Genomic DNA, 561363 nt, shown 5'->3' with positions numbered 1-561363 from the left:
CTCTTTGTCAGGGAATGTGGTGACAGGACAAGAAGTAATGGCTTTAAACTAAAAGGGAGTAGAATTAGATTAGACATAAGGAAGAAATTCTTCACTCAGAGGGTGGTGAGGCACTGGCACAGGTTGCCCAGAGAAGCTGTGGATGCCCCATCCCTGGAAGTGTTCAAGGCCAGGCTGGATGGGGCTTTGGGCAACCTGGTCTGGTGGGAGGTGTCCCTGCCCATGGCAGGGGCTTGGGACTGGGAGATCTTTAAGGTCCCTTCCAACCCAAACCATTCTGTGGTTCTATGATTCTATGAAATGCAGGATTGAAATCTTGTCAGGATTTAATTTTTGAAAGGACATCCTTTATGAACTACTACTGGCCCCACTAGAAGAGCTGTTGTTGGTAGATTATTTTTCACTACCTGCTCCTGAAGGTGATGATCTGAATTCCCTGCAATGTCTCTTGCAGAGGCAAAGCCATAATCAAACCCAAATGCAGATATCTCTTTTCAGATCTGTGCCTAATTCATTTCCATGTAGGCAGCAGCTTTGTGTGCACCCCAGGCTCCCAGCCCCAGGCTGCTGTGTCAGCCCCAGCACCACAGCACAATTAACACGTCTGAACCTGCCACCACTTGCAAGGGTACAATCTTGCCATGAACTCACTATACCAGGGGATCTCTCAGCTTTGCCAAAACAACTGCAAGGTGCAGGAGAAACCTGAGCAGATAAGATTGCTATCAATAAGATATTTCTAGTCTAGCAGCCTCACCACAGACTCACTGCTTTCTCTCTCAAGCAAGAGAATGAAACCATTTTTTTCTCATGTTCTTGCAGTTATTGATGTAGTATGTTTCTAAGAGTTTATTTTGATTTGAGCAGTGCCCTGAATCATTCTGTCTGCAACAGCAAATGCTGACAGCCTCCTTTCTGGCCTCTCTTACAGTGAATACTTTTGTTCAAGTGCATATTGCTGGAAAGTTGGATTGAATAAAGCATATTCATTGCACGCATATACTTCTCCCCAACCTGTGTGCAAGTTCAAGCACTGTATGTTTCAATTCTTATTTCCTGCAGATTCTCAGATAACCTCATTTTTCCCTTGCATATAATTTGAGGGGCCTTCTGACTCAGACTTTGTTCCCCCTGGGACCTTCCCCAGTTCTTTACAACATTCCTGCATTTCCAGGTTATTTGGACAGATTAACTCCAGCGAAGTTGTCACTACTGCCCTTTTCTCCCGGCAGCAGCTTCCAATCACAGGGCATGGCAATGCTTCCCAACTTACGGATTCAGCCCAGGGTTGCCGTCCCATTCGCTCTGAGCCCTGCCAAGTGATGTGAACACCATAGTCCCCACGTTTCTCTAGAATAACAATAAAGCTGACAGCAGGTTCAAGGTCAAGGTAATACCAGTTCAGAACTTCTCGGTTATTTTTCCATTAATGTACAAACTTTCCCAAATCCAAATCAAACTGGAAGGAAAAAGCAATGTGTGCATTAAGGCAACAAAATTTGGGATGGGATGTTCTTTTTCTAGCCTGCCTTCCATTGTGGTCTGACAAAGACATCACTTGCAAATCAACATTGCCTTCTGGAACAGCTGTTCCTCAGTGACTTAGAATAAGAGTAACTCCTAACAGTCGTCTGAAAATAGAGGAAAGCCAGTGTTGGTTAGAAAGCAGCCCCACACTACAAAGTCCATGCTGACTCGCTATCATATTTTGCCACATGGACAGTCCTCCATCCTCTTAATCTGACCATCAGCAACAAGGGGAGGAACATCCTTCTAAACCACAACCCCCAGCAGAAAAACTAGCTGGGTGTAACCTGCAAGCAGCACCTAGTGAGAAAAACTTTTCTGTGTGCTGGGACCACATTTAAGAAATAATTTTACTGCTCACTGCTGCAAAGTAGGGTTCTTAAACGTGAACCTATAGCAAAGAAGAAATACACAGCAGGCCAGGTCAAAAACTAAGTAAAACTTGTGCGGCTGATTGAAACTAAATTATTATATTTTTTTTTGTTAAAGAAAAGGCTTCAGTCTGATGTTTGGTTTACAATCAAAGACAAAGAAGATTTTGTGCCAAGGTATAAGATGGATTTCTAAGTGTCCAGTGCTTCCAGGTCAAACACTTTGGGGCTGGTGGCTCCAAGGTAAAGATGGAATGGTTCTGTCTTCCCTCCTTAGCTTCAGGGAGCCTGGATGCCCTGAAGAGCAGCAAGAGTCCTGACTCCCTGATGGAGGATCACATCCTGAAAGCACTGTGAGGCTCACAGTGCTGCCTTTGTGTGGGAGCAGACCTGCCAGCTCACTGTTGCCCTGAGATACCCCAGATTTGGTCAAAGCAGATGCACGAGGAAAGTGCCAAAACATTTTGTAATTCTAGCTGGAAAGATGTTTTATAACTTCCCTGAGTCTGTGAAAAAAAATAAAATGAAAGTGAAGTCATATGTAGAAAAACTGCAAAAGCAGGACCCAATGCTACTCAGCAGCATCTTTGTTTGCATATTCAGCATTATAGCTTGGGATGATTTCTCTGGGGAAGGAAGCAGTTTTCATTCTCTGAGCTACCAGCCTATAAAATACTCATTACCATAGTTATATGGAAGTTTGTATCCAAGGCTAAAGTTCAGCCAGTGATGTTTGGCAAAATTGCAGCATTTCGGAAGCAGCAAGGATGCCAACTCCAGCACTTTATATTTAAATGTTTTAATGTGGTATCATAGCAATCCTTGCTACCAGAGAACTCTTAGCACAGACCAATTTATATGCATGCATATGTATGTATATGTTTATTTAATTATGCATGCTCTGTTTAGACGTTTGTGCTGGGAAGGGGCCATGTAAGGGACAAGCGGGCCCTGGGAGAGCCAAGCAGATGACATGACCTGCAGCCTTCTAAGGTTTCTCCTATAATATGTATTTTACATCATCTGTTTTTTTTTTTTCCCGCAATCTCTTTCTTGTGTTTCTCTGCACTTGTAGGAGCTTTAATTAGCTGGGGAGTACTGTTGGTTGAAGCCATGCGCCAGCACCCACCTCCCCAAAGAAGACCTGTGCCTCAGACAGCAGGGTGCAAGCACTAATTCCAGCGAGGAGGTCTTGGGTCCCCAGAGGACCTGCTTTTGTAACAGGTGGATTTGGTGGTTCGTTCTTCTGTGGCTTCATCTTGCAGCAGAGAAGTGAGAAAATCAGAAGTAGCCGTAAGAAGAGAGGGCCTAACAGAGAGGCCTCATACGTCTCTTCCTGCTTTTTTCTGGATCTAGACAAATCCTGTAGCACTTTTGGTTTCATATCAAAGCCCTTTGTGGTACCCGGACTTCTGACCCTGCCATCTCCTGCTGCAGAAGTACATAAACTACCTCAAAGTCTAAATCACTAAGGGAGAGGAAAGCAATGGTCATCCTCCCTAAAACTAGGTCACACATTTCCACCCTTCCCTGAATGCCTGTGGGACATCAGATCTGAATGTATTAAGTTTTTACATGCATATGATCAAATTCAATCTTGCTAACACAATTCAGCTGAAGGCAGAGTCACCAGAACAATCACTCGGGGCTGGGCATTGGCATTTAGACCATTAGCCTGTGAAACATTTCACAGCACTAAACGACTTGTATAACCCAGTGATGCAACGAATGACATTTTGTTCTGCAGACAACCAGAGCTCCAAATGCCTCCCCATTCATGCTGTATTTATGCTGTTGTGCTACCACAGACTTCGGAAGAGCCACTCCTGAGTTAACTCCATGAAACTGAGACATGACAAAGTAGTGCTGCTGCCACGGATGGGCTTTGAGTTACACATCCTTTCTCCAGCAATGAATGCTTGTCGCCTTGTCTTGAACTGCCCCTGTGGTACAATATATAGAAAATGCCCCTTTCAGTCTGTTATCGGTTTTTCCTAAAGTAAATCCACACTACGGCCTCGAATTGGACTACAAACAGTACCAGATACCTCAGCTTACTGTGACCTGGGGAAACAGGCCCAAGGTGTTCAGTAGCTAACAGATCACCATATTCACGGGTTTGAATGTACCTTTGTTGTTTGGGATCACGTATTCCTTCAGGTCTGTGGGCAGATCTACACATTCAGTGAAGTGATAGCTTTTACAAACATGACCAGAAATTTTCAACCTCTTACCATCTGGCAATATTATTTGCCGGCGGGAGGTGGGGAGGAGTTTGGCTCAAAACGAATCCATCCGGTCTAACATAATCATTTCATTTTGGGTATATCTTAATCCCACCTTCCTTCTTTTTGCACTGCTTTGAAACACTTGTATGGTTATATAACAACGGTTTCTGCCAGCATGTTTATAATTATCTCTAGTGCTCAGATCAAAGAGCACTATCTGCCCTTGGTTCTTCTGTGATATTACAGTGTGGGGAAAATAACATCAAACCCAAACGAGAAACATCCTGTTGTCTTGTTAGCTCTCTGCCAGGAGGCAAAGCAGGAGGAGGAGGGAGCAGCCTCAGGGCTGCATCCCTCTCCCTGCTGATGACTTAGGAAATCACATTCCAGCTGGTCATCTAGGCTCCCAAGGACTATGCATGCACGTATGCACCAGAGGAGCTAGTACAGTATCATCCAAGAGTAATAAAAGAAGGAAATCAGTCAGCCATTTCATGAAGGCCCCTCCAAATGCTAGAAATGTGTATCAGCTATTTCATCTCAGAGTAAATTAAAAATATCCATCTTTCAAAACTGTGTCTGAAGGCGAAGGGGAGGTCCCCCTCTCTCAGGATCCAGTGTTAATCTGGAGGTGCCATCCCAGTAGGAGCTGAAGACACACAGATCCCTGCACATCTTGTAGGTGCTGCTGTGGCAGGGCAAAAAGATTCAGGAGTTCACCTGGTGACGTCCCTTGCTTACTCAGTCTCAAAGAGTCCAAAGTAACTGAAAAGAGACAGCAGTAAAAACATCAGAAGCAGCATAACAAGAAATAAATGAAAACCCAACCTGCTGGAAGAGAAGCTCCTGCAGGCCCCACATAGATGTCCACTGACACAGCCCTTGGTGGTTGCTCCTGCCATGCTCCACCAACAGGCCAGACTGCTCTCATATGTTCTGCCAAAGATCTGGGAAGATACACACTCACTGGAAAATGCAAGAAAAAGTGAAGGGATTTGGCAAAATTATCAGATTATAAAGACTGCTAGGATATAATACAAAAACACTGGAATAAACAGGGATGGAATTGGCATCCCTGCTTCACGAAATGTGCCAGCATTTTTAAGACTTGGCTGCCTGAACTTTAGCCCTGGTTACTAACTCCCATATAACTATGGTAATGAAATTTTTCAGGCCAATAACAATAGCTCATGGAAGAAAGAGGAGTATTTCCCCACGCAGATTATCTTGATCTCCAGTGCAGCGATGGGTATGTTTTTGTAGGAATGTAGCAATGTGCTAGCTTTCTAACCTCAAGCTCTACATACACATCACTGCACAAGGTTTGTTTGCACATGTGTTTTATAGCTTGCATGCTTAATTACTTAATGATTTATGGCTGTCATTAAACACTGCTGCTCTGCATTTGAGAGGCTCCAGGAGTGAATGGAAGTGACTTGGAATGGCTCCATCTCTTTGCCTCATGAGGAACAGAGAGGTTCAGAGGTTTAAGCACTGCTCCATGTCCTTATTGTCTGCCCATGGGCTCCTTCAGAGCCTGCACTCCATCCAAGTGGGACAGGCAAGTGAGGACACACAGGGCTGAGCTAGCTCCTCCTTCATTACATCTGACTTAAATTCATCTTTTCCCCAAGAGGCCTCCCTGTCCCTTCACAGGACTCCTGCACATTCCCATATTGTTCTTCACAGGGCTGGGAAGTTGGCAGTCTGGTGAGCTCTCACAGTGGTTGGAGAAGCATTTCAAACAGGGGCAGAGTTAAGGTAGTTGTGAAAGGGCTATTGCAGAAGGCAAGTTCCAGATTTCCCAGTACAGGGAGGTTTAAGTCAATTATACTTTAAGCCTTTAAGTGTTGACTTCGTGTTCTGGAAAGTATCAGGCACATCTAACCTCCTTACATAACTGCCATTCATTTTTGTGTTGCTTTGAGGGCATGGCAGCCGTGCCACATTCCCCATGTGGTCCCTGATGACTCCCACCAAACCAGCCATCCTATCACAGCATTGCCACATAAACTGTCACGGGGAGAGGGACAGGGAAATGTCCTTGCCTGAGATCTGGCCCCATATGCTGCAGGCATGGGAGGACCCCGTGCAAGTTCACTGCAGAGTCGGTGTCCCTCAGCGAGGGGTCTGTGAGGAAATGCTAGATGCCAAGTCTCTTCAAAAGGAGGCAGTAAAGCATCTGGACTGTGATAACATGTCATACTTAAAGCCTGGTGCAAGGTCAGAGAGCCTATTTGTGGAGAGTTTGGTGTTTTTTTGGTTTTTTGTTTTTTTTTTTTTTTTGCTTTGTTTTATTTTGTTTTGCTTTCCTGCTATGCACTGTAAAAGCTGTAAAAGTCTGGAAAATGTTGTAGACAGCTCTCTTGCTGTGGTCCCCACCTCAGATACCCTTTGAAAGAAGGACTCCCCACTTCTGCCAAACATCCTTGCTGCAGCAAATCAGTATTTGTGTTTATTGGGGGTGGGCAGGTTGGAGCTTTTAGAGCACACTGGATATGGAAGGCAGCTGCATATGTGTGTGGGGAGGCAGTATCTACAGAACATGCTGTGTCAAGTGGCCCCAGACTAAATTTATCCTTTGGCCCTGCTAAGGCACAGCAGCTTTCAGAAGAAATTGAGCATGTGTGTAGTTTCAGAGCCCTCTGAAACACTGCCTGCTAGGGTGAAAGCTCTGCTCTTGGGGCAGAAAAGTGAAGGCAAAAAAAAAAAAAAGCCCTTGCAGCTTGCAGGTGAAAAGTTAGCAATCCTGTAGTTCATATCCCCAGAGCCATCACAACTAACTGCCCATAAACCATGTCCTGCTGTGCAAGCATCCCTAATTTCCTTTACCTAATCCAGAGAGATCAGAACTGAACCCTCATTACTTTTCCTAATATTACCTCTCCAAGGGTCGTTGGGTGTCAAACACCATTCCACACCAAACGCCATACTCCAAGTACAGGACCTGATAGCCTGGGGAGGATTAGAGTCATGGTTTGATATCCAGATGTGTTAACAACCAGCAAATAAAATACTGCAAGAGCAGTAAGGCTGGGATGGCATATAATGCTTTTAAGCAGAGGTTACATCTTTGGTGTTCTTTGCTCACATGACCTCAAATTTGGCCTCTAGTCCCTACTTGGAGAGCAACATTTTAAGGGAATTCCACTGCTCGGATGAATTAATTGGATATGTCTGCATTGCACAATGCAATGTACCGCAGAGCTCCTCAGCGTGATGCTGGATGAACTGGCTCCCAAGCCAGAAACAGCACAGCTGCCCCTGGACAGAAGAGATGCTTCCAGTATCTAAACTTATCTCAGTACACACTGTGTCATTGATATGAAGGCTCGGCTGGAACTTGCTCAGGACCTGCAAGGCTCAATACTGCCCTGTACTGATATGCCTTCAGAATACAGACAGTGCTGTGAAAAAATACACTAGCCTCATTTTTAGCCCGACTTCCTAAGGAAAACAGATTTCTGCAGTGACAGTGCGTATGTACATCCCACACCCCTCTCAAACTTTTTTGAACCCGCTGCCTTCCTTTCATGATAAATTGGAGAGAGGTGGAGACATCGTGTGTAATGGCATTAAGTGGCTACACAAAAGGAGGGACACCCAAATTAATATTCCCAGCAAGGGAAGGGCTGCAGTGCAATCTCACTTGCAGTGGTCAGGGAGGGCACAAGGGAGAGTGCCCCAGAAAACCAGCCTGTCTGTGCACCAGGACAGCTTGGTACAGGCTGTGCTAACGGCAGCCTGGAGAGCAGGAGCTTGGAGCCTTGAACGAGCCCTCCTCCCACACATTATAAAATGTTTCAGCATTCAATAACACTACTTAAGATAACAAGATTAAAAAGCCGGGGCTCTTCGCTACTTATCTTAAAAGGCAGTTTAGTTATCACACTGCTGTACAGCAAAGTTGGGAGAGTCCAGTTACTCCACCGGCTGATACAAGCTGCCTGGTTTCTCCAACTCCCATGCTGCAGCAGCAGTGAGGAACTGCGCTCGTGCACAAACCTTGAACAAAACAAACAAAATTCAGGGCTAGAGGAAGAAGGAATGCCAGTTTTAAAAGATTTTAAAATGCCAGGTATAAAAGAGAGGGTTTAGTCTAGATGATTTATGAGCATCCATGCCTCTCCTGCCAGGTTGGGATATGATTTCTGCACAGGGTTATCTCTGGCAGATGCTGCAGAAAAAGTCCAAAGAAATTCCTACTGGCCCTTTCTTCCAGTCTCCTAGAGGAAAGAGACCAGAGGTATGGGGAAAGCCCAGCAGCCAAGGCCAGCCTGACACAAGAGAGCACAGGCCTGGGGAGGCTCTTTTGCTCGGCTTCAGCACCTCACTGATGGTGTGATTGTGGCTTGGTTCAGAGGCACACCTCTGCAGCTGTGAACAAGCACCCTCGGGCTCCAGAGAGATGGATGGAGAAAAACAGGAGTGTAATTTATGCCACATCTTCTTATCTCCTCTTATCACTGCCAGGATGCAAATTAGTCATAGCTTTAGTAAGTGATTACATAAGCATCATATTAATTTTGTTCATATTTCCCCAAAGAAATCAGCGAGTTGTTAGAACAACTTGGACTCACAGATTTATTTTCCAGGCATCATGGACTATTGGCAACCAGGGTGAAGTCATTTATCATTTCTAAACAAAGATAATCAGGTTAACAAACCAAATTTCTTCCACAAGAAAGCAGCAGCAATGAACGAATAGACAGAGACAATCAAGAGCCACAAGAGGGTTTGGAGGAGAAAGCAAATTTGGTTCAGTCCATTGTTTTCTGCATCATTCTCTAGAGCTGCCTGAAGATTTGTTTGTTCCCATCCAGAATATTCTGTTATGCAAAGCATTATTCAAAGACAGAGAGAGAGAGAGAGAGGTTGCATATTCACAGATGGAAAAGGTCTTGAGGGAATTAAGTACAAAAATGTCCAGACCCCATGATCCTGGAACTGCCAATTGTCCCAGAAGACTCCAGAAGACTTGTTAGGGGTGCACGCCTCCCACTGACTGCTGCCCCGTGCAGTTCTGGCTGGATGATATGCTCACCGCTGTTTTTTTTGAAAGGCAAAATAGATTCAAAGAGAAAATTCTTCAGTGTGTCCATTTTGCATGTGCAACAGTAGAAGGGAGAGAAGGAGCTCTTGGAGGGCATGTGAAATCCCTTCTGCTCAGCTTACAGAGACTTGAAGTGTGCCAGTGAAGTAGATCTGCAGGGCCACTGGCCAGCCCTGGCTCCGCTCCTCCTCGTTGCTAAGTGCCCTCCTGGGAAGAAGCAGCTCCTTGAATTCCTACTTTAGCTGATGCAGGATCTGCCTAATGCCTCTTTAGGCGCTGGGCTTCTCCCGGCTGCAGACCTGGGACCCCAAACTGGTAGAAGGCCAACACCAGTAACGCCTGCCTTAAACCTGGGAGCAGGAACAGGGCTCATTCTGTAAATAAAGTGAAATTCTTTTATCTTCCCAAGGAATATTCTTAGCCGTGAGTACTCTGGCTGGGGACAGGCTGATAAATACCAGGAATCTCAACTTGACAGTTTTATTATTTGTTTCTTGAAGCAGACAGCCTAACGCACGGAGGGAATGAAAGACGCCACTGCCTGAAAGTGGGGTTGCCGAAGGTGTCCAGCACACGGCCCCTGCCTGTAAGCACCCAGCAAATACAGACCCACACGAGCTCCTCCACCTGCCCTGAGCGTTTTGGCACCCTCCATGGAGACCACCAGCTGCAACAGGTTTGATGAGGTCCCTACAGGGGACATAGCTGAGTGCACGATGGCTGTGCTGGTGAAATACTCTTTACCATGAGGTCTGAAGAAAGGAGGGTAACACTTCAGTTCCCAGTGGCATTCACCCTATCCGCAATATCCCTGCAACCACCTCATGGCCCTCAGAGAAGGGGTCTTCAACAGGGTGCACTGAGGGAGAGCAGAATGGGACTGACTGTGCTAAAAATGTGGGGAATGTATCTTGCGCATTTTATTTATGCCTGGGGAGTATCTATTCAGGCATGTGAAAAACAGGGATAAACAACTAGCAGGAGCATGCTGTAAATCCTTCCACTCTCAGCAATCTTTTTTGATTGTTGGTCACCTTTTCCCTCCACACAGGGCTGTCCCCAGCCCTTCTCTTGAGGTAACACAATCATCACAAAGTAAATGAAAGAAAGAGGCATTGGAAAAAACAAAGAAACAAAACAAATAAACCTCAGCCTTTCAAATCAAACACTAGAGGAAAATGTGCTCCTCTGGTATTCAGTGGCAAAATGGTCATAGCACTTGACTAAACATAGAGGATCCAGAGGCAAAGTCCCTACTTGGCTTCATGGGATTCACCCCAAAAGGTCCCAGCAAAGCATCCTCCCACCTGGTGTGTTCTGGAGAGCCATGTGCATTGTAATGTCATACCCAGGGAACAGCCTGTGCTAACCAGGAGCTCCATCCTTCTTCACATGAGGTTGCCATTCAATGCGGACTTACTGGAGACTACGACAGTTCTTACAAGCTGTGTCATGGCCATTAGCTGGAGGCCACACCATCACTGCTAGCTTGTGCTGCACATGATACATGTGCAGGACTTCAGATATTAAACAGTTTCGGTTACAGAGAACAAGGAGTATTTCTATGCTGGTGAAATAATGACCATAGTGGTCCAGCTAAATCTTTTTGCCTTTAACTTTTCATTATTTTCTTACCCACAGAGTTACTTCAACAACCAAAACTGCGTTCTGTGGAGCTAAAGTCATTCCTGCATTGAATTCAGAGCCACAGCAGACCTTTTGAAGCATGCTTGGACTCTCTTTATGGTGAATGATTTTCCTCTCTCCTCTCCACTCATTTGAAGAGTTTAAATCATGAGGCATTTAAGGCTTAATCCAGAGGAATAGTTTGACATGTTTTTACCCCCAACAGCACAAAAAGTTCTGCTGGAATGGTAATGGAGAAGCCAATTTGAGTTTTGTTTTATTTATGAGATGTTTAGTTGAAGTAGTTGGAGAAAGCAGCAATAAAAAGAGCTATAAACTTTGACTCCATACATCTAGATTATATTACGGTAACATTCATATCTACGTAGCTGAGCTGCACCAGCCATTTTGCTGCACACTCCTGCTTTTCAGAGGTTAGCTGCATCTAGGATGCGGTGATGGTGGAGGGGATGTTTAAAAATGCCTGAAGCTATCTTGTTGGCATAAGATAGTCTTTTCCACTTTATCATACAAACTGTGGTTGCTGTACATTGAAGCTGCTTCAAAGCAGCTGTTTCTCATTGATAGGTCAATTGTTTTGCTTAAATTACAGAGAGAGATGAACTATAAGTACCCTTTAGATTACACTTTTAAAGATCAGAAGTACAACATATTCTAAAATAAGTATTAACCTTCAGACAAATGGATTTTTTTTTGCAATTTTGTACAAATGATTGTTTCCAAGCTGAGATTTGATATGCTGAGTTCCATCCCTGACCACTTTTCTGAAGCCAAGCTCAAGCTTCCTGAAAATGAAAATTCCCTGTGAAACATAAACTAATCTTTAACCGTGACAGGGAGAATGGGAACAGGAGGAGAAATCATTCTCCTGTGATAAGAATATTTTTTCTCTGCAGCTGAATTATTGTTCTACACTATGCATGTGAAAAGTATTAGGATAGACTTACCTTCCCTGTGTTAGACAGTTAATTAAAAGTTAAGAGAAGGTAGACTAAAATTAGCTCAAATATGCACTAGATACCTCCAGAGACAGACCCTGGCAGCAGGCTGGGACAAGCCACAAGCCTGGAGAGGAAGACCATGTGAAAGATGGGACCATGACACAGTGTGCTGGCCTTCAGGCACCAGCACAGCCCGGCATTGCCCTCTCCTCTTGGCATGGTATGTGGGCGAGGGTTAAGTGGTGGGATCACCTAATGCCTGCTCGCAGCCTGCTGCCTGGGTCAGCAGCCACGCAGCACCTTCCCACCTACCTTAACAAACTCTGGTGACAAAAAAAAAAAACAAAAAAAAAACAGGGTCCAACACAGCTTTTGCTCCTGACAGGGAAGTGAGCAGCAGTCAGGCAGGCAGGATGTCATGCAGAGCACAGCAGAGTGTGCCAATTCCCTGCGCTTGCTCGTGCCCACTCATCCTCCCACAGACAAGCAAGAATAGTACCTGATCACATTGCGCATGTAGTTTGCCTTCCCCTGAGGAAAGCACTGCAACTTTCCGCACCAATAATGCTCCAGAACTACTCTTCCAGTCCCACAAATGGTAGGCTCCTACCTCTCTGCATCCCTGTGAACAGTCAGCTCACCCTTCAGGAGCAGCCAACAGGACCAGAGGTGTGTACTTAAGTAGGGTTCATCTTCAGGGTCAGAAACACAATTTAGCTGCCTCTTCCTTAGGTAGGCTGGAATTAGGGGTGCCTGTGGGATATTAGAACAACAGACAATAGGATACCCCCCAGTTCCACATCTCTCTTCTAGCCTTAGTTCACCAGGACCAGCACAAGGTCCCCAGTCCATGCTGGCTGGGACAACCTGTGGGGTCCTTTCAAGTCAGGGTCATGACCATACTTTCACAGAATCACAGAATCACAGAATTGAAGGGGTTGGAAGGGACCTCGAAAGATCATCGGGTCCAACCCCCCTGCCAAAGCATGTTCCCTAGAGCAGGCTGCCCAGGTAGGCGTCCAGACGGGCCTTGAATATCTCCAGAGAAGGAGACTTCACAACCTCCCTGGGCAGCCTGTTCCAGTGCTCCGTCACCCTCACCGTGAAGAAGTTCTTTCATGTGTTGGTGCGGAACTTCCTGTGCTCCATTTTTTGGCCATTGCCCCTTGTCCTGTCCCCACAAACCACTGAAAAAAGGTTGGCCAAATCCCTGTCTCCCACACCTCAGGTATTTATACACATTGATGAGATCCCCCCTCAGTCTTCTTTTCTCCAGACTGAACAGACCCAGGTCTCTCGGCCTTTCTTCATAGGCAGGATGCTCCAGGCCCCGTATCATCTTTGTGGCCCTCTGCTGGACTCTTTCCAGGAGATCCCTGTCTTTTTTGTACCGGGGAGCCCAGAACTGGACACAGTACTCCAGGTGAGGCCTGCCCAGGGCAGAGTAGAGGGGGAGGATCACCTCCCTTGACTGCTGGCCACGCTCCTTTTAATGCACGCCAGGATCCCACTGGCCCTCTTGGCCACCAGGGCACACTGCTGGCTCATGGTCAACCTGTCGTCCACCAGGACCCCCAGGTCCTTCTCCTCAGAGCTCCTCTCCAGCAGGTCGCTCCCCAACCTGTACTGATACGTCCCTTTGTTCCTTCCCAGGTGCAGGACTCTACACTTGCTCTTATTAAACCTCATTTGGTTTCTTCCTGCCCATCTCTCCAGCCTGTCCAGGTCTCGCTGAATGGCAGCACAGCTTTCTGGTGTGTCAGCCACTCCTCCCAGCTTTGTGTCATCAGTGTACTTGCTGAGGGCAGGCACTATTCCCTCATCAAGGTCGTCGATGAAGATGTTGAACAAGACTGGACCCAGCACCGACCCCTGGGGAACGCCGCTCGTCACAGGTCTCCGGCCAGACTCTGTGCCGCTGATCACCACCCTCTGAGCTCGGCCAGTCAGCCAGTTCTCAACCCACCTTACTGTCCACTCCTCTATTCCACACTTTCTCAGCTTTGCTATCAGGATGTCATGGGAGACAGTATCAAAAGCCTTGCTAAAGTCAAGGTAGATGACATCCAGAAGTGATGACCCAGAAGCCCATGCCAACATTTACTTGGAGGAGAGAGGGATGGACACCTGCCTGGAAGTGCAGCAAAAATAGCCAACCTTTCTGAGGAGTCTTCATCTCATGTTCTTTTCTTATCCTCTGGCTCTTCCCTCATACTTGCTCTTCTTGCGTGTCCTTAAGAACCAATATTATCTCTGCAGTGCAGAATTGCAGTCCAAAATACCCTCCAGCCCTGTGAGAAGACTTGTCCTTGGGCATGGCAAGCAGGGTTTGGCAGGCCTCTGCAGCTGCCTGATTGTGCTCACGTCTTCCTCCTCAGCTCACCGCTCTGGAAGCCAAAACATTTCACCACCTAGGAGGCACACAGCAGCCTGAAGACACAATAATCCAGAGCTAGAACTTGTGGTTGCTTGCAGTCTGGCTGCTGGGGATTTTGTACACTGCTGCTGCAGAGGGTTTTGACCTTCACTGTGCTCCATCTTGTTTGCTTTCCTTACATTTTTGTCCCATGGATGTTTGAGTGATTTTCTTTCACAAATTGCTGCACATTTTTAGTTCAAAACATGAAAAATTACATCTTTGCCAGACAGAGGGAGGGCACAAAGCACTGGAATAATCTTGCAAGTTAATGGTCTAGTATGGGGAATGTCAGCTGCTTAAACCTATCTGCAGCCTGAGGATTTTCTGAAAACCATGCAGTTTAGCCACATAGCCATTTTACAATCATGTGTGCCTGCTGGGCAACAGCCCCTACTGTTGGTTTGCTAAGTCTGAGCTGGTTGGAGGAGGCACTGAGGAGCTGCATGTTGTAGTCCATGTCTTCTCCACGTTCAGTGTAGAAATGGGGTTAGATCAGTACATTTGCCCAAGGGTTTTCCATTCCTCCTTTGGTGCACAGTCATCTCCCGTGTCTTTCTCATGGACTCAGAGCGGTGCTGGCAGTGCAGAGGAACCAGCTGTTTCTCCAGTGTGGCATCCTTGCTTTGTGGCAGAGCTGGATCCTGACCTGCCTTGCTTCTCTGTAAGTCAGGCAAGCTAAACTGATAGGGACCATCATTGCACCTCATCTGCTGCAGTGCATGCAGCTGAGGTTCAAAATATATCCGTGACTCTCACAGCAGGAGGCATGTTCAAACCCAGTACTTTTCCTTTGCATGGTATTGGAGATCAAACGCTTGTAAATGTCTGTGCTGCTGGGCTGGTTACTTAGTGACTTCTTCGAAACCCTTTGTGGGTTAGCACTGGAAAGAGGAACCCTAGGTTTCCAACCCAGCTTTGGTTCCACAGTGTGGGCATCTTGGTGTCCCTCAGTGCACTGATGGACAGACACCTGCCATAGGTTTGGAGTTCAAGGACCACATGAATTCCTGGCATGAGTTTGCCTGCAAGAAGAAAATAATACAAATTTCCGTGTTAGCACTTGGTTCATTTCAAATTTACAACATATCTTTGTGAAGGATCATGTCTGATGATAGTCTGTTTCGTACCCTTGGAGATTTAGGGCTCTGTTTTTATTTACACAAAAGTTGCTTATGATTAACCAGGAAATACCCGTATTGTCTTGTGGGAAACAGAGTGTGTTGAAGCACATCTGATTCTGATTCATTTATGTTGTGGGTCAAAAAGTGCTGTTAACAGAACCAAACAAGAAAGGTAGTGCAATAGCCCAGATTGGGAACATATAGTAAACACCAGGAGAGGGGTCAAAGAATCACAGAATGGCTTGGGCCGGAAGGGACCTCAAAGATCACCCAGTTCCAACTCCCTGCAATGGGCAGGGACACCTCCCACCAGACCAGGTTGCCCAAAGCCCCATCCAGCCTGGCCTTGAGCACCTCCAGGGATGGGGCATCCACAGCTTCTCTGGGCAGCCTGTGCCAGGGCCTCACCACCCTTTGAGTGAAGAACTTCCTCCTAACATCTAATCTAAATCTCCCCTCTTTTAGTTTAAAACCATTCACCCTTGTCCTGTCATTATCTGATTGAGCAAAGAGTTGCTCTCCATCTTTTTCATAAGCCCCCTTTAAGTAAAAAAAGCCACAGAGAGGTCTCCCCGGAGTCTTCTCTTCTCCAGGCTGAACAGCCCCAGCTCCCTCAGCCTGTCTTTATAGGAGAGGTGCTCCAGCCCTCTGATCATCCTCATGGCCCTCCTCTGGACCCATTCTAACAGATAAACATCCTTGTGCTGGGGGCCCCTCTCTTCAACGATATAGCCTTGAAAAGTCCTCCACTCCACTCCCCCATGACATGGCTGTTTCACCAACAGTGAGGAGAAAAGGCTTAAAGAGTGAAAAATATCACAGACCTGGATGTGTGGAAAGGGAGGAGGACTGACAGCACTAGGGAGGACTGGCCAAAGCTGGCAGGTTGGTGGAGGACATGGCTCGCAGGAACATGTGCTGCAGGCTGCCCAGGCTGACTCTCCTGGACAGCGGGGTGCTGGCTGAGAGCCACAGATACATGAGGGGCTTAGCACCAGGACCAAGCTTGGGAGCAGAGCCTGCATTCAGTCCACCCACACAGGGGTCACAGGGGCAATACCTGAGCATCAACACCCAGACTTGGGAATCTCATCTGAATTCCCATCTCCCAAGCCAGATTACTTTTGTCTCTCAGCTGAGCTGTTTATAGTGGTTTCTCTGAAATTTATGAGGGTACTTCTAGCTTGCCTGGTTTGTTTTTGGAAGTCCTTTGCAGGCTGCCAGTACAAAAGGGCTCGTGTCTTCTGTGTACTGGCAGCAGATCAGAGCCACTTGGTGCCCTCTGCACTGCACTGCTTTTTGTTCCAACCAGCATGAGGGAACATCCGTCCCCAGGGCACCATCAGTGGTGTAAGCAATAGTTCAGGGTGTTTAAAAGTATCAAAGTATCATATGCCCAGTTTCTTCAGATTCCTTTATGTGACCGAGTCCCTGGATGTATAAAAGCTTGGACAGGACTGGGCAACTTTCACCACTCTCTACTATGTCCCTGCATAAATGAACACACATATGGAGAAGCCATCAGCCAGGGCATCACATCTGGAAGTGACTCAACTCCCAAAGCCTGTGCCCTAATTTTGAGTGTGTAGAAATCATGGTGCAGGTTGGGAGGGAGAGGAGAAGGAATTCTGCCTGTGATGGGATACCCAGGGCACTCAGATGCCTCCAGCAGGGTCCTGCAGCCAAAAGCTAGAGCTCAGACAGCATGCTCAGCAAGGAGGGGGCCCATCATGCACACCATCCTTGCTGTTGTCATTTGGTAGAGTGTGAAAGCTATTGCTTGCAAATGGCCCCATCCCTTCTGCTGGTTCCCACCTGGCATCAGGTCAGCACAGAGCATCAGCTCTGATGCTTTCGTAAGAACTGTGTGTGGGAAGCATGTGCTGGAAACAGCCCCCACCAAAAAGGGATGGGAGAGGGGAGAGGGCCCAGGGGATGTCTAGGAGAGGTTAGGGGAACACTAGGCAGTGCAGCTAAATGACTCCTTTCTCTCATCCTATTCCTCATCACATAGGGTTTCTCTTCAGTGTGGTTCCCCACCTTTAATGCCAGCATAGGTAACCTTCTCTGAAATGGAAATCACATGGATCTTAAATCACACTCTGATTTTTTTTAAAGCACTTTTAGGGCATGACTCTTAAATTACAGACTTCTGCATTTGCAAATAACTTTCAGCACAATTACAGGGTGCAAATGAGGATATAGTCAACAAATGATCAATTACTTGATTGCAGCAAATCAGGCTGGTAGATGTCTGTGTAGTCTCACTTGAATCCACAAGGAGTTGCAGCTACAATTATTGGACATATTAAAATTATAACATGCAAAAGAGGAAGCAAAGGGAAGGATGCTTAAAAATTGGAGACAGCATTCTGTGGGCAGTAAACCAAATCTGCTGTTCCCTTCACCCTTACATGTAAGAAAGTATTACTATAGCACATTAAGATACTGACTAATACCCAGATTTGTCTTTCTTTGCAGTTTTCCCACCCTCTAAATGTGTAACCTAAAAATGTTGTACTGTAATATAAATTTAACTGTACTGTTTTTCTGTTTTTAATGTGATTGTAGTTGTCTCTGGAGAGAGCGATATTTATTAGATTACAACTCTCCCAGCTAAAGCTCTTCCTTTGTACACGTTTCTTCAGCAAATTGTGTCCTCAAGTACTTACACAAGCCTACAAGTTAAGGATGAAGTGCTACATGTCTCAGCTTGTAGGTACATACTTATCCTATGCATGCTAGCACTGAACCAGAGTGCTTAAAAACTCTCTCTAGAAACGGTGCTTTTCATTCATTGCTAGGTCAACACAGGTCAACAATGTCTCAAGTGCAATCTTCCCCCCCCACCCCCCCTTTTTTTTTTTAATAATAAAGGTATTTTTTTGATAAATGCCCCTTGCTCAGTGGATTAACTCAGACAGTTAATCTGCAGGACACAAACTGCAATTTCTTGTGTCCCGTGCTGAAGTGCGAGTGGGACTTCACAGTTACAGAAAGAGCTTTTTTAGAAGAATTCTGTTGCCTCGGTGCCATGCCTCCTCGATTGTTTGTGCTGGAGTTTCTTGGCTGTATGAAGAGTTCTCTGTTTCTTTTAAAAACCACAGTAGCACACAGGAGAATCAGATCCTTGGATTGAGGAATGGCTTATGAAAGGATAGCAATTACTTCTTTCCAAAACATTTCTTGGGGAAAAAAAAAAAAAAAAAAAGAAAGAAAAAAAAAGCCACAAGGTCAGAAGTTTACCTCCAAGTACAGCCTTTTGGCCAAGGACGGTGCAGATTCGACCCACAGGGATTATCACATTATGCAGCATGTCCGTGCCAAGCGCAGGAACAATGCCACACCAGTCTGACTCCTACCCGTGGAGCTGCAGGCGGAGCTGAGCGTCCGCACGGAGGAAGAAACCAGCACTCAGGAACGTACTGTTCAGCATCAGCCCTGCCGCACGAGTTCACCGGGGCCACGGGGGCTCTCCGACACAGCTGTCAGGAGGTATTTGCCGAACGGAGGTGTGAGGCTCCTGTTCAGGTAGCTGCCAGGGGAGACAACATAATGCTCCAGCCATAATAATCAGCTCATGGAAAGCCCAAGGTCCAGCTACGGAAATCTTAGCTTTCCGATTGCAAAGAGCCAGGGGAACATGCAGTCCCTGTGACCATCCCTGTCCTCTCTGAGCAGCCATGCCAACCACAGTGCAAAGCAGAGGTGAGCAGCTAATGCTCTGCACATTTCTTTCCATTTATTTCCCATCTGTTTAACTGTAAGCAGTGCAGCAGTGCATGCTGCCTCTGTTCCAGCAAACAGGAAAGCAGCCTCCTGGTAGGCTTACTGCTACAGCTTCTCTAACAATGCTGCCCTCTCAAATGATTTTCTGCAAGAAATCCTTCTCCAGACAACTTACCATTAAGAGAAAAGACAGCATGTGGGTGTAACCAATCATTTGGGATATAATTTTAGCTCTCCTGCTAGAGGCCTGTGCTGTTAGACTTCAGACATTGAGCAATCCCAGTTCTACAGATAGAGCAGAGGCATGGCAATAACTCACCTCTGCCAGCGTTTAACAGTTCTGTAACTGGGGAAGATGTGAGGTGGCAAACTGGCTTTGTTTCACACTTGCCTGGTACTTCCATCTGCATCTAGGGTTTTTTTTGTGTTTTTCTGGACAGTGCAGCCATTCACGAATGAACAGAGCTCCTATTCTGCACAGAGGTGTTCACTGTTTCTCCCTCTCCTTCTGTCTACATGTATCTGCTGGATGTGCAGCCACATCATCCTCTGTGTGGACACTCCGGCTGATACTCTGACCTCAGAAGACAGGATCAGCTTCCTGGGATGGCCTCGTCTGTGCTGAGCACTTTACGCCAAGCTCTTGCACTTTATCTAAACAGGCAAATGACCAACATCTCAGAGGGTTAGTATTTTGATGAAATTAACTTCAGACCTCTGAATCCTTTTGCTCAATGCACCATCCTCTGGCAGCCTCTCTCTTCAGTGCAAAAGAGAGTGCATTTTTATGTCAGGATGTCTAGCTTGTAGTAGAACATAATCCATTGGCCATTTTTCTATTACAGCTAGTATGACAAAAATTAAGAGCATACATAAATTTGTCATTAACTCTTACAGTAGGAACATGCTATAATGCTGGAAATGACTGTCCAGAAACACTGTGAACCTCTATCCTCAGAGGTTTTTCAAGGCTTGGCTGGACAAAGCCACTGATGACCTTGTCTTGTGTTGGCAATGCTCCCATTCTGAGCAGCAGTTTGAACTGGATCATTTCCAGAGATCTCTTGCAAGCAGGATTTGTAGGATCCTATGGATTTATGTGTATAGATAAGTAAGAACTACATGCACATTGTCTCTAGCAGGCTCTGTTAGTCATCTTGACATAAAAACCAAAATATTTATTTTCAGTGGAGATAAGCTTGGCCAAGAATGATCAGCAGTGTTAAAAGAGTGGTGGCAGCAGCTGTTCTATTAACATAGCAAGATGGCGAGTGAGTAATTGCTCCATCTTTGTAATCCTGTTCTAGCTATGAAGATATTTGATTGTTTTTTAATGACTTTTTAATCAGCTTATGTGAAATAAATTATAAGCAGGAAACCTCAATAGGAACCTCACCAATAAAGCAGGAAGAGATGCATGTCTGCATGTTGATTTTGCAAAGGAATTTAGCTTGATTTATTGGATGGGATTTCCACTACATCATGCCCTGCACAAACATGTACAAAATGGGGGTAAGGGAGATGTGAAATCTGGCCATTCACATTCAGAGCTACCTGGGGCTGAACACTGCACCCATTTCGGCCATGGGAAGGTGCAGACTTCCACAGAGCATCACATCTTCCCCTGCCTGCCCGGTGCCAGGCTAACATACAGAGATGCTCAGTCTGGAGAGAAGGGCTGCCATACACAGATAGTAGGCAAGGACACTTCTGATTTCTCAAAACAAGGACAGATAAACCATCTCAGACAGCCCTGGTGTGAAGTTACCCTGGTCTCCAGATGAAACCACTACTGGAGATTAGATGCTGAGAAAACTCCCAGATTGAGAAGGCTTGTAAATTGCAGGGGTTTGGAAACAAATACAAATTCTTTCAGGTAGGCTCTGTAAACCTCAGAACAGCCAAAATACTTCTTTTTATCCCATTCACATGTGACATTAAAGGTCAATCTTACTTTCTGTCTGCTTGAAGGATGAAACATAATTGTATAAAGCTCTTTGCCACTCAAAAAAAGATTCATATTGAATTGCTGTTTTTCTTAACTCCACCTCTAAGAATAACATTTACAGTAAAACACACACAATGTAACTTCCTATAAATATAATGCTAAAGGCAGTATTTAGTCAGTCACTGAGAAATGAAGAAAGAATATTCCACTCATGTTATTGTAGCTGGTAAAGGTTTACATTCTGATTCCTATAAAAGATTTATATACTGCTGTAAATTTATAAAGGACTTTCCAAACATAGATAAGATGTATTCCCTGTCAAAAATGCCACAGAAGACAAATGTAAGATGAGATACTGGAAGAATCTTTAGGAAGAGTTAGGGACTACAGAGGCCTGAAAGTGTGTGTTAAGTAGATGTCAGTGCTCTGGAAAACATACAGCCTGATTCTTCAGTTTCTTGCATCAGTTCTTACAGGTACAAATGAGTACAAATCAGGGTCTGATCTCTCTTCTGTATTTCTAACAGCAAAAAGGCCCTGCTGCTTTCATTCCGACATCCAAAAAATCAATCAAAATTTGCAGCAGGTAGAAATCTGACCTCTAGATTTGAAGCAAAGATTTAAAACGGGGTATTTTCAAAACCAAATCAAAATCTTATGTATGTCAAACTGAAAACCAAAACCCAGTTTTCTGACAATGACCATTTCCACAATGGGCTTTTCAAGAATTCAAAGTCATAATGTCATGAATAGATTCAAGCTTGAGTCCAGTTTTGGATCCAGAGTTCTGAATGAGGCCAAACATACTCGAAATTTAAGGATTCCCTCCATGCTGTCCCATAGCTGATGAGACGTGGGAGCTCAGGTCTACTCTAAGTCACTGAGTTAGCCCAAAATAGCTGCCTCATTCTGGAGAATTAACGCTAGAAATATTTGCTAGAGTAATTCTGTTCAAGCTGTGTATTTTCTCAGTTCTCACTGGATTTTGCTACCACAGCAGTTTTTCTTTGAAATGTTCTGTTTAATTTTAGATGAGTCAATGAACCAGTAAAACTCCATTCCACAAAAGCTTGTTTAAAAGTCTCAGGTCTCAAATCCCTAAAATACTACTGTAAAGCTTTACAATTTATTCCCAGGGCCCAGGCTTAGGCCTTTGATGGGGAAAACTTTTGTCCAACTCTGTCACCTTAAATATGAAATTCTGCTTGTGCAATCACAGCATCCTCCGTAACAACAGGGAAGGAAGTGAAAGTGCTTCAAACAAACAAGCAAACAAATGAAGAGTAAGAGAGATTATGAGGAAAGAAGAGCTCTGAATGTGTCATTTCTGCATCCAAATCACAGTCTGAAAAACACGCTTAAGTTAAAAGCAACTTCTGCATAATTCTCACTTACATCCAAATTGGCACCCGCAATTTATGATGAGGGTTACATCCATTTTCTGTTGCATCAATATTTCCTGAGACCCTGAAAGTCAGAATACAAGTCTGCATGTTACACTTACACGCACACACACACACTCACAAACTGTAATAAACATTGTCAGAGCTCTTTGGATTGCTCACTTCCTTTATTAACCTTTCCGTCAGCAGGAGCCCTGGCCAGATCTCAGTGAAGGAAAAGATTCAGAATTTCTCATGGGAAGAATGTTGGCTTCTCTGACAATATTAAGAAAGAATATTAATATAATAATAATTCAAATGTGCAGATGAGGGCCAAGATCTTTTGTAGCTCTGCAGTAATCTCTGAACAACTCAGCCCCCTCGTTGTCAGTTGCACGAAGCAAACACCTGTGGGGTTCTGGCACTCTGCCCTGCTGAAGTGTGGAAAGTTGGAAGACTTCCAGCATGTGAAGCCATGGCCTCATCCTTTCCTTATCACATGCCTCCTTCACCCACAATGCTGTTCCAGTCCTCCTAATGTCACTGCTACTTGCTTGGTCATCTACGACCTTTTGAGTCTCCTGGCCAAGGGTGAGTGACAGCAGTGTCAGTCTTCAAGTGTCTATCAGGCTGTAAAAGCGAAGTATCTGGAGCAACTAGTGCATGGATTTGTTCTAAATAACATTGTCAACACTTCTAGGATTCCCTACCCCTGGAATCCTTCTGTACTACGGTGATTTACCTGAAAGTAGTCTCCTGTCTAATAGTATTAAAGAACAAGTATAACTATTACATGTTCATTAGAACTGATGTGCCTGTAGCTGTGATATATGCTTATGTTAAAGGTAATACTGGAGAAGAATTCAGAGACCAAGCTTAGGCTGCATGGTTGACTAATGGTTTATACGAGTAAGGCCACTGATTAGCCAAAGTTCAGTTCCTATTGTTAAAACTTATGGACCTGCAAATGACTCTCTGTGTAGTACTCCATAGAAAAACAGGAGCAACAGGATTAGTGTCAAAACTAAGACTTCCCAGATTTTTGACAAAATTCAAACAACATTCAAAACGCCCACAGTGTTCCTAAGTAAACTGCCAGCCTTCACAATCAGGAGCCACTGGGAAGAATCAAAGCCAGCCTTTCAAATCCATTTTGGTATCTGGAGATGCCGGAGTATCTAGCAGGATTTACCAATGTGTCAATCACTAATTCTGAGAGCAATTTAGGATTAACGGCACCCATCTGCTAGGGTGCTTTTAAAATTCAGTGAAGGTGCTTTCTGCATTTTAAAACAAGGCTAATATGGAAACCTGGACCTTTCACTCTGGTGAGATGCTCAGTGCATAGCCCGTGGCTAACACCTACGTATTTCTAGAGATCTGAGGTTGCAGACCCAGGCTCTGACTGCATAAAATACTGAGGAAGCCTCCAAGATCACCTAAAATTACCTTTGTTACTGGTTCCAGCCAGTATTCTTTTCTTCTTGTTAATGAGTCTTATCAATGAGTGCTGACTCTGTGCATGTAAAACAAATGAGCATCCTATTTGTTCTGCTCTATCTACAGCTAGAGCCTGATTTGATAATTACATCTTTACTGCACTGGGAAACCACGTCGTTGTTTTCACATAAATCCAGCAGTATAAAACAAAAAAATATATTTCTATGACAAGTCATTTTAGAAATACTGAAAACCAAAAAACCTGTGGAAAATCTGTCTAAATGAATTGGCCTGTGCTTTTTCTATGAATTCTCTCTCACTGGATTTTCCGAAGGTCTCTGTAAAGAAACCAACTGTCCAAAAAAACTGTCCAAAAATTTTGATATTGCCATCAAGCTGGTTCTGCTTTGGGATAGCTGAGAAGGCTTCTGAACATCACTTAGTGATCATCAGAGAGACCTGGGTTACTCTACAGTGCTGTTGAAGTTGAGTGTGTTCCTTTATGTTGATATTGACCCTAGGCCAATTTTGAGAACCCTTCAAGTCCTTCAAGACACTCATGCCTCTCTGGAAAACTTTTTGCAAAGCCCAAAGGAGTCTCCAAAGTGTAGTCAGTTGGTGTTATTTATCCAGAACACTGTATGCAACCACACTGTTCATTCATCCCTTAAGCCACAAAACCTTGTTTTCTGCATGGTGCTAAAGGAGAAGGATGTTTCTTACTCATTTGCTACAGCTTAGATTGCAGAAGCACCTTGCAGCAACGCCATTACATACATATCACTATTGAAGATACATGCCAAAAGTGATAACCACTTAATCAATGTTAAAAAAAGAAAAATGAAAAAAAAGAAAAATGAAAAAAAAAGAAAAATGAAAAAAAAAGAAAAAAAAAAAAAGAAGCCTTCCATATTTATCTTTTCACAAATTGACCCATTTATAGTCATTCTAACAACACTTTTAAAATTATCTTCAGTGGTGGGGGAGTTATCACATTAGAAGCTGTAAATTAGCAACCATCCTCTTTGCAAATTTTTGTATCTCTAGTACCTCTACCCACCATTGTTTCATTAATCAGTTAGGGCAAGTTACACACGTATCTTATCCTTCCCTTTGCATCCACCCCTTTGGAGAGGAACAACCATCTAGAAGAGAAAGTCTTCTAGGCAGTAAAGTGTCAACAGCTCTGAGGACCACTGGCTGATCACAACAGCCTGGTTTCTATCCCATCCCCAGCAGATAAAATCACACTACAGAATAGCTACAGTGAAAAAGTTTTTATTTTTTTTTCTCAATCTTATTTTGTTATTTAAACCACCAACAGCAGAAGAATATAGCTGAGAATGGAAGAATATAAAACAGTTTTTCAAAGCTAAGCAGAAAGCTGTCTTGACCCTCTGTGGAGCCCTGGTTCTAATGAAGACAGTTTGAGGATTTCAGTTTAGGAGATCACCGGTTTCTTTTCTCAGCTTTTTTTTTGATTTCAAGATACTTAGCATTGGTCTAGTACATGTTAACCACTGTACAGTCATGCTTATTATACTTTCATGTTGATCAACCCGCCTCCAGCGTTGAACTGTCTCTGTACCCCTTTGGGATGGAGGCACCTCAGAAGGGAGCCCAAAATACCTGCCCCTGCTAAACAGACAAATGCCTTATTCCTTACAGCTGCCCAAAGCTGACCAACAGGCCTAATCTCACCGTGCACTGCTGTCTCATGTCTAGAAGCAAGGTACCTACACCTGTTGTTCAGGAGCATTTTTCTTTCAAAATGGTGGTGGCCTCAGGTTAGACAACATAAAATGGAAGACACAGCACCAGTTCCTACCTTTGCCTGAGGAGTAATAATGCAGACCTTCCACCTACTTCAGTCAGCAAGTCACAGGCCTTTCATCTCTTCATACTGAAACTGTCACACCATCTGTAGTATGGCGCAATACTGTCAGCCCAGAAAGAAACCAGGCTAGGCAACTCTACTCTGTGACCATGTAGTCAGAGTAGCTCACCTGTGAGGCTGATGACCTATCACTGATCACTACTTCATCCAGTAATTCAATGTGAAATGTATAAACAGTTCTATGAGCAGAGACAAGAGCCCCATTGTCTTTCCTCCTCCCCTTGCACACCTCCTTCCATCACTCTCCTATTGTTTCCTTGAATGAACTAGTTGCTGTAACTCTTTTTTCTTATGAGAACGTTAATCCTTTTGATGCAAGTTAGGTGTGCCCTATGAACACCTTCTGCACTGAGCTCTCCTGTTTGCAAAGACACCTAGCTCCTTGTTCCAGTAGGCCTGGATATCAGTCAGTTTTAAATTTCTCTGCTCTGCCAGTGTTGGGGCACATTGGGAATGAAAAGAAGTGAAACATGAGGCATCTAGGAAACCCTCTATTATAAAATGATATGGCAAGGGAGTTTAGATGAGCGGAGCATTTCAAAATGTTTTGGGATTATGTATTTAATGTAATTAAAGTACCTAAGTCTGTATGTGGATGTACTTGTTAGGACCTTGGGAAAATTTATGGGTGTCAGCTTTGATGCATATGGATACTGGGAACCTCTGGGATTAGACAGCAACCTGACAGGCTTAGAGAATACTTTAAGAAGACATTTCAGTGCCCACTGTGACATGAGTCACAGATAGGAGCTGACAACTGAGGCTTTTTGTAGATCTAAACATTTCCTTGTCTGCAGTTCAAAAGTCTTACTGTTTATCTGTTACAACCCAGATTAAAAAAATCCCACAGCGACCATTCAGCATGCTTCATTTTACAAGACAGTTACTGCTATCACAATTGAAGCTGGTTGATTGCTTCAAAGTAATAGTAGTATACATTTGCTTACACAGAAAAATATATAAATATATACAGAAACATACATACATACAAACACATATACATGAGCAGTGCAGTGTCAGATTAAAAGAGTTAAAAACAAGATCAGGTAATATTTTTTCAGCCTGCCTCTCACTAATAACTTGGAGGGGGGGAGGGGGGAGGGGGGCTGGATTAAAAGACCATAAGCAGTACCTCATTTCCTTCCTGGAGTACCGTGTCCAGTTCTGGGCTCCCCAGTACAAAAAAGACAGGGATCTCCTGGAAAGAGTCCAGTGGAGGGCCACAAAGATGATACAGGGCCTGAAGCATCTTGCCTATGAAGAAAGGCCAAGAGACCCGGGCCTGTTCAGCCTGGAGAAAAGAAGACTGGGGGGGGATCTCATCAATGTGTATAAATACCTGAGGTGTGGGAGACAGAGGGATTTGGCCAACCTTTTTCCAGTGGTTTGTGGGGACAGGACAAGGGGCAATGGCCACAAGATAGAGCACAAGAAGTTCCGCACCAACATGCAAAAGAACTTCTTCACGGTGAGGGTGACGGAGCACTGGAACAGGCTGCCCAGGGAGGTTGTGGGGTCTCCTTCTCTGGAGATATTCAAGGCCCATCTGGATGCCTACCTGGGCAGCCTGCTCTAAGGAATCTGCTTTGACAGGGGGGTTGGACCCGATGATCTTTCGAGGTCCCTTCCAACCCCTTCAATTCTGTGATTCTGTGATTTTACTCTTCTGATCTTGCATTAACTATTAATTATGATGTATTTGTATTATCTCTGCTCCTCCACCACTCCACCTGGCAGTCTTGATCTACTGATAATTCCTGTATTGGCTATCTGTATTTACAATTGGATAGGAGTTAACATTTCAAAGGTAATCTCTACCTGCTTCAGAATTCTCTTCATCATGTTAGTATGTACTTTGGCTATGGCTACACCAGCAACACAGCCTGCCCTCAGATTCCCAAAAGCGTGTCAAATTGCCTTGTGTCCTCACACAAAACTTGCCAGTTCCCTGAAACCTTGAGTCAAACTCTCCTGCTCTCTGCAGATAAAATGCTCAAGACCAGTGTCCTGGTGTTCATATACTAGTCCTTTCCTGTCTTTCCATGCTACAGTGAGAAAAGGGCACAGCTATCTTCCTGCTCTGTTGTGCTGCCAGAGATCTGACTGTTGCCCCTGTCCACCTATAATGTTGTGTTGCAAGCTCAAAAGCAGTTCAGAAAGCACCTGCATCCACTTCACTATTTATCAAATTGTGTACCTGTACTGTTGAAATGTTTGAGATGTTATGGACCTCCATGTGCACTGCTATGAGTAACATTGCTGCAATGTAATGATTACATCATCAAAGACTAAAAGTATTTTGCATGACCCCTATTTTACTTGGGCCATGAATAAAGTCTTACACAAGTTATTATCACTGTAAAATAGAAAAAAACTAAACATTAGAACAAGTCACAAAGCACACTGTGTTCCAAAGAAGAAGCCAAAGTCCCAATTACAACCTGAAAGGAACAGATAATTTGCACATACAGAAAGGAACCCTTGTCTTCCAAGTTTGTGTTGCACCATAAATACATGAAGCATCATATGAACTAGGTATAAAGTACGTACTTCAGGCAACCAGAGAAAAACCAAGATGAGAAAAAATCAAGTACAGTTGATGGCCACAGGAATTGTAGATTTTTGTAACTCCTTCTTTTACCTTTTCAGAAAAGTCCTGGTTCCACATACAGGTTATATTGACCTTTCTCTCTGGATTTTACACCAGCTACACTGCCATGAGATCTACTGCAAAGCAACTACAAATAGCTTCTTTGATGCTAGATTATTCTAAAGACTTTATTGGATCAGAGAGTTTAGAAAAGGAGAAGTATTGTTTCATCCTTGGCCAGTCAGGTATTATAGTCTCTGTTCAAAGTGACATTTCTGAACTAGGACATTTTAATTATGAGATCACACAAAAAATAAAAGTAGTTGTGATAGTAGTAGAAGAAGAGAAAAAACTACTTGTTGTTGAAAGAGCTGTCTGATGAATTACTAAAGAGCCTTTTCAGCCTGGGCTTTAATTGTAATGGGTGTAAATTTTATTTTCAGCCTGTACGGATTAACTTGAAGTTCAGAATCGTTTGTGACTTTATGATATGAGAGAACTGGGGTTGTTTAGTCTGGAGAAGAGGAGGCTCAGGGGAGACCTTATTGCTCTCTACAGCTACCTGAAAGGAAGGCGTGGGGAGCTGGGGGTCGGCCTCTTCTCGCAGATAACTAGTGATAGGACTAGAGGGAATGGCCTCAAGTTGTGCCAGGGGATGTTCAGGTTGGGAATTAGGAGACATTTCTTCTCAGAAAGTGAAGTCAGACATTGGAAAGGGATGCCCAGGGAGGTGGTGCAGTCACCGTCCCTGGGGGTGTTCAAGGAAAGGTTGGAGGTAGTGCTTAGGGACATGGTTTAGTGGGTGACAGTGGTGGTAGGGTGATGGTTGGACCAGATGATCTTGGAGGTCTTTTCCAACCTTAACGATTCTGTGATTCTACAGTTCTTTACAACTGAGAGCAGGAATAATTTGCAAGGCCATACAGCTGGTATGGGATGAATCCCACTAAAAAAAAAACTGATGAGAATAAACTTTATAAATCAGTACAAAAACTGTTCCAGGTAAACATATAATAATCATATCTCAAGTTTCTTTTTACTCTAATTCAGAAAGAAATTCCTTAGTGTGCAACTGTCCTGGTTTATCGACATCTGAAAAATAGGTTATCAGAGATCCACCCCCTGCTTTGAGAAACAGAATATAGACATCTCCATAGGCACTTGAGAAAAAGGCACTTGAAAGAAAGTGTGAACAACAGTGAGAGAAGTCACAGCTGTAATAAGAATTCTTCCTTTTTAGTGTTGTGATACATGATAGCCTGGTCAGATAAGAGCCTTGACCTTTCTTTCTCCCCCTCTTTGTCTTTCCAGCCATTCAGCCTCCACTACCCATTCTCCATTTCGGCTATGTATTGTCAGGAGGATTTCCTGTTTACTTAAGATACAGTGGAAATAACAAAGAACAGCACATGTGCTTTGGCCTGCCAACAGACCCAGTTGGGAGACTGCCTTTCAGCACCTCATTCCTCATGTCCAGTGGGGTCTGATTTTCCCCTGCAGACATCAGAGCATATCAGAGCATCATCTGATTGAATGTCTTCCCATGATACTGTCCCAAAGCTCTGTTGTCCCCCCTTCTCTGCACACATCTTTTTTTTTCCTTTTTTTTTCTTTTTTTTTCTTTTTTTTTGTTCATAATAATGCCCAGTTTGCTGATCCTGCTCTTCTCTCCCTGCTTCTTCCCCCATACAGTCTTGCTCCTTTGTCTCCTTTTTCCTTAGGCATTTGCTCTGACATTACCAGGCAGATAGGGAGAGCTGAAGACTAAAACTTGCAGTCATAACTGATCTAGCTGATCTTCTTCTTGTGTAGCGGCAGATTGTAATGAATGTATAAAGAAAATTTCCAGATGCTCTCCCCAGACAAGAAATAGCATGGAAAAAAAGGAGCCAGAGACATGTCCTGCCAGCTCACTGCAGACCACAAGTAAATGCTTTAGGAACCTGAGTGGAACCAGGAGCCACAGCCCAAGCCTGAGCAGGACTGCATAACTTCTAATTACATACTGTTTTTTCTCCATGGATGCTTCACTTTCCTTCGGAGGGGAGAGGATGCCTAGAAGATAATCCTCATCACACCTCTTCAATCACACCTAGCCAAATACATTCCTGGAAAATTTCCCCATAAGCCCGTTCCTCCTGCGCTCAAGTATTTTTGTGGTACTTTCAATAGTACAACAGGAAGAACAACAAAAGTAGATGGAGTAAAGTTGATCTGACTTCAAGAAATCCAGATGTTTGGGAGGTATCCAAATGTCTAGATCAAAATCACTTTTTGGTCTAGAAGTTCATCTGGAATATCATGGCAAGAATATTAATCAAGCTAATTTTGGTAGTTTTTCTGATTTTATCTCTCTTGGAAACACTAGAAAACCAGCATTTGACATTTCCATGTGGAGTTTCACATAAATCAAGGAAGTGGAAAGGCAGAGGAAACAATAAAAGTCAGCGGTTGGTTTGTTTGAGGCTTGGGAAGAGACTAATGGCAGTTTATATCTCCATCCACTTGCTCATCCCTGATTTAGGACTCCTGTCAAGCTGAAGTCTCTGTTCAAGCACAACTCTTAGTCGGCCCCTCTAATTCCTCCCACGATAAGCAGTGGTCAGCTGAGGCTTTATTTGTCACTGGAGCTCTCATTTACCCCCTCAAGCCCTTTTTCTCCCAGGTGTATCTGCGGTCACCATGAAGGCTACACGCCCGACACTTCACACAGCCAGGGGCTCCACCTTCAACCCAGAGGCTTCGTTCAGCCCACAGCCCCACATAATACCTCAACATCTTCCAGCTGGCTGCACCCCACCTAAGACACTGCCCATGTCATCCAGGCACCTGTGAGATGACAGGTATCCCATCTGCCAGCTCAACAGCAATAGCTTTTCCTCCAGCACTGCCAAATGAAGCCACATCCCACTTTCAGCATTCAAAGCAATGCTGCAAAGACTGTTCCCCAGCTGCTTATCTATTTTATGCCAGCTCCATGGACTAGTCCATGCCTATCAAATCCAGGGTAAGTGCCTCAGCTTTAGAGTCACTTGTGCCCTACTCCAAGTCTCACTCACCTTTTGCTTGCTGACTCCTACCTTCAGAAGGATATGTTCAAACCAAAACCCTTGCTCTTTCTTCCATATTCTCCTTTCTTCCAGACAAATTCTGTAAGTAAATAACCATGGCATTAATTCTTTGAATCCTTCCTTAATGCTTGACTTTGCACTGACACCCACAAAAACCTTTGCACTGGCCAGACTGCCAGTTTTGCAGCCTCCCAGAGCACAGCAGAGGGTGGAAGGAAACAAACCCTGCTTCTGCGGGAGGCAGGGCTGGAGGGTGAGGTCTTGTCACTGGCAAAATTCAGGTTCCCTCTCTCCCCTTTCTGTCTTTTGCAGAGCCTGCAGGGCACAGGGAAGGAGAAGGTGGGAACAGGGCAGCCTCCAAAGCCAGGACATGCCTTGCAGCACAGAACTGCAGCTTAGGGCTTCACACTGCAGTCAGAGCTCAGTGGTCACCCCAATCCCTTTAACAAAAACATTTTCCACAGTCTCCTTCTTTGTCCTCATCTGATTTTTCTACCCAGCTCTTCCTTCAGCACAGAGGGAGGTCAAAAATACATTTCGGGGAGGATGTTTATAACCTGATTTGAAGGCCACTGAAATTTTTCTACTGAGTCAGGTAGGATTTTTGCTGGGGACCACGAATAGTGTGTTACCTCTTGAGACCTCATAAGAAGTTTTGCTCAGAGACTGAACATAAATCAGCCATGAGTATGGCTTCCACTGAGCTAGGCCACATCTCATTTCTAGTGAGCACTGCCTGTGTCATCTGTCCGTTAAAAACTCTGTAGCCTAATCAAACGTATATGCCAGGTGCAAAGCAGTAACATTTAGTATAAATGTAGAGTATGGACTTGGTTTTTATATAGTTACAGTCATGTAAAAAGCAATGTAAATATATATGTAAGTATAAATTCAGAAAATAAACATTTAAAAGTTTACTTATTCTGAGCATGTACACACAAAACCAAGTTCATAGTCTTTTAGGCAATTCTGGCCACAAGATGTATGCCTTTTTTTTTTTTTTTAATGAATGCTCTGTGTTTAAAAGACATGCAATTTCTTTAACCTGACTTGGTGACTCTGCGTTAGCAGACGTGGGGCAACTCAAGCAAGATCTGTAGGCTTTTTGGTAATACTTTATGAGCTGCTGGTGACAGGACAGTTTGGTGGCAGTTTGCGATGCTGTTTGCACTCCTTAGAATCACATTTCTGGTATGAACACGCATAACTGTGCAGTAAGAATATCTTGTTTCTCTTCCATCATAGCCTGTGCTTCACAGATGCCAGGATTTCACCCTCATCTCCCTTTCCATGGATCTATTTTCTTTAGTCTGGAGGCATGTGTTTGCTCTTAGACCCCTGCTGCCCTTATGCAAGAACCCTGCTGATTTCCACAGGGGGGCTGCCCAGGAAGAGCACATGGGCTTAGGTCTGATGTGAGCAGTGGGAAAGGTCAGAGTCAATTACAGCTTGTTCCCCTCTGCTTTACTAACCTCTAAACCATAGGGTTGGATGTGAGTGGGCCAGGAGACCCTCAGCCATCTGCAGCAGCTAACATTGTTCTCTCTGAAGCAAGGCAGCTAGGCAGGGTGCCCCTGTCCTGGATGGCTACTTTGCAACAGTGGTGTTGGTGGTGCTGGGCATGTCCCAGCCATGCAGGGCACCCTGTCACCTGTACAAACTGCACCCTGAAAGTTTCACAAAAGTCAGAACTACAGCTACAAACCAGGTGAAGAACCAGCATGAATACAGAAGAAGGAGAGAAGAAAGGACTTGGGACTACTCCCCTATCCACCTTGCTTTTTCATCTGTAAAATGAGGACCATAACATTTCCATTTTCTTCACATTAAGCCAAAGAAGAGAAGGAGGGACTTCTGATAGGAGGGTATAAATATGTATTCATATTCTGCAAAATGTTCAGAAACATATAGATTGAATTCATTTAATTGTTTTGGCTCAGATAATTAATTCTTGAATGGTGAATGTTTAATTTCAACATCTTCCAAATGAGCTTGTTTGGTTTCACAGAAGTGCTTTGTTTAGGGGTTTATCAAAGCTTTATGCTCTTAAATGGATAAAGGAAAATAAATATTTCCTGCTGAGGCAAAGGAAAATGTTTGTTTCACCTGACATGAATTTACTGTCAGCTTTTGATTTATATTCATAGGCAACAAACATCTGCAGACCAGCTCCAAGTGAATTTTCCCCCTTCCCTCTCCCCTCATTTTGCAGCTAGACCAACAAGAAGCAGCAGCAGCCCGGCACTTCAGGAGCCCTCTCCTCAGCTAGGTGTGCACAGTCCATGCACAGCAGGACCATGATCAAAGCACAGCTCTCTCCAGGCCAGTCTGGAAAACTTCAAAAAATACAAATAAAATCCATAACAGCAGAAACGTGTGCTTCACAGGAGCAGTGTGAATGTGAGGGGCACAGAAAGGGCTTTGCAAGTGACAGCACCATAAGGGAATGGGTCTTTCAGATTAATATTTGACACTGGGGACTAAGAGAGATTCACAGTTTTATCAAGCTAGCAATAAATGGAGTAAACTTCAAAACAAGATCATACAATAGCTGTCCCTAGGTCAGGTATACAAAGTAAAGTCATAAGATAAGGTATAGACAGACGATGTTTCTCATTTCTGCATTTTTTCCTCTAAATTTAAAGTGCCAGATGTTTATACAAATGATCTTTTACCTGATTATTTATTTGTTTATTTTCTTTCTTATTTCTTACTCAGCCCTGGGCTGACCCAGCTTAGCTGCAAGAAAAGGGACGGAGAATCAGAGTTTGAGAGCTGAGGAGGGCACAAAACAAGAGGAAGGGGGAGGGCACCAGAGGATAAAGGGAAACACATGAGTTATCTCCATACTGCTTTTCCCACCTGTGTTTTAAACAGCTTAAAAACTTTTCCACAGATATTAAGGAAATTATAGTCTCTAACCATTTATCTAGAAATTTTAAATAATGTGGTAACATTTTAAGGTGAAATACATTTGATAATTTTACATTTGTAACAGACATGTTTAATTCTAAACTCTACTTTTAAAAGAAAGGGAAAGATATGAAAACTAATAAACACAGATATTGGAATTTGCAGTGTTCTACGCTCCTGGGATTTTTCTCTTTTTTTTTTATTTTGTTGCAGGGCTATGCCTCTTCTTTGAAACCTCCAGGCTGTTCCTACCTGTCTATAAGGATAGAAGGTATGTGTGTGTGTGTGTTTATTTTGGCCTGTAGGTATGTAGAAAGGAAATTAAAAGTTTTAGTGAAAAATTTCTTTCATAATGAAGCCACTTAGGGGGATCTATGTTCCCCTTTCAGAGAATAACCAGATCTATTTGATGGCAAAGACCCTCTGCTGGAAATGCCTGAAAAAGTGCATGTGGCGGCAGCAGTATTGATTACCTAAAGGTAATGAAAAACACCAAATTTCCCTGAAAGCATTTAGGTACCCAAGCTATGAAGAGGGCACCTGTTGCAAGAACACCTGCACAGAAATGTGATGAACCAGGCTGCCCGGGGCATTTCAGGGTTAGTTTCACATTTTTTTAAATGAGAAGCATTATCTGAAAGGGTTTAAGTAGCATTGCGGCTGTGAAATCAGTATGTTCCCAGAAGTTTAAGTAATGTAAACCTGTGACATTACCTTCAGAGTGACACTAAATAAATTTCAGTCCATAGCAATTAATTCACAGGTGTCGGGTATTTCCCAATGTAGATGGTTTTCGGTTTTTGGGTATTTAAAGACCACAGTTCAGTACTTCAGCTCAGTAGAGCAATTACAGTCACAGTTGCACGTGCAAAACCCTGACTGATGAGGAAAAGTTTTTTCATTGCCTTATCCCACTTAAGGCAAACCCAGACCTGCAGCATGCACTGGCCAAAGATTAGCAGAGAAAACTCAGGAGATACTATGACCTGCCAGCCAGTAGACCTCAGTTCTGCGCAGCTGCAAGCTTCCCAACACAGATCAATGCTTGGTAGGGACCAAGTGGTCTGTCACATCAACCAGCTGTACATGCCAGCCACCTCCTGTGCACATGTTTGTGGTACAAACACAGTGCAAAGAAAAGAGACAATGATAACTAGGGTAAGAAAGGACCATCTCTTGAAACAGCAGCACCATAACGTCACCATAAGGTGAATTAATGCAAATAAATGCCCCACTCTGCAATCTACAGATGGGACATGTACTGCCAAGAAAGAGGCTTTTCCAACCAGCCATGGTTTGTGTTAGCCAGCAGCAGCAGGGGAGACTTGGAGCTCCCTCTCTGACTAAGCTGACACCAGGCTCACGCCAAAGGGATACCTCCTCACCCAGCAAGGAAAGCCACAGGGTCTGCCTTTCTTTTTTAAGGAAGTTTATCCAAGTCAAAGGTTCATTTAGAGTGCGTTTCAAAATGGACACCAAGCTGCTGGGCTGGTCATGGTCGTGATTGAAGGAGAAGTTGGAAAAGATCTCAGAAAACACATAGAAAGGAATTGAGAATTAAGAAACCAGAGTAAATACCAATGTGTGCAGGCTTGTTTCCATCTAAATCAACAGGGACTCTGCCATTAGCTTCAGTGAAACCAGACTTTCACCCAAACACTGGTGGTGCCAGGGGAAGGGATAGCAGAAAGATTTCATTATCCAAATAAACAGGGTGACCCAGTTCCTTCAACTGACTTCAAACTGCAGGCTAATGTTCAAATAATTACAAGTCTGTTCTGCATTGGTCATCATGATCTGTGACTCATTATTTTCACAGTTCAATCAAGTGATTTTAAATCTGTCAACATACTTCTCCCTGATTACTGAAGCGTGTCAGGGCTTTCTACCTGCTTCAGGAGGACATTATACAAGAATGCCCTGATCTTCTCCTCAAGGTCTCTTAATAATAGCTTTCTCTGCAAACTTAGCCCAACTGTGCTGGGCTCGTAAGTCTTCAGAAAAGAAATCAACACTTACGGTAACAATGAGATATTAAAAGAGGAATCGACAACAACGAAATCACTGCCTATGTAATTCCTGACGTCCTTTGGTTGCAGTGGCGGGCAGTGGCCATGCTTAGTCTTCTGAAGGGTCCCTTTCAAACTGAGCAATAGCTGTCTTTGAGAGGCTGCACACAGCAACTGAAAGGAAAACAGTTTTCCTTTTGTTAACAGAAGAGATTTCGTAACCATTGTTTCTGCATGTAACAGTCCTCTGACCTTCAAAAAAAGTTCACCTAAAATTGCCACAGATCCTTTTCTCAGGTACACAGCTCTTCGGGCAGATTTACAGGGCAGGAAGTGCTGGTGTTGACTTTTACAGAGTGCAATGAGAACTGCTGCACATTTTCAACCATGATGCATTTAGCACCATACATACACAACTGGATTCTGAGAAAAATGTTTGCTGTTAAATGTAATTAATATCTACCCAATCATTAATACATAATGACTCTCATTATATGCCAGAAATCTTAGATTTCCCAGCATTAATTAACCTACACAAGGCATGAGCAGAAGATATCACTGGTGTCAACAATTTAATATGATTCAAATATACATGAATAAGGGGAATGTTGTATAATAAGCTATTTCATATAAATTAGGGAAAATAAAAAAAAGACTTTTCTTGTAACATCAGCCATGTGTTTGGTAACAGGGGTTAATCAGAATCTTCCCAGGTGGCTGGCTGTTTCCTAACTGCCCTTTATGGATTTATTTCTCTCTCTTCCTTCCAAGGGTGAAGTGCTGGCCTCTCTGCTCCGGACTGCTGTGCTGGACAGACCAGTTAAGTTATTTGGCAATTTCCAAGTGCATATTGAGTTACCCATGCATATTTTTGACCTAGTTATAAAATACAACCACTGTGCAATATCCAAGAAAATGCAGAAGACTGATAATAAATTGCAGATCCTGTGTCACTAGTTCAAAAATCCCACCCCGGCAGTGAACAAGGCTGACTGACAGTTGTTTTCACAGCCTTCCTAAACTAAAGGAGAAGGGAGTGGCTGAGCACTGGAGCTGGGCAAGCAGGTTGCCCCATCGACACAGAGACTGCCTGCTTGGCAGCACTGTTGAGAGAAATGGAAAATTCTTCTTTGAAGAAAAACTCGTGAAGAAATGTGATAATTCAGCATCATCTGGGAGTTCAGGTTAAAAAGAAAAAAAAAAAAAAAAAGATTGCCTTTTTTCACTGTTACTTTAGCAAACTTTATTACTGTATTTGGCATTGCCCAAATCCTGACAGTTTTCCACAAGATTTGGCTTTTTTTTTTTTTTTTTCATACTTCTTACAACCATTGGATTACCCATGAAGAAGAAAACAAGAATTTATTGCTGTACCAGAAACAGTAGGGAGCTGCAAAGTCTCCCAACAAATTAACTGCACTGCCCTCTGATGAGACTTCATCAGATGTTAAAAGAACTAAAATTCTCAGTGCACATAGATTCCTCTGAATTTTTAGACCCCAATCACTTTAATTCTGCTACAGTCTTGGGACAGCAGAAAGGAGACAGACACAGGAGCAGGGATAGGTTCAGTAAAAAGGAGAAGGGGTGGTGAAGGTGAACACCAATGAAGATTTCTACACACAGAAATTGCACCCTTTCTGGCTAATTTATGTGATACTGTGTATGAACACTCTCACTCCAGTTTAAGGGTTGCTTTGTCCACTTGAACTTAAACCTGTTCCCAATCAGCTAATGCAAAACTGAGATAAACCTGGATTAAATCAAGATTGGAATGTACAGAGAAGGATTACTTGGAAATCACATCCCAAGGCACAAGCTTAGTTCAGCTGGCTGACGCACTGATTTATATGATGGTGTTTCAGGATGGAAAGTACATATTAATAGAAAAAGCATATCGACATTTAATTGAATGTAATGGTTATTTTGGAAGACCATTCTTCACTTTTTTTAATACAACATTTCACAAGACTGGAATCCTTGAGAACTACTAGAACCAAGAAAAACAGTGAATTGTAATGAAATGACGGCAATAGTTATTGTAATAGTAATAGATGAGAACAAAAAGCTGCACGCAATGTGAGTGGCAGAGGATCAGAAAAGGATCTCAGTTTTTATTTTCACTCACATGCACACGCACATAAAGAAAACACCTATTTTTCCCCATAAAAACAAACAACAACAACAACAACAAACCACAGCATTTCTAATACAACAGAACACACCAGGGAAAGTGCACAGCCTGGAGTGCTATGGGTGCTGTGAATTTACAAGTCCCAAATGCTCAGATCAGTAACTTACCCACAAAGCCCAGTGGCTGGGGAAATGAGGCAGACTCTCTGGACCCCATCACAGACCCCTGACCACCCACGCCAATGCCCAGAGGGACAAGGTCACTCTGGACCCCGGGTGTGCAGTACCAAGCTCTCCACCTGAGGTGGGCGACTTGCACTCAGCTCTGACTGGCAGTGGTCATGTGCTACATCCGATGACTTTAATGGCCTGACCTCACTTGTGAATGGAGTTGTGCTGTCTGAGTGGCAAAACATGCTTCCATTTTTGTTGGAAGGTATACCAGAGAGATTAGCTGAATCGTTGAAGATTGGCTTATCATCATTTTCACAAAGAGTACCCTTCCCTGCTGGGATCACAGTGACAAGAAAACAGAAGGAAGTTTGCACTTTTTCTTCTAATATTGTCAAAGTACCTCCAGGGGAAGAACAGAAGCAACAAATCCTCCTTGGTCTGCTTCAGATGAGGAGACAGAAAGGTCAATTGAGATTATATTGAGCTCCGTTTCAGGGCTGCAACACACACTGTTCTTATCATTAATCCTGCATCGTTGTTCCTGTGCCCCAGACCTGCTTGGTATGCATTCCACTTGCAAAGAATAACAATAATTTTAGTTATCTTAAGTCCAAGACAGATACATATTGTAACTATTAGGTATTTCATGTCAAGTTAACATTGTCCCAGAGTTAATACCAAAACTAATCTTTTGTACAAATATTTATAAAATTGCTCATAACACTCTAGCAATAGATTTCAACTTCTTTACTTCCAGGGCTCATAGTAGCACTAAGAGATTTTCATGTGAGAAAATAACCCAAAATTAGGTTATTCTCTCAAACAAACAAACAAACAAACAAAAAATGTGCAGAAATCCATAAAACATAAAAGCCTTATAGAGTTTGTGTTCAGAACCTCATGCCACCATGCTAGGGCTGTAGTGAGAAGATCTGAAGAATTTAGTCTGTTCCCGTCTTGAAAAATGTTCTCCTCTATCTATACAACAAACTGCCAGCCGCTGAGTCCACTTAAATGATTTTACAATGAACAAATATATGTGAGAGCAAAATTTGGCTGGGTAAATGTTCACAGAAAGCAATTATAAGGGACTTGCTGGCAAGTTTCCTTCCAACTCCCTATACGTACTTCTAGGAGAGGGTATGTAGTCATTCCTATTTCCAGCTCCTGCAGCTGTGTCACAATTTGTGGTTTGCAAAATTAGAAATTAATGAAGTATGTTGGCACAGAAAGAGTCCTCGAGAGAAAAATCCAGCAATAAAATGCTGGTAATTGCTGCAGAACAAGGAACTGATGGAGAGCACACCACACTGGTTGCAGGTAGGTAGGCAAAGTGACTCATGAGGTAGGCTGTATAAAGGGATGAGTAATCAATGAAAACACAGTGAAAGAACAAATTGTCTCATGTGGAAAAGGCAGCTGCAGCTGGAGATCACCCCTCTACGACCAAAAAGAAAAGAAAAACTCGCTGGAGTAGAGTAAAGAAGGTTAATGGAAGAAAGCAGTAGGGCAGCGGATCCCAAAAGGCAACATTTCTCACAGCAGCAGCAGCAGTTCTGGGCCATGGGCAGAGAAGGAGGCATTCAGCTCCTCAGATGACATACTTCGATGAATCTTGCACATCCACAGAAGTGTGCAAGCAGAGGGGACAGAGGCAGACAGCCTACTGCAGATGGTAGCTGGAGGTGCATCTCTTGCAGGCCCAAGGATAATACCAATCAGACAGTGCAGATTTGGAAGTGAAAGGGAGGAGGCAGTATTTTAGGGCAGAATATTGTCATGGAGTTTGGGCTTTACATCACTCACACACATGTAGTTAGTTACCTGTTGCTGCAAAGGGCAGCAGAGCTCAGAGTCAGGAATGGGGCTTGTTCCCCGTCCCTGGTGAAGCAGGCATGTGCTGACCCCGTGGCGGGCTAGCACGTGCACGTGGATCCAGGAGTGCAGCACCGCTGTGCTCAGGTGTGAGATGAGATGTGCTGAGACTTCTCCCTTCTTTGGACGGGTACGGTCTATTAACACATTTAATGAAAGCCTCTCTGACTGTGAGAGCATTAAATGAATGCTCTCTCTGACTGTGGTTATCAAATCACAGTCGATAATGGAGACAGGGAATACCTGACACTCTTCAGCTCTCTGATAATGTTTACCTAAGTCTCTCAGGCTCTGCTGAAACTGAAGTTATTCCTCAGCAATTCTGTACAAGGTGTTGGAGTTAATCACCATGATAGTCACTGGGACTGAACAGAAATAGCATGGATTTGTCTTTGTTCTTGGGCAGGACAAGCCTCATCATTAGGAGAAAATTTCCCGGTTCATGCTCTTGCATTTGTAAAATTAAACTCCATAGCTGCACTATCCTTGCTTAGACTCGCTTCTTATAAACACTCTCACTAAACATTTGCAAAGAAGAGGAAACACAGCCAAATCCTAACAATCCTATTGCAGGACATTTATGTTTTCTGCATGCTCCTCTGGGAAAGATGTCCCTTTAAAGCTTTCAATATGATTTAAGCACAAATGCTTTTTATATAGGTCAGGAAAGAGAAATGTAATTTCCCCTAGTTTTGTTTGGTCGAAGTTCTCTGTTCTCGCACTTAATTAATGACTCTGGTGAAATGTTTTGAAAGCAACAATGTTTCTAACCCCAAATGCATTGCCAAATTGAGTACTTCCTGCTTATTGTCTATTTTGGAGAGGAGGCTGAACTCATATCCATGCACTGCTAATAAAACCAAGGAAACTATTTTTATGGCTCTGGAAAAAAAAAAAAGGTATTTCTTCCTCAGTACCCATCTCTGTCATTTATAGCTGCAGGAAGGAAAAAGGTGATATAAGAAATGTCAAAAGCAAGGGAGAGGAGGGGAGAGAAGTCACACAGGACAGTGCAATGCTACCCAGCTGGAAAAGTCAGCTTCACTGGTTGTCTTTGACACATAATTTCCTTTTTTATATAGTCACCCCAGAAATGTAAGCACACAGAGGAAAGTCCACATAAGGACCTAAGTACCCAGAGTGGAAATTAGGCAGAACTGAGTTCAGAACACAATTCTCAAATCTTTACCTAACTCAACGATTGCATTTTTTTTTTTTTTTTACCTGTAATGTTCCCCTGGGTTTTAAGTTTTCACATGTCTTACAACTCCATCATGTCCAGCAAAGGCAACCCAGCATCCGCCTCAGGTCTGAGACACTGATGCCCAGAGGCACCCACTCTGGTACCCATGCTCAGAGCCCCCCTAAGGTATGTCCCCTGGTGCCACAGCATTGCCAGCAAAACACCTGCCCAGAAGAGGAGGGACGCAATATCACTTCATCCCATCTGATGTCCACTTCTCCAGTGGTCTGAAGGGTTTGAGCTCACTGCTCTAGTAGCCGAAGTTCATTTCACTCATTGTTTGTTCCCTGCCCTGACCTCTACCCTTGACCCCCACCACCAAAATGAGATAGAAACAGAGATAAATAGGAACTTGCAGTAGTTACTGCAGCCCAGCTGAGCTGACCCCTTGTTCAGTTCAAGGAGGAGCCTGGGAAAACACCTCCATCCGCTGCACAGACAAAGATGTAGAAGGCTTCTGTTTGGCAATTGTATTTGCTTGTCATTTTAAATGGGGGAGAAGCTTTTGCAGAGGGAATGGCAGATGGTCAGACCCATCACATGAGCCTTATTCCCTCAGACAGAACCCTGAAGCATCTGCAGAGCCAAAGACAGTGATTTCCCTGTGGTAAGCTGTAAGCAGGGACATCCTCTCAGATGGCTGCCCTGCTTCTCCCAGGCTGCCTCCTGCTCAGGGAGAACTGTTGCACCAAGATGTTAAGGGGATTGGGCTCAAGAACAGACACGACTGTTTTGAGAGATTCAAGAAGAGGCAAAGTAAATGAATACAAATTGCAGTCCTCAGACAAAACCTCCCAATCTTGGAGACCTCTAATCCTTCCAGGCAAACTCATATCACTAGGTACCTATCAATAAGTCAAAACTGAATATCAGCTGTCATAAAACACTCTAAGTCTGCAACTTCTTGGAGACAGCTTAAAGAAGAATGCATGAAAATTTGAAGTGCCAAAAGCATCGTTCTTTCAGCAAGACTGCATCAGACATTTTCCACTTGCCTTAGCTCCTGATAGCTACGACCCCAAGTCTTTGTGTTGCTGGACAGACTGATGGGACTGCCCAGTGCCTAAGCAAGGCCAGACTTCACATCCATACTCTTCAGCTCTTCTGTTCCTAGAGCTACAGCTCATTGGCAGACAAAAGTTCACTGATAATATCCCTTCATTTTCTGGAGGATGCTCCTTGTAAGCCCATGATATCACCCAAATGAACATGTACATTTCTGGAGGACACCCTGGTGGAAAGCACTGCTCAGCTGCCATCAAGGTCAGATGACCCTAAGGAACACACAGTGTTGTTAAAACATCTCCAGAACTACAGGCACATCTTCAGTAGGAAAAGAAACATAAAATCTTGTCAGCCTGCAACCACGAAAGACTGAATCTGCATGGCAGGGAAAATATGGAGTAACGTCTACCCTGAATATCTCTGTGTGACTGGAATAAGTCCCCATCCCAACACCTATCCTGATATAAGGAATGCTGATAAGGAGTGGGGACAACAATCTGGTGAAGCCATGGCAAGCGGAGCTGACATTTCACTGCTAAGTAACGATCGTAATGGTTATGGTATTGATGCAACAAGGCTGCTCTCCATGAAGTAATAGATGGTGAAATAGTTGACCTGAGCACACAAGATAACTGTGTGGATATTGAAATCTCAGGCAAAAATAACAATATCACTTTAGCTAACAAGTAATGCATAAAGCTGCTATTGCAGTATCTGATGGGTGCATTGCCTGTCTTTAATGGCAGCCCAGTACAAACACTGTTCACTTAATGTTGTTCCACAAACACACAGCAACTGACAAAATAAATAACCATCCAGGACTTCTCATTTGGCATTTCTTTTTTCTTCTGGAAAACAATGATATTGGCTAAACATGTGTCTTGTAAGCATTTGCCTGCAGTGTTCTTGCTTTGTATATTTACACAGTCCATGTAAATTTTGTAGTTTATTTTTTGACACAGAAAACCTGTAGTGACTTTTTATGTTTCATGCATTCATTCTGAAGTTATTGCTTTACCTCCTGCCAACATGATTTTTTTATTGCTATTTGCTAAAGAATATTAGAACATGTTAAGAAACCATAATTGTGCATGTAACCCTCACACTGCCATTACATGATCTACAAATTCAGTAGTGATACATTCCCAGGTTTTGGATCAATTAAGTTCCTCTGCATCATGACAGTGACCTGACATATCCAATACTTAGAACCCAAAAGGCAGGAGAGACAGCCATGTACGAGCCTGCCACCCTCAGAGCGAAGAAATCCAGGCAATGCAAAGTCACAGATGTCGAATTTGCAAAGCTGGGAGGTGCTAGCAGGAGGTGCAAAACATGGATGAAGAGGAGAACAGCCTCTCCTAAGGCTTTCTCTTAAGAGCAACATGCAACAGCCCAGAACAAAAGTGACTGAACACTCTTCCAGGTAATATCCTCATTTTAACAGGACTGATGGCATTATTGGAGAAAAAAGCAAGCGACAGAAGATAATAGAGAAACTGATGTAGCCTATTTTTCAGGGAATCACTGGGGAAGTAGAGCCACTACTAAGGTGGTTAAAACAGAGAAAAAGGCTTTAGTATGCAATCACTTATGCCTTTTTCAGGGAAAGTCTTTAGTAACTGAAACTGACCTTAAACCACTGGTTGCATTTTCCAAAAGGGACCTAACAAATACCTTCCTGCCCCACAGAACACCACAGGTCCTATCTGCAACTTCAAACAACCAATCTGCAAAGCAGATAGAATTTAAGGGAAGTTTAATTGCTTTGCTGGTCAGAACAGGCAGAGGAGCAATGTCCAGGAGTAGCATTTTGATTGGATTTAAAAAAGAAACCTGCATCATCCCAGGCAGACATAGACCAGGATTGCCAGAGCTCATGGAGGCCTCCCGCTAAAGAGAGCACAGAACTGCAGTTCTAGCAGCTTGTACTGGGAAGCTAAAAGGAGAGACAGGACTCTCAGTATTAGCTAGTAATTTTTTTCTAGGATAGTGATTTTTGAAGATATATGAGTCTGAACCTCTCCTCTACTCCCCAGTAGCTTTACCACTACTTAACTTTCTATCTGTAAGGCAGAGCTACATTTTGTTTCTTTCTTCAGTGTTCTGCAGAATAAATGAGGTCTTTTAAGGACTGGCAAATCTAAAAGCTGCAGCAACAAAACAGCAATCTAAAAAAAAGACCAAAAATACTTTAAGCTGCCTGCAAAGGAAAAGGAGTGTGTGGAAGCTGTTAAAAATTCTGTCAAACAGAGGTAAAGTCAAAGAGTCCCATCGGCAACACAGGGAGAAGCCAACCTTGCAGTGCAGCAGGTGCGTAAGTCCATGTCCCAGACCAGCCTTCTTTCCTCTTGGAGATGGCCTCAGCAGGACTAGGTGGGCAATAAAAAGCTCACACCATCCATTTGCACTGGCCATAGGAACACAGGCACAGGAACACGACATCACTGAGCTACCCACCCAGTTTGCAGGCAGGAACTGGAGCAGTTAGCTGCAATAGTTAAATGTAGATACCTCGTTAACAGCCATAATCCTCAGCCAGAGGGAGCGTGGAAAACAGAGTCAAGGCAGCAAAGCCTGCACATAGTGCCTGGGTTCAGGCACATCTGCTGGCTGTTGTAGAGAACAAAGATGAAAACCTTCGCTAACACAAAACCTCATGAGAACAAAGGAAGAGTGTGAAAAGGGAATATATAAAACATTTTCACAAGAAGTGACTAGTGCCAAATACTTTTTTTGTGCTTGAAGTGTCAGCTGGGTCTGACAGGTACCTGTGGAGAAACAGCAAGTCTGAACAATAACTAATGTCTCCCTAAATCCCTGCTGTCAGGCACTGGCAGGTTAGTCATTTCCACACTTCTCCTTTCTGACGGCTGAAGGAGAACCATGTCTTCCCAAGGCACCTAGCCTTGCTCATCTCCTAATAAACATTAGACTCCCCTGCTCTCAAGGGCTGACATTCTTGGATGAGGACAAGAGCACACAATAGCCCATCGGACACCCTGCTCCTCCTGCCTCCCACCATTACCTCGGGCCCTTCATCAACAAAACCATTTGGTTAAATGACACTTCTGCCTGCTCTTGCACTCCCTGCTGGGTGCAGAGAAGTCAGCCTGTCCCATAGCTCAACTGGGTTTTCAAAGACTTAATTTCCTGGCCTGCCACATTCCCCAGATCCCCCACACATCACTTGCTCTCCACCCTCGGATTCTGGGACGGAGCAATGGCGCAGTTTTGGAGATGAGTGGCTGGGGGTGTGCCCTGGCTGCCAAAAGGGCAAACCGCATTTTGGGGTGCATTGAGCACAGCACAGCCAGCTGGTCAGACGTGGTGATTCTCCTGCTATGTTGTTGCAGCCTCACCTTGGGCACTGTGTGCAGTTCTGGGCTCCACAAAATAAAAAAGTATGTTAAGTTACCTGAAAGTGTCCCGAGAAGGGCAACAAAGATGGTAACAGGGCAGGAAGGCCTGTCCTGTGAGGAGAGGCTGAGGACACCGGGCTTGTCCTGTCTGGAGCTGAGGAGGCCGAGAGGCGGCCTCACTGCTCTCTGTGACCTCCTGAGGAGGGGGCGTGCAGAGGGAGGTGCTGGCCTCTGCTCCTGGTCGTTGATGACAGGACACAAGGGAAGAGCACAAAGCTGTGCTGGGGAGGTTCAGACTGGACATGAGGAAAAATTCCGTTACCGTGAGGGTGGTCAAACACTGGGAGAGACTTCACAGAGAGGTGGCTGATGCCCCGCGCCTGTCAGTGCTCAGAGGCATGTGGATAACGCCCTCAGTAACGTGCTGTAACTTGTGGTTAGCCCCGAAGGGGTCAGGCAGTTGGACTTGGTTATCTCTGAAGGTCCCCTCCGACTGAACCATTTCGTTCTGTTCTGTTCTGGCCTGTTCTGTTCCATTCCATCTCCTGAAAGGATACAAACAATAAAGCCTGTGAGCTGCTTTTTAGAGAGAAAAGGGGACATAGGGAGATATTTTCTAAATGTAATGTAGATTTCTGTCTGCCACTTTGGTTTCCCAGTGTAATTGATTTCAAGCACTTCTGCCTGTCTCAGAATACCACAATAAAGTTAACATATGTGCACCAGGAGGATGGACTAAATGTTCCCCAAAATAATACTGCTACCATCAAACAGCAACTGAAATAACCAATTCGCCATTGATAGAAAAGGAATTCCAACTGGTGGCTTCAAAGGCCTGTAAAGGATTCATCAATCTTTGGTCAGCAGCTGGACTGTAGAAGATAAGACGGAGCTTTTATTTTGATGCAATTGTTTGCTTGAATCATGCTGATATAGTCTCCACAGAAATACAAATCAGAGGAAGTTGGTCTTACTGTGCAGAAAGCAATTTTTCAAAACAAAAGTATGAAGTAAGGAACTCATTGGGGTCAGGAGAGGGAGGAAAGCAATGGAATAAATGACTGATGAATGAAAAAATTCTTACAAGCACCTTAGCTACACTTCTGGAACACCAACTGGGGAAGAAAAGATGGCAAGAGAACAAAACTGGTGCATACTGAGCCAGGGATAAAAAACAAACAAACAAAAAATGCATTTTTGTAAATTATGCTGATTTCTTGCAGATAATTCTGGCAAAATTAGGAGTTGATTATAGTGAGAAAAGATGCATAGGCATTTCAACACAGAACAGTATCTGGCCCATTGGTAATATAAGAAAACAGAACCAAGTCAGAGATTATTTTCTTTCCATTGGATTAGATTTTAAAAGGGAACTAAAGATTTAGTGTGTTCACCACAACACAAAACACTTATGAAATCTCTGTTTTTTAGGAGGCAGTTGTCCAACAGCACCTAAAACATCAAGATTTCTTTAAAAATATTTCAAGTTACTAATGAAGAATGTTTGAAACTCAAAATCACCAGCCATTTCTGGAATTTTCATAGAAATAAAAGCTATATAGAAGTAAACCTAGAGGTTTCCCTTTACATAGTAGCAATATTTTACTAAAACCTGTACTTCTTACTTGCTTCTTCAGTGGTTGGCCTAAAATGTAATTTTATGACCAATCTGATACTTTGATCCTATGAATATAAAGATGAAGATTAAAATTTTGTGGCTTTCGCTTTATTCCTCTAAAGGCCAGAACCACAAGCACACATCTAACAACTTCAGACTGTGGTAAAGTTCAGTCCTTACACCTGCATGGACCCCAAATGCCTTAAAAAAAGAAAAAAAAAAGAAAAAAAAAGAAAAAAAAGAAAAAAAAGAAAAAAAAAGAAAAAAAAAAGAAAAAAAAATCTTAGAGTCCTTTATAACAAAATAACTATTTTCAAACCAGAATAAATATATGAAGAGAACACATAAAGGAAAGACAACATGGCATTTAAATAAAAGATACATGAAAACATAAAATGCCTGTTACCCATAATGCCTGCCTCGAGAGCTGCTAAATTTATGGTAGTGCTTTACTATTTCATCAACACTAAGAAATTCTCTTCCTGTACATTTGACTTGTACCCTACCACCTATAAAGTAGAATGTTTGGTTTTCCTTGTTATCTCTTTTTAGTAGACTGTGTAAGAGGAAGGGCCTGGTATTCCCAAAACCTCTGTTGCTTTTGAGGGATTTTCTTATTTACTGAGTGTTTATCACCAGCTTTAAGTAGACCTGTGGATGGCATGAAACATGGTAGCACAGCTCCACTGCCAGCTCAGCCAAGTGTCGTTTTCAAGTAGAATGGGTCTCAGGACTTGATGTTAAAACACCCGGCTGGCTTCCCATCCTCTCTAATGCTTTCCCATTGCGGCCAGCTCAGATGATGCCAACAGCAGGACCCTGCCGTGAGCCCTTTGCAAGGTGTTGTATTCTGTGACGGGGCAGCAGTAGGGTGCCATAGGCTGGGCTGTGCCATGATAGTCCTCCACAAGGTGAGGGAGCAGCCTGCAGCAGAGCAGCCCCACACCGCAGGAAATGTCAAAGCAGATTCAGGGCCAGCCTGCTGCTGCACAGCACAATAGGCCAGGCCTGAGTAGAGTTGTGAGTGTCTTTTCTTTTTCCTCTTTCAATAAACTAAACAGCTTTGTTTTACATGCAAACCGTACCATATTAAGTGTGAGATTTCACGATAGATAGCATCAAGCATCTCAAGCATCTTACTCACAGGGCTTGGCATTGGAGATCTCCCTGACCATGGAGCACCCCTGGCCGTATCCTGGGAACAGCCTCTGACTGAGGTGCCAAATACTTAATTTAAGTGCAGAAAACCACCACAAGAAATCCACACTGAAATGGCAGTGTGTAAACAACACACATTCACGTACTAGCTGAAATCAGGAAACCTCTAAAACAGACCGGAAATATTCTCTGCTTCACAGTGGTATGGAAAGAGGTTGCAGGGGAGAGGAAATAGAGACCTATGCTATCAAGAAAGTGAAGAAAATGCTTAATAGATGTGCAATCTATTTACTATGAAAACTCTCTTCATACAGTGCATGAATGATACCCAGATATTAAAAGACAGTTTTCCCCTCCTCGTTGAACTGCAGAGCCCAGGATTCTGCTGGGTTAGTAGGCAGAGGAGCATCTCGAAGCCCAAAGGTCCTCAGTTCTGCAGGGGACCAGAGTTCCCCTCCACAGCACACCCAGGTTCAGTAATGTGTGGAGCCAGTTTTGTTTCTGGAGACTTCAGCCTTCTCACTACAAATGTAATCACAAATAATTGTCCTTTCTGAGCAGCAGGAAACTTGGCTGCTAGTGAAGCAGCGCTACTCTGCCAAGCCCTGCCTGTCCAGCAAGAGCCGTGGTCCTGCTGCGTGGATCCAGCTCACGGCCCCCCAGGCAGCCCCCTCCTGCTGGGGGCATGCCACTCAGCATCCCCACAGCCTCTTTGGGACATGAGGGGATAGCACTGCCCACGGCATCTGCATGTAATTGGAAAAAAAAAAAAAAAAGGTAACACACAACAGGAGGATGTTAAACTCATGTTGCATCAACTCCGCAAGGGAGATCTCCAGACTGTGAAGTGCAGGGGACCAAAGAGTGATCCAGGCAGATCCTCAGGCTCTGACACACTTGTGCCCTGACTCCAATAACTGCTTTGAAGCAATGAACCCTGAACTCTGTGAAAGTACGCCAGTCGACAAAGCTGGCTGTAGAAAAGTTTCAGTGGTGCTGTTAAGCACACCTGCAAAGAGAGCAGGTGTGTGTGCACTCGGCAGAGCCGTGGACAAAGGGCCACAGACTGATGTCAGCCTGATGCCCCGGCACCAGCCCTGCAGGAGGTTGTATGGCTTCCAGGAAAAATGCCAGGAGCCTTTCCCAAAGATGAGAGAACAAGTAGGAGATGACAAGGAATGCCTTTCAAAATGATGCATGGCGCTTTTGTACCAGAAATGGTCTTGTGCAAGAGATCTCACAATGTTGCAGAAATCACAGATAATGGGAAAGAGGATGAAAGGGAACTTGTGCAAACATTGTCTCAAGCAGAGGAATGACAAATGCCCTGGGGAGGGATCCTTTAAACACTCCAGTGAACTCCATTATAATCAAGGTGTAGGCAAATAAAAGACCATTGTATTCGCTAGTAAATCAAAAGAACTTTTGAAATGCTAAGAAGATTAAAAAAAAAAAAAAAAGGAAAAGAAAAGAAAAAAAAACACAATAAGAACTTCTAAGGGCAGGCAAGACTTTCATTGCATGTGGTTAACAACTGACTCTTGCACTGGGAACAGGGAAAGAAACTCATTCATTTCTTAATGTAGCACATCCAGGCAGATATAACTGTCAAAACCAGGATGCTTTGCTAGTACTGCCATACTAACATGGTAACTGCCCTGCCCCACACTGCCCTAATAACATGGAGGTTGAGAGACATTTCTTGATGCCAGAGGAACAGAAAATGTATCTGCCAGAGACAAAGGAAAGTCTTCAACAGCCTGGGAAGAAGACAGCCTGAGAGAAAGGTATAAGTATCAGATTTCTCTTCAGTTTTCCCAGGACTTGACTAGGGAATCTCACTCTTGTGTGTGGTTGAGTTAGTTTGGCCCCAAAACCTGGATGAAAATAAAATATATTCGTCAAAGGAATAAAGGCAAAAGACTTTCTCATCCCAGAAACTGGTCTTAATGCACAGTTGAAGCTGTTTGAAATGAGGTGGATGAGGGACCTAGGTAGGTTACAACTTGCAGCAGACTAGCCACAAATGAACAATAGGATGAAGATTAAAGCTATGTTAAAAATTGCTTTTTGTTCCATTCCTCAGAGCGTGCTTCTTTCGACTTGTCTTGTGAACTCTATTTCCATTTCTTGGCTAGCATGACAAACTGTATAAACTGACAAAAACCTTATGACTAAAGCAGCAGCTAAAATTTTATGCTGTATAATTTTAACTTTGCATTGTTCACTCTGTCCTCATTGTGTTGTACCTTATCTGATATACATTGCAATTGCCTCTTGGCAGGGGCAATAATAAGCAATACACATGTTCTGCAAATGCATAGAACTTCAAAGGAACTGGTTACATTAGCAGTAAAAATACAGCAAGCAGAGTGGTCATTAATCCAAAGAAAAAGTACTAGTTGCTGTTCTCACAAAAAGTTCAAATCGTCACAAAACGTTTGCAAAATATTCCACTCCAGACTGCTTTGGCAGTCACAGTGGAAAATCAACGGGGTCAGAGGTCTCTGCTAAACTGGGCAGAGACGCTGAGCCAAGGCAGCAGCGTGCTTGAGGTTGGGATACAATCTTCTGACAATTCCTGTATGGAACTAGGCTGCTTCTTTGCACAAGGGAACCTCCTGCAGAAGGGTTTTGCAATAGCCAGCTTTCTTTAGACATGGATACTAGAAGTCAAGCATATGCTGGAGTGACTCTGCCACTGCAGCCTGAGACTAAACAACAGGTAAATTTTCCCAATTAGACATGCTAATCCTCCTTACAAAAGCCAGACAAGTATGCTGTGCATTCATAGATTTAGCCAAAGGGCTTGCTATGGCAACCTTCTTATGGCGCATAGCTGAGACAACCCAGCTGTGTCCTGGCCTAAAGGGATCCTAGGTAATAAATGACAAGTAATCCCTTGATATTCATACAGTGAGACTCTAGGTATGTGACCCCTGCAGGCCACTCTGTTTCCACTGGAAGTGGTGGTAGCCCAGCCACAGGACTGGTTAGCATGTAAGGCAAGAACAAAATGGAGAGGTTTTGCTTTCACCAAGAGAAAGGAAGGCTGACAGGCAGGAAAGCCTGCTCTTAGGCAGGAATTAATGACTCCTCTTGGGTCTTTAGCGGTGCTTCCCCATGCAACTCTCCTCCATTTAATACACCAAGAATCACATTTGCACACTGTGCAAGCCCACAGATATGGTGTGACAGCACAGAAATGGAGCCAAGATGTGGCACTACTGGGAAGAGAGGTCAGAGGGAGAGAGCTGACCACCCCCCCCCCCCCCCCCCCTCGAATTTGGCTATCAAAGAGAGAAGTGAACCACCTCGATGTGGTTCTCTCTGCGGCATCCCTCATCCCTGCATCTTCCCAGCTTGCTTCAGGCACCTCGTCTTCAAATGGGTCTGCACGGACATCCTGCTGACATCAGATCTGCCGCACAGCATCTGGAGAGCCTGGAAGGACAGCCTGCAGATTTTATGCAGACTAATTGCACCATTTTGTACTCGCTTTCATTTGAAGCTTTATAGCAAGCTAATAGGTCATCAAAATAAAATTATTCTCATAATTCTTCCTTTACCTGCCTGAGATTCGTGGAAATAGCAATCAGCATTAAAACGCAGTTTCTGTCTCAGAAGCAAATTGCAGGAAAAGATGTGAGTTAAGAGGTACATTTGAAAAAAAAAAAAAAAAGCCAGCTGCTTTTCACTGAACAATGCTAATAACAGGAGGCCTTTAAACACCATTGAAATATAATTAAATACATGTTCACCTCAAAAATGATTTTAAAGAATTAAGCTTTCCTAAAGCCATTCAATAAAACCCCTTGGAGCCCATTATGAATCCTTTCAATAACATTTTACAGCCATTCAGTTTGGGGCCACTTTTATTTTTTTTTTCCTGTTGGCTTGGTACATTTTCTTGAGAGCAAAATGTCCCAGTGCCATTGTGTTAGCTTTGGGGAAAAAATCCAGTGCTACAAGCAAATGCGAACGCTCTTTTGTTTTCCCCTCATTGCCCACTAAGTGCTTCACGAATGTGGGTAACTGAACAAGTGACCTCACATTTGGACACACATAGGAAAGAATGAAACGTATGTTATTGTAAATTCTCCAGAGTCCACATGAGCAAGCTTCTCCAGATATTGCATTAAATGTCAGATCTTCTGACATTCTTATGAAGCCAGCGGGAGGTTTGCCATTGTCTTCTGTGTCAGCAGGATGGAGCCTCTAGTGTTTGTCTTCAGACGTGGTGGCTTCTCCATCTCTGCCAATGTCAGTAGAGCTCTGGCTACTTAGATTAGTTGAAGACCTGCCAAGACATGTTTATGCTCTATTGCTATTGAAGTCACAGCATACAAGAATTAAAAGAAAAGAAAAAAAAAAAAAAAAAAAGCTGTTTTTAAAGGAAGTCCCGAAGGAATGTCCTGCACTTCTGGGTGCAGAGCTGAAGAGCATGGAAAATGAGTGCAGCAGTGCTGGAGCAGGAGCTGCTGTGAGGAGCATGCGCTTGCATTGCTGGGTCCCAGCCCTACGTTAGCTGCACAAGTAGGGATGGGAGAACCAGGAGGGAGTGACCCCACAGGGCAGAGGCTGGAGAGTGAAGGTGTGAGGGCACACAAGGGATGAGGAATGCCACCAGGCCTCTGGGGCAGAGGGACTGCCAGGATACTGTAGGGACTGAGCCAAATTTCATGCTGCTGTCAAAGCCACTGAGACAGCTGGCAGCAAGCATGACCCTGCAGGACCAGTGTGGGCAGGGAAGGGAAGTGCACACAAACCCTTCCATTTTGTCTTTTTTTCCCCCCCTCCTCTTCTGCTTCCCTTGGTCACTTTTGATTTTCCCTTTTTCATTTAAAGGCCTAAATACTTTCAAATCGAATTTTGAGTTTAAAAGCCTTCCAGGCTTCCTGGAAAAACTCATTTTAAGGAAAGTTTTGGCAGGTCCGCTCCAAACCTCTGGTCACTGGGATCTTGTCAGAAGTACCAAGAGATATCATCTACAATGGCTCATGGGCTTTAAGGTATTTTTGAGTCTTAGTTTTGTCTAAGCAAAGCCATTCCCCCTGCCATCACCTAAGCTGGAGTACAAACAAACTCTTCTTAAAATTTCAGTGCATCATTGTTTGCTTTGAATGTGGCTCTCTGGAAAAAAAAAAAAAATCCTGCTGCTGTTTACATCTTGCTAAGCCTTTTTATTCAGTGCCAGACAAAAAGCACTTAGGGTGCAATGCTTAATAAGGGCAATAACTACACTTTATTTTGGAGTCAGCCCACCACAGAGAAGAGATGAAGTTCAAACAGCTGCGATGAGATTCGTATTCATAAGGATCCTTCAACAATATTTGCATTGCAATAATGCCATCTGCTTAAAGAATATGCACAGCATACCCCAGCGAGGTAAATAAAATAAAAATAATGCTCACAGTGGGAAAATTGAGACAGAGATTTTAAAAGGCTTTCCTGAGGTCACAGGACCTGCATGTGGTGCAGACACCAACTTGACCCTCCAGTCTAGGGCTTAACCACAAGACAAAGCCTCCCTGCCAGCTGTTTAATCACCGTATACATAATCACAGTACCGCTGACACGGAAATGCAGGACTGCCATACAACGGGACGTGGAGCCCTAGCAGTGGGCACATCGGCACAGGCGCTTTATGGGCAGATGACCTACTTTTGATGAATTTTCCTGAAAAAGATGCACAGTGCCATGGCAGCACCCATGTCTGCTCACTGGTTAGGAAGGGATCTTTGGGCGAGTTGGAGGATGAGCCATCCACAGACAGACAGATGGACCCTGCCCAGGATGAAAACCTGCTCTTGGTTTCCTGAGCCATCATGGAAAAAAATGACATTTTTTCCACCTGGGGTAGGGAAGAGAAGAAAAACAGAGTCTGTCCTTTCAAGCTTTTAGTTAGCGACATTATTTTAAAAGCCACATTATTTTAAAAGCAACACCTGCTATGCATAAGTCTTTTACTTCAACCAAGTTCACAGATATTCCTGGAAAGGGAAATGACTCGCTATTGCTCAGTGTAATCACCAGGAAAAGCAGAGATTCCTTTCCAGTGCAGCCCTCTAATTAATACCACGTTAAAGGAAATTTAAAGCAGGGATTAGACAGGGTTTCAACCCCTCTGAAATCATTCAAAATATCCCTACATCTTCAGTGGCTTTGCATGCTGATGTATAAGGGGTTAATCCAAAAATGGTGCAGTTTACTGCAGTGTCACCACAGCAATAATTTATAAATAACTGCTTCAGCTTTGCAGTAAAAAATGGTTGTGGTGCTATGAAACCTCTGCAAACAGAGAGTACACCGTGCTTGATTTGGATAGTTTATGGTGGGTGGGCTGTTGCCTTCGCTGCTGCAGTCCATCTTGTGCTTGTTGTTAGCCCAAACTGTTATGGATTTTCTTAAATCCTCTAAGAATAAAAGCAGTGTTTTCCATCTGTTTCCAGGAGTCAATAGCTCTTGAACACCTTAACTGCTTGGATCTAGAAGCTGCAAAATTTGCATATGAATACCTCCAACGGTCAATTAATTCAGGACAGGTTTTAGTTGGCTCAAACTGCCATCCTTTAAATGAAATTGCCCTGTATAAATCAGTTTGATCATTTCATGCGTGCACCGTTAAATGTGCACTGTTTCATAAGGAGCTATCTTACCCACAGTCATCGAGGTGAATTAGATTTTTAAAACCCTGCAAATAGGACATGTTCTTTCTACCAAAATAAGTGCCTTTGCAATGGCCTGGCCTCCTCTTCTGCTGGAGGAGCTGGTATTTACAAATATCATCCTTGTGTCGTTTTGCTGTGCTTTGAAGAAGTTACGTCTGCAAAGCAAAGGCACTCACTCACATTAGAAACATAAACAGTCACCAAAAATATGCTTGTAATTAACGGCCAGAGTCAGGAAAACATCCCTGTGCAGAAAGGTCAGTGAAGCATGTGTTTAAATTTAAGCACATGTCTAAGTTGCATGAAGGGAAACGATGCTCCAGCATCCCTCCTCGCACTGACTGCCATGCCCACTCTCTACTGGAGAAATCGATGGTTCAGCTACTGAGCTGAGCACGCTGCCTGTATATCCTGGGAAAAGATGTCATATGCATTAAAATGTCTTCCTAGTTAGGAGTAGGATTTCAGTATGCACTCCAGTCTGTTCCTAGATCAAGGACTAAACCCAGAAAAGTTTAAGAAATACAAATGAATGAGCCATCATTCCCAAAGAAAGACCCTTCTTTTGAACAAGACCCACTTTTTATTTTTTTTTTTTTTTCAGGGAATTGCTCTTCTCCGTAGTTCTGGAACAGCTGGGGTCCAGCTGGCAAGATTTAGTTAGAGTAAAGTCAATGGCTGCCACCTGATAAAATACACTCACTTCCCAGCATGAAAAATTAGCAGCCTGCACAATGTTGGGTTTCATGTAAGTAAAAGAGTATGAAATTTCAAAAACCACCTTCTAATTTGTTTTAAATTGGTATAATAATAATTATGACAGTAAAAAGGAGCTTTTTTTCTTTTTTTTTAAATTTCAGGCTCTGGTTATACCAGTACATAGTTGTTGTTTTTTTTTTTGTTGTTTGTTTGTTTGTTTTTTCCACATAAGAACATCCCCATTTAATTAGGGGTAGTAATTGCATTTCTTTGCAAAATAATAGTCTTGTGATCAAATTTGGATTGATTAGAATAATAAGCATCATGCTGTTTTATCCAGGATTTTCGACAATTCCATTTTACAATCTACTTAATGGTATTCGCTTAGCTCATAATCAACCCATAAAAGTTGTCTGCCCCAAACATTTTATTATTATTATTATTATCCTTATTTACCATAAATCACAGAGCTGTATGAATTCCAAAGATATAGGGACTGATTCTGTTCTCTCACAAATTTTATGTAATTGTCATACCTTTAACTTGAGCCATATAATTCAGTTCACTACTGTACACAGATCTGATCTATCCAAGTGATTGTCCCAATTTTACAAATGTTTGAGAATTCCTTTTTTTTTTTTAGATTCAACCAAAATACCAGTAATTTTGAGAACTAAGTAAAACCTTTCATGCAGTTTTTCTTTTCAAAATTTTCTCATTCTCTTGACACATAAAAGGTAAAAAAGACCTGTCTTATACAAATATGTCCCTTAGGTATGAAAATTAGCTAATTATCTAGCCAATTAGTTAATTTCATAGCTTTAATATTTGAAGAAAAACCACTTTTAAGAAGTCATTTCTGTATTCAGATCAGTATCATACTGTTACTTTATTCGTCCCAAGACTCAGAAAGCGAAACAGAAAGCATGGACATGAGGTTTGCTCAGTGCTGTAGAATATCAATATCTGGTCTGGAAAAAAAAAAACCAAACATGTGATTTGTATATGCAGATGAAATAGTCTAAAGATGTCCCTGACACTTGACCAAAGTATCGGGACTAAGAGAATACAGTCACGGACACACTAGCTCAAAAATAACCCTGCATCTGCACATTCTATCAACACCTTCTTCCGCAGTAAGGCTCTGACACCTCACCAAACAGTGCATAAGGAGGTGCGGAGACCTTCCCTCATGCCTCTGAGGACTGGGCTTGTTCCTTTTCCCTGCTGGTCTTCTGTGCATAGCACACAACTGATGTGGAGTTCCCACAGTTTCTTGCAGCACTCTCTGCAGCCCACCAATGTCCCAAAGGTGTTTTGACACCACAGGACTGAAAGCCAAGAAGACACATACACTGGCAGGAGGAAAAGATGTAATGCACCAGAAGCAGGCAGCAGATATTGCTCGTGAAGTGCCAGAAACAGAAAGCTGAAAATTTGAAAGGACATATTATTTCCCAAAGCATGATCTGACCAGTTGTTTCAATTGCTTGTGGTGTGGTGCTTTACTGGTGATGAATGTGGCCTAACAATTGCTACTGGGGGAAGAAGTCTCTGCAGGAAACTCCCTACAGACATCTGGGTCTGACTATTGCAATCCCATCCTCTGACTTACAACCAAGGTGCTAAATGATTTCTCCGGAGGATGAGTAATTTGGTTGTAAAGTTTTGCTTCACTTCAAGACAGTAATTCAGCCTGCACTTCTCTCCTCTGATGATAATCAGAATAATGTTAAAAAAAAATAAAACAAATAAATAAAAACAAAAACAAAAAACGGAAAAAAGTCTGAGCCAAACTTAATCCCAAAGACCACTGCAATTTCATCTGCTGTGACCGGTGGTCAGATGAGCACTACTCAGAGAAAGACACACAAGGTTGAGTTTATGCCTGAGCCAGCTTCTCCTGGATGGAGCATCCAGTTTTCAGCTTGCAAACGAACTCGCAGTTTGGTTTGCTAGAGCACAGGGAGGTCAAGGGGCCTGACACAGGTCTCCAAGTGAGTGGTGCATAGCACTGGTTTGAACTCAGGTTCCACCTGGATTCCTAACTTCTGCTCTCATGTTCTAAAGAACACTTTCCATCCATCAGCCTTGCTCTACTCTGCCCACTCCACAACAAACAAAATGACCAAACCTTCTTTTAGGCCAGGTTTGCAGTGTTTGTTTGCTTGTTTGCTTGTTTTAACATTCAGACATTCAGCTAGCACGTACTGAACCTGTTGGATTCAGTAAAAACTGTATCTACGCTTACACTGCATTTTGAGCATGTTGTAATGGGGGAACAGTACCAAAGCTACTCTTGTGTTCCCACTTGGCAGTCTTACAGACATTCCTGGATGGGAAAACTTCTGTAGTGCATTGCCAAGGTAAGCCCAGAGCTGGTAACAAGGGGGGTTTCTGCTCCCCAAACATGCCAAGCCTGGGGCGAGCCAAAACCCCAGTGGGTGCAGGAGAAATATGGTTTTGCTGTTTGCCCTGGGCAACCTACTTCCCCTGTTGCACCTGGAAACATTCATTAGCTGATTAGTTTTTGGGAAGGAGCACATCTCTGAGCACCTCTCCTCATCACCGCTCAGCTCCAACCTGTGTCCCAGGGGTTCCCCACTTCCCAGGCCCATGGCTGCAGGAACAGACTGAATTGCTCTGGAACTCAGTAAGAACTTCCAAAACACTAAATTTAAGAGGAGTAGAATAAGGAACAAAGCACTCCATCAAAATTGAGATTACGTACTTTTTCTTTTTTTGGGGGGGGGGCGGGCGTGGAGTGGAGTGGAAGTTGGTCATCTAATTGGTGCTGTAATTGTGTAGGTGTCCTAGCAAGAAAAGCAAACACAAATGTTAATAAATGAGCCTGGGCACAGACACAAGGGGCGATACTGTCCTTTGCACAGTGCAATGAATTGTGAGGCCATGCACAGTCCTGCCTGGCCTCTACCTCTACCACCGCAGCTGCATGTGGGGCTGGGCTGTGAGGTCTTCTGGGACCTGAGCCAGCTGGAAAAAAAAAAAAAAAAAAAAAAAAAAAAAAACCATATCTAGTTCTTCATTGAGCCAGAAAACTTCAGTTAAGAGTTTACGGTAACAATGAAAGACTGACATTTGCTAAATAAATGCACTGTGCAGTGCTTAACCTGAATCTTGCAAGGAGCAGGCTCTGGAGATGGTGTCCTGGGTGGGAACAAATGGTTACAATGGAAACGCCAGTGCTGGCTGCTTCATAAAATTCTGCCTGGGACCACCTTCATGATCACCAGTTGACCTGGAGTCTACTGAGAAATGTAATCTGGCTTTGGAGATTCCTCCTGGAAAGCCAGCACAGCTGTTTGTAAGGATCCCTTCCTATTATTCATGGGTGCGTTCATGTTTTTGTCTAAAGCACCTTCTAACAGCTGCTATTTTACAAATGCTGCTCTGCAAATGCAATAAAGAAGACCTTAGGTCTTTTCCACATCCTTGTATGACACTAGAACTCAATAAAACCTTTGCCTCTACGTGCACCTAAGACACAGACTCTTTGTGACTCCAGTGCCAAACAACTTACTCCAATAAAAGCTCTTTCTGACGGTGGCCTGTGGAATTGCATTGGAGTGCTCTTCCCTTGACAATCCTGATTCTGAAGTGATCTTCAAGTGACAAGTTACTCAGGCAGGCAAACAATCCAATTCAGTCTATCCTTACTGAGCAGAATTATTCCATTCAATAATAATAATAATAATAATAATAATAATAATGATGTTAATTATTTGGCTGAAGTTTGGTTGGTTGGTCACACATTCACACCCAAGTATAAGTTCTCGATCTACTTTATCAAGAAGGATGTTCCTGTCCATCAAGTTCACATAGCAGTGATCATTTTTCTTAATCCACTACAATGTGAGGTGTAGCTTCCAGTGGAGCTCAGCTGGGCCATGCCTCCTCCCAACCAATCTCTTCTCAGTCCAGTTCCTGCAGCCAGCAGCACGCCACATTCTCCATATTAAAAAACACCTACATCAGATTATTCAGGACAAAAGAACTGATTTCATGGCAGCTTTCAAAGTGGCATATGCTGAGGCCCTAATGGAGGAGCAGGGAGCAGGGATGCTGCGTTGACCCATGTCAGCAAGGCAGTTGGCTGTGGCAGGTGGGTCTTGTTAGCAGCAGTGCACTGCATAAAAAGGGGGTTGTGTCCTGCCTTTGAATTCCACAAATTTAAATTGTAAAACATCTTGCTAGCAAAGTCTCAGAAACAGAAAGTGCATAAAAAGGCTCAGGCTAGTGTCTGACTTTGCTTAGTTTTTTTATCATTTAAAAAAAAAAAGAAGAAGAAGAAGAAGAGAGAGAAAGAGAGAAAGAGAGAGAGAGAAAGAGAGAAAGAGAGAGAGAAAGGAAGAGAGGAAGAGAGGAAGGCAGGAAGGAAGGGAGGGAGGGAGGGAGGAAGGAAGGAAGGAAGGAAGGAACGAACGAACGAACGAAGGAAGGAAGGAAGGAAGGAAGATAAAGAAATCCAAATCTCCCTCCCACCCAGAAAGCAGAAGTTTTGCACATGCTTCTGCCTGTACCTCCGTGCTTGCCTCATTAGGGTTGGGGGGCAGGGGAGGGTTATGTGACACACAGCCTCAGATCTCCTGTAGCAATCCTCTACTTCACTTTTCAGGACAAAGCAAATAGCTACATTTCTCCTGAGTTAAGTTCTGGAATTTGAAATACAGGTTTTGAGATGAGAAAGAGATACATACTTTCCCTAACTACACCATATTTTTTTTTCTGTGGAGGAAGTGAACATTAGCCAAAAAGCAAAAATATAATCCACGAGTTCCTGTATTTTAACTGTCTCTCATCTTGAAGCAATAAACAAAGGTTAATCAAATACTTACTAGCTGAGTAAATATTTTTGCTCATATGTATAAACCAACCTAGGTCAGATTCTCGTGTTTTGGCTCTGCATTAAGAAATATGTCTTTGAAAGGCTTTTCAAGGTTGGTAGATTCAAAATTAGCTTTTTCCATCTTAACTCCATATGCTAAATTGAGGAACTATGCATATATACATACATATGTATATACAGACACTCTATATACGTTGCTTCTTACAGACCCTCCAAGAACTGTTTCTTTTTCCTCTAAACAAAGACCATCATTCTGCTCATGAAAGTTTCCCTAAGGAATGCTGCAGCAGAAAAAAAAAAAAAAAAAAAAAGTATTTGACAGGGGTCAGCATGTTCCAGTAAGGTAAAATGCTCCAGCTGCCTACAGACTAGGTGGAAGGATCTTTCCAACACACTTTGCAGATTGTTTCCAACCTAAATGATTCTACGATTCCACACCAAAAGCTCCATTTAGGTAACACTCTCCCCTACAGCCCCCCATTTTGTGCATGATCTCTTCTATGTGGGTCACAGCTAGCCCAGGACATATATCTGTCATACCACACACCAGCACAAAGAGAGCCCCATGCTGTGGACACAGAATTGATAATTTGCTCCAGTTCTGCAGAGGTTGTGGAATAAACTCTCAATTTCTTTTTAATCAATCTTCCAAATTTTTCCATTGGGCCATTGGTCTAATGCTACTTTGAAGACCATAAAGGGCATGACCCAACATTTTCCCAATGAACTAGGGAAGAGGGAACAGAAAAGTAACCCCCTGGTCTGTGAGGACCTCCCAGAGGAAACCAGGCATGGGAGGAAGCAGACAGCCTGCCACTGCCCCACCTGGAGACATCACCAGACAATGATAATGTCAAGTGTCTTCTGCCAGTACAATTATCTATGCCTTCCAAAATTGTGCTGCTCAGGCCCACAATATCTTTGGCCACATTTTGAAAGCTTTCCTTCCTGAGGATGACAGTCTCAGGTTTATTCCAAGCTCTTCCCACACTTTGGCAGGGTCACGTGTTGTGGTTGGGCTGAGCTGCTTTAAGCTAACAGTTCTGCTGTAACCTTTGCTTCTGACAAGTGATTGCTTTACGTCCTAAAAGAGATAGAGCAGGCCAGACTTCTGGGAATGGTTATCTGCCTACTGATTCTCCAAGACTTACTTTTCCTGTGGGTGAGGAAAAAGAAAAGGGGGTGACCATTCATACCCTGAAAAGAAAATGATACCTTTTGCCCTTCCCTACAGACACTGCTAAGAGGTACAACAGTGTTCCAGTTAGTGAGAGCCTTCAGCTTCCCTAGGAAGTAACCAAGCATACAGCTGTGTTCTAACTATTTTGTAGGGGAGGTATTATAACCCATCTTCACTGGATACGGTACAGGTTGTGGAGACTACCACCATTTTCCCCAGTTAGCTTACCTTGTCAAGGAAAGCAGTCTTCCAAGCCAGAGGATGGTCCTGGGCCATACCTGAGCCAGAGGTTTTGTATCCTGATAGCCATGCACTGTGGTTGTCATCAGATCAGGCATCCATTTCCCAGGCTATAGAACAAATCTCTTGGGAAGCCATTTCAGGTGTGGGATCTCCTTGCCATCTGCCTTTTTGGGGGTACTATGCCAAATCCACAGATGCCAGATGGATCTGACACATGGATCTGGGAGGTGATGCTACAGGTCAAGGCTCAACCAGAGGGACAGGGGAGGGACCTCTCCTCTCCAGGATCTAGCTATGCTCTTTTTGTTTGGTGATCAGGGGTGTGCATGCTTCACCTTACAAACTATTAAAACGTTTTAAAAATGGAAGGCAAGACACCAGATTGTATTCTGTTGTTTATAAAATATAATATGAAACACATCAAACAAAACAGATTGAAGAGAGTCTCATTTTTTTTCTGATAATCACCAATAACTTGGAGCTGAGGTGAAGAGTTTGCACAGTCACCCCATTCCTTCTTCATCCATTAGGCTCTGCTCCTCCTCCATGGGCCTCAGTGAATTCATTTCCCCCAAGGGACTTAGAAGCCAACTTTCCCTGCAGCTGTTTTTACTAAACTAACCTTTCATGGATCCAGGCCAAACCACAAGGAAGCAAGCCACGGCCATCTGCCCATTTTATGCCTTATCCTGGAGAGATACAACATTGCAGGTCTTTGTGTGCAGTGGTCTAACTTGGCTCTATCCCCAGCCTGGGATTTACCCAAAACCCACTCCTGGGAAATCCTCACGTGACTTCTCCTTACAGGATCTCATGTTAAGCCAGCTCTTTTTCTCCTGTATTTGTCCATCTATTGTTATTTTTTTAAAAACTTTTTACTATTTCGTACCTGCTGGCCATATTTTTGGGAAGGCGTGACTGCACCTCCTCAGTTGTGAAAAGTGACTGAACTGACTTCTGATTGCTGTCTCTTCAGAGGGTCTACCCCACCACAGGACTAAATCCCTTCTCTCCCACTATTCTTTTTGCATTTCCCAACCCTAGATCAATCTGAAAACCAAAAGGCTGTTTAAACAATCTATATGTAAATCGATGGCATTCTAACTGTTTCTGTGGGCATCAGTAAGACAATCAGCAGTGAAGCCTACATGTAGAGCAGCATACCACAAGCTTGGTGGCCAAGATGCCTACAATAGTTAAATGGAAGGCAGGTGACCAAATGGGTGAGCAGGCCATCCAGCCACCCTCACCCTCTCTGCTCGAAACACAGGGTACCTTCTTACCGCCCAGCCAGCTCATGCACCCAACGTCAAACTCCCAGTCTTGGAAGTCGTCCAGGTGTTTTAACTTGACTCAAATACAGTGCTCCCTCCTCCTTTCCTGCCTGTGTATTCTCTTTCTTCCAAACTTCAGTTTCAGCTTCTCTCCTTCCACCTGAAGCCTCATGGTTCTCAGCTACAATTTCTGCTGCTACAGCTCCTAAGCTGGGGAGCAGGGTTAGGAAAATATCAGCTCTGCCTGCCCTGGGTGACACCTTGAGGTATGAACAAGGGGTGACCCAGGGTCCCTTTGCCAGGCTGCTCTCAGGGTGTGGGTCACAGTTCTTTGCCCATGTGAGGCAGGGAAGTGTTTCTGCTGGCATTGCCTTGGGCAAATGTGGTCCCCAACTCTCATAACACCATTACCCACCTCTTAGGAAGCCAGTCAACCACAGTTTTTTTCCAACTTTCTTACCCTCCTTGAAACTTGCAAAAAATGCAAACCGTTTTTTTCCCCCGTTGCTGTATCCTTTGACTGATCTCACTTTTTTTTTTTTTTCCCTGCTGTGGTCACTTTATGGGAAAAGTGTGGTTGTAGAAAGAGTCGGTCCCAGTGACTAAACCAGCTGCCACGGCTCAGTGGGAAAGCTCTCTTCCAGCCTTTACACAGTCCCTCTGGGAGCACATCCCCTCAACACTTAAGATTATAGGCAACTACTTTTCCTGTAAAAGTGAGCTGCAGTTTCTCCAGTGACTCTTCCAGCACTTTCTAAAGAAGCTGAGCTGCTATTAGAGACAGAGCCCTTCAGGGAGATATGCAACCAAGCAGATGTTTGCAGTGGGACAGTGTAACATTTCCAAAACAAGCCTCTATTAGCCAATCTTGCTATATTTCTAGCAAGTCCATACCAGCTATGTTATTTCTCACTCTTCACCAATGGCAAAATTTTAATAAGCAGGCAGTTTTCATTCTCCAGTCCTGACACTTATGCCTGATTTCATGCCCCATTGGCATTATTTTAACCGCTTCTGAATCCCATGGCTGGTAAACATGATGTGTGGTGGTAGGTTTACCACTGTAAATATGTCAGGGGCCTGTGGTCATTAGAGGCTTGACTCAGGGCTGGGATCTGTACCAGATCTACTTGGCCAGCAGCTCTGGTGGATCCGTTCAGGCCCACATGGTGGAGCTGGTGCAGTGTCATCGCAGGGCACACAAGGCAGCAATGTGGGTGCAGACAGGGGCAGTGCACCATCAGCCAGCTTGTGTACCCAGGCCCTGCATCCCCTGCCCCTCCAGCTGCTCCTCCAGGGAGTTGTCGCAGCTCCACCACCCCACTGCTCATTCAGAAAGAAAACTGCTGACCAGTTCTGTCATTTCTAACAGGGCGTGAACAACACCACCAGGGACATGCTTTTCCACCAGCCCAGGCACCTAAACAAAAATACATTCGCATACAGGTGACCGTCGGCAGCACGTGTTTGCTGGCCTACACCAAGGACAGGGAAGCTTCTTTCTGTCCAGCTGCTTGCTACATTTGTAAAAGTTTGAAGAACCATCTTTTTGGAAAAAGCACAAAAAAGACTTGTATTCTGTCCTTCCTGGATACATTGTCCTCTCCATGCCCATGAAAAGCCATAATTCAGGAGAAGAAGTTGAATTCAGGAGCCTCTGGTAACAGGAAGGCCACAGCTCTAGGTGTAAACCTGAGTGCACTCCCCCAGCTGAGCTCAGCACTAGAGGCCAAAGGTGGATCCTCCCTCGTGTTCGGTCACTCATGAAGATGGATCCGTCTCAAACAGAGTCAAGGATGCCTCTGAACAATGTGTTCAAGCCTAGTTCAGAAGCTCCGTTTCCCTAGGAGGCAAGAGAATTTCCATGAATTCCCAAATTTTTTTCCATGGTTATTCAAATGATAGTCACAACCACTGGCCCTGAACCAGAGGTCTCTGAGTATATGCTTATATGTTTAGTATTGTTTCACATCCATCCTGTGTCTGTAGGCCCTCTCTGGTTTCAGACCTCCTTTCTCCTTTCATAGGCTGGAAGACAGAATCCCTCCTCTGAGGGAGGCCATGGAAACTGCCATTGCTTTTCCTACCGTGTCCTCAAATACCTGGACATAGGCTTTAGCCTCAAAGAAAACCCAGTGTATTTCCTGAGTGTCATTTTTTTGTTGTTGTTGCTGATCTTTTGTTTGTTTGGTGGAGTTAACAGCAGGGTGGAGACCCAGAGAGCCACTGTCTGCCTTGATACTGGAAGACATGTCTTGTTTTCTGGTTTTAAAACCAATGCTTCCACTTTCCCTTGTTATCCCATAGGGAAATGGAATGTCCCCAGCTGGCTCTGGGTGCCACCCATTCAGTGCCATGCAGACCAGAGCTTGCCAAGAAGGTACGTTCATAATATAGTTTTGGAAGTAAGGGGAGAAGTAGTCAGAGGAGCAGTCAGAAACTAAATATAGATGTGCAAGAAAAGACTTAGATCCAAGGCACCTACAGTAGCTAATCTTAAAATATTTTCTGTTATATGTTCAAAGCTATCTCCACAGGATCTCCTCTGAATTTTATGGTATGACTGAGAAGATTTTCTTCTGTCATTGCTAATTAAAATGATAATCAACAGAAACTTGTGTACAGTCCTGCAATTAAGCAGTTTACATCTGTTTCATCAAGAGATTTCCTGGGGCATGTTTTAGCTTAGATAACTCTCTAGTAGTGGGATGACACTTCCCACACAATTCCTTCACATGTATTTTCTTTAATAGACTTCTTAGATCCCTTTCACCTTTCTGTTGCTTGTCTTCATCCCTTGAAATTCCCTTTATATGCCCTCATTAAGGAGGAATGTTTCCTGAAGCCACTAGAAAGTTTTTCTCCCCAGATACTGTCTTATAAAAGAGCAGTATGCCTCTCCCCACCAGGGTTAGCACAGCCCTGCTTGCATTTCACCTCCAGCTGTGCTGAGCACTGAGGCCCCAGTGTTTTGAGCCAGGTTGTAAGTGGGATATGTGGCCTGCTGAATCAGCACATTGCCTTTTTTCCCCAGCTTTGGCTCGCTCCCTCTTCCTTTCCCCCACCTTCAGCCAGCGCAGCTCTGGGTTATGCCTACACAGGCTTGCTCTAGACCCTAGACCTAGAGGGAGAGCTTCCAAACTGCAGTGCTGACAAAACCGGTCTGTGCTCGGAACAGATGCCTGCACATCCACTCGACCGAGATGCCTTAGCACCGGCATCTTTCACTTACTGTCAAAAAGTGAGGCGTTCTGTGAGATTTGCAGTGGTTAGTATGAAGCAGTATCAGCTTGTGATGGAATGTCCAATCAATCTTTATATAGTGTTGAAAGTGAATGGAAATAATAGATCCAAGTTGTATCCAGCAGATGCAAACAGCAGAATTCAGCTTCGCTCTGCCTGATACTCAAACTGCCTTTCCTTGAAAATTTAGTCTACAGATTCATCACTGTCATTTGGCACATTCAGTGATCTTTCATCCCTGCTTCCCCCCACCCAAAAAAAAAAAAAAAAAAGAGCAGCATGGACTGCTGTGAGGGCATGTGACACAAACGGAGAAAGCAATACAAATGTAAAGCAATACAAATGTTATATTCCTCCTTGGCCAGCTGTATCTCTGACTCCTTAACAGCCAGCCAAAGACGATGTGATTTGTCCTCTGAAAACATAAGAATTATAAAGTTCCGTAAGCACCAAGTGTGCAATTACAGCTGGATTTTGCATACAGAGTGCAGGGGAGAGTGATGTGGTTTCCTCTGGCTTCCCTTGTGCATTTCTCCTGGAATCAAGCCCTTCCAATCAGGACAGTACTGAGAGCAGTGGGAAGACACTTTGGCTTTATTTTGGACTTAAGGTCAAGCAGAAGGCTTTGCCACCATTTCATATAAGGGACAGGGGGCTGTGGCTGAGCAGCTCAGCTAGAAGCAGTGTCCCATGTGGAAGGCAAAACCCACATGGGATGCTGCGACAGTGCCCACATGAGTTTCTCCCTGAAGGAAAGAGGCAGCCACAATGGCTCCTCAGCAGCTGGTGTGTGTCACTTTCAATGCATGTACTGAAAAGTATTCATCCTGCCCCAAAACACATTGTCTTTTCAAACAAGGCAACAATTAAGTAATGAAGCTGATATAAAAACGGTCAAAATGATCTTATGATCCTGATCACTTGGATGTAGCTGTTCAGGATGTAAATCCAAATATAGCCATAGTCCACAGCTATAGGGCTGGGTCAAAGACCTACAGAATTTATGCATCCTGACTGAGTCTCAAAAAGCCATGCTTTGTAACTGCGTACACACACCCACTGGACAAGGGGCAAAGACGGTGAAGGTGATGGCTAAGAGTCAGGAAAGGTCTACAGAAATTAAGTCTAGAATGAAAATGCCTGGTGGCATAAAGAGTTATAACTCATAACTTAAGAGTTATGCCCACCAGCAGCAAAGACAAGAGTTAATGTACAGCAAATAATAAGGAAACAGAAAATTAAGGCAGTTAGGAAAGGGGGAGAACTCAGAAAACATTGTAGGCATTGAAGCAAAGTGCCCTACTAAAAGCTGTTACAGAAAGTACACAATGCACATATTTAGATACTGCATTGAAACATTTGAGTCATCTGCAAAATTATAATAAAAAAAAAAATCAAGTGTTTGAATTCGTTGGCTTGGTTCTAAAAAATGTGTTTCATTGAAAACCACAATGAAAGAAGAGCTATAAAAATAAGCTCCTCAGAGGGTCCTGCCCTAATAAAATAAATATGAAAAGATGAGCAAAATTTTATGACCATTTTGGAATCTGACTGTGATGTTCCAGGCTCACAGAGACTATAAAGAAATTGCATGTTAGATTTGCCTGAAGGATTATTCCTTATAATGATAGCTGTAAATAGTATGCCTACTTGAAACCCTGAATGAGAAAGAGCAAAGCGTACTGTGTGACTCAAACACATTCTGCTCTTTACAAAAACACATCAGCATTATTATATCTAAAACAAGCCCAGGCAGCTTGTGAAAAATGTGGCAGAGCACAAGAACATGTCCACCAGTATGTCGTTAATGTCGGGGTGCCCTGCCCCAGAAAGCCTGAGGAAATGCCCATTAAGGTTCAAACAGGTCAAATGCCTTCTACCTCTACGTGGCTGAGTCAAAGCCTGGAACCAAGTTTCACCAAGCCCTGCAAAACAGGAGAGATGGGGTATTGCAGTTTGGGCCCAGGGTTTAGAGTTGCTGGTGGTCCGTGAAACTGCAGGGAAGTTCAGATTAAAAAGGCAGGCCAAATCCATCACAAGGTGAGAGGACATGGGAGCACCAACAATTGTGTCTGACAGCAGAAAAACAGCACTGGCAGCTGCTGTGTACAGCATTTGTGTACACAGGAGCATGGGGCCAATGGCCTCATGATGTGCAGGTCCCCAGGCACTGAGAGTCATGCTGCAACCCAGCACCATCACCACCACCACCACCACCATCACGACCACCACCTCATGCACTACTACCACTACCACCATTACCACCACCACTGCAACCACCTCTAACCAGTACCACCATCTCCACAGATGCACACTCTTTTCTGAGGACATTGATGACAAAAGCACCACCATGGTCACAGCCAGGCCCCAGCGCTGTTCCTGCTAAGCAGAGGAAAACCAATCCTGCAGTTGAACCAGATGCACAAGGCAGACAGAGGCATCCTCTGACTAAGTTTTGAGGGCTGTTGGGAGTTGTTAAAGAGGCTCAGCTTTTCCCTTTTCCCTTTTCCCTTTTCCCTTTTCCCTTTTCCCTTTTCCCTTTTCCCTTTTCCCTTTTCCCTTTTCCCCCTTTTCCCTTTTCCCTTTTCCCTTTTCCCTTTTCCCTTTTCCCTTTTCCCTTTTCCCTTTTCCCTTTTCCCTTTTCCCTTTTCCCTTTTCCCTTCCCTTCCCTTCCCTTCCCTTCCCTTCCCTTCCCTTCCCTTCCCTTCCCTTCCCTTCCCTTCCCTTCCCTTCCCTTCCCTTCCCTTCCCTTCCCTTCCCTTCCCTTCCCTTCCCTTCCCTTCCCTTCCCTTCCCTTCCCTTCCCTTCCCTTCCCTTCCCTTCCCTTCCCTTCCTTTCCTTTCCTTTCCTTTCCTTTCCTTTCCTTTCCTTTCCTTTCCTTTCCTTTCCTTTCCTTTCCTTTCCTTTCCTTTCCTTTCCTTTCCTTTCCTTTCCTTTCCTTTCCTTTCCTTTCCTTTCCTTTCCTTTCCTTTCCTTTCCTTTCCTTTCCTTTCCTTTCCTTTCCTTTCCTTTCCTTTCCTTTCCTTTCCTTTCCTTTCCTTTCCTTTCCTTTCCTTTCCTTTTTCTTTTTTTCTCCCCATGTCTCTTTTTTCCCCCTTCATTCAGCCACCAAGACCCTTCTTTGTGACTCCTGAGCTTTCCCATGGTCACCTGTGGGGTCAGCCCCTTGCCCTCTCACCTGTGAGTGCATGCTTGTCTCTGCTGCTGTGGGGGCCCAGTGTGCAAATACTGTATGAAGAGACAGCCTTTTAATGCCTCAACTTGCCTAAATTTTGTGACACCTTTAAAACATTTGCTTGTTTTATCACTGAGATGTCTGGCTAGTGATTTTTTTTTAGCAGCCAGTACTACTGTTCTTTGATGTACACTTTTCAGCTAAAATATTACCTGTTGTTTTTTATCAGCCTTTCCTTCTGCATGGCTACCCTGTGGATGCAGATTACTCAAACACAACTTCGCACCACTGTGCTGTCAGGTTGACCTGGGTTATGTTGGTAAATTCTCATTGCCTACCACCCTGCCCTAACCCAGCACACCTCCTGCATTTACCTGGAGAAAGACTAAACATATATACATTTTTTTCAACCTTTCTGTTTCATTTCTGTAAACCCACAGAAAATGCAGAAGTTACATGAAGGAGACGAGTGGAGTCTCAACATTTAGGTGCAGGGCTGCAGCACTGAGCACAGTTAGAACATCTTTTTCATCAGCTGCTTTAATGGGGAGTTGTTTATTTTTACAAGCACAGAATTATATCTCAATGTTATTATTGAACACACCACAACTGAAACATCCCCTTCACACCTTCAGAGGGGATCTGCCTGTCTACTTTTGACAATGGAGAGTAGCCAAGCAGATATATAAGCAGGTCTCTCACTTGTGCACTGTGGATCAGCAGGAGGACTCTCACAGGGCTTCCTGCCAACTGGCAGTACTTCAATTTAATAATTCCATATAGCACTTCCCTACCGTGCACTGCAGGCTGTTGTACGGCTTCATTAGCTAAGGCCTGTAAAACATTGTGAGTCCTTAAATAAAAGTGGCTGTTTTAATGTCAGATATTAGGGGGATGTTTTCTCTCAAGGCAAAACTTACAGTTCCAGCCTGGAGAAGCCAGCTCCCACCCATCCCTCGGTGCAGCCAGCTCTGGTAAGGACAGGCATCAGCTACCAGTGACAGTGCTACCAGCACCGTCTACGAATGGGATTGCCTGAAGTGGCCTGAAGGGAACAGTGGTACACTGGTTTCTTTCATGGCTAAAGGAACATTTCATTGATTTCTTAACAGAACTCTTAATTTTCTCCATTGGCAACACTACAACAGCTAAACCTATTTGCAGGCCAGTCATGTCTTTAACAGAACATTTTATTCAATTACATTTAAAACCATTATAAAGAGTCATAAGAAAAAAAGTAACAAAAAAGAGGTAAGAAGGCTATATTTTACTGTAAGTGGAAACTATTGCCATTACTATTAACAGAACAATTCACTCTGAACAGTGGTAAGCTTTTAGTGGTGCATTAAATAAATAAATGACAGTTTAAATTAAAACATTTAATCAACTGCTAGCCTTTGCAAACCTTTCTGCACTTTGTCATCAAGGCTATGTATCCATTGACAACAAGGACCTTTTTGTCCAGTTTTGATGAGCAGAGAAAACAGCCCTCTAACTGTGACACAACAAACTACCATTCTGCATTGTTCCCTCCAAAAAAATAAAAAAACAAAATAAAGAAGCCAGATTCTTTAGAGGAGGGAGATCTTGAAAATTAAGGGAATCATTCTGGCACAAAAGAAGAATATATTTTATATTCATTGGAGATCACTACTGTAAATAACAGGGGACAGTTTTCTACTTTATCTTGTCAGCTTGTGTCTATCCATTTACTAATGGCCACTGAAGTGCAATACCTTTTGCTCTCCCTAAAATAAAAAGTAAGCTTTGAAAACCAGACTTGTTACAGTGGTGGAGACAAGGTCATTCTGAGGAAGGAGAGATGGCATGAGCATCGCTGGACGCCCACTCCAGACCAGGTGTCTGGCCTGCACCAGGGGGGACAAGCAAGGCCCAGCACCGTGTGCCAAGCACCATTTTGGTGAGTGGCGATGTGGCCGACTTCCTCTTCCTTTGGTCCTCTCTCCTTCTTTACCATTCCTCACTCCTCCCAAGAAGGCCTAATGGACTGCATTTCAGCTACGTTCCTTCATCAGACAGAGAAGAAACACCAGCTTGTACGTATTTCTGACACAGGCCTTGCAACATCTTGGCAAATGAGGCCATGTGGCTCAAGCAGTATGGTGTACCCGTGCTTCCCCTCTCTCTGCTTGGCTGCCCCTGGGGCAGTTGGGCCCCTTCACATCCATCCATTCTTCAGCAGCCAGGGTGACTTCCCAGAAACACAGTCTGAGAGGGATTAAATGCAGAGAAACTGTAAGGTCAGACTCATAGCCCAGGTTTTGGGAATGCTCATGCAGCTGCTGAAAGCACTGCCCACAACATCCTCCTCTGTCTGTCAGGCTGTCTCCATCTTCTTTACAGACACTCAGCCTTTATACTTTATTTCACCCCAAACACTTTCATCATGTTTTTATGCAGCAGAAGCATGTCAAACAGAGTAGTCATTACTTAATTACTTGATATCTAAATCAGAGAGTTTAGTCGAACATCTCAAGTTTGCTTAATTATAGCCAACTTTATATAAACATATGCTAGCAAACATCAGGCTTGCAGGCAGTACACCACAAATGACAGGAATGCTCAGGAGAATAATCTAGGGTAACAAAATAAACACAGTGGTTCATCTCAACTTGCTAATCTTCTGAATACTTCCATTTTAGAGTGATTTTGACAAGCATCTTTGAATTTCAACCAGAACTTGACGTATCATTGGAGTGTTTTATTTTGCTACTACAGTAGACCAAAAACTTAGGTAGCATTTCTATCTTATACCTGGTTCCTCAAGGAATTGTGTAATTAACCGTGTAACATTTCCTTCCTCCATAGAGTACAGTTAGGAAGACCTGAGCCTGGCATAAAAACATATGTAGTTAACTTTAGATCCGTAAATTGAAGTACACTCAGAAGTGAGCGTACAGGCAGGGACAATTTTGTGGTAATCGCCCTATCAGATTTTTTCCCATTACACTATGCTGTGACCATGTGTATCAACCTTTAGGCACTTTACTCCAGACAAAATCAGGGGCTTTCAGATGGAAGTGGAATCTTGCCCTCCACACTCTCACAGTTAGGTGCTGAAGAAGATCTCTACCAAGACTTGATCCAGTGCTTCTTCACAGATTTTTCCTTCCAAGAAAAGAACCTAGATCTCTCTAGGTGGTAAAACTGTTTCCAACATATCCAAAGATCTAAAAATTGGTCCCTCTGGCTTATAGGCTGGCTGGTGGAAGCCAGCAATTCTGAGACCCCAGCAATAGTCAGGAATGTCCTTGTCAGGGTGGCATGGGAGTCTGTCACAAAGTGGAAAATACTTGATCAGCAGCACAAGACATCTGGTGACTGTTCTGCAGAGGCTTTAGAGGCAGCAACGAATGGCCCTCACCTACAGCATGAGCATCTTTTTTGATTTATTGAATATTTACGACAGTAACTAAACATCCTAAGCAACTATAAAATAACAATTAAACAAATATCAGCCACTCAAGTCCAAATTACTACCTTCACCACCATCTCATATGCTTTGGTTGCCACAGGCTACCTACAAGTGAAGGGACCTGCATGGCTGAAGTCCCCGTGCAGGGGGACCTGGGCACCAGCATGCTGGCAAGGGACTGTGGTCAGAGCAGTCACAGGACTCAACTAATCTTCATTACATGAGGCCTTCACAAAAGTAGACTTTAATCTATCTTGCGATTTATGTGTTTTCCCTTCATAGCCCTGGATGGCAGGGCCGTTACTCTGAGGGGTGCAGCTAGGACATGAAGCCTCTTACTGACCTTTTATATTTTGTGGTGCTTTTTAGCAGCACCAGTAAAAATTGATTTTATTAATCCTTTTCATCAACCTAATGTCTTTCTCAGGGCATCCACAACCTTTTAAAATTATTTTATTTATTTGTTTTTAAAGTAAGAGCGTGCTGTAGAACCCTAATCCATGTTTTATTTTGAAACCATGAAGGTTAGTGTCATCTCAGCTCCCAGTAGCTGAGCTCCTTTCAGTAGCCATGCAGCTCTGCTGTTCCTGAATACACTGGCTGACACCTTTGCCCTGTTACAGCATGCGAATCCTGTGGAAACTCCTCATTCCCCATCTGTGGTTCAATCCTGCCTGTCCTTGGGGAAACCCTTTCCTGTCTTTCCAGTGGGAGTAGAAAGTGGATATGGGAATTTAACATCAACTAGTCCTCTTTTTTTCCTCTAGCAAAGATGTCTGTGGATATGTAGCACAGTGCTTCTGGCTGGTGGAGATGTCCAGACTCCTCAGAGCAGGACAGATGCAGTATGTTACACCCAGACATTCTTCAGGTCTCATTCACTCAGACAGGCCTCAACACATTCACAAGAGTCTTTGCACCTTGCTCAACAGAAAAAAACAGAGTATCTCCAGGCCCTTTTCACTGGAGGTCATTTCCTCCAGGCCAGTGCCTCCACGCACCTGTACAGGCCTATAGATTTACACGGGGGTTGGTGTTGAACCAGCCACAGTGCCCATACAGGAGCAAAGGATATGAGATGCCTCACTGCTCCATGTCCTGACCTAGCCCTATCCCATTTTATAAATCCACATGAAATTAATTAACTTTCTGCTACCTAGATCATTGCTTACTGTTGATAGAAAACATCAGTTAAAGTGACCGAAAAATATATGTGGTCAGCCTTACTAAGTGCATTAATGGCAATACACTGCAATACACAGTACCTAATTGTGACATATCCACCTGTTTCTAACAGTATTACATAATGTCCCAAGGCAGACTTACAGGCACGCACGCATTTTCACTCCAGTATAACCTGGTTCTGGTCACCATGGCAGGCAACCTCTCTTAGTATTTTGCCCAATGGGATTACCGTATTAACAGTCTAAAAATTATTGAAAACAAAAATAACAAGAACATGGTTTTGACATAGTAAAGCTTATGCCATTTCCCAGTGCTGTTGGAGTGTCTTAAATCACCCACAGGAGAGGAACTTTTCTTGTTTGGCATGGCTTAATGATTGCTCCAGAAAAGAACTAATTAACCTAATGTCAGGAAACCTAGTGAGCAATATTGAGCATGACATTAATAACTGTGCAAGTGCCAAGTCTTTTTTTTTTCTTCTTCAAATTATTATGCAATTTTTGTTCTTGTTAATCAAATTATGCCAGAACACTTTTGACCTATCAACATGATCTTATAAAATTTACATTTACATAGATTCTTCCATGCTTATCATCATCAAATATCTTCACAAAATAGGGTTTGTTTGTTTGTTTGTTTGTTTTTTACAGAGGAGGACAGAAGCAATCAATCTGTAGAATCAAACAGGGAAAAATCAAGACAAATCATAAATTCACTAAATCTGTTATGTCCATAGTGATTCAAGGCAGAAAAGAAAATATTTTTGTCTCCTAAACCTGTGTCGATTGCATCTGCTGTGGGTAGAAAGAGAAATTTTAGCAAGGAAATTAAGGAAGCATATAAGAAGAGCTGACTATCTTAGCCAAGACACAAGTTTGCTTCTGAATTCTCCTTTAATTGACTGAAGATGCTTTGCTGTATGGCTCCCTGCTATTACTTGTCAGTAAACTTAAATTGCATCTTAGAACAACATCCTGAATAAATGAACCTCTAGATTAAATCATTGTGATGGACGCATAAGCACACACGAGGAGGGAAAGGAAGAATTACAAATACCCTCATAAAATTTTTTGTCTTCCATCTTGGGAATTCCTGAATGTTTCAATGTTTTATCCCATTAGCACTGCATCAGAAATATGATCTTAAGTGGCTTTCCCTCCTCCTCAATGACAAAGTGATGAGTTGATACCAAATCAGGTATCCAATTATTTTTTTCTGTGAAACTTGCAAAACATTACTGCCAACTTGAGTTACACTCATGTAGGTAATGGTGGTAATCTTCTTTAAAACATTTACCAGCTTACTGTAAACAAGGTAACCTCCATCCATGGAAAGTGCCAAATTCAAGAGTGAATATATATGATACTTACAGAAATGTGTAAGGTAGATAAAGGCATGAGTCCAAAATGTGTTCAAGGAATTAACAATTGCAAAACACATAAAATCCTTAAAGAATTTGTCTGACCTTTGGGCCATAGCTTTCTATCTTGTGGAGGACAGAAAGGCTAAATAGCCCTAAGCACTCTCTCTGCTGGCAAAGGAAGACCTTTTCAGCCTACAAATATTTTTTTTAATACTTCAGTGTATTGATCAAGTGTTAAACTATCAACCGCTGTTCAATAATTCATTACACTTTCTAATGCACTTAACTGCTAAACTAGCTGTCGTGTTAAAGCTTTGGAATTAAAATGGACTGGTGCTGCTGAATTGTGGTTAAGTCAGAAAGCCAGAAGACTCTAACTTTCTTCCTGATGAGAAGTGTATAAAGCTGTTAAAGTCTAATCTAATTATTTTATATTTAATATAAAAAGTCTTGCAAGTGAGGTGTCCACCTAATTGCCAAAACTCAGAGGCTCACCCTACTTGTTGAGAAAATATTCTTTCAACAAAGCAGAAAAAAGGGGTGAAAGGAAAAAAAAAAAAAAAGAGAGAGAGAGAATAAGTCTCCCTGCTCCCCAGAGCTATCTTCAGGCACAAACACGTTGAGCTTTGCCCAACCTATGAGCGGACGTAATCAAAGCCACCACCAATGTTGGTGCTTGGGTGGGGTGAGCACCTGCACTGTGAGGATCTTGGGACATTGGCTGCCACAGAGGGAGCACGACACACGGCTGTTGGAAGCCAAAGTGCTCTCCATCACAGTCATGTTACAACCTGGCATGAAATAAAAAGACTCTAATTTTCATGTGACTGACTTTAGGAGAAGAAAATATGGCATGGTTCTGAAATGCAAAAACAAGCTGACTAGATTTTTTTTTCTTTACATTTTAAGCACTGAGCCTCCATGACCTTCTTCTTCCCCCAGATCAGTTGTTCACACAGACCCACTCTTCAAGTGAAATGAATTTGGGATCCCGAAAAGAGAGCAGACTGCCAGGACTTTGGGTTAAAAACCTCTCAATATGTCACAGACATTAAAACAAGCTGTTAGTGACCTTTGCAGACTTATACTGTATAACACATTTTAATGTGCTTATTTAACAAACCTGTAGAGAAGAGCGCACTGGATGTGGCCGGAGAATCCCTTCACCAACCTCCTCCAGAGCTGTGTCTCCCTGGGACGCCTTGTTAGTGTAAGGGTGTGCTTGGATGACTTCAGCTTTGATGAAAAGACTGTTTTCAGTAATAGCTTTTCTCATTAATTTTCTCGAGCTCTTTGTTGCCACTGACAAAGTTACCTCCTGGTTTCTGATGCTCTTGAAGGCATAGAGATGAGCCAGACGTGTGCCTCTGAAAAATGAGGCAACAAAGAGAGCAAACGCTAGTGCTGAAGAAGTCTTAACCCACCCCTCTTTTAATGATGGCCCACCATCTCTGATAATAGCTGAAAACACTTAAACTAAGTGTTTTAAAATCAACTGGACCAAGTTCCTCGGCCAGAGTGGAAGGTGTCATTGTACCAGTAAGGCTAACTATTAGAGAGATACTAAAAAAACTTCAACTTATAAGTGGAAAATATTTAAGTGTAATTCCAATACTTAATAATAAAGACAACAATTTTCCAATCTGACACTAACTTATGAGAAAATTTTCAGGATTTTATCAACAAAGAGTTAGAGGCTAAAAGTATGATTAATACCATTCAGCTTTGTTTCTTGTAATGAAGGTTCTGTCAATCATTCATTCTTTATTTAAATATATAGATATAGATACAGATATAAACTAGTCTGTGTGGATGCAAACCATTCCTTTTACTGTTATACAATATCTTGACTAAAGAGCTTGCATTATCTGGAATTAGTGAGTACTTTCTAACTCACTAAAAAGTGATTCACTGATAACTTTCCAAACTGTGATGACAATGAAAAGGTATCAGGAGGCAGGGCCATGAGAAAAGGGATATTCCCAAGAAAATGTCTTTGGTCCAATGTTAGTTGTCATTATCAATGATCCAGGTGACGAGAAGGGTAGGGTAAAATTCTTACCCAGTAAATATGCAGGCAATGCAAAGGCTGATGGAGTAGCAGATAACAAAAAAGGGCAGATCTTCTGGGCTGACGTGAATCACCTCATTAAATGGTCTCTGTACCTTGTAGGGATGACATTGTACTGTGTTGCATCGAGGAAACTGATGAGAGAGATGGTCTGATCCTTACATGTCCAATCAAGTACCTCCGGGAAGAACAGGGATAAGACAAAGGAGAAGGGTTTACCTAGGCTTAAATTTAGGGATGGGAGCTGAAAATAGCTAAATGTGTCCTTGCAATGAGATATTGCTTCACAGTAGAAAGGTAATTAAAAGGTAGAGAGGATTACTGGAAGAATGGGTAGACTTCTAATCACTTAGTCTTTAAAATGAGATTCCCTGCTTTTCTAGTGGTCTTGCATGCTTTAATCTTCTTCTGGAGAAATTAAATGCCCTCTATGCAGAGCAGGTCAGAGTAGATGGCTGCAGTTGTTCAGTGCGGCCTCACAGTCTGTGAATAATTCATTGATAAGTCTGATGTTAAGTTTACAGTATGGCAGAGAGGAAAAAAGACAGCCTGGCTTTGGGCAGCATCTATGAAAGGAGCAGGCTGTCCTTAAACATCCTGGGACACCAACTCAGGCCACTGCCCCTCCATAATGAGTCATGCTCAAAGGGAACCTAGAGAGGAGCAACAAAAACTGCTCTGACAAAGGGTGATTTCTGAGCAAAAATTGTGGTGCATAACCGGATAAGACACCGTGCTACCACAATGTCTTAGAGAAGTCAGTATTAAGAGGGCACAGAAGTGTTTCCAGCACTTTTCCTACAAGAAATAAACTGTTATTGAGAACATCAAAATGCGAAGGACTTGTAGGTATTGCTGTGGACTTGTAAAACTGCATTAGAAAACACGACAGGAATAGAAATCCTGCGTTTCAAGGAGATGAATGCAGTGGTTTAAAAGTATTTCAACTGTGACTTGCTTAATGATTGCACCATTTACAGTGTTTCTGAATCACCTTGGTGGTAGCTGAGCATACTGCTCCCCACACCATGCTGACAAGGGATCTGAGCAGCCAGAAAATGTCTTACCTTCCTGTGACATGCAGTGCACTTTGCACCAGGTGGTACTAATGAGTATGGCTGCAGCCTCCAAATCCTCCTGCTCACTCATATTGGAAATGCAAAGTGAGCTCGTTGCCTCCACGCAGCCCCTGGCAAACCAAATCTGCAAAGATAGGTGGCAGCTAAGGCAGAGCAGGGCCCTTTGAATGAGAGATGCTGTTCAAATCCAAGGAAGTGTAAAAAGAGAAAAATAGAGGATGATGTGCCACTGAAGGAGAGGCAGAGGAACACAATACTTAAGCCTTGAATAAAAATGAAAAACTAATCACACTGCATTCAGGCTGTGGATAGAACATTTCATCCCCTTTTTTGTATTCTGATCAGTCAGGCAGGCATGAAAATGACCTTTCTTGCATGCATGTTGTCAGAAACCTGCTTCAAGCAAATGTTTATTTTATCTGACTGGATCTCAGCCGACCCATAGCACAGCTGATACCAGATGTTTTCTATTTAAGGACCATTCTCTGGGAAGTTAAGCTCAGGCAGTACAGCAGGTGTCTGTGTGCAATCACTTCATCTTCTGCATCCCCAGGACCATTCGGTGCTCTGTGACTGCAGCTGACGGTGAGCAGAGCACTGCTTGCTCCTGGCTGCTCTTTCGCATGTATTGCCCCAAAGCTCTGGGTAGGATTTGAAGGATCCTGTGCTGGTCCCAGGCCCATGACAAGCAGTATTGTAGATGCCCTGTGAGGGCTTACTGGTGTGCTCTTACTGTGGTGTCACCACACAAGCCTTCAAGACATCCCTTTCTCCTACTGGAGGGAATTATTCTCAACACAAATGGGGATTAAAAACAAAAAAGGATTAAATTCTTTCAGACTTACTGCATCGGTGTCTAGATACCTTTCCCTTCATGTTTATATTTGGAGTTTGGAGTATAAACCCAGAGAAAGCTACCTGTTGAAAGCAAAAAGTTTACCTACTGCTGTCTAGCTTGCCCAGTGCAATGTATGAAACCACCTGAAATGGGCCATACCAAAAGGTCTGCCTGGATCACGGCAGCTAACGCCCCAACATCTGGCAACGTATGGCTGGGGGACACAGTGAGCCAGGGACAGCTCTGTTATGTTGGGTAATGCCTGATGCATTTCTCTGTCATTGACATACTCCACCTCACCACACGAATCTGTGCACCTACACCATTCTGTGTCAGAGTTCACAGACAAGCCGTACATCACTGGAACAGACTGACAGCGCAGCAGGCGGAGGCTCACATGCTGGGAATCACCCGTCTGATCTGCACCCATCACCTGTTAACAGGGGCAGCATAACGGAAAGGTTTTGAAAAAGAGATGAATGTGGACCAAAAGGTTGAATGTCATGAAGGGAAAAGGAGAAAATGAAGTATTGGTAATGTTTGCATTATTTGTTTTGCTTTTTTTTTTTTTTAATTATATTATTACAAATAACTGGTTTTCAAAACCTCAGCACATAATCATACTAGGCATTCTGGGCACTATCATTTTATTTATTTAGCTGACATTCTCCGTGTTTTCTTGAAGAAAAGCTATTCATTTTGTTCAGAAATTTCAAGATTATGGTTAGGCTTACAGCATTCAAACAGAAAATAGAGACATCTAAGGGAAGCAAAGTATTTGAAAAAAAATGACAATTACAGGAGAAACAAACAGAATAAAGTCCTAGGCTTTTAAGGATGTTGGTGATATCTGAAATGGGTAAGAGCTTTCATGGTGGAGCTGTTACTTGTTTTGTACATGCAAAGACCATGACTGCGTCTTAGTGTACAACCTGCCTACTGACCTACAGCAGTCCTACAAACTGCCAGAAAGCAGAAAGGTGGAATGAAAGAGGGGCTTTGCTGATTTCTGTGAGTAAAAGATGAGTGGTGGACAGACATCTGCCGGTTGTGATCCAGTTATCAGCCAGGATTTCAACATAGTGGAGATTTCTTAGTCTGGGCAGACAGAGGAGAGGGAAGTGAAGAAGACTTAAAAGATGTTTGTTTCCTCAATTGCTTTGTTATGAATCTAGAGGATTTGACTGGAGAAACTCAATTATACTTAGATTTTCAAATATAACTGTCTCAATTTTTTTTTGTGGAAAATGATGGAGCACAGCTCACAGAGCAATCAAATTCTCTTGCACTTGTCATTCAGGATGGTGAGGTTGTGTTCAATCCCTTCGTAGCCCTTCAGAGCTTTCCAAGCATGACCCACATCTGCTTGTAATGGGTCATTGTCACTGCTGTATCTGAGAGCCCACAGGCAAAACTGAGCATGGAGCAATGTGTTCAGAGCCTATTTGCATGCTTGCAACGAAGGGGAGCATATATGTACAGACAGATGCATAATCAAGGGGACAAAGCCAGCTCCGAGAAGACATCACTAATGTCCCAGAAAGGCAGTTGGCCCTTAAACAAGATCTTGTCACCAGTGTATTCCAGGATTTAATTACATTACTATCGATGGCAGCAATTCATCCTCCTGCAGCTATGTGGGGGTATAGAAATTACTGAAGGGTAGGTAAAGAGCTGAGCATATTATAGCATTAGAACTGATTTATGCCCCATTACTGAACTTAGCTTTAAGATAAGAAAAAGAAACTCCTTTTTGCTTATAAAGGAAAAGAAAATACATCAGTGCTGAAAGATACTCGGCACTAAGGGGAACTCATAATTCAATGAAAAAAAAAAAGGAAAACAGGAAAACTGTGATACAATCTCAATAAATATTGTGAAAATAGTCCAGATGCTTCTTCACATGATTTCTGTAAAACTCCTTTGGCTTGTAATATGCCACTGCATTTACCACTTCTAGAAAGGAGCCATATACTTTCACATCAACTACTAGATGTCAAAATAACTGGGGCAGTTGCACAACAGTTGCTGTAGCACAGAGGAAATAAAAGTATATACATATATTTATATTTTTGGTACACACAATATGGAGCAGAAGGGCTATTTTGTGTTTAACTTTTATAGTATTGTGAAAGGGTTTTAGTGTTTCAGGATAATTTTTCACAGTTTGTTAAGGATGTTTTTCTTTTTCCTATGTTCTTCCCTGTATTGTGCTGACAGCTTAATTCTAAGGCTGATGGACTTTAATACAAGACCAGGGGCAAATTTGTTCTGTCCAGCTCCAAGTAGTGAGCCAGATGCAACAACCACTTGTTTAGGGGCCATGTCCCACGTTCAGCAGTCCAGACTATGAGCTCGATGGTCCCTTTTGGCCTGAGGACATGATCATTGCAGCCCTTGTGGCACACCAGCTCGGGTCAGCCTCCACTACAGCTGAAAATACTTTTTACTGGTAGCTTGCAAAGCATACCTCTAGCCCACAAAACACTCATAAAAACAAGGCTAATGCTACAGGCTTGCTTCACAAAGAGCTATCACGTTATTAATTTTATCCACCAACATTGCTATCCAGTGCTCAACTGCTTATAACCCATAGGCAGGCAGCAGCTTATTTCAGGCTCCTGGAGTAACATCCCCTTCCCTACAAATGTTACCTGGAATACAGATTATTTGCTGAATGAAGCCATTGTGCTGACCTGAGGCATGTACGTGACTTCTTCCACTCACTCTCTTCCGAACATAACATAGCACACAGCAAAAGTCCAGGGTTTAAATTCCATTAAGAAGTTTACTACAGAAGTGTGATCATTTAATAGGATCATGAAATTGCTTGTAATACAATGTGAACTTTAGCACAAGACAGCACAGATATTTTAAATAAAGACATGTTAGCCTTGTGTTTGTTAATTTATTCAAAGTTTCAAAGATTAATTATAAATTTATCTTTATACTATGCAATACAGCAATTTCAGTCTTCGTTTAAAAAGTCGGATTTATCAGACATACCAGTGCCTGCTAGAAGTATCAGAGCACAGCATTACTTAGCAATCTAGCTGCTGTGCCCTGAAAATAGGGCAGTAATCTCTGGTAATCCCTAGGTATTTAAGATTACCATGGAATAACACTAGAAATAGCTTAGCAAATGATTTAAGAATGCCTCAGACTGTAATTATGTGCAGATAAAGGTCACCGGGTAGAATATTTCTGGTGTGGTTTGGAGTTCATAAGAACAGTAAGGGTCTTATACTAAGGCACTTTAATTCCATCTTGCATAATTGAGGTGGAAAAGTAACAGCATGACGGTATCTGAGTTAATTTCTTGGTAACTGGTATGCTTCTAATAGGATTTTTGCACTGAACAAGAGGGTAGTCAGGCAGTATGTGAAGCAAGGGTCAAGGAAAGCAAAAAAAAGAAAGTGAGAGTTTGGAAAGCTCCCAGGGAGAAGCATGTCCTGAACTGTTTGCTCCTCTTCCACAAATGAAAGAAGCAGAAACCTTCACAAAACTGTGAGGAAAATTCTTTGTGTTCATCACAAACCTATTATTGCTGGGTTGTGTTCCTACTCTCAGTCTATGTTCCTACTTTTACCTTGAGCCCTTTTATCCTGAGGCACTTGGCCTCCGAAGGAGCACCCTCCAGACAACAAGTTTGGAACAGCTGCTTTGCAAAAACAAGCCTTGTCTCATTATTAGGACATTAGTACCTTTGTTACTCTTCACTTATGAGTATGCCCCAGGCAGGGCCTGACAAGGAAGGGCCACGGACCCTCGCCCCCAGGGGATGGAGCCTACTATGGGTGCACGGCATCTCCCGAGCTTCAGCTGCTGCCCTGGAACCAGTGCGTGGAAACCTGAAGGGTATGAAAGGGTATGAGCATGCTCACAGGCAATCTGTGAATGTTAACAACAAACGACAGAAAAAAAAAAAAAAGCGAAAATATCAATGAACATGGTGTTCACAAATCAGCTAGAACAAGTGTTAATTATTAGAAAATACCCACTGTCACTGTGATCAAGATTTGGAACGAAGCTATAATTACAGCATTAGCTTTCATCCCCAAACGACTAATGAATCAGCGAACTGACATTTACAGCGATACTTAATTAAAAAAAAAAGAAAAGAAAAGAAAAAAAAAAGAAAACATAACACAGAAACAATGGCATACCAAATTTGCCTTCTTTCAAGTCACAGGAACTTCACTAATACCCAGGGTTCCTCTGAAAAAGAAACAGAGTAATCGAGATTTATAATAAAGAAAAGAATTCATTACAATAAAAATAATGTTTGGAGAAATTACATGTAAATTATATTTTGCCAGGAAGCCAAAACTGACAATCAAATAAAAATGCCCTGAATAGTCATTATGGTGGCACAGATGTTCTCCTGCCACATTTCACATTGACTCTTTCTATTCGAGTTGCTCTAAAATAGATAATTGAATAAGAGTCTGTAACAGCAGGCTACAGAGCTTTCTGTCCAGCTTGGCTTCACAGACCTATTCTTTCCAATTTTATTCACAAACCTATTATTGCTGGGCTGTATTTCCTGGATATTGAATGTAGTGAACACTATTTTAAAGATATATGTTTTGCAGAAATCTGAGCTCCACAGCTGTTGCAGAGCCATTTTAAGCCCTCTGCACTGCATGCCATTAGCGTTTCATACAATTTAACTGAGAAGTTCAAAACGAGGGCAAGTGGGCAGTTCTCAGAAGATCAGCTAGTTCAGTGGGTAGGAGAGAGTAAGTGCTCTAAGAAATCATATTGAAATCTGCTGAAAGTGCTGAGTCAACAGCAAACTTTGCATATAGAGTCTGTTAACTGGTTTCAGGGACAAATTATGCCTGTGCCTATGAAACTTTGCTTTTTATTCATGAGAGCTATTAAGGACTTTCATTTCAAAGGGGTCTTGGAGATCAGACATCCACAGCCTGTCTGAAAGTCCTTGCGACTCTGATGTCATTGTTTGCTTAGGACCAGGGGCATATGATTAATTGATTTTGTCAGTTTGCTGTAACTCAAAATAAAATAAAATAAAATAAAATAAAATAAAATAAAATAAAATAAAATAAAATAAAATAAAATCAGCTCCCTTCAGCAAAGCAAGAACCAGGAAAATATCATGTGCAATTGGCAGAAGTGTTTCAAATGGTTCAAGTGGGAAGCTGTATTTTTAAAATTAAACACAGCCAAATTTCACAACCAAGCACTGCTTGCACCACTGCAATGAAGAGTTCAGCCTTTTTCACATAAACTCTATCAGTAATTTTAACAACTCTGCAATTGCTTTTAATTTGCACAGATTTAACCATTGTAACTATTTTGCCAGCAAACTACTCACCTGGCAAATCTCAGCTATATTTCTCGTGCCCTTTGAGAATGACCACACAAAGTTCTGTCTCCTCTGTAGATATTGCCCTCATTTTGCTTCAGGATGAGACCCAAACTAAAGCACGTTTATTTTATTTTGGCTTTTGTGAGTGTCAGAGCAGAGCTTTGCCCTGCTCCATGCTGGCAGGGATTCCAGCATGTGCCAGGGAGCTGGTGTCCCTCGGCACTTTGCACCCCAACACCAGCCCCATCCTGGTTTGGCAGCTTGAAGGTAGAGCTGAGTCCCACCTGAATGAATTTCTCCTTTTGTCCACCATATGCTTGTGCTCACACTGCCACCCTGTACAGTCTGCCAAACACATCACTCCAGACAGAAATAGCCAGTTGTCTCTGCCCCAGCACCTAGCATAACATAAAAAAGATGCTGAGAGTAACCAAGCGGTGGCCCTGCCACATGCCAAGGGAGCAGAGCAGCCCCTGGCCGTGGGAGAAGCTCCTCATCTCTGTGTGAGGTGACACTGCTTGCCCTGAGCTTGATCAATGCCAAATAAAAGGGGGGAGGAGGAGGGGAGAGGAGGGGGTGGAGGCTGAATTTTGCACATACTGAAGCAACATCTGATGAGCCAGATTTTGCATCAGAGTTAATACATTTGTGAGCAAACCACCTTCAGAATCTAGTCACAGTCCACAGAAATTGCCTCCATAGCCCCCAGATATGCCAGACCAATGCACGGTCCTGCAGGAAGACTTGGACTGACACCCATATGTGATTTCTGAGGGCTACGTATGGTGCATCTGCTGCAATTTGTTCCCTACCAGACAGGCCTTTAAACGAGAACAAGCTCCCCACCTCGCCACAGTCACTTGGTGTTTAGATGCAGTCCCTTACCATGTGCTCTCAAATTCATTATTTCCTCTCTTGCTTCTTTTAATTAGAGCAGCTCCTTGTGGCTGAAAGGAAGCATGTGAGCTCAGCTGATTAAGTGGGGTAGCATTTTACTTGCCAGCATTTCAGTTTGGAAAAAAAGAAACTGCTGCCAATAGAAGTTCAAAAGGCTCAGCTATGCCATGGGTTGTCTTTAGGACAGAGGTCTACTTCCGAGCAGTTCCTGGTATTGTAAATTTCAGAATTTCACTCACCGCTGTTTAGTTAAATTTTTTAGTTATTTTTTTTCTCTCTCTCCTGACCCCCTGAGACATCCAAATCCCAACATTGCCCTTTGTACTCAAGTGAGAAGCCCTGAGATACCATCAGGCATTTCATCCAAACAAAACTCAGGCTCAGTCCTAAAATCCTCCTCCTTGGCTGGAAAAGACAGGAGCTGAGGAGCTTTCATCAGGAAAAAAAAAATAATTTGGGCCCTAAGACACAATCATCTTGGAAACAGGGTTCACCCTCTAGAACAGGTCAGTGATATGTTATGGTACAGACCCAGCATGTTTATCCTGCATGTCAAAACCGTAACTTTATGCAAAATCAGTAAAGTTTTCTGTCGCAGTTTGGCTTTGTTTGTTTTGTTTTGTAGTTTTGCTTTGCTTTTAAATAAGAAGATTCAGTAAGAGCATCCCAAGCTGTGAGGCTGTACTAGACTTCTACTCTGAAGTACTTCCAGGGGTAACTGCCAGTCTCTCCCTGACATACCTGAGAAAAGCATGTGCCACAAAGATGGCTGATGTAAGGAAAGCAGCTCAGCTCTGTATGCTTCCTCTGGAGGTTCTTGCTCTCCGTGGCACAGCTGTGGTCACCGCTAGCAGCTCTGTGTCAGTGCTGAGGGCTCTGTGAACAGCACTGCTCACAGTTTTTACCTGCAAGCTGCTGTGCCTCTGTGGCAGGGGCTCCCCGTAGCCATGAGGCTGCTGCACGCTGGCCCTGAGGTCTCTGATCAGTGAGGCAGATAAGTGACAACCAGCCTGTTTTTGCTCTCACATTTCATGACCAAACTACCTCCGGATACCACTGATCGCAGCGTGTTTCCTGCCAGAAATAACTGCAGCCCAGGCTTTCTTGGGTACACATATTTGTGCTTTTCTGCCACCCGTTTCATCCTATGCACCACCCAGGAGAGCTACCAGGGAAGGACATGTCTGAAAGGCTGTTTGCTACCTCCATTCCTCTTCTATAGCCCTCAGCCTTCGTCACCAACTTGCAAATCTGCATCCTCACTGTGAGGGTGAACATGGTTTCACATCTCGAAGCATAACCACTACAAAAAACCTAGAGTTTGGCTATTTTTGCATTCATTGCTCTCCTGCAAGAGCACTGAAAGCCCTGCCATGGGTCTGGCTATTCCTTTCCTTGAGCCCATTTGCAGCCTTGGCCTCCAAAACATCCTGTGACAACGAGTCCGCCCATTAAAGCATGCAGGGTGCAGGGAAGGACTTCCTCCTCTTTGTTTTAAACCCGCTGCCTGCTATTTTCATTGGGTGTCTGTGACTGTGGGAGCTCTCAGTGAATAACCATTCCCTCATTACCTTCTCCATACCATTCATATTTTTTTATAAACTTTGGTCTCCTGAGGCCAGACAAAGACTGACAAAGCCTCCTAGGGTCAGACAGCAGAAACCAGCAGCCGCATCCCCTCACACCACGGCGGGGAAAAGACCTGGAAACTCCAGCTCAGAGTATCACCATCTACATCCATGCAGAACGGCTTCGGTATCACCATGGACTAAGCAGCAGCAGAGGGGTGATACCAAAAACACCTCACTGCAACCAGAGGGCAGACAGAAAGGAGCACTCCACCAAGGAGGAGCAGCAGGGAGTTCGCGCAGATGTAGCGCTGTTAGGAGGCATGCCTCTTTTTATGAAAACTATCGTAGGATTTGTATTGCTAGACTTGTATTTGAAACTGAGCTTTGCACCTAGTTTCTCAGTTTCCTTTCTTCTGCTTAAACCTGTTATGAAGTCATAAATATTATGACCCTCAATCTCTTTTTGTGGAAATAAGTTACACCAGAAATCCAGCACAGCTTTAGTGCAAGAGCAAGACTGGGTGTGCATTGTGTCTGTCTGTGTATTAAGGTTACAGGAGAAAATCCATTTAAAATAATGTATGTTACAACAATAAAATATCATTATTTCTCAGTAAAAAGCAGCAGCTTATTTCCAACCTGTGAGAACCCTTCTGAACCCAAGAAGCTGAGGTGATGCCTCTCGTGCAGTTACACTACGCTGAGTGTTCAACACAGGCGGGCAGTACATCTTGTGTTAATTGTTAAATTGCAGCTCATTCAGCCACCAGAAGACTTCCAGCTAGGAATACCCATCTGGTTTATTTCCTCTTTCCTGTGTATTTGCCAGATCATTGCTGTACCCAGCACCTCACTTCCTCCTTTCAAGGGCAAATCCTCCCAGAAAATAAGCAGCAGCAACCCCTCAACTGCAGCTGCTGGAGTAGTTAATTAGACGTAGGGTGCTGGTGGCAATGCCGTAGGGACAAGCAGCTTGTGCCCATGGCACTGGCAGGGCTGCGGGGGTGTTGCTGCAGGGCAGGGCTGGAGGTGACCATGCTCTGGTAGGGGCATCTCCAGGGCACGTGTGTTTCTCCCCTTGCTCCCAGCTCTCACGTCACAGGTTTGCAGAGCAGCCCCAGTGGCACTCTGTCGCCTGTCACAGCAAGGTGCCACGCAGGGGAAGGACAGAGAATGGTGTTAAACCGGCTTCCTGTGAGAAGGAAACATCATCCTCTGTTCCAGCAGGTTATATCAAAATAGCATTTTGGTATCGGGACTGGCAGAAAAGGGGAAGGATGCCTTCAGCTGACCAGGCTGCCCTTGCCAGCACATCTCCTGGATCAGGGTTTCACCACAGAGCCATTCCTGTGGTCCCCTCCTCTTGGCCGAGCCGGGTCCACCTTGGGCAGGTCACAGATGGATGGATGAAACACCAACGGCAGCAGCAGGCTCTCAAGTGCCAGATTCATTGCAACAACCTTAAGGTCATATTTTGGCACTGGCACAGGCATTTATTTTGAAAGGGATTATCCTATGTCTCACCTCTGTTACTTAATAACAACCTAGCTAAAGCTGTATTGCTATGAATATGGCAAAGGAGAGAAGATCGCTATGCAGATCAGATACCCATCATTAACTTGGAGAGTGATAATGAGTAAGGTTAATAGCGCTGCTGAGTAGAGAGAGTTTATCGTGCTGAATTTAGATGAGATCTGCAGCCAAACTTCCTGAAGATTTCACTTGGGGATGTGCCTTTCATTCCTATGTGGGGGGCAGAAACCTGTACCACAGTTCCAGGCTGGATCCATATTTCTGATGTCAGCCCATAACCGGGACTCGCATTTTTCATTTTGGACCCTCCTCCTCCTCTCCCCATAAAGACTTCCACTCCATAGTCTCCAAGCTCTCTGCTCTCCCCAACAGCTTTGTAACACACATGTAAGAGAAGCTCTTTCTTCAAACATTTCCAATCGCAACAGCACATAATCTAATAATAATCTATAATCTAATAATAATATTAATAATCTCCCAGAGACATGGCCTGTAATGAAGCCAGCACACCATGGCAATGTAAATGCCAGAGCGATCAGGGGTAGAAGAAGGTGAATATCACAGACTACTGATCTATCATTACACTGGTGTGACCTTGTTAAAACTATCTAGAAATACATTTTACTTTAGGCAAATCTCAACCCGTCCTTTGGCCAAAATGTTCCTCACAGGACAGCAGGTTTAAACAGGCATTATTCGGTACTGTTTGGTTCTCAGTGAATCACTCCACATAATTTCCAAAAGCTCACTAATAATGTGTTGGACCGAAGTAATAACTCCCTGTGGATACCAAGGAAATAAAGTGCTTTATAGCCCTATCCCACCTACCACCCAGGGAGCACCCAGTCCTTTATGAACTCGTGCATTTACCTTCACTGCCTGGGGGGCCTGGGGAGAGAAAATGTTGGAGACAATCACCTCTAACACAGAACTGTAACTTCCTTATAAAAATATAACATTGACTTTTTTTTTTCCACAGGGTTTTTCTATTACCATTTCTCTCTTCTCTAATTTTAATTGCAAAATATATTCCAGGTTGACAAGATAACTTTTAGAAGTGAAGAGGCTGAATAAAACTTATCCTAAAAGAGCCCTGAGTCACCTTGATCCTTCTCCAAAGATAGGGCATACAAGTACTGGAGTAATATTCCTCGTTCTACAATGTGTTTCTAGTTACTCACTGCAAAGCCATTAAAACAGCTGTATATGGCATAACGTGACATGAAACAGCAATTCTCCAGCAGCTCAAATGTAAGCAGCCTCTCTTTCCAAGGAGAAACTGTAGTTCAGCCACCTTCGTGTCAGTGAATGTCCCAAACTTCTTAGTATCCAACTGATAAGCACTGGTATGGTTCAACAACTGAAAAACATCTCAGATAAAAACCCATTTGCCTTCCAGTAGATGCCTGGGGGAGACTTAAATTATTTCTAGCAAAGTGATCAGTATTCCACATGACGCTTTGCAAAGGAATTAAAGAAAATCAATTTCCTTCAGACCTTCCCATTTCTGAGCTTTTTTATGAGTCAATGACAGCTGAAGTGTTTGCATCATTAATGAGGTCTTTCAGCACATAATACCTCAAACGCTGTGCAAGGGCTCTCTCGGGATGGATAAAGCGAACTCGCTAGTTCTGATCTCCGGACTTCAGAGCCGGCACCAGGAAGCACGGCTGCGTTACACCTCCCGTAAGTGCATACACGTATATCCTTTTTAAACTAGCTTGTATTATGCAGGCTAGCTTTTCCTTTTTCCTTTTCTTTCCTTTCCTTTCCTTTCCATTTTTTTTTTTTTTTTTTTGCTAGCTCTTTGAGCCCAGCTGCATTCATATGAAACACCCCAGACTCCATAGGAATCCAGAAAAGCAAAGGCACCAATACGTGCTAGACATTTCAAATCTTGGAGGCAGTGCCTGAAGGAAAAAAAGGTAGTTTTTCAATGTTTTCCTGAAACATGGTGTGAATTGCAAGGCATAGTATGGCTGTTCATTTTCTCTCATTTATCCCAAAATTGGAAGGTTTGGCCTGAGAGGTTTCCAGCCTAAAACTGTAATTTTAGCACAGCAATTGTTAGCAAATTATTTCATGGCAGAGATGTGCAAAAAAGAAAATAATAATAATATGGAGAGACGGTTACTCAGGCTCACTGCCTCTTAGAATAACTGAAAAATAACCTCTCTAAGCGTTTGCCCTTGCTGTTGAACACTGCCTCTCAGGAAACGTGTTTGGTGGGACCAATGCCAGCCCTGCCAGCCCAGAAGAACCTTGAGCTGGAGGAGCCTCCTGCTGACTGATGGGCAGGAGGGACCCAGCGCGTCCCCAAAATCCCTTTTTCTTACTGAGAGAAAGCTGCAAGTTGTACTCACACCCTGCCATCGCATTCAGATTGGTTTGCCAGTTGAAAGTTCACTGTCACATTCAGGGGAAATTTACTCTCTGAGCAGTGAGGGTCCCGTGGACCGTGGAGCAGCGAGGGCCCTGTCTCTGCACCACAGCCACCCATGGCTCTGCAGCGCCCACCTGGCTTGGTCTGTTGACAATTTTTCCTCTCACTTGATGGCGGACTCTTTGATGACATATCTGCCCTTCTCCCTCCACTCTCTTAGCACAGGGGGTGCACAGCTGGAGCAGAGTAAACAGGGCAGTAAGCAACATGTACCAAGTTCAAACACATTGATGTGCAAAACTGGTGGAAACAAAAGGCCTTCCAGACCCAACAGCAATCAGATCAAGGCATGAGGTTGTCACCTCTACCTTAATATTTGGTGTTTGCATGGCTGTTTATGTAAACCACATTTTTTTTCAGGCACTTTCAATGAAAGAATTTTTGTGGAAATCCCATCTTACTGGAGAAAAGGCTGTCTTCAATGACCACAGCAACAACTAGTAACTAACCATACAACCTGAACTTTACAGTACAAATAGTTTTTAGATAACAACTCAAGTTTAGGGAAAAGCCCCTGCTTGCTGATGCTTGAGCTAATGCACTTCATTACAAGAGTCTGACCATCCTGTTAATTGGCTAGGTGATGCAGTCATTAAGATAAATGAGCTACACTTTTGCAGGACTAGCAATTCAGGAATCCATGCTGCCCTATTATCTTACAGAGAATAACAGACTGTAAATAATGCAGACATGTAATTAAGCCAACTAAACATTAAACAACAACAAAAAAAAGCAAATTCTAAGGGTTCTCTTGTTTTTCCCCTTCTGTCAAAAGACATTAGCTACCAGATATCCCACAGGTTTCCCCAACCAGCCCTCCAGAATTGTTTGCATGTCTCAAACATCATAATTAGCTAGATTAAAGGGTTTAATGCCTTTTCTTCATGAAGTGACTAAATTAAAGGCACATCTAAGGGAAGACAGATATTCATGCACAAGAAACTCCTACCATCTTTACGGTTTGATTATCATTTGGCTGCTGTAAGGAGATGAGGCAGTCTGGATGCTTATGAGGTAATCTATGCAATTTGAGCAATGCCAGACACTTACAACATGTATTGGAAGATGCAAACCCAACATAGATCTGTAATAAATTCAAAATGCAGAAATTAAGCTAGAACCATATCTCAGCCTTGTATGGGGAATTAACTAGGACATGTACTGCAATTTAGCATAACTCACACTCTGTGCAGGGAGCCCACAGGTCTCTCAGACTGGCCCAGCTGCAGGCACACAGCTTCCCTGATTCTCTGCCATGAAAAAGAAGGCATTTGGCTCTTTTCTGCAGGTCAAATACCAGCACTGAGGTGGAGCAAAGGACAAGGGTGAGAAATTACTCTCTTCTTCCAGAGGAAGTATTTGCCTAGCATTTACGCATCTGCTGATATCAGATCAGACCAACATGGTCTCACATCACCAATTCCAGCCCAAAAGCACCTATTAACCCAGCCCAAGGACCAACGTGACAATTACTATTTAGGACTCTTCACCAAAGAAGTCACTATTTGAACTAGAGCTGGTTTTGAAACATTTCATCATGAAACTTTCACATGGGGAAGGAAACCTGACTGTCACCTAGTATAAAAAACTGTTCAGGGACTACAGCTCCAAGGAAAACCTTGTCCACATCCAGGATTACCAAATACTCTGGTAAAGGTAAGAACCATCCTACGCAGCCACTGCCTGTGACTTCAAAACATCCTTCCATTGCAGTTTGCTCTTTGCATCTAATTCTAGTGCTTCTATTTTTTTTATCTTTTCTCCTTTGCCTATCAGGCTCATTACCTAACTTCCGCAGTGATTTATGGGAATGAGAAGGGAGTTAAGGCCCCCTGTACTGAATAGGACTTAAGAATTTCTTTTGCACCACCTCTTCTGAAACTGGCTCTGACCTCCTGACCTTGAGTGAGCCTTTTCTGTCTTTTTAACCACACAAAGCATAGATCCAAGAGATGTATGCTGTTTGAGCACATCCAAGATAAGTGTGTTCTTTGGCTAATAAAGATTCTCCAGATGAAGTACTTGAGGCAACATGTGCATGACTGGGAAACGATGGGCATGCACATAAATATTCATGAGTATGTATTCAGACTTCCTTTCTCATATCCTGTGCATGAGCATTACCAGCCTTGGGGCAGGAGGGGGAGGTGGAAAGGAGGGAATAAAGACAAAGAATACCATGGGTCTGAGGACCCTTCTGATTCCCTGCTCTTCAGTATCTTTTGTCATGAAGATGAGACATCCAATCTGTTTTTAGAAAACATATGATCTAAAGCCAGGACTAATGTATAAATTTGAGAGCAACATCCCACCCTGAAATGTTCTTGCATTGCTTAATAAATGGTGATTATCCAATTATCCATACACTATCCATTGCAAATGAAAAAGGCCTACATAATGAGGCATGTAGTGCTCTCGATGGTTTGTTAAAAAAAAAAAAAAATTATTCTGGGAAGTATCAGAAATACACATCATATCTCTGAATTCTGCGAAGAAAAGCACGGCTGACTCAGATGAAATTTGTCTAACAATACACAGAGGTAAGTACCTTACAATTGAAAGCACATTGGAAAGATCACAGGGACTTATTTATTCCAGCAGAGGTCAGGAACAAATCGTATTCCAAAACATGTGTTCCCTACCTGTTTGTTTCATAGCTCATGGATAGATGACATGCAGGGCAAAAAACCTCTCACTTTCAGTCAAAAGGAGCCTCGTTTACAGAGCAAACCTCATTTGTAGGTCTTTAAGCACAAGCAAGTTGGACAAGCACGTCTCTGCCAATTTACTTTCTGGAAAGGCAATGATGTCCTGGAGGCTGTACAAGATTTTATGCGGCAACTGCTGATCAAGCCCTCAGACACAAAGATAATACCATTTTGATAGTGTTTGCTGAAAGATCCTAACGGCTGCCAGGAGGGGAATTTCAGAACCAAAGACAATAACAGCCCTCATTAAAAACTAGATTTGCCTTGCTCATTTTAGGTTCAGTTGAAGGAGCAATGAAACCACTTTCTATATAATACAAAACATCTTTAGAGCTGCCTCACAAGGCATTAAATTGCAAAAGAGGTCAGCGCTAAGCCATTTCGCCTGAGAGTTTCCACTCATTGTGAAAGAAGAGGCTGAAATATTAGTTCTGCAGGATTTGGACTTTGGATACTCAAAGTCAGGTGAAGGAGTTTTGAGAGGAAATTGGAGAGAGATGGGGCTTTCTAGACACATCACTCTTTGGAGATACAGACTTTAGGTATACTAAGAACTCTACTTGTTATGTATTTGTTTCTATTTTGTTCAAGGAACAAGCACACTTTTCATTCACTAAGAAGATAATACCAAGAACAAGCTCAATTCGTTATCTCAGACTCCATATGCCTGATTTCCATTATTTCCAAAATTTCTGAAGAAGTTGACTGAAGTTCCCAGCTCTGCATTAAAAAAAAAGCCCAGCGCTTCTAGGAGTTTACAGGAAAACATGACAGTATTACACTACAAAGATACCTCAGCAATGGGCCTGCAGGACTCCTGAGACTCTGTTGTTTCAGTCTTGGTCCAAGTTCTAAGGATGGGCACTTGTCAGTAACTGCTGGAAAGAAAACAAAAGAGAGTCTATAAGGTTAGAAACCATGAGGACAAGAAGGCATGGAAAAGCTTCAGTAAGACAGAGGAAAAGACTATATACACATAAAAACATACACAATTACATATATTGCTGGTTTGTACGGCATGTAAGCAATATAAAGGAGAGGTAAATCCCTCTTTTAAATCAAACCTCTGCTAATTTAACAAAGGAACACACTTCTCCTGTGTGATATTTGAGAACTGAGAAAAAGGATGGGAACAGATGAATCAACATCACCTTTTGATTGGCTTTCACAGGAGCAGTGCAGAGCCATTGCTGCAATATGTAATTTTTAAATGAGAGAGAGAAATAAAGAAATCATGTGTATATTTAAATAATAGCAAGATATAAAAAGATTCATCCTTCATCCTAAGAAACAGTTCATCTTCCCTATTTCTCTGTCCACTTATTCCCTGCTCCTCAAGCCTCAGAAGAAGCAATGTCATGGCCCATGCTTTCTCATCTCTCTCTGAATTGATTTTTTTTTCCAAGAATTTACGTAGATTATGTATGAAGTGAGGTCTCCTTGGTTATTTACATTTCCACTAAATCCTTCATGTGTCCCTCTGAAATCCCAGGAAAATCATTTGGTCTCTGCTTTTCTATTTATAAATTATTTTGCAGATATTCTTGAAGTTTCATTTGCATTTTGCTTTTCAAGGTTTAGAGGTTGAAGTGGGACTATTTTACTGTGGCTGCCCATTTGTTTGCAAGCCCACATAACAACTTACAGGTAGGTAATTTGTTGTTTTTCCATTAAACCCTTCCATTCTTTTTAGCTGAGTGTTATGTTACCTGCTTGAGGGGCTGTACTGCTCTGCTGCTGGACTGGAACATGCTATCATATTCCCTTCAAGAGCTTTTAAGGACTTCTCAGGTAAGTTAGATGCTAGTCCAGATCATTTGTTTGCTGCGGTTACAGCTGCTAAGTAGTTATCAAGCATTCTTCCTACCTTCTGTGTCAGGGTATATGTGGTCCTGTTTTCAACATATCCTAATCATATAAAGGTGTAACTAGCCTGGGCATATGCCCATTGCAATTTTGAATATCCACAAATATCAGTCTGTGCATTTACTTCTAAAAACTTGAGTTCTAAATAATTTCTATGTGTGCAATAATAATAGACAATATTTTATATCAGAGTGAATACATTTATGGTGTTATTGACAGATCATCTCTTTCAATAATGCGAATAATGTGTGTTCCCCCAGAGAGCATACACTACCAACTGCTGGAGGTGTAAGTGTCCATAAGCCTCAGGAGCCTTCAGTTAACAGGTCTTTTCCACAGAAGTTTCAGTCCTTGAGCACTTTGTATATGCTAGTTACCCAGTTGCCCAAAACTTAAAAATGGGAACATCTTTAAGACACGATGTAAAAATACAGTAAGATTCAGGCCTATATAGCGTCAGTAATCCATTTGTCATAAATTCCACCTGCTGTGCCAGAACATTATCGTTTCAAGGGGAATCACCTACTAGCTCAGGACAAATGTAACACCAACTCCATCCAAAATTGTTTTGAGTCATCTCACTGATGCAGGTGGTGGCTGTGATTTGTTCTGATTCTAAAACTCTTCCTTAGCCATTAACAGCCAAATTAAAATGAAGAGCCTTTGTGTGGTCAACATAGAGGTCAGTGATCATTCATGATATTTGGCCATGTCCCCATGGCTAGACCAATCCAGGGACCCCACACAGCTGTGTGTAAAAAGCAGGAGAGAAAGCACGTGGTCCAAGATAACCATGTTCAGTCTGATTTGTAAGGACTGAAGAAATTATATTGCTACTCATGATACACAGCCAAACCAGAAATGCCTGCACTGATCATGAAAATACCATAGATTATGTAATTTTTTATTCATAATACATAACAGTATAATAAAAATAATGAAGAATATAGAGTCATTAAAGATTCACAGAATCTTAGATCTGCGCTGAAACCTTTCAGTCAGCAATACTGATTCCACCTGAAGTGGTCCCAGCTATGCATGAAGGAAAAGGACATTATACCACAGACCCTATATGACCATGATGCAAAACGACTAAGATGATCAGTGCCCAGGAAGTCCACACCCTAAAGAAGTACTTACCCACGCTACTCACCAAGTCTCATCAGATGAGATCTGGTGAGTCCCTCCATGAAACAGTCAGTGACTGGTAAGGGCAGGAAGCACAGAGTAAGTTTCCGTAGGCTTTGCTTTGCCCTAATGTTAATGTCTTCTCACCTTCTGCCCATCTGAGAAGCTTCTTATAGCTGTTAGTTGCCAAAAAGTCAAGGGTCCCAGACCCTCTGTCCTGTCTCCTTACCTGGGAAATCAGGTTGTCTGGGAAGTAGCATGTGGCCTGGGAAACAGCCTGAAGTCTTCTGTAGTGTGTATTCACCCTATGCAACGCTTAGCTCCATGTTTGAAAGCAAGCTTCCCTTTAGTCACAAGTGCCTTGTGTTCTCCCATTTTTATACTGTCTCCATGTTCAGTCTGAGCATACACAACAAGCTGTGGGGTATTGAAGCCTCCAGAAAAGTTAGCTGGCAGATTAATGTAGTGATCAAATTTACACCCAAGAATGATTGAAGAGAGAGGATTGTTGTAATTTCATTGGGAGTATCAGAAAGGACTGGGGCAGCTCAAAATGTGAGATCAGAGCCATCAGGGAGCAGTAATACAAGCCTAAGAAACTGGAGAAGGAAGACAGAAGTGGCTTAGGGTGTACTTGAGGCAGCAGATCAAAGAGATCACTTGTGAATGAAAAAAGTCAGATCCAAAAGTAATTGAGTAAAGGGAAGAGCTGACAGACAAACAATGAAGCAAGTCTGTTTTTCTTTACCATCAGCTGTTCAATCTGTACTGTGCCTACAGAAGTCACCATGATTATCTCAGGGACGTTACAAGTCAGGTACTGGAAGGGATGGTGGCATTAATACACAATTATAACAGAGGTACTGTTTATTAGACTAAGCTGTCTCCTCTGCAATTGAAACGACACTGCTGTTATTCATCTATCCTCTTCCCCTGTCCAAATAACACTTAGGCAGGGATTACAGGAGCAGGAGCCCTGGACATTTGAACCTGAGATTTTTTTTTTTTTTTTTTTTGTCCTATAGGCATGAAGTCAGAGGGCAAGCATGGGGTGCCTTCGAAGGAAGATGTTCCACGGGACACTGCACTGGAAAGGGTCCAAGGAGACTTCTAGACGCTTCACAACATAAAATTGTCTCTAAGATTTAAACCTCAGAGGAGTGGGTCTCTGTAAAAGCAGAGCTCTTTCATCCAGATCTTTTCAGTTTCGACATACAGTTACATAAATCATGTCAAGAAACGAAGCAGCAGCCAGTATCAGTGCCTCTTTTTAACTCTATCCTTTACATCCCAGGAAGAAGAAGGGAGGGAGGAAATTAAGACATTTATTTTAGCTCCTAAAACATTTTTTCTTCAATATCCTGTTCAGGGCACATGCCTTTTCCCCATCGTCTTTAATTGTGGTATAGAAATATTTTTTCTTAACTGCCAGAAAAAAAAAAAAAAAAAAAAAAGCCATCTTGAGAAGTAAGCCGTTTAGAAACCGTAGCAATAAAATAGTGATAATAATAGGAATAAAATCTCAGCAGCTGTTGATTTAGCCTGAAATATGTGCAGTTTATAACAAGATCCAGCCCGTCCATTCTCAGCAACAGGAGGTGAAGCTCCCACTACAGCAAATGCTTTCAGGCAGAAAGGACCCCCACAGGAATCCCAAGCCTGCAAGAGAGAGACCACCCCTACAAGGCAGGCTGCCAGACCAGGACAGCTGGATTTTGCAGGTCTCTCCACGCATGCTTAGTGCACAGCAAGTTGGCTAGACCCCTTATACATCAGGAATCAGGCACACGCTTTCATACCTGGATAAGCGGGGCTGCTGGTGAGAACAACAGCTCTCAGGGCTGCTGTCCTGACAAAATTGTGATTCACTCCAGGGCCAGGTGTCAACCAGCCAGATTCATTGCAGACGCTGTAGCAACTGGTAAAGATTACTGCTTTGCCTGCTCCAAACTGAGAAAGACAAAAGCAGGCATTCTACTTTATAGGCAGATTAGATCAGGAGATGATATCTTTTCTTTCATCTGACCATGTCTTCCCATCGCCCTCCCCCAGCTATGCCACATGCGCTGCCCTGCAGACATCCCCCATTTTACATTTTCATCCACAAAATGCCCACAAATTCACTGATAGGCTCTTTGTATACCACATGCCCTGTCCCAGCTCATCACAAAGGGAAGACAGAAATAGGTACGTAAGTAGGGCTGCATCTCTGCCTCATCAATCAACTCAGCAGTGATGATGGGGCCAAATGAAGTCTTTCCACTCATTAGATTCCTGCGGTTGATGGTTTGCCAAGAGTTTGACCACAACTCCCTGGCGTATGTAGATAGCTTCTGTGATTCCCAGGTGGTCTCTCATCAAAATACGTCCCAGGCCTGGGTCTGGTTAACTTCCCAGAACAGACAAGACTGACACAGCCATGGGCTCCAAAGATAAGTATTTCTTGAAGAATACGCTGGGTTTGGTGTAGGAACAAAGGTCGACAAACAACCACCACTTGTGGAGTCAGAGATAAGATTGTCATATTGAACGTAAAGAGATGCGACTAACCACCTCATTTTGTTTGGGGACAGCAGGCCTCTATTGTCTTTTTCCTTAGCCAAAGCATTACTATAAATGTAAGACCTTAAAAAGCATTATTTTAAATTTTTATTTTGCAAATAAGAGCTGCTACCACATTCTCTCAGAATCTAATCTCCAACACTTCTGCTCTCTTCCTCCCCTCTTCCAACCAGCTCTGCTCTGGTACCCCACAAGCCCTGGTGTCTAGAGAATTAAGACAATAATTCATACTTCAACACTAAGATAAATACCTGGTTTTTGTTTTGTTTTGCTTTGCTATGTTTTATTTTGTTTTGTTTTATAAAAGCCCCTTTTCCATGGAATCGATATCATTTTATGATTTGTTGGTCTTCAAGAAGACCACCTAGATGAATCCTGAATCAATACAGAATTAGTTAAAGCTCCTGGGCACTGCCTTGCTGCCTGGCAGAAGAAGGTCTCTCTGTCTTTCCCTCTCTTTCGACCACACTGTCAGCGAGAAAAGGTATGAAACATGCAGGGAAGATTTAATAAATCAGTGGAAGGACTTGTAGCTTTTCCTAATATATATATGTGTGTATTATAGGAGGATGAAATATAGGAAGAGGACCACAAGAAGCAGGGAGGAATAACTGGGGAAAGGCAGCAGATGTTGTAAAAGATCTACTTTCATGTTCCCTGTGCACCAGAAATGTGCAGACGTATGTTGGCAGAGCTACAGTCAAAGTCCACTGTGAGGCTATATCTTACACATCTGGAAGCTATTTGGCAGGGTGTAGAGTTCAAATGTTTTCTGCTTCAGCTGGTCTCAGACATACCTTTCAGTGCCGGGCCAGGCTTGGGACAGCTCAATGTGCAGGCAATGTACGTTAAAGAAGGCGTTTGTTGTTGCTTCAGCGCGCTCCCTTCAGCTGTTGTCAGAGGCAGGCGTAGATCTGGGGCCTGCTCTCCCCGCCTTGGCTGCACGGTGCCAGTAACACTCGGTAATGAGGATGATAATAAAGAAGCAGGGAGGAGAGCAGGGAGAAGAAAACGGCACCACAAGTCAGCGAAGTCTGGCCTCGTATCAAGAAACAAAATGTACTTGGACAAAATCCAGGGTGTGAGTTAACTCAAGTGCAGAGCAAGCCATTCAGGAAATAAGAAGGTCCGCGCTGCACGGGAACATGCAAGGGTCACATCAGAGCTGGTGTGCTTTTTGAAGAAAATCCCCTCATTTTAAAAACACGGATAAATACACAGAGAAAGGACCCCCTGCCCCAGAAGGGTGGCCACCCGAGGCCAGCAGGAAAGCTGGCACAGCACTGACCCAGCCTGGGAGCTCCCCGCAGCTACCAGATGCTAACTCTGCCGTGGAGAGAAATATTTCCTAGCAGAGATGCACTCCTGAAAGCACCCCAAGGTCCAGCTACCTGCCATGCCAGTGAGGAGCAGGCAGGCCAGCAGTGTGGTGCATGGTTTACCCCATCAGGATGAGACCCCCTGGTGCAGCACAGCTCACAGTGACCTGGGCGCAGCAGCGGGTGGCCATGAGCAGCTATCTGCCCCACGGCCATCGCCTGCAGATGGTGTACACCAGCCGGGTGGGTAAGGAGCTGCAGCACACCAAGGCTTTCCCCATCTCACAGCACATTCCCGGCTGTGCAGCTGGGGGGAGCCAGCCAGGGACTTTGGCTGGTGAAGAAAGGTGCCTCCTATGAAACAAGGTGTTTGTGGAGAGCTGGAGAACAAGCTCCACCTCATGATCAGACCTTGGACTGTCCCACCAGTGTCTCCACTCTCTCCCCTGTAAGTCTCAACTAGTGCTCAGGAGCTTAGAGCAATGCATCGATCATTTCAACGCTTAGCATGCTTCAAGTTCCCATATCTGCTTCATTTAGATAAAGAGTATCTTACACACCTCCAACTCTGTCTTCATCCTCTCTGTCCAGAGCCATCCTGGAATTAAAACAGGGAAGCATAAGAGGAACTGGATGAAACTACATCTAAAAGTAGCCTGCCAAGATGTTATCACTCTATAATGCTGTCAGTGGTGGGAACATTTTGCAGCACAGCACAGATCTTGTAACACCTCCACCTCCAGCTCCCCACGCCTGCACCTCACTATTTTTACTTGCACCCTGTGCTCTCTGATAGGGTGCGTGCCTGCATGCATGCAATGTGGTGCTTTTCTTTTTTTTTCTCTCTCCTTTAAAACTTGGAGAGCAGCAAATTTCTTTGTTCATTTTGTGGCTAAGGGCACTACTGGTGGTGATCCAGGGTTCAGGGTAGAGGGAAGAGGGGGAAGCCTCTGTGCTGCTGCATCTGTGGGCAACCACTGCACTCACCGATCTCTCCCCAGTTTGAGGTGCCTAGGCATGTAGCCTGGTAAGGAAGCATTGGGTGGTGGGGTCAGTCTTGCTGGGCTTGTGCTCTGAAATGCAGAAGGTAGTGGGAGCCCAGCCGTCAAGCCCTGAGCTGATGTTTTCCCTGGATCAGCTTTTCTAAATGTTTTCTCAGCCTGGCCCTTTCACCTCTCTCCCCCAGCCTCCTCGTTCCCTGGTGTCCCCCATGCCATCCCCCCCACACTATGACAGCTTCTCCAAAACAAGCACCCACCCCTCAGTTACCCAAGCTGTGGCCCTGCTCACTTGCAGCCCTCCTGCCCCGGTGCTGACATGGAGGAACTGTGCTGTTTCTTCAGCTGGCACAACGAGAAGGTTGGTCAGGAACGAAAAAAGCCCAGGAGAAACAACAAGATGTTTTATATCAACCTCAATTGAGCAGAGAGACAGGACTCTCATACTGCTGATCAAAAATGCAAGTCCTCTTCAAGTCAGAGGAAGAGCCTGTGCTTGTGGCATAACAAAAATTGAACCCTGGAGCAAAGCTAAAATATATCTGATTGGGATGGCTGCAAAATCCCAGCAGACTGTGACCTAGGTAATCAATCTTGGTCTTACAAATAGCTTCACTACAAAATACACATGACCATAAATATTGAATTCTCTTTTGATCAGCCTGGTGTGCTTGGCTTAGCAATACCTGACATGACATGGTTTCATGGAGCTGGATGGTCCACAGTGGAAAAAAGGCTTAGCCATGACATCCAAACCCTCTGCCTCAACACGGTGGCTCACCTGCACTTTCCCCAGCATGATGGAATAAAGGAAAATGGTTTTGAAATGGAAATGTATCCACTGGAAGCACCTGCAGATGTGCCAGGCTTCATCTAAGTGTTCTGAATTACAGAGCAATGTGCAAGCTGTCACTTACTGATTTCCATCCAAGAGAAGCGGGAGTGCCTGCAGACCAAGGCCCAAGAACTGGTCCTCCAGCCACGAGGGTGTGGAGAGACAGGTAGTAGAAACAAACGTCTCAGTCCAAGCTGGGAGCCAGGAGCCCTGAGAAAATGACACAGTACGGCCTCAGGAACTAGCCACCTTTTGCCAAAGCCCAGAAAGGGGAAAGGGGAAAGGCACCCTGGACCTCTACATCAGCCGTTTGCCTCCAGAGAACTTCAGAAAGACCCCAACTGCAGCAGGCTGATGTGCCCGAGCTCTCAGTAGCAGTACAGAGAGCAGAGCCACTTGCTGCAGCTTGGCAGTGGTATTGCTGGGGTGCGATAGTCCAAGAATATGAAACAACAAGGCCTGCAGACAGAGGGCAACATCTTTTATTAAACCTACTAAAACAGCTGGAGAAACACATCAGCTTTCACCATGCAAGCCTTTTGTCAGGTCTGAAATGAAAGTGTGATATCCCAGGAGAGAGCCATGATCCATGGCAAGAAGGGAGCATCTGAGAAAATACCTAGACATGGAGAGTTGGTGGATTATTCATGTACATTTGAAATATTAATTAGTAGGGTCACTGATTACTGCTGCAGCACTTGGCCAGGGGAAGCAGGCACACAGCTGATCTCTCAAAGCCAGTTGGAAGCCACCACAATGTGTTGGGCAAGGCTGGGTCTGGAAATGCGCACATGCTGGAGACGCCAACCAAGATCTGGCACCGGAGACAGGGTACAAACCCTAGGGCAGGAGGGGTGGTCTGGGACACCACTGAAGCCTTCAGGGATTGACCATTCAAGGAGAGCTCACAGAGGCAGCTGCTCTGCTCATCACCCCAGTGAACAGCCATGTGCGTCCACCAGGCACCAACAGCATTGGAAGGAAACCCAAGACCCTTGAGAGCCATTTTGAGTTCAGGCATAGGCAAGCAGGTCTCTTTTGGGTTCCCAGGCTCTGAGGGACTTTCAGTTTCCAAAGAGGGTGGCTATGGCAGCACCTAGTTTTGCTCATGGCCCTACTGCAAGTTGTGTTTGTTAGAAAAGCTTGCCAACCTGGTGAGGCCCCAGTGCTCCAGGCAGCAGTGTCTGGGAGCCTGTGGGGTGTCCCTGCTGCAAAGCGCACAGTGATGGGGCCTTCTGTGGGCTTTAGGATTCTGAAAAAAAAAAAAATAATAAAAAAAGAGAGAGTTTTAGAATTCTGAAAAGAAAAAAATAAATAAAATAAAAAAGAGAAAGAGATAGAGATTTACAAGAGATAGTGTCATTTCTTCCAGCCCTATAGCCAGCCTTAAGTGCACTGGGAGAAATATAGGTTTTGTACCTGCTGAGATAAAGATCCAGTGGCACATGAAGAAAGCCATATGGTCCCTTGGAGAGATGACAAAACTGACCGCATTAGTATTGCTCTGGCTGTGTGAAGGCCACTGCAGCTGCCCTGCCATCATTCTGCATTCTACCATCTCCTTCTTGCAGCCTATACAAAGGGAAAAATGATCAAAGCATAGCCCAGCCCTGCTTCCCCCATCAGGAGGTAAACAAGAGTACAGAGGCAGAGGTCATGCTTGATTTTGAACCCCTGCCTGCTGAGAAAGTGATCTGTATGTGACAATATATGAAAGTGCTTGCTCTGGTAAAAATGTACAGGTATGTATCCTCCAGATCAAGGGATGAACCTCATTAGAGAGGGGAGAGAGAAATCATTGAGTAGTAGGATTGAACATATGGAACTAAAATTTTTGCTGTCGGCATTAAGCATCTCCAAATCCAGTAATGAATCATGCTTTCTACCCCTTTTCAGCAGCAAGAAACATCTTAAAATTAGGCAATCATGATGCAGTCAGAAGCGATACCCGAAGTTCCACGGAAATGCAATACAGATTTTTGCTTAGCAGGCATCTCCAGAAGAGGATGGAAAACCTGTTCTGAGTGAAAAATGGACCTTCAAGTTGTATGGCATAATCTTTACACATCCCCTCTCCACAATATGTTTTCTGTTGTAATGAAGTTCCAGGCACTGATGAAAAGGGAAGGCTGCTTGCCAAGATGAGTGAGGTAACGTCACTGCAGAGCCTGAAGCTCCCAGTCACACTTGTGATGCTGGATATCTCAAGTAGGAGCTAAAGCTGATGGCTGTATTTCTTTCATATATGTACCTTGAAAATCCTATTTCTCTGTTCAGATCATGAGAAGCAGGTTTGCCATTTTTAAAAATGACATATATCTGACTAAAACAAAATTGAAAATAAAACCACCAACTGCTTTTAAAGTGAGTCACAGGGCTTCCCTGGAAGAATGGAAGACACCAAATGATCTCACAATGTATCTTTCATCTTTCGTGTTTCCTAGGATGTCATTAGACACAATGTTCGGAGGCATATCCTCCTTCAGAGGGAAAAAATCCTGCTTCAGATTCAGCTCCAGAGGAAATGTCCGAAGTGCTACTGCAGACATGATCACAGTCCTGCTTCATGGAAAATCAAGGGGAGATTGGAGTGCAGGCTTTGATACCCTCCAACTCTGTTTCTAGCTGTTCTGCCCTCCTCAGCCTGCTGGAGCAGGAGCACTTCATCAGGGAGCGTCCCCTGAAGGCCATGCTCCCCTTAAACGCTCACTGCATTTAAGAGGTGGGGACAGTCCTGGATCTGCAGATGTGTATTAGTGGTTTTGCTGCCATCAGAGTCTAAGAGATACCTGTAATTTTGCCTCTCTTCTCCCCAATTTATGGCAAGTTCCTCACAGACTCAACCCATGGTTTGCAAAAGCTGCTTGTGCAGCCAGGGAGTTTGCTGTAGCAGTACCTCAGGCATTGCCAGGGAGCCAGGACCACAGACCTTCCCTGGTACAGCAAAGCAGGACAGCAATATCAAGACCTCATCTGGCTCAGAGATAAATCTGTCTCTCTTCATATTATTTCTACAGTGGAACCTCAACAGCACTATAAATAATTGCAACCACCCTTGCTGTTGGCAATCCCGCTGTTTTACTTTTTGTTTGGATTTTTTTGTTTGTTTGCTTCAGAGGCCACAGAAACATTGTTGAGGGTGGCTAGGGGTAGTCACAAATAAAACTTCAACAAAATATCCAGTTTCATAGATAACCAAAAATCAACTGTTTACAATTCTGGTCAAATAGTGCTAACCAAACAAAGGTGAGAATGAAGCTTTAAACTGAACTGCTACAATGTTTTCAAAGTGTAAAAAACAGAATATTTAATTTGGGAAGAAACTAACACACTCAGTAGCTCCAAGGTAAAATTTTCCTTCCTATTACATATCACTGAGAAAAAAAAAAAAAAAAGGCATTCAAACCTGCTGTTTTGTTTTGTTGTTTTGTTTTGTTTTGAATTGGCAATTGAAACAAAGTTCAGTTCAAGCTTTCATTACTCAGGCCTCAATATTCTCCTGCCATGATTCCTAATAACCACATCAGTGTTTTTCCAGCAGCAAAAATCAGTTCTGCCCAAGACATAGGTTCCTCATCATCTGAGCTTCAACAAATAAATAAGAAGACAAAAGATAGCAACATTGTTCTACTAATCAGCTTTATCAAACAGTGGGAAGAAGTGAAGAGAAATCAAGTGAGGAAGCATTGGCAAAGTCTTATATTTATATTATGACTTGATTACTTAATGTTCTCTGTTGTAAGCAAATACCATGAATGACCACATTTGTCTTCATCATTATCCAACAACTGCATCTTCAATGGTGTCTCAGAAAAGTTTCAAAGGGAACTGGAAGCCACATGGATCCATTCCAAAAGGACACTGCATGCTTTTATCTCCTCTATCTTCTGGGTTTGCCCAACAGGCTCAGCTCTTTAGGATATACAGAGAAGAGTGAATATGAAACCAAGTGTAAAGAAAAAATAAATGTATTTTAGGAAGCTGAAGTTACTGAGAAATATCCTGCTTATCATTAGCCATTGACCCCTTTCTCTGACCACATCATCTCTACTTGTAAAGGAGAGACAACAGGATAGTAACAAACATAAAGGAGTTTTTCTCTTTATCTACAATGTTAATTAGTGATATGGAGCTCCATGGGGCCCTGGCAGCTCACCATCACCACACAGCTGATCCACAAAACAATGCAATGGACCCTTTCCATTGGGCAGCCACGAAGAAGTCCTACTCTGCTAAAACATCAAATATTTTCATCCTATATTGGAATGGAAACTAATCCTACAACATTTCTGACAGAAAACATTAGAATACTGCAGGCTGTTCCCTTGATTAAAATAATAGCCAGAAAGGCAACAGATGTGGGTTTAAGTCATATTTCTGCCTCATTCAGAAAAGGGTCTGAAATTCATAACTCCCTCTTCTCAAATCATTTCGTTTGCTAATGCTGAGCCAGGTCCAGCCATGTGCCTGGTGAGGCACAAGTATATCAAGCACTGGGCTTTGCAAGGAAATCCTGATGTGCAAACAAGTACCTCTGGTACCATTGTTACCATTGAGGGATCTGAATCTGGGTTTCAGGGCACCTTGCAGCAAGCATGGTGCTGAGATTATATTGCATGCTTCTGAACAGATACAACTATCATCCTGCATAGCTTCTATGAAGCTAAAGAGCTTCAAACATGTGTCCTTTGGGCAAAAGAGAAAGATTTCCCTGCTAATTGTTAAACTTTTTTTTTTTTAAGGAAAAAAAATCACTAAAACAAACAATAAAATTTTAATGTGTTCTAGCACTTACAGAAAGCAACCCTGCCTCTTGCCTGCAGTGGTAAATCAGCCAGAGGGTTTTCATCCACACTGCAGGGAATGCCATGGTCCCGTGGCTGAACACCCAGGGGACACCAGGCTGCAACGAGAACCGTCAGCTCCAGCTTGCAGACAGTTCTCTCTTCCTCTTACATTCTTACCTATGAAGCCTGCAGTCTTCAGCCCTATTCTACAGCCTCCTTTTCCTTTCCCTGGGGAAGAACCTGACCTTGCAGTGCACAGCCCCACTCAGGGAGTCTGGAGACACCTCAGAAGCTACACATCGGCTTCCAAAGCTGCCAGCCTTCCCAGAAACAAGTTAACCTGAGAGACCACAGACATCCGGAGACCTCTGGAGAAGTCTGAATTACCTGGAGTGGAGAAAAATCTAAGATATTTACAGCATCAAACTTTCAGGCAGTAACAGCAATATGGACAACCGGCAGCACAGGCCTATAAAGAAATAATTGATTAGACAGCAGCTATTCCTTCATCAGTAGGATCACAATCTTAATTGAACATAGCAGACATAGAATCATAGAACCATAGAATATCCCAGGTTGGAAGAGACCCACAAGGATCATCAAGTCCAACTCCTGGGTCCCCAAAGGACACACCAAAATCAAGTGACATGTCTGAGAGCATTGTCCAAATGCTTCTTGAACTCCATCAGGCTCGGTGCCGTGACCACTGCCCTGGGGAGCCTGTCCCAGTGCCCGACCACCCTCCGGGTGCAGAACCTTTCCCTAACGCCCAGCCTGACCCTCCCCTGTCCCAGCTCCATGCCGTTCCCTCGGGTCCTGTCGCTGTCCCCAGAGAGCAGAGCTCAGCGCCTGCCCCTCCGCTCCCCTCGTGAGGGAGCTGCAGGCCGCCATGAGGCCTCCCCTCAGCCTGCTCTGCTCTGGGCTGAGCAAACCAAGGGACCCTAGCTGCAATGTACCGTGAAGGTACATCCTGAATGTAGCCTCAGTGCTTGGAGGCAAATAAGACGCCTGCTTTGTTTTTTTAATGTTTCTGTAATCATTTGCCAGGAAACAGAAGCTGCAATCCCCATTAAAGAAGGAAAGTGGTAAAGGAGGTTAGATGATTGTCTTCTAGAATTCAAGTGCACTCACTTCAGATGGCTGAAATGATGAAATGGTGAAAGCATCAGCTACATACAATCTTCAATAGTAATCTATGGGCTGGAGCCAATTCTGTGTAACCCGTTAATCAACTGAACAGTGTTTTCTTTTGACATCCTTGCAGTAAATTTGTCTTAGGGAGGAGCTTGTGGTTGCAAATGAACAGTTCAGTTAGTAAAGATGAGGAAGAAGTGGAAAAGACATGATACAACCATCAACTAATCCTATACAATTATGTGACTGTTTTTTTCAGGTTTGGCAGCCTGCACTAATCCTATCACTTCTGTGGAGAAGTGCTCTTTGAGCAAAGCAATATCCACAGCAAAGACTGCATGGACCTTCTGCGTTAAGTCTGCACACAGCAGAGAAAAGTCACTGTGCAGACTCTACTACTTTGGAGACAGACGTGAGAGTGGAGGTTCATGCAGTGCCCAGTGCAACATTTTGGAGAGCTGTGTGACAGTGCTCTGCTGACCCCTCTGGATGAGCAATTGCAGGCAGTGGGGATGTCCCAGGGCAGTGCTAGAGGAAAAGGAAGGAGAGAGAGCAGCCAGAGGCGAAACCTATTCCTTTGGATGGAGTTAGTAGGTGGTTTTTAGCATCAAGTTCCATTCCCTAAATATGTGGTACAAAACCTGGCTTGCTAGGACAACTTCAGTTCTTTTCTTGATCTTCAATATGGGGAACTAACATGAAATGAGGAAGCTTCCGAGCAGAGCTGTGTAATACCTGTCTGTCCCCCAGCAGGATGGAGCACACTCCTCAAGTTACCACTTCTTGAAAAAGGCAGTTTCTGCAACAACATTTGGTTTCCAGTCATCCAAACATTTTGGAATCAACAAAAATCAAAACGTTCCACTAATATTCTGACATGTTTATTTTACTGCAATATTCAGTTTTCGGTTTGGGGGGTGAAGGGGAACCTTCTTGGAATGTTTTAAAATAATTAAAGCATCTCACTACTCCTCTACCATTCTTCTTTCTTTGTGAAACTGAAATTCCAGGAAAACCTACATGATTTTCATGGAACTCTTCAATTTTAAGGGAAATGGTTGAAATTTATCCCTCCATTCTGTGTCTCTCCAAAAAACGTCTTTGAAACTCTGCTGCATGAAACTCCAGAGGAATTGCATTAAGGATGAAAGTGTCAGATTTCAGATCAGCATGTTTATTTAATACACTTAGCTTAGCTCCAGATAACTGTTTAGAATTTCATTCTAGTGCATATATAAGAGAAGCAGCTTAAAAAAAATACTATCTGAGAAAGTAATTTCTCTTTCAGCTACAGTATGAAGTTATCTTTGGTGGTTAAGAGCTAGCAAATCCAGTCTACCTTTCAACATGCCTAAACCACTAGATCCCACCTGGAATTTTCAGAACTCATTATCTCTCCCTTTCTCCTCCATACCCACCCCCCTTCTCTTTCCTCTTACAGGCTATGTCTTGCTCATCTGTCTCTTTACTAAGAAAAACCACCAAAGCCACATTCCTATTAATACTATTCTTAGCTTTTTGTTTCCCCTCTAGGAGCACAGTTCATGTTACCACAAAACAGACTTACAGAAATTTAATTGCCAAACCAAGCCATAGCTTGAATCAAGTTCCCAACAAGTTGCATTTGACAGTTACCTTCATTTAGCCAAGCTATGAAGCCTGATACCATGTAGGCCAACAGACACACAAAACAGGAGCTGACAGGGAGCGATGATGTTCAGAGCTCATGATAAAGCCATGTTAGAAGTAGTGTGATCCAAACATTCAGCCTAGATCAGACTTATATCATACTTTACTGCAGAAGAAACTTCATATATTTTTCTTTCACTTCATTCAATCATTTATGAGAACGAAGTGAAAGGCATTGTGCTGTGAAAAGCAAATATATGCTACCTGACACTAAGCATACCAACCAAGATAAATTTGAAGCCAGGTTATCTCCTCTTTCATTTTACTCAGTGCCAAAGTACTTTAAAATATTTGTGTTGTAGAATCATAGAGTGTACAGGTCAAAGGGATTTGAAATGTGTTCCTCTTTGCACTGTCCCAGAGCAGAATCAGCTGCTGCAGTGTGATTACTGAGACATGTTTCTCCCAATTGTTCTTGAGGACTGGCATCCAATTCCTGTGCTTCACCATCATTACTTTTAGAAAGTGCTTCCCAGTTTCAAACCAGACTTCTTCACTCCCATTTGTAAACAGCCTTTTACCTTACTCTGCAGCAGTGCTGCTCTACCACAACATTTGTCTCTTCCCTCCTCACTGCCCCACTCTTTGGGCTGAATGGTTCTCAGTGTCTTTCACTCTCAGAGGTTATTTGCTGCGTCCTTGAGGACTCTTATTGCTCTTCTGTGGCTTTTATCTAGTTAATGCCTAGCTTTCCTGCCATGGACGTAACTCTTGAGCTGGCCTGTCCAGTCACAGGCTCAGCACACCTTGTACTGCTGAAACTAACGGCACACAGTTTCAGCTTATGCATTGTACAAGGTGTTTAAGGCCTAGCTCTCCTGCAACTGTTTTTTCCTAATTTAGCATTATGACTGCTTCTTTGTGCAGTTTATTCCCTCAAGCATTAAACACAATTAAAAGCATTAAAAAGATCGATGTACATTTCTAGGGTAATCTTCTGATATTTCCCCATGGGCTGTCTTATCTCTGGCTTTTCCTCATCCTATTCTTTTTTTTCTGTGTAGAATCTGACAATAACTACGTATTCAAGAGTGTCTTGAAGATCAATGTCTCCACAGAGAATAATGGAAATATTTGCAAACTTCCTGTTGGAGTGAAAACAATACAAAAGCTGAAGCTAAGAATATCCAACATTTCTATGTTTTTATTTATTTATTTATTTATATTTTTTGTTATAATAGCAGATTCTTTCATGTCCCCTAGTCAGTAACTCATCAGAGTGAAGGCCAAGCTTGCTCCTGGGCACTGCACTGGCCATCAAGAGGTCCAGATAAGATGCTTGGTGTCTGCCCACGCTGTGGCCATGGGTTAACTTCCCCACTCCAAGAGTGAATTAACCCATTCTTACTGTTGGCAGTTCAGCATTTACTCATTTCCCACAGTCAAGACTGGGCCAGCAGATGAGGGAGTCTGTCTGTCCTTCCCATTTACCACCGCACCACTGGTCTTTGCCCCAAAGGCTTTACAGTCTACTTTGAAGCAAGGCATGAAAGAGCATAAACAAATGGGAAAGGACAAATGGAGATCAAAGGCAACCAGGGCAATGAAGATAAGATCAAGTAATGATGCATGTCTGCCCTTGCCCAATTTAATGGTTACAAATCATCTCAAGAATCAGCTGACCTTCCATCAAGCTCAGGGTTAATTATGTTGTGTGTGGTGTAGTTTGGTTTTCCGATATTTAATCAGATTTTTCCCTTTTTGTCCCAGCACAAGTAATTTTGAGTGAAAGCTGCCTGTAAAAGGACAAATCTTTTGACCTAATTCAGAACAGAAAGCCTGAAAATAGCACAGGCCAACTCAAGAGAAGAGGGGAGAAATGGGTCATCTGTGGTGCCCCCACTGCCAGCCCAAGGAAAGAGGGGAGCAAAGTCACAGAGCAGAGCAGATTAGAAGCTGCTTGTCTAAGATGTTTGGAGAACCGGTGATATGAATCCAAACCCATTTTGCTGGGCAAGCAACACAATCTTCTGCCAGGGTTTCGCAGTTGCAAAAGGGGGGCAGAACATTTTTTTTTTTTTTTCTTTTATCCAGAGGTGTATACCAATTAGCTGGACAGAATAGAGTCTTTGGATACAGCGGTTGACAACACAGCACAAGAGCGAGGGCAGGAGCCTGAGGATGAGGGCTAGCACCATGAGTCTGTGAACCCATTACTGCAGGGAGTCCATAGAGCTGCAAGAAACAGCTTCTGATAAATAACAAGCTGGAGACAAAAAATCTAAGAATTTAGAAAAGCCATAAGGTGAGCCTGTTCGCTCTGACTCTCCATTTAATAAAATTAAGATTTAACCTTTTCTGTAGTTTCATGTGGATAAGTCACAGCCATCTAATACAGAGATTCAGCTCAGCAGACCCCCGCTATCATTTCTTGCTGTGAAATCATATTATTCCAAGCACTTGACTTCATTACTATGGCAGACAGATCGCTGCTGTTACAGTACCTTTTTATGTATGATGTGCACACCATTGCTTGTCTGCTCTGTTTACTATTCTTCTTCATTGTCTCCATCAGGCACAAAGTAACAAAAAACCCTACCGGTGTAATTTACTCTGCTCAGTATGCTGTTTTGCTAAAATATTTTTCTTTCATATGGCATCCCAAAAATAAATAAATACAAGAATATTACTACAGTTGAAAATCAAGCTAGTTAGGTAATGTCAAATTGGCAGACATTCAGCATCCTTCAATTACCCCCCTTGTACATATGCATTCTGGCATGGCCTTTAATTAACACCATCATACCACTTTTTTTCCAGTGAAAACATGTCATTAAGTACCCAGGGTGAGTGAGGGCCCAGTACAGAGCATTCTGTTTTCTCCTTAATGTTTAACAGGCTTATTTTCTATAATCCTCAGAACCCTGCTCTGAAGACAGATTAATTAATTTCTGCCTGTTTTTCTCCCATGCCACCACAGTACGCAAGTGCCTCAGAAACAGCATGTTAATTTTCACAGCCACCCGGGAAGACAGGCAAGGGGCAAGGAGCTGTGGGAGGTGATAGGCTCCATCTTACAAAGAGTGAGCCAAAATTGTGAGCCTCAGTAGGGACCGGACTCAAAGACCACCGTTCCCATCCCACCCCAGATTGGAGGAGCTGTTTCTGGGAAAATCCAGCATAAATTGCCTGTTTCCAAGTGGGAGCATGTCGTGAGGCACAGACTTTGGTCAGTGGTAGGTACCCTGGGCTGGGCTGGTGCAAGCCCCAGGGTACGTGGCTCTGGTGGGCAACCCCAAGGGATGCAATGATCTTGGGCAGCCCCAGGGGATGGTGTGAACCCACAGGCTGTGCTACGGGGTACTCAGGAGGATGCGAGGCTTTAGCTACTGAGCTCTCATGAGCTCCTACTCACCACGAGTAGACCACATTTCAAAAAGTACATAGTCTGGCAAAACTTGGAGAAACATCCTCAAAGCAAAATAAGGCACATCCCAACAAAAAGGCTCAGCTGAGATGACTTTCTCATGGCTAGCTTTTACCAGGGTAAGCCATCCTCTGTGCTGTACAGGGGTTATACTCAAAAGCGGGCAAGCCATTTTGGCTGGAGTTTTCCAGTAGAATCAGCTTGACCTAGAGATCTAGTGGGGAAATGCTGAGCTCAAAAGCTGATGATTTATCAAAAAGCTACAAAGTGACTGGAAAAGGAGTTTCTCAACCAGGAGTACCAAACAAACATAATAATAAGCTCTAATCCTCATAATGAGAAAAAAAAAAAGTATTGTGTCTGGCCATATCCGAAAGTGAGATTAATTTTGACTGTCTGACAGCATAGTTTTAATTGCTGTATATAGCACATCACTTTTGTGTAGCTACATAATCAATTAGCAGCGCTGCCAACAGCTAAAAACAAGCGCACAGCTCAAGGCCACATCCAGCACTGGGGCTCTCCGATGATGAAATCAGTCCATACGAATTTGAAGATCTCCATTTTCATCCTGACAGGTGAGTGGAGCAATACGAATCCACCTTGTCCAGCTAGTGGTGATGTAAATCCATGAGGATGACGGGTCCAGGTGGGATGCTCTTCCAGCTATTGTGCTTTGAAGCATCACAGTCTGCTGCAAGCAGACCCTCTTGGCACAGTAGGATCATTAAACAGCAGTAGCAGTCAGAGACCTCAGCGCACGTAGCATTTTCTGAAGCACTGATATGAGTTTTTTACCCAGCTACTGCACACCACTACACCTGAACACAACATGACCAAACATAACTTCTTCCAACAGAACTTACAAAAAAAAAAAAAAAAAAACACGTATCTGAGAAGCTGGCAGGTCAGGCACACAGTTAAGTGAGCACCTGAGGTAGCAATATTTGTCAGAGCCATGCTGTAGGCCATGCACTCTCTGTGTGTGAAGCTCTTGCTGCTCAACCTGAGAGGTCTTACATTGAACCACATTAGAAATCTTGCACTGAATTCACTTCTAGGACAGTCAAAGGCATCATAGTGTTGACCACCATGGACACTTTTTACTCCGAGAGCCAAAGATTGACGAGCCTCTGCAGCAAACCTTCATATGCCTGCCCCTCCGAAACATTATAATCACCTTCATTTATGCTGGTGGTAAAATCACCCCTATTGAGGCCCTTCAGCAGGCAGAGGAGAGTGCCTTGAGGACACGCTATACTTCCTTACTCTCCAGGAGAGATGGGTCAGGGTAGGCTTCAAGTGGCATCTCCTTTCTCCTTGCAGCACTTGTGGACACATCTTTCTCAAAGTTGGACAATCCCCAAAGTTAGGAATACGCTTGTATGATTTCCCAGTTAGAGCTGGGCTAAAAAATATACCTAGATGTTTTTCTGAATCAGAGCCCAACCCACTCCCAATCTACCCTTTCAGTTTGAGACTCTTTGCAGCAACATCTAGACAACAGTCTACATTACCCTTTGGTATCAATATGATATTCAACACGCCCTTCATTACAATACCCTGCCTGGCATCTCCACAATAGTCTCAAGGAGAATGAAAGATTTTAAGCTCTGCAGGAGCAAACCAGCCTGCAGCAAACAGCCCTGGGAGTAGAGAAGGCACTCACACAGTGCAGTGTGGAGCACGGGCAAGAAACTGTTCCACATCACAGCAAACACCAGCACATTTTAATCTTGCTTTAAAACTGGCCAAATGAGAGACATTCATCTGAAGGAATTAATGTAATTAATTACATTGAAACACCAGAGCAATCTGTCTGCAATTCTTACCCCAGTTTACCAGCTAACAGGTGACTGCTTGCACTCTGAGCAAGCACAGACTCTTACTGAGTGAAAATATGCAATTTTCCTGAATATTCTCATGGTAAGAAATCACTTTAAATCCAAAGCAGAGCCTATGTTTAGAAAGATGTGTTTGCCAAGCCCTCTGAACACATGTTTAAGCTGGTTTGGACAAAACATGTTATCTACATTGATCAAGCAACGCCAATAGGCCCAGTAAAGCCTTTTACCTCTGTTTCCTGAGGTGTGGATAGAGAAAGCATGGCTACATCTTGGAGGGAAGGGGAGTAGCAAGCCATGGCTACCAGTATTTGAATGACAAAAGCTTGCAAGTGAGTTCCAGATGTCAGCCATGTGTTATGGCTTAATAGCTCAGCTCTGAGTCACAGGCACAGAAACCTGTTACGAAACACACATCCCTGCCCGAGTGTGCACACACACTCACTCGTGTGAACTATTTGAAAAGGAAAAGTCAGATTTTTTTGTAGCATGAGTATTACTTGAGGAAAGTGGTTAATCTGAGCCAAGGCGGGAGAAAACAAGCACAGATTGTCCTACGCCGCAGACCAAAGGCATGATAATTTGTAATTTTAGCATTTACAAAGAATGGGTTAAAAATGAAGAGAAATTAAACACCCACTTCATAAGAAAGTATAATCCTTCCAAATCATAAAGTCCAATCACACCCTGTGTCTTGAATAATCACTAGCCTAAATCACCCACACCCCTGCCATGTGAAACTCATGGAAACCCAATTCCTATTTCAGGTCTTTCAAACAGCAATATTTATGTTGTGGTTTATTAGCTCCTCTTCATGCTCCTTTCTTCTCACAGAGAAGAAACAAATATCCATGGCACCAACGTTTAGCAACAGCTGCCACATGCCTCACCACGGCTCTGGCGAACAGAGGATTTTCTGGGGCGATTGCAAGGCACATTGGCATTGGGGCAGGCATGGGGCATGCCGGTGCACCTGCACAGCCTGCCATCCACACAAGCCTGACCCCAATGGGCACGTGTGCCAGTTGCACACGCAGGCAGTGTGCAGCGGCTACGTGCCAGGCCTGCGGAGGTAGGCCCGCATTTGTATGGATATTGGGCCTCTAAAACTGTGTTCAAAGCAACTGGCTTAGAGGTTTTTGAGGGCTCCATGAAACAACAAGTGGGATGGGGCAATGAACCAGCCCAAGGAGAATTAATTCAAAGAAGGTCACTGCGGTAGGCTCCACAGAGGAGGAGGGACAAGCCAATTTGAGCCCAGTGCTCCCCAGCTGCAGAGCTCGCCGATTCCCACCTGTGCCTCCATGTGTTCCTCAGCCGATGGAGGATGGCCTTTGGGCCAAAGAAACTGAAGACACATGGATGGTGCCCCTGTCCTGGACTTAAAAAGCAAAAGCCCATCAGTGCTTGCTAAGTAGCTGTGTGCCCACAACACACAGAGCTTACACCCTGCCCCAGAGGCACCTGGAAAAGGGGGTGCCCCTTGACTGGGAGCTCTTTGGAGGTTTTTTTATATTTCATCCAAAGTTCTCTCCCATGGAAAGCACAGGCTTAGGGACGAGGGATGTTAATGCGCACTGGGGAAAAAAAAAAAAAAAAAAAGTTTATGCTCCAGCCTTTGCAAATTACAATTTCACACGGGAATTTGGACAGGTGCAGCGTTACCAGACCCGGCAGCACCAGCCCCCTGCCCGACCTAGCTGGCCCTTATTTATCCGGCTGGTGTTGCAGCACTGCACCGTGTGCATCCCTGCCTCTGTGCCACTGAGCAGCCGGCTGTGCCCCGGCCCCGGGGCAGCAGGGAAACCTCCACCACCGCTCTGAGCATCGGCCGCGGCCGCAGCCACGCGCTCGGAGCAGGCAGGCATTGCCAGCGACACCTTGTCACAAAGATACGGCTTATCTGCTCCGTGCAAAGGGACGTGCAGCCTGTGGACAAGTGTCAACCTCTCGTCACGATGCCAGCACAGCTTGCAATGCAAAGGGCAAGCAGAATGTCTTCAGGATATCCTCTCTGAAAGCACTGTAAATATTGTGTATAAACCGGGCCCTAATCTTCACAGTTCCTGTAGAGACTCCCGAGACGAAGGCCTCTGCCTGAGCCGCTGCTGTCAGACTTCACGAGGGCCGCAGTGGGGAAGCATGACTGCAGGGCAGGGCACGGGGAGCTTGGCTCTGCCGGCATGGCCCACGAGGTGGGCAGATGTACTTCACAGGACAACAGGGCCGAAATTCTTGCAGATTAAGGAGGGTGGAAGCGCCACGCAAGAGAGTCACCATAGCATGGCAAAGGCAGGCTTCTGTGACCCACTGGCTGTCCCTCTGTGGGGTGAAGATGTCCTGCACCCACCTGCACCCACTGGGAACAGTTTTGGTGGGGGCCCATTTCCAAGGAGCTTATAGGTGATGCAGCCTGGCAAAATGCACATCGAGCTCTGGTGTTTTTGTTGTTGTTGTTGTTGCTGTTGTTGTTGTTTTTGGCGATGATCATTTTTTATAAAAGCCTACCTAGTTCAGAAACATTGTCATGGAAATGAAACACGGTACCGTGCAGTTCTCCCCCGCCATCAGCTCCCCTCAGGGGCTGCCGCCACAGCCTTCACCCACCCATGTTAGAACAGCTCCATCTCGTGGAAATCAGCAGCAGAAGTGGGAGCAAGCAGCCGCCGGCCAGGAGAAAAGCTGTAAAAAATGTTGGCAACGCACTTCTTGGATGCGTGTGCCAGTTGTGGATTTGGTTCCCATCCGCAGGAGGTTTCATTAGTCCCTTCTCTCCCAGAGTTTCACTCCAAGATGCACGTTTGAATAAAATGAGAAAATCTCCTCGCAAAGCCAACAGAAAGAGCATATTTTATCTGATTTTTGACATGGAACTATGATATTTATGCAGTTACTGTATGAAGCTGCTCAGAGCTCACAGACAGGTTTGGGGCTGGGTGGTGGCTCCAAGCTTTGCCCCACAGAGGTCCACTTCAGACCATCTCTGAAGGGGACTCTTCCCCTCTGAAAGCCCCTGCCTTTTCCAGTTAATTTACAGCTGCACTCTGTACCTGACTCAGCCCATTTTTTACCTCATCTCCATCCTCTAGTTCCCCCTTCTAGTTTTTCAGGAAGGTCTGCACCCCTTTGTGAGTGCTTATAAGCCAGGGAGAATAAATGTCTTGCAGAGCTCAAACACATTCCTGTCTTCCAAAGTTTCCAGTTCAGATAAGCAACGTTCTCAATCATGAATATGAAGCAAGCACACAGCATTAAGTCTGTGGGTTATATTTTAAAGTAATAATTACTCCCTCTTTCCTACTGTACAGTTGGATTTATTCTCCTGTCTATCCAGACTCCAGTTTTCACCCTTTGCCTTTGATAAGAGAGTTTATCTTGCAAGTCTATTTAATCCATGTCCTGGGGGAGAGGGGAGATAAGCGGATTTCAGCATCAAGGACATGTCCTTTTGGCTTTGTGCTGTTGCCACCACTTACACCACCTAGGAAAATATGAAGTCTTTCAGGATGAAGAGGCCTGAAAAAAATCCCAGGGACGGCATAAGCAAGCCACCAGCGCGAACCCCTGACCACCGGTGCCAGAATATCCTTGGGTGAAGCTGCGCTGAGCAGCAAGGCGGTGGAAGGGTGGCTTCCCGAGGCAGTCAGCTGGGTGGTCCTTGGGCAGCAGGAGACCCTCTGGGTCTGTTACAAACCCCAGCTCCTTCTCCTGCTGTCTGTGCAGCTCCGTGCTGCTGGGCATTGTGGCTTGGTCTTGCAGGGCCTGGTCCTGCAGCAAGCAACATGCTGCTGCATGCGCTGCTTAGGTGCTGAACACCTGGAGAGACAAGTGGCAAAGACAAACAAAAGGACACCTTGGGAGCTGAATTTCAGGAATCTCACCTGACGCACTGGCATTTCCCTTCCTGAGGTTGTTCACCCCACCTTCCTCCTCCAGAGTTACTCCCTCTTGTGTACAGAAGACCGTCTGTGCAGTGCCATCGCCCCCCAGCCTGTGCCATGTACTCCAACTGGGCAAACCCAGGCAGGGCAGGCTTACTGCTCACAAACCACAGCACACTACAGGATGCTTCCCTCTCACATCCGCACAACACCAGCACGTAGAAACTTCAGGAGCTGCCTCATGGTTTAACTAAGTGTAGGGTCAGTCCCTAGCCCCGCTGTTTCACTAAAATGCACACTCCTCCAATGGAGGGACAAAACCTAATCCCGTGGTGTGCTGCAGATTGACAGAGACACGTGTCTGAGCCCAGGCTTCACAGCCCTGGCCCACCTCCAGGCACACAGAGCAGAGCAGAGCAGCCCACCAGCGTGGGAAGTCAGCCCGGGGGTGCGTGCCCCACGAATTGGCACGGCACCGCGACTCCCCGCCACGCCGGCACCCGTGGGGAACGCTTCTTCAGGCAGAGCTGCTCCTGCCAGCTGGAGACCACGGCCCCAACCGGCAGCTCGCACACAGCCGGCCGAGGTGCCACTGGCAGGGCAGGGCTGCAGCGTGAGCACCTCACCAATGCTGCAAAGGGTGTCAGAAGGGCCAAAAAGAAGAAAATGTTATTGCTTGTTCATGGCTTTAGTAGGAAAGCAGGTAATATTTTGAAGTGATAGCAGTACGATATGCAAAGAATTAATGTAAGGCCAGGCTGTAGCACAAAGCTCTGGCTTGCTTTTGCTACCATGTGCTGATGGCAATGAAACCTCGCTGAAGACTACTCCTGAGCGAAAAGCTCTCACGCACCTAATCACAGCCTGCAGACAGTTACCCCTGACAGTGCTGTAGGACGTCTGAACAGAGAGCTTTCTGGAGCTGACCTGGGCCAACCAGGTTGTTCCTGGAGTTTGTCAGCTCCAGAACTAAGCATTTGGCAAGCTGTTCTCCTTGCACCTACCTCTGCAAGCGGGGACTGGGTAGCCAGTGTACAAAGCAGACTTGAAGCAGTTTTTAGGATGGGCAGTGTACATCTCCTTGTGACTGCAGGTGTGTTTGTCACTGATACCTGCCGAGGGCAGCAGGCAGAGGGGGCACAGGCAGGACCACTCACCCCATTCCAGTTGTCGCCCTGCCTGGGTGGTAAGAACTTCCCCTTCCAAACCCATGAGATAAAAACAGCTCACGGGCATCATCCAGCCACAGTCACACCGTGAAAAAACCCCTGAATTTCAGCAGCTGGCCTGCTCATCCATCAGCAAACCAGACTTGAAAGGACCATGTCTGGCAATAGAGGCGAGATTGCTGTGCGGATGGGGACTAAGGATGGGGACTACAGAAAATCCAAGACATGTCTCCGATTTATGATGAGGACAAAGGAACGTGTCAAACCAGCATTATGGTATAGAACATATTCCCAGCTGGAGCAGAATGTTTCAGCTCACTCCTTTCACATGCAGTCCTTCCCACAGCAGTATATTACTCAACATGGGCACGGATATTAATCAAAACTATCAGTGCAAAGTGTGTAGATATGAAAGGGGCAGAAAAAGAAAGAAGCTCGAGACATGAACTGGGGTAGTCAAAAGCACCTGGAGATACGATTTCAGGTCCCCAGGCCACCCGGCTGAGCACAGCCAAAGTACTGGCACAACCCTGAAGGTTTTTCTCCTTGTTGTGGCAGTTTTGGGTTTCTCCCACCATGGTGAGAGCCACAGCCGGCTGTGTTTCACCTGCAGGAGGAGGTGAGGCTGCTCTCACCTGTCCACACGGCCGTGCCAAAGCCCCCCTTGTCCCAGCAAGACACGGCAGCCCTTCGGCTGGGACACAGCGTGGGACCCCTCCACCCACGCCAAGCATTTCTGTCTTGCGAGCAGGGGAGAGGTTCCTTTCCTCTCTGACCTGGAGCTCTATTTATGGCGATTAGCAACAGGACTTCCTTTTACGATCCCCTTTTGTCGTTTGAAGGAGACCGTGCCAGAAGCTCTTTAAATAGCCCCGGCACGCCAGCTCCCTTCGCTGGCCCTTCTCTCGCCGTGGCCCGGCTTCCTTCTCCAGCCCGGCAGCATCCGCATCCAGCTGCGGCACGCCGGACACCGGGAAGCACACGGCAGGGCTTGGTGAAGGCTCCTCAGCTTCACAGGGAGCGGGGACACTCGGGAGGTTTGGGAGGTTTTAGTGCTGGACTTTTGGCTCGCTGCTCGGGTTGGACCTACAGATGCAGCCCCATTTCCCACGTGTCAGTCTGAAATTTGGCACGCAAGCCTTGTGCATCCCAGTTTGGCAGAGCCTGTCTGTATTGTTCGGAGGGGGGAGGGATGGCTTGTTACTAATCATGGAAATCTGCATTTTATGTTGGCTTCATATGAGCAATACAACACACAGGGAATGAGTATTTTGCCTGCTTAGCAAGGAACAGAAACCCTATTTCTGGGGCAGAGAGAAAGCTTAGAGCTCTTTCACAGAGTAACAGAGGCTCCAGAGGATCTCAGATCCTCAAAGCACCTTCCCAGTGAGATTTTTTGAAAAGTCACAAGATGCTCAAGGAGGGTGACACAGCAACAGGCCTTATACAGGAACAGTATCTGCAGGGAAAGTCTAGCAGGCATCCCCTTTGCAGATGAAACATGGACACACACAGCATCCGTAATTCATGAGCCTGTAATTCCCATCATCAGCTTCCTAGCATTTTGTCCTGACCGTTTCCAGTTGTGTTTGCTCACAGAACTTCACGTGGTGTCGCATGTCCCGGCCACAGCCAGCGCCAGTTTCCTGGCTGATACGGAGAGAGCACAGGATGCAGGCGCGGGGCCAGGAAGCCCGGTGTCCGCGCTGTCTCTAGCAAGCAGAAAACATGAGCTGAATTTTGTTCACTCTGCATAATAAAATGGCACCGATTCCCTCCCCCAAAAGCACACCAGCCCCAGTGCCGCTCCCCCAGAAATCCTTTTGGAAGCTGCCTCAGGTAAAACACACTTGAGAACAAAGTGTCTGTGGAGACGGCAGGCAAGGGAGTTCTCACGTTATTCATTTGGGATATTTCTATACCAAGTGCTGAAGTCACAGCCCTGGCCAGGTTCTCTCTCTTTTTGAAGTAGCACCTGGGTGTCTATCCATGCGGATGGTTAGCTCAGGCCACGGAAACTGCAGAGTGAAGTTGCGGTGTTCTTTCATCATTAACCTTAACACCAGTGCCAGGGGAAAGAAACTGGCACTTTGGCCCTCCACCAAGGAGCCGTGGCAGAGCAAAGCAAAGCAGAGGAATTCCTGGGGTGGGGGAGATGCTGTGGACCCAGAAACATGCACCAGATGGGCTGGTGCTGAGCCAGGAAGCAGCCCTGACGCCCCTGTCCCCTTCGTGTCCCCTCCACTCTGGGGACATTTTGTCAGATGTCGGTCATGTAGCTCGCACCAGCGTGTGTACAAGCAAAGGCACAGAAGCCCATGGGGGAAGAGCCCATGCAGATTTTCCTGCTAAAAAAAACACCAGCCTGGGGCAGATGCTCTCCTGCTGAAATGTGCAAGCTCGTGGCACAGCAGGACGGGGTGCTTTTGGGGCGGCACACAGCAGGAGAACAGGCACAGCCCAAATCCCACTGCCTCAGGGAAACACGGCTCCAGGTTTTTAACACGAAGAATTCAAATAAATCATTCAGGCGTGTATCTCTTTGAAAAACTACAAAAAAAAGGAAATCTTGAAATCCATCCTTGAAGGAAATGACTAAAAATTGTTTTAACCCTTTGATCCTGCATAGACAGGTTTTGGAAGCCCCGCTGTGCTGGGTGGTAAATGCCTTCTTGTTCAGAGCTGAGACTGACACAATTCACCTCTTGTTTAACAACTAGTTAACATCCTATAGGCCTGCTGAATGGATTTAATGCCATACAGGGTTTCCCCTAGAGCTGACCATCCATCCTCTTGCCCCAGCACTAAGTCCCAGAGAGGCTCCTGACAGATTCAGGACAGCAAGAAAAAACGGGACCCACCACTGTGGGGCCAGGAACTGGCATCCTGATAACTCCAGCATCCTGATAACAGCCCGTGCTGACGCAAAACCCGCGTCCGTGCCATGCTGGCCAGGCCGACGAGATGGCCAGGACCCACACTGCCTCGGTGGTGGCTTTGAAGCAGGGGACAGGCCATGGGGGATGTGGGCACAGGCTGCGGGTGACTCACGCCTTTTGGTAAGCCTTGTGAGCTGTTTCTCCTGTCTAGCTCAAAATCAGTTTAAAATAGAGAACTCCAGGAGGATGGTGGTGAGGTGTGCGTGTCCCTCTAAGGGAGTTTTTTTTTTTTTTATTTTTTTACCACAGGGGGACTGCAACAGGTTTGTGGGGTTGTTGGCTGCAGGAGGGGTGCTGCAGAGGGGCGTCTTGCTCAGACCCTGGCAGAGCTCACCGTCAAGGAGGAATCATCAGTGCTGGTGGTTTGCATGCTCTCGAATCCCCCACTGTCAGAGGGGGGATAACAAAAAAAAAAAAAAAAAACCAAAATTATTAACTGGAAAATGCTGGTGAGGGGACTCACCTAGCAGGCTTACAGCCCTCCTGAGCAGGCATGCGGTGACAGATGAAGGGTGCACCCAGCACCTTGGGACAGCAAACACCGCCACCATGAGCAGAAACCATGCAAGAAGGGCAGTGCTCCCTGCTCAAGGTGGGACCTGAGCCCAGGACAGGACCCGACCCGTGGTTTGCTCCCTTATGAGCACAAAGAGCTAAATTAATCAGGTGGGCACGTGGGGGAAACAGTTCACACACCTCTCATCACTAGGCTGTTACTGGGACCGCTTGTGCACCTCAACACACAGTGGAACGTCGGTCACCCGGTATCAATTTTACAATGAAACCTTCATTACCCCAAACTGAAGCAGACCCTGGGATTATTTGCATCATAAACCCTCCCATTTCTCCACAAATAAATAATTAAATCTCTGGAGTCATTTCTATCCTGTTGTGTCATATGTGAATTCCACGACACATAAGGACGTTATTTGCACAACAGTAAAACGCAGGATTAGCTTCAGCTGCTTTCCCCTCCTGATTTAAAGGACTTTTCTTCCAAAACAACTGATTCACTTTAAAACTGAGGTTTCTGGTGTGGGTGGTTTGAGGTAGCATTCATGCCACCAGGGCTGACAGCCTCCCAGTAGCAAGAGGAAGGGTGCAAGTCAAAGCTGCTGCCAACCAGGAAAAATCCTTAGCCTTGGAGTATTAGCATGGAAAACTGCAAATAAACAAGCAGCAAACACCCCAAACAACAAATTCCCTGAGCTTTTTGCTACCAGCTGCAGGGGGAGCAGGATTTCCAGCAAACATGGAGCTGGCTGGGAAAAATGCAGAGAGCATTCGCATACCGGTGCAAAATGGAGTGAGCTTTTCAGCTCATCGTGCAGGGCTGAGCAAGGTGCATTTGTGCTTGAACAGTGGGTACACCAACAGCACACAAGTGGTTTAAGCAAGGATGCAATATGGGTCTGTACTTTTTAAGCACTTTAAGCACTGCTCCTGTATGGTGATGGCCCCTCTCTCCCTAGTTAGTTACAGGGATGAGCACAGCAGCAGCTCAGGCAAAATGCAATGCACATATCAGCTCCTGCTACTGGTTCTGCCCAGGGTTGCTTTGCCATCGCTTGTGTTCACTCTCCTCTTGTGCCAATGCAGCTCTGAAGCCACTGGTTGCAGCAGCCCTGCTGGGAGGTGCTGCTCAGCATGTGGATGCTCCCCATGCCAGTCCAGTGCTGCATCTCACTTATTTGAAAAGACACTTGTCACCCCGCAGGCTGCCTTTTTTCTTGTAAATAAATAAATAGTAAAATAATAATTTAAAAGAAAAAAAAAAAAATCTATCTGCCAGGGTGAGCACACTACCCTGTTGGGGTGGTAAGGACTGGATGCTCCTGGGACTCCGGATCCCCTCACTTGCAGGAGCTATGCACATGCCCATCCTGGGGTGGTGAGAAATATTGACCCCCCCTCCAGAAAACTGATCATTACTCATAATCCAAACACGAACAGAAGGTGTCTACTTCCAGACTCAGCTTTTGATTTTCAGCTTTGTTTCTAATGAGTGAAGCTGTTTTCAGCAGTGACCCTTTTTGTAACAACATAGGCATAAGGCTTTTGCCTGTATCTTAATTGCTTTACAAGTTCTCATGAATTTCACAAGCAATACACCAATTTTTGTGTGGCTCAGACTTCCTTTTATAATTATATTCCCCACAGGTGAATACTGCATTCTTATCTCCTCTTTCTTTGCTCCACCTGTTTCACATACAGCTAACAGCTCCACCACACTTAATGGGGATGTTTTGTTCTACACAAGCATAAGCAATACCCATTTCCTTCACCTTCCATTTTCAAAATCTGTTCTGCCCCAGAAGAGCATCCGTGCACAGTCATTTGACTATATTTAAAGTGTGGAAGTTCCTCTTTCAGTCTGAAACTACCGCTGTGCTCATGCTGAGGAGGAGATTTAGCAAGCGTAACATTTTTCTTTGTACAACCTGCTCTCAGCAAGCTCACCCAGTTCATTTGACCCTTGCTGCTCTGTCTCACTTTCTTCAAGGGAAGATACCAGGCAGCCTGCCTTGCTCTGCCATGGCATGCGGCTCATGCCTCCTCATCGCCACCGTGCTCGCCTGTGCCAGCTACGGAGCCACCAGCGCGGCAGACACAATGTGCACCGAGGTGAGTGGTGGCCGCTGGTCTCTCTGCAGGTCAAGCACAGAGGTTGGATCTGGCTGGCACTTCCCAGCTGGCATCCAACTATTTGAATCGAAGAGAGGTTTCTCTGGGGGCTGGACACCTTTGTCAGGGCTGTAAGCAGGTGTCGTGACACGTGCTCGGTGACACGCGCTGCTTTCCCACCTCTTGGCACACACACACTCCCTCCTGCCGCTGCCCCTTCATAGAAACCAGGCTGGGGCTCCAGGGAAGTGAAAAGGAAGGCAAAAAGCTCAAGGGGATCTCTCAGCAGAGCCAGAAAGGGGGCAGGGGCAAGGATTTTTTCTCCTATGCTACGTTCTCCGTCCAGCATCTTGTGTGCATGGTAAGATGATGGTGGCTCTGTGTGCCATTTGACAGGCACGCTGTACCCAATGAGCAAAGTGAGATAGCACCAGGGTTTTTCAAGGAACAAAGTCTGACCCATGAGGTTTTTGTTTTTCATTTTAAAAAGTGGGAGACAGAGTGGGGCAGAAGGCAAGGATTTGGGTTCAGGGAAGGAGCACTGTGGAAACCAGCCCTTCTCCTTGCACAGCTGGAGCCTGCAGCAAATTCTTTATCAAATTAAATGTACAAACACCAGAGCATCCAGAGCTGTACAGCAGGATGCCCCAGGGGATGGCTCCTCCCCAGCTCCCTCAAAGCCCTGCTCTGTGCCCTGCAGCATTGCTAGAGAGTGAGCTCAGCACTTTGTTTTGGTGCTAAAACACAGGCACCGCTCTCCTTTGCAGTGACAGCTAGGTGGCTGTCATCTGTCTAAACCACACATTGCAGGGGGCAGCCCCAGGGCTTCTTACTTGCATGTTGATATAGAAGGCATCATCTTTTCTGAGTCTATATTTTGCTATTTCCATAGTTACCAGCACCAGTTGGGTGCTCAGCACGGCAGGCTTGGGGCCACCTTGTCTGTCACCTCCCTCCCCACGAGACACACACTGGGCCCCAGGCAGGGTGAGAGGCAGTGAGGCGGCAGAGGAGCCATGTCCCAGCAGTGTGTTGGCGAAAACCCCCGCCCACTTCCTCCCACCAGCTTCCCCTGTGCTCCCCAGCTCCCCTCAGGGACAGGCATTGCACCCAAATGAGAGGACGAACGCGTTCTCCCTCTCTGTCCCTTGACAGACACTGCTCTCCCTGCTCCAGCCTTTGCCACCTGCCTGCGCATCCCAGACCACTTTGACTGCAGCACGCACCACACTGCTGCTGCCTCCTCCCTCTCCTCCTCCTTCTCTTCCCTGAGGACTTGCAGACCCCTCACATTGCATTGCACAAGGCCTCCCCGCATGCTGCTGGGCGTACATGGCAATGGGAGCACTCCCCTGCACTGGGAAGTGATGTCCCAGAGGATGTCAGGACACCCCAGTCGACCTCCTCACAAGCAGAGCGTCTCAGGGCACCCCCCCTGCCAGAGCTGCAGCCCCTGAGCGGCCCAGGGGACACGTCCCCAGTGGGTGTCCTGTGGCCTGACAGCCCGAGGTCTGGTCCAGCAGTGTAGGGAGGCCACCTCCCAAGGAAGGCACTGAGGGCTGTGGGACGAGGCCATGGTCCCACAAACAGGCCCAGGCTCTGCAACAGGCCCAGGCTCCGGCTGGCTGCTGGGCCGTCAGCAGGCAAAGGCACGTCAGGCATGTTTAATGAGTCTTCTCTGGTATTTACAGGGCAGACTGCATACAGACCAATTCGTTTTTACTTAAACTGAAAAGCCCTGATATAAATTTTAAAGGCCCGGCATATCAGATAAGATCTCGGTCTATCACCAGCTACACATTCCTGCCATTCCCTCACCGCAGAGCGTAACTGCAGTTGGTATCCAATTAATTTGGATGTGTTCCTCCTAGAAACATTCCCAGGCCTGCTCTTTTTTTACCTCCTCACTGCAAGATTTTTGCTTAGACTTCTCCAAGAGTAATCTTTGTTACAAGACTCATGAAATTCAGAATTCAAAACTACTTTGTGGGGATTTCATCTAAGGGATTAATAATTCATCCAGAATGGTAAACAATCCTCAAATGTGCTAACTTGGATAAGAAAGTACTCCAGATGAGACACACTTCAAATTAGCACAAGATTCAAGGTGTGTGTTTTAAAAACAGACTTCACAAAACCCGAGAGGCAGTGCGTTTCAAGCCTGAGATGGTGTTTCATAGGGTTCTGGCTGCTACATTTTTAAATAATTCAAAATTCTGTTTGTTTTTTAAAGTGTGGTAGTTTCCTATCTATATTCACAGTACATACCCCTTTGAGTTTCACTGTATGTTTTCCACAGATTACAGTGAATAAAAGCTACAGCTGTGAAGGTTTAGGACTGAGGGAGATTCCTGGAAGACTACCTGTCACAACAGAAATCCTTGACTTCAGCTTCAACATGCTCCCTTCCCTCCAGAGCTCAACCTTCTCTGGGCTGAAGTCTCTTCTCTACTTGGACTTGACAAGGTAGGGGAGATCATCCTTACTTCTGCACATCACCTTGGTCACCACCACCCCCTGCCCTTGTCCAGAGCTGGAGACTTCTGATGCGCACCAGAGCAGCATCTTGCTGCCTTCACAGAGAAGCCACCAGCAGCACTGCTGAGGTATTTTACTAAGCAAAGACTGATTTGCTTGAGCAATGTCTAGGCTTCTCCTCCAGAGGCAGTCATTTGCAGGGCGATGGATGAAATGTATATTTTCTGCGTACTACTATTGCTAAGACCAACAAAGTCACTAGAGCAATTTTTTATGCACTTTTCGATATTGTTCACTAAAACCTATGGAAAGATATGTTTGGGCCTTGTAAATGCTTGATTTTTTTTACAGGAAAATTCATTTTATTAAGTTAACGACACTAAAAAGCTCATGTCTCCCTGATATCCACAAAAGCTTTCCCACACCCATCATTTCAGGGAAGGATTTTCTGCTATTGTACAGCTTCCTCCCTAGAATTCTGTATTTAAACATGAGCTTACAAATACTGGGCAAGCATCATTGGAAAAGATAGACACTTTTATCCCATTGAAGGCAACTGATCATGAGTTTTTACATACTTGATGTGCAGTTTGGGGTATCGGGTATTTAGCGAGAGTTTTGCAGGACAGGCCACTAATGCTGGTTTCTATTGCTCCCTCAAGATGTCAGATCAACTGGGTGTACGAAGGTGCCTTTCACAACAACAAGCATCTGCAGACCATTGTGCTGACCGGAAACCTGCTCATGTTCTTATCTGACACAGCATTTGCTGGCCCTCAGTCCCTGAAGCAGCTTGTCTTAACAGAGACGGGAATAACCACAATATCCTTTATCCCAATGACAAATCTGGACAGCTTGGATACCCTCATCTTGGGCAGCAACCACATCTCTTCATTGCAGCTCCCTCTCAACTTTCCAACTCAAAACCTCAAATACCTTGACTTTCAAATGAACCACATAAGAGTTATTACAGCAGAAGATGTCAGCATTCTTCAGAAGACCAGTAACATAACTCTCATCTTTAAAGGCAATGATATTTTACGTGTTGAACCTGGAGCTTTCCAGTCCCACTTCTACACCTTGGACTTCGGGGGCTGCACTGACATCCCTGGGGTCCTTGCAGGGATACAGAACTCTGTTGTCCAGACCCTTTGGTTGGGAACATTTCAAGATGTGGAGAAGGAACCTGACATAACCCCAGACGTTTTGCAAGGCCTCTGTAACATGTCTGTCAAGGATCTCTATTTGCAACTACGGCACTTCAGAAACCTAAACGCTGACACATTTCGCTGCTTGACCAAGCTCCGAAAGCTGGACCTAACTCACACCCACATCAGCTCCTTGCCCCCTGGCATCAGTGGTATGAGCTCGCTAAGGGAGTTAGTTCTCAACGTCAACTCCTTCGAGCACCTCTGCAACATCAGCTCTGCCGCCTTCCCCTCTCTCACCCACCTCCATGTCAAGGGAAACTTGGAGACACTGCATCTGGGCTCTGGCTGCTTGGAGAAACTGGCAGAGCTTCAGCACCTCGATTTAAGTCACAGTCACATTGAAAGCCCTGACTGCTGTAGCAAAGCGCTAAGTGGCTTGAAAAGTCTTCGGCACCTGAATCTGAGCCACAACACAAAGCTCCACCTCCGAGATGTGCTCTTAGAGGAAGGCAGTAGCCTGGAGCTGCTGGACATAGCTTTCACTCATCTTCACGTTGACACTTCACAGGGTCCCTTCCAAAATTTGCATCTCTTGACGGTCCTGAATCTTTCCTCATCCTCCATTAATACCAGCATTCAATATCTCTTTCAAGGCCTGGAAAACCTCGTGCTCTTGGACCTTAGTCAAAATACCTTTGAGTCAGGAATTGTGCCAAAGAACAAACTGTTTCAACAGTTATCCAAATTAGAGGTGCTAATTTTGTCATCCTGTGAACTGATTGCAGTGGACAACCAAGCATTTCACAGCCTCAGGAAGCTACAGCATGTTGATCTGAGCCACAACAAACTTACTGCATTCAGCACAGATGTATTTTCAAAACTCAAGAGCATCTACCTCAATTTTGCCTACAATAGGATCCGTACTGTACCCCGTGACCAGCTAGAGTCCCTACCTGCCCACAGCGTAATCAATTTAAGTTACAACCCCCTGGAATGCACCTGCTCCAACATTGGTTTAATCACCTGGTGCAAGCAGAACCCAGATAAAATCAAAGACCCTGAAGGAACAACGTGCTCTGAACCCAAATCGCTGGCCGGGGTTCTGCTGGTCACTGTCTCACTCTCCTGTGGGATCAACACTGCAGGAATTGTTGCAGTTGTCCTGGCAGTTTTATCCTGTGGTGCCATCGCCATTTGGGGCGCTCACTATTTCAAGCGAAATTATCAGCAAATCTAAGTGTATGATGGGCGCTTAGTGTAAAGAGATGTACAGTAACTGGATTAGGATGAAAGGCAACTTACCTTTTTTTCACGTGGCCCTGTATTTCATTTAACTTTTGTAATGTCTTTCCATTTTTATTATCATTTTAAGAAAAATAATAAAATCTTTTATATGATCTTGGAAAATAAACTGTGACCTGGGTTTTGGAAACGAATAACTTCTCTTAAGGAGATGCCCAGTTCATCTCTATGCTAGCATTGCTGTCACAGCCACTGGGGCTAAGGCACCTATAGAAGGAAGATCCAAGAGATGAAATGCAAGATTTGTTCCTTAAAAAAGAACATAACAATAAACTCTCACCCTCTCACTCTCAATCAATTGCCCTTGGGAAACAGCTTTGTTTGAGAGCTGGCACTAATGTATGCTGCTCAGTTAACAAGGAAAAGGGGGGGAAAAAAACCAAAACTTCCTGTGAAGGACTGGAGCAATGCTCATATAGTCACATAAGACCAACTCCTGCAGGGCAGACCACAATAGCCTCTATCACATTTCTGATTAAATTCTGATTAAAAGAGTATGTGTATTTGGGCAAGCGATGGGAGCTTGCTGCGTGCCCCTTTCCCATAACATGACTTTTGGCACTAGGGCTTTGCCAGCAGGCTGACCCCGCTGCACAGGCACAACCTGGCAGGGCATGGCCCGACATGGCCCCTCTGCCTCCACAGAAGACCCGGCAGCACGCGGAGTCTCAGTCTGTCCACAGCAAGGCTCCTGGCTGCATGCAACCAGAAGTCGTGGTCACTCCTTGAACATTTTCCAAGCTCTCGTTGAGCAATTTCCACCTGGGAATACAAAAACTCAGCTTCAGCTCCTGGCCCAAAAAAATTTCCCTGAAATCTTCTTGTATTTATCTGCCCATAGAAAATTTCAGATTCTGGGCACCAGGGTGCCTCTCCTTGCAGCTCTCCATGCTGCTTATAGACACTCCCCGTTCCTGCTGCTGCTGAGAGGCTCTCAGAGACCTGCTCCTGACCCTGCAGGCAGGCGCTGTGTTTGAACCCACAAGCTGTGCAGCATCAAAGCTGCCCTCGGTGCCCGCATCAGTGAGCAGTTCCTTAATGACGGATCTGAGATGTCACCAAGCCAGCCAGGCAGCCAGAGGACAACCCGACCTGTCCTCAACAGCCAGGCAGTTCAGGATACAAGGCTCCCTCCCTCTGCAAACACAACTGGTTAAACAAGTCAATGCCAATAATTGCACTGCCTGATGAACGTCAGTGTGGGTACCCCTCAAGAGCGACCTGACCTACAGCTTCAGTTATTTCCCTCACCAACTTGTGGGTTCAGGAAAGCAATAGATAAGTGGCTAAGCAAAAAGAGCATGGCATAGTTCATAGCGTGGGTTAAGCACTAAAAATTGCTGCAAAGATCAGGAGATTTGCAAATATCTGTGACTTGAAGGGAATGCAGCGTGTTGTGCTGGTACTCACTTCCTAATACACTGCTTCGTTTGGATTTTGGCATTTCATTTGGATTTAAGCATTAACAGTTTCTGAAATGCTCCCCAGCATCACAGGGTAGATTTGCACATGGACTTCAGTCAGTTAAAACTTGAAGCTGTCTGAAAAGGCAAAATAGTGAGTGTGTTCATGTGCAAGATACATTTGAGCGTGGCATGTTAAGTACAGACCTTTCTGCAACTCTCTCCCTTCCACACAACTTGTGTTATCTTCATCTGATGCCATTTTTGTTTCCTCTGTGGTTTACATTAGTGTCACCTATGCAGAGCAGGCTCTCTGCTTTTATTATCCTGTAAAACACCATTCATTAGGACACTGTAAACAACAGTGCTGAGCCACGTATATAGTATATAGAGTATACACAAAAATCCTGAATACAGGGAGTGATTATTCTGAAGGAACATTTTTACATAATACACCAAAATGTCCAGATTATATATTATTTTTTTGAAGTCCAAAGATTTAGTCTTGTATTACTTAGCACAGATGTATATGGAACGTGACAGTAGATTTATTTTCCCTTGTAGAATTTGTTTACCCAATCAAGCTCTGATCTAATGCGCTCCTTGGTGTCCTGTCAGGACTTTTATTTTTCAAGTGCAGCCAAGGAGTCAGCGTGCAGGGACAAGGGAATTGCCTGAGGTGAATGGTGCTCAACAGAACCCAACTCACTCCTGGGATACAGGTGTCACTGAAACCATGGTATAACACAAAGCTTACATATACTAAAGATATAGTCACTGAAAGGAAAAACTGATGCCACCCAAGCCATGAACTGGGACATCTGTACACCCTTTCGTATCTTCCAGTCCTGCAATTTATTCTTTGAGCTGCTAAGTACTTTCTGAATACAATCATGACATCCCTGCTAATTCTTGCCAATCTCAGGAGAAAATACAGAGCCCAAAGGAACCTTGCAAGCTGGAAGTTCAGTTCTTGAAGAGGGAAGCCCACATTTCTCTTTCAAACTGTGAAAAGGACTCCCAACCCAGGTGAGACGCAGGCTCTTCTTACAATGGCAGAAGTGAGGATGACAGGCCAAATGTGATGGTCAGCATTTCTCTCCTGACTTCTCCTTCCTCAACACAAACCCCCTTACACCACCCCTTTCTGCTGGCCCCGAGTGCTGCGGGGATTTGTGGATGTGCAGCTTTCTACAGTTGCCCACCGAGGGATGGCTACTGCTGTCCAGTCAGAGACAGCACAGCAGGCAAGGCAGTCACATACAGTCAATTCTCAACTCTGGTCATTTCCTTTCCCCAAGCTGCTGGATCCCCCTCTCCGCTCCCATATTCATGCACATCCCCTGCCACTGTACCAATTTTGCAGAGCATCTGTCTTCTGCTGGGTTTCGGCAAGTTAGAAAGGCTGGGGGTAACTTATTGGTTTCATTCAGAGAACACAACAGAAGTGATTCTGTAATGCAGATGCACTTGGTTTTGTAGAGGTGAAAAGCACAGAGAAAAACACACCAGTAAAACATGAACAAAAATAACCTGGCACATGCCAAACAGGTGTGCAAAGCTCCTTTATCAGCCATTGGCAGTAGAACAGTAAGGACGTGTGGATGTGCTCCTCTACAAGAGACAGAAAGATGGAAATTAGGGGAGCAATAGTCCTGCCCATTGCTTCTCCTGACAGAAGGATTTGTCTCCATCAAACTGGCCACTGGGCACTAAGGGGCTCTGCTCCACCTCCTCCGCCTGGCTCTCTGCATCTTTTGTATTACGTGAAACAAAATAGTAAAGGGAGATTTGAATACATTCAAGGGTAGAGATTTCAAAACTGAAGAAATGTTGCACTTAACACTCATGCTTCATGAATTTTTTAAGGCGGAGAATTTAGCATGAATTAAAAAAAGATAAAGATTTGGTGTTTTGAGAAGGTACTGAAAAACACCCTAACTTATTGTAGTGAATGATTATATAAGCCTTGGAGGAGGGATCGAAGTCTCACATTTCAGGTTGCTGCAGCTGTTACTGGCAGTCAGGGTACGCTGTCCATCCATGCGCCTACCTACTGAGCAGCAGTGCAGTGGTGCTAGCCATTGCCTGACATGAGATACTCAGCTCTCCAAACCTCCTCCTCCTCTAGACCAGACAACGATTCTCATGCAAAATCCTTGGCCAGCACATGCCTGAAGGGGTGCACTGGGTTGGTCTGAGGGAAGAAAACTGCCCACCTCTGAGTACAGCAGGGATGTGCCTGAAGTTACGTGAGTGAAAGCAATTCAATGGAAAATACTAACACAACAGTGTTTCATGCTGAATTTTTATTTCAATGTTATGCAACTGCATAAGTATAAATAATTGTGTTCAATATGCAACAATTATGACATCCATAAGGAGTTTCTTAGAGAAAATAAGACTGCAAACACTTTATTGCACAGACCCTAACTTTTTTTTTCTTTTTCTTTTTTTTCTTTTTTTTTTGTCTCTTTTTTTTTTTTTTTTACTTTTTTTTTTTTTTCTGGTAAGCTGAGCAATCTACAGCAGTAAGCTACAAAGGAACACATCAAATCTACAATCACAGAAAGACTGACCAAGTAGCACACAGGTAGGAGGATCTCTAACAGCTCACTGATAAGGTAAGCACCAACAAACGAACAGGTACTACATAAACACAAGCGTACGCACTGTTACACTTCCAAAATGCAAAAAACTTATTTGTCAGAAGTGATAATGAACTATACAAAATATACATAAAGGTATACTGTAAACAAATAGCTAGATGTGCTTTAAAGGAAACAAGAGGAGAGTTAAAAAAATGCAGAAGACTGTAAACTAGGAAATACCTCCCAGACAGAAATGTTATATTGAAGTGCATTAGCGTTCATTTGTAGTAACTGCCAAAGCACAGATAAACTGTAAATGTTGAGACCATTTTCTCTTCAAAACTGATCAAAAATATTACCCATCACTCACTAGCTCCTCTGTGAATGCACCAAAGGCAGTGCATATGTTCTAGTGTCACATAAAAAATCAGAAGTTGTTGTTTGTGATTTTCTTTCCATAGCAGGTTTGTTGTAATCCAACTCAACTAATTAGTGTAATAAAGCATTTCCCAGAGGGAAATTAATTCTGCATACTATCAGTTGTCAATCAAACCTCCGAATCAAGATTATACTGTGCTTTTAAGAACAAATTTCTAGCTTTTGAGACAGAAAAGACAATCCGTAACCCCAATGAAACAGGTATGGGCCTAGGTCTAGTTTAGCTACATAAAACAGAAATAAGCAAAACCACCATTCTGTTGATCCCAATCATTTAAAAACACATATCTGCAAGGATATTGTGTAGTGCTCCTGTACATGTTTCATGTTTTACCTTTCATCCTTCAAAACAAACTAATAATCCCCACACTAAAATGATCCAAGTCTACATGTTCCACAGTATACAAAATTTAAATAAGGCTTAGCAAAAGTAAAAACACAGTCACATTCTAGCACCAAATAGCTCCAACAGGTTCCTTTGTTACAAAATGCTTCTTTTATAATTACAGTATTACTCTTTTTTTTTTGCATACAAATAAAAAGATTATGTTATGAAATGTATGGAGCTACTCAATGCATTTAGAAATTAATGTGAAACCCAGAATTTCTTGCTAAAAAACAGCAAGTTAAAAGTCTACAACATAAGGCCCCAGCTACATATTAAAATGTATCGGATGTCCTGAACTTTTTTTTTTGAAGATATGATACTGGAACTGCTTTTTTTCCTTTTTACCCTAATTGCCATAAAATAGAAAAAAAAAAAAGCTACAGCTGTATGAAGCTAATTATGCAGGCCTAGATGCCATAACACACATCCTCTAAATTCGTCAAAACCCATGATGAACATAATAGTACTGCAAGTCATGTGCTTATATTTGTGCCTCACACTGTAAGGGCCTGAATTTAAAAAAGCTGAAGGAAACCAAGAGAGGGTTGCAGCAGAAACCAAAGACACGGCGTGTGCTTCAGAGTCTCGGCCTTGTCTGAGGGGAAGGTGACAGAATACACTCCCAGCAGACAGGACCAGCACAACCATTCCACCAGAGAACACAACTCTTCCTGGGATGCCGTGATAGCCAAGCGCTCTTCCCTTATCTTTAATCACACCCACTCTACCAGGCAGGCTTTGTGCAGCAGGGAGATGCAGTTAGATCTTGTGTTAGATCTGGTGAAGCAGTTAGCCAGATATACTACTATCAAAATCTGATTACTAACAATACATGTAAAAACTCACAATAACTCACCATGTTTATTCTTTTCTTCTATTTTTACCTCTAGCTAGGATTTTTAGTAAGTAAAAATGTGGCATGTTTTTATCCTCCAGGTTAGACCAATACTTGTGCATGTCCACGCCACTTGTGAGTTTTAGTAATTCAGTTTCATATTTGAGTATGGCAAATAAGTAGCAAAGCAACTATCTTTAAAAAAGGGAAGAGTAAACAATGCAATCAGCAGCAAAGTATATATGCTACATTCAAACCCCAAACACATCACCAGGTATTTACAGAGGAAATCATTTCTTCAACAGCTTTCAGCTGTTTATCTATTTTTGTACAAATACTATATGGTAACAGTTTTACCGGTTAACATTGGGAAGGCATTTTGAAAAAAAAGTCCTTTCTATATATCCCCATTCTTTTTTGTCAGTGACATGAAAGCTTTGCCACACAAAGACACTACACAGTGCTGGTTTAAAGATGGTCAAAATATATTGTCTTTGTTTCAGCTAGTTTTGAAGTTATATCTGCAGGTAGTACAGTCAACAGTTTTTTTTGTGAGGACTGCTCCGCAAAGCTTCCTTTCCTCGCCGCTGCCGAGCTGAGTCTTTGTCATTAGAAAGTGCATTTTGGCGGTCAGGTGTGGTTGCTGACCTAGATAAATCTTTACCTACATTCTGTTTTCTTGAAGCAGACTGCTGAGCCTGAACAGCATCTTTTCCCTTTACATCCACAGTGTTAACAAAAGACTTTTCTTGATTTCCAGGTTTCCCCCCAGTGTTTGAAGTAGAGTGGTGGGCTTCTACTACAACAGCAGCACTGTGCAAGGTCACCAGTGACACACTTTTAGTCATTTCTGCCTTACCATACCCTGTGGAAGAGGTGCTTTTCTTACTTAGTTCCTTGCAGCTGGCCGCAGGAAGCTCAGGTGAAGCTGCTTTAACCTTTGCTGAAGATGCATCACTCTTCTCTGAAGACAAAACAAATGCTTCTTGCCTACATTCAGAGAAATTGGCTGAACTAGTCATTGGTTTTCCTGGCATTGCAGCCACATGACAAGAACTTTGCCCACTGGCACCTGACAAATGTTTCATTGCAGCCTGTTTGTTTGCATCCTCTGGCTGTTTTTGATTAACTTGTCCTTTCCCTTTTGAATCTTGAGAGCATTTGCTACTTGTGGTTGATTTTTCTGCTCCTTTTGCTCTGGCATCACTGTTTGTGAGGCAAAGGGTAGGCTCTACTTTCCCACTGTCGTGTTGAACATAAAGTGCATCAGTGCATGTTTTTCCTTCGGGTCTTTTATCCGGAGACGTCTGATTACTAGGGCTTCTGTCTGCCTGTTTGCTCAGCATGAGACAGTCTTTCACAGTGGAAAACTTTGGAGACACGGTTTGTTTCTCAGTGAGGTGAAGCAGCTTTTGATCAGCAGATTCCCCAAAGCCTGCTGGTTCTTGCCTTTGCATTTGCTTAGAAATCTCTGGGCCTGTTGGTCCTGGCCCAAGAGCAAAGGATTTGGGTTTGGTGTCAGCAGTGATGGTGCTCACTTGAAGGGTGGATACCAACCCATCCTCAATAGTCACAGGCTTTTCGACCTGAACATGTTCATTGTTCATTTTTCTCAAAGAACCTGAAACAAAAGAAGAGGGATCTGGCACATTTTTACTGGCATGTTTGCCATCTTTCCGTGAGCTGACAGACACCTGAATAATTGTTTCTTTTTCTTTTGTTTCTGGAGTGCATGGTTTTTGTGAAAAGGTCTGTTTATCCAAGTGCTTAGACTTAGAGGGAGTCACATCAGAAGCAGGCCTGAGCTTATTACTGCTGCTTTCCACACAGGTGGCAGCAGGCTTCACATGTTCTTGAATACCTACATGAACATCTACAGCACAGTTTCTGCTTACAGCATCTCTCGCAGCAGGGGAGACCAGAGTAGTAAGTTGTTGCTGAGGAACTTGGCTGGACTGCATTCTCTCAGTGGTCTGTAGCCTTATGTCAGGGACCTGTTTCTGATCTTTCTTTCCCAAATCTTTGGTGTTGTCCTTCTGCACAGAGGACAGCAGTACAGACTTCTCATTTTTAGGATCACAATCCATTGAGGGTCGTTTGGATGTAAGAGTTTCACTCTTTAACTCTATAGTAACTTTCTTAGACTCACTGAGAACTTTCTGCTTGGTTATATCCCTTTCTACAAAACTAACGACAACAGTGTCTTCTTTGTTTAACTGTTTTAGAGCATCTTTGCTATCCTTAGGTTGTGCCTTGGGACCAGCTGCTTGCATTTTTCCTTGTATCTGAGATGGAATGGCAAAATCAGCAGATTTTTTTTCATTGCTTTTGGAGTAGCTTGTTGTCAGAACATCTGAGACAGATACCTTCAGAGACGACTCCCTGATCACCTCCACCTTTGCAGGGGTAGGTTCACAATTTCTTTGGGTTATTGGCTGTCTGGCAGGCAGCTCCTTTTGTCCTTGCTTCTCTTTGCCTAGAGCTTTTTCAGGAGTGTTCTGAACAGTAGAAAGTTTGCAGCATGTTTGGGTAGTTTTAACACTCTGACTCTGAACAGTGCTGGACTTTGCCTCCACTGAACTGTCCTTCTGTTTTGAAGGGGAGGTGTCTTTCTTTTGAACAGCTTCAACAGAAACACTGATTTTAGCAGCTGGACTAGGAGCCTTTTTCTCTGTCACTATTTCTGCAGCCACAGGCATGACCGGTGGATTTGGAGAACTCTTGCTTATTTGCAGAACCTGAGGTTCTGATATGTTAATTTTGCTAGATTTTGAATAGCTTAACAACTGCTCTTTCTGACAGGCCAGTTCTGCCTTTCCACCACCCTCTTGTGGTGCTGCAGGTTTAGAAGATCCCACATCACTGCTGGCACTCTGTCCTTCTGGCAGCACACACACAGGCAACTCGGTCTTCGAAGCCTGTGGTCCAGAAAGTAAGGCAATGTCTAGTGTGCCTTCTATTGGTTTCAGGCAGGAAACAGACCTCCCATCAAGTTTATATTCTGATGGACTTTTTCTGACAGGTGACTCAGTGGAAATCACGGCTGATTTTTCCACACCCGTTTCTGCTCGGCCATTCAAGGTTTTGAGGGGAACAAAAGAAACGGAATTAATCTGAGCAGCATGTGCACTGTTGATGAATGCTCTACCCTCAGCAACTGTAGTGGAATCCTGCTGTATGCTTATGGGTCTGACTGTGTTAAGTTGAAGGCATTCATGAACATTTGTTGTCAGCTTGGGTTTTAGCACTGGACAGACACTCTCATCTTTTTCTTCAAAGGACAGTTTCTTTCTAAGATAATCAATATTTGCAAGTTTGCCATCTAATCTTTCATATTTGACAAATTCTTTTGTTGGTACATTTTTATCCGTGTTTTCTCCCTTTCCATTAAACATCCTGTCAGAGGACTGCGACGGTACATCCTGCAGTGTACATGGAGGGGAAGTTCTTTTGAAGTCACAGGAAAGGTGACTGAATTCACTAAGCGGAGGCCCATGACACAACGTCTGTGCTTCTAAAGCAATGCACTCATTTGATCTCAAGTTTGCATTCTTTTGAAGGGTGTCTTTGAGTATGCCACCAGCTGACTGGGTCTCCAAAGCAACGATTTTTGTTTCAAACTGATTTGATCTTTCTAATACCTTCTGGAATGCTTTTTTGTCTCTTTCTTCCAATCTTAAGGTATTGGGATTTTCTGGTTCGCTGCTATGTTCATGTAGAGCAGCATTTGCTTTTTCAGCAAAATCTTGCTTTTTCATAACTATCTTGACCTTCAGCTTCTCTCTGTCTAGCTCATCGATGGATTCTTGCCTACCTAATTTACGAGAAATGGGACGTTTCAAGCAGCCCTGTTCTGCAGGCCTGACTCGTGTGAGTGATGGCACATCTGATACATTCTCCTCCAAACTCTGAAGAGTTACTTCCCTCTGGGACAATTCTCTATTCACTTCTTCCTGGGTCACCTCCAGACTGTGTTTTCGTGAACATAAGTGTTTCTTATCACTGGCATAAGAGGGTGCAAGTTTCTCTTCAGATTGGACTCTCTTTAAGAGTGGAGATCGTGGTGGCTCTGCACTCTTTGGCCTAACAATATGCCTTACAATAGTTGGAGGGGAGTGCATTTTGCTAGGAAAAGACTGAGCTATTTTCGTATTTCCAAGTGAATGTCCTAGCAATGGTGATGGAGATCGCTGAGGGGATGTGGGCTGGGGTGTTGGAGAAGGTGTCCGTGCCAGAGGAGAGAGAGGGATGCTGCCAGCTGATTTGCGTCTTCCAGATCTGTATCTTTGCCCACCAAGCTTTGGACCCAAGCCATGAAGAGTGCTGGGTCTTATGTGTCCTGAGCCAGCTGGAGAATTGGGCGCACTTGAACTAGGGGAACTACTCTGGGAAGAATTAGTACCTACAAAAAGAAGAAACAAACCAAGCATGAGATTAGAAGGAATAACTGAATCTTGCCTAGGAGAAGAGTGAGAGGCAGTGCTTGCACTTATCCAAAAAGGATGTGCGCTGTCTGTTCCTATAGTGTTCCAAGATTTGGAAGGTTTTGAGTGACTGGGCTTTAAAACCCTCATCATTCCAGAATGTTGCTATTTCTCTCTTCCACCCTCTGTTCCTTCATCCTGCTTGAGTTCTTGCCTCTTTCTATTTAAAACGAATACCTAATGTTTTCTGGCACTTCAAAGCAATGATTAAGATTTCCAAATAATTTACCTTCAGCATGGGATTGTAGAACAGCATTCACTTTATTAGAAGACACTAAAATCACAACAAAAGTGTGATAGGAAAATGCAGCAGATGAGGCCCATTTAAAAGTCAGAAACATCTCTATTTCAGCAGCTGTTTCATCTTTTCAATAATAAATTCACATTTGTGAGAGCCCATGCTAGTTATATCATGTAGCAACTTTTTCCTCGGTTTCATTCTTGTATCAGCCTCTCCTAGGCAAGATTCTACTTTGTACTCTAAAACTGGATTGTTTATTACTCAACTTGTTGCTTTGTAGACTTTAGATTTTCTATCAAAAACTACAAAACTACAAACCTAGCAGACGATTCCATTTTTGTATCATGAGAACCCCTTTGGATTTTGCATCAAGAATCTTTTTTTCCCTTTCCAGACAGAAACCAGCTGCTGTTCAATAACTCCGTCTGTCTGAGCTGACTGCTCTCAGCAGAGCATGATAGCATTGGGGGGCTCACAAGAAGCAGAACATACTTCAATTTCAAGTAATTTTCCTCTGCCCTCCATTCTTTTACACTCACCAGACGGAAAATCAGGAGTGGAGCGGTAACTTGGGGTAGGTGACCTCGGAGACAAGCTGTGGGTTGGAGACCCAGGCAAGCTCTCCCCTGATGAAAGTGATCGGTTCAGGCAGGAGAAACTTCTGCTGGTGTGAAGAAGAGGTGAGGGTTGCTTGGCCAACTTTTTAAATAGAGATCTTCTCCTAGTGTGAGAAGAGCACAACATTAATCAAAACGTTATAAGCAGAAAAGATACCATTACCACAGGCAAAGCTCTTGCGGCTGACATTGCTTCAATCTCCTAGTACTCCACATGAAAGGAAGTATAAAACCTATGTTTGCATGAAACCAAACCTGTCTGCAGAGTATGAAGTTCAGAAAATATCCTGATTTCTAGTAAGTGGGACAGATATTTTAACTAAATCTATTTGTACTAAAATGCATTCACTGAATTTCAGAGGAACAATTAACTTCTTATGAGTATAAATCTTAATTTTCTTTATTTAAGAGCCCACCAAAACTCAGTATCTATACAGTACAAGCAATGTATTTGCGGAATATGTGTAAACATTAGCATCAAGCAAAAAATACACATAAACTTAGTACTAGAAAGTTTAATGAAGTAGAAAAAGCTATACTGAATCCAAATGAAGACACAACCTCAGTTACTCATTTTCCTCCCTGTAACGGTTTGTAAACCCTGGAAAATTTTTAAGTGGCATTTTAATGGATATACTATAGGCAAAATGGGAATGAAAGAATGTGTTACACCCACAGGATCTCACAGTAGAAGGTAAAAAAGAGGGGCAGAAGGTATGAGAGGGAATTGGATTAACTTCATTTTAAAATTAATTGTTATGTCCACACACACACAAGAACACACATTCATCATGAACCACAAAGCTTACTCACCTCTCTAAACTCTCTTTTTTCTTGGTTTTCTTACTGCGCCTAACCATTCTGCTTCTGTAGCTGTTTCTCCTGGCAGGTCCTGTCTTGATGGAAGTGTTTTCAAATGGGGTTGTCATAATTGACACTTTGTTGCCACTCTGCCAAAATACAGACAATCTTTAGGCAGAGTAATAGAAGACCTCTTGGCTTTAAATTGAAGTTACACGACAAACACAAATGCAATAGAACAGCAACAGACTAAGCGCTGGCAGTATAGGGAACTTCATGCAGAAGTCGCCAGGCTAATTTATGCCAGATAAACGATGACTGGAAAATTCTCAAATTGCTGTCAAAATTTCTAAACTACTTCATACCAAGAACCAGCTTTAGGACAATAATAAATTCTAATAATTGTAGCTAGATAAAAGGGAGCATGGACTGACCAAGGCTGCTGTTTTCAAGAAATAAGTTTCTATAGAAACATCTTATTTAAAGATTATGAAAGGCAAGTTCCTGTACAGCAGGAAAGAAAACATTTCATATTCTGTTTCCACTTTTCCTCATTGATTTCACTTTGATAAGGAGAAAATGACAAGTAGCCTTATCATCAATAGCTTGAGTTACCTGATGAAGATGGTTGGATTCACAGAAGTGCTTTCCTGCACATGTCAAGTTTTTCAAGAGAGATGCACCTTTGTGTCAGTACCCAAATAGACTTTATACCAGTAGTAGTGTCAGTTCCTTGCAGTGAAACTAAAGTCATACTAGGATATATAGAGTCACTGACTTTTCTCCAGATCACTGCAATAACAACTTAGAGTTTGTACTTGAACAATCATAAAACCTGATAGCTAATCTCTGAAAGAAGCGAACGTAACCCCACAATTCTTGGTGAGGAACTGCAAAGTAGTTTTGTGTCCCAGTTAACCAAGAGTTACCTTTAATAACAACTCAATGACTTCTGTATGAACAAGACCATGCACTGGTTCTCCATTGATATGGGTAATCAGGTCCCCAGCTTTTAAACCAGCCTGGTGTGCTGCACCTCCTTCTTCCACATTCTAGAAATCACAGATGGAGAAAATGGATGCTTGTTAAAACTATTCTCCATGCTTTCAAGAGTAGCTTTATTTAGTCAATTCCTTCTATAAAAGTGGTTGTCTTTTAAACACAACAAAGAAATACAGGTATTACAGATATTAAATCCTATGAATGAAGAAAAAAGAAAATCTGACAAGTCATCATTTCATCATCAACTGCTTGCTTGATTTTTGTACTTATATGGGATGTAGAATTGTTTCAAAGCTCACTGAAACACCGCATCACTGCTGATAGTTAAGTAAAATCTGCTTAGCAGGGCATGATATAAAGAAGGGGTGATTCAGTTCCCATGCCAGAATTTTAAATTTGAATTGAAGAGTTAATATCCGACACTGAGAAGTACTTATGTAATTAAGGCAGTGATCACATACAGGACCCTAATCATAATGCACATTTTTAACGCCACCACACAGCTGAGGACTGTTTGTATTTGGACCAAATTCACCAGGCTGCCCATTGGAGGGAACAATGAGGCACAAAGGTGATGAAGGACCAAAACAAACAGAATTGCAAATGATGTTGAAAGTGGCTTGAATAAGTTATTATATTTTTAAATGAGCTCTTCAAGAATTTTAAGTCATGTAGCCACTACTGAGGCCTACAGAGCTAAAAATATATAAATATTAAAAATTTGATAGTGTTTTGAAAAATGTCAAGGTTTCACTTCTAATGCAACAGCGTTGTTTTTCTTTCCTTCCTTTCACTGATATGACACTATACCAGTGACGAGAATTTCAGTTTTTGTGTTTATTATCAGTCACATGTAGCCACTCTCAACATTCAATGTTCTTGATGAATTAGTATGTCTGAGAGGTAAACAACATGATTGAAACATGAATAAACATGAACGATACACTATTTCATCAGTTGCATGGCTATTTCAAAACCTACAGTGGATATTTGAAACAAAACATCATCCAAAACTTCAAAGCTTATAATATATTTGTAATGAGTTTTTCAAAATTATTTTAAGGTAGTTGGAATATGTTTAACATTTATACACACACATAGACATATATACCTATGTATAATATATACAATATATAAAATACATGATTGGTTATCAACCTCAAGTGTAAAATAAATATATATACGTATATAATTGCAGAAATATATAGATTTAGTTTACAATTGAGGAAGTTGATAACCAGTGCAAATGCAAGAACTTCTGTCTTATTCTTTAGCCTGTCTCTCTCTCTTTATTCAAATGAGTAGCAAGCAGAGGATGAAAGATACATTATTTATTCCCAAGTCAGTCTTTTTCCTGAATGACAGATCCTCAAAGCTTTTCATATTTCAAATTGATTTGCAAATTTCTACACAAAATCAGTACTTTAAATTATCCTAATGACCAGTCAAATGTGGAAGTAACCCGACTTTAGCGAATCCCTTAATTGAAGCAGTTTAACAAACTTGATGTATATTTCAAAATTTTCTGTTTACAGTTTCTTAGTTTTGCAGACTCTGCCCCCAGTCAAAAAGGGGCTGCACCAACCCTTTCATTTTCTAAGCCACAGTACCCTTTTTACAAGTGCCAAATTTGCTAAAAATGAAATTGACCCATGTTGTTAATCAGCATCAGGCTTGGGCCCCAGGTCCAGGACATGGACCTGTTGTAGCAGGTCTAGAGAGGGGCCACAAAGATGATCAGAGGGCTGGAGCACCTCTCCTATGAGGACAGGCTGAGGGAGTTGGGGTTGCTCAGCCTGGGGAAGAGAAGGCTCTGGGGAGACCTTACAGCAGCCTTCCAGTATCTAAAGGGGGCCTAGAGAAATGCAGGGGAGGGACTCTTTGTCAGGGAGTGTAGAGATAGGACAAGGGGAAATGGTTTTAAACTAAAAGAGGGAAGATTAGATTAGATGTTCGGGGAAATTCTTTATTCAGAGGCTGGTGAGGCATTGGAACACGCTGCCCAGAGAAGCTGTGGACGCCCCGTTCCTGGAGGTGGTGTGCAAGGCCAGGCTGGTGGGAGGTGTCCCTGCCCACGGCAGGGTGTTGGAATGGGGTGATCTTTAAGGTCCCTTCCAATCCAAACCATTCTATGGTTCTGTGGTCATACGCAGGTACTACTCCTGTCAAAGATGTGTATTACATGGGTTTAATCGTCCCTGCTGCCAGCACTGGCCTTGTGCACAGGCACAAATTTCATTCCAAGATAACTATTCAGCACAAGATTACATTTTACACAGTAGCTGTCAAAAAGCAAATACAATGTACACAAAAGATCAAAAGGAAATATATCACTAGTTTTCTCTGGCTATATGTAAGAAAAAGATTTAGCTTACCCAAACAATATGGTGCACAGTGTAGATATCACTGTCACCCACGTAAACCCTGATCGCTCGGATGGTGAAGCCATACTTTTTTCCTGAACTGTGAATTACTATTGGCTGATGAGGACTTGAAGCAGCAATTGAAGAATCACGACTGGGAGAGGAGTCACGGGAGGACGAAGGATCAGATGATAGTGAATGAGGTGACATAGGACTTCCCAGAGGAGAAACACCAAACACATCTGGAAGAAAAAGTGCCTATAAGAATACATTCTGAGCACACACAAACACACACACAAAACTGGGCGTGTGTTTAATGACACCTTTGTGACAAATTATTTCATTGTGTTTGCATAAAGATTCTCCTCACTGCGCATGAAGCTTAGTGAATTTGAAGCTTGACCAACAAACCCAATTTGAGAAATAAATTGAATTCCCCCATAGCATAACCCTGATTTCTTAATGCTAACATTAACTTGCTAGATGTAGGCTGTTTTTTTCCTTTTAGATATGAAACACTCATTGCTAACTCTGAAAGAACAGTCCTCATTCCTCTTCCTTATAAATACATGTGAAAAGAACATCACTTTGGGAGCAGATGCTATCATGAGTACACCCAAAACCGCCTGTCAGATCAACCAGCAGTTTTAAAGAAAGTGTTTGTATTCTGGTTTCAGTCACATATCTAAAAACACTACTATAATTAAACCACAGTATCTAGTTGGAACATGGACAGTAACTCACAATGCTTGTACCAAATCTCCATTCCTACATTCTGATAGTTAAGACCGCAAGACCTTCTTACAACAATATCAATTATGGCTTCATTTTATTTTATTGTTTTGAAAGCACACTGTGCTCACACTTGCGCAAATGTAAACACAATTGCTGCAGCATTAAAAAAAATACTCTGGTGACTATAACAAGATGACAGCTCTTGAAAGGAATGCAGCCCAGAAACATTCCAGGTTTGGCTGCTGTGCCAAGCAATGTCATGTGAGGGCAGATAGGCTTTGTCAACAAAGGCACTACTGAGTATACTGACTCCCTGAATCTGAGTCACCAAAGGCTCCAACAGATAGCTATCACTGGGTTAACGCTGAATTCCCACTACCAGCCAAACCCAGAGTGGGCTGTAACTGTCACCACCTCTGGTTCCGAAACATTCCCAGATCCCCTCATCTATTTCTCTCTATAGTGTGGGACACATCCTGTGACTCTCAGCCACATGATCAGTGACACTGGCCATCTGTTGTTGTAGTTTATTTTATTGATGAATGTGAATAAGGTGGGTTTTTTGGGAGGTATTAAGTAATATATGAGATTTTGCTTGATATGAACGTGACAAGAACATTCCTACGTGTAGCCAAAGCTAAGTTCAGATTTCATAGAATGCTGAGATCAAACTGAAAGAAACCTTCAGTTAATAAACACAGTAATTCAGACTATACTATCTCTGAACACAGCAATTTTTGACAGCTGTGAAAAGAATCAATAGAACACAAACTGATAAATGACTGAGTGTTGCTTGTCTGTGTAGATTGCCTGCATGTGTACCATGCTCTTGTGATAGCTAACCTGAATAATTAGCATGCCCTATAGACCTTCTGCAAGCAGAAAAAAACAAAAATGGTACTAAGTGCTATAGGGACATACCAGAAAAACACCTGTGACTTATGGGACAGAGAGATTATTTGAAAGAAACAGTCTATACAAAGAACAAGCCCAGACTGCTTCTTGGCCACAATGCTTTCAGAATTGAAAATATCCTACATAGGCTAAACACACAGTCACTATCTTTCCCATTGTAAAAATAAAGACATCTTCATCTCTCACATGCATTCTGTGAGAATGATCATTCACATTCAGACAGCATCACAGAAATGCTAATCATTCTTTTCATGGGCAATGGGTTGTACGCACTGAAGCAGAGGCAAAATATTCCTCTATAATTGTGACTTTAAAACTTCCTCTTGACTTATCTCATTAAAAATTCTCATGGTTAGTTGGTGCTTATCACAGATATTACACAGGAAGCCTATGCTGTTTTTTAAATTGTATGGTGAAGAAGGGTAGAAAACATCATGAGGTGAATCAGAAATTCTTGCACTAATAGTGCTCAGACAGTCCTTTCACCTCTTAAAATTCTCTGAGATTCATGGACAATAGCACTGCATCTGCTCACCAAGGTATTACAGACAGCATAAGGCACATGTGCTTTACAACTTAGAGGTACAATATCAGCTCTCTCCACCTCTGCCGGTCAGAACCAAAGCCTACAGCCCTGCATAAAATTCTCCGCCAGGCTGTGGACTCAACGCATGAAGCACGAACACATGAAGCAGAGTGGGGCTGCATTATCACACCAGCAGATACTAAAATATTACACCTAAGGTCTAAAGGCAGCATATGGCCAGTGTATGAAGTTAATGCGTAATCCCACTTTTGAAAAAAATCACTTAGTTTGGGAAATTTGGACTTTGATTCTGAACCACTACAATATGAAGTCTCAGTGCTTCATCTGGAAACACTTAATACTACTGCTACTACACTTCCACTTATGTATAGCAGTATTTCTGGCTTCACACGTTGATCACTCCATGCAAGCCAATGTAATAGAAAAAGGAGCTTATTGGCTATTTCCACTTCGGGGACACTTTGTTCTGTTTTATCACTTTTCCTTACAGGAGATGGGAGAAAACTAGCCACGCCAAACATGCTGCTGTAACCGAAAAGCAGTTATTAATGGAGCTGTACATAGCAAGCTGCTCAGAATTTAAGCTACAACCATACTGCAGGATGGACCAGGACTGAAGTCTGCATCCTGCTGCACACACATGTGGTCAAAACCAAAGTAGCTACCACTAAGCTACAGTCTGCTTGTCAGAGGTGGTCTCTCGGGTGTGGTCTGACCACTGTAACTGTCTGACTAGATTAGACCATTATTATAATGAGAAAAGGAAAAACAAAACTTGACATGGAATTCATTCTGGATTCTCCAAAATCTTACATTTACATTATAAACCATGCAGTATGAACAAATCACAACATTTCAAATCAACAGATTTATCTCTACCTCCTGGAATCATGAGGGACAAAGCACTTGCAGAAAGGGACTTCGTGACTTTTCCAGAGATCTTCTTTTTCTCTGTGCTTTCTAATCGCTGACGAGCCACATGAGATGCAACTTCACTGGGTTGTTTTGAGGAGTTATCTGTGCTGTCCACACTCTCACTTCTTCCATTTATCTGATCTAAGTGTTCTGAAAAACTACCAACTGTACAAAGAAGGAATAAACATATTGAGGAAAAAATGGGGGTCAAGGAGGAAAAACTGTACTGTTGTGAGGTGGTAATTTTTCCTTCTGTCTATATGTCCATAGAACAATGCTTCAGAAATCTGAGTAATTCTTTCAGATACGCATAGAGGTTAACTGAATGAACTGATGCAACAGTGACTACAACGTTGTGTAGTCACTGACTAAAGCAAAATGTAGACAAAAGCAGAAGCAAGTTTGGTAGCTCATTATGCAATGCTCACCTTGAAGAACTTAATGATTAAGTTTATGATTAATACAATTATTTTTCATGTGAACTTCACCTAAAGTAAATGAGAGCTTCCAATCCTACATAAGTTGCCAGCTTAACAACTTCAAAATCATTAAAAACACTAATTATAGTGAAATTTTTAATTACTATCTCCGGCTTTTATTCTTTGAGTGTTCTTCTATCACTTCCACAAGGAGGAAGATAACTAGCACCACAAATCTCAATATACAACCACAACGGTGTTAGTCTATCATAGGTAATGATTTTCCACAATGCTCAGTTAAGGACAACAGAATTTCAAGCAATTAAAAACAAACAAACAAAAAAAACAGGAAGACCCTACACCAAGTGAATAACCTGTGAAAGATTTCTTCAAAGATGCCATAGTAAAGTTGTGTGACCTTATGAAACAAGCAAGAAGAGTTAAGTCTCTGACCTGTGAACAAAACTAATACTTAGTTTTTCTTCAAGATCACAGAATATCCTGTTACTAATGCACCACCACAGAAAAAAAAATGAAATTATTCTTAAGTGTGATCAATAAGTTATGAAAGAGCAAGAAGCAATTTGAGTTAACATCTGTGACTGCTGTGCTTAACTCCATCAACGTAACATTGAGGAGGGGAGTGAGCCCAGCTTAGAAAGCACACTCAAGATTTTGGACAAGAGAAGAAGATGGAAATGGCTATACAGCTGGATGGGCTTGAGGATGTTTTCCCAGAAATGGGGGGTGGAAGGGAAGAAAATACAGACAACACAGGAAATCATGGGTATAGGAATAGAAAGGATACGTAATACAAGGGTTATCTTGAGATAACTTATTGAGGTACAAAACTGTAGATGTGGAGAGGAGGTAACTGGAAACTACATAGGGTCAAATGTGAGACTGATACAAGCCTAGATCTGTGTTAAGTATCAGTTTTTCCCACAGATACATGGAACTCTCCTCTGAAAGTACAAAACAAGCAAGATAGTAGGGCCCTGGATCTTTCTGCAACCCATTCAAATGTTTGTGTTGGGAAAGGGATGCATAAAGGAGATATATTAATTAAGGGTTTATTACGCTTCTTCCTAGATTTCAAATGAGACAACTACAAACCGAGGGCAACCCTACAAACCAATTTCTACAAACCAAAGGCAACCCTGCCAATTCTGAAACAAATATACATCACTGAAAAGTTTTAATTAAAAACATGTAACAGTGCAGCACAGAGTGTTAGAAAATAGCTATACAGATCAGCTGGAAAGACTCCAGGATGATCAATCAAAAAATCACCAACCTATGCATGGGAAGGTATAAAAATAGTGCTTTATGTGCTTAAGGGACCTATGACTCATTCTCTCCAAACCAGAGCCCTCTTGAGATACTTTCGTTTAAGCAGTACTGAAATGCAGGATTTCTAAATCCATGAATATAAGTGCAAAACAAAGACGACTCTCAACCGTTTCTAATGTCATCAGTGAAGAGACCCACCCTGAATTACCTGATAGTGTGGAGCTGCTAATGGTACTTGCTGGAGTGGTTACTTCAGGTTCATCTTGCACTGTTTCCTCGCTCACTAACGGAGGCTTTTCCTGTTCTTCCCGGGGCCCCACTAAGCAGTTAGAATCATCCTGTTCTCCTTCAGCTGATATGGCCAGCTTTGGCAGCAAACCAGAACTATGTCGCTGCCTGCTACTCTCAGTGTCCGAGGAGGTGGATGTAGATATTTGTTGTCTGCAATAAAAATAAGCAAACTCTCATGCAGTTAACTGAGATGAGGTGGCTTGCTAGCCGACTAGCAGGAGGCGGACCACTTCCTTCTACTTACATTTCAGAATATTCTGAACTCCAGCTTAAAGATTCCACTGAAGGCAATGTTACACTCTTTGTTTTGTCTCCTGCATCTTCCTTTTCTTCACCTTGTGTTTGAGTGACTCGGTCTATGCTACTAAAAACCTGTTACAGAAGAAATAAACAAATAAACAAACCACACACAAACATATAGAAAAGTCCTCATCACTGACATTTGATGTAAAAAGATATTCAGGAAAGCAAGTTTATTTCAAGTGGTACTCTGCATGTTCTAAATGCTTATACAGTATTTCACAGTGTAAACTTCAAAATTCTTGAGCCTTCTTATATTTCTATACTTTCTGTTCTTAAAATGTTTTGCTTTCTTGGCTCCATATACAGGGTCACGAATAGTATCTCTTCTCATTACAAATTCATCAGCTTTCTCTGCATTTCACTGTGTGAACCACAAGACTACAAACAAAACCCATTGCCTTGGGGTCTCCAGGTCACAGGATCAATGCAAATGCTGAATTTACTCATAACCATAAAATCACAAAAGAAAAAAAACCCTACCCCTAGGAAACTACGTATCTACCAGTCAGATGTGGAAAGCAGACAAATGCATCTCAGAATTAAAGAATAAATTCTTAAGAATTTAAGACTCAGAAGTAAAGAATAAATTACTTGGCTAAAGGATTTAGAAAAAGTAAATTCTTAACATTTCAGAAGTCTGTTTGCTTAGCTGACAAACAGCATATAGAAATTGTTAGCTGTATATTCTACAGCTTGGCAGTTGCAGCTAGGGACACAGTGACATAATGACATTAACTTACTAAATCATTATTGTGGAACAGAGCTTTCAAGAGGGTAGAAGCTCACAAAATCCCAGAATCAAATAATGGTTGGAACGGATTTCTGGAGGCCACCTGGTCCAACACCCCTGCTCAAGCTAGGACACCTAGAGCAGGTTACCCAGGACCATGTCCAGGCAGCTTTTGAAAATCTCCAAGGAGAGAGACTCCACAACCTCTCTGGGCAACCTATGCCAGTGCTCTGTCACACTCACAGTAAAAAAAATGCTTCCTTAGGTTCGGACTGAACTTCTTGTGTTTCAGTTGGCTCCCACTGCCTCTTGTTGAAGTTATCTCCAAAGAGCCAAGTTATCTTGTCCAAGGTATCTTCAAAAAGACTGAATCATTTACTAATATCTGAATTTGAAACATGCCACCAAGTGAAAATAGTTTACATAGAAAATAACTGTATCTACAACTCCCGCCTCTGCTCCTCCATGCTATCACAGATACAATACATAAGTGGTACTGCAGAGCCACTACAAAATATACCAGTTAATTAAAGCATAAGCCATAACAAACAAGATACAAACAAACGCACATTTTCAAAATACCTTTAAATAGTTCCTAAAACATGTTAAACAAACTGCTCATTAATAGAAAGCTTTTGAAAGTCACTGCTGCCTACTATTAAAAGCATGCTCATTAGGCATTCTGCTTCTTAATCCATTATCTCCTGCCTATTTTTCATCTACGCTATTACCTAAGTATGTTCACTCTGCATTCCTTGCCCAGCAATAATTAGCTCTCATCTCTTCCCCTCCAGACACTCAGCTTTGTCTTCAATTCACAGCATTCAAATCACTCACTCAAATCCACTTTTTTTTTTTTTTGACCAAATCACATGCTGACCACTATTTTGCTTCTTCTTTACAGTTTATTGTCACTTAAGCTCACCACTACTATAGGCTAGTACTGTAATCTTTGTTATGCCATCATCTGCAAGATACAACTGGAGCAACATTCAAACTATGCATAAAGAAAACCCACATGCATTTTCTACAGAAAATATCAAACTATTTATTTCATTTTCTACTACTTAAGGATTCAAGAAATAATTTTCTTGTACAATATTTTCATGTTTTTGGTACTCATGGTACTTGTTTCATTCTCACTCAAATTTCAGTTAATGTTTCAAGAAACATTGTACACGAACACCCTGTACACCTCTTTCATATCTAACATTTCTAAACTTTAGAAAAGCAGCAAAACATTTATGCATATAATACGTATTAACATTATAGCAATTTTTACTTACTTTAGAAAATCTGTGTGAACATGAAGAAAACTGTCTTATCTCCAAATTAAAATCTTCATCATTTGTATCATCTTCTTCCTCAGTTTCCATATGGTGGTATTTTTCAGAACGAGCTACAGACAAGTATAATAAATTATTTGAATTGGCAAGTAGAAAAGGGTAATAAGCTTTATTATTAACTGAAAGCACAATTACACTATTAGTTCTCCTGAAATGTCATACCACCACCTAAATTGCACAGCTGCCAGAGTTCTGGCAAAGGAAATTTTCAAAACATTAAGCAAATACACAATCAAAGACAGTGATTATTTCAACAAGGTGTTAATTGATTTTTTTAATGCAATATAATACCTACTATCAAAATAACTTGTGTCATCTTCAGACTCCAACTGTGGAATAAATTCTGCTTTCTGCCTCAGCAGACTATTCCAGTCAAGGCTCCTGAAGAACTGATGCTGCTTTACTTCATATGCACCACCTGGGGGAGCCAGAGAAAAACACTGAGCAAATGACAACAAATCCACTGACATTAACTCAACTAAATCCCTGGTCAAAAAAATCCAAGTTAGCATGGAAAGGCACAGTCATCACTGGAGGTATGAACTTCTACTACCCTTTCTCACTAGTATCACCTAAACCTGTCAGAGCACCTCCTTGTTGCCATTTTTCATCAGGGTTGGCATTGCTTTTTCTTATTCTTCCCCCTTTTAACATCTTTATTTTTCTGGCCAGACTAATTATGCATTGGCCACACATTAGTCTGAAATAAAAATGTAAACATGTGCATTACATGAGTTATGAAGTAATTACAAGTTATAAAGTAATAAAGAATGATTCTTAATTGTTGCTCAGTGTAAACATCATTGCTGATTAGGAACTCCTTTTCTTTTAGGACAGTAATAAGCAATTCTATAGGAAATAATGTATAATTTACCTCATTATAGATTACTGCCTACTTTTTATAATGTGTTAAACAACTACATTAGTTTCAAATTAACAGACAACAGCTGTAAAAATGCAAAATACTGAAATAACAATAAACAATAACACATTAACACACTGAAAATACCTGGGGAAATGGGGGGAGATGTTTTAATAAACATAGATTTAATTCTGAAAACTGAACGTATTTGCTACGGCACAAGAGCTACTCCAACTTGATATGCAGCATAAACGTCGGTAGGTGAATGTTAAGTCAGAACAGAGCCATGGAAAAAGCATGAATTCTCCAGCACTGACCTCTAAGTCAGTGCTAAGATTTCTAGGTTGGGTTTTGATTTTCTGACTGCAGCAGGGAAAAAAAATCATGAAAGCCAAATCTTCCCAAAGGAAACCAAAATCATATCTAATCATAAGTAACTAGTCAAGGAGCGATAATTTTTCTGAACACAGTAATGGGATGTTAAAGCAAATGGTGTAATTCTTGACTAGATATCAGACACTTAAGACCCGAAGAGATTTTTTTTTTGTCATTTTCCTTCTTCAGAAGAGTACAGTATCTGTCTCTCTTCTTTCAACTTGACTCTGCCACTCAGGTCTCCTGAGCAAATACACAATTACCGTTTTCATGGAGTATTATGCAGCTAGCTAATACTTATTAAACAGATAGGGCTGTCATTTGAAATGCATGGTGGAGCCTGGGATAAACCATGTTATTTTCCAGTGCCCCCATGGGACCAGCCATGTTGCAGCCTCCATTTCTGTGAGTTGCTACTGACACTTAAAAAAACTTTGTTGTGGTTTCTAAACACTCCTTTGTGCTTCAAAGAATGACTGCAGAACTCTCTTCTTTAGACTGCCAGCTCTTGAGAGACTACAAACTGTCAGAAGAAATCAGCCCCTAAACAAACTAAACAGATGCTCCATGTAACTGCACTGACCATTACGGTACTTAAGCCAGCCTCATTCTAGCCAATTCACTTTCTCATCCAGCTGCAGCAAAACAGAGGCAGAATTTCCAATTTACTTGTGATCCAGCCTCTCACAGGTTGACAGTCCTGCTTTAATGCTAAATGGACCAGATAAGAGCATCCTGGCAATGAAACAATGAAAATGCCAGAAAGGTATTTTGTGTTATATGTTTAAATATATATATGTATGTAAAATATATATAAATACATATATATAAAATACATATTTAAATATAATATATATATATAAAATTAAAAAAAAATATATAAAAATATATATAAATAAAAAAATATATAAAACATATATATTTAAAACAAGGGAACAGAACTAGCCCTGGCTTTTCATTTTGCCTTCGATAGCGGTGCCTTCTGCAGTAGATGAAGCAAGTGGAGAAACCATCTTGGACATCATACCTCCCCTCATTCTTACTTTGTTCAACACTGGGGCAAGAGAGAAGAACAAGCTTTACAGCATGCCACTTACTCCAGACCATCAGCTACCGGGAAGGCTAAGGGCTGTTCATACAGATGCCATGTACTCAGGGAGCAAGAGACATGTAGTTCAGTCATTTCTGTCACTACACCACTTCCAAAAAGAAGACCTGTAGTTTGAGACCATGTCAACAGTACTTGGGGTCTAGGCTATACTCATGTTCCCCCTGAATGGCTGTGGTAAGGACAGTTATAAACTGATTCCCTAAGCTCTCCTTTTTTTTGTTGTTGTTGTTTAGCTTTAAAAATATGCATCACACTCTAACTGCTGGACTCAGTTTTGCCAGGAATTTTCTAAGTAGTTATGTTGACTCAACCTTCCACTTGGTTTCCTTAGTGTCCCAGTGTATTTATATTCCTGGAGTACAATACTCACTACAAGTAAGACTATAGTTTATATTCAGTCTCTTTTGTGCAGAAGGCCTTTTTTTGCTCTGTTTACTTGCTTTGCCCAGTGGGATGGTAGTCAGTGACTAGGGGTCCCATACACTAACACTTTAAAAATAACATGTAATATTCATTACTGCATCTCACCCGAATTCCCATGTAAATCCTGCTGCATCAACAAACCTATAAACTCTCTTACATAGACACACAGTGCGTTGCTTAGCCAGTACAGGCTCTCTATGCTGGATACAACATGCAAGGTTCTTCACTTGATATGGGATGAGCGCGGCACTGAATAACCACAGCAGAGTAAGCTGGCAGTTTGTATTCTCACTAATACCCAGTTATTTCCTTAACATTCATGCTTCTGATTCCATTCTTTTTCACGCAATATAATAGTGCTGAATGAGAATGATAGGACCTTTCAGACAGTCATTTCTGATTAACGCCTGGAGGAACCAATTTGCCAGGTAAAGATACTTCTGAAACAGTGGGCATCAGTTGTATACGTCTTCCCCTTCTCTATTTTTGTGTACAGTTATTTAATACTGCATTCATGAAGTAATCCCATCCTATGCCTAACTGGATGTTTGAGAGGTTTCTGTTTTACTAATTCAAGTGAAAGAAGAATAAATGACTACATGTAAACACCACAAAAGGACAGTCATCATCTGTTTAAGGTCTTATTACTGGTTTGAATCTGTAAATTAACCCCTGCCATAACAGCTTGTCATGTTACTTGCCCCGACAAATGTTTCCCAGACCTCCCATCTCCACCCCCGCCCCCCCCAAAAAAGTGAACAAAAGCTCCAGTGGTGAATATATTTCTAGGACACTAACAAAACTTTTAGTAGTTCTCCTAACCTGTTCCCAGTCTTTCCAAAGGATTCTGCCTGAGCAACAGGGTAATGAGATCCTGAGCGTCTGGAGGTGGTGCTTCATCCTTTTCAGGCCAGTTGATTTCATCTAGCAAAAAAAGACAGTTGTTTCTTATTATTTAATTCTGATCCCAACATTCAGAAAAAGCTATCTAAAGCTAGCATTGTAATCTAACAGTAAAGTCAGAGTTAAGACTTTTCCAAATTGCTCTGTTGCATACCAATTACTTCTGATTTTAGTATTCTCTACACAGATTTAATAAACTTATTTTTATGCTCCCATTTTCGTCAGAAGTATCCTTTAACCCAAAACAGTGTTTAACAGCAAAATACAGCAATGCTTGGCTCGAGGAAAAGTATTGCAAAATTCCATCAGGCTTGTATGTTGTCCTTTTTCCCCAATGTCCCCCCATTTCCCTGCCAAATCATCATGGTTTAAATTTTAGTTCTGTTCAATGGAAATTGCTGATAAGATGGACGCAGCTGACTTGACCCAGGAGTCACTGCTTACATCTGTAGTTCTCTAACGCTAGACATTCACTAAAGTCATTACTCCCATGACTAAGGGCTGAGGTATTGGCCTCTGCTCTGGAGAGATCCATGCCAATGTAGCTTTTTTCCAAGTCTCTCATGCTTGAGAGGAAAAAACTCGCTCTTCTGATTTTCACATTATTAAGCCTTTTGTACTTCTTAGGAAGTTGCACTTAAATCCACCAGTCACAATATTAGACCGTGCAACATCTAGGTAGTGCTGAATAAAAATTCTGCCAAACCCTGATTTAAATTAAACAGTGGAAAACAGTGCCAGTTTCAAGATCAACGTGAACTTTATGACAGCTTACACAGCTATTCTCATCTGATTTTTAGCAGAAGCTGCATCTACAAGTGTAATATATTGCAGGTTTAGACAAAACCCTGCAAAAGTTTCTTGGAAGGTACAAGGATTTCAGTAACAGAGAAACAGAATACTAGGACCTCAGAAAACAGAGAAGGCTGTTAAAGATTGTGTTGTAATTATATGACCTAGATTTTTTCCTTTAAAATGGTCTCCATTGAAGACATAATGATCAGAATTTACACAGGAGTTTCACCTTTGCATTTTGGAATTTAAAGAAAGGTACTGAAATAAAAAGGCATGAAATGTAACCCATTTCTGGAGGTTTATTTTTAAACCCTACCATTTTAGATACCTAGTTTACACTGAAGCTTCCCACCACTTACTCATAAAACTTGAGGGGAGGAAAGACAAACCATAATAAAGAAGAAAGAAGCTAAGATGAGGGGGCTAAAACAAGTAGATTGTCAAGTTGAATGCAGACTTCACCAACAGAAACTGGAACAAAACTCTGTGCTATGGTTTGGGTTCTGTAACATGGCTTTTTCAGTTGAATACAACGGGACCATATATTTTAGCACAGGAAACTTATCCAAGGAAACAGTTCTCTTGCAGATGTTCACAGTAGGAATGATTTCAGGAAGACATTTAAAATCAAAAGGAAAAGCATGACAATCAAACATTAAAACAAGAAAGTAAGCTGATCAACGGTGTTGTAGAGTAAGTGGGAATGGATCAGGTTTGCAAAAATACACATCCACAGATAATTTGACATGATGCTTTATAAAGTGTAAAATTAGTGCAACATGTGAAATAAAGTCTAAAGTCAAATTTGGTCATTAATTTTAAACTATCCCCCCACATCCTCCCAGCCAGGCAGCATAAAGATAAAAACACATGTGCATGTGTCTGGAAATGCAATAAAAACATGAGTTATTTCCATGTTTGTCTGCCTACAGCTTCCATTGCAGTCTAAATCTGCTTTGGAAAATAAAGCATGAATAAAGCTGCACTGCAGCCACGAGGCATTGAGAACAAAGCCGGCGTTTGCTGCTCGCGTTAATTAAACAGTTGATTCTCCTTGCCACTCAGGCTCTGGTGTATCACATCAGAAAACTGCACAGTTATAAATCCATAAACAGCTAGGGTGTTTTATAAGGAGGCAGCTCTGCTATACTACAGACAACTCTCAAATACATTTTGTTAAAGTTTGCAAACATGTCTGGCTTTTAATGTCAGAGGCAGCGAAAAGTGAGATGATGACAGACTAATTCCTTTTGTTCAAAGGGGATTTGACGAGTTCTCAGAGAACGAGGAACTGGAGGTTCACTTAGTTTTGTCTCTGTTGGGTTTGTTTGTTTGTTTTGGTCTTAGTTAGCGGACCTTTTAGGCAGACTGTAAAACAGACTGGGAAATATTCAGTAACAGAGGTGCTATTCTGTTGAACTTTCAGCATAAATAGAGGCCTTCTACATCTATGCATCTGGGAAATTTATGGAAACAGCAGGTAGGATAGTAAATGATTCTGTTTAATTATCATTCAGTTTTGCCACAAGCCACAAAACAATACTTAGGGTCAGCTTGCAGGTTAAGATCTAAAAGGTTATTGAATTTTAAATGAAAGAAGAACAGCTGTTACAGAAATAACATTACACTAGAACAATCACGAATGAAATCATTAACAATCTGTGGATTGAATTTGTTTCCTTCTCTTTCTCATTATTTATTATTTGAGAGACACTTGTTTTAGGGTTTTATCACATCTTTGTTAATTTCTTCATTGTGTCATGAGGCATTTTCCCATTTATGCAAATTTATTTTAACCATTTCTTCTCTGGTATAATTTCTTTACTAAAGACTGTAAACACTGTGCCATGGAGGCACTACTTTTCTACTAATTCTGCTTTTGTTTTTCAAACAGCGCAGCGTAGCTTCATCATTGTACTCTATATTACTGCACTTCTGTACTCAGTAACAATATGTGGTAAATTCAGCTTTTAATATATATTTATTCTTACTGCTTTGACAGCAAATCAAATATTACAGTACTGAAATAATGGTGTCTTTTTTGAGCAAAACTAGCTTGAAACTTAGTGTATCAATAAAGCTGTAAATATCTTTACTATTAACATAAATTGAAATTTTTGACAGCAAACTAAGAAATCTGGTTCTTTGTGATGATCCTTACCACTGATTACTTGTCCAAACAGCTCTTCTGGCGTATCTCCAAAGAATGGCACACACCCAACAAGAAATTCATAAAGAATAATCCCCATAGCCCACCAGTCCACTGGTTTTCCATAACCCTGTCTCAGTATTACTTCAGGAGCTATGTATTCAGGTGTACCACAGACCTAAAACAAAAGAAAACAAGCATGATGGTAAATTCAGTCTAGTTATGTCATATCATTTGTACCTCTTGAAATGTAAAATAATGTAGAAAAATAGAAAAATGAAATTCAGTATATTTTAGGCTGTTGAGCTTGCATAATGCATTTTTAAATGACCTATCTACACATATAAGTAATCACATTTACATTTCTGTCATGCAAGGGACAGTTTGTTTTTCATACATGCGACACTGTCACAGCAAATATTTTATTTAATTTAAACATATCCTTATCTTTAAAAGAAAGTTGTGACAGTTTTATCTTAAGTAACTTTTACAGCGAACAGATTGTGAGCAATGGTAATGAGGCATGCTTAAAGGGAAATGGGCCATATCAAGGATTTTAGCACCCTTGGTTGTACAATGCATCATGAGCTCCACAAGTACTCTGCTGAGACTTCTGAATTCCTTATAAAAACAGTTTTCCATTTGTCTCTCTCACAGGCTCACTTGCACACAATTAGGTTGTTCATCTTACTAATAGACCCAAATGGAGAAAGAAAAAAGACTACCATAATCTGCAGGGCATCAGAAGAAGTAACTGACACACCACCAGAACACCAATGCAGAAATAACAACAGCTTATGTGGTATTATAGTACATTTTGGTGTCAAAACATCACTTCATTCAAACAATCAATGTAAAAGTGAAAAAGGCTGTGTCTTACTTGTTTATCAAGGAATTCTCTGGCATCCTTCTCAATGTGACCCTCATACAGATTGGTAGTCAAACTCATTAGCCCCACCTTTGACAGACCAAAGTCTGTAAGCTTTATATGGCCCATGGACGTTACCAATAAACTGAAAATTAGAATGATTTGAAGTTACTGTGATATAATGCAAAATTATATCCTTATTATTATTATTATTATTATTATTATACTCAAAATTATATCCTTATTATTATACTCAGAGGAAAATGTTTCAACAGCACTGCAAAAATATAAAGACAGATTAAAAAGAAATTTAACCAAGTACAAAACACGTTAAGAATATGACAGTCACAAACATGTCACTGTTGTTATAAGATGTAAATGAACTTTCTATATGCAATTGCACATCACCTTAGAGAATCAACTAAGTGTTAAAAGTTAATGCTAGATTATTTGAACAAAAACAAATAGTAATTCTGAAAGAACTGGAATAGAATTAATCCAGCTTTTGAAGTGAGGTGGGCATTTTCTGCTTGTAGCAAGCTGGGTCATTCATTTGAAAAGAACTCAGGTATTAAGTTAGCTGGTAACACTACACTGGCCTGAGGTGTCATGCCGTGAAGGTATTTTCAGCCAACAGATGTGACTGATTCTTTTTTTTTTTTTTTTTTTAAAGTGAAATGGGGAGAAGATTAATGGAGATACAACAGCCATATTTTTCACTACAAATACATAGTGGAAAGCCTCTGTATTTTTAAATACTGGGGGAAAAAAAAAAAAAAGCAACAGGAAAGATTTCCATAGTGGTCAGTCTTACTTTTGTAAATGCAAATAGCAAAAACCTGCATGTTGATGATACTTTGTATTAACCTGTTTTTAAGCATACTTAGATCTTTTCCTTAACATCCAATATGCCAAAAAACATTTCAGCCCTCCATTCAGCCAAAAAAACAAGAACATTTTTCTTTATCTATTCAGATAGCCTCTTCCATCTTAAAGGACATTAAAGAACACTTTTGGAAACATACATTCCCTGTAATTACAGATAATGAAAATTCACATATTGGGCAGAAATTGTAAATCCATGTAACATTTATGATATTAAAAAACAAAACATTTCTGGTACAGCAAAATTACACTTTTCTTATTTTATCTAACCATCTCAAGGTACTCTTTTGGTTATATTCTATATACATACTTGTCTGGCTTCAAATCCCTGTGTACAATTCCATAATTATGAAGGTATTCCAAAGCCAGAACAGTCTCCGCAAAGTACATCCTTGCCATGTCTACAGGTAAGGGACCCATATTCTTCATCAAAGTAGCACAGTCTCCACCTGCGGAAACAGGACAAATGTTCCAGATGCTGCCATAAATTCTGAGGTGTACAAGCATAATCCATATATGCTGCAGAAGCAGACACAAATTGCAGTCATATATGTTGATTTTCCAGTCAGATGACCCAATTTAACATGCAAGCACACTAACTACTGAACTGAAAAAACAGCATGAAGCTGGGATAGAGTGGTACAAGAGTTCAGCTGGAAACCAGTAAAACCCATGCTTCTACTTAAAAAAAACAACAACAACAAACAGTTCAGACAACCACAGCCTCAGCTGCAAGTAATTCATCTTTCACAGTCTTTGTCCACTGTCTTCCTCCAACGTCAGCACCTTTCCGAATTTCTTCCTCTTCTTTTGCAAAAAATATTGCAAATACCGCAAGACATGCTAATGAAAATCTGAACTCCAGAAAAGTTCATTTTCACATGAACTTTGAGTGGTAAGATACTTATAATTACAGTCTATGAAAAACTTTATTCAAAGATCAGTTATCCCCCATTATAGCAGGAGAAAAAGTGTTTTAAAAGACCTCACTAAGGGATAATGAATGGGAAAAAAAGCCACCTTATTCTTAAATTTAGATCCTGAATTGTAGTGCCAGCGTACAGAGGACACACAGGGTATTTCCCATGTACTTCAGGGATTACATTTCTTTTCTGGTGTGACAAAAACCTGCTCTTCCCCTGTAAACCAGAACAGACACTTTACCTTCTACATATTCCATGACCATACATAAATGACGTCTTGTTTCAAAGGAGCAATACATGCTGACAACAAAAGGATTTTCTGCAAATGTCAGGATATCGCGCTCAACAAAAGCCTGTTGGATCTGGTTTCGAAGGATGAGATTTTGTTTATTAATTTTCTTCATGGCAAATCTTTGTCTGGTTTCTTTATGTCTCACAAAATAAACCGCACTGAAGAAGTCCAAAAGGGGGAGAAAAAGAAAAAGCACTAACTGTATTAAAAATGTATTTTAAAAAAAATACATTTAACAAATAAATACATGCAATATATTACATATATCCAAAACATTGTAAAAAGACTTGGTTTTAATCTAATGGAGTTGACAAACCTTTCAACATTACAGAATAGCTGAAGACCTCATTTTGTTTCATCATGAGGATCAGTTTCAGTCAACACAAATTAGTACACAAATTGAAAACAAACAAACCAAACAGCCTACCCCAACAGAAACAAACACTCTCAGCTCAGAGTCTGGGAGTTTCCATCAGCAAAGGATTATATATGGAAATCAGCCATGGCACAGTGATAAAAATCATTCTGACAAATGCTTATTCTGTAAGTGTGCAGTCAGACAATTATGACTCAGACTCTGTCCAGGGGATTTTAAAACATGTCACAGGTTTCTCATGAAGGTTACTCAGAATTTGCTCGATGAGGTGGCTCCCTCATTGCCAGGTGCAAAATGCATCATCTTCTGTACTTGTTCAGAACCTGACATCAGCACTGATCCATATCAGGGGTAGGTCACCAGTAGGTAATCCAAAATAAAGATCACTTTAACAACATGGTAATATGGGATTAAGATGCATCTTGACCTGCAGAATTTCACTGTGGTATTGGGTATAAAGTTTGCTATAAACTTGGTTAGATAAGGTCAAGGTACTGGGGGAAGCAAAGTTAATGAAAACCTCAAATGTACAAACATTCTTGCTTTCAAGGCTCAGGAAAAAGAATCAACCTGCCATGAAACACGGACATAGGACATGACTGCTGCGTTTCTCAAAATCCCTTGAGGCAAATCCTGAAAACATATACCTTGCTTGAAATCCACTTTGCAGCATTTAATGCTTATAGCATCTCCAGTATGTAATTACCACAGTAGTGAGTGATTATGGAAAGAAAGGACAAAAAGGAGAAAATAAAGGGAAAAACAGGACTCAGTTATGTAGTTTTTAAATTCAATTTGTTGTCCCCATGAGGTCCAATTATCAGCATACAAGTATTTAAGTACAAAAAGCAATTTTTGCCTTACGATTTTTATGAAAACATCTTCACACTACTACAAAACTTACAGACACTGGAAAAATCAACACTTTCTACTTTCTTTAGTGGAATATCTTTTCTAGACAAGAAAGTTTCTCTTATTCATTCTAAAAATTTTCAATAGTCCCTTGCTGTTTGTTGTCTGAACGTAGAGTAGGTAAAAGACATTACACCATCATGAAACTAGGGGGAAAACACCTTGGGCAAAACCAAAGACAAACCCCACCCTTAATGCCTCCTACTAGGTCTTGCTCCTTGCCCCTCCCAAGCTCAAAGAAACACCAAGTTATACAACTCCAGGACTCCTCCCTGCTGGCTTCATGACTTTTGTCCTGCAGCTCTTCCTACCACTCCCATTACACTCATTTCTTTCTCCACCTCTTCTGTACAACTCGGCCTTTGCTTTTCTTTCCTTTATGTTCTGTTTTTCCTCTCTCTTTTGTTACTACCTGCTGTTCATCTGTCTTAAATTTCTTAACCTCCTGTAATTTCATCTTTTCTTTTCCCTTTTTCAGTTCCTTTGTGCATTTTTGGCTTGTAGAAAAGTGGGTCTTTCACACGCCTGAAGCCTCAACACTTTAAAAAAATGAAACACCTCTTTTCCTATGGTAGCATCTGTAGAGTTGTTGCTACTGTATTTAAAGATGAAAAACTGGTAAGTTTGAACTATTCAATCCAGTAAAATATCTGAGACATGCTGGCTACTTTTTCAGCAGTTCTCTAAATTACTTTCTCTAACCCTGTAGTTGCAGGCAGATAATTGTATAAATTTGCACTAGAATTCAGTTATCCACAACTCCTTAGAAAAAAATCAGTATACCATATTCACAAGACAAATGCAACACAGTTCTCTCTCTTGCACTTAGATACATATACTCTGTTTATATGATACAAAGTGATTTTAAAAGATCTTCAATATACAAAAATGCGTATCATTACTTACACACACCCTATGTTGTCTCTCACAGTAACCTGAGCAAGCATCATTATAAAGAAAACTATGCCCTGAGCAGAAGCAAAGTATTCCTATTGCAAACCACCTCTCTCCCTTCAGGATGCTCCCAATTCACAACAGCTATGCATTTCCCTAGCATACCAGTACTTAGCAAGGCACGGTCTTTTACAACTGCATCCTGTACACTCAGACACATGTGGTTCTCAGCTCCCATCCTTTGGAAGGCAGTATTAGAATTTGCTGAAATGTGACTAAAATGATATATAGAAAATGCAACTCTTCCCCTCCCCAACGTTAAATTAAAAAAAAAAAAAAAAAGAAAAAAAAGAAAATAAAAGGTTGTGCATTTGAAATAAACCAACACAGCAACCTTCCTGGGACCCCAACTTAATCTAAAAAATGGAAAGCTTGGAGTAAAGCACATAGATACCAAGACATCGAAGACGCTGAACTTCCAAGTACAAAGAAAAGATCAACCACAGTGAGTTCTGCTACACATTGACTGTTTTATTTTGAACCCTTACTTGCCGTCTTTGAAGTATGCTTCTGCTATTGAATAATTAGTCACGAAGAAGATTGGGATGGCCTTTCTGTTTCCCTTTCCATTCCCTGAAGCTGTTCCTTGCTACACTTTCCTAATTCCTGCACTGAACGCACTCTCTTTTCCCCACAGGCTGACTATCCTCTGTTGCTCTCTATTCTTTTCAGGATGCTATTCCCGGAGCATTAGACAGAAGTTTATCTTTGCTTTATATGTGCTTTTATGAGAACACAATACCTCACTCCCATTTTCCTGGCATTGATCACTAAATGCTCAGTTCATAATTTTTGGTATGTTATAAAGAGAACTGTAAATTTGAGGATTCCTTTAATACAAGAGAAATGTATTAGGAACACCCAGAACATTTGATTGCCCTCTCCATCCACTCAAGAAATTAATAACTTCTGGGATTGTCCAAACACTGCCTCCTTCCACTTCCAACGTAAGTCTTTCACTCAGCTTGAACAAGCATTTCTACAACACCTTTAGATAGGCACAAATATAAAACACTATGCACATGTGTTGAGATGACAAGAAAAATGAAAACAATGTTTAACTTCATTCTTGAACTGGTTCAACTTAACTAATATGCAACCTACACTTCAAATCCTACAACAAAAATTCCTGTTTTTTCCTTAAATTACTCACAGGCTTCAGGCCTACTTTACTAGGCCTAGCTCTTCCGTAACTTCAAATTTTAGATATATTTTACAATCTCATCTACATTCAGTGCCTGAGGTTAATGTTGCCGTGTGATTTGCTTTGACCTGATTCTCTTATTTGTCAAAGGACCTTGAACTCCTTGTGGAAACAAAGGTACTGTACTTTCTATATTCACTGTTCAAAAGTTACAGCTGCTAACCAAGCACTATGCTTCATTTTCACAAGCAACTTCCTGAGAAGAGACTGCTAAGTTCTGTACTACCCTGGAATTATGTCTGAATTGTCTCCAGTGCAGGGCAGCCATTTGTGAGGCCACGATTCATATCACAGCACTACAGTAAAGTTTACAGATAGTTATTTAAGACCAGGACTCACAAGCAACACTGTACCACCTCCTAGCTAGAAAATGTGCATCACCACATCAGATTTATTTGTGGGCAAGGAAGTAATGCTGCCAAAAGCACTGCAGCATTCCTAAGATAAGCATCCAGTGTGGTGTAAGTGAAGTGCACAGCTTCGTCTCAGCAACATTTTGGATATATCCTATTCTGCACAGTAGTGTACAAGATCCTAGCCATCTGAGAAAGAACAGGATAGCTGTGATTCGTGGTACTAGTCCTATTTGTATCAACATGTCACAAATTTTGGCCAGACAAACCATCTGTCCATGTGTAACTGAAACAACTTCTTCTATCTTTATGGCAGCCAGTAAACACTGATGCACAGTGATGAAACCACTGTCAGATTTTCTGTAAATAAGCTCAGTAAGAACTATTCCGTATTTGGAAAATAAAAGCTTGAGAAACTGAGTTCTTCACCAGTTTGTAGCACACTGCACATTCAGGAACTACACAATTTGAAACCCTCAGTACTGTAACAACCTTTCTCTACCATCAGAGAAGATTGTATTAGCTATCAATATTAGATCCTCACATATGTATTAGCTACAAAAGAAAGAGTACACTTGGCCTGTGCTGTACTGAGAAGGGAGGCTCACTCTAGAACAATGAAGTCCATGAGTTCAAAGTTCACTATTTTGTGTAAGCCCACAATGAATGATGAATATAAGATACCTAGCACAGAAACTGCCAGCCTTGTTTTTAAGCTGCTCTTTAAAGCTATGGGCATCTAGGAGCTAAAACCTCTTACTCTGTGTAGACCAGTCACCCACAGAGGTAAAAGGTAAGAAAAAAAAAAGGAATACAGTTTACTTGATCTGCAGTCCTCTCTGAGGTGGTGCTATTTAGTACCATTCTCAACTCAACTAAACACGAGCAAGTAGAAGAGACAATAATGAGTATTCACAGGTTAGGGGCAGCAGCTGCTCAAGCCAACATTGCTGATGAGTTGTGAAACTTATCTAGTGACACAATTAGCCAGTAGGCCATGTACTTATTCATTACACACATCTCTTTCTGTAGAAGTGAAAACACTCCTGCTAGATGCGGTATCATGTATTTGCTTTAAGGAGACACAGTCAAACATTAGTAAAGACCAACTGAACTAACATCACTCCCCTCCCTGAAATCAAACAATCTTTGTTTTGTTGAGCTAGCTCAGGAGAGCAGGCTGATGCCACCTTAAAGAGGGGGACTACTTGCGACCTCTCAGAAGCTGAAAAACGGAAAAAAAATGTTGCTTTGAGTGCAGTAAAAGTTTAATATTTGGGAAGTATGAAAAGGAAAATTTTGGCTGGCTGAAAACAAGTCAGATAGACAGCTTGTGAAACCATTAGTGACTTGGCCAGTGTCCTACATGTTTACTGATTCACAGCTTGTTTAACTTCTTGTATATTCCCAGCCTGATACACATCATCTACTATACAGTCATTTAATTGCACTACAAATGAGTTTACCCAAACAATTAAAAGCAGAGAAATCCTAAGATATTTACTCAAACCTTCACAAAAACCAATAGCTTATATTTAAACTCATCAAGTTTAACATATCTGACAAATCTCTGCTACAGCATGCCAAGACCAACAATCACCCTGTCAAGCAAAGCTTTCCATTTCACTAATGAAGGCAAAAACACCACAATAAAGTCAAAAACACCACAATGTATATATGTATTTTTTGAATTGCTTCAGAAGGAAAACCTCCCTTATATTCTCAAAATAAGTATTATAATAGCATACTAAATTTAATACGTCAGAGCACAAAATATGCCCACTGATGGAGAATAAATCAATGAAGCTCATGCAGAATTCACACATTCACGTTATTTCAAAAAGTTAATGGCCTGGAAAAGCATGGAAGTAGAAAAAAACACTTGTAGCATAGTAACAGTAACTTTTATTTCAGCTGCTTATACTTGTAATAAAGTGCAATAAACGCCTATGGGTCAGTTTATTGCATTGTATTTACAGATGAACAGATATTGTTGATTAATTACACTTCATTTTGTAGATGGCTTAAAAAATATACAGGTAACAGTGATGTGCTCCCTTCTAAACTTTGCTGTAAGTTTTGAAAAAAAACAATCACCAATTGTCAAGAAAAAGAACACGTGATACTCATCAGAAGTCTGTTAATAATACTGTCCCTTTTATCTGACTTAGCAGAGAAATTCAAGCAAACAGAAATTCTTAAAAAAGTGATAATAGAGAATTTGAGTTTAAGCCTCCAAAACTTTGCAAAACTTTGAGCAACGTTAAAGACGAGATGCTAACATCACTTTTGAAAGTGATGAGCAAATACTTTAAAAAGTCTATTTCCACACAGTTCATTGAATTTATTCCTTTTCCTCTAAATTAGTTAGTATTTGGCTGTATCTCTTTCTTTCTTGCTGATTTTTCTTGTAAGAAGTAACGATTTAAATCAAAAATCCCAACCAACAAAACGCACTTTGTTGTTGTTTGCTTAAGCATGGAAACAATAGCACTCCGCTAAAGCTGATTATTACCACCAGCATATCTCTATTTCAACAGTCAACAAAGGCTATGATGATTCATACAGAATCCAGATACACTCCATGCTGTTCAACCTCAATCAGCTCTCCCTTTCCTCACAAATTTATGGGGGTCTCAACAAATTTTTACGACATCTATGACAATTTTACCTGTTATGCGTATTAGAAAGGTGTTTCACCCAGTAAGTATTTATTTTCCCTGCCACAAGCACAAGAAAAAATATCCTACATGCCTACATCATATGTGCCATAGAAAGCCTGGGCTTTTCATCCTTACTTGTCCCTTGTTTCAAACAGATAGCTCTCTCAGTCTGTATTTCTTAATGGTTCATCAGGACATCTTCCGGCTTTAAAATGTATGAAGCAAGAGCCCCAGGACTACTGCACCTCTGACTTCTGGTGGCCAGCCTCACACTGCTGGTTGCAGCATGCCTGTCTGCCACCACTCCCTCTTTTCTCCATTGCACACCAACCTAAAACTGTAAGAAGCTGGGCAGGTCCAGTGACTCAGACGCCCTTTTCTCTGACATGGACCTACCCCACATGGTTCTTCTTCTCTTCCTCCAGTAAGACAAAGAGGAAATTGGGTAGGAGATGAAAGAGGGAGGGAGGGAGCTAAGCATCTGCCAAGGGAAGGAAGAAGGGATGCAGCCAGGGAGTGGAGCAGCAGCTACTGCTAAGTGCCAGAAGAAAGGCTTTTGAAGTCTTAGGGTAATTTGGAGAAACTAGCATACAGTAATGAGTTTGCCTAGGGAGAAATTCTGAGAAAATGAACTGTTAAGAGGTTGAACATTGAAAAGCTGTATTTGGATATTTACATAACTTTAATGCAAATTATGCTACCTCCTTCAGGCTTTTTGCCGAACTATGTAAGCAGGTCTGGACACAAGTAATACCCTCCCACATATGCGGTCATGATGAGAAGCAATAAACACCACCTGTCCCATCAGAGTTCGGGGTTGCCTTTAACTAAATATGACCAGGGAGAGGCATTACTGTACCCATAATCCTCAGACCATTAAAAAAGCATGCATAATTCCAGTGGGTATATCACGGGTGCTTTCTCTTCTATGTACAGGGTCTTTTTAAAGAGTCCTATCAGATAGCTGCTGTTTCCCACCTCAAGTACAGGCAGCACCTATCAGATAGCTGCTGTTTCCCACCTCAAGTACAGGCAGCACAGAGCAGACACAGTCTAATGTGATTTGCACTGAGAACAGCACAGCCCTTTCCCTCACTGCTGTTCCGTGACATGACCTCGTTTGGTGATGGGCTCCTGAACTCCAGACAGAAAACTCTTTATTTTGAACCAATACAGTTCTCAGGTTAAATCAACAACAGTTCCTATTCTGACACATTTTAGTGTTGAGAAGGAGCCAAAGGTCTTATAGGCAGCACTTGATCACAAATAAGACTAAAGATAGGAATTCTGTCTACTGGCAGGCATAATCCCTGCAGTGTAATTCCACAGAATAATTCATGTTCACTTAAGGCTTGTGCTAATGTAATTCTCACTTGGTCTTCCAGGATTATCTGCAAACGACTCACATACCACTGAGAAGTAAACTGTGTACTTTCCAAGTACTCAGAGAATTCAACCAAGAAAAAGTAATTCCTTGAAAGTTGTCTTGGTAAAATCTGAGGATAGGTGAGAGTCCATAAAGAAGGAATAAAGCAGTTTAGCGCTACTTAAGCAGTTTAGTGCTACTTATGGAAATTTGTTTCTACTTTACCAGTATTTTTAGGTCAAATAAGCACTTTTTAACAACCTGTCTCCCTTAAAGATGCAGTTTCATTCCGTTTCAGATATGCATAAACATCAGCTGTTTCCAGTGTTAAAAAGGTGGCTTTAAGTCTATCTTTTAACTTGTTCAGATTTAATCTTTGGCATTATATGAAACCTATTTCTGAAAAATCTTTGTGATATAATATTTAGTATATTAATGTACTACAGTATACAGCAATTCACCATTGCTTAGAAGGCTACCAAAAAGTTTTTCTTACGAACTTCAAGTATTAGCTGCTAAGGAAGAAAGCAGAATTAAGAAAACAGCAGTGCAAACAACTCCCTCCCATAACTATTCCTGCAGAAATAATGGGAAGTTAGGCAAAAACGAAATGCGAAAGGGTTGTTATACTCAAAGATTACTCACCCATAAGCTCCATTACTGATCAGTTTAATTGTTTCAAAATCACTTTCCCGAGGTTTCCTCCTGAGCTGCAGTGAGGTATTAGAGGTCTTCAAAGTAAAAGAGAATAACACAGTTAGCACAGTATTTTACTTCTCACCCCTCCCCCCCCAGAGAAAAAATAGGGAAAAATAAAAAACAAACCAAAGCATCAACTATCATGAGTCTGTCACATCCAGGTGAACTATCTCTGAAAGCTCTGGCCAGTTGACCACATAGCTGCTAAAATGAGGGACCTGAGGAGTTTTTGAGGCAAAGCTGCATTTTTACTAAAAAGGTATCTGCTATATTGGAGCTGTCTGTCCCCTCACCTACATACCAGGGTCACAGAAGACATGCATAACGACTTCTGATAAAGGAGTAATGAGCAATTCTTATCTGGAGTTACACACTTCTGTGAATCCCACCAGGCACTCTCTGGCCACTGCCCTCCCATTTGAGTAAATCTGATTCTGTACCGGTACAGCCTGGTAGTAACAGAAGTAGATGAGCTCTTGCTAATGCAAATATTTTGTACATTTCTAACTAATGTTAGGACTGTGACACAATTTAGTACAGACTGTGGAAACAGGCACAAAGAAAAATATGGAGGATAAAAATGCAATACTTCTACCATGATAGGGGTCACTTTCACCTACTTAGATGCCAGAACATTTTCAAAATGGAGTTGTCTTGAATACTGTACAACCTTCTTTCTAGCTGTAATTTTAATGAATCTTGAAGATATAAGTGTAAATTAGAAATGCAGGGTGTGAGGTGCGTGTGTATGCGCAGACTCCCTAGTTCCTTACTCCAAACCCACAAGATCCTTATCATGATGCTTCCCAAATCTCCAAAGAGTTCTGTGATCCCTATCTAGGTAGCTCAGTAACAGTTAAAGTTGAAAGTAGATCTGGTTGGAACATTTTCAATAAAATGGTTGCTAAAGAAACATTTCAGTACAAGATTAGTGAATATGTTAATAGAATGAATTACGCAAGAGCAGAAAGAATTTATATATTACATTATTTAGGCTATGTGCCTGCCAGTACAGGATTCTCCCTAATTACATATTTATGATATTGAATGATTCTGTACTTTACTTTTAAGATACGCTTCCTGACACTTTTCATGTGTCATTTTATCTTACATTTATTCCACAACCACATTTGAGAAAATGTTTCCAGATATTCACCCCACACTCTTCTTTCCTGATATCATTCCATCACACCTCCTCCCCAGTTACATACTCCTTTATTACACTGCACTATCTTTTATTTCTTCAACTTTGGAATTTGCATTTGCACAGTACAAATACTTTCAGAATTACAGTTTCAGTAGCTATTGCTAAGCCAGTCTGTATCTTTATATTCACCCTGTAATTCAGAACTTCCCTTCAGCATTTTAGTTATTCTATTTTTTTTTTTTTTATCTCCAATTTGTCAATATCCTTCCTCTAAACAGTGCTCAGGTCTAATACAGTATTTTAAATGCAGAAGAATGAAAGCAGCAGAGTGAGAAACACCATTCACATTACAACTATGGAAGCCTTTACAGATGGTATTTGGCCAGAAAATCGGAAACCTTCTCAAGATAACAGGACATTTAGGACAGGATGATGTCCTTCCCATAGCATATCAAAACTAGCTTAACAGATACCCCATGGCTCTATTTTAAACTCTACTAATACTTAAAAATGCCAGTAAAGTATTACTGAACTACCTGTGTGACCTTCCATTCTCCCTGCTACCCCCCAAATTGCATTGGCTTTTTCTATCCCTTTGCACTGCAAATCAACTGTTAATTGCAAGAACTGCATTTAGTCTGTTGGCCGACATCCAAAAAGTACAAATAACATCTTTTTAAAAGAATTTAAATTGACAGAATTTAAACCCACTGCAATAGCCAGCCCAATCACCTCTACCAACTCATTTTTTCTTTTGAACAAGCATCTGACAAAATACTACTGTAAGATATCCATTATTGTAGTGAAATATTTTCAAACACCTATTCAAAAGAATAATGCAGCATCTTCCAGACTGCAAACTAACTTTCTGAAACAGGTTATTTGCTAACATGCTCATTTCCTCCTCATGGCTTGACTGTACCTGTTCAGGCTCTTTGATCATTAGCTGCCTCTGCAAACAGACTGTCTTAAAAATGCTTTAAAACACTTTATTTCTAAGGAAAGGGTATTAAAATCCTCTTAAAAAGAAAATAATTACAATAAACAGAAATGAAAGAAGCAGTGGTGGAAACTGTAGTAAAACAGCCTTCACGCGGTGGTTACTGCAGCTTCACAGAAGCCAGATAATGCAACATCTAGGAATATAGGTAGAATGTTTTGTTCTGATATTTTTCATGATCCCTCTGTTTGCTGAGCACCATGGTGCTCACCTCTGCAACAGTCTAAGGATTAGCATCTGTTCCATTCAATCAATTTACACATACTAGGACAAAAATACAAGACAGTGAGGGGTAACAACACATTTCTTTTTCCTTGCTCCAATTCAGCAGAAGTAGCATTGTAACAGGAAAACTTACACTTATTGATTCATCCATTTCCAGAGTTTCTGCTGTCCCACTGTCACAGTTAGCTAGCTGAGCTATTTCTAGAAGCAAAGATTAGAATACAGTAAGTACAAAGGAAGTACAAGAACTAAAATCTGAGAAATTACATTTTTCTGGAATCATTAGTAAACACGCTGTCCTATCTGTAGTTCTTGCCAAATAACTCTTACGATGTCTCTAAGCATTTAGGGGATAAATACCACATGGAAAAGGAAGATTTGCTATTCAATGTCCATGTAATCTTCAAACAGCCAAGTACCAATGAAAAGCAATAGTGTTGTGACTGCTGAAATGTTGGAATTCTGTGGTCTATGTGTGATTTGAGCATTAAGGAAAAGACAGCAATAATGTGCTAAAACTCATGAGAATTGTAGCATACTAGGTAGGCGTTAATAGTGTGCCCTATCCTTAATGTGCTGCTGAAAGCTTCCCAGTTGGAGCAAAAAGCTTCTAGTTCAGACAGATACAGATTCCAAATCGTCTGCATTGTATGCACAGAAATACTGATTGATATGCCTAACAGAAACAGTTAAAAGCCTTTTTCTTCCTATAAGCTTATCATCTGTGGAGTCACTAACATAGACTAGTTCTCCGGGAAATGCTTACATTTTTCAGCTTTACCAAGTTTACCAAGTTGTTCCTGCGAGTATTAGCCTATGGTGCAGGGTTCCTAAGTCTATTCTGTACTCCAGTGGCACAAGAACTAAGAATTCCTCTGGGTAATAAAAGCTAAACAGGACAGCTGGTAGCTAAAAGACCCTGGGAAGCTTGGTATTACTTTAATCATATACACAGTTAATTATATACTCTTCAGAGCCAAAGATGCCCATTTTATCAGAGTTATATGACAGAGAAAACAACCTGAAACTTGAGAGATACAATTTTATTGTCAGTACTGTTAACTTACGCATATGAAGAATAACTGAATATTCACATAGAATATCTAAACTGGATTTTTCTACATAATAAGTGACTATTACAAGTGAAATTCTAGGTAACAATCTGAACAACACTTAGTTTAATCATTAACAGCAAATTAACCATGTAGATAATTTTCTTGTGGAACAGATTTAAGGAATAACTTTCACACATGATCACTATACAAAACACTTTTTTAAAGTGTAAGAATGAAAAGTACTTGAAATACAACTTAAAAAACAACAACAAAAAATGACACAGATCTTTAGAATCTATCAGAAGCTAGAAAGATACAAAAAAACCCCTCTAAATATGTCAATGAACAATAAAAAAATCTCCAGTGAGAATAAACATTTTAAAAATAGAGCCTAAGCTAAAACAATACAGGCCAAATTCCAAGTTAGAGAGGATTTTCCTGTCAAAACTCAGTTTCATGAACATGAGGGTTTTATAATGGAAGTGTTGATGAAACCTGTATAGTATAGGTGAGAACCAAGCATGCTAGAAAAATATACTTTGACAGCCTTCTCAACTGAAATTATTTTCAGAAATAGCAAATTAAAATGAGCCATTTTTAAACAGAACTTTTGCAAAATATCCATTATCTGAGAAATACATATTATTTGCAAACAGTAAGTAGTAATGGAATGGAACCAAGAGTCAGCTTTCAAAACACAGAGCCATGGAACCATTTTGAAATGCCTGAAGAGATTTTTAAAACTCATCTAAATACCATTAAACATCTGCTCTTTTTCTTTCATTGATTTAAACCATTTCTGAAGACTCATGATTCAAAAAGGTAAAGATGGTAATTTAAAACCAGGGGGAAAAATTTCTCCCTGGGGAACTCTTCAGAAATGCAGCCACCAGTCTCTGATAAGTGATGAATCTGTTGTGGTATTGCTTTCACTACAGTATAAATTTATCTGGCATTATCTCCAAGTAATGCATGCATCATTTCACTCAAAGAAAGGATACTACAGCAATGGCAGCAAACAAAGGAGGGAAGTAGAGAAGGGGCTGAAGCATTATACTGTTTTTCTCTGCAGAGGAGTGAAATCCCTTCCACGAACATTTACAAACACTGCAGGCATAATTGAACAGCTTATTTGGAAATACAATTCTGTGTGTCAGGATAAGCGGAGTTACTTATATATATATATATATATTTTATATATATATAAAAATATATATATGTATATATCAGTAACTCCGCTTATCACAGTCAGACATCCTTCAGGTATATATATATATATACATATATATACACACATATATATATACACTGCTATATATATATTCTGCTTTTTAAATATTTTAAAAATATTTTCCATTTTTGGATACAAGACATTTAAAAGCTCTCTCAGGCAAATGATCTTCCTGCAATATTTTTATACTATTGAATACAGTGCTTCCAAATAATTCTCTCTGTACATGATTAACTCAAGGGCATAACATTCTTTTTATTTTTGCTTATGGGATGTCCTTTTACATAGAGGTACTAATTTAAAAACAAACTCAGATCATTTAGGAAGTCAATGCACAGTGACTTATACTGCTTATAAATGTCACTTTTTGTGGGCAAACAGGAAAGCAGTAAAAGGAATCACACTGTCCGAATTATTTGATTACAGATCTACATACATATTAACATTTAAAATGATATACAAAGTAATTTAATTAGCCAAGTCTTCAATTGCATGATCAGTAACCCATACATCATATACCTCTCAGTATTTACTGACAAACCACATAGTCCATTTTTTCCCACAGGAAAAAAAAAATCAATTATCCAGGAATGTTTCAAATTTTAAGTAATATTCATCAATATTTAATTTATGAATATTCAATATTCATCAATATTCAATTTATGAAATGCAATTATGTGTTCTAGATAAAGTACACTCACATAAAATAAATACTCAGTCTGAGAAAATAGTATCCCTTACTTGTATGTAACCTTGTCTCCAGACTTCTGTCCCGAATAAGCTGTTTAAAAACGTTTGAAGACATCATAAAACTAACTTAGTGTCAGATTTCTTACTCTTGCTGAGGAACACTTCTGGCCAAGTGGACAGAAAGATTCAAAAAGCAAGCTAACGTAACAGAATCAGGGTCAATAATACTAAGCTCTCAACCCACAAAATTCTATCTGGCAGACTCCATCAGTGAAGAATTTATGATTTGTCATTTTAGACCAAACCAACATCTCACCAAATCCAGCAGACACCTATGTATCTTGCAGAGAGTTAAGCTACTTCTTTGTCTGTCCCAGTACTACATGACAGATACAAGATCACATTTCATTAAATTTGAGTTTTTTTCCTGATCTGCCCTGCAACCTTCCTGAAGTCTGAATCCCTGCAAAATGCATCGACACTGCTTTAATCTACATCTACGATTAAAAATAATATTTGGATGATTTTTTTTTTCTATGAAGATAGGAAGAAGACTAATAATAGGCTCAACTTCTTTTACATATTTCAACATAATATGAATTGAATCAGATCTAACCAAATTCCTGACAACACATGGCACTGCTGAACTTCACAAACTGCTTAAGCTGAACAAAAAATTTTCTTTTAACATGTAATATCCTACTCCTTAGATTTAATGAAATACGATCTTGCATCATAAGAATTGGTTAAAAAAAAAAAAAAGCCTGTCAAATGTTATCACTATTGTTTTGTGTTATCAAGTCCTCCCCTAGAGATCTTCCTTGTCCTGGGTCATAACACAGAAGACAGGCAAAATGGCACTAGCTAGACCAATTTTCCATGATGGCTCTTCTGCTGGACTTTCTAACTGCAAGACTAGCACAGAATGCAAAAAATCAATTTCCACTTTTCACCAGTGATCGAACTTGGTCTCAGAATGGAAGAGAGGATGGTCTGGTTAGGAGACAAGTAATTTTAGTTTACCCAACAATGTCCTTAAAACAAGAATCAAACAACAAAGAATGTTTTGCAATGACAGTACCTCCACAGGAACCCAGCTTCCCCCTAGAGAAGTCCTCATGGACAATTAAGTTAATCAGGAAAGTAAATTTTCACAGTTTTAATAGGAATGGAAGACATACTTTTCAGGCAGTGTAAGATGCGGGAAGCTGGGGATACTGAAAGGCAAGTAACAGTTTAGTCCAGTGCCAGTTATTACCTACAGCTGGATAATAGTGGCTATCAAATTATACCTGTAAATTTCAATTAGAGTTAAAATAAGGAAGTTACACTGCAAGACTGGAAGAAGATGAATATAACTGAAACAATGTATTTGCGAATGATATTCATAGCAGAAAATCTCAGGTGGCTTTTTAATGCCTTTGAGCTTGTGAGAAAACCCAATGGATTAGTGAATGCTTGTTCTGCTAACATCTTTAGTATCACAACAAATAAATACCTTGAGAAAGAAGTATCTGGGAGTCTATAGCTGGACAAAGAGGTGCACTTACCTTCCAGAGGATCTTTATTTAAGCCCAGCTGACTAATAATGTATCGAGGGATGTCTGTTTTAATGCCTTGCCCTTCTTTAGCATGGCCCTCAGCTGCTTCCAAAAGATAGTAAAACTCTTCGGGATCAAATTCCTAGAAGAAAAAAGAATCATCATCATTCTCCTTGCAGAAATTGAAGCCTTAGAACCTAATATAACAATCTCCTTTTTTGTTTCTATTGCAAATATTTGTCATTTCCCTTATTAAAAACAATACCTCATTACTCTATTAGTAACCTACTATTCTATTACAATTCCTATACAATGTAATATGCTGTAAGCCATGAAACATCATACCATTCTTTCAGAGCACTGTTTTATTAATAGGAAGTTTTTTGCCCCCAAAACTTCCCACAGTATTCAGTGAAATGACCTATAACCAACAATTCATTCAGTATTTATTCAGTGTATCATTCAGTGACAAGATCTCACTTAAGAAGACTTCATCTCCCTGCAGCTGCTTGCACACAAAAATCTACTACTGAACTATGTGTACTTTCTACATAAATGTAGTAAGTGTGTACATTGCATATTAAAAATCTACTAAAGAAACTACATAAATATATTGCTTTTTTGTTTTCACTTCTAAATGAAATTTTGAAATGTTTTAATTCAATATATATGCACTGTATTTTACGGAAAATGCAACTAAATGAATCACTGACTTTAGAATGAAGACCAAATTCTAATTTGCAGAAAACATCATTTCAGTTTCATTCATCCAACTGATCCAAAACTAGACAAGAAACATCATATTTTGTGAATCAACTACATTACTACTGTAGTTCATCCCACGTGTAACAGGCAAGCCCCCAACAGTGAGAAAAAAGTATTTACCATAATCCCTGCCTGTCCTCTAACTCGCTTGGAAATAAAATTTATTTCACTACCTTAAGAGAAGATACAAATAGGGAAGCATTGAACAGAAAAAGGATGATTAATAAAAGGGTATTTTCCTTTTTTGTTTTTAATTAAAAAAGCCTTTCACTACCTTTCTCTATGAATTCATATCAAAACTTCTTTCACACAGCCTCTGTATTCTTCAAGATGTTCTTCCCAACAATAGACCACAACAGGAGCAATACTTAATACAGTAAGAGGCACTAAGATGTTTTCCAGTCAATGTGCTGGATTAACCTTGACTAGCTGTCCGATGTCCACTGAGCCACTCTCTCACTTCTCAGCAGGATGGGGAGAAATACAATGAAAAGCACTCATGGGTTCAGGGGACAGGGAGATCACACACCAATTACCAACATGGGCAAAACACTTGGCTTGGGAAAGATTAATTTAATTTATTGCCAACTCATAACTGAGAGGGGCAGTGAGAAATAAAAGCAAACTACAAACACCTGCCCCCCTCTTTCTTCCCAGACTCAACTCAAATCTCCATTCTTCTACCTCTTACCAATTAACACAGTGCAGAGCAATAGGGAATGGGGGTCAGTCCATAACACTTCATCTCTGCTGCTCCTTTCCCATGCTGATGCCCCTGCTCCACGCGGGGTCCCTCCCACGGGATGCCGTCCTTCCCAAACTGAGCCTGCGGGGGCTGCCCACAGGCAGCAGCTCTTCAAGACCTGCTCCCACACGGCTCCGTACCACGGGGTCCATCCCCCAGGAGCAAACTGCTCCAGCACGGGTCCCCCACGGGCGGCAGCTCCCCCCAGGCCCCCTGCTCCTGCGTGGGCTCCTCTCCACGGGCTGCAGCTCCGGCCCGGGGCCTGCTCCTGCGGGGGCTCTCCATGGGCCGCAGCCTCCTCCAGGCCACATCCACCTGCTCCACCGGGGGCTCCTCCACGGGCTGCAGCGTGGAGATCTGCTCCGTGTGGGACCCGTGGGCTGCAGGGGGACAGCCTGCTCCACCAGGGGCCTCTCCACAGGCCGCAGGGGAACTGCTGCTGCCTGCCTGGAGCACCTCCTGCCCTCTCACATTTTCTGGTTCTCTCACATTTTCTCACTCCTCCCTCTCACAATTGCTGCATGGTGGTTTTTATGTTGTTGTTTGCTTTTTCACTTCCTTAAGTCTGCTTGGCTCTGACACAGGCAGCTCCTGGGCTCTGCTCACAGCAGCCACCCCTGCAGGCCCCCTGCTACCAAAGCCTTGCCACATGAACACAATACACAGTGATGAAACACTGGCACAACTAAACAGACTTTTGGTTGAGCAAGTAAGTTCTACCAAAAATTTCAGTAGAAGCCAGGGAGGCGGCTGAGCTTGTTAACTTCCTTCCTTGCTTATTTCTTGCCCTGCCATAACTTCCTGGGGCTTTTGTCTTCCTGCTAGGTCACCGGACTCCTGCCCTAGCTCCTTAGGCTACCCAGGACTTGGGAACTCAACGTCCCAATCTGGAAGAGAAATTAGCTTGAGACATCACATATCGTGCTTCATTTTGGAAACATCCAAACCACTGCAGCTACCAGGAGGACTTGCAGTGTTTCTGAAGTGAAATGTCTATGGTATTTTCAGTCTTATAAGAAACAATCTCAGTTTTTTTATTTTTCATGAAACTATTTACAACATCTGCAGCCTACTTCAGTGGATTTACCACAAAACCATTAAATACCCAAACTCTCTTATTTAGCTCAAGGTCTTTGGAGACTGCTAAACAGCCTAGAAATCTGAAATGTGTAACTAAGTATTACATGCTGTTTTAGCCTTACTCTTTTCATTTGACATGCTGAATCTCTTATGTGCTAGTCTCTGATACTGATGAACGCAACAATGTGATGATATGCATGTAGACATAAGCTATTTGCCTTCATCACGAAAACAACTTCTCCTTACCAGCAGCAGTGGTAGGTATATTTATCCAGTTTCTCCTCCACTTGTTAGTAAGTCAAGGTAATTTCAGAACAGATACCTCTAACCAGATAAATAAGTATGCGTAATGCATACACATACAAACACGTATACATCTAGATATATATGTAAATATTATAAACAAGAAATTTATTTCCTTATCTTTACTTCTACCTTTGTGTTTCATTCTTCACGTACTGAAGCCACTGAAAATGGAAAAAATCTTTCAACATTTGGCAGTAGTTCTAAGCTAAGATTGCCATAAGAAAACTGATTGCATTACGGTATAGTACATGAAACTCCTCATGATAAAAGCACTGGATTTATTTCCTGTAAAGCTATGAACTTTCTTATAGAGGCTGAAATTTTCCATACCTAGTATCTATTTCAGACAGACCTTTTGAAATATTAGCCAACATTATTCAAAATTTATTCTAGACAGAAGCTATGGAAAAATATTGTTTTTGCAAGATTAAACAATTCCAGTGACCTTTATGGTGTAAGGCTTAACATCTTGCATATGAAATGTGGATTTTGTGACTATCTGCCTACATTTGTTCAAGCTACCTGCCTCTGAAAAAACATACAGCGCAGAGTTGTCGTTCCAGCTTAAATCTCTGTCTGAAGTAAGAACACTCCAAAGAAGCTGTGCTGGCTTTCTCTGCCATTGCTGTTCTGAAAAGCTAAACAGCTGGAAGCAACTATGCACCCAAACTGAGAGAGAGAGAGAGAGAGACCTCATTTCTCGGTCTGACAACACTGTCCCTTCCACTCACATCAGTAGGGCCAGCAAAGGGACCAACAGGAGATATGGAGCAGTTCCACTTCAAGTGTAGTGTGGCAGAGGAAGTAGGCTGGGATAAAATCCCAGGGGTAGAAACTGGGGACTAAGTGAATGGAGATTTGGACAAGCTAGCTATAAAACTTAATATTTAGGGAGAATGAACTAGTGGGCAAATGGGTCACCAGGAAAGTATTTGAATTAAAAGATAAGACTGGGAACAAGACTGAGTGGGAAGGAGGAGGGGAGCATCTGAAGGGAGGACAAAGTGCCACAAAGAATGCATTTAAGGACATTTTTTGCATGTGCAACGATGAGGACATGGACCAGAGGGAAGCAAGACATCATGAGAAATTGGATAAAAGGCTGGAGAAGGATTATGTGAACCTTGAGAATGAAGCACAGAAGTTGATTCTAGATATGACTGAATAAGCATTGCAGGGGACAGGGTGAAGACATAAAGCAAGCCTGGATTCGATAGTAGAGGCAATACATGCTAAGGTGCCCTCTTCTCTAGAACCTGACATTATTTTTTACATCTTTTATGTTCTGCTCCAGAGCACATACCGTATTTCAGATTTTTTTCTGAACTGCAAGTCATGAACAAATTGCAACTGGGAACACTGAGACATGGTATTTCCAAAACAAAACAGAGCCAGCACTCAAAATGCCCATGGCTGAATGATCCAGGTTGTGGATTAACTGTGCCACAGATGAAGAAACACAGTGCAGAGCCAAGATCAGGTTGGAAAGACTGACTAGCTCAGATTCAGTGGCATGCAAATGCAGTTATGACACTTTCAGGCATAACTTGAGTCTAGCAGCAGGTTAGCAGTTCCCACATACGCAGAGTCTTGCCAGCCTCAAATAGCCATGTGCAGTGTCAACACTGTGATCCTGGTATTGGCAAGCACAGCAGCTCAACAAAGTCAGCTCAGGCTTCCTGCCAGGCCTGTTGGAGTCAGGCTGGCTCTTACATGGTATTTGGGTGTCTACACCATCCTCCTGAGTACACTGTGTTCTCTGAGCATTTATTACTTCCAGTGAACAACTGAAGCACGTTGGCTCTGTGCATAGGAGCAACTTCCCGCACCTGAGCCTCCCCAGCTCTCACATCAGGGGCAGGCAAAGCAGACACACACCCAGGTGGCCTGGCACAAGCTAGCCCAGCCTGGCAACATCCATGTTATCCTCACGCGTAAGTTAACTCTTCTGTTTCTTCTGGTCCCCAGAATAATTCAGGCTAACTGTTTGTTCAGACACCCTAACCCTTCCCCCCAGATAAGGTACTGCAGAGCTAAATACAAGCTGCTTATAGCTCTGGCAACTGTTCAGTGCAACAAAATTATGAAACTTGTAAGAACAACAACAACGGGAAAACCACGAAGTAATTATGATTCCAGAGAAGTCTTCCCAAGAGAACAGCAAAGTCTAACAAAACAACAGAAAAACCCAAGTGGTTTTAAACTGGAGCTTCCCAAATTTATGACAGGGATTTAATAACATCGTATTTGCAATAGTGGGGAGCCAAACACAACTGCAGGAATTCCCTGTCAGTCTCATGTTTCTGACTTAAAAGTAAAAAGGATCTCACCAACAATGAAGCCCTGCCCAGTTGTTTGACATTTCAGGAAATGATTGTAAATGGCCTTGAATACTAATCCAAAAAATTTCCCAGAGTAACAAGTAAGAAAACCTACTTATAGCAGCATCACCTTACCAGGCATTCCAGTAAGCGAGCAGGACGAGCAATAACTATTAGGATTTTTCGGACCAGTTGCTTAATATATGCCAGTTCTCCACTCTCCGATCGCTCCTGTGCCTAAAAATTGAACATAAAAGGAAAAATAAAACAAAACTTATTCAATGCACAACTTGTAAATATAATTGCTGGTTTTGAAGCATGTACTTTAGACAAATTGTAAATCATTATCAAGATACCAGCAGCAATGGTAATAATAGCAACACTGTAATTTCAAACTGAAGTAATACAATTTGTACAATCCTATCCCTGCAACAATGAAGTAAAAGTGCCTAAAAATGACATATCTGCATTTTTTAATTATATACTTACTGTTATCAGTTTCACAAAAGGAAATACAATTCAATACATCATCCATCTACCTATACGTACTTTTGTACAAATAGTTAAGTTTTAGTTAACAGTTTTAGGATGAGATGAAAACAAAAACAAAACAGGAGGCTACACCACTTCCTGGATAGAGAGGCCACACACAGGTACGTGCAAAAGGAAGGCAATTTAAACTCGAGTTCTGTGAAGGTGATGACAAAAAAAAGAATGCTATAGAAAAAACAGTTCTGAAAGGTTTGAAAAGATTTGCAAAATGGTTCTCTTAAACTTTTATCTCTAAGAAGAAAAGGTATAATGTGAGGATGCTAACAAATGCAAAGAAGCCATATGACTAAAACATACCAATAGCCTTTCAAACATCACCCAAGTATTTCTTTGTTCTTAACAGTATAAACTGAAGTTTTCCTCATCTCTTTCTTATTCAAAATCACAAAAGGAATTGAAAGAAAACTAAGAATCTAACATTTTGAAAATGATTAATACAGCAACTAAATACTTTTCATATAAAACATGTTGTATTTTTGTAATTAAAAATCCTACAAAAAATGAAGCCACATGCTGCTCTCAACATAAGCGCTATCATTTAAAAACATACCAAATATTTGAAAAAAGATAATCTGTAAAGCTTAAAAAAGAAAACAAGAAAAAAGGCACAAACATCATCTAGCACTCTGCAACGGATTTTAGAAGAACCTTAATTGGCACAAGCATTTGTATTCTGCACACTACCAATCAATTCCAAAGAGAACTCTTTTGTAAACAAAATGTCTGCCTGTTTTAATCACCAGAAAAAATTAAAGCAACTTTGTACAGTTTTGCGAACACTCAGGTGTGTATGTGAACAAAGACTTAATAAATATTACATTAAAGAAGGATGAAGCAGGAAAGCATTCAGATCCACTTAGCCTCTTGATCTTAGACCTATAAAAATCTCAACTGAACCAAACTGCTCAAATATCGAAGGAGCCTTCCCCAGCTTATGCAAAATAATCACAATGTGCCAACTAGCAGTAGGAAGCACAGCTTTCTCCTGAAAGTCACAGCTGGGAATTGATAACAAATACGTCGCGTGAATCCAAAGCACAACTGAGTGCCCACAGCTGAGTTAAGCAAAGCAGAAAATTTTCCTTTCATCATATTACACTATTGACAGATACCATTTGCACTTACTCAAAAGGTGAGCCTTAACATTTTAAGGCATTATATCTTTGCAAAGCAGAAAATTTTAACATAATATAGAATTTGCATGATAGTACATGACAAAATGAGTGTTTTGTTGTTGTTTTTTTTAACACCTATACACTGCTTTATATACAGCTTGGAGAATAACTGGAGGGTTTTTTGTTACTGTTTTTAAATGAATGTGCCAACTTGTACTCTAAACTTTACTTGCTGTGCAGCCATTTTAAGGGATATACTGTTTACACATACAGTTCAGTGCATCTTAGCTTTTAAGACGTGTTTCTTTGTATTTTGACATTATCACTACCATAACATAATTCCTAGTGAGATATCTCTAGCCAACTTGCCAACTCTGCCTGCACTTTGGCATCATAAAAAATTTATTTCTCAAGAAGGTCACTAGTTCAAACTCTCTTTTGACTAGTAAGCAAGCTCTTATTTCCTTGCTCAAAGAGTAGAGTTTCAATAATGCAGAAATACTTCACTGATGTCTTAAATTTTGCATTGCTTTATGGGAAGGTTCAAAATATAGTAGTTGTAGAAATCAGTAAAATACATATATTCACTGAAAAGAAGACAATAAAATACAGCACAAAAAAAAAATTAACCAAAAGCTTTAGTAACTGCTCCTGCATTTAAAAGAAAACAGAAGAAAAGACCAGGAAAAAAAATAAATTAACACAGGCATAACATCTTAATATCTCAGTGGGAAAATTTCAAGTCTATCAAATCTGCTGGTCTATCACATTAACTTTGGTTTATAATGTACTATCAAGTCCTATACAAACAACAATTACAGCACTCAGCATATTCATTTGTTCTGAAAATGATACATCTATAAAACATGCTGACATACAGCATCGCATATTTCTTTAGCAAGTTTCATGTTTTTCTTAATACATTTAGCTGACTATTCTATGGAAGTTTCAATGCTTTTAGAACTGACAATTTCTGTTAATAAACAGTTTAATTATGAAAGAAATAAATATTTAAATAATTAAATAGCCAAATAACCTCCACGTAACACAAACATAAAGGTTGCTGTCTCCTTTGTCAACACAGCAGGCAATTAGTAGGGCTGATAAAGTAGAAAGAGTACGTTTCCTCATTTATCCACAGTAAATGATACAGCAAGCCTCCTCATTTAGGGCTTATTCACACACTTCTGTAAGCAATTTATAACTTGCACTGCATCAGAAAATGTTGTTGTTTCTGAAACTTTACAACCTACTTATCCCAGACTACAGTAGGATGCCTTTTGGTCCTTGTTGTGGTCATTATGTAGACTAAAACTGCCATGAACACCGACAATTATTTGAGTGCAACAGTCAATAGTTTCAAGACAGCAACTCTTAGGCAAACATATTTAAACTACTTTTCTACCAAATATAACAGCATTCTCATGGCTCATACCTCCTGTAGCAATTTGTCTAATTTCTGCTGTAATTCAAGGAAGTATCGTGACGTGATGAGGCCCTGGTGGGATTTATCCAAACAATCTCGAGCCAGTTCTGTGATCTGATGGTGGGTAAAACTGAGCACTCCATCTGCCAGGGGAAGGACGTTTTCTGGAGAATGATTTGTTATAATGTCCTGAAGCCTTTCCTCCATCTGAGCTGTGGCCTATATACAAATACATACACGATACATTATATCAGCATTACAACCTCAAAGCTTACTTCTGGTTTTACAACGTTTCTAGAGTGCCTAAGAAATTACCTACACAAAATACGTGAAATGACTGAAGCAAAAAAAGCAAGCAAATAGACAAAATGTCAGATGACATTTCCCCAGTTATCAGTTCGGAAAAGCAATCGCCTTACGGGTCTATTATGCAAATCCTACCTTCCGTCTGCTGAAGTCATAAACACTGATCTTATATTGCTCACTAAAATAATTAGTTAACATTCATGACTGTAAAAATAAGTCCAAATCAAAATAAAAGCAATGAGAACTCATGAATGTCTTTGGCTGTTTTGTATAAACTGTAGGTGCTACAGACCAGAATATCTCCTTTCCTTTTGTACAGGTTATACCGCAAAATTGTTCAAAGTTTTGAAACTTTGAGTTCAGAGTTTGAAAGCCCATTAAATGATTACAAAATTCACAGGCTCACAGGTCCTGTTAGATGTGTCTGCAGGTTGCTAGATGTGCTTGCTTTATAGATCCAACTGACTGTTTCTCATAGTTGCATATGCTTAAAAAAAATAGATATTGCAGTATTTTTCTTTTTAAAAAGGAAACCCACACCTCTTAATTCGTACATTACCCAGTGAAATGAGCAGATCATTTCACACTACTGATTGCTGCTCAATCCCTCTACAAATATCTTCATACTTCCATAAAGAAATTTATGTGAAGAAAAATTAAGACTTTTTTTCCTACTTGTAGGCATTTTTTGAGTGATATCAGCTTAACCTTATTTTATTTGCCAAGAATCATCAAAATTCTATGAGAAACTGAGAGCACAGTGCACCTTGCAATGTGCCTGCACCAAAGAACTCATTTTTGTCTCAGATCTCTGCACAAGACAGCAACATTTCCTGATTTGGTATCTGAGTCAAACTCTCACAACTATGTACTGATCTTTACCTTTTAAGTAAGCGTATAACAAGGTTTTGCAAAAAGGGAGAAATGGCACTGAAGAAAGAAATTTGCAGGTGTACCAGCAGACTCTGTACAAGACTGAGCCGCAGAAACAGTTTCAGTTTACTTATTCAGTATACATTAACCCCAAGTACACAGCATCTATTGAAAATGAACATATTGTTTCTTTCCAACCTGCAGAATGTATTACTAGCATGATTAATTTCAAAACCAGTTCAGCAGCTTTGTCAAATGAATGTCCAGTTCTTCTCAGCAGGGATTTTCTTTATTGTGATTTTATCTTTCTAATAAGAGGTTGGTGATGCTTTATGAAAGCCATTACAGCCTTGGATCATTAGTTCCCATAACAAAAACACCATTTACTTAAAACCTATGTTGCCTATCAATTTAGATATTGCATATCTTAAATATAATTCATTACCTTTGGGAACCTTTCTTTGTAGACATGGTTCATCATAATTATTTCATTGTCACAGCAGGCAGGAGAACGTCCAGGGCTGCAAGCAAAGCAAATTATCTCTTTAAACTTGTCTCAGCATGAGCTAGAATTAGTACTTATATTTCTGCATAGCTTATTTGCACCAAAAAGTCAGCACATGCTTCACTAGACAGGTACGTCCTCTAATCAGTGGCACGCTTGGTTCCTTTCTGCTATTTGTGACCATGCCTTAAAAAATAGTTAATGTATTTGACACATAACTGTCAAGGATGTTATTTTCTTAGTTTATAACTACAGTTTGGTATACATGCAGCTTTGCAACACTCGTGACATTACTTTTTTCTTCCTCAGAAGGGCAACAGAGATATATATTTAAGAGCTTATTATATGTATGACTACACCCACCCCTTTGAAGGTTACATACAATTAAAACAGCAAGACCTGACCAAGACCTCTATTATCTGCAAGTGAAAATGTTGAGAAGTTCTTTTGTTTTTTTTTAATCTATTTTTAAATTAGAAAATAGAAGAAAAATCAAAACAATTATCTCCAATCTGACTTCCTACAAATAATGCCGCACATAGGCATAGGTTCCATCAATGCCCGAGACACTGTGCCTGGAAAAAAACAAAGCATGAGACTTGCAGTAAAACCATCCATAAAAGGTACCCACAGCCTTTGCTAACCCAGGAAACTCCTTCGTACTATCAAGAGCCTCATTCTTGGCTATCATTTCCTTTAAAAATCTCCACCTGACTTTCCTGGGCTGGGAACACCAGCCCACCCAAGTATGGTATAAAACATGTGGAATAAGACTCCACAAAAGCAATGCCCTCCTAAAGGACTGTCTTTATCGCAACGTATACGTTAGGGCTTCTTATACACATACATAAGAATTTCTTGCAAGAGCAAAACAAGTGAGTTTCAGCGATCTAAAAGGGCAAAATTGAACACACACAAAAAAAAAACAATCTTCGATGAAACACCTTATGCAAATGACCACCATAAAGGAAACTGGCCTACTCTTTGGGAAACAAGAAAACGAAGTTCATCTTGGTTAAAGAAAACAAATGAATACATTCCCCCCAACTCCCTGCCCATTTCTTCACTGCATTTCTTTCCAGACACTCCATGAATATGAATACATTTCAAATTATTTTGCAACAAAAGACTATATTCTCTAGAGTTTCAACTCTAGAATAGTAGTTAGATCAGCACGGACTAGCTCAGCAAGACATTTCATACAGGTTAGTTGCCTCCTTTAAGACCCAGATTACACTTCTAAATGCAGAATTAAGTGATGATCAAAACCAGGGGGTAACAATTAAAAAGGATTATTAATAGTTCAGGCACAGATTCTTACTTCTTGTATTATACTTAAGCAATTTTGAAAATAGTGAATGCTCCCAATGCACAAAACCATGACGTTTAGAAATTTAGATTCAGCCCCTCTTACTAGACGGAGGAACTCACCTGAGACTTCTGGAGCGCGGACGCATTGCAGTGGTCCTGCACCTGTTATCACTCGCAATGCTTTCAGTGGTACAGAAATGTTTAGATAAAAAATGTAGTTCATCAGGTGTTGGTTGGTATGGTAACTGGTGCAGCTTTTCTTGGGACGAACAGGATGACTACAAGAGCAGAACAGAACACAAGCTTCTATCAGAGTGAAAAAGCATTTTCAAGATTATGTTCACAGCTCATGAATGAAGCCATTTAATATAAAAACTAGTTACTGTTTCCAACGTTTAGCTATCAAATTAAAGAAGAAAAATAATTAGTCTCAACTTAATGAGCTAAATACAGGGTATAAAAACAACTTCAGTTTCGGAAGAAAGCTGTTGCATTTCAGAAGTTCACATTTCCTCTGTCTAAGGCAAAGAAGACATCTGGCATCAGTAATACGCACCAATATTTAAAAGAATATTTAAAACTGAGTCTGCTGAAAATTAATTATTTACATAAGACAGAATGATAGCTGCAGAGTACAACTTATTGCCACCATACATATTTCAATTCCACATACAGAAGTTATTTCATTATCCAAATTTAAGCTATTAATGAAGTTTTGAAAAAAAAAAGTTATATGTAATCTAAATTCTCGTAGAAAAAAATCATATGCTATTTTCTCCTAAAAGCTGTACATTTAAAATGACATGAAAGAACTTAATGCCTTTATCAAGATAGTTTCTATGGCTGATGGAAATGAAAAGGATTATATTTAAACCACCCATTTCATTTAAAAATGGAAGATATAGACAGTTATGAGATTGAAATTGTTACTACAATAACTAGCCTTGCAAAACTGTGTGTAAAGCCCCCCTATATAACACAGTGCTGCCTTTTATGCAGCACGGCTGGCTACTTAAGCCACATCAAATGTTTAGCAGAAGAACTTTGAAACTACTTTGCTCAGCTTGGATTTGATGTCTTTGTGAAGAATGTGTCCATGGGTCAATGCATTAACAACCAGCCTTGCTAGCCTGGACTATTACTATAGACGCTGTAGTGTTTCTGGTCCCAAAGGTGGTTTCCAAGATAGCTCAGTTTACAGGTATCGTTGTATGGCTCTACAAAGCTACTCGGTACCAGTCCCTTTATTTTATCTGTGGAGGGGAAGAAGTCCAAAAACTTTTCTTTCTTTCTGGAGCTCTTCAGTCCTCAGCTGACTTTTTCAACAAAATGAGATTCTTCTAAATAACAATCTTCATGTGCAAATTATTGTACTTATTTGTCTTGTCATATGGGACATCAAGACCCCTGCCTGGCTGCTTTTTTATCAGAGACCAGTACAGTAAAAACATCTTTGCTATGTTATCCCAAGTGAAAGAAAACAGTAAACTTTCATACTGTACAGATGTTCCCATGCACTGCTAAGGTCAGCAGGTAATATCCAAGCTGTTAAGCACAGAAATGAGTCAGTCTTCCTAATTCCCTAGCAACTTGTATAGCGAAAGCTGAATATATCCTAATTTTAGGAACTGAAGAAAACAGTTATCACACTAGATCTCATGAAATCATCCCCTGAAATAAAAAAAAAAAAAAAAAAGAAGAAGAAAAGACACTGCTCAGAGAGGTTTACTTTCACTGGACTGGTCTACACGGGAAGGTTTCATCACGTCAGAACAAGTTAAAGTTAACAAGACTGCATTACCTTGGCTTTGCTGCAGACTAGGAAGCATATACACCAAGAATGTACTGCAGTTCACTTGATGAGTAGTAACTTGCCAAGCCATAGTAACTCATTTATGCATTTCAGCTGCAGCACAACACTATGCATAATTCAGCGCATAGCACTAAATATATTCCTTCCTATCTCACACTAAGGCAACTAGTTGCAGTTAACCTCACGGTTAATCCTAGAGCCACTATCGTTAAGTTAAATAATACTCTAGTATAGTAAAATTTCCCAATAAGGACTGTCACATATACCTATTTCTATAAAATCAATCTGTATCTCTTGAACTTCAGGGGATTCTGGGAACATCAGGAAGACAATAATCTTCCTCATGTTTTCCACACTTAAAATGTCACAGAATCTACATCCAACAGGATTAAAGTGGAAAATACTTCTTTTGCTAAGGACTCTCAGTTGCATCAGGATCATCACAGGTCCAGAGCACATTTTCTTGGAGGTCTGAATTGCGACCTCTGAACAGATCCGAGCTCTCATAGCAAAACTCTTAACTCCCATCCCCCACAAAAAAAATAAAAAATATAAAAAATAGCTCTCTTGGCATTCTAGAATAGCTGCTTCAAAAGCTACATAGCATTTAACATATATACACAAGCACAGCGCACCAAGGCAAAGCAAACTGTTCTTCAGAGAAAGACAGATCTGCAGCCAATACCAGTTTATGTAACTGCAAAAATGAATTTCCAGATCTCCCTAGCCTATCTTCACATATCCAAATAATTTTCTAACAGGCTACTGGCAAAAACATGCAACCAAATTTTCTCTTGCTTTATCCTCTTTATAGTCTCTTTCTCTTAAAAGAGGCATAATCATCTTGACTGCATGTTTTAGCTGGAAAGATCTGATCCAACTTTGTTTCTTGGAGTATGACACAGCAATAGTTTATTTTCAACTGAACAATCCTCACAGGAGATATTTTCATTTACTTTCATCTTGGTTTAGAGAACTGGAATATGAAACTCATGAACTTCCATTAAATTGATAATTCCATCAATCTCTTCACTTCCACCATAAAACAAAACAAAACAACAACAAAACAGGTTAACAGGAAATGGTTTGCTGCATTCATCTGAGCGTAATCACGATATGATTACTTATACGACCCTTCTGTTCCTGCTTTGACTTTTAGTTGCTTGCAAAGATCAAAGCTGTCATCTATTGTGATGTGTAAAAAACATTTCTGGTCTCCAGTTAATAAATCTCCAGATTAATGTGAATCTTATTCATCCTGCACTGAAAATAAACTGTTTTGTATATACTCTTGAGACTACTGTTTCTGAAGTGGTCTCTCATCGTCTTTATGAATTTGTAAAAATATAGAGAATGAGGCTGCACATGGCTAGCTGTTTCAGATTCTGAAAAAGTACATGAAACCAATTAAATGGGCAGATTTCCAGTTTCATTTTCTGATTCAAATATGTCATCCAGTGGGATTTGGCCAACTTCCTTTCAGTGGTTTGTGGGGACAGGACAAGGGGTAATGGCCAAAAAATGGAGCACAGGAAGTTCCGCACCAACATGCGAAAGAACTTCTTCACGGTGAGGGTGACGGAGCACTGGGACAGGCTGCCCAGGGAGGTTGTGGAGTCTCCTTCTCCAGAGATATTCAAGGCCCGTCTGGACGACTACCTGGGCAGCCTGCTCTAAGGAACCTGCTTTAGCAGGGGGGTTGGACCCGATGATCTCTTGAGGTCCCTTCCAACTCCTTCAATTCTGTGATTCTGTGATCCAGTGGGTAAAAAATGAAAAGCAAGGAAATAATAAAATAATAAAAATAAATAAATAAATAATAATAAAAATAAATATAAATATAAATAAATAATAAATAAAATAAATAATAATAAAATAAAATAATAAATAAATAAATAAATAAAAATAATAGAAATAATAAAAAAAGGATATCAATTCTATACTGCTTCTTTCTTCAACAAAATCCAAACTTTTTAATTTGAAAATATTTACTTCCACAAATCAGAAACAGTTAAATGCTACACAAAGCATCTAGTTCAGTATTTATAAGATGTTTTCATGTCAAAGAATATAAAGACAGAACTCAAAAACAATCACAAAGGTTAAGATATTTAACTCCATAAATGAGTGATTTTTTTTCCAAAAGAAATGAGAACATGATGTAAAAGTTGTTCCATGTTCCAGCACATCCATATAGTAAACTTAATACAGAGTAATGAAAGCAGAAAAAAAATGGACCTACCATTTTAAAATTGCAGCTATCAAGGAAAAAAACTATGCCCGTCGATGGAAAATTAAAACTGTTTTTATGCGTTTCTAACACAGCTTTTCATTTCCTCTGTAGCATAAGCCTGTTACTTTTAACAATGATGGAGTTGCTATAGCAATTACTTATTATCTGACAACCCCTTTTACGTCAATATATTTTAAGTGAAGAACACAGCATATTTGTTTTAGTTCCAAGAAGAGGTGTACGAGTGAGCATTATGGGAAGTGCTTAAGGACTTAATGTGAAATAAAGCAATTTCTTTGGCAAAGCCATGATCTATACAGGTCTGAGGTCAAAAATCAGGGCTGCTGAGGAGCAGTTCATAAAATATATAAAATCCCCCAACCTGGCTTAAAGATTGTAAGAAACAGAAATGACTCAATTTTCCAGCGCTTTTGTGGACAAAAATAAAATAGAGTTGATCATAGTATAAAATGGTCAAGTTTTACCAATGTACAGGGTGTAGAATTCCACTACTTCACAAGAGAAACAGAACGTATCCAAGAGAAGAGAAGGCTTACTTAAACTCTGACAGAAACGTTTAAAAAAAAAAAAACAGGAAAAAAAAAAATCAGGTGTCCAGTAATATTTACCACCCATAAAACAGTACTTTCTGTAACAGTGCAATGCTATAGGTACAAACCAAGGCTAACGATACAAAATTACCCTTTTTCAAAGAATCATAGTTGGATCTGCAAGGACCAGGCCCTTTATTGCGGGAGACGTAACCAAACAGCCCACTATTTGCCATTTCCAAAGCAGCCTTCCTCCCCAGTCGCATCTTTCCAGTCTCAGGTGTGATTATCACTAAAGATAGCTTAGTTCCAGGTTGTAAGACGACTCAGTGCTTCCTCTGCAGTACAGACAAGTTTGTCATGTGCAGAAGTACAAATTCATACTTCTCTCACCTAACCTTATTATTGGAGCACAATTACATGCACTGCCATGGTGCACTTCAGAAGTTAGACAGTGCACACAAAATGGGGCTGGGTGTGATAGGAGATCACATCAGAAGGACTGATCTAACATGCAAAAACTAACAACATAAACTGCCGTATTTATCCTATTATGCATTCTAAGGAATTCTTCTGTTCTAATTATAGCCATCTAGAAAGCTAAATATCTCATCTAATATCATGCACTAACATCTGACTATTGCAAATGAAAAAGACAGGCAAATGTGTGATTCATCTAATTTTAAGATAGCAGTCTAGCCTAGGATAGATGAATCATGTTGTAGGGTGGTTTCTGCTAGCAAGTGAGACTCACAAACTCAATACCTAACTTCCGTATGGTTAAAATAAGGCAGTATGTCTTCCCTACTACTGCTATATAGATCAAAAGGAGGCAGTTAAATACTGCTTCCCGTACAGAGAAAGAAGATCTGTAAAAGCAAAGCACCAGTTACCTCAAGTTCTTCTTCTGTATCAGTGAAGCAGTTTTATATCCCATATTAATTCAAAGTATACAACAAGTAGACAAAGTAAACAAAGAACACAAAACCCTACATTGCCTTTTCTTTAAAAAAAAAAAAAGAAAAAGAAAAAGAAAAACAAGGAACCTTTGCTACAGTTAAGAAGATAGGGCACGTAATAGTATACTATTCTGGATACTTACAGAAACAGTTGAGCTGGGTGTGTTTGTACCATAGCCAGAAGAAGGAAGGGAGGCCAAAGACCAGCGGCGACCATCAGTCCTGTTGTGAAACTCAGTTTAGTCAAACGAACACTGCAGTACCCTAACACAGAAACATCTGCAAAAGTGTTATTGTGGAAAACTGCATTCCAAAAGCATGATATAAACAAGGTTTTTAATAGAAGTAAACTTTCACATCAGACCACAATAAACAAACATTCAACAAGGATGATTTGGGCTTACAGACTTTTTAGGGCATTTTTCTAGTCAAAATCCGTGAGATGAAATAACTAGAAAGTGAATGAACAGACTGACAGAACTGATCTCTCACTAATATGCATAAAAATTGAACACATGGAGTCTTCATGACTCTCAGGTTCATCAAACGAAAATTAATGTGAAGCAAATTAAAAACCTGTGAACAAACCAACTGTGATGCTCTGAACTATAAAATAACCGATATAGTTTGCTTGAAACATAAGGGTAACACTTCTGTAATTGACATCAGTACAGGATACCAGCAAACTAACAAGCTAATATAAAATAACTAGAAAGAATGATCAGATAAACTTTTTTTTTTCAAAATCAAATGTAGATCAGGAAAAAAAAACAGCAAAAATCACGCTTACTCAGGAAAAGAAAAAAAGAATCATAACCAAAGCCAATTTCTATTCTTCACAGCTTCAGGTGAGCTACACACAGACAACATGGAGCTTAAACATTCAAAAAGACAAGCCAAAAAGCAATGATGAGGCTGGTGTTTGAATTTCCGAGGAGGTAAAGTTTACCTGTCACTTCGATGCCCATGACTGGAGTACAATTGTATCAAATATGTTTAAAAAAAATAAAAAAATACATACATAAATAACAAAACAGGAGTAGTTTTTTATTAGCACACAATTTTATATTAGGGGAGAGTTCACAGGCGAACTGAGGCTCTGTTTTACAGCCAGTAAAAAGAACACCTTTCAAGACTGATCTGCACAAAAAAAAAAAATAAAAAATTCCCAAAGTAGAACTAAAGTCATAATGAATCAGGAACCTTCAACCTCTTGCTGCAACTTCCCTGCATGGAACTTATCCTGCATGGTAACTGTCTGAAAACACTGATCATGAACCTTGAACCTCTTGATCCAATTTCCCTACCTTTCAAGGTAACTGTCTAAAAACATCCTTCCCTCTCTCCACTCCAGCAGCTTATTTCCTACTCCCATTTATCCACAAGCTACAACCCAAATTTTGAAGAGACAGAGCATATGAAAAGAGGTAAAGTATTGTATCTAACATATTGTCAATTATAAATGACAGTATATAATTTAACTGTGCAAATTATTAGAGAACATGTGGTAGAGGGACAAGTGACTGCATCAAAGACTGAACTCTGGAAAAAACTTCCTCCTCGTCCACAATTTTGTTTTTAATTCATTAATTCTCCTCCCCTTCCCCATTACGAATGAACAACAACCAGGCTAACAAACTATTATAAAAATACTTTTCATTTTGACTCAGCTGCACAAGCAAGGTGTATTCATAGTTGAAAGACAAAGTACTTGCAATTTATTTAAAATGGCTTAGACCCACATATTCCACACCTGTGAGACAGAATATATATCCTCACTGAATGACTTCTATATAGAACAGAACTCCTGCATCATACAGCAGTTCTCACTCAGAAGGGCCACTGAAGATGGAGATGGTTATCACAGAAGGTATCCAAGAAACAAAGGAGGAAGAATAGGAGGATTTTTGAATTGGGAAGAAGCAAGAAAAGGTTAGTAAGCATCTACAGCATTTTCCCCCAGACCCTGATACACCACTTGTCCCTGGACCATACTGCAGTCCTACCCAGTTCACAGAAGCTCTAGAAAGCAGGATCCACCAGCTCACACATGCTGTACTCATGTGTATTGGCAGAAGATGCCTAAGTTGCAGATACAAGTAGTGCAAGCTACTCCCCTGCATCACCCACCAGTTCTGGGCAGAGGAAATTGACACTTCTGACTGTTGCAGAGTGGCCTGGGGAGTTCTGCCTCCATCCCCACCACACACAGGTTATATGGAAATAACCACAATACACACAGCAAACTGAAAAACTCTTATATCAGCACTGTTTCAAATTAAGTGTTATCAAGCATTTGTGCTATAAACACACAAGAAAGTGTCCACGGAACTGGTATAAATAAGTTTCTTTGAATCTCACCAAAAGGGTGAAGTATTTTGAAATCACAGAAACTTCTTGTGTTAATACTCCTTTAAATGAAAGATTTAAAACTTTTCATTTGGAAACTAGTATCTGTACAATACTCTAAAAATGGTCAAAATCAAACTGAAGCACTGATAGATGAATTCATTTTTCCTCCTGAATTTTAAGGTTCAGAGAAAGATGATTACTTGAACATTTTGTTGATTATGAGTGTGAAAGGAAAAATACATCCTGCCTGCTGTATTTCTACATAATGCTCAGTCTTTCACATCTGTTTTTTCCATTATAAGCTATTTCAGGATTTAATGAATCTTTCTAAAAATATGTTCACAAACAAATGTAATCTATGAACACACATCTTTCCTTTTTTTAAGAAAAAGATACTATCAAGAGGAAGTAGATTCAAAAGAAATACTTCAAGGATTAAAAAAGTAACATGATATCCTGTCAGAAAGATTGACATGATCTATTATTGCAGACAAGTTTGTTTCAAGTAAGAGTTAAAGGAACACTTGTGTAAAGCTTTCTCCCCTTTCCAGGTTTCAAAAAACGTTTAGCCATTTTTTCACAAGTACGTTTGAGAGCTTGTGTGTGCAGCTTTAATGAACTCCCAAAATAAAGGCAGTAAAGCTACAGCAGCAAGTGCTATCTCACTGCAAATGCAGCAGTTACATACCTGGCATTGTTTAATGACAAAAAATGCCACAGGACTCCGATTTCTTTTTTTGTGTCTATACTCTTGGGTCAAAATATAAACTCTACCTACCCTCTCAGGCTTAGAGTTAATGAACATATTATTTGAGGTAGGCTGACAAGGTGTTAAGTGATACGGAACCATAGTGGCACAAATAGGCAGTCTCCCATGACACATAATCAACTTAAGTTATGGTTCATTTAATAGTAATTTACTTCATAGATCACTTCAAATTCACTTTAGGTCTTCAAAAATTCTAACATTAATTAATCCTCACAACACTCCTATGACAGAGCTGACTGTCTCAGTTGTTCAGATAGCGAAACAGGTCAAGGTCAGATATTAAATGTACAGTGACGATGCTGCTACCAGTGAAACCCGGCCCTGAACTCATGAATTTCTATTTCATTTTCTCTAAGATACAGTTCTTGCATGCCATGCACTTCTTACACTGTTAAGAAAAAAATAAGAAAAATATGGATGTAGGTTATAATTTCTCCGAACCCAAATGGATGAGGAAATCTCTCTATTTTCACACAGTGTACATCTATTTAAAAGCCATTAATATGATGTATATATTTAAAAATGTATGATGCCACTGTATCTATCATCCAGCACAATTTTGTTGCAAATCAGGTTTAAAAGAGGTTATTTAACAGAGATAACACTTGTCATTCTGAGTGATAGACTTGACAGATACAGCTATGTATTTCCAATCATCTTTTAATATCTGGGTCCAACAACATTTCCTCTCTGCGAAATGCATGATGTGTACTAAAAACAAACTCTTACCTTCGTGCAAAAGAAAAGTGGGCTGAGGCACTGGGAGAGAAATTCCTAGGGCTATCTTGAGGACTGTTTCCTGTTGGAAGGGGGAATACACAAATAAATACATATTAGAAAAAAGAAAATACATTTCAGACATGCTAACACTAGCATTTCCAGGCAGGTTAAAAACTAATTTCTGAGTTTCTCCTCTTGAGGACACTGAAAAAAATGAAATACAATTTTATTTGACGTGAGATTTCATTTAGCATTTGACTTTTGGTTACTGAATTTTCTAACTCATAGGAAACACTCCATTCAACCTGAGAAAGTACAAAATTTTGGTTTGAAAGAAATACATTTTCAATCACGGAAACAAAGTGTTTCTTAATCACATGTATTTGAAAGATAGCAAAATCATTATTAGCATGATTAAGCCCTTACTCAAAGTCTCTACAGCATTTTCACAAGAGCTTTATTGTGAATTTTTCATTTTTCAGTTTTTTTTCCTAGCTCCTAACCCCACATAAGCAGGCAGAACACACTTAATAATTTTTTTCCCTTTACTTTTGTGAGACCATGGCACAAAATTTGACTACAAGTATGTGAGAAGAAGTGACTGTACACTGTGACCAAGCTGCAATTTTATGACGGTTACTTCTTCATATTACAGTACTCAACCTCCTTCTGACCAATGAAAGTGTGGAAAGAAGGTGAGTGGTGAGAGGTGTTCCAGTCACCTTGACTCCTCAACATATGTAACTAGAGAAAAGACAGTATATAAAAAAGAAATAAGAATGACACCCAAAAAATAAAAATCACCTCAAAAGCTAAAAAGATAAGTTTTAAAGTAGTGCCAGAATACAGCTAAATCTATCCTTCCTAAAATAAAGGACAGATTGCAACATCAACATATTAAAGCAGTGCATTTGTTGCAGTATTTTTATTTTTGACATAAATGAGACTGCAACGTTAAGAAATAGATAAAAAAGCTTCTGCACATCCAGTTAGAATCATTATTTAGTTTCTGAGAAGAAAATTACTACCTACATGTGAAAAGGCTGCTACAACAAATTGAGTACCTAAAACACTTCAAGTGGCCTTGATTTCTACTCAAATTTTTGAATGAGCTTTGAGTTTTTCACAGTTAATGTCCTTAGACACTCAATGACAGAAAGTGTAATCATGAAACCATTAGGTAGTAAACAGAGAACCCCTCCCCCGACTTTTTTTTTTTTTTTTAAATCAGGAGCAGATGCAAAATGTGTTTTTAGCTCTGCTTAGATCATGTCTTTGCATCTGTTCTTAAAGCCCCAGGAGATGAGAATCCCACTTTCACTGGCCAATACCACAGACTTTTTTGTCCGTTTATCTATCACAGAAAAATTACGTCTTTTCAACTTTACCTTCTCCCCCTCAAGACCCTAGCTTCTTCATTACTTTTCAGACACTTCTGAGGGCCTAGATAATTTCAAGGTAGCAAGGATTTTTGTTCCCTGAAGGGATGGGGGGAGACCAGAGGGAATCTAAAGCCACACATATGGCACAGATTTCAATCTTTATTTGGGGGCCAACACAATTTATTCTTGTCCTGCATGAACTGAAAACACCAAATTACTGACAGCAACAGGTCATTTCATTTAACAGCTAACTGGATTTCTTTTGCTGCTGCCAGAGCTTATTTAATAAAGATAAGATTAAAAAAAAAAAAAAGTAACAGTGTGCAGATAAAACATTGTCACAAAGTTTAGCTACTGCACTGGTAAGAATTAGCTGTAACTGGGAGTCCTTTGTGAGCTTAGACAAGAGGGAAAAAAAACAAAGAAGCTACCTTAAACTCTGTCACAGAAGCAGGGACTTAGGCTAAATGTGGTGAGACAAACAGCATTTGACAGGAAATAATCTGACAAATCAGGAGATGGGGGGGGGGGGTGCATCTTAAATTGTTTTCATCTGTTTAGAAGTTATACAGAGTTAAACTTATTTCCTACACATCAACGACATGCCTAACTGTTCACCAGTTAGTTCAGACATAAGCTTATCCTTCACACTGAAGCAAAAAACATCAAAGAATGCAGTAATGTTATAGCTACAACAGTGGGTGGTTCAAGGAGACACAGTGCTGCTACTGCCTGACTAGAGGCAAAGATCACTTCCTCTCAGACAAAATCCAAAGTCAAAGTGTTTTTCAGGAAGAATATTAGATACTGTTAGTAAGAAAATCAGTATGCAAGCAGCATTTCCAAAAGCAAACGAGCTTTTAAAACAACAAGATTGGCAAAGCCATATACATAATACCTGGATATTAAATCCTGCGGGCTTATCTAGACGTCTGAGAACCCAGACAAGACTGAAAACAGAGAATGGAAAATCCAAACCCCAAACAATGGGAGCAACAACTAGTGCTACTAAAGGTTTAAGGTGTGGTGTTCCAGAAAAACAAGAAAGGTTAGAAGCAGAGTCCTATATGTGACCTTCATCCATCATGGCATTCATCCACCCCCAAGTCCATCTGCAAGTCAATACCTGGGAGACTTTCAAATAAAAACCAGTGCCAGTTAATTCTCTGCCCATATGTGCAGTGCTTGCTTATTAGTCAAATCCCGCTGTTCTCTGGGATCTGCTTGCTGCTGTATGTTTAGGCCTAGGGTATCTCTATGCTGCTGAGATTACTGTTGATGTTCCTGACCTGATGAAGTAAACCTGACTGGTGGTCACGCATTAGGCAAGTAATTAACTCAAGTATCCTCTGGGAGAAGTAGCACAATGAATAGGCAATCAACATACCAAAACAATACTTTACCTCATGACAATACACAGGGTGTCTCATTTTGCAAGCAGCTATTGTTAAGAATACTATATCCAGATTAATTAAATTGTGTGATTGTTTTGTAATTAGCTTCAAAAAGTCCTGTGCCTTTGCCAAAGAGGGAAGATGTTTCACATCTTTTAAAAATGCATATGTTACAGGGAATGTGTATTATTAATGTATTTTTAATAGCTGTCTACTTACAAAATAAAGAACTTCTGATGCAATCACTTTCTGTTGGTACTGAGGGAATAACAGATTAATGATTGTTATCACAAATTCCCAATGGATCAGAGACAGCTCCAGTTTGAAGTCTTGGTGTCATTATTTGACAGTCATTTGAAACGAATTACAGTACATCAGCACCACAGCAATACAATGTAACAACAGGTCATATGTTCCTGGTGTCTGTTTACTTGGTGTGAACCCATGCTGTGAAGTGAACAATACACAAGAATCCATGAACAGTTACAGGTCTGAGTTTCATACCCCAGTAAACTGTGCCATTCAGCAGCAGCACGCAGCTGGGCAGCAGCAGCATTCTGAACGCTTCAGCAGGTGTTTCCGCCGAGATCTGCTCAGAGGTGAGGAGCTCAAGCTGTTTCAAAAACTGGATTAATTATGCTTCATGCCAGCAAATGGCCTTCTCCAGTTACAGCAAGGAAGGCATGCAAGCTTCTTAAATCACGCTTGCCAGGGCAAATCTTCTACACATAGACTTTTATGCTAAATAACTTGTTATGGTTAGCAGCTGGCTTGTTCCATCCTGGGTGTCACTGAAGTCTCCTGCCTTGCTTAGAATCACAGAATGGTTTGGGTTGGAAGGGACCATACAGATGAACCTGTAGCATAAAGCTGATTTCTCCTGGAAGTAAGTGAACGCTGGTACTCCATATGCCCAGAGAAGCTGTGGGTGCCCCACCCCTGGAGGTGCTCAAGGCCAGGCTGGATGGGGCTTCGGGCAACCTGGTCTGGTGGGAGTGTCCCTGCCCATGGCAGGGGGGTGGGACTGGGTGGTCTTTAAGGCCCCTTCTAACCATTCTTTGATTTTATGAAATTGACACATCAGATTAAGTTTAAATAATATTAATCTGGGTTTTAGCAAAAGTTTTTATCAATCTACATATGATGACAATTGGACTAATAAATTATGTTAGTTTCTGTTCTGTAAATGTCAATTTTCTTTCAAAAAAGAGATTCAGAACCCTGTGTTAGCTTTAGCTTTTAGTACTTTGACAGTTCACCATGAAAACACACCAAGACTTCATTTATTTTCATTCACTTACAAACCTAGTCCTACTTTCCCCAAAAGGCAGTCAACACAGACCATAACTAAAGCAGAAGAGCATAGAAGCTGTGTATGAGACATTTTTCTTTGCTTTAAATGCACGATAGTAAGCCAGTACTCGTTATCATCTACTTTGGACATTAAAGAAAAAAAAAATAACCCACAGGTTTAAAGTTAAGAAATCCAGGAAAACCAACTCTAAATTTGATGCACATGAATGTCTCCAGTGTAATTTGAACCCCGAAACAACTAAAATACTTAGTATTTTAAATGGCTTTCTTTGTTACTAAACTGCAGTGTGGCTAAACTACTTCTATCAAATGAAATTAGAATCATAGAATATCCTGAGTTGGAAGGGGACCACAAGGATCATCTAGTCCAACTCCTGGCTCCACACAGGTCTACCCAAAACATTATCTCATGGAAGCAACAGGTATTAATGTAGTGAAACCAGAAAATTAACAGTCAACATGTGAAAATGTCTGCTGACCTAGAAAATCCTACAAAAGAGATTACAAGTAGAGGCAAGACCTCTTTGGCCTTGGAATATTGCTTTAGACAATACCATCATGTAATCCCATTCATAAATACACTGAATCCCACAGGAAAGATAGAATTTGTCACTGCCATTCTTAGTGAAAAATTCTTCAGGAACCCTCATGTTCTGGTATATACGACCAACATACATCTTTCTTCCCACTCCCTCCAATACGCCTCTGACTGATTTAGATGACTTCACAGATGACAACACAGGCTTCTCAGTCTTCCTTTTCCTAAGATAAGCAAGTAATAATCTTTTAGTCTTGCATGAAAAACTCTCACATTCTATCCTACTAAGCCTTTCTCCACACAAGACCTCCAGAACATGCACAACCGTAAAAACATGCAGCACTCCAGATGAAATCTAACCAAGACATTGTACAGTGGCATGAAACCTTCCCTGATTCAGCTGCAAATTACTTATTTTGTATGAACTTCTAAGATTTGACTTTTAAAGCTACACTACTTTGGTCCTTCCAAACATCTTCTGATCCAGAAAATGCAGCCAGGTCCTTCTCTAAATTCCTTCTAACAGATGAGTCCAGGTCTTACAGTAAACATTTATGTCACTGGTCCTCCAAGCACAAAATGCTGCAAGTTGCTATGTAATTTGATACTTTTTATTGCAGTCCTCAAGATCAGTCACCTTAACACAGTTTTCCCAGTGCTGTTCCATACTGGATGTCTTCCAACTTTACATCAACTACAATCATTTTTTGCCAATGTCATTTATGAAAAGATTAAGAAGGTTTGGCCACAAAACCAAAGCCTGAGCACTCTACTGACAAACTCTGCTCCCATTTTGTAAGATTTCTCATTTTAGCACAACATTCATGCTCTCCTTTTTAAGCAATTCCCTACTTGCAGTTCTTCTCCCAGTACCGTCCTCTTAGTGGCACAAAATTAAGCATTTCATTAAGACAAAAACATGTAAGATTTATAGTATTACTCCTAACAGCTAAACCTTGTTTCTACAACAGAGAAAATTAAACAGCGTTACACTTGATTATTCATCATCAGGGGTTAGCATCACCCACAGGAACAAGCTCCTGTGACTGTTGAGGTGGGGACACCTGAATGCCCTGACTTGCTGAGATGATAATCACTCACTTGAAGGCTGGGAGGTGCAGATGATCTACCTACGCAGCAGCAGGCATTCAGCTGGAAAACCCATTAGTGTCCAGGGCACCAGATGTTGTCCAAGCTGACAGTGCAGCCCTTTGCCTCCCACAATCCTGAATGTATCCACAGTTCATGCAAAAACTAAAAGGAGCTTTCAGCAGGTTTAACTGCTTTCAGCTTACATATTAAAGGCAAAGGATATGCAGCAACTGTCTTAAGACAATTAATAATAATGACCAAGGTTTGAACACAAAGAAATGGCATTAGTGTATATTTGCTTTCTATTTTTATAAGAAAGAGAAAGACTTTACATATTGAAAGTAGCAAGTATTTTAGAAATCTCATGATCTTTGCAAGTGTCTTTGCACAAGACCTACTGCCAGATTTCAGCTGCAAATCAAAATCTGACTATCCAATAGCATGAAACATCTCTGCAGTTAGCTTCAGGCCCTATACAGAGGAAGACCGCATATAATGTACTTACTGTATTAGTAATTAACGTATATAACTGATATATAATACCTGCTGTATATATCAACATCTCCATATCCCCTTTCTAACCTCCAGTCCTAGAGCTTTTATCTTGTATGTACTCAAGCTCTGGACTACTTACTGCTTTGACACCTCTTTATTAGAGCGACAAGCCTTCACTCTCCATGTTGCTTACAAATAAACCTGTCTCTTCTTCAATTGGTGCTACTAATGCACCATTTGCACCCTGAACAATACATTTACTTCATCAGCGTGGTGCCATCCAACTTCCCCTTCCCCATCCGACCACATGAATCTGAGAATTACTGAGATGGTAAGACAAAAAATTAAAAAACTTTATGCAAGTATTCAGTGTTTGCCCAATTCAGCTTTCATCTGCTGCTTGCATGCTGATCAGTTTGAGGAGAACCACTGTATTTTCTCTAACAATGTTTCTACTAGAAAACTGCAAGTGCCGTATTAAACTCACCATTCTCTTAAAAAACACAACTTAAACTCTGTAATTGCTCTTTCGCCATCCAAGAACAATTCTATGAAGTACTCAATGTCATTGCCCATACAAGGATTGCTGTGGGGCTTTACTTTTTTTTTTTTTTTTTTTTTAACCAATGGTAGTAACCATACACCAAAACATGAGAGAGAATGAATCTTTGTACTAGTCTATTTTGGTATCCTAAAAATGTTCCTTTTCAAAATGATGACAATATCATCTCTAACTTTCACTCAATCTTAAGTGCTTCAATGCTTTAGAAGTGAAACAAAATGATCACCAATTTATTATTGTGGAAACTGAAGCACTGAAACTTCTAGTAACATGCCTAACTTCATAAATCCTAGGGAACAAAAGCACTACGAATAGAATGTAATACCCTACTCACCAATTCCACTATATTCACCATGTGTTACAAGCTGTTTAATATTCTTTTCATACAGTACTAGGCCCAGAAAAGGAATTGGGGAAAATGCATCAGAACTTGTCAGAATACATGGAAAACAAACAAAGCTACATGATCCATGTTAGATATTTCTGGACTGCTTGTCACCATAAGATTTATGGATTTAAACTTAACAGAAATTTGGATGGAATGATACGCAACTTTTCACTACTTCCAACAATAGAAAGAAACGTAGTGGGATAGAGTGTCTTTTCCTCTCCTCATACAGAATTTTGAAGAATTTAATAATACCACCAGTAAAATAGATTTAAAAATCACCTGTGTGAGCTGAGAGAGGTGAATGAGGCCGAGGCAGAGCTGGAGACTGGCCATTGCCCATCAAACTCTTCCTGTTGCTTGTTCTACAACTGTAGGCAAAAACAGAAAAAAAAAAAAAGACATCATTAGAAACACAGCATGTACCACATATGGACGTTTTGAGTTTTTGCTTCTTTGTTCCTTCACTTCCCAGTCTCTTATTAAAAATCAGAGCTATTGCTGTTTTTGTAGGAACATACTGGATAATGACAAAGACAGCAGTTTCCAAAGAAAACGCACCATGGATACATGTCAGGCTTGCACGTTTGCTGTTCAATGCAAAGAATATCATATCCCTGTGGAGTCATTAATAAAACGTTCTTCCCTGTCTGCAGCTTGCTTCTCTGCCATACATTTTTTTATAATATTTAAAAATATACACACACAATCTGAAAAATTCTCAGCTTAGAATCACCAACGATCAAACCTATTTCTATTATATGAACTGAAGCTCCAAATAGCATGCCATGAGGAGCAATTATTTATCTGACTCTGAAACAATAATTATAAATTTAATTATTGAGTTAAATTTTGCATCTGTGCCTTTTGTCAATGAAACAGATGATGCCTACAAAGATGAATGTTTTGTTTTTTACTCATACATTTTTCATTTGCAAAGCCACTGATTTCCCATATCACAAGATCATTAGGCAAGATAAATAGTAAATTAACACATCTATTAAGCTTGAGAAAGGACACATTTTTCTTAAATACAACATAACGTTTTAAAATATTTGATGGCAGAGGTGTTTTTTCCCCTTTCTACTATAACTAATATTCTCATAAATATAAATCCTCAAGACTGCAAACATTCATGCACAAGAAAATAGTATCTTGAAGTTAAAAAGACTAACTGTATATAAGCTTAAGTGCATATGCAAATGTTTACAGCACTACGATCAGATTTTTTTTCCATAAATGTTTATAGAAACTCAAAACCATTAAAAGGGGGAATATTCGTTTATAAAAAGCATTTCATTAATACAACACAGGCATACTCAGATCTTATTTGTAGATGTCTCTAAACATCTAACATGTCTAACTTTCTAATGTTATGATCTCTATATAACAGCCAGGAAGCAAAACTGATCAAATTGAATATCACAAGATGAGTAAAATGCAAAAGAAGGGATAGAGTTAAACAAGCAGGCATGAACGTGGGTAACCTGCTGGGATAGCATAAATAGAAAGTAAAAAAGATTCAAAAGTAATCCATATTATTACTAGAGGGAAAAAAAGGTCAGAGGAAATGCAGACTAATAAAGCAGTATAGAAATTATTTGCAATATGTAGAAAGTGTCAAATGAAGACCAGTCTTCCCTTGAAAAACATTTTGCTAAGCACTGAGAGTGCCATATCCAACAGTTTAACAGGTTAATGCAAAGTTTATTTCCGCAAATTACACAATGAACTACCACATCCCTTTATTATAATCAATTAAACAATGCATTAACTCATGAGTATACATTTATTATTACCACTGTAGGAAAAGAAAGCAATAAATGCTTTAAGGATTCACATTTAAAGTACAGGAAAAGTCACACAAAACTTTTTTAAGACATACACTGCAATTACTAAGCTGACCAAACAGGGAAAATTTTATAAGTATGGATTATATATATTATGTTTAAATTCAGTTGACCTTACTACAAATATTTTTAACATACTTACTATTTAACCTACTGTTTAAGTGACAAGACTTAAGCAAATATTCCATATGTTATTAGACAACAATTTCAAAGCCACATTGTTCCATCCCTTCTCTAATTTTTGTCTAGCTGAAGAGCTATATTCAACTGCTCTCTTATCAAAGAATGGTTCAAATACTTCCTTTTGGCTTTATAACATCACTGTAATTTCAGTAACTTTTCTTATATCGTACTATGACAACCCTTAGTTTACCTGCTACACTTTCAAAAGATCTTGAATAACAGTTCATTTGCAATCCTCCAAACCAAAACTAAATTCAACACAAACTTTCAGTATTCATTAGACATTTGTTAAAGGACACAAGAGATTGTATCTATCCATAACGATCTGATGACACCACGGCAGCATCTGTGGTGCAGGCTGGGGTTAAGAGACCCTACTACATGACATTAGGCAGCTTCGCATGTGCAAAATTTGGGATCGTCACATCTCCTACAAAAAAGCATAGGTTTTAATCATCTAATCCCTTGATAATGCTCCCAGCAAAAGAGATTTCAAAGGTAGTAGATGATTCTCCTTTTCTAACCAAACCAACCTTACTTTTAAGTTCCAGGCCACATGCACACTTCATTAATTTTGCTACAAAGATGATTCCATATACATGCGTACAGTATCATTTACACTTAAATGTAGAAATTAACCGTTTTATCACTTATGTCAGAATTTTTTTTTGTAAATAAAAGACTCTTTGTATTCAATTTTACATTAAAATTCAAACTTCACGTTCCACAGGTGAAATTAGTGCAATATCTTTCACACATTAATTAAGATATATAATTCTAGTTATCTAGATTTTACAGTTATTTTTAAGAATTATTTATGGGGACTAGGATGGCACTACCTCCACAGCAAGATCTTACATAATTTTAAAAATTTCCCCGAACTGCCATTACAAAAAATCTTTACTCAGATGTGGCTGCAGTTGTATGAAGAATTTCACTTATCACATTCTAGTGAAGTATTTTAGACCTGGACAGGCTGGAGAGATGGGCAGGAAGAAACCAAATGAGGTTTAATAAGAGCAAATGTAGAGTCCTGCACCTGGGAAGGAACAAAGGGACGTACCAGTACAGGCTGGGGGCTGACCTGCTGGAGAGGAGCTCTGAGGAGAAGGACCTGGGAGTCTTGGAGGACAGCAGGCTGACCACAAGCCAGCGATGTGCCCTTGTGGCCAAGAAGGCCAACGGTAACCTGGGCTGCATTTGGAAAAGCGTGGCCAGCAGGTCAAGGGAGGAGATCCTCCCCCTCTACTCTGCCCTGGGCAGGCCTCACCTGGAGTACTGTGTCCAGTTCTGGGCTCCCCGGTACAAAAAAGACAGGGATCTCCTGGAAAGAGTCCAGCGGAGGGCCACAAAGATGATACAGGGCCTGGAGCATCCTGCCTAAGAAGAAAGGCCGAGAGACCTGGGCCTGTTCAGTCTGGAGAAAGGAAGACTGAGGGGGGATCTCATCAATGTGTATAAATACCTGAGGTGTGGGAGACAGAGGGATTTGGCCAACCTTTTTCCAGTGGTTTGTGGGGACAGGACAAGGGGTAATGGCCATAAGACAGAGCACAGGAAGTTCCGCACCAACATGCGAAAGAACTTCTTCACGGTGAGGGTGACGGAGCACTGGGACAGGCTGCCCAGGGAGGCTGTGGAGTCTTCTCTGGAGATATCCAAGGCCCATCTGGACGCCTACCTGGGCAGCCTGCTCTAAGGAACCTGCTTTGGCAGGGGGGTTGGACCCGATGATCTCTTGAGGTCCCTTCCAACCCCTACAATTCTGTGATTACATCTCTTGAGAAAATCACAGAAAGTCAAAAGTGCGAATTCTCCTCTATTTGTCCTACGAGTAACGTAAAACATAAAGCACTGCATGCAAGGACAAATCCATGCTAGAGCTCATCCTGTAGCTTTGGGTTTTTTTGCTCCACAGATTCTGAAATCATGTATGTAGCCGTCTTGTATAACCCCTGAAAGAGAACTCATTCCCCAGATTAATGGTAGAATAGAAGAGACTCTGTGGGTGAAGAAAAAAACACCTCTGGGGAACTTTGAAAGATGATCTCAGCTGCTAGAGCACTGCAAACAGGAAACAGGGTGCCACTACGGAGGTAGCAAAGCATTACTAACAGAAGTATTTAGCCTTGAAACAGCAGTCCTCACGTACAAAGAAACTCCAAAGTTAGAGCAATTCTGCAGACAAAATCATTTCTTCTAGATCCCTGCGCACATCTTTCCCTTCTATTGTCTTCATAAATCTATTCTTCTCCCATTCAAACCTGACAAGATAAACCAACTGATGAAAGACAGACCTGAAAGAAAGCCTCTTTGTCTGTAGTAAAGTTATACAGTGCAGGACTGTAAATTGGGGAAACATAAACCTTGGTAAACCACAGAGAGCTACATTCTCAAAACGCTGCTCTCTAAAACTTGGATTTCACTTTGTGATCAGGTTGCATGGCACAGAGAAGAGACCTGCAAGCCAGGCAGCAGACTACACAGGGTTTAAAGTGCTGGGAAAAAAAAAAAAAAAAGGAAAATATCCTTTTCCAAGAAGAAGAGAGTACAAAAGAGAATAAGGAGAGTACAAGAGAAAGAGAGAACTTTAAAAGAAAAAAAACACCACACTTTAAACCTTAGTCAGCCATGTTCAACAATACCAATTAAAATTTGGGATATACGTAAAATTTGAAGAGAACAGAAACTTTGCACTTTTTGCCCTTTTCTCCTTCTCTTTCCCAGGAAGATCCTCACTGGTTTGGTTCTGTTGCCCACAGCGTGAGGTGGGAGTCTTGGATCACTGCATATCTGGCAGCAGCTTACATCGTGCCAGCAGTGCCCTGGATTACTGGCACTGTTCCTCATCTTGGAATCCAATCCATAATTTCCTATTTGGTTTCCAAATCCCTCTGGCCTTATCTCCCGCTCTCTGCCACCAACGCTCCTGCCCACTCGTAGCACTCCTCCTTATCGTGACTCTTCGCTGCTGGGGAATTCCTCCTTCAGCCCTGCTCTGCTATCAGGAGCACCGAGCACTCCGACCTCTGAGTCACTCCTCCAACGGCAACAGACGATCAGCACTTCCCATGAGAAGTACCGCCCGATAAAGCAAATGGAGGACACCATGTAAAAAGTGTGCTGTGCTGAACCGTGTTAATCTCATAAAACAGGGGTTAACTACAGCTGCTGAAAGATGTGATCCAGCTGCATGAAGCTTGATTACCTTGCTCCTTAAATAACCACAATCCTTCTTCTATCAGGCAAAATCCCTTTGGGCAGAAATGATGGGGACTGCTAGATTCCCACTAAGCATGCACAAGATAAAAGTACTGGTAATGGCCATTACAATACATCTACACTCTTGGAAAAACTAAATATAATACAAACTTGAAACAGAAACTCAGTTCTTTAAGTCATATACTCATGATGGGGCAGTACTTCATCCGGAGCAGAAATATTAAATGCAGATTTCCTGATAGAGTGATCAAAAAATGGCAATAACAGTGAGAGGTATGCACTAAAATGGAAGCTTATTCCTCAGAAAGAGGGCTAATATGTGAGCAAATTACTGGCAGTGAGGGTTAATTGCTTCCCTATCCCTCCCTCCTCTCCCTCCCTCCCTCCCCCCCCCCCCCAAAAAAGGTATAGAAAGAAGGATATACTGACAGAGATTATCACTTCCCATGCCTTTCATAGCTTTAATCATTTATAATGATTTTATTTCAATATCCTTAATTATTAATATTTACACTTGTAATGAAGATGAATTTGCACTGTAGAAGATGAATTTGGACTGTAAGCTATTATGACAGTTCACCGCCTTTCACGGTGTATGCCGAGCACAGCACTACCTTGCAACACAGGTTTTTAGTTTTGGTATCCATATAACACATTTGTTTAGCTGAAAGTAAAGATTAAAAGGGGACACCTACTTTAAGAAAGACTGCAAGTAAATGCTGTATTTGCTAATATAAGTGCAAACAGACTATAACAGCTATTGCTGCACCCAAACGCAAAGCCTGACCTTGCAGACACAAGACACATTAATAATGCAAGATCAGTTCTAGCATAGAGGCTGTGGGATAGGAAAGGTGATTGAAATGGTTCTGGTGTTAAAACAGCATAGCTGAAAACTACCTCAGGAGGAACATGTCCCTAGCAAGACTCGGATGTAGCCACTTTGTATTTACAGCAAAGTTTAATTTAATTTATATTTCAGTTATATTTAACCTGTTTTAAAGCTACCTAACTATGGTACCATAGTTACTTTATATCTTCATCAACAGCAACACTGAAGAGTCAACAGGGCACACTACCCTGAGTTAGAAAAAATAAAAATTAAAACATTTAAAGTGAGGAATTCACTGCCTTTGTTTTGTGTTTTGTTTTTGTAGGGGGGGGAAAAAAAAAGCCTTTGGCATTAAAGAGCACTTTGGTGAGTGCTTCCAACCTCTCCAGAATCCATGGAAGTTCTGCAGGGCACTAACTCAAAAGAACGCAGGTAACAGCTGCGAGGAAGAGATGGTGCATGCTGGTACCTCACAGTGGCTTCCCTGCCAACAGGTACCTTTATGGTCATACTTGATGAAGCATCTCCTGATCTAGAGAGTCCGAGTAGTACATGGCCCGGTAGCTTCATGCCTAGACCACTTTTTAAATGGCAGCAGATTAACCATGACTGCTCCTCTCTGAACACTGTGGAATTAGGGTTACATGAGCAAAATCCACAAACTCTACTCAGTGTGATCTGTTGTCCTGTTCTACCCCATAGCTAAGCGAGACTGTAGAGTAAGGAAGCAAAGATTTCCAATTTTGAGAGACATTTCTTAACTTAAAGACTGGAGTAGGTAAATTTTTGATGTGCTACCACTGAGAGAAATGTGCAAAACATCTGAAGGTGAGCAAAAAAACCCCAACAAAACACGAAGAGTTTACATTTCATTCTTTTAGTGGTTTACAGTGTTCCATACTCATATCCATTTAGCATCACACAGCAAAATTTTCCAGTATATTTTTACCAGACTACGTCTGCACGTTCACTTTCCCAAATCTGCTATGTGTGTATGCACGTATTCACATGTACACATACATATATTTATATACAGACATATATTAGGTTATATATTAAAATGTTCTATATGTACACACAGCCACACACAGAGAAATAATGTTTATTATATGTCCCACTCACTGCAAGGAATTATTCCATATCAATCTTTAATGATCTGGAAAAATAGTCTTGGAATTTGCTGGAAAGTTTCACTGTATAATGGATGTATTCAGGTTTTTACTCTCTTGTATTTAAGCTTTAATCAACCTGAATGAGGCCAGTTTTAGTCTGTGTGCTGAGAAGAAAAGAGTGCTGTCAAAACCTAATGAACAGGACAAAACAGTGACGCATACATCTGCTAGCAGTCCTAGTTTAGCAGAGTATGTCCTGAATTTTTTTCAACACAGCTGTGAGTGTTTTAGCTTCGGCTATTGCCTGGGTGAACTTGGACGGTGAGCTCTGGGTCCTTTCCTGGTATTTACACGTTTGTGTTCAACAGCGATTTCCGTGCCGTTACTACTGCCTACCGGTGCTCCCCTATCACCAAGACTTTGATTTTTCTTGGTCTTTTCCTCATATTTCTAAAATAAAATAAAATAAAATATCAGTGGAAATCAAACTTAAAATGCAACCAACTGGAAACATGATCATCCTCTGCACAGACTGTCTATAGAGTTCAAACGTGCATCAGTCAGCATCACTGGAAAAACATCTGCCAAGACATCACAAAATTGCAAAAACATCTGCCAACTCTCTGCAGACCTGAGGAAGATCGTCACACACTGTCACAAAGACAGGCTTCTAATGCTGCAGACGGCCTCTCAATCTCCATTCCCACAGTGCTTTACAAAACAAATAAACAGATAGTTCATTAGGTCTTTGCCTAGTGATAGTTACATCTGTGTTCAATGTATTCAGCTCCAGTGACTGCTTATTTTTACTCCTAGCAATTTTGATCCATATTTTTTCCTCTTCACAAATAAAAACCCAAAAACAATATTTAAAATCCAAATCTCTCCTAAAAACCTAAAATGGTGTATTTCTATCTGTTGTCACTTCCTAAGGACATATTCAGTTTAACTTACTACAGAGATCAATATTTAATTATGTAAAATGAAACAGAGTATTTAAACTACTTACTAACTCTATATTTGTACAATATTCATAAAATACCTGCCTATAAGATATAAAACCTGATATATGCAAAGTGGGCAGAGAGTGGGGAACGGACAAAGTTACTCAGGATCAGAAGCCAGACTGTGCAATTCTTCTTCGTTATCTTCAAAATGCAGTTTGGGCAACCTTGTATCATACAAGCTATTGAGGACACATTGATGGAATCGTTTAAAACCCATTGCTTCTAGATCTTCTTTTTTTTTTAAATCTCATCTGTGTTCTGGGAAGGGATATAAACCAAGTTAATAGCTGAAAAGTACGTTTGCCATCATACTGAGATATTCAACTAAACTCCTCATCACACAATGATTTCTCTTTTAAAACAGAAAGATAAAATTGTAAGACAGGACAGGAATCAGAGCGAAAGTAGACAGGGATGGCCTAACTCCCCACTACGACCCACTATGATCACCATTACATAATTCAGGAGATGAAAAAAGCCAGAAACATCTAACTGAAAAAAAAAAAAGGAGCTATATTGATAGGTTTATACTATTTAACTAGCAGTCCCTTAAAAAAAAAAAACACAGCATAGATCACATCACACCTGTGAAGATCAAAGCATCAATAGTTTTGAGATGTCAACCACGTGAAGCAGTGCTTTGCCCTGCCAGACATCATTTGCATCAGACAGGAAATACCCAGTTTACTGGAACGCATGTCTATCGCAGCCACAGCACAGACAGGGTTTTAAAACCCAGGCCTCACCATGCTCTTGGCCAGCCCCAGCAGGTTCACATCAATCCTAGATCTCTAGATCTAGCCGCTCTCGATTCTGGCTTTAGACTACAAGCTCTCAGTGCGTCTCTTGAGATAAGAGGATGTGGCCAGACACTTCTTACCGTGTTGTGGTGGTCACCTTAAACCTAGGCTGGGGGCAGGATGTTTCTGATTCTGCCTCCTTGCTCGTTAAAAGCATGGGAGAAATCAGGGGAGGTCAGCTGGGACTGCCATTCACTGCCACAGGCCCCTCCAGAGCATCAGACTGCAGTGCTGTCTTCTACCCTACTGCAGCCAGCCCGTGACAGATGATGCTTGCTGCTCGGTCGGTCCATCCAGAGTCTGGGAGCTGGGCTGGCGCTCCATGGCTGCTGCTCCCAACACACACAGTCCAGACTCAGAGGATGGGACAGCTGGTGGATTTCCCCTTCACAGTTCCACCCCCAGCTCAAATAAAGGTATTGGGCAAGACCTTTTCCACGATTTCATCAAATAGACTAGCATATCTACTCATAACTTTCGCCTAATTTGGCCTTTCAAAAAAAATGAAAAAGGCAAACAAACCACACCAAAGATGCAAAGATGAAGTGGGTCCTGTTCCAGACTTATTTCTTTTGAACAGCGTCCATCCAGGCTCAACCACAGCCAATTCCCCAGGCTGTTCCGGTACTGCAAGGGAGCCAAGCTCAAACCCTGAGCTTTCTGTAACTCTGGTTGAAACTGAGGCCAGCATAGCTCAGAATTAAGATAAAAAGTGGGAGTGCCTCCAAACTGCAGACAGAAGACCTGCTTATCCAGATACCTACAGCGATGAAACCTCGTCCCTGTTCTCCCCAGCTCTTTCATTCTGTTTTCCATTTAGACCCAGCACCTCTCGGCTTTCTCAGCTTCTTGCCTGCTGGTAGCTGTCCCCAGCAGCAGCCCCTATGGGCACCGCCGTTCTTAACTCACTGTATTCCGTGGGACTGGTGGGTCACGGTGATGAGAAAGACCTCCTCATAATGTTAAAAAGCATTTCCCAAATGGCACAGAGTACTCTTACAGAGTGTTTCTTGTCACTGAAAAAGCATGCATGGTAGCAATACTTAATAAAGTCTCTAAGGGTTAAAGTCTGCCACTCTGAAATTATCTCAAATTTACATGTAGAAATGGCCTAAAAACTTCGGTGCTTCAGTAGACAGCTAGAGTAGATGTCTGTATGGAAGTACCTCAGGAACAACTGATCCACTTTCATTTGGGGGTAGGAAACAGAAAGGGGAAGACATGTTTCAGTCTGTTCTGCTTCCTGCTACAGAAGTTTCTACCTGTCAAAATAATTTATGTTACTAACGCTGCTTTCACATAAAAAAGGATCAGAGGCTTATTAACTCAAAGAATACACATCATATCAAACTCAGTCTGCTCTGCACTCTACTCCAGAGACTGTCCCCAAGAGAAAAGCTCCTAGAAATATTTTGCACACATAATTTCACAATTTTCAGGACAGCTGTCTTTGAGATTTTTTTTTTAAATCATCTTATAGAAGTGCAATAAAATTAGTCAAATCTTAAAATGCGAGGGTAGGAAATTGCCAGTTGTGTGTAGTATAAAGATTTTGCTTTGTTTCACTTTCAAACCCAGTAATTCTCTTCCATTTTAATCCCTAAAATAAAATGTATTTATACCTGACTTCTTTCTCCTATAATTAAATACTAACATTTTTTACCCCAAAGAGTAATGAGTCCAGGCAGGACTGCTTTTCTCCATTTTTAAATTTGGTAGCTCTCATCCTATCAAAACTATGGAAGAGCATATGATGAATAAATGTTTTGTCTTTCAGTTTTCAGCAGATACTACCAAGCAGAAAAGATTCAACAACTGAATGGGTGAGAGAATGCCGGAGGGAAAAAAAAAAAATAAAATTTTAAAAATCCCAAATCAAAACTACTAGGAATACAAGAGCATGGAATTTTCTCACTCCTACTTGAGCAGGATACTAAAGAAGGTGGGAGACACTGTCATTGTATCACGTGCTCTATTCTCTGACTGAAAAGTGTAATATTCCTCACTAACTGCTAAACAATTGTCTTTCCCATATTAGAAAATGGAATCTAAGACATTAAAACGTCACCAAAACTTCTGCAAGCTAAGTCTTCACTTTCCTATTTTAAAATTAGAATTCTATCTTGTACTAGGATACAATACTTTGATTATCACTAGCTCATTACTTATCTTTTTATTCCTGGGAGAATTCTGCCTTTTAAGGAGTCACAGTTCTTCTGAAACCAGTAGATTTAACTTTAGCTACTCCACACCAAAAAAGGTAAAGATTATAGCTCATCTGTAAACAATCACACCCAAAAAGCAAGCCAAATATGTGTATGCATATCTGTAATTTTAACCTTCTGGCAGAAGAAGGTCCAGAAGATGAGCGTGCAAGAGCAGAAAAATGAAAAGAATGCTGAATCAATTTAAAAAAAAAAATGTTGTACTGCATGTCAGTACTTTAGTGGAACTTTTTCACAGCACAGTACAACCAGAATTAAATAGAAGTGAAGTAAAATACACTTTTATAGGAGAAAAAAATGGAAGAAATGTTATGCCATTGAAACACAACTCTGTAACAAAGTCTTAGGAAAAAAAAAAGAGAAAACCCCTTCCTTTGTGCTCTCTGACAAATATCCTGACCTCACTTTTCTTCTTGTATAAACAAGCTTACATGAATTACTTAACTATGGTTTGTTCCAAATTGTGTTACTCAGAGAAGGTTCCCTGTATTAGACCTAAGAGACGGGTATGTAATTTTCAATGCTAAATTCAGCAGCAGTTTCTGAGAGTTTGATGTGCCTGAACAATAACAAAACCAGACTTCCTTTTGTTGCAATATGGCGGGGAGTGGAAGGGGGGAAGAGATCTTTCAACAGCGTTAGTATATTAGTCTCCAGAAGACACATTCTCCCAGTAAAAAGGATAGCCCTGAGCACTCACATTAGTTAACCTCCTGAAAACCAGAGTAGAGGGCACGGACCCACAGACTCAAAAGCATTTCAACTGTGAAGTACAGTTGCCTACTGAGCATCTGCAAAAGAACGGAAATGAGCTTCAGGCTTTTTATGTCACTTCAACATTGTCTTACTCCTCTCTCTTTTTTTTCTTTTTAAGATAGATTTGCACTCTTTCTTTAAAGGAATTACTGCAAGTAACAGGAAAATAGTCTTGTTCATTTTATAACTGAACTTCCTGAAAAGATCATAGAATCATAGAATATCCCCAAGTTGGAAGGGACCTACAAGGATCACTGAGTCCAACTCCTGGGTCACCAAAGGCCCACCCAAAACTCAGACCATGTGTCTGAGAGCATTGTCCAAATGCTTCTTGAGCTCCAGCAGCTTGGTGCTGTGACCACTGCCCTGGGGAGCCTGTCCCAGTGCCCGACCACCCCCTGGGTGCAGAACCTTTCCCTAACACCCAGCCTGACCCTCCCCTGTCCCAGCTCCATGCCGTTCCCTCGGGTCCTGTCGCTGTCCCCAGAGAGCAGAGCTCAGCGCCTGCCCCTCCGCTCCCCTCGTGAGGGAGCTGCAGGCCGCCATGAGGCCTCCCCTCAGCCTGCTCTGCTCGGGGCTGAGCAAACCAAGGCACCTCAGCTGCTCCTCATACGTCTTGCCCTCTAGAACTTTCACCACCTTTGTAGCCCTCCTTTAGACACTCTCTAACAGTTTAAATCTTTCTTATACTGTGGCACCCAAAACTGCACACAGTACTTGAGGTGCGGCCACACCAGCACAGTGCAGAGCAGGACAACCACTTTCTTGGTCTGGCTAGCAATGTCGTGCTTGGTTCCACACTTTCCATAAAACAAACAACAGACATTTTGAAATTAATATTATGTACTGTCTTCTGCTTGGACACAAGTATTCAACAGCGCTTAAGCAAACTGTTAATACACCGAAATTAAGAAAACAGGCGTTTTTTAAATCACTACTTAGAACAAAATACAGCTGTTTGAAAACCATGCCCTTTACTGGTTAGGAGCCCAAATATGAACATTTATCTATGAGGCACTCAACCTGAAAACTGTGGCTGTTCCCATGAGACCTCCAGGAGCACCATCAGCGCCCCATTTGAGCGCGCGCAGACTGGCCGCAGTTCCAAAGCGCAGTCTGCAAACAAAAGGACTCCCCCCTCTCTTCACTGAGAGCAGTGTTCTCCTCTCCTTACACTATCAGCTAAGCAGAAATTTTGTAATTAAATCATAATTAAGCAACGAGAAGCATTATTTTCTCAGGAAAAAAAAAAAATCCTTTCATTGTGCCCATTCAGCTGCTGGTGTCTGTTCAGCCTGCCAAAGAGGACATCAAGTAATGCCAGCTACGGCGGCTTTCATGAAGAGGTTGTTTGTTCAGTAGGAACCGGTTGTCTGCAAACTCACGCTGAAATGTTAAGTGACCAAACAATCCGTGTTCATAACTAAGACATCACCGTCCACATACGTGCAGCCGGCAACGTGGCACTGCCCATCAGTCATGTGGAGCTATAATGAATTGGAGTCTTTTTGCTGCTGGTGTTTCCCAAACATAGTAAAATCTTTTTAATAGCAGAACAAGAAATAACTGATTTGTAGAACTGTATGTGTGGGCTTTCTTTTTTCCAGATGAAAACTGAGATTATGTAAGCAACATAACTGTCAATTATGATTTTTTGTTTAACAAAGCTCCATGAGAAACCTGACAAAAAATACTGAAATACCCTCTAGGATACTGGCAAACAGCTGACACTATTTACAAAACTACATCAATCACTTCTTTCGTCCACAATTTTCTATTAGACATGCATGCACTATCTGTACTTAAGAGTCAGGTACGTGTCTGTTCTGGTGTAGGTACATGAACTTATTCCCCATTCTACTGATGTAGTTACAGCTCTTTTACTGGTTTAAGTTTTCTCAGATGGAAACCAGAACACACCAGGAAAATGTACACTCTCTTTTTCAGCTGTAATTGTGGACCAGTGTAGCTATGTCAGCATAACTAACTGGCCAGATATAACTCAAATAATTACCCTTGTATAAAAGCCCAGTGTATATACCAGGTCTGAGAGCGACTTCAGTTCACGCAGCAGCACACCGACCTCGGGAAGGCAGTCTATTATACATGCAGATCACGGTGCTTTGCTGCAAAGTCACTGTGATGTAACCAGAAACATATGAATAATCTCCAATGAAGCAATTCAAACATCTCCAGGCATACTCATCAGCAGGGATGACAGCACTAGGCTTCTGACATACAGCCACTCTATTATTTTTTTTTTTTTGGTAACACTTAATCATCAAGCACCATACAAGCCAAGAAAGATCAGATGATTTACATTTTTACATTTGCTGCCACAGACCTGGCATTTAATATACATGCACATTTATGCTATTAAAAATAGTATAGTGCAGTATCGAAAAAAGTTTCAATGGCGTAAGTTTCAAGTGACTGCATTACTCAGTGATGTCAGAAACAAATCGTCTAGGACATCCCAAATAAGTACTGATGAAAGTGTTCATGTTATGCCACCAAATGTTCCCTTCCCCCTGATATGCTAAGTCCTTTTAATGATCCAAGTATCCAAAACTCAAATAGACATATGATAATTAATACTATTTCAGAATCTTCTAAGAATTAATAGATTTTCTGGAGATCAAAACGTAGTAGTGCTGGGTTGTAATCTCTCAGACTCTTTCTTCTTTTCTGCAGTGGTATACTTCATGCTCTTTCCCACAACTGGCGACCTGGCAAAACACAATCTGAACTTTTCTGAACAATCTGAAATTTCTCCACATGGTTATATTTGATGAAAATTTACTGAGTAAAACTAGAAAATAAGTAGCATTTTTTTTAGAAAAAAAAACGTTGCTTTTAAACAAAAGTTAGTTCAACACTACATTATCCAATCAGAGTTCTAATGAAATGAATCTCCAAGAATGAACACGGCCTAGAAAATCCATCCATATCCTGTCTTTACCAAGATTTCTTTCTGTGGGTAATGTCTTACAGAAACATGCAATTTTCAGGACCAAGTAAGTTTGGTTTCTTGTTAATATTTCTCTTGATTTCTTCAGTGGCTTGTAATGTTCTATTTTCTCATGAAAAATCAAGAACAAAGAAAAAAGGCAAAATGACAATTGAAAATTAACATTCATCCCCAGTATACTTTTTTGTACTGGACTTAAATCTATACAGTGATATAGTAAACCACAAGAATATAGAGAAAAGACTAAATCCATCTTAAACACAGAACAGAGTATACAGACAGTTTATGAGAAGGATTTTTGCATATACTTTGCCCGGTAAAAATATCCATACCAGGAAAGGTGCATTTCACTACCAAAGTAATACACTAATTGTCCACAAATAGAAGTAGGTCACAGAGGATTCATGAAAGCAAATGCCAATGACTCAACGTGTCAGAGAGAAGAAAAGGAAAAAAAGTGTGCAAGGTATGATTTATACCATGCAAATAGCTATGAGCTAATATCTGAAGAGGAACCATTTCACAATGAAGATTCATTCAGTTCATCCTGATGTGTCAGGAATGAAGTATCATGTAAGAGCTCTAGTAAAGTAACATCCAAATGCAGAGAGGAAAGAACAAGCAATGATAATTATAGTTAACATTTTAATTTTGAATACATTGGTTAACTTACCGACCACGACTCTGAAAGCCTTTCTACCTGACACAACAGCAACAATAGCTTTAGGTGTCAGATCCAGCAGCGCTGCAGGCAGCAGCAAGAATAACCTGAGGTGCTACAGGAAACACTATCTGTCACCACTACACTACATGGGATGGCATACATCTCTATTAAAACTTAACTGTTTAAATAACATCCATTCCAATACGAGCAGGACTGAAGGAAAATGAAAGAAGAAACCAAAGCAAGTGTGTTGTCAATTGTTGTAACTGTACAATGCAGTACTTATAGTTACTCCAAGACTTCTAGCTTCTGGATTCATACAATGACTTGAAAACTCCAAGTTTTTGGTGTTTCAAGGTATGGTTTGAGTTTGTTTGTTTTTGCCTTTTTTGTTGTTTGTTTTTTTCTTTTCTGGATTTTCTTGGAAATTTATGTGTCAGGCCCTATTTTGGCAACAGAAAGACTTAGTATGGACCCTACACATCTGAAAACAGTCAAAAACTAACTTCAATCCACAAAGATTTCTGCATTAGAAAACCATGTGTTAAAATCTATACAAATCCAAATAAAAGTTAATGTTGGCTTGGACATGCGAAGAAACTGAATAGTGTGGTTCAATGTGTAGTCCTTTTCCTTCACGTGCCCATCCCTACAAGAACTCTAGTATCACAAATTTTAAAAAAAAAATCTCAAAACTCTGTAATCCTGCAAGAACAGATGTGTCTGGATTTTTGATTTTTACTTCAGTTAAAGCTCTGGCTTGGAGTAATGTACTGGACAGCAGAGACATGACAGTGGAAAGAATAAAGCTGAGAAGGAATCTGTGTCAAAGATGAACAATGAGGAGAGCTGCAACTCTCTTACAAAAAGCTGTTTTACAAAGTGTCCACTGTTTATAAACTGTTAATTACATACAAATACACAAGAGCTCAACTGTTATCTCAGAATGAACAACAGAGAAACGTACTTACAAGAAAAAATAGAAAAATATCTCACATTTTTTGCTTCCATTGATCCTGTTTTGAATGAGAACTTGTGCCTATGACTAATGCTGGATTTAGAACTAAGAAACACTCAATTTGTCTTTAAAACAGTACGATGGCATCCTACAGCAAGAATGAATTTCCCCCTTTCCCTATGTCTTCACTCTATCAACCACATCACATTTTAGTCTTCAAACTCTGTTAAAACATATCACTATGTTAGCTAAAAACATGCCCATCCGCACATTTCTGTAAGCTTACTGCCATGAGGTTGCAACATCATCGTTACTATTCTGAGATTCACACCTATATTTCCATCACATAGATCTTGCAGATCAACAGCCATCTTGAGCCGTATGAATGAAGAAAACTGCAAGTTGAATGTACAACTTAAAAATAATTTAAGTAGCTTTAACACACAACTATTCTGTTCCACTGAAATTTTGATTTGGCACCATTTCTACATACTTCTTTTTGATACGATAAAGATACGTTCAAGTGGAACTACTAAATGTAGCAATCTGTGATCTTCTAACCTTTGTAACAGTAAGGAAGAACATTCTGAGAGTTTAAACAGTAATCCTTCATTTCCTGGATTTTGCAAAATAGATGCCCCAAACCTCTAATTTGGTTCAGTGATTTAATCTGTCAAACATTTAACTTTCTACTAATACAAGCTCTTGCCCAACTTTTCAAATCTTTCCAAGATTTTTTCCAAGATTTTTTCCAAGATTCTTTTTCCAAGATTTCCAGCTTTCCAAATCCAGCAGACGTTGAGCTCAAAAGCCAAACCAAGGCATGTATACGAAAGACAAGAGAATGCCAGCAAAAGTCACTTCCACAAACATATTGAATATATACCCCACCTGGAGTGTTGTGTTCAGTTATGGGGACCCAGTACAAGAAGGACATGGATGTATTAGAACAAGTCCAGAGGAAGGCCATGAGGATGATCAGAGGGTTGGAGCACCTCTCCCATGAAGACAGGCTGAGGGAGGTGGGGCTGTTTAGCCTGGAGAAGAGAAGGCTCCAAGGAGACCTTACAGGGGCCTTCCAGTACTTAAAGGGACCTACAGGAAAGCTGGGGAGGGACTCTTGTCAGGGAGTGGAGTGATAGGACAAGGGGAAATGGCTTTAAACTAAAAGAGTGGAGATTTAGATTAGATATTAGGAATAAGTTCTTTACTCAGAGGGTGGTGAGGCCCTGGCACAGGCTGCCCAGAGAAGCTGTGGGTGCCCCATCCCTGGAGGTGCTCAAGGCCAGGCTGGATGGGGCTTTGGGCAGCCTGGTCTGGTGGGAGGTGTCCCTGCCCATGGCAGGGGGCTGGAACAGGGTGATCTCAAAGGTCCCTTCCAATCCAAATCATTCTACAGTTCTGTGATTCTATAATAAAAGAGGAGAGACATTCATTGTTATTTTCCGTCTTCAAATGACAGCTATAAAAATCACCATTACTCATATAAACAGATTCTGCCTTTGAAGACATAAATTAAATGATAAAGCATTCATGTAAATCAATTTTAACACAATCACATGCTTTTTAAATCAACTCCCTTTTACAAATGCATAACTCAACATTAAACCAGAATGATTTTTCAGTCCTTCAAAATCTCAAGAAAGTTTGTGCAGATCACGGTAACACAGTTAGGAAGGGCTGGACAACTAATTTGATGTACATATGGGTGTGTGACCAATTAAAAAGTGACTGATTGTTTTCTCAACCTAGCTTGAACTGATTAAAGAAATCAGACTAGTTTTTACTAGAATGTATAATCTTTTACCGCACTGTGACTAGCACAAATTTAGCTGATACAGGAAAGTAATGACAACTAAATTTTAAAAAGTTAGCAATAAATTAAAAACAAAAACCAACATACCAAGACATTCCTTGGTAAATAGGCATTCAATAATTTGTATTTTTTTTCCTGAAACTTGGTGAAATTCAGTAATCCCTTGCTTCTAAAGCATTCAATTAGATGTCACACGATTGAGGGGACTGCTTACAAATTCATACAGATTCTTTATTTCTTAAAGTTCTTAGAGAAAAATAGCGTATTTTGTTCCCTTATTTTTCTTAATTCTTTTTTTTTTCAGTAAATAAACAAGAATAACAGCTTCACACTTACTTAACAGAGGGAATCAGAGACACAGGAGACACAGCAACATTTTGCAGATATCTGCAAGGCTCCCAAGAAATTCTGTGGGACTAAAGCTGGACTGAAAATTACATTACTGGTACTCGGAGGCTTGATATTACAGCTCAGTAGAAATCGAAAAACAAGTTAGTTTAATTGACTGTTCAATATGCTGCATTAGCTATACCTTTAAAAGTTAATTTAGTTACTCTCTCCAAAGGACAAATTCTGGTCTTCCTATTCACTAATGTCTCAAAGCATACTTTATCGCTGTAGAAAAGTAGTAACATGTCATTCATCGTTGGTAGAGATGAGAAAAATGCTGCAACATGATAGAAAACTACACGTCATATCCTTTACAAGTCTAGCTTTAATAGTCCAAATGCCTGTAGCCATATCACCTCGTGCTGTGATTTTGCCACATCTCAGGCTACGCAGCATTAGGCTAACTAGCTTGCTGCAGGAAATGATGATGATCTCTTCTGAGTCAGTGTTAAGCACACACCCCAGTATGGTGCTGCAGGGCACAGTGCTGTTTTTCAGATGAATCTGGGCTGCCAACCACGTGAGATCATTAGAGATCACTACCTTTTTTTTTTTTTTTTTTTTTAGGGTAAGGGTAGTTAAGCACGCACTTCTGAAAAAAAACATCCAACGTCCAGAAAGCCAGATCAGCTGTGTATTTTTTCAGCCTGCGGTTGCTTCTCAAGATCTCAACAAGCTAACTGAAGAGGAGGTTTAATCATTTTGACAGCAAAAATATTAATGTTAAGCAAACCCCCAGTTTTTCTCAGCCAACGCTTGATTTGAAACCAACATACCTTGTGATGGAATCAAGCCTCTGCAAACTGCCAGACTAACAAAAATGGGCCTGTAACTATTATATACATACAACACGATCATTCAAGACAACTTATCACCGATGACAATGAAGTGCAATGAGGATGTTTTAAGATTAAACTGAAAAATTACATATTGCTACACTTAACAAACCAAATTCTTATCACAGCATTAGCCAAGTATAAAAAGCAGGTAAATTGTCCTGATAGCCTCCTCAGAAGCTTATCAGTACTACGTATGTGAAGACAAGCATAGAAATTCAATGATCTTGTTGAGGCAAACTGGTGGTGTGCAACCAGAGTACAACGTGGAAGTCAAAATTTCTCATTCAAGAGAAATCATACCCTCACATACATATTTTCAATACAAGTAGTACATAGTATCATTCAATATTGTCTTTTTATAAATTCAGTGTACTGGGAGAAGGGAAGGAAAAAAATATCCAGTAAGCCTTAAGCAAAACTATTATCTTTCACTGTTAGAGGAAGGTGCTTTCCAACTTATTTCAAAGTCATCAAATCAATTAAGTATACATATACACTTACTTGAAATCTTGGTAACCACCGTACTCAACAAGTACATTCACAATATTGTGCATTTTATTTTCCAATATTAAAATACAGCAAATATGTGAAAAAGTAATCTGTGTTTGTTTTTACACATCTCTTTTCTTCCAGAAACCAGAAAGTCACATGTACACAAATGTACAGCCACATGGTATTCCTCACAATAAACATACATCTATTTTTTTTAAAAAAGACATCGGTAGATACAATGATGCTTTTGTCTGAAAAAGCATTTGGGATAAGTGATAAATGCACTGACTTCAGGTGTTTTTTCTCTAGATTTTATGTAAAACTAAATTCTGACTTGATGTTTTTTGTTGTTCAAAATTGTAAAACCATTTCAGACTGTGGCCTTCCTTCTTCAGACTGCAATGGAGTCAATTTACAGAAATGACGCAAAACTGGAGTGGTCCAGTTTTATTCCAAGATCTGTTCACAAATGAGAAGACAACACACCTCCTGCTACTCTCAAGAATAAAATCACTTGGTGCAACGTGCGAAAGAACATAATTGTGAAAAACATTACTCCTCTTCATACATGCAATACTACTCCAAGACCTCATTGTTCTAGACATCATACACGACAAATGACAGCCTCTGCTGGAAAAAGCTTACACAGTCTAAAAACTTAGGCATAACATGTAGATGAGACAAACATCTCCAACAGGTTAGAAGAGGGTGTGGATGAGGTAAGGTGACAGAAAAAGGGTGTGCTACAATTCTTGGCCATCAGGAAGAGTAATCACCTCACTACTCATCCGGCCCATTAGCCCATTACCTAATTTAAGGTTTCTATCTGCATCACAGCAGAAGTATGCCTTAAGAAGCAATGTACAGAAAGGACAAAACTGCCATTTCTCCCATCTTTGCTTTTGTTTGTAAAACGTTTTATGCTTTGTGAATACCACTATAAGAGAATCAAAGAAAGAAAGAAACAAACAAAACCTTTAGTCCCCCCACAGTCATAAAGCCAGGAGCAAATTACTTCTCGCATCAGTTTCCCTTGTTCTGCAAGATTTTTGAGGGAACAGTAGCCCTCACTTGGACATTGGACTCGTGGGAATCCACCATCTAATAAACGCCCGAGTCAGTAGATTAACTGGCATTGCTCTCATAAAAAGGTAAGTATTAAATACAAATGGTTTAAAAACAAAAAGTCTCATACCATTCACTTATCAGAAAAACAAAGCACCACATTCCTCCCAAATCATTATATGAAGAATTATATTTTAACTACTTGTACTTCTACAGTATTTGAAGTGGAAGTCCTACATTTGCCTTCATTTATCTTGAACGGTTGTGTTGATAGTACTTGCTGCCTTCAAGCACACGATGGCTATCATCTACTGATAAGCAAAGTCCCCCAGTCATGGTTTACAAGTGTTTTGTTCACACTGTTCCTTGGTATCTTTCAGAAAAGTGGTTTGGTAAACAAAGTCTCCACAGAAGAAAAATATTTTTGACCACGCAAATATTTGTAAATATTTTTTGAAATGTTTGTAAAGATGTATGAAAAACAGAATGAAAAAGGTACCTCCAACGTTCATTTTTATTGTGTGGCACTACCTGCTTCCAAAGAGGCCACTGTATAATGCAACCCACTGAGCAAGAAGCTCAAGAAATTTAATCCCTCCTCTGACACTAACAATGTCCATAACTACAAAATGTTTTTTCGTATGAGCTTTTCCATAAAATAGGGTAATTACATTGGCTATCAATATCTTGTTATATGCACCTTTAGCACGCATATGTTAGAATACTTACTTTTACAGTAACACCTTCACGTAAAAAAGAAGAATGCTTAAAATGTAATCACCTAAAACTCTGCAGATACTTTAATATTTTATATGCACGTATTACGTGTGCATTAAAACTATGTTCAGCAATATCTCATTTCATTTGCGTGCTGGACTTCTAGCATGCAATGAATATGACTACCACTTCTGAAGCTCTAGCTCCTGGATCCTGTTTTTCTGAGTGTTCATTTTCTCAAATTTGTCAATGATTAAGTAAACACATTACCTTGGCTGAGAAGACCAAATTACTAAATCTCTAGCACTATTACTCCATGTCATGTTTCCTGCAGAATGTCAGAGTAGGTGATCCTACTGGTTTCTTCTTGCCTTATAATTTATGAATCAGAAGAAGGAAACACATGATGGTTAAAAGGTATTAATTTATAGATAATGCTGAATGCTTAGGTCTGACCCACACAAACAATTTGCATATTTAATAAATTAATCTACTATATTCATACACTCTAGTATGTTTTGAATTTCCTTTAAAACATTTCCATACAGAAAAGGAAAAAAAGAAAAGGAATTTTCTGTTCTAAGCTTTGGGGAACACATGTAAGAAAAAGGGTGAAGAAACTTCACTTTTTGGTTTAGAAATTTTATTCCACCAATAGCATTCACTCTTCAAAGACTTGCAAAAGATAATATTTTGACATTTGGCAAGACAGAATAGAACATGTGAGACACTCAGGAAGGAAAAAAAATGAGATTGAAGTATATTTCCCAACAGAACTCATGTTCTCTCATTAGTCATAGGTCACAGATGGAGAGCAGATGCCTCCAAACAGAACAGTTCAATCACCAAAACATGGCAGAAGGACCAGGGGGAGAAGCCAAATCACCAAACTCCAGGTAAGGGAAAAGACAAAACAAAACAAAAAACAAACCTCGCTTACAAAGCATGTTACAAATTTTCTTTGTCCATCATGTGGGGGAAGCACAAGGAAGATGTTCTGGTAAGACTTGACTGTACAGTGCACTGACATAATCATCCTTTTGCGTGGGGTGTTTGCAGACAAGGTGAATAGAGCATATTGGACTTGTCTGACTGCCTTTGCTTCTCCTGTTACAGCACTTATGGAAATTCCCTTGACATATCCATGCATAAGAAGCAGCTAGACAAGCCTAGACTCACTGAAAAAGGAAATCTGTAAAACAAATACACACATTCTATTTTTTTTATCAGTTAACTGTGAGAGGGTTAACATTATTATCACAAAGGACATTAGCTAATTATGAATTAGCAATGAACATTGTCAGATGAATGGCTTAACATTCACACATCTTTTTTCCAGTTTCCATAGAAGGAAATAAAAAAGCTGTGTGTTGATTTGCATTATGAAAGCTGTCCTGACAACAAATTCTGGTAAACACCAAGACACTTGGTAGAAACTTAAAACTCTAAATTATTCTCATCATCACTATCCCATTTCTGATGCACCAAGAACCGATTATGCTTATGCTTGAACTATGTTAAATCTGCAAACATATTTATTTACCTACTGAAACATTCTAATAAATAATTTTGCCCTCTCTCAGTCAGCACACACTGTAACCAGCAGGAAATACCCACGTCTGAAGGGATAACTTGGCTCTAGGATTTCTAGGCTCACTGGCATTAAGCTATATATTGTTAAATTAAATGACACACATCTGTTGCAAATAATTCTGTCAACAGAAGAACTAGGGAAGCTCCACTTTCTATGGGTTTGTGTTTCATCACAGCCCTCCTGCAAAAGTTTCAGCTCTCATGTCCCATTCACTCTCTGACAAACTCCCTTTTGGGTTGCTCGCTGTTGTTTCGCTACAGAGTGCAAGAGAACTTGTTGTGGCCGCTGCAGTGCCACCTGTGGGACACTTCCCCAGACTGTCACCACCTCTTGGCTGGAGGAAGGTCCTGCCTCTTGGTCATACCCCGCCAGCAGGCACACAAACAAGTTCTCATGTTCCACTTGGGTTTAGTTCGGTTCGCAGAGCGGACGGGAGGGGTGCTGGACATTGTAATAAGTAGTTACAAAATTAGCTGTTCTTACAGCCATTTTTTTCCTCCCTACTTCTGATGTTTCCATACATTTTTGCGTAGGAATATCTTTCCAGAAAATTTCAGCAGCTCACCCAAGAAGTGATAATAGCAGTTTCCCAAAGAGAAACTTAAAAGCTTTAAGAACATAAATGTAAATTAGAAGCTGATTCATTATACTCACACTTTGATCAAAGGAAGGTCAGCTAGTTTAAAACACTGTCCCCATGTTCCCCCTAACAATTTTAGGATTTAAATCTGATGCATTAAAACATCATATTTAAATGTATTTCAGAAACAAAGTAAAGGCTTTTTGCAGGAACTCATCTCTGGCATACAGCTTTAACTTGTCAGATTTTATTATATAAACTCCTCTCTCCCAGATACGTGTAAAAAGAGCAAAGGGTCCAACACTGCATCTTGTTCCACGTGTGCAAGTCTCTTTTGAGAAGTACAATTCTGCTCGTGAGCCCATGCCAAATCCTGTACAGAATGATGGGGGGGCCCAGCAGCCAGAAAGAGAAGACTGACTACACATTGTTCCCAAATGCAGTAAAGAAAGCAGCTGGAGAAAGAGAAAAGTTCATCCTCCACTACTGTTCCAGTTATAAGCATCTTGAGTGCTACTTAAAACAATCCCAGATAACAAGTACCAGCATTCAAACAAAATGACTTTTATCAGCCCTCTCAAGTTAAACTCCAGACAAAATTCATATTAATATAATTTCCTTGGAAATTAAAGGATTTTTAAAAATGGAATTCTCTCTCCATTTCTTAAGGGAAATACAAGTAGATTTCATGATATTTCACAATGTAAATACTATGCTAGTTTCAATTAGTCATATTCAAATAAACAAATAAAAATATCAAATAAACCAACTACTTCTTCCAATGGTGGAATAGAGCCCAGAATCCTTCTTCAGTTTTAGGAGACAAGCCACATTTTCCAGAAGCAAGATCAGAAATGGCTGTACTTGGGTAATTTTCCAAAGCTATAGTACAAACGCACACTATAAACAGCATAAATCCCCTTGCAGATGAAATAGCTTCTTTCATGCCTCAATGTGTCTTTGAACAAAGCACAAGAGTAATTTTTTTCAGATTGTTGAACTGACCTTATAATGTTAATAATCAAGTTCTCAACAAGTATTATTTTAAAGCTACTGCTTGAATATTTATGTATACAAATGTCTGTGCACCCATGCGTGTGTATTTAGTCGGTCCGGATGTATACTTATATACAGATGCACATAAAAATAAACATAAGAATCCACTGATATTGCTAGCATTTCCTCTCCTATAAGTTCACAGTCATGCAAGTCCCCTGAAAAATATGAATTCTGTCAGACAAATAAGTTTTCAGCCTGATGTATTCCCTTATTGACACACACAAGAAGTCAGATTGTTTTTTATAACCACCTTACTGCCATTAAGGCATGCTTTTTAAACTCTGCATTGCAATAATATATTCAAGCACTAAGAGATCTGACGGTATAGACATTTTTAGTAAAAGTATTTCAATATGCAACTCTTGACATTAGTATTTGTTTCAGCAAATTAAGCAGCATGAGGAACAGTATTTCTTCAGTAACCAAATCAACACACTTGAATTTACATAGGACTACCTTGATCTACCTATCATTAATATAGATTTTTAAAAAAGCTTACATGCAAACACACAAACTAGAGTAAAATATTTGTAAGACAGTATATGTATCCTTGATTTACATATGATTTATTTGGATGTTCATAATTATGTGTTTTAAAACAGCCTCATCAAGACAGACACAAAGTTCATGGATAAAACAGCCATTTTCCTATCAGTAAGCAGTGCCTTGACATCATCTTCAACATTTTCATAAGATGATTAAAAAAATCAACTTGTGGGTAACCTTTTAACAATTTTTCATTAACGTATCATTTTAAACCTATATTACAGCCAAATGATAGGGATCAAAAGCAGGCTATTACATGTTAACATATCTCCATAATTACTACATATGCTGAAAAAAGAACGGGTGGGAGAAGGAAATTGCAGCAGTTTTTACTTTCTAATCACCAAACTGAACATGCCGGTATTTCATGGGAATAACAGATTCTACTTACAATAATAATTATAATCTTTCAGGAACAATAGAGCGTGACGGTTTTCCTTACTCCTAAACAATTATTTAGGGAAGACCATTAGTAACTGAAAGAAAGGGAGAAAAAGCTGATATATTTATTCTGGCATGACCCCAATATTTTTGTACTTATCTGTCAGTGGCAGGAATACTAGTAATGCACAGTTGTTAGTTCTGAGCTCTCTCTATTGGGTAGATCAATCTGGGAATTGTTCCGGTTTACAACATTTCTGTGATATGTTTATATTTACTGGGAACCATGCCAAGAAGAGTTTTCTAGTTTGCTACTATTCAATTTGGCTTGAGCATTTCAAAGAAAAGCACAGAACTGATCTACCATGAGATTTAAGGCTGTACTAGAAGTCATCTCAGTTTTAATAAGGTGCAAGATTATACTGTAGCAGATGTAACTAATACAAATACATCAATAGTATATAGAAATACAAATATCAACAGTATATAGAATATGTATTCCTATAAAGAAAGTACTGAAACATTAGTATCGAGAAGTTCTTAGAACTTTTTAGAAGTTTTAGAAACCCATAGAAAAATGCCAAGAATGTAAAGCCTGGGTGATCTCCTCCTACATCTTTACCAGAGAAAACTTAAGTCCCGTTAAAAATTAAGTAAGGTAAGGACACACAGCATTACGCCATAAACACATCAAATGAAATAAAGAGCCCAATACACAATGCTTATGTACTATGCCTAAACATAATTTTATGTATTGACACTGTATTCTCTGGAGGCTTTAAAGTTCCAGAGTTACTGCCGTCAGTGACTTCGTAAATGTAAGGTTCTCAGGAGAAAATCCGTGAGCTGTTACTGAATCTGACACACCTGTTGAACAAGGGTGAATCAAGGTTAACAAAGCTTACTGTTTTTCTCAATTTGGGAAACACAGTGAGTTACATACACATCTATCCTTGTGCAATAACAGTGTTCCTTTCAACGAATCTACCTCCTAACATTTATATATATATATATATTTAAGTGACATAACTTCCTGATCCATGTCTACAGCCTATATATGTGGCAATACACACGAAAGAACTCAATGTGATCTGTGGAACAGCTTTACACCATTATTAAGTTAGTGTGCCACTTAGTAAGCACCATTAACAGTGTTCAACATAAATCAGTTGGCAGTACCTTCATATTCTGAATATGGCAGTTCCAACTACCTAATGGTTTCATATCCAATATCTAACCATATAATTTCCACTTCTGTTTTCTACTTCCTAAGTCACACAAACTGAAACATGCACCTAGCTCATGGGGAGCCCACCCCGGGATCCTTACCTAGCCATCGCTTCCAGCTTTGACAAAGAATTACCAGACCCAAGTCCATCAATCAGTATGTGCAGCCACACAACAAGCTGTGCGAGCTTACTGCTACCAGAAGTTTGAATCTCTGACAGAAGGTGCCACAGAAGAGGCAACTATGAACAACCACATGAGTGAGCGCTTGTTAATGCTTAAAAATTACATTTGAGAAGGATCAGTCAACTTCTAATAGAGGAAGAACTTCAATGGCTCTGCAGGACATCAACAGCAGATGTAAAACAAGCTCAAACAAAGTGGGAGGACTAAATCTCTGTGTAATGTGCCCACTTTGTGTGATGTGTCCCAACAGCCACAGCTAATGAAGGGAAGTCTGGACTGCTGTCCTTTTGATTCTCTGGGTAAGGACAAAGACTGTCTCCTGCTCTGTAACAGCAGACACTAACCACAGTGGTTAATATATAAATAAGTAAAATTATGGCTTGCAGCATATTCCCGCACTTTCTAAGCTTTCTTTCTTTTTTTTTTTTTTTTTTTTTTAAATCTCAGTCTTATGGTTGCTTTCTATGGGTTTTCTACAGTCAGAGCCTTTGGTCATACCATGAGGATCTTGATTTAATTCTAAGAAAATAGTTTTTTTTCAGTGTAAAGACTAAGCAAAAAAAAAAAAAACACAGGAATGTGACCAGAAGAATCTTCATCAGTCTAGCTGAAGCTAAGAAACAATGATGGCTCACTGGAGAAAACCGATTGTTGCCAATATTCAATTGTAAGCAGAACTTGAAATTTAATTGCTTGAACAAAAAGACTGGCCAAGTAAACCAACCAGAATAAAAACAAAAGTGCATTCACTTTGACAGTGAGACTGTAAGACTATCCCCCCTAATGCACAACCCCTACTGTGAATGAAAGGAAATAAAATTACCAAGCTACATTAGCACTTCACTATCTAGCAAAGGAAGCAGAGGGATCATTAGTCCAACAGATTACCTTTTAACAACACATATTCGATGGCAATGTGTTTTAAAGCAGATAGCCTGCACGTACTTATTTCTTATTCCTCCCAAATTTAGGATAAAGATCATCTTCCTAAATATATGCAACGTCTATTAGGACAATAAACATCTGTATCTCCTTCTCCTGCAAGTAGGAGTTAAGGTAAACTCAAAGAGATGAAAGCAGGGAAGAGATAAAGCTCTTCTAATCACCACACTCCCAAGCATACACTAAAGTAACACAAATACAATTAAAAAAAAAAATCTTTTGTAAGTTGTAACCGATAGTCCTCTAATGTACCAAAAGCGAAATAACTCAAGTTGGAGCACTGACAGATTCAGCTGGCATCTACACAAGATACTTAACTCCTGTAGCTGATTTTACATTAATAAATATGCCTTTTTTTTAAATATATGTTATTTTTTATGTCACCAACAGGACCTCTTTTAACACCTCCTATTGAATAAACAATCAATTCACAGGATACTTTCACATAATATCATGTTGACAAAGAAAAAATCTATACAATAACCAATAGCAGGTGTTTACTTTGTAAATTAATCACTCTATCTACTCAAACTGCCAACCCACAAAAGCTCAAAATGCTTGCTCTCTGTCTTCCAGGAAAGACTATCCCAAAACTAGTAAAACTACAAGAAAATTAGACAACTCTGTTCTCTGAAAGAATTTTCAGTAAGAGTTTTGATTTTTTTTCACCTGTATGTTTCTGAAATGGTTACGAATTGTGAGAATGTTTGAAGGGCTACTTGATGATTGGCTAATCCCCTATCAGGAAAGCCTCTTTAATACCACTTCAGTGACCATACACAAATGACATGAAATTTCAACACAAATTATCCCAAAGTCTACTTTGGCTGAGAAACAGCTGGGCAACCATTCCTAACTCTGTGCTTTGAAAAATAACCTCTCTGACCCAAAGCAAGAACGATCCTAACAATGCTGTTTCAGTGCAATCACCACAAAGAGGTGGGAGAAAAAACACATGCAAAATAATCATTAGCTTGCTTGTTTTCTAAAAAATACAGAGGTTGTGGACACATGAGAGAAGTGATAGGAGAGCTAACTGTGCAGGGTAGTATGCAGCAGAGGAAGTTTACTTATTTTAAAATACGAAAAAGCACATGTGATGTGTACACACATCCGTATGTAGATCTACATATCTATCTCTGTAAATAGATGTGGAAACACTCTTACTCTCATGTTCCCTCTCCATTCTCTAATCCAGATTGGATGCCATTTCAGTCAGGAACCCAAAATTAGTACAATGAAGGGCTTACACCTATACCAAGAGAAAAGGAACTTAATATGGTTGTATACATGCCTCTTCTCTGTAAAAGGACATGGTGTAATCCATGTCATTTATAGGCTCAGTGATTTGAATACCAAATGCCTCCGATTTATAATTGAAGAGAATTTTTCTACCTGCCAGTCCTGAAAACCTACTCCATGACTTGAAAGTCAGGCTGGGATATTTCTTGTTCAGGTATCACTTCTAGCAAGAGCTGCTGCAACTGAATTCAGTTAGGTCTACTGCAGAAATGCAGGAATAAAAGAAAAATCTTAATGAGAGACTTTAGTGAGCAAACGACCACAAATTAAGTCTTATGTCCATGTTATAACCCTGCTGCCATGCCTAATGCAGCAACCCAAAGGAGAATGGGCGATCTTTAAGTTCTTTACTTATTAGTATCTCAGCAAAGAGAAATAAATTCCTCCATCAAAGAAATCTGCACAAAGAAACAAAATCATTAGTATTTGCAGGCAATTCTCATTGATACCAAACATAAAGAAAGGGTAGTGCACATAGAACCTATAGGGTCTACCAGGCCACAATAATCCTGGTAGTATTGGCAAAAGTAACTGAACCTGCAGGAAGGACAAAGCTGAGAGGGGAAAAAAAAAATGCCCATCCAGGACAAAATTAAAGCTCTCACACTGTCAAGGAGTTCCAAAGCCAGCTATGGATCCCACGAGAAAGGACAGTGAACATCCCTTTCCAAGTTTTCATGCAGAACCATGGTCATTTTACAGACAGTGTTACTACTAAGAAAAATAATTTTTTTAAAAAAATATTGGATCAGCGGGCCCAAAACTTTCACTTAAGCCCAGCCAGCAGATGCAGATCACAGGAACCAGACTTCCTTCAAGCCTGTTCATATTCTTTGGTCCTCTATAATGCCTGGAAAGCTATACAGAACATGAGTGGTTACCACTTCCCAGCAGTCTTCTAGGAAGAGGAAGAATCCTGTGGCATGTAACCAGCTATCCTTCCAGCCTTTTCATCTAACAGTCACAGTCCGTGACTGACTGTGAGCCTTTGAAGACAGTCCAGATGAGATGGAGCTCAGAAAACACAGATCCAGCTGGCACCTTATTTAACCAAAGCCCGTTTCTGCGGCAGAACTAGGAGAATCTGCACTGTCCGTATTATTTCCTCTGAAAGTTTTTATCACCTGGGATACGCCACTTACATCACTCGATGAGTTATGAGCGGAGGGGTGGAAGGGACACGTCCGCCTTCCAGAAGAGAACTGTAACAGCTGGGCTAGTCAGCCCTCCCTCCCCTGGGAACGGCAACAGAGGAGAGGCTGAGCTCCCCAAGGGATGAGCATGAGGGAACCAGCCTGGAATCAGTTTCTGGGCCTGTTAACAGTAAGCGACTTTGAAACAACACTATTAGCCTCTTAGTTTCACAGCGATGTCACATACTGGTATTGCTAGGAGAGGGTACAAGATACTGAACGCTGCTGTAATACATAAAATGCAACTGCATATATATCACATATATAGAATACTGAGAGAGTAGTCAGAACTACTTTAAAAAAATCTTTCAAATATTTCAAGAAATCCAAGCAATTCTATGATTCTGTTCTATGACTCCATAGTACAAAATGGGTGTGAGAAATACGAAGGCATCCAAATATTGAAATAAATGAAAATTAAGAAGCGATACACACGTATTTCATATATCTTGTGAGTTCTAACACAGTCTCTCTCCCTGACCTGCCTTGGAGCCATGTACTTTAAAAGAACTATTTTTAGGTTTTCACATATATGAAAACCTACTTAAGAAGAGTGAAAAAGATGTGAAAAAGCCCCAGCACATTCCCCTTTTTAAACACAGACATATTTGCAGCAGAAAAATGCATAAGGTATATTTGGACACTCAGTTTAGATGCTATTTAAGCATTTAAAAATAATATATATCATAATATAATTAACGATATATATATATAATGATATAATTAATAATAAGCCTTCAGTTGCAACTAGCGAGTTAGTTACATAAACGTTAGACGTACGCTGAAGGAACACCTTTGCACTGATGCGAAACGTGCCACTTAATATTTTAACTTTTATTATTTTAACCTTCTATCATTCCACAGTCATTTTTTCCTTTCGAAAAAACATCACTACGCAAATACTTAAGGCTTAGGAGCCGACAGCTCTGCTCGGCCTCTATCCTGCCTTCTTTGCGTTGACTTTTCAGCCAGAAGAGACGTTTCACACACGCTAACACGTATGGGAACACCGACGGTAGTTTCGCAGACAGGAGCATATCAGGGCTCAACAATACAAGCCGTAGGTCTCAAGACAGCAAACAGGGTGGTGACGAACAAAGTTATAAACTTCTACAAAGTTTTGTTACTTGTGGCAGAGGCACACACTTTACTGCGAGGGGATGGCGCAGCACAAAAAATGACCAAGACACCAGAGCCTGCCACTCTTCTAACCTTCAGTGGCACAACCCTACCTTGTATTTAGCGCTTGCTATTTCCAGACCTTTTTTCCCCCTTCTGTCAAGGAGGGAAATGGTACAGGGAAACAGAAAAGGCCGTTCCCGCAGTACAAAGGCCCATCGGAGGGAGACAAACCTGTCTCTTTAAGAGCACCGAACGAAGTAGGCTCCCCTGAGCTGTCCATATAAAGTACGCGCTCCGGATAAAAGGTCAAACAATTGAGAGCGAGCGGAAGGTCTGTAAAAAATAAAAAAAGGGGGGGGGGGGGGGGTGCGCGGGGAGAAGGCCCTCTTCCGAAGGGGAAAGGAGCAGGAGACCCGGCCGGGCCGCGGCAGGGCAGCCGCCCGCCCGCCTTACCTCTGCGTGCGGCGCAGGCGGGAGCCGCTCCGCAGGTGCGGCAGCGTGAAGTTGGAGAGCACCGTCCACAGGTTCGGGTCCGACATGTCCATGGCCCGGCGCTCACGGCCGCCGGCGGCCCCACGCCATACGCCGGGCGGGAGGGAGGGAGGGAAGCGGGGAGCGAGGCGACGCCGCTCGCACACACACCGAGCGCCGCGGGGCCGCCGCGACCGGGAGGCGGCAACGACCGGCACCGACGGAAACTTCCCGGCCCGCCCCCGGCACCGCCCCGCACCGCCCCCGGCTCCGCCCGTCCCGTGTGCGGCGGCGCGGCCGGGCCCCGCCGCGGCCCTGTTCGAAGCCTGGCGTGTAGGGATTTGGGTCAGCCCGGCAGCTACGGGGCGAACCCTGCCAGTGCTGCGCTGCGGCGGCTTGCTCGTTTCACTGAAGGGCTCCTGCGGAATCCTGGTGGTGTAGGAGCTGCAGCCCACGGACACACCAGCCGCCCAGCATGGCAGTGATGTAGTGCTGTAGTTAATTCACCGAGGGTTGTTTGCAATAGTGGGAGTAAACACATGGGAAACACAGAAAAAAACAGCGTAAGTACAAACTAGCTGTAGTGGGCTTACATGGCAAGGTGTGGTAGCAGGGTGCTGTGGGGTGGCCTCTGTGAGCAGAGCCCAGCAGCTGCCCCGTGTCAGGTCAGTGCCAGCTCCAGATGGCTCCAAAAGGGACAGAGCTGAGCTACGAGCAATACTGGCCAGGCCTCTGGGAGAGCAGATTTAAGAAAGGAAAATCAAAAAAAAACCTGCTGCACCACAGCAGCCAGGAGAGAGGAGTGAGAAGCAGCCCTGCAGCCCCCAGGTGAGTGCAGCAGGAGGGCAGGAGGTGCTCCAGGCAGGCAGCAGCAGTTCCCCTGCGGCCTGTGGAGAGGCCCCTGGTGGAGCAGGCTGTCCCCCTGCAGCCCACGGGTCCCACACGGAGCAGATCTCCACGCTGCAGCCCGTGGAGGAGCCCCCGGTGGAGCAGGTGGATGTGGCCTGGAGGAGGCTGCGGCCCATGGAGAGCCCCCGCAGGAGCAGGCCCCGGGCCGGAGCTGCAGCCCGTGGAGAGGAGCCCCCGCAGGAGCAGGGGCCTGGGGGGAGCTGCCGCCCGTGGGGGACCCGTGCTGGAGCAGTTTGCTCCTGGGGGACGGACCCCGTGGTACGGAGCCGTGTGGGAGCAGTTGTTGAAGAGCTGCTGCCTGTGGGCAGCCCCCGCAGGCTCAGTTCGGGAAGGACGGCATCCCGTGGGAGGGACCCCGCGTGGAGCGGGGGCAGGGAGTGACCGTGAGGGAGCAGTGGAGAGGAATCCCCACAGCCCCCATTCCCCTGCGCCACTCCGGGGGACGAGATGGAAGAGGGTGGATGGGGCAAGGAGGAGGTACCTCTAGTTTCTCACTTCTTTAGTCTGTTAGTAGTTGGCAATAAATAAAATCTCCCTATGCTGAGTCTCTTTTGCCCATGATGGCAATTGGTGAGAGATCTCCCTGTCCTTGTCTCAACCTGTGAGCCTTTTTTCATCCTATTTTCTCCCCATGCCCTTTTGCAGAGGGGGAGTGAGAGAGGGCTTGTGGTGGAGTTCAGCTGCCCATCAGCATGAAACCGCCACAGGAGTCATCACTTGGGTGAAAGACCTTGTGATGCAGACTGCTGCAGAGATGAGCTGGAAAGGCTCACATGACACAACTCTGAGGATACCAGCTTCCAGTAACAGAGCATCCAGATGTTAGCCATTGTTTTGAAAAGCACCCAGAAATATGCATTGCAAAGAAGGCACCTGTCCTCTAACTAACAGGCTAGAGGTGTTTATCTTGGGAATGCAGATGAACGTCTTATTGGGATACAGTTTTATAAGTCATCCATACAATCTTTAACCTACTCAGAGAATGCATGGTGATACAATTAAAAAAATAGTAATAAATTGGAAGATAAGCACAGGTTTAAGGTAAGAGTTAAAAAAGAACGTGGTTGAAATGGGTTTAGATAGACATCTGATAAGGTGTTCACACAGCAATTACCCCAAAAGGCCTTAGGACAAATCTCCTGCAGACGTGACTTGCTGACACACCACTGTAAACAATGTCAGTCTAGCTCTGATCAAACATAACACAAGTGTCTAAAAACTCTTCTAAAATTAAGACATTTTTAGAAAGATTAGTTACATATGAGAAGGAAAAACAGCCCCATCTCTGCATAAGCACTGAGAAACATCTCTTCTGTATACTCCACTACTTCATCCTCTCTGCTCTGTAGCCAAGCTTTTGTCTGTAACTTGCAAACTTGCATTTTGGGAGGAAAAAAAATGCATACAATCACTAAACTAGGGAATTTTACCTATTGGATGTTGTGAACAGCACTGACTAAAGAGTAATAACCAAGCCTTTCATCTGCATCCATCAAGCAGGAAAAGTTTCAGTTCCCCCATTTCCTCCAAGCTCCCTTCCCTCCTCAGCCTTCCTAAGAGGCAGCTGAAGGAAGTTAGTTCAGTTTCCTTAACTCAGTCACATTCAGCCAAGCACATCATCTGTGAGGTAATCATGGAGCTCAAAACCCATTTATTTCATCTTAGGCCAATTATTAGAAATCGTTTCCCCTGCAAGGACAGACTAATTCAACTCGTGATTTCTTTGTGAAACTCTCTACCGTATTAACAATAATGATTAGAGACATCCCATAAAAACGTGGTTTTTTGTTTTGTTTTGTTTTTTTTCCAAAAATAAAGCTGTACCAGTCTATTACAATGTGGGCAAAGACCCAACTGAATAAAAGGATGATCACTGCTTTCAAGTAGACAAATTCTGATGGCAAAATAAGCCAACTCCTGGGTATAACCAGACAGATGATTGTACCTTAAGCCGTTACATAGACCTGGCTACTGTAATGTATGTTTCATGATCTAATAAGTTGGATTTTTCCATGTGCAGAAAGGAGGGAAGTAATTCAAGGTGAACGTTTCTATCCTCTTATGGCGACAGAACACAGGTCATTTCATCTGTGGCTTCTGATGGTCAAAACCCTTACAATTCCATCTCCAGACCCTGCACATACTACTATTCAACAAGCAATAGCTCCCAGAATCACATGACTTGTGAATTCAAGCCTAATTTCATCTTAACCTTACCATGCACAGACACAAACAGTCCTGCTAACTAGTCAGGCTGTTTCAGACACCAGCTCAAAGGCAAAGACTTGAGTATTTTTTTGAAGTGCTGGGTGGACATATGTGTAAGGAGGCTGAACTGAGACTTTGCTGAAGGTGTGCAAATGAAGGGAGTAGTTGTGAAAAGTCCAGCATTGTTCCACAACAACCTTACATGAAGGAACATGCTTCATAAAGGGAAACACAGGCCTTATCCTAAAGAGCACAACACGAGGGTGAAGACTTCATAACGCCTCCAAATAAACAACGTTGCTTCCACAGTGGTGCCTGCAGTTTGACCTTCCGTGCCACAGAAATGCCAGATTTCAACGCAAACATCTCCAGGGAAAGTGAGGTTTTGCAAGCAAATCAAACTGGTACTACACAGCTGCTGTCTACAGATCCACCCTCTCCCCCCATTTAGCCAGCATTTTCAGTTCAGTGAGGCCCAGCACCAGGCTCAGAAGGGAGTTAATAGTGAGGCAGACAGGCAGGGGCAGCGGGATCACTCCTTTGGCAGCACCTATCCGTTCAACTGGAGCCTCTCTCACTCTAAATTCAGGCAGTATATTGTTTATCTCTGCAACAACTCAACAAATACAGGCTCAACAGCCAGTAAGCCAGCACAATTTAGTTACTTACCTCTGACACGTAGAACTAGACAAAGAATAAATAAATAAATTGCATAACTCTGCTCCAAAATACATAGAAGCAAAGTTGTTAGGCACAAATCCATGTCACACTTCTGAATGCGTATCTGACAGTTAAGATACGCTTCCCTGCAACAGAATGCTACTGATAATCAAATGAAATAATTTAATTCTGTGGGTGTCCCAAAACTATATAAAATACAACATGAGAACCTGCAAACACATCCTTAACACCCCTTGGTGTCACTTGGGTTTCAGCTATACAGCCACTCCCAAAACAAAAAGCAGCTCAGGCAACTTGATCACTTATGGTAGGCAACTCATAATGTATGTAACTTGGCTGAGGAGTTTTATTTATCAAAGCATTACATAAGGTATCGCATAGCAAAGCAAATGATAAGGATCATTAAGCTTTCCCTTTTATATTCACTTGAAGATAAAAACGTCACACAAGTCAGAAAAGCTGTCTAATCCACCCTCGCTTTAAGGAAAATTACATTTCCAAAAGCAAACTTACAAAAGGAATCTTTTCTGAGAAAGATTTCTATTCAATACATAAGCAAAAAGATTTCAATATGTCAACATTTACTTTCAGTGATAAATAGCAACAGAAATATTCTCCAGAAACGTTTTAATTATACAGTACTAATTACTGATTTTAAACACCACCATGAACACTTAGAAAGATAGGCAGTGTATCTTTAAAACCAAAATGCAACACCAATACTAAATTAATATTTTGCATATAATAATCCAATGCAGAAATTATCTAGCCTAGCTTCTTCACTCTGATAATTAAGTCAATACACATTGGAGTTTTTCAAAACATGAACAACGCTCTGGAATCATTGCTCAAAAGCATTCCAAACTGTTCAGATCTCAACAGCTTTATGACAAGATACACACTGAAAGAAGTTTACCAGTAACAGTACAAACAATAAAGAGTTCCTTCAATATGCTAAAACTAGCAAAATCCTAACAAATAGTACAGGCCTCACACTGGATTAGGAAGGTAAATTCATAAAAGGTTGATGAAAAAAGGTAAAAGTAATTCTTGCCTTAACACATCTTTTCTCTATTCTTCAGAATGTAGGAGTATTTAACACAGCTTAATGTAACATAAACACCTCTCCTTCTATCAATAATTTGGAAGGACATTAGATTACAGCAAAGGCTGCAGACGTGCTGGGAGGAGTTTGTTTTGTTTTAATTGTGCCTTTTTAGACAGATAACTATTATCCAACGAGTAATGAAGGAACTGGCTGAGCCACTCAGACAAAATTATTGCTGTTTTCAAAGAGTCTTGGAATATCTAGAAATTCTACAATACTGAAACTAAGCCATAATGTCATAGCACTCCTTTAAAAGAATAAACAGGATACTCGCTCCCATTAGTAATGAATTCAGGTATGGCAGCATACTTAGCATCATTTAACACAGTTTTACACATAAGCTAGTCTGCCCAAACAGATCTTTTTAAAAATGAGATTCCAAGCCTGATTAATAAACACTTGAGTTAACAATTCACTGAGACATTTGTAAAACATTCAACCTATTTCCACATAATGCTTTAATAAGTTAATTAGTAGAATGCAAAAATTTATGTAAGATACAGGAAACACCAATACAGAGATTTCAAAAAATAACTACACATTAAATGTTTCCTGTGGATCATATTGGGATATGTTCTTCATTTAATACCGTTCGATACTGCTATCAGTGATCTGGAAAAAAATGTAATACTTTTCCGAGCCAATGAGACCAAAGAGGCAAATAATAACAGGAACAAGACAGTTTATCATTGGATAAAGTGGCCTTGTTTGAACACCAGACATTCTGTTATTACTAGACTTGAAGTCACTAAAAAAAAAGGACATAATGTAAGGTAGAAATGTAGAAGGCAGGGACAACGCGAAGAATTTTAAGTGTTCCCACACGGTACACAGCTAGATAAGAGCTCCTTATGTGACAGTATAGTTAAAAGAATACACTTCCCACAGATACACAAGCAGGAAAATCCCTCACTGGAGTAAGGAGATGAGGACTGGGAGGCTAGAGTATTTCAAAAATAATACAGGAATGACGTCTGCAGAACCACAGTATGCAGCTTGAAAAGCTTGAATTATTCACTTTATCCAAGGCTATAGGAGTACCTTTGTCATCTGGTATATGTATCCACAGGATGAGGAGATTTTTGGGAATACATAGGATGTAGGCATAGCGAACTCTATCCTGTCCCTCACTCACACATATTAGAAGTAGAGGTTCAAACTGTGGGAGTCAGATGAGAAAGCACAGGTTTGCATTATTTCACCTTAGCCACCAGAACACAGTGGATTTCCCATCATTATGTGTCTTAAAGGTTAGATACTCTTCTACCTAAAAAAAAAATAATGACAATTCAAACGAGAGTAATAGGATGAACCCAAAAAATAGTAGAAAAGGTTCTACAGCTTGTTTTATATAGGAAGTTGAAGTACAAGATGTTATTGGTTTATTCATTCCTTAGACTGTACATTTGTATTAGTAGTAAATGTACTAATAATCATTTTTGTAAGTATTCTTAATTACAATATTTGAAATCTTGCTCCCTCTAGTGGATGATGATTATGATGTTTATTACCTTCCTCTGATGACTTCACGTGATTTTCACCGTGGGATGCAGAAAGTAAAAATAAGTTTAAAAAAATCATTGAAAGGAAGTGTTTTGTGGGTGTGCAGTGTGTATCTGCCAATTTCTGAGTTTACTTAGAACTGTTTATAAACACATGTAAGCATTACTGCTCTAACAAGTTGTAAAGTAACATACAAATTCAAATTAACCTCCCACTACTCTAGTGTATTATAGCTCATTTAACATAAACATGTTCAGGAAAAGCAATGGTCACAGCATCTCTTCCCATTTCAGAAAGTTTCTGAATAGATACACAATATTAACTGAAACTTAAATATATTGTTGTAGTCATTTGCATCAAACATCAGAATTTGAATCTGTCAAAATACTATTTTTAATCCAACATTTTGCTATCTGTAGTGGAGTGAGCCAGCCATACTATCAGCTAAGCTACCTATTTGCTCTTGTCCCAGAAATTAGCTTCTCCTTCCAAGCTACTTTAGCAAACAGGCAGACTAATGAGGAAGTACAAAAGAGATACTTCCAACTGTTATCACTGAATTTACATTTATCTATCTTGGCAAGTAGAAAAGCATTACTACAGTTCAGAAATGCAAGTCCAGCAGGGAAGAGAAACAAAAAATATCTGATAAAAATTTCACCTTGCTCTAGGTACTATGCTACTTGGACCCTGACTTCATGATCACAAATGCTGGAGGAAAAAATAAAAATACAGTATTGCATAGCCAGTATTAGCCCATCCTGCTTTGCCTTTTTTTCTCCAAGTGCCTTTTTTTTTTTTTTTTTTTTTCAACCAGCACTTAGCAGCATCCCTAAAAAGGTCACACCATTTCTTCAAATAAGTAGTTTTTTTTGTGGCTGCAGTACCACTAGTATAAATCTGTAGGTAAACGTGTTCTCCATATGGTACGTCAAGAGCAGTAACGAAGTTTGCCATGTTCTCAGGCCTTCACATGAAAGGATGATACATTTAAGAGGCATGATTCATTGCACTCAGACCATTATACACACATACCTTCTCCGGTCCTCACACATCTGGCCATGCATCTTTTAAAATCAACAGCAATAGACTATCTTTAAGGTGAAATTCCTAAGTAATTCCTTAAGATGGATACAATCATTCTTCTAAAACAGCATGCACTTATCTATTTCTACACATTCAACATCACAGCTACAGTCAATTAAGCCATACCTTGTGAGAAAAATTAATTTACTTGTACAAAAGCTCTTTTTTTTTTAGAATACAAGTTGGTTTTTTTAACTTTAAACTTAAAATTGTGTTATTTAAAAGTTTTTAAAGTTTAAAAATGAGTAATTCCAGTAAACTATAAATATTCTAATACAGCATACAATCTTTATGAACCTTTTTAACATGAAAATATAACAGACTTTTCTTTTTAATCAAAGAAAACAGTTTAAAAATTAAGTTTCACATACATCTATAAAAAAGTATTCAGCTTTTTTTTTTTTTTATCTGTTTTGTTTTCATAACTTGTAAACACACAAACTAAAATGCCAGGCCCACTACCTTCCAATGGAAGGACAGTGAAGTAAATGGAACATTTTGTTATGCCACCATAGCATCCTAGTTTGGAGAACCCCAGACAACATCCCCGTGCAAGAGGAATACTGCTCCTTATTCAGAGCCATTTTCATGCATTCAGCTTTGCCACCAGCCACCACCCACCTGCCCTACTCACCATCTGTAACAGCAGACTTAAGGGACTCCCTGTGCAAAAGTTAAACGAACTAGGGAAAGAAATCAAGCGCAATTCACACTGGATAGCATTTTCCTGATATGTTTGGGAAAGTTGTTGTAATGAGCTGCAACTTTTCTCATTTTTAAAACACCTGGGAGGGTGGGTTAATGGAAGTCAGCACAGCTAAGAACTCACGACTGTCAATCAAAGTCTAAATAGATTGACTCCAGTGATATTGAAATTAGAAGCAGTTAATCAGTGTAAACACTGTCCTCAGGGAGACAGAAAACTTCATCAGCTTTAATACTTACACACTGAACATCCTAAACTAATCATCCAACCAACACAGACTGATGGCAACAGATCAGTTACAGGTCTCTGTCAGAGCAAGGAAATTAAATGCTCCTCCCCAACTTTGGCAAGTACTCTGCTTATTTCAGGTATTTTAAACACACCAGTTACTTCCAAACCCTGATTTAAATCACACTGAATAAAAATAAGGTGCTAAGATTTCAGTGTTTACATACTACAAAGCTCTAAGTAGCTGCATTTCTTGAGCATTTCCGTGCAATCATCTGTTTCATGCTCCCTCCATCTGATCTGTGTGATGGATCTGCTGTCAGCAGAATGGTGTGAGGTGGAGCACCCCATACAGCGCAAGCTGGCAAATTGGAACCTGGGGACGTAGGAAGTTAAAAGGGGAAACATGTTTAAAGAATATAATTTGGACTGCTATTAACATCACCTTTGGTATTTCAAGCAGCAAGCATACAAGACTACAAGTTGATAACATCCTTAAATCTTTTTACCCACCACCCTTAATGCTCTCCCACTCAACAGGCTAAATAACAAATAGCAATTACATTCCAGCAGGCATCCCTCTATTTCAATCTGAACAGAACAGTTCAGTCAGAGGGGACCTTCAGAGATCACCACGTCCAACTGCCTGACCCCTTCGGGGCTAACCACAAGTTACAGCACGTTACTGAGGGCGTTATCCACATGCCTCTGAGCACTGACAGGCGCGGGGCATCAGCCACCTCTCTGTGAAGTCTCTCCCAGCGTTTGACCACCCTCACGGTAACGGAATTTTTCCTCATGTCCAGTCTGACCCTCCCCTGGCACAGCTTTGTGCTCTTCCCTTGTGTCCTGTCATCGGTGAGGCTGCACCAACGCTAAACAGCAGGACAATCACCACGTCTGACCGGCTGTGCTGTGCTCAGTGCGCCCCAGGATGTGGTTTGCCCTCCTGGCTGCCAGGGCACGCTGCCGGCTCACGCTGAGCCTGCCGTCAGCCAGCACCCCCCGAGCCCTTTCCACTGAGCTGCTCCCCAGCCACTCATCTCCAAAACTTGCCTGTGTCCTGCACTGCTCCGTCCCAGGTACAGAACCCAGCATTTGCCTTTGTCAAACTGCATGCTGTTGATGATCGCCCAATGCTCCAGTCCACCTCAAATTGTCTGCAAGGCCTCTTGCCCCATCAGGGAGCCAACAGCACCTCCAGTTTAGTGTCACTGGCAAACTATTGCACTAGAAGTAGTAGAATTCACTATATGTAAAGAAGGTAATTTTTCAAACAAAATGCAAACCAAGCGTCTAGAAGTACAAGAGAGGTGAACGTGATTTTAGTTATTTATGCTTGTCAAATGAGAGAAAATACTCTAGGTGAAGAACAAAATACTAAAAACAATCTCACAGCTAAGGGGCCTCAGGGTCTAAAACCCAGCATTATCTAGTCCTTTAATCTCTGTGCTTCAGTTCTCCATCTGTAAAGCACAGATAATAATGTCTTCTAACTTCTCGGTACTGCAATGAAGACATTTCCAGAAATATTTGCATGAAATGTACAGATACTAAAAAATGAGAGAAAAAATGTAGATGGTAGCAGGAAGATCTTGAGGATGACTAGCGGACAGAGGTACTGAATTATTTCTACAACACCTCCTTCCTGCAGGCATAGACTGTACAAACACAAGATGTGTGACTCCGATGAAGTAAGATAAAGTCTTAAGTATCTCTTCTCTGCGTATCAAGGAGAATGACAAGCATCAGGGAGGATGACATGACAAGTCACAGACTTCCACCCCCCTGCTCCAAAGACAGGCATACACATTTCATTTTAGCTTTGTAGAACCGAGAGCACACATCAACACTGCGTAACATGCAAGCTATAGTCAGCACCTCAATCATCACCAACACCCTGTCGAAAACATGTAAAACAAGGAGTGCAGGATCAGCACAATCTGTGCTAGCTTTTTTTTTTTTTTTTTTTTTTTTTTACCTCAGCATCCTGGAAAATCCGATCAGTCATAGTGGAAATGAAGGAATTAACTCCTCAGCATTCAAATAGCAGTTCAGACAACTAATAGCCCAGTTTTTACTAAAAGCAGACAACCTGATTATTCCAGTCATATAACTGCATAGGGTGTTTAAGGGAATATCAATATCTTGATACAAAAGGGACTTGAAACATTTATCACTACAAATACATGCTCTCCGTATGCCACCAATGAAAGAAACAAAGCCAACCTCAACCCTAACCCCTTCACCATTCAAGCAGCCTCTCCCTGACCATCTCCAGTCATGTCTGGACATGGCTTACCATGAATTTTAATGAGCCTGAATTGCTTGTGTAAAAGTATGTTTCTCTTAAATCAGCACATGCTTTCAACTCTGTACTTTGATTTATTTTTTTATTTTCTTTGTGGAGTGATCGGTTCTTTCAAAAGTTATGTAACACTTCAATTCTGCAAAATTTAAAGAAAGAAACCCCACTTAGTACAGACAAAGGGTTATCCCAACACATTCCACTCTACCTTCGTAAAGCATTGGTAGCCACATGACTAGCCCCACTCAAAAGTTCTGCCATGATGACTACAACACCTGATGCCATCTTTCTTCCCCACCAACCCAATGTATATCTTGTTCTTCATCCTACGCTTCCCGAACACCACTGCTCGTGCACTTGCACACATGCATGAGTAGAGCAGTTTCATCAGTCCAGTGGCAGTGTGTTGAGAGCCTACATGTTCACCTGGCAAAGAAGCCACAGTGTGGAGGTGAAGGAGGAACCACCTACCTAATTGCTCATAGTGGAAGCGACTGGCTTTGGTTGATGTTTATCTGTATCACCGCATGTCATGGTCCCCTCCTCTCAGGCATTACAGCTATTTTTAGAAATACTTCCAGGTTTAATCAACCTGGGAGGTCACAGAGCATTAACCATCTTCCTACACTCGACCACATGTTTTCCAGTGTACTTACCAAAAGAAATACAGCAGTCTGAGACCACAACCTCCTAAAATATGACAAGAACTACTTCCAGACTGTTGTGGTGATACTTTGGAGTCCCACAGACGTGTTTTGTATAGTCTTTTAGTTGTGCACAAGTTTTAAACACAGTTTTAGTCATTGTTCACTTTTCTATCAAATTGCAAATCCGCCTTCCTGGCCAATAAGCATCATGTTATTTCCCATCTGAGAACAGCTCCTGGAGCAATCCCTCTCACAACTCTTCGAGGTACATAATATTTTGGCTGTAAGCCACACTAACTTTTTTGCTGGGTAGCTCTGAGGCTACAACTCCTATCAGCTTTGCTCTGTTGAAGTGTCATTGTGCTAGAGCTTTTAACTGCAAACAACCTCCTCCTTTCCAGCCCAAGGAGGGCCTTGCCAAATCTCTCCTAGTAGCAAGTCCTTCTCCTAGCAGCACGTCCTAAGGAACAGAAAAAAACCAGCCTGCATCACCCCTGGTAAAACGAGAGGACAAGCCGTACTTTTGCTCTATGACAGCAGGTTTCTTACTGCCAGAAAAGCATTTTGCACACCTAGCTCATTTCTTCCTGCAGTCTCCAGAGCTAAGAGACAGTCTGCTTAAGAGTACCCTGTGGATATGAGCTCCTGACTGCTACAGCACGAGCCCAGAAAGCCATGTTGCTCGAAGCCAGACATCACGACACATACCCAATGTAACGCAGTACTAACAGACGTTAGTACTGACAGTGCTGTCACACACAGGGAATGGTTACCACACCACTGACAAACCCTCTACTGTGTGAAACCTCAGACAGATTTGAGCTGGTATCATTCCAACATCTGGCTCCTCAACACCTCCTACTTCCAACACTATGCTTGAGCCCAGAAGCAGCTCCCATGACCCTTTCAGAAAAGTGGTGTCCCAGCAGCAAGTGCAACCACATCCTCAGAGCTGCTCAGGCTCTGAAACCACACTGCACACTTAAAATAGGCCAGCTGCACTGCATCTCGTGGCAGAGAATGACAGTCCTCAGGAGGCCTGGTCAGCTTGTGTCTCAGTCACGCCACGAGCGTGCCATGTCCTTCCACTCCCAAGAGACAGAACTGATCTCCTATTTAAAGCCAGATCACTATTTTGCTGAATAGCTCTTTGGATCAGGAGCATAGTCAATCCCTGCCTCAACCACCAAACTCTCGTGGATCAAGATGAGAAACCAACCAATACTGGTAACAGGTCTGCCAAGTCCAGAATAGCCCTTTTGGAAACATTCTTCACTTTGCTATAGGTACAAGGCACTGCATCTAGGAACCCATATATTTACTTTTCTTCTGAAACAGCTAAAAGCAAGCAAAAGGAATAACAAGATATCTGAAAAACAACAGGACTAAGAGGCTTTGTACTTAATGGGGGCAGGAGGATTAGTTTTTTGTTGTTGTTTCTTGGTGTTTGTTTGTTTCAATATTATTCTGGAAATCTCTCGTGCTTCTTGCACTCCTAGTTCCATTTGTGAAGTCTGGTTACAATGCATGGCTGTAAAGTCATCACTTCAATAGTATTCAAGAATAAGCTAATACCACAGAAAGATTCTTTCCCTAAGGGACCACCAACATTTATCACAAAGTAATTCAGCCTGCACACTAGTGAAAACAAGTTGTTCTGTGTATAGCAGAAATAACAAAGTCTCTAAAATGGCCACTGCAGGGATAGCAGTGTCCTTCTGATACACACCTCACCTCCTTCTGCACTCCCCACTGAAAGCCTTGGGAGTCTCAAAGCATTTCCTAAGTTTCAAGGCACCTAAGCAACTCCTTGCAGCTTGCAGTGCTATGGTCTGCTGAAACTGTGTAATAAGCAAGGCTGATGCTTGCAGTGTTCGTTTCTGTTCTGCAACTATTTTTATCAAGGTGAGATAAAATGATGCAGATGCAACAAAATGCTGCAGTGTTGGCACAGAGCATGGATGAGAATTTCCAACTCAAGAATTTAGCTGCAGGATTGTTTCTCTGGCAACTCATCCAAGAACTAGCTGAAAATGGTCACTGTGCTGCACAGACTGCAAGACGTCTGAACGTGGGATAGCAGGAGTGGAATTTTCTAGGGAAATACCTCTCCTGGAAGAAGTGAAACGTTAACATCCCTATCAGACCAAACTTTCCTTTGAAAGTTAAGGACAACCAACAGGCTTACCTAGCATTTTTCTACGTACTTCCAAGAACTGCTTGGCAACAAGACAGACTACAGACAGTAGCCTTACTTTGGACAACAAATGGACCTTGAAGTTAGGATGTTTTAAATGCTTTCCCATTAATTCAGATAAAGCCAATTATGAAACCATACTACAGAACTCTAAGTTTTATGTGCAGTTTGAGGCAACTGAGCCTCAGGACATTTACAATCATTACTAATAGATACATCACCTTCCGACAAGCAAAGCCTCTAGGTCAACAGGTACGCTCTCCAGTGACTAATGATTGTTGTTAGCAGGTAATTTGCATGCACTTGAAACCTTGTGGTATGACAGCTAGGAAGACACATGAGGCTGTATCATATTTCCAAGTATATTTCAAGAGCTGCCAAGTTCATTTCCCATTATATAATGTGGAGCAGTTATTCAAATTTTAACCATCTCCTATAATCATCCTGGAGTGATGTCTTAACATTACAGGTTGAGTACTCAGCTAATTTTCACATGGCCCCCAGAGTTCAATTCCCTCCTTTCCTCCAATTCCTGATTTAGGTGTGGCATATTTTTGTAAGTATTACAAACTTTCTTTTTTTTTTTTAATTGAAAACCTGAGAAGTATTTTCTATAGAGCTCCCCTCTTCATACCTTGCTTTCATTTTACTCATTCAAACCAGACACATGGAACACAATTAAAACCTCAGTCAAGCCAGTTCTTTATTATGATATCACCTGTAACATATCAGAGAAAGCAGAATTTGACCCAAAGAAACAAAAATCTGCCCAAAAAGTAATGCCACAAACATTTTAGGCTTCAAAATTGTAAGTACCCTGAGAAGCACATTAAATTACAGTAAAAAATTAGAATTATGAAGGTATATATCAATGGGAAATATTTCTGAAAGACTTTCATCCTCTGCTTTAGAAAGCAATTAAGTTGCTCAAGAAGCCTTCATTCAGGTCATTCCTATGACTACGAAGCCTTAGAAAATTCTAAAAAGAATTTTTTTTCTAATAATATTTAGAATTAAAACTAAAAATCCTTTATTGTCTGCATTCCCAATATTCTGGTGTTGCAGCACTATTCCACAATAGCTGTAATTTTCAGTCTGGAATTCCTATCAGCTTTTTACTTCCTCAAAATGTTTAAGAAGACTGAACTGTTAACTTCAAAATTTAACATTCAACAGTACGTACAAAATACAACCCAAAAGGCCAGAAGATTTAATAAAAACAGCACTCAACTGCTTTGGGAGATTCTTTATGAGAGTTCAGGGAAAGAAGATCAACAAAATGGCATTTAAAATGATTCAGACCAGCTCTCTCCCACAAATGAAAAGTAGCAGCTTTCACACTACTGCAGGAAATAACTGTCACAAGAACTTCTCATCTAAGGTACAACAGACAGACAGAAAGACAGACAGACAGCAAATCAACTGTATTTCTGGTAAGTCCTGTAAATTCTGTTATCTATCCTTTCTTCTGAGATGGTTTATGCTGTAAAATTCAGGTTGGAGGGAAGGGAGAGGAAGCTACTCTTATTTGGTTACTTGAATTAGAAAAAACACTTTTCTGAACAGCATCAAGTAACACAAACCACAAATCAAGTTGCTATATTCCTAATAACTGTTTCAAATGCATAAACAAGAATGCAGATTTCTTCTAGGAGCTTTTAAAAATGTACTTCACTCCAAATCTTTATATCAACAAATTTAGTTCTGCTTTGATTTTACTCTATAAGCTCTGCTCCAAAACATCACCACAACAACTAAAGCTTCACCTCTGATTCCATATCAGTGTGCAGCAAGTAAAACTGCACTTTCTTCAGTCCCAGCCTCCCAAAATTAATGAGATCAGAAATTCTTATCACTGCATCCCTCTGGGATGGCAAACCAACAAGCAAAGATTCTCCAGAAGACCTCTGCTCACAAATGACAACTGCGCAGCACCTACAGTTTTCAAATTGCACCCTCATGTACACCAACACCACCTCATCAAGATGCTAATAGGTTTATACAAATATAACTGACTGTCACAAGCAAAAATAGAAACATAAGACCCTCTCCTCTGCTTCGTGTCTACGAGGCTCAGAGAATTTAAAAGCTTTGAAAGAATTTTAAAAGCTGATGATGGTGTATCATGTTTAAGTACACAAGTGATGAGATCTGACAAGGCTGTGTTTATTTAATCAATCACTCCCTCAAAACTTAGTTCTACATGAGAAAAAAATAATACACAGCTTTACACATGCAATGACATTGTTTCTCTTTTTCCAAAAAAACTCATAAACCTTAATTCTCAACTGAAACAGGTCTCCCTTTGAAGCTACACAAGGTTTAACATGAGAGAGCACTGGAAGTATCTGGAGTAGGTGTGTTTTGCATGGTTAAATAAATGTTCACAGAAGGAGTTAAAAGAACAGCAAGGACGTAAGAATTTTGGCAATAGAGACTCTACCTTTGGAGGTAAAAGCCAGCTATTAATTTATTTCACCTTGAGGAACTCGTGCTTTATTGTAGGTGTTCATGAATTCTAATGAGATTATTCTGAGAGATGAAACAGCAGGTTTTCCTCATTTTAAACAAAAATGAAGAACTTGGGCAAGAAATGGAGTCAAGTGATTCCTTACCTCATCTGCACCAGCCCTTCTCATGACCTTGTTTCAGAGTAATAAATCAACAACTGCATCTTTCAGCACAACCTCAAGGTCAACATACTTTGTACTGGTCTCCGGATGCAAAGGTGGAAATAAATTTTCAAGAAAAATGTTTGCTTGAGCATGCCTTGTTATGGCAGCTGTGGAGCTAGGACAGAGGGAAAATGGGCAGAAACTCTGTCTTTTGAGATTCATAAAAGAAACTACTCGAGACAAGAAAAGCCTGAATTAAATTTCTACCTCTTCTACAAAATCATGCTTTACCTTGAGAAAACCATGTCATCCCTCTTTGCACAGGTCCCCACCATCACAGAGGGAACACTCATACTTCATTTCCTACAGCGTACACTGCCTGCTCTATTTAGACTATAAGCTTACACCAGATTTAAACATTAACCAGTATGTACAACAGCTACCACCTTGGCTGTCACTCAGGTCTGAACAGGCAACTTTCAGCGCTGACGCAGTGACCATGCCAAGGCAGGAGCACTGCGCTCCTGAAGAAACTCTCAGTAGCTGTGCTGAGCATTATTTCCTCTTTCCTTCTTTCCTTGCAAATCCGCTGCTGCTGCTTGCATTAATTTGTGAGAAAACAGTAATATAGTGCTTTTCCCTCCCCGTAGAAGTTGAAAATTTTCAGAAGACACAAATAGCAGCTACAAAGAAGATGGGAAATATATGCCTCAAGTTTGTAAAACCTCTCCTGCCTTCATCCTCCTGAAGATGTACCAGCGGAATACAGGTAGTGCTACCCTCATGCTGTACCAGCAGGCTCTGCTGCCAGAAGTACTTCTATTCACAAGATGCTATTGTTTATTTTGTAAAGATGTTCATCATACTGGCAAAAGGTTCCCTTTATACTGCTACTGTATACAACCGCTATAAAGCAGAATTCCAACAAAAGCAACTGCCCAAGGAGCAGCTGTGCAAGTCAAAGGACATGAGGGAGATGAGCCAGCACGTTGCAGTGATACGATACCACAGGAAAATCTTATCTTTTCACTCTAGGAAAGCTCCCATGCTGCTAAAACTTTTGAACAGAAGTGGTCACATTAAAATAATTCTCTTCCCACCTACAGGAAAACTCTGAGCCAAAGAAACAGGAAATGGTAATTACTTACATGCCCTAAACCAACACACTTTTTTTTTTTTCTTCTGTGAGCCTAAGGTTGAACAGCCACTAATAACTAAAACATTTGCTGCTCTGAACACCTGAAGCGCTCTACAGTTATAGCTACATACAACACAAAGATTCAGAACAAATCAAACTATTTCTTTTAAAATTCAATTTCAGGGAAAATTCAAACATTCTGGCAAAGCTTTAGATGCATGGGGGGGGGGGGGGAGAATTATAAACACTAGGAATTCTGACATTTTTCAGGAAAATCTGTGGAGGAGGTATTGTACTGCACAGAATCAGTAAATTCCATTCTATTTCCTCGAAATGAATCTGAGAGGTCTACTCCCAACACCATCCATCATGGGATGGAAAGCTCAAACTCGGTATTGCCAGGAGCCTCTACCACCCAGCATGGGGAAATGAAAACCTTGAGGGTCCAGTTTTATGCTCTGATTCCAAAGACAATAAAGCTCAGGAGCGCTGTTGTCCACAGCACGGTCTGCCTGGCAGGATGTCTGCGAGGCCAGAGATGCAATTCAGCAATTTACACAAATTAAAACCTTTACACAGCTTTTTGCTTGCCATTCCGAAAAAGAACACTTCCCCCACCACCCCGCCCCAGAACTGGGCTACATAAACTAAAGACTAAAAAGTGCTACTTTTTACCAGCTTTTCCCTACCACCACGATAAGCTCCACAACACACACCGTTTTACTGATAATTCATTAAACACCACAAAGTGTTTTCACTGAGAACAAAATTTATGGACACTTAATCATATTGAAAAATGCACAAAAGAAGGATTCTCATCTCATCTCTTCCCTTACAAAACCGTATATAAAAAAAATCTTCAGAAACACATAGCAAACCACAAAATTGCTTCATTTTTCACTGTCAAATTAAGCCATGATAGATGGATTTTGAGAATCAGTTGTTTTTTAACTTTCAAGTATGCTGAAGAATAACAACACATGCAAGCAATGTCTCCTCTGCCATGCAATGTTAAAGAAGTTGTACCAAATAGACACAAATCCACTTTATTATGTAATTTAACAAGGTGGTAGTTCTTTAAGTTTCCTTCATCCTCACAGTAACAACTGAAATCTGATTATTAAAATTTGTCTTTTTTTTTTCTGTTGGTTTTCATTTTTTTTTCTTTTTCTTTTTTTTCAATCCATGAGGCATTGGAAAATCATTTTGACAACTACTCTCCCTAAAGACCAGGGTCTCACTAATTCATGCCAAGGAGAGAGCAAGCTTGCAATTTAATTTTCTGAAATAGAAATAAAGCATAACAAATTTTACTGTATCAGAAACACCCTTCAATTCTTATTTATTATGATAATTTTACCATTATAGAAAGTGTCACATAGTATTTTTTGGATCATTTCATTTTCTAATGTTGTAAAAAAAACTCCCTTCCTGACAAGTACACAAAACTGATTCTTTTGTGTGAACTGGGGAGTAGGAGAAAAGAAACGAGAATATTTCAGGTGGCTGCTTACGGCATATCTAAAACATTACTGTATTACAAATAAGGTTTAAAATTGTCCTAGTCCTTCAGAAGGAGCAGCCTTACAGATCTACCGTAAATGACTATTTTCTTCTAAATGGATATACATCTTGGATACTCAATTCTTCTGACATCTGGCATCACAGATCATGGTACTGCCTCTCAGGTATGCACAACACAACAATGTGTTTCATCGATCACCCTCACTTCTGAATTCACCTTAAACTTTTGGCATGATAGAACAGTTTGCAGTAGCATCACAGGAAGCAAACCATAAAATTTCAATAGCAGACACATTCCTAAGCAAAAGTCAGAGCAACTCAATATTATGCATTAATATCTCAAATCTCCTTACTAGGTCTCAAAATATGGATTACCTTCTATTTTTTCCATAAAAAAAAAATAGTTTCAGAAAAACAGCTGGTCAAGTAAAACATTTTTCTGATTGCACAGACATTTTATTTTCTTCATTTCTCCCCTTGAAACACATTTTGATCGTCAGGTTTTGGATGCAGAAGAAAACACCAACAACGGAAGTTTACTCGCTTACCTCCAAAAATGAAAAGCGAACAGAGGACTGCATGGGCTGCAAGGGCTTGTTGGGGTTGGGCTCAGGCTCCTTGGGGTGAGACTGAAAGTTAAAATAATGTCATCTCTAGTAAACAGAAGGTTTAGCAAGAGTTGCATGTTTCAGTGCAGGAGTTACAAAAGGAGTTTCAGTTAGAACCGAAACATTACTGTCCTCCTGAATGAAGTGACTGACAGTAGCCACACAGTTTTTGACATATGATGAAATCAATTTAAATAAAAACAAACATGAAATCTGTTGCTGGTGCTTATGCTTGACTATGTGAGACTCTCTCAAGGAACAATACTGTCCAAAGAAGGGAAAAATACGATACTTGTTTCAGACTTCTAAGTGTTCTGTATGAAACAGAATAAGTAACTGGGAGTGGTTGTGGGGTTTTTCTTTGTTTGTTTAATTTTAGGAATTTTTAAAGTTTCTTTTGATGTGCTAGTCAGAGGTGTTGGAGAACTAAAAATGATGATGAGCTTTTGTCAGCAACAGAAAACTCTGAGAAAAAAATCTCAATTTAAGAGACTAAATTTCAGGCACTTACTGAAAATCAAGTGACCTACCTGCAATTTCCATTGATTTCACTATGAAGTGTCCTATCACAAACAGCAACCCCTTTATTTACATAAAAGAATATGAATACAAGCAATTAACGTCCCAAAAACATACTTGAGCACTTGGCTTCAAAGGTGCCTTCAAGAAGTTGCCTGAAGTGCAGCTCCACTGAAAAGTTTCTCACTAAAAACAGCAGGCCACTGACAGATTTCACAGATGCACTTCTAAAACATACTCATGCAGTCACATGCACTTGTCCCTGTAACACTTGCAGACAGCTTTTTTTTTTTTAAATCTTTTAAATACATTTAATTACATGCCTCTTGTTGTGATTAGCTGAAGTCATCTGTCCAAAACTACACGTAGCTCCACCATCAGTTTAAACCAAGCAAAGGCAGAAGCCGCTGGGTAGCTTTTTCAAGATGACTTTCATAAAGATTTGTTCTATGTAACAAACCATTGCTGCCAGCCAACATTAGTGCTCCTGACCTGTCCCCAGCAGACCCACAGAAGACCAGTATGCTATAACTAGCTCCAATCCTTGTTTTGACAGTCATATTTTACAACATTCCCATCAAAACCTTTCAATGTAGATACCTGACTGACGGTTTTTTGAATTATGTTTCAGCAGAAATAGTACTCGTGCTCCTTAAACAGACTGGGAAAGAATTGACAACTACTTGCTACCTTTCTTAAGACATTCTTACATTTGCATGCTTTGTAGAGGACACAAAGCTTGGTAGGGAAAACAACAATCAAGGATGGGCCTTCTGGTACTTCTTGACAAGGCTATCTTGGGTCAAGTTTGCTAGCTGTGCCATCCCCAAACTTGGTGCGCAGAAGAGCACAACTCATCAGCTCGACAGGAGCTAGCCTGTTTTCAGCTGCAGACTATCTGTGCTAGCACAGCACTATGTCTGACCTAATAAGCTACTTTAAGAGCCAAAGGCTTGATATGTTACACTGAAAATGCCTAAACTGAACCCAGGCTCAGATCAGTCAGCCCACGTAGGCCTGTGGAGATTCAGATTTCTGCTGTTCAGCTGAGCCCCTTGCTAATGCACCACGGCCACAACCATGTGAACCAAGACCTTTCCAGTACGTACGATCAGTAAAGACTTGTAAGGCAGACGTTTGCAACAGGAAGAGAGCATGGGGACAGCTGCAGGGTAAAGATCAGGGGCAAGGAACGAACCAAAGCCAGAGCAATGGAAAGGAAAGAAAAAGACAGGTTTCTTCTTACTGAATGAGAAGGGTATGTTAACTTCAGACACCAGAATGAGATTCTAAGTCACCACCTTACTACCCTTAAAAAAAAAGAAGTCACTGAAATTCTACTACCCTTACTACAAAGAAATCCTAGGGACATGCAGTGTCAAAACATGTCTCCTCCCTCTAATGGCTAGCCTATACACAGGAGGTGTAAATCCTACACCTGCTAGTAGTTAGTCCATTATTATTCCTCATTTTCATTACTGTAACACAAGAGTCTCAGCCATGGAGCAGACACTCAGGGCATTCATTATCAGCTGTGCTTGTGCTGTGGATCTATAAATTCTCACCAAGTGATGACACAGGAGTGTCAATAGAGTTCTTCTACAGAGCTTGCATTTCAGCTTTGCTTTTTTAAGACCTAAAAATTACATGAAGAAACATGTTAAAACAAATTATCACAGTGCATATGCACAAGGCTGACAGGCAGCCTTAATTCTTACATTTACTAAATTTGGAATGTTTCAATTTGGGTCCTTAATATTCTTTGAAAGAGCTTCCTGCAAGTAATGAATATAAAGTAGACTGACTGCATAAATTTCTCAGAGATGAAACGTAATTCTAGTCCCAACATTCAAACTTTATTGAAAGAAAAATTATGAGGATCCACGTGTGAAGAATGTTTTGAGAAAATGCACCGACACACACACACCACAGGAATCTAGCAGGAGGAGCTGGAAGCCACGGTGCAGTTAGAAAACTGTGACTTGATTGCTCTCACAGAAGCATGGTGGGACAAATCACACAGCCTGAACGCGGGAATCAAGGGCTACAAGATTTTCAGAAGAGAGAGGCAGGGAAGGTGTGGGAGGGGCGTCGCCCTCTGGGTTAAGAAACAGATTGCAAAAAGCTGCCTCTGAGAAATAGCCTTGTGCAGGTTGAGAGCCTGTGAGTAAAAGTTAAGGACTGGACCAATGAAGGACGCCTTGTGGCTGGGGTCTTCTACAGGCCACCTGACCAAGGGGAGCCTGTCTGCAAGGCCTTCTGGCTTCAGCTACAAGGCACATCGCACTCGCAGGCACTCATCCTGACGGGGGACCTCACCCAGATGTCTGCTGGGGAAGCAAGCTGTGAGCAATCCAGGAGAGTCCTGGAGTGCATCAGGGATAACTTCCTGGTCCAGGTGCTAGACAGACCAACCAGAGAAGTGTTACTGGACCTGGTGCTCACCAGTGTGGATGAACTCATTAAACAGGTTCAGACTGGGGGTGGTCTGGGCTGCTGCAACCACTCCCTGGTTGAGTTTGTCATCTCAGGAATATGGGCCTGGCAGAGAGCAAAGTGAGGACCCTGAATTTCAGAAGAACAAACTTCCAGCTTGTTAACGAACTAGGGGATGAGATCCCTTGGGACGCAGTCCTGAGGGACAGAGGAGCTGATCAGAGCTGACAACTCCTTTCTTAGAACACAAGAGCTCTCCGTCTCCACGTGTAAGAAAGCAAGAAGGGATGGCAGAAAATTGGGATGGCTGAGCAAGGACCTGGTGGCCAGACCTGACATGTAAGAAGGAAGTCCCTGTTTCCAATGCCTGTGCACATGTGGCCTGGGAAGAGTGCAGGGATGCTGTCCAAATGTGATGGGATGGAATCAGGAAAGTCAATGCACAGACAGAACTGAGCTTGGCAAGGGGTGCAAAGAATAACAAGAAGGGATTCTCTTGGTACATTGCTCAGAAAAGAAAGGCCAAGGAGAGTGTGCCACCTCTGATAAATGAGAAGGGAGGACTGGTAACACCAGACATGGAGAAGGCTGAGGTACCCAGCAACTTCTTTGCCTCAGCCTTCACTGCCAGTCAGGCTTCCCACATCTCTCACGTCCCTGAACCTCTGGGCAGGGGCTGGGGGAGCAAAGTGCCTCCCGCTGTAAGCAAAGAGCAGGTTCAAGGCCACCTGATGAAACTGAACAGGTACAAGTCTACAGGCACAAGTCTATGGGGCCTGATGCCATGCATCGCAGAGTCCTGAGGGAACTGACTGATGCAGTTGGGCTGGAGCACCTCTCCTATGAAGAAAGGCTCAGAGAGCTGTTCAGCCTGGAGAACTCTCTAGGGAGACCTCATTGCAGCCTTTCAGTACTTAAACATGGCTTAAAGGGGAGATTTAGATTAGATGTTAGGAGGAAAATCTTCACTCAGAGAGCGGTGAGGCACTGGCACAGGCTGCCCAGAGAAGCTGGGGGTGCCCCATCCCTGGAGGTGCTCAAGGCCAGGCTGGATGGGGCTTTGGGCAACCTGGTCTGGTGGGAGGTGTCCCTGCCCACAATGGGGGGGGGAGGGGGGGGGGGAGGAGGGGGAACTGCATGATCTTCAAGGTCCCTTCAACCCATTCTATGAATCTATGAAAAAGCTGGATTTTTTATTTCCCCTTATGTATTTGCTTTTATAGATCAGAATAAAAATTTAGGAGACACAACTTATACCTGCACTGACTGAACTATGACAAATCAGCAAACTAAAACTCTGTTTTCTTTTCTCTAAAAGCAAATTAAGTTTGGAAAGTAGTTAAGTATGATGACAAATGAAAGTGTGATATAAAAATATGAAACAAATTAAATATATAAATGGTTTGTATCTGAACAATGTTTTAGCAAAAACAATGAGCAGTGCTGAAATTAAAGTATAATTATTTTTAGCAGTACTTAAATATTATAGAAATGCAATACAAAGCACATGTGATTTTGTCACGGTACCATGAAAAAGGAGGAAACAGTAAAAGATTACCTCATATTACAAAAACATACATGTATGTTGAAAGAACCAGTAACATGAATCATTTTTCATCCTTTGCAATTAGTGATGATATTCACATAGGATGATTACATAATTCAGTGAAGACTGATTCAAAAATATTTAAATTTCCACCTCAAAGGGAGTACAATAATCAATTATTCATGTAAATCATTTTAACGAGCTCCCTGATAAGACCCCCTGCCCTCCAAAACTCCTAAGAAATTAGCAATTATTTTTTTTTCTCCCAGAAGAATATCTAGAGCTTATTCTGCTCACAGCTAACACACGCTGCTCTAAGGAAAAGATGCCAAATTGAAATGCAGAATTTCCCTCTGACATTTCACAAGCCTAATTCTGGGGAACCCTATATAACATCCATACTTGTTCCTTGGAATAAAGTGCTCTGTCACCTTCATGTGATTATCAGAATACATTATTTGCTACACTGCACACTTACCTATAGCCCTCTTTTTAAAACATGGCAGATGTCAGAGATAATACCTTTCAGAGCTAAGTAACTTTACCGCAGGCATTTGCAGCATTCAGTTTTTGTTTTTTTTTTTCCTCCAGCAAGGAGGATGGGGAAGTCCCAGGGAACACTAAAGGATCTGACGTAACCATATCTATTTACCTAGATAAAATTAGCAAGTTCTCGAGGTGTCCACAACATGCATACATACATGCTTGACGTGTCGATGTAGAATGTAGGTATGCATGTACAGAAATAAGTATTTGGCTTTTACTAACAAATCTTGGGTAAATATATGCTGGCATTTATGAATAAAAGACTAGCTACTATCATCATACATAAAAATTACATACTTTCATGTAGCTACTTTCAAAATAGCTGAAAGCACACAAATGAGTTAATCAGTTTTAAGCAAGTATCAAGTAAACATACTGCTAAATTAGGTAAACATACTTACTGCAGAGACTATCAGGAATCCTCCAGTATGTAAATGCAGTTCATTAATGTAGTTACGTATGTAAAATACAGGCTGTTGCTGATGGATTTTCACAAATGGCATTTTTATAATGCTTTAATCTCTTGCTGTGCTCTCTATTATTCAGCAGAGATAGAGGCCTTTCTAAAAGGCAGCACCGGGATAAACAAACAGTAACAGAGAGCTGGAGAGAAAGACAGACACCATGGCCTACTGAAAGATTCTCCCTCTACAAGCTCACAGGATCAGGATGCTCCATGCACGGAGATAACTTTAAATATGCAGAAATGCTTTCTTTCCAAACATACTGCAATAGCCCAGCTCCACGCTCACACATTTGCTGAAACCAACTGCAGTGCGTTTAAAATGTGTTCCTTCAACCTAAAGCTGCAGTGCTCCGAGACTGTCGGCATAAACATATGTTAAACAGCTCCTGTTCGCACGAAAGCCAGTTATCATGCAGAAACCATTAATATATTAAAGACAGACAATACTTACTCCAAGGTCAGCCCTGGAATTTGTAGCCTTTCCCGCTGGGCTTTCATTGCTGTGGTATGTTACCAGACTCTATTGTAACCATGACATGCATTCCCTGGCAGCATTCTGGCGATGACAGAGAGCCAAAACGAACCACTATAAAGGAATGGACTAACGATCTCTTGGGGGCGGGGGGAGCACCGCAACTTTGGGTCCTTCCACCTCGAGCTGTCACGACGCGCTGTCAGCTGCCTCTTTCAGGTTAACGGCAGCACACGCTGCACTGGTTTTGTCAAGCGAAGGGAGCCGTCAGTTCTGCACGTCAAGCAATTCATTCCTGATTTCTGCAAAGGCAGCTGCCTCGCTGGCACAGGCTTTGCACCTCAGAGGAAGGAGAAGTCCCCCTCGTTGCACCAACCAACAGCGTGAAGAAGCCCTGCATGCTTAAGACAGTTTCTCTCTGCAAATCTGCAAATGTCAAACATTCACCACCCCCTCTGATCCTATCGAATAGGATTTAGCCATCTTGTTTAAGTCACATTATCCCTTTCCTCAGTAAACAGACAGGCAGTTTCTGCAGTAATAAAATAGCAAATTGCTGAATGAAAAATATGCCCTTCCACTTTAACACGGGGAATTATTACTAAGCAATTTGAGGAACAAACAAATTATTGTCATGCTGAGGCTAAGACAAAAGGAAAAGTTCAAATTCTGTTCTGTCATGATTGTACTGGGATTTTAAAGGAAAATTACCTAAAATTGTTAGTAAGGGTGAGAGCCAAACCCAGAAATTGCAGAAAAGTATATTGATTTCAGGTCTTTTTTTTTTTTTTTAAATCTCACTTAGAAGGAAATAAATATGTATGGTTATATATAAATTTATATATATATAAAAGCTCTATAAGAAAAGCAAAGGCACTGTGCAAGTACTTATTTTTAGTAATCTAAGAGCCAGTATATTTTACCTCACCCGCATAGCTTTCCTGTGCAGCTCTAATTTGTACCTCTTGCACATCACAATAACAGTAATCATATGATTTGCTTTCTTCCACCCTTTGAGAGCTCTGTCCCTGCTCTGGGCATAGAAGTACTCTGCAGATTGGCAAAATGCAGAACCAAGTAAAACTGCTGCTTTTTGGGTCCCTGGCTCTTTTTTGGAAGAAATTAGCAAGTTCACAAGAACAGAACCATGGTTTTCAGAAACTGAGGGAAATCTCCTAGCTATGGAAACTCTTTCAAGACCAGAGGAGAAAATGACCATTAAACTCTTTTTCTTTCCTCTTCATATTTCCATTAGAAAGCACTTTAAGCAATATATTACCCTGAGTCTTCATTTACAGGATATTGAAAAAAATACAGAATTACGCATTTGAATTTCTAAAACACCTGGATTCTGATATGCCAAACTCAGGCCCTAGCAAGCATCCTACAAATAATCCCAGAAAAAAAAAAAGACTGGATTTAAGGAGTTATTTCAAGACCAAAGATTGTGATGATTAAATTCACAGATTTTCAAGGGCATTTAGATCAGTTAGGCATCTACCTCTATTTGGGACTTTCAAAACATAACCTTTAAACTCTATTTAGAGCACAGCAGAGTTCCCATTTTTAAAACACATTATCAAACTTCATGCAGTACTCTGGTGGATTACTAAACAAGAATAGAAAATTTGGACTGGTAAATTGTGACTGTGCACACACACACATTTATATAAGCCTTATATAACATTCAAAGTGCTTAACTTTGTGTACACTGCCCTTTAGGCAACTTAAGCCCACATCTGTGTATGTATATATACACAACCTGTAACATGAAAGTACCTAATTTTTCTTGTATAAAACTGTTATTCTTCACTGAAAACAGGGCAGGAGACATCTTAAAACCCCTGGTAGGAGAGCCAGCTCCACTGAATCAGGACAGTACCACAATTATTTCCATATAGAAAACAACAAAAGGAACACTGAGGAGGTACAGCTTCCTTCAAAAGCAGAGTACAAATTTTTGGAAGTTACTCCCACAAGGCCAACTTTAACACTGGGGTGAACTGAAGAGGTAAGTTCAGTTTTTCAGGGAAAACAAGCAAAGGAATATCGGTCATAAAACACTGCTTTAGTGTGAAAAATCACCATTAGGCAATAGATACATTTTACTTGCGGGAGGACAATACTGCCAACAAACCAAATGACAGGAGAATGAGTTGGACCAGTAACTGAACACAGCAGCTTAAACAAAAGCAACTGCATGTAAGGGCTATTTTGAGATCACAATAAATCAAATCCATTGCTGAGTTAATTCATGCATGCACTTCACATCACATTAATGGTAAATTATTCCAAGATGAGACTGAGCTATAGCTTGACTTTGAAAACTCTTCTATGCATTTTGCCTTACTCAGACAGAAGTTTGGATAATCATAATTTACTGAAAAACAAAACAATGAATACATAAGAGATCAAATTCTGCCCACAGCTACATTCTTCCAGCTTTTGCAAGAGTAAGTGGGCACCACTTCACATATCTGTGGGCAAAAATAGCAATTTAATTAGATGGTGCCTAGCCAGTGAAAGCTGACTTCAATTTAATCAAAACAATTCTTCGCTCTTAATTTCAGACTCTTTAGATATAAGTCATTCTGACCAATACATAGTTGAGAAAGCAAGTAAAAGTTAAAAAGGAGTACCACAAAAGATAATCTCACTCATTTATTTAAAGTAATGTAGTTTATTCCTAGGATAATAATATTCATTATACTTGCAAAGGCTAGAGTAAAGTCAGTCTCAAAAGTAGTGATAAGCTTTTTCTTCATCTTTGGCATCATCCCCGAAATAGGTGTCACAATTATTATTTTACCAGTAAAACAAATTCATTTAGTTTAACATAACATTACTTACTGTGAAGATTAAATTACCTTAAATAATGCAGTACCTGTGGTAATTAAAAATAAATGGTTTAATTTCTCATTTATGAGATTTCAAGTTGAAATCTGCAGCACCCACAAGCTAAAATGCTTGGATGTTCTCTACAGGGTTCTGTTGTACTATGGCTACTGAAAAGAAATTCCACTTTTTCCTGTTAAAAAGTATCTTTGTTCCACCACAAGGACAGATCTACTGGCAACATGATGAAGATCAGAAACATTCACTCTGGATACCAGTTACAACAGAAGGTTTTGGTACATAAGGGCAAAAACAAAATAAAACTCAGCAGCTATTTCAGGTTTGTACATCACATTCTTCTAGCACTATCAGGTAGCAAGGTATGACACAAAGAAAGAATAAGTAATACTTCATGCAGCAGAAGATGGTGGCAAAATCAGGAAAATGAAAGAGAAAAATTAGTTACATCAAGCAGGACCTTAATTTCCTGAAGAACTCTCTTAAAAAGAAATTGATTACATTGATGTTATCACGCATTCTGTTTCGTTCATGTTCTTTTTAACACACACCCCTGCAATTAAAGCTGTTCTTTTTATCCAGGTTAACTTGAAAACACTGACAATTTTTACTTACATCGACACAATTTTCATAGATAAAATTTCTCATCTGGAAAGGCTAATCTCACGCATAAGGTCAAGAACAGAAGGAGTTTAAGACTTGCATTCCTTTGCAAATGTAAACCCCAGTGTCCTTTTGGATTATTCTATAGATGAAATCCAAATTTATAAAGTGAAATATAAAAAAAATACATGGCACAAGTTAGTTTGCTGAACCAGTAAGATCTGAGGAAGGACTTAGATGATTATCTCTGATATCTGGTTTTAAAAAAAAAAAAAGCAAACCTGTAAGTCTTCTCTTCCATACCACAGTTCATAGTTTAATATTCTACACTTTCAAGGCCCCCTTTGTCTCCAGCTGTTAGCTGTGCTTGCTTTTTCCCTTAAATGAAGGTAACGCACGATAATACCATTAATAGTGCAGATGCACCTGTTTTTCATTAGTTTTTAACATTTAATAGCAATTACACTGAAATAACAAGCAAGTCAGTGTTTTCTTTGATTCTGCAGGCACACTTTGCTAGTACTTTCCAAAGGTGCTCGGGAGTTAGTAATCAGGTCTCAAAGACCAACAACAATGGAAAACATCCTTCCACGACAGTTTTTAAATCAAAGATCATTTTCATCTGAACTTCTATCATCTAATAATCTGCTTAGCATGCCAGGCTCTGACATTTATGCATTTCCAGCAAATGGTCTGTTTAGCAACATTCAAGTAGAGGTACAGCTTCCATTTTTTCCCTTTAAATTGGAATTCTGTTCCAAAATTATGACAAGAACATGTGCCTTGCTTTAAAAATAGTCCTCATAATCCAGTGAATTGAGGACTAAAGAATACCAAAACTATAAAACTGGCATAAAGTGTCTTGCAATTTATCCCCATTTTTCTGTTATTCAGGTTTCTCAAACTGCAAGTTTAAGATAACGCCTACCTCTCTTATTGGGATGATATGAGATTTAGCTACAAGCCATGGTTTGGAGATATAAAGCAATGAAAATGCCCGAGTTTACTAATACTTTTTAACAGATTTCAAATTTTAACATGAAATAAACCACCTCAAAATTTCTATGTTTTTATCTTGACTATTTTTCCAATGGTTAGATTAGAAAACTCTTAAAACATGTTTTTGAAAACAAAAATCATGCTGCCCTCATTCTGGCAATCACAGTTAATGGTCTCTAGTCCTTTCTTCCTCATCAGGAGAAAAATGAGTGCAACTTAGACAGAGATGGAATTAGTTCTTTGTTTTCTGCAGCCTTCATGCTGTACAGGCTCTAGTATCCACAAGTGTTTGAGACAAGCAAACATACAACTGGTCTGACAACTGTCTCAAAAAGTCAAATTAAGTGACAAACAAATGCTTTTGACAACATTTTCTAAATCAAGTTGCTGTTTTCTTATGTTTAAAAAGAAAAGCTGAAATATATTTGCCAGTTTTTCAAGAGTTTTCAAGAGATTTTCATCCTCTTGATGATCCACCCAGGCCCCAAACAATGTCACTGTGAATCCTGAATCCTCCTGGAGGTCCTGTCAGACTAATCACTTGTGATTAATAGTTCTGAACTGCAATCACTGTCCCAATAAAGTGGTCTTTAAGTGAAATGCACCTGTTTCAAGCTGCAATTACTAGCCAGCACTGATCTATGAAAATCGGCTGCATACACTCAGTGACTGCACGACAGTTACAGATTTCTAACCAAGAACTGTTGCTCAGGAACAATTTTTCCTCAGTTTAGTTTTGTACTACACAACTTGTAAGGATGAGAAAACATCCAAGCATTAGCAATGTATGTGTATACATATATAGGTACATACAGATACACGTAGCGTGCCCATATATAGTATAGTTAACAGCACTGTCTCCAGAATGTGACACTTTGCATTCTCTCACATCAATCAAAAAATGTAAGATTTCAGGATCCACTGCTAAATAAACAGCAGGAGTCCACCATGATGCCACAGCAGCAGATTCTAGTACTTCTGCTTGTTTACATGCTCGCCTTCTTTCCCTGCTATATTCGAAACTTAGGTTTGTGAAATTCTCAGTTGAGCAGATAAGAACAAGCAATTTTAACATCAGATTCAACATTCAAATCTGGGACACTGCAAATCTCTATACCAGGTGGAAAGCAAAACTGTAACTCAAGAGGCATTCAAGATTCTAACAGCTGCTTCATTGGTAATATTGTGGTACTAAATAGGTTCTTCGAAGAAAAATGCAGAACCACTCTAGTACAATCCCGTTTCTTGGCATCAGTAAGAAGCAGAACAGCACTGAAGAAATTTTTTGCATTCTTTCCAACACAGTGTGTCTGGATGCTTTGTAAGATAGTCACAGAAGAACTCTGAAATATGAATCTACCAGTCTGTTACTTCTGCCTGAAGTCAACAGACTGATCAACACAATGCATACAAAATGAATCTCATGCTTCAGCTAGCTGCTGGAGAGGGTCAAAAAGTATTTTTCCTATCGATGCGTAATTGGTCAGTTATTCTGGGTTGTTTTATTTACCACCTATTTTATTCAGAAGTATTTGAGATACGGCATAACTAAAGAAGTAATAACAGATGGCTTAAGAAATCCTTTTTCTTAGATTCCTGTCTGGTACATCTTGTTCATATGCTCAGGCTCAAAATAATCACCCAATTTGCAATGTCAAGGAATATTTCATCTTGGCCAGACTGTATGAGGAAAAGGAGGGGGTTGTTTTATGTTTTTTTCCCTGAGGAAGGGCGAAATAAGTGGGGAGATGCTCACCATTACCTGTACTCAGGGGCTCAGTTTGCACAGCAGCTCAGCATGACATGTCCAAACAAATTGCTTGTCACTGCAGGGTGGTGTTTAGACTCTGGTAGAACCTGAAAGTTCCTTGGTTGTCTGCATGCCATACAAAACAGCTCATAGCACTGCTACATAAGTTTTCTCATGGGGTAGGGGGATGACTTTGGTAGCTCATCACAGAAAGAGACTAGGCGACCCCTTCCATCTCCAAGTTCTGTAATTCTCAAAATGATGGATATAACATCATTGACATTTACAGCCGTGTCTATAAATCTGACAATGGTAAGCACTTTACAATAATACTGTTTATTCATGTGTCACTGAAGTACCAGAAGGTAAAAGTCCAGGTAGTCTTAAAAAATATTCTGCCAGAGCCTACTTAGAGTCTGTAATTCTTACTGTTCTGAAAGGATTTGTTTTTAAATTAAAGATTTAAAGAGTCTATATGTACAGTCTATATATACAGCCAAAGTTGCCCCTTCCCAGGTGCAGAATCCAGCTCTTGGTCTTGTTAAACTTCATGAGGCTGGGGACTGTCAAGCCCTCTAATTTGTCAAGATTTCTCTGCCAGGACTCTTGACTCGAGGGAGTCAGCAGCTCCTCCTAATTCAGGATCATCTGCAAACTTACTGAGTATACATTCAAGTCATGCATCCAGATCATTTACAAAAACACTGAAGAGAACCGTCCCTAAAATGTAGCCCTGTGGAACCCCACTAGTGATGAGCTGCCAGCCTGAGATAATTTGTATTTCCTACAAACCCTCTGAGAGCCCAACATGTCAGCCAAATGTGAGCCAACTGTTCACTCATCATATTATGAATTTGTCTAGCTGTACGCTGAACATTTTGTCCAGAAGGATACTGTAAGAGACAGTATCAAAAGCTTTGCTGAAATCCAAAAAGATTACATCAATTGGCTTCCCTTCTTCAATGAGTTGGGTAACCCTGTTATAAAAGGAAATTAAGTTAGTTAAACAGGACTCTCCCCTCCTGAACACACATTGACTATGACAAATATCGACCCTAAAACATTGCAGGGTGTAAACCAAGCAGACAAGAACAATCAATAATGCTTACCAGCCAAGGTCTGGCAAAATATCTCTGCAACCTCACTCTCTTTCACTCCTCCACCCTGAGTTTCAACAGTTAGTTCTGAAATTATCCCTGCAGATGGAATAGCCTGCTCATACATAGGAGCAGACAATTACAAATTTAAGTGGGATTAATGATGGGTGGTCCTCCAACATAAAGAGCTCAGAAGACAGTTAAAGTATTGAAAGTATCTGGCTGAAAAGTGAAAGCAGCTCTCTACTCTGTCTAAATATCATTTGGATGGTTATTACAAATGACATAAAAAACCAGCATGATGTGCCATCTAATGTAATACATTTGCAGCCTTCCTCACATTCTATCGGTCTTCCCATCACCCTTTGCTAGATAGCATCATTCTGCATGGCTGTGAAAACTCTAAAATAATACTCCACATAACATCAAAAACTCAAACAATATAACAGCTCATCTTTTGCCATTTTTTTTTCTTCTGAAGAACTCCTAAAGTAGCTGTTTGAGATTTAGACAACCTCCTACCACATTTCACATGCTACAAAAATGAAAAATAAATAAGCTTAATTTAGAAAGCAATAAAAATAGCTCAGCTAATAAAGACACTATTTAACAGATACCAAGCTATTATCAAAACTGTAAAAAACCTGAGAAATCAGACTTAAATAACAATTATGGTCCTGAACTGCACTTTCAATATGAAAAAAATAAAATTAAGAAAAACTAGAGGCAAAAATAGAACTACTTCTTGAAGAGTTCTGCATTACGCAGGGTTTAAGCACTTTATTATTATTATTCTATTACCACTATTATTATTCAAGAGCCTTGTTACCCAGTGATAAGCCAGGTCCAAGCTCTTAATGGCCATTTGTTTATCTGGTCTGTATTTAAGCCATATCTCAGTACTAACTGATTCCACTTAACTTTTCTGTATTTACTCTTTCATCAACAGGAATACACTGAAAACAGAAAACATCTTTTACTGAATAGTTTTTATAAGATCATGATGTTATCTGAGTATCTTCTTAAAAAAGCTAAAGGATAAATAAGAAATTACAGAATTCTAAAATTCATCCTTCTCCCAACACTCTGCACCTATTAATCTGAAACTAATACATACTTAGAATGTTGCAAAACTCTGTTTTGGCTGATTGATTCCTTATTAAGGAATATATATACACACACAAATATATACATGGCTGTGGATGCTTATCCCCAGCAGCTTTGTAAGGCTACCACATGTATGCCTGACAACTTTAGCAGATACATCACCTGCTCCTCTCTTGATAGTCACTAGACAAACAGGTGCGGGCAAGTGCTCTGAACAAGGGAAGCAGGAGAAATGGGAGCAGTCTTTCACATGCAAAAAAAAAAAAAAGAAAACACAACCAAAAAGGCTGAAGTTTGTTGTCTTTTTTTCCCCTGACAATTACTCCCATGAAGGCAATGATATATAGTAAAGAGAGCTGGAAGTAAATCAAGAGATGACCTTGTCCTTCCCCCAGAGAGGTCCATTATACCTGTATTACCCATATCACTCCAGTGAACAGTTCGTCTCACCTGTTCTTAAAAGCTGACAGCAATTTCACAACACTCCTAGTTACTCCACTCTTCTGCTTCACCATTCAGAGGGACAGAAAATGTTTCAATGGCATCTAAACTGAATCTCCTTTGTTCCAATTTAAGCCCATTATGTCTTGTTTTACACTCTATTAACAAACAAAATACAATTTCCCACTCACAGCAAATGTTCCATATGCTTGAGTTCTTATTACCTCCCCTCAGCCTTCTCTTTTGCACAACTCTATTTTGGCAAATATTTTTCCATAGAGTATGTCAAGTTAACATACAACACTCAAACCTACACGTACTATTCAAGCATAAGGTCTTACAGGTTCTGTGTGGGGTGGAAAAATGCTGTGTGCCTTGCATCTCAAAGCATCAGCTTTCCAGTATGATGTGCTACAACATACCCTCTTCCCATGTTTCCACCCCTCCAACAGCAATGACACTGTGGAACCACTGTGCCTCTCCCACCCTCTCCTGGAAACTGCCACTTACCACCCATCTCGCATCCAAAAAGCTCTTTATTTTATTAAACTAGAACAGGCTGGAGACTTCTTATTTCACTCAGTGTATTTTCTCCAGGTTGTCAAAATGATTTTGAATTGCCATACTGTTTTTGCATACCTGCATTCTTCCCAGCTTGTCCACTGCAAACTTAATAAATACCCTCTACTCTTACCATCTACACCATTAATAAAAAATGACTAAAGCCAGTTATCCAGGTTTCCTACATCTGCAGACCACTGTAATTTTCTGCTTAGTTTTTCTGTTCTACGTGTAATGTATCAAAAGGTTCTCAGAACTGACAATATAAAAAACCTGTTGGCTTGGCTATTGGTAAAACATCTTAAAAAGCCAAGTTCAGAGTTACAAAGCAGTAATTCAAAAGCTATCTGGACTGAAATATATGTTATTTGTACTTCTGACACTCATTTCAACCAAGGAATCAGCAGTATTTTTAATTTAAGTGAAAATATTTATGGTGTCTCCTAGAATAATCTAAAAGAGAAGTGAAGCATCCAAAAAGTATGACGACAATCTATAAAAACTGATCTTCAGCAGAATCTCAATGGTATTACAGAGAACCACAGAATTGTTCATGAACCTCTGGAGATCATACAGCCCAACGCTCTGCTTCAGGGACAGTTGACTTGAGAAAGTTGCACAGGGATGCATGCAGTTGGGTTTTGAATATCTCCGATGACAAAGACTCTACAACCTATATCCAAGACCACACAGAATCTTTAACATAAAGCCAGCATAAGTGAATTATCTGTTATTACTAAAAGGATATTCATTTACTTACAGAAAAATTAATCAGTGATCTAGTGAACAAAATACTTACCTTTCAAAACCATCCTCATGTTTAGCACCTGAGATACCTACCACACTTAATCCACACAAAAATATACTTTCAAATTATATTTTGAAATAGTTGCCCGATATTCAAGTATTCTCTACCTTGTAAATATTCACTAGAAACAGATACATGAAAAGGGTTGTTTTCAAGGGGTACTTTTATACACACTTTTGTACAGCTACAAAATCCTCAGAACAGTGTCTTAAGTCTTACAAAGCCTTCTGCATTAATCAGTCACACATAATAGAAGAAGGAAAAGATTTTTGAAGTACATTTTTATGATCTCTTTTATTCACTCCAAATACACTTACAGATCTAAGTTATTAAACAGATTTCAACAGCACTAACTTCTGAATAAAATGTATAGTATTTCCTACTTTCATGTCCATCATTACAGAATTGGCTTTTTCTACATGCACTTTGTTAACCCAAGGGCTTACACATACTGTACCGAAAGCAGAGTGCCAACTGCTACCTCTTTGAAAAGGTCAACATCCCATTGCACGTTTAAGCAGCACCAGCCCATATAGACAGATTCAAAGATTTCTTTGATGCTCTTGCACACTGTTCAATAAATCTGACTGAAGGTACCACATTAAACCAAGTAAGATTAACCCTCTGCAGTTCAGCTTCAATAAGGAAATCCTGTTCTCAAGGCTGGTATTTTCTTGTAGAAAGTACTTTTACCTAATAACAGTAAGCAAGTTTAGCAATAGCTAAAAGTTATTAAGGGAAGAAGCTCAGAGAAGATCACAAGATGAGTATCATTAGTAAATTTAGTTCATTCTCATTTAGGAAGAGATGTAATCAACAAAGTCAAAAAAACCAACAAGAAGAACAACAAACTGTAACTCAAAGCACAGTGCTTCCACAGTTTATACTTTGGATACTTACCAGGATATTTACTAAAGGTAGAAAAACAGTTTCATTGCTCCACAATTTTAAAGACTTTTGCCTTTATTACTGCAAGTCACGCATTACAGCTGTGCAGGAGCCAGAACATTAGTTATTTCTGAGATAGGGAAGCCCCAAAAAGGCTCAGAATCTAAATCTGAAGATTTTGAGGCATGATAAATCAAGCAAACCGAATGCATGAGAGCCTAGAAAAGACTCTTGTTTGTTTAACTGTATCCGTTGGTCTAATAAAAGACTCTACCTCACCTTACAAACTTATACCCCTAAAGAAAAATAGGACAAACACTGAAAATTGTCATGGTTTCAACATGGAAACAACTAGAGGAGTCCCTCTGACAGAGCTGTGCGAGTACAAGTGAGCTAAGGTGCCACTTCTCTCTCTTTGGCAAAGAGATGGGTAGGCTTCACAGTGAAGAGAAACCATAAATTGTGTTCAGACACAGAGAACATGGCTTTGCCTGTCTGCCTCCAGTCATCATGAAGCAAGAGCTCAGACTGGAGAAATGCCCTGCTGGTCTAGAGGAGCATCAGTTCTGCAAGCACTGCTGTGGAGGAAAGCCCATTACCCCATCTCGTAAAACTGATGCACAGATGAGTCTCTCTGCTTCCACCGCTTTATTGCACTACTGCGGCCACATACATGTAAAGGGAGATGGCTCTGCAACAATTTCAGGTGGGAGGCAAGTACACAATAGTGCAGTAAGACTGACAGGAATGACCAAGAAAAGGTCTTGGGGCTTGTGACTATCCTCATTGCTCTGAACAGCTACCTTCTAGCAGAACATTTCCTCTGCTTTCTTACCTAGTCAGCAGCAAATGCTGGAGCTGCTCTCCGTTCTCATTCCCTCTTCATTCCTTACTAGCTAACCAGGCTCCGTGTGATGCTAACTTCCCACAGACTACTCATTTGTCCAAAAAAAGCTTCTAACTGAGGATGAGGCCTCTCTAGTACTAACACCGGCTCCTTTGATTTCTCCTTGCTGTCTCGGTACTACACGCAAGGGCTTCATACAAGAATAAGGGAGTCACAACCAGAGAATTTACTAGAGCAAATACCAGTATATCTGCTCCAGATTCTCTCAAGCACATACCTGCTGGAATTTCTTTCTTCTCACCTCTGTTTTCCTCATAGCCTTTCCTCAGCCATTTTCTTTTTTATTCTTCTCTGTAGCAACTTATTTCCCCTTCTCTCATTCTTGCACAATTCCCTAACTTCACTAATATTACATTGCTTCAGTGTTACACCATCACGAATGAGTCAGACAATACCTGGACATGATTCAAAACCAACAGCTGTGTAAAGACAGTGATTCAGTAGCTAGGCAATACTTTAGCTTAGGTTTCCCTCTTGCATCCCAGTTCTCTACTCAGACTCTCCATTTTGAGTTATTTTGTGAATCAAATCTAGATGGCAAACTCACAGTTTTTGTTGGGCGTGGATCTTTCTGATAGTTGCCTCTCTTGCCAATGAGCTTTAGGATCCCACTGATTGAATGAACCTCTTTTATCTTTGGTTTCAGACTACTGCCAACTCCCTAAAATGACATCTTATCTATATAAAATAGATAATGCACTGGTTATGACTCTACTTTGGGCTCATTCGTGAAAGTACAAGCTGTAAGAGCCAGTTTGGAAAACAAACCATTTAAAGATTTTGTTCCTATATATTATTTTAGAAGGAAATTCTTCGTTCAAAAGGTGGTGAGGCACTGGCACAGGCTGCCCAGAGAAGCTGTGGATGCCCCATCCCTGGAGGTGCTCAAGGCCAGGCTGGATAGGGCTTTGAGCAACATGGTCTGGTGGGAGGTGACCATGCCCATGGCAGGGGACTGGAATTAGATGGTCTTTGAAGTCCCTTCCAACCCAAGTCATTCTATTCTTATATCACATTATCATATTTTTTTTAAAGTAAATAAAATGCCTCCTATTCCAACTAAGGACCCCCAGAAAAAAGTTGTAAGGAAAAAGTAGTAAGATTGCATTCTCAAATTAAGCAGAAAACCAAAGCAAATCATATTCTCTCTAGATGATCTGTCACTGGTTAACCAAGCCTACTAAATTTTGCACTAGCTACATAGACACCTAAATGACAACTGCTACAGTGAGAATTATCACAGAACTCTGGCAAACCAATTGGCATCCATCTTGCTTGCATCATTTTCTGTGTAGGTTTTCAATACTCACCAGTTCCTACAAAATTTCCATCACCAGCAAGCACAAGCATGTGCTTTACTGCAGACTTTTATTACTAACATTTTTGGAGTTCTATGCCCACATTTTCAAACACCATGGTGTAGTAGGAGAGAACAAGCAGATCAAAGCAGTTGACGCTAAGAGCTCTGCATTCACACTGTATACATTTCAGAAGTTTTACTTTAGACTAGAGCCAGCCCCCTGGACCAAAAGCCCTCACAATGCACACAGTTCAAAGCTGCCCTAAGTAGATGCTATTTGACACTTTACTTTCTGGACTACAAGACTTGCAGCAGCTAAGACCTGTTGTATCAGGAAGCACTACACTCAGAACCACACAATGGCTGAGGTTAGAAGGGACCTCTTCATACTATCCACTCCAAATCCTCAGCTCAAAGAAGATTACAGGAGGGTGCCCAGGACCATGTACAGTTGGGTTCTGAGCATCTTCCAGGAGAATCCACAGCCTCTATGTGAAACTTATTCCAGTGTTTCACACACCCTCCCCAGGAAAAAAGTGTGTGTTTGTGTTCAGATGGAATTTCCCATTTTTTAATTTGTGCCCACTGCCTCTTGCCCTGGCAACTGGCACCACTGAGAAGTGTTCAGCATCCTTGTCTTCACTGCCTCCCAACCGGCATTTATACACATTTGTAAGACCATCCCTCACGAGCTTTCTCTTCTCCAGGCTGAACAGTCCCAGATCTTAGTCTATCCAGTCCCTTAATCATCTTCCTGGCCCTTGGCGGGACTCAGCCCATTAAGTCAGTATCTTTCTCATACTAGGAAACACAGGACTGGACACAGGACTCCAGATGTGGCCTCATCAGTGATGACTAGCAGGGAAGGATCATCATCTTTGACCTGCTGGCAACACTCTTCCTAACACAGCTCAGAACGCTGCCAGTCCTCTTTACTGTCTCATTGTTTGCTTGTTGCTCACCAGGACCATAAGGTAACCATAATTCCGTAACTCCTACCAGAGGCTGAACAGCATAGAACACGAGTGCCATAGACAAAACTTATGACTGAGGTCTCCAAGGCAATTATCCATGTTCTCTACCACTGGAGAACTGTTGGAGACATCAACAATATGCGCCAGGCCTCTGTTCTCGATAGGTTTGAGAACTGCGTGACATCCACTGGTGGTATGCTGTATTCCAACCCACTGCCCGTGCCCGGACAGCTATAATGCTGCACACAGCCCAGAACCAGCCGCCCTTCAGCTGACCTAAAGGCACTGCCAGGCTGGCAGAGCAGATTCAAGAGCTGCCTTGGTAGGGTTTACAAGTAGTTAATTCTGACCTCAGGTTCAAAGGCATCACTGACACCTTTCTTCCTTCAGAAACAGGATGATTTGCAGCATGTGCACTCCTCTCACTTCAGCCCCAAGACCACACCCACACATGGATGTCAAATGTGTCTGGTTTAATCATGTTTTCATCACATGCTGTGAAGTGGGATGTGTGTCTGGCAGCCTGACTGCAAAGCAGTACCACGTAACAAAGCAAAAAAAAGCATTCCCAATGCCTGTGTACCCTACACAACCTTTACAACGATAGAGGTGAGCTTTTGCGGTCAGGCCAAAACAGCAAGAACTCGTTTCTTTGGCAGCTGCATGTTTAGTCCCACATTAGGGGCACTTGGGATAGCATATTTGTCTCAACTGCTGTTTTTACCTTCACTGCCTAGGAGCATGACCACACTAAACATTCATGAGTGAACCAACTGGGACATGAAGAAATGATCATAAGCAATTACACTGTCTTGTGCACTGTATTCATTGTGTGCTGTTTGGCACAAAGTGCAAGGCTCCCAAGATCTGTGCCAGCCATTTAGACCCCCACTTGCTTCCCCCATGACACTTGATCTGCTACCCCTTTCAGGCAAGCACTGCAATGTTATGGATCTACTTATCCCCGGTACTCTTTCTGACCTTTTCACAGGCGCTGTCACAACATAACTCAGTAAAAACCTTACAGGTCTAAGCTTGGCTGGCTTGCTAAGAAAAAAAAAATAAAACGGAAAAGAAAAAGCTCTACAACATTTGGAAGAAAGGACAGGGATGATATGTTTGCTTCCTGCTTTGTTAAAGAGATGGCAGAGTAGAAAACTGCATGATGGCAGAAAAGTATGTTAATGCCAGGATAACTGCTGCCACAACACAAGGTGCCAAGGCTTGTTAAAGACTAAAGAGGCAGAGGTAGATGATTAGAACTTGCAGAACAGAAAGGTACCTTGCCAAAGAAACGTTTTCCTTCTCCAAACCTGCATGAGACAAGCTCCACCCTGCTCCTGTCCACAGAAGTCACCCACCTGCCCCCGACCAGGCGCACCCTATTCAGTTTGTGTAACCTCAAGACTCATAATGAGCCATCGACCCCTCCCAAAGTACTCCTCATGTTCCCTGCCCCTCTTCTTAGCCCCAGAAGTTACTAGTCATTCTCCCATACACAAAGCGCTCTGTAACCACGTGAAAACTACATTCACAGAGCAAGTTCTGCCAGCCTAAGCCTGGCTCGGTATCCCTGTCCCAGATCTCCATTGCCCTATCCCAGCAATGCACCTGCAATGCAGCACTCAGCTTTAGGCAAAGTTTGAAAACACAAATGGAAGGAACACCTCCAGAAAAACAGAACTGCATTCAGCCAAGAAAATTTTACTTCCCGAGAGAATAAACGTGACCTATAACCCAAATAGGGAGAGAGGGAGGCAAATGTTAGGGTGGAGAAAAATCAGCAGGATCCAGACATTTTAGGCAGAAACGGGAGGTAGCGGTAAAGGCCAAAATGGCCATGGCCACAAACGTTATGCAGTATTTCCCCAAACTACTAGCTAACAAGAAGAAACAGCCAATGTGACCTAACTACAGGGTGGGCACCACATCCAGCCACGGACAGTAGAAGCCCTGACAGTCATCACAGCGTGCCCCCTCTCCTGCTGTCACACCATACCCCAGCTGCTTTAAATCCTGGAAGTCTGTCTGTGGACCACTGACACATATCCCTCCGCAAGATCAAACCAACATTCCACCTCCTACCACTCCTCCTGCAGCTGGCTCACCTGATCCTGCCCAGGCCTATAGCGTGCAGCCTTCAGAGGAAGATGTATCGGAATTGTTAGCATCTCATGCTCTGCTCAAGATCCCTGCCAATAAGAACATGCCTGCTTTGCTGCTCCTCTGAGATCCAGTTGTTGTCCCTGGTCCGCCGTAAGGAAGCATTCATCTTCTGGAATTTTATCTGAGTGCCAGTCCTTCTCATACCCAGCAGCAGCCTCTTGATCCTGACACTGATACAGCTTTTACTCTTCTCATAGAACAGGTTAATGAGCAGAACCCAGTTGTCAGGGCCTTGGACTTGGTATTTTAGGAGAGTAAAGGATTGGTGGAAGCACAGTTGTAAAAAGAAAATTGGAAAGGGAGGAAATCATGAAGAGCCAAAAGGTTCAGCAAGGGGCCCATCATGGGGAGACTGATATAAGAGGTAAGGCAGGTGTAAATAAAACAAGAGATAAAAGTTTACTGAAAGAGGAAGGTGAGAGAAAAGGATTGTGGGCTTACAGACAACAGACATTATGAAGGCACAGATGACATCCAGCTCTTTACATACCAAAGGAAGCATTTGAGGATGTTACATAAACTCAGTGGTCCAAGAGCATTTGTGGAGTACACAAGCTCTGTACACATATCATCTGGTACCTCACTTCTCCATTAGTGGTAGAAGTACATCAGATTAACTCCTTGCCGAGAAGAAAACCTTCCCATTCAGCTCCATCCAAGAGAAATCTCATGTTAACAGAACTGTACAGTATGAGAAAATCATTGGGCTTTTGCATCAGAAGTACACTACACCAAACTAAGAGGTTAATACCCAAAAGTATCTACACAACTACTTTTTCAGGGGATCTTTCTAATATTTGATCCCAAGCTATGCAGCAAGTAGGATGAAGATCTTGACTTGAATGTCTGGGGGAATCCAACAAACGACAAGTTCCATCTGTTCCTCAGAAAATATTGAAGTATTCTGCATAAACAGGAGTTCCCCAAATGCTTTATAACAAGGTACATAGCATTGTGATAGCACAGCAGAACGACAAAGAACCAGCAGATAACAGATACGAACACACGAATATCCTTTATGATAAACAACAGTACTGGTTGAGAATGCCAGCAGTAATAAAAATGTTTAAATTCACATTCAACAGGAACAAGGAGGGAAAAAAGGCTTCCCTCCTTCTCTACAAGGAAACAGAGGTGACTTACTTGGATTTCATGATCCTGACATCTCTAGGAGGTCACCCTACACTTTACATAATGGAAGTACGATAATACTGACAATTTCAAGGGGAAAATCTATAATGCCAGAATGTCTACCAGAAGATGCTGATCCTGCTGTTCAGTAACTGCCTCTTTTACCTGAGAATGGTTATTTAGAATAAAGGTGATTTTATTGCTACCGGAAGAACAAGAATATTGTGCAGAAAGCTGAATGCTTCTTTCCTAAAAATAAAACCAATCATCTATTTGTAGGTTACACCTCACCTTCAATCTCCACACACAGACAACAAACAAACAAAACAACAACAACAAAAAAATATATATATATAGAATTAGAATTCTTTAAGCAGAGCACAGGTTCATCAAACAATCATGTAATCTTTCCAGAGCCCTCCCATGACCCCAATCCTACAGAGGTTAAATGTGTGCAAGCTAGAAATTGCATAGCCTCAGAAAGCTTTCTCTGCAGATTAAGAGATTATTCAAATGTTTCTAGCATCAGTGCCAAAAAAATCAATTCATCAATACTGCTCAAGACAGACAGGATCACGCAATTCGTAAGGACATTACAAGTCTTTTGTAACAAATAATTCTTTTGACAAACTTTGAATTTTCCTTAACTACCAAAATAATGCCACTGGGAAAAAACAAATGGTGAGCAAGATGCTTTTTCAGTATGTCTGATATTCCTGAGATTTGCCATTTGAAATTCAAGCGGCACTGACTAGCAGTGATTACTCACATGATGTTCTTCTGCCAGTTCTCACTGGGTAAATACTCTCTCAGGCATCAGAATGAAACAGGGGGTTACATGGACATTTGTTCTTTGTGTGTATGCCATAAAAATTTAAAGTTTTACTAGAACAAATACTGATGAGAAATAATTTTACTTATGATGCAACTTTTGCTCAGAGACCAAATGGGAGGACCCAATGCTAATTTTAAAATACTTGAAACAATTATTAGTCTGAAATAGTTGTTATTCATGTGCCTACCACATTTGCTGCTGAAGTCAGAATACGGTCATGTAACTATTGAGTTCACAAACTAAGCGACCCCTGAAACCCAACCTGCCCTCATAGGTTATTACTTCCTTGCCTCAGCAGCTCATATTTCTACTATAAAATTTCTAACTTCCCTAGCATTTTCTTTCTGCACTTGCTACATGCCTTGCTGCTTCTTTGTACACAGAAACACCGTGAGCGTCACAAACTGCTGGTTCAACAGATAACGCAGGGTACAAGAGCAGAACCAGCAGAAGCAGAGCAGTTCAGCGAACAAATCAGTAAACTGAAAAAGCTGCTCAGGGGAGAAGACTGTCATGTGGGAAGAAAAAGAATAGGTTAGCTAGTCTATTTTGTCAGACCTCCATCCCGTTGCTCTTTTTTGCTTCATTTTCTCAGATTCAGTATTCAGATTTCAGTAATGAACTAAGTGTGCACTTGCAGCCCAGAAAGCCAGCCATATCCTGGGCTGCACCAAAAGCAGCATGACCAGCAGGGCAAGGGAGGTGATTCTCCACCTCGGCTCTGCTCTTGGGAGACCCCACCTGGAGCCCTGCATTCAGCTCTGGGGTCTCCAGCACAAGAAGGACATGGAACTGTTGAAGCAAGCCAAGAAGAGGGCCACAAAGATGATCAGAGTGGTGGAACAGCTCTCCTGTGAGGACAGGCTGAGAGAGCTGGGGTTGTTCAGCCTGGAGAAGCAAAGGCTCTGGGGAGACCTTACAGCGGCCCTCCTGTGTCTAAACGGGGCCTGCAGGAAAGCTGGTGAGGGACTCTTGGTCAGGGAGTGGAGTGGGACAAGGAGTAATGCCTTTAAACTAAAAGAGGACATATTTAGTTACATATAAGGAGGAAATTCTTCACTCGGAGGGAGGTGAGGCACTGGCACAGGTTGCCCAGAGAAGCTGTGGGTGCCCCATCCCTGGAGGTGCTCAAAGCCAGGCTGGATGGGGCTTCGGGCAACCTGGTGTGGTGGGAGGTGTCCCTGACTATGGCAGAGGGGTGGGACTGGGTGGTCTTTAAGGCCCTTTCAACCCAAACCATTCTGTGGTTCTGTGAGTTCTTTCCTACTGCTATTTCTTTGTAGAAAATTCACTTGTTTTAGAACCTCAGTACCTATCTTCACATCACCAGCAATCCACTAGCCATGAGATCTGTCCCCCAAACATCTGGGCTGAACACCATGCACTATACCTATTTGTGTGCACAGCATTTCTTTAAAATTTCAAATAAACTATTCTAGTGCAAAAGCATTCTTGGAATTAGGTAAAGCATAGATGCAACCAGGTATTTGACCTTTGGTCCCTCCAAGATTCCGTGCAATATTCACATCCTGAAATTCTGTAACATTGTTTTTTACCCTGGAGGCTGATCTCCCCTTCCCCAACCCCCTTTTTCTCCATGGCTTAGCCCAATCACAAATTTGATGAAGAAATACTTAAGCTTATTTTTCATTCTTGACACTGTCCTGTCCTTGCCTAAGTGTCTGAAACACAATTCCAACAAGGCACAGCATACACAGAGCTCTGTGAAGAACCATGGTACATGGTGAAGAATGGGTCAGGTGGTAATTTACATGATTCAAACACAACACTTAAAGAACGGGTGGATAAATATTATGTTACACAATTAAGGTTTAAAATCTGAACGCCTCATTTTCTGGACGTCAGTCCCTCAGGTAGCTACAATTTCAACACATTTTATGAAGCTCCAAGCCTTGCAAACATTATCTATGTGGATAAAAATATAGTGGACAATGCTGTATGAACATATGGCCTACTAATGCAACAAAGAATAACTTAAAAAATACCCTTAAAACACACTTTTAAAATATCATCACTTGTTTTTTAATCTATTCACAAAGGTTGTGTGCATGCACACAGACACATGAGCACGTGTTTACCAGTAACAAGGTTTCACAAAACTTCAGAATGTTCTCGAACAGCATACAAACCTTGCATTGGAAAGAGACACAATCCCATACATCATAAAATATGAGTCAAGAGACAACATGCGAAGATTCATAGCAATATTGCTATAAATGAACTAGGAATGCAAATGTGTGCATGAAAAAGCCAAAAGAAATAGTTGAACAAGATCAAACAGAATGGCCTCTGCTGATAACCAAGGACAAAACTAATAGCAATAAAATGCCAAGGGCTGTTTTGTTTACATAAAAACCATGCCTGTGCTCTCCATAGCACAAAGGACTCGTCTGCAGAAGACCCTGCACTGACAACAGGAAAATGGCAACAAGGCTACAGCACGTTGCACATGCCATTACTCTTCCCGTGAGCCCAACACAATTATAAAATGAGGAAATGCAAACAATGGGCAGCAGACTTGCATAAAATTTATGGGGGCTGAAGCAAGCAAGATCGTGAAGGAAAAGGATCATACTACAATAACTGTTGGCTCAAAGCATACAAAAAACATGTCCAAAAACCAGTTTTTCATCCTCAATCACAAGAAACTGAAGAGATGTGGTGGAGGACTCAGCTGGTGATCCTTGTTCTCCATGTCATACCCAAGTGATCCTGGCCTGATGCAAGATTTTGTGAAGTATGTGAATTCGTTGTTCAAAATTTTAATTGAAAACTCAGCATGTTAGCAATAAGTGGATAATTATCAATACATTTTTAATTAATACATTAAGTGGATTTAGAGTTCATTAATAGACCTCAAAAAAAATATATATGCAAGTGGGGGAATTTCCTTTGTACAAATGAGATTCTTTTGCGAGTTTATAGAACTTTAGTTTGCTTGTTGCTATTCGACGTTTTCATCAGTGACTTGGAAATGACATTTAAAAAGTCACTGCTAGAAGTTTCAAAGGTTAAACATTGAAGAAATGGTAAATACTGAGGATGAAAACATCACATACAAAGTGATCTGGATCTCTTGGTAATCTGTGCTCTTTTAAAAAATGCATTTTAATTGTTAAATGAATATGAATATCTATGAAATATGAAGACTCTAGAAAGTTAAGAGTGTACACAGCACTTAGGAAGCCACCATCATGAAAAGCAACTTAGAGGCATTTAGAAGACAATATTTTCCCAGTGTGTTGCGGTGACAAAATGTGCTAATAGAAACAGCAACACGGATCTATGAGAGGGAGATAAAATTCTTTACTGTTTTGGTCACATGTGAGCAAAACATATTAGGCTTGCTGAAAAAAGATCTCTTGAATGACTACTGAGTTTGTCAGAAAGATTAAAGTGTCTTTACTGAGCACCACCCAGTATACTGTGTATAGTTTTCTACCTGGTGGCAGTATACAAGTTAACTGAGCACGAACATGTAGAAAGAGTACTAACAGCAGTTAACACTACCACATTATCTTTAAGAATCCAACATGGAATACTGAGAGTATCAACTTCTGCAAAAGATATACATATTAGAATTGAGAGATCCATTACCTGGCAACAATAAATAATGTGCTCTGATTTCCAAATTTAAGGTAATAGTAATCACCAAACTACTTTAAGAGCAAAAGTAACAAGTTCTCTTTTTATGATTAACACCGATGTTTATTACAAAGGTACAAGATGAGTAATAGCAACATAATCATTTGAAAGTCCAAAGCAGCATTTCAGTTCACTTTAAATGCAGATGATGCTGAAGAAAATGAGTAGATAAAATGGAAGTGAAGATGAAATGGGTGGGGGTGGGAAGGTTCTAATTTCAGGACTTCCAAAGTATAACAACATCTTCTCAAGTCTACTCCACAGCTTAAAATCCCTCCCAAAAAAAAGCCCTCTGCTTTTGACATTCAGCTTAATATCATTCTTATTTGCTGATATCAAACAATTATTATTGACTGTGATATCAAAAAAACAAAATCAATTTTCTTTGCTACTATGCTTGCAAAAGTCCAAACATGGATGTAACTAAAGGAATGCCAGAAAATGACTTTTTTGGATATAATTTAGATCAACAGATCTAAACTCTACAACTAACAGAGTCAAAGAGCGATAAAACCACTGGATGCATTTGCAGTAGGACTCCATGAATACATGGATTCGTGACTAAGCATAAAGTGCAACACTTGTATGAACAGTGCCATCGAAGCTATCCGGAGACAAAAAGGGCTAGCTCCTGTCAGTCCTATCTCACAAGCCCTCTTGCTTACTCTATTTGTCCCTTCCACTTCCTGCCAAAGGTCAATAAACCACTGAGACAAGCAGCTAGGACTTCCCTGGGGACAACACACTGCGTTGTTCAGACACGTTTCCTTAAGTGGCCATCAGATGGAGTCTTCTATCAGCATACAGTACTTTGCAGTAGAAACTCCTGCTTACGGAAGATACGTAAGTCACAGCTACTGAGGCAGGCACTCTAGAGAACAAATGGACCTAAATCTCTGTACCACCAGTGTAACAACACTGATTACCAAAGCACTCACCTCTGGCCAACTTGTTTACTTCATCTCAATATAAATATAAACTGTGCCAGCAAACTATCTACAGAAGAGAGCTGCAATGCAGATTTCTGGTTCTACACCATTTTGCAGCACAAAGAACTCATTACTCAGATTTAGGCACAACTGTGTTTTTCTCCTGTAATAGCATTCATGGGATATTGCAAACTGTTTTAATTTAAGACACTCAGTTTCTCCCAATAAGCACCAGATTGCAGAGGCTATGCACTTTCAGAGAAAACAAACAAACAAGAAACAAGTCCCAGAATATTCATAAACAGAGAAACAGAGCTTTTATTTTAATTAAAATACAAAATGTTAGTATCTTTTACATCTCAGGACTGCATTTGGACTAGTTTTTATAATTAACATGGAAAATACTTCATTTCTTCAAAATTTATTATTATTCTTTAATGATCTGCCTAAAATTGTCTAGATAACAATATCCAAGACTAATCATCCAAGATTTACAAATCCTTTAGTGAAGTTTTGATCCTCAGCTACAATGAATCATACCTGAATTTCTGCACTTTGTAAATGAGGTACCTTGACATGAGCACTTTCAGCACAACAGTTCCCTTCTGCAAAAACACATCTGATGAAAAAAAATGAAAAACTGCAACCATAAACAAATGCACATGTCCTGAGACATACACACACAACACAAAGGAAGAGGCAATCTCTCTTACATGTTCTGGAGTGCTTGGGTCTTTTGTTTGCTTGACAGTTTTTTGACAGTTGTGCCCTTCAAGCCACAAAGAAGCCTATGCAATTAGGGAGATAAAAACTCCAAGACAGCTATTGGTAGAGAGTTAGGATTGTACAATCAATGTATTTAACTTCTGAGCTTTCCTTTGGGTGCTTTGGCATTCAGTTCAAACATTTTTCATTATCTCAGGTCATGTATATACTTACAGATTTTATTATTTTATTTTTTATTTTTAAGTGAGGTTAGCATTATCTTTATTATTCCACTCAATCACTGATTCCCCCTTTTTCCCTGAGGTTAACTGACAGTCCATATTTGTCATTAATGAAAACTGTCTTAAGTTATTAACCTTCCTGAAACTTGTTTGATTAAGCCCTTTAGCTAGCAGTGGTTTTAACTACTGTTTTTCTTGAATTCTTGGCTAGTCACACTTTTTTTTTTTGCTGTTATCCAAGGATATCAGCTGCTTCACTGTAATGCATAAATGAGTTTCATGAACATTCTGTGACCAACTTTGACATTTTCACAGGTGCAAGTAGATTATATAATTGCTGCAACTGAATGAGACTCCACATTTTATAATTACTGAATTTATTTTCAGAAGTTTCAAGAGAAGGACATATGCAGCCAAAAAATACATTAAAATTACCTAGCTTTGAATTAAACTGAAATATCTCTGACAGATTAAACAAAAGAAAAAGAAACAAGAACCAGTTTAGTCTGGAAAAGCCATGTATTTTACTGCTATGGCAAGTGAACCACTGAAGCTCAAAAGAAACAATGAACCTCCTCTACCTACCCACTTAGTTCTATTTAAATATAACTTTTTTTGAAGCTTGTTGTTAATTCATTTTTAGGAAAAGGACATTTTAAACCAGAACACACCTACTTAAAAAGAAGGGTAACTATTGTGCCACAACCTTTGAGTTCCTGCCCTGTCCCTCTGCAGCTCTCATTTTGCTGTTCACTTTGACTCAGGAAAAGAAACAAAAGAGGTTAAGGGCATGCTGACATCTTAATTTCAGTGATTGAGCTCACCTGTTTAACAGAGGTTAAACACTAGAAATCTTCTCTGGCTCTATACTCTTGCTATCTGCTCTTTGAATGTATAAGCAATAGTGATTTATAGATGCAAAAATTCTGTGGTTCATCAGAGGACCTGCATGCTTCATACACTGATGTTAGCAACACTAAAACTTCTATTTCTGGGTCTGGCTTAACATTAAGCACAAATATTTTCCTTGATATTCAGAAATGCGTGGTGAAAACAAATTAATAAAAAATATCATAGCACCATATAAACAATCCATCCCTGCAGCGGCAGTGCGCAGAAATACATTTTACATAATTTTCTGATAAGTGAGATAGTAACAACCACACAGGTTTACTGATAGAGACAGCCTTAGAGAAAGCTCCCTGACACTCACTGTACCTCCATGCCACCATACCCTGCTGTCAGAAAGGCATTTGTGCAGCTGCACAAACACTCCAAAGGACTTCCATGAAGCTAACTGCAACCTGGATCAGTTCTGCTTGTGTAAACACAAGCACTTGTACCAGCACAGCCAGGGCGTGATCTGACAGAATATCGCTTCTTTCTGAATCAGCAACAATTAGCATAATTGGCATAAACTGAGACAAAGTGAACTTCAACCTTTTCAAGATCTTTTGTCTCCAAGTCTTTCTTTGGGAGCTGCTGTATATTTAAAATCAGGATTGGGTTTAGTTGTACAAGTCCAACGAATTTCAACTTATTTCATGACCTCCAAAATGAGGCCACACAGCTGCAGTCTATAATTGAATTACCCCACAGCAAGATAATTGAAATAGTGACAACGTGAGGGAAAAGCAGAGATGTTAAGCCCTCTCTTTCTCCGCAAGCTTTCTGCACTTTCTGTCCTCAATCCTCTCCAAGAGTTCACCTAAGACACATTGCATTCCATCTCTCCTCCTCCTCCAGCCTCTCTAGATTCTTCCCTGACTTCTGGCACCACCATGCCCTTAGACTGTAGTCTTCCATTTCAAAATCAGACAATAGAGTTTCATACTACTCTGCCCTTATATCAGCTAAATCTTGTGTATCAAGTAACAGGGTTCCCAGAGAAGTCTATATTGGGCTGCACGATGGTTACATAGATAAACAGGTCGGTGAAAACAGAGGGAATGGGTTTTTTTCGTTTGTATTTGTAAGCGAAGCCAGTTGGGTTTGTAGATCAACAACCACAGAGTTAGCTCAACGGGTCAGCTGCAAGGTGGAGTAGCTCCACACATGGCAAGAACATATGTGCCCAGAAGCACAACCAGGATACCCTAGCAGATGAACAGCAGGTGAGGTTCAATACGTGGAAAAGCACTGCCAACTGGCAGCAGGTAGCAAACACATCCTGTTGGCATGAACGCCACAGCTAACCAACCCGGAGCTAATTGCTACTGCACAAATAGTCCCCTCTGCTTACTGTTTTGCTGGCAGGGTGTTAGCATTGCCCTTTTTCACTGCATATCTGATCACCTTCATAAAGGAAACATGAGCACCACTTCTGGCATCAAGTTGCGTACATAGCTAAAGACGCCAAAGAGCTCTGGTTGGTTCAGCAGAATATGTAGGGAAAGGCTGGTGCTCTGTATCAGTCATATATTTACAACCTATGCTTCCTCACAAATACCTGCCCTTCCATATTGACACATTATACCACACTTGCTCCCTAGACCTGGGAACAGCAGTCCCCTTTATATTTGCCATAGAAAAAAACATTTTTGTCAAGGACATTGGCTCCAAAAAATTGGCTCCATTGGCTCCAAAGATCCAGCAGACAAAACGACATCTAAACAGAGCCATTCAGGACCTCTGGATGTTTATGGCAATAAAAACATAGGACCTCTCATACTGTGAAATTCAGTCTTCACGTCAATATGCACATAATATGCAAACAGAGCAAACAACATGACCCCCAAACACAACTACTGGTACTATAGCCCTTGCTAATTTAAGTACTGTGAGCCCTGTTAACGAAGAAAGCAGTAATAAAGGTATTTTAAAATACCATCTGCAGAATCCTAACCACCTTAATAGCCAGATATGATTATGCTGATAAGCAGCTATTCCTTTATGACACTTTATTAAGATCTCAGCAACATTACAGAATCTGCACCTACATCTCAATGATCTGCTATAAAAAATATGTACAAGAACGCAATTGAGGTGATTGCTTTGCAGACATTTTTCAAACCTGAAGAAAAGCATTTAACAATATTCAACGTCGAACATAGCAAGAGTAAGCAAGATCAGGGCTATAGTTTTAAAAAAAAAAGAGCCTGTAAAGCCACTTTCTGCTCTGGCTGATATCAACACGAGTTTACCCATTAACTTCTATATGGGCAGTCTTTTGCTCACACAACAGTTTTGGGTTAATTATGAAGCTTCCAAAAGGCACCAGAGATTGTTTTCTTAAACGTTTTTTTATCTGTGCCACTGCAATATCAAATACTTGACATAGAATTAATTTTCATAATTTAGCGGCATTTCTTAAATAATGGGTTTGCTTACTATTTGGTGTAAGACTTTACTTCTGTCAGAACCCAAACCAAGGAAGTCTTGTGCAAGTCAGCAGATGTCTTACAACCTGTACCTTCCCAGCAATAACAGTTTCAGTTATTCACATATGTAACTAAACCAGCAACAAAACCTACATAGCACTATCAAGTTGAAAACAAATATATAAAAATAAAAGCATAGCCAGCCTTTGTACAAGGGCTCTGGGTTTTATTTGTAACATGTTGTCACATTAATACAACCTTACTTGAGTACAGTGGTAATCCTATATTCCTAAATTATTTTTTGAAAAGAACGTAGTAACCAAACAGATTGTTTCATAAGATATTTTCGTAGATACTTATCTCAATGTTTTCTTAATGAATTACTACTACACAAGGAATAAACAAAAATGAATAAATACACAATAAATATATATATATAAACAGCTCAAAAACACCAGGGAAAGAAGCCAAGGTACAAGAGCCCATACAAAGAACGACTAAACCATGGTATCCAGTTTCATATTACTCTAATTCAGTAGCAACACATACAAGAATAAACATTTTTCACCTCTGCTAATCAAAATGCTAGCTCAACAACCCTATACATTTAATAGCACTCATCTATTCTTTTGTTCCTACCACTTTATCCACAAGTCTGATGACAGAATTTCATACAGAAATAGTTATACTTGCATGTCAAGTTTCATTTACATCATTCACAAAGAAAACAGATTTCTTCCTTGATTTTAAGTAGAGAAATCTTCAATACAAAAGGAAAGCTTCAACATAAGAACTTATAGGCAATTTAGAAATATCTCACAATAGCTCCTCTAGGAAAGGCAGATCTGCATATAAAAGGTTACTGCACAAGCATAGGTCTTCATTCACCATCTGAATTTCTCTGTACACATCTTAAGGCAAATCAACTGCCATATTTAACCTTTGCTTTAGCTCCCCTGAAAAGAAGAATAGCCTACTTGAGACCTGTCAAAACTACATACTGTACTGTGAGCACAACAGAAGAAACTTCAAGTACTTACAAACTTCCTCTTCTTGGAAGGCTCAACTCCTTCTGCAAAAGAAAAGAGTTTACATTAAGAATAAAATCTCCTTTAATTGGATGTGACCTCTTTTTAGACAAGTACTCTATTCCTCCCATCCTACCAGCAGTAGATAAACAGATGTATATTTTGACTGTAATAAAAAAATACAGATTTTACATGTGTCTTTCACTTGTAGCCTTCTATTCTTATTCGAAGTATTAACATTAGCAACAGGAAAAGTCCAGGTCTTTTTATAGCAACAGTTAGCCTATTTTGAACGGTAAGATTTTTCTGTAACAGTGCTTTATTCAGAGCATGATACATTGGTGACAGTATTAAAACTCCCAGGAATCAGTGACAAAGAAATGCTAAACTCTTTCCAGCATCCATTGTTTGCAAAAGATGTTAGCAACAGGATCAAGACCTAAATAAGTGACCACTAACACCAACGATTCTCCACTGTGTGGTTTTAGGTGTTATTTTATTTTTTTACTAAAAAAGGATTAAATCCGCAACAGTTTGATCAATTATTAATCATTAAAATTCACTGCGATCTTCTACAAAGTACTAGCATAACAACAGAACCACTGTTAGACAGATGTTTCTAAAACTTTTGCTGAGAACAGTTAAACTACTATTTATGGGACTGATGGGAGAGTCTGCTAACTAAATCAGAACTCCAGATAAGCATCTTACTAGCATTTTTTGTGGAAAAAAAAAAACAAAAAAAAACATCACAAGATCTATGAAGTTTTGCCTACCAGAAATAAGCATGATATGAGTTTACCACAGGTAGATCGTCTCGTATTGTATAAGTACAAATAAATAACAGAATAGTTGAGTCTAGAAGGGACATCTAGAGATCCTTCAGTCCAAAACCCTGCTCCAAGAAGGACCAAGTAGACCTGGTTGCTCAGGACTGTGTCCTGTTGTGTTTTGAACGTCTACAAAGACAGAGTCTCCAAACCAATCTGGGCAATCTGTTATAGTGTCTAGCCACCCTCACTTTTTCTCCCATTCCTCACCTGAACTTATATTCTAAATGCTACATGAGTGAAGTCATCTTTACAATCCTGTTCAGCAAGGAGTGCAGCCTGCCTTTAAACAAAGGTAGAACTTGTCTGACCTACAGGATGTGCACATACATTTAAAGCTGGAAACCATCTCAAAGGACAAGGTAACATACGAAGATAATTCGAGTTATGTGAATGGATGTCTTCAGTCACTCATTTCCATTATTTTATGTTTATTTTTAATATCCTAACAAAAGACTGTTTTAAAGCACATAACAGATACTCCATTTCTATTCTAAAAGTTATTAAAGGAAATGATCTCAAAATTATCTTTAAAAAGTGTGTGTATATATGTATGCATGTGCATGCTGTATATGCATACACACATATACTCATTTCACTTAGTATATAAAATGAAGTTATAGGCATTGACCAGAAAATGTACATGAAATACAATTGAAGGGATAAAAATAGTTCAGTCAGGCACCTTAGAAAAGGCCGTAAGGGAATGAATAATTACGTATTCTTTAGAGACTTAAATGGTGTGCAGTAAATAAGGCAGGGGCTGCTAACTGAATGATAAGGATTAAAATATCAAGTAGCCGCTCAATTCCTGAGCACCGCCCATCCTGTTAACTGAATGAGGCAGGAAAAAATAGTGTGAAACAATGTAATTAGAGATCATAACGCACAGGCATAAGAGAGCAGAATTAAAGGCCTTGGTAACAAATTCTGGCACTTCCTAGGAAGTTCCAGCAACTGTTCAGAATTTGCAATTTAAAACAACATCTTTTAGCATAACATGTGCTTATATACAAAAGAACAGTTACACCTGCATACAATATTGCATTATGAAGCTGTGTAATTCCCCTAAATTGAAAATGTCACATTCATCACGAACAAAATGTAACTGCACTTCAGAACCCACGTACTTCCCTTTGTATGTTTTTTTTCTTTAATATTTACAATGCCATTGTGTTCCATTTCTAACATAAAACTTTACTTGTAAATTCTCGGCTTTGTCACTCAGTAATGGCCAATGACCATGGAAAAAATGCCAAAATGTAATGAGCGAGAATTGTACTTGGGTTTGCAGCTAATTTAACAGAGTTGCAACACTTGTTGCAAATTTGTTTCTTATGATTCATGGTTTGTTTTGTTTTTGTTTTTGTTTTTTTTTTTCCTCTTTTTTTTAGGCTTTTTTTTTTTTTAAGAAAAATTATAGGGGTTTGGTTATAGTTTATCATTATAACAGCACATGACAGACAATGCCTTCTGTGGACACTTAAAGTAACATTAATCTCTCAGCCCATTCCCATGCATGCCATCCTCCAGGATTACTCTTGATCACTGAATACAGCTTCAGTAATTTACTGAAACTACCCTTAGGTAAAACTGTTAAGAAGTGCCAAGATCTCTTAGTACTAAGTAAAAAAAGTGAAACAAAATCTCGGGTGTGTAATTCATGCAGGAAGATTTACAAAACAATGCAAATAAAGATTTTGTATGCATGGATTTTAAAATACCCTGACAGTATACATATATATAAAATATATAAAATATTCCGACTGTGTGTGTGTGTATATAAATAAATATAAAAAACAACACCATCTTTCCTCGATGATATCTATAGCCTCATTTTTCCTATACATCACAGTGCTGATGTGAAAATGCCAGGTCACTTCCTCCCCCCATAAGTAACTCCAAGAAAAAAAATCACAATAGACTTAAGCCTGCTTTTCCTTCTCAGATCAGATTTAATTTTTTCAGCTCCCACATGATTGTGCATCATTTAAAACTCACCTGTCTTAACTTTTGAAGCTGTGGAAAAGCCTTTATCAGCTGTGTTTGTACAGACTTTCTTAATCCAAACCAGACTTGCCAGCATTATGCTTTCATTCTGATAGTACAGCAGAACTCCACAACAGAGTCTATTCAGAGCATGTGGAAAAAATTTAAACATGCTCTAAAAAGGGCCAGTCTATAAATTATAGATGAATTATATAGAATATATAGAATTATATAGGTAAGATAATAACAAATATAGAAGATACAGAATTATATGGGTGAGATAATAATGAATAACCACTTATTACTAGATAGATAAAAACCACCAGTATCTTTTATAAGCTAAACAGGCAATTTTTACTCAGTTTCTCCCAGCTGCTTTAGTCAACAACCACTGAAAACAAAGAAGCACCGAATGATACCAAAAATCACCCAGTTCTTCATCCTTGCAACTCTAAGGCTCATATCTCAGTTACACTAGAAATGACCTGTAGCTCCCTGAAGTTCTCTAGCATTATGCTGCTTCCTTTCTGAGGGGGCTCAGTAAGCCTTAAGCAGAAGACCAGTTGTGGTAGTCCTACTGCACAGCATCCAACACAGGCCTACGGACTGCCATAGGGAAAAACATACCGGTGTCAAGATCTTCAGGTCACATACTTATCAGAAAAGACACTGGAGTATTAAAAAAATAAAATAAAAAATCCTTCAGTACCACTCTGTATGGTTCTCAGGGACCATCTTTGTCCCAGAGGATGACACCATGCTCTTCTGCCCTTGCCCTGCATGGAATCCTCCTCAGGAAGTTCCAGTTTTGCTGTTTTTAGGGCTGTTTCATTCCACACCAGTCACACAAAGGAGACTAAATGGACCACACACTCTTGCCCTTGAGGCCCTTTATGTCAAAAAACGTGGTCTGAAAACATAATAAGCCTTGTCTCAGGTTCAAGAGATCTGTGCAAGTCTGTGCCAAATTGTTGTGATGATGCAGTAAGACTCCCATACCAAATTTAATTGCAGCTATCGTTATCAGTTCAAATTCCATACTCTGTGCATTTTACCATTAATAACATAGTTTCATAGCAACAGATGCTTTTTGATCATTTCAGTAATTATGATTCTTGCTCTGGTTCTACACATCTATTAAGACATTTCAGTCTGGTCAAGTTCAGTCAGTGTACCAGAGTGCAGATAACCAGCCTTATTAAAAGACCATAGACTGAATAAAGGACATTACACTTTTTTTCTGGGTCAAAGTCTTCAGCCCACTAACTAGAGAAATTGTTCAAATAACAGAATTAAATAAAAAGGTTTACATGACAGAGTTGTCTTAAAAAAAAAAACACCTAACTTCATCTAGTTTCTTGTAAATATTGACAGCAAATTAGAGAAAACTCTAATATTGAATATGTCCTCCCCTATATGAGAAGAAGTAAAGATGCCATTAACTTATTGCTGGGTTCATTTTTAAGAAAATCAATAAAGAGCTGACACATTCATAAGCTGCTTCATAAAGATGTAGCTAGTGTTGTCAATACAGGTACAGCTCAGTTTGCTTCATCTTCAAACAACAATTGCAAGGTTCTCAAATATTCAGAAGTCTTAGATAAGAGAGTTTTCAGCTGTCAGCGAAGTAGGCTGAAAAAGAAACTTATTTTTTCAGGAAAAATTTTAGTAGTGCATTCTTCAGAAGGAAAAATCTTAAATATGGAAAAAATCATAGAAGGTTTTTTACCCTGTTGGTCTACTCATCCATCATTGGCCATAAGCATCTGAAGGCTTCCTGGTAATGTGTATTATTTAATACACAACTAATACACTGAATTAATAACAGGTTAACACTAACATTAACACAGCATTTATAATAGTAGGAGGGAATAAAAAACAGCCATGGCACACATTTCACCTTCTTATCAAAACTACTGACAAGAGGGATGTTGTGAGGGAAGAACATGAAGACTTTTCTTAAGTAAGCAATTATTATCTTTTTGCTGAAGACATGTTGGAAGATGCCAGATCTTTCATTGGTATGTGAGAACAAGGGAAAAAAGGCAGGGCGAGAAATGTAAGTATAGGATTGTTTTGATCTGTCAGGGGAAGGGCTTGCACTGTGCCTTTTACACGCTCATCTTGGCTCATTTATAAGATTAATATATCAAGTCATCGTATTAATCCAGTCTAAGTATCTTCTAAGCAAGGCAAGGGGAGGTTATGCTTTTTAGTTGATTGCTTCCAACTTTACCAACACTCTGTTCTTCAGATTCACGTAACACATTACCAAGGGTTACTGTGTGGAAAAAGATCAATCACCTCAAATGCCCAGTGTTGGTGTCCCACATCAAATGCCTCTCTCCTGCTGTAATTTTGTTTCTCTGTCAAAGGTGCCCTTTTGCTCTTATGCTAACTTACAATGTTTCCTGGTTCCAAGCACTGTAAAGCCTCTGCCTCCAAAAGTTTTCCATTAACACTACAGTTGAATTTTAAGAGTTTCTTCTGACTTTAAATTTCCAGCTCAAGACTACTAACCAGTTCTCTGCACTTTCTCTGAACATTAAGATAACCTCACTCAGACCTGATTTCTTACATAACAGATGTAACTATAAAATTGTTCTGCCTTTGAGATAACCAAGCGAGTTCATGTTTGGGCCACCTCTTTCTTTGCAGTTCTAGTCTGACTTAACATGTCCAAGATGCAATTCAGTATTTGCTCTTCTTATGAAAAGTGATTTGTACCAATACCTTCTTCACTGGCAACATAAGTCTCAGTTACCACTTATTTCCCCTTCCTGCACTAGCTGCCAAAGATACAGGTATTACTATTGCCTTAAACTGAACTCTGATGTTCTGCCTGCCAGATGAGTTTTTCACATTTTTTCTAGTCATCCAGATGCAGCCAAATCTTTAACAGGTGTCTTTTTTTTTTTTTTTTGTATGTACCCACAGCAATTAATTCAAAAGCCATCTCTTCACAAGTATTTTCATGAACAAAAATTGCTGCTTCTGCATTTGCAAGTTCTGCAAGGCAGTTGCTACGACTCTGGAAATACTGTTCACAATTCTCCCTTGTCACCTACCAAATATTTCTTGGCCAAGAACACAAGGCTGCTATTAAATATTTCAGGTGCATTTTTAGCTTATACGTTCTGCATGTTAACTTTCTCCCCTCTCATACCAAACACTAAAAAAAAAAGTGCAAATTATGAACTTGGAGTCACAAATCAGCCAGAACTACTGTATACTTTAACAGGAGATAAACTACAAAATTAAGAAGCCCCTTAAGCTCAGATTTAACCAGAAAAGGCCACATTTTGCCTACTTCGATGTTCTGCATTCTACACAACTCATTTTTATTCCCTCAGTTAACTTCCGTGCTTTTGTTACAGGCACTGCTGACTGCCTCTTTCAAAGCAGAAACATATCTGTGCATCAGCTCCATGGGTACTTAAATGTGGTGTAAAAGGCATACCCAGACGCCTACTTAAAGCTAGGCATTGTTAATTTAAACGCAAATTAACTGGATTAAAAAGAAAGCCTAACAGGCTACATATATAAAACATAATAAAAAGAAATCAATTGCTTTATGTACAATATGGAAGCAACGTAAATAATCTATATGTATTTTCCTATAGATGAACCAGATACTATGGCAATGTTAAGGTTTATAACAGACTGAACTAAGTTAACAGCAGTTAGACATGTTTCATTTTACCTAGTATTCTTCTATGAACTGTTAACATTAGGAAACCTTGAATCCTATGAAACAAGGTGGAAAGTTTCAGAATGATTCCATGTATTAACAGTAAGCATTTTCCTAAGAAGAACACTATATATTTTCTGAAGTCCTTCCAATGATGGGATCTGCAATAGCATTTAGCAACTGAAAGAACTTAGTAAGACTTACATTGGGTAAGAGATACCATACAAATGACAGCCACTGATTTTTTTCAAAAAAATAAACATAGATCAGTGAACAGCTCCCAGACCTGAATAAAAAGGCTTTAACTGGCATTGTTTTTAAGTAGACAGTGTATTACAATGGCTTCTTCAGAGACAGTAGCAAAAATCTAAGTTGATGACTAGTAGTCAAAGATATTCTCTGAAAAGATAACATAGCAGTCAGACACTGGAAGATGTTTTTGGAAAGCAGAATAAAATAAGTTTGACCAGATGAAAGAAGAAGTGCTACAAATATTGACAGGGTAAGTGATCACAAAAAAACATCCCTTTATGGGAATAAAACTCATAAACACAGAAAATGAGGGGAAAGAAGACAAATTTTTAAAAACATGTATATTGGCATATCTAATGCCAATTTGGTTATGTCAACCGAATCCATCAATGTTCAATGCTTCAGGGACATACTGCATCACTTAAAAAAGTACAAGGACTGACTGTAGCAGTAACCTACTGGCCAAATGAGAAACAGTAATGCAGTTAAGAATTAATGCTATTAAGCATAGTCTGAGTATCTCCACTGTATTTTAAGTTTTCAGCCGAAAGCAGCAGTGGCAAAACACAGAAGTTCCACTTCTTTACAACAATAATGCAACATGGCTTATTTGCAGAGCAGATACTGTTATTAGTAACAGGCTAAAAAAAAAAAAAAAGGCATACTCAATGAGAAGCACAAATCCCCTTCAGAGAGAGCCATTTGACAGCTGCCAAAATTAATGCAGTAAAACTTTGTTTTCATTTTAAAGTCATCCAGTCTTTACTTCTTTCGAATACTTCCTAGTAAAATATAAGAGAAAAATATTGCTTTTGGTTTTATTTGTTGCCATGTTGCATTCTGAACTTTATTATCCCAATCTTTTAAAAATCAATAACCTACTATGTTTCTTTACCTAAAAAGTGTGAAATTTCTGAGAGAATTTTCCACTTCAAAGTACACAAAATCATTCCATCTAACACAGCGTCAGAAAATCCATGCTCCCTGCTGACCTGCTGTTGTAGAGCCTGTGTCACCCGTTGGCAAAGTACCATATCACCTCATGACCAGTGGAGAAAATGCACTGACTGCAAAGTGTTTGGAACACCAGTGTTAGCTAGATTCCAGCTACCAAGCTGACACAAATACTCCCATCTTTGTAACTGAAGAGTGCTATCACTGATAAAGGGGGAAAGAGAACGAATTAAAATAAATAAATAAATCACACAAGCCACCATACACCAGCTGCCTGCAGAACTGTTCAGCTGAATAAATATAAACAATGATACAGTTTACCAGAGCTGGAAAACCCTAAATCTGCACTGAGTAAAGCCATGGGTTTCTACAAGTTCTTTTAATTAAGCATGAAAAGCAGAGGCTTTTTAATGGACATACCTACACAGGATTTTACCTACCATTAAAAAGCAAAAGAATAAAGCAACAACAGCATGCAGTGGCTAGCTTCGGCACTTCTCTCCTCAGTTCGACAGTGATGTGGATCACAAACTGGCTGAACATCTGGACCTGGAGAGCAGTGCTCAGAGATGCAAAGTTTAACTGGAGGTGAGTAATGAGAGGAGTACCCCAGGGTCAATACTGGGTTCAGTCCTGTTTAACATCTTCATTAACGATCGGGATGATGAGGGTAGAGTGCACCTTCAGTAAATTTACAGACAAATTTACAGACAACAAGAATCTCATGAAAATCAACACGGAGAAGTGCAGAGTCCTGCACCTGGGGAGGAACAACCCATCACCAGGACAGGCTGGAGGCCACCCAGCTGGGAAGCAGCTCTGCAGGAAGGGACCTGGGGGTCCTGGTGGGCACCAAGCTGAACGTGAGCCAGCAAGGTGCCCTGGCAGCTAAGAAGGCTGATGGCATTCTTGGCTGCATCAGGCAAAGCATCACCAGCAGGTCAGGAGAGGTGACCCTGTCCCGCTACTCAGCGCTGGTGACACCGCAGCACCTGGAGTGCTGTGTCCGGTTCTGGGTTCCCGGTACAAGACAGACCTGGACATACTGGAAACAGTCCAGCAGAGGGCTACAAAATTGTCCAAGGGACTGGAACATCCCTCCTATGGGGAGAGGCTGAGAGCTGCGACTGTTCAGCCTGGAGCAGGCGAGGCTCAGGGGGATCTTGTCAGTGTGTATAAATACCAGAAGGGAGGGTGCAAAGAGGACTGAGCCAGGCTCTTCCCAGTGGTGGCCAGTGCCAGGACAGATGGCAACGGGCACAAAACAGAACCCAGGAGGTCCCAGCCAAACATCCGGCAGCACGTCTTCTACATCATCACAGCATCTTTGCTGTGCAGGTGACGGAGCACTGGCACTGGTTGCCCAGAGAGGCTGTGCAGCCTCCAGCTTTGGAGATCTTCGAAAGCCACCTGAACGTGGTCTTGGGCCACGTTGCTCTGGGTGTCCCTGCTGAGCAGGGGTTGGACCAAAAGGCCTCCAGAGGGCCCTTCCAGCCATTTTGGGATTCTTGACAATACAGCTGCTAAAGTCTTAAGACTTAAATACTTAAAGGAATCTAGTTCCCCTCCTCTTACCAGCATCAGATCATGATAGCTGACAATTCTGTTACAGTTCCAATTATACAGTGAGCATGTTCAGCAGCTGCTGTTAAACAGCTGTCAAAATCAATAACTAGAAGATAAACTGATTAAGCCTGTCTGCAGCATGAAAGACTCGCCTACATTTAAGCTTTGATTGCAACAGTTTGTGTTAGGCATTTCACAGAGGATGGAAGGGGCTAAAATGATTAAATAAAAAACCCAATCACGTTTATTCTTTTTTCCCAGGACTGGTCACTCCTAGCAAAACACCAGCCTTGCTCTACCTTGACACATTCACAATCATCAGCTTGAACAGACTCCATATGCTGAAAGGGGAAAGTACTTCTCTAGGAGCCTCAGAACTGAGGTCTGCAGCTGCTCTTCACACGTAAGGGTAAAGGGAAGATTCTCATCAGGCGAGGAACAAAGCTCACAAATTGCTCACTTTCCCACAAGAAATATATGAGCTACAGCAGAGGCAAAATAATTTTTTTTAAGCCTTCATCAGGCAACAAAAATACCTTACAGAAAAAAGGCAAATTTATATTTGCTCTGCTTGTCACTTCAGGTATCCCATACCTTATGCAATTAAAGGTCTCAAAATCAGAGATTTTGCTTAACACTGACATTTTAATCTGTATTTATAAATTCAAAGTTTTTCAGTTCAGCTGACCCCATGGCTTACTAGTAAGTAATACACTCCACTGATGTGGAAGATAGGCTCAAGTTCTAGGGCAAAGGTCACACTGGAAAAATTGAGACTGGCTGGAGAACAGCAAGGTAAATATTAACTCTGTTTGTGAAAACCATTTGTGTAACCATTTGTTAAAACAGCTTGGTCAAAATGAACATTTCTTTTTTTCACTTTAGTCTCATGCTCCTATCAACAAGCTGAAACTTATTTGTCTCCTACATAGCCTTAAGTGCACTGAAAGAGCCACACTAATTTCTGCCGCTCCCAAAAGAATGCACGTCCTATCTAACTTAGGGAGCAATATTCTCATGAGATTTTCTCTTTTCCTCCATTTTAAACTCAAAAACAACTCTTCATGGGCCTTCTCATTACACACCTGTGTTCTACCTCATGTTCTGCTTGTTTGCTGCACTTACTGCTTGATCGCAAAAAGCTATTGTCACTAGAACAGAACAGTTCAGTCAGAGGGGACCTTCAGAGATCACCACGTCCAACTGCCTGACCCCTTCGGGGCTAACCACAAGTTACAGCAGGTTACTGAGGGCGTTATCCACATGCCTCTGAGCACTGACAGGCGCGGGGCATCAGCCACCTCTCTGTGAAGTCTCTCCCAGCGTTTGACCACCCTCACGGTAACGGAATTTTTCCTCATGTCCAGTCTGACCCTCCCCTGGCACAGCTTTGTGCTCTTCCTTTGTGTCCTGTCATCGGTGAGGCTGCACCAACGCTAAACAGCAGGACAATCACCACGTCTGACCGGCTGTGCTGTGCTCAGTGCGCCCCAGGATGTGGTTTGCCCTCCTGGCTGCCAGGGCACGCTGCCGGCTCACGCTGAGCCTGCCGTCAGCCAGCACCCCCCGAGCCCTTTCCGCTGAGCTGCTCCCCAGCCACTCATCTCCAAAACTTGCCTGTGTCCTGCACTGCTCCGTCCCAGGTACAGAACCCAGCATTTGCCTTCACCAAACTGCACTGGCAGACATGCTGAGGGTGCATTCCACTCCTGCATCCAGATCACTGGTAAAATGGAACTGGCCCTTGAACTACTCTTCCTGTACAGTGGGCAAGAGACTACATCCTCATCACCAGCTGTTCCAGGCATCTCCAATTACCACTCAGTGCTCCAAGAAAAGAAGAATTGATTTCAACCTCTCCAAATACAATATGGGAGAAATCCCATGATCCTTATTCATACTACACTGCTCTCCCTGCTGATGTTATCCAGCTCCTTTAATTAGCGGCAATCTCAATTTTGAGTACCCACAGCAGTGAAGACAAGATGGAGAAGGTAATTTTTCTTTGGAGATCTGAATGTTTTTTTTTTTTTTTTTTAAGTATTCCCAATCAGAAAGGAATCATAACACCAACATTAGCCGTCTGCTATTTTTATCTGAAAGTCTCAAGATGTCTGCAACAACAGATATATCTTCTGCATCAATCACTGCTTGAAAAACTCTGATGCATGCAGGAAGCTCATGTCTAGGGAACACCAGCTTCCTAACACTGACAATGCAAGTTCCTAGATCGGTGTTGGAACATTGTGTGTAAGAATTTGTGAACTCTTGACATAAAGTAGATCACAGCCTAGGCAAGGTTTTCAGCTAAAAACAATGGTAGAAAGACAATCCTTCTTACATACAGAAAGCAAAAATAAAATATTGATAAATCCTCTTCCACTATTTATATCATTATTTGGTCTCTCTGTATCTGCTACCAATAAAGTCAGGTATATTTTATAAGTGTTTTTTTGGACTACTAACATTCTAGCAAAGCTGAGATTAGGATCCAGATAACCTTTTGGTTTATTGCCATTTTATAGCCAATTTCGTCCCACTCCTTGTCCAATATGGCAGATGGATTGTTCCAAGTCAAACTGCAGTAAATCACATCAGCAACTGTATTAAGTTTGTGCAAGCATTACATTTTTAAAATTCCCTTTTACCTTTGACTGATCATCCTGTTTACACCGTTAATAAGGTCTAACAGGGTAAGTGAAGGTTATTCGAATTTATATCTCTATTCAGTATGCTTGTTTGCAAGGTTCTGTTGTGAAATATCTAATAATTAATGGAAAGAACTCTCCAAAGGTACAGGGATTTCTTATGTGACTGGTAAAACTGTCCATCCCAAAGACTTCCTCGGTGCCCAAAAAGATTAAAATGGCAACTTCAATTACGCATCTCTTCGACATGAAATTAAAAATTGAAGAGTAGACAGATACAGCTTCTTCTCTACACTGTTTTTAAGCCAGCAGGAGGCAACACAATCTCAGAATCTGCAACAGGGAATGGTATAAAAAATTCTTCCTACTTCCTACATTGATTTATATGAGATATCTGACATGCTAAGTCGAGCACCTCTCACCTTTTCTGCATTCATGCTATCAAGACCAAAACATTTAAGAAAAGCACCAGTGTATTCTGGATAATAATTTTCATTATTGAATATAAGTGCATGCAGAATAAAATCATCTTTTGGGGGAGAAAAGTGGCTTTTTGATGACACAAATTTTATCTTAGTATGTTTGAAATATCTCCCAACAGTGACTTTTCTCTTTCTTTTTTCTTCAGTTCTGCAATTCTGTTCTAGCCCAACCCTTTTACTTATGTCCACACTATGCAGGCTTCCCACAAAACACTTAAATAAGGATGTATGCCCACTAATTTAACTACATCTGAAGCTTTAGAAGTTCCTCGGTTGTTTTTTTGTATACATACGGGCATTTACATAAGTCAAAGAATTTCTAATACTATTTCTACCCCAGCTATTTCTATTTTTAATCAATCAGGAGGCATGCAAGCACACGGATGGATGCCACACATTCAAAGTAACAGCTGCAAACTTCTAATTATAACTTGGTACTACCTTCTACAAAACAAGGGTTTTAGTAAGGAGAAAGGGGAGTATTGTATATTTATTTTGTTTCCATTTGGGGGAAGAAGTTTATAAAACTGATCTAATACAATGAATAATACACTAGTGACAGACTTACTTGTTCTGGAAACCAATTTTATAAGGAAGTCAACCCTAACTCGCCAAAGAGAGCACCCATGTGTGCTATCTGGCTGCAAACTATCTTCTGCTTCTATTTATATGTCTGCTAGACTCTCTATGACCTTTGGTAAATATAACCTTCTAGTAATCAATTGGCCATCAAATCAAATCAAATTACAAACTACTATCAGCTGTTGCCAGAGAGGAGTGTTAAGGAACTGTGTTTCTTTGCAGTCCCCAGCCTATAATGGATAATTTCTTTTTTAAATGAGATCATGTGATGCACAAGTTACAACAATACCTTACTCCTAAAGTAGACTCATAGGCAAGAAAACTTTTTTTTTTTAAAACCTTTATTTGTATATGCTGCAGAAATTCTTCAGTCTAAGTTCAATAAAGTTTACTGTACTCTAATTGCTAAAGTACTCACATCCGAATGACTTAAAACATAAATAAACTTAAACTCTGCTGAAGTGTCCTCTCTTTAAAATCAGCTTGGAGTTTTTCATTCAATTGATTGTTCTATCAGTGTTGTTGGTCTTTTTGCAAGCTAACAATATTCAAAGCAAACTTCATAATGGTTACAGATGTGCCCAAATTATAGTGCCAGCCTATATGGAACACAGTTTTATTCTTACCATTCTTACCAGCTTTAATCTTTTTACTGAAACACCACAAGAGTTTGGGAATAGTCTGAACGTTTTCCCTATGCCTCTTTCTCAACCTCCGTGCTCCCATATCAAATTGATTTTTGACCATTACCTTTCCCAGCTTTATAAATGAGTGCTTTCTTTTGCCTTTAATTATTTACAAAATTCCTGTAGCACTTTCTTTAACATTGTCTACCTGTGCTCAGTTTGTGATTCACAAAAAAGCTCCAAAAAACAAACTACCCTGTAACCTTTTAAGCTTCTGTTTCAAGGCACCACCAAATTATGAAATATAACCAGTAAAAGATGGGTACAGACTACACCTATGCTATCTCCTATGTACGCCAAAAACAAACTCCGCTCTGTGTGTTTAAGTGGACTAGTTAGAAACCTCTTTTTTTTTTTTTTTTTTTTTGGCATCGACACTGCCTGTCAGCTAGAAGATGCTATGACAACAAAAAGGCTACTTCAGATCGGCCAGACACCAGCGTGCAGCCAGCACCTCACCCATCCATCCGGGAGTAACTCAGGCTGGAAAGGACCCTGGGAGGTCACCCGGTCCACCTCTCCATGCAAAGCAGATGTAACTTCACAATGAGATCATGTTGCTCAGGGCCTTTTCCAGTCAAGATTTGAAGATGTCCAAGAATGAAGTTTCTGCAGCCCCTCTTGTCCAACTCCTTGCAGTGCTTAAACACCTTAACTGAGAAAAAGTTCTTCTGCCTATTCAGATTTTCCCCTTCTGGCAACCTGTGTTTCCTCTCGTCTTTTCACAATGCACCTCCACGAGTTACAAAATCTTCTCTATAACCATCTATTACACAGTGAAAGACTGCAACTAAATCCCTCTCAGCTTTCTCAATCCTAAACAAAGCCAGCTCCTCAGCCTCTTCGTGTACATCATGAACTCCAGTATCTCTCTTGTATGGGGGGCTCAAATCTGGATACAGCTTTTCAGATGCACCTGTAAAACGACAAACTGAGGGGAGTAGAGGGTTCATAGCAACTTACAGGCTAAGCACTTTGATTTTAAGTACTTTCTGCATGATTTGTGATTACAGCAACAAATATATAAGGGTCCTATTCATACCTTCAGCAGCTGTTTAGCACTAGTTAGGCAAGCATAATAGATGTTTCTGCTACTGTTTGTGGCTTCTCATTCTGCTGCCAAATGGTCACTCTTACCCCCAAAGCATAACGTGAGGTAAACCAATACTGATATTGATCGGAGCAAGTGCTGCTCCAATACCTGGGGAAAACCCAGAATAGTCTCTCTCAAGACATTTTTATGATTTCCCCTCACAGATGCAGGTATTAGCATCAGCTATTCCCAGCCTGGCAGAAAATTTCTGGCAAAGCAGACTGAAGACATGAGAAACCTATGGAGAAGCAGCTTGTTACTGTCTGAAGCCCAGCGTTCCCCAGCTTGCACCAAATCCATGAAGAACCACAATGCTAGACAAAAGCTTATGACAGACCTGTTGGTAGACAAGATCCACTGCGCAACAGTAGAGGTCACATATGCACACGATCCATGCCTGCAGCACTACCAGGGTGCTGTGAGGATCCTTGCCCAAGGCTTCCCCAGATGCAAAGTGTAGACTGAGGAATGAAGCAGAATACACCTCCCAAGGGCTTCTTCAGTTTAATTAACCAGAGGGTTATTGGCATTCTAACACTTCACAGAAAGTAGCTGGCAGACATAAACAACACATGAATACTGCAGCTGGCCATGCTAGCCAAGTTCACAGCCTTATCTTTATCTTATCTTTATTACCTTATCTTTAATTACTTATCTTTATTACTGTCTTTTATCAGGACAGGCCAAGATCCTCTCCCTTCAGGAACATTTGTCAGCAGTCACCCATCAGCAGTCAACACGTGTCCCTTGCTACTTTGGGTCTCCCCAGTCACTAACACACAAACACACCTCATACAGGTCCGGTTTATGATCTGCAGGATGCAGGCTGAGATCTATGTCAATCACCTGTAGTCAGCTGCACACAGGTGGAGGATCTTATGGTCAAGTTGTACAACAATATCCTCCAAATCGCTGAGCGACATACTACCTCTGCAATGGATTGACTAGTCACTATGCACAGAGAAGATAAGATGTGGCTGGGCTTCCCAAGTCTCCCTTTAACCAGCCTGACACCACCACCAGCAGTAAACCCAGCTCGTATGTCTTCTACGCACATACAACATGGTCTGAGCAGCACAAGCCTGAGCAGAACAGTAAGGTCTGTGCATTTGTCAAGAGCCCTCAAACATTCAAAGGCACCCTTGTCACCAATTATATACTAGCAGCTATTTTTCACCATAAAAAACACTACATATAAAACAATCTGTCCCACAAACACAAGCAGCTGCTGCTTCCATGAGCAACACTGCCTTGTTTCCAAGTCTCCCAAATACATTTCTCTTCCTATGCCCAGGAGGTTAGGAGCCAGATGCAAGAAACGCAGGGATCAGACATGCAAACCAAAACATCCTTACAAGCCCACCAGCGTATTTTCCTAGGCATAAAAACAGTATTCTTTTGCAGGTCTTTGATTGTCTTCCCCCACCCCCAGGCAGTGGCCCTGATACAGACAACAGTTTCTGCAAGCTGTGCAGCCTGGGCTTCCATAACATCCTGCCACCTGGGCAAACAGCTGCTGCACAGGAAGGCAAAAGGAATAAAAGGGATCCCACCAGTCTTTACAGAGCCAAGAGACAACATGCCATTTCAAAGTAATGAGTTTGTTTGCTTTTTTAAAAAAATATCAAGAGTCAAACCAACAAGCTTAAAGAAAGACATGTCAGCTTTGTTGATGGCAATTCACCTCCTCTCTTCAACCTAAAAGCAGCAAGCAAGGTTGCTATGGCTGTAAGAGTGCAACAAGACCAGCAGACTGCTGGCTTCTGCGCACCTTCCCCTAACTACCAGGAGCAACTGGCAGCCCTTCCTGAGGCAATAAACTGAGACTGAGTAGTGTGATTAAAAAAACAACAACAAAGAACCACTGGGAAAGTTGACAGTCTTGCTGCCTTTCTACAGCTTCTTACTTCTGGAATTACTTGCAGAGTTGACTCTCAGTCCTGTCCTCCTAGTCTTGATGGAGAAAGCTTCCCTGGACCCCACAGCCCCAAGAATCATCGATGCCTTGTGGGCCCAGGCATGAAAAGGGGCTGCCTCGAGGGCTCCGCAGCAGGTCTGCAGAGGTGTACAGAGTTAGAGAGTTAACTGTTTTGTAGGGCTTGGAGGCAATCTACGTTCCTCCAGTGTGCTAAAGCGTCTTCCAAGCAGACAGTCATTCAGAGGCTACTGACAATGTCTGTAGGTGGAGAGGTGGAGGATGACGTGCTTTGTGCTAAGAGTTCCCCCCATGGATGTTGGGCTGGAATCCAGAAGCAGTGAGCTGCCAATGGACTTGCTCCTAGTGCATCAGGATATCCTCCCAGCAGCAAAGACACAAAGCTAGCACAGCTTATGTCCGCAGGACGGCACTCTGGTATGCATTTTTCCTTTGGCTTTCCACAAAGAGGGAATTACCTGGAGTGATTCCAGAGTATATTAATGCACACAGAAAGGGTCTTGTCAAGAGACAGTAGAGTTAGTAAAAATTAATACCTGCTCTTAAGTAAACTATTTAAAGAAATAAATACTTCACTCACTTTTGCATCTGTAAGCCCAGAACTGCCTTTTCCTAGCCCTTCAAAAGGTTGTGACGATGTTGTACTTAGTAGTGACAATGTTGTTACAGTCCAAAATGAATAAATAATACTTAAAATTGCCATCAGAAGAAGTCAACACAACTAAAACTTAGTGAGTCAACACACTTAACAACAGAAAGACTCAGTCTGACAACAGTGATTTGAGTCACAATTTAGAAAGCAAGGTAAGACAACTTGTGTCCATGTATGATGCAATTCATTTTTTTTCTTAAAACCACGGCTCAATTCTTTCAAGACCAGGACTACCACCACTTATCTATTTCAATCTGTATCAAAGGTTGTACAAAAATGTTACCATTGATTTTTGCACATATCTAAATCAAAAGCAAAGTAGAGAACGGGATTTTTGGAGAATGGTACTAATGGATACACAGCTTCATTTTTGCTTGAATCTAACAAAAAGTAGCAAAAAACAGATGCAGCTGAACAGCTACAGATGTTCTGAAATATACACTATAACACAGTTTATTAGTCTAGATATTAAAAGCTCTGCAATAACATCACATTCACTGAGTATCTCAAACTTTTTTGCACACTGTTAACAAAAAACACCTCTAAAAAGGTGGACCAGTCTTATGAACCTAACCGGTACTGCTATTATATATGCTAATATCAGCTTTTGATGCCAAAGTCTTTTTTTTTTTCTCTGAAACTTCCTATCAGAGCTTGATAATAGAATACTTGATTATTTTTCATACCCTGCCAATATTTTCATCAATGTAAGCCTTTTGTTTAAGACAGAAAAAAGAACTGACAAGTTGAAGAAAACAGACGTCATGGAAAATAATAAAACCAAACCCGAACAGTTCATACAGCTTCTGTTTCAGTTTGCAGATACATCTAAAAATTTATCCCAACGTTTTAAAGTATAAGAGTTTCACACCAATAGGAATCTCATCAGTGATGAAATTCACCTTTAGAGACAGAATGATCATATCACTTGCAGACAAGTAATAATTGTATCTCCTATCAAGCACACATAAGTTCTTCTCTTTTAGTAACAAACATTCTGCTGACATAATATTCCACTTCTTAAAAATGGTCCTTCAATGAAAGCACTCACTTTTGAAGCCGCTGGTTCCACTAGTCTCTGACGGTGACGTGTTGAGCTGAAATGACTCTTCTGAGGTGCCCCTTCCTGACAGCGAATGGAGAAAGGAGAGGGAGAAGAACAGAGAAAAGGGAGGGAAATGGATCGTGGAGGGGTTGGAATGGAGGATGTCGGAGAAGGGAGAGGAAGAGTATTTAACTGAACTGCATTTTCACTAACTCTGTAAAAGCTTTATGAAACCAAATTTCAATAATTTCATCATACAAATATCAAAGAAAATGAACCTTTTGACAGAAGTAGCCTCAAGGCTTTTACGTATGTATTATTCATATGCATTTAACGATGCATATACTGTTTACTTTAAATAAGCATATACACAAGACTACTTCATTTCTAGATACGCGCATTAGGATTAAAAAAGATTCATTTTGCTCTTCTCATGTATTTACATTATCTTACATTTTCTATATCCACGTAAGAAGTAGCACACAAAAGAATCCAACCCATCAATCATCTTGCCCAGCTGGATCTACACTCTAACCCAAAGGCCAGCACCTCTTCTAGTGAAATACAACTTCTAATACTTGCATTCTCCACCCAACGCTTCAACAATCAACAACTACTTTATGTTTTAGAGATTTGTACCTAGCAGAGATTAGTACCTTTTCCTGAGAAAACTTAGTAAGAGATTCACCCATGCAAAGGATAATCATTTCCTCTTTAAAAGGAATCTAGAAGAGCATTCCACACAAAAATACAGAAGCACAACAGTCTTTGCATGTGCAAAATTATTTAGGATAATACCTTGCTGCAGCCAGGCTGAAAATTACCTGGATTTGCTGGAGTTGCAAAAGTAAGACTGCCTCTTAGACTTTAAACAGAGAACCAAATGGTGCACTGTTTGTTCTTGTTACTTCATTTGGTTTCCCCCCTTCAGTGATCAAAATTCATATCAAACAGCCTCTAGAATAGGGAACCAGTTTGTCCCTAACCTTTTCCTACATGGAGCTGCTTGCCTTTCAGAAAAATATAATATCTCATCCCAATGCATACTCAAACTGCTTAAATACACACAAAAATTGAAACTAGAAACAAATATAAAGTTTGAGCAAAAATATGCATTTTGAACAACTAAGTTGTACAAACTGAAATTTTACAAGGAAAAAGTATTTGCATCTCCTTTTCCTAAAATAAAAGGAAAAAGCACCATAGATTTTATTTATTTTGCTGGTCTTCTGGTCCCTCAAATTTTCAGTACATCAGATTATTAGAGAGGCTTTGTATCTTTTTCACATTCACGCTTTCCCCTTTACTGAAATTATCATCTTGATATTTTTCAGACATCGTGAAGCTGTATCAAAGAGGTGCTCCTCTAACACAACTAAGAAATATTCTACATTAACGTATTAGAATGAACAGCTTTTCTGGAAAATGATTATATGTATCCCTACATCTTGACAGACTAAATACTTACTGCCAGCTAAACAGTTTTGCAATGTTTTAATCATCTAAAACAACAGCACTTACTCTGTTTGCTTTCAAAGTTAAGTAAATTTCCAAGTTAATTTTCTATACAAATTCTACCGAATATGGTAACTGAATTTTCAGCAAGTAATTTGTCACAAACAGACTGAAGACTAAATATCTGTCATTTCTAGAAACTTTAAGGCAACCACAAAATTTAACTTGCTCTTGAACTTCACAAATATTACTTTTATCAAAAATAAACACACTCTACTGTGTTTCAAATTTCAGCCTAAATAAATATCATTATCTGATGTTACCAAACTTCCAGCATTATAAAATATTTATATAAAATATGAAATATTATGAAGTATCTTAATATGAAAAAAAGTATATAATGCCTAGCAACTTCAATAATCTGCTGCTTTATGATCATCACCATTGCTGAAATTGGACTGGTGGTCTCTTTTCTTTCCAACAACAGGAAAAAAGGCCCATCACCACCACTTAGAGGCTTTGCAAAAAGAAGCAGGTTCCTGGAAAAATCTATAGGATGCAATGAACTATGAATAGAACAAACTACCTCCAGAAGACACACTTTTTCACATGAATAAACAGCTATATCTAGGAGGCAAAAAGGGAGAAAGAACACTGCAAGCAACTATGCAAAGGAGCAAGAACACAGCAGTGAAACAGTCCCTTTGCCTCTGTCAGAGTGCTGGCCAAAGAGGGCTGCCAGTCAAGATATATTTTTCTTTTTCTGAGTTCAGTCTCTAGAAACTCATTCCTATCCACTCAGGAAACCATTAGCTGGAGTTCCTAATGATGTACTAATAGAAGTGCATGAGTACTACTGGTTTCGCTGAACAACAGCATGGAAATTTAAGTCAAGAAAAGAAGATAAGACAGATACTGATGGAGCAGCATCTAGATCTGACTGAATTGCATGCTTAGTGTCTGACTGGAACTATTACTGTGTCTTTGGCAATAACCATGAAGTGCTCCTTAATAATTCTTACTGTGAACAGCTTTACCCTTCTTGTACCAACAGAGCTGTGAGAATTAATCACTAATATTTCATCCTACCTGCTTACTTACACTTAAATAGCTTCCTGGAATCAACAGTACAAAATTATACTCAGTCAAATGCTCTGATACAGTCCCTCGAGGAAAGGCCAAGTCATAAAAAAAATCATTAACTTCTCTAGTGAATAAGTGCATCCAGAAGAAGTTTCATAGAGAACAACCACAGTTCTGCAAGCTAATTAAGTACATGGAAAACTAGGCACACAACTCTGTTGACTTCAACATACATAACCGAGCACTTCCCAGCTCTGGCTTTTCACTGCAATTAGACAGTGAACACTACTTCCTTGTTTCCACTTAAGAGCTCATTCTCTTTAAAGCTAAATTCGGATGCACAGATTGAACTATGGAGTCCTTAAAATTTAAAATCTTCATTAACAGCTTTTGTAGAAAGGTATTTTAAAAGTGATTACATGTATTTACATAGATGCATAGAAATTAAAGTCAGCACATGAAGTAGATTATTCTGTCACTGAGCTAATTCATCACTTCTTCCAAACTACAAACCCCATTAAATGTATCAACATGTGTTGAACAAAAATTAAATTGACTGATTATGAATGTTTATTTGTATAGAAAGTAGAATAACAGAAATCTTGAACATATTTGTTTATATTTCTGATCACAGAAGACTTTATCAAAGTACAGAACTGATCATCATTTACATGTGTTATATTTGCCAGCAACACTTTTGTACAGTAGTGCTGAAGTATGATTAAGACAAGAAACGATGGTGTAAGCAGTGTCTTTAAGTCTTGGGAGGAAGGGAGAACTCTATCACCAATATAAAAATGTCAGAACAATTAACACTGATGAAAGAACTGGAAGTGTTTTTTTCCAGTAACATAAAAATCTTAACAACAACTTATACTTTAACAACTACTTATAATTTAACAGGTGATAACAAGATAAACACTTCTACATACCACTGCTTTTGCTGGAGTTCAGTGAGAGCATTTTCTACTAACATACACATTAAAAATACAAGGTAGTGCAGGAAGAAGTCTCAATACACTAAGGTTGTCTGAGAAATTGTGCCAACTAGTCAAAAACAAATTAAATCTTGGGTTTGCCCATATTTGCCTATAAAATATTTGCCTATAGTATTTTTAAACTAGTTTTAGAATGATGTCTCTGAGCAAAGCACATGAATTAACCAGAGGAGGTGGGTTTTTTTTGGTTCTGTGCTCTCTTCACCACTTTTTAAGTACATACTGGGAAAAGTGAAGCTACAATTACTACAGAACATGAGCACTCTAATTGAAATTGGGAAAAAAAGTCAAAAGGTATTTACCCAGTGATGTCCATACCCCACAGACCACAATGGCTGATGATTTTTCCAGGATATGAGAGATACTAGCTCAAAATCCTCTACCTGCTTAATACTCAAGAGACAAAAGATTTACATTTTGTTCCTTCACCAAGGTATTTTAAATACTCTGTCTCAATCTCTCTGTAGATATTCCTATTTGTACAGCCCCTCATTGTAGTTGCGAGCACGAACACTGCAATCTGCTATTTAAAGTATGCATCTGATGGGGAAAAGATAAGGGTCAAGTGCCTGCTCCAAATCAGGATGAAAATTCATGACTGTTTCTCTTTCTTTCTCACTTTCAAAGCCAGTATACAATTCCTTCTAAGAGTCTTCTCTAAAACAACAAAAAAAAAATCAGAACATTTTTACAAATGCAAGATGGACTTGCTTGTACTTCTGAAAAGATATCCACTGGGTTAACTGAAAATACAGTTCAACTTGGCAAGTATTTCTGCTGATCTCAAGACTCTGCTTTTCCCAAAATAAATTTTGCCCCTCCTTAACAAAAAGCCTTCTACTCTCAGTAAGACACCATGCAAATCCAGCTCTAACTCAAAAAGATCTGGTGAAAACAGTCAAAGATTATACACACCACAGGAAGGTTATGTCATATTAAGCCAATAAAAGACAGCGAGCAGTGCATACTAACCCAAATTAATAGTCAGCATTACAGAAGGAGTTAAACATTTGGTTACAGTTGCAGAAGGGTTTGCCAGTGGTGAAAGACTAGAGAGGAGATGAGTCTGGAGACAAGGAACTTCTGTTCTAGAGCACTGACAGCACTATAGGTTCCAAGCACGTAAGTATTTGAGTTGCTACAATATTCACACTAGGGCTTAGTAAGAAATTCTAAAAAGGAAAAAGCCTGCAAAAAGATAAAAATCTGCTCTACCCTAGCACCTTACTAACAGTCTTCTTCTTTTGAACAGTTACAAACAAATGTAGTAGTATTTCAGAGGAAAGCAGTACCATTTTCACACATACATTTATAATGAATATTCTCTGTCCTCTGCCTCAATGTAAATAGGGTCAGCAATACAATGGGAAAGTTTTCTCACCACTTTTAAAGCATTATTTGTCCTTCCATTACACGGTATTCTAAATCCAGGGGAAAAAAAGTACTTAAAGGTAGAAACTACCATAAAAAGAAGAAAGCAACAAATAATTTTGCTCTCAACATTGTTAGTCCCATCCAGAGAAAAATTAAAACTTGAAACAGTTTTCTGATTAATGTTTTTGGAATATGAAACCATTTTATGTAAAAGAATAAGCACAAGTATAGTGTGCATGTAGTACCCAAAAAGTTGATTCACAGCAAATATAATTTGTTATGTTTTAACCTTTCCCTGACATCTGATAAGAAAGTAGGAGAAACTCCTTAGAATACAATCAATCAAAAGAGCAAAGTATTCGTGAACACAGCAGGCAAAATGACTTATGTTTTTACGTAAAATTAAAAAAAAAAAAAAAACTTATTAAAGGTTTAAAGAGCATCTCCCAAAAGGAGAAGTGATAAGGTAACCTAGCCGTGGTATTTCCTGCTAATTTTATTCAGTTGCCCAAGTAATTTAGTGGGGCATTATCACAGACAAGATCTTTGTAGTGCATCAATGCACCCTGAAGAGGGGGAAAAAAAAAAAGCACAACCGTGCCCTTCCCTTCACCATTTAATATATAAACTAATATAGTTGAAAAATGGATGCTTGAAGAGGGTCTCCTTCCTTCCTATTATGGCTTGGAATCACCATAAGGTCAACTTAATTCTTTCTTAACACTAGCTAGCAAGAGTGGTAATCTTCAGAGGCCCTACCTTCCCTCTTATTACATTATATTACATTAACCCATGTAACATGAGATCCTGTACCAAACTGGGAAGCTGGGAGTTATTCTCTATTACTGGCATTTTATTTTTCCTTCCTGCCTCTCCTTCAGAACGTACTTCAGGAACAGTCCAGAGCTTTGACAAAAGACAGTTTACACCAGGAAAAATCCCATTATAACACAGATGTCATTTCATAAGCATAAAAGTAGAACTAAATCAACGTGATTATTCCTATGACAAAGGAATGAATCTTCAGACTATTAAAATGCATATGGGGGCTGTGCCTCTAATGGTACCAGGAAAGCTAAAACCATACAAGATTCTAAATAAGAATATATTCTAACAGCTCATTTTTTTTTAGCACAAAATAATCAGATGGGTAGACTTGATGCAATAATGCCTCGTTACGACGTTAACATCAAGAGATACGTGACACACTGCTAGACTGCAGAGTAGTTTTGATACTACCAGGTAGTGAAACTCGAGACAAATACCAGATTCATTATCCCCTGTGCAAACAAACATGGGATTCCTCCTTTTCTATTTTTAAATCATAAGTACATCCCACCCGCTTTTCTGCTGCTCATTTGGTACCAGAAACTCCACTACTTGCTTGGACAAGGAATGAGTTATGGTGCAAGTCATGCCATAGGTCCCCACCAAGAAGACTTCAGCAGTAACCAGATTCAGGAGTTCCTCCCCACAGCTGTCCCGTTAGCTCATTCCTACCCTGAAGACAGAGCTCACTGCTCCCCGTACCAAATCTGTACAATTATTTGTAGTTCCATCCTGTAAAACAGGACACTGAAGCAATCCAGGTTAAACACAGCTCATACAGAGTCAGAAGGGTCATACCTGCTCCCAGGGTCAGCCAGTTTGATAAGCTGATAGAATTGGGCTATTGTGAAATTGATCACTGATGACAACAGCTGAACTGGTGAGTTCTTACGCCATACTGCTGCTAAAGCTCTTTATGACAAAATTGTCAGCAAATCCAAGTAGGGATGAATGTTTGCCACTGGGACTTAACATATGGACAGAGATAACTTGAAGGTACAACGGAGATCAGCAACTGTTAACAGAAGTTGCCAGGACAGTACATGCAAGAAACAAAACTCGAATTAAAGGTAAGAATAAAGGTGAGAGTAGCGAGCAAACAGAATGCAGTTCTTTCACTATGGAAGAATTCAGTGCATTCCTCGTTACATCGTAAGCTTACACCCCCCTGGTATTACACTCCAGCTGATAAAAAAATTCTTTATGCACACATCAGCTGTATGTACTGCTCCAGACAGGGCTGTCTAATAAGGGCAGACAAACCACAGAAAAAGAAAAAGCTAGGGTCAGTGTCTCAGAGGTAGAACTACCTTTCATTTTAAAAGGAAAAAAAAAAAAGAAAACCTACACACTGAAAATGCAATGCATTCAGAGAAACTGTACAGTTACTACCAGCAAAGCACATACTGTGGATCCACGATATCCTCACAGGGTGAATGTCCTTTCCAGAGGAACAGGTCAGCTGCAATTGATCAGTTAACATGAAGCAACCGTCAGAAAACTAGCTCTTCGCAAAGGCCGGCATGATTCATGTCACCAAGGGCAAATGGAGGAGAAATGGTAGCATCCTAAGTAATCCCTATCCAAGGGAAGGCATTTTAGGTAGATGGCATGCAGAAAACTGGTCAGGAAGCAGAAAGGGTCAGAGACTTATTTCATGTTCTAGGTTTGCAGTCCGAGAAATAACCCTGTAGAAAACAGAAGTCTCTGAGGAAAAAGCAACAGAGATAAGGGACGGCACCAGGTATTGATTACACTATATAGTTTAATTTTGAAGGCACAGAAACCAGAAAGCAATAGAAGGAGAAAATGTGATTTTGGCTGCATAGGCTGGTGAGCTAATTCAGCTACCTACAGAACTTAATGCCGCTACCAAAAGCGGTTTCCATGTGAGAGCAGTTAGCGTTGACAGCAGAGTAATCAGAGATATCAAGAGCATCTGAATTCTGTGACACAGGCACATGCTCTTACCCGAAGAGATTTCTACCTTCAGACAGAAGTGGCAACTGTCCAGATTTTCACTCCATTTTTATAAGCTGCCAGACCAAGCTCGGAAGCAACAGTGGCAGCATTCCATATCGGGAGATGAATATACCAACCAACACCACAACCGACACCTGATAGATTTGCAGGTAGCTAGCGCTGAAGACAAAATTCACAGCAACAACTCCATCCACAACAGGCTGGACAATGTTGGCAGGTCTATTTCAATGTTTTTATGTTAGTTTTATATTCAACCCCATTCTTCAAGAGCACCTCCTCTGAACCATGATCTCCAAGTGTGCTTTATCCAAGACGAACCCTGTGCTATGTCCCCAAGACACATCTGCACCCTAGAATTAAGTCTCTGACACCCCAGATTCTACACCCTTCAGTGTCCTACACTCCAGCCTGAGCACCTCTACAGTTACATCTAGCAAAATCCATAGCACAGCGAAGGCTCCCAGCCAAGGCCCACTGTCAACTGTTAAGACCATACCCTTCAATATCTTTTATGCACCACGATCTACCTCTTGCCCTGTAGCCTCTCACACTAGATGCAGTTGTTCCACTCAGCTACCTAAACATATGTGCTCAGGGTACTGAGTCAGTCAGAGGCCATAGCGCTAAGCTGCAGTCAGCATAATACACTGCTGTATGCCTGCATCTGAAGTCTTAATTTCAAAGCACAGGTCAAGTCTCAAGTTCCTTCCCTACATCACATAAACATGTTAAAGGCACTCCCCACAAGGAGATTAGGAAACGCTGGCTAAATTAGTTCACTGCAACCAGTGTTTTTCTTCCCCATATCAAAGTAGAATGGCTGACTCTGATAACTGTAAAGGTCAGATCAGTTCAAGGTGATTAAAAAATTTTATTTCTATATACGGACAAAGCAAAAATATTAAGATATGAAAAACTTTATAGTCGCACAGAACTGGGCAGTAAGGCAGAGATGTGAAACAAGCAGCTTATTCTTGCAGATTTTCACGTATGCAAGTAGCCATAGCACACCATGTCCACAGCTAGGAGATTACTCTGGAAGTTTCAGCCTCGGTCCTTTCACTGTCTGTCTCCACAATCTACACTTCTCCAAAGCAAACACCACCAACAAACCAACCAACCAACCAAAAAAAAAAACCAAACAACCCACCACACAATGGTGAAACACATAAAACACAGCTCTTGATCAGTACATTCAGCTGCTTCCTAGTAACTTCATGATACACAGAAAGCAGGATTTGCACCCTATGGCTTAATACCTTTAAGTAACAATGCAAGACAACCAAGTGAAATGTTAAGTCACCTTCTACAAGGAAACCAAGTAGAGCAGCTGCAAGATCAGATGATCAGTAATCAACTGAACTCAGAATTACACTGCTTTTACAAATGGATCTAAGGCTGTAGCTAATATCAGTGCTTAATGAGGCTTTACATAAATTTAATTAAGTACAATATATCTTTCATTTTCAGAAAAATCATGCTGAAATGTATCAGTAAGAACTACAGTGTTACAAAAATATAACAGGACAGCTTGTGTCAGATACATAGCATTTTTAATCAAATGCATAATTGTAAAATTAAAGTTTGTTTCAAGCATGTAAGAGCTTTTGCTACATAATTACCATATTAATTTCTGCTAAATTAACCAGCAATTTCATTAAATCAGCAAGACGTCTGTACTGTTAATGTGTGTTTAATTAATAATAAACATTGAAGGGAAATTCTAGCCCCTATAAAAAAAGACAGTATCTTTAAACACATTTTGATTTTTTTTCCCACAGTTTACATGACAGGAAGCTTCAAAAAGCGACACTCAGAAGGGTATTAACAAAGATGGTAAACGTAGAAAGCAGCTGAAGAACAGAATGGGATGTGTGTGTACAGCCACAAAAGCCACCAAGGGAAGGCAAACCAGCTAGGAGAGAAAGGCAAGCCCCATCTGACATTAGCGACACACCACCCAAGCACAGAGTCTACTGAGGAGCACATCCGACAAACCAACCCTTTGGCACGGCACACAGGGCTCCAGGCTTGCTGCTGACAACAGCTCCAAATACAGCACCCTAGGACTGGCATCTCCGGGTCCAGCACCAGAGATTTCACTTTCAGCTTCAAAATGATGACAACACAACTCAAGCCCACACCAGTACTGCAGGTGGCTTCAGCATTCTTTGTAAAGGAACTTTACAGAGAAATCAAAGACAGATGTAAAATCTTAACATCATTTCACAAAGAAAGTTAGGCTGCACACTCTGCAGTAACACAGAATTTTCTACTTTTCCCTTAAAAATCAAGTTTAAGAGAAATCCGTTCCTTTTGGTATAATAAGGCAATGCTGATTTTATTTTCCTAAGATGAGTGAGTACCCACCAAGACCATCCCTCCTTCTCCTTCTCTGTTTAATTAGTAATTAATGATAAAAATAACCGTCCAGAAAAGTTCTGAAATAGTTATCCTTACAGAATTTTGGTACTATCCTAACAGATAACAAAATAAAATGGGTTCTAAAGTGAGTTAATTCTAACACATTTTATCTTGAAATGGTTCCAAAAAATCATGAAACTTGCCATTCAGCATTTTGTAAGTGAAACATGGGACTGTGCTAACACACAAGACGAGTGCTAGAGCACCTCTCCCATGAAGACAGGCTGAGGGATTTGGGGCTGTTCAGCCTGGAGAAGGCTCTGGGCAGACCTTAGAGCAGCCTTCCTGTGCCTAAAGGGGGCCTACAGGAAAGCTGGGGAGGGACTCTTGGTCAGGGAGTGCAGTGACAGGGCAAGGGCAAATAACTTCAAACTAAAAGAGGGTAGGTTTAGACTAGGCATTAGGAAGAAATTCTTCAGAGGGTGGTGAGGCACTGGCACAGGATGCCCAATCCCTGGAGGTGCTGAAGACCAGGCTGGATGGGGCTTTGGGCAGCCTGGTCTGGTGGGAGGTGTCCCTGCCCATGGCAGGGGGTTGGAACGGGGTGATCTTTAAGGCCCCTTCCAACCCAAACCATTCTATGCTTCTGTGATAGTAATACTTCAAAAAACAACAGTTTTAATGACTGGATGAAAAAAAGGGAAAATATCAAGCTGCAACATTGCATATTTTGAAATGTTCCACATATACATAATTTTTTTTTTTACGGTCCAACATAATACAAACTCAAATTTTAAAAGACAAAGTCCTTCACCAAAGGAAATTTTCATTCTGCCATTATTCTACTTTTTAGTAGAGCTGCATAAACAAGGTAGTGAGTACAGAGAAAATACAGGAGCAAAGGAACACAGCAAATAGGTAATCTAAAAGCAAAAAATCTTGTTTTAGGATATGATACGTTTAGTTTGATTTTTTCCCTATTACCTCTAAGGAGCCAAGGCACCATAATCAAAAGTCAATTCAGCCTATGATGGCTTGAAAATTTTAGGATGTAGCAAAGGAAGCAGTAAATATTGCAGGATGGATACACAACACAGTCTAAACTTTTACTAACATTACTAAAAACTTAAGCATCATTGCAAGTATCATTACATTCAACCTGTAATAGTATTTAGTTCTAGTTCTAATAGTTTTATGTCAATGCAGAAAGTCAACATACTACACAAGCAGTAAAATTTCTTCATACACGGTTTTCCTTATATTGGTTACCTATTGAACAGATCTTTGAACGCTGCCAAGACTACTTCTGTCAGACATTTTTGACAAAAAAGGATTGGTAATTAGGTAGGGTCTCTCCAGGTATTACATAGCCTTTTCATGCCCTTTCATACATACCACCTTTCTTCTTGCTATTTCAAATTCTTGAACTGTATTGGAAGATACAACTTTGACACCTCTGTATTATGTGATACCCGGTATGAAACAAAATGGCCTGTTCTAAGGTCATGAGATCTTGGTATTGAGACAATCAGGAAATTCAAGGTCACCAGTAGCCTTACAGTCTTGAACAAATCACTTAATTCCCTGTGCTTCAAACTGCCAAAGAAAAGGAAATTCTATCCCTATTTCAATGATAACAAGACACCAGAAAGGAGTAAAACAAAGATCTTGGGAGATGCAGAAGGTTAACTCGTTCTGAGTTTTCAGTGTTGTGGCTGCAGATCGGTTAATCAATTTTTCACTATTACAAAAAAGGGAAAAGGAGTATTGCCTTTACAGGCATTCAGAGCGTTTTTCCCCATAGCTTCAGGCATTAAAATAATTTAGTCCTACATACGCAGAAAGAGGTAGCTAGAATATGCAAGGAAGAATGGAAACTGCATACAGTTTTAGAGCTGACTGTTTCAAAAACTTATATGAAACAAGAAGGAAGAAAACAGTATTCATTTAATTTTTAAAAAGAAAAAGGATAGCAACTAATAATTTTAAATGAAATGATGCTGATAACACACCAATACTTAAAAGATATAAAGTGTTGAAAATCAAATTACTCAAAGTGACATGCAGTAATGTGACAGACTGATGACAAAACCGAAGGGATTAATTTAGGCAGAGCCAAACTACTCTAGCAGAGGTTCAGAAGCTTTGAACTTCACATTCCGATGATACGGTGTAAAACAAGAATGTATGCAAGCCTTTCACTGTCGTGAGAGGTAACAAAAACGCAGTATCTCCCCTCATCCTAGTCTCTATGACTTCACCAAAGTAGTGTGAATTACAGAAATAAGTGATTTGAAAATAGACTGAGGTCTTCAGACAACAGGCAATACAGTGTGCCAACTGTGGAGGCAAGACCACATTACAAATTCTATCACAGTTCTTCCCTTTTAGTTTTTGATTCAGGCAAGTGTGAAATGTTTACTATATTTTTTATTTTTTATTTTTTAACTAATAAGATGTTCATTTCTTGCTGATCTCTAATGTCTTCAATTCAGATCTTCAGTGTAATACTTAGGCTCTGTGCCGAGCTCTACATGCTCATCAGGAAAACTCTTTCAAGAGAGCCATCTCACAGCACAGCAAGCACATAATAAATAAGAAAGATTCTATCAAAAGACAGAATTTAGAAAAACAGAAGTAATGTGCCATCAGTTATTTGACAAAAACCTCACACTGGTGTTCTGGGCAATCCTTACAGCCAAGACCAGAAATAAAATCAATAAAAAAAGTATTTTACAATTCTAGCTTTCATTACAAACAGTAAAAAAAACAAACAAACAAACGAACACACCACACCTTTGAAAACTATCTCCCAAGGAGAACTGAAATCAGAGGCTGTATCCTGCATTAATTAATCCATCCAGCAACAGAAACTACTGGCAAATAAAGTAACTCATCTGAGGTAACTTCTTGTACCCCAATTCTTGCAGCATGACCACAGAAGTTTAATTGTGTAACAATTAAGAAGTTAATTTGTGTAACAAACACGCAGCTAACAGTTTTGTTCAAACTGCTTGGCAGTCTAACCCATTAGTCTGCCGGATGCTCTCCCATTAGCACTGCTAGTTATGGCACTGCCCTCATCTCCTGGACTACATCCTGTTGAACACAAATAATCATTACAGTATTTCTTTGAACAAAGAACATCGGGGTATTTTGAAGGAGAAAAAGGAAAGAATGAATATCTGACAGGATTCTCATTGATTACTGCATTTCCTCAGTGACGCTAGAGAGAACACATATGAAAAAAATAGGCATTTTAAACAGTATCTTTTTTCTAGAATAGCCCTTTGGCAGAAACACATCAATGTAGAAGCACTTGAAATTTCTCCCCGCATCTTGTTAGAGCCTAAAGACAAGAGCATGCGCTTCACATACCTATAAGCCTAACCAGCTTCACTGGGTTTTGCACCAGAAGAGCTTAGTATTGATCTGTCAGATACTCTCTACATCAGAGAGAAACAATACTGAAATAATTGAGGGTGTCTTTTGGGGGAAACAGACAATCAAAAAATACACACTACCGTGGTTTGCAGTAGTGCTAAAAAATTAACTGGAATGTTCCACTCTTACTGCTGAATTAAAGCAAGGGGCATAAGGTGCTACAAAAACCATTACAACTACATCGATCCTAAACACACGAATAATAACATGGAAACAGACGGAGAGAAAATAAAATGCATGCACAATGTAGGTGGTTGTTTTGTCACAATTTTATTTAAAAATCCCAAAATACTTCATAAAAAAGAGACACCGAGATCACTTCTTCCACAATCTTGTCATAGATGCTGAAAAATACACAAGCCTTCATCTGTAGTTTCAGTAAGAACCTACAGAGAAGGTGTATAAACAAAAGCCAAAAGACAACAGAACAACGAAGCTGGCATTACTGGCAGTGCAAAAGGCAAGCAGCATAAACAAACCAAAATACGAAGACTCAAGAAAGAAACCTGTGGTGAAAGATGAAGATCTATGCAGGGTCCTAAGAGAACAGACAAGAAAGTTAAACAAGAGCTATTCGAGAAAGTAAGTTCAGAAATGCAACACATATGAGTCAACACACAATCAGCAGTTGTCACCAGCTTAGCAGGCACACTCTCTAAAGCTGAGATTACTAACTTCAGAGGAACAGCAGCAAGCACAATGAGGTTCTTGCGGCCATCCTGTAAATAACCTTGTTAGTTACATTTCTTACCATTGGTACAAAGCAAAGCATACAAAGGCAGTAACATCCCCTACCTAGTGATACAACATACAGGCTTTATTTCCAATCTCCTCTGCTGCCAACCCCACCAAAAATACAGGTTTTGACCACTTTGCCATGGGAATCCTGAATTGCACTTTACAGACAAAAAAAAAAAAAACTATTCAAGGAAAAAGTGATGAAATAAGAAAATGCTAGTCAACTTCACGCCCAAGTGTCCAAGTGTCAGAAGCTATTCATCATCTTCAACAGTCAAGACATACAGTCTAAAAACACAAGATATTTGATTACCGCTGCATCTACATTGAACTAGTATCATCTTTTTATGTTCAGACACAAACATGCACAACTGTGGCTTGAAGAAGCAAAAAAAGGAAACAGCACATGAACTAATGAAGAATCACAGTACCATAAAATATAGGTTTTACCTGGGGTCATAAGCATTTTGGTGTTCCTAATTTTTCATATATATATATATATATGAATATATATATGTATATATATACATACATACATGTATATATATTACTCCTTCCTTTCTTGCAGTTCTCTACATTTACTAAAATCTTGAGAAAAAATTGAAGTAATTTAAAACTAGGAAACTGTGATCACAAGGGGCAATGGATTCCAAAAATCAATTTTCCACTCATAACCCAAATTTTCCAGCTGTGCCTGTGAGTGTTTTATTTAGAAAACATAAGAGAATAGGGATTATTTTCAGGTTCTTCTGCACATAGGTTCTGACTGCTAGATTCCCTAATGTACCTGCAGAACTTGTGAACAACTAGCTTTTTTAGAACTCAAATGGTATCCTCCTCCTTTTGGCATAATTTAAAGCAAAAGGAGAAAACATATTAAAAAAACTACCAAATAAAAAAAATCTCAAAACAGCAGTAAATGCAAACACATATTGTACACATTTTTTTTTTTTTTTTTTTTTTACCACTTCTCCCTATTTTTCACCTCAGAAGAAAAAGTTGCACTGTGGGACAGCAGGAGAAACTTCAATAGTTGAAATGCATCTTCAGATATGTTTGTTTTTTATATACACACACACATTTCTGATATAGCATCCTTTACCTGTATATAACACCAAGCCTATTTAAATACACAAAAAATATCTACACTTAAGTTCTAGTTTTCAAGGGCTAAAAGATTATTAAAAGAATTGTAGTGTGCCGTTTAACTCAAGAACAACATATTATTAGACTGTAGTGCATTGTATAAACCAGGTATTTTGCTTATTCACTAGTTTCCACAGAAACTAGTGAAAATAAAAACCAGGAAAACATACATTGTTTGGTAACAGGAATGGTTACCCCATCTTTTAACTAAGGCCACTTACTACTTTTTGTAAGATTATGCTTTTGATTACTTTAGCATTTTACTGAGCTCGATTGTTGATATTTTTCCTTTACAGTCTATGTACAAGGATTAATTTTTGGTACACTGCTACTAAACTGGATCTCTTTCTGACAGGAATGACTAAAAATTTTTTCAGAATTTTCAACACACCTGTTCCCTTGCTTTGACAGAGTCTTGAAGTTCGGTGGGGGATGATACCCACACGCCATCTAAGCATTATTTAATATCCCTACGAAAACTAAGCCAGCTATATACACAAAACTCAGGAATTTCAAAAAGAACAACCTACTCTAATTTGCTCTGTAGACACTAGTTCTGTAGGAGCTCAGTACCTAACGCCTCTGAAGAGCACCCCTGTTCTCAAAGGAGCAGACACTGAGTGCAGTTATCCTTTCTAGCACTAATCACAGTTGCTGCATGCCACCATGGAGTGCTAAATTTGAAACCTAAAGTCAAGGGAGACTTAAATGGAGAGGTGGGGGAACAAAGGAGCAACAGGAGCACAAGAGCAGAAGCTGAGAACTAAGAATCGAACAACATTAAAAAGGTCATGAGCTGTTGATAGAAAAAGCTGTTCTGATTTACTAGTCTTATAGGAGGTAAAGATAAGGTGGTGGAAGAAGTCAACGCTATTTTAAAGCGGACAAAGTGAAGCCAAGAAAAGAAAATTAAAAGCAACTATCAAATTGCAGTTTTGAGTATTTTGCTTTGTGATCTTCACAATTGTTTCTGTGTTTTTATGCAATTTTAACATTCAGATGGGCAACTGGCACTGCTCTAAGCAAAAAGTTGCTTCAATCTATTGGGGAAAGGAATTAACAGCACGTCAAAGTCTGTGAGCAATTTTGATAAAAATCCACAACTCAAATGGAAAGTTTAAAATTTAAAGTAAACATAGTGCATCAACAGGTAGAAACAAATATGAGAAATCATTATATCAAACATGACACAAAGTGGCATCAGAAAATTTTAATGGGAAACTACACTAAAATTAAGCATCTTACAAAGAATTTCAGAAAGACAACATAGAAAATTACTGGTTTCATTAGCTGTGACAGTGAGAAAAAAAGAGTTTGTTAAAATTGTCTGTCAAACTAAGAACTAACCACAGAATTGGGAAAAAAATGTTTTAATATGAAGTTCCTATCCTTCATGCAGATACTATCCCTGTTATTACTAAAGTTGCTGGGAAAAAACAAACAAACAGAAAAAACAACACTACAGATTTTGAGGGTAAGCTAAGTGACTCAGAAGCAGGGGCTAACCAGTGCATAGAGGACTCCCAAACTGGTTTCCTTTATGACCCGTAGAACACAACCAAGCTCAGTTCAAATCATTATGGATTCCACTTCGTAGCTCACTGAAGTATTTTACATGAAGGAACATTAAGTTTATGCTTTGCATTCCAAACCTAACACAAAACAGTCAGTCAGCTTTGTGACATACTGCAGACATTATCAAGAAATGTTATTGCAATTATCAAAAGGCATTAGAGAGAAGTGTGATATGGGCTACAGACACCAAGCTGGCCCCATGCCAATTATTTTAGCTCCAAATGCAAGCAGCTTTATTTATTTTAAACCCTGAAATAAAGTGACCACAATACTAAGAGAAGGAAAGACAGTAGAAAAGGTTAACCCCTTCAGAGAAGCTTTCACAGCTCGAAGAATAGCAAAATATGTCTGACACAAGGCCTTTAGGAAGACCTGACAAATGTGTAACAATGCATGAATGCCTGGAAAATAGAGGTAAATTAACTGATCAAGAGATTGTACACTCTTTTGGACCCACAAAAGTGACAGCTAATGAAGAAAGGAAAAGCATTCTTTACACCAGAGTCCTCTCTCTCAGAAGGTTGGTCTTTGCTTTCTAACAGCAACTATCACCGCCTACCACTATTTAAGCAAATAAAACGTCTACTCCAACCTGTACACATCACCAAAATAGACCTAAGATGCCCTGCTTTCTATAAAGCTACCTGCAATAACTTAAAAATAAAGATGGCTCTATCAGGGGAAAAAAAATAATTTACCAATATACCAAAAAAATATACATTATACATCTGTGATTACAGCGATGCTCATGCAAACACCACATAAAACGAAGAAGTGTCACAATTTAAGTTGTTCTGAGCATTACTTTGCAGAGCAGCAACCCCTCAGTAAGCAGTGTTAGACAGGACTGGATAGAAACAAAAAGTGGAGGATGAATGCAGAGTGCAGTCACGAAGCTATTCCCACACAACACCAGAAGACGTCCATCCTGCCTTCCCCTCAACTAATCTGAATCTATGTGAAAATGCAAATTGAAAAGTTGTGGGGGGTCTCTTTGTTTTTGTTTTGTTGGTGGTGGTGTGGTTTTTCTTCAATCTTTCACCACTCTTGCACATGCTCACCGAGAGGCAGAGCTGGTGAATCAGATCTGATTCTCAACTACACAACTCCTCACATCTAGCAGGATGAAGAACACACACACTGCATCAAAATCAGTGAAAAATATGAAGAATCTTTCCAGAACCTCATCTATAATAATTTTCTGTTGCAGACTGAAGAGAAAGAGCAGAAAGTCTTCAGCTTTCATCACCATTTTTTCCTCAGCAGACTACCCCAAGAACACATTCCCTATCATGAACAGCATTCAAGAGGCAGTTACAGTCTAAATGATATTTCCTTCCTTCTCTTCCAGAGCACAGCTTGCCAGCTGACCCTTCTTCACGTCATCTTTCAATATTTCAGTCAGAAAGAATTATTTTCATGAAGCCTCTTAAATCCAGAAAATCACATCTGTTTAGGAGCCACAGAGGTCGTTTTTCGTAAGAAATCATTACCCTTCTGTTAGATTTCTCAGAACGTATTTTTAGAAGAGCCAATAAGCAAGAACCTGGAGAAAAACTTTAAGGTTTTACTTTTTGCAAAGGTCCAGGCACTATACACAATATTTCAAAGTGTCTATAAAAGACAACTATTTTCCTGTTTTGGAGGTGGAGGAAAGGAATAGTCAAGGCCACAGTCACTGTGCTCCTTGCCGTGTTTTCCAGAAAGAACGTGGAATTCGCATAAATTGACTCACCAGTTCCACAAAAATAGCAACTCTGCATTTATACCACGTTTTCATTTACACTGCCTGTTTCCATCTCTACCGCAACGACTCTGAATGTAAGGATGAAATTCATTTCAACTCACCCACCCAAAAAATCAATGCATGAAGTAGAGTATTAGAAGATTTACAACTGGAATTTTTCCATGTCATATACAATATTAACTATGCAAACTTTATGCAATACAACCGTCCCAAATTGAAAGAAGCCTGCAAAATTTTCCAGCATTTACAGAAAAAATATAGCTGTAGACAATAAAACAAATAAATGCAGTGTTTTCTTTGACATTTGAGCGGTTTCACATATAGCTGATATGTTTGCAGTTGGTCAATTTCTCTAAAAGTCTAATAAAAAAATCTCATGTTACTACCTCAAGATTTACAAGACACTGCTTACCAGCCACTTAGAGGCAAAACTGAAATTAGCAAAAGGAAAAGGGAAGGCCTGAAACATCCAACTCATCTGTTCAACAAAGAGAAACCTTCGTCAGCTCTAGAAATGTGATTGAAGCTGCATCTGGCAGTAAGATTTCTCCCACACTCCCACATCCCTCTCACCGAAGAAAGGAGCTGCATGTTACCTGTAGCCACCTTCACAGGGGCTTGGAGCTGTTGTTTAAGACAATCTGAAACATACTGCTTTAGATCAACGGCTACCAGACAAACTCATGGAAGAAAGCAGAAATAAGCTTTTAGCAGGACATAATCAAGATCTGTGATGCAGAATATGCAAGTATATAGCTGCCCTTTTTTTTTTTTTTTTTAAGAGATGCTTATTTCAATCCATACAAAATTATATTTAACATTGCAGAAGTTGAAGATCAATTTTCTCCTGGTTTTTCTTTCAAATAAAGGTTTTTGTTTTTCCTGTAGTTAAAGCTTAAGAAGCCATTACCTAGAATCTGCTCACTGTAAAGGAATACATACTACAGATCTCTGCATTCAGAAGATTTTGTTTTTCTATGAACATCACCAGAACAAGTAACTAGACATTAAAAGAAAGATGTTCTTGTAAAATGAAATAGGTATACGTACTCAGGATGTAACAAATGAAGGGCTCAGATTCTCTATTAGAAGCCTAAACACCACAAAAACCTTACACATATCAACACAAAACAAGATTTACCCAAGTCTACATATTTACTTACAGCTTACATTTTGAGACTCAATTCAAGCTGCTTCCTGGCTTTTTTTAAACACAGCATGATGGTACATGGCATCAAACACAACTACATCAGGTTCCCATCTAAAAGGAAATGGTTTGTGTGTCCTGTAAACCAAGCTTTGAAGCAAACTGTGCACAAACAGAAAAAATAGAAATTGAACAAATTCAGCTTTTAAGTATGTACTGTTTCTCACTATATGGCTAGATTATATTAAAAAAACACACTTTGCAGAACTCAGAATTTACACGTACCTTCAACTAAGCAAGCACACAGCTTTTAAGCAGATTTATCTGCTTTAGCAGTTCTGTTTCTAACCTTTAGAAGTGACAGAGTCATATGAAGTAAAGTTAGCTGACCACAACTACTTCTGAATAGTCTTAATCCAGAAGCCTTTTTTTTAATCCTGTTCTGAATATTCTTGACAGCTTTAAAGGAAAATATCAGCAACATATTAAAAAGAAGTGGCAAAAGACATGTGATACTTCCACAGTATATACTGCCAGAAGATTCAACTTTTTTTTTTCTTTTAAACAGTAAGAATACACGCTACTAATACTATAAAGTAACAAATCCATTACTTTGGCTTGTACTATAAAGAAGGGCAAATGTCAGTCAAGAGTCCAACTCAGGGACTTCATCTAATCAGTATTTACTAAGAAGAATTAAACTGGGACTACATTCTGTGTCGTGTCATATGATCTGCTTTCCAGCTCGGAAATTCATCATACTAGTCTCTAGGCTAACTGAACGAACAGATAAAGGTGAAAAAAAGAGGAACAGAAGAGGAGTGAGAGGACAATAGGAAAACAGATTCAGTGAAAGGACTAGTAGATGAAATTTGAGTGTAAATAGGATCTCTCCCTTGCCATCTTTTTCTAGATGGCAGCATGTCAAGTTGGTCACTTTTGACAGCTGGTTATTTTTTTCTACCGTAGAACCAGACTCAAATGACAACCATGAGGTACACATCTTTAAAAATTATTACTGCATGCAGTGCATGTGTGAATGGGGTCTTTCTCGCACTCAGATTATTCATGATATAGCTTTAAATACTGTTAAATGAAGAGCTAGCTAAGCATGTGCAGGAGTAAGCAAAGCATTCTGTTAAATATTCATGGTATTCATTCAAAATTACTCGATTAAAGTTACAGATGAGGGAAAAAAAATCAACTCAACAGCAGTGTTTGCAGAACTCAACAATAGGCTTTCACATCAAGGTTTTTATGTTACCCCTAAAGCAGTACAGACTGCTGTTCAATTCTTGTCAAAAGGCAGAAATCCGGTTTACACTACTCAATGGATTAAACAAGGTTTAGGAGAAGGAAATCCGGTATCACTGTAAGATCTGCCTCTCAAAACTTTTAAATCCTTTTAAAAGCTGTCATAGAGAGTCCCAAACTGCAGCTGAGAGTCCCCTCTGCAGCGCACCATCAACTAAGAGAAAGGATTTAGGATCTGAAGGAGTCAAGTCTCAAAAACTGGTTTTTTTTTTATGAAAAAAGTTATTCACTCTCCACAGACAAATGCTGTCACATGGGAAGTTAAAGAAAAGCTGACATTCTCGTAGCACTAAGAGGCCCCCGAGTCCCAACAGATGCGCCTAAGCTACCTAACACGGCGGTCTACGGATTTCACTTCAGCACCCCTCTGACAGATCCGACCAGCACGGAGCTGAGAGCACCGAGCGGAAAGGAGGGCGTATTTCCGAGGGGCGCGCAACTTTGCGAGCTCGGTGCGCTCCGGGCGCTCTGCGCCGCTTCACGCTGCTTGGGAGCGGCGATCCCAAACACGGGGAGGCTCCCCTTCTCCCCCTCCTCCCATTGAAACGCTGCGGATGTGAAGGAAAACAAAAGAGAGGAAGTACATTCATCGCCCGGAGTGACTCGAGCGAAGGGGCTCGCGAAACAATGGGCGAGGGCCATGTACTTTGGGGCGGCGCGGCAGGGCGGGCGGCCGGGCGGCGGCTCGGGGACGCGGGATGCCGGCACGGCACGGCACGGCCCGGCCCGACCGGACCCGGCACGGCACGGCCCGACCCGCTCGGCTCCGGGCAGACCGCCTCCTTTTCTCTTCTCCACTTTTTCGACTCGACGCCGGCGGAAAATAAATAAATAAATAAAATAAATAAATAAATAAAAAGTCACTCACGGAGGGCGACGGCGGACGGCGAACCGTTATGTGCCGGTATTTTTTTATTTTTATTTTTTTTTAACCAAGTCTGACACAGAAGGGCCGGCAATCCGAAATCAGTGAAAAATAATTAAATAAAATAAAATCTACCCCCCCCCCTTCTCCTTCTCCCCCCTGTCCTCCGTCCCGTCCCGTCACCGCCTCCCCCGCTGCCCCCGTCCCCAGCCCTCCCCTCACGCAGCCCCAACGGCCGTAACGGCTCGCAGCCCCGCTCCGCTGCGCGCCCACAGGTGTGCGCTGAGCCCCCCCCCCCATCCCCGCCCCGCCCCGCCCCGCTCCCCCGCGGCAGGTGCGGGCAAGTTGCGGCCCGGGCCGCCGCCGCCGCCCCTACCTGCAGCCCCCGCCGCCGCAGGAGGCCCGGCTCGTCCATGGCGCCGCTCCGCCGCCCGGCCGCGCCGGACTGCCCCGAGCCCCCCGCGCCGCTCCGCATCCCCGCAGCGCCCGGCCGCTGACATCACGGCGGCGCCCATTGGCCGCGCCCGGTCACGTGGGCCCGCCGAGGTGTGCAGCCCGGCAACTTCGGGCGGGCCCGGCCCCGCAACCGGCCAGCCCGAGCCGCCTAAACACAGTAAAATTAAATTAAATTAAATTAAATTACCCCCCCCCCCCGCCACCGCCCTGCGGGAGCGGCCACAGGGCTGCCCGCCCCACGGCCGGGTGCCGAGCCGGGCTAAACAAACCGTTGGATTGGGGTTTTTTCCTCACAGGATGAGCCGTGGTGTCACAGCCCGCCGGGCTATGTCGTTACAGACATCCCCCAAAATTCAAGATTTAAGAACCTGGTAACTGAGCGAGATTGCGTTTTATGTTCAAAAGTAATCAATCACTGCACACACCCGCAGATTTACAAGAGGAAGCCTTGTCCAACACAAAACATCCAGAGAAACATCCCCATAAACACACCTACATATTTTCCAGCTGGGAATCCTCACCTGGTCTCACTTAAAAAAATTAGGGAGCCTACACACCATAAGATTCAAAGGCAGAGCATGCTCCTCTCCTTACAAAACCAAAAGCACAAAAAGTTAAGTCAGACTGCCAGAAACTGTGAACAAACTAAAGCTGAACACAGAGATGACTTCAGTATCCACACCGCAAACATTCAGCAAATGGCAATGATTCCGTTCCAGCCTTTATTTGTGTAATTGAACTTAATGCTTCAAAAAACAGGGGATTACCTTACCTAAAACTAGCATCCCAATTAGATAATTTTTAAAGAATTTTTCAGTCAAAAGTCTAACTCTGTGGAAGACACTACCACGCAACAACAGAATCCATCTGTAGGAATATCCATGTTTTACTTCAAGTACACAGGTGCACCTGCAGATAACCAATTCTAACATACATGTATTCTCTTTCTGTTTCAAACCACTTTTAGAGAGCAGCAAGCAGGGACAAAGTGAAAAGTACATTTCTTACTAAAGGATATAAATAGAGATAAAAATCAAGGTTAGTATTCACCTATTAACAGTTTAAGATGAGGATTATGACAATCACAACCTTAAATCTAGTATGAAAAAAATATTGATTTCCTGTCAGATTGCATCACTTTGAGAAGCAGTCCGTGTACATTTCACAGTAGTAAAACCTGCTAGGGGCAAAAACATTTGGAACAAAAATGAAGGATTGCTGAAAGGATAACATACTAAGTATACACCTTATATGAAGAATTGAGAAAAAAAGAGGCTGCTGCATTTGCCCTTCTCAACTTGTCTTCATATGATGGAAATGCATTATTATTTTACACTTATAAGCACTGAGAAAATTTGAGTATTCTCACTAAGCTACATTTCTCTCAGATCTCCAGCTATGTTAAGAAAAAAAAAGTCATTTTTTATCAGTTGGTCACATCAACTGCAAGTGTTTCTCCTTCCCCGTCTCTCCATGTCTCCAGCTCAAAATGTAGCTGTAACATCAGGTCAATGGCTCAAACTTACCCATTACCAATTTCAGTTGCAAGATAAGAGCTGTACTTCAGGCAATGAAGAAGGGAGAAGCTCATACTGACCAAAACTCCAGTTCCACAAGAGGGAGACAAGGCAATGAAAAACCAACAATGCAAGAGACAGATTCGTAGGCCAGAAGAGAGAGTAGCATGACCATGAAGTCTGACTTTCTTTGTAACAAAGGATATTCAACTCTCCTGAATTAATTTATTTTTTGAACTATAACCTCTCTTTAAATATCATGTTGAACCTCGTGAAAAACTTTTCACTTTGGAGAATCAAACTGAAAAGTGACTAGAATCCCTCCCTCTGTGGAAGAAAAGGAAACTGGAGTTACACTAAGTAATATAGGTATCTCCTTTCAGTTCTTCCTAATGCTATTTTCTTTCCCATTTCCACTTCACAAAACACCATCTTTCTCCTCTGTTAACGCAAATTTTCTCCCAGTCATTCATATCCACGTGCCCTCACAATCCAACATTTCCTCATTTCTGTTTCCAAAGAAAGCGCAGGCAAGTGAAACACAATTTAAACACTGTTATGTTTCCAATGAGGATGGCACAAATTAATTTGAGGCAATCGCCAGATTGTCAGATTTCAAGGGTGAGAGTCAAAAACATACTGTTTGTCCCTTGTGGCACACCGCAGGTTTCAGCTGCAAGGCTGTTTGCATTTATTTACACAGTCCTAAACATGTGTTTAGACAAGTTCTATTTCAGTCACTGGAATACAGAAAAACTCTCAGCACACAGTTAATCAGTTAGTTCCCTCAGAAGCTAAGAATACCAAAGTGTGGTAGTTGTTTTTGTTTTTCCCCCAGTGATTTTAGCATATCTAACCACATAAACTGTCTAATGTAGATATATGAAATAAAAGCACTTTCCTACTTACATGAGAGGCCTGCAAGGCATGAAAAATTCTACAAATGTATTGGTTGAAGAACAACAGCACAATAAAGCCATACTAACCAAGTAACATATCAGTGACAGGCAACAAATGCAAATAGTCCTAACCTAAAAAAAAAAAAAATCACCTTACTTATCACAAAAGTATCCAGTTGTGCACACGGATAACTTACAGAAAGAATTACAAGCAGACAAAACTACAAAGTCTCCTACATGAAGAAGCTTCCTAACTACAGACAAATAGTGTACAAAAACTACTTTGTTTTGCAAGAAACTAAAGATAATTGTTGCAGCTACATAGATAACACTGAAAGGCAGGAAAATGAAACAAAGAGAAGACTGCCTTCCAGTGGAAGATGAAATTAATCCCAAGTACAAAAAATACCTTTCACTGAAAATGTATTTGCTGTCAGTTCTAAAAATAACACTTTCCTAAGCTTATGCTGCAACATATAATGCCATATTAGAAGGTACTGAAAGGCACAGTGTTGCATCTAACACAAGCTGAGTGTCCACTGAGTTTTCTCACATTTTATGAATCTTATTAGATATTACCAAAGGTGTATCTACACGTTTGAAATGGCATACAGCTTGCTATTTTTGTCAGGAAGTTTTCATTATTTTTCAGCTTGTTATTTCAGTAATAGGAACTATCAAAACCATGATAGAGAACATTGTGGTATTGAAAGTTGTGCTTTAGAATAATGAAAAAAATATGTTCTTTGGAACATGTAAACAATATTCTCTGTCCTTGCATACGTACAAAATATAGCAACCTACTTCACAGTCTCCTTCACATAATTGTTGCAGAAAGGCACACTTGTAGATGCACCACAAAATTGCACATATATACAGAATATGAAGGAAACTGCTCCCCCTTCCCCTCCCCTCCTGTCCCCCCCCTGCCAGGGAAGGTAGAATTATTTTAAGAAATATAACCACCACAAAATTTTCAGAAAGCTTTCTTCCCTATAAAAGCTGCTTTTGACCTGATTATATGTGAAGAATATTTCAGTTAGCTTAGGTACATTCCAGTAAGTACATGTTTATCTAAAGCCAAAAAGAAATACGGCAACATTTTTTTTTTTTTTTTTTTAGGAAAATTGCACAAATTTAGACAGTTTATTTCCTCATTCTACTGCTAAGGCTTTGCCTTAATTGTGTTGCTTCACTTAGTTCTGTCAGTCAATATTCTTTTCTGAGTTTAGAAATTACTACGATTACTGCAATGACTTAATTAAAAGATAAAACCTGAGCACATGAAAATATATATGAATATGTAATTCAAGTCTCACACTGGAGATTTTAGTTTTATGGATACACATATCCTATGCGTGGCTGCCACTTTCATGCTACACATGGTGGCAGCATAAGATAAATTGTGTTTATTATGCATCATGGAACAACTCACTTGTACTCTGCCCTTCAAATCTGTCTCTGCCAGGGCTGTTTCTCATACCTTAAATACTGTACAACATCAAATCACCACCACTGAATTTTTTAAATAGTTATTTTCCTCTCAAATGTGAGAAATCTGAAGCTCAGAATAGATAACAAGCAATCCAATAATTGCTGTGCACTGCGATAACTTGGAGCCCATAAGAATGGGAACTGTGTTTCCCCAACATTCGTAAAAAGTAAGCCTTGATTGTGTTATTATGCAGTGATAAGCTATTGAAGTGATTGTTAGTAGAAAAATTAAAATACTGTAAGTGCCATATTTTCAGAAGTTCAGGTAAGTGGACACACTATCACTACAGATACCTGATTTTACAAGTACAGGAATGGAAAAACATAGAAGTGTTTAACAGTAATTCCTATGCAACCTTTCTCTAAGGACATTAGAGAGGAGAGAAATAACTAAGAGTGTGTTCTATTGGATGTTGTGCCAGCCACATGAATGTGCCTGCGATGTGCGCACGCACAAAAACCCATGCAACAAATCAGACCTAACCTATGCAGCAGAGTTGAAGATCTTCATCCACATCTTTTCCATAAATAGTCTCTGTATCACTGCAAATCAATACACAATTACTATTTTATTATTCTAATCACACAAAATCAAGCTGTAAGAACCAGTTTCCCATTTATATAGTCTCCTGCCCAAGGAACTGCTTCAGGGAATGAAGCTGGATCAGGCTAATACACAACTAATACAAAAAGAAGATATAGGAGATAACTTTAAAAAAAAAAAAAGCACACAAATATTACTGATATATAGCACTGAAGAAACATGGGAGAGAAGTGTGGTTTACTTTCTATTCAGCATCCCACCCAGCTCCCCCAAACAAACTGAGTGCAATGAAAAGGAAACCAAATTAGAGGAAATATTAATACTCTTTGCAACTGGTATCCCACCAGCTTCCAGACAGCACATGAATACACCACCAAAACAGGCAAACAATTGCCAGCACATACATTTCTGTTGGTTTATTTTTGCTGAACAGCAACTATCAGCCAAGCAGCTTTACTGGGTGTTAAGAGTTACTATCCTAGAAGCCTCAACTGCCTTTTACAGTAACAACTACTGTTTCTCTCAACAACACAGCATGGTCTTGTTTCAAACTTTGAAGGTTTTCCTTTGTAATTTACCTTTTAAGAAGACTTTAGAATCTAGAATGAAAATGCTTAACTTTTTTGCAACCCAGAAATGCTTTTTAAACATTCACTTTACATAAATTTATATACCCCCCTATTTCAAGTTTTTCAGTGCCACAAGCTTAACCTAACCAGACAAAATATGAGCATGTAAAAAAAAAAAGTTTGCAAAGAAAAACTCTACAAGGCTAGCTACAGAATTTAACAAAAGGAAAAGTGAAACATCGATTAGAGTATGAACAGTACTGGCATATGGCAAAAGCCTTTTATTTTAAAACTGAAATCCCCAGGCTGCATCAAGTTCAAATCTACCTACAGCTTTCAAGTTCAATAAGCTTGTCTCTCTAGCCAAAGGCTTTTAGTCTAATCTCAAAGTGAAGCACAAACATCCCAGTTTTACAGCAGATTCTCAATATAGCTTATATTGTGCATAACAATGACAGACTATTCAAAATACTGTGTTCTTGTCTAAGCAAAAGTGAAGAAGGTTCATGTAAAAGTGTCAGATATTACTGATATCCAAGCTTCAGTAAACCAGTAAGCTCATCTTCCTCAACACACATAAAAATAACTAAAACTTTCTATTCTGGAGGGGTATCGGGTGCTGGAGTGAGCAGTCCAGGCGGCAGCTCCAAGAAACGCATTCACTACTATTCATTATACCCTGCTCACCGTCCAAGAAAATAATGTTTCCTTCTCCAAAAATGTTTCATCTCCAAAACCTTGCAGACATCAGGTGTAAACTTAAAAAGAGATTCAGATAAACAGACATATCATCTAAAAAATATGCTGTCAGTTGTCACATGCATGTTCTTGGTTACTAAGGAGTTTATTTCACCCATGCAACCACAGATACTTGAGAACCCAGGAATTCTAGGAATCTTTCAGAGCTGACTCTCTAAAGCCTTTCAGCATAGTTTCCTATCCACTACAAACGAATTGTGAATCAAATTCTGGCAACATCTTTGACCATCTCCCCGAGGCAGCTCCTACTTTGATTATTTCTTCTGAAGACACACTGTAGGTCTCAAAGTTTTCAAACACACAAAAACTGTATATTGAAGTATTTTGAAGCTACTTTTAAGGACAGATTAAAGCACATACCCTAAAAGGAAGATGACATTACAATTCCACAAAGAAGACCAAGGTTATCTTTCCGAATGGTCATAAGGAAATTGAGCAACCTTAAATCCCACACTAAAATATTTCTGCTACTCTGCATATATGTAAAACTATAACACAAAAATCACATTTTTCTGTAGCATTCTGAAAACAGCTTTCAGTTTTTTGAAGGAATTTACCCACCAAGTTTTCCATTGAATTTCAGAGCTGGAAAAGACAACCTCTTCAAAAGCACTACATTTGTCTAATCCACCTAAAACCAACCGGGGATAGGGGGGATTTTGGGGGGGGGGGGGGGGCGGGAAACACAGTAAAAACAATTTTATCACCCACTTTTTCAGCCTTTTTGTACGTATGTATCTACACCTAACCTTCAATATTGTCACTTCAAAATGTTGCAGAACAAAGCTATTTCATCAGAAATCATACTGGAAACCAGATCTTCACCAAGTGAAGTTACAGAAGCATGAAAGCTAAAGCCATGTGTGATACTGGGAGCTGGAAGACGAGCATTTATTTCTTGTATCAGGATTAAATTCGTTGTGGAAGTCAATTAAAATGAAGATAATCTTTGAAGAAATTCATACAGATCAACACCTAGCCATTTTACATAAATCAGAAACTTACAGCGTCGCTACTTACTGTTACATTTCCAAAGAGTTTTCTTGAATGCAATGCTTTGGACTTTCAGCAATGTTTTCTGAGGAAAAGAAGCCTATGACACTCTATCCATCTGCCTCTTGTTCCTCCAACTTCTGAAAGCCTCTGTTGCTCTGTAAAGCACCACTGAAATTGGCTACAGCATTGGAAGTGAGATATTTCATCAAAATTGGCTGCCAAAATTGATGGACCCACACTTAAGCTGTCACTGATATAAGGGCAGCCAGAATCCACCTTAAGAAGCACATGCCCTTCTCATCTGTAAGCACAGGCCAGCTGACCACACTGCAGCCCTACACCACGAACAGCAAGAATTTCCTCTTACACAGCTATAAGAAGGCTTGTTCGTTTTGCTGTTAACAGGAAAGCGTATTTTAACTAAAATATTTGATCAGTGAGGAAAATAGGACAGCTTTATCCCAAACGATCTCAACAAGGTAATAGAAATCCACCACTTGGTTTCCATGATTTATTTTCCAAGATCTCATTTACCACAGAACCTATGCAATGGTATCATATGAACGTACCTCTTACTTCAGGAAACAGGGAAAGTAATTCTTCCTTTTTAGAGTGTGGGGTGCTAAAGGTACCGTGTTTAAAATTATTATAATGATATTCTGATAATTCTTTAATAATTAACAAACATTGCATTCTAGAGAAACAAATTAATTTTAACCAAAACAAGTAGTATTCATAATGTCACTTACTACTAGTAAGGCATAATAATTCATACAGAATTCTAGACATCCTAACATCCTCTACTGCTCTAAATCCTTGTATATAATACCAGAACAAAGCGCAAATTCAAAAAAAAAAAGCTTCATATGTTTGTCCCATGTTGCTCTAATTCTTGTATTCTTGATGTCAGACTGTGACAATATTAGTTTCTCACTTTTTATCATAAGAAACAAAGCTAAACATCTCTTCATAAATTAACTGTACGCTACTCACATGCATTGGTATTACATATTCAATTTTAGTGCAAAGAATACATTTTACATAGTGATGCATTCAATGTATTCAAGAAGTTTTGGGTACTTAAATTAGTCCAGTTTTCTCAGGTTCATTTTGGATCACTAGATTTAATCCTTTAGAAATCATTGTATACAACGTGAACATTCACTACTAAATCACAATGCTTCACCAGCATCAAATATATCAACCAGAAAGCCCAGAAGCATTTCAATAATCTACTTTATAATTCACTAGAACACCCTTTTCAATATCAAAACTGTTAATAATATACTCAATATATTAATTAAAATCCACAAGTTCATTTTAGAACTGGATCAGCCAGAAAAAGTTTTTATTTTCCATATTAAGCTATGAAAATCCTCTGTAAGTACAGTAGCACATTAAGCAGAGGTGACTTGCCTCCAGTTCTCCTTTCCTTACAATGTCATGCCATTTGTACACCTCTATACATTTGCCTTAAATCCCTGTAAAGGGCTTATAGAAATAACACACTAAATGCTCCACATGAAACCGACAACTCCCCTTCAGGGCTTGGCATGATAACTGGTATGCCTCAGGAAAGAAAACAGATACTGCACCCATCAGATTTTTTCAAGGCACTGCTTCCTATGCATCTCCAGCTACAAAACTGCTGGCCTGACAACAAAATTGAGATCACTTATTATTTAGCTATACCTCCTTTTAGTAACATAACCCTACCCCCCACACAACATAGCACACTGCTCCTTTAACACAACTTTTGGATTTCAGAATGAGATTTTCAGCCAAGGCGTGCTGCCTGGATTGGTGGGGTCCTGTTCAGCCTGCATTCCCCTTCACCATCACAGACCATGACTGTTAAGCGGCACAGAAACTTTCAGACGAGACGGGTTGCTGTGTACCCAAGAGAGCAACCCAGCCACCCGGTCTCGCAATGCACTGATAGATGTTACTGTTCTCCTGAGCCACTATGCATTACTCAGATGACACGGGTGAACAGGGAGAAATTCAAGACTCGTTAGTTAGCAAAGCTTTGATTCCCTTCTTCTAGGGCTGGTGAATCTACTGACCTCGCAAGCGGCAGGTCAGCGTAGGGCTGTGTAAATCTGTGACGCATAAAGCGGTACAGCTGATTGTTGTGGATTTAAAAAAACATACTACTGGGTTTCCGATTGTATCTTAAGGTTCTTGGAAATCAAATGCTTCTTCATACTAAAGCATATATACCTTAACAACAGCCTCAGTTATGCGTGTTAAAGTAGCCACGAGGAACGGATGTACGGTCTGCACAGGTAGGTACACACTGGCTTTTTTATGCCACCTGCTGGAAAAGATCCTACTTGCACCAGCCCATTCCTGCTTTAGCCGTCCAGCACGTGTAGAAGGTAATAAATCAGTCGCGAAAATATCAGAAGAAAAATAATCGTTGAAGAAGCAAACACTTCTTAAAGCAATAACTGCTGTAAAGTAGTCAACCTTCCCTTCAGTGACAATATATAGAAAAACACTGGTTACAACTGACTTTTATGATTTTCCCGTTTGCATCAAATACTGCGTTCCTCATTTCAGCAAAATGCATAGATGAGTCACCAAACCAATCACTTTAACAGTTCCACGAAGACACTGAGCTCTCTGACTCTCCAAACCACAATTATACAATAGCATAAAAATTTATTTCTGAAAGCACAGCACATATAACCACAGTCTGATTTCTCTCGTGGATCTCTTTTCAACAAGAAAAGAGAAATTGCGTACATATAAAAGTGTTATTCCTTTAAAAAAGAAAAATCACTCAACTACTTGTCTCAGTATTCCCCCATGCAATGCCAAACAGCAAGCATACAGGAGTTATGTCACCTTAGATCTGAAAGTTTGCAGCTCTACATATCTATCTATATTCCAATTTTCAGGGAGCAAATAAAAAGAAGTCTGAGTTGATTTTACTATACTGGCATTTTCTAATAATCAGCTCAACAGAATATTTTACTTTACATATACTCTAAAGGAAGAACAGTCTAAAAAAATTAATGGCAAAACAATAACAACAGCAATTACATTATGAATCATCCATCCTAGATACTTGGAGGTTTTGTTCTTGTGTGAAAACAGTACAGACAGGTAACCACACAATTATTCAAACACAATTATTAGCCTTGGGAAGTATTTAAGTGTATTTTTCACTCTGAACAATGATGCATCTAGTCTTTTTTTTTTTTTTGATGCCCCATTTTGCTTTTTTAGAGGTGTTTAATCTTAACACTTCCAATAATTCAGTATTTTCTCAGAGGGATAATGGTAGTAATGTGCTTTCCCTTAAGGATGTATAACTCTTCTTAATGCATTTTGCCTTCTCCTTATGCTCTAAGATTCAACACTTCCCACCCACTGCATGGTCATTCTTCACAAAAGCAGCCTCCTTCATTAGAGAGCAGTAGTTAATGTTTTAGCATTTATATTAATTCAGAAGGTAGTTCACCGTGCTGAAAGTCTGACTCCCCATGAACCTAGGATCCAATACAAACCAGACAAACCATGGAAGCTTTTTTTTTTTAAATGAATGCTCTCCTACTGATTAATAGTTTTGATTTGTACTGTATATGATACAGAAGAGCATGTACAAATAGCATATCAAAACATGTATTCAGTTACAGGTTTCAGGGAAAGCATCATCATGATAGGGATGTTTGTTCAGTATCTGCTTTTACCGGTCACATAATCATCAAACACAACTACAGTGGAGTTAGATTTGAGCGTAAGTTAACTGTCTTGGTTAACTTCAGCTCACTCACTTTCCTTCCTTATTTACAGCAGGGAATATTATAATTCAACTTTGTTTCTTACTAACAGTGTAATTTCACCCTTTTTTGAATAGATCACCTAACATGAAGTTAAGAACCTGTGACCAACCTTTTCCTTATGCTCTAAGATGTGTGTTATTGTGAAATTTTTCTATCCATTACAAAGCCAATCATCACTTCTGAATTTAACTAATCACATACTGTCTTCTACTGCACCACGTAATTGCAGATATTCAGCAATGATCAAGAGGTTAAATGTACTCATGAGAGTAGCAGTTAACCGTTGATTATTACATTGTTTACTCAAGTGACACTAGGTCTACTTGAGCACTTAGCTAGGTTTCTTGAACTCCACAAGACAATGAAAGAAAATTCTTAATATATACTGTTATCATACTAAAAAAATACGATACATCCATAGACATATACACCACAATAGGGCATATTGTGCTAAGAGAAATAAAAGAAAGCAGAACATTTCCTAGCATTACTGAGATGAAAACAGAGTTGACCCTAAAATCTTCTGTATGCTGTCACAGCGGACGATGAGTGGGACAAACACAGTTACTGTGCCTCACCAGTGCAGCCACAGAACAATTTACATTGCATCAGACTGTGGGAGGTCTTGCAGGAACATTAAAAGGTAAAGCAGTGGAAAAAAGATCAAACTCCACATACCCACCCACTTCTACAGGACCGAAGTGCAATTTACAGTAAGATGTCTGATCCCACATGAATGTACAAGAAAGTCCAACTCAAACCAGAGGTACAAATATGCAGCAGCATGCACAAAGACCAAACCATGGCAATCAACCCATTTACAATTTTAACTAAGTGAAGCTGTATCTGCTTGCTAAGCCTGTGTTAGAAATGAGGGGTTGCAGTGCCTAATCACTCATCACCCAACCCAACAGCAGGCTCTGCAGTATGTTCTTAAATTGAAAAATGCCTGCAGAAAAATCCTAGCTGCACACCTCTGCTTGTTTGTAAGCAAAATCAGACAGGAGGAACTTCCATTCCTACCAGAGAGATCTGGATAAACTGTATTTCCCCTTCCTGCTCCAGTGCCTGTAAGTCAGATGGGTCACTCAGCCCTGCACAAGTCTTTGTTTTGAGAGTTGCCATCATCAGAATCATGGGGGTACTTCAGCTTGAGGAACGAGGCTTACTGTTCCCACAGTGACCTCTTCCACCTTCTGGTACATTACAATCACTTTCCAAGTATCATATGCATAAAAACAGTGAGAGGAAAATAAAAATGTTATTTCATCAGTTTAAAAGTCTGTTGTATCTAGTTATACCTCAATCTGAGGATACTGCTCCACGACAAGAAATTGAGCAGAACAGATTACACCTCAGCAGGTTTTAAGCAAAGTCCACCACTTCAGGTCAAACTCCAATAGCAAGTTCAGGGAGTTCCAGTATTTGCATTTCTGTTAACTGCCACAGCAGAAATCAAGTTTCTTCTTCTGTGATAACTATTCTCAAATAGCATCAAGAAAAGAAAGTTCTACAATGCTCAAGACTAAGTTTCTTAGCAATATATGCCTCACAATTAAAATTCAGATACATGGAGCAGTACCTCATCCTTTACAGAAAACTTTCAATTTTCTCACCCTAATTACAAATAGGTGCCAATTTCCTAAGACTACTAACAGTCAGGTTGTAGCCTCCCCATAAGAACTACAGATAATGCCCTTAACTGCTGCCCACGTAGGCATCACAGACAGTACTCTCATCTGAGGTTATCAACACCTTTGAGATCTTAAATGTTGATGGAAGACTTCTATCAGCTATCTAATGCACAAAGATTTTCCTAAATCTATGATAGTATTTCTCTGTGCCTACTTTATCTCATTTGTTTTAAAGTCAGAGCTGTGATTAAATGTAGCTTAAAATTTTATCAAGTGCTTGGAGAGTACAGATCAGACCATCTGAAGCAGATCTGTACATCAGCACATACTTCTGAAGCAAAGGAGAATGTATACATGAATCAGCCCTCTAACCATCGTGTTAACCTACTAAACAATCAGTCACGCTAGGCAGTTTTCTGCTGGGTGACGAGGGACCAGGAGACAGCATTAGAACTGAAAGTACCTAAATCCATACCAGTTCCATTTTTTTTCCCCAGTCCGTTCTCTTCCTGTTCCCCAGATCTTTTTTACCCCATTTACCATACCTTCTATTTCCACACCTACAAACCTTTATAGGGCTACAGAATTTTTTGATCTAAGGCCAGAAAGGGGCACCATTATATTCCTTAGTTCTTACACTCTATTAATCACAGACTGATATTTTACCCAGTTATCTGCTAAACAGAATCTAACAAAAAGCTGAGAAAGCATGTATTCCCAAAAAGGCGTCTAAATATCGAACACTATAAATATCACATATCAATCTCTTCTGGTTGTGTAGTTCATTGGCAAACCACCCTTACTCTCATTTCTCACATGGATAATTTTACACCACCATGCAGGTTCGTGACCTCGCTTTTGCAATGCTTTCCACTTTTTTTTTTTTTTAAGAGACACTGACAACACAATTCTATATGACATTTTAAGATAACCTTCACTAACGCCACACACAGAACTTAACTATCACAACAGTCATGCAGAATAAGCCCTTATTCAGAGCCATTACTCTCTAAGATACAGTGACAAGCTCCACTTCTAGCGGGTGAATTTTAGCTGAACGATCTCCACTGTGGGGGTCCTGTAGACAAAATGAAACTCCTAAAGAACTAGGCCTTCTCAGTTGACACTGTAAGCTAAGGAATAAAATTTTAACTGCCCTAGTTTTTTAATTATCTTGAAGTAAAAAGTAGTCCTGGTGAGTCTTTTCACTATTTGGGGAAAGTCTCTTATGATGGAGAAAGATCAATTATATGAAACACCTACAAAGCAGAAGCATTGTGCTCATGAACAAAACGGGAACATACTTCTAGCTCCTGTATACATAGGATCTCTACTGGTTTCGTACCATTCCAATAGGATACAGAAGAGAATTATACCTCCATTCAGCTCTAATAAACTGTGCAAATTACTTGAAGTAAACATCTCCTTTCAGTTCTAGCACATGCTCAAATACATCCTATTAACTGGAAGCTTAGAGGCTGGTGGGAGGAGACCCATTTCAACACAAAGTGGATACGTTTGGAAGTTATGTTGGATATGCCCACACGACTTTTTAAACTAAGTCAGTCTTCTACAAGAGCTTGATTACTTAATTTTTCTATTATTTTTTACTAATGATATTGTGCAGCACAAGAGGTGTTCTCAATTCCAAGAGATCTAAATCTCTCTATGGGAGGAGGTCAACCTTGGCCATCACCACTTCTGCGTTTCTGAGAACGGGCAAGAAAAGTATCAGAAAGAATAATGCCCAGATTTTTAAACAGCGAATCTTGGAAAGGAATCAAACATCTAAAACACTGTCAAGCAGTTGACTCTACAAATGTGTTTTACACTCAAGCGTGCAGTGAATATTTTAAATACTAAGCAAGATAGACAATTAGAGATATATATGTACTTGTGAAAGCACACCCAATTATCAAATTCTTACATCAGTTTGTCAGTATTACAGTTTCAAGGCTCTGGATCAGGTCTACTACAGACTCTCTCTTGTACAAATACTGAGCATACAGAAGTGCTTATGAAGATGGATGTTCATTTTCCTCTCTACCACTAAATTGCAGTTCTAATTCAGTAGTTAGTTCTAATTAAGAATTTGTTACAAGGCAAATACAGACAAAGGAATATGAATGCAAATACATATTCATGGGCAAGAAGTTGCTGAAATGAAACACACAAGGGAGAACAACACTCTAGTCTTACATGCTAGAAGCAATTGAAGTACAGAAACATGCTACTATAACTTGGTAGTTTTAGCACTTCATAGGAATAAATATTTTCCATTCTAAAAAGATTTTCAGTGATTAGACTCATATGTGTTGTTGTTTTTTAAAGACATATAAGAACACGGCATTCAGATCTTTACAACGGAGTAGCATTCAGGTAACTTCCTCAGTTCAGACTCAGTATTTCTGAAGTTCAGTTAACTACATTAGGGAAATTTCAGGTAAGATTCAGACCTAAGATTAGTTGCTTAAGAGATTTCCATCTTATCATCAACATGTTTTTTTACAAGTGCCACCCTTGTACTTACTCATTAATTTTCAGAATGTTAAATTGCAGCTTACAGAAATGACCAAGAATGTGAGGAAGAAAGAGCTAAAATTTAAAGCAAAGTTTCAAACGCAGGCTCTTGTTGCTCTTTAATAACTTAATTTTAAAAGAAAATTCAGCTACACTGTGGATATTCAATAGATAAAACTAAATACACAATTAATGATTTGAAGAATGCAATTCTAAAATGAAAGATTTTTTTTTTTTTACTTATGTGGTTTGCTCAAGCACAATTGATACTGTCATTCACTTATCTAACCAATTAGTGTTTAAAGAATGTATTTTATTTGTTTGCAATCATTTATTACCTAAGCTATAATTTTGCAGCTTCTCAGGCAACAAACGTCTGTCTTACATCTGGGGAATAACATACACAAAAGGGTGTTGGTGTGCTGTTTGAATACATGCAATTACTGGTAGTTACATTCTAATTAGCATAATTAGTTTTGAAACAGTTCTCATAATAACTGTCAACATTATGTCAATTTAGCTGAAGTTAATGGCACATTTAACAAAGACACACTTCTTCGTTTTCAGTAGTATACTATTTAATAGAAAGGAGGAGGCAAGGCCCTTTCTGAAGTAAACCTGCCTTTCATAGATACTGAACATTTATTTTGTTTCCTTTCAGCAATCCATCTTATAAAACATTGCTTTAAATAATTGCCACCCTCTAGCTTTCATATGACCTTTCTTGGAAATTAACACTAATAAAATGGCAATAAAAAGCAAACATACCAAAGTGCAGATGCTCGTAAAGTCAGTCTTATGTTATTTTGTGCAAGTTTGGTTGATTTGTTGTTGTTTAAACTAAAGAGGTAAATATTGGGCTAAAAAGCAGCAAATAATTATACTCATGCCTAGACAAAACAACTTCAGTGCTTAGTAGGAAAGATCATAAGCTATTTGTAAAGGCCCTTTTTACCATTCTTCCAGCTTTCATAAGTTACTGGATACTATTCACAAGTAGTCAAAGATGTTCTCATTACACCAAATAAAAGTTTAATCATTTCACTGACATCTTTCATGTTTCCAAGAGGATGTCACAAGATGCCTTTTAGTTTGCTTTACTTCATACTACGAATACTCATCTTCCACAACACAAGGGACAACGAGCCTCTGCCCAGCACTTGCCATAAAGCTGAAGTTATATCACCAATCTTGACTGAATTTAAAAGCTAAATGCATTGCAAAGTATACCGTTCATTTGTGGCTCCTGTCTATAGCACATTTTTATTATGTGGATATTTCAAAGAATGAGATACCATTCAGTAGTCATCAAATATGGGTCTTAAAAAAAACCCTCTGGACTGTGAGATGTCTTTGTTAATTTTTATATATAAAATGGAAATAGAATGAAAGACTTTATGCTCCTTAAAATAGAAAGGTTTTTTTTTTGTTTTAAACAGGAGTTCGATATTATCAATGGTGGAAATACAGTAAATCTACTGAAGTTTTATCCAGCTACTTTAGGAAAAATCGTCTTCCTTTTATCTACACATTTATCATCATGTATTACAGAGGCACCTTATATTCAGGCTTTTTCTGTTTTTTATGTATGCATATATCCAAAGAAAGTTAAAAAACAGTAACTTTTTTCAATACATGCCACTCAAAATCCCTTTCTGCCTATAAAAATTGTAATTGCTCACAGCTTCAGGCTCTTTATCATTGCTTAAAGCATATCAGCTTATTACAATGAAATATTAACAAACTCAGCTTTATTTCAGTTTAAAATAAACTATTTTCAAAAATTCTAAGAGTTAACACACTCAGCAGTGATGGTATTTGTAAATACTTGTGGAGTGGTGGGACATGGTGTTTCTGGGGAGAACTACTCCCAAACTTCGTACACCAAATGAGGCAACAACTCTAAGTTAACATGCAAACGACCAGTAGAAAAGAAGCACTTTCAGAGGCCAATTCATCTTGCCTTGAAATAGGTGTCTGCAATCAGGCAAAATGGCCATTAACCTATAAAGCAAAAAGAGTCATGTATGCTAACTCTATCATAGCTTCCCTAAACTCCCACAAGACCCTGTGCAAACAGAGAGAGAGATTCTGACCTGCCTTCCAGGCACATGTATTTTACTCCACTGACTATCAAGGGGAAGTAAAGAGACTGGCCAGATCAGTGCTTGGCCTGTAAGAACATCCAAAAGCAGGATTGTTCCACACCTCAGCTTCACCTTTCTATGAAGTTTAGAAACATTATGAAAGTTATACTTATCTTCACATCCATGTTAATGCTCTCTGCAGACTCTCAATGGTATGCTTGACCCACAGCAAGTTCAAAACACTGCCCCTTCACCTGAAAATATGCCTCCCCCATACACACGTTCAACCCACTTACATAGCTCTATGAGAACTGTATTTTCAACCTGTAGTCAAATTATCAACTTTGCAGAGATAAACCCTGGATACCTACTGAACTCCATGCACAGCAACATCTGCAACCCGTTTTTTTTTAATCAATATTCCATAACTCACTTAAAAACCTATAGTTTCCTACAGAAAGGATTTACATCTGTCACACAACAAGCAACCTTGGCAAGTTTTTACAAACTGACAGAAAAAGGGAACTATATTTTGTACCTCATTTGCAACCCCTCTAAGTGTTAGTACTTACATTTGAGCTGCTCACAAATTATTCTTGCCTATACTGACCCCTACCAGCCACTGCTCTCACTGATCTCCACACCAGAGCCTAATATCAATGACAGTAAGAATAATCAGTCCTAGTAAAGGAAGAAGGTAACGGCCAAACTTCTAAGGTGACATCTCGCTTATCTGGAAAAATCAACTCAGACTGAAAAGCTACAAAGAAACTCATACAAGTCTCTTCTAAACATCAGGTTAAATTCTTGTAAATACAATTAAAAGCTCCCAGCACTATAAACTAATAATAGGCCTCCCAAACTCAACTCCATCAAAGCACAAACCAAGACAAAAAAATAAAGCTGGGGGAGCAACCCTAACTTACAGACTCTTTTCAGCAAAGACCAGATTTTTTGGAAGTCTGACAGCAAAGTTTTTGTCTGAGCAGGTTTGAGAATATCGCTGCCTATTTTACACCGGCCTCGTTAGGAAGTGAGTCTGATCAGCAATTCCAGATAAGAAACAAACACTTCCCTGGAGAACCTGCATCTCCACACAGTGGACACCTGCCCGGATCTGCCACTCACACTCACTTCTGCACCAGCAGAACACATGAGAGAAGTTGCAGTCAGGCAGAGATAAAAGATGCAGAGACAGGACAGAAGTCTGTAGCAGACACACACCAAAAAAGTCAACAGGTGATGAGCAGAAGACCCCTAAGGAAGTATGGCTCACTGAATTTTTCATCAGTCTTTTTTTTTTATGACCATTTAAAATACTTCTTGTCAAAATGCTGCTGAATCTCACTCTTAATATAATTACACATAACACCAAAAAAGCACAACTAGCATGATATCTACAACTTGTGCAAGCAGAACTACAAGATCAAATACCAACACAGCACTTTCTTATTTAGTCAAGTTTTGACTAAATCAAGAATCAAGATCTTGATAAATCAACAATCAAGATTTTTTTTATTAGTAACTACAGAAAAAAAAAGAGGGAAAATGTACTGTACTGATAAAAACCTAAATTTGTTTCATCATATTGTCATTCTTTACCATTTCAACTACACATAATCTGAATACTTCCTTCACAGTGAACTATTATATTTCTCCTAATAAAATGCCAACAAAAATACATAGGTTGATGATCAGCTGTTCAGAAAATACTGGGGCTTAAAGCAGAAAACTTCAAATGGAATCAAATGTTTGTAATAAGTGTGCAGTCCAACAACAAACATCTGCCCCACAGAGCCACAAACAATTAACATCACAATGAAGCAGAAATCACAATTAAATTTGTAAGAGCAGATGTGTTGTTGTTGAAATGAAATGCTATTTCAGACATATTCATGGGGAAACCAGCCATCTATACACCACTATGATAATAAAAACTGGCATGGTGCTATCTGTTTAGCATTGTCTGATCATTAGAAACACTTTCATGCTTTTTTTATACATATATTCATTAACACAATTCTTTGAAGAGAAGTACAGATTAGTGTACGGGGTCCTGCACTGAATTTCAACAATTAAGATCTTAACATACAGAAATACAAAGCAGGATAACAGACACCTCAGAACAAAAGCTGAAAGTTTGGCTGTATGAGGCATTTCTTCCCCTTTCTCTCCCTTTACCATTTTGTCCAAAAGGCTTAATGAAGTTCATGCTTCATATACCCACATTCTCCTGAGGACAAGAGTCCAGCAGAAAGTGGAAACAAAGAAATTGATGGAAAAGAATGCCCAGGAGAATGGACAGTTACCTTCCATTGTCATCTTAAAAAGCACACCTTTTTTTCCTTCTTTTTCTTTTTTTTTTTTTTTTAAGGAAAGAAACCATTTAAATGCAAATAGCTACATTAATGCAACATTCAGCTAAGAGTTTATGCAAAACCCAGTAATGCTATTCAGAGTTACTGTTACTATAATATGTTGAGTGTGACTGAATGACATTTAAATAATATTGTATTCTGGAATGCATTAGTAACTGGAAAGATAAAGCTTAAAGAACAGGGGTTGATATGGACATAAATTCTGGATTGATTCCTATCCCTCCAAAAATTCAGAAATGATGGAGATGTAATGGATTTTTTTTTTTGTATACTCCTAGCTTTGAAAAAAATTACTCACCAAACTAGCAGTAAGTGAAGGTGCTGACTGCCCAAGTGCTTGGCAGCGCATGCGAACAAGATTAGAGGTTTCTGCAGGTTGCCACAGCTGCTGTCCATTTGCATTGGGAAGCAGATACCTGCCTGTTAAGTTAAGAAAGAGTATGTTAAAATATTAGATGTTGCAGATGAAGCAATGTAACGGACAGTTTACTACAAGACAAAGCTCTTATTTTATTTATTTATTTTTAAAGTAGGCATCTCACCATTTTAAAACATTTGATCTTTCACCATAGCCCTGACCAGAAGGGATTCCATCAAAGCGGTATTTTTAGAATTCACTTGCCACCCCTTAATGTCACCCTTCCACATGATAACCTTTTTCTCATGCAAATTCTAGCCCCCCCGCCCGCCCCCCAATAATCTCACAACTGTACCTTTACCCTACTCTGAAACATGATTAATGCAACAACAACAGACCAAACATCCACAATAGAAAGTATGAACCAAAGAAACTTTCATTCTGAAGGTTTGCCGGAAATAAAATAAGAGCAAAAAATACATTTTTAAAAAAATATTGCCCTTGATTTTATTACTCTTTGAAAGCTGGTTATTTGACACAGTTTATATTTTTGTTTTGAAGAGCTATGATAAGCCATGACCCTCTAAGGCTAACATCAAATAAAATTTCAGCTCTCCTGATCAACCCTGGTAAACAGCAAGGTTACATTAAAAATGCTACAGAGATGGCTTCCTGACTATTCTCATCCCTTAAAAAGGCTGACATTTTTACTTTTTTTTTTTTGTCCTCATTGCATATTTTCAGAAAATGGCATCATAACTAAACAGGAATGTCAAGGATACAACAATCACTGCTGCCTCTCCCAGTAAAACACAACAGAAGGAAGCTGGCAGGACTGTGTTTCAAAAAAGACAATGCTATTCCATGCAGAAATGACTGATCTGTGAAACACCTTGACGAATGCAGCCAAAACGTTTATGCCTTCAAGGAGAGACTGAGCAAGTTCACAGAAAAGAGAACTTTGGGGGTACTAACTAGGCAGAACCATCTCAGGAAGCCCCTGAGCAGCAAACCAGAAGCAAGGAGAAAATTCCGGAAAATATATTGAGTGTTTTACTCGGGTGATTGTGATAGGACAAGGGGAAATGGCTTTAAACTACAAAAGAGGAAATTTAGATTAGATATTAGGAGGAAGTTCTTCACTCAGAGGGTGGTGAGGCCCTGGCACAGGCTGCCCAGAGAAGCTGTGGGTGCCCCATCCCTGGAGGTGCTCAAGGCCAGGCTGGATGGGGCTTTGGGCAACCTGGTGTGGTGGGAGGTGTCCCTGCCCATGGCAGGGGGTTGGAACATGCTGATGATCTTTAAGGTCCCTTCCAACCCAAGCCGTTCTGTGATTCTGTGACAAGTGCGTAATGATACTGTTCCCTTTCTGCTTACTTTCAGCCACCACTATCAAACAGGGTAACAGACTATATAGAGTTGTCTTAAATCTGTAAATTCTTAGTTACATCTGAAAAATGTAAAAGTGGGGCAAGTGGGGCAATCACACCACTCAAGCAACCGACTTCTCTTAGAAAAATCAACAAGCTGATGCAGGGACAATTCAGATTTATTTTTTTTTTTAAACAAATCTGTTCAAAAACATGATGCAAGATTTTTATTGAACAGCTGAAATGAAAGTCAGCTTCAAAGCCACAGACAGTAAGCACCTGTTTCTTGAAATGCCATTGCTACATTAGCATTGGCCCCCTCAGAGAACTGTGGGGTACATGCATGACTTTTGACAGAGGATTTGTGCACTGGTGAGTGGGCACTTGTTTGCCCAGAAATCAAAGTCCTTAGCTTCACAACCTTATTTTTAAACATCAGATCCACAGGGTTGTTGAGGTCTGTGGAAACCGACTTTACTGGGATCTGTAGAGTTCCCAAGCAACAACATCAGATAGTCCTCTTAACACTTCTCAGCCAAACAAGCACATTATTGTTCATTGGTACACTGGTAAAGTTGAACCTGTAGACAGTTTTCACCCAATTTCTAACAACTTGCCCAAGACTGGAAGAAAAATGTAGGACAAAGATGCAGAGTTTTGCCAAGTCACCCAGGAAAACATTCTCCAGAATTCAGGTTTCTTTTTCATGTCCTTCCACCATCCTCAACTAAAAGGCTTTCATAAAGAAAGCTTAATCCATATCTTTGATATTCCATGGATGTTCATCCTGGAATGTGCCAGTGAGAGGTGGAAGTTATAGCTGACTGCATATGTCACCTCAAAAGGTTAATTCCTTCTCATTCGGGGGGGAAGGATGAAAAAAAGTGAGTAGATAAAAAACAGGTTATACATACTCTGCATTTAAACAGGTATCTTTAATACTTTACACAATGAAAGAGGTTTATACATTTTCCTTACTTGTTTTTTTTTGTTGTTGTTGTTGTGTTTGTTTTTGTGTGGTTTTTTTTTTTGATTCCTCTCCCAAAAGTCAATGTTAAAATGAGATTCTCAGGCTAAAACCAGATATTTTCTACTGCTGAATTCCAGACTACAAAAACCTCTCAGATAAAAACACAGGAATTAAACTCCGCAAGAATGCTCCAAAATTTTAATCTGAAGAACAAAGAAGAATGTAAAGTAAAAAGTGTTTTAATGACAAAGTTTGTTCTAAAATTGGGAAAGGGAAGCACTCTCTGGTTAACCAAGGCTCTTTATAGTACGGGTTTTAAACTTTTTGAGAAATCCATTGTTAGACACAAGACCTTTCCCAGGCTGCACTAATTTTCTTTTCAGATGAATCTCACTGAGCTTCCCAACCAAAAAAAAAAAAGGCAATTACTTGGATTTTGTTCACAAATTAACCTAGCTTTTTTTCAGTTTGGATCCTGAAGCAAAGGGGTTTAACAAATCAATGAAGTCTGAAAGCAGAAAGGCATACAAGAAATAAGTGCTACTATTAATGCTTGTACTTCTTCTTGTAAATGGGAGGCAGACCAAAAAACACAGAGAAAATATTGTGATTCCCATTCATGCTAGTCACCCAGAGTGGAGCACTCTGTACATAGCCATGCGCCGGGCTGTGCTGACATGGAACATCTTCATAGTCGCCTTTATCTTTTGTCTTTTACAAGCATCTGTATTTTATTCAGTTTTTACCTTGATCAAACACCTGAAAAAGTCTATGATATTTTAATATAGAATAGGGAGAGCAGGCAAGCCTTCTGTTCATAACAACAAAGTGTTTACTAAGCCCTTCCTTTAACTGCAAGGTTTTCCTGACTGACAAAAAAAGCAGAGCAGATTAACTCAGCATCACAGCCAGCCTCCACAAGGTAAGAATTCATTTCACCTTTATTATTTTTCTTGCCTGGTTAACCCCTAGAAAGATTTAAAATAATGTTGGGGGGCCTGCAGAACAGTTAAGCAGACACTATAAGTAGACACTGAAGATGATTAGAATCACCAGTGAACGCGTAAGCATGCGCCACGCTGGAACGATCTCTCCTCCCCTCCTTACCCCCAAACAGGACCCATGAGGGCACAGAAGATTTCACAACATACTGAAATTAAGGCAAGTGTAGCAGACTATCCAGAAATCTAGTTTGTCTTTATATAGTACATCCACAGATGCTTCTAAACACAGAAATGGCATATATTAAATGTGCCTTCTATACAAGTAAAGTATCTATGGCTTATACAAGACGACGGTAACATAGATGTCTAATAAAAGAATAGCATTAAGCTTTCTGCAGAGAAACACAACCAGGAGAACAGCAGTTACCGACAAGAAAGCCAGCTACAACAAAATACCCTGAAAATGACAACTGTACTTTAAATACTATGCCTCTTTAAATGAATGTAATGAGTTTTTTTTGTTTGTTGTTTTATTTCCAAAAACAAATAGAACACCATGATTTCTTATAGAAAAATATTTCTTCCAAACCTCAGTCCACTCTGAGGGGTTAGGGAGCCACCACATTAAGACACTACACAAAAAAAGTCTTTGCAATGAATTAGCCAGAAACTCTCCCTCAATTCCTCCCCATCAAAAAATTTCAGTCACCTCGTTTTCAGACTATCCAGTCCTGTTTCTTGTCCCCATACTACTCCTATATGTTCTGCTACAGTTCCATTAGTAATTGTATGCCTTTTTCCTTTTTACAATTCTGCTGTGTTCTTTAATAACCCCTTGAATTTACACAGTGACACCCTCTCACCAGTAAGTGATTTAAGTATCAGTATTACACACAAAACTTGAGCTGAAATGCATTATTGATTTTCACACTGCATTCATTTCTGCCTTCAAGTGCAAAGCTCCAAGCAGCTTTCCTTTCTGAGTGAATTGACTCATGGGGGACCTCAACTACATCTCATCCCTGCCATTGTAATTCAGCATTTTGGCATACATACAGCAGAGAAAGTGCCAGAGTCCAGGCTAATCTCCATCTAACAGCAGACCATTGCCACATGGGTTGTAATTTTATCATTACTTTTATTAGTTATTGATACAGATGAGTCATCTGCTAATAGAGGTTCACCTACTGCTGTCCCATTCAGTCCGAAAATGGCCTGTGACTTCCTACCATGTCCTTTAAAGTGGCTTTGCTGGCATCTCTGATATCCTTTCCGTGCCTGAAGACATTAAGATAGCCTGAAGTCACACCACTTTGTTCCAATGTTATCTCTTCCCACATCTGAATACAATCCTCATTAGTCCAGCACATTTATCAAAATGCTTTTCAATGAAAGGTGACTTAAGTTGATTACGTAATGGCAATAATTTAGCATTATTTAATGGTATTACATAATAGTTGGTGGACACAGAGAATACATCACTGCAGATCAAAGCGTCACCTTCCCCTTGAACTTGCCTATCACATGTCTTGCATCCTATATAATGGATGTTTGCAGAATGCCCAAAGGAAATCTTTATTATTTCTTGCTTCTGTTGTTTCCAGTGTGTGAATGCTTCTTCTATTTTTTACTGTTTAAGGCCAAAAGAGACTGAAAAAACACATACATTTCTGCAAAGATCTGTCACAGAAGGTGAGCTTTGCTTTATTCTAATTACAGAAATCTTTCCTACTGCTAAGGTATCATTCTCCTTCATTCGCTCCTCCTCTGAAATCCACATCCCAACAGAATGACTGAGAATGACTAAAAGATTAAAACTTGTAATTTCATTTTAATTTAATAGGATTAAACCTATAAACCTTGTATTTTCATTTTTAAGTTAGAAATTACATGTTTCAAGTCTTCAGCAGTCTGATATTTTAGCAGTTACCTATGATGGAGAAAAACCTCTGGCATCCAAGTAAGTTTTTGCTTTTACAAAAATTCTTAGCGCAGTGCAGATTGCACTGTTGAAAATCGTTAGAGAATTAATATAAGGATAAACACAGAGGAAGCATCTTGGCAGATTTTAACAGACATAATTTCAAATCAAAGTATTAAAAGCAGTCCTCCTTTACACAGTTTTAAATGAAGAACAAGTAAGCACTTTTAAACAATTCAAACATCTGGATTCGGTCTGACAGTAACTATGGACACCATTAGCCCAAAGCAGAAGAACAGAAACTGTGCACCTGATTATAAGGCATCACAGACAAATTAGGCCAGCATCAATATGTTTCTACAGACTAAGCTCTAGCCATCCTGCAATCTTCAGGGCAAAGGCCAAGAAATACGTATTTTACTTGTTTTGATAAATCAATTGCAGATATTTATGACATGCAGATTATTTAAAAACAATTCAGAAAGGTAGGTTCCTCTCACTACTTTGAGGTCAAAAACAGCTGATTCTATCTCAAGAAGTGACCTCTGTGGTACAGACAGATTCACCAAGCATGGTTTCAGGTGGTTTGCTCACTCTACACCAATCCTTGGGGAAACTCGTAAGTGCAAGCTATCTGAGAAAGAGCAAAAGAAACAAGGCACAGTGGAAGCCGAAACTGGATCCTACTGCAGACAGCTGTGGGTGATAGAAGTGCTCCGCAAGGAAACAGTTGGGTACTTCTCCCTCTTCCTACTCCTTTCCCTTTCCTCCCCACCAAAGAAGGGGAAGTTCCCGTCAGGTATCACTGCCAGGGGTTGAAAGACCAAAGCCAGCCCCCAGCCGCCTCTACGCCTGGCAGCCCACAGCACCTCGCAGAGCAGCCATGGCCACAAAGCCTGCACACGACTTCAGAAACTGCCCCGGGAGAAGGGGAAGAGCCTCCTACCTTTGCAGCTTACCATCAGCTTAGGGCACTCTGCTTTATTACTGCAAATTTAACTGTTCCAGGCTGCCCTGCTGTAGGAAATGATGCATAGGCTGTAAATTTTAGGGTCTACTCTCAACACCAGTGCATGGGGAATTAAAGCACATAATTCCCACTAGTGGTAAGTGGTAAATGGAAAGCTAAAGAACAGGGGATGGAAACAAAAGAAATGTTACTGTACAAGAACCCTTGCAAGAAATCCTATTAAAAACTAATTACAAATTTTACACTTTTTGATGCACTGCAGAATCCCCTTAAAATTCTCTATCTTGGTTTCAGTTTCTAAAATTAGCTGAAGAAGTGGTATTTGGTCATGAATGAAATAAATTTGGCCCACAAAGGCAAAACTAAGACACGTATTGTAACTTTGGAAAAGGGCACATCAAGTTTCAGATCAGAAACTAGTAGGATGCAGGTTTAGATCTGTATCCAATGTATCAAAAACAATAAAGATTGCTTATGAGTGTTACCAATAAAGAAATATACAAATCACATACAATTATCCTTCCTTTCAGAAGCACTCAATCATTTCAAGCTTGCAAGAAACTTCTCGTCCCATTTCAATAGCTGAAAAACACTTAAATGACAATACAGAAACTTGTTTAAAAGATTACTCAAAATTCTTCTGCTAACACATACTCGATGTAATTATATTTTTATTTTGACCATTTATTTACAAACCACTTTTGAAGCACTGTGACAGCAATAGAACATTTTAAAGGTTGGAGGTTTGGGGTTTGTTTTGAAGTTTTCCATGCCAAAAATATCTACCTTAAAAGCAGTGTTAGTCAGCCAGTGCCACTGATATCATACTAAGAAACTATACAGCCTGAAGTTATCATTTACAACTCTATTTTCCTTCCTCCCAAACATACAGAAATACAAATCAGCAAAACAAACAGCTGAAGATATGTAATCAGTGAGCTCAGAGACGGGCACATACTGTTGCTTCCTTTTCTTTATCTTACCAACAAATAGAACCCTTTTCCCACAGTACCAGCATACACCTTCAAAACTTACAGGTTGCTGGTCCGCTCTATAACAAAGCCCTGACACATAACTCCCTGCTTTCCCTTCACTCTTTTCTCTAATTCACTCCTATTCTAGAAAAAAAATAAGGTCCAGTTCTGAAATTCTAATAACAGGGAAAAAAAAACAGTCTTGGAAAATCACTGTTCAAAGTTCACACTGAACATGTAATGCTACTGGAAGTGCATTAAACTGGACCACATCTAAGTGACAATGAGGTATGTTTTATTGTACCTTCTGATATAAGGTCAATTTTGCAAAAACAGGAATCCTGCAAAGCAAAAGCTCAGAGATAGCTCTTATCTGCAACTCTGAACACCGGTAGGCTCACAACCAAGCTGCGTGTAGAATACATCTACGTTCACCAGTGCTCAGTTCAATGACTACATGAACAACGACTTCAGCCATCTGTCAATTTTCTTTTCTTGGCTCCCATCTCTTCTTCATCTCAGTATTTGCTTTTGCTACCTGCTTCATAGATATTATATGATCTGAACAAAATTATTCCATTATACTATGAAGAAAATGGCCAGAAACTGCAAATGATGTAAATCTACCCTCTAACAACTTAAAAACATTACCCCTTGTCCTACCACTACAAGCATAAAGTGGGATGTGGCACCCCTGTACACTATAAATAATCCCTACCATTACCCCTTGTTCTGTTTCAGGTGTACCTTGCTATGCCACAAAATTCAAGAGCCGATCTGTAACTATGTGCTTACAGTAATTTTTCTACCAGGGAAAGAAGTTTCCTAATAAAAAGCCCCTTACTGTTTTCAATAGGAAATAACAATAAACTTTCCAATTCAAACATTTGACCACCATTCCAAAGATTACACATAAAAGCTTCTTTTTGCTCTTCTCATGTGTTTCTCAGTTGTACAATCAATTCATGTTAAATCATCTGTCTTGGAGCAAGCAAGGGCAACTTCCCTTCACTAGTAGTGAGTCCATTGGCTCCACAGCATCAAGTCCTCTCTTGAGAGTGCATGGAGGTGAAATGGGAAGACTTAAGCCTCTAGGAGCATGAGTAATGCAATTTTGATGTGCAATTATAACTTATTTATAAACACTGCAGAGACAGTTTTGCTCTAACGAGCTCAGGTACCAGCAACAACAACACTGTAGCATTACAGTGCTCAGGTTTAGTTAATCAGCTGATCAAACCCAAGCATTTAACTAAGTCCAGGCAAGTTCCTTCATATGTGCTTCTATACTTACACTGCTAAGTGTACTTGAGCCAGCTAATTCAACAGCTATTGCAGTATTTCTCAGAGCTACAACTTAAACCTCAGAAATTTACTATGCATATTCTTCTTTTTCTCCATGTTTTATTTTTCTACTGTACAAGTGACTGTTTAACCGAATTTCAAGCTGCTTTCATAAAGCATCCCAAAAACGGCTAAATTCTACTTCTTCACCCTTCAAAACAAGGAACTCCCAAGTTCATCCGCTAATTAGGCACTCTACTGCTGCAGTTTGCTTTGATCTCAACAACAATCAGCTTCTGATGTTCTGATGATATAAGCCCGATTAAGCTGCAATCAAGGAGTTAAAGGCAAAATAACGAGACAGGAATGCAGTATCTCCTGCTCTCATCTCAGACTATTACATGATGCAGAATCCACATGTCAAAGAATATGGAAATTATCCCCTAGCATACAGGGAAGCAATATCAACCGAACTATACACACTGACTGAAGCCTTAAGTGACAAAAGTAACTGACAATGACAAATATAACCTAATGGCATCTCAAACACTACTGCACCAAGAATCATTTGAAAATATATATTTCATAGCAGAATATATTTGTTTCGTCAGTAGAAGACAGTCTTATACTGCCTGCTTAAAAAAGCAATTTTCTCAGGTATGTAATTATGGAATACGTTGCTTACATCTCTTCCTACTAATTCTGGAAAACATTTAACATGTGGTAACACACTTTATGGAAGCGTTAGAGGGAGGCACTGAGAAGACTCCGGGACGTGCTCTGTGCAGGCAGCGACACTGGATGAGATGGTTTGTGCCTCCCCACTCCCCACGGTGGTGTGTAGTTCACCTGGATGTGGAGCCTCCCTCCTTTTGCCCCCATCACCAGGCAGCGGCACCCTCAGCTGAGAAAACTCCCCAAACCAACCAGGTCCAGTCCCACCACGCATCATGACAACGAAAACTATTATGAAACGTACTTCTGGTCTGATGTGTGGCGGGAAGAAAGCTTAGGAAGGAAAATTTCCTGCAGAAAGGGATGCCTGACAGAGCATCGGCACAGGCCGCCATCCTTCCCCTGCATCCCGCTGCGGTGAGGTTCTGGAACTGGAGACGCATCAACAAGGTCCCTGGAGCTGTATCCCCAGAGACAGCTATGAAGTCACCGGGCTTCTCACACAGGGGCACTCGGATAATTAATTAGGCCCCTAACTGGAAGTCAGCAAACAATTCTGAGATAGTACAGAGGAAATAAGGAACACTTCCTCTTATCTACTTCTATCGACCATCAGTGATAAGAACAATCTTTTTAAAACGCTTGTCACTAAAGCAATTACATCCTAGTGACAAAAAACCATTGTAGGGAATGGGAAGGTAGCACTGCCAAAGAGGTTTCAGAGCACACTCCGGTGATTTTACACTCCACTCTCCCCAGCCACCAAGTTGTATCAAGCTTCTGACATTAAGGTTTAATGAGCTAATCTGCATATCAGCAATATTAATGAAAAATGTCACGCAATACAGGATTAGCGAGAACTCCAAATTTCTGCCACTGCCAACTGCTCTCCTACACGCAAGGGGACAGCCTACAAGTCCTGACAGCACATGCCAACCCTCAGATAACTGAACAGCTTGTTCTTCATGGCCCATAACGCTGTTGATCTTTCTGCTAATCACTCTAAGTAGAGTGATGAATCTCTAATGTGAAAACCAGACTGAGAATCTCTGAATTTACTTCAAGTCAACCACATTATTTATATGGGAATTGCAATCACTGCTGGCAATATTTAGATGACTAATGACTTAGAGGTGGGAAGCTAATCAAAGGAGGAACAACAATAAAAAACACATACATCCCAAGATTTATTTATTTATTTTTGGTTTTAGCTCTCCAGCAGGCCAGAAAGTTAACCAGAGTTAACTTTATTAAAGTGATGTAGGATCTTTGGATTAAAAACGCTGTAAAACAAAAACTGTATGCATTATCTCACTAGTGTTTGTGTAAGATCAATTTAAGGTTAGCAAGATAACGGCTCTACCACAATTAGAGACAATTAGCTCAGCAGGAAGTCTGTTTCTAGGCAGTTATCAATGAGATAACAGAAGGCAAGATAAGAAGTTCAAACTATAGGTAACAAAGTTTAGTGGGTTTTGCTTTTGTGCGTGCCTTTTTTTTTTTTTTAATACATCTAACTGTGCAGCATAGGACAACTGAACTAGCTACAGCATCCTGCAAAATGCAAATTCTCATCAGCAGTACATATTCATACAGTTCAGAAGAGAGGCAAACAGCCATCTTCAAGTGTTGTATCAGAGCAGCTGAGCAGACCGAACAGAGCACACCACACACTGTGCTGTGAGCTAAGGAGCAGCAATGGGATATGAAAGCAAAGACAATTTGATTTGCTTGTCCGAGTGGTTTCCCAGGTTAAACCCCTTCACAGTGAAAGCTCATACAATTTCTCAGCCTTTCACATCACTTTCTGCTACGAATTCTGTTTAAGCATCTCTGAACAAAGCAAAATAAATCTGCAGACGATTTCAAACAAAAACCCTCTGTCTGTAGACAGCCCTCTGAAGTTTGCAGAGATCAAGAAAACCAGCCACTGCAGAAAAGCAGCTTTTTAATTAAACATCTTTTCTCCTGATCAGAAACAAAATCCTAAAGCCCCAGCCTGCGCCTTGTTTGGAATCCATTAAGAGGCAATATAAAGGGAGAGGGGGGAGAGGCATTTACACCCGGAACACACGCAGGAGCTGACTGTCTGGAGAAGAACAGACCTGCCCTCATCTGACCAGGCTTTGGCCTCAGCCTGGCCAGTGGCAGCAGCACTGGTCAAAAGTACGGACCTCTTCCCTCTGTGTCTGAGAGACTGCCATCAGAGGAGTAGCTCCAGCTCAGCTTTGCAACAGGGCTTATCCAGCAGTTGCATGGACTGCACAAGGGTTGTGTTTGATGCCATCTGTGGTGTAAGCAGAACTTCCCAGCTCCAGTCTACCTCCAGGTAGAAGATGTAGCCAGCATGGTTACAGGAACACGGGAAGGTGGAAAGGGAACACTTCAGAGGCAGAAGCAACAGAGGGGGGAAGAAGGCAAATGTTAACTGTACAAGAAGAGCCCAGTGACTGCACTCAGGTGTCCTGCAACGGACCAGGAACCCAGAGAAACCACAGGCAGTTCTACCATCCAAACTCTTTAATGCTTTGGAAACACGACCTTCTAAGTTAGAAGAGAAACCGGTCATAAATTGCTTCCAAGTTAACCAGTACAAAATGCTTCTACCACAAAGTTGTTTTAACGCTCCTGTTCAGCAACCTAACCCAACTATGAAATATTTTTCACCTTTTCTATCTATTAAGCAATAATGCTAGCACTTCACAATAAGAGCTATTAAAGTAGATTTGCTAGACTAATATCAGGCCACATCCAGTAAAGTTTTTTCATTCAAAATTCACCTCTCCCCAAAAGTCTTCCTTCTTTCCTTCCTTGGGGATGAAGATTAAGTCAGGCAATACTGTCACAACAATTAGACTGGAGCGACTTTTCCAAAATGTAATAGCCTGGTATCTCCAGGAAGCACTATTCATTTCTTTTATTGGCCAAACTTTATTTAATGTCAGTGGTTCCCTAGCAATTTTCAACAGGAAGCAACAGTAGTTTTAGCCTCAAAAAACATGGATTTAATTTTCTTTAACTCTGAAAACATGTGGCTGCTAGATTGCTTAACACAGTGCAATTGAGCTGCACTGAATGTAAGTTCAGTCTCTATCCCCACTCTCATCCAAATTTACAACCTTTTTCTCTTGTGTTGATTTCCATTGGAAAAACCTTGTATGTCATTCTAGTTTTTCTTGTAAACCTATATAAATAGTTTTGTAATTTACTTTATCTTATTCATAGCAATAGGTTCTCAGTAACTGAAATCCTTCAGGTTTTGTAAATCCACTCAATATATTGCAACAATGCAGGCTTTTTTTTCTTCTTAGATGTCGTGCATGGTATTACTCCCTCCTGTAAAGCCTAGCAAACTCACTTAATTGGAACCTATTCCCAGAGATGAAAAAAATACTTATTTACCTCTATTAGTAGTCAGCCCTGCAGGATTTGAAATATCCTGTCTTATATAAACAAATGAAAATAAAAATTTGATTTCTTTATCATTAATACTACCTATGCTCTATGGCTCAATAATTTTGTATTTTTAACACAGAAGGGAAAGCTAAAGTAACACACTGATCAATTTACAGCTTTCATAACATTCACAGTGAGCAACAAGCACCAGTTAAGGCATATTCTGCAAACTTTTGAGCTTGTAATTTTCACTCTTGCTTTACTTACTCCCACTTAATGTATTCCTCAAAGTTCAACAAAGGTAACATTTTTGAGTGATACAGAGACTGTGCTTTAAACTATTTGAGAAATACCATTCTGAACCATTTTCCAGGGCAATAGCCTTTGTTGGACATTCTTTTTCTTTCTTTCTTTATGGACCACATGCATCTTCCTACAAATGCAAAGTCTCTAAGAAATTAAGGAGGGGATATACAGGCGCAGAAACTGACCCAAACCAAGGACAAGTCAATAAAGTTACTCGCTTTAATGCAAGGACTCTTGGATCTCTTCCAAAGCAGGCTATTCTATGATTCTGTGATATCGTGATACTTGTGGTTTCAAACCATAATAGTAACCCACTCTTAAGCATTAAGGAAGCTACAAAAAACATCCAAAAACTTAAGTATGTAGGCGAGTAAATACAAATCCAAAGTAACACTGTTACTTTTTGCTGGGCAAGTTTTGCTGGGCATTTGAAAACATTTTTGGGCATGTATCTCTGTATCTGTAGCAGTTTCTTTATTTTTTTTTTTTAAACAAAGATCATGAAAGAATACTAATGACCTTCTGTCATCAGAACGACTTTGATTAATTCAATCAGTGTTGTGAAAGCTGGTAAGATATTTTAACTACTGTATGATTCTAAGAACTTAAGGTATTCAGGTTCATTGAAAGTGCATTAGTAATAAAGCAGTTTAACACCACTGCACGCTATATTCCCAAATCCTGACATGAAACCCTGCACAACATATTGCAAGCAGACAAAAACTATATCCACTTCCTTTTATAAAGGCCTCAAGCAATAATTCAAGCACAGAAATAAAGACCAGGGACTATAGCAGCAGAGCATGTTTGCTTCATTTGTTTTCGATTACGCTGCCTTCTTCTGTTTAGCTGAAGGGTTTAACTGCAGGAAATCTCCATTTTTGAATACCACCGCTCTATTTTAAAGTCAAAAAAAACTTCTGCAGAAATAACAGTGTGATTGAAATATTTATTGTTAGTAAAAAATTAGCTTGGCACTCTGTGGTGGTTTTACCTTGCTGGGCAGCTGAGGGAAAGGGGGAGAAAATACAATGAAAGGGCTCAAGGGCTGAGATAAGGATGGGGAGATCACTCAACTGCTATCATCATAGGCAAAACAGACTCAGCATAGGGAGATTAATATCATTTATTGCCTATCACTGCCAGACTAGATCAGTGAGAAACCAACAAAAAAAAACCAACAAATTAAAGACACCTTCTGCCCATCCACCCTCTTCCACCTCCTCCCCCCGAGTCGTACAGGGAAACAAAAATGGGGGCTGCGGTCAGTCTATAGCACTTCGTCTCCGCCACTCCTTCATGGTCACTCTGTGCCCGTGCCCCTGCCCCTGCCCCTGCCCCTGCCCCTGCGTGGGCTCCTCTCCACGGGCTGCAGCTCCGGCCCGGGGCCTGCTCCTGCGGGGGCTCTCCATGGGCCGCAGCCTCCTCCAGGCCACATCCACCTGCTCCACCGGGGGCTCCTCCACGGGCTGCAGCGTGGAGATCTGCTCCGTGTGGGACCCGTGGGCTGCAGGGGGACAGCCTGCTCCACCAGGGGCCTCTCCACAGGCCGCAGGGGAACTGCTGCTGCCTGCCTGGAGCACCTCCTGCCCTCCTGCTGCACTCACCTGGGGGCTGCAGGGCTGCTTCTTACTCCTCTCTCCCAGCTGCTGTAGCACAGCAGGCTTTTCCCTTTCTTCAAAATACTGCAATAAATAGTATTATGCTAACTGTTTAGAGTGTCTTCCAGCATAAGAACAAGTAGAGGGGTAGAAAGGAAATTAGAAGAGGAAATACCTTAAATGCACTTCTCAGAAGCTCACTGAGGAAGAGTCAGCTCTATCTGCCATTTTGTAACCCCAAAAACACTTTTGATCATCATACACAATTTAGAGCCGGGACAGTCATATTGCAAGTAAATGACAATTCAGCTTTCTCTGCTTTGAATTTCACCTGATTTTGGTATCAACCAACATAACTTGGACAAAACAAGATAGATGCTGAGTCCAATATTTATCAATTCCGGGAAGCTCTTTAACTCTTTAAAATCTATTGTCCCTATCACAATGCATTTCAGGAATACATTTGAGTGGCAAATTCTAGTGAGTTTTAAAATTCTTTATCCTCAAATACACAAAGCAAGGCCCAGATAACTTGTCCCTATATTTTCACACTCATTTCTCTCATACATTCAATGACAAGCACTCTTCAGCGAATGCTGCAGCCATGCAGCTCCCAGGACCCAGTCACAGCTTTGGCATCTGAAATCTTTCACTGCAGCTTACACAGACACCAGGGCAGGGAGGGTACGAGCCTTCCTCATGAGTCCTGGCTACCTGCTACCATGGCATAGCTTCACAGAAGAGAAGACATGGTCCATAGCCAGGGCTAACTGGCAGTGCCCCTCCACCCCTGGGAGTGCTCAGCCAGATAAATGAGGCCATATTGCTTTTCCTTTAATGAAATCAAGTCTAAAAGGACCATCTGTGTACTAGAGCTCCTTGAGGAAACAAGATGTATGCGAGATCCCATGGATGAATGCATGTAAGTACATTTCAAACAACCCTTAAACTGCCAGTCTGCCAGATAAATGCCACAACCCCCCCAAAATTTCAAGAACTAGGTCATTTCCAGTATATGCTCAGCCACCTATCAGCACCCCAAAAAGAGAGCTTCCAATATGATCTCACCCCACTGGCTACTGGTTAGCACACATGGAAGAGACTTTATATATGTCCAGGTGGGACACACACCTCCCACCAGGAGTCTGGCCCCAAGGCCAACCCCAGGGTTGAGGTGCCATCAGGTCTAGAGCTGCTAAACCTCCAAGTGACTATGTCCACACCCCAAACTCACCAGTCAGAGCTCCTCCAAGGCTTCCTCTTCTGAGCTGTCTCCCATCTTCACTCAGTTGCCTCTTAAATTTAAAAGGTTTTCCAGGGCCAGAAGAGACCTCGGGATTGCTGGATTTTCGAAAAGGCATAGGTGGGGGGGATAATATGTGATCAAGCTGAAAAGAAGCACAGGAAAAAAGACACTGTTTACATGTTTATCTTACCCTACCAAAATCAACCAACAACAACAAAAAAATGAAGTTTCCTTTGCATAAAAGTTACGGTATTCAGAAAAAAAAAAAAAGTGTATAAAAAGATCTTAAAGTAATTAAAATGCAAACAAACTGAAAATTTTCCAAGTGCCCCATTTGTAGCTGGCTATACACAAAAGCCATCCTCCTCACAGGGCTTACAGCACATCCTACCACACTCCCATACAAGGAACATTTTTCTCCCGTTGTCCCATCTCGAGGTACAAAGGGATCAGGCTTAGGATGAGGCTTAAGCTTATGTGACCTTCCATAAAGCAGCCTTTTTGCAGGTGTGAACCATCTGAACTTGCAACCTCTGCTCTTGCCAGTATTATTCTTCAGCAATCTCTTCACAGCTTTACCTGAGCAGACACTAGATGGCACTGTACAATCAAAATGCAAACCACTGCCTAGTCTAAGAAAAACGCTGAAAAATAGATTTATCAATGCCAGTGGGGAAAAAAAATGTTTAAATTATTCTGTTTATAAAGCTGGCATTCATTCATACTGACTTCAACATGAGTGTAAAAACAAATCCTCATCCTTCAAATTCTGTTCCTCTCATCATTCCTACACAACATTTCAGCCTTCTAGTTTTGGCAGTACATTTGATGTCTCAATATTTTGCTAAATTTGCAAAAACAAAAAGAAGAAAACAAGTGAGCATATACCTGATGGTTTCATCCTCTCTGTCCACAGAAAAGAAGGAGTGAAGGTCAACTCCAGTCACCTATGAAGATGCACAGTGAAGGCCCTTTTTGCCTAAAGTTAATTGTATAGCAAAGTACTACGTATGCTGCAAGGCATTTTAAATTGCCTATGTTCAGAGTATATTTTGTATTTATTATTTCAGGTTATGTAGCGTTTTTTATTCTTTGTTGTTAAATCAAATCCAAAGCTCAATGGAAGTGTTTGCAGATACACTTCCAAAAAATCAAAAACAGTGTTTTCTGAATCTGCTTCCTCAGCATATTAAGATTCATTCATGTCAAGGCCAAGACACTGAAGTGACTGATTAACTCAAAGCACACTCCTAGAGCGATTTCCTAAATCAGGCGGGGCTTGGGGGTCACACAGAATATTTAATTAACCTTTGTCATTTAATTAACCATTTGTCATTCATGAATGCAAGTATTTCCAATATACCTCAATTTCCAAGTGCTAAGGTACCTCACAAGGTGAATATACAAATCGGTTATATTAAAAAGGAAATGGCTGACAACATCTGGCAGCAAGGTAAAGCATTTGCCTACCAGCTTCTAGGAAACACTGTTTTTAGACTTCTAAGGTGACTACTAAGCAAATACTCAAAGGGTCTTCAATTCCTTAAACTGCTCACCAGCAGACAGACAGCAATGACTGCTCGACACTGGACTCTGTGCATCTGAAAACAGCATGATCCCATCAGGGTTTTAGGTGTTATTGGCAAATATTCACGTACTTTAAGACAGGCTCACTCTTCAAGGAAACCAACCCTATTTTGTTTTTTTTTTCCTTGCATAAGGTTAAGACTTCACACACAGAAACAATGGCACGCAGCTCCCTGCACACTACACAGCACTTAACAGAGCTAGAGCCCTCCTCCCGCAATGAAGCCTCTACTTGTCATCAAACTGTGTTGTGGAATACACAAAGTTCTTTATATTTCCAGTTAAGCTGCGCTCCTTTTTTTTCCACAGCTTTTATTGAAGCACACATGGTTTCAGAGGAAAGTTTAGTATGAGACTACGGTACAGAGCAGTACAGTACTGTCCTGGCCTCCAGGTCATATTTAAGATGCTTTTATATTGCCCAAACTGGCAGCCTCAGAAAAGTACTATTTTTGAAGAGTAAGAGACAGTGTAAGTATCTACCAGACACTGTTTCAACAGCAGCACCCAGCTATCACTCACTCCCTTGCAAAACCACCTCTGTACTGCTAAGTGGCTTTACCAAAACTAAAACTTCTGTTTGATGCGATTTAGGAAACAACTTCAGGCACACAAACTTTTCAGCTCTTGTATGGAAAGGGAGAAGACTACACCACGCAGCTTGCACAGAAGCTACCAGCCACGAGGAAGTCATCATGACCCCACACAACGTGGCCATGCCAGAGGTCCTACAAGTGGAGGCTCTCAGGAACCAGACCAGGAACCAGGGGAGGGAAGAAAAAGAGGGGAAAGCAGGGAGACATCCTTATAACAACTTGAAAGCTCCCGTGCATTTCTCAGACATGAGAAACAGGGGAATGAAATGCAGTTTCTGAAGTTTTGCATTTCTTAAACACAACAGGATGAAACTCAGATTCTGTTGAAGGGGAACAGGATTCTATTACATGGAGATAAATAAAAATAAATATTCTTGCCAATGACAAAGTCAGGACCACAATATTACAGCAATATTAGGTTTCCCTGAAATACCTTCCTTGGGAACAGGATTTCATCTTAATATAGGAGCAGTCAAACTCACTATGGTAGGCTACACTTGCACAGATCCGTCAGCTGTGCTTCAGCTGGCTGTAGACAAACCTGAAGCAGCTACACCAAAAACATTATATGATCTAGCACTACAAAGAAAGAATACAAGATTTAACATTTTCATATTGATGGCAAACTCCAACTTTAAAAAAAGCAACTACACATAGATAAACAAGACATCTCTGGACACTATCCAAAGGCTCACTTTTTGCTTCCAAAGGAATGAAATAATATCTATAATATGTACAGTGTGTATTTGAAAGCATTCTGTACCTTGTAACTGCTGTTGTAGTGGGCTGAAGAGTAGACAGACTTTAACAGCCTTGATATAACAAGTCTGGTGCTGGGGAAGCATAAGGGAAATGGACTGCAGAGAGCATCCAGGCTTGCAAGCTCACCCTGAATAAGATCTCTCAAAGACCAAACGGGCAGCTACATGAACCAACTTGACCCAGACAGGCTTTCTGGAGTGAATTCAGACTCCACAGAAAAGCCTATGCAGCAGATGAAAAGGCTTTCTGTCCTCAATAAAACAGCCTTCCCCTCCTGCCAGGCACGGCATTCAAGTCCAAGCAAGTGAAACCAACAGAGAATGTTTCAGTAAGTTCTGCTTCCTTGAAGCACACAGCTGATTCTGATGAACTGTAACATGGCACACATACAGATCACACAAAATAGTTGATTCAGATACAATGACACTACAATTGTCCAGTGATAATATTATGGCAAGCTTAAATTATTGCAAGACCTATCCAAACTTGCTAATACTTATTTGAAAGCCCTCCTGGAAAGCTGAACACTAGAAACATTCACATTGTGCATCTTACTGGGTACAGATCCTACCCTGATGCGTAAGGACATGGTCATCACAGGAACTCTCTCAATTATTTTTCAACTGTCTTGGGAATCTGGAGAGGTCCCAGTACACTGGAAGCTGGCAAATGTTGTACCAATTTTCAAGAAGGGCAGGGAAGAAGACCCTGGCAACTACAGGCCTGTCAGTCTCACATCAGTGCCTGGTAAAATTACGGAGATTATTTCAGGTGTTACTGAAGCACACCTGGGGGACAATGCAGTCATTGGTCCCAGCCAACATGGGTTCATGAGGGGTAGGTCCTGTTTGACTAACTTGATTTCCTTTTATAAGATCACCCATCTAGTTGATCAAGGGAAACCAGCTGATGGGATCTTTTTGGATTACAGTAAAGCTGGTGACACGGTTTCCCGTAGGATCCTACTGGACAAAATGTCCAGCATACAGCTAAACAAAAACATCATGCGATGGGTGAAGAATTGGCTGACTGGCAGGGCTCAAAGGGTTGTGGTAAACGGGGCCGCATCAAGCTGGTGGACGGTCACCAGTGGGGTTCCTCAAGGCTCCATTTTAGGGCCAGTCCTCTTCAATGTTTTTATAAATGATTTGGATGTAGGACTGGAAGGTGTTTTGAGTAAATTTGCTGATGATACTAAACTGGGAGGAACTGTTGACCCTGTTGAGGGTGGAAAGGCCTTGCAGAGAGATCTGGACAGATTGGAGAGCTGGGCGATCACCAACCACATGAAGTTTAACAAAAGCAAGTGCCGGGTCCTGCACCTGGGACGGGGCAACCCCGGCTATACGTACAGACTGGGCGATGAGATGCTGGAGAGCAGCCCCGCAGAGAGGGATCTGGGGGTTGTGGTTGACAGCAAGCTGAATACGAGCCAGCAGTGTGCCCTGGCAGCCAGGAGGGCCAACTGTATCCTGGGGTGCATCAAGCACGGCATTGCTAGCCGGTCGAGGGAAGGGATTGTCCTGCTCTACTCTGCGCTGGTGCGGCCTCACCTCGAGTACTGTGTGCAGTTCTGGGCACCACAGTACAGAAAGGATGTGAAACTGTTGGAGAGTGTCCAGAGGAGGGCGACGAAGATGGTGAAGGGCCTAGAGGGGAAGACATATGAGGAGCGGCTGAGGGCACTGGGCCTGTTCAGCCTGGAGAAGAGGAGGCTGAGGGGAGGCCTCATCGCAGTCTACAACTTCCTCACATGGGGGAGTGGAAGGGCAGGCAACAATCTGTTCTCCTTAGTGACCAGTGATAGGACCCGTGGGAATGGTGTCAAGCTGCGACAGGGGAGGTTTAGGCTGGACATCAGGAAGAGGTTCTTCACCGAGAGGGTTGTCGCGCACTGGAACGGGCTCCCCCGGGATGTAGGCACTGCACAAAGCCTGTTGGAGTTTAAGAAATATTTGGACTGTGCTCTTAGTCATATGGTCTGAATTTTTGGATAGACCTGTGTGGAGCCAGGAGTTGGACTCGATGATCCTTATGGGTCCCGTCCACCTCAGGATATTCTATGATTATATGGTTTAGTGGGTGACATTGATAGTAGGGTGATGGTTGGACCAGAGGATCTTGAAGGTCTTTTCCAACTTTGTTGATTCTGTGATTATTGCTTTCAAGAAAACATTAAAGCAAGTAGCTTGGGGAAGGAGTGCTGCTGAAATTATACCAGGCATTTTAAATAATTTTACTCACACTGCCTCTGATCAACATATCAAATGCTTTTGCCTAGCCACAATCATAACTCTATTGGTACTTCACACTTTCTAGAAATTTGGACATTTTGGTATTTGGATGGCATACAAGCACAATAGGACAGCTGTGGTTTGGTTGGCTGCTTTTTTATTATTTATTGTGAAGCTTGCTTGACAGCAAGTTGCAAGAAATACAATAGCTGCTGGGCAGTTTCCAACAGACATCCTTCGAGGTTTTGGCCATCATATGCTTTGCCCACTGCCATTACCGCACACAGGTCAGAAGCATAAACTTTTGTCCACACGCTTTTAAAAATATGTTAGTGACTTAAGAAGTGATGGAAAAACAGAAGGCTTTTTTTTTTTCCACCCATCTATGGAACAGCACGGCAGGAAAAAAGGGAATAAAAGCATTTGAGTAGTTACTTCAGAAAGTTCAGAAAGTCACTAATTCAAAACTACAGTAACAGCCATTTACAGCTCTGACAAAGTATGTGAACACAAGTGCACTTGATTGCCCTGTATCTTTAGTACAAAGGGACTTAAGTTAGCCATTGAGTTTATACAGGCTGGTTAGCGATGTATTTTTAATCAGTACACATCTCACCACCAGTGTCTGCTGTTAATATTCACAAATGCATGGATAGTTAACTTCTGTAAAAACATTCCCTCTTCCAGTGTTAAACACCAAGAAATTCCCTTCTGACAAAGGCATGTTGAGAGACAGAAAACACACGGCAAACTCCAAACAAGTAGAACATTCTGTTCTACAAAGTTCGTTTCTTCAAACCCATTTTTACATATATTTCCTGAAAAAGATGCCCAATTATGCTGTACACATGACAAATTTCTTATAGAAGCACTGTAAAATTTAGCAGGTAATGGCTTTCACAAAACACTATTCCCCCCACACTATGAACCTTAAAAAATGGAAGACAGGGTATCATTAGAGGAGAACAGCTTAAGAACTGCGTAGAACAGAATCATCAAAATATTCTTATGAGAGACTTTTACATGTAGATTTAGAGATCCCATACAAACATGGATGGAATTTGAGCGACAATCTCGTCAAGTTCCACAGGAATTTCCTCCAGGAGAATCAGGACAGAATCAATTTGTCCTCAAACCATGTTTTTTTCCTCTGCATTTTGAAGCTATTCATTTTCTGTGTGAATAGCATCAGCTACATTCCTCTAAAGAAACTTATTCTCACACTATACTAGCCATGGACTATTAACAGCTCACCTATTCAGAAAGGATTATCTTTATGTTTTGAAAAATCTCAGTAGCATTAAATCCAGCTGTATACCATGGTGTATTTATTCTACAGCTAGAATGAATTCACTGCTCGATAATTATATCATTAAGTAGTCACATCAAGTACGCTAGCCCACATGTCCTCATGAAAATTAAGAACACAACAATCAGTTCAAAATAAGACGTAACATCAGAGTTTAGAAGTATAATTTGAGATGAGTGCAAAATCAGATGTGAGGCAGTCAGAAGGAAAACAATGGATTCCAGGAGAGGAAATCCATGCTACAAGAAGGTGAATAAGGCTAAGATAATGCAATCTCACTGATAACACCAGGATAAGAAAAATAAGCTGTTCGGAATTGCTGAGATTTGTTTCAATGATTTTGTTTCAATAAAAATGACACTGTAATGAGAACAGAACTCATCTGCTCAGCTCCACTTTTTCTTGAAACACCCACTATGGTGTTACTTCACCCTCAACCTCCCTTAATTGCTACATTAAGACAGTAATCTCATTTCCCACAGAAACAGGGAAATACAGGTATTCAGTTCTAAAAATAAAAACAAAATGTTCTATTGAGCATTTTAATTTCTTTCTCTTGAATACTGCAAAATTCCACTATGCCTCAGGTCATGTCTTATGTGCACATTAAATCCTAAGGTTCCATAAAAAAGAAGTGTGCCGCCACCTATGTTAAGCCTCCCCCAGTCAGGCATTAATCCGAATGAGATAATCACCTGAAATCTGTTACATACAACTCACTGAAAGTACAACATATTCAGCGTACTTTAGTTGCTTACTTTTTCTTCGTTATCAACCCAAAGTCCCAAAATAAAATGCTACTAATAAGCATTTTGTCAAACATGTCAAATTGCATCATACTGATCCAGATGTTTCAAGAAGCAAGAAAGAAAAACATTACACAAGTGCCATGCAGACAAAACATAAAGGAGTCTACCTGCTGGTGAAAAGATACTCAGAAATAATAACTTTTACTGAATAATTATCCAGCTAATTGCTTAAGATGAACCTAATTTCACAACCCTTCCATACCCCTCCCTGTCTCTTACATCTCAGACAAAAGTAGTGCCAGAAATAAGCATACTTCTGAGGCCAGTTAACACCTATCAGCAGATCAACAACAACTGACCCTATGTAGCAGAGCAGACTGCTAGGAACATAAATCAATCTGTTTCTTCACATTTACACTGTGTTCCTCATAGCACACCGTGCCTCCACCAGGCTCCTTTGTGAGCATTTTAAGCACAGATGCTGAAACATAATAGCCCCAAAGTGCATTTTTTTTTTTTTTTATTTTGAAGTAAACTGTGTCAGCTAGCTTTATGTATAGGGAGAAGCATGTGCTTATTGCTTAACTATTCACTCTCTCTAGATGTAATTTAATTTGGCACAGATGCTCAAGTTTTGATGAGCTGCATTGACATATATAGCAACAGTATTAAACCATTATTAACAGACAGAATATCTTCCAAAAACTAAGGACATCTTAGAATTTGTTATTAAAAAAGCATTCTAGCCAATTAAGAGTGTACTGCACTTTAGTTACTCTAGGTACGTGATGAGCATTCAGAAGAATCAAAGTAGATGTGAACAAGAAACACTACAACAGGGTATTTATAAGACACCCAAAGGCATCTGTCCTAGACGACCATCACAAGCAGGTGCAAACAAGTTTCCGGTAGGCAAAGTGCAGTAACTCATGTCTGTGATGAGCAGCCCTACTGCGTTTAGTCACAGTATCATCAACTTTTGAAGGACCCTGCTTGGGGATGCAATCCTAGCAGGGATCACACAGTGAAACTGGGGAGTATCCATGAACCTGCATTAAACCAAACAGCAGAACGAGATCATTAACAGTTCCCATTAAACCAGCTGACAGCTGGAATATTCTACATTCCCCTTGCCCACAAAGGATATTAATCTCAGTTTTGAGTAGGGTTTAGAGAACTGCGCAACTATTCTGAATATTCACAGCTCTCCTCTGCTTTGCAGAGCAGAGAATCACAAATAACCTAATTTGGCACAGAGGTAAAAGGAAACACTTCTCCAGAAAGTATCACCAATTCCAGAAGACAATGATAATGATGGGAAAGAGAGGATACAGAGGAAGTCTCACCAGGCCACATGGATTTCATAAGACAAGGAAAGATCCCTTTTCTTGCCCACTTTCTTACCACACTTCCTTGAAAATATACAGATTTTATTTCCAACCTTCTGTAGTCTGTAGGAAGATGGTCACTCATCCCACATTTCTCATATTTGACACTGCCTTCCCACCCCCCTTAATAGCAATGATCTGCAGACACCGTCAGAGCTTGGTCTCAGAGACCTTGCAAATTCTCCAGCTGAATGGCACCTGTCATTTCTGTTCAGGACTTCAAGCCTTGGACTATCTCACTTTACTCCCTGTGACCTCCACTTTCTTCGCTAGGACAGTGACACCAGCCTGTCAACTACTGCACAGACAGAAAATAAGTCAGGTCCTCAGCTCCCTGTTGAAAGAAAAAGGGTAAGACACAGAAAAGAACTTTTTTATAGTCAGTGTATTTGCTAATCATTCATACAGCAACTCTCAATTTACATATGAACACAACCTGCAGCTGACACTGCAAACACCCCCTTACCAAGCTAAAGAGAAGAAATGCATTGTAAAGCTGCTATTCACAAAGCATCACTTCTATAACCATTTATTGATTTTACATCCTACACACACACAAACATTGAAAACTAAGTTGCTATTCAAAATAGCTTAATTTATTATGCTGAATATATCATGATGTATAAACAAACAGAATCAGCAAACAGAACTTGTGATGCTTTTCTATAGCATAATCTTACCTATCATAATCTACGTAGTACAGAAATATTTATAAAAATCTGCTAGGAATCAATAGAGATCCATCAATATTATTTTGCTACTTCAGGTCCATTTGAGAAGTGTAGATTTGCCTTCAAAGTAGTTGCATTCTTCTTGAAAACAAATCTGACCTCTGGTCAACTAAAAAAATAAAACTCAGAGGAACATCAGCTATAGCTAAATCAGCTATAGCTATGTTTAAAGAAAAAAATCAGCTCACATTCAGCTCGCATTTTCACAAACATGTTTACACATGATTGCACTGAAAAAGAAGCACAGCCTCCACAGCACTCTTCAAGGCCAAGAAGTGGCCTATAAATATGTATCTGTGCTGCTATCTGAGCCAATTATTAGTTTACAGTGCTTAAGAGGGAACAGTTCTGTTCCAACGTGATCAAGTCCTTCAGTTCAGAAAGCCTCCTGTGTAGCAGCTCTGTATACACAGACAGACGGACACGACTCAGCCTGACCCAAGTCTCCTTGGGCCTACCCATTCAGCTTTAATAAATATTACGGAAAAAAATAAATAGCAAATTCTGAAGATCTCTTCTAAGGCCCTACACCATGAGTCAAGAAGCAAAACACAGCTCTAAATAGATATAGATAAATGTAGCTCCGCTCCTGACTAAAATGTAGCTCCGCTCCTGACTAAACAGCATCATACAGGACATTTTACAGGCTGGTCGTTTCAAGACTTTATTTTTAATCTGACTCTCCTAAAAGCATCTTCTCAGGAAGGTACAAGATATACAAAGGCCTTCATTTCCGACAAAAATCTATCATTTCCAACCTAAGGAAAACTGACTGTGCTCTTGAGGCCACAGCGTGGCCAGCACAGGGCTGCAGCAGCGCCCTGGGTGAGCCCTACCAGGCCGGGCACCAGGGACCTGACATACCAGATTCTGTGAGGAAACCGGACTGGTAGTGTTGTCCCAAGAGCACAAACACAGTGAGCAGGGTTGGAGGGGTCTGCCCAACCTGCCCACCTCTGCCATACAGGTACTGGCCAGAAGAAATCCTCCTTTCTGTCAGGGGTGCGGCTCTTCCAAGCTTGCTTTTCACCCTGGCTTCCACAGCTTCACAAGGGATCTGAAAGAGATCTGACAAGTAAAAGAACAGCAGGCCCTTCCCTGCCCAGATGTGCAGCAGCACATGCCACCACCACTCAGCAGAAGGATACTCCCTTCCCATCCCATCCCAATGGCCACCTTGGCAAGAAGCAGCATTTTGTGGTGCTAAGAAGTGCTGCCAGGTGACTACTACCACATCCCCCCCATGCAAAGGTCCAGCAAGCAGCCCAAAAACCTGCACACTTGCAGCACTGAAGAACCACCCCCTTCCCTCCCCCCCCCCAATAACATCTGAGGAGTGACAAGATGCTGCAGGTTTAAGGCTTAGGCATTGGCCCTGGTGCTTCAGCAGGTCTTCTGCTGCTTCCAGCAGGACCAGCAGCGGGTGCCCCCAGGGCATAACACCAGGCAGCACTGGCATGGAGAGCATGCTGCAGGATCACCTCTTTACCACACAAAGTACATGCCTCAGGAGGGTTGTTCTGACTTCAACAACCTATCCACTCCTAACAAAGGGAAGAGGACAGAAAGGCCATCTTGCAGCAGAAACACTGGGAACCAACTCTCAAAAAGTGATTGATACTGTGCGTCACTTGCATATGAAAATTACGTGACCAAAAGGGCTAATTTCTTGCTTTCCTTTGCATAAAACTTCGTCAATTTTTATTCTTTATTACTCTATGGCTGTATCCATTTTCTTACCTCCATATGCAGAGATAACAGCACTAACAGTGCTATGCGCTATGCTCTGCTGTAGAGAAAAACATGAAACTAGCCACGTGTGGTTTTTTGTTAATTTCCCAATGAAAGAAGATATTGCTACATAGAAAATAGAGAAGGACTGATATTTTTAGACACCACAGGCAAAATTTCCACTCTTAATTATTTTAATAATCCTTTTCACAGCACACAAAAGCCAAGAAAAATGCATGGAAATATTTATTTATACTCCACATATGCAAGCATCCACATGCACACCTTATTTCAAGCATTTTCAATGCTGCTGCTAATACACAGATATTTTAGAAAGATTTTTTCCTGGATATTTAGCTAGGAGGAAGAAAATTTAGTCAAACTAACCTTCAAAGTCACTTTCAATTGCAAAAAAAAAAAGATTGAAATACATAAGAAAAAGGTCTATTCATCTTAATCAGCTGTTGACACCACCATCAATAGTCTCATGAAAAAAATAATTCAGAGGAGAATATATATCCCTGGAAAGAGTTGTTGTTTTTTTTTTTCATACCATGAATACTAATGAAGTGAAAGCAGTTTAGTTCTTTATAAAATCTATTTCCATTCACATCCACCAATGAGCTCCTGGACTACCTATAAAGGTTTCATTTATTCTGTTGCATTGGAGGCCTCAGAAAACTAATTGTTTATTTCAGTCTGTCTGCTCCATCCATGCTCAATTAGGTCTTACTTTTCCCTCAGTTACACTGAAATTAAAAACAGAAACACAAGGTGAAACATTCCTCATTCCACTGACTAGATCAGCATGACCAGCCACTCTGAACAACTGCAGCCAAAAGTGCTGCAAGAGCTTCTTGACCATAACATAGCATTTAAGGAACCTGACTTACAGATTTCCTATTCATTAACTTAATACTCTGACTAATCACAAACACATTTGTAATGCACCTTTCTAAGAGGCACTACCAAGCACTGTAGAGTGTAACTGGTATTCTGGCTACAACAATTCAGACACACTTAAGTTTTAAAAACAGAAGCCATAATTTCATATCACATGGAAAAAAAATAGATTCTCAATTTATTATTCCTTATTTAGGCCACTGAAATATTAAATAATCCATTTGGCCACATAAAGCTTCAAATCCAAAATCACTTCCATTAGGAATAACATATCAAAAGGAACGACAACACATTTATGCAAGGCAGGTACAAAACAAAGGAGAGAAACCTATGATGAAGTGAGCTTGGAGTAAAAGGTTCTCAGCATGTAATGGAGCTGAAGTTGATCCATAAATCAATGCAAGATGAAAGCAAGATTATTTATGTGAAAGGATTGCATTGTTAATTTACAGTCTGATTTCAAAAAGAAATGCTTTACTTGATCAATGTACAAGTGATGTGTGTGTGTGTACTTGAACATAAATTAGTAATTACAAGTAGGTGCATCTCCTCATATTTTTTAATTAACCTTCAAATGTAGCATACACAGTTCCAGAAAATGCAGGCTTTTCCCTGAGTTTGCATTTAACATGCTCCTAAGTTTTTAAATAATGCAGCCTCGCCACAAGAGACCTTGCAGACAAGAGCTTTTTGATCTCTTTCTTCCTTTTCAGTGCTAAGATACCACGTGCAGTTATTGAACAATAGCTTCCACTAAAAAAGAAAAAAAAATCCGTTTCCTGAACTGTTTTTAAAGTGAACTAGAATAAGGCATCTGATAGCTTTATAGTTGTACCCAAGGCATATAACAGAATTCAGATGCAATTCAGATGCTTCTCTTTAAGCCTTACCAACACAGTTAGCAAAAACATATCAGAAAGGCTAGTGTATTGGGGGGGGGGGGGGGGGAAGAGGGGAAGAGGGGGGAGCACAACCCTATCTGCATTCATCCTCAATTACAAAAATAAAAGACAAAGTGAAAATGTAACCAGAAATGCGTTATAGGATGATCTGAAATACTCCACCCCTCTAATTAATCTTTTGCATAATTCAAGCAAGTAACTGCACATACTTCCTAAACATTCTCATTGTAAAACCTACACTTCAGTAGACTTATCTTCACTCATCCTTGTCTCTTTATCCAGGCTTTTCCAATTATATGTGTAACTATTTAATACGATGTCACTGATGTGTGGAAGAGAAAGATCCCTACTCAGATAAAAAAAATCCTATATTAGGCCCTGTTCGGTGTGAACAAGATAACAGTACATATATTGTAACTGAAAGAATACATACATCATCAGTATGTACATGCAGAACACAAACCCAAGACACAAAATGCATCCAAAATGAATGATTGCATTTGTCTTCACCAACAGCATAGTTTAGAACTACTCTGATTTCTTCATCTACATGCACAAAAGCTAAAATTAACAGAAGAAGATTACATGCATGGCTTTCAGAGTTTCATTTATAGATCATATCACCTCAGAGATTTTTACACACTTTCATAAAAAGTTCAGTATGACTTAATACTCTCTAAATTACAAAGATTAGTTGTCTAGTAAATTGTAGCAGTTCATTACTTTGGTATCACAATGGATGTCATGAATATAAGTAATTTAATGCAAGTTATATTGAAACATCTACAGCACAGAGCTTAGTACACAAGCTCTACGGTGTCTGCAACAGGACAGGAAGATCTGATTTAGAAGTTTTATCATATATTACTAAAGTAAGCCAGTATAATAAAAAACAAAGTATAATTCTATGCACGTTTCACACTGTTTGAGTCTTAATTTTATTTCATTTCTTTTCATTTTCTACTCGCGAGAAGGAAGCATGCTCAAGACCAGAACAACCACCATACACTCCCCTTGGTTTCCAGAGTCTACAGTGATTCACGCAGTCCATGCTGTCTTGCAGACATGGTATCTTTCAGTCAACTTGGAAATGAGCTTCTCAATTCAAGTGCCCTCACTTCATGGGAGCAAACTACATCCTGTATCCTCAAGGCTACATCTTACTCAAAATAACAGGACCCAGCATTGCATATTTCTTAAAACAGAGGTTGTCTCAGTTAATGCTAAATCATTAAATGACACTCAGTCCTTTAAACACTACCTGCAGTTGAGCAGAGATTATGGACTAGAGTAATTCCACACTGGTAACTTCACAATACAGAAGCATTTTTACCATTTTAAATTAAAAAAAAAAAAAAGCATAGCTTTTAGGGAGCAAAGATGCTGCCAATCCTACAGCTTACAATTTTTTATTTTAGAGACTTAAGATTTCTAAGAAAGCTAGCAGCACAAATTTGAAAATGAACATTTTATTCTGAAGTACACAAAACCAGAGTAAGGGGTGAGAAGTCTAATAACATAATGAGAGTCAGAGTCAAAGTTTTCTGGAAACCAACCGTTTTCCACTCAGGCAGTTGATACATTGGCATCAACCATACATCATACATACCAGAGAAACACAGTTTATGCATGTCAAAGCATCTTTGGGCTTGCAAAGCCCCTAAGTTTAACTGAGAGGTTATGTGCATATTTTAAGTAGGAAATCAGTTTTTTTCTGGATACTGACAAAGAGCACAAGTTTCCCTAATAAGCCAAGTGCACTTTTCAGTCCATGTCCTTTGGGACTGGCGCACTTGATCTTATTTTCCTTATATATAAGGACTGAAAAATAACAGCAAGAATAAATAATGAAGAATGAGATTAGGACATGCAGTTACAGTTACACACAAAAGAGGCCCAGGGCAACTCCTCTCAAGCCACACAATTTCATTTTTCAGGTTCTCCCAAGTATAATCAGAAATATGTTGAAGTATTTAATATTAAATAAGGGACTTTTCATTAGCTTTATCTATATATACAAATAGCATCTTGTATGAAAATACCTGTATTACCTATAGTACTATTTCACTTAATTTTAGCTGATCTTATTTGGATAGGTAGCACACTAATCCAGGAAATTGGAGCCTAAATTGCAATTAAACTAGTCTTGTCAAGTTATACTAATAAGAGTCCACAAGAAAAGATGTGCAGTGTTAAAAGCTTTGAAATTTATGACTTGTATGACTATGTACCACTGTGGGAGTTGATCCAATTATTTTTAGTAATGTTCACCTGTTCTGTTAACTGGACATTTTCATACTGAATGTAAAAGTTATTGAATAAAACTATTTCCTAAAAAATAAAACTGTTGATTTATCTTAAGGCTAGGTTCAACACCTGAGAATTCTGCAACACTGAAGCTGGTGCATCCTGCACCCAAAAAAAACCCACCCTGCGCTCTGACCATGAGAGTACCTTCAGCTCTCTTCATCTTATAACAAAGTAAAGTAAAAGCTAATACCAAAGAAATTCAAGTTCCAGTTTAATTACTTGACTATTGAAGCAATATTTTAAAATATTTTTTTTTCCCTAGCATTTCTTTTCAAGACTAATCTGTCAAATTTTCTCTATAAAGTCATTTTTTCTATTAGCCAACCCACTCCCCAAAAAAGGAAAAACTTTAGAATTGTTTCCTAAATGCTCAATGCTCAAGAACATACCTTCCCAGAAGTATGATCCTAGCAGTACGGTATGTTTTACCAGTAAACTTGTACAAGGGCAAAAACAGCCAACAGGGTCCTCTCCTCCTGCAGTATGAGTAGTTGTAATAATTCTTCAGAATTGCTTGCTTCACATGTGCTTATATGACATATGCTTACATCCTGCAGTTTAAAATGAAGATATAACAAAAAGTTGTTAAGGAAAGCCAGAGGGACAAAGATACACAACTTGGTTTCTTAGTGACCTCGTCATTATTTCCACAGCAGCTTCATAAAATGATTGGTAACAGTCAACCTGAACAAGTAACATACAGACAGGAGAGCAAACAACTTTAAATCATAAAGCTACCCAACAATTACTTGTACTTTAACAATTCACTAAGCTTCCTTTGGCTAAGACTGAAATGTTTCCTTAGTTATGCACACTAGTTAGTGGTTTCCAAGATAAGGCCCATTTGGGAAAGAAAGACTGTATTTTGTATGTTAAAAAAATAATAATGTTTGAGTACGTAATTTCAATAGAATAAAGACTGGCCAAGTTTAGCTTTAATATTTGGTTTTCCTGAAAGCTGTCAGCATCTTTAACAGATCAGCAGCATACTTTATCAAAGCTACTCAGCAGGGAACTCCATGTGGCATTTCTGCAGCATATTCTTTCCCAGGAAGGAAGTGATCCCAAACACCTGACTGCCCCCCCCTTTTTTTTTTGGGGGGGGGGGGGGGGGGGGGGGGGGGGGGGGGGGGAAGGGCTCAAAATGTCTTTGTGATCTAGTCTATATGACACCCACTTCCCACAGTGCTTAGAGCTCCTACCCATCCAGGCAATATGGGATCCAGGACTCCAGGACTCTTTCCTATAAGAAGGATGTACTATGCTGGCCAAAGACAATAAAATGAGAAGTCAACCTGGGCAAGTTTTGCCATCAAAAGAAAAGCACTTTGCACGCTTGTTCCTATTTTACAAAATTACACTAGAATTAGCACAATTAGTACATCTATTTGATCAGAAACATAACGACAATTCTCCTTTATATTTAGGCAGGCAGCCTGGATTCCCAAAGCTATCCTCTACCCAGTAATACCACTGTTGCAGCTATTTTTGCAGATGCAAAGGTGTAGAACCACATACAGGCAGCAAGATCTAGAGTGCAATGTTGCATTTGTTCATGCTTCATACAAAGGCTGTCATATTCAACAGCCACTGGTACAGCTTCATGTCTCATGTAACCTGCATGATAAGAGATCCTACAAGAACAACATGAAACAATGGGCTCTCCACAAGTGACTATTAAAGAACATGAAAGAACCTAAGTCACTTCTAGTCTACTACCATGCTGTAGTTGCAAATACACATTAACAGCATCATTAAGAAAGAGCACTGTCAGAAATTCTGACTCAAGAGCAAGGCAAAACTAACATCTTGAGTGCCATCACACAGCACGTACAGGACAACGAAGTGATCAGACCTGGTCAGTGTGGGTTTATGAAAGGTAGTCCCTGCTTGACTAACCCGATCTCCTCCTGTGGTAAGATAACACACTCAGTAGACAAGAGAAATGCTGTGGATGTTGTTTGCTTGGACTTAAAGCATTTGATAGTTTCCCACAGCATGCTCCTGCAGAAAATGGCTGCTCATGGCTTGGACAGATGTGCTGTTTGCTGGGTAAAACTGGCTGAACAGTTGGGCCCAAAGGGTTGTTGCGAACGAAGTCCATCTGGCAGACGGTCACTCACAAGTGGTGTTCCCCAGGGCTCAGTATTGGGGCTGGGTTTTGTTTAATGTTTTTATCAATGATCTTGATAAGGGGACCAAGTGCATCCTCAGTAAGTTCACAGATGACACCAAGCTGGGCAGCAGTGTTGATCTGGTCGAGGCTAGGAAGGCCCTGCAGAGGGATCTCAATAGGCTAGATTGATGGGCCGCATCCAGTTGTGTGGCATGCAACAGGGCTAACCGCGGGGTGCTGCGCTTGGGGCATAACGACCCCTTGTAGTGGTACAGGCTTGTGGAAGGTAGCTGGAAAGTTGTCTGGCAGAAAAGGACCTCGGGGTGCTGGTCAACAGCCAGCTGAACGTGAGCCAGCTGTGGTCCAGCTGGCCAAGAGGGCCAACAGCCTCCCGGCCTGCATCAGAAATGGTGTGGCCAGCAGGCCTAGGGAAGGGATTGTCACCTTGGATGCAGCACTGGTGAGACCACACCTTGAGTCTTCAGTTTTGGGACCCTCACTACAAGAAAGATATTGAGCTGCTAGTATGCATTCAGAGCAGAGCAACAAAGCTGGTGAATGGACTAGATATCAAGGTACATGACCCAGCAGCTGAGGGAAACGCACTTTTTTAGTCTGGAGAAAAGGAGGCTGAGGGAAGAAGCCCATCTCTCTCTACGATTACCTGAAAGGAGACTGTAGCAAGGTGGGTGTTGGTCTCTTATCAGGTGACAAGTGATAGAACACAAGGAAATAGCCTCAAGTTGTGCCAGGGGAGGTTTACATTGGACATTAAGAAGAATTTATTCATGGAAAGGCTGGTTAGGCATTAGAACGGCCTGCCCAGGAAAGTAGTGGGGCCCCCATCCCTGGAAGCATATCAGACATGTGGATGTGGTGCTTAGGGACATCATTTACTGGTGGACATGCTGGTGTTAAGTTGATGGTTGGACTTGATCTTAAGGTTGTTTTCCAACCAAATTTATGATACGATTCTATTATAACATGAGCATTTTCTCTGTAACAGCACTTCATCAAAATACTAATATTTAGACACTTGTAACTTACCTCAGGCTTCCAATTCAGAGTTCCTATACTCATACCTACACCAAAATTGTAGGGAAGGGAAAAACTGCACAGGTATCTTCAAGAAGCAGGGAGTAAGTAAGGAGTAGATAGAAAACGCAATTCTGTCCCTACTAGCCTGCTTGACTCTAGCCCTTGTTCATCCTTCTTTTTAGACAGGATCCTTGACTGCATCCAAGCTCTTTGGCACATCTTCAAAAGTATGTGCTGCATTCCCATGGTGGATGCTATTTTCTGTCACTACAGTAATTTCTTTACTGGAAGCAACCAAGTACAACAAAGGAATCCAGCTGAAGCCAGTGTCAGTCAAAAGAAAAGAAAAAAAACAGGACTGAAGCAATGAAAATCTTGTAACATTTTTTCTACTTTCACCTTAGAATTTGAACCTTCATTGTTGTCTAGTTTGTATTTCAAATAATCTTCCCTTTGCTGCCCTCATAAGATAGCTGCCATTGTCAAGTGTTTTATCCACTGAAAAATGACCTTGGGGCAGGCAGCTCTTGATTCACAGCCTGTAAAATACTTATTTTTATAATACAGCACAGAATAGAAAATTGTCTCAGATTTCTTTTCCATTGTGCTCGTTTAGTGAAAGTTCCAGAAATATTCAGAAGCAGATGTTCAACATGAACCACAGGACAGTGGTCCCTGTCAACCAGCAAGATAGACAAAACGTGTCTTCACACAGCATTATTGCTGTATATGTTTATGCTGTGTACTGCTAAATGAAGCTAAAATTACTGCGAGAACAGTCCCCTAGATCAGCAGGTTGTCTAGTCAGAAGAAAGATGCCTGTCAACAATCCAGATCAAGAGAGGCAGTCTCATCCTCAGGCTGTGAAATGTGTTGGAGTTGGCTCAACCAACTCTTTGTGGGACCCATCCATGTCCCTCATAGGGACAAGGTATGTAGCACAAACAGAAGGGGACAGTCTGTAAGTGTATCAGGTCCTATCTTCTCATTAGAGATCTAATCAAGAGTCTTCAGAAGACTGTCACGGAAATCTGAAGATCACAGTAGGAGAAAGATAATACAGATATCAAAAGAAGTGAGTTTTTTGTACACTTCAGAGTATGAAAAGAAAATCCGTAAAGTCTGACAAGGCTCCTTTCCATTACCTTGAAGGTATTCCTTTCTTCCTTTTGCTGTCAAAGTCCTACATCTAACTCAAAAGTGACATCAGGGAAAAGTTTGCAAGGGGCATGGAGAAAGATCTGCTTCTTAAACTTTATTCTCACTCATTTTTCTCCTGCCTCCCATCCACAATTCATTTTCACAAGGGTTCCTCTTACATTTCTCTAGGGAAGAACCACCACTGCACTCTTCACTTCCCCAGTAGCTGAAGACATCCTGTCATTCAGACAGTGCACTCTGGAGCCAGCCTCCCTCCTACGCTCACATTAGCTCTGAAACCACAACTCCCAAGACTTCATTCATTAAGAAAGGGCTCAGCTAGAAAGTTTAAATTTGCTGTTAGGCACACAAAATGCAGCTTTCTAAACAGACCTAGCTTTACTGTTAGGAACACCACTAACCAAAGAGCAGTATGGTAGAACTCGAGGAGTTTTTACGACTTCATATTATGGTCAAGGGAAAAAAACAAAAACAAAAAAAACAACCTTAGATTGATCAGGTACACTGGTCCAGTAACAAAATTGTTTCAGTTCCACTATCATACAAGCCTAAATAAAATCAATAGTTTGTACCTACACATTCAGAAATCAGAAATAAAGGTTAGTGAGCATATTAGCAGAAAATAACTTACACTTGGTGAGACAACATGGAGAACTGTATGAAGACTGGCGTGCTATTTTACATTTGTAAAGTGTAAGTAAATTTTTTTTCCCCAGATCAACTGCAAATACTAACACCCAACCAATCCTTGTAGTCATTTGGTCTCATTTACAGTCTGAAGCACTATATGCACGCATGAAAGCCAAACCTTTCTCAGGAAGGTTTCCATGGATCCCTCCTTTGCATTACCTAAAATGAATTCCATAATAGCTCCTAACCTACCTTTAATAGCAGTTTGTTTAAAAGCTAAAGCAGAGGAGCTGCGGTCCCCTTTTCACTAACAAGTCTAAGCTCTTTCATGAGTCAGGCCTAAGCTGTTTGCTTTTGCTTTTCAGGTGAATCAATGTCATTTGCTCACACCAACCCCCATTCAAAATCTTAGAGGAAAAAGCCCAAATCACTCAGACAACACAAAGCTCCTGCAATTTGTATATAAAAGCCTGTACTGCACATGAGTTAACACAATGCCCAGAGACTGGATCATATCATAGAACGGCTAGGGTTGGAAAGAACCTTACAGATCATCCAGTTCCAAACCCCCTGCCATGGCCGGGGATGCCACTCACTGCTCTCAGAACAGACTTTTAGAACTAAAGCACAAAATCTGAAGTGTCCAAGGTGGAACGGTTTTGGTACGTACCTAAGCAGTTGCAAATACATAATACAAAATTCAAAATGGAGTTGATGGTGAAGCCTCAAACAAACGAGAATGTATCACTACCAGAACTCAGGAGACACCCTTCAGCTCAAGATAATACATTCTGAGGTCTTCGAGAGACAGAAATGAGATTAGCGAGGAAATGACTACTTCAAAAAGAATCAGTACTACACCACCTTATCACCTACAGCATAAAGCAGAATTATACTAAACACAAGTTTCATAAAATGGTTTTCTTCTACCTTAATCAACATTCACTTGTTTCAGATCTAAGCCATAGAAGCCACAAAGCCCTTGGGAGCAAATAAGCTTCACACATACTAAAGAAATAAAACAACTGACATCATAAACCCCCTAAAAATGACCCAGATTTGTGCATGAGGTTCAAGCTCTTTTAGCAAATCTTCACTATTACATCAACTGCTCTGAGTTTCAATTACATGAATTGTGAAGTTATTCATTATTTGAAAACATGGCCACACTTGCAGTTTAACCCAGACGCATTTAATCACTCATTACCTACTCCTTACATATATATATTTATATATTTAAAAATCTTATATAAAAACAGACATTTGTCAAGTATGCAAAAAAAACACAAAGCTTTGGAGTTTGGAGTTCACCTCTTTGATATTTTTTCTTAAAATATATACCTTTAAATTTTTTTGTTAGCAAGGGGAGATTTTAATTATATACGTATACACCCATATATGTAGCCGCACATACTAAGCATACATGGCTGAGGGGGTAGGGGGGGAAATCACACCTTTAAAGGCAATGAATCAGAGAGAACAAGTTTCGAACAGCAGTTACTAGCACAACTGAAGCTAATGTGCATCTAGGGGATACATTTTTCCTTTGCATTTACCATTCCATAACATTATAGATTATAAAAAGCTGAGCCTCAGAAAGAAAGATCAATGTACGTCAGTTTTCTTTGATCTCTTGGTTTACTTCTGCAAGTGAAATCAGATTTAAAAAGCCACAGGAATTTACTACTTTGAAGTATTTTAACTTTTCATTAACTGGAACAGTGGCACTCGATTACAAGACAAATCCAGAAGGCAGACCTTATTTTATTTTTGCAGAATTAAGCTGCTTGTGCAACTAAAAGGAAATCCGCTGCTTAATTCAATTTTCAGGTACATGATTTGTTAGTAATACTGAAGTTGTGTGAAATCTAAAGGAAACTCCAAACCAAGAGAGATGACCTATTTTGCTTTGGAATAAGCAGTGCAGCATCCTCTCTCAAATTCTGAGAAAAGCCAGTAGGAGATTAAGTATATTTTGCTTTCCATGTTTATTCAGCTGAGAAGCATGACCCTGAGCACTGTCCAAATTAAAAAAGGCCATTTTGCCCCTTCTCAAAGGAACTGAGACTAGCTAATGAAGACAGGAAAGGAAGAGTCAATCATTTGCAACTGTTTGAATAAAATTGGTGACTCCTGATATCAGTATTCTTTAATGTGCTTAAAATGGCAACTAAGCATAAATATAGTGGAAGTGCCTAAAGCTAAAAAATGTTTAGCTTTCTTTAACAGTTAACTTGGAAGCAGATCTACTGCTTTGCTAGGAACTCTGTTTTCTGAATGGGAAATACAAATTCATATCATGTAAAAAAAAAATCAAAATATTTAGTTTGAAAGATTTAAGCTGACTCTGAGATAAATAATGGAGGAGGATCTTATGAAGTTGCCCCCCCCCCCCCCTTGGAGATTTCAAGGCAATCTATATATAATTTGTTAATTCTATATAAGACTTGATAATAGTAACTAGAGGGCAAAACTCCAGAGAAAGACAGAGAGATAAAACCAAACACTAACATTCTCTGGCTTAAAAAAAAAAAAAAAAAACAAACAAAAGCAAAAAACTCAGAGGAGAAACAAAAACTTAATTAGATAACAAAAGTCTGGAAAGGAAGCTATTTTCCATTTTCCCTTTTTTTTTTTTGGGGGGGTACGAGGAGGGTGGGGGGGGAGGGATATCTTTGAAATAAGAATAAAAAAATATTTACCATATTCTCAGATTGTAGTCTTTGGTGTCAAACTATTTCGTCATGTGTGCATAAACTGAGGGGCAATAAAAAAACCCACCAATGTAACAGATGTGCTTGTATTTATAACCACAGAAGGAAAAAAAAAACACAGACAAATACCATAGTAATGGTATTTTCAGATTTGCCTAAGAAATCAAATTGATATACTGAAAGATAAAACAGCAATAGCAACACTAGTAGGTCTGGTTACATTACAGTTAGCTAGGGGAATATGAAAACATCTAACAAGGAACAGCCTCAAAACTAGAGAATTATGAAGTTGTCTTTGCCTGTTCATAAATCTAGTTCTATTTCTGACCGTGTAATGAACCCACATACAAGTATATCAAGTATGATCTGATACTTACATTTTATTATCTAGACACCCAAACACATGCAAAGGAAAGGCACAGATTTCAGTGGCTCACTTCTTTGTCACTTAAAATAAAACCCTTTTTTTTGCGACAGGTAGAAGTTTACCATTCCTAAAATTGGTTTTCTCCACGAAGAAGGATCTGAAGTAATGGAACTTCCTAGAAGGAACTAGGAGATGAAGTACTATAACAAGTTCTTGAAGACACATTTTTGACTCTCGAGACAGCTCAAAAACCAAACCATCAGTTTATTCAAGAATGAACCTTCATCAAAAGCTGGTTCTTTTGATCAGAAACCGGGGCAAAATGCTGGGCTTAACTGTGAAGACATCACACTGCAGAGCAGCATTGATTGAACCCTCCCAAATCCTGAGATTCACAGAGAAATACTCAAAGCCAGAAGGAGCAGTAAATAACAGGAGGTACTTTATGCTACGTAAAGGAATCACATCAGAAGCCTTTTGCCGAGCACTGATTGCCGCAGCTGTTCACTGCCCAAGAAGGGCACAGCTGACCACAAGACGACTGCGAAGAGGACGTCGATGCAGCTATGGCCCCGATGCCAGCACAGGAAAGCACACTGGTCTGGGTCAGAGACGCAGTCACAGCCGCCCTCCCACTTCCCAGAGCTGCTACCAGCAAGGCACGTGACAATCCTCGGTCACAACAGGCTTTTTCCCAGCACAGGGTCACAAGTCGCAAACCACGTAATGTAACAGGAAGGGATGACAAGAAGTTTTTTTGTTTAGACAGCAGACAGTTACTTAAAAAAAAAAAAACACAGCTCCCCATTCCCTCTTGGTCCCCAGAGAATAGCTGTACAGAGCAGCAGGACAGAGCCTGTATTCTCCAGCACCTACTACTACTACTACCAAAAAAAAAAAAAAAAAGATTATATGGGCTGGTAAGGAAATAGCTTCATGAATATCTCAGGGGAGAGGAGAGCTAATCTCGAGCTACTGCTATGCATTCTACAGAGCAGGCTAAAGAGCAGAAAATGGGAAATGAATCAGACCCTGCCCTTCAGTGAAAGCTGCTGTTGATTATTGTCCCTGCTGGTGCCTCTGCAGAAGTCAGAGAGGGGCAATCCTGCGCCCACCAAGTGCCAGACAGCAGGAAGGCTGGGATGAGGGGAAGCACACAGGCACAGTCAAATACATCTCAAGAAAGAAGCCCAAGCCAGCACTTCAGCAGCACAAGTACTGACACCTGACACAGGTGGTGCCAAAGCAGATGACAACATCTTGTGTTAAGTAAGTTTATTTTAATCCTGAAAACACATCTGTGCTTCACAGACAGATCCCAGTACACAGCAAGTCTACATGCACTCACTGCAATCAAGGGGCGGCAAAGCACCCCGTATGTGCCCATCGGTACATCTAGTTTTGCCCAAAATGCACTGCTTTTGCTGTGTTTTGACCATCTATACACACTGTTGGTTGATTTTCAGATTACTATATCATTAGCTAACAAACAGGATGGCAATCATACCCAACTTTTTAAGTGAAAGCAACAAAAGAACACATTTAGGTCCCCTTTACAGACGCTTTAAAGTGTTTTTAGTTTTTATAAAATCTGTGTATACCATGGACTTACAAATACATTTTGGACAAAGTCCATTTTCTTCACACAGTTTCAAGAGAACAGCATTTACCACCAGGCTTTAAAATGAACAGCTATACTACTGCCCACTGATATTTATACTAACACACTTTGTTACATGTGACAGCTGCACTATTTAGAAATAATTGATTTCTACTTTCTGAACGGTGATCAGGTATCACAGGTCAAGTTGCACTGGGATATCAGGTGTATAGGGTTCTTGGGTATCCAAATGACTGCTCTACTTTGGTTATTAGGAAGCCCATCAAAAAAATACTGTCTTTTCCTGCCCCACCTTCAGAAGCGGAAAGGGAGGTAGGGAGGAACAACTGAAACCTTTCTGCATGGATTATTTCTTTGCCCCAGCTCTGCCCTTTTCCTATTACTCAGCCTCATGAGAAAATGTGCATTTCCTGCTCCTGTCAAGGAAACATGAAGATAGCACAGCTGATGCAGCATGAAGACAGCAGACCAGTGGGAGCAGCAGGAAAACAGAAAATGACAGAAAAATACACCAGACCACACAATACGTTCTCCAGTCACGCAACCGAGCCTCCCAGTGCCATAATCTCCATCGTCATTCAACCACAGCATAGTAAGGACAGCTCTTGAAAACTTCAATTAAGACTGACCAATAAGTAAAACAACCCATCCCATTTTCCAGCATGCAAAAGAGGCTGTTCAGATAAACAGTCCCTCAAGCACAGGGATTTTTGAAGCTGCCTTCCTGTGATCCATTTTTGCCAAGGGAAGTACCTCAGGAACTTCAGCCAAGTTCAGATAAATCCTGGAAAGCCTGCAGGTGACCGGGAAGCTGTGGCCTAACCTTTTATTCTGAAGCTTAGCTGAGAGGAGACTGGGCAGGTTCCCAGTCGAGCCCCACCACTTCTGACTGGATTGTGCTGACAGCTTTAATTTGAAGTTATTTTATTTTAATCAATACACATCTATGACAAATCCAGGCTACAGAAATAACCACTAGAAATGTCAGCATTTGCCACAGGCCAGAAACTGAGTGCATGCCTTCATCCTAGTTGCTGACTGCCAACCTCTTACCAAGTGGGCTTTTAAGATGTCTGCGGCAGTATCTTGAGTTACTTACCGCTTGGTTGATAGGAATCTGCACTGAGAGGTACCTGCAATAATCCCAGCTTTACTTCTCTTCCCCTCTGTTACCCCACCTCCCTTTCTTGTTTTCAGGGGCATATATGGGGAATAGAGAAACACAAAGCAAGGGTCAGAGTGTTGGCAGGAAAAAACACCATGGTTTGATAAAAGAAAAACACTAAAAGCTACCAGAACCTTCCAGCTAAAAGCTTTTTACACTCTTTGGTTTCATACTATTTACTCAAATATCAACTACTTCTAAACAAGCTGTTTCAAGCTAATAAGGAACATCATTTTTTTGATGTTAGCATGTTAACTGCATACTCTTGGGTAACCCATTTATTTTACAGCACTGAGATGCAGAACATAAATGACAAGAAAAAAAATGAAAAAAAAATTTCAAGTCTTAGATGAGCTCACATTCAATCATGAGGACTTGGAAGAAACTTTGAAAGACCCCTCCTACTAACACACTAAAAATTAGCCAGCTAAGCAAAGTCAGTATAAACAAGACATATGCTATGTTCAGCAGTTTCATTTTTCCTCTTTCAGGCAATATTTAAAAGATTCCGTAAAAACACCTATCAACATTTATATTTCACATTTGATGACAACTATGTGGAGTTATTTGTAGACACAACTAGTTTCTCCAGAAAACTACAGTACTCATTACTGAAGGCTTAACACATGGCAAAAAGTATGACGCGTTTGCAGCTAAGACAAAAAATACCTGTTGTGATAAAAAGAACCTGAAGCCAGATTCATTTTTATGGGGAATTTGTTCCTCAACAGACATAATACACTAGAATACACTACAAGTGTGTTATGAAAAAAACAGATTTGAAGTTTCACTAGCAACTGAAAGTTCAGCTTGTGTACACTATAAAGGATGGCATCAGCAAAAATATTAATATCCAGTTAACTTCATTAATACACCAGACAAGACAATTAGCTTATCTGTATTGCTGGGTAGCAGAATCTACGCTTTTCATTGGATTCACTATTAAAATGTCACCTACATGATGCAAGATTATTAGATGCAGCTCCCCAGGTCTCTTGAGTCCCAGTCACCACAGAGAACAGAAACTGTTCTCTAAATCGTTAACAAACACTGCCAAAAACAGAACTTCAAGTTACGCTGAGAGACCCCAAACCAATGCTACTTGATTTTACCGAAATTTGCTGTTGATCAAGCACAGAAGCTGACAGTTACTGTGGGGATACGAACATACAGCTATCGTTCTGAAGTACTGCAAAGCATGCAAGATCAAACTACTGACTTCACTCTTGATCTAGCAACACAGAGGTAATTCATTAGGAAGCTGGGTTGAAGAAACCCCTTCAGCTGAGTACCATGAGAGTCTTATGTAGAAAAGATTGCCTTTTAAAATGTGTTCTGGTAAGAATGACATTTAGCTCATTTTCAGGGAAAACAACAAGTTTTTTTTCCACATTTGGAGTTACCTTTAAAAGCTTGATGCAGGCAGTATTCCAGGGAAATTCATTCTTTCTGCAGTGTCTTGAGATACTGAAAGTCTCATTAAACTTGTTTCATTTTTTATATTTACAATTTACCACTGTATAAAACAGCTATATAGAAAACTGCATGGAAATGCAGGTATCACACTGTAGAAAACAAATTTGCCCTCAGCTTACAATTGGAAAATGAAGCTGTTTCCTAGCTCAAGTCATCTGCCAGCATCCCTTGCAAGGGGATTTTTTATTTCAAATTCTCTCCTACAACTTTCTAACCAAAAAGCCTCCTACAATTTCCATCAACCCTGTAACACAGAAAGCCAATTTCTTCAATAAAATTGTAAGCTGTGTAAGTATAAATATTACTTTAATAATTTGATATTTCTTTCCATCAATGCAGCAAAATTCAAGTATTCTAGATTATGTTACTCCATTTCCTGAAATTATATATTTTTTTTAATCTGGAGGACTATGATTAACATCTCTAAAATTTCACTAAAAAAAATCTAGCAAATTAATCAAGACAGTAATTGTTTCCCCCCCCTCCCCCCCCACCCCCCCCAAAAAAAAGCCTATTCTCCAGTCAGATTTTATGAATCTATTTTGTCCATGAACTTTGGGTACCTAAAGGCATATTGTACATGACAAAGTATTGAGACAGACGTCTCTCATCTTGCTCTATGGGACTGCTGCAGAACTATTTGCTCAAGAACACAAAGCAGTGCCCTGTCAGTCTAACACCATTCATAAACTCAGAGGAAGAGAGCAGGAGTGGAAGGCTTCTTACAGTACAGTTGAAACTTAACGGGTCCTTTAGACAGCCATACATACAGTACTGGAGTTCAAAGGGCTAAATGCAAACTAGAATAATCCAAACACAAAGGTGGGCATGCCTGACACATGGTGATTTATTCGATCCATCCAGCTACTTGCACTAACCTATGGAATCAATTAGAAAACGCTCAGCTGAACACACCAAAGACTAATTTCATACATCAGGGAAGCCATGATGAGCAAGTAGGCTTCTGCTGTTGGACAGCCATGCTCTGTGTGCCGCTGTACGACCAGCAACACACCACAGCCTCGCTCTTGCTACAAAAGGCACCCTGTGATAAAGCTGGCATCAAGCTGCACTCATGAAAGGAGAAGTCAAAGGTCCCCACTAGTAGGAAAAGACCCTTAAAAATAACAATAATGATCTCAGCTTTGCTATAGCCTGCTAAGAATCTATACGGTTTAAACTCAGATTTCTCCTGATGCTGTTTGAACACAGCCAACCTTGTGTTTTTCTTGTATTATGTTACCAGAGGTGAGAAGCTCATTTCCTTTTAACAGCAAGTACTTTTTTTAAATACCATTCACTTCCTGATTAGCATACCTTTTCTGCAAGAAGTGATTGCCTTATAAGAAGTTTATCAGGACAGCAATGCATGTTAACTAGTAGTCTCTTCTCACCAAAACAGGAAACTCTCCAAGTTTCCATTTAGAAACAAGCACCTTTTTTCCTACAGTCCATGGCAAATAGCCATAACATGACTAATGTGGTACGTTACTGAGGCCAATTAGGGAACACAAGTTGGTCAAAAAAAGTAAAGCCAAGCCAGTAACAAACATACCATGTAATGAGGGACCTTTTCGTCTTCGTGCATGGTTTTTTTTGTGCAAGTAGTAAGGAGTGCTTGCTGGGGATAAAGGGGTGTGGGAAATCAAGGCACTCTGGAAGAACAAATTCACCTTACATTCTTTGTAACTGAGCAAGAATGCCAACGCTGCCTCCATTTGCTTCTAATGAGTTCAGTTTTCAGTGCACACAATCTAACTTGTTATTCTACACTGCATATTCAAGCTAGAGTTTTGATTTCTGACAGTCCTCACAAAAAAAAAAACAGTCAAATATTGTCATGTGCTTTAAGCATGCACTCCAACTAAGTAACATTTATTTCATCTTGAATTGGCTTGCTTTTTCTGTTTTCAAGTCGCAAGTTTTAGAGCCTGAAAATGTTTAATTCCTCAGGAATGGTAATTAGCCATTGGTACTTTTTGCTCATGTAAAAGAAAAATGTACAAAGAAAAGGCTTTTTAAATAATTTAACTCCCTTCCTGAGCAATGGAAGAAATAACTGATTCCCAAATATATTTAATTGAACCTACTGCTGTTTCAAATTCAATTTTTCTTTAATTGGTAACTGCAGTACATGTGAATTATTAACTAGCAATCCCTAAGAACAGGATATAAAATAAAAAGAGAAAAGGCTTCCAATGTAGCTGGAAGATAAACTTGCATTTTTCAAGACACCATAGAATTCTCTCCCTGTGCAGTGGTGATTTTGTTTTTTTTTATTACTCTCCACCTCAAGTTCTGCTGGAAGGTTTCCTCTAAGGAGCTACGGAAATCAGCTTGAGGATGACAGTATTATGGGACTTGCCTCTTCTGAAATGTTAAAGATTTTCTGAAGGGCTACAGGCACAAGAATTTGTACTGTGACTTCCAAAGATGCCAGGCAGTAAGCAAGAACATTTTAAAGGCTCCTCTGCTCATGTGTGCAACCCTGAAGCCAAGAACTGCTTCCTTGCAAGCACACCGTACAGACAGGAACCAGAGACACTCAGCAATGAACATGAGCCACACACATTAACAGCACAGAGCACACACAGTCTGCGTGTGCATCGCAAGTGGTAACTATTTTCCTACATTTTTACCTATTACATTCTTAATATGTTCTTACAGTTGTTTCAGCTTTTCTGTGTTTAAACAAGGTATTAGTCCACCAGCACGATCCCACTAGCTGCAGTCAGTGTTACAAGCTCTCAGTTTTATTCCAAACCTTACACTACTCAGCATTTGCCTGAAAATGTTGATGAAGACATCAGACTTTGGCAGCCAGCCGGCTTCGATTCAGAACTGGAAGCACACCAGCCTTCTTTGCAGAGCTGACCTCTAAAATGCCAAGTGACCAAAATATGTCTGTGCCATTTAACTCTTTTACCTCTACTTTGTTGACCAAAGTGCCCAGAGTACACGCAGGTAGCATCCCAACTCTGCTGGGCAAGGATCACTTTAGCTGAGGTCCCACATGTCATTTAAAAAAAATAAAAAAGTTGTTAGTGGCAGAAGGACAACTCCATAGCTCTAGCAACATCCCAACACTTAATGCAGAATTTCCCCCAATGCCAGAAAGTTGTAAATTTCTCCAGCTCTTTGTAGGGAAACACTCCCCAAGGCAACGAAATACACATCCAAAACGTAAGGCAAGAAATCCCAAAACCTGGGCATATGCATCAACTTAGTGTCCACCAGCCACACGTCCTCGGAGCCTCTGTCCACCTCCCCGAGCAGCACCACTGGTACCCTGTTGCTGCTGTGGTTCCCCACCAGTTCACCTGGTTAACGCTGAGCCGCACAGCACAGAAGAAGGCTCGCCACGTGGCACTGGATCACAGCGTGCACACAAAGATGCCTTCTCCTAGCTACTCGTGAAGTACTACGGGAAAGCAGCGGTAGACGCGCTGGCAGCAGAGGCAAAGCCCGCGGGGACTGCGGTACAGAGGACGACAGAGTTATCCCTTGACACAGAGCAAAAGCCTGGTTTCCCACAGAGACTCGGGAGCAGATGCAGTGAGCTGAGGCGTGTTGAACGTGCCAATGAGAGAAGAAGCCAACAGCAGGGCCGCTCTGCCCCGGCACCACCAGGCAGCCCAAACAGCCACCACCAGTCCCAGCAAAGCAGCAGGGACAAAACCCAGGCAGGAGGAACGGCACAAAGCCAAGCTCGACCGTCCCCTACCCCAGGCGTAGACATTATCCTACACACTCAGATTTCATACGGAGACTTGCCCTGATTAGGAGGAGAAAGGGAAGCACAGCCTTCCTGCCTACTAAATGAAAACATTTTTAATTAGATAAAATGCTGAAGTGTCCTAAGTTCAAGACTTTAAATTTGCTTCCTATCTTGAGCAGCAAGTATCCTGTGAGGAGACTCCTCTTCCCCTCCTACTTCCTCTGAGAAATGTTCACCTTCTACTTAAAGCAACAGGAAATTGTTGAATACTTGGATACTACATATTCTTTTTTTTCCCCTCCCCTCATTTCAGCTCTGACAATTTTCAGGAGCACAGCAGTTGCTTTTGAGCCACCAGACAGCACAGACATAGGGGAGGCTGTGTTAGATGAACACTTCTTTAGTTCAGGAAGAACCACAGCAACTCATCTGATTAAGAACCCAAAACATGATGGGATGTTTTATCTAGGAATTGGTACCCTACATGTAGTGGTCTATGTGACTTTTTTTTTTTTAAAGAAATAAAAAAAAAAAACATTTTGAACTAAGCTAACACCAGCATTCAGGATTTTAATTCTTCATGTAAACTGAAAAAAGTTAATCCTCCTTTTCCCCAAAAGGCTCACTATTACCCAAAAGGGAAACGATTCAAGAAAGCCCTGTATTCTCTGCTACATTGTAGGTCAGATAGTATCATTTTCTTATGCTTCAATCTGCAACTATACCAAAAGAAGTTGCCAAGCCAAACTTCTTTTTAAAGATTTCATATATATTTGTCTAGTAAAACATCTGTTTCCCATTAAGGGAAATAGCAAGCTTGCTCGTGGTACTAAAATAACAATAAAATAAGCTCTGCAAAATAGTCTTGTGCACTGCTACAAAGATTATCTGAACTATTTTTACCTTGTTTGGGATACAGCAGTGACTTGTGCACTAGTGGGCTAGGAAACACTGATATAGGGTGCATGTGAAATTCTCCAGCAAAAGCACAGAGCAGCACTTACAAGTATAAGCCAAACGCAGCCCTGCAAATCAAAGCCAAGGAGGCAGCAAGGCAGGATCCTGTGCAACAAAATTCAGCAGACATCCTCATCTGTGAGGCAGGAAGAGGAAATATAAAATATGCCCTCAGGTCAGCCTCAGTGAAGATATGGTAGATATCCTGGAAGGGGACATCAGCCATGTCTTAGGGGCAGAGGAGCTGAGGGGGTGCTCCTTTTACAATTCCATTCGTCACCTAAATCAAAAGTTTTTAAATAAATAACACGCTCTAGAAAGTCATCTACTTCTCTCAATTACATGCAAAACACCTATCTGACACTTACTAGACAGAATAAAAAAACATTTTCCTTGGTAAATGTAAAAAGAGGGAAACATTTCATTTTTGTCACATACAGTTAAAAAAAAATGAACATATTCTCCACAATCACAACACCTCAAAAGGCTCACCCACTAGCCTATTCTCAGCTAATTTGCCACAAAAAAAAAAATCCTGTTATGGATCTTCTGTACAGAACACAACAGCATATTAACCCCAAAAGGGAGAGGAAGGAGCAGAACAGAGTCCATTAGTACCCTCAAAAGGAGTTCCATGCTCTAAAACCACATCTACTTCAGAACAAACCTTGGCCTTTCTGTTGGAGAAGCATCATCCTGCTCTCAGGCTAGATGCATCCTTCTACACAGAACAAAATCCTAGTTATCTCTGTATTACAATCCAAGGGAGAGAGAGGACACACTGCGTTGGGGGGAAGGGGAGAAACCAACACTGCTAGAGACTTTTGAATTTGGAAGACAAGGGAAATATAATGAAAGCATGGCCACTCTGCAGTAGACTGTATTTGCTTCTTCTTCCTTTTTGGAAATCCACTGTGATTTCGGGGCTTTAAAGAATGGGGAAAAAAAGAATGCCTTTTGAGGGTAAGTGTTTCAAACCCTTATACCTAAGCTTCTGAAATGCATCAGCTGTAATCAACACTAATATTTTACTGAGAGTGGAATTGCTGGTAGAAATTAGTCTGCATAAATCACGTCCCAGGCTTAGAAAGGATGGGAAGGGGAATTACAATTTTCACTTTTTACAATGCTCATGTAAGATAATATTTCTAAAGGGGTCTTTGCAATTTTCCCTTTAACTGCAAAGCCCCAGGAAACCTCATAACCATCTTTTAAACTATGCACATAAATATAGTTTAAAGCCAAAAATTGACGTCTACATAGATGAATCAGAGTATCATTTTCTGCCATGAATGACTGTTTTACAAAATTGCAACCAAATGTTTTCCTGGTCCCCAGTAATTTAAAACTCAGTCATCATATTTAGATTATACATTGGTCATTAAAGTATCTTTTGTCTTAATTCTATAAATCTTGAGGGATACATGAAGAAAATCCTAAAGACATGCTGCATATTTTTTCAGTTCAGTAATTTAAAAAGCATTAGGTCCTTCCAGGTAAACAGATGAATATTTTCACTGAGCACAATAATTACCCTGTGATTTCATTTTCCTACATAAGCACTCCTTTTAAGTTACTTAGTTCTGCTGAAAAATTGAAAGGTTAAATTTAACTGCTGCTCAGTATGCAATGAATAGTATTTTGGCATATGATCACCTATTGTGCCCAACTAAGCATCACAGAAATAGTCTCACTCGATTCTGTGCGATATTGTAACTTGAAATGATTTTGTGGCCAGTTATATCAAAACATTATAGTTTCAAAAATCCATTCAGCCAAGGACTGGGAGAAAAAAAAAAAAAGTATGGGCAGTGCTGGAAAGAGAGTCTATAACAACAAAAAAAAAATCACCTGTAGGAGCCCATAAAATGCAAGTTGCTAAGAGACACCTGAACACGCTGTACTGAGTTCATGTAGCAAGGGTTTCGTAGCAGGGTGCTGTGGGGTGGCCTCTGTGAGCAGAACCCAGCAGCTGCCCCATGTCAGATCAGAGCCAGCTCCAAAAGGGACCTGCCGCTGGCCAGAGCCAAGCCAGGGAGCGACTCTGGGTGGGCTGCTGGGAGAGCAGATTGAAGAAAGGGGGAAAAAAAAATGCTATTGAACAGCAGCAGGGAAAGAGGAGTGAGAAGCAGGCCTACAGACCCCCCAGGTGAGTGCAGCAGGAGGGCAGGAGGTGCTCCAGGCAGGCAGCAGCAGTTCCCCTGCGGCCTGTGCAGAGGCCCCTGGTGGAGCAGGCTGTCCCCCTGCAGCCCACGGGTCCCACACGGAGCAGATCTCCACGCTGCAGCCCGTGGAGGAGCCCCCGGTGGAGCAGGTGGATGTGGCCTGGAGGAGGCTGCGGCCCATGGAGAGCCCCCGCAGGAGCAGGCCCCGGGCCGGAGCTGCAGCCCGTGGAGAGGAGCCCCCGCAGGAGCAGGGGGCCTGGGGGGAGCTGCCGCCCGTGGGGGACCCGTGCTGGAGCAGTTTGCTCCTGGGGGATGGACCCCGTGGTAGCAGGGATGTTGGAGCAGTGAGGGGAAGGTGTTTCTAGTATGTTTTTAGCTTCTCACTGCTCTAGTCTGTTAGTAGTTGGCAGTAAATTACATTAATCTCCTTTACACTGAGTCTGTTTTGCCTGTGACAATAATTGCCGACAGATCGCCTTTTTTCACCATTTTCTTTCCCCCTGTCCTTCTGAGGAGGGAGACTTAGACAGCAGCATGGGTGGAGCTTAGCTAGCCACCAACACGATGCCACCGCACATGCTCAGGCTAAAAACAGATATTCCCAAGAAGTCTCTGCTAAACACAGCAACCTAAGATATGCTCTGGGGGGAGACAGTACTGTCAGTGGAAGAAAAAAAAATAACTTTTTTTTTTCAAAAAAAAAAAAAAACACATCCCCTCAACAGCTCTGTTAAAATACACCCATGGCACTGTCTTAATTACAGAAAACAAAGTCCTATCTTCAAGCCTTTAAAAAAAGGATTTGCAAACTTTCTGAAATTTCTGCAGTAACTAAACCAAGTCACCTGGGGAATACAGCAGGCTACTGGGTTGGTATAATCATAGTTTGAAGAAAGAAGCAACCTAGTTTACCTTTTACTCCTTCAATTAAAACAGAAGATGGAGCATGCTTTCAAAATTACTCTTCAGGTTCTTGCTTTTCTCCAGTTTATACAGAATATATAAAAGTAAACCCATTTGCATGAATCTGCTTCTCCCTCTCTAAATACACACGTTTTCATGAGCATTTAGACTTGGGGGTTGATCTCTTCTTCCTCCCCTTCTGGCCATGACTCTTCTATTAGAGCACAAGTTTGATGCCTTCACTTTTCCATTTCATCTCTTCCCTTTCCCACCTAGCACAGCTGTAAAAGCTCTCCTCTCCCTGTTCTCCACCACCTCGCTTGCTCAGCAGTCAATAGAAGTACCTCAAGAAACACCTGCAAGGTTGCTCACCTTCACTACATGAGGAGTTACACACAGGAAGGCACCTTCCTCATTCTGCTTGTGTGAAGTTTAACAACCTGTCACCACGAGCTTCATGTCCCACAAATGCAGAATTTAATCTTAAAATAAAGAAGGCAGCAGGCGACAGGTAAGACCACATTCAAAACAGAGCATGTCCATCTCATCATGGCCCTTTCTAATAAATAGGGACAAAATAGCTTTTTTTTTTTTATGATCCTGCATTATTTCCATTGGTGGCATTCAAAATAGCCTCTCCTTTCTTTGAGATTGTACACATACCAGGTTCACTGCTTGCTTTTTACATATCTACAGCGTTAAGACATTCCCTTTATTACAATGGTAACAACCATTTTATCACTACAGATGAAAGTGGCAAAATAGTTTGACCAGAATTTGTGTACTTGAGTTTCCATGAGCTAATTTGACTGACAAAAATGCAGTAAAATCTGTATTAAAAACTTAAGAATCAAAGCAGGACTTTCTCCAGTTCCAGGGAAACTCTTAAATCGTAAGTATCTCTATAAAGAATAATTAAGCAATAAACAGATTAAAAGAACTTAATACAAGCTTAATTCTTCATGCATTCTTTAACAAGTCTACCAACAAGATGGAATGATGAAAATCTTTTTCATTTCATTAACAGTCAGACAGAATTCATTTTAAAAGTTGAAAAAATAAAACATTTTGGGGGCTTATTTCCTTTTTAATGCTAGAAAATAATTTGCATTGATAATGTGAATCACTATCTCTGGTCTTAATCCACTTCATGCATGATGGGAAAGAATCACATTACAGCAAAGCATCTGTTCTTCCGTCCTCCAGCTTCCATGCACTAGGGAAACACTATCTAGCAAGAAAGTACTTAAAACATTTTTTTTTTTTTTTTTTTTTTTTTTTTGGCACACTGTGGTGAGGGGGAAGAACAACACTAAAACATAGTACTAGTGATTTAGGGTTTATTATGTCCTGGAGATTAGACATCAGAATGCCCTGAAAATGCTCAGAATACTAAAATAATGTTCACTAAGGCAGCCTTTATTACTTGCTTAAAAAAAAAATCACATACAACATCTCTACAGTTAAGATTTAGGTTTTATATAGCAGTCTACTTCACTTAAAATTTTTAAAAGTTACTTCACAAAATGTACTCAGTTCCAACCTTTACACTGGGCAAGGAAAGCTAATTTGGAGACCATTTACACAGGTTGTTTGCAGCAATGGGTAGATGACCAAATGGATGTCCAGAGAACCATTTTCTCTCAAGCTCCATCATATTTGTATTTCTACACGGATTTTCACAGAAGGAATAGACAGACAACTTAACTGAATGCTTAGTTTCCTGCCACAATTTTGTCTAAACCAAGAAGTGACAGCACCAGAAGCCCCATCATTGCAGTAATAACAACTTCCAAATACCCCCCTACGCAGCCTTACTTTATTCTTGGAATGAACTAAAACATATTTTCAAAGAGTTTTATTAAATGTACAGCTCAGTCCAGTCATGGATGCCTTCCTCTAAATTAGTAAGAGGTTAAAGCCAAGAAGTCAGGTACAGTATGAAGTGGGCCCAGAAGTTCAGTTTCATTCACAATGGACAAGGTTTATCGCTAGATTACGGTTCTGTTCTGGTACAATCCCTTGATCTCATCCCCTTAGCCTGAAAGCAGAACATTTGATTAAAAAGAAAGATAACTGAATTGAATAAGAGAGAAATAAAGTTGCCTGAAACTTAGCCAGGAAAAGATTAAAAAAAAGCAAAAGAAAGCTTAGTTTACAGCAATAAGATTCTTCACTTCATAGAAGCTTTTCAGAGAGCTGAAAAACAAAAGTTTCTTCAGCCTTTCCCAGGTTACTCACAACACTCCCAGTATTACCTTGGTACCTGCAATTTCTAGTAAGAGCTACACCGTGTGATTAAAGCATCGTCATGATAATACGTTTAGCTCTGCACTGTAATTATCATCAGAAAAAATAATTACCCCTGAGGTGAAACAATTCCGCCTGTTAATTTTATATATAAGCTTTTAAGCTGCATGCACAATTTAACTGTGCATGAGTTAGGACACATTCACAGATCAATTCAGCTTGCTAGAAGGAAAATATTTATGAATGTTCCTCAGGATTTTTTGTTATTCTTGATTTATTTTTTTTAATAAAATACTAACTACCTGCAAAACAAGGCACTTACAATTTACATAGATGCCTTTTCAGCAACCCCAATTATTTAGTACCATATTCCAATATGGAAAAACATGGTAGCAGAAGCATTCCTAAGCCTTTGTACATGGCAAAAAAACGTGGTGCCCCCCACCCAGCAAGTCCAAAATTAAAAAAATAATAATACAGACGTGCTTATTAGCATGTAAACTACAGACTTACTAGTTTATAAACATCACCTTTGAGTCACTGCAGATTTGGGGCAGAGCTTGTGAACATCAGTTACCTGACAGCACTATGAAGCCACAGAAGCAGTGTTACAAGAGCAGGATTCACAGCCCTCAGCCCTGCTGCAATGGCCACGCTGCCCTGTGCTTCAATGGGATATCACGCCCTCATAGCCAAGAATTACACTGGTTCTTCAGAAAAAAAAAAAAAGAAGAGAGATTTATTTGCCCTCTGTTTTAACAGAACATGCCCCTGTAGCATAAACTTGCAGCCTGATCAAAGACTACTCCCCTTGTAGTGACAGAAAAACTCATCTGACAGACTACAACCTAAGCCCTGCCATGCAGTTCAATCTTTTAGACCAACTTCCAGTCACTGAACAATTGAAGTTGATAGCTTTCACGTTAAAAACTAAGCTAAGACTGAATTCTGCTTTTAAAAGACTCAAAGACTTGCACAAAGTATTTCAGCATTCCAGGCTGCGTGAAGTCTGTCTAGCTTAGCGGATGCTTAATTGGATGTTGCAAGCAGCTATGACAGCACACGTACAGCTACAAACACAGGAACAGCTACAGCCCCTTCCCGCAGCAGAGGGAACTGGCCCTGCCAACCAAGCAGGAAACCTAAGACACAGGTCTCATCTGAATCAAAGCAAAGAGATGCAGAATGAGACCTGTTGTGCCCCTACCACGCACAAGCCAAGCGCGTGCCTACCACATGAACAGAGAGGTGCGCTGGCCACTTGCTTAAGAAAAGATTCATAAGAATCCGAAAAATACAGATTCTATGGAATTTAGTAAGAGATTCTCTCCTGAATCAGAAGAAATATATGTATCCATTAACAGAATTATTATGACTGCTGCTGCAAACAGTTCTGCTTCTGGTCTCAACAGAAGATCAGTTTGGGAGAAGGCTTGAGGACAGAGTACAGAGGCTTTGTCAGTACAAGAAGGCCTATTAAAAAAAATATCCAAGAGTTAGAATCGTTTCTTTTTCATATAGTCCATTGCAAACTGGTGAGCAGTTACTGCAGCATTCCTTTCATCAAGGATGTTCAGGATTCAATATCAGCATTCTTAACTGAAGCCCACAGTGTGCTCTCCTTACCGCATCTTTAAACAAAATCAGCCAACCAAAAACTTTGCGTTTCTACATTTCCAATGTTTGGTGGGCTTTTGTGTGTGTGTATATTTTTTTGTGTGTGTGTATATATTTTCTTTTCTATTCAAGGAATCTTTGAATTACATGACCACACTGTCATGTTTCAGTGGGAGGCAATGGAGAATAAAATGCCAGTTGATTATCTCCAATTATCCATACCATCAAAATGAGTCTTTGTGTGTTCATTTTCTCATGAATCCAAACGACTGTATGTTTGGATTTGTTGAAAGTGAGAGCAGGACTGTTGATCTCAGAGGTCCAAAGTTATGACAACTCGATAATTATTTTTTATTCTCTAGTTTGAGCAGGTGTGTCTTAGTAATACTAAAGATGTTTGAAGAAACAGGATTCACTTTATTTCATCTCAAAAAAAAAAAAAAACATTAGCTCAACTTCCTACTCAATAAGTGCCATACCACCTCAGAGTCAATTAGACCTCTGACCTGAGGCTCTTGCAGTTATTTTCCCCAAATTATGACAAAGTTGTCCTCAGGCACAGGAATAGGGTAGAGGTGTTTTTTTTTTTTAAAAAAAACAGAACACTGTTGTTCTGTAAGCAAGATGGAGTGATGAGGTGGACAACGGTAATATAAAGTATACTTAATGCATATAAAGTCAATTTTCAGGGTTTACCCTGAGAAACCCTCAAGGTTTACCATGACAGAAAGTGTATAAAATGCTCTTTTTTTTTTTTTATAAGAATAGCTACAATGCTTAGAAGCAAAACAAAATACACATGCCCTACCACATTTTAATTCTAGCTGACATTCATCTAGAAAGAGATACATACAGATAGGAAGACAAGATACATACAGATAGGAAGACACATTCAGAAGGTCATTTATGATTTACCATCATTACAAGAAATGACACGCAGTAATGAGCACCAGGCTTGTTTCCACGAGCAACATCATTCCATGGGAGAAGAGGGACATTCCATTCAACCAGCGTAATCCCAAGCGCAACCGAGCAGATGAAACCTGGAAACACCTACTAGAGCCACAAGTCTCGCTCACCTCTTCCCACATCCTTATTGAAAACAAAGGCGGCAGAAATGGATGAGTATGCATGATAAGTAGCTAGCACTCCCTGAAGCACTGAGAGTACAATGTTACAGCAACCTGGATCACAAAGTACCAGCCAGTCTGAAGAACAGTACAGGACAACATGAAGTTCAGAATTAAGACACGCTTTAGAGGAGCATCTTCATGTGTTAAGTAACCCTCAAGATAGTCTTCATGCAACACGCAAAGCAAAGAAAAACAGGCATAAGCAGCAGCATGAACCACAAGAGTATTGCACTAAGACATTCAGATATTCCTACTTAAACACCACCTATTCAAGCATGTCAACGGAATATTGTAAAAGTCTCTCAAAAGCTACATTGATGCACTGTTCTAAAAACAGCCTTTTAAATGAAGAATTCAATATAGCTCAGACTGCAACTCTTGTAAAAAATTATAAAGTTACATTGCAATGTTTTACAATGAGAACTCAAATTTTGAAAAAAGTGGATGTCGAACAAGCTATCTGACAAAGACTTTCATTAGCATTGTAATCAAGAGCCAATAGATTTTTACCACAATAATCACTCACAAAGCATGTGGGACAATACATCTCAATTATCAAGACCCAGGCTAAACATCTGCTGCTATAAATTCACTTGGGGGGAGGGGAAGAATCAAATCAAGTGCAACTATAAAATTTAAAGCCCAGAGATCTCCTAGTTTATTTTCCATTTACACTGTCAGATCAGCAGCAAAGACAGTGCAGGTCAAAACATCCTGCAAAAAAAAATTGCTGCCTGCTACTGTCTTTTTACAGTCAATCCATTAAAAACTTAAGAAAAAATCCAAATTCTTACATGGCCCACAAAAAGGGTTGCAAGTAAGTTATTTGACTAGCATTCATCTTTACCTTGTCACTTTTCTTCATTTATAGCACACAATTCTATAAGCAAGCAGCCATGTTATATACTACCTTGGCACATTATTCCTTGTGTAAGGTTTCTGATCCAGTCTTGCCTTGCAGCAGAATAGACAAGCAAAATAAAGTTCTCTATTTCTGTGCTGTGACCATATTTTCCCCTTATATAGGTCAGGAGGATATAACTTTAAATAAACGCTCCTAGTCTCAGCTACTGCTCAATTGGAATGAGAGAGTTTTCTACTGTATCTGGAACCATTACTTTTTGGGATTATGTTGAATGTATCCACTTAAAATAGTTCTATGCTTGTTAAGGTAGATTTGCAGCATAGTTAAAAATTAGGAGTTCAACCTTTCAGGCAAGTTTATCCACATTTATCGATTTTTTTTTTTATTTTTTTTTTTAAATCTGCATGGAGATGTCCCATTCCAGCAAAAGGCTGAAAGTGAAGCCAATAAGCATTATTCATTACCTTAAAGTCAAGCAAACAGTAAACTTAAAACAGATGTCCTCACTTTCAAGGAGGCTCAGTCCTTCAGTTTAGCAGCAGAGCACTTCCATCAAAAATAACTGGTTTACTTTCTCTTGTAGAATGAGCATAAACCACAAATGTTACTGAACTTGGAATTTTAACTATTTTTTCCTCCCCTCCTACTCTGCTATGCCAGTAGCTTCACAGGGTGGGATCTCCCTTTGTTACTGCACAAGGCGACCCAGTGATCTCTGCAGACTACAAATGCAACTGTGTCTGCAGAGAAAAGGGGAAGGACGGAAATTAGATATACATTTATGTCCTCCAAACGTGCTGAGAGACAGACTCAACTGAATTGTAACTTTAATTAAGAAAAATAGTTTAGCAACATGTAATGGAAACTGGCTTATTAAGAGGCATAAAACAAGAAAGCATAGAAATACCGCCAACATCTTTTGGAGATGACAGCAGTGTTTCCTGAACTACTGGTGTCATCAGAAACTCTTGATGAAATGAGCCTCAGTGCATTCATAAAAAAGATAGAGAAAACTGCAGGAAACATTTTACTGCTCTTGTGCAGCCATCAGACCAGTGAAGTACAGAGATACCAGTGGAAACAGTAAGGCTGAAAGAGAAAGAATTCACTAAGATGACCAAGCCACACTATTTCACAAAAATAAGTAAGTTTTTACGTTCATTCTGCTGGTTCCAGCACACTCATGATAGTGAGGTCTCAGTAAGTTTCTTTCTTAACAGTAATCCTGTTTTTCTATTTGCCTTCTGCCCCCTCTTAAGTGTCCCAACATTTGAGTGACAAACATGCATAATGATCTTTAACTACTGAACAAAGGAAAAAAATTACAATATCCATCAAGAGCATGGTACTTCAACACTAGGGAAACAACCTTCTAGTCTAACTTTGAATACATATGGTTTTCTATTTATTTGTGGATTAGGTTTTGTTCCATATTCAACAGAATGAGTTTCTTAACATCAACTACCAGGCTTCTGTGCAACACACATATTTCATCATTAATTCTAACACTATAATAGCTAACAGATCATTAAGAGTTCATATACAATGCAAAGAGAAAAAGGATAACCCATTTACCTCTTGACATTAATCAGGAAGAAAGGGAGCTCATTTATGTGGCCACACCACTAGAATTACCCCCCCCTTTTTTTTTTCTAACAGAATAAGATAAATGTGCTAACAGAGTGGTCATGACATTTCTGATGTCACGTGCTGCTGTGGAGAGACCAACAAAGCATGAACTTCAACATGTCAGATCAAGAGAAGCCAATTTTCAAGCGTTGCACATCTCTCAAAATTTGCACATCTTAAAAATATAGTTTAAATATTTGCTGTTAGCATGAGCTCCCAGGCCGCCTGCCTTTGTTCATGCAGTGTAATCCATCGTGCAGGCGATCCAGCTCACTTCCATTTGGTTACACAGCAGCAGGATTATTTTACCTACACTGCAGATTCTGGGACAAACCTTTCCTCAGTGCCCAAAGCCTGCCCAAAAATACACATCTTCTTTTCCAAGCACCTTATCTTCAGCTAAACTATCTACCAACATTTTCATCAAGTTTTAACTTTACAGCAATATAATATGCAACAGCGTGACACCGTGAGGGGAAAAAAATGCTGAGTTTCTTGCATTTGAGGAAATGCAAGGTTGGAACAGATAATTAAAGGCGTGAGACTGAAGTCTTGCTGATGCCTGCTCTTGGGGCTTTAAAAGAAGAATATTTTAATGCTGTCACTGCTATGTTTGAGAAGCCTGCCACTAGCATCATACCTAGAAACACTTCAGCTTCAGAATTACCTACTTCAAAAAAAAAGTGCACAGAGCTGTATCCTTTCCCCCCAGTGACTTAATGATCAAACAAATTCCTCGTAGGCAGATGCAATATGACAACAAGTACAATGGCTTAGAATATTTAATAGCAGTCTAATGTACTGTATCATCAAAACAGACATGGAAAACTAAGAATAGCAGATCATATAATTTTCTATGGCATTCCAATTAAGCTAGACAAATATTAAAGAAGTTATGTTGCTAACATTCATCTAGAAAAAAAATAATCCCGATTGCTGGATTCTAACCATGTTTTCTTGACCCTGCTATCCCACAATATAAAAGGAAAGTAATTATGACTTTAAAATCTTATCAGCATAAATCCCTTCATAGGGGCACACAGGGCTGAGTCTTTTCATCAACCCATGTATCTGTAGCAGGCTGTGATGAACAACATCATTAGGAGGTTACAGGTAATCTATTTTTTGCCTTCATTTGGAAAGTTATCCTGGAAGTCAGTGAAAAGAAGGCCTGGGTTCCTGCAAGTTTATCACACCACTCTCCCAATACATGCATGGAAGAAGTGGATTGTCATGTAGGGACTGTACCATCTCTAAAGCCAAAACTACTGGGCACAGCTAGGACCATCACCATTGTTACCAGGGGTTTGATTACATCTGCTAACAACACAGCTTCCAAAGTCCATCAGCCTCTGTATGGGTCAGATGTCCTGTGTACCAGGACACACACTGCAAGAATCTTCAATCAAAAGATGGGGATGCTACACAGAACTTAATGAGGCTTCCAAGCTTCAGGATTTTCACGTGCATTCACGAATCCTTCACAACCTGAACTTGAACTTCTAAGCCACATCACAACCAGTTTGTTGTAAAGACACTATAGGAGAGAAGATTAAATTCCTTTCTCATTCGTTTTTCTGAATCTAGCCACCACCTCTACTCTGGAAACATGGTGTCATCTTCAATTTTCTTGTCAATCATTATCTCACCAAGGGTAGACAATCTGAACTACAATGTCTTGGGTAAAGCGGCCTGATTATCGAGATGAATCCACAATGCTGCAACTCCTCTCTCTTAGGTAATGATAGGGTAGGAACCTCTTCCAAGATTTAACAACTTAAAATGTTCATCAGTTCTTAGAAATTCCTGTTTGTGTGACGCAAGAGACAACTTTGCATATTTCATCAGAAGTATATGGATTAGAGAGTTCTACTCCAGGTAGTTTTTGGTTGGTTGGCTTCTTTTACAGGTGGTCTCCCTGCAACAACAAAAAAAAAAATGTTCCTGGAAAAATCTTCAGTTCAGCTGTTGGGTTGAAATGCATCTCCAAAAATCCCATCCCAGTTCAGACTGCTATGCTCTGTTTTTCACAGGTGACACACAGACAGCTTTAAACAGGCTGAATGCAAAATGTCTGCCAGCTCTAGTTTTATTTCTGCTGAAAGATCTGTGTTATGGGTATGTAGGCAAGAACTTGCTACTGACGTTGCAGATAAAGTAGTAGCAGTGTTCCTGCTACTACTGAAATCATCAAATTAGGCCAACACAAATAAACCAACTATTATTTTTCCTCTCTGTGCTTGAGTAGCTAGACTGCCTCCTACTTTGCCTGTAAAACCTCTTTTTTACATTGTATCTCTTAAACAAATGAATCCAGCTTTTTTAGCATCCAACCTGAAAACATATCTCTGGAACAGAAGCATTGTTACAAGACTTTCACTGCTCAAAAAGAGATTGCATGATTTTACTAAAGCAGCACGTGCTGGTGGATGAACTGAGGCAAGAACCACCACCCACTGAAGGGAAAAGCGGTGTCAACAAGTCTGGGGAAAATAAACTGAAAACGCAGCGGAGGAAAAAAGTCATCTCCACAAAAACAATTCTGTATAGTCTCACACCCACACCAGGGCCCTTGCACAGCAGGTAAATCAGCCACTGTAGCAAATGCTGGAGGCTGAAGCCAGGCACAGGCCGAGGAACGAAGTGAAGGCAGCAAATGGCAGCTGCAGGTCCATGCCTGCGTGCATCCATCTTGCCACACGATCAGGGAACCGAGCCACCACAGCAGGCCAACACAGGCCTGTGTGCCACACGACGCTGCAGGCCCCTAGCTGAACAGCACAGCCGTCTTCCTAACTCATCACCTTCCCTCGCCCAGGAAACACCTTTTATAGTCTGCAGAACAACAGAAAAACAGCAGGTTTCTTGTGTCTTTCCTGTGATACCACCTGTTGGGGGGGTGGGGGGGAAGCCTTAATCCAATTAGACCTAGAATTTTCAGTCATTCCTACAAAACGAGCAATGCTCCAGCCCACATGCCTCCCTACAAGACAAATCCTAAATGCATGCGCAACTGTTAATTTAGCAGACTGATTGATTTAAGATTGCCAAACGCTTTTAAAATGGCAAGGCTGAGTAATTAGAGGTCTGGAAAATCAGCATCAGAACAGACAAGCCCTCAACTTCTGCCTTATTAAGGCTTTCTCCTAGGCCCTACACTCCTACTCTTAAGATACTTACAACATCCACCTTTGACAAACGCCACGTATTTTTACAATATTTGTTGAAATGTATGTCATATGTTGCACAGCATGCATGCTGATTTGATTTCTAAAGACTTCTCAACTGACTCCACTTACTAACCTAGTCAGTCCTGTAACCTCTCAGTGTAAAAAGTTCTACCGCTACCCAGACGAACATACCAGCACCACTGAGGTTACAGTAGCAACTAGGAGAGTCAATCATGTCAGATAATCCATTTTTTTCAAGCCCTCTCTTTATTTAAGTATTCCATCTTATCAGTAGACTTATTTTATCTTTTCCCAAAATAAAAACCAAATAGTCTTCCCTTCCCAAAAGTAAGTTCACTTTGGAGGCACACAGTTGAAATGTAAATTATTTGCACTTCAGTGTTCAAATGAATGCTGCTGCTTATGACATGACAAGTAACTGATGCACATGCACTGCAGCTCTACATAGACAGCTGTTAAAGCTCCCAACCTGAACTCATGGTCACTTCTACAGAACTGAGCACCAGTACCCACTTCCCTACATATATTTAAGGACTTCATAAAAAAAAAAAAAGGAAATACATTTTGCACATGCTTCAGTAACTATCTAAAATACTGCTGCAAGAAGAAGTCAATCAGAGCTCTTCCACAAATAAACACCTCCATGATTCACAGAAGAAAAGACTGGTTTGGATTGGAAGGGACCTTAAAGATCACCCAGTGCCAACCCCCTGCCATGGGCAGGGACACCTCCCACCAGACCAGGTTGCCCGAAGCCCCATCCAGCAGCACCCATCCCTTGAGGACCTCCAGGATTGGGGCATCCACAGCTTCTCTGGGCAACCTGTTCCAGCGTCTCACCACCCTCTGAGTGCAGAATGTTTTCCAAATATCTGTTCTAACTCTCCCCTCTTTTAGTTTAAGCCATTCCCCCTCGTCCTATCACTCCACTCCCTGACAAAGAGTCCCTCCCCAGCTTTCCTGCAGGCCCTATTTAGGTATTGGAAGGCCACTGTAAGGTCTCCCTGGAGCCTTCTCTTCTCCAGGCTGAACAACCCCAACTCCCCCAGCCTGTCCTCATAGAAGAGGTGCTCCAGTCCCTTAATCATCTTTGTGGCCCTCCTTCAGACTCATTGTAATACTTCCACAAAAAGGTGATTCCACACCTACTGCACGTAAGCAAAAGTTAACGAACCCACTCTGGAATCATGGAATCATTAAGATTGAAGGTCTCCTCTTCCAAGATCATCTGGTCCAACCATCACCCTACTACCAGTGTCACCCACTAAACCATATCCCTAAGCACCAGGTCCAACCATTCCTTAAGCACCCCCAGGGATGGTGACTCCACCACCTTCCTGGGCAACCCATCCCAATGCCTGACTGCTCTTTCTGAGAAGAAATGTCTCCTCATTTCCAACCTGAACCTCCCCTGGTGCAACTTGAGGCCATTCCCTCTAGTCCTGTCACTAGTTATCTGTGAGAAGAGGCCGACCCCCAGCTCCCCACACCTTCCTTTCAGGCAGTTGCAGAGAGCAGTAAGGTCTCCCCTGAGCCTCCTCTTCTCCAGACTAAACAACCCCAGTGCCCTCAGCCGCTCCCCATAGGACTTGTGTTCCAGGCCCTTCACCAGCTTCGTAGCCCTTGTCTGGACACGCTCCAGGGCCTCGATGTCCTTCTTGTACTGAGGGGCCCAAAGCTAAACACAGTACTCGAGGGGCGGCCTCACCAGAGCAGAGCACAGGGGGATGATCACCTCCTGGTCCTGCTGGCTACACTATTCCTGATACAAGCCAGGATGCCGTTGGCCTTCTTGGCCACCTGGGCACACTGCCGGCTCATGTTCAGGCGAGCATCAATCAACACCCCCAGGTCCTTTTCCTCTGCACAGCTTTCCAGCCACTCTCCCCCAGGTCTGTAGCACTGCATGGGGTTGTTGTGGCCAAAGTGCAGGACCCAGCACTTCGCCATGTTAAACCTCATCCCATTAGCCTCTGCCCATCAACCCATTTTGTCCAGGTCCCTCTGCAGGGCCTTCCTACCCACCTGCAGATCGACCCTTCCCCCCAACTTGGTGTCATCTGCAAACTTACTGAGGGTGCACTCTGTTGTAAGAGCTGGGTTTGTTCAAAAACCAGCATCACTGCTGTGACTTCCACCAGCTCCACAAACAAGAAAATGCCCCACTTTACTTGCACACCTGTTGTTTATAAGTCATGCAGGTATTACTGCAGCTTTAAATTCATTTCCAGACTTTGTTACATCACAATACCACTGGGCTCATTTAGAGAATGTGTTTTCTTATCTATAGTCTTATTTTAAGACAAGAGCCCTGCCCCAGTTACCAGAAGTCATATTAAAAGTGTTGAACTCACTTGACTGTAATGCAAAAGCTTACAGCGCTGCATTTAGTAAAGAAAAAAATAAATCACCTGCAAACTGAGCAGTGTTCCAGCTGTCACTGTCAGCTAGTAGTGCATAGGCCTACATCTTCAACATGCACAATTTTTTTTTCCAGACAATTCCTTTAGAAAGGTTTTGAAATGAATTATATATATAAATTAAGGATTGTGGTGGATTATCCTGGACCAGTTGCCAGATCTCCACCCAACCACTCTCTCACTCCTCCTCAACAGGAGGAGGAAGAAAATAAGCTCATGGGCTGAGATAAAGACAGGGAGATCACTTAACAATTAATGTCACAGGGAAAACTGACTCCACTTGGGGAAAATTTAATTAAATGCCAATTAGACTTGGATAGTGAGAAACAAAGACAAATTAAAATACCTTCCCTTTTCCCAGGCTCAACTTCACTCCTCCATTCCCCACTGCCCCTATGCAGAGCAGGGGGAGTAGGGATTGCAATCAGTCCATAACGCTTTGTCTTTGCATCCCCTTCATCCCCACGCTTTTCCCCTCCTCCAACATGGGCCCCTCCTAAGGCTACAGTCCTTCAGCACAAACCTGCTACGCTATGATCCCCTCCATCGGCTGGGGGGAACTTCTGCTCTGGCACCTAGAGCACATCCTCTTCCTCCGACCTCAGCACCTGCAGAGCTATTTCTCTCACTTCCCCACCATGCAATATTCTACCCTTTTTTAGATACATTTTACCAGAGGGGCCACTAGCTTGGCAGATGGGCTCAGCTGCGATCTGCTGTGAGTCTGCTGGAACGGGCTGTCTCCTGCATGGGCTGACCCAGAGAGCCCTCGCAAAGGCCTCTGTAGCTCTCAACGCCAGCATCTGGGCACCCAACACAGCTGAAGGGTAAAAAGAACATCTGAAGAGGACTTCACTGAGAACAAGACGCGCTTATGGAACCACATCAAATATGATGGATTTACACAGGTGTTCGTGAACACCAAATCTGGCTTTCAGCTGTAGAGAAAAACAGAAGAAACACAGCTCACCATTTCGCAAGGCTAGGCAGATTTTTGTTTATAGATGCTCTCAGCAAACTTGACCTGGAGCCATCCAGACCAGACTGCAAAGCCAAGCTTTAGTCACTAATGGCACAAGACAGCATCATTGGTGGATAAGCTGAGAGGGAAAACAGAACTTGAGTTCTTTTGACAACTTCAGACAGATTCAACAGAGCCTTAAAACACCAGCACTGCAGCTGTGTGTAACCACATGCAAGACTCATGTAATGAAGATCTGACTCAGCTGTGGTACATGTGTCCAGTACAGTTTTTGCCTTATGACATTTTACACAGGCTTACAATTCATGTCTGTTCATCCACATAAAAGCACTTAAAGGATAATCACCAGTGCATAAGAGTGCTTGACTGATGTACGATGAGTACAATACAGTAAAACCAAGTGATAATTTTGATGGAGCAGCTTTTATAATCAGACCTTTATGAGCCTTTGTGTTTAATTGTGTTGTGCTACAACTCTAAGCACCCCTGCACAGCACTGAAGCACTCAGCAATATATAGGATGCATCTCAGTGGCTTCAGAAGGCTTTCTTCCACATCACCCACCCATGCACAGTCGCCAGAATTACTGAATTTAAGTGCTATGTCTGTAGAAAAATGCTTTCAAAGTTAATTTCTCCCACACACTTTCACTGCATTAATTGGACCTTTAAAAGTATATTTATGTTTATAAAAATCTTGCAGAAAGAAGAGGTAGAACTGTCCTAACATACAAGTAAATAAGAACAGCTATGTATTTTACATATACCTTCTGTCAATATACACTCCAATATATCAAAAACAAATTCAAGCTTCTTCTGAAGGTTTCTGATATGCAAGTATCACCAACCCACTACAGAGAAAATATTCTACACACATGCACTAGAACTGTAGTGGTTCCAGTCCTTAAAGCCTGTGACCTAGCTTTATATTTACAGTAAACAATTATCTATTGTTAGGAGAATACATTTTGCCCACAGGTTTATTTAAGCAGCTTAACTATCTTTATTTGGATGCTATCTGTACAAGTACAAACACAGCACAGTTACCAAAAACACACTGCAGGAGGCACCTGTTAGCAGTACCACCAGAGATTAATATAGGCCAAGACATTCTTCTTGCCCACATCCCTTACAGTGTAAGGCAGACAACATAACTCCTCCGTGTTAACTTATGCATGTATAACATCTTTAAGGATTAATAGCATGTGTAATGGTATTGCTCTGTCTCCAAGGAGATGGGCAAATCTGTTTAGAAGTGACTATACCTAAACACAGGGACGAAGTTACCAAGGAAGCTGCTGTGTGTAGGAAGAAAGTTCCTGTTCTAAAAATCCAGGCAGACAAAAATCACAGCCTTCAACATGCAGGGCATCTAGAAGGTGGTTTATCAAACTCAAATCTAAACAGAAAGGATTAACATACCAACCACCTGTTTATTCTGTCATGAAAGCACATTACCTCAATAATAATCAATGAAGACAGAGGGATTAACAAGTAATGAAAACACCACACCCATCCAGAGATTTCAAGTGAAATGATTTTATGTTTACAGTTTAACCAAAGCTGAAACTACAGCACTTGCAACTTAAGCTCATCCAGAAAAAACAACTCATGACTCAGTGGCATGAAGCTCAACAGACACTCAACAAGTCAGTGAGCCCCCCCACCCCACCCTTTTCACAAGCCCTGGAGCATCCCCAATTCCTGTACAACTGGCAGCATGTCAGTGCATCAGCTCACAGGATAGGACAAGAGCTAGTCTGATGTCAGTTCCCCCAGTGTCAATACAGTCCCCAGCACTGGCTGTTTCACTACTCAGATCTATTCCCCATGCACCACACTACTTGTTTACATGGATGAGGAAGACTGTCTCTGCTGTTTTGTAGGAAGAGGATTTCTACCCTTCTTTCTTCACATAAGGCTCATCACCAGACAACCATAGCATCCATCTTCCAGCAGCTGAGCACAAGAAGTTTTAGCATCAAAAGAACTTCTCTGCAACACAATCAAAGCTCCCATATTCGAAGAATTAAAGGAAAAGCATTGATGTAATTAGAGGGAGAACACCACCATTGAAGTCATTTGTTTATAACAATAGCAGTTGTTTGTTTTTAAAAGAAATTCAAATAGCATCCAAGATTTTAGTAACTGCAACTAGCTACAGGCAAGACACTAACACGCGCTTTGAAAAATGTTCCTTACTTAACCTGGATTAGAGCCCAGGTCCTCAGAGATCTTCAGTTTGCTAATTCCAACTCTATTTTCTAATGACTGATCTGTGACTTAACGCATCTACATTTGTCATCTGCAGTTTCTGCAATTTACTTTCTTAATATAATTCCCATGCCAAAAAACACTATGTGTAAGTGTCACATTGGGAAAGCAGACCTGGAATGAAAGCACTTTAGCTCCTACAGCTATAAAACCTGTCCCCGCTTGCTTGTAAGTCACCAGGGCACACAGAAGGCTATTCCTCTGCTGTGTACAAAGTACATTGCCACAGCCCCTGGCACAGCTGCTCCCTTGGGTAGCATGGGGATGAGGTAAGATGGTGCGCACGCCTCCCAGCTGTCTGAGTGGTTACTGACATACCGAAGTTCACAAGTATGCCTTTTCCTCACCCTCCAACAAGTTTACACCTGAAGTGCCTGACAGTACGGCTTTTAGTTTTTGTATATTTTCAACATACTTATTTCTTCATTTTGTGTCTAATGGCTCTCTCAACACAACACTAATAGCTACATGCTTTGAAGCATGAGTTGTTTAGAACTGTGGAGGTTTTTCCTTAGTGCATGTCATTATACCTTAACTGAACCTCTCACTTCCTTCGTTCATACATCAAACTTCACAGCCTTACCCTACATGTAGCTCTTCAACAGTATGACCAGAGCTGTCTGTGTGTAACCCTTAGTTTCAGCTGCTTCAATCTCCAGCCATTAATCATTACCCCAGTGAGAACTAAGCATTTGAGCTGGGATGTAAGCAAACCGGGGAGATGACAAAAACAGCAGCCAGGATGAAAGGTAATAGTTAGCAGAGAGTGATAGCATTGTAAACCACTATGGATATTCATCAACCCTCATCTTTCTTAGAAGACTGGGTATGAAACAACTACCTAAATGCATACTTTATTCAAAGATATATGCTCTCTCAGCAGAATTCAATGCAACTGAGCCCAAGCTGTAATTCCAACTCACAGTCAGCAACTCAAGATCTAGCCACAAATTCAGTGACTATCACTGTTCTCCAGTGACCAACATGTGATATGCCCAAGTTTACCTCCTTGTAGTTTCAGCTACTCAGTCTGTAATTTAGACTTTTTTTTTTTTATATATAAACAAGGACAGCACATTCAAAACAGTACCCTGCTTACTGCAGATCTGCTCCAAATCAATCAATAGCAGCTTTAAGTGGGGAATATGTCCTCCAGTGGTGGTAACACATTATTGCCACTGCTCCACAAATACAACAGTATTTGAACAAAGGAAGGAACCCTAGATAACAGGTTAAAACACATCCTGAAGGTTTACATTACCGTGTGTGCTTATCAAGACTATAAAGACCCAATTGAGCTCCAGGCTTTCCCGTGACTTTTTGTAAACAACCTATTCTTTTAGCTAGCTCAGAACATCATGTATCAGGCACATTTCCTCCTGCCCTTCACTGTCATGTACTATGCACAAAATCTGAAATGCAGCATGAACAGCATCTGAGACATTTTTGTTATATGGCCTAAATAACATCCAGAAAATAAAAGCAGCCACTGAGCCACAGCTACAATATTATCACATTCTAGTAAAAGTTTCCTGAGGTAACAATGAAAATCAAATTAACAGTTTAGTGCAGTAGTTCATCTGCTCCATTCACCCACAGCTCTAATAGCCCAGCAACCCTGAGGAATAAAAACAATAGGATCATTAATAGTCCAGGTACAATTAATTATGCAGTTCCACCAGAATGTCAGTATGGCCTCACAAAAAGTTTGTCACTCAGTCTGTAAGCACTACCCTCTAGGAATTAAAAAATAAAAATAAAAATAAGAAGAATATATTAAGATACACACTGTTGTTAAAATGCAACACTGCAAAACACCTCTAATACAATAAGTTTCTCTGCCAGGCAACAGGGAATTCATCTTTCTCACTTGGCTATACAGGCTGCCATCCTATAATCTGTTATTTCATCCACATTTAATCATTTTGGAAGAGCTTTGTGTCATCTGCAATTGGCTTTTTTTTTTTTTTTTGCTCCCTCTGAAAGTCACTTGCTGAGCTGGTTGAAAATCTTAAGCAAAAAATCTCATTTACCAGTTCAAGACTGTAGGTGATATTAGTTACGGGGAAAAAAAATAGGGAAAAAAGAAAGGATTGTGTTCATCCCACTTTCTCACATGAAACCTAAAACATTCAGTAAAGAAAGGTAGTGACAAGGACTACCAGACTATACAACAGAACACCTAACCCTTGACGTACTTGCAATTCATCTTTGGATGGACCAAACTCATCAGTTTAGTTACATTTGTAGAGCAGGGCAAGACGCTCATCCTATTGTTTCCCTGGCTAGAGCAGGACAGTATTTCAGCCAGGAAATATGACCAGAGCATCCCTCCCAGCTATGAGAGGATCAGTAAGATTACCTGGATCTGCAAAACAGGAGTGAAGACTGGTTCCTGGCTTGATATCAAAGTGGAGTTTGCTACCGTTCCTCAACATTTATTTTCACCTTCTCAGCTAGCTTGTCCTCAAGTATCTACATCTCTTTTCTTTCCCCTATCACTTCACACAGAGCTACCAGCACTTGACAGTTTTAAGCACAAATCTCTGTCGTACATCTCAAAGCCTCAATAACACCCAACTATGAAAACCTTGTTTCAAAAAAAATTGTCCACAAAAAAAAAGTCCACAGCTGCAAGAGAAGAACTCAAAAACAGATCTTAAGGCTGAAGCACAAGATTACAAAAATTTGTGGGGTTGGCCTGTCGATTATTTGAAGCCCATGTAACAACTTAAAGAGGCTCAGCAGACACTGAACATGCCATTTCCCAACACAGCAGCTGAGCAGGCAAACGGACAGAGCCTGCCTCCCAAATTCTTAACAGGCGTCTGCTTCAAGGTATTGACTATAAGAGAAAAAATTTCATCTGGTGTCAGAGAAGTTCTGAATAAGGAAGCTTTAATAGAAAACTTTGCCTTCATTTGCATTCCTAGTTTTCTCACATTCATCACACCTCTTCAAGTCTCTGAATTCTGCATTTCGGATATTTACCCTTATTTTAGCAGCAAACATCTTTTTCTCTTGCCTTGCACAGAAGAGTATTGTTGTTAATGTTTGCCAGCACGGTGTAACACAAACAGCAAGGTAATAAACCATGTAAATTGATATGCATTGATGCTTCAGCATGGCGATGTTTGAGACAGCACCTTTGCATTGGTGGCAGGAGGGTAGGGGCATAACATGCAATAAAACCAAGAGCAAAGGGACCCCATCACACAGATTCCCACAGCAAAAGGCTATCTAGCTGCTCAGCTTACTAGCTCAAGTGTCGTCTCATTTATGCTGCACTTGACAGCCCTCATACTTTCTGCCTCAAGACTTAGGACTCTTTCATCCCTTTGTGTAAACACAACTTTACACAAGCTGTTACTGCCAGCAGTGCAGTCCCATCATACAGAGCTTCCTCACTGTATAAAACTAGCACTATGCTGTTGCATTTCCTGACATTCAGTTCAAAGCAGCTTACATCTAGCCAAAATGCCATCAAAGCAAAGACAGCAGACTATGCTGTACGGAAGTCCTTCTCCTTGTATAGAGCTGCAGCTTTTCAGGAAAGGTGTTTCTCCACATTCGATTTCACAGTTAAAGATGCAGATACTGTAGATACTAAAATACTAAGACTAGACTGGACTATTTTACCTTGCTTGTAAAACTTAAAGGGCACAAGAGGCCCACTTTTATGAATGCATTCAAATTTTGTTTTGAACATTAGATTTATAGAATTATCAGGTCTTCACCCACTGCCTTTCATGAGGATTTTAACTACCCAAACAGTTTTGGCACAGGAAAACAGATACGCAACTCAGTGTATGAATCGGTTTCTTCAGCTCTCACTTATTCCAAGTGGGAAGGGAGATGCTCTAGTTATAGGCTTATTTATACACACCAGATGTCTGGAAAAGTCACTCCAAGGAGCTGCAAATATTACTATTGATCAGATAATCTAGAACCCCAGGCAACAACACAGCTGTGTTAGATAAAACCCACAACCATGAGCCTCTCCTCTTCCCAGCATGTTTCTGCGTCTGTAAGGGTGCAAATATGTGTTGGCTTCACATGGAAAGGGTTTGGTAGCAGGGGGCTGCAGGGGGCTGCAGTGAGCAGAGCCCAGCAGCTGCCCCATGTCAGGTCAGAGCCATCTCCAGCCGGCTCCAAAGGGACCCACTGCTGGCCAGAGCCAAGCCAGGGAGCGACTCTGGCTGGGCCTCTGGGAGAGCAGACTGAAGAAAGGCTAAAAATCATCATGAAGCAGGTTGTGAGAGGGAGGAGTGAGAAGATGTGGAAAGAACCAGCCCCACAGCCCCCCAGGTGAGTGCAGCAGGAGGGCAGGAGGTGCTCCAGGCAGGCAGCAGCAGTTCCCCTGCGGCCTGTGGAGAGGCCCCTGGTGGAGCAGGCTGTCCCCCTGCAGCCCACGGGTCCCACACGGAGCAGATCTCCACGCTGCAGCCCGTGGAGGAGCCCCCGGTGGAGCAGGTGGATGTGGCCTGGAGGAGGCTGCGGCCCATGGAGAGCCCCCGCAGGAGCAGGCCCCGGGCCGGAGCCGCAGCCCGTGGAGAGGAGCCCACGCAGGAGCAGGGGTCTGGGGGGAGCTGCCGCCCGTGGGGGACCCGTGCTGGAGCAGTTTGCTCCTGGGGGATGGACCCCGTGGTACGGAGCCGTGTGGGAGCAGGTCTTGAAGAGCTGCTGCCTGTGGGCAGCCCCCGCAGGCTCAGTTTGGGAAGGACGGCATCCCGTGGGAGGGACCCCACAGAGTGACCATGACCAGAGAGACGAAGTGTCAGGGACTGACCGCAGCCCCCATTTGCCGTTTCCCTGCGCCACTTGGGGGATAAAGGTAGAAGAGAGTAGATGGGGGTTAGTTATCTTTCATTTGCTTTTAGTTCTTGCTGCTCTAGTCTGTTAGCAATAGGCAATACATTAAAAGGTCTTACCCAAGCCAAACCTTTTTACGCCTGTGATAGCAGTTGGTGAGTATTCTCCCCATCCTTATCTCAACCCACAAGTTTTTCCATCTTATTTTCTCCCTGTCCTTCTGAGTAGGAGGAGTGGAAGAGCAGAAACCAGCTGAGCTGGCACCCTACCAAAGTCAACCCACGACAACATCAGCATGCACCTTAAAGGTCTCCTTCAAACTCTGGATATGAGAGAAACATTTTTTTTTTTTAGTGTGAGGAATAAGAAAAAGCATTTTTAAATGACTGTTGAGACAGCCCTACAATGACTTAAGGTAAGAAGTATTTAATTCTATAAGAAACTTATCACAAGCATATCTAAAAACAAAAGCAGTGTTGTTTCTCCGCCTCACATGACACAGAAACAGTTTGAAGCGTGTACTAGACTAGATGAGTCTTTAGTTAATCCCACTGCAATCACATTAACACAGAAGTATACATTTTATGACTGCATTACCATTCCTTAGTGTGATCTAAAGATCACACTCTTGCAATTAGGCAATTCATCTTTAGGTAGCTGCAGCATTCAGGGTGTGCAATAACAGGGAGTGATCCATCACTGTCAAGAGACAAGAAAGTCTGAAACAATTGAAAGAAGTCCCTATGATATCTCCCACACTGTTCAAGCGTGTCCCACAGTTAGCACTTCGGCAGGACAAGCAAGAAGGGAAAAAGAAAAATCAACAGAAACGTTACTGCTAGCTGGGTCACAGTGACATTGTGATGGAATTGCAACCATCTCCATTACATATGGATGCACATGCACACATTACCACCACTTGTCACTTACTTTATCCCAATGCATTTTGATTTCTCCCCCTCCCCCAAATTACAGTTTTGTTGGGGTGAAGATCTGGCAGACAATCTGTAATACGGAAGGACTGTAGCTCTCCAGCAGACATATGCTTAAGCTCAAATGTGTGAAAGAGCAGCTTTCAGAGCAACACTCTCTTCACCGCCCCTGTCACCTTGCTACGAATATTTTCACGACAGAATCTTAGCTTCCCAGTAAAAAATTCCTACCATACAGTCCTCTGAAGCCACAACAGATTGGACTATGAACAACAAGAAAGGATATTCAGGTATTTCTATATAAGCAACAACAGATAAAGCTTTTGTACGTCTTTCTGCACAGTGAAGGATCTTTTTGATACATGACACACACCAACTAGATAGCGTGCAGAAAAATGTGGAACAATGTTTTTCAAAGGCCAATGACATTTTTCCATCAGAATTCCTGTTTTTTTCATGTTGCTCATCTTTTCAATGCAGGTCCAACTCTCATCAACTTTGACAGCCACGTCTCAATACCAAAGATTCAATTTACAGAAAATTAATTAAAGTTTGAGAACAATACTACGTTTGCCCCTATTTTTTTTCTTGGTTTTGTTTTTTAGAAAGCATCTGAAGTATCCAAAATAATGCAAAAAGAGGATCCAGTATGGTAATTCAGCAGACGCTGGCAGGTTCAGCAGCTTTTGGAACCATTTCAGATAATGACAACAGATGTGCTATGTGACAAAACGTTGTTCTCTGAAAAACTACTGATCCACCCCAGATTACTACTGTGCAATGGTAAGCAGAGTGTATTCCCTGTTAGCGTGACAAGGTTTGCAGAAAGACAGGCTGTTTCGGTAGATCAGCTAACAGAAATGGAGAAGACACAACACATACAAAACTTCAGATCCTTGAGATTACTGATTTGGCAAGGAACCTATAGCTTGCCTTCACCTTCTTTTTAAGAAATATGATTAACCCAAGGGAGCTCTCACATGCCCTGTAAACATTAAGATTTGGAAGCCACCATCTACAAAGGGTACATCCCATGCTTGACTGAAAGTCTATAAAGCATTTTGAATGAGAGCAACTAATGCAGCCAGTGACATTTGGCACCATTTGTTTCAATAAGCCTCATAAAACAAGCTTCCTTTTCACAGTCACTTTTTTTGCCAAAAGGAAGACTAGTGTACAAAAGTTAGAAATGTAGCAGAAATGAAAATGAGAAAATCCTGGGGCACTTTGCATTTATCCCTTTCCCTGTAGTCCCAATCTGGTGTGCCATCTCCAACACAGAATTTGCCTTGAGTGCTCTTCACCATGCAGTTCCATTATGCCTGCTTCTGACAGCATAGCCACTCACTCATGTCACAAGAGCACAGACAAACTATTTGCTTGAATTAATTTGAACTTCATGCTTTTGCTTTCCACAGCATTCGAATGCACTGAGGCTCCAGAAGCAAAGTCTTCCAACATAAGGTTAAAGCTGGGTTTCATTTTTGTGTGTCTAAGATCTCAGAGTAAGACACCAAAAACACTTTATTAACTAATGGTCATAATCTGTTAACCTAACAGATTATGCTCTTGCATATATGAAATGAGAGAAAAGACTACTTTTCTTTCATTGCTTTTTTGTTCTTGTTGTGTTTTTTTGTTTTTGTTTTTAAGGTGAACTCTATGGAACAGTAGACGAAATAACAATGATGGAGAAAAGCAATGCATCTTCTCTTCCCACCCTGACCTCCTTGCCCCATTTCCCTCCAGAAATTAACTCTTTCAGATGTGATACTTAGAACACCAGTTATCAATCTTTCAGTCCTACTGTTGAACTTCTGGACATAAAAGAAGCACCCCTACTTTAAGTGACAGCACTAAGTTTCCTTCACTGAGGTAGAGGAGCAGAACCATTGTTTTTAGCAAAATACAGATGTTGATGTAATTCTTCAGAAAAGGATATAAAAATCATACCACATTACAAACTGCAAAAGAACACCCTGGGCTGTATACAGTAACATCCCTTGAGAGACAAATGAAGTAATCCTCCTGTTCCAGTCAGCTCTTGCAAGACCTAAATTTGAGTATGGTATCCTGTTTTTTGATGTCACACTTCATGACAGATGTGACCAGCTGGAAAAAGTCCAGAAGACAGCAATTAGAATGATCAGATGTCTGGAAACACGTTCTATAAGAAAAGATTAAAGCCACTGGAGTTGTTTAGTCTAAAGAAAAGGTCTAGGAAGAGACAAGATCAGAGTTGTCAAGAATATTATATACAACGTCACAGGAGAATAAATAGCTCTACTGGAACAACACATAGAGTGTATGGGAAAATGTGCATGCTTTCTAATTACTCATTTAGCTCGAAAATAAATTTTATGTCACAGCCCTAAACAATTTAGGGACAGCTGAAGTAGCAGCAAGGGAAGTATCAGCACAGTCAGTTTCACGGCTGTCTGATGGACACTGAACAGCAGTGACAGACTCACCACTGCCAAGCTGCCAAAGGAACAAGGACAGGGCAAGAGAGAAATGAAACCTGAATGAGCATGACCAAGTACTGGAACCAAAAGAACTGAGAAGACAGAACATCAACATTTTCATTCTTTGACACTAATTAGTGGAACGTAAATATGAAGATGGGATCTTCTGGAACTTCTCTCACTGGTCTGCTTTTGGCAGGCAGCACGAAGTCTGAAATTATCTGTATGTTCATCTCACACCTTAGTCTTGTCTTTCTCCACTAGCCTTACAGGTTTCAGTGTGGAAGTAACAAAGATGATACATCAGTTTTACGTTAGTGTGCCTTGGTTCATTTCTGCACTCTAATGCATTTTGGTGTCCTTGCACGGAAAAAAAAAATAATGATGATTATACAGGTTGCTTTGTCAGGTGGCTCTGCAGGTACACTGGAATTCAGCTGCAAGCACTGGTTCCACAAAATGGAAGGGCTAGCAAAACCAAAGCACAAAAAACACAGACATAAAAAAGGTCAGTTTTTTAAATAATGAAACAATCTATCAGCGAGGAATAACGAAGAGGGGAGAAGGTTGTATATTCTAAATAACCTTTCCCCACTACATTAAAGTGAGTTTACACTGGTCTCTTCCAGAATTACTAACTGCAGATGAGGTATCTGATTGCCCATGCAGAGTTTCCAAATTCCAATGAATTCAATGTTGACTTGGGGGGGGGGGTGTCTTAACTCTCCTATATTTTCAGCTCAGAAGGTGCCTGTAATTCACCTCCAAAGCACACACCAAAATAACCGGCCTTAATCAGAAGTTAACTGGTCTGCCAGTGACTGTGAGGTCAGCTAACTGAACAGGCAAGCTTTGTGTGTTTCTACGCAATATTTTGCAGGCTTACCAGCTGAGCACCCAACCAACTAGACACCACATAGCTGTGGTAAGCACAACCTCCAGCGTACGTGTACAGGACATGCTGAGAAGCAACATACATTAATTACCTAACAGTAAGCACCATTGTAACATCAACTACAGACCTTCTACTCAGTTTGGGGAATAAAGCAAGTTCATATTCTATAAAAGAACGGATTAAATGTATATATACCCTCATTTATTCTTCTGTTATTGCTACCAGAGATGGACCATGCTGTAAACCAATTCTGCCCCTTAAGAGATGACATAGTTGTATTAGACCAGGAAGATGATCCAAGACTGAGCATTTGAAGTAAAAAAGGAATAAAAACGGGGTTTTTTTGGATCCAAATCACCGTGCGTTAACTGAATAGAGGAGGCACCAGTGGGTGAAGCGGAAAACAGTAGCTACATAAACAAGCTGTTACTATAGAAGGAAACATTCTCAGCAACCACAGCTGAACAAGCTGCAAATAACTTCAGCCAGTGCTTCACAGACATCCCCTTAAAGATGCCAGGGTCTCCCAAAAAGCCTTTGCGCAGACAGCCGTGTAAAGGCACGGAATGAAGAAACCTCACCTAAAAGGAGATCAAAAAGTTGCCCACAATAAAAGGTAACTCTGCCACTACAGTGAGGCATGCAAGCGACTGTGAACTGAGGCGAACCTAAAGCAGCAGTCAGGGAAAATACAGTGTGCTTGGTTCAGGGGTCGGGGAAAGAAATACCTTCAAGGAGTACAAACCACACATCCGATGATAATAACAAAAAAAAGCCGTCTCAGGTACAAAAAGGTGATTTTACCGTCACGCAGGGTTTTTTGTTTTGTTTTGCTTCCCCCCGAGCGTGCCGCTAGCAGGTATTGCAGCTCGATCAGGAGGGAAGGGAGGGGAACAAGGGAGGGGAACAGCACGCGTATCCGTGTATCGTGCACGGATCTGTCACCCACGGAGCTCCTCCATAATCCACCGCCTGCCACCAGCTCTCCCGAGGGGATTACCGTAGTTCGGGAGCCTTGCCCATCGCTTCCCTCTGACATTGAAGAGTTTGCTTCGGAGCGACGCTACCCAAAGGTGATCCGCTAGCGCAAGCGACACCGCTTAAAGCCCAGAACAACCCCGCCAGACTAAATAAATAAATAGATAAATAAATAAATAAATAAATGACAACAACAAAACCCCCAAAGCCAGAAGCTTCACCCAGCGGCAGCCCCAAGCGGCGAGCACCGGGGCCGCGGAAACCACCAGGGCGCCCCGGGGCGATGCTGCGGAGCGGCACCGGGGGGTGGCGGAGCGGCACCGGGGGCTCGCAGCCCACCCCGGCTCCCCATCCCCATCCCTGTCCCCATCCCCATCGCACCTCCTCGTCCCGCTCCTCCAGCGACGCGGCGGCCTCCGCCCCCCCGCCGGGGCTCCCCGGCTGCTCTCCCGGCCGCCGCCGCCCCGCTGCCGGCCCGGGCCCGGGCTCCCCCTCCTCGGAGAGAGTTTCGGAGCCGGAGGAGGAGCCGGAGCAAGAGGAGCCGGCGCCCCGCGGCCGCTCCGCCGCCGAAACTTTCTCAGCCATGGCCGGGGGGCTCCGAGCCGAGCCGAGCCGCGCCGTGGAGCGGCGGCGGGAGGCGCCTGCAGGCGGGGCCGCGCCGAGATGCGCGGAGCCGGGCGGAGCTGGCGGCGCGGGGCGGGCGCAGCGCTCGGGCAGGTAACGGGCGGGGACCGGGCTGGGGGGGTCTGGGGAAAGGGGGGGGGTCTCGGGGGTCTGGGGAGGAGGGATGGAGGGCAGGGAGCGGGACCCGCGCTGCGCTGTGCGGAGGGGTGATGGCAGCGGGTTAATTAGGGGCAGGTGCTCCACGTGACGGCAGCCTTCCCTCCTCCCCGGTGCTCCTCCGGAGCGAAACGAGGCAGGAAAAATTAAAAGAAGAAGAAGAAACAGCTCTCGGGGGCGTGCAGAGGTGGCTTCGCCAGCCCGGCGTCACTTGCGAAGGGCTATCTATCGTCTGCAGCGAAGTCCGTGTGGGTGTTTGACTTTGAAACGGGCGTTGACATTGGGATTTGTGGACGGGCTTTCAAAGGCACTGAAACCAAAGCAGATCATAGGAGTTAGGCGCCCGAAAGCTTTTGCAAATCCTCCTAGGGAACTCCTTCATCTTTAAGGACCTAAATGGCTTTTAAACCTGATTGCCTTTACAGTTTTTAAAACAACACTCCTTTAAAACACTCTCCTTTTTTTTTTTTCTTTTTTTTTTTTTGTCCTGAGATGTCTGTAATCATAACATAGGTCCTAATCTGATGTGCCAATATTATATTTTTATATATATATATATATATATACACTTGTACATACACAGATGCCAGAGTCTTATTTGCCCATGCTTGTGCAGCCCAGGGTCCCCTGGGCTAATCCAATTGTGGAATCAAAACAGATTAAGCGCTTTGGTAATGAATAAAGTCTCACAGCATCACTATAGAGTAGATATCATCTTCATTTTGTAGAAGAAATTGATGTGCTCTAATTAACGTAGTACATAGATAATGAAAGTAGGAAGAGAATGAAAGTATTCTCCTCTTTTCAGATTTGTGATCTGACCAGTTATCCAGTATTCCCAGATGGTAAATGAAAAAAAAAAAAAGTTTTTTAATGTTATGATGACTTTGTGGATTATCAGATTGATAGTGGAAGGAAAAATGACTCCATAAAATGCTCCAGATCTCAGTCTTTCTCTGCTTTGAATGAGATATTTAAGCAGGATAGTCGGTTGTAACCATACTGATAGTTCTCTATGGTTTCTTGACAGAACTTTGATCAAGTCCTTAAAATGCCTAGAAATTAATTTGTTGGGGAAGAGGATTAAAATAGTCCCTAGAGTATTTGACCCAGAAATTTGTCTATACCTGCATTTAGTGATAAGAAAAAATGAGCTATATGCAGGAAACACACACACACACACACACACACACACACACACAAAAAACATAATGGTTGAATAAATTATACATATATACTTCTCTAAACCTAACCATAACAACTTTAGCTAACCAGATAGAAGAGTTCCTCTCTAGTACACCAGGTTCTGTACACCGGCTTCTGCACCTCCGAAACCTGGACTTACTTGTAATTCTTGAGTCCCCAGACTTTAAAGCCAACCCTCCTCCAGTCAGATTCAGCCTCTGGTTTAGTGTCATTCCTGTAGCAGAATAACTGGCTTAATTTCCTAACTGGGAATTTTCAATGTGTAAGAAAATTGCCAGGTGGTGAAAAGCAATGCTGCAGATCTTTGTCACTTCCTTTTTCTTTCTCTTACCGCATGAGACTAGACTGGAAAAAATAGAGGTTAGACAAAGTGCTTCTACACAGCTATTATAGCTGCCAGAACAGCCCCTGTAATCTGGGGACAGCAAGGCGTATATTAGAATAGTCACCGAACTGCTCTAATTTATGCCATAAATTGAAATCTGAGAAAGCACTCAAGATTTTTAATATCACCCCAGAGTTACTGAAGACAAGTGAGAGTATTGTTCTGCTCTGGCCTATAGACTGTGCCAGATCACGTGCTCTGGTAGCATTATCTTACGCTGACAGGAGAGGGTTGCCGTGCTGCCCGTAGTTCTAGCCAAAGCCAGAAGCTGCAAAAATAGAAGTTTACAACATTTTCTGTCCTGGTGGAAATGTTGCTTACGCTTCGCTGTCACAAATCAGTGATATACTCCACGGCAAAACACTGCATATCTGCCACAGCTTGAGAAGCTCATTTTGAAAACATTTTTAAGAAGATGGCCAAGCTTTTGTAAGCTTTGGGCACCTCTTGTCAGGCATTACGTACATTTGGTGGGGCAGTCCTGCCCAGCTTTCCCCTTCTGTCCTGCCCTAGCACACACAGCAGCCTCCCACTTCTCATCTCCCATCAGCAGCGGACTACTTCTACACCACCACTGCTCCTTTCCTCCCCCTCCTCCCTTCCAGCAGAATCATGCCCCCTCCCCACAAGTTGTGGTCAGCACCACACAAACTGGAAGTAAAAGACAATCATCACATCATTTATAATTAAGGAAAACAGTTCCAAGGTTTTGTGCAACTGTTCACAGTGTGTGCTGCACAATGATCTTAAGTCAGCTAACTGAAAAAAAAAATACAAGAGAAATAAAACGCAACTCGCCCTCCCCTCTGAATGACATACATATACTCAGCTGTTAATGCTTGGCAAATAGTTAAGTTGTTTGTGGCCTTGAAGAACTGGAACAGTGACTGGCTAATAGATATTCATTGACAAGTTTGGCACAAGGTGACAAGGTGTAAGGGAAACACTGCAAAAAGCACGACAAGGTATAGAAGAATGGTCAGTAAATCTTAGCTATACATGAGACAACATGAAAAGACGTAGAGAAATATCTATTGATTTTGTTACTGGGCCTCAAAGGTAAGGATCAGGGTCTTTCCCAATAAATGATAGCAGGGCCTCAGAGAAGTAGATGTACAGTTGTAGTGGGTTTGCACAGCAAGGTTTTGGTAGCAGGGGGCCACAGGGGTGGCTTCTGCGAGAAGAATCCAGGGGCTGCGCCAGGTTAGATAAAGATCCCACCAGTGCCCAGAGCCGGGCCAATAAGCAATGGTGTTTGTGCCTCCATGGGAGCAGATTTAAGAAAAAAGAAAAAAGAAAAGAATGGGGAATATCAGCTGGGGAATATCAGCTGGGAGGGAGATAGTAGTGAGAAACAGCCTTGCAGACCTGCAGGTCGGTGCAGCAGGAGGGCAGGAGGTGCTCCAGGCAGGCAGCAGCAGTTCCCCTGCGGCCTGTGGAGAGGCCCCTGGTGGAGCAGGCTGTCCCCCTGCAGCCCACGGGTCCCACACGGAGCAGATCTCCACGCTGCAGCCCGTGGAGGAGCCCCCGGTGGAGCAGGTGGATGTGGCCTGGAGGAGGCTGCGGCCCATGGAGAGCCCCCGCAGGAGCAGGCCCCGGGCCGGAGCTGCAGCCCGTGGAGAGGAGCCCACGCAGGAGCAGGGGGCCTGGGGGGAGCTGCCGCCCGTGGCAGCATGTGGCGCCACGTGGAGCAGGGGCAGAGAGTGACCATGAAGGAGCTGCGCAGATTAAGTTAGGGACTGACTGCAGGCCCCGTTCCCCATTTCCCAGCGCCACTCAGGGGATGAAGGTAGGAGAGGGTGGATGGGGGGAAGGTGTTTTTGGTTTCTTTCCTTTGTTTCTCACTTCTTTAGCTTGTTATTAATAGGCAATAAATCTTATGATCTCCCTACCCTGAGTCTGTTTGCTCGTCACAATAACTGTTGAGCGATCTCCCCATCTTTATCTCAACCCTTGAGCCCTTTGCATCGTATTTTCTCCCCCTTCCCTTTGAGGAGGGGGAGTGAGAGAGCGGTGGGGTTGAGCTTGGCTGCCTACCTGAGTAAAACCACCACAATGGTAAAAGTGACAGGCAAAGAAACAGAAGATAGTAGCAGTTTATTAGGCTAGTGTATTGAGTAAACCAGAGAAAAGCCACAGAGAAAGTGTGTGCAACTCAGGAAGAATTTAGAACCAATAGAATGAGACCTGTAGCAAAGAAAACAACTGTCCCATGGTATAGCTTTAATGTGTCAAATGCAAAATGTAGAGCTTTGAAATAGCTATCACATAGTTTTATGACATTAATCCTCTTCAAATCATTGCCTGTTAGAACTAGGCAATGTTCCATCAAACTCTTTTTATACTTCTCAGAATATTCTCCTTTTGCTTTAACTCTGTGTAGTTAGACAAAGGTTCACATCTACAAAAAAAAAAAAATCAAAACACACTGAGTGGGTGGGGTTAGCACCTGAGGAAATCCCTAGACAAGACTGGGAGCTCTGGCAAATGCAGGCCTCTCCTGTTATGCTACTGGCAACAACAGCGCACTGCTTCCCTCTCTGCATAGTAAACATGCATCAAACCTGACCTGGGATCACCACTTCTTTGGATGAATAAGCCTCCACGCTTATTCAGTTCTTGCCCTCCCTGTTGAGACTGCCAAAAGTATTGCCAATTAGTGCCAATCCTGAAAGCAAATTGTAATATGAATAGGCTTTTCAATTTTTAATTCCAGACTTTTGCACTGGTGGTGTATAAATGTTTCATTAGCACACTTTTTTTTTTTTTCCTATAAGAGGTTGTTCATTCACTTCTATTCCTGACTTACCTTTGGAGAAAAAATAATAATAATAAAAAAAAAGCTGTCTACCTGAAGTACTAGCAAAGAGTAGGCTGACAAGAACATGCACTTCAGTGTGCTCCTCCCAGCCCTAGCATCAAACTCTCAAATCAGAGTTCTTTTCTTGGGAATCCAGATCTACTGAAAACCAATATTATGGTGCCTTGAAGACCACCTTAAATTTTTACCTGATATGTTCTATCTTCATACTTTCTCTCTTAAGCAGTATCCAAGATGATGAATTCAGAAGTTTTTATTTGGTGGAGTACAACCTATTGGCATCGGTGGTAGGAATACATGGCATGGATGCCAACCACTGCAGTAGGTTGGAGGCAGGTAATAAATACAATGCAGTGGCAACTTCTGTCTCACGGCTGGGGGCAGGCACTGCCAAGCATACAGCATGGCGTGGAAGTCCTTTCTTCTTATATCCGAGGGTATCCTTAGATCTTAGGAGAAGGTGAGCTTCCTACTTCAGAGTAAGCAGAACCCACTTCATTCCTTTCCCGAAAAATCAGTTCAGAGTCTCTTTCTCCTTTAAAGAGAAAATGAATGTGAAGCACAATTTACTTTCTGTATCACTTACAGAGCATGAAGCAAGGGCATTTGAACATGCTGATTAGCCGCAGATCATCTCAAGAAGCATTAACAGGCTGGTCATGCTACATTGTAAATCCTTGCAACAATAGGTACATGCTTGAACAGAAATAGCCCATTCAAGTCAGCGGAACATGTGATAAACCTGAGAAAAATATCACGTATTGTATATTAATTGAACATGTTACCAGATGTAAGATGTCCCTGCCAAGGGAAGAAAAATAGCTGCTGGAGGCCTCCACCTGCTGCAGGTGCTTTTATCAAGTCCAAGCAGTGCCACTGTCTTGTCAGCTAGAGATGATGTGATCAGGCCTAAACAGCATAATTGCTAAAGACACTTCCCTGATTACTGGTACTTGAGGAGCTGTATGAGCAGTGCATGAATCACTGTCAGGAGAACTGCAGAAAATCATGCTTAGAGGAAACCTCTTGCAAATGTTTACACTCTGACATTTACAGTTCTGATACCTTCAGGGAAAAAAAACAAGAATTCTGCCCAACATTCTTTAGGCCTTTTTGTACTGCAAAGCGTCAGGAGGTTATATGGAAAGAGAGGGAAGCCAACCCCATCAGTTCACTCTTCAGGTCTCCTTCAAGGCATTTCTGTGGGGTCATACCACTGTGAGTAAACATCAGAAAACCCTGCTCTCAGTTTCAGGCAGGTTCAGAGAGGCTGTCAGGCTGTGTGCCAGCAGGGACCAATAGAATTGATACCATCTTCATTGGAGTTGAGACACAGAAATGTGCCAGCAGCAAACCCTGCAGAGCTTTTCATAGAATAGAATCGTGGAATATCCTGAGTTGGAAGGGACCCACAAGGATCACCGAGTCCAACTCCTGGCTCCACACAGAACCACCCAAAAATCAGACCATGTGTCTGAACAGAATCATAGAATATCCCAAGTTGGAATGGATATTTTGCACAAGTCCTGCTGACCGTGGCACTATTCTTATTGATGGATAACCTTTCAGCAAGGAGCCTTCCACAAATTCTCTTTCCCCTTCACAACATATGTGTAGCAGAGGCATACAGTGATACATCAACAGCAGGGAAGAGCAGCATGAGCCTGGCACAGGCCTGTTACCAACTGGCATACGACAGCAAGGTTACTCAGTCTAGGAGCCCCGTTCCCAAATTCACATTCTGCTTTATGAAGTCTGGATTTTATATGAAATTCAATATTATGACTCTCGTCAAACTATTGAGAAACTATTGCTTCTCACAACACATTTTAACAAAGGTTATCAATTCCTTCAGAGTGCTACAATCAGAGAAGTATGAAGGAAATGAAAATTTCTCATCGTACCATGCAGGAAGGAAATGCTAATCTCTCATCTTACTGTACAGTATCCTAGTGTCCAGTCAAGAGCTCTTAAAATGAACAGATAGATGGTGCAGATATGGTTCAGACTCAGGATGGAAACCAGAGATAACCGAAACTCTTGCTGCAGATAGAGTAGGGAGAAGCGAGGAGTTCTTGAGAGCCTTGCTGTGCTATGGCTACATGGTCTAGTTGAGAGGTGTAATCAGCTGTGGACTGCTAAATATAAATTAGACCTGCACAGCTGCATCCCGTTGTGTATTCTGATCACTACCTTGAGAGCTGCAAAACCATGTTTTAACTTCTAGCTCAACAGAAATAATGTAAACCTAACTTACACCTGTACACGGAACAATGCTGGATTTTCTAGGCTCCCGGATCTGATGGACTCCCTTGGGCAGGTTTAGATGTCCTCAGCTTTCTACTCAGCATCCCTTTCTTAAATGTCAAGACCCTAGTTGACAGTATTAGTACAGGTTGCTGAGTTTGTGGACAGAAATCCTCCTCAGCAAATGTTAGCCAGAGCCTCTTTAAAAAACAGCATGAAAATGGGGAGCGAATATTAGATCCAGTGATTGCCCTGAATTGTCAAACTCTCCAAAGCTCCATGGCAACAACTGAGGCAGAAGCAGGTTTGAGGCAGCCCACGAGGTTTTTCTAAGCTCTGCCTGCCCTCATCCCAGGCCTCACAATTCCTAAATAGAGCAAGTACTGTGCTTGGGGAAAAGCTGTGATTTTCTCACAGAAATCAACTCTTGTGTGGGAGCCCTAAAAATGGTGCCACAGTATGTGCACACTATAGTTTTGTTTGTTCAGACAGTCTTGCTTACAGAAAGAATAAAAGCTAAGTCCCTATCGAAAATACAAATAGGATGAATATTCTGAGTTTCAGTCTGTTCTGCTCTCTCTTCCATTGATAACTAGGGCAATCTTCTCCCAAATGTAAAATGTCATGACACAAAAGCTAGGAAAACATTACATGCTTAAGAAGATGCATTCAATTTTTAGTGCATATACCTTATGTGTAAAGTAATATATTTAAATATATATATATGTTATATATATTATATATATATATAACTTATATATAAATATATAAGTAATATATTTAAAAGTTGATTTTTACTTGCTCAGTCTTTTACCAGAATTAGAAAAATTCTAATTACCAGAATTTAATATATAAGTAATATATTTAAAAGCTGATTTTTACTTGCTCAGTCTTTTACCAGAATTAGAAAAATTCTAATTACCAGAATTAGAAAACAGCTTTGTTTTACTTCCCCCCTCTCCCCCCCCCATATATTGCTTTACTTTTCTTTGGCATAAGATTTTAATAATAAAAATGACATCTTTCATGGCCTGCTTCCCATTTTCAAAGTAAAATCATATGGCAGAGGGATTTATTTTTTTTTATTCTATCATTCGTATTTTGGTTGACAGTATTTGTGTCATACCACATATCAAAACTCAGTTCTGTATTTGTAGGGGAGACTGAGTAGGGATGAAATTCATTGTTGAAACCATCATATATGCACTTTTCCTGAGGTTTTCTAAAGATGAGCAGATTCTCTACTTAGATTATCTGAACTGGAACCTTATTACTGCCAGGAGATATGCTTTATATCCAGATCTTATGTATCTTTGCCCAGGTTTTATGCAAGGTATAAAATAGAAGTAAGTACTAACTCAATGGATGCTAGGCCAAATCTAGTCGTTTTTGATCTGTGTTTTGATGGATTAATTATATCAGTAGTACTATTCTGTGACTACTGGTATACTTTGCCGAAAATATTACCTAAAAAATAATTTTTTCAACTTGTTTTTCTGTGTTGTATTTGCCTGATTAGCAGTTTCATACTATGACAGTTAGGTCTAAAAATAAAGTAGTGTCTTGGGAGCTGAAGTTGACAAATCCATATTCTTAGATTCACTTACTGCCAAAATTTCAATTCTATTTTATATCAGAACTGCCAGTTTAAAAAAAAATTCTAATTAACAGGAATGTAGAAAACTCTCAGCTTATGCATAGATCTATATGCATAGATCACGTTCAAAATTCAAACATTCTATTTTGTGTGTGTGTGTGTTACAAATTGGACGTAGTGGTCAACACTTAAAAAAAGCCAATGCTTGAAGTCAGATTCTTAAACACCTACAAAAATTCTTAAAAGCCACTTACAAATCTTCTGAAACCAGGTTGACTTTATGTAGGGAGCTAATCTGAGGCAGCTAGCTGTGAAAGTATTACACTTCATTGTGCATTTGGCCTGTATGAATTGTGGAAAAACTTAAGGGCCAGTGCCAGATGGCTTCATAGTCAAGGAGATCATTCCAGATTTGGAAGTCCAACCAAACTGTCAAATGTACTAAGGCAACAAATTTTTCTCCCAGACAAAAATTAGTAAGAGCTTCAAAAAGAGATAAACTAATATTAGTAATAATTATTATAATGATGATGAAGTAATGCAAGATTCATATGCATCAAATTTGCATCTTCTCAATGTGTTATTCTCTCTCTTTTATTTTCTAAGCAACTGTCTCTACATTTTGGTTTTAATACTCCAGATTATCTTTGCATATGTGACATTTCGTCTTTCTAACCTGTTCATGGAAACAACTATGTAATAAAGTTGAAATACTTAAGCAAACTTGTCTTCATTTATTAACTGTTGAGGGTTTATGCTTCTCTAGTGACAGTTTTTATCTGTTGCAGTTAATGAGTACGGTAGCGGATGCACTGATTACCAGAGCTCCGAGATATGGTAAAGCTATTCAGATCGGAAAATATGATCTTGCGCGTTAATGAAAAAGCTGTCTGTATGAATCACTGTCTTAGACTAAGCTTTTCCAATGCAAACAATTTAAGCGGTATATCAAAAATAGGGACATATACTGAAATAATGATTCATTCTTTATACCAGATTGAAATGTGTTAGTACGGTTGCCCAACACTTTCAATATCATAAAAGCCTGTCTTGGGTTGTTTACAACTTTGCAAAATTTCATCCATTCAAGCTAAAGTTTTCTACGACGAGAATTTAACTGAGTTTATAATCCATACATTTTGGTGTTTGTTTTTTTGTTGTTGTTGTTGTTGTTGTTTTTTCTGTTGTGGCTATTTTTTTATTATCACTTTTAATTGTGGAATTTTCAAACAAAATTATTCAGCCATTTTCCAAGCACAACGTACCATTTAATACACTACTTAATTACTATAAAAATTCTTACAGCCATTCAGTACAAAGCTCCTATGCTTTTATGTTTTAAAGACAGAAACAAAATTTGGTGGGAGGATCACCTAGCTGTCAGGGATGCGATTTTGGCATCACTATGAGAATATAGCCAAATTTGACAATAGACCTACCTTAGTTCATTCAGGACCAGCAGAAACATCTTTGTGTATGACAGATAATTCACACAAAGTTTGTCTGAAATAACTGTGCTATTCACACATGTATATGAGAGTCATAAAGGCTAGGAGAAGATTTTACTGGCACTCCTTTTCAAAATGCTGAACATTGTTGTGGGATGTCTTTCCTGTGCTTTCCGTGTCTTTGCTACTGAATCCATGTAGCAAAGAGCATGCAGATACAGACTGGAGGGAAGCAAAAGGAGTAGGAAAAGAAGACGAGTGGAAGTAAGACACTGCAAGAAGAGCACAAGGTAGGTCAGAGCAAGAACATGGAAGAAAGTGCGGCAGGTAGGGCCACAAAGATGATCAGAGGGCTGGAGCACCTCTCCTACAAAGAAAGACTGAGAGAGCTGGGGCTGTTCAGCCTTAAAAGGGGACGCTCCAGGGAGATCTCACCGTGGCTTTTCAGTACTTAAAGGGGGCATATGAAAAAGATGGAGAGCAACCATTTGCTCAATCAGATAATGAGAGCACAAGGGTGAATGGTTTTAAACTAAAAGAGGGGAGATTTAGATTAGATGTTAGGAGGAAATTCATCACTCAGAGGGTGGTGAGGCAGTAGAACAGGTTCTCCAGAGAGGTTGTGGATGCCCCCTCCCTGGTGGTGTTCAAGGTCAAGCTGGATGGGGCTTTGGGTAACCTGATCTAGTGGGAGGTGTCCCTGCCTATGGCAGGGGTCTTGGTACTAGATGACCTTTAAGGTCTCTTCCAACCCATGTGATTCAGGTGGAATGCGTATATGCAGAAACTATTGGAAAGAAAGCACAGCATGATCTCAGGAGATTAAAAAAAAAAAAAAAAAAAAGAAAAAAAAAGAAAAAAGCTACAAGTCATAGGAGACAGGCACCGGGGCACCAGGGCATATCCTTTGGGCATAACCTGCATGCATCTCCAGATCTCAAACTCACTATTAATAGTTCTGTCAAATGACTGTGGTGAAACCTTACAGTTGGGTGGAGACAAAAGAGCTAAGGTGATTCCTTTGTGTAGGGAGAGAGTTTCTTCCCTGCTAGTGGTTCAGCCACGTGAAAGGTAACAAGCTTCTGCTCGTGGTGAGTTGCCCTGTCACCCTCAGCTGCTTGCTCTCTCCTGACCCTCGGCAGAATGGGAGGAAAAAGCTTGTGGATCAAGATGACAGGAAATTGCTTGCCAATTACTGTCAAGGGCAAAATAGTCTTGACTTTGGGGGATTTAACCTAATTTATTGCCTAACATTCATTAACTACAGACTTGGGTTGGGTAAACAAAACCAAAGGAAGATAGCAAACATTAAAAGACTGAGGGAAAACACTCTTCCTCCACCATCCACCTCTCTGTTCCCTCTGGTGCTTCTCACTCTCTTTTTCCCCCCTCCTCTTCCTCTGTGGTGTTTTCTACCCTTTCTTGAAAGCCTTTTTGCCAGTATTGCCACCAGCTTGGCCAGTGGGCTCAGGTGTGTCTCACGGTGGGTCCATTGCAGAGCCAGCTGGAACTGGTTGTGTCTGGCTGTGATCACCCAGGCCAGCCCCGGCCTCTCCTCACAGAGGCCCCCCTGCAGCCCCTGTGCTGCCAACACCATGACACAGACACTCAGCACTCCTACTTGTGCTTAGTGCACGAATTCAGGTGGCTGAAGGCTGTATTGTGGGGCCTGGTGATGGTCAAACTAGTTCAACAACACAATTTTTACACAGGCATAAAATGATAAGAAAAGGGGGGATGGTTTTAAACTAAAAGAGGGGAGATTTATATTAGATGTTAGGAGGAAATTCATCACTCAGAGGGTGGTGAGGCCCTGGCACAGGCTGCCCAGAGAAGGTGTGGGTGCCCCATCCCTGGAGGTGCTCAAGGCCAGGCTGGATGGGGCTTTGGGCAACCTGGTCTGGTGGGAGGTGTCCCTGCCCATGGCAGGGGGGTGGGACTGGGGAGATCTTTAAGGTCCCGTGGAACCCAAACCATTCTGTGATTCTATGTTTCTGTGAAGATTTAGATGGAGGTTGAAACTCTGTGAAAGAGAGGGCGTCAGGGTGGTTTGGTTTGGTTTGGTTTGGTTTTCTGCAGACAGAAGAACTGTATGGCTGCATAGTTAAGCACCCCAAATTTTAGGAAACAGCAGAACTGAGGTTTCCCTGGTAACTTTAGCTTGCCTCTGTCAGCATGCATATGCTTTACGGTGATCTTTAATGATGTGTTCAGCATCCAGCCTTTTCAAAAAGACTCTGTCCTATTCAATGCACAGAGAGGCAATAATCCAGGAATTAATTGGACTTAGGTAGGGAATGAGACAATCACATAGGTGCCTCTTTTACTTGTAACAGAAGCTGGAAAATGTGTCCAGAATGATAAGGGGACCATGAAACAGAGTGCTATAGGGAAAGAAAAAAAGCAATCTAATGAAGCTATCTAATGAAAACTCAGAGAGCTCAGCAAGAACTGAAATTATACAGAAGGAGAAGATCAGAAATGCCCATGTAACAGTTAAAACATGCTTTGCTTTATGTCACTTAACTACTTCATATTACTTAACTCCTTCGCATTACTTAAACTGTAAAAATCTGTACTTTTTTTTAATTATTATTATGCTGTGCTTCAGTATAAGATAGTTCTTTCCTGTAAAGATTCTTTACTATAAGAGAAATTAGATAGGAAAAATCTACCAGAAAAAAATTAAGTAAGCCTTACCAAGCTCTTCGAAAAACTGGCCTGTTGCATTTTCACCAAAGCTCACCACATGAGTGTGTCCTTAGCAGCTGAAATGCCTGTTCTCCCTGAATAAAGATGAGATCTACTTCATTCTCAGAACTATTGCAAGAAGAAATTAATTCATTTACAAAACATTCTTGTCTTAAAACAGTAAATCTCACAGAAAATGCCAGGCAGAAATTAATAATGCTATGTTCATTTTAAGGATTGGGTTTTATGACATGTGTCAGGTTTGAGGTCATCCACGAGGCAAGCAAATATAAAAGAATATAAAAAAGATGCCTACTCAACAAGCATTTGACATATAAGCTATAACATGAATATGTTTTTAATAGTCATAATGCATATGGTTATGATTTTGTGCAACTACTCTGGAAATTTTGTTTCTGACCTCTTTAAAATTCATTAGTTTATTTAGTGATTTTAAAATCTTTTTAACATTGTAGGTATACAAAACATTATACTCTGCAGAAAGTGAGTAAACTGTCTTAGCCATCCCTTTAAAATGGAAATAAGCAGTTATTTCCAATAATGCAATCAACAACTGAATGAAAAGAGGTTCGATGACTTTTAAATATTAGTTTAAAAGGCATTTTCAACAGACGTACTTTATCCTTTCATAAAGAATGTTTTCAAGTTCTCAAAACCATTTATAATCATTTTGATGTGTTACATTTTTTCTGTCACTGCAGTGCATTTAATGTGATAATTAGAACTCCTAGCAAATATAGGGGAATTTTATAGGGATATTAAATCATTCTAACACAGCTCTAGGTCCTGATGGATTTAATAATGACTTCTAAAATAAAATTCTAGACAAATCAAACAATTAAATGCTTGATCCAGTCAAAAAAAAAAAAAAGTTGCCAATGACATAAAAAGTATAGAAGTCTTGGAAAGGATAATATGTATATATCTCTCAACTCTATGTCATGATAATTTTGTTGAATGAAAAACTTACCCAATTTTTCAGTTCAGTTGTTATGGTTGGATTTAGGGAGTTAACAATAATAAGTTCTCTTATCCCCGCAGCATCTTATTCCAACTCCAGGAGGATTAAAACCATAATTATTTTCCATAGGGAAATTATTCTGCTATTAACCCACTATTATATTTTATGTAGTGCAGTTAATGCAAACACCCTATAGTGTTGTGTAACTAAAGCATAATTCATTAAATGAACACAAATTTTAAGTGAGATAAGTAATGTAAAGTAATACTTTAACTTTTCTGCCTTAGAAAACTGAGGTCAGAAAGTTCATTGGGAACCAGAAGGGAGTGCCTGCCCTTCACTGAGTGTGTGTGGGAGGCTGGCACCTTGGGAAAATTTCAGCAGGAATCCAGACTGGCCAGCTGTGACACCACACATTGTTCCCTGTGACAAGTCTCACTGGAAGCAAGGGGGAGAGAGATAAATATATAGGTAAGCCTATTGTGACAGACATTTAAGTAATACACTAATACAAAGAACTGAAGGTTCAAAGAAAAACTTACACATCTGTAAAAAAATAATTTCAATGCATAAGCAGTGTTTTTATCTACAAAATAATACCTTCAAGTGGGTGAATAGTATTTTAGGTTATAAACATTATTTTTTTTTTACAGTCAGAGTATTTATCCAGATTGCATAAATACTTAAAATATATGTAATAACCATTTGCCTAACTTGAAATAACAGTTAAAATTTTATTTGCCAATCTATTTTGGCTCCGCAAATGAGCCAGTATGTGCACTAAGCTTATAGTTTGTTTTTCTTTATATTTTATGGACATTTAATATGCCATTATGTACATTTAAATATTAACATATTTTCAGACAAAATTCAGTTCTGAATACTGTAAAACATATACATTAGACCATTGATTTTTAAGTACTCAGTGTTATATCACAGAAATGCATAATACAACTTTGAAAACACAGATCTCAAACAAGGTATAAGTTATTGTGCCACAGAAGCCTAGTTCCTTAAGGAGATTCTAAAAGAGAAACAAAATTAAATAGGCAAGGTTAAAGTGCTCAAGTCCAGGAGAGGGCTGCAAGGTGGTCAACCATCTAGAAGAAAGCAGACCATTTTTCAGATGGCTGTCAGGTCCCAATACCTCAGAGAACAGCATTTATTCTCTACATTTCCAAATAGCTACATCTAAATTGAGTATTAGATTCAAAGTCTAAATTCTCCAACTGTCCAGTTTGTGAACTTGAATGACTACACTCCAGATTTTTTTTGGATCAAGCACCCAGGATTCTTTGCAGCAGAAGCCATAACAGGTTTCTCGGGTGTGAAGAAACACGGGTGTACACAGTGATCTCACCCAAACATACAGCTGGGACAGATCCAGAGCACACTCCTGTACCTGGGAACTAGAAACTGCTATCAGCTCCCACAGTAGCCTTAATATCAGTTACACCTAAGGGCCTCCATGAGTATAGGCTCTATTTCCATGCATTATGCTAGAAAGAGGAGACAGTATTATGGTCAAGGACAAGAGTGGATGGTTCAACTTTCCTGCCAGATTTGAGTTCTTTAGCAAAAATTCAAAGAATAGAATCGTAAGTATGTTGCATATAATATGCATAAAAACATAAATGTATGTATATATGTTGCAAAGTTTTATAAATTTTACAGACCTTCTTCATTTATTACTTGTCGGGTCTCAGTGTTACAAAGTAGAGGGTGAGAGAATCATTCATTTCTGATATCCTAAAAAACAGTTTAATGATTAGATCTTGTTCTCCTCATAAACTAGAAAGAGATCTGAAGGTTAAGTGAAATGTTGTATCTATGAAGATTAGATTGTTTCAGGCCATTATGGTACACGCTTGCAGAGACAGAGTGGTTGAAGCTAGACCGTGTTTCAGATTAGGTTTATCATGTCTGCGTTACTCGTGTTTAAAAGAGTGTATTTTGACATTGTTTCCATGGTAGGAGGCAAAATGGGTGTCACAAATGTTATATACAAATACACATTTGTGTAAGAAATTTCAATGGCAATGTAATGTGTTTAAAATCATCAGGTTTTGCATGCGTACCAAAAAAGTAACTGCATATGTAGTACAGGAGTCAAGAAAAGGAAAAAAAGACAAAATAAGGAAGAAGGAAGAAATCAAAAGAAGAAGAGTCTTCTGAAATTCCTACATATATTGACCATTCCTTGTTGCTGTTGCCTTTTTTTTTTTTTTCCTTTTCTTTCTTTTATTTTTAATACTAGGTCACCACTCCATCTAGAATATCCATGCCTGTTGTATAGCTCAGATTCAGGTGTCTCAAGTATCAGCCTTTTTTCCTAGCTATTTGAACAGACGTCAAGGCCTCTACTTCCTGGCAATATCTATTTTTAACCTATCATTCTTTGCAGGTGATCAAACTTGGGAAAATTATAGTGTCACGGAGCTAACTTTAGGCATCGCCCTGAAAACAATGGATTGTCTCATACCGTTGTGTCTCCTTGTGTCCTGGAAGGGTTGAGAACCAAAACCAAAGTATAAAAGATGAACACAGAATCCAGCTTAAGCCGGGCAGGCTGTCATTTCAGCAGGCTGCTTTGCAAGAATATGAGCGATTCCTGCTAGCATTTCACAACCTCAATGCACCCTAGAGGCAGATCTTCGCAAGCTGGCAGTAAACTGACTCAAGTGGTAAGAGACAGTGCATAACACTTTAAATCATAGCCTAATCCCTCAAGCAACCCTCAGCTAAAGGCTGGGAGTTGCAGCGGTATCAAAGCGGTATTTTTAACACCACTAACTAACACTACTAATGACTAAGAGAAAACAAAGAATGAAGGCTCACAGTTGTCATGTTATTTCATACTGAAATCTGCATAGCAACATCTCAGTTTTAAAGGGTGATCTTGGCAAAGGAACCTTGCAACCTGGTGTTTATGGTAAAATCTTCTTTCAATGAATGACAGTTGCTCATCCAACCTACCTAAAATGAGCATTATTGAGTCCAGTGAAAAAATTTTACCTATTTTTCAGCAATGTTTGTTTTTTAACAAGTAGGATTTCTCTAGGGGCATGCAGATCAGAAAGCATTCCTCTGCAAAACAACCTTTCTAACCAGTAGCAGCACAGTTCCTCTTCTTTGCATGCAGCAAACACAGAGTAAACTAACTAACTAACTAACTAAATAAATAATTTGACTGCTTTCAGTGTGTTGCCATTCATATTTTGAGAAACATACAGCACTAAATTGTCTGTTTCTTCCAAATATGCATCCAGAGAAATCCAGAAATTATCACCCAAAGTTGGCAGCTTCTATCCTCTTTCACTAATAACAGTTCTCCTGACAAGGGTTTCTGAGTCAAACTTACTTACACCAAAACACAAACGGAACTCACTGTTCTAAGTTCTTATTTTAGAAATTGACCCCTTTTCCACTGAAATTCATACAATGTTGTGCTATTTTTCTTAAACATGAGCAGATGTAGATGATAAAACTGTTTTGACACACACTTTGAGTTTGCAGATTTTATGATCATAGAATCAATCGTAGAACAGCTTGTATTGGAAGGGACCTTAAAAATCACCCAGTTCCAACCCCCCTGCCATGGGCAGGGACACCTCCCACCAGATCAGGTTGCCCTGGGCTTCACCCAACCTGGTCTTAACACCTCCAAGGTTGAGGCATCCTCAACTTCTCTGGGCAAATGCATTGTATGAACATGACTGACTTAATCAGTCTATATCTTCCTCGCAAGGGGGAGCGGAGGGGCAGGCACTGACCTGTTCTCCTTAATCACCAGTGATAGGACCCGTGGGCATGGTGTCAAGCTGATGCAGGGGAGGTTTAGGCTGGACATCAGGAAGAGGTTCTTCACTGAGAGGGTGGTCGCACACTGGAACAGGCTCCCCAGTGAAGCAGTCACTGCACCAAGCCCGTCTGAATTTAAGAAGTGTTTGGACTGTGCACTTAGTCACATGGTCTAAAATTTTGGGTAGACCTGTGCGGTGCCAGGACTTGGACTCAATGATCCTTACGGGTCCCTTCCAACTCGGGATATTCTATAATTCTATGATTCTATGATTCTATGATCAGAGAGAGACATTCGGGCCAGCTCAGGGCTTAGTTCAGCAATGAGGTTTTATTTTTGTATCTCTGCATCTGTGTCTTCAGGAAGAATCTGAGTTTTTGTTTTCCCGTTTTTAAACCATTTTTCCTGGTTTAAAACCATTTAGAAATAAGTGTTGTGCATAGAATAGACCATATAAAAGGGAAGAGAATTAAGCTGCTTTCCAGCTAAACCCTTATCCAAAAATCTTCCTGTTTTAAGCTGAAAAAGTGTATTTTTTTACCATAATTTCATGGCTTTTTTGAGTTACTTCTATTACTGTTACTTATTTCACCAGCTTTACTGGCATAAGTGGTGCTTTTATTGTTCTGTGATGTGGCATCCTGTATAAATCAGTACACCTACCAAAAGCTTAAAGGGCAGAAAAGATTGCTGGGGCAAGGGAAATACTAAAGTTTTTCACTATTTGCTCAGGTCATTGTACCGCGCATGTCCTTCTAGTTTCCTTTTTGTTTACAAAAGTAATTTAATTTAGAGCTAAAATTCTTTTGAGTGTTAAGACTAATAAGTCATTCATGTGTTTTTACAGTACTAGTGAGAAAGCATGGTAACTGGAAGAGGGTAGAGAGGCTCTATTCCACAACATATTTCAAAATGTGTTACAATAAGCCCACAAGCTTTTCTAGGAAAAAAAAAAAAAAAAAAGGAATATCCATCCATTTCTTGACACTGATTGTACTACGTGTTTATACTTGTCATCATGCATGGGGGCAAAATACTTCTAGTCCTGCACTTTAATAACCACAGTGCCACAAAGAATTGAAGGACCATATGAAGATTAAGAAGTGAAGGTTACTAGTTCAGACTATACAGCATGCAGAGTTTAATTTGATTCACAGCAGGCTCAGCAGAAACATGGTGTTTGGTGTACATACTGCAGGGAAGTAAACTCTTCTTCCATAAGGAGATTTTAAACTGTCAAAAATGTGAAACAACAATCAAAATGCTAAGTTATTCAGTATCTTCAAAAAGGGGAATGTAAATAAAACACTTTTCAAAACCCACAATTGCTAGAATACTTATTAGCTTGTGGGGCATAACTAATGGTTTGTCATTAACTCCAAAGAACCATGACAAATATGCAACTTTTTGGCTTCTCTCATAATTTGACAGTCACACTGCAGCGTAGCTGGACCAAGCAGATTCAGTGCCATCACTAACAAGTGCTGAATTTTACTCTGTGTGAGACTGTGTAGAAATGCAGAGATGGGTAAGTGCTTTCCAAGTCTTACTGCCTGAGATGGAGAGATGCATGTGGCCCCAGGTACATTACGTCTCCATGCAGTGTTTCATTTCTTCTGAAGTCAAAGCCCAGCTAGGCAAAGTAACATCATTGTGGAAAATAAAGTATCAGCCAATGAATGTTTCTGTAACCAGAAATTGTGGTAGAAGGATTGTGATCCTGCTTGCCTTGAAATGTGCGCTTATGTTTGCCTATTGAATGATGCAACAGTAGTAATACTGGTACCGTGTACAGCTTTTAGTAGAAATGAAACATTTTAATATATAGTTCCCACGTAACCTATTTGAGTTAAGTAAAGTGTGATCAATAATTATCCTTGCTTGCTTTATACATGGCAGGCTGAACTATACATGCAGTGGGTAGTAGCTATAGTTCGTGCAAATAAATTATCTACATCCCATAGTGTGCAAGAACAATCTTAGTTTTCTACAAGACAAAGTGGCATGCAGCAACTATTGACAACAAAATACATGTTTTTTATGAATTTGCCAGTTAAGTAAGTGGCAAGTAGCTTTTGCATAGCAAGTGTTAAGCATGTGTTATAAAAAGGGGGGAACTGGTACTGAGCAGAGTAGGGCAGTGGGTAACGAGCTTAGGTGAACAAAGGGTTTGCATCTTGCTTTTGGATGTAGTGTTTCTACCCAAGTCCTATTTCCTCTACCTCTTTCACACAAACCTGACTGGAATTTTAACACTAGCCTACATCTCCTGGAGAGCTAAATTTGGTAGAGGTTTTCTCAGCTTATTTAATGTGCAGATAGGCTCAGGCTCCCATAAAATGCAGTTATTGCAGCTTTCTTCCCAAATGCAGCTGCAGAATCTCTCCCTCTCCCTGATCCTTTGATTGAAAGCTAGAAACCTAAAACATTCACTTTGAAATCAAGAAAGGAACATTACTACCTCAATCGGATGGGAGATAAATATACATTTGTACATTTAGATTAGATATTAGAAGGAAGTTCTTCACTCAGAGGGTGGTGAGGCACTGGCACAGGTTGCCCAGAGAAGCTGTGGATGCCCCATCCCTGGAAGGCCAGGCTGGATGGGGCTTTGAGCAACCTGGTCTGGTGGGAGGTTTCCCTGCCTATGGCAGGGATTGGAATTAAATGATCTTTAGGTTCCCTTCTAACCCAAACCATTCTGTGATTCTATGTTTTTAGGTCACAAGAGAGTCTCCTTCTGCCTGCTGCCAGTGGGACACACCTCACCACCACAGCTGATGCCATGTCCAGAAGGTCTTTATGGGAAGTGCCTTACGTTACTAGGCACTGTATGGGGAAGCAATGCATCTAAATCAGCAGAGCACAGATTAGTGGATCCAGTGGAATACAGATTGCACTTCTGTGCACAATATTTCAGATGTTTATTTTCCTTTCCATAGAAAACTGGTCAGTACTTTTCCATCTTCTCTTTTTGAAACGTGATATAGAAGATGGTTTAGTAAGGCAATGATGTAGGACATTGTAACACCTACCTTTGAAAAGTCTGTATCTTTGGCACTAGCCCAGGGTAAATACGTGACCCTTATTCTTTGTCAACATTGTTCAAACACTGAATTAATGTCTGCTAATGGAGTTAGATTGCCTCCTTCCAAAAAAAGTATACAGCCAAGGTCCACAGGATATACAGCATAGGGTGCAAACCAATCAACCAACATTGTTTAACTTTAATTCCCACACTGTCATTTCTTTTTAGGTCTCCATTTCACCTCTGGAATTATAAACAAAAGTGCTGGTTCTGATTAATAGTTTTGGCCACAAGAAACTAAACTGAAATCACCGTTTTGTTTAATAGAGTCATTAAAATCCATCTCTGTCATGTTTGCAGTAAACTAAATAACTGATTGTGTGGCCACCATCTTACATACCCAGAAGTTATCTCAGCATATCCTGCCCGGACTGCCTGAAGTCTCTCATCAAACAGTTGGGCTGAAAGCTCACTAGATCAGGTTGTGTACCTGTACAGTACCTTGAGGCAGTGGGCTAGACTCTGGCACTTTGCCAGCTCAGCTTCATACAAACAAACACACGCCTGTGCACACACACATATTGTTGCCACAGGGTGCCTCTGGCTTGGCTAGAAGCATCCATCTACCACAAACACACCTTGTGGTCAGACCACCAACAAATCTCCTTTACCCTTATGGCCAGAAAGTTCAGGAGTCCATGGCCAAGGATAGGTGGCATCTCTGATGGCACTTGCAAATATAATACTGTTGTGGTGCATCCTAAGGGATAGTGGGGGTCTAAATTTTCTCCATGGCCTTCTCTGAAAGTCACCTTGACAGGATTTACAACCCTTTGGAAACAGAGTGAAATTAGTTTTATGTAGACCCTCAGCCTTGGGCTTAAAACATTGTTGAAATGTGGTATTTGTATATCATATTTAGCACAAAAGGGATGAGACCTTTTCCAGACATGTCAGCATTATGTATGACTGACAACAGATCACTGTTACCTGGTATCAGTGGTTTTCTGGTAACAGTTAAATAACTGTGGACTATGAAAGAATTGATGTCAGAATGTTGAATCGGGAAATACTGTGTCTTTCTGGACTGAGGAAGCCTAAGCATGTTATGATTCCCATTATCAGGTTTATTAGCTGTCTTGTGTTTATGTGACAAGGATTTGGTAGCAGGGTGCTGTGGAGTGTTGTCTGTGAGCAGGGCCCAGCAGCTGCCCCATGTCAGACCAGAGCCAGCTCCAGCCAGCTCCAAAAGGGACCCACTGCTGGCCGGAGCCAAGCCAGGGAGCAGCGCTGGTTGGGCCTCTGGGAGAGCACATTGAAGAAAGAGAAAAACCTGCTGTGCTACAGCAGCTGGGACAGAGGAGTGAGAAGCAGCCCTGCAGACCCCAGGTGAGTGCGGCAGGAGGGCAGGAGGTGCTCCAGGCAGGCAGCAGCAGTTCCCCTGCGGCCTGTGCAGAGGCCCCTGGTGGAGCAGGCTGTCCCCCTGCAGCCCATGGGTCCCACACGGAGCAGATCTCCACGCTGCAGCCCGTGGAGGAGCCCCCGGTGGAGCAGGTGGATGTGGCCTGGAGGAGGCTGCGGCCCATGGAGAGCCCCCGCAAGAGCAGGCCCCGGGCCGGAGCTGCAGCCCGTGGAGAGGAGCCCACGCAGGAGCAGGGGGTCTGGGGGGAGCTGCCGCCCGTGGGGGACCCGTGCTGGAGCAGTTTGCTCCTGGGGGATGGACCCCGTGGTACGGAGCCGTGTGGGAGCAGTTCTTGAAGAGCTCAGTTAGGGAAGGACGGCATCCCGTGGGAGGGACCCCACATGGAGCAGGGGCACAGAGTGACCGTGACCAGAGAGATGAAGTGTCAGGGACTGACCGCAGCCCCCATTACCCCTTCCCCTGCGCTAATCAGGGGAAGGAGGTGGAAAAGGGTGGGTGGGTGGAAGGTGTCTTTTGTTTTTGTTTTTGTTTGTTTCTCACTTCTCTAGCTTGTTATTAACAGTTAATAGACTTCTCTAGTCTCTCTAAGCTGAGTCTGTTTTGCCTATTACAATAGTTGAGTGATTTCCCTGGCCTTATCTCAACCCTTGAGCCTTTTCATTGTATTTTCTTCCCCTTTCCCTTTGAGGGAGGGGAGTGAGAGAGCGGTGTGGTAGAATTCAGCTGCCCCGCAAGGTAAAAAAACACCATAGTAGCCCAAAGGAAGAAAGTGCATGTTGGTTGTCTTGTTCAGGACAGAAGCAGCATCTACATTTCAGCAAGATCCTTTTGTAGAAAAGGTTGTATTGAATTATTTGCATTTAAATCAGGTATAAGGTAAACTGATTTTATATGCATAAATAGCCACAACTAGAATACCTGTCATGCACTTCTTTCATATACAGATGTAATCTCTACAGCTCAAGCAGTTTGGACCAAGTGCAGTCAGTACCTCACACAGGTAAGCAACCTCTAAAAAAGCCTTGAGAAAGTTACTGGATATCAAGCAGTAATAACTAAAGACACATATTAAAAATAGAGAGATATATTAAAAATATCATGGGGCCAAAAGGGAACTGACAGAGTCAGAGGCAACCTTTCTTAAAAAGTTCTGCTCCTTACCACTTCTCAGCTTCTGGCATTTTCAGTAGCAGACTGCAATTAGTGAAAGGATGAATTCCCAAATGCACAACATGCCCTACTCCCTCCTTCCCCCTAACTGCTCCATGCACACAAACAAACCACTGGTACCCACTAATGAAGCAGCAGCTTTGTAAAGTTGGTTACAACTCCTCATTTTGATTGCTGCTTCTAGGAAGCAATTAAATACAAGAAGCAAAATTAACCATATCCTTTTAACTTCCCTCTGAACATGTTTCTTGGGAAGGCTACAGAAAAAGGTGTGTATGACTGTGTAAGAGAGAGAAAGGTCTGATTTGTAATAATTAAATAATCTGAATTACATTATATTATTACAAACCTGTTTACTATGTGCATACAAATTACTTCAGTTGCTAACTTGTCAGGAAATGAAGAGAGGAAGGAACAATTGCAGAAATATCCAGCTATCAGCAAACATTCCGGATCATTGACTTTGGGGTAACACATGTTGATTCTGCTAAACTACCCAAACCGGTTTAACCCAGCCTTAGAAACCACATCAGAACACAATTTCAGCACAGCATTTATGGCTGGTGTCAAAGGGTCAACTGAGCAGGCAGCTAGGACAGATAAAATGCAAGACAGAGTTTATAGGTACAGATCAATATTGACTAAAAATCAAAAGAACAATTAGTAAATTAACTCAGCAAGCCTATTTTCTGTTATCCTTTGTTGTCAAATTAAAATTAAGTCATATTTCAAACAAAGTTTTTTGTAGCTCCCTTATGTGTGGCTACAATACCTAAAAGGAAGAAGCACACATACCTGGAGGAGTCAGATCTGCTGGGGCACGTGTGGCTGATCCACAGTGTTGTGTGACCCAGAGCAATCCAGAAGATTAGAAGAGATTGCAGAGGAAGGTCAAGGTGCAGACTGCCTTATGCCACAATTAAGGGCACCCATTTTCAGTTCACACTCAGAAGGATGCCTTTGCAAGCAAGAAATCTCAGAAACCTTGTAGATTGCAGGAGTTGCATTAGACAGTTTCTTACATGCCACTGTATTGAAGCCAGGTCTTTAGAGAATTTCAGTGGGTGTCTTCTAGCAAAAGCATTGACTGTCAGACATTTTGCTTAATAAGAATCATACAACATACATATCAAAATACAGATTTTCATCTGTACAGGCATATTTTTTGCTTTTACTTACAAACAGATTAACAGAAATTCTTGCTTATATTTTCTCCCCCTGCTGTGCTATATTCTTCCCCAAATGACAGTGCAAATAATATGCCGCCAGTAATGGCATTTAATTTAATGGAAATGACTTATAAAAACAAATATCAAAGCTTAAAAGCAAAAGTTCTTAATATTCTTCTTAGCTTGCCTTGTTTAAGGATCCTGAGGTGTTGTGGTTTTTTGTTTGTTTGTTTGTTTTGTGTTTTTTCCCCTATAATTTATTCTTCATTCAAATTCATAACATTTTTTCATTATGACATCACAGTTGATGGCTGTAGAAAAGCCCTTTAATGATTCTGGAATAACGAGAAGGGGACCAGGCAAACTTTTAACATCAACGATATTGAAGAAGGAGATATAAAAGGAGAAATTAACAATGGCAGCAATAGGAGATGCTGAAAGAAATGCAATTTATTGAATACTTAGGCTAGAGATTTAGATACAACAGATGTAGATAATGTTTTCAGTTGTTTAAGTCTGTTCTTAAAATTTACTTGTATTAAAAACACAGTGAAGGAGAGAACTATACTGGATGTCTCTGATTTCTAATTTTGGTTTTATTCTGCAAAGTTTTATGCATACAATTACCTTAACAGTGGCAACTGGAGTCAGGAAATTTTGACCTATGTCATATAATTAGCAAGCATTTATAACCCTTCTGTTTAGAATAAGATAAATGTGCATCACAACATAATCCTTCATTCCCCTGCAATTTAAATGGGAAAAATGAAACCTGGTGTAGAGCTTTCAGATGAATATTCTTTGAGACAAATTCTGGCTTCCAGCTCCCTGGCTAAGAATACAAAGTCTGTCTGTACTGTAACAAATTATCTTGTTTATTTTGCTGCCAGAAAGTCCTCCACATTTTGAGGGATAATAAACAAACCAATCAATTATTGAGAGTAGTTTTGACTTGTCAATCTGTTTCTCCAAATAGTTTTCATAATATTTATTTTTTGGAGCTGCATCTCATTTTAATTTTGGCCAGGTTAGTGATTGGCTTTACCTCTATAGCCCTCTACTTTCTTGTGAATTAGGACAATTTTCTGGCTGCTTGTGCAAAAGGACTGAAAATATTTTATATTCACATTTCATTTAATTTCCAGGTATCTCCATCCAGTATAAGTACTCTAAAACAACTGTCTTAACATTTAGTGAATACCAGCTATTCTATATCTTCTCCCCAGCTTGCTTGGCAATATAATCCTTCCATTTATTTTCTTTAACTAGACTGCTAACTGATAAGTAAAGCCTCACTTATAGCTGGCATTCAATCCCACGTTTCTCACGCACAATTTATAGTTACCTTTATCTTCAAAACAGTTGGATAACAATGACACTAAGACATTTGATTTTGCTAGTTGCTGATTTTTACCCAAAAGCTTTTCTGACAAACCTAGTAGCACAGTCTCATTTTTCTCTGCCATACTGTAATGGATAATGTTCTAATGCATTTCTTCCCACAGCTTTTCCCTGCTGTATTGCATTTTGCCTTTGTTGTATAGGCACAGCTGAGCCCAAGTTACTATTGGCTTAGCTTCAACTTGCTTTGAGATTATTCTCACGTGGCCTGGTTTAATTATTTTCTGATTTTCATTTTACATCTTTGAACCAGTAGCTCAGCTTATCTAATTTTCCCTAGCTTTTCTACCTGAAAATCAGATAAAATAGCTCAAGATTTTCAAAACTGTATGTGGAATTATACAGTTATACAATTAAAAATCCAGCTCTTCAACCAACCAAAAAATACCCCAAACAGTAATTGTTCTTTCTCTTGTTCTTTGCAGTTCTGAAATGTACTTTCTTTTGTCTTCTTTTGGTGGGTATTTTTGTTTGGTTTGGTTTCATTTTAATATGGAATTTGGAGCTTTCACATTCTAAATGGATTTTTTCCCCATATCTCATCTGGTACAATTTCGCATTATTTACTTACTCTATAATTATGACCCTATCATAGAATCATAGAACCACAGAACCATAGAATGGCTTGGGTTTGAAGGGACCTTAAAGATCATCTAGTTCCAACCTCCCTGCCATAGGCAGGGACACCACCCATGAGATCAGGTTGCTCAGAGCCTCATCTAACCTGGCCTTGGAACACCTCCAGGGATGGGATCTAATCTAAATCTCCTCTCTTTTAGTTTAAAATCATTCCTCCTTGTCCTGTCATTATCTGGTTGAGCAAAGAGTTGCTCTCCATCTTTATTAAAAGTCCCCTTTAAGTACTGAAAAGTACTGAAAAGTACTGAAAAGTAATGAGATCACCCTGGAGCTTTCTCTTCTTTAGGCTGAACAGCCTCAGCTCTCTCAGCCTTTTTTTGTAGGAGAGGTGCTCCAGCCCCTTGATCAGCACCCTAGGTAGCTTTCCTCTTAAAGTGTTCTCTTGAATCTCCTTATGTTTCGCTTTTTCTTGTTCTTCTTGAAGGGTGTCAGATTGTTTAATCTTAAGAAATAGAATACAAGGTGATAAAATGGTCTAGTAAATTGTACCAGGCTAGGAATCAAGTGCTCTATTTCATTATCATAGTGGATAATGTTGTTCCTTTTATTTTCCTTTTTCCTTTTTGGTTAAGAAATTTTAGGAAAGATCATGTACAAGTACAACATGGTTCAGATCCCCCTGCAAATCTCTAAAACCTCTAAAAACACTAGGACAAATTATTCAAAATAATTTAGCAAAAAGATGAAAACGTTCTAGCCATTTGTGCCCATAAATTAGCCAATACAAACAATATCCTTTTCTGTTTCATCAGAAGCAAAAAAAAAAAAAAAAAAACAACAAATCCAGGCAAAGCAAGGAAGCCATCCTACCTCCCGAGGGTATATTAAAAGGGACATGAGAGCAAAGCTGTCCCTTAAAAACAGTAAAATAAGCAACTACATAAATATATCCATTTTTAGAAACAAATTGTTAAAATTTTTGTGGGTCCCTAATCATCAAATCACTAATCCAAGTTTTAGAACACCACCTTTTGGCAGCAGCGTGTAGAATTTTACCTAACCACATTTTATTGGTATACTACTACCCAACAGCAATGAAAAAAAAATTAATAATTCTCCCCCAGAATCATCAGTGACCATATTTTGCCAGCAGCCATATGAAACAGTCAGGTGCTCCCCAGGATGCAGTATCTTCATGCCTGCTTTAACTCCTTGTCATGACATCGCTTTGTCTCAGTGAACAGCAGGAGCATTTTGAAGGAGGCCACTTGTCTACCGGATCAGTCAAAGTCCTGACACAAGCTATGCATTTACCTGAACTGAATCCAAAGGAGAATCCATCAAACAAAACAAATAGATATACATAAAAACGGCACCTCATGTAAGGCTACACACAAAGCCGTAACTTGAGATAGCAGCAGGTAGGAAAATAGAGGAAACAGCAGGGAGCTGGGAGGAACCTTCTGGAGATACCATGAAAAATCACCTGTCTACGAAAATTACAGCAAAACAGCATGCTGCTGAATTTCACTATGCAGATGGAATTTACTTTTTCTGCACCTGCTGTTAGTAAGCATTAAACCATAAACATCAGCAAACATTGATTAAGCATATTGCTGAAATGAAACATTACTCAAAGACAGGAAGGAAGCATGTCAGAAACTCTCGATCATCAAATACAAATGACTTATCCTGCAGAAATTTAAGGCAGAATAGAGTCATAGAATCACAGAATAATACAATATCCCAAGTTGGAAGGGACCCACAAGGATCATCAAGTCCAACTCCTGGGTCACCAAAAGACCACCCAAAACTCAGACCATGTGTCTGAGAGTGTTGTCCAAACGCTTCTTGAACTTTGGCAGCTCGGTGTTGTGACCACTGCCCTGGGGAGCCTGTCCCAGTGCCCAAGCACCCCCTGGGTGCAGAACCTTTCCCTAACCCCCAGCCTGACCCTCCCCTGTCCCAGCTCCATGCCGTTCCCTCGGGTCCTGTCGCTGTCCCCAGAGAGCAGAGCTCAGCGCCTGCCCCTCCGCTCCCCTCGTGAGGGAGCTGCAGGCCGCCATGAGGCCTCCCCTCGGCCTGCTCTGCTCTGGGCTGAGCAAACCAAGGGACCTCAGATGCTCCTCATACGTCTTGCCCTCTAGACGTTGTACTATCTTCGTAGCCCTCCTTTCAATACTCTCTGGCAGTTTTATGTCTCTCTTATACTGTGGTGCCCAAAACTGCACAAAGTACTTAAGGTGAGGCCGCACAAGCACAGAGTAGAGCGGGACAATCCCTTCCCTCAACTGGCTAGCAATGCCGTGCTTGATGCACCCCAGGATATGGTTGGCCCTCCTGGCCATGAAGGCACACTGCTGGATCATGTTCAGCTTGCTGTTCACCAAAACCCCCAGATCCATTTCTGCAGGGCTGCTCTCCAGCCCCTCATCCCCCAGTCTGTACATATATCCAGGGTTGCCCCTTCTCAGGTGCAGAATACAGTACTTGCTCCTGTTAAACTTCATATTGTTGGTGAGTGCCCAGCTCTCTAATTTGTCTAGATCTCTGCAAGGCCTCACCACCCTTGACAGAGTCAACAGCTCCACCCAATTTGGCATCGTCTGCGAACTGTCTCGAAAAACCTTCAAGTCCTACATCCAAATCATTTATGAAAATGAGGACTGGTCCTAAAGTGGAGCCCCAGGAAACCTCACTAGTGACAGGTCGCAATCCTGATGTAACCCCATTTACAAGAACCCTTTGGGCCTGACCCATCAGCCAATTGTTCACCCATCTTATGCTTTTATCTAACTGTATTCTGGTCATTTTGTCCAGAAGGATACTGTGAGAGACAGTATCAAAAGCTTCATTGAAATCCAGAAAGATTACATTGACTGGCTTCCCTTGTCTACTAGATGGGTGATCTTGTCATAAAAGGAAATGAAGTTTGTTAAACATGACCTTCCCCTTGTGAACTCATTTTGGCTGCTACCAATGTCTGTGTTGTCCTTTAGGTGTTTTTCAATAACTCCCAGAATAATCTCCATAATTTTAGCAGGCACTGAAGTTGGACTGACAGGCCTGTAATTGCCAGGATGTTTCTTGAAAATTGGGGCCACATTTGCCAGCTTCCAGTCAGCTAGGACCTCTCCAGATTCCCAAGACCATTGAAAAATAATTGAGAGAGGTCCCACAATGGCATCAGCCGGCACTCCAAATACACTGGGATGAATCCCAACAGGCCCCATGGACTTATATGCATCCAGGTGGAGCAGCAAACCCCACATGAGTTTGGGGTTGACTGGGAGTTTATCGTTCCCTCACTCACTGTCCAACTCAGGGCAGCTGGGGTCCCAGAGACCATCACTGGTGTTGAAGGCAGGCGAAAAATTAGCTAAATGTCTCTGCTTTGTCTATGTCTCTGTGTGTTAGGTGACAGTCTTCATTAAGTAACAGACCAGTGGTTGCTGTGGTCCTCCTTTTCCTGTTAATGTACTTTAAAAAGCCTTTTTTTTATTGTTCCCCACACTGCTGGCCAGCTCCAACTCTAACTGAGCCTTGGCCACATTAATTCTCTCCCTATAAAGGCAAGCAGCATCCCCGTAGTCCTCCCATATTGCCTGAACTTGCTTTCAGCAAAAATACACTTTCTTTTTCCACCTAAGCTCTTGAAGATCCCTTTATTTGTCATTGCTACTTACAAACGGATGGAATACAAATTCAATTGTGCTGAAAATTTTGTAGGTTTTCTTTTCTTTTTTTTTTTTTTTAATAAATGCAACGCAACTTTTTAGTTCAACAACTCTCCGAGTCCAGTAGTCTTCAACCCCAGCAAAACTATGGAAGTCAGATTACTGGTCAGCTGCAAGAAGGGGTCGTTCTTGTGCTGCAGCTCGCTGGAGGAAGTACTCCAGTACACACTCCCCTGCTAGTAGGGGCTGGAAGTGTGGAAGGGGACATAGGAGCAGGAGCCCTTGTTGACCCTGGAATCTATAGGCTGAAATGTGACTCTACTTCTTACCAAAATTTTGGTTTGGAAGTGTTTTGGCAGAATACAAGCATCAGGAGCCCGTCTGTCCCTTGCTCTCTTGTCTCATAGTGGAGCATAAACAGCCAGAATCTGGTCAGCAGTATTTAAAGCAGTGTGGTAGAGATAAAGCCATAAAAGTTACAGATAAGCATGGAAAACCCAAGCAGATGTGCAGTTTCTTTTTCCTGGTGGAACGGACTTACTCAGAATTAGACCTCTAGTATTTAGTGACCTTTTTCTCCCTGGCATCACAAAAGGTTTGTGAATAATTGCAAGCTGTGTGGGTTGATTTTGGCATGATTTAATCCATGCTCCAGCTGTTATGTTCAACAGCATGAGGCACTATAGGTAAAGGTTACCTATAACATATTGGAAGTCTTGTTTCTGCATGTTAACAACATATCACAGAAGGGTTTCATAATGCAGACATGCTTAGTTACAGATAGGATTTGATAAATAATAAAAATGTTAACATATTGCTCTAATAAATAAAATGTGTGTCATATGGGGCTTAATTGCTGAATGCCTGCGTGTCTCCAGATAATCCTGAAGTTAATGGAGTTTAGAGGGATTAGACCTGTTCTGTTTTCTGAGGATGAAGATTCTGATTGCAGTGAAGAACTTTTTAAAAAATATGTCCCACAGTGATGCCTACATGAGTTGTACGTCAGGCCAGACAGCTATTAGAACACAGACTCTTTTCCTTGCTAGGACAGGTGCTCTGCATACCATGCTACCTGATAACTCTGCACAATCATTGTGAGGCTTAACCAGCCTGGAGAGATGAACTAGCCATCCACAGCTCCATGCCTGACTTAAGAGCGAACACTGACTTCTCTTCAGGCTGAGTTTCAAAGGATTTTCATAAGTAACTCTAAAATAGTTTTCTTCCATCTCAGCTCATCCCTAAGAGAACAGTTATAAAGCTGGAAATTTTTTAAACTCCTCAGAGCAGATTCCTCCTAGCCCACATATAAATGCTGGAGCATGTTTAACCTTAAAGAAGGTCAGCTGGAAAGTTCTGGGAAGGACAACTGCCAGTGCAGAGAGTTCACAGTAAAACAGCAAGGAAAAAAAAAAAAAAAGGAAAGAAAAAAGTTATATTCTGACTTGTAAACCTTATTATGTACTGATGAAGTGTATAACTTTTAAATCACATTTGTAATTCCCAACAAAGCTGACTAACGTACTATGGCTCTTAGGAAAGTAAAAGATAGCATCTTAGCTGAGTGTTTCAATTTGCAGTATTTTAATGTCTTTTCACACTACATACTGAACACAAAGTTTTCCTATTGCCAATGTTTCAGTTCTTTATTCTCATATGCACACACATTTTAGATACTAAGCGCTTTGCTACCCAGCTTTGTTTGCAGTAAGCAGGAAGAGAAGTAATATTTAGCAAAGTAATTATTCTTTTAGCCAGGCAATTTTTCTCTTGAAAATAGGATCTCAAGTATCTACTGCAATTCAGCTACTAGAGCACCTGGCCTTACTAGACTTATTCAGTCTAAATACCATTTGATAAGCCTTTAAATGAAAATTAATTATATACATTGATGGACTGAAATTGATTTTATTTTAATTCACTGAATTCATATCTAAGAATATATTCTGCTTTTCTGTTTGCATTGTGAATACTTCGATAGGCAATATTTTGAGGTGCCACTGACTGGATAATATTAATGAGAACACATTACCTTTCTGTTCAAATGACAGGCATTCATTTCAGTGCTCGTAATAATATTGGGTGGTCTGATATTTAGGAACTTGACCATCAAGTTTTTTGAAAGCAAATTGAATTGAATTTCTACTGTTTTCTTATTCTTTTTTCTTATTCTTTTTTCTTTTCTTTTCTTTTCTTTTCTTTTCTTTTCTTTTCTTTTCTTTTCTTTTCTTTTCTTTTCTTTTCTTTTCTTTTCTTTTCTTTTCTTTTCTTTTCTTTTCTTTTCTTTTCTTTTCTTTTCTTTTCTTTTCTTTTCTTTTCTTTTCTTTTCTTTTCTTTTTTCTTTTCTTTTCTTTTCTTTTCTTTTCTTTTCTTTTCTTTTCTTTTCTTTTCTTTTCTTTTCTTTTCTTTTCTTTTTTCTTTTCTTTTCTTTTCTTTTCTTTTCTTTTCTTTTCTTTTCTTTTCTTTTCTTTTCTTTTCTTTTCTTTTCTTTTCTTTTCTTTTCTTTTCTTTTCTTTTCTTTTCTTTTCTTTTCTTTTCTTTTCTTTTCTTTTCTTTTCTTTTCTTTTCTTTTCTTTTCTTTTCTTTTCTTTTCTTTTCTTTTCTTTTCTTCTTTTTTCCCTTGGCCCTGTTTTTCTGTCAGTGTGAAGTGGTATGTACTTATTTAGTTCCAAAGCAGGGATAAAATAAATATTGATGTGCCAGTAGCCTGAAGCAAGGGGATACTCTCCATCCAATGGTAACTCTTTAAAAAGTGTATTTTGAAGTAAAAAGCTGAGGCACTTTTAAGAACTATTGATCTTCTTCTTAAATAGCCAGAGGGAAGTTTGGATGTATGTATATTACAGGACTAGCTATTCCAAGCAAAAAGACTCAGTACTCAGAAAGCATTACCCATCTGGAGGTGGCCCTGCTAGCTTTGACAGTAGCTGGAAATTCATCATGACCAAGACAGATGATTAATTCTCATAGCAAGAGGCTAAATAATGGCAGGGCTGATTTACTAAGAGCTGTTGCACACCTGGTTTGAAATGATAAACATCATGACATAGGCTGCAATTTCCTTCTTCTGCAGAGATCTGAGGGTGCTCCTGATGTTCAGCAAGAAGGGATGTGATCAGAGGGGCCTCACCTCCAGCTGCACCACAGGGACAGGTAGATGGTGCTCTCAATACAGACATGACAATACGTAACTCAAATATATATCAAATATATACACATACATACACACACTACATACTCAATACACAGTCTACAACCTCTGACAGGAATCTAGCCTTTTTACTCATCCATGGAGTCCACAGAGCAAACTGTCAAGTTCTTGCAATTTGAGAAGAAGCACAACAGGCTTTTAGAGCATTGTCCTCTCCCAGGCAGTCCTGTACTTCATGAATTTGAAATACAACACCCCGATCTCCTTGCCCTCATGCTGCCTGGTCTGTGACCACAGAATGGGAGGAAAAGTGCTGTGCTGCACTGAGAGAGAAAAGAAAGTGCGGAGTTTCTAGAAAGCCATAGAGACCCGCAGTTTCCTAGAGCTGGGAGAAGACAATAGAAGAAATAGGGTCCTCGAAAAAACACTTTTGAGCCTAAGTTCAGCATCTGTATTGTTAACAGGTTCTTTAGTCTATACACAAAGATCACAGTTAAGAATAGTCGAGGCCAATAAATTCCATGCACTTCAGTGTTTCATCACACTTTCTGTTATAAATGTGAGAAGTGTTAACCAAAATACACAGTGGAAGCAGACTCAAAAAGAAGATAGAGGGAATGGGAATAAAGGGAATAGAGAAATCAAAGCTGCTTACAGACACTTGCACTTTTAAAATCCAGCTCTGGAAGGGGGGTTGGGAAGGGAAGGGAAAAAAGGCTTAGGCCTTAGAGATATAAATCTGAGTGAGAACAAGAAGGAAGGTTTAACGAGGAGAGAGGAGAGAGAGCAAGCAAATCTCAACAGCCCTAAAGGGAGCCATTGCTAACAAAGGAACAGAGGAGACACGTGCATTGAAGCTGATTTAGGGCAGGTCAGCCCTAACAGCCAGGGGCTAAGATGCCCATTTCCTAAGCTAAGTCACTGGTGCAGCTAGGAAGGATCCTGGTCATTAAATCTGTTCTATATTTTCTTTAAATGCTTTTCTTTCCTAACTGTGTTCGCAAACTGATACAGCAGCAGTCAAGATAGAATAATACAGGTGTCAGTGCATCAGACTGTAATCCCAAGGAAGATTACGGGCTATCTGGCACTGTGACTGGTTATATTGGTTATATCACATGGTCGCTGTCACTAAGTCGCTATGCATGACCAGAGGTGTGCTTGTGCCCACTTCAGAAATCTACCAATTTCTAATTTGGTATATGGCCCCCAGATCTGGATGCAATAGCTAGAAGTGGTGTCTATAGCCAGCTAGGGCAGGAATGAAATCTTGCTCCTGACCTGCTTCATCTCTCTGAGCTTCCTGGTCCCTGTTGTAGAACTGGGACATGGAAACTGAAAAACGTGGGACCCGAGATCTCCCCTGACCTTTAAGAGCTGCAAAACTCTTTGCAGCTTCTTGAGGAGGGGACCGTGTAGAGGGAGGTGCTGGTTTGTGCTCCCTGGTCGCTGATGACAAGACACAAGGGAATGACACAAAGCTGTGCCAGGGGAGGTTCAGACTGGACATGATGAAAAATTTCTTTACTGTTGTGGAAAGCCTGGAACAGGCCTCCTTTTCCTCACCATTGCACTCCTTTGAGGTCCCATCTGCCTCAAAACTGGAGTCCTTGAGTATAGAGGGACCAGAGAGAATCACCATGTTGCAAGCAGTGGCACACACAGCAGAGCTGCCAGCTACAGCTCCTCTTGCAGCAGGCCATGGGGGCCTTTAATGCTTCCCGTGCAAGCATGGACTGGTGCCATGCCAAACCCCAGAATTTCTGTGGAGCCACCAAGAGGCAAGACAGGGGCGAGCAGCAGCTGTACACTTGCTAGTACTGGACCAAGAGCAAAATAATTGGGTATAAACCTCCCTAGCCATTCACTCAAAGCCCTACAGTTCCTCCATTTTATGCTGCTTGCTCAGCATTTGCAAATGGATGCATCCACACTGTTACAATAGGTTTTTTTATTTTTATTTTTGTGCTGTTGAATCACTAATGTGGAAGCCTCTCGGTGCTCCTGCAGCCAAGCATTTCTATACCCCCAGACCTATGTCTTGTGTTGTAAAAATACACACACACATACACACACACATTTATGTAAAAAATCTCCCATACGGGCTGACTATGACCTTTTCTTTGCACTGCTTTGCCTCTGGCACAAGCAGGCATGAGCACAGAAGGAGCTAATAATGCATACGTGCACATACAGTCCACCTCAAGAATGCCAAAAGATATCCCAAATGGGACTTTATTGTACAAAGTTTGTTTTAAACACCACTTCCCCTGAGGCACGTACCAGCTCTGACAGACCCTCCGCAGCATCTTTGCATGCACTGTTCCATGTAACATTAATGAAAGCTTATGAGGCTCGTTATGCAAACACAGCATAGCCCAGCAGGCTGTGGCACTCTGCCAGTGGAACCCTCCCCCCCAAATCGTGACAAGCAACTTAAAGCAATGTAAAACGTTATGCTAAGTATATACCCAAAACAAAGCATCACACTTCAAAGAAACTGCTTTTCCCTCTTCCCCACCACCCCCATCCATCTCCCAAGAACTAGAAAGAGCTGGCTGAGGAGCAGGCTGTGTGGTATTTGGATGCAGTTGTAAAGTAGCTTGCATAGGAGATACACTTGCATAGGAGAGCACTGGGTCCTCTTTCACCCAGCATCTCCTTCAGTGCTGTCTTTAAGTTTTTGATAAAAAACACGCTGAAGGTACGTGCTTCCCATTTATGAGCATAAAATATTTTTATGATTTTGTAACAGATGGAGATAAAATATGGATGCATATCTGTTAGTTCTCCGAAAAAAATAGACTGGCATGAAGATGGTAAATATTCCCACCTGGAAAGACAGAGAAATCAGAGAAGCTCTCTATTCCCTGTAGTGCAGGTCACTCTGAAGTTTGTCATCTGACAGCTCTTCCCCTAAACACACAGGGACCAAACATGGTCCTGTGCTTTGTATAACCTTCTAAACTTTTGCAAAATGGGGTTAAAACAATGTCAAATCAGAATGATAGCATTTTACATACACTTTACCCAGGTGTAATTGATTGCATAAAAGGCTTGTTAATTTATATAATTCTCAGTATTTTTAATCAGGTGAAATTACATAGGGATGAATATGAATCAGCACCATAGCTGGTAAGTTTTTGTTACTTCACTAGGAGCCAGACACTTCTGCCTCTGCATAGTATCTATTATGATTTTAGTATTTGTTTTCAGATAAATAAGAATTTCGACTTTCAGAAGGTTTATAGGAGAGCTCTAGTTATCAGCTTAGTTTACTCTTCCCTCTTAGTAGTTCCTGGCCAATAAAAATTTGAAACAGCTGATCCAAGTTTCAGTGATCTCAGTTTAGGAACAAAAAGAAGCCTCTCATTTTGCATGTAGGTTTACTGTGATCCCTGCAGAATCTGGGATTAAAATATTGGCTGGACTGCAAACAAAGCTGATGTTAAAAATCAACTAACCAAACAAATACCATTTTATCTGAATTGAATTGAAGTTGAATACACAAGTGGAAAAAAATCTAGTCTGCAGGATGAGCTACAGACACAACCAGCTTTTTAAACTTACGTGGTGTGTGCACACATAGAACTGCAGGTACTAAAGTATCTATACTTTTGCACCAACACATGGACACACAATCTCATTGTAAACCAAGTTCTGGTGAATTCAGAGATTTCCATTCAAACAGGAAAGCTGGCTGATAACTTTCTGTAAGTTAGGAAAAACTAGTTTTATACAGAAATACTAGATGTTTAATTCTAAGTTGCAAAGCAATAGTAATGCGACTAATTAAATCCTAAAGACTGAAAGAATCATCTTTCTATTTGCAGAGATGGCAGAAATGGGCTTTGCTTTCTCTAAACTGCAATCCCCATTATTTGTCTGGTACCCTCAGAACCTGGCCTGAGATGACTCCTCACACCTTGGAGCTTGGTTTGCAGATTGCATCTTTTCTCTTTCCCTTAAAAATTCAGCTTGGTTAGCTTTCTGATTCAAGTTCATACTCACAGACTCTTGTAAAAACTTGGTTAACTTTTTGTGGTGATAAATTTTACCAAGTCTTTCTTCTGGTTGACTGTTTGCATCAAATAGTGATACCAGTAACTCCCTCCCCATACCAGCCTTCATACTGTTTGCCAATAAATCCTTTCTTTTCATTTCATTTCCTTTCACCCCAGCCTCATCCTTCTGCTGTTTTGCATCCTCTCATCTGATAATAAAACTAATTCTCTCAGGCTTAAAATATTCTACAAAGACCCCCCCAAATTTGTCTTATCGTTCTGTATCCCTGCATCTCTACTTATTCTTTTTCAGTCTGCAAGCTCAACGGGACACAGATTGTGTTTGTACAGAAAGCATCATTCTTTGAGCTATTGCTACAAACACAACCAACAATAATATGGTTTTGCTGGATCTAAATCAATGCTGGGCATTGTACCATTGAGATCCTGGCTAATAAAACACTCAAACATGCACAAAGCTTTTAGGTAGAGTATCACTAGGAATAATTTAATTACTGTAGACCTGCCTATCCATGGCTAATTACCAGGATAGGTTTTAAAGTGTGCAAATGTAAAGTGAGTATACAAAAACCCATCTGGAGTTTACTGTTTACTGCTTTGGATTAATGAAACATTAAAAGTCAAATAAATCCCCAAGTACAGTAAATCACACATGCTATGCCTAATGTGACAGATGAAATAATTGTATTTCCTTTTTAGTATTTTTGTAAGATGTATCCCGTGGAATCCAATTTCAGGATATCTAGAAACATATTTTTAAGAATTCACACTTTTCTTCTCTAAAGACTTTTTCTCCTTTCTTCTTTCCAAGCTTATGTTAATAAGTAGTAAGGTAGGACTTAATCCGTTCATGCAGTACAGTTTTACATGGGCTACAACAACCATAGCAACTAACCAACAGCAACAATACCATAAATTCAAGGTGTATAACCAGTATTGGGTACATATTTTAACTCAATGTTAATGGGTATGTAAAACAAAAATCATTTTTAGAATATGATGGAAAGGGAAAAGTAATACACCTCTGGTAGATTTTAGTGTGAATATAGTCAAATAACTATTGGAAATCTCAACTACTCTTAACAAAATACTAAATGAAGCCAAGGCTAGGGACATCTACTGGGTTCAAACCAGAAGTATAGAGCATGGTTTGAGTGAGCTGAGGGGAAATGTAACCCTGCAACAGGGGATAATGCATACTTTTCTTAATTCTCCACTACAGACTTCAGTCAAATCTGGCATTAAACTTTATTCAAAAAGTGAATTTAACTGATAAAGATATTTTTTATTAGATCTTTTCATCATGATTTCAAAAGGCACTTGATGTATCTGTCATATATATGAACTAAATTACATGTTCTGCACAGTACATTTACCACTAAAATAAGCATTTTAGGCCCAGTCAATCATCCTCAAAACAGAATGGTACATTTTCAGGAACTGTTGATGAAACTACTGAAAAACAAGCAAATGTGCTTTAGCACAGAAGTTATTTAACAGAAGATGAAGGAATTTCCAGAATGGTGGCTGTTTGTTCAAAATTATTTTGTCTCCTAAGGCATATGCACTCTAATTATCCAATCACACACCATGTTCCCCACTGGCAATCTTAGTTCTGGCATTTCTAGCTTTTACTCTGTAAGCCCTGATAGCAATCTTTTCATGTATTTGTAATGTAAATATGTAATACACATGAATAGATTTCACAACACAAAATAATTCAGGTTAAATACATAACCCCAACAATAGGAAGCTTTCAGTTTCAGAATGACAACAGTTGAGTTTGCAGTCCCATGGGTGGTGAGCTTGAAAGGGTATATAACGCTGGCTTGTTCCTTTTCACCACCATGCTGAGACAAATAATTCCATTCGTGGTATTATCGAGGTTATGTCATGTACACATCTGTGTGTAAATAACTGAATAAACACAGGAAAGCTCTTTCTTGATCCTCTATTCTTTCTATTAAAAGTCATTTAGCAACGCTAATTAGGTTTATTCTCATTTAGTCTGGTCATCTAAAATGAGTTCTTAAGCCTTTTTGTAATATTTGGTACCAGAAAAGATAGCCAAAGACATTTTTGGACACATAAAAAGGAGTCCCACAGCTCTAAAACATCAACATATATTCAGCTTCCAAGGACAGACAGAATATTTAGGTTATTTTCTACTGAAAAATGCCCTCAAAAATGCAAACTTTCGTATAATTGATTAAAATGAAACCTAACGAATGCAAACATATTAATAACTTCTGCACTAATGCATACATCAAAAGCTTGTTTGTAAAAATACTTCATTTGATTAACCAGAGTAGTCCTGTCAGACACCCTAGTATCATTCCCAGATAAATAACATTATTCACGTCACCTAATTTTCACCTTACTAGATTTTCAGGATCAGCCCTAACATGTCACATCTCATCCTCCCTTACTGTAGTTCCGGTGAAAGTCATGGAGATACATTTCATTTTTCCAACATTTTCACAAGTCCAGATCCTGGGGTCCTTATCTCCAGATCCTGGGGTTCAAAAATACCTTAAGGGATTTTCAATCAGAAGTATTATTGTATTAGGTTTGACTTCTTCACCCATTTTCAATGCCACCACACAGGAAAATAAACACGTTCTATGCTAAAATTAATCAAATCCAGCTATCTTTTGACAGTAGTGCTCTAGCTTCTTTCACTGCTTCATCAATCACAGATAAATCATGATGGCTGGTGAGGCTCCAGAGGATTGACATGGCAGTGTGTCGATATCTGTAACTGAAGTATTGTTGTTTCCTGGTAAATTATCAGCAGCACAGATTGTTGACTGAGCAGCAATTCCCTGGAAGTTTGGAGCCATTAAGGTACATTACTTTCAAGGCCCATCAGCTCTGGAAGATTAAAAACAGGTTAGAGGTAGCAAAGGTATAACATTTGTTCTGGGCTATCCATGTCCATGTCCACAGCATTTTCGTCAATAGGTGTGGAGCTTGCAGCTGTCTCTCAGCATGCAGCTGGGGAACCATCACTGAATGGACAAGTTACTAATGCGGTTCCTTCCCTGTGGAACCTCTGGCCCTATGACAGGCCATTTTTTAATCAATGAGTTGGAAAAAAAAACAAAGTCATTACATATAACATTTCCAATGGTCACAAAGACTGATGGAGGGCCACATGAGAGAACAGGTCCTTAACCCCATGTAATTTTAATGCCTGGAAGCTAGGCACAGAAAGTACATTTAATAAAGCTAAATGTAAAGTCACGCAGTGTACAAGTAGTGATTGATGATTGATCTCTGTGCCCATTATCACCCCAAAGTGATTACATTCTATCATTTTCAGGTTTCAAACAACAGCCATTACCAAGCCATTCCTATAGTTCTGGAAGGTGTGACTGACAGAAGACAGGTTTTCTAAGTCTTACAGAGCCAGTGCGTGGAAGGCTTTATGCAGAACTGGAATGCAAGGCTACTCAACTAGAAGGAGCTCAAGCAGTGATTTACCTGGGGGCACTCATTAAGAGGTCATGGTAAGGTCATGCTGAGAGACATCAGTGACTGGCCAATCAGTTAGGATGTGAAATGATCAGTTATTCAAAGCAAGGGTGATGGTGTATAGTTTCCCTACAGCTTTAGTTACTTTGACCTGTTGTTGTTGGAGGTGAACAAAACAAGAGACTCTTATCTTGGGGTCAGGTCACATTGTTTGCCAGGCACAAAGAAGGAGAGAACAATTTTAGGGCTGGCCTTAGAATAAGCAGAGACTGTATTGCTGTCTCATTTCTGATACCTGTAATTTAATTATCTATCAGGGATTTTATAAACAAATTCTTGCATTTCCTCATGCCTTTAGCATGGCTGAAGGTTGGTGTCTGCTCAATACACAGACATTAAGTTCCTCAGACCATGATGATACATATTTTGCAGTGCCCAACACCATAAAACATAGCAGTGTCATTTCCATTTAGCTTTATGAGTTCATTCCAGAGTTAGAAATACAAGAAAATACATTTCCACATTTTATTCACATATTTTGTTTTATTTCATATATGTATTACTTAGTATTTATTTTTATTTACATAATTCATTCCAACCCTCACCTCTATGAAAATTGTATGTAAGTATTATAATTAAAATACCCATTCATCAACATTCATCACATAATCTTTTACAGACTTCACTTACATCAGTGAAACAAATTCCCCACACTGAAGTCAACATAACATCATCACAACACTGACAAAGGTGGACAGTTTACACACACTGGTGTCCTCCTCTGGTGACTTCACCACATTAGAGCAATATAAATTCCTCACAACTATTACACTCTGACAGTGTTGTCACAGATGGAAATGAATTGCACATCACTCATAAAAGAGAAGCAGAAATGTATTTTATTGATATCATGTAGTAATCTCACAAAGCCTAATTGTGAATAAGACAGCAACTCAACAAGAATCAAGACGGCAAGGTATGTTTCAATATTTACTGCATAGAGGACAGGGTTGGACAAACAGTCAGGAGACCCTCCCATTGAGTCTCAAGTTCAGAGTGGACCCCCTTGTTTTCCAAACTCAGAGAGGAGCATAGGTGCAGCTGGTTCCAAACTTAGTCTCAGACTTGGCCAGCAGTTTGTCTGTGAGGATTATATGTGCACCGTCAATCTAAGATATAATAATAGTGAATCTTGCAAAGTTTAGCAAGCTGCTAGTTACTTACTGAGTATCTGCTACAGATGAGGAATCTCTCAATTGTAAAGTCACTCAGCCTCAAGGAGTAGACCTTGAGAAGTGTCCCTACTCCAAGGAGAGATCCTGGCATTCAGCCTGCTGCTGTGCAGGGCTCTTGGGCTGCTCACTATTTATGGAGTAAAATGATTGACTAATAGTCATATTTACTTTCCAACTGAAGATGTTAGTTTCTTCCAGATTTGGCTTGAGTCAGACATTGACCAGCACTGTGATTAGGTGGGCACATTGCTCAACTAGCCCCTTGGCTATTGTTGTCTCTCTCCCAAATACACAGTGAGCCGGATACAGCCATCACAACCAGATGGCATCCATCACAAGTGCCACTGACAGTTATCAGCTTAAACAGGGTTACAGGAAATAAAGCTGAAAAGGGGCAGGGAGCACACTGTCACACCCCACACACATTGCACTCTACACCCTGTGACTATAGCCAACTCACTCTCACAGAGTGGTATGGTCACCTCGTGCCTTGGTGTCATACATAGTATGTTGATAGTTCGTGCACTTACAGATCCAAAATACATAGATAGTGAAGTATTGCTATTTGTTATGTATCAGTTTGTGTGTTTGGGGTGGTTGGAGTTGAGTTATTTGTTTTATTATGTACCAACCCTTTATATACAATACTATTATAAGCAATAGACATAATAGAGTTAGAGTTAGTGTAATTACAACCGGGTGGAGCACGAAATTAAACGTTTCTGTTACTGTCAGTGACAATCCAAAAAGAGTTTCCCACCAATGGTGTTCACTATCCTTCCAAGACATGGTATATCTCTTCTATAGTAAGATGAATGCTGATTAGATTTGCATCATTTCAGATACATTCTAGCAATTGACACAGGTGTTTGTGTTGTAGTTGTTTCTTCAGCAATTTAAGGATCATTTTGATGGGGGCAGGCAATAAATCTTGACTCAATATACAGTTAGACTGTAGTAATTGATCAGATGTAACAGGAGCTGAATAATTAAAGTCACATTCTATAATGTTAATAAAGTTACAAACACAAATTTGAGTGGTTGCTTGTTATGTAAAGATTATGTACAAGCATAGAATCACAAAGAGTTCTCATGGAAATACCCAGTCCATGTTTTGCCTGTTAGCTCTCCCAGTTATTGTCCTTACCTCAAACTCCTCAAAATCCCCATGTTGGGTGCCAGGAAGGACAGTGGTGGTTTAACACCAAGAGTTAGCTCAGCTCCAACATGCCACTCGCTCACTCCCCCTCCTCAGACAGACAAGGCGAGAAAATACTATGAGAAGAAGGTTTCTCATGGGTCATTCATGGGTTGAGATAAGGACAGGGAGATCAATCACCAATTACTGTCACAGGCAAAACAGACTCAGCATAGGGAAATTAATGTAATTTATTGGCAACTACTAACACACTAAAGCACTGAGAACTAAAAGGAAATGGGGGTTGTCTTCTCATTCCTCTCTCCCAGCTGCTGTTGCACAGCACTTTTTTTTTTTTTTCTCTTTCTTCAATCTTCCTTCCCAGAGGCCCAACCAGCGCTGCTCCCTGGCTCGGCTCTGGCCAGCAGTGGGTCCTTTTTGGAGCCAGCTGGAGCTGGCTCTGATCTGACATGGGGCAGCTGCTGGGCTCTGCTCACAGAGGCCACCCCTGCAGCTCCCCTGCTACCAAAACCTTGTCATGTAAACCCAATACAGGGCATAATGTTTTAACAGATTTCTAAATAATCCACAAAAAAATTCCCTGCATTTGCTTACATTAAGCAAAAAAAAAAAAAAAAGTACACTTTCTGTGATTTAAAATGATTACAGAATATTTTCCCCAAGAATGGAATGTAATGAAAGAAACAAAGTAGAACAATCCTCCAGCATATTTTACCAAGTTAGCCCAAAGATGATCCTACATCTTATTGTTAGTTGTTATATTGTATATAGCTGTTATTATAGTTATTATATAGTTGAAGCAGTACAGTGAAAAAGCAGGATCTTGACTGGGGGAGCAAACATGGGATTCAGCAGAGTTTTCTTATATAAATGATAGTAAAATTTGAAGTGTCCAGTCTCTCGTGCTTCAATACTTACAAGAGGAAATTGAAATAAAAAAGAACACAATCTGTAAGTGATATAGATGGTTGTGAAAGAAGTTTGTTCCATACCTGGGTAGTCATGAGACAAAAAAGTCAATCAGTCTGACTGGGTAAAGAATAGCTAATTCAAAGTGAGCAGAAGCACAAAAACAGGTTTCATTAAAATCAAGGTAGTGGAACAGAGAAACAAAGCCTGATGTAATGCATCCACAGCAGAGTTGTCCACAGTGGGTTTTGTTTTCTTAGCTAAGCCCAAACAATCCTGCAGGAACAGAAACATTTTCATTCAGAAAACGAAACAAACAAGCAAACTAACAAACAAAACCCTCTAAATTTAAAGCACAATAGGACTCTGCAGATCATACTCCACAAAAACCATTTTGATTCAACAGCAGAAATGCTGCTACTTTCCAGTGATGTGATGTAAAATTTGGAATATGTATTTTCGACACTGAAAAATAATATTTTTCCTGTTTGCTGAGACTACAGACATGTTTATATGATAGAGGCTTAAATTATCGAACTAGAATGGATCGATCTATGTTTTTTCTCTTGAGTTCCACAGCACAGATTGCATGATTAAATAAAATATTTTTTTAAAAAAAAAACTTGTTTAATTATAATACCTCTCCCAGAAAAACATTGAAGTATTAATTAAAAGTTTCAGTGATAGGTCATATCACAGTATAATCTTTCCAAACATTCCTTAATTAATAATTCTTCATTTAAAGAAATAATAATAGATCTATTACCAGTTTGAACTGTCTTACTTCAGCTTCCAGCTATTTGATCTCACCATAAATCTGTCTGACGGACTGACAAGCTCCCTATTATCCTATTGCTGTGTTGCCTGTAAGTATTTACACAGTGCAATCAAGTTGCCTGCAAACCTTGTCTAGATTTAGTTAAAATGGATTGACATACTGCAATCTAGCAAATTAGGAAAAGTTTTCCAATATTTCAAATTCTTCTCACTGGCACTTGGATCTCTCTCTCACGTTCTGTTACTAAATTATTTGGTGAATGATGTCACCAGAAGATTTTTCTTTTTATAAAGCTGCCTTGTATCGGGTTCACTTGGCAAGGGTTTGGAAACATTGGGATTACAGGGATGGCGTCTGTGAGCAGGGCCCAGCATCTGCCCCGTGTCAGACCAGAGCCAGCTCCAGCCGGCTCCAAAAGGGACCCACTGCTGGCCGGAGCCAAGCCAGGGAGCAGCGCTGGTTGGGCCTCTGGGAGAGCACATTGAAGAAAGAGAAAAACCTGCTGTGCTACAGCAGCTGGGAGAGGGGAGTGAGAAGCAGGCCTACAGACCCCCCAGGTGAGTGCAGCAGGAGGGCAGGAGGTGCTCCAGGCAGGCAGCAGCAGTTCCCCTGCGGCCTGTGGAGAGGCCCCTGGTGGAGCAGGCTGTCCCCCTGCAGCCCACGGGTCCCACACGGAGCAGATCTCCACGCTGCAGCCCGTGGAGGAGCCCCCGGTGGAGCAGGTGGATGTGGCCTGGAGGAGGCTGCGGCCCATGGAGAGCCCCCGCAGGAGCAGGCCCCGGGCCGGAGCTGCAGCCCGTGGAGAGGAGCCCACGCAGGAGCAGGGGGTCTGGGGGGAGCTGCCGCCCGTGGGGGACCCGTGCTGGAGCAGTTTGCTCCTGGGGGATGGACCCCGTGGTACGGAGCCGTGTGGGAGCAGTTCTTGAAGAGCTGCTGCCTGTGGGCAGCCCCCGCAGGCTCAGTTCGGGCAGGACGGCATCCCGTGGGAGGGACCCCGCGTGGAGCAGGGGCACAGAGTGACCGTGAAGGAGCGGCAGAGACAAAGTGCCTGTGACTGACCACAGCCCCATTCCCTGTTCCTCTGCACTGCTTGGATGAGGGGAAGATATTTTTAATTTGCTTTTAGCTTCTCACTGCTCAAGTCTGGCAGTGATAAGCAATAAATGATATTAATTTCCCTATGCTGAAACTGTTTTCCCTACGATGATAGTAGTTGAGTGATCTCCCTGTCCTTATCTCAACCCTTGAGCCCTCTTCCATTGAATTTTCTCCCCCTTTCCCTTTGAGGATGGGGAGTCAGAGAGCTGTTGTGGTAGAGCTCACCTGCACAGCTGGGCAAAACCACCACATGCCTATATTCTGTTTTTAAATATTTTGCAAAAAAGTAACAGTGATTTGACTTCTAGTAATACTACGACTTGAGTTTTGATATAGTAACAAGTACTACCTCTATGTTTTGTATTTCATGTTATGCACAGATAACCTAGGACCCATAACCAAAACTCAAGAATAAGGGCCAAGAAGTCTCTTGTAATTCACCTCTCAAAATTAGATGTAGTAGACTTGATTTTCTATTTCTTATGTCTTTGGTTATTTGGTTACTGAAATCAGAACCGTAGAACTTTTCACATGCTTCCATGGGTACATATGTTATATCCAGTAACTCTCTGGAGGCACAGGACTGGAGAGAACCTCAAGATGTCATTAAATATATTATTGCTTTGCCCCAGAAAGAACAATTATACCAATGTCATTTCTGACAGATATTTTACTAGTTGGTTCTTAAGGGCTCTAAAAGATGGAGATTCCACCAATTCTCCAGGCAATTTATTTCAGTGCTTCACTCTCCTTCCAATTAAACTGCAGTTTATACCCATTATTTCTAGGCAGAGAACATGAAGAATGGATTATTCCCTTTTTTTTGCAACCATCTTTTATGTATTTGAAGATTGTTGTGTTCTGCAGTCCTCTCTTTTCCAGGTTAAATAACCCAATTTGTTCAATCATTTTTCACAGGTCACATTTTTAGACACCAGAACATTCTCATTTTTCTCTACTGCATTCTTTCCAAGTGGTCCATGTATAATTGGCAAATTACTCTGAGTGAAGCCTTTAAATGCTGAATCAATAGGAAAGATTCCTTCATGTCTTGCAGGCTACACTTAGGGTTATAAATTCCATTTGATCCCAAAGAGCCGTGGTCTTTTTTCCATCAATATGACATTGCTAAATCATGTTGAGTTAGCCCCACTGTATGGCCAGCTTTAACCCCTATGTCCCTTTCTGCAGAACTGCTCTTTAAATTAGTTTTACCCATCCTGTCTATGAAACAGACAACTCCTGCCTAATGTATGTTTTCCCATTGACTAGTATCTTATTGTTTTCAGATCATACCTACAATTTGTCAAAATCGCTTAAAATTGTTATACCATTCTCAGTATATTCCTCCCCAGCTTTGCTCCATCTGCAAATTTAATAACCATACTCTCTACTCCATCATCCCAGTTATTAATGAAACTATTGAACACCATATGGATTAGAAACAGATGCTACTCTATACATTCTTCTTTTGTGACAGCAACCGATTGATAAATACTCTCTCAGTATGGTTTGCAAACCATTTCTGAATCAATATTCACACAGATCATGTTTATTTAGCTAGCATATAAGATTATCATTGGAGAATGCTAGAAGTCTTTCTAAAATGAAGGATATAGGATGCATACATGCCCTTGGTCCACTACACGTTTTCCTGTCATTGAAGGAAATACAAGTAATATCTAACTGAAAACATCAGACTATAATTGGTTCAAAACAAAATGCAAAGCCTGGGTGAAGCCCTTGCAATGGATTGTGATTCCCAAATTGTGATTCTTTTCCCACAATGGAGTTTCCTACCCTCACACCTATTGTGTTTGCTGTTGTTTTTTATCTAGGCTCCACAGTGTCTTGGGAATCTGAAGTACTTGGCATATCTGTATAAGTAGCAGAGAAGTTTAAGCTGCATTCAACTTGTGTTAAATGAAAAAATATTGCAAATGGGGAGGGGAGCGGGGGAGAGAAGTAGTTACCAAACAGTATATAGCAGAAGGTTTAAAATGTAGAAATTTGATAAGGGAAGCAAAGATGACAGAATAGTCTGTGGATGGCAGGACTGAGTCCAATGAGAAGTTGCCCTTGAACTCTATTTTGAGCAAGTGAAATTCTTACAATGGTATAGGCTCATTGTTCAGCAGAGATGGTAGATTTATTCTCAATGGTGCAGAAGTAGAGGTGTTTATTAAACATTTCCATTCTGTATTTGAAATGATGAGAGATCACAGAAGGATGATTCTTGCATGATGAAGAACTTTATAGGCTATTCATGACAAAGGACATTAAACAGCTACTGCATGTAATCATTTTTTAAATGAATAGGCTGGGAAAACCTGCATGTAATTCCTAGAAGCACCATTTGAGGAACTCTTTGTCTCACTTACCTTAACATTTATTAAATTTTGGGCTTCCCAGGAAATTCCAGAAGATAGACAGAATAATGATGTTTTGCCAAGAGTCTAAGGGGGCAAGTGCAATAAGCAGGATAAATGCAGGAGAGGAAGATCTACTCGAGAGGCAGCATATGGTTTTAATAGATAAAATTTTGTGGAGTAACAGATTTGCAACAGATTTATCAAAATTACTTTTAAAAATATAGAAAAAAAACTGAATTTTTGCCCAGTTAGAACAGATGGTAGGCACTGCAGTGTTTCCAGACACCAGCTTCAAGTTTTGAAGTAGGCTCAAAATGAGGTAAAACAAAAAAGTAATTGAGCTGTCAGACATATTCTCTAGTAAACAATTATTCATATGAAACAACTTGTCACAGCTCCATCAGTTATATGAGGTGCAGACCAAGATTAGTTTGGATGTAATTGGCAGTGGTTACAATACTTTAACAAATTAGAGAAAACACACATCCTCCTGCTGATCTGTGTTTTGTTTTGTATTTCATTCTTGTGTTTATGCTTTGTGAACAGTGTCATTGAAGCAGCTGCATTCAAGATGTGCTCTGCATAAGCATTCATTTTGTATTATCATCAGCCTTGTGATTTTACCTGTACTGAGCTATGCAAATTTAAACTTTGCCTATAATTATCAGAAAATGGACAATTGCCAGATCAGCGTTCAACCAGTTGCATGAGAAGAGTTGATGGGGACCAGGGGGAAGGTCAGCGCTCTCTAGAAATCAATCCCACTGAAAATGCTTCAAACTGGAGAACCAAGAGCAGAGACATCAGAACTGACCATTCTGAAACTTTGGTCATCAACTTTTATAGTCAGTCAGCTTGCTAACCTCTGAGTCCAGCTGAAAACAGGACAAGAAGAGACGTTAGGAGTTAAAGCAAAGCACAACCCAAATTACTTTCAGAAACAAAACCCAGCAACTCAGGAACTCAACACCAACTATTGAGCATTCAACCCAAAGGACTTAGATGAGTGTTTTTGTGGATTTAGCATGTGGCAGACACCTTTATTTGTCCTCAAAAAAAATTTTTTTTTTTTTTAATCCATAGATAAAGTCTCTTGGAGCTAGCTCCATCCCTCAGAGCCAATATTGCAAGTGGCTTATTACATTTTTATGACAATGCATCTTTGGAAGACTGAGTCTGAATTCTGAGAGTGCAATTCATCTTGCCCCAGAGGTATTTTGAGAGCATGATTCATCTAGTCCTAGAGTAGGCATCTAAACTAGGTCAGATGAATCAAGACTTAAAAGATCTATTTCTCTCCCTTTTCTATAATAGAACTTAGGTGGCCCACCAGATGTCAATGTCTTGATCGTGGATAGCTAAAAGGTAGGAGAGAAAAATCCCAAACCTGTGCTATCATGCAGTGGAAGTAGCCTATGTAATTTCATTTTATCACCATTTCCCCAACTTTAACAACCCAGCATATACTAGCAGCATCTTAATTATCCAGTTTCTGTTTGTGTGAACTTTTCTCACAATCAGTCTATTGTGCAATCACACAACATGTGCAAGACAACCAGGGGATCAGGTCCAGTCAGAGTGGGTTCGTGAAAGACAAGTCCTGCCTGACCAACCTCATCTCCTTCTATGACCAGGTGACCCGCCGGGTGGATGAGGGAAAGGCTGTTGATGTAGTCTACCTAGATTACAGCAAGGTCTTTGACACAGTCTCCCACAGTATTCCCTGGAGAAGCTGGCAGCCCATGGCTTGGACAGGTACACTCTTTGCTGGGTTAAAAACTGGCTGGACAGCCGGGCCCAGAGAGTGGTGGTGAGCGGAATGAAATCCAGCTGGCGACTGGTCACCAGTGGTGTTCCTCAGGGGTTGGTTTTGGGGCCTGTCCTCTTTAATGTCTTTATTGATGATTGGGATGAGGGAATTGAGTGCACCCTCAGTAAGTCTGCAGACAACACCAAGCTGGGGGGAAGTGTCAATCTGCAGGTGGGTAGGAAGGCCGTGCAGAGGGACCTGGATAGGGTGGGTCAATGGACAGAGGCCAATGGGATGAGGTTCGACATGGCTAAGTGCTGGGTCCTGCACTTTGGCCACGACAACCCCACATACCACTACAGGCTTGGGGGAGAGTTGCTGGAAAGCTGTGCAGAGGAAAAGGACCTGGGGGTGTTGACTGATGCTCGCCTGAACATGAGCCGGCAGTGTGCCCAGGTGGCCAAGAAGGCCAATGGCATCCTGGCTTGTATAAAAAACAGTGTGGCCAGCAGGTCTAGGGGAGTGATTGTCCCTCTGTACTCGGCTCTGGTGAGGCCACACCTCGAGTACTGTGTTCAGTTTGGGCCCCTCAGTACAAGAAGGACATCGAGGCCCTGGAGTGTGTCTAGAGAAGGGCTACGAAGCTGGTGAAGGGCCTGGAACACAAGTCCTATGGGGAGCAGCTGAGGGCACTGGGGTTGTTTAGTCTGGAGAAGAGGAGGCTCAGGGGAGACCTCATTGCTCTCTACAGGTACCTGAAAGGAAGGTGTGGGGAGCTGGGGGTTGGCCTCTTCTCGCAGATAACCAGCGATAAGCCTAGAGGGAATGCCCTCAAGTTGCACCAGGGGAGGTTCGGGTTGGAAATGAGGAGACATTTCTTCTCAGAAAGAGCAGTCAGGCATTGGGATGGGTTGCCCAGGGAGGTGGTGGAGTCACCGTCCCTGGGGGTGTTCAAGGAAAGGTTGGACATGGTGCTTAGGGACATGGTGTAGTGGGTGACATTGGTGGTAGGGGGATGGTTGGACAAGGTGATCTTGAAGGTCTTCTCTAACCCTAATGATTCTGTGATTCTGTGATTCTATTTTATTATTTTAAAGGTCTTAAGTTCGGGTCAGAATACAAGCATTTCCCACATCTCAAAGCTTTAAGCACTAACCACACCAAGAATTTCTATAGACGCCTGTATAAACAGGTCTATTAGTTGCAAAGATTGCAGTTTTAAGTCAGGGTGGATCAACATTTACTTGTTTTTTTTCAGCTTTCTATACAAGATCAACTATAATTCCTCTGCACTGACATCTAAACCATTTTTGGCTCTGCTCCATATCCTATTTTAAGTCAGATTGTCCTCACAGTCATAAATGAAGGACATAATACTTTGTTTCACTTGTAAATGTCAAGAGATGTAGCATTATCACCTATGTTACCAGTAGCACTAATAACATTGCAGACTAGACTGCTCTATCTTCATCAAAGGCTATGCATCAGTTGAGACACAGTGCTGATGATAACCTGAGTCAGCTATCAGTGAAAAGAGCTCTTTATTATGTAGGTCACTGCCAGGGCTCATTTCAGCAAACACCTGCAAGTCACAATTCACCAGAAAAAAACTTTTCTCATTGTCAAAGAACTTAAAAGCAGAGTACAGAGGAGACATATGAATTTACTAGGATCCACATGCCTAAGTATGCACACAAGAAGCTTGTCATAGCTTGCTCATTATTTGTTTATTGTATAAACCTCTCTCACACCATTTTAGTTTGCTTTCTCATTGATTTTTTCAGACTCCTTCCAAGCCATGTTTTCACTCTACCTATTCAGAGGCCATAAGAAATACAGCAGACTAAAACATGCCAGAGACATCATAAAGCGGCATATACAAAGACAGTAACAAAGAACACTACACGGTAAAACTAGTGCAGAACTCCAATCATAGAAGTACTGGCAAGAAATTCCTGCATGTTAGCAGAGTAAAAAAGTCTTTAATTTATCCTCAGTTAACATATATGTCCAAGACAACTATACACAGGAAAATTGCATGTTGGAGGGAAGATTGCCCTGAGTGAAAAGCTAGGTCTACCAGCTCTTCACATATTCGTTTCTTATTGTGTGCACAGTACTAAATGAATCTACGATTTTTAGACCAATTTTTAGACTAATCTGCCATTAGCCTGCTTTTTTTTTTTTTTTTCTTCACCAGTAATTAGTGGGGAGGGAAGTTTATGAAAATGAGCTCCCAAATATTGCTCAACACTGAAATCTAATTAGCTCACTGTACAACTTACACTCACAACTAGTGTGTTTAAATAATGCATCCCATTTCTGTTTTTGTATGACGGCTGCTGCCTTAAAAGTCTGTCCGTTCTTTGCAATCAAGGGAGTATGCATTTAGGACACCTATGTGTTTATATGTATTAATATTACACACTTTAGAATAAATTAATGTATATTAAAATTGTTTTGTGTATTAAATAAATCTTCCCGTGATGGAATCCTCTTGCTCTGTTTTTCATATGCAGATAAATAAAAGAAATATGTTGAGCTACTATGCACCATCTGGGTAAATGTCAGCTAGATCCCTACCTAGAGGGTCTGGGGTTTATTTCTCAAGAGGGCGGGTGTTGGTTTTGCTTTTCTTGCCTACAGTTTGCACAGCTGAATAATTTAAAAAGGACTCAGTGTTGAAAGATAAAATGAAGATGGAGTATTTTGTTTCTGGCTACAATCCCCAGTGCTGTAGGTGGCATTTTCTGCTAATACAGCTTGCAGTAGTATTGCTAACAAAAACATACTTTAATCATCATCATTAAGGTCATGTCAATTTGTTTTTTTCTTCACAAAAATACATACACAGATAATATCGAGCACAAGTACCACTAATATATATTTTAATTCCTATATACATTATATGCCTAAAAGAATGATTTTATCTTTCAGTGAGCTCACTGAAATTAGGACCCTAAATATCAGACCAAAATAGAAACTAGATAAATGTTCTATAAGAAATGTTCAGTGCAAGCATAAATGCCTTTGAAACACAGGATTTTTTACCACATAATTAGTGAGCTGACAAAAGGTATCAAACCTCAAATTTTCTTTCCATCAGTACAATTGGAGTTATATATAGCAGGGCTGAAACTGGTGAGAGAGTCCATTGAAACTGCATACGAGCATATAGTATGGGGCTTTGTCCAAATCGAAGAATTTGCAGTATAAATAAGGGAAACAGAAGTCTGGAAAGGTCAAAGTGAAGAAGCAATTTGCCCAGGGCCATACATCAATTAAGTGTTAAAGCTCCAAACTGACTCAAGATCCCTGGCTTAACAAAATGATGTGCTTTCTGTTTATGTGACGGTATAGGGGAAGGTTCCCCTTTTGAAGAAATGCCATGATTCTGCACCAGGTACTAATCTTCTGTGTTTGTCTCATGGGGTTATTCTTACCTGCACTCCCAATTTTGTGTGCAACTCAGCTCCAATTTTTTTCTGTGCAAAATTCAATCTCTGGCAAAATAAGAGCTGCATGTGTGCAGCTGCACACTGTTGTTCTTCAGATTGTATCTGCCTGAACTATATATGCTTTATTAACAATGACAGTATTTTGTAATTGAATATTCAGATAAATTCTGCATCAGGTCAAAATGGTTTATCTACGATCAATCTCTGATTGATTTGCCTGTACAGCTGAAATACTTGCATGTCTCCTCAAACACCAAGATGAGAACAGACTGAGCAGCCTAGTGAAGCATCCCTGAAGAGTCAGTAGTTAAAGGAGGGTCAAGGTGAGGGTCAATGCAATACCTGCTAGAGCAGCAGTGAAGTCACCATTTTGAATTTATTCTCAACTGAGGGACAACCTCATTTGCTTCTGCGCACTGAGGGAGGAGAGAAAAAGGAAAGAAAGAAGGCAAAGGTGGAAATGATAAAAAGGGTAGGGAAAGAAGACTTATGGACAGCGGGAAGATGCAGAAGAAACTGTGAAAGAAAAGTGGGAAGAAAATTCATCTATAGTCAGTATATCTCAAAGCAACATTAAGAATGAGTAGCTCAGTTGCTCTTGCTGTCTCAGTGCTGTTCTCTTCTTTCCTTCATCTCCTAGATTCATGGCTCATGCTGGGGGCTGTAAGAAATTTCAGGAAACCATTCAGATCACCCCTCCAACTGAACAAAGATGAGCTACATCTGTATCTGCCTAATTCCTTGCAGATGTTCATCTAACTTGTTCTTAAAGTTGTTACCAGATCAAAACTACACATCAGCCCCAGCAAGCCTGCTCCAAACTATAACAAACAGCTTCTAATCTCTAACTTCATAGTTAAAAACCTTCCCTTGCAAGATTACTGTGCCTTTAGACATAGCCAATTGCAAGTGCAGGATCTAGTCAAATGAAGCCACACACCACAGCTTGTTTTTTATCAACTACTTCTCACAAATCTTTTGAAGACAATCCACATAGCAACTTTAGACATACGTGAAAACTAAAAACAATTTAACTTGTTTCCTCATAAGTAATGTTTTCTAGACCTGCCAACATTTGAATCCTTTTGCATCCCCTCTACTCTCAACTGAGAAGTTTTGTTGGACTGAGGCAATACTTCAATGGGGCGCAACAGCCCAGCTGAGGCCTTGGGGGTCCCAAGGAAAAAGGGAAGATAGCTGCATGTTTCTTCAGGCTGAAGTTCACATTATGTACCATTGTGGGGTATCATTCTTGGGTTTGTTTGGCAGAAGGGGAAAGGCAAGGGATGATATTGTTGACTTGCACTCGGTTTCTGAGCCATACAACCTGCAAATAAGGACCTGCTACTTAAATAGTTGTTCCCTTTTTATTTGTGCAGGTGATTACTCCTGCCTAAACACAGTTCCTTACATCTATCACCAGTGAATAGCATCCTATTTATTTCAGACCATACCTTCAATTTGTCAATATCGCTTTATATTCTAGTCCTGTTCTCCAACATACTCACAGTCCCCTGCAGATCTGTGGCATTAGCAAATCTAATAAGCATGATGTCATTCCTTTCATTTTTGGAGGCCCCTGAGCACTTATGACCTTGCTAAATTGTTGGGATAAGATACATGCTTTTCTGCAACACTTTAAAACAGCAACAAACAAATGAACTTTGAGGATGTTTGTCCTCAAGAATTCAGTGCAGGTCTCCAGGAAGATGGGGTATGCCCAAACTGCCTTCAAGGAAATCCCAACACCAGTACCAAGGTTTTGTGCACAGCCTCTCCCACAGGCCCAAGCAGCCCCAGCAGCCCAACACCCTCTTATCAAACTGGTAAGGTCCCACTAGAAGGACACGTGCAGGGAGCTAACCCATGGTTTCCATTCATGCAATATGCCAGCTACTTTGCATCCCCTTTACAAAGGCTTTCTCAAAATGGAGAGGGTCTGGCCATTCTGACATGTTACCTCTGGAGAGCTAAACCCATAACAGAGCACGAGAATTTGAGGACATTGGCCCTGCACCATGGAAAGGGTTGCAGATGTCTGCCATCAATGGAGACGGCCAAAAGGCCCCAGACACGACCCATTCGGGAGCCCAGGCTCCCTGCCAGGAGCAACCAGAGCCTGCAATTCTCTGAAGCACTCCTACACTCCTTATTAAAATTTCATCTGGTTGTAACTACAGCAGCAAGCTACAGACCCAGCCTGTCACCAGCCCTGGCAGAAAGCAATAGCTGGAACAAGCCCTGCCAGCAGTGACTTTTCCCCTGACCCCCCAAGCATAGCGATGGAGAATCAATCAGTTTCAACGATATACTGTCTTAAGATCATTCTGCATAGAAACACCAGCTTTTTAGGCCCTCAGGTGCTGATTACCATAACTGCTCAGTTCTACAGGTGACCTGAGTATTGTTAAATCCTATTCCCTCTGCTTCTGGAGGTGGAAATGCTTCTTCAGCTCATATGATTCCTAAATTTAGCGAAATGTGATCAGAAATGGAATTTAACTCATCAAAAACTGTCTATTTTATTTAGATGTTTGTGCCTATTGTCTTCAGTTTCTGTTTATTTGGAAAAAAAAAGAAAAAAAAAGAAACAGACACCTTTATTTCTATATAGCATGTTCGCAATTCTTCCCAACACCTCCAGCTCCTTCATCTACTTCATACAGGAGAATCTACCCACAAAATGTAAAATAAACACTTTATCTGACAGATTTCTATAAACTTCAACACCACAGTGGGTATCATGCATACTAAAATATCTTGCTAGCACTTGTTGAGAAAAAACACCTCAATAAACAAAGTGAATAAAGTATAGATTTGCTCAACATTCAAACAAATATTGTTGAACAACAGCGGTATATGCTAAATGTGCTGTGAAAAGACTTGTTCAAAATTGATGAGGAGGAGAAGCTAATTAGGCACTTAAGAGTACATCTACTTCTTTCATCTTCCAGTTAATCAACTGAGTAATGTTAAGGGTCAGAAAAACTCTCTCACACTTACACCAAGGGGAAGAACAGGAGATTCTTGTTAGGTTACTGGTATAGAAAATTAGCAGATGACTTTCTGATGAAGGAGATGGATTTTCTTTGCTGCAACTAGAGGGAAGTCATATTAGTATTAATAGATCTGTTCATGGAAAGCCCCATCACAGTTAGTGATCATCATTTATCATCATCACAGTTTCACCAAGAGATCCTAATTACTACTTCCCTCAATTACTCACAGAAAGAAAGAGCAATATTGTCAAGTGTTGAATGCAGGAGACCCACTTTATGCCTGGTAGGAGACATAAGATGCCCATGGGAGATCTGGACAATTATTTTTACTTTTCCTTAGGCTTAGGCTAAGAAAAAAAAAAAGAAAGAAAAAAAAAGCCCATTTTGCCTTTAAAATTACAGCACTGTAAAGGCTCAGTCATTGAAAGAAACTGAAAAAGAACTCTTGTGGGTGCTGAAACTCCAAGGAGAAAATATTTTATCTCTGTGTTTGTCTTCTCCTTCCCTTCACCCACATCTCCCATTTACAATTTTTTTTCTGACGCTGGATAAATTTCCCATCATATTTTCATTACATGAGCTTAACCATTCTCTACTCTATCTACTTCATCTTTACCCAGCTTGCAAGAGATGTAGAGTATGTACAAATGAGTGCTATACAGCTCACTGATCTGGGTCACTTCTGTATCATTACACCTGAAATACATCAGAGGTTGCATGCCCAAAGTGATGCTCAGTCATGGCATTTTTGCTTTCCTATATCCCTCTACCTGGAACCACAACACAACACTGCAGTTTCTCCACGCTGGAGAAAGCCACGGGCTCACAGAACAGCTGAGGTGGGAGGAGACCTCGGTGGGTCATCTTTGTCCAGTGTCCTGGATCAGATCCCCATGTTCTTGCTGCTTGAAGGCAATGAAACAGCACAGATAGATAGATGATAGATAGATAGATAGATAGATAGATAGATAGATAGATAGATAGATAGATAGATAGATAGATAGATAAAATGCATGCTTGGGGCAATCATTCTGTTCTTTACAGGTAAAGATATAAAGATATAAAGATAATGATGAAAAAGGAGAGACATTTATTCATCCCTCCTGTATCATGTAGCTTAAGATTCTCTTTGCTCTGTGTCCTCTGTACAGTGCAGACAGCTGGGCATCAGCCAGCTGAGAGAGAAGGAGGGCAACTCCACAGACTATTCTCACCCCCTTGCTGCTACCTGTGAAATCCTCCCTTCTCCCTTCAGTCACTGGGGCACACTGAATGCAGGAGGGCTGAGTGAGAAGAGTGATAAGTTTGTAAATATGCTTATTTCCAATAACGTGTGTAAAATATGTATGCATGTGCTTATTTCCAGTAAAAGCTGAACCACTGGTAAGGATGTTAATGAGTACATTATAAAGTCTGGGGTACCTGGCTGCCCAATAGATTAAATATTGAGCTCTGAGAGGAGCTTATCATGTATTGCATGCATCAGGCCTGTTAACAAGTGAGCAAAACTAGTACTTTAAATGAATATATTGGGGTGTGACCAAGCTTTCCCTGCTCATCTCATACTGCCTGGTTGCAGAAGGCTTAGTTACACTAGGTATATTGACCTCCAACTCTTTTTATATTGATTTTACAGCAGATGGTGTGCTTTATATTCTCTGGCTCATATGTTCTTTATCATTCTAGCAATATATTTTGAGCTGATGGGTCTTTTATTCCTAGTATTTTTTTTATGCATATCTTGTCTTGGATTCACAAATTCTACCATTACCAGTATTTTCAACAATATCTACTTCCATGCTTTACAGGAATATGTACTTAGAGACTTGTTGTTAGTATAAACTAGGAAAAAAATTGCCATACCTCATTGCAAAAAGTAATAAACAGCTACATAATTGAGAGATCATATTGAGATAACAGAGGTCGTTGTATGTCTTTGCAGTATGATGTGCCATTGCTTAAAACTTGTCTGATAAGCAAAACAAAAGATTAAATACCCTTCAAACTTGAAACAGGGCGTAGTTTGCATGTATGGTGTAACCACCTCTTTTTATTCCATAGAAGAAAATTATGTAAACATTATTTGGATGCAATAACATTTATTGCCTCCGTGTTTGTTCTAAGAAATTCATTATTTACTTTGCTGTTTTAGCAGTGATCTTTTATTAGAACATACAGGCTGTGTTTCATTTAATTTTCTGCAGGCCTTTTTTGTTTGGCTCATTTATCTTTCCTTATCCCTTGAAACCATCTACAATAATTCAGTTCACTACTGCTAAACCTTCTGACAGAGCAAGAAATAATCAGCTCTAGGCACAGCTGATTCCAAAGTCAGCTAACGAGTATCTCATGATTCTGACCATTCTGTGCCTTTTAGGTTACTGGAGACTTTTGGATAGCATTTCTTTTGCCTTTGTCCTGTCAAAGAGTTACTTCTTCTTTGCTCTCTACTGAAATACAGCTTGAGAAGTGTTACAAAGCCAAATCACAGACAGATTTGACAAAATAAAACTCTCAGCTGGTTTGTTGTTCCTAATACTAGTTAAACTCTCTTAAAACATTTCCTCCAAAACACAGTAGTGTTTTAGAATGTTTGAATATGGAACAATTTGTTGCTTAAAACATTTCAAAAGTAAGACAAAATCATGTAAATACAATATCAGTTTTCCTTAACCTTGGTTAGAAAAACAAGGTATTTGGTGGTTTATAGTCAAGGTAGGGTACTTAATGAAAGTGATATGAGTCATTTGTCTTTTCCTGTCAAACCCAGTGTTCATGAAAATTTCCCAAGTGAGAGGTATACACAGAAAAATGCATGGGATACAACCAGGGCAGCCACAGTCCAAGGTCCCTCTACTATCTGGTAGTACATTACAGGTCTGCTCTGCAGGACCATTTTAGATAGGGAAGCCCTTCGTCCTATGATGAGACACAGTTCTTAGAGTTTTTCTTATCTGAATGTAGAGACAGTATTTTTCTGATAACACCTGCATGGTATTTCTGTTGTGCAGGAAATCTCATCTGTTGTCATTCATTTTTGCTGTGAACTGGAATGAAGACAAAAATCTTCAAGGTCTCTTACACAATGAAGCTAACAAAAATACAGCTTCAAATGGAAAAAAATCAGTGAAATCAAATGCTTCTTTCTGATTTTGACTTTTGAAGTTTCTTTGGAATTAATATTATTGAATTTATTTTTGGCCTGATAATGGCCAGCAATTACTAATTGCCAAGTGAAGAGTGAAATACAGCCATAAGACCACCTGTTTAATTTTGGTCTGACACTTGTTAACATCACTGTTTGCTTTGCATTTCTCCAATACTTTTTCACTGTTTCACCAAAGATAAATTATTTGCCTTCATCTTCAAGGCCCCTTGTGGACTATCACAGCGCTATTGCCATTCTGTGCTGCTGAGAAGTTAAATCCTGTCACCACATAGCTCAGACCATCAGCTTCCTCCCACTCTCATTTAAAATGTTTTCTTCCTTTTCTTTTTATGCCTCTTGTCCTTGATAGGAATTCCCTGGACACATTTGCAAAAGTATCAAATAATTCCCATTCAAATTCCTTTTTCAAGTCCACCTTTGCTGAGAAACACTCAAAGAGTGATAGTGATTTGGCTTTTGTTGTGTTGAGGTCACTGGCTATCAGTCTGACTAATGTTGTTTCATTACTTATTTTTACCACCTTATCTGGCTGTATTCATGCACAATTTTGACTTCTATACTTGTAGGCCACTTGGGATAGTTACTGCCTTTTTTCTTCTGACTCTACAATACTTAACAAAATGAAGTCCAAATCCATGTAGGGGTCCCCAAGTATAATTTGTAGAATAAAGAGAGATGAAAGAAAAGCCTTACTTTAATCCAGCAGCATTGCTCGTGATGCATGGAGTATTTTGAAGCATCAGATACGCTGCTAATGAATCCAGTATGTCTACAGATTTTAAGTGGATTTCTTCAGGATGTACCCTAGTGCATTAGAAACAATATTGTATGGAGTGACTACAACTAGCTGTTATTAATCCTTTTTTATTATTATTATTTTTTATTTTCAAGTGTTTGACATTGTAAACTCATTGTGGGACTGAGGTTTGAATTTTGTAAAAAATATATATTTGAAAGAGCTACCTTCTGAACTACAAGACTGTGTATCTAGGGAAACAAATTATATTCTAGTCCACATCCCTCAGTAAAATAGATGTCATTCAGGAGAAGCTCTTAAAAAGAGATTGCTTAATTGGAAAAACATCCTTTTCAATCACAAGTGGCTGAGCTGAAGAGTGTCCTCAGAATATCAATATGAGCTGAAGCTATTAAAATGTCATGGTTAACCTTTTTAAAAAGCCTAATTTAATTAGAAAATAATAATTAGAGTATTCTTACCAGTAAGAAATGCCTGCCTCAAATGAACTTCCTGTAAGTTCTCAATTTCAATGGATAACACTCTGCAGGAAAAGATTCAGCATATGAACAATGAGATTGAGTTTGCAAATACTGTGATTAACTTACAGGTTTGCTATTGAAGGTAATTACTGGAGCATGCTGGAGGGTAGGGACAATTTACTTCCTGATCACACTTTGTAAAATGTTTTTTGCACATGTCAGCAGCTCTTAAGCATAATAAAAAAAAAAAAAAATTTAAAAAATCATCGGACCAATCAATGTTCTTATACACAGTGTAGTTTCCTTGCTTCTCCTGAAATCAATGACAGCAGAGACCTTGTGAACTGAGGGAAAAGACAGCCTGGCACCCTGCAGGATACCTCTTCATTTAAACTTGCATGAGTTAGAGTTTCACTCTGGCTAGCGTTTTGCACTTACATTTTCATCTAGATGAAACTGTTACATCCCATATCAGGGCTGGAGGGATGCTTCCTTTTCATGCAGGAGATGCTGGAATAAGAGTAGTCATATTCAATAGAAATAGATTATTTGAGGTAAATTGTGGTTCTAGGATATAATTGCTGGCTTCGTACCCTGAGCAGTATTTGGAGACCAGTTAATATAACTTGATGGAAAGATCACTCACCAGCTTCCAGAATTAGAAATAAATGTCCAATAAATCTCACTGGCTGTGGGGCTAGAGAATAACTATTTCAGAAAAATAACATTGGAGTGTTGCAACAGAGCACTTAGGACCAACGATTTTAAAAATACACTTTTAAGATATGGAAGGACAGTTCTAGTTGCTAGCCAGGGCCAGTAAGATCACCCAAGCCAGTTTGCCAGGCTATAGCAGCAGTTAATTTGCTTGAAAAGTGTCATTTGTCCACATTCATTTTGTTCTTAATTGGATTGATTCTTGGTTGTGGAGTTATCCTGACTGGTTATCCCCAGTCTGGTCACAGTGGATAGCCAAAAGCGCCCATTTCAGGAATAAACATTTTGGCTCCATAGTCCCAGGCAGAGGACCTGGCCTTTATCGTGTACTTTGTATTCAGCCTTAGTGTGAGAAGAGGCATGAGACCTGGGTCTTTAAAAGGCAGTGACAAAGCAAAGTAAAGCAGCAGCGCTCACAATTCACCCAGGGCCCAGGACAGAGGCATCCTGGCCCATGCAATATGCAATGAATGGTAAAAAGAGTCCCCAGTCTGTTGATACTACAGCAAACTGAACTTTGATTTTTGCAAAAGATGCCTCCAGCATGAAGAGGGAGAAAGCTAGCCTCCTGGAAGACACATCATATTCAAACCTTTTCCCCCAGGAGCTACATTTCTCATGTTAAGTGTTTTATGGGATTTCATTAGATGGGGAATCATTAGAAGAACCAACAAATTCATATGCCAGAGACCCAGGTCCTGCTCTAAATCTCTGTGAGAACAGCCACATCAGCTTGGAGCACAGTGTTGCCCATCATCTTACAAAACAAGGAGGGAAGGAAGTGCCCAGGTTGTCCTAATCAAAGTGTGGCAGAACTGAGAGTTTCTCTCTGCCTCTGTCACTGACCTCCCTTCCCACAACAGACTCGTTGTAGGCCCTGAAGTTCTCTGTGCTGTGAAACCCCATGACCACTGCCTGCACTTGTCAACCAGTTCCTCCTGGTTTACTCTTATCTTGCTGCCCTTTCTCACCTTGGCAGGTTCCATATGAGGTGCAGCATGCTGGCACCAGAGTGGTTAAAAAATAGAAGGCAATCAGGTCTCCATACCTCGACACAAAGACACACATTGTGCATTTCCCATTCAGCTTCAGAAAGCTAGGAGACCGACAGACATGATACCCTAACACACAGCTTTGAGAGTGCACTCAGCCTTCCCTGAAGTTGAGATTTCAAGAGATAAATAGCTCAAATCAGGCTATGGAGACATTTCAGAAATCTTGGCTCTTTTAAGGCAAGATTATGTACTTGCCTCTTTAACAATTGCTACAGAATTCTCTTAATTTTGCAGTTCTCTTTATGCTGATTTATAAGTATCCTATGAAAGGAATCAGAGCAAAGACAGACTTTTGACTAAGGCATGCACTTGTATAGCAAAGCAATGCACTTAGACCTGCTTCTGTGGCCAGGATTTCCTTCCCCTCATGTGCCTCTTGGGGAACCTAAGGGGTAACACAGCATATCTCCGTGCTTCACAGCCCTAACTGTGTTTCCTTGGCAGCAGCTGCTGTATCTAGCTCTAGTCTGGTCTGGATCAGGTCACTGACCTGCATAACATGGTTGTGTAAAATACAGGCACATTAGATTCCTGCAAATCCACTGGCCACCCCATGCTAAAAATAAATACAGCTCCAGCTTTAAACATACAGCCTTTGGTACAGGAAGCCTGTGATAGCGATGACCCAAGGAAAAAAGTAAGCTTTGAAAGGAGCTGGGAACAGTGTTGCAAAAGGTGGGATGGGAAAGCATGGTGATGCAGCAAGCTTTTAATGGCACAATAAGCCCAGGAGCTGATCTCTCAGCCAGAAGCTGTTTAGCTGTTACCTGACCACTTGTGGACACTGCATGTTCCCTTGCAGCTAGATCCGGGGAACTCTCACAGCAGTGACCATTGCTGTGGCTCCGTAAAGGTTTTTGGAAAAGTTGCTTCTGTCTCCCTGCAGCCCTGCTGCTGCTCACTGCTGGTTGTCGTGCTCCTGCAAGTGTACCCTGTCCTGCCAGTCCCTGCTGGCTGCACGCTGGCATATGTGCAATCAATCAATCAATCAATCAATCTTGCAGGCTGCTGGATGGCTGTTCTGAATAAGAGTAAAGCTGTACGAATGTAATTATTAACCACTAGCTGGTATAACAGAGAGATACAAAGTACACCTCAATTCAGGATAGCTGAAGTGTTGCTCTTAGAGCTGGTAAATGAATTGGTGATTCCTCACTATGCAAACTTGGACTGAGAGGAAGAATGATTTCACAGTTTTAAAAGGCTCTTTAAGCAGCAGTGTTGTGAACAAGTCTGCACCACAATACAACTCAGAGTGCAGTCTTGTCTAAATCAGTTTTATAACAGATAATTCAGGTTCTTGTAGCAGAGAGCTCAGTGAAGGGTATAAACCTACCTATGAAATCAGAGAAGCACTTGGATGATTATTAATATTGCTAGCACTTCTTGAACTCATTAGTTTAAAGCTATCTTGGGTATGTCTGTGCTGTAATGCAGTCACAGAAGCAATTACAGACCTTGCATCAGTTGTGTGCAACCTGTCTGGTCTTGTGATGGGTGGATATGTGGTGTCTAAATCCTACATCTGTCTTGCTAGATTACAGGCAGATCAGGATTTTAGGTTCCCTAAACAGTTGTGTAACTTTATGCATGTTCGTGCCTCTATATACCGTACTCTATAGACAAGCTTTTGGTGCTTAGTATTGAGCACCAAGTTTAAAGTTACTGTGACAAAACAGAGCTTCCAAAATTCATGAGCTGTCTCTGCATTGCTCAGCACCTGCAAACAGGATACCAATTTAATGAGATTTCCCCCATGTCCTGATGCTTGACGATATCAGTCCTCAGATTGCTTCTAGCTCAGCAGGAAATGCAGTCCCAAGGACTTTTCATAACTCAATAACAAATGGAGGACATGGCAACATCATCCTCTGTTTATGGCCCTCTGCCTTAGGAGTATGAAGGTCACTCACCCAATGCAGCTATGACAACCCACTCTTCCTCCTTTCCTTACTTTCTGAAATTTAGCTTCTTCCTGTGCATGTTTCTCTGGGTTGAGATGCAAAATGTGATTGTAGCTAGTAGGGTCCTTTGCTTCTCCTAAGGGCTTTTCTGAGGTTGCAGTCCTACCGTATTTTGTATTTCTAGTTTATACAGACTCTCTTGGGATTGCAACATTTTCAAGGCTGTCACAATATTTTATACATCAAATTTGATAAACTGTATTCACTGTACATTTGCTTATTAATCTTGCAATCTCTTGGTCACCTCTACCTATTGCTACAGACCGTCCATGACATTAATAATACAGAAGACAGGTTTAGTAGTAGATGTACTAAGTCCTCCCCAGCCAGCTTGTGTCAGCATTAGCAGTTCTTGCTGCCCTGTAACGCATATGCTTAAACTCCTTTGTTCACATCGTGCTGCTGTGCTGCAGTTTCCTCCCCATTGGGCTGTCCTTCCCTAATTCTCTGAAGGCTATACTTTCATCTTTCTTTAATGCAAAGCAGGTCATTACCTTGAAAAGGCTTGTAGGTCACTTGAATACATTGTGCAACTGACCATATGTGGGTGAAGGACACCAGCAAATTATAGTCCTACGGTTAAAAAAAAATAGTGTGTGAGACTATGCCACACAGCCTGAAGCAATATGGTTTAGTTTAAGGTATATGGATATGGTTTAGCAGTATGGCATTATGCACAACTAAAAGAGTTATTTTTGTCCAGAGATAATGTCCCTTCTTCTTCCATTCTGGAGATAGTCCACACCATTTGTTCTGCTGGGAGGGCTTATATTCCAAAATCATAAGATAATGAGGATTTGAATACTCCAACACTGTTCCGCAAAAATCACTGTTCACAGAAGTTCTGATGCACAAACCCGCCACAGTTCATGAGCACTTTGTGCAGATATTTGCCCTCTATGCTGAGTCAAACAGAAAACAGGCTTTTGAACAGGAAGGTTGGAGCTATTTGCAGTTTTTCTCTTAGCCGAAGAGGGTCAGATAGCCAACTGCCTGGTGAGTTACCTCTTTTAAAGAGCATTTGCAGTTATCAGTACATTGAGAATGCCATTGCAAACATCTCATGATCCTTGCCTGGTGGTATAAAGCACAGCAGCAGCAAATCTTGTCAAGAACATGGAAATCAGCAGTTTGGAAAGGAAATGTAGAACTGCAGTCAGTGCATTTGACAAAGCAACACAGGCCTAAAAGCTCCTGCACCAATGCAGCAAATGTTGCTTCAGTTTCACATTGGAAATTACCAGTATGGGTGAAGCACAGAGGAGCCCACACCAAAGACTAGACTCTACCATGAAGAGAGTTGCACAAATTGTAATTGAGAGCAGAAGCAATCGCTACCTTATGACCACTTTTGTAAAAAGTAAATATTGTAAGGGGATGAAAACAAGGGGATGTTGATTCACAGGTGCACAGGAATAACATTTGCAATGAAAGGCCATTTTTTAAACAGACCTAGGAGAGACTTGTCTACTCTTTTGTTAAAAACAAACAAATCAAAACTATCTTTTTATAACATGTATCCTTGAAAATATACGTATATGCTTGGTACAATAGGTTAGTCTTTTTTCTTCAGCACTGTGAGTCACATACAAGCTATTCTACGTCCTTGGTATGAGATTTCCCACTTCAACCCATTTTCAAAATTAACTAACATAACAAGTTCCAGGATAACTGCCAGATCACAAGATATTTTAACTTTTTTTTTTTGCAGCTGAAGACTAACACATAATAATACACACAGAATCACACCAGCTCACATTGAAGAGCCCTGGAAAATTGCTCTTCCAGACAGAAATGCTAGCATATTGCAGCTCTCCGTATCTCATAACTTGCATTGTGATTCTAAGTGGGAAATCCCCTATGGCTCTCTCAAAGTATATGTAATGAATTCAACACATTATTTATGTAAAACTCTATCCTGTTGAATATTCTGCTCTTAGAAGACACAGCTTTCAAAATTAGATTTGCCAATAAAACTCCTTTCCTTCACTGATAATCAGCAGAGTATCCCAGTCATTCCCTTCAATTTATTCATGATAATGGTGGAGAAGGAGAGGTCTACTAAGGAGTAATCTCTGCTCCACGAGATCATTCAGGGAAATCCATTCAAGGGCAAGAAAGAAAAAAACATTATGCCAAGTGTACATAAATTAGAGATAGAATTAATACTATTTACACTTGAGAATGTACTAAACAATAATCGTCGTTCGAGAGTTAAAGTAAGGCTGGTAGCAAAGAACAGAGAGGCTTGGGACATCTTTGAGTGTCACTAAATTGTTGGCAGTGCTAAAGCACAGTTTTCATTTAGTCTTACTGACCTAGAATCTGAAACAGGACAAACCCCTTCTGATGAAATCAAATACTATACCATCATACTGGCAGAGACTCATATAGTGACCTATCTTCCTTCTCCAGGGTGGCAGATATTATCCTAGTTTCATAAAGCAAATATTGTGGAGTTTCCCAACTTTTTTACCTTTCTGGGGACATGCACGTAGCATGATTTCTAGATTCATTCAGCAGAAGTAGCCAGTAATTGTTCAATACAGTTGTATATACTGCTACAGAGCTTTTCTGTCGCCTTACCGATCTTTTCCTGTGCAGTCAAAGCTGTGACTGCATCCACTTCAGGTACTAAAATCAACTGAGCAGTGGTTGCACAGACCTCATCTTTGGACTATTGGTAAAATCCTTATGCATGTCTTACTGTCAAGGCTACCTCAGCTTGCACTTAACGTAAAGAGTCTGCTTACAGAGGCCCCTTTTAATGATTCAGTAATGAACTTTAATTGCAGAATTAATTCCACACCTATTCTACAAAGCATTTTAACAGGCACTGAAATTCTACTGACTTCAGAAGGACCCAAGCATCTGCTCACATGTCTCTGAGCTGTGGCCAGCCCTCCCATTTCTGCTCACGCCACATCCACAGACCATGGCTCAGAGCGGTCAGTGGTGTGAAACCTCCAAAGGCAGAGCATGGCATGGCAATGGGAGCAAGCCCCACCAGTAACAGTGTCTACCTGGAAAATCTCACTGGTGAGCTACCACCAGATCGGAGGTGCAGGACCGTGTCTCCCTGGAAGGGCTCAGAAGGGCTGCTTTTTTTTCCAAGGTGTCGGGTGCAGTACTTCCAGCAACTTCAGCACTCACACTTCCTGACATAAGCAGTGCAGACGACAGCATCAGCACTTCTGGAGCACTCATTTGCTTGTATAATTATTTAATTAGAATTCGCATGTGGTTAGACAGCAGGTTTATTGAACTTTAACAAAAACTGGGATTCTTTTCCTAGGTAGCAATTAAGAATTAGTGATTGATGCCTACCTGCTACATACTTGGTGATATTTTTCTAATATGTGTCACTGTACTAACATTTTAGTGGTTTCTTGTTATAAATTGCTTTGTTGCCAAGTATCCCATGAAAGGTATAAGCCACAGCAGACCAAAGATATATTTTTGGATTTTCAAAACAGTCTGCAAGTAAGGTGTAATATAATTTATTTATTTAGATGGCACTGCAAGGTTTGTCAGAGTTACAAGGTTCAAAGAGGAAAGTTGCCTTCCAGTATTGTTTGTACTGGAAGGAATAATCATGGCATTTATAGAATACAGAGCAGTTAGACAGCAAGTTCTTCATCTGATTAATCTGATTCAAATTAATAAATCTGATTTTTAACCATAGTTCTCTGACTGGATGAAAGTCAGGAAAAAAAAAAAAAGACCTATGACCCCCAAAGGATTAAGATGAAGACGCTTTTTTGTCTTCAGCAAAAGAAAGCAAAATGTTCTGTACCATGAGATATGCATTAGTCTCAGCATCACTCAGGTAACCAGCACCCGGTGCACACAAGGGACTTACTCATTCCCCGTCTCAGCTATTATTTCTGAGCAAGCTGTTGATTTAATACTACACGAAGAAGGCAGGACTAATATTCGGTAACTGTGATGCAAATTAGCTGCATCTTTCTGAAAGTCTAATGATTGCAGTCTGTCTCTTGCTTTATTCAAGCAGTTGTCGATATCCTGGTTGCATTTCGAAGCTGAGTTTTCAGTCCATTTGCTTGTGTTAACTGTATCAGCTGGCAGGAACAAACAAAGCTGATCCATTCAAATCATTCTGGCAGGGTACTGTCTTGACAGGGTTTTTCACAATGTGTATTTTGTACAATATTGTTATACACTGAACACAACTGCCAATAGCAGCCATCTCTGTAGGCCCATTTACTTGTTTGGAGCACTTTTTTTTCATCTATTCTTGCTAAGGTCTGGGTGCTCACTAGCTTGCAAACATGTAATATGATACTGAAGTCGCTGGATTCACAGAAATAACCCACAAGCAACAAGATAATGAAAACAGAGACATCGCTAGCACAAGTTCCAAAATCTGTTTGTATAGGAGAGAGAGTCACTGAGTGCAGGAACACAGGTGCTTCCTCAAGATCACATCACTCCGAGCTCTGTAATGCCCTGCGTCTCACGGCCCTGTCACCTGCTGCCCCTCTGCAGCAAACCAGATGATGCAGAGCTGTATGCCTTGGTTAGAAGAGCCTCCAGAACATACAGGTCCACATCCCCAGGTAGTTCACTCTTTTTCAACAGAGACTGCTGGTAAGCATGGTGAAGAATGGATTCCTGAGTTCTGTCAGCACCTGATCAAAATTTGTGCAATTAAACAAGTGAAGTGATTGTGGTTTTGTTGCTATTGTCCTTTCACTTACCTTTCCTTTACAGTTACACGTGTATTTCTCATCTACCAAATGAAACACAAGTTAGTCTGTGAGAGCTGCTGGATTTCCACAGAAATTTTTGCTGTCTTCATTCTGTTTCAGAGCAAGGCAGGTGCAGACAGTCAGCCCTTCCACAGGTGCACAGAGGCCACCCTGCCCGTCCTGCGCTCTGTTTGCAATGCAAAACGTTGCTCAGGTGTACATGGATTTCCTCTTTTAGAATAAATGAGGATCCTGCTCATCTCTTATCCAGCCTTGGAATTTGTAGGGTGTGGGCATGTGGCGGTCTGACAGGCCAGGCTTTTCAGGTGGATGTGTCGCTTGTCAGGAATGGAGTGGTGCAGCAGAGGTGTCTTTGCTGTGGAACAGAAAATAATATGTGAGCTATGAAAGGTATAGATGCTGATAAGGAATATAAACGGGGAATAGTTCACACACAGAAAGAGAAATAAGTGTCAGTCTGAGGCAGCTCATCTGGTCACTGGGATGTGCTTTCTGCTCTAACATCAAAGGCAAAGGCTCATCAGATGGTCTGCCCATGAAGGGCAGTCGCCTGTATGAATGATACAGCAGTGGGAGGTGGCACTGAGCTCTGAGGCCAACTTCAAAAGGAGCAAAGATGTTTTGTGGTTTTGTTGTTGTTGTTTTCAGTAAAAGAGACTGGTTAAAACAGAAAAAAGGCTGAGCTTCCTGCCAGAGAAAGAATGCTCTGACAACACAGGGATATCTGGGGAAACAAAGACTCCTGTTGGAAAATATGTGCTTCTTCAGTTTTGGCACAAAGCGTCTGCATGTCGGGGCCTGGGACCAGGAGCGGGTGCACAGGCCGGCCTGTCCCGGCAGAGCAGGGTGTGCAGTGGCAGAGCCAGCAGGGAGAGTAGTCCTGGAGGAAACACACCACCTGCCTGCCCACAGCACAGCACCAGCCTCCTGTGGCTGATTTACTTCTGTGCGTGGAAGCTTTCACTGAATGCCACCTGACAGGCATATGCATCATTTCAAAGAAACAAACAAACAAACAAAATAAACAAACAAAAATAAATGCCTTTTAAAGATCCCACAGTCAACCTGCAGTCTGTAGACCAGCAGTGCCCTAGAGTATCACACAATTCATCATTTTCTTTTATGAAAAAAGCAGAAACAAAACCAAAAACAAACTAACACTGTGTACACATTTTCCCATGCAGCAGGCATGTGATGGAGCCTACTGGAAGGCATAGTAAATGGCCAGCTCTCTCCTGCAATTAAGGTATTTGCTGTGGTTCAGCTCACCACTGAATATTCAAAAGTAGCCTCCCAATTTTCCACTGAAATATAAAACTGTGGGACAAAGGTCCTTTCAAAATTAATCATCCATCAAGAAAAAAAAAATCATGTTGAAATCAAGTAAAAGCGCACTTACAGTGTCTATAGGAAAGGTTAAGTTATAGGGACTTGTACAAAAGGAAATGATCTCATTGGCTCAGTACTTTTGCCTGTGAAACAGCATGGTACCAACACTGTGGAGAAGGAATAATGCAGATTGGTTCCATAAATTTCAGTTCCATATGGGTCCTTATATTCTGGTAAGCTTCACAGCGTCCAAGAAGCCTCAAAGTAGTTCCATTAGGGAACATCACCTCTCTGCACTTGTTCTCCCACTCTCCCTCCAGAGTCACCTAGTCTTTGTTGCAAATGACAGGGGAATATACAGGACCTTATTAAAAATAAATACAAATAAGTAACCAAATAGCAAAGATAGTAAACCCACCATATTGCTTGGTTACTACTTCTTGTAGTTTTTATTTTGCCAGTATAAAGCTAAAATTATCATAAGCAACATGATTAATTAAAAAATTCTCTTTGTTTTCTTTTTCTCAGATTCTGGGGAATACATAAACTTGTAATTCTGTTTATTTTAGAATAGTATTGTTTGGATGAAGATAGAAATTTGCAATATAAACATATTTTCCAATGTCACATCAGTAGGTAAAGAAGTGTTTCATATTAAAGATTTATCTCTCATCTGACAGTTATACTTTCAGTCATGCTGATCTCTTTATTCTCTTTTCTCTTTTTCTTTTCTTTTTTTTTCTTTTTTCTTTTTTGGTGAAATTCCATTTCTTAAAATAACAGCCCTCTTTGTGAGATGACTCGGTTATCATTACCTCAGTAATCTCACTTTGAGATTTCAGACTATTCATTTTGGCACCAATTCTAATCTGTCCTTTGATATTCTTCTTTTTCTCTGTTCAAACAGGCTTCTGATTGCCCTGGCTCATCACTGAGGAGGCTAACGCTGAAGACAAAATGAGCTGACATCCCACAATGTCATTCAGCAAACCTCGTGCTCATCTTTAGGTACTGTCGAGGAGGTTAGGACACGGTCATAACATCTCACTGTTAAATTCTTCAAGCCATTATCCTTATATTAGTTTTAATCTTTGCATCAAAACATAGCAGTTTTGACATAAAAAGGGAAGTTGTCTTTTTACATCTCTGACCTTTGATCACCGCTATTGTTTGGAAACAGAAGAGAATGCCTTTTTGCTTCCCTATTTGTTGCTGCTGGTTGACGCCTTTATAGTGCAAAATGTTCTTCTCTGCTCATGGTTTACTTTTTCTGTTTTAACAGCTGATTATATGTTTCATAGCTGTGCCTTTGATTTCATAGTTTCTTCGTAATTTGGCTTAATAAGAAGTGTTGTAGTTTCACAAACATTCAATGAACCTATAGGAGTGCTACTCAAAATTGTATTTTCTATTTTTTTCCAGTCTGTTTTCAAAAACTTTGTTGATGGCAACATATGTGCAGGAGCTTCTTTCTAGCTTTAAAGAAAACTTTGCACTATAGAAGTGTTGCTTACTGGGAACATGGTATGCTTCCTCTTCACTCCTTAAACCATGCAGGACAGAGGCAGAAAATAATCTAGTGCATATTTAAGCAATATCAGCTTCTTTGTGCTATGCTTTTGTCCCAGTCAGGACTCAGCCTCAGCAGGGGCTTATGTTCAAAGAGATGATGTATGTTGCACACAAATAATATTCCATACTAGTATTGCTATCTAAGGGTGAACGCTCTTTTCTGTCTTGCTGTAACTCCCTTTGCCTTTATAACTTCTTCAGAGACTTTCAACAGCGTGTGAAAGGTCAGACACAATGAAAACAAGCACTGACTTTATCTCCGCTGCCACGTATCTTGATCTTTTTAATAGGCCAAAATAACAAATCTGCTTGGCAACACCACATTTTCGGTTGCAGAATTCAGAGTCTCTTGCTGTGTAAGTGAGAGCCGTCCTGATGCCAGACAGCAGTGGCACGACCCAGGTGCAGCTGCTCACTGCAGCGGCAAGTTCTTCTGCTCTGTGCTTGATGGTGTCATGAACACACAGTAGCCACTGGTGGATGTACGTCTGCTTCTGTAGCTCATCCTACAAGCACTTTGCAAATATTCATTCATTACACCTAGGCTTACTTGTTTGGGTTATCCTTGCCTAAGGCAACTTGTTAAAAAAAGGGAGAACCATTGCACATCAGCACAAAGGAAAGAACATATTGCACAGCATATAGGTAATAAACTTGGTTGCAATGTAGGCTGTTTCTGGGCTTGGAATTCATTTGTCTGTTTTATTTTATGTAAGATGTTTGAAACTCTTTTCTTCCCTTCTTACAATACTGTGCGCTTTTTTTTTTTTTTTTGTAATGCATTAGGACAGTACTTCTTTTCCATATTACAGGATTCAGCTTTGCCAGCCTTTCCTGTCATGCGAATCCATTCTTGGTGCAGAGAATCTCACTTCTCTCTGTGTTCTTGTGTCACACTGGCCTACACAGCTAACTAGCACACCATGTAGTGTAAGATGGGCAAAGGCAGTCAGTCAGGAGACCAAGAGCCTTTTTGCTGTTAGCATCTCTGTTGGTGAGGCACTTCCACATCACTCCTAACACAGACCTTTGTTTTGTAGCATACTTCAACTCAAACCAACAAAGGAACATAAAGAAAAAGAAGCCACAGCAACAAAGGCAACAAATCCAAGATAATAATAAAACAGAACAGGGTGTGTTCAGAAAAATAGAGGATGAATACATCCTTTACAGGTGGAATCAAAGAAATGTTTTTTCACTTTTTTTTTTTTTTAATTTTTCAGTTATAGGATTTAAACTCAGAGCCTATTTTCATGAATTCAGTAGTCACAGTTTCTATGGAAAATACATAATGCCTCTTCAGGGTAGGCAGCAGGTAAAAGTGAGTGTCACAACTCAAGTCATTTGACTGGAAGCTCAGTGGGACAGTACTTTTCCTCCTTGCCTAACTGAAGAGTATTGGTAATGCTTATGGGCACTGTGCAAATGTTAACAAATCAACTGAGAATTTCTGAGCTGGCTGGAGAACGAAGAACAATGCAAATAAGCAGCAGGGGAGGTGGAAAATGCATGCAAATCAACCTATACTTTCTGGTCCATAGGTCCCAAGCCTCATTACCTTTGAAACTTTTGCTTGCGCTTAAACAGCACTCCAGCTTCTTTCTCAAACATGGAAGTGGGGTCTGCCACCCACAATTTAATGAGCCTCAAGGAGATCAAAAGAACCAAGTGAGACAGATTCCAATTGTCATCTTAAAATAAATTATTTCTGTATTTGTTTATTTATAACTCTTTATATTCTTTATCTTACAATTATTCTTCAGTTTTATACATATATTTTGGGGGATGTCTGGGAGAGGACAGCATTTTTCTAGCTTGAGAGATGAGAAAAAGCACTGATGTGTCATTTATGATCAAAGTAGTAATGTATTTATCATATATTGCTTTTCTTCAGTATGCTCTGCAAACATGCATGTATTAAACCTTAAAACGTTCTTGTGAAGTACGTAAGATAAGGTCATCTCCATTTTCTATGTGGAAAAAAGCTGTCAGAGAGAATTTTACTGCTCTGTGCATGAGGAGAATACACTGTAGATCAGAATCAATGACAGTTTGTCTGGGTATGGAAGAGAAGTCCAAGCAAGGTGTATAATCAGAGCAATTAGAGGTTTTTTTCTTCTCTCATTCCCTGTCAGTGAAAATTTTAATTCTAAAATTTGGGGTGCTAGAGGGATTTTTTTTTCCCTTAGGGGAAAAGAGGTTAAATTGTAAAATAAATTTATATTGGGGGACAAAAAAAAATAATAATAAAAAGAGATTACACATGGCAAAGGAAAAATTCACATGATATCATGTGACAAGAATGAAACTTGAGCAGGTAGTCTTAGCTCAGTTTCCTTGCATGCATTATGAAACAGTCATTACTAATAGGCACGAGTGCTACTTTTTGTTCTGCTGAGCTTCTATTCCTTCAGTGGAATGAAAGGTTATTCAGCATTCAGTTTGTCTTTTCCTTAACCAACATACACTTCCAACCCCTTTTTGGTGCAAAATATTCAACTACAGAAATACAAATATCTTCGAGGTTTTCTCCAGCAGGTCCTCAACACTGCCAGAGGCATCAGGGTCATCAGTCAGAGCCCAGCATGAATAGGTGCTGCAAATACTTCTGTCACTTGGGTCTCTTTGCAGATGTTAAAGGCAGAAGTAGCCACATACTCTGTGGCTACCTCCCTACTACGGTGCAGAAGAGCTTGGTGGCACAACCCTCAGTCTTAACCTCCAGGTGTGCACCATTGCATCCTTCTTTTCTCAGGAAAGAAGAAGAGACTGGGGAAGGGGAGGAATCAGAGTTGCTTTAAGAGGTTGTCAGAAGACTTCTGATACACTTCTCAAAAACAGATCAGCCACTGTACCCCAAACCTTCCTCTCAGTGACCTCCCACACCCCCCAAAAGAAAAGATGACTCAGCCTGACACAGAAACCTCATTTAGAAAGAAACGGTCCATAAGGTGTTTGTTCTACGAATTATAGAGGTTACACAAAGCTTACCATGAGGCCAGATTACCAGCCTCAGTCCTGGCACTCATATATGGGCTGAATATGTATGTACAAAAATATTCTTAATACAAGTACAGTTGGGGCAGCTTCTGCTTGGTCTGCGTGAGATGACAGGGACACACAGTGCAGCCTCACAGAGCAAACACAGCAGGAAAACCACATGTGAAATGCCAGCATTATATTAATCCTGAGGATTGCGTAGCTTCTCTCAAATGCAAATGTGTGATTTAATGGCTTCTACAGACCATGGTTATTTCAGCCATTTAAGTAAGATAAGCTTTTCCCATTAAAATTAGAGTGAAAGGTGAATGTTTGTGTGTAACTCAAATCTTGCTAAAAGCTAAAATGACCTCAAATATTGGTCATTGTGAAAAGCCATAGTTATAAACCGGTTCTATGTATGGAGTATGCACAGTGCTAGCACTTTCATATACGTCCCGAGACCAGAATTGACAATCCCTGGCATTTAGTGACACCCAGTGGTGTTTTCTTGAGAGGACAAGCCACGTTCGGTCTTTCTGAACGCTGGGCGGTTTTGTTAAACGAGTGGCTTCTCTGAATGCTCTGGGGAAGATTTCCTCTTTGCTTCCCTGCTGCTTTCAGAATCGTACGGGAAGGTAGGAGAGTCCATAAGGATTGCCAAAAAGCACCACACACCCTATAAATGAAAGAACAGTTTCATAAAATACAGGAATGGGAGAAAAATGATTGCTCTCTCTTCATATCAGACCCATATGGGGTCTGGGATTGTATTTCAGTGTGCTCAGAAATCACAACAGAGAGAAACATGATGCATTGCTGGAATAAGACCTACATGGTGCAGGACCACAGTCAAATATTTCATGTCTTTAGGAATACGCAACAGGAAACTTTATGGGGTTGTGGTGGTTCTCATAACTTTTTTAATGTTCTTCTGGTATTTCTGACTTACACATTTTGGTTGTGTGGTTTTTTGTTTGTTTTTGTTTGTTTGTTTGTTTGTTTGTTTTTGACTTAACTTTTCTATGTCCTTTTCCAAACTTGACAAGAACCTGGCATCCAGTTTGTGTGCAATTCGTACTAAAAATACCTGTCTAAGGCATTACCTGTCTAAGTGTGAGACCTCTTCCTGCAGGTGTCCCTGTCAGGTAATGAATGCAAAATCCACACACACACACACACACACCCCACCGCCCTGTCATGCCAGGAGCTGAGTGGGAAGCAGGACCCCCATGGGCCTGGCCACCAGTGGGCTCTGTGCCAGCGCTCCCCAAGCGGGCAGCAAGCACAGGCTGATTCCTAACCCTAAAACTGCCAAGAGGCTGCCAAGAAAGTCTCAGAGGAAGTCACAGGTTTCGTCTAGTGTTTGGCAAAGAAGGATTGTAGACTTCACTTCATCTGGGTCATGCCATCATCTCTGGGCAGCATGCCTCTGCCTGAGGTGCCCATGGGTTGGGCTGTTCCAGAGCGTCTACTTCTGTGTATGAAGTATCTAAAGTCCTGTGCAGGTTGAATTCCTGCAGGCATACGTAGCGGATCCTGAATTTTCAAGCTTGGGCTTTATAAAGCCCTTTATTTGACATCTGTAGAATGGGACGAGGTTTTAGAAGTCTTTTAAAACTGTGACTGTACAGCTGCCTACCTAAGAACTATCTTTAAGAAGCCAGACTTGAAAATGTCACCGTAACTTTTTTGTTTGATTGTGGTCAAAGTAAAAAACTCTGTTGTCTGCAGAACTCCAGTTCAGGCTTGTTAGCTTTTTAATCTTCATAGTGGTTTTGAACTTTTGCTGTTATAAAAATTCAAGATCTACATGTCTGGGAAATTAGCTAATTCACTTGTAATAGCTTTTACGAGCAGTTCATTTACATAATTTATTTCATTCCTGTTATACAAAATACACCACAAGTAGATTTAGACAAAGAAATGGGTGAGGAAGTTTTCTGAAAGCATGTATTCTCTGAAAAATGTTGGTGAACAAGAACATTTTGTGGAACCACACCAACTTTGACTAATCTTCCTTTAGAAGGTAACAAAGCAGGATAGAAGGACAGAAATCAAGAGCGTCCAAAAGCTGATGAGGAGGGCACTCTGCTGGGCTCCAAAGTGACCTGCTATATTCCAAATCATGCTTGTTTCTGTTTCTTGGCAGATGCTTTTTAGAGTGCCAGGACAATAAAAATCCACTGTGCTGGAGCATCCTCTCATTGTAAGTTTTTCATAAGAATTTTCAAATGCTGTTCACCTTGTCTTGATTAAAAATAATTAAAAAAAAAAAAAGAAGAGAGAGAGAGAGAATGTTTCTGTGAACATAAAATAAATCCCATTCACCTCTACTTAGAAAGCAAATGTTCTTTTATTTCAGGAAGTATGCATTAGAAAAGGATTTTGTTTTATTCTATTTCAATACGTGATTTTCTAATACTCGCTATAGAAAGAGAAGCCTAATTTTGCCTTTTCCTATCAAAAAATAACTATTCTCAAGAAGCTTAACCTACTTTGCTTGCCCATGATTGATATGTGATTGATATGCATTATGTGGTTATAAGGGTTACACAAGCAAGACTTTCACAGATAATTTCTGATCAGCACATGGTGTTAAATGTAACTTGATAATTCTAAACAATGTTGATTCCCACTGCAGTGGAAATCAAGTGTCTTTATTTACTAACAGTAGTTGAAATCATGTACTTCTATTGTGCAGTACTCTGAAAAGGTGTTCTTAAACAATTTTCTGTTTTGCCAGTAATTTAGAAACGGCCCATTAGATTTTGCCCTGTTACCATAAGTTAATAAAAAATAAGAAAACTTTCTTGGAATTATTTGGAAATTTGAAGCTATTCTGAGTTTCAGCCCCAGTATCCTACAAAACATACTTTTTCAAAGACAACGCTGAGTTCATAGATCCCCTGAAGAAATATTTCAACACAAGCAACAGATTGTACTTCAGCTTTAAGTTTTGCTATTTAAAGCACTCAAGGTGACGTGAGAGAACATATTTCTGTCTGACTTTTGTCTTTTGATCTCTGAAGATAAACTTCCTTGAGGTGAGCAGCTTAACTAGTACAGGATGCACATTAATTGCTTCTGTCCTGCACTGTAATTTTCACTTTTTGAATTACTTTTAATGAAAAAAAAAACCTTTCATTTAAATAAGTTGTAAGAGTGTAATGTAAAGAAGTGTGACCTTTCTTGGATTTTTCCCTCCATTAATTGCTTCTTTTCTTGTGCAAAACTTATTCAGTACCATGAGTGAGAACTTGATCATACATAGATGTACAAAGCCTACACAACACTACTTAGAAACTTATCAAAGTTTCATATCTGTGATGTGTGTCTTATTTTTTTTCTTACTCTTCATGATTCAGAAACTCAGTTTAGCAAAAAGGCATTACTGGATTTGTGTCACAGTGCAACACTGCCAAGTTTAAGCAGTCTTCACATAACTCACAGTCAGGTTTTATATGGAAAACTGATGACAGGGAGATAACGGGATGAGGACTTCTTCTTCCCAATCAAGGAGAGACCACTGCAAAAGGGCTTACAGCCACGTGTTTATTTCATCTTTGGCCTGTGAGCAACAGCCCCAGCTCTACAACCGTCCTCTGTGTGGTGCTTGGAGCATGGCTTTTTAGACCAGCTGACAATGCTCCATTCCGTTCATCATGCCTTACACAGGACCATGGTCATTGCTTGAATCATATTTGGTTTATATGTTAGTAATTGCCTACTCAGTGGAAAATTCTACTTTGATTACTGCTAAAGAAGGGTAGGAGGGACAGAAGAAAACAGTGAAGCCATCAAGAGCTAGTATGAAATGTTAGATATAAGTTAGATTCTTCCTTTCACTACCTACCCATGTTACTGATTAAGAGATACTGTTAAAGACTATTCCATCTAGTAAAATTATTGAATTGTGAATGCATCTTGTGCTGTGCTTTTGTGATGCCAGTTCTGGTATTGTATAACAAAATTAAAGAAATCCAGACCCTTTTCACTGAGCAATAGAATGTTTACATTAAAGGATGCTTCATGTCCCTTTTATTTTATAAAGGGTCTGTTGTGTATTGCAACCCCCCTAAACTATTGTTAAACATGGTGTGAAGAGCTACTGCCAAAATCACTCAAAAGACATAAACATTGCAGTGTCTCCTAAGAGTGCACTCCCCTCTAATCAATACTGGAAAGGAAGAAAGAAAAGTGATTTGCAATATTCCTTTATAATTCTGCCTCCAAATTATTCCAAAATGGAAAACAAACTAGAAACTCAGATTTTTTTTTTCCCAATGATCTCTCAGAGACACACAGTTCTGGAACAGCTTTCTGTAAGGAGTAATGGGAATAAGAAACAACCAATTTTAATTTGAAGCCTGACCAATTTACAAACAGGCTGAAAGTGAACACCTTCAATAGAAGTGAAGCTGATGACTCAGAAGTTCCCTTACTTCATTTAAGAACCTGAGGCAGAAGGGATAAAAAAGGAAAAAAAATTGTTCTCAGTTTGTTGCAGTGCTGTTTCTTCCTGTAAGGGAGAACTTCTTCACTTGGTTTCACTTCTAGAAAGCTGAATTTATGGCTGAGCATGGACTTAGTTCTCCACCCTCTTTTAAAGCTGAAGTGATGTTCACAGAAAGTTCAGTTATACAAGCCAGGCCATAGCTTTTGTCTTTTAATAGCAAAGAAGCATAGCTTTGAAAATCCATCTCCAGCTTTCCTCCATTCAGAGTTGATCTGTCTCACTCCCATGGCAGGAAAAGCTCCCGCACTGGGTGATGCAGGACACGGCAAGGCTGTTCACAGGACGCAGCATTAACTGTTGGTCAGAGACCACTTTACATAGCTGTCAGGCAAGCACCCCTGTTTGTCCAGCTCCTGCTTTTGTGAAAACTGGGTGGTATGTATAGATATCAGATTACATTCACATCCTCTTATAACCACATAGCCAAAAGGAAACCTCTCAAACAAATACATCTTCAGTGTGATTGTCTCTTGCCCTGAACCACTGCAAAGTATGTTGTCCCAGAGTGGTAGCACTTGCTTTGTCTGTATATATGGCCATACATCATTGTGAACTGGATCCTTTATTTCCTGCATTATTTTACAGGAAATAAATAAAAATAAATTATTTTCTGTGCTTAAACCCCATGTTTTATATCCATCTTCCTCTGAGCTTTCAGAAAGGACTGAAAGACCTATTAAGCTGGACAAGCAGTCCAGCTCTCCTCTTAGCTCTTGCCTTGCCAGTAGTCCTGTTCTGTGGCCAACAAAGTATGATGACACATTTTCTCTTGACTGCAGTTCCACCTTATCTTGCAGTGACCCTTTCTGTAACCTTGAAGGCCTGTCTTTCACATATTTCTTGCATCTAGCCGGGCGCTGGAGTCTACATATTGACTAGAGATACTATTTTGTTGCCGAGAATCTGCGTTTGAGGAGGAAACTGAGCACTAAACCATTCGTTATGTAAATGAGAAAAAGCCACAAAGATTAGATCCAAACTTCCCCAATTTCAAGGTTGCTTATATCCTCTACAGTTCAGGTTTACTCTTTGGCATGTCATTTCACTCTTAATATGATTCCTTTTTTCCTGTCATGCTCTCTCCACAGCCTTCCCCTCTGTTTATGGAAAAAAGAGCTTGCAATTATGACAATTACACAGAGTTTCACTGCTTCATGCAGACACTTTCACCTCATGTCCCCTATTACATTGTTTTAAGGCTCTTGCTCAGAACTTAATAAGTTAACCCACCAACATTTGACAGATCTAAATCCATGTTGTTTTTGTTGTTGTTGTTGTTGTTGCTGTTTGTTTTTGTTTTTCTTCAGAAAGCAGAAGAAAATAATTTGAAAATTTTCAGTGTAAATTTTTTTAACTGGAGAGAGCTAAGGAGGTTCTGTGTTCTTCAAAATGAGATGTCTGCATGGAGCAGTTTGGCATTGCTTTATTGTAAAGAAAAAGAAGTACTTTGGTAACTTTGCTTGAAATGTTTCTTTTTTTTTTTTATCAAAGATATCACCAGTTTTTTTATTTTTTATTTATTTATTTATTTATTTTTAACCAAAATGGACTTTATATGCATTGGTTACATAGCAGGGCCATGCCTGCACCCATTCGTTAAGGTGCCTTCTGTGACTGTGCCACGGAAGTGCATCGTGCACCCTCCAGCATCCAAATCAGCTTCCTCACTGTGCTGGGATGTCATCGAACTGAGAGAAATGCCCCTTCGAACCCAGACTGCCACATGCCACGACTGACCGCTGAACCACACTTAACCAACGCAGAAATGAAAGCATGATCCTCTGCGGTCAGCAGGAAGAGACCTCACCATGACAACTCCCCAAGCCAAAGGGAGATAAATAGAGAAAAAAACAGCCTAAGCAAGCCTTATTCTTTAGTACTATTTAATTAGCAGACAAATCTCAGAGAATCAGACTGCACTGAGACAGGATAATGAGATAATCAGTAAAATAAAATATATATCATGTAATAATAGACTAGGAAAGTATGAGTTGTATAACCTAGGAAAACACATAACCCAGGAAAAAATCAGTGTGAGGGAGGAAAGAAAATATTTAGAGTGAAGTTGGCAGAAAAACTTACAAATATAACCCAGCCAGGAAGAAATATGATGCTGGAAGCTAGAAGGAAGCCTCACCAAGGATTTCTAAATTCAGGAACAGCCTCCAGTATGAACGGTGAGGACCAAAAAACCCCACTATTTTTAAGATGGAGCTATTTCAGTTCATGACACAGACTGCAAGAACTGGTTACCTGTGATAGCAGGGCACTAAATTCAGGCAGCCACAACACCCCTGGTACTCCTGTGTTAAAGGCAGCCAAACTAAACTGGGAGCTAAGATGGATCGTGAACATTCATGCTGTGTCTAAGAAAGCCAATAAATACTGTTTACAGCTGTGTGAGAAATAGAAGTTCACAGAGTTTATGGATAGACAGACTTTAATCCTGAAGAAGCCATTATCAGGGCTGTGTGAGTAATCCATTGGAGGTCAAATCAAAACAAAAGCTGCAAAAATGTTTGGTTCAGATCTATATCCTTATCCAGCCATGCAACGAGTTTGGATTTCTCAGTTGTCAGAACAGTACCCTAACCACTAGGGTGGCTGGATATTTCGGGTAGGGGCACGATTTGGTCACTCTTGCTATAAACAGGTGCTGCAGGTTTATGGTTTAAGATACTAGAATGGGACATGACTCACCAGACACCATCCTTGCTTAAAGGGTTTTTCTAAATTAGCAATGACATAAAGCAGAATAATCTAGATGGGGAGATTCAATATAGGCCATGCCAGGATGTCATAAAGCATGGTAGTTAGTCTCATATGCAAAGCCCTTGTGCAGTCAAAGTTCAACCAATTGTAATTCTGAGCAGTTGTTCCAGTCGATGAGCTTTGGAAGATATGCAGGATAATTAAAATCATGACATTGTCACTCCAGTTGGACAAATCTAGCCCCTCCCTGGCTTTCTGTTCTATACAAAAGTGGCAAAGACCAACCTGTGAATTATTTTAAGATAATCAAAGTAACATAAAATAAAGCTAATTAAATGATCTCTCAAAAATATTTCCCCCAGGTTATCTACTGAATAATAATGGGAAGGAAAAAGAAAATGGTCAAAAACAATAAAGTCACAAGTGAGTATGTAAACAGTTCTTGATGACTCCATTAATTATAATTACTATGTTTAAATCACTTTGTTCCAAAACAGGAAAGACACTTGAAAAGATTTGGACTAAGAAAAGGTAATGACTTTTCAGCTCAGAGACCATTCTAATGCTGGACAGTATTCTGAAAGAAATATTACTACAGAGAAAAGTTTGTGAAAATGTTTGTTTCACAATCCTTGGAAAGGATCGTTGAAAAGGATTGTGAAAAAATCCTTGAAAAGGATTGTGAAAATGTTACACTAGCACAAACTAGCACAAACACATGCACTGTTACTGAAGTGGGAAAGGCAGGACGATATACAAGGAGCGCAGAATAATATGTAAAAAGTTCAGCTACTGCCCTGTACTGAGTTACTTCCTAGTCCTTTCTTAGGATTTCCCCAAACTTATGCTTTCTACAGTAGTTGGTTTTCACAGATAAAATGTTTCTCTGCCCAGGAGCAAGGGGGGGGGGGGGGAGGGAGAGAAAAAGCATGAATCAGATTGTTATATCTCCTCCCACTTGTCCCAGGGATGAAAAAAGAAAGACAGTTAAAAATAAAATTCTTTTTCAAAAACCTTTGCTGAATCTTACTCCCACAAGTGCGCATTGGGAGACTGTAGACAAACTTTTGTCAAATTCTTTTTGTTTCCACACCACATATCCCAAAATAACTCCCTCTAGCAGATGCAGGCCTACTGGATAAGCCAAGCAGGATGGCAAGGAAGAAGGCTTGCCATTTTCATTGTGTAGAAAAGGTACTAAGTTTCCTTCAGTAAAGTCTTATATGTGATGGAGAAAGCTAAGAATGATCCTTAATTCCTCTGGCTACACAAGAAAACATAATGAATGCAAATCTCAGAAGACTTTTATACTATATTGGCAGAACAGTCAGAGGCTACAACATAGTTGTACAACTCGTGTTGTGGTTTAACCCTCGTAAGCAGCAGAGTGCCACACAGCCACTTGCTCACTCCTCTCTCCTGACAACCAAAGCATGGTGGGGAGGAAGAGAATCAGGAGGGGAAAATTTAGAAAACTTGTGGGTTGAGGTAAAGACAGTGGAAAGGCAGTGGAAAGGCGAGGCGAGGGGAGGCGAGGAGAGGAGAGGCGATGAGAGGAGAGGCGAGGCGAGGCGAGGAGAGGGACATCCCTTTGGCCATACCTTGGCCATACACAGCTCAGACGACTTGTGTCTGTGAATGCAGTTTTCATAGCACAGGTCTGAAATATGCCAGGGAGGACGTCCTCCAGTTATCATAGAAACAAGCCACTAGCAGTAACTGTGATGTTGTAGCAAAAAGAAGTTGCCTGTCTCATCAGGTCATACTGCCTCAATTCTTATAAATATTCTATCTAACATACTAGGAAGAACTCTGCATTCAGACTTAGGGAGATCTACCATCACAGCACTAAGAGTGGTGAGACCCTGGACCTGCTCTGGCACAAGCAGAATTTGATCCACACTTTTTTTAACAAAATCAACTTTGTTTCCTCCTTCATCTTCTCTTCCAAATAATCTTCACGCAAATATACAAATTGCTGGTTCTTCTACACTCTGTATTGACTGCCTAGTTTATTTAGCAATATCTGTGCTTCATCTGTACTTACATTTTTTATACCTCCAGGGAAGACCTCTTTTGAAGGTCTATCAGCCAATGTGTTGGGGTGAATATTGTCATTTTCATTAAGAGAAGGCAGAACTGTTTGAAAAATTAGCTGTTTCACAATGCAACTTGAACTCAGACAGGATGAAAGAGTGTGTGGCGGAGACCTTTCCTATCACAGCGAATTTCCCCCAGGGGGTGTGGCTGAAGACTGGGTGGGATTTTTTTTCAAAGACCATATCAAAACTGCTTTTTGAATTCAGATACTGGTGTATTTCTCTGGCAAAAAGCACTGCAACAGTCAAATCTTTTGCAGACTTGCAGGTTTGCTTATCGGAAGCAGAGTTATTCAAGAAGTTACTTGTGAAAAATAGTGTAGCTCTATTTTAGATCCAGAGGAAAGATACGGGACTTCAGCATGTAGTAATAATAGGCCAAAAATGAACTTGTATTTGTAACAATATTGAATTTTTTGCAGTATGCATGAAACAGAGCAACTGCAGTCAACTGAAACTGACCTTTTTATTGGAGAAATGGCAAGCTAATTTACACCAAAAATACACATACTCAACCAGATGAAAATGAAGACCTCAACGACTGCTTGCAGTTCAGAGAAGGTAAGACTTTGAATACAAATGAAATATTCCTTTGCTGGTGCAATATTTCTGCAGCCTACATTCTGCTTCAGCTGCCTGCTGGATTCTGAGTGTGCTTGAATGGGGTTGCCCGTCCCATATGAACAAACAAGATTTCAGACCCCTTCTATTTCATTAGGATCCATGGGCACTGGTTGCAAAAATGTACTCACAGGCTCAGAGCCTGCCCCGTTCTCCCTTTGATGTGCAAGGGTACAAGAGAGTTTCACAGGTATAAAGCAGGATGAGGGGTCAGCAGGGTGTTCCTGACTGTGGTTCTGTGTCTTGGGAAATTCTTTTTCCTTTGAAGTGTAACAGTTAACAGCTGAAGTTGGACAGAGTGCAGGGAAGGATTCTGTGGGGTTTTCTATTAATTCACATGATGTAATCCAGGCTAAATGGAAGAGGTTAAGATTGCATTCAGGGGAGACCGGGAGCCTGCGTTGTCTTTTACAGCAGAACTTAAATAAGCAAATGACAAGTCAGGAAAAACATTGAGAGAAATCCAGTACCACATCTACAGTAAGGTATAAGTCTAGGTCTGAGAAACCATTTAAGCCACAAACGGAACAAAGTTGGTGGTCTCTTCTAGTCATTACTGCACTTTTGAACATATCACAGGAGACAGCATAATTTATCCTGGTCTGAATAACAGGAAAATTTAAGGCATTTACAATTCTCAGACAAGTCCATGGCAGTAAAAGAGCTGAAATATTAAACACATGAAAAAGTGTTCCTATGCAAAGTTTACCTTAAAAGTAGTAGTTCAGCTTTTGTTTTATATTACAAAGGTTACTATGGCAACTGGGTACCTGATCTATAATCAAAAATAGGTTCTTATTCCTATGACAAATTTCAGTTTTTGAGATTCTTTCATCTATTTTGATTGACAATGCATTTTCTGTACTTCTTACAGTTGATTTTTTTTTCTTTAAATGGAAGTAACATCCATACTGAGACCTAGAGATCCAGCAACACTCGTATGGACTTGCTTTATTGCATTTCTTTCCCTACAGTGCGTTCTTCCCTAATTCTATGCATGCTGAATTCAATTTCCTGCTGTTGCACTGACTTACATGGTTTTCATCTGGGATAGGTTACTTCAAGTGTGATTATCCTGATCACTTCGAATCAAGGTACATAGTTCAAGTAGCGTTCTCTGTCTCTTGACCTCCAGTTTGCTCTGAGTCTGTAACTCTGCAAAGCGCTATCAAAACCTCCCTCACGTATGACTTGCTTTGTGTCTGTCACTTTTTCCTTCCTGCTCATAAATTACTACTATCCTCACTCTGTTCTTTGTGGGAAGTGTTGTCAAGGCTGATATTTGGATCAATCAGATAAGAGGGACTTCGACCCTCCATGCACAAACTGTATCTACCGCCCCTCAGCATTTTGAAGCTTACTCCCAAGCCCAAGCAACCTAATTACCAGGAAACCCCCTGTAACACCCAGTAGAATTCCATTTCTATTTTATGAATGTGCCCTTCAAAAATCTGATAAGATATAGCTGGTGCATTAGTCACATGCTCCCACTGTAGACTAGACTCATGCCCATAACTCTCTCTTTAAGATGATTCATTTAAAATAGAATTTTTTGTTGCTATTCAATACTCAACCTGAAATGTGCCATAGTTGCCAAGATAAGTTAATAATTTGCCTATCACCAGGTGGGTTTGAATCCAGACTCTGCTTGCAGCTATTTGAGTACAGAAGGGAAATTTCCTACAGTAATGAAATTTTCTGAAAATTTCCCTTTACTGGTGTAGCCGCAAGAGCTATGGTGGTTCTGGAGTGCTCAGAGTTATTTTGTATGTTCTCTGATCAGACTTTATGGATGTGGACCTGATTTACAGCTATGGTGACTTTTGTCTACATTAGGGCTCCCCATTTTGCTACCAAAAATGCAGATACAGCACCTCTACAGTGGTGAATTTATTTTAAATGGAAAAAGAAGGCAGAAAGAGAAGACAGGCAGGGTCTGCTGCTGCAATTATTTCTACAGTGTCTAATCATTCATTTTAGAGTAAGTCAAATACTTTGCCTTGCTTTTTTGCACATTGACATTTAGCATAGATTTTCAAAGAAGATTAAGCTTAACCTAAGCTTAACTGGGTTTACACTGCTGATATCTTAGACACCTTTAACAATCTCATTTTGACTTCTTGTACACACCAAGGAGGAAAGCTTCTGTTTTTCATACAGGTGAAATTAGAATTTCCTAAATATATTTATTAACTTGGAGCCCAAATGTCCATCACGTTGTCATTAACAAGTGGGTTAGTTGTATTCAGCCAGCAAAAGTATAGGGAGTGGAATGGATAGGAAAGTTGAAGAGGAAGTATGAAAAATAGACTAAAGACAGTGTAACATTGATGATAATCATTATGCTTCTTTTCAGAGAAGATGAAGAACTCTCTGCTCGCAGCTATCTTTTTATTTGCAACAGGTGAGTTTTCATTTGATGCATGACTTACTGCTGTTTATAAATACTAAAAATTCTTAACACTACTCAAAGGCAAGGATGTATGACCAAAGTCATGACTGAATTAAGTTCTCTGGGTAGGAGAAACTGCACTCAGCAACAGTTTATTTATTTTATTTTATTTTATTTTATTTTATTTTATTTTATTTTATTTTATTTTATTTTATTTTATTTTATTTTATTTTATATTTTATTTTATTTTATTTTATTTTATATTTTATTTTATTTTATTTCAGTTAAATGCATTCTTTTTTATACCCTAGATTCCTGTAACTGCTTAAACTTGGATTTTCAATTGTGCAAGCAGCTTCCAGGTGGGTAAATATATTTCACATAATATCTACTTAATTGTAAAGATAAACATTCAGATTTCCTATAATTGCTGAAGGAAATCTACCAGCTGAAGTGATTTGGGTTTGAAATATTGGCATAGGGTTGTTTGGCTGAAATCCAGCACGTAGAAGCTGTGAATTTCTGACCCTTTCCCAAGGCCCAGATACTCATTACAGGGCTGCAGGCACAGGGTCTGTCACTATTTCTTGTTTCTACGGGCCTCCTAGTGGCCTAGTCAAATGACAATAGAATATATGATGTTTATATTGACAAATATTTATGGTTTAGATTTAACTAATACATTACAGTTAATGGTAAAAAAGAGCAGTCAAACACTTACCAATGGATGTCAATTTCACAGCAGCTGGTGGTCATGCTGGATTTATTGTAGGCAGAAAAAAATCCTATGTGCTAGGATTTTTTCTTGCTAGGAGCCACAGCAGGGAAAACAGTTTTTTACTACACAGTGGCACTGGATGAAACAACATCAATATGACTGCATTTTTCTGAAATTAGCTATGCATAATTATCTAGTTCTTGCTATTACTCCATTGGACTAAAGCATTACTGAGAATACCAGAAAAAAATTAGAAGAAAAACAATACGTACAGGAGTGCAAAAATTGAGCCTTGTTTGTTTGTTTGTTTGTTTTAAAGAGGAAACTGGATTGTGATTTTTTGGTACAGGGGAAGTTTTTTGTTTGTTTGCACATCTCAGAGTGCAGTCTTGGCACAGCGCTAATATTCTAAGGTGAAGAAGAACTAATAATACATACATTATTTAAAAGGAAGCCGTACAGTAAAACCAAAATGGAATGGGATAAAAACAGTATGCACATGTGTACCCACAAATATAGGACAAGTGAAAAAACCGTGGGTAACATAATATGTTCAGCTGAAGAGTGTAGTATAGGACTTTACAGGACTTTATGGGACTTTGTAGGACTTTTTTAGTATATCGGCCAGGGCAGTGAGGGTGGGGTATGTTAATACACTGTTTCCACACATAGAAGCTACTATTTTTGCCTTGGCTGTTTTTAAACTGTCTCATAGAGAAAGCCATTTTATAGAGAAAGACATTTATTTTATTTTATTTTTTTTTTGTAAGACCAAGAGCATGAAGAACAATACAAGCCCCTGTGCTTCTGTAAGGAGAAACAGGTCTGCAGCACTGTGGTCACCACATGGGTCTCAGTTAACAGAAATGGTTTGGGGAAGAAGTTAAAAGGAATTCATTAGAAGGGGGAAATGTTTCCATTTGATTTCATCTCTCCAGAACTGTTATTTCACAGTTTCAGGAGCTGTATGTTACAAACATACTGATGTGAAGTGTTATAGCAGTTCCAAAAAGGTTTTCTTTCCAGTTGTTAATTTAAAAGAAAAGAAGAATTACCAAGTCAACGAAAGGCTCATTTCAGAGTAAATGAGGAGAATAATGTGAGAGCAGTTGCTACTTTCTCCAGTTCTTAGAGTACCACATCAAGAGTGCAGGTGGCCAAGGTTTGGTTTGGTGATTGGACTAGGAAAGCAAAGAACTAAATAATTATTCACATTTGCTGTAGAAACAAGAAAGACGTGATCTCCACCTTCCCAAAAGGAAGCTGCACACACCTAGACTGATGCAGCAGACTTTAATTAGAAATGCATATTTCTTTTGGTAGGAGAAAGGAGGTGTCATGGGATGGAGGTCTTAAGTCTGAGCCATACTAACATACTTTCTGGTCCAAACCAACTGTTAATTTAAATATACAGCTTCCATCCAAGTGATGATAGGCATACCAAGGACACTCTGTAATTCAGGTTATAGGAAGAAATCACTCTGAGTGAGGAAAAGAGGACTGCTCTTTTACAGCATAATTTGGCAAGGGTGTTCTGAGGAAACAAGCAGGAGGAGTTGGAAATTGTGGTGTTATCACTGTGTGATCACTGTGGTGGGATGGATCACATAACTGGAACACTGGAACAGAGGGGGCTCTGTTCTGAAGAGCTACAAGCTCTTCAGAAGAGATGGACAAGGAAGGAGTGGTAGGGGTGTTGCCCTCTATGTTAGGGAAGGGATTGATTGTGAAGAGATGCCTCTGAGAAACAGCCATGGATAGGTTGAGAGTTTGTGGGTAAAAGTTAAGGACCACACCAAAAAAAAAAGGACAGCTTGTGGATGGTGTCTACTACAGGCTGCCTGATTAAGAAGAACCTGTGGATGAGGTTCTAGTAGCTTCAGCTACTACAAGCATCACATTTGCACACTCTTACCCTGATGGGGGACTTCAACCACCTGGATGTCTGCTGGGGAAGCAGCACAGCAGGCTGTGAGTAATCCTGGACCCTCACAGAGTGCACTGAAAATAAATTCTTCATCCAGGTATTAGACAAACCAACCTGTGAAGCGTTACTGAACCTGCTGCTCACCAATGCAGGCAAACTATTTAAAGAGGTTAAGATTGGAGGCAGTCTGGGATGTAGTGACCATGACTTGGTTGGGTTTGTGATCTCAAGAAATATGGGCCTAGCAAACAGCAAAGTTAGGACCCTGAATTTCCAACAAGTGAACTTCCAGCTGTTTAAAGGCTGAGATCCCCTGGAACACCATCTGTAGGGACTAAGGAGCTGAACAGAACTGGCAACTCTTTAAGGATGTTTTTCTTAGAGCACAAGTTCTCTCCATCCCGCTGTCTAAGAAAGCAAGCAGGGAGGGCAGAAAACTGGGATCCCATTTTTAAAAAGGATGGAAAGGAAGACATGGGGAACTACAGAGTCTCTACTCTGTGCCTGGGAAAATCGTGGAACAGATCCTCCTGGAAGCAATGTCAAGGCACATGCAGGACAATAAGGTGATCTGAGAGAGCCAGCATGGCCTCACCAAAGGTAAATTGTGCCTGACCAATCTTGTGGCCTTCTGTGATAGAGTGACTGCATCAGTTGACAAGGGAAGACCAATAGATGTCATCTACCTGGACTTCTGCAAGCCCTTTGACCTGGTCCTACATGACAACCTGATCTCCATATTGGAGAGAGGTGGATTTGAAGGGTAGACCATTCAGTGGAAAGGAATTGGCTTGAAAGTCACACCCAGAGTGTGGTGGTCAACGGCTCTATGTCCAGGTGGAACATGCTGATGAGTGGTGTCCCTCAGGAGTCTGTCCTGAGGCTGGTGCTGTTTAATGTCTTTATCAACAACATGGACAGTGGGATTGAGTGCACCCTCAGCAAGTTTGCAGATGACACCAAACTGAGTGCTGCAGCTGATACATCAGAAGGAAGGGATGCCATCCAAAGGGACCTGGACAGGCTGGAGAAATGTGCCCATGTAAACCACATGAGGTTCAACAAGTGCAAATGCAAGATGCTGCACCTGGTTTGGGGCAATCCCAGACATGAGCACAGACTGGGAGAACAACTCATTAAGAGCAGCCCTGCAGAGAACGACCTGGGGGTTCTGGTGGACAAAAAGCTCGACATGAGCCAGTAGGGCACACCTGCAGCCCAGAAGGCCAACTATGTCCTGCATTTTCAGAGAGTTGTGCTTAGTGGTGCAGAGTCTATTTGGAGGCCCATAGCTAGCGGTGTTCCTCTGGGGTCAGTACTGGGTCCAGTGTTGTTCAGCTTATTCATCAACAACCTGGATGGTGGAATGGAGTGCACCCTCAGCAAGTTTGTTGATGACACTAAGCTGGGAGGAGTGGCTGATACCCCAGAGGGCTGTGCTGCCATTCAGAGGGACCTCGACAGGCTGGAGGGTAGGACGGAGAGGAACCTCATAAAGTTCAACGAGGGCAAGTGCAGGGTCCTGCACCTAGGGAGGAATAACCCCAAGCACCAGTACAGGCTGGGGCTGACCTGCTGGAGAGCAGCTCTGCAGAGAGAGACCTGGGAGTCCTGGTGGGCAGCAGGCTGACCATGAGCCAGCGATGTGCCCTTGAGGCCAAGAAGGCCAAAGGGATCCTGGGCTGCATTTGGAAGAGTGGTGCCAGCAGGTCAAGGGAGGTGATCCTCCCCCTCTACTCAGTCCTGGTGAGGCCCCACCTGGAGTGCTGTGTCCAGTTCTGGGCTTCCCAGCACAAGAGGGACATGGAGCTACTGGAGTGAGTCCAGAGGAGGGCTACAAAGATGATGAGAGGACTGGAGCACCTGTCGTACAAGGACAGGCTGAGAGAGCTGGGCCTGTTTAGTCTGGAAAAGAGAAGACTGAGGGGAGACCTCAACAATGTGTATAAATATCTGAGGGGAGGGTGTTGAGAGGATGGAGCCAGTCTCTTTTCAGTTGTGCCCAGCGACAGGACGAGAGGCAACGGGCACAAACTGAAGCACAGGAGGTTCCGGATGAATATGACAGGGCACTTCTGTGCTGTGAGGGTGACAGAGCACTGGCACAGGTTGCCCAGAGAGGCTGTGGAGTCTTCTTCTCTGGAGATACTCAAAACCAGCCTGGATGCCATCCTACACAATGTGCTCTAGGTGATCCTGCTTGGCAGGGGCATTGGATTAGATGATCTTTAGAGGTCCCTTCCAACCTTGGTCATTCTGTGATTCTGTGATCTTGGGCTGCATCAACAGATGAGTGGCCAGCAGGCTGAGGGAGGTGATTCTGCCCTTCTGCTCTTGTGAGGCCCCACTTGGAGTGCTGTATCCAGGTCTGGGGCCCCCAGCACAAGAAGGATGTGGATCTGTTAGAGTGGGTCCAGAGGAGGGCCACAAGGATGATCTCTCTCCTATGAGAAAGGCTGAGAGAGTTGGGACTGTTCAGCCTGAAGAAGGCTCTGGGGTGACCTTATAGCAGCTTTAAAATACTTAAAGGGGGCTTATAAAAAAGGTTGGGAGCAACTTTTTGCTTGGGCAGATAATGACAGGATAAAGGGGAACAGTTTTAAACTACAAGAGTGGAGAGATAGATTAGATGTTAGGATGAAATTCTTCACTCAGAGGTTGGTGAGGCAGTGGCACAGGCTGCCCAGAGAAGCTGTGGGTGCCCCATCCCTGGAGGTGCTCAAGGCCAGGCTGGATGGGGCTTTGGGCAACTTGGTCTGATGGGTGGTGTCCCTGCCCATGGCAGGGGCTTGTGACCCTGGGTCTGGGTCTGGGTTCCAACCCAACCAATTTCATGATTCTATGAACCTGGGTGAATCTCTGAACCACAACCATCCCGTGTTACCAAGTCCAGAGACACATATTTACTTATCAAGGAGCAAACCTTTATTGTTGAAGACTAATAGGTCTACTGGCATCTTATTAAACCTCTTAGATGTAAGGAACACGTGGCTCTACTTATTAGGAAAAAAAATCATTATCACGTTAAATATCCTGTACATTTTGAGATCCTTATCTACTTTTCTGAAGAGAAGAAAAACCAACACATTTTATTTCTGTATCTTTTTTAAAAAGTGTGGGTGGGGGTTCGAGACACAATGGCTGATTCTTCTGAACTAATAGTTCAGACGGTAAGACACAAAGCAAAAGGAGAACAGTCAGATTTTATGATTAAAGTTTCTGACAAGAGATTTCTGAAATACTGAAATTAGCTTTACCACAAGAAACTAAAAGATGAGATCCTTTAAGAACATCATCAGTTGTTAATTTCTCTTCGGGTGAAAAAAAAAAATTTTGAAAAAAAAATCCAAAAAATAAACACAAGTTGTTTTGTATATAAGTTTGTATTCCTGCTTTGTAATGTGATCTTTTTGAATCTGGTAGTATACATTATTCTGTTGTTCTCCAGCAATTATTCTGAACTCTGGATCCCCAGATAGAGATGACTGACAGTTTTAGAGTAATTCTGGAGTCTAGTCAATCAGTTCTGTTGTTGATAATTATTCCTGTGCTATGGTGATATAATGCTTTGCAAGAAACTCCCCAGTAATTCTTTCAGTTTGGAAACTGTGGAAATATCACATTTGCCCTCAGTGATAATCACCAAAAGGAAGCCACTCTCTCCTCCCGACTCCTCCTTAAAATTAATTATGCAAGAAATTAATTCTTGCATGACTTTCTAAGATGTTTCACAGGGATGTGTGAGGTCTACGAGATCCTCAGTTCTGGCCTATGATTTCCAAAATGTCTACAAAATTCTGTTTAGCTGTCAATAATCTGCTCCAAGCAAAGCTGTTGCCAGCTCCAGTTTGTAATTCTGCTGAGGAACTGTGCCTCCCCTCCATGCAAGGCTGATGCTCCGTGTTCTGCAAGATTTCCAAGCCATAGTGACTCCCCTGGGGGATGTGTTTTGCACCATGGATCTGGAGTGACCCACCAGAAGCCACTGCCTTGCACAAATTCCAGAAAACACTTGAGCAATGGCGCACAGCTGCTGCTCTGAGCCCGCTGCATCTGCAGAGACACTGAGAGCAGAAAAGGCACTAACTGCCAGATCAGGAAGGTGTGAAACCAGAGCAGAGCAGAGGTGGGAGATAAAAATCTAAGGTCTGTTAGCAGAGAGGTACTAACAGTATTGTCATCTGCTGTAGGGAAATTATCTTGCAATAACTTTCCTCAAAGTTAGCAAAACAGATTATCAGCATCTGGAAGTGCTTCCTTGTACGCATGGAATTAGTTCTGCCAGAGAGTGCTTCCAATAGAATAAAGATATTCCAGTCAGAATTGACAAAACTAAACAACAACAAAAACAAATCAACAACAACAACAAACAGTTTAACCAGTTTAAGCTTTAAATAAGTGCAGAGGCAAACTGCAAGCAAGATGTCAGTGTTGTAGGAGAGAAACACAGTTCAAAGGTGTAAAAACACCAAAGCCACAAGAAAAACCATGGCAAGCATTTCAGTACTACATTATTTCTCATGTAATAGCTGGTAAAGGGAATGCAAAACATTGGAACAATTCTTGGTTTTTACTGCCATGTAGGAAAACTAGTTTTTCCTTGGAAACATTGCAACGCATAATGTTTAATCTCTCTAAATGTTTCTGTCCCTTGTTCTGAGCATTAGTGAGCTGCTTGCCTTGAGAATAAACACGGTATAAGGGATCACACAGCTAGTACTTATTTCATTGCACAAAGAATGTAACTGGTTTTATCTTTTTTTTTTTTTCTTTTGATTCTCCTAGCCATCTTGTACTTTTTTGATGGTAAATAGTTGTTTGTGATGGGTGTTTTCCAATCTGCATATTTTCATTTTGCAGACTGGGACAATGAATTGATGTGCTACAAAGAAATAAGTGAGGATCTAACTTGCACCTGGTTGCCAGCACCCAGTGCTCCAAATACTGTTATTTACAATTTATTCTTAAAATGGTAAGTCTAAAAGTTACTTCAGAAAATGAAAAGCTCTCATCACTGTTTGGCATTATTCTTACCTGCCTGAGATGTGTTCTGTTGCATTTCATCCCATTATAGGTTGTTATACAATACTGATCAAAATCTTTCCTCACACCTCATATTGATTTGGTAAGAGCTGCACATTCCAAACTGTAAGGAGGTTGACATTGGCAAGCACACACAGTGCCAAGCAGAAGCTTAGATTAGCTTAATTGTCAATGCAGAAACAGCTAGAACCTCTGCTTGAATGGAAAATACATACAGAAAAATCTGAAATAGGTGCATAGATTCAACAATTGCTCTGTCCAATCTGAGGAAGAGTGATTTACCTCTTCCTAATTTCATGAAAGGTGCCTGGCAAAGCTACTCTAGATCAGACCTCAGCAGCAACTGTGCTTACCTCTCTTTTTCACTGATTCATTAAACTTTGATCAAGATTAGACCCCTATCTTCCCTCCCTGTTTAAAAAAAAAAAAAAAAAAAAGATAACAGAGCAACTTTGTAAGTCAGTAGCCCTATTGCAGAGAAGTGAAACAAGCTCTTCATACCAGTAATTTTCTTCACTGTCCACTGAGAACATGCAAATGGTCTTGCAAGAACCCTCTTCCCACCCAGTATATCATGTTTATCTGAGAAGCAATTATTTCTTCTTTCTATAGTTTGCTGGTCATTAGACATCTTTTAATGCTTCCAACATGTCTGTTTGAAAAACTATTTCCACAGATCACATTAATTGTTTCTATTTTTGTCTATTGATTTGCACTGAATATTCAACACTAATACACACATTATACATTATATATTATATTAAGCCACATATCAAATGAGATATTGGATGTGGCATGTATGAAACATATATTTTGAAGTATTTTACTGCAATTTTGAATTATCAAGTTTAATAGCCGGAATTAATTTGTAGGTCTTAATCTCATAATATGGGTATCTTCAGTTTTCATGCTCCAATTTTTGAGGAAGTTAAAACAAAACCCATGTAAAATGTAGATAGGCAGATTAAATCAATATCTGCACAGTGCTTTTTTAAAAAGAACAATGTAGGTTGCCGTCTCAGTACCTTCATTACAAAAGGGATTTTCCTCATTTTATATATACATATTTGGGATCTCCCACGAGATTAAGGGCATGTTTAGAAAGAGAGAACTGAGATCAGAAGGCACAATCTATGCCATGAGGCCACGTCATGGGGTACACAGGTTACAATACTGTATGCTGTTGGCAAATTCTGATACTTACAGCTGATTATGTTACCACATAACACACTGCTCTTTGCTCTTTGCATTTAAAAAAAAGAAAAAAAAAAAAGAGCTGTGGTTAGGAGCATCTCCTGAAGCTAAGAAAATGTCACTACCCTGGCAAATTCCCCAGGGTGATCTGCACACTGCAGACTAGCAAGGCAGCCACCTCAGGGTGTGATTACTCTCCCTGGCTCCATCAATACTTTCCCACTGGAGGTAGCAGCAGGTGCCAATTTGCAATAAGTACCAAACTTCACTGAATTTGCTGTCTCATCTCCTGTGTCTTCCAGGAGCACTGATTCCTGGGAAGGGGAGAATCACCTGTGAAACAGCTCTCCTTCTATAGAGATGCTATCAGCCAGAGTATTTGTAATGTCATTGCTCTTAACTCTCCAGCCAAACTCAGACTGTGCTTTTCCTAGGCTGCAGAGTTGATGTTATGAATGGAGAACTGGCAGTAAAATAGTGAAAGAGAAGGTGGACAAGGAGGGAAACAACTGCCTCACAGAGTCAGAGATTTTCCCAAGCCAGAGCCAGGACCTGAACCTCAGTCTCCTAGGCTTCAGCCTAGTAATCTTCAAGAAAATCTTCTTTTTTTCCCTATTCATTGGGCTAGAAGGAAAACAAAATGCATTTGAAAGGATTTTTTGCTTGCCTAGAAGAGGACATCACCCCAATCTACAAATAACATTAGTTTGACTCTGAATTTTTTCCTTATCCTTGCTTTTGATTTAATTGTCAGGAAAAAAAGGATCAAAGAAAAACTATCCCACACAGATGTTCAAACCAAGCACTCAAAACCATAGTTTGAAATATTAATGCCTGATTCACAACACGGATGGAGCAGAAGATGGGGGAACCTTCAAGTTTTTTTGTTGTTGTTGTTTTGTTGTTGTTTTGTTTTTTTGTGCATGTGTGTGTTGTGGGTTTTTTTCCAGTTATTTAATATTCTATTGTGATCAGCACATTTAACACTTGAAATATGTAGGTAGGTAATTAGTATACCTACACATTTCTATTTAAGAACATTGAATTGGCACAGCTTTAGCCTTGAAAAATCTGTTCTGTGTGTGTCAGAGAGTAAATTGTAGAGGGGGGTTGTGAGGGAAAGCCTAGACAGAACAGGAACAGCCTGCCATTTAAGTCCTTTTCATGAAGAAAACACGACTGAGTGGTGAAGAAACACCAGAATAACGTTAAATCTTTCCCCTTTAAGTGTTTATTCATTATCCCCATCCCTGCTGTTCTTTACATATTCTTTACACTCACATTCTAGTCCTAAACCCTCCACTACCCAAGATAATGTTTTTATGGCAATTGGTTACATGTAGGACATTGTCAGAACTTCAGTTTTCAGTACAGATCACTGGAAAAGGCCAAAATCTCAGCTGGCTTCAGCCAGTCCAGATAGCAAGCGGTTTCCTCTCTAATGGAACTACAAGGACAATGTATATTGACACAGGACTGGCTCTAACACGTGCTATTCCCCCTGCTGTTAACTGCCCCAGATGATCCTCCTTTGAGCAGTAATATTGGACAAGATGATTTCCAGAGGTCCAATACGACCTCAGCTGTTTTGTGATTCTGTGAACTGTGGACTCCTATCTGCATTAAATGGTTTTGGCCAAAACAGTGTAAAGTGCCTAAAGGGCTCCAAATAGTTCTGGACAGTCCACATACCTTATGGCCACTGAATTTGTTTAAATTTATAACAGAGAATTGGCCAGCTATTGGATTTGGGTGAGAGTCAAGGTGGCATAAAATATCTTTCCATTAACTAATCCGAAGCACATAGTAATTACGGAAGTCATTTATATAAAAAAGCTTTACTGCACAGTCACCATGAGTTGGAGGCACTTTGTATCTTGCAAATATATTCTGTCCATGGTAGACTTACCCTGTTAACTTACATTTTCTGTTGAATCTTCAACCATTACACAAGGCTGCGGAGGGGGAAGACTTGAAGATTTATTTGAAAAAATTGGAGGTATTTTCTGCTGCTAATGAATTCAGTAAAATAAGGAATTTGTAAACAAAGTCAAAGAACAAGGGGTACTGAATTTTTGCTTTAGTATTGTTCTTGAAAGAGCATTCTTGAAGGCAAGTAACTGAGGATGAGAGGAGTACCTGCTTAGGCACCTCCCATGTAGATATTGCAGTACCTACAGGAGTATTGAACACTAATGTAAAATCTGAGGAATAGGGTGTTTGTCTAGGAGGTCCAACTTTTATTAACCTTCAAGCAGAGAAATCCTCTTCCTGGATGAATGTTGGAACTACAAACACACTGAAGCATCAGGCACCAGCAACTGTGGGTGAAAACAATGAAATTTCTCAGACTTCCCGGGCCATTTTCATACTTAGGTATATTTAGGAGAAATCTACAGGTCTGAGGACTGAGATGGCATTTAATTATCTATGTCTTGTTCCTGTAAAGCATCAGACTTTAGTCAGAAGACAGGCATAACACCATAACACACTACGTTTTTCATACCTTTGTGGTAATTTAGATTCATTCCAGGAATTTGTGTATCTCCATTGTAGGTGGCAAGTAGATTTTATGAAGTAATTTCTAACCTAAAGTTATACCTTCTAAATGCTATTTACATTCAATTTTAAGTACAAGAAGGCTATACAGATTTTGTCTTGTATCACTCTGTGCATTATAAATTTACAGAATTTAACAGTTTTCCACCACACAACACAGATTTGCAAGTTTAATTTAGCTAGAATTACTGGGGTACGGGAATTACGTTTGCTGTTTCAAGTTGCTCAGAAAAGTTTGGTCTTCATTCTGATTCCTCTTTTGTGAAGGGAAAGAATCAATAAACTTTTCAAAGCAAATACGTCGTCACCTTCCATCACAATAGAACGAAGGAATCTCTACATGCAACGCTCTGCATCTATTTGGATAGAAGTGAATTATGCCCATGACAGCTGTGTGAAAGGAAAGAACATCTCAGTTACACCAAGCAAAGCAGGTACAACATCTTCATGATTTGTATTACTTCAGCATCCAGCTGAAACAGTGGTAGCATTTTCTTCAAAATTATTTTCAAAATCATAACTCCTGATATACACGTTCTTTTCACTAATTCAAAGTCTTGCAGTTCAGCTTCTTTGGATGAAATCTTCATTCTTCATTGAAGTCAATTGCAGAAGTCTTTTTTTTTTTTTTTTTTTTTAATGGGAGCAGGACTTTAAAACATTTGCTAGATTACAAAATACTTATATCCCCAAAAATATATACTGATAATATCTTTGTGTACCATACTCCACCAGCTTCCTCTGCTCTCTGGTGGTTTTCCTAACTTCTTTAGGGGTATAAAAAGAGCAGGCTGACTCAGTAGCAGGCATTTAAGGAATTCTTGCTATAGAGCATTAAAGTTTTAAGAATTTTTTTCAAGTTTCAGCTGTTTTCTCAGGCTACTTGCCTATTACACAGTACTTCAGGGGATGTATGAAAAAAGAAATCCTATGAACTATGCAGTTTAGATATTTGTTCACAGATTCTCTAGAGTACCAAATCACTGAGATAACTTCAAGATCTTCCCAAAGCCCCACCTTCTTTCCAAGTAAAACAGTGCTTCTCACCACTGACCAGTACAACCAAATTATCACTATGACCTCCTTGGGAGACTTTTGGCCACCTTGCTTTTATTGGAGGGGAAACAAAATGTATTTACATTTAAAATTACATAGCTAAACACAGTTGCTGAAACTGGAAGCCATTAAGTTCTGTAAACTTTTCTACAGAACATAATTTTAGGTACTATTGACATTTTGATTTTGCCATTCAGACTCACTCAGAATAGCACCTGTTTAGAAAAAGGGTCTTCCTGATATCAGGAGAAACATTCACAAAATAATTGCAAGGGGAACAATCCTATTTTGTTGATGCCATAAAGATTTAGTAATAATTTATTTTCAGTCTTTTAAAAGTCTTCTTCAGTATTCTAAGCCAAGTCTTATATTTTATTTTCAGTGAAACACACCAACACACCTGGCAAATAATTACCAAAGCTTTCCTGCTTCTCTTGTATTGATAACATCTGCATATTTCCCATTTTAGGGAAGTGCTTGACACCATCTAACATAAATGCTCATCAGATCACAAACCAACTGATAATAAAATGGGACATGCCTGCAACTCCTACACAATATGAACTGAGATACAGAGAGGCACTCACAGAAACCACTCAGTGGACTCTGGTAAGTATTTCCAGATGCCAATTACTTGAGAACATAAGGTGACTTACCATCAGCTCAGCAGTACATAGCACGTATGGCAGGATGTAAACAGGATGCTACTGAAGAGCACAGAAATAGGGATAGCGAGAAAGCATAGCATTCAGTTTGAAGGCAAATCTCACAAAGATCTCTTAGTTTTGTTCTGACAGATCCTGAGCTGTATGGGAGAGACAAATTAATAGTTTAATACAGAAAGGGAAAAAAAAAAAAAAAAGGAAGAACACTGTGTTAGCTGGTAAATTAACCAGACAATAAGACACAACAATCAACAGTGGAAAAGCTGAGGATCTACAGAGGATATCAGAAATTAGATATAATCCCAGCTCCTGGTTATACATTAAGTGATGGGCCATATTACTTACTTTGCTGGTATCATTACATTTTCAGACTTATCAGAGACCAGGTAGCTGTGATATTGTTCTTCAGAACACCAGCAAGTATCAAAGCTAAGTAACTGTTAATTTTTCAGCATATATGCCTAATCAATTTTAAAAAACAATGTTTAGACCTACACTACTGCTTACATGTCCTGGCTGAACAAAGTTAGATCATGAAGAAGAAAATATAATCTTGAAAGAATGAAAAGAAATTGGCTAAGATATGTAGCAATTCTTCTTTTATGATGGGGACTGCTACTTTATTCTGCAGTCAGAATAATGGTCCTTGACTGAGTAAACAGTTAATATAAGACTATGTTTTATTATGTTTATAAGACTATGTCTTATGTTTTATTGCTGCCACATACATTAAATATCATTTGTTTTTAGGTGCCCATAGAAAGCAATGCTGTCAACATCACTGTTTCAAATTTAAATGCTACATCTTCGTACATTGTTCAGCTCAGATGCATAGCCAAGGATGGTCTTCACTGTGTTTGCATTTGGAGTAGAGAGATTTTGGTCCCTCACAGTAAGTGAAAGATGGTTTCATGTCAATAAGCATGAGTGTAAAAGCCTTTTCCAATTTTATATCATAGGAAATAGCATTGTCAGATACTATTGAAAAGATGAAGATCAAACTGATTTATATGAGTGCATGTCTTCCTATTTTCCCATGTTTACCAGAGCTCATGAGCAAGCCAAGAATATCATACAATGCAACTACAGAAATCTCTCCAGGCAGAAGAAGTGTTCTTCTTAAGTGGGAGGTAATGTTCTCTTGAGTATGGGTCCCTTCTGTTATATCCATGCTATTCATTCATTACTTTATAGGAAGAAAAGAGTCTTTCTCATTTTATTGAGGCTACAATGTACAAAGAAAAAGCACTGAATATTGAACTTGTGCTTCAGGATTCACTGAATTTGTCTGGTTCTGTGCCCGGTGCTAGAAATTAGCAGGCAAAAACTATACCTTTTTATAAACTATTTATTTTTTTACTTAAAATTATTAAAACAGCAATTTCTAGAATCAAATCATTGACTAGAATTGATATTCTTTCCAGCTAACATCAAGAATTGGTGTGCCTTAGGCTTGTTTTAGAATTAATCTTTTCTTGAAAGATCCTTGTAAGCCTTAACATGTTCAAGCAACATACATTGTGTTTGACATGTTTCTAAGGAACATTCATATTCTCAATAGGGACCAAAACTTTTCAGAAAAGCACTTAGTAAGTCTACTAATCTGCTAATTCAGAAGTGCAAATACATTATAATCAGGAGAGAAAAGGAAAGAAAAGTTGTTCTGGCTTACAAAAACATCTAGCTTCGTGTTTCCCCTAATGATATTTAAAATTGACTTTACAAGTGAGAGGCTTCACCCCTTCTGTAGCAGGTGGCATTACCAGCAGACTGACTACAGTTTATCAGTCAATTGAACGAGCTGAAATTCTCTTGGCAAGAAATGGATAATTGACAGTCTTGAATTCACATTTAAGGGGCCCATAGCCAATTTTGTTGAGCAAAGTGTACCTGCAGGTTTTCACGTGGAAACTAAGTCTAACTAGATGCTGAGAGAAGAAACATCTACAAACTCCCAGAAGCTTGCCATAGGGAATGTCTAAAGCAGAAAAGACAGAGATTGGCAGAGTTTTGAAATATCAAGAAAATCTGGAAAGTTTTGTAATTACCCCCTGTGGCTTTTTGTAAGGGAAAGAAAAAATAGCAGAGGAAGTAGACACCTACGCTTCTGATTGGGATGAGATATCCCTTCTTTTCCTTTATCTCCTGAGAAGAAGGCAAAGCTGCAAAGTAAATGATTCATTTTGAGATAAAGAAGTGGATTGTACATGCCAATTTAAATGTTAAGAAAGTATTCTCCACTAAAGTGCTTTAAGTAAAAAATATGTACATTAAATACGAGATCAAGGCTAGCACCTTCTTTCAGGAAATCTCTTGCACTAATCTAATATATCAAATAAGATTCAAGTCCAGATGGCTTCAGCAAACATCGAAGAGGCAGAGGGAAGGAGTATACTCAATAATTAACATGGTAAATAGAGAAAAAAAAAATCTGCTGCCTTACTCGTTTAAGCCAATTTGAAATAAACAAACAAACAAAACAGCTTTGAAATGGTAGAGACTAGCCATAGCTTCTCTGTTCTTGTTAATGTTCCATGTGTAAGCTCTACAGAGTTTGGACCAAAAGACACAAGATAGATGGCTTCGGCTCTGAACATCCAACCAGGCATTACATATTGCTTTCCTCACTGGAAATAACATAAGACCTCCTGCTGCACTGCACAGTGCTTGGCTTTTCCAGTCTCATGTTGTTAATTTAAGAAAGTTATGTTCTGCTCATTTCTTCTTGTGTAATAGACCTCATATGCAACATATTCTAGGAATTATTTCTCCTACACAAAAATATTTTCCACTTTCAAAGTCTGGTGAGAGAAGCATAATGCTATTCCCGCAGCAGCTTCATCAGAGCTTCAGATAAGGCCACTGGTGCCACTCGTTTGTCCCTCCATATGCTGGGATAAACTTCGTTTCCATTTTAAAAACTTCCACCTTTAGCAGAAATCCCTATCAGCATGTATGTCTTTGCCTTTTAAATTTGCTGAGCATCATCCCATCTATGTTAGTCCAAAATTATACAATTATTTCACTAAGATAACTTGACCTCCTAGCTTAGTGTTTTCTTTATATTACTAATTCACTGCCAAGTTGACTAAGAAATAATAGACACACTGGACATCAGAAGCAATTCTTGCACAATTCCCAGACTTCCTTGTATTTCTTTCAGTTTCTATCTAGACTGCAGTGGTTTGAATTTCTGTCCACTCATTTTCTGATCTGTCATTAAGATTAATACAATAAAATAATGAGTGAACCATCACCACCTAAAAATTTGTATCAATAGATATATAACATGTTCCAAAGTTGTAGCATAATTATCAGCATTTATCCTCAAAGAGACTGGATGTCTAACAGAGTCTAGTAGATGAATATTCCCAGAGGCATAAACTTCAATTCAACACCTCTTGTTAACTTTCAGATTCCTAATTATGAGGGGTATATGTTCCAGTGAAATGTAGAGAATGTTATGGCCGCTACACTGCTGCTATTGCTAGTTGGATGCACATAACTAAGATCCCAGTTAAGCAAAACACTTAAAACGGTGCTTAAGTCCTCTCAATTTAAGAACGCTGTTAATATTAAGAAAATACTTTGCTTAATTGATTACTGAGAACCTAACTGAAATACTATTATTTTATCTCCATTATTAAATCTGACATTTTGTTTATCCAATTCCATTGCTCTTGATTTTCTACACAGGACATAACATTTATAAGATCATAGAATCATAGAATATTTGAGTTGGAAGGGACCCACATGGATCATCAAGTCCAACACCTTGGGTACCCAAAGGACCACCCAAAAAAAAAAAAAATCAGACCATGTGTCTGAAAGTGTTGTCCAAATGCTTCTTGAACTCCAGCAGGCTTGGTACCATGACTATGTCCCTGGGGAGGCTGTTCCAGTGCCCAACCATCCTCTCAGCGAAGAACCTTTTCCTGAAATAATCTTTTTCCTCTTTGTAGGTAATGCAAAGTGAGAACATCCTTGGATACTATGTTGATGTTGAAAGAATACCCAACAGCTGCATGGACTCGCAAAATCGCATCATTCTAAAGGACAGAAATGTTCTTCTAAATCTCTCTATGGCTTCTTATAGGGTTAATATTTCTGCCTATAACAAAGAAGGAGAATCTCCACAAACCACCTACATTGTCCCAGATTCCTCTGCAACAGGTACTTAACATTTACTCAATTAAGTGGTGGAGAAGTTTTATGATTTTGATATAAATTAACTAACAGACCAAGCAATTTAACATTCCTTGTTAACATCACCAAGCAATTTATTATTCCTTGTATTTAACATAACTTGAAGGTACACTAAGTGAGTTGGTGGTCGACACTAAATTAGGAGGAGCTGTTGACTCCACATCAAGGGCAGAGAGGCCTTGAAGAGATATCTTGGCAAATTAAAGGCCTGGGCAATCATCAACCACATGAAGTTTAACAAGAGCAAGTGCTGCACGTGGGACAAAGCAAACCTTGCTATACATACAGACTGGGGGACTGGAGGCTGGAGAAAGGGATCTGGGGGTTCCGGTTGACAGCAAGTTGAACATGAGCCAGCAGTGTGCCCTGGCAGCCAAAAGGGCCAGACGTACCCTGGGGTGCATCAGGCACAGCACTGCCAGCTGGTCAAGGGAAGGGGTTGTCCTGCTCTGCTCTGCGCTGGTATGGCCTCACCTCAAACACTGTGTGCGGTTTTGGGCCCCACAATATAAGAAGTGTCCAAAGGAGGTCAACCAGGATGGTGAAGGGTCTAGAGAGGAAGAGGCCCCTTGGTTTGCTCAGCCCAGAGCAGAGCAGGCTGAGGGGAGGCCTCATGGCGGCCTGCAGCTCCCTCACGAGGGGAGCGGAGGGGCAGGCGCTGAGCTCTGCTCTCTGGGGACAGCGACAGGACCCGAGGGGACGGCATGGAGCTGGGACAGGGGAGGGTCAGGCTGGGTGTTAGGGAAAGGTTCTGCACCCAGAGGGTGGTCGGGCACTGGGACAGGCTCCCCAGGGCAGTGGTCACGGCACCGAGCCTGACAGAGTTCAAGAAGTGTTTGGACAATGCTCTCAGACATCTGGTCTGATTTTGGGGTGGTCCTGTGTGGAGTCCGTGATCCTTGTGGGTCCCCCTTCCAACTCAGGGTATTCTATGATTCTATGACTCTTCTTCCCTTTTTTCTTTTTTAAACAAGCTACAGAATGTGCTGGTGAACAAGGGTGCAAGCACCAGATATCTGCAAACAATTAGTTTTCTAGAATTTTCTAACACACACCCCTCATTACGTTCTCCTTTGCCCTGCAAATGCATAACAATTCATTTTGGTCGTTACATTTGACTGCTTCTCTTTCTTCTGATGTAATACATACTCTCACCTCAAGCCATCTTTCATCTGACAGCTACCTGTTTACTAAATTGCTGCCTGTTCTTCATGGCTCTCTCCAGACATCTGTTCTAGATTTGGTTTTACTTACAGGCAGGTTCTCTATACCTATGATGAATTACTGGGAAGATAATTGCATGAACTCTGCTCCCAGGATAAATTCCTTCTCTGCATGCACAAAGTTTTCTTGGCTAGTAAAGATATTCTCTTTAATTCTTCTTATTGGTTTTCAGATAGGAGATAAAATGGAGAACTTTGTCTGTCTGCCATAATATTCACCTCTTACACTACATGACAAGTTGTTTCTTTTCCCCATTAGTTTCACTCAGAAGGTGTTCCCTAGCTTGATAATCTATCTTAGAAGACAGCAGAACTTTTAAAGCATTTTGCATTTTTCTGGAAGAATATGAAATATGAAATTACATAGTTACAATCTATAATTTGCCCCTTCTCCTCCCCCAGGTAAAAGCAGTCTCGCATTTGCTCTATATGTAGCAGTCAATAGCGGTCCTCAGAAGGCTGTTTAGCAATGTCGGGCTGCTTCTTCTTGAGATGTGGAGCAACCATTTCCACATATCCAATTGTAAGAAATTAAAGGTCATGACCATCAATTAACACTGGTGTTCCCAGAGACCACTGCAAAGTATTAGCTGCTAAATTTTTTTTATTGACATAAAGGTGTAGACATTACTATATACAGGTCATCCTCACAATAGCTACTTAATGAAGAATCTCGAAATGACTCAGAGCAAAAGACAGAAAAAAAGTGAAGCGGGGGGGGACAGACTGCTTTCCTGTTCATTCAACTCTAATGGTACATTTGTTCACAGACTTGCCTGGCCAAATCAATGTTAAACCTCAGGGAACTGATGCAGTTGTCACCTGGACTCCAGAATACAGTCCAAAATGTTTTGTGGTTGACTGGGGCACTGGTGGAGAGGATATGCGCATGAAAATAGTAACTACACCTGCTGGAAATTTCACACTAGGTAACGGCAACAACCACATCTCCTAATGGAGGAACCATTTCATTTACTGGTTATTTTTGGCTGGGGAGGGAAGAATTTTCATCCTGTTTTTAAGAACAAACTGAGGATCCAGGTAAGCATGCCTTGTGTCTTTGTCCAGCACTGAGGCAACATCTAGTTTTACAAAACAACCAAGTAGAAAGAGTCCTGAGAGAGTCCTCAGTAGGATTCTTCCAGTCACAGTTGGGCAAGAAATGCAGCTAAGCTGCTGTTGTTGGTAAGAGGTCTCTCCTTCCCCAAATGTCGGACAGACCTGTACACTACCTGCTGGATAACACTGTGGTATGAGAACAAAAAAAGCTTCCCTAGCCCCTTGGTAAACTTAACCTCAAATATAAACTGCTCTGTTACAGACTTTCCCCTATATTATTTTTCTTCCCCATAATTGTACTTGTCAGAGCACAAATTCTCAACTCCAGTACTCTGATTACCAAATCGGGCATGAAGATCTGCAGGCAGAGGTCAGTTTAAAGGACAGTCATCCAAAATCTTGATTAAAATCACATAGTTGACTAATGCAAAGACCATTCGGAACTGTCTTTTATGTACAGCAGAGAACATTTTACTCCAGTTTCATGTTAATAAATGTAATGTTTTCCTTGGTCCTCCTGCAACATCTACAACATGTTACCTCTATTTGTTTTGCTTGCTTTTAAATATGCTAGTATATGGGGGGAAATATCTGTCCTTGAACTAAGAAGTCTACAGCCATTTTAGTTTCATACTTTACATTCAGCAGCTTAAGCCTTCCAGAGCTGGATTATAAGTATGACATCTTTTAAAAGCAAAACTGCGTTACCTCTTATTCTGATTCTGAAGTAGTTTTAATAAAGGGTTCAGAGGAAATGAGAAACTATGTATATACTTTGTACTTGGTGTAATGCACTGTAAATATATACTATGTTTTGAGGCTCAGAAAGTAAGAGCTGTATAGAAAAACTATAAACTTCTTGTCTCTCCTCCCCTTTTTTTTCATTTATAACTTTTCAGTAAAACCTGTTATATGTTTATTTGTTTTCCAGACAATTTTCAGCCACATAAGCTGTACAAAATAATGGTACATGCATCTGATGTGTGTCAGTGTGAAAATTTCACAAGACATGAAAAGACTTTTGGAGTGACCCACTTTTACTCAGTTGAAGGAGGTATTACTCCCTTTTATATAACCTCATCCCTTATATTTCTTTTTATTTCCTATCTGCAGAAAAGAAAAAAAAAAAAAGTCCTACACAATGTTTCTTTTCCAGGTGACTTAACGGCATTCTCCAGTCAGCATTGCCTTTGGTCCTAAGCGGCTATGCACTGGCAGTGAATGACCTGCATGCTGTTTCTTACTGACAAGTCCATAGAAATGATATTATTACACATGACATTACCAAAATAACTGAAAGAGGGTCCCTGAGTTACTGCTCCTTGTAGCTCAACTTTAACTGTAGCAAAAGTCAGATTTTCCAATTCAAATTCAATGATGTCTTCTATTGCAACTTGAAATGAATACAGCTGTGACTGTTGGAGTAAAAGTGTTTGTAATGAGTCAGACGTATTTTCTACCTACTTGGGCACTGCTTAAACATAGAATCATAGAATGGATTGGGTTGGAAGGGACCTTAAAGTTCATCTAGTTCCATCCCCCCTGCCATGGGCAGGGATGCCACAAGAGGTTAATGAGGTTGTTTTACTTTATGGGATTTCTCTTTTCTCTTCCAACCTTGATGTAATATTTATGACAATTAGAATCAGACAAGCATCTCTCTAGGCCGCAGCTAGGTTTCAGTCTTGTATGTCTGCTGTATAAATACTAATGCAGAACTTAAATTATTTTCTGAATTTTAAGTTCCTAGGGCAGGCCCCACTAATGTGACAATTCTGAATATCACAAAGCATTCTGCACTTGTGAAGTGGACTGAAATAGCTGCCGAAGACTGTTTGGGTTTTCTCCAGGGGTACAGAATCAGCTACAAAGATTCATCAGGGAAAAAGTGGCTGGGTAAGTGTCCATTGCTCAGAACAAGGGCGTAAATCGGAGCCATGACAAAAAAAGTTTCATACAGAGACATTACATTCATACAGTATTGCACTGTGATAGTGCTTTCACAATGCACTACTGAATTAGATTTCCCTGGGAACTGAGTGCTTTCAAAAATCATCTCCTTGTTAGAGTTTTAATGCTTTAGATGATATCGAGAAAATTCTAGGTATTCCTAGGACTACCTCACATTAAATATTGATAAGAAAAGTTGCCTTAAAACTTACAGTTCTAAGAATACAGTAGAATTCTTCAATAACACTGAAAGGAATATGTATACTTTCAGTAACTGAGGTATTATGATTTCAGTCACAATACTTTTATATTTCATTGCAACTCAGCCAGGTTTCAATCTGTGCATTACATTTCTTCTAAGAATTCAATTAGTAGTGAAAGTAATTTGTATTTCTTACCTGGTTTGAAATACCTGGTTATTACTTCATTTTTAGAAACTTTTTTTTTTTTAATTATAGCTTTTTTGTTTAACTTCCAAGGTTTAAATTTATACACATTGAAATAAATGAATAGCTATGATTTCAAACTCTTAAGTTTGAAAAAAAAAAAAGTATCTATTTTTATAAACATTTTTCTTCTGGTTTGCAGCAAGAAGTCTTTTCTTGTGGTAAATAATAATGCATTAACTTTGCACATATTGACTTTCAAAAAAATTAAAGACGTTATGAAAGACTAATAGAACCCAAGACCTAGGGTCTGACAAAGGAGAAAAACAAGGGTTCTATAATTCGTGGTGGCATATGCCTTTAGAGAACCATAAAAGGTAAAAAAAGCTTCAAGTATGCAGCCCTGGGTCCCCTAAGTTAGCAGGGGACTTGACAGTGACTTCAGGGAGCTCTATTCCTCCCCAGGTACCTATCAGAGAGTGGAAGAGGAGACAGACGGGAGTGTCCAGGACTGAGCTTCATTTTTTTCCTCTCTCCGAATCAGTCAATAAAATACTGACCCAACAACAGATTGCCATGTTTTCCAGAAAGGAAGAATAATTTTACTTGAGAATTTGGGGAAACCTGTAGGCTACAGCACCATCTCTACTTCTGTGAAGATCTCAAATTCTCAGTAGCAAACTTGAAAACTAAATTCTGCCATGTTAAAGGTATTCTACTGCATTGGTTGGTTAAATAATTCTAACTAGAGGAAACTGCTCCATCTGGAAAGAAAGGTTGAGCTAAAAGGCCTAAAATGCAGATAAAGCAGAATACATGGCCATTTTTCTGTACAGAAACTAAAGTAATATCACTGATATTGATCAAGGTGAATAACTACTGATTACAGTAGTGAGAGTAAAGCAAAGGTCTAGTCTTGCAAATCTTGTTCAGTCATTATTTACAGGCAGTTCAGATGCTTTTCTCTCTCCATGATCAAAGACAGGACTTAACACACACATTATTCCCTTACTGCTATGAGAACCTGTCCTTATTTCAACTGTTACAGCCAGGAGTATTCATTAAAACCACTGTTCAGCAAATCAGGCCTATTGCCTATTATACACAGTCTACTGCACATATCACCTAGGCATCGTGGTGTGTTAGAAAATCATGCTTTTTATACCTGGAATCAAAATGCATGCAAGTATTTTGGAGAATAATAACCTCTTATAATCATCCAAAGAAAACCTGTGTAGAGTGGCCTCCTCCAGATATGGATCAGGGCATAAAAATTTTGCCTTCTCCCCAGTCAGCTGCACTGTTACAGACTCAGCCAACAGAGATCACCTAATTGCCTCACACCCTAACCCCTATTGTGTTTTCAGCTGCTAGTGTCAACTCTTCTACCACAAGTTACCACCTTACTGGACTTAAGGGAAAGACCATCTACCGCATACAGATTTCAGGATTCACTAATGCTGGAGAAGGACTGCCGACTCTTTCACAACCTTTCAGTACTCTAAAATACGGTACTGTAGAAGCCCTATGATACTGTGTTGCCCATCATCAATCTTGATTTTATACACCAATATATAAATAATTATTCTCTACCCCTTCTCTTTTCCCTACTTTTCAAGGAGTAACAAAGTGCTCATGCACAGGGTCTCTTACCCAATCCTTGCTTTACTGATAGCAAATGCAAAATTGTCCCTTTCTTACAGACATACTATATATTATGTAACTCTTATATTTCTTTACCTAACAGGCAGAGAAGACTTAGCTAGAGTTTCTCATCTCTGAAACATTTTCTGCCCTTTTTTAAGTTAACTATTCACAGAATGTTATTTACTGCTGACTCCCATCACAGATTTTGCCAGTTTAAATATTCTGTCTGTGACTGGTTAAGTTCAGTAGTCTTTGTTCTTGACAAAATCCTGAGCAATCGAATAGAGCTGATTTCCAGTTAGTCCTCTGAGCCATTAACAATAAAAAAGTCCCTCTTTCAGTTGTTCTTACTGTGACAGTTGATAAGATCTTTTGTTTTCTAATAACTAAAGTACTTTTTTACTTTTACCAGGCCTGGTAACTACAGGCCTGTCAGTCTCACATCAGTCCCTGGTAAAATTATGCTAAGATTATTCTGGGAGTTATTGAAGTGCACCTGGGGGACAATGCAGTCATAGGTCCCAGCCAACATGGGTTCACGAGGGGTAGGTCCTGCCTAACAAATTTAATTTCCTTTTATGATAAGATCACCCATCTAGTTATCAAGGGAAACCAGCTGATGTGATCTTTTGGGATTTCAGTAAAGCTTTTGATACGGTTTCTCGAAGGATCCTACTGGACAAAATGTCCAGCATACAGCTAGACAAAAACATCATACGATGGGTGAACAATTGGCTGATAGGTAGGGCTCAAAGTGTTATGGTAAATGGGGCTACATCAGGCTATCAGCTAGTCACCAGTGGGGTCCCCCAAGGCAACATTTTAGGGCCAGTTCTTTTCAATGTTTTCATGAATGATTTGGATTGTAGGACTAGAAGGTGTTTTGAGTAACTTTGGTGTTAGCTAAAACATAGACTCTCAAATATTTTTAACACATTATCAATTAGACAATCTAACACCACAGTAGACCCTTTTTAATTTTGACCACAGCTTCACTCAAGTGAAGCTTTCTACAAGAAAAGCCCAAAACAATAACAAAAAAGCAGGCTAAAATGGTATCTGTCACAGGAAAAGTACCTTGAGGTATTCAGAGATTCTAATGGTTTCTTACCATTACAGCATTTTTGTATTTATAGCCCCTTCATTTAATACAAACAACTGAAGAGTCAAAAATTTGATGAAGAAAGAAGCAGGAAAGAAATTAAAAACCTTATTTGAAATCAGCATTTTTTTTCCCCACATAAATCCTTTCTCCTGACAGCACAGTAAATCAGTGTTTTCATTGGAGCTTATCTGCAGTACTTCTATTCCATCCATGCTATTGAACATATATTAAGATAAAACTTTCAGAGTTAATTTAATGCAATATTTTAAAAATGTAAGTAATTACAACGAATTTAAAGATTACACTTACTATTTCCACTTTTCCCCAGTATTTCACAGGTTACTTAATCTCAGGTTTCTTGGTCATAAAAGTCTTTTTCAGCAACAAAGCAATTTGTAACTTTTCAAATACGTTTTTAAGCAAAATTAAGTAGCTGTTCAATTTTAAAAGAGAACTTTTTGCTGGAGAGTATATGGGAAAAGAAAAAGCAAGCAGTCATTTTGCAAATATAGTTTGTCAGTATCAGCAACACAACCATGCACTGACCACACCTTCCTGATGTTATTTTGAAACTTTTGTCTTGGGGTGGCTGGTGGAGAGATCTATAACATAAGCAGATCTGTTAACATGGGCGATAGTAGATGTAGGTTTACAGTGAAGTCTGACAAATGGCTGACTGAGGATAAAATTATTTTAATATTCCAAATGGGTGAAGCATGTCATCTACTAAATAAATAAATGTTACTATTAGCATGACCAGGTGGAGTTTGACCACAAAAAAAAAAATAAAATCCTGAAACGTTAAATGTCAATTTCAATCAAATAGTTTCCTACCAAGTCAGACCTGTGGCAGAGACTTGACCTGTTAAACAAGCCAGAGTTCACTTACGTGGGAAGTAGGTATACTTCTTTTACTATACAGTGTTTATCTTTGAATTGTGTATTTAAGAGCTTGGCATGTATCAAGATCTCTTAAAAATAAAAACTTGGAAGCCTCAGTCTGAGAAATCCCATATTTTGTTTAAACTAAATTTCAGTTACAGGAATCCCAGAACGTGTTACATTTCACATATGTTTGAAGTATTTCTCTAGTGAAGGCAATAAGGCCTCTCCATACTTGATACCATAAGTTTGATTCAATCTTTCTGTTGTTTCCCATCAGATAAAGGAGAATTTGAAGGTTTTATGATTGGCATTTTCTTCAGCATGGTGTTTGTTTTGGTTTTTGCACATGTGAGTTGTTCTCTGGTGTTTAAAAGGTAAGAAGTGAACATTGAATGACGCTATTAGCAGTACCTCCCTTTTACTTAACCCTAAGTTTCATAGCACTGGCCTTTTTTTGCCATTGCAAGCAACTCAAATCAAAAGAGCAAGACAAAAAGGCCACCCTACTCATTTACACAATGAGAATATTTACAAACCAGTAACAAGCTGATTAAAATACTGTCAAAAACCTATAATCTTTTATTTTTTATAGAGTTACCTGACTACTTCCTGTCTCAAACACTCTTGAAAAGAGCATGGATCATTTCTCCCAGTAGAAAATAGGCTATGTATAAGGAAATCAGAAGAGTGCATTTCATTATTTTACTCTTGCATTCCCAAATGATGATCATGTATTTTCCATTGAAATACAAAGGTAAATTCCACCAGCATACTGAAACTGTTGCCATCTGAGCATTTTCCTGCAAGCCCATTTTGATGTTAACTGTACAAATTATGCACATAACCCATAATGGGAAGGAGAAACAAATGGATGAGTAGGAAGAGGAGAGAGTAATAAGGGCACCTGCAAGATATGGACAAGGGAAGATGTCCTCTTCCCCTCAAATTAATATGAGGTGCAGGTGCAATATTAGGCGTATGCACTAACACTGAGAGAAAAATGTCTCACATAGTAATTGGTTTTAATGCTCATTTACTCATAAGCCTACTTGCATACAACCGTTCATATCACTATTATGATATCCTAGAATGCCACCTGCCTTTTTTCTCCCTTTAAAAAGCACCAGCCTCAGATGCTGAATTTGAAGCTGTTAAGAAGGGACTAACCAGCTACACAAAAACCCATCTTCATAGGATCAGAGAAGAGATCAGATAAATCTACTGCCTCAGGCATCACAGCAAGCTTCACCTAAACAAAGACGTAGTACCTGACCTCTAATAAAGTCTAGATTTGACTCTAAGACCAGACAACACTGAAGTCAGCACAGAGGCAGGATGATGGCCTAGATAACCTCATGCAGTCTCTCACAATGTGTTGATTTTTTTTGTATGGATATGAGTCATTGCCCAAAGGTCCCATGGTGCAGCTCTGACAGCAGCTGCTGGCAGGGAGAAGCTCAGCTGGAAAATGCTGAGCAATGCTCTCCAGCACCCCAGGGCAGCAGGAGTGATGGGCACAGTGCCATTGTGGCCTCTCCTCTCAGAAAGGGGCACGGAGGACACAGCCCCTCACTTCAGCCTGATCAGTGGTGAGGGAGCCAGCTGGGCCTTGCCACTACTATGGCTGCCCAGTGTCACTGCTTTCCAGACACTCCTTCACAAGCAGCCCCTGCTTCGTGCCTCTGGTGTGGGAGATGAAAGGCAGCTTCTTCTCACCCAAGCTCTCAGCAGCAGCACAGGGGGAGCAGCCCCGGGGCCTCCCCTGCACGTACCCCCATGGTGGACAGCCATGGGAGTCTGAAGAGCCTAGCGGCATGCTGCAAGTATTGTTGCTTCTGAGCCCCTGGGTTCAAGGAAGGAGCTGAAAAGTCCAACCCTCTGACCAGAGGGCTGTGGAAAAGCAGCCAGATGAAACCAATTTGAACGGCTCCATTCTGAACCCTGCTATGCTTTACAACCCCCACCCCGGGAGGTTGAAGCTCTGAAACAAACATGGTTGATTTTGATTTTGCAGCAGGTTGTTGAGAATTATCCCTTCATCTACAGCTGTGGCAGAAACAGTTTAGTAGAGTTATGTTTATGCTTGTATCAGATGAAATGGTAAGACAGTGTAATCTGTCCCAGAAAGAGCTCACCTCAGACTGTGAAGGAAGAGTAGAAGCCTCATTGCCATCCCCATCCCAGCATGCAGGTCTCAGGGACAGTCTCCTCCAGAACAGCAGGATCACTGCATGAAAGCTAGAAACATATATTTTTGTTTGTTTGTTTTGTTTTTGCTTTGTTGTTTTCTTGTTTGTTTGTTGGGTGTTGTTTACTTCACCAATTCAGCAGTTCAATGCAGACTAACAAGCTTGGCCTTCGTTTCTTAATTGGCATTGTGGTTAATAATCATTGTAGAACATCTTTGATGGTCATGAAAATACCAATAAAATGTAGGTAGGAATGGCAGTTAATTTAAATGTATAGGAAATGCAAGTCAATTAACCTGACAGTAAACTTAAAATATTTATTTACAGGTTGAAAATATCATGCTGGCCAAGTGTACCGAATCCAAGAAACAGCAGTGCAATACAAGATATGGCAAGTACTATTCCAATGGTGTGAAAAAATGCACAAGGGAGATCTTTCTGACTTATTAATCAGTAACACTAGTGTGTTTTTTTCACACTACAACCTAATAAATCTAGTTTCAACAATTGGGAAACGAGGGTAACATTAGAAATACATGACACTAGGAGGTTGTTCAGACAGAGACTTTTAGTTTTATAAAGGTTCTCAGATTTATTTGAAAACATAATACAGCATACTTAAAGGTATGGTTGTTAAAAGAATAAGAAAAAGTTGAACTGGGGGAGTGGTAATGCAAAGGGAGATGTTCAGTTCTAATATCCAGTCACTTTTCGACAACTGGAACTGGAATTGAGCACATTGCTCAAAATAGAGAATAAATAACACATTGTGGCCTAATTCCACAAAAGTGTCACAGGAGGTAATGTATAAGGTATTTTCTGGAATCCAGTCTTCACCCTTCAGTCTTTACATGCTTCTGGAGCAATCCAGGGCTCTGGCTTGTCAGCTGGTAGCTGTCTGAGGAGGCATCGATTAGTCAAGAGGCATTATAGTTCAGTAGCATGTTCAAACCTTGCCGTACCCATTGATTTCCTATGTGTTTTAGTAAGGCTACCTGAATTTCAGGACTGACAAAGTGCCTGGAAGTTAGCTAGAAACCACGTTAATCATCTTTGCCAATTAGTGACCTTCCTTCCATCTTCCTCCGCTTACCTCCTCCTTTTTAAATAAGTGCTTCTGCTCCAGTTTTAGGACTCCTCAGTTTATCTTCCAAGTCTCAGACTGCCAACCATCATGTATTTAGAACAGGAACCTGTGCTGCTTTCCTTTTAACATCTTTTTGACTTTCCTGGCAGACCTGAACTTAGTTTCACACTTCTAGATCTAGTTTCTCAAGAAAACAATGTGAGCTTTAGCGAAGCAGACATCTATCTATTTAGGACAAAAGCATGGCAGAGAAAAGCTAGCCTCGATAAATGACCAAGTGAAATACACATTTCTCTGTGGATCCTGATAGGTAGAGGTAGAAATGCATCAATTCCTTGTTCTCAAGCATTAAACTGGTAACAGGAAACATATGCTATTGTCAAGCTAAGCTGAAGTCAAGGTCTGGAGAGTTTAAAGTTACATATTCAGATAGCAAAAGGCAAGAGCACAATTTAAGATCATACCAGAAGCTGGAAGGTATCTACAGCCAGACACAATCCAAATATAGGACACCAGAGGTAAACCATTAGCTAGGAAATTTAAGAAGGTGCTGACAGGCAGCTGGTAATCAAAAGGTTAGTTGCAGATCAGCATTGCTTTCTTCCTTTGTATAACAAACAAAAAATCTGAAATCTGTCCTTTTTCATTTTTCACATTTAATTGTGTAGAAACAGTCTGTTTTCTAGTAGGAGCTGTAATCACTCTTGTACACATTAGTGAGACTGCAGGCACAGTGAGGGCATAGTGCTGTGTTGTAATGGATAAGGAGAAGTAGATGAAAGGGGCCTCAGATGTAATTTGAGGACATGAGCCCAAGGCAGCAGGAGTCAAGAAGATTCCTGTATGCATGCAAAGGCTGGCACAGAATATGCTTTGGTATTGCAATTACTCAGGGTATCAGAGGTGGGAGCAGAATCTTGTCCTGCTTTGTCAGCCCATGTTGGTCCTGGGAGATGGAAAGTCTATCACTGATGCTTTTTCTTCTTACCCATGATTAAAAAAGACAAAAGCTCACACAGAGCTTATTTTAGATTTGTTAGGTATAGCATTAGGGATGCTGTTCATAATGAACATGATAGTGAAGGTACATATCACACAGGTCTTTATTCGAAACAAGACAAATGCTTACCATGCAGAGGGGGTCTGCTCATCCCATTACAAGTTCCAGTTAGAAAAAAAAAACTGATATTTTATGCAAGATTGCTGAGACTTCAAAGAACAGTGCACTCTTTTTCCAGGTCAGAACAGGAATTATAGGAAGAAAGTAAATAAAAAATACATCCCTATTTGTATCTTGCAAAAGAACTGTAAGAGTTTAAACAAGTTTAGGGCAACTGAGGAGTTAGAAACAAAAGCAGAGGCTTTACAGTGTCAGAGAACATACAAACCTGGCCATAATTGTTAAAGTATTTAAAATATTTAAAAAATAAAATAAAATAAAATAAAAATAAAGTATTTAAAATATTACAGCAAGGGTGGGAAAGCCCAGAAAAACAATCTAAGTGGAAAACAAAGATGCTTGGCATTACAAATGGTTCTCCATTTAACGATCCAGAATTTGCAAAAGCTTGTAATTCAAGGTATACTTAGATTGCATCATGGCATTAAGATGAGTAACAAACTGTATGCTGAGGCTTACAGCAAAAGTTGGTTTCGCTGCTGTTCAAGCTGCTGCCTTTTTGTAGTAGCACATTGGTAAAACTTTTTGAAATCTGTGTCTCAGAACAGCACATCCTGAAACCTACATTTTATCAGCACTGCATTTTCTCTCTAGCATACAGAAAAGCAAGAAAAACTTTGCCGAAATATTAATCATAGAATCACAGAATGGCTTGGGTTGGAAGGGACCCCAGAGATCGTCTAGCTCCAACCCCCCTGCCATGGGCAGGCACACCACCCACTAGGTTGCTCAGGGCCTCGTCTAACTTTGTCTAGAACACCTCCAGGGATGGGGCATCCACAACCTCTCTGGGCAACCTGTTTCAGTGCCTCACCACTCTCTGAGTAAAAAATTTCTTCCTAACCTCTAATCTAAATCTCTCTTCTTTTAGTTTAAAACCATTCCCCCTTGTCTTGTCATTATCTACCCAAGTAAAGAGTCCTTCTCCATCCTTTATATAACAGCCCTTTGAAAGTATTTTGAAAGTATTGAAAGGCTGCAGTGAGGTCATCCCAGAGCCTTCTTTTCTGTAGGCTGAACAGCCCCAGCTCTCTCAGCCTTTTTTCATAGGAGAGGTGCTCCAGTCCTCTGACCAACTTCATGTCCCTCCTCTGGATCTGCTCTAACAGCCCCACATCCTTCTTGTGCTGGTGACCCCAGACCTGGCTGCAGCACTCCAAGTGGGCCCTCACAAGGGCAGAGCAGCAGGGCACAATCCCCTCCCTCCACCTGCTGGCCACTCCTCTGTTGATGCAGCCCAGGATGCAGTTGGCCTTCTGGGCTACAAGCTCACACTCTCGACTCATGCCAAGCTTTTCATCCACCAGAAACCCCAAGTCCTTCTCTGCAGGGCTGCTCTCAATGCGTTCTTGTCCCAGTCTTTATTCACGTCTCGGGTTACCCCGGTCCAGGTGCAGCACCCTGCTTTAGGCTTGTTGAACTTCATTAGGTTCATGTGAGCCCACTTCTCAAGCCTGTCCAGGTCCCTTTGGATGGCATCCCTTCCTTCTGGTATATCAACTGTACCACTCAGCTTGGTGTCATCTGCAAACTTGCTGAGGGTGCACTCTATCCCACTGTCTATGTCGTTGATGAAGATATTAAACAGTACTGGCCCAAGGACAGACCCCTGAGGTACCCCTGAGATATACCACCTGCCACTAGTCTCCATTTGGACATAGATCCATTGATCACCACTCTCTGGGTGTGACCTTCAAGCCAATTCCTTATCCACTGAATAGTCCACCCATCAAATATATAACTCTCCAATTTAGAGACCAGGATTAGGGCAATAAATATTCTCACTCATGTTTATAAAACCAATGTAGATGAGATAAAACATATTAGTTAGCCATATTATATAGGCAGGACCAGACCATCTCTTAGCTTTAATTCTTCTGATATTTATTTCAGTAAATAGCCAATTGCACTTTGCTAAGGTATTATATTGAAATTATATTTTCTCCTTTTGCCTTGCAGACGAATTGGAAACCCATTTCAAAGTCACTGCTTCAGGCCCTGACAGACAATGATACTACCAGCCTTTATGTCATAGAGCATGAGGCAAAGGTTCCCTTGAAGTTAGAGCACTTTACAGATGGTGTAGAAGTCAGGAAGTATGACACTTGTCAGTCAGAAGAACCTAGGAATAACATAGACATAAACATAAGACACAAAGAAATCCCTGAAAAAACAGTAACAAGTGAAAAAGAAGGAATCATTTCCATTACGGTACCACTCTTGAGCGACTACACCAGCATGGAGTTCAGCCAGAAAGCCCTGATGAGTCTAACAGTGAAGCTGCCTGCAATAGCTGCTCATCCTAACCTGGAAATGGAACTAAGGAGTAAGCCAGCACAAACTGAGCATCAGGTATTGTTTGCTCCCCAAGACTACCTCAAACAAAGCCAGGTAGTATTTTTGCCATCTGTACCAACTTTGATGGGACAAGTCAACTTGGACTGAGGAATTTGCATACTTTTCCTTATCAAAAATTCAATTTCCAAAACCTCTGATCATTGAATGGAGGCATTAGGACAGTGAGCTTGTGACAATGGTTATGTTCTACTTAATAAGCTCCTTGGTGAAATAGATTGACTATATAATTAGATTAGCTATTTCACCGTGGTCATTTTGGGCAACTCCTACTGTCTTCACACAGGAAAAATTTTTAGGGGACTGTATGAAAAACCTTCCAATAAGGTGCATCTCCTTGCTAATTCCTTAGTCTGAGCACACTGAAGAAGCCATTTCAAGTCTTCTGGTCTAAAAACAGTGTTGTTCCAGTCTTCAGAGGAGTTCACTAATTAGTGTGACCAGTATAAGATCTGATTTTTAAAGGTTGTTTAGCTCTTTAGTAAAAATTCTACCAAAAATGCCTACCATGACAAAGATCCTCTCCAGCTGGTCAAAGATGGGTGAACAAAACTGTGAGAAGCCTTGAATTTAGGAATGGAAAACGATGCTTTTCCACCTATTTAAAGCACTTAATCTTAGATGAATAGTGCTGTGTAAGTGAAGATGATAATAAGCATAATTATTACTACTGGAGTTCTAGTTGCATTAAATTAAGGATATTTCTTCCTATAAAGACATAGAAATACATTCTTGTTCTCTTGCGAGAGGTAGCTGCAGATAAAATTTCACCTTGTACGCAGTAACGAAATCTGTAGAACAGACTTTGAGAGCTGTATAGGTAGTTCAGTTAGTCATCCATGAAAGTTTGCATAGAGAAGGTGTCATTGAAATATAGGGACTATAAGGGTCTCCTCTTTCTGATCTATATGTGACTGCATTATGTATCTGCACAACAAAATGAGTCTGAACTGGCTTTCCAGCTTTTCCAGTTCATGGTTCTTACCCATAAACTCTGTAGGCATTAATGGTTTGCAGTTATTGTAGAAGACCCAGTTTATTACTGTCTACTCTAGTTTATGAGACTTTATTGAGATTTATTGAAAAAATATTATTGAGATTATTTTTGTGGAGAAAGCAGTTGATCAACTCTACACTAAGCACTGGATGTTCCCAAGACTGGTATCTTTTAAAATTCTCTCATTATAAGTGAAGGATGGTTTGCATTCACTCAAATGTTTCAAGGCATATTAGGCATTATGAATTCTAGAATAACCATGTTTGCAAAAAGATCAGAGAAATTGCAAGTCCCCCACTTGACTAGTTCAATGAGGCCCACAGGAAAAATTTTTTAATTCACAGTTTTTACCAATCTGCACTTGACTGTGAGTTTTGCATCATTCTTTCTTAGCACATAAAATGCATTGTTATGTCACAAAGCAATGTACCTGTTACCACCCACCCTTGTTACTTCTGCTTATTCAAAGAATGGATAACAGCAACACTCCCCAGACCATCACAAAAGTTTAAATAATCATTTTTTAAATGTCTTTCATCATTTGTTTAATGTTGATCAGATGACTTTGCCTCATTTGAATTTAGGAGAATTCATTTGATCCTGCTTTTAGCAAGGCAGTTGGTACTTGCGATTTCTAGTAGAGGGGCTGAAATGAATAACTATTATGGACAATAAATTCCTCCAGTCATGCACAATTATTATCATGTAGTCACCTGAATGCAGCCTAAATTGCCTATTTCCCAAACCTAAGAAATTTCCATGTCCCTGACCAGTAATGTTTCTTTCATTTATGGGCAGAACTACTTATTTTCCTGGTGCAGTTAATACCATCAATAATTCACTCGCCCCTGTAAATGTTGAATTCATTCTTTCTTACTTTGTACCTACTAAAACAGTACATATTATTATATAATGTAGAAAGTATAAGGTAACCAAATAGAATCGAACTAATGACTTGTGAACACTTTCAGTATGTGAAGTGGCCTTTATATATGAAACTCAAAAGACAGTCTGGGCTTTTGACCCACTGAGTATTGCCTTAATGATATTAACCATAGACTGACATCTTGCTAAAGAAAATCCATTTATCAGGGTAGGAGAATTTCATTAGAAGTACACATGGACCTATTTGCTTGTAATGTAAGTGAAGGGTGTATTTCACTCTCGGTTATAAAGCTCACGGTATATGTAATTCTTTACTGATCTCAGAGCAATATCACATCCAATACTTATATTATGGATGTAAATCATACATTTGGAAGAATGAAAGATACATGAAAAATCCTGGTATGGAGATTACTTATAAACAAATAACTTCATCGTGAGGTATCCTTCGAGAACAAAGAATGAAGCTTGTGTGTGGAGAGAAATCGAAGACTATGCTTGCTATTCTCATCCAGTCAAAAGGGACACAGACTCAGAGACACAGAGTGTTGTGGTCTTAAAATTAGGGGCAACTTGTTTAAAAATGTGTGTATGTGTATTGACTACAGAAGGCTGCCTCTACTAGTAGATGTGCAAGATATTTCATTTTATTGGGTGTATTACTGTTCAAGTGTTTTCAGTCATGTTCTTAGCTTCAGTATTGTCAATTGCATTAAGAGGGAAATTAAAACTAGAGAGGATCATAAATCCCAAGGCATTTGAATACTTCTTTTTTTTTTAAGCAGCATATAGTAATAACTCCAGATGACCATGTTAGCATTAGTGAGAATTTAGACTTTATGAAATTTTAGACACTTGACTGTAGGCCTAGAGGTACATTAAGCATAGTGATTCATAGCATAGGATAATATACTGCAGGGTTACAGTGTTTTAGCATTTTTATATTCACAGAGAAATGAATGTAATATTCAGTCTCTAATATAGCCTGTGTATTGAGCAGTAGAGGAGGGTTAAAAAAAAATCCAACATCATAGTATAGGACAATAAAAAAGAATGAGGTAAAACAGTTGAGCACAGAAGGTAAGCGAATTCTCACTATATTCATATAACAAAGGGTAACATCTGGCTGTGTGTCACCATTTGAATATGCAAGATATGCACAGAGCCTAGATAAGGCCTATGGCTAAATAATCACCTTAATTGCCAGCAGAATAGTGCATGATGCGAGAGGAAGAACAAGGCAACGGTGCAAAACCTGTTCCATGACAGAATAGCTTCCATACCTACATTCCTGAAAATAAAAAGTGCATCTAGTAAGACACAGTCAAAAATTAGGTAGGTAACCCAGAAAAAGAGATTTGTGGATGCAAAGTCGTGGCCCATTGTGAGCCAGCTGTGACACCAAAAAGAGTATAGTCATGGTAGTGATTAAACTAGCACCAGCAAAGAGCAAAGTGTAAATATATGTTGTGGTTTTTTTTTTTCTGGTAACAAGATTAGATCAATTTTTTTCTGGCATACTCTTATATAGTACGGACACAGTGATATATTTTTTCCACACTTTTTTACGCCTAAGGTGAGACTACAGTACAGTAATTAGACAGCACTTAAAATTATTACAGTGTTTCAGATAGAAGATATATAGCTACTCGGCCTGGAACAGTAGGTTACAGAGCCTTTTTCCTTCTGTATTAACTATCAAATAGAATAATAGGAACTAAAGAATATCTATAAATCCCCTAAAAACCTAAGCTCTTAGGAGTACTTTGACAACCTTAAAAGCCACCTTATAGCACAATGGCATCTGCACTTGAACATAGTCCTTCTAAAAGCAGAGAGTACAGGAGAAGCCTAACAATCCGAGTCAACCCCAGATTGTAACAAAATTGTTACAAAAACTGTAAAATAATGAACCATTTAATTAAAGCCCTTTACTTACAAGATAACTTGTCTCAGAACTTCCTGATTTGTGTTGCATGCTCTTGATCTGCTTTTTTTTTCCCTCTCTCTCCATTTTTGTTCTCTTAAAGAGCTGTGAGTCAACTGCCTGGATTATGTTAACTGTGTTTTAGTTAATGTGTTGATGAGCACTGTATGAAGGTGGGTTATGGACTCTGGACTGTTTTCATCAGTCACTTTGAAACACGGCTTGCAGAAGATTGCCACAAAGGCGAATTACTCAGTGCTTATTGGGAGAATAATTTCATCCTTGTATGTATTTTATTTCTACAGCAGAAGCATCAGGTTGACTGATAGAACTGAAAACAACACGCTGTGCTAGAAACTGTCATTCATATCACCCTTCCTCAAAGACTCCTTCTTCCTTTCACAAAGCCATCCCTGCTTGGGCCAGGGCAGAAATTTTACAGAAAGAAACTAACCGAAGAAGAAATCTGGATTTGTTGAAGTGGTAGACATGGGCATGACAAAGAAAAATGTTGACTACCACAGCAGTAGACAGTACAGGCCAGGGAACTTGTGATGACACAGGTTCAGGTCTTTTCTGAAGATGCCGGAGTCTAGTTAGGCTGGAGGATATTAGACCCACTATTTTTCCTGAAGAATTGCAGGCTGCAGCCCGTTTTTGATATATGGTTAGAATGGAAATGGATAGCAGAACAATAAAGCTCTTATAAGTATTTCCTGACCTTTCCCAAACACTAATTGCTACTGTTGAACTTCACTCACAGTGACTCAAGCCAACATCCACAGCTCTCAGAAACATTCACCTTTTCTTGTGAATGGCCATTAAATAACTATTCTGGTATTCACTTTAAGTGAATGGTTGATGGAAATTGCCAGAATTATGATTCTTTTCTGCTATGATATCTGTAGCTGTGTGTTTGGTGGGCCACCACATTGAAAGGCTCAAATAGCTGGCCTAAGTTGGACATAAATTGAAGAGTGATTTCAGCCTTGGAGGAGTAGAATTTTGACAGAAATCAGGTAACGTTATATTTTAGAACTTGAAAAACATTGAGGAGAAATCTAAGATCATATATCACTGAGAAGACACCAAAAATGGGGGATCTGCCACACTTCAGAAATTTCCTGTTTTTCTGGACACATCTTGACTACCAAAAATTACACTTTCATGGGTGACTGCCAAAGGAAGCAAGCCACCAATAGCTCATACAGCTGTCTTGTGAGACTCCATTTGTGCTAGAAACAGTTCCTGGAAACACTCCCTGCCACTCAAACCTCAGTCTGTTGTTGGAAGTGTTGTGGGGCCAAGTCAGCTAATGTTCTCCTAAAATTTTTCCAGTTGTCCATCTGAAAGTTAGAATAAGAAAGACTGTTTCCTCCAGGCAATTTGCATGCAGGCACCCTTTTGGGAGGGTAAGAGGATTAAGTAATAAAGATGCATGCAGTTCTGTGCTGTCTGCCATGCCACAGGCACGTGTAAATTGCTAGAAAAAGGTAGTTCCTACATATTAGCACTGAGCTTGTATTGCAGCAGGAACATGTGAAGGCCAGAAAAGCCTGATGAAGAGTTTCATCTCAGTTGAGGTGTGCAAACACCAATTCTATTAATTGGAAGATGATGAGCTGAAAGCATCCAGATTTAGTCTAAGGCCAGACTCAGTCATCTCAAATAAACAGTGTAAGAAATAGGCCTCAACTGGAAAGAGACATATGAGAACTGGTTTGGTTTGGTTTGGTTTGTAACAGTCTCTAGCACACTATATGTAGAAATTTGCAGAATTTCAGATGATACCCAAAAAGTTACTGTGATAGCTCAAAAGGGGGTATTGTAGCACTGGATTTTATACTACAGTGGAGCATAGCATAACTTCTTGAAGACGCTCTTCCTACACTATTACACTTCTATTTTTTGAACTTTCAGTACAGACTGGCTTTAACATTTCAGTTTCACCACTGTAATTCCCTCAGCAAAAGTTAAGGAGCATGAATCTTTCTTGGACATTTCTCTCTCAGGACTTAGAATCAGCATATGTTTGCAGCAACAAATGGCAGCATTGTCAAAATAAGGTATTGCTACAGCCAAACCCTGACTGCAGTTTGCAAAGCCTTGATATGCACAGAATCATATTAAAAATCAAGGTTCCTGTTTATTAATTCAAAGTATTGTGATGGAAAGGGCGTATTCTCAACAGCAACCCAGTTATCTGAAAGTAATTCCAGAGAGCTGGCAGTCGTCTATTGTGTTCAAAGTTCAAATCACAGTGGTAAAGCCAAGATCCTGTAAAAAATTCAAATCAGCTTCCTGCCTAAGCAGCCCTGTAATGGTAGGGTCTCATTGCAAACTACTTGTATTCCTCTGTCTCACATTGCAGCTAATCCACTTCCACGAATGCAGTCCTCATCAACCAGTAAGTATCGCCATTAATCCTCCGTGATTTATGCATCTGATCTTTCACTCTTATTTCAAACTTATCTCAATTCACAGTTCCTAGTACACAAATCACATTTTGTCCTATTCCCTAGGAAAAAACAAATGAATAAATAAAGAGAAATTAACCTCCTCATAATACAAAAAAGAATGAGGAGGCTGAATCATACACAGTTCTCCAAAGGGAAAGAGCAACAACAAATAAAAATAAAGCAAACAAAAATCTCCTCTCTGCAAACATTAATAAGGCTTCCAATCAGCTAAGCAAAAAGCATCAGCAACAGTTTAGGTGGTATATAAAATAATTATGTTGTTATAGGCAGAGGTGACTGTTCACTGAGGGGTCCAGGAAAGCCAGATGCTCCTCAAGAAGGAAGCCTAAATGCATAGAAGCAGGCTGTCCCTGTGTGCCATAAGATGGGCTGGTGGGGAAGAAGACCAACGTGGCTGAACAGGGAACTTTTGCTGAGTGTCTGGGAGAAAAAGAGAGTTTATATCCGGTGGAAGAAGGGACAGGCAACACAGGGAGAGTACAAGGAAGTTGCCAGCATACGCAGAGAGAAAATCAGAAGGCCAAAGCTGAGCACGAGCTCAAGCTGGCCGCTATGGTTAAGGACAACAAAAAATGTTTTATAAATATATTAACAGCAAGAGGAGGGCCAAGGAGAATCTTCATCCTTTACTGGATGCAGGGGGGAACACGACTACTGAGCCGGCGTGGAAGAAGACCGGCCTGGCTCAACAGAGAGTTGCGGCTTGTGCTTAGCAGAAAAAAGAGGGTTTATAATCTTTGGAAAAAAGGGGGGGCCACTGAGGAGGACTACAAGGATGTAGCGAGGCTGTGCAGGGAGAAAATTAGAAAGGCCAAAGCTCATCTGGAGCTCAACCTGGCTACTGCCATTAAAGACAACAAAAAATCCTTTTACAAATATATCAACGCGAAACGGAGGACTAAGGAGAATCTCCATCCTTTACTGGATGCGAGGGAAAACCTAGTTACTAAGGATGAGGAAAAGGCTGAGGTGCTTAATGCCGCCTTTGCCTCAGTCTTTAGCGGCAATACCGGTTGTTCTCTGGATACCCAGTGCCTTGAGCTGGTGGAAGGGGATGGGGAGCAGGACGTGGCCTTCGCTATCCATGAGGAAATGGTTGGCGACCTACTATGGAGCTTGGATGTGCGGAAGTCGATGGGGCCGGATGGGATGCACCCGAGGGTACTGAAAGAACTGGCGGAGGAGCTGGCCGAGCCGCTTTCCATCATTTATCGGCAGTCCTGGCTATCGGGGGAGGTCCCGGTTGACTGGCGGCTAGCCAATGTGACGCCCATCTATAAGAAGGGCCGCAGGGCAGACCCGGGGAACTATAGGCCTGTCAGTTTGACCTCAGTGCCAGGAAAGCTCATGAAGCAGATTATCTTGAGGGTCATCACGCGGCACTTGCAGGGCAAGCAGGCGATCAGGCCCAGTCAGCATGGGTTTATGAAAGGCAGGTCCTGCTTGACGAACCTGATCTCCTTCTATGACCAAGTGACGCGCTTGGTGGATGAGGGAAAGGCTGTGGATGTGGTTTACCTTGACCTCAGTAAGGCTTTTGACACCGTTCCCCACAACATTCTCCTCAAGAAACTGGCTGCTCGGGGCTTGGACTGGCGTACGCTTCGCTGGGTTAGAAACTGGCTGGATGGCCGGGCCCAGAGAGTTGTGGTGAATGGAGTCAAATCTGGTTGGAGGCCGGTCACTAGTGGAGTCCCCCAGGGCTCGGTACTGGGGCCGGTCCTCTTTAATATCTTTATCGATGATCTGGATGAGGGTGTCCAGTGCACCCTCAGTAAGTTTGCAGATGACACCAAGCTAAGTGCGTGTGTCGATCTGCTCGAGGGCAGGAAGGCTCTGCAGGAGGATCTGGATAGGCTGGAGCGATGGGCTGAGGTCAACTGTATGAAGTTCAACAAGGCCAAGTGCCGGGTCCTGCACCTGGGGCGCAACAACCCCAAGCAGAGCTACAGGCTGGGAGATGAGTGGCTGGAAAGCTGCCTGGCCGAGAGGGACCTGGGAGTATTGGTTGATAGTCGGCTGAATATGAGCCAGCAGTGTGCCCAGGTGGCCAAGAAGGCCAACAGCATCCTGGCCTGCATAAGAAGCAGTGTGGCCAGCAGGTCTAGGGAAGTGATTGTGCCCCTGTACTCGGCTCTGGTGAGGCCGCACCTCGAGTACTGTGTTCAGTTTTGGTCCCCTCGCTACAGGAAGGACATGGACGTGCTCGAGAGAGTCCAGAGAAGGGCGACCAAGCTGGTGAGGGGTCTGGAGAACAAGTCTTATGAGGAGCTGCTGAGGGAGCTGGGCTTGTTCAGCCTGGAGAAGAGGAGGCTCAGGGGCGACCTCATCGCTCTCTACAGTTACCTTAAAGGAGGCTGTAAAGAGGTGGGGGTTGGTCTGTTCTCCTACGTGCCTGGTGACAGGACGAGGGGGAATGGGCGTAAGTTGCGACAGGGGAGTTTTAGGTTGGATGTTAGGAAGTACTTCTTTACTGAAAGGGTTATTAAGCATTGGAACGGGCTGCCCAGGGAGGTGGTGGAGTCACCATCCCTGGAGGTCTTTAAAAGACGTTTAGATGTAGAGCTTAGCGATATGGTTTAGTGGAGTACTTAGTGTTAGGTCAGAGGTTGGACTCGATGATCTTGAGGTCTCTTCCAACCTAGAAATCTGTGAAATCTGTGATACTGAGGTAAGGAAAAGGCTGAGGTTCTTCAATGCCTTCTTTACATCTGTCTTTACTAGCCAGACTACTTACCCTCGGGGTACTCAGCCTCCCATAGTGGAAGTCTGGAATGAGGAACAGAAGAAACCACCCGCAGTTCAGGTGGAAACAGTTAAGAGACCTGCTGCTCCACCTGGACTCTCACAAGTCCATGGGGCCAGATGGGATCCACCGGAGGGTGCTGAGGGAGTTGCCAGATGTGATTGGGCTAAAGTGGTCAGCACTGGACTAAATGGGGCTGCAGTGGGCTAAACAGGGCTTCACTGGGCTAAAGTGGTCTCCACTGGGCTAAGCTGAGCTCAACTGGACATCTTATCCTGGGCTGCAGGGGGCTGCACTTGGCTAAATTGGGCTTACTTGGCTTTGTTATAATGGGCTCTACTAGGCTGCACTGAGCTAAACAGGGCTGAACTAGGATAAACTAGGCTAATTGGGGCTGTGCTGGGCTACACTGGGCCAAACTGGGCTGCAGTGGGCTAAACTGGGCTCTGCTGGGCTAAAATGGGCAGCACTGAGCTATACTGGGCTCAGTTGGACCTGTTATACTGGGCTGCAGTGGGCTGCACTGAGCTAAACTAGGCTAAATGGGGCTAAACTAGGCTAATCGGGGCTGCTCTGGGAACCACTGGGCTAAATGGGGCTGTGCTGGGCTCAGCTGGACCTGTTATCCTGGGCTGCAGTGGGCTGTACCAGGCCAAATTGGGC

At 40.7% G+C, this 561363-nt stretch overlaps 3 protein-coding genes and 3 long non-coding RNA genes across 28 annotated transcripts in view; 4 read left to right on the top strand and 2 right to left on the bottom strand.

Annotated features, from left to right (window-relative positions):
- The window catches only part of LOC106035668 (uncharacterized), a 104378-nt gene extending 2054 nt beyond the window's left edge, over positions 1–102324 (bottom strand). The window contains exons 1-11 of one of the 5 annotated variants that reach the window (XR_010827572.1): positions 102101–102324; positions 101019–101354; positions 99459–99609; positions 97889–99084; positions 95459–95543; positions 84345–84396; positions 83883–84029; positions 78253–79464; positions 77314–77557; positions 46401–46623; positions 1–15208 (exon numbers count right to left, since the gene is read on the bottom strand). The exon at positions 1–15208 is cut by the window's left edge and continues 579 nt beyond it. This is a non-coding gene — a long non-coding RNA (uncharacterized lncRNA). Of the gene's footprint in view, positions 15209–36888; positions 46624–60622; positions 65632–77313; positions 77558–78252; positions 79465–79503; positions 84030–84344; positions 84397–95458; positions 95544–97888; positions 99085–99458; positions 99610–101018; positions 101355–102100 lie in introns of those variants that run through there. The other 4 variants (XR_010827573.1, XR_010827574.1, XR_010827575.1 and 1 more) reach the window with 4 other exon arrangements.
- On the top strand, positions 90953–98821 carry LOC125184790 (uncharacterized). 3 transcript variants are annotated; one of them, XR_007169215.2, is made up of 4 exons: positions 90953–91200; positions 93246–93613; positions 96241–96312; positions 98685–98821. It is a non-coding gene; the product is annotated as an uncharacterized lncRNA (long non-coding RNA). The 3 variants fall into 3 exon arrangements; XR_010827578.1 differs by lacking the exon at positions 96241–96312 and adding an exon at positions 96359–96456 and having other exon boundaries at positions 98685–98813; XR_010827577.1 differs by having other exon boundaries at positions 96241–96456; positions 98685–98813.
- A 24239-nt stretch (positions 102325–126563) lies between the features above and the next one.
- Positions 126564–131754, top strand: CD180 (CD180 molecule). Its single transcript, XM_013180484.3, has 3 exons — positions 126564–126808; positions 129108–129274; positions 129949–131754. The coding sequence occupies exons 1-3, from the start codon at positions 126578–126580 to the stop codon at positions 131672–131674; spliced, it is 2124 nt and encodes a 707-aa protein (XP_013035938.3). The 5' UTR covers positions 126564–126577; the 3' UTR covers positions 131675–131754.
- A 3682-nt stretch (positions 131755–135436) lies between these two features.
- On the bottom strand, positions 135437–431942 carry MAST4 (microtubule associated serine/threonine kinase family member 4). 14 transcript variants are annotated; one of them, XM_048079537.2, is made up of 32 exons: positions 431714–431942; positions 369646–369799; positions 353941–354062; positions 311941–312015; positions 293541–293572; positions 259174–259254; positions 207548–207636; positions 200110–200179; positions 197209–197229; positions 196403–196481; positions 190824–190981; positions 189333–189408; positions 187718–187927; positions 184751–184852; positions 179408–179540; positions 175015–175082; positions 172456–172541; positions 163932–164140; positions 163078–163216; positions 161895–162027; positions 161027–161192; positions 157990–158091; positions 154692–154814; positions 154337–154449; positions 152262–152389; positions 151935–152167; positions 149979–150179; positions 146915–147144; positions 144467–144589; positions 143550–143686; positions 142659–142840; positions 135437–141796 (listed from the first exon to the last, which is right to left on the bottom strand). In XM_048079537.2, the coding sequence occupies exons 1-32, from the start codon at positions 431915–431917 to the stop codon at positions 137931–137933; spliced, it is 7845 nt and encodes a 2614-aa protein (XP_047935494.2). In that variant the 5' UTR covers positions 431918–431942; the 3' UTR covers positions 135437–137930. The 14 variants fall into 14 exon arrangements, with proteins under 14 accessions (XP_047935494.2, XP_047935495.2, XP_047935497.2 ...); XM_048079538.2 differs by lacking the exon at positions 197209–197229 and having other exon boundaries at positions 431714–431941; XM_048079540.2 differs by lacking the exon at positions 259174–259254 and having other exon boundaries at positions 431714–431941.
- A 15601-nt stretch (positions 431943–447543) lies between these two features.
- On the top strand, positions 447544–472886 carry LOC106035582 (uncharacterized). 3 transcript variants are annotated; one of them, XR_010827736.1, is made up of 5 exons: positions 447544–448173; positions 452013–453708; positions 454687–454742; positions 464815–464894; positions 472243–472886. It is a non-coding gene; the product is annotated as an uncharacterized lncRNA (long non-coding RNA). The 3 variants fall into 3 exon arrangements; XR_010827737.1 differs by lacking the exon at positions 472243–472886 and adding an exon at positions 471617–472213; XR_010827738.1 differs by lacking the exon at positions 472243–472886 and adding an exon at positions 468726–468857.
- Positions 472887–516037: 43151 nt separating this feature from the next.
- Positions 516038–555625, top strand: LOC106035572 (interleukin-6 receptor subunit beta-like). Of its 2 annotated transcripts, XM_013180483.3 has the most exons (16): positions 516038–516779; positions 519196–519243; positions 519543–519593; positions 526737–526848; positions 530940–531106; positions 532198–532337; positions 533144–533285; positions 533441–533523; positions 536356–536566; positions 538593–538751; positions 539813–539935; positions 540625–540777; positions 542585–542728; positions 545132–545228; positions 547371–547434; positions 551270–555625. In XM_013180483.3, the coding sequence occupies exons 2-16, from the start codon at positions 519201–519203 to the stop codon at positions 551753–551755; spliced, it is 2175 nt and encodes a 724-aa protein (XP_013035937.2). In that variant the 5' UTR covers positions 516038–516779; positions 519196–519200; the 3' UTR covers positions 551756–555625. The 2 variants fall into 2 exon arrangements, with proteins under 2 accessions (XP_013035937.2, XP_047935493.1); XM_048079536.2 differs by lacking the exon at positions 516038–516779 and having other exon boundaries at positions 518116–519243.
- Positions 555626–561363: the final 5738 nt, after the last annotated feature.

Source organism: Anser cygnoides, chromosome Z (genome assembly GCF_040182565.1).
Source record: "Anser cygnoides isolate HZ-2024a breed goose chromosome Z, Taihu_goose_T2T_genome, whole genome shotgun sequence".
In the NCBI taxonomy this organism is placed as follows: Eukaryota; Metazoa; Chordata; class Aves; order Anseriformes; family Anatidae; genus Anser; species Anser cygnoides.
Note: the sequence above shows the minus strand (reverse complement) of the source record. Positions and strands in the feature narration are given on the sequence as shown.

Bases quoted from the DNA above. Each gene is read 5' to 3' on its own strand.
- CD180 (XM_013180484.3), top strand. From the start codon at position 126,578: ATGCTGAGGAGGAGATTTAGCAAGCGTAACATTTTTCTTTGTACAACC. The intron at 126,809-129,107 runs GTGAGTGGTGGC...TGTTTTCCACAG, and splicing joins CAGACACAATGTGCACCGAG to ATTACAGTGAATAAAAGCTA. The intron at 129,275-129,948 runs GTAGGGGAGATC...TGCTCCCTCAAG, and splicing joins CTCTACTTGGACTTGACAAG to ATGTCAGATCAACTGGGTGT.
- MAST4 (XM_048079537.2), bottom strand. From the start codon at position 431,917: ATGGCTGAGAAAGTTTCGGCGGCGGAGCGGCCGCGGGGCGCCGGCTCC. The intron at 312,016-353,940 runs GTGAGTAATTTT...ATTCGCTGTCAG, and splicing joins CTTCACTTACTGCTAGTTTG to GAAGGGGCACCTCAGAAGAG. The intron at 141,797-142,658 runs GTGAGTGTAAAA...TTCTTTTTGTAG, and splicing joins CACTCCTGATTTTCCGTCTG to GTACTAATTCTTCCCAGAGT.
- LOC106035572 (XM_013180483.3), top strand. From the start codon at position 519,201: ATGAAGAACTCTCTGCTCGCAGCTATCTTTTTATTTGCAACAG. The intron at 533,286-533,440 runs GTAAGTGAAAGA...CATGTTTACCAG, and splicing joins AGAGATTTTGGTCCCTCACA to AGCTCATGAGCAAGCCAAGA. The intron at 538,752-539,812 runs GTAACGGCAACA...TTTGTTTTCCAG, and splicing joins TGCTGGAAATTTCACACTAG to ACAATTTTCAGCCACATAAG.